The sequence below is a fragment of the Leucoraja erinacea genome, chromosome 5, assembly GCF_028641065.1.
Source record: "Leucoraja erinacea ecotype New England chromosome 5, Leri_hhj_1, whole genome shotgun sequence".
Classification (NCBI taxonomy): Eukaryota; Metazoa; Chordata; class Chondrichthyes; order Rajiformes; family Rajidae; genus Leucoraja; species Leucoraja erinaceus.
The window spans coordinates 8,237,150-8,772,149 of record NC_073381.1 but is presented as its reverse complement, the minus strand read 5'-3'; the positions used below and the strand labels follow the sequence as shown (position 1 = coordinate 8,772,149).

The following is a 535,000-nucleotide window of genomic DNA, read 5'->3' as shown; positions in this document are numbered from 1 at the left end:
GCCAGCACTTGGATTCCTCGCTTTGCTGTTCTGTTGATCGGGAGACGGCAGGTGTTTGGTCGCTGCAGCGGTGACATTACTTGCAGATTTCCCGCACCAAGAGATGTCTCCACAGAAGGCGGTGGGAACCGCCGAGCCACTCTCGCAACGAACCGAGAGCCAAGCTCGCAATAGTCGACTCAAGCTCATGTCAAAACACCGAATATCTTACACCATTTAATGATGTGTGTTTGTTCTGTGCGCTAGTGGAAGGTGTCCTTACCGGGCTGTCAGAGTTGTCAGTTGTGAGCCTTTAAAATGCCAATGACAGCAACTACTTAGCATTAGACCATAAGCTACATTTCCCAAGTCACATTGCACTCAGTCAATCGGAGGTAAATCGAAAGTTATTCAGCGGGATGTTACAATCAATTGTCGATAGAAGTGGCTGCGACACTGTGTATTATATTATATATTTAGGAAATATATATGCGCGTGTCTGTGTGCGTATATACACACATATATATACACACACACATAAATATAAATGTATATAGATTTATATACTATATATTATTGTATATATATGTGTGTATAATATATATATATTTATATATACAACATTTGTAAGTCTTATATATATATAGGTCACACATAGATATGATATTCACACATATCTTATGTATATATTAATACACACACACGCATATATTGTATATATATATGCAGGAGACACAAAATGCTGGAGTAACTCAGCGGGACAGGCAGCATTTCTGGATAGAAGGAATATATATATATATATATATATATATATATATATATATATATATAGATAGATAGATAGATAGATAAATGATACTCACACAAATACTCACACACATACACACACACACAAACATTTTTTTTAGCTCCCCTGGGAATCACACTTTTAACGCCAATTTCCCATCTGGTGCAGTCAAAAAAAATGTTTTTTAATTCAACGCACTTGCAGTTGTTGGGACCAGGGTGGGGAAGAGGGGGATAATACGTCCCGTTTAAATTTAGCTTGAAGAGATTTGAGTTTGATCAAACAAGCTTTGGGCGAAATGGCAACGTTTTCAATGTTGTGTTAGCTTCACACGATACACGTCCATCGGTTGCGCCTGTATCTACTTTGAAGCAGGAAGTTTATTTTATCATGGATATTTATGAAATATATTTTAGAATTCGGTGCATGCACAAAATACATTCAATATTTCTAAGCAGGTGCCGTGCATTTTCAGCTATTTGCTTCGAAACACATATTTCTCTCATACTTTGTATATTAAACGAATTCTCTGTATTTCGAATACCCAGCCTTTAGAATGGAAGTGTTTACAGGGGATCAGAGCTGTCGAGAGCATTAGGGCCGCAAACCAAAATGCACTGGACTAAAGGAATACTGCAAGGAACTGTCGACCAAACCTCAGGAAGTTCCTCAATAGCTGGGCACCGAATGTTTCTACAATTTGTCACGATGAAATGATATTTAGCGCTGGTATCTTCCCGCTTCGATAAACCTGGAGGCGGTTCGTCGAAAATCTCAACCCTTTCCTAAACTGTAACATTCGTGAGGGGCACTTGCAAACAACGTTTCAATCGCTCAGTTATGGCGTTTGAACATAGACGTACTTGCAAAAGTTGCTGTTTTGTTCAGACACTTTGGAGAGCTATTGAACTCTTTCAAAGTGAGAATTAGTACACTACATCCACCGGTTCTGCAACGATAAATCTCCCAGTGAGAAGAAAATATCCCCGCTCAGAACCTGGGCGGAACTATTTTACACAAATAATATAATGAATTATTTCCCTCTCCAGCCGCTTGGACAAAGATGATACAATCACTAGACTTTCAACGGCGGAGATTTGTGTTATTATCAGTATGACAATAGGTCTCTCTATTACATTTAAGATTGTTTGACGATTGACAATTCGTTTTCTGTGTCTGACTCGAGGGTCTCGCAAGTGGACACTTGTTATAGCGGGCAGAATTTAATTTTAAAGAGATTTTGGAAAGTCCAAGCAAGCAATGCTCGGCCTGCCCCCTTCTCGGCTGGAGCCGATGTGAATTGAAAGTGTCGACCGACAATTCCTGCATGAGACGATAAATATGTGTGGCGAGCACTAAAACAAAAAGCATTGGGGCTGGGGTGTGAATGTGCAGTGTGAGGCGCTGGACTTGTACAACCACTAAATAAATCCACGCTATTTCCTAACGGTTCAGTACAACGCTGTGTTAGCAGTTGTTGCTACATTGCACTTTGCTCCCGCGGTCCCTGGGGTCTACAAATGCTTTTTTTTTCAGAGCGAGTTTCTGACGGGTAGATCCGTTCTCTCTCCTCTCCCCCCCCCCCCCCCTCCCCCTCTCTCTCTCTACCCCCCCCTCTCTCTCTCTCTCTCTCTCTCTCTCTCTGAAACCCTATAGATTACTCGTCGCCTTTCCAAGTTGTAACATATGCTTCGTCTGATCAATCAACTCGTCAGATATGCAAAAGCGTAATTGACAATTCGCTTCTACAAGCACGCAGAGAAGGAGCCCAGCGAGGCTGCTAAATCACCTCAAGGAAGTGTGTTGGGGGAGGAAGCAGTATGTGTGTGTCTGTGTGTGTGTGTGTGGGTGTGTGTGTGTGTGTGTGTGTGTGTGTGTGTGGGGGTGTGGGGGGGTGTGTCATAAACATTTCGGCGTTGAAAGGGAAGATATTCAGAATGTGAATGTTGAATGATTAGCAATCTCTGGGACAATGTGTAAAAATGACACTCCTTTAATCTGATATGATCACCCCAATAATCTGAAGAAGGGATTTGACCCGAAAAGTCACCTACTCCCTTTCTCCAGCGATGCTGCCTGACCCGCTGAGTTACTCCGGCATGTTATGTTTATCTTCAGTATAAATCAGCATCTGCTGTTCCTTCCTACACACCCGGATATTCATGTTGCACTTAGCGTGGTATGGACGAATTGTACTTTAAAAAATATATAATTTTAGGACAGGTTCACACGATGTAAACTCCTCCCTATTTAACCAAGAAATAGTTCACTGCCCTCCCTACACGTTAGCAACTCACAATTATCGAAGACGTGTCTGAGCGCTTATGTATCGTGGAGGAAGGAACTACACATGTGCTGGTTTACACCGAAGATAGACACAAAATGCTGGATCAGCCATGAACATATTGAATGGCGGTGCAGGCTCGAAGGAGCGAATGGCCTACTCCTGCACCTATTTTCTATGTTTCTATGTAACAGCGGGACAGGCAATGGTCTGAAGCAGGGGTCCCGCCCAGTCACTCCAGCATTTTGTGTCTATCTTCACTTGCGTATAGTGATACTTGTACTGAACTGTGTACAAAAATTAATTTCACTGTGACAAATAAACACCATTGAACCAGCTCGGCCTAATTATGAATTGCACAGAAAAAAAGTTAATAGTAATGGCTTGAACACGCCATGTTGGGCCCACGTCTGAAATGCGATCGAATTATTCAAACCCCGAGAAATCCTACAATCAAATTGTCACTTTAAAATATATATTATTGTGTGTGTCACTCTAACTTCGCCTCGCCGGTGAAACAACATGCGCCTCGTTTGATGGGATATTACCACGTGCACCAGTCTTCTAGTCTTCAGTAGTTCCACACCACCCAGAAAGAGCATTATTTCAGATTGGAAGTATTTTTAACACACAGCGCTCCCACTTCCCTTTATAAGAATCAACCAGTAGATGATTTCAGCCGAGTAGTTCACGTTCGCGTCTTTTGCACTGAACGAATAAAATTGCTTCGTATGGTGCATGAAACTGCTATTTTTATTTCCCAACCAGTGTGATCTCGTTTTATAACCACCGCTGCACTCTATATCTAACCTGTTACATAAAACAAATGAGTCACTGTGAACGGGAATTAACGTGTGGGTTTCCAGAATTCGCTATTATATTCTATACCCTAAAGGCACATGAATAAATAAGAACAATTAATGTCTTTTTTTTTTTAAAAACCACCCCAAAATCCACTGGTCTGCTAACTAGCCTAGTGTTTACAAAAATGATAGTAAAAATAGCCTAGCTGTTACAATGGCCGCAGATTTACAGAATTATGATTTTAATGTCCTGTTTAATTTTCTTCTTATTTAAATTTGATTATAACAATACACGCTCACATTATTGATGAAATGCCGTTCAAATCTCCCAACATGAGTATCCATTTTTACCGACATTGAAAGCACACGGTCAAACAAGGCAATCGCACACCAAGCACACACCTCACCTGCTTTATCATCAAATGTCTTAACATGCACCTTTCATTTTTTTATGTTGTTATATAAATACATTTTGTTTTAAATCGCGTGCCCGGTCCAGCCGTCACCTTCAGCTCTCCACGTAAGCACAGTTTTAGTTTCCCGGCGGATACCAATGTTTTTAATAGTTACTACATACCTTGAGGGAAAACCACCCGCATCTTCAAGTAACTGGTTGTCAGCCTTATGATGGAAGCTTTGTCGAGCTGTGATGTTATTGCAGACGGCAGCGGCAGCAATTTGGCTAGTTCGTAAAATTCACTGTTTTCCTTCTCCCGTCTCGTTCGGGCAGCATTTTTGGATTTTTCCTTCATTTCGATTTATTGTCCTTTTTTCTTACAGCGCGGCCGCCACAGGTTCATTCCCACCCCCCCGAGTAAAGAAACCGGTTGTGGTTTTAACGCCAAGTGCGAAGCCAGCATATAAATGTCGAAATTAATTGCGTTTTTTTTTTAAAAGGGGGGGTGGTGAATACCTACCCTCCCCTTTTTCAATTAAACTAAATATGCCAACATTACACGGGGAAGCCTTGACGTTGAAACACTCAAGAACATCCAAACCTGGATGGAAGTCGCCGGAGCAAGTCAGTGTGTTTTATATGTGTGGAGTATGAGGTTTTGACAGCAATCCAATGTAGATCAAGACTCTTGCAGCGGGCTTGTCATGACTGTGCCGGGGACTCGATCGTGGCTTTGTACCTGGAGGGGGACTGTTTTCGCAGCGAAGGTGCCATAATCCAGCCAAAACCTCAAAGTCCCAAACTTGCCCCTCTCTTGCAGCTCTCTCCAGCTGCAATTGTCAAAGCGCTCCTCCACTTCTCATACCCGCGGGTGACAGGGGTCTGCAAGAAGACAAGAAACACACCGGGCAATTACAAGAGCAAAAAGGCAAGCAGAAGCAAGGCATGATCAGGTAGCTCACGATTTTCATTCTAATCACAACGGCAGCCTAATTCATAAACACACCAACAAGAAAGACGTTAAACCCAAACACAACATGTTGCAGACACGGGCTATGTTTATTGAAGCCACCAACTTTGCAATTCTACCTGTGTTCGTTTGTTTCCAATCCTAGATTATTTACTTGGCTTTTTGGCGCGGCGCTCACTGGTGCCTGCATTATTTGTGCCCGCATGTGTCTTGCTGCTCACCTTGCGTTACCCATTAAAAGTCAAGTTGCATTTTTCTGGGGGTGGGGGCGAACTTGGGCAATCTTCTGCAAACGGCTGGGAAAGTGGCCAAAGGGCAGCAGCGTCCTCGGGTTTGTTGTGCGTTAATTTGTTTCTCTCTCTCTGCTTCCCCCTCCCCTCCTCCCTTTCGGCTGTGCTGAGGGGTGGCGGGCGGGCGGGCGGCCGCTGCTGTGCGGACTGCTCGCTGCGCTGAACTTTGCTTGCCTGCCGAGCTGTGAGCGGTGGAACTTTCCGCCGCCAGTCTTTTCCCAGTCCGCCCCCGGGCGCCCGCCCGCCCGCCCGCCCAGCGCCGCTCCCATTGGCGCCGGGCGTGATGTTAGACGTAGGCTTTAACCTCCAACCCCAAGCAAGAAGCATTATTACTCCCTGCACCCAGAATCCATTCCTAAATTGCAACGGTAACTGATTACTCTTTATTAAACTAATGCGGGAAGAAACCCCTGTTTATTGCAGAGGGATAATTATACGCAGAACTGTAGTTCGTGTTGTATATACATTGCACTAAATAGTTTAAATATAATGCAATGCCTGGTTTCAAAAGCACTCGCTAGAATTGAGAAGATTGAGGGGGGATCTTATAGAAACTTACAAAATTCTTAAGGGGTTGGACAGGCTAGATGCAGGAATATTGTTCCCAATGTTGGGGAAGTCCAGAACAAGGAGTCACAGTTTAGGGATAAAGGGGAAATCTTTTAGGACCGAGATGAGGAAAACATTTTTCACACAGAGAGTGGCGAATCTCTGGAATTCTGCCACAGAAGGTAGTTGAGGCCAGTTCATTGGCTATATTTAAGAGTGAGTTAGATGTGGCCCTGGTGGCTAAAGGGATCAGGGGGTATGGAGAGAAGGCAGGTATAGGATACTGAGTTGGATGATCAGCCATGATCATATTGAATGGCGGTGCAGGCTCGAAGGGCCGAATGGCCTACTCCTGCACCTATTTTCTATGTTTCTGTGTTTCTATTAATCGGAGCATATCGAGAGGCTGAAGAAGGGTCTCGACCCGTAACGTCACCTATTCTTTTTCTCATGAGATGCTGCCTGACCCGCCGAGTTACTCCAGCATTTTGTGTCTATCTATTGATATATTTATAGAGTTTCCAAGCCTCTCAATATTAGCTATGCGAAATACATTTAGTACAATAACCGTGCATCTGTGTTTACCAGGTCCATAAAGTCCCCAAGCAAAAGAACACAAAAAGTGTTGGAAGAACTCAGCCATTCAGGCAGCATCTGGGGAGGGAAATGGACAGGCGATGTTTTAAGGTCGTAAGTGTTTGGAGCAAATCAGGCCATTCGGCCCATCAAGTTTACTCCGCCATTCAATCATAGCCGGTCTATCTTTCCTTCCCAACCCAATTCTCCTGCCTTCTCCCCATAACCGTTGACACCCGTACTAATCAAGCATCTACCTATCTCTGCCTTAAACATGTCCGCTGGCTCGGCCTCCACAGTCTTCTGTGGCAAAGAATGTTTTGGGTCGGGACCTTTCTTCCGGCTAATTGTCCCAAAATAAACATTTTTGTTTTCGAAGCGTAAAAGTTATTGAATTTGGAATATGTTATTGTAAACGAGCTGCTAAGACTAGGACCCGAACATCCTCTTTAAATCTGGCAATAATTCAAAATGGAAATTAAATATAAATGTTGAGTAGGGGGGAAATTAAGGTCTTCGAGATGTGTGATTAGGCACCTTTATACATGACAAACGCCTCTTTAAGCACACCAGTGCTAAAGATACAGCAACGAGTTAAACGAAACTTACTGATATTGTCTTCACATCGCCCTGCTATGAATTAAAACAAAACAACGAGTGCAAGATAACTTTAAGTTTCTTCAACATGTTAGGGACACCGCGACTGACATACAAATGATAATTACAATTTTCCACTTTGCAAGAGTGAAGTGCATTTAAAAATACCGTTGCAAAATACCAATTACACGACCAGAGTTTGTAAAACATGTACTCATTACGTAAGCAATGTGATAATCACAAAAATGATCGAAATATATTCCAAAGTACCAGTAACCAATGTGCGGTGATGAAAACGTACACGATTACCGATGCTTCTATAATCTAAAACACATTTTAAGAAGTATTCACCCTTCATCCATCAACGATTGCAGAGCGAATCCGCTTCAATTTTAAAATCGCTCAATGTTTCAAACGTGCTATGTTTGCGTTTGGGTGAATGGGAAGATAGGTTCTGCAGAATGTGGCGATTTCTATCCGGGTGTCTGCACAAGCTGTTAATTTATTTTCCATATGTCACAATTGTCTGCACCTTAATTCCCCCCCACACACAAACGCTGTTGTATTTATATTGCTAATAAGAGGCACATATTATTGCCACACTGCAGCGCAAAGGTGATACTAAAGATGTCTTTAATGAGGCCTCCGCTAATGAATATTAATCACACCACAGCGGTTTTTAAGGTTTCACGACGAAATAAAAGTCGAGACATGTTCTGAAGCGCATACAATTATTATTAAGATCAATGTATAAGTCATTCCTGGCCTTAAAATAAATCACACTAAAACACGGCCAGCTTCATCAATGGATACCTGGAATTTACTTGAAATAACCCCTGTTTTCTTTTCACGAATCCTTCGATCCTAATATGCGTGCAATTGAATGTAGTTTTAATCCTCCATAATCCCGTTCCCTCAAAGATTTTAAAGGGATATTCTGCATGTGTGTGATTAATTATTAATTAATGTATTAGAGTGAGTGGTTTTGCAAGGTTTATTTCCGTGCTGTGCGAAGCGCAAGATTCTGACGAGTGAGAAGGGACTAACTTCGAGTAGAACCAGCCTCTTGTGAAATTAGTCCCTGACCATTACCATTGCGAATCTTAATGTTACTGCGAAAGTGAACCCAAGGATATTCACTGCGGAAATGTTATGAAGAACAATGAATAATTTACCCAAAACACAAAAAAAAAACATTCTATTTGTACCCTATTTGTATCTCTGTGTCTCCCTCTCCCATGTCTCTCAGTCCGAAGACCCGAAACGTCACTCTCCAGATATGCTGCCTGTCCGGCTGAGTTACTCCAGCACTGTGCGTCTATCTTCGGGGTAAACCAGCGTCTGCAGCTCCTCCCTGCACACAGAAACATTATTCACAGAAACATTGAAACCAATTGTTGGTGCTGCAAGCAAATAGACGGTTGGATTAACAGAATTTCTCAAGAGTTCTGTGCTTTCTTGGACTCGTCCAGGAATTAAAAAAATCTTACACATTTTCAATACGATTCTACTTTCCCGTTTAATAAACGGAAATAAACTTTCGTTCGTGTAAATAAATAACATTGTACACACCCACTGTGGACTGTTGTCCCTAACATATCTTCAGAGCTGAAGTGAAAGAAAGTTAAGTTAGTAAAACACAAATAAATATGTAGGAGGACAATTACCAGGCCGATTATATTGTGAACACGATATTTAAATCCACCTGCCTCGGGGAAGTGAAGCCATATTTTTTTTTTTTGCGATTTATTGCAACGGTACTATTTCAGATATACATCACAACTTTTTTTCTGAGAGACAGTGGTGTGAAACTTTGGGGTGGGAAACTTACTTATCAATTTCCAGAGTATTTTCTAAACAAAAACAACGCGTTCTGTACATATATAGAACTGCAGATGCTGGTTTACACCAAAGGTCACAGCGTGCTGGAGTAACTCAGCGGGTCAGGCAATATCTCTGGAGAGCATGGATATGTTACCTTTTGGGTCGAGACCCTTCTTTACACATTATACCACGAAAAAAAAGGCAGATTGCATCCAAGACGTATGGGTTTTGGGGCATAAAGGTAATCGAGAGCTGGGGATTACTACACGATAGTGGCGGCAAGCAGAAGAGCATATTCTGACAGCAGCGTAAAAGACAAGATGGGCTGAACGGTCTCTTGCTGTTTCTATTTCTTTATATTTTCGAAATCAGTTGTTCGATCCACGGGTAATACCGTTAAAATAATGTTCAATAAAGGCATTAACTTGTTATATGTGGGATTTTTTTTTGTCCAAAAATAAATTTTATTAGGAATAAAAATATATACAAAACAAAAACTGTGTAAAAACTCTGCAGACATTATTAGCGTCTACTTAATTCAACAGTGACATAGAGTCTCGAGGCGAAACGTCACCCATTCCTTCTCTCCAGAGATGCTGCCCGTCCCGCTGAGTTACTCCAGCTATTCGGTGTAAACCAGCAGCTGCTGTTTCTTCCTCCACGCGTCGCTCGCAGTTATTCCCGCTTCCGCGACCATTGCATTGCATGCTCCGCCTCGCTAGCACCTTGCAATTCTCCTCCTGTGTGTCAAATCGACCCTCAAACTCTTTTTGTTTTTGTTTTGTTTTTTTTTAATTAGGTGCAGGAGTAGGCCATTCGGCCCTTCGAGCCTGCACCGCCACTCAATATGATCATGGCTGATCATCCAACTCAGTATCCCGTACCTGCCTTCTCTCCATACCCTCTGATCCCCTTAGCCACAAGGGCCACATCTAACTCCCTCTTAAATATAGCCAATGAACTGGCCTCGACTACCCTCTGTGGCAGAGAGTTCCAGAGATTCACCACTCTGTGTGTGAAAAAAGTTATTCTCATCTCGGTTTTAAAGGATTTCCCCCTTATCCTTAAGCTGTGACTCCTTGTCCTGGACTTCCCCCAACATCGGGAGCATCGGACTATTCTGTGTTGGAAGCAACTGCAGATGCTGGTTTAATCCGAAGATAGGCACAAAAAGCTGGACTAACTCAGCGGGACAGGCAGCATCTCTGGAGAGAAGGAATGGGCGGCGTTTCGGGTCGAGACCCTTCTGTAATATAAGACACTTAAGTTTAAAGCTGCTGCAATCGTTATTTTTTTTTAATTTCAAGTTTGAACGAAGTTCCCTTTTCACATCTAACATGCTGGAACAGATTTACACCAAGGTTGTGCTCTTGTCCGACTCCACCCCGCGATGTGTCTACAACCATGAGAACGTTGGAGGGGAATGAAGAACCAGAGGATTTAAGAAGAGTCTGAAGAAGGGGTTCGGCCCGAAACGTTGCCTATCTCCTTCGCTCCATAGATGCTGCCTCACCCGCTGAGTTTCTCCAGCATTTTTGCCTACCTTCGAAGAACCAAATGACATGGGTTTAAGGCAGGGGTGGGGGAGATTTAATAGGAACCTGAGATGTAATCTTTTCACACAAAGGGTGGTGGGTGTATGGAACGAGCTGCCGGAGGGGGTAGTTGAGGCAGGTAGGAACGCAACATTTGAAACATTACATGGATGGGACAGGTTTAGAGGGATATCGGCCAAACGCAGGCAGGTGGGACCAGTGTAGATGGGGCACGTTGGTCAGCATGGCCAAGTTGGGCCGAAGGGCCTGGGTTCTACGTTGTATGACCCTATGACTATAACATAGTACAGGATCAGGCCCTTCGGTCCACAATGTCTGACCCAGAGATTATACCAAATCTAACTCGTAGATTAGATTAAAAATCAGATTTAATACTCTTCAATATAACCCATATTATATTTTCAGAAAACAACAAACTCCACAGCCCTGCATTGCCTGTATATACATGTACCTATTCAAAAGTCACAATCGTATCGGTTTTATAACCATGAGGCCCAAGCTTAGACCGTCATAGAGTCTATAGTGTGGAAGCAGGCCCTTCGGCCCATCTTGCCCACACCGGCCAACACGTCGCAGCTACACTAGTCCCACCTGCCTGCGTTTGGCCCATACCCTCTAAACCTGTCCTATCCATGAACCTGTCTAACTGTTTCTTAAACGTTGCGATAGTCCCAGCCTCAACTACCTCCTCTGGCAGCTCGTTCCATACACCCACCACCCTTCGTGTGAAAAAGTTACCGCTCAGATTCCTATTAAATCTTTTCCCCTTCACCTTGAACCCATGTCCTCTGGTTCTCGATTCGCCTACTCTGGGCAAGAGACTTATCCGATGCTGCCTGGCCTGCCACGTTTTCCAGCACGTTCAGCTTTCTTTCAGATATCCCGCATCTGCAATTTTTGTTTGATTTTTCTTCGCAAGATTTTAACTTTCTTCCGCCAAGTGTGTTGTCGCCAGCTCTCGCCGTTAACGCGAGCACGTAAACGGGCGTGGATGTGAAACATACATACATACATGGGCTTTAAACCGGCACCTTTACTGCAGCGTCTCCTTGGTTAATCTGACATGTGGAGCCACTCACGTTACATATTTTAAAACAACAGCGCGAAAACACCAACTTCACAATGAATGATTTACTAACATTGCATAACTTTTAACGCCCTGAACTTCGAATGGAGCGCAGAAACAAAATCTAAATGACTGCATTTTAAACAGACATTTGTTCAAATAAAGCTCACTCCAGCTACAAACCACAGGGCAATATTAAACGGTCCGGGGCTCTTAAAAATAGCGGAGTCAGGGGGTATGGCCAGTTTAATTTCCATTTGGAATATTTTGGAGGACCAAGAAACCAAGAACCAAGGGTACTGATTGGGGATGATCACCCATGGTCACGTTGAATGGCGGTGCTGGCTCGAAGGGCCGAATGGCCTACTCCTGTACCTATTGTCTATTGTCTATCCCAAATATATATATATATATATATAGATATATATAGATAGAGAAAGAGAAAGAGAGAGAGAGAGAGAGAGAGAGAGAGAGAGAGAGAGAGAGAGAGAGAGAGAGAGAGAGAGAAAGAGAGAGATAGAGAAGAGAAAGAGAGAGAGAGAGAGAGAAAGAAAGATAGATAGATAGATAGATAGATAGATAGATAGATAGATAGATAGATAGATAGATAGATAGATAGAAAGATAGATAGATAGATAAAGAGAGCGAGAGAGAGGTTTTATTATATATATATATATACATATACATATATCAATCTCTCTCTCTCTACAGTATATATGTGTGTGTGTGTGTTTATATATATTTACATATATTATTTATATATATAACGTAAACATACGCGAACACATACAAATATATATATATAACATGTACATATATGTGCGTGTGCGTGTGTGTGTTATTAATAACTATATATAAATAAATAAATATACTATTTATATAGTTATTTATATATATTTATTTATATGTATGTAAAGCTATAAGCAGACAAATAAATGGACAATAAGTCATACGACCCGATCGGTAAGATCTAAATTAAAATGTAGAAACAAAGAACTGCAGATGCTGGTTTATACCAAAGATAGACACGAAGTGCTGGAGTAACTCAACGGGTCATGCAGCGTCTCCGGAGAAAAAGGAATAGGTGACATTTCGGGTCGAGACCTCCGATTTCTTTTGGAAGTTTGCATAAGTCACATCGTATTTAAAGGTGTCAGAATAGGTGGCCAAGAAATAAAGAGATTGTCCATGTGAAATATAATACCACATCTTCCTGCCGGACACTTTTGTGGATTTAAAAGGAAAAGTGACCAGTTTTTGATAGTCTTCCTTGTTGCTGTCATCTCACGGATCCTCGCAGCGCTGAATAACCGAAGATATTTGGCTAGTGGAGTTTCTTACACCACAACATTTCCTTAAACAATAATTGATCTCCCGCCTAAATACGTAATTCAGGAACCGAGAACATTATCTGTTTAGTTATTTTGATGAACAGATAATCTGTTTAGTTATTTTGATGACGGCAGGATAAATACTGCTTAATATACTGTTTAATTAAACACAATTGCAATAGGGTTGGTTTATTGTTTATTAATTCTCTGTCAAATCCTGGTAGAAACAGACAAACACCGAAAAAAAATGTATATGTTAAATGCAGTCACATTACTTTGGGCTCTTTCCAGTTAATGCGTGAACTCGTTGCTTTCAGTTTAGGATTGGTGAGCTATTCATTAGTCATTGAGTCATACAGCGTGGAAGCAGGCCCTTCGGCCCAACGTGCCTATACCGACCAGCATGTCTCATCTATACTTGTCCAGCCGGCGTTCGGCCCATATCCCTCTAAACCCCATCCTATCCATGCACCTGTTTAAATGTTTACTAAACGTTGCAACAGTACCAGCCTCAGCTACCTCCTCCAGCAGCTCATTCCATACACCCACCACCCTTGGTGTGAAAACGTTGCCCCTCATGTTCCTATTAAATCAGTCCCCCTCCCCTTAATCCCCTTAAATACTGGGCAAAAGACTGTGCATCTAGCCGATTTATTCATCTCATGATTTTATACCCCTCTATAAGATCACCCCTCACCCTCCTGCGCTCCAAGGATTAGAGTCTTACTGTGTGGGTAACTGTATGATAGGCTATGGAAAAATGGTCATAGAAACATAGAAACATAGAAACATAGAAATTAGGTGCAGGAGTAGGCCATTCGGCCCTTCGAGCCTGCACCGCCATTCAATATGATCATGGCTGATCATCCAACTCAGTATCCCGTACCTGCCTTTCTCTCCATCCCCTCTGATCCCCTTGGCCACAAGGGCCACATCTAACTCCCTCTTAAATATAGCCAATGAACTGGCCTCAACTACCCTCTGTGGCAGAGAGTTCCAGAGATTCACCACTCTCTGTGTGAAAAAAGTTCTCCTCATCTCGGTTTTAAAGGATTTCCCCCTTATCCTTAAGCTGTGACCCCTTGTCCTGGACTTCCCCAACATCGGGAACAATCTTCCTGCATCTAGCCTGTCCAACCCCTTAAGAATTTTGTAAGTTTCTATAAGATCCCCTCTCAATCTCCTAAATTCTAGAGAGTATAAACCAAGTCTATCCAGTCTTTCTTCTTCATAAGACAGTCCTGACATCCCAGGAATCAGTCTGGTGAACCTTCTCTGCACTCCCTCTATGGCAATAATGTCCTTCCTCAGATTTGGAGACCAAAACTGTACGCAATACTCCAGGTGTGGTCTCACCAAGACCCTGTACAACTGCAGTAGAACCTCCTTGCTCCTATACTCAAATCCTTTTGCTATGAAAGCCAACATACCATTCGCTTTCTTTACTGCCTGCTGCACCTGCATGCCTACCTTCAATGACTGGTGTACCATGACACCCAGGTCTCGCTGCATCTCCCCCTTTCCCAATCGGCCACCATTTAGATAATAAAGTAGGAGTAGGCCAATTGGCCCTTCGTGCCAGCACCGCCATTCAATATGATCACGACTGATCATCTAAAATCAGTACCCTGTTCTGGCTTTTTCCCCCATATCCCTTGATTTCCTTAGCCCTAAGAGCTAAATCTAAATCTCTCTTGAAAACAATTGGGTTACACACATAGAGTTAGGGCCCACCTGTGGCGAGGTAGCTAAATAACACTATAATTAAAACATATGTACAGAACATGCTGAAAATACTTATCAGTGTAGGCAGCAGTTGAGGAGAGAGAAATAGTCCCTGATGAGAGGTCACTGATCTGACACGTTCTTCCACAGGGGCTGCTTGATCTGGCGAACCTCATATTCCACTGTGTTAGACTCAAAGAGTCATAGATTCATAGTCATACAGTGTGGAAACCAGCCCTTCGAGCCAACTTGCCCACACCGGCCAACATGACCCAGCTACACTAGTCCCACCTGCCAGCATTTGGTCCATATCCCTCCAAACCTGTCCTATCCATGTGCCTGTCTAACTGCTTCTTAAATGTCATAATTTAATGTCGAAATGCTGCCTGCCTCAACTACCTATACCCCCCCTGGCAGCTTGTTCCATTCATCCACCACCCTTTGTGTGGAAAAAGGTAACCCTCAGATTCTTATTAAATCTTTTCCCCTTCACCTAACTTGCAACCCAATGGTACGAACATTCAATGACACAATGTGCTGGACCAACATAACGGGCCAGGCAGCATCTCTGTAACATTGGATGCTCCAATTTTAGATCCTCCTCTCTCTTTAATCCCTCTTCCTTTCCAGTGCTCCACTTCTGGTGCACACCAATTCATAGAAAATAGGTGCAGGAGGAGGAGGCCATTCGGCCCTTCGAGCCAGTACCGCCATTCATTGCGATCATGGCTGATCGTCCCCAATCAATAACCCGTGCCTGCCTTCTCCCCATATCCCTTGATTCCACTAGCCCCTAGAGCCCTATCTAACTCTTTCTTAAATCCATCCATTCCTCCCACTATCCCACCAACCCATTTTTCTGACTCGAACGGCATCGATCCAGGTTCTCCAGAGATGCTGCCTGACCCATCGAGTTACTCCATCACTCTGTGTCCTTTTCTCCCTCTCACCCTGCCTCATACTATAGGGTCCGGTGGCAGAGTAGAAGGTTCATTGTGACCTCCTGCTTGACCAAGGGCTCCATCCTATCATTCATTGGAATTCACAGCAGAGAACAGATAGCAGACCAGTGAAAAGGACATAGCTGATGATCCTTTTCAGGGTGATCCCGAGGCCCTTGCCACTGAAATACAAAAACAAGTTAGCAGGCAGCCCCAACCAGGTTGTTAAAGCAAATGACAAATTGGCCTTTATCTATATGTAGAAAGGAACTGGTTTATGCCAAAGTTAGACACAAAGAGTTGGACTAATTAAACGAAGGAGCTGATCATGGACTTTAGGAGGGCACATCATCCGAGGACGTACAGTCCATTGAGGATAAATGGGGATCCTGTGGATAGGGTGAACTGTTTTAAATATCTGAGAGTCCACATCTCTGAGGATATGACATGGGCATCACACGCCTCAGCACTCGTGAGTAAGGCAAGGCAGTGCCTTTACCACCTCAGGCAATTGAGGAAATTCAGAGTGTCTCCGAGGATCCTCCAGTGCTTCTACGCAGCAGCGGTGGAAAGCATCTTGTCCGGGAACATTACCATCTGGTTTGGGAATTGCTCTGCCAAGGACAAGAAGGCTCTGCAGAGAGTAGTGCGTTCGGCCGAACGCACTATGGGAACTTCACTCACCCCCCTGCAGGAACTATACAACAGGAGGTGCAACTCCAGAGCAAACAAAATCATGGGAGACCCCTTCCACCCCTGCAACGGACTGTTCCAGCCGCTACGGTCAGGCAAACGCCTCCGTTGCCATGCGGTGAGAACGGAGAGGTTGAGAAGGAGTTTCTTCCCAGAGGCAATTCGGACTGTAAACGCCTATCTCACCAGGGACTAACTCCACAGAACGTTTTTCCTTCCACTATTTATTATGTAAAAGAATATGTGTGTTATGATTGTGTTTATAATTTGTTTGGTTGTTTTGTTGTTTGTCTTTTGCACAAAAGTCCGCGAGCATTGCCACTTTCATTTCACTGCACATCTCGTATGTGTATGTGACAAATAAACTTGACTTGACTTGACTTGACTTGACTAATTCAGTGGGTCAGGCAGCATCTCTGGAAAAAAGGAATAGGTGATGTTTCGGGTCGAGACCCTGCTTCAGACTGAGAGTCGGGGAGAGGGAACCGAGACATATGAAAAGGTACATAGAACAAATTAATGAAAGATATGCAAAAAGACTGATCAAAGCCAGCAACGATGATTGAGGAAAGGTGGAGCCCACAACGGTCTATTTCTGGCTGTGGGGAATGTGATTACAAGTGACATAAACAGTGAAACTCAGCACGATGACAGTGAAACTAGTATGATGACCTGGATGGGACAGAGAGAGAGGGGATGCAAGTGTTACTGGAAGTCAAAGAAATCAATATTCATACCGCTGGGTATGGGTTAACCTGCAAACTCACACGTCACAGGAGTGTGGGAAGAATTGGGGGTAGGGTGCTGACATGGATAGAAAATTGGTTGGCAGACAGGAAACAAAGAGTAGGGATTAACGGGTCCCTTTCAGAATGGCAGGCAGTGACTAGTGAGGTACCGCAAGGCTCGGTGCTGGGACCGCAGCTATTTACAATATACATCAATGATTTGGATGAAGGGATTCAAAGTAACATTGGCAAATTTGCAGATGACACAAAGCTGTGTGGCAGTGTGTACTGTGAGGAGGATGGTATGAGAATGCAGGACGATTTGACAGGTTAGGTGAGTGGGCAGATGCATGGCAGATGCAGTCTAATGTGAATAAATGTGAGGTTATCCACTTTGGTAGCAAAAACAGGAAAGCAAATTATTATCTAAATGGTGTCAAGTTTGGAAAAGGGGAAGTACAACGGGATCTGGGGGTCCTCGTTCATCAGTCTATGAAAGTAAGCGTGCGGGTACAGCAGGCAGTGAAGAAAGCGAATGGCATGTTGGCCTTCATAACAAGAGGAATGGAGGCAGGTTCTCTGGATACTTTCAAGAGAGAGAGCTAGATCGGGCTCTTAAAGATAGCAGAGTCAGGGGATATGGGGAGAAGGCAGGGATGATCAGCCATGATCACTTTGAATGGCAGTGTTGGCTTGAAGGGCCGAATGGCCTACTCCTGCACCTATTGTCCATTGTCTATTCTGTCTTAACCAGAGTAATTCAGCGGGTCAGGCAGCATCTCTGGAGAAAAAGGATGGGTGACATTTCGGATGGGACCATATTAATATCTGTCAATATAACCTTCGCCACACATATTATGCATGATATACATTCCACCATGTAATCCACTTTGAGTAGGATTTGAGTAGGAATGCAGTTACTGATAACAGCCTGCTCGTCCCTAGCTCGGCAGTCTGTAAGAAGATGCAACAAGTGCAACAGTATGTATTGTTCTCACCGCATAGGTTTTAATAAATGCTTTGTGGTGCACTTAATACTGTAATGGTTTGATTACAGAACAGGACTTTTCTTCAGACTTTATTGATGATCTGCTTGATGGTGGGACTGTTGCACATGAGGGTATTTTATATCCATAGGACAAGCAATAAAGAAAAGTGCAGTTCAGAACCAGGCCCATCAACCCACCATCTCTGTGTCAAACATGATGACAAGATAAACAAATCTCATCTGCTTGCATGTGATCCATATCCCTCCGATCCCTGCATATCCACATGCCTCTCTAAAAGCCTCATAAACGCCACTGTCATATCTGCCTCCACCACCGCCCCGTCCGCACGTTCCAGGCATCTTCTGTGTGAATAAAACTTGCCCCACACATCGCCTTTCAGCTGTGTGTAGGATAGAACCAGTGTACAGGTTGATCACTGGTCGGCATGGACAAGTTGGGCCGAAGGGCCTGTTTCCACGCTGTATCTCCAAACTAAAACTCTCACATTAAACCCCAGGGCTTTATTCTTTGGAGCACAGAAGGTTAAGGGGGGACTTGATAGAGGTTTTTAAAATGATGAGAGGGATAGACAGAGATGACGTGGAAAAGCTTTTCCCACTGAGAGTAGGGAAGATTCAAACAAGGGGACATGACTTGAGAATTAAGGGACTGAAGTTTAGGGGTAACATGAGGGGGAACTTCTTTACTCAGATAGTGGTAGCTGTGTGGAATGAGCTTCCAGTGAAGATGGTGGAGGCAGGTTCGTTTTTATCATTTAAAAATAAATTGGATAGTTATATGGATGGGAAGGGAATGGAGGGTTATGGTCTGAGCGCAGGTATATGGGACTAGGGGAGGTTATGTGTTCGGCACGGACTAGAAGGGTCGAGATGGCCTGTTTCCGTGCTGTAATTGTTATATGGTTATATGGTTAAAGTCATGCACTTTAGTCTTTGATGTTACCGATCTGTGGACAAGGTCCTGTCTACCCTATCTATGCCTCTCACAATTTTTCATACTTCTACCCATATCAGGTTAGAGTAGCAGCAGACACCCAGACACAGGGCCCCAGGCAGTAAATTGGGCCGTGGGACAAATCCAGGAAAATCCAACCCATTGAGTTTGTTATTGTTGGCCTTTACAAAGGGAAAGGATGGCAAACCAAATCTCAGTACAGCTGTAAGCAGTAGAGTTATTAGATGGACTGAATATAATGGCGTGGGAAACAGACCCAGCCGCCCAACACCGAGATGTACAGAAACAATGACATTGCTCAAACTAAGTGACTAATTGCAAGGGGATTGAGGTTTAAGAGTAGGGAAGTATTGTTCCAAACCCTACAATGGCCCAGCGGCGGGACAGTGGCACAGCAGTAGAGTTGCTGCCTTCCAGTGCCAGAGACCGGGGTCCGATCCTGACTGTCTGTATGGAGTTTGCATGTTCTCCCTGTGACCCGGTGAGTTTTCTCCAGGTGCTCCGGTTTCCTTCCACATTCCAAAGACGTGCACGTTTGTAAGTTAATTGGCTTCAGTAAATTGTCCCTAGTGCGTAGGATGGAACTAATGTATGGGGGTCGGAATGGACTCCGTGGGCTGAAGGGCCCATTTCCACACCATATATCTAAAACTACATGTTGAATCAATCCTGAGTCACCACAAGCTGGTCAGCGCATCCTCAATGGGCCTCTAAACGTAGAGGCTACATCTGGGGTATGGCGCACAGTATTGGTACCATTAACTAAAGCTGGATATAATAACATTGCAGACTGTGGAAAAGAGATTCACTTAGTTCATGTTTAGATTGGAACAGCAGATGCCGGTTTACACCGGACACTGACACAAAATGCTGGTGTAACACAGCGACTCATGCGGCATCTCTGGAGAAAAGGAATTGGTGACGTTTTGGGTCGAATCTGAAGAAGATTGATTCCTTGGAGCTCAGGATGATGAGGGGTGATCTTATGGAGATAACCATATAACATATAACAATTACAGCACGGAAACAGGCCATCTCGGCCCTACAAGTCCGTGCCGAACAAATTTTTTTCCCTTAGTCCCACCTGCCTGCACTCATACCATAACCCTCCATTCCCTTCTCATCCATATGCCTATCCAATTTATTTTTAAATGATACCAACAAACCTGCCTCCACCACTTCCACTACCACTCTCTGAGTAAAGAAGTTCCCCCTCATGTTACCCCTAAACTTCTGTCCCTTAATTCTCAAGTCATGTCCTCTTGTTTGAATCTTCCCTATTCTCAAAGGGAAAAGCTTGTCCACATCAACTCAAATGTATAACAGATGTATAACATTATGAGAGGAATAGATTGGATAGGCACAAAAAGTCTCTTGCCCAGAGTAGGGGAATTGAAAATCAGAGGACACAGGTTAAAAGATTTTTTAATAGGAATCTGAGGGGTAACGAATTCACACAGAGGGTGCATGGAAAGAGCTGCCGAAGGAGGTAGTTTAAGAACCAATTAGACAGGTAAATGGATAGTCAATAATGCTTTCTTTGTCACATGTGCAACTTCACAGTGAGATTCTCTTTGCGTATATTACACATGCAGGCACCAACATTATTGGCACCATTAGTCCAAAATCCACTTGGCCCACGCGCTCAATGTACAGGAACAGTTTCTGTGAACTGATGTCCCCATCCTCTCCTCTCCTAGCCCATCCGGGATGCCTCCTGCAGCCGACATTGGAGGCGCTGAAGGCATTCCCTGATGCCCTGGGACTAGTGTAGATGGGACATGTTGGCCGGTGTGGGTAAGTTGGGCCTGTTTCCACACTGTATTCAATTCAATTCAATTCAATTTAATTGTCATTTGGACCCCTTGAGGTCCAAACGAAATGCCGTTTCTGCAGCCATACATTACAAACAAATAGACCCAAGACACAACATAATTTACATTTTACATAAACATCCATCACATCGCTGTGATGGAAGGCCAAAAAAACTGTGATCTCTCCACTGCACTCTCTCCCCCCCCCCCCCCCCCCCCCCCCCATGTCAGAGTCAAAGTCAAAGCCCCCGGCTGGCGATGGCGATTGTCCCGCGGCCATTAAAGCCACGCCGGGTGATGCAAGGTCGCACACCGGGTCTTGGTGTTAGAGCCCCCGGCGTGCGCTCGCAGAGTCCCGCGGCCATTCCAAGCCGCGCGGGGCGGTGCTGTCAGGCCCCGCTACAGGAGCTCTTCAACCCCGCAACTCGGGCGGGAGAAGTCGCCGTTGCAGGAGCCCTGAAAAGCGGGTCTCCCTCCAGGGACCCGCGGGCTCCCGGTGCCGCCGTCCGCCAGACCCGCAGTTGCAGCCTCCGAATCTCCGGAGGTCGGGCCGCAGCAGCAGCAGCAGCGCTCCACCACCGCTCCACCCGCTCTGGACTCGGCCCTATGACTATGGGTCTCGACCTGAAATGCCACCTATTCCTTTTTTCCAGAGATGCTACCTGACCAGTTGAATTACTCCAGCATTTTGTGTCTATCTTCACGGTTCATTCCTGGACCGAGGATGTTGTATAGCGGCACCTAGTGGTGGGGTGGGGAGGTCAGAACCCTCATCATTGGTCGGTTCAGTCATGTGACTGCGGGGGGTTTGTTCGCGGGCTTTTTCGGGTGTGTTAGTCAGTCAGTGCTCCTCCTCGTAACAGGAGCTAGTTCAGTCAGACACGCGTACTTCACGAGTTCTGTTTCGTTTTTATTGAAAAAAAAAAATCACTTTTGCTCAACCTGTCTGGCCTCGCTACATTGGTGACCCCGCCAATCCGAACGTTTTTCAGATTTCTTCTTGATATGTATGCTGCCGAGAACCTCGCCCACCCAGCAGAACGCGGTTGCACTGAAACTGCCCGTTTTCTGGGCGGTGCAGCCTCAAGTGTGGTTCGCGCAAATTGAGGCCCAGTTCGAGCTCCGCCAGATCGCCGCGGATGCTACCCGCTATTTCTACGTGGTGGGTGCGCTCAGCGGTTGTTGCCTTTCCTGCAGAATCCACCCGCTTTTGGAAAATACGAGGGTCGCAAGGCGTCGCAGCCACGCAGCAGAGGCTATCGCGGGTTGGCCAGAAACATCGCCTCTACGTCAGGGATCTCCATTCCGGGCTTCCTTTCCTCGTGGACATTGGGGCTGAGCTCAGCATCCTACCTTTGACCGGCCTTGATACCCGTGCTGGTGACCGCCGTAAATGGTAGCCCCAACTGCACCTACGGGACTAGGACTGCTTCCCTCCTCCTAGACCTTCGCTCTTATTCGTGGCCCTTCACGATCGCGGATGTCTCCCAGCCGTTGCGCGGTGCTGATATTTCACGGGCTTTTTCCCTCATGGTGGACGTTCGGGGCCAGCGCCTCGTTCCTCCGGCCCCCCCCCCCAGCCTGTGGCCTCGCAGCCCGTGGTTTCACCCAATCCGCTGCTCGGATCCGTGTCACACGTGGGTGGGGCTGGTGCTCCGATCCTGGCAGAGTTCCCAGAGATCCTGACTCCGCCCCTAAACATGGAGTGGTGCACCACATCCTCACCGCTGGTCCTCTGCTGCATGCACGGGCGCGCAGGCTCCCGCCCGACAAGTTGCATTTAGCGAGAGAGGAGTTCCAGAAGATGGAGGACGTGGACATCGTGCGGCGCTCCGACAGCCTTTGGGCTTCCCCCCTTCATTTGGTTCCCAAGTCGACCGGCGGGTGGTGGCCATGTGGGGATTATCGCCGCCTGAATACCGTCACAACCGCCGATCGCGACCTGGTCTCACACATCCAGGACTTCACGGCCAACTTGGATAGTGCTACCATATTCTCCAAGGTGGATCTGGTGCGCGCTACCATCAGATTCCCATCCACCCTGATGATGTGCCCAACGACAGCGATCATTACTCCATTCGGCCTGTTTGAGTGGCTGCGGATGCCTTTCGGATTTAAAAACGTAGCGCATGCTTTTCAGTGCCTGATGGACATGGTTGCTCGCAGTTTGGACTTTGTTTTCATCTACCTCGCTGACATCCGGGTTGCCAGCCGCTCTCACCAGGAACACTGTGAGATCCAGCAGCTCCAGGATCACGGCCTGGTCGTTAACTCCACCAAGTGCCAGTTCAGCCTCAGCTCCATTTCCATCCTTGGGCACCATGTTACCCAACAGGGCACCACCCCTCGTCCCGGCAAGGTGGAGGCGATTCGGCAGTTCCCGCGGCTGCTCACCATCAAGGTGCTGCAGGAGTTCGTGGGAACGGTGAACTTTTACCATCGTTTTGTACCGGCGGTGACTCGGATCATGTGGCCCTTGTTCCAGTGCCGGGCCGGTAAGCGGCAGGATCTCGTGTCTGACGCCGAGACTGAGTCCACTTTCAATGGTGCCAAGGAGGCACTGGCCAACGCCATGATCTTTCATTTCACTGCACATCTCGTATGTGTATGTGACAAATAAACTTGACTTGACTTGACTTGACTTGACTTGATGCTGTTTTCACCCGCGGGCCGCTGCTCCCACCACCCTCACCATTGACGTATCGGATACTGCTGTCGGAGGGGCCCTGGAACATTTTATCAATGGCCGCTGGCAACCGCTTGCCATTTTCAGCCGGTACCGGTGCATTTGACCGTGAGCAGCACCTGCCGTTCATTTCCGAATTTACCACCGATGTTCTGCACGTGGTGGGCAAACTGAATCAGGCAGCAGATGCTTTGTCTCGTCCTGCAATCCATGCTATACTGCCGTGTCCCAAGGTTTGGACTATTCTGGGCTGGCTGCTGCACAGCACAAGGGAGACGAGCTGCAAGGCTATCGGACTGCCGTGTCGGGATTAGTGTTGGCCGATGTTTCGTTCGGTCCTGCAGGTGTGACGGTCCCATGCGATGTCTCCACCGGGCAGCCGTGACCTATCAACCCTGCGGGTTGGCAGCGGCATGTTTGTGACTCTATCCACGGGCTGGCTCATCCTTCCATCCGAGCCACTTCTGTGTTGGTGGCGGCCAAGTTCGTGTGGCACGGCTTTCGCAAGCAGGTTGCGGCCTGGAACAGGGCTCGAGCCTGCATTCCCTGCCAGACGTCCGAGGTCCAGCGGCATGTACGTGCGCAGCTCCAGGATTTCGTGGTCCCACCTCGCCGGTTTGCCCACATTCACGTCGACCTGGTGGGTCCTCTGCCGCCGTCTCCTGGCGCCACTCAACTGCTCACGATTGTGGACCGATTCACGAGGTGGCCTGAAGCTGTTCCGCTGTCCGACACCTCCGCCCCGACTTGTGCCCGAGCCCTCGCGGCCCACTGGTGTACCTGCTGACATCTCCACCGACCGTGGTGCCCAGCTCACCTCTGCCTTGTGGTCGACCATGGCTCAGCTGTACGGTGTGCAGCTGCATCGTACCACCGCGTACCATCCTCAGGCCAACAGGTTGGCTGTGCGGTTCCGTCGGCGTTGAAGGCACGGCTCACGGGCCCGGATTGGGTGAACCAGTTGCCCTGGGTGTTGCTGGGGATCCGCACGGCCCCTGAGGCGGATTTGGACACATCTTCCGCAGAGCTGGTGTACGGTGCCCGCGGCTGGAGGGTCGCCGGAGCCCGCCTCGTCTGTGCTGGGGCATCTGCGGGGGAAAGTGGGTGGCCTGGCTCCCGTCCCCACCTGGCGCCATGGGGTTGTTCCTACATATGTTCCGCTGGTGCTTAAAGATGGCAATTTTGTGTTTGTTCGCAGGGACTCGCATCAAACTCCGCTCCAGCGGCTTTATGAGGGGCCTTTCCGGGTGTTGCAACTTTTGTGTTGGATGTCGGGGGTCATCAGGAGATCGTTTCCATGGCCTGCCTCATGCCCTCCCATCTGGATGTCGACCTCTACACCCAACCCGGCGTAGAGGTTGTCCGCTGGCCGTGCCACTTTCACCGGTTGCACCTGTTGTGCTTGTTTCGCCTATTGTCACTGTTCCGCCTGTTCGCCTTGTCCCACCTGTGGCCCCGGCTGTGCCAGCCCCTCCTGTCTCCACTCAGTCTGGCCGCCTCATTCGGACGCCCGCTTGTTTCCTTTCCTCCGGTTCTGGGGGGCGTCCTGTGGCGGCACCTAGTGGTGGGGTGGGGAGGTCAGAACCCTCATCATTGGTCGGTTTGTCATGTGACCGCGGGGGGGGGGGGGGCATCGTTTGCGGGCTTTTTAGGGTGTGTTAGTCAGTCAGCGCTCCTCCTGGTAACTGGAGCTATTATTGTTAGTTCAATCAGACACGTGTACTTCACGAGTTCTGTGTCGGTTTTATTGAACATAAAAAATCACTTTGCTCAACCTGGCTGGCCTCGCTACAGTTGCCATAATGCAAAGTTAGATTGCATTTTGTTGCAGTTTGAAAGCATGAATGGGGATGCTACTGAAATGTTTGACCTCAAGCGTGCAGTGCGAAGGTGGAATGTTTCATAACTGAAAGAGCCCGGAACAGGAAGAAGCTACAACATTCTTGATTAGTACAGATGTCAGGGGTTATGGGAGGAAGGCAGGAGAATGGGGTTAGGAGGGAGAGATAGATCAGCCATGGCGGACTAGGCTTGGCGGGCTGAATGGCCTCATTCTGCTCCTACGAACTCATGAAAATGAGAGGGTGTTCATTTAAGATTCAGGAATGTAATTACTGACAAAGGGCGGTGAATCTCTGGAATGTCCTACTCCAGTCTGTGGTGGAGGCTGCATCATTGGAGGTATTCAGAGGTAGCTGAAAGATCAGGTAGATGGGGAACACAGAACACAGCTGGAGACCGAGGTGAAATCAGTCTTGATCGGATGAATGAGGGAGAGGCTTGAGGGACCAGCTGGCCTGCTGTGTGTGTTCATTTGTACCGGCGGGAATGTGTTGAGCCCACACAAGGAGCAGCTCTCGTTCAAAGACCACCTATTGTTCTGCCGCACTTCAACTAACCTTTGGTTTCACTTTACCCGTGTCAATTCCCCACTCACACCCTTGAAGTTCACCTCCTGCAATTAAACGCTTGCACTTCGGATTATCCCCCCCTCCCCTCTCCGCATCTAACCTACATCTCACGGGGTGGGACAATTACAGAGGCATTTGGACAGATATCCATAATGGATGGGGAGGAGGGTTTAAAGAGATCTATGGGTCTCGTAATAAATGCAGACAAAACTGCTGGAGGAGGTAGTCGAGGCAGGTCCTATTGTAACATTTAAGAAACATTAGACAGGTACAGGTTTAGAGGGATATGGGCCAAATCCAGGCAGGTGGGTCTAGTGTAGATGGGACATGTTGGCAGGTGTGGGTCAGTTGGGCCGAAGGGCCTGTTAGCACCCTCTAAGACATTATATACTCTATTTCCACCTGAATCTCTCTCCAATCAGTCTACCAAATATTTTCAACTAGAAACCCAGTGTTGAAAGGAAGTATCTGGAAGCTTTTGCTGGGCTATGGGAAGTTGGTGAGGGAGTGGGTGAATTATTCTTCCTCTGGAGTCAGTATGGACTGAAACAGGCAAAATCACCACCATCTACTTTGTGAGCATTGTGTGAGTCTATGGATACAAGGGAGGTTTACCCTAAATAAATGGTCTCTTTTGATTAACCTCAACCCATAACTCAATCAACATATTCCTTTGTTCTAAAGAAAACAACACAGAACATAGAGCAAAATGTAGGAACAAAGAACAGCAAATGGCAGCTTATACCAAAGATATAAGGATAATTCATAGCAAAAGGATTTGAGTATAGGAGCAGGGAGGTTCTACTGCAGTTGTACAGGGTCTTGGTGAGACCACACCTGGAGTATTGCGTACAGTTTTGGTTTCCTACTCTGAGAAAAAGACATTCTTGCCATAGAGGGAGTGCAGAGAAGGTTCACCAGACTCCTGGGATGTCAGGACTTTTGTTTGAAGAAAGACTGGATAGACTCGGCTTGTACTCGCTAGAATTTAGAAGATTGAGGGGGGATCTTATAGAAACTTACAAAATTCTTAAGGGGTTGGACAGGCTAGATGCAGGAAGATTGTTCCCGATGTTGGGGAAGTCCAGAACAAGGGGGTCACAGTTTAAGGATAAGGGGGAAATCTTTTAGGACCGAGATGAGAAAAACATTTTTCACACAGAGAGTGGTGAATCTCTGGAATTCTCTGCCACAGAAGGTAGTTGAGGCCAGTTCATTGGCTATATTTAAGAGGGAGTTAGATGTGGCCCTTGTGGCTAAAGGGATCAGGGGGTATGGAGAGAAGGCAGGTACAGGATACTGAGTTGGATGATCAGCCATGATCATATTGAATGGCGGTGCAGGCTCGAAGGGCCGAATGGCCTACTCCTGCACTTAATTTCTATGTTTCTATGTTTCTATGTAAGATAGACACCATGTTCTGGAGCAACTCCTCTCCCCTCCCCTCTCCTCTCCTCCATATACCTCAGTCAGGTCTCTTTCCCCAATAACCAAGATTATCCGGCATCTGTCCCTCTGCTTGAACTTGCTGTCCTTTGAACAACAGTCTGATGTATATGTTTGTATTGTCCAAGCGGTCCAGTGCAGAGTGGAGACATTCATGTCTGTACAGATACATTTAACAGAGAAAAAGGTAGCCTAGTTTTTAACAGGAACACAGAGTTAGTTTCTGCTGGATGAACTTTCACTGCATGAACTGCCCAACCTGCTGAGTATTTCCTACACTTCCAGTTTCATTTCAGACCTCCAACAACAAGAATACTTTATTTTCATGCAAATTAGTAACTTTGATGAAAAGCATTTTTTAAACTTATCAATAAGCTCGAAGGCATCCAGAAAAATAAATCATGATTTTGTGACTGAGATTGGAAGGCTGGGGTTATAATGAGAAGCTGGATAGGCTAGGATTTAATTCCCCAGTAACGTATGAAGTTGAATGGCGATTTATAGAGTTAAAGAAGGTGGTTGATCATAGTTTTTTTCCCCAGTAGGGGAGTCTAAAGGACAAAGATTTCAAAGGGACTTGAGGGGCAACGTTTCACATGGAGGATCGTGGGTATATGGGACAAGCTATAGGATGACGCTATTTAGCCAGGTGCAATTACAATGTTTAAAAATCATTCGGGCTGGTCCATGGTTTTGAGGGACATGGGCCAAATGCAGGCAGACCTGACCAGTTCAGTTCGACATCCTGGTTGGCATGGATGCATTTCAATGATCAATGATACTTTAGATAGACACAAAAAGTTGGAGTAACTCAGCGGGTCTGACAGCATCTCTGGGGAAAAGAAATAGGTGACATTTCGGGGCTCGGCCTGTCTGAAGGAGGGTCTCGTCCCAAAAAATCACCTATTCCTTTTTCGCCAGTGATGCACGCCTGACCCTCTGAGCCCTTTGTGTCAATCTTCAGTTTAAACCAGCATCTCCAGTTCCTTCCTACACATCAATTATGTTTAATGTCACTGTACAGTGAAACACAGTGGTACAGTGAAATACTTTGTATTGCATATAATGTGATCAAATCATGCAGCACAAGTTCACAAGTTATAGCAGTAGAATTCGGCCATTTGGCCCATCTAGTCTACTCTGCCATTCAATCATGGCTAATCCCATTTTCTTGCCATCTCCCCATAACCCTTGACACCCGTTGTAATCAAGAATGTGTAGATCTCTGCCTTAAAAATATCCACTGCCTTGGCCTCCACAGCCCTCTGTGGCAATGAGATCCACAGTCTCCAGAAGTTCCTCCTCACCTCCTTTCTAAAAGAGCACCCTTTAAATTCTGAGGCTACGACCTCTGGTCCAAGACTCTCCCACCAGTGGAAACATCCTCTTCACATCCACTCTATCTATGCCTTTCGTTATTCTGTAATGAAACTACATGTCTCACCGAGACAGTACACAAAGAGTTGCCACGTTTCTGGCACCGACGAAGCATCAAAAGTTCTTAGTACAGCCTTATCTTCTTGCAACGGTGACCAAGGCCTGCCACTGCATATGGCCCAAGGCAGGCCCTTACCAGCCCCCCCCCCCCCCCACCTCCCCAGGTCCCTCTTCATTCTCGGTAGCTTCCCCCACCGGGTCCCTCTTTGTCCTCCTGCTGTGGCCCCCAGCTGGGTACCTGACATTGTGCTGAAGAGCCTGTTTGCACGCTGTGTTAACACATTGTGTTAAGCTTGAAATGTCCACACAGTAACCAATCCACTAGTGCACTGGTTTCTGATGCTACACATATTATTTTTTATTTCTTGCAGGCCTGCTTACTTAATGGAATAAAAATGTGCAGAACTGATTTGTTACTTTTTGTCATTATTTTTTTACCAACTTAAAACAAAATCATAATAAGACATTTTTTCTCAAAAATTACGATTAGTTAAAACAAAAGCCCCCTGTCTCACTTAGGAAACCTGAACGGAAACCTCTGGAGACTTTGCGCCCCACCCAAGGTTTCCGTGCGGTTCCCGGAGGTTGCAGGTGGTTGCCGGAGGTTGCAGGAAGTGGAAGCAGGTAGGGAGACTGACAAAAACCTCCGGGAACCGCACGGAAACCTTGGGTGGGGCGCAAAGTCTCCAGAGGTTTCCGTTCAGGTTTCCTAAGTGGGACAGGGCCGGTGTCAGGGGTTACGGGGAGAGGGCAGGAGAATGGGGTTGAGAGGGAAAGATAGATCAGCCGTGATTGAATGGCAGAGTTGACTCAATGGGCCCGTAAAAGCCTAAATCTGCTTGAATTTATGAACATGAAAATACAGGATGAAAACTTTGCTATTGAACCTAATTACATTAGTGAAATTTCTATCCACTCTAAGGCTTTAAGTGTAGTTCGCTGTAGCTCCCACAACAACCTTAACTTTGAAAAGTTTGACTTTTTACCTAGAACATCATGACATTTAGTTTTCGAGAAATGGTTTCAACTGCCAATTTTATTTTGGATCCAGCTGAAAAATATACACATATAAATAAAAATAATAGTGGACCCATTACAATGCTCTTTTTAAAAAAATGCATTGAACCTACCCACAAATCAGCCGGTGCACATTAGAATTGCCTCCAACACAATTCCCTAACGCAGGTGTGCTGCAATCTGGGGCTTGGTGCTTTTAACTAATATTCTGCGATATTTCATTGGTGTCATTGATTGAAAAGCTCTCCAAAGTTCACAGATTCTACTTTTTCATCACTGCCATTTTATGGAGCTGGCAGGTGGACTGCTGTTCACAGATGGCAATGTTACTCTGATAGTTTACAATTGTCACAAGTACAGATAAGGCTACTTTCCCCTCAATATAATACGTAGGACAGATAGGGTCGACTTTCACATGGGTCACTATGGCATTCACTTTGAATAGCTATAACCGCTGTCATTTATTAAAAAAATGCCTTTTTTTAACTTTAAAACATTGTTACATTTATTACTAGGAATGTTTCTCCTATTTATAATTTGATGGTTTTTTTTGTAAGGATAATTTTAATTAACTGCTGTTATTGTTATATTTCTTTGTTCCCTGGCGTTGCTAAGAAGGAAATCTATTTAAGGGCCTGTCCCACTTGGGCGTAATTTGCGCGTCATTCAGATGGTGCACGAAGATTTTGTACATCCCAAAATCCTGGGGCGCAACCCGCGACCGCACGTCACTGCCTACATCACCACACACCATGCGCGTGTAATGCGTGCCATGCACGCATCACGTGCGCATCACGATGCATGCGTCTTGCATCGTGACGCGTAAATTATGTCACGTAATTGACGCGCAAATGTCACCCAAGTGGGACAGGCCCTTTACTCCTCTTGATGTCCAGTGGTTTAATAACAAAACCCTGTAAACCCTCAATGCACTGGCCTTCAAACACAATAACAACGCACCAAACATGGCTGGACCTGATTTGCAATACTGCTTGGGAACTGCTAATAAAAAATCTTTTTTGTTTTTGGCTGGGATCATTTCATTAGTTGTGGGAGCACAATTTGGCCATTTGGCCCATCAAATCTACTCCGCCATTCAATCATGGCTGATTTATCTTTCCCTCTCAACCCCATTCTCCTGCCTTCTCTCCATAACCCCTGACACCCGTACCAATCAAGAGTCTAGCAATTTCCACCTTACAAGTAACCATTGACTTGGCCACCACTGCCTTCTGTGGCAATGAATTCCACTCATTCCCCAACCTCTGACTAAAGAAATTCCTCCTCATCCCCTTTCTAAAGGTACGTCCTTTGATTCTGAGGCTGTGGCCTCTGGTCCTAGACTCTCCCACCAGTGGAAACATTCTCTCCACATCCATTCTATCCAGGCCTTCCACTATTCAACTCTTTCCGTTAAATATATAGCAATAATGTAACATGGAAAAATTACAAATCAATCTGAACTCCCATTTACTTCCTGTTTTATCCCAACAATTGAAACAATGAGTGTTGTCCGGTGCATCAGCAGACAGTTTAACGTGGGTAACAAATGCATTTTGCTCAGCTTCTGCAAGAAACCTCTGGAAAGTTAATTGCATTCTGGCTGCTGCTGCTGCTGCTGCTGCCACCAAAGGCGGAAATTAATGGAAAGAAAAGATTCTGTGCATGTTTACAAGGCAAAGAAAAATGGCAGCTCCTGCAACCTGTCCAATGCTGAAAAATACAACGTGGAAACACATTATGCTGCTTAGCGACAATTTGTTTCAGTCTGTGTAAATGAATGTTTGAACTCTTTCTTTATTATTTTATATCTGTGGAGCACAATTTCTCTGCAATAGGTTGATAAAATGCTAAGATAAGATAAGATAAGATACATTTATTGTCATTTGGACCCCTTGAGGTCCAAACGAAATGCCGTTTCTGCAGCCATACATACAAACACATAGACCCGAGACACAACATAATTTACATAAACATCCATCACATCGCTGTGATGGAAGGCCAAATAAACTTATCTCTCCACTGCACTCTCTCCCCCCCGATGTCAGAGTCAAAGTCAAAGCCCCCGGCTGGCGATGGCGATTGTCCCGCGGCCATTAAAGCCACGCTGGGTGAGGCAAGGTCGCACACCGGGTCTTGGTGTTAGAGACCCCGGCGTGCGCTCGCAGTGATGTATGCCCCGCTCCAGGAGCTCTTCGACCCCGCAACTCGGGCGGGGGAAGTCGCCGCTGCGAGAGCCCTGAAAAGCGGTCTCCCTCCAGGGAGCCGCGGGCTCCCGGTGCCGCCGTCCACAGACCTGTCGTTGGAGCCTCCGACTCTCCGGTCGGGCCGCAGCAGCAGCAGCAGCAGCAGCAGCAGCAGCGCTCCTCCACCGCTCCAGCCGCTCCGGACTCGGCTAGCCCCGCGACGGCGACGGTGAGTTGTAGCACCAGAGTCCCCGGCTTCTTCCTGTTGGAGGCCGCTCCTCGTTGCGGCCCCAACGACAACGGAAACCCGACGAGAAACGGTCAGGTCTCCAGTGCAGGGAGAAATTTAAAAAGTTCCCCCCCCCCCCCCCCCCCCCCCCCCCCCCCCCCCCCACACCCCCCCCCACACCCAAACAAAAAAAATAATAACAAAAACTACATTAAAACACAGACAGAAAAATAATAAAACGCGGACAGACTGCAGAGGCCGCTGCTGGCCAGAGCCGCGCCGCCCACCGGATATGGGTGATAATAGGTTGATAAAATGCTCCACTTACCGTCATTTTGTATATTGAGCAACATTTTGTATATTGCAAAGCAAAATAATGTTCAGAAGCACTCACGGTAGGATGGAGAGGTATCTTGTTCTTTGGCGTTTGAGTTGGGGACATGGATTCAAATCCCTACGTGATCGCGAGGAGATTCAACTTCAAGTAATGAAATAAATCTAGGGGAAAAAAAGCTAATATTAGTAATTGCAACTTAGTTTAGTTTAGAGATACAGTGTGGAAACAGGCCCTTCAGCCCACCGAGTCCGTGCTGACCAGCATTCAACCTGTACACGAGCACTATCCTACACGCTAGGGACAATTTACAATTTTACCCAAGATAATGAGCCGAGAAACCTGTGCGTCTTTGGAGTGTGGGAGGAAACCGGAGCACCCGGAGAAAACCCACACAGTTCCATGCTGTACAAACCACTGTAATGCCCCTCGCTGTAATGCCCCTGTCCCACTTTGGAAACCTGAACGGAAACCTCTGTAGACTTTGCGCCCCACCCAAGGTTTCCGTGCGGTTCCCGGAGGTTGCAGGTGGTTGCCGGAGGTTGTAGGTAGTGGAAGCAGGTAGGGAGACTGACAAAAACCTCAGGGAACCGCACGGAAACCTTGGTTGGGGGCGCAAAGTCTTCAGAGGTTTCCGTTCAGGTTTCCTAAGTGGGACAGGGGCATAAATAAGGAAGCAACTCTACTGCTGCGCCACCATGCTGCAGTCTTACCCCAAAGCAAACTATTCCTCAAATAAATGAAATATGATATCCTAACTGGGTTTGGTACACACTAGACCCATCAAGGATAGAGTTCACCTGGTCCGCACTTTTCACCCCACCAGCCTCCGCATGCAACACATCCTTTTTAGACATTTCCAGTGCCTGGAAGGTCATGTTTGACTAATCTTCTTGAATTTAGAGGAATTGAAGAGGTTACTCGGGAAATTGATGAGGGTAAAGCAGTGGATGTTGTATATATGGACTTCAGTAAGGCCTTTGACAAGGTTCCTCATGGAAGGTTGGTTAAGAAGGTTCAATGGTTGGGTATTAATGGTGGAGAAGCAAGATGGATTCAACAGTGGCTGAATGGGAGATGCCAGAGAGTAATGGTGGATGGTTGTTTGTCAGGTTGGAGGCCAGTGACTAGTGGGGTGCCACAGGGATCTGTGTTGGGTCCACTGTTGTTTGTCATGTACATCAATGATCTGGATGATGGTGTGGTAAATTGGATTAGTAAGTATGCAGATGATATTAAGATAGGTGGGGTTGTGGATAATGAAGTAGATTTTCAAAGTCTACAGAGAGATTTATGCCAGTTGGAAGAGTGGGCTGAAAGATGGCAGATGGAGTTTAATAGTAAGATTAAACGAGTACTTACCAGTACGAAGTTTGATCTGTATTTTATGAGGAGTTACGATGAGGGATTACGTGAAGAACCCACCCAGCGCGCAGGCGCGGCATACTTCCAAGCAGCGGTGTGGAATCACAGATAGACACTAGTTGAAGTAAAGATAGTAAAGACCAACGAGACATTAGTCCGAATTTGATCTATATAATGAGGGTGGGAGCGGAGGGCACGTAATCCCTCATCGTAACTCCTCATAAAATACAGATCAAACTTCGTACTGGTAAGTACTCGTTTAATCTTACTATTTTACTTCGGAGTCACGTGAGTGACTACGTGAAGACTTCAAAGGTCTGTGATTTCAAACCGTGTAACAGTTATATCACTCACTGCCGAAAGATCATCGAGGGAGGAAGTGGTAGCTAAAGACCAACAAGTTTGTTTAGTTATAAAAGAAATGTTTATTAACTATAACAAAAAATAGCTCCCATTTAAATCATAACTTTGTGGTTTTTAAAATGGTATCCGCAAAGACGTCCTGTTCCATCAGCGGTTTCCTGTAAAATCGTTGGAATGTCGATTCCCTTGACCATCCCGCTGCTCTGAGGATGTGGTCTAGGGGAACCTGCATCCTATCCGCCGCTGAGGTGGACGCTGCCCTGGTTGAATGGGATTTAAAAACATTTGTGTTAATCCCTGCCATGCTGAGGACCTGTTTCAACCATCTGGATAATGTTTGGCTGGTTACCCGTCCAAAAGGCTTTCTGTGGCTAACCCATAAGGCTTTTCTCTCTCCCTCTAAGCGTTTGGGTTGTGTCTAGATAATGATGAAGGTGGGTCACCACACACAGCCTAGGTTCTGGAGGGTAAGCCCGGAAGATCAACGGGGAGTTTGATGTACCTGGTCTACTTTGTTTTACCAACCCCGGCATGGTGAAAGTAATGGTATCTGGGGTGGTCACCATGTAGTTCAGATTTAGCTGATGGAGCGACTGAACCCTTTGAGCTGAGACAAGCGCCATGAGCATGAGGGTTTTATAAGTGGCCTGTTCCAGGCTCAGGGATCCCACCGGAGGCCAACCTCGAAGGTGTGTCAGAACTACACTCACATCCCACATGTGAGTGTATCTAGGTGTAGGGGGTTTGGTATTAAAGATCCCCTTAAGGAGTCTGATGACCAGAGGGTGGGATCACACACTATGCTGTTCTATCGGCATGAGGTATGCGGACAGTGTGCTCCGAGCCGTATTGATGGCACTGTAGCTCATCTTGAGATCATGGTGCAGGTGGGCCAGGAACTCCAGCACATCCGAGATCGAAGCCGTCTTGTAGGATGTCCCTGCGTCCAGACAGTACTGTTCCCATTTCCTGATGAAGGTCAGGTACTGTTTCTTGGTGGAAACTCGCAGGGATGCCGACATGGTGGTGATTGTTCTGTCTGATAACCCCAATCCCCGGTAAGGCCTGTTCAAAATCTGGAAACCAGGAGTTTCAATTTTTGGTGGCATGGATGGCTAATGCCAGTTACCGGGTGAGTCAATAATTGGGGGTGGTGTTGAAGGACCATTGGTGTCTCTACCACCATGTCGTGGAACATTGGGAACCATGGTTGGGTAGGCCAGTCGGGCACGACCAGAATGCCAGAGGCTGAGTCTGCCTGAATTTTCTGGAGTACCCGACTGATGAGGCAGAAGGGAGGGAAAGCATAGAAAAAGAAATTTCCCCAATCCAGCGTGAAGGCATCTACCGCTGCTGCCTCTGGGTCTGGTTCCCAAGCCACATACATGGGTAGTTGGTGATTTAACCTAGACGCAAACAAATCTATATCTGGCGTACCATATTGCTTGACAATTTTAGCAAATAATTTTGGGTCCAACATCCATTCGATGTTGTCGTTGAATTTTCGTGACCTGGTGTCCGCCACTAAATTTAGCTTGCCTGGTAAATAGGCAGCTGATAGCCAAATATGTTTCTCGACACACCATTGCCAGATTATAGCAGTTAATTTGTCGCATGATACTGATTTAATGCCACCCATGTGCTGGATATAAGATACTGCCGTAGTGTTGTCGATCATAATTCTAACATGCACGTGCCGCATATCAGATGCATATGCTTTTAGCCCATAAAAGGCGGCGAGCATTTCCAAAAAGTTAATGCCCAGTGATTGTAGTAGCGATGCCTCTGAGTTAGTCCATCTGCCACCTGTGCTGTCTATGGAGTTAGTAGCTCCCCAGCCTAAAGCACTGGCATCCGTTGCAATGGTTATGTTAGGATTGGTTACGGCGATAGGACTGTGACTGTGCCAAATATTGTCAACCCACCACTGAAGTTCTGATTTGGCTTCAGCGGGTAAATCCATTTTGCGATCATAATGCCCCCTATGAAGGCGTAATGCATGAGTCCTTGCTCTTTGTAGATTTTGATAATGCAAGGGCCCATGTTGGGCAGCCGGAAATGCTGCTACTATAGAGCCAATAACTCTGGCTACATGCCGTATTCTAGGTTGCGGTGTAGCAATTAAATGGCTACAAGCTTCAATGAGTGAAACTGTTTTGTTTCTGGGCAGAGTGACAGTCATGTGAATCGTGTCAATAGTGAAGCCTAAGTAATCCATGTTAGTAGTAGGCTCCAATATTGATTTATCTGGGTGAAGGATAAAACCCAAAGTTTCAAGGAGTTGTTTAGTGGCTAACACTCCTGCGACAGCTTGTTCCTGTGTTCTTCCTAATATGAGAACATCGTCCAGATAGGCCACAACTAAATGTTTTAGTTCTCTCAATTTCTTCATGGCCACTTTAAGAATTTTCGTAAATAGTCTGGGAGCTGTCGTTAAACCATTGGGCAAAGCTCGGTACTGCCATAGCTGGCCCCTCCAGATAAATTTCAGATATTTAAAGTAATCTTTGTGAATGGGTACCAAATAGTAAGCATCTTTGATATCTATGCTTGCCATGTAGTATCCCTTGGAGATCAGTTGTCTGGCAGTGACAAATGTCTCCATTTTGAAATGTTGATACTCAACAGACTGATTGAGTGACGTCAGATCAATAATAATGCGACATCCACCATCTTTTTTGGTTTTGAGAAAAATATTTGATACAAATTCTTGCGGCTCGTGTGTGGTCATTTCTATGATGCCTTTAGCCACGAGCCGATCAAGTTCAGCTTGTCCTTCTACCTTCTCAACTGCCGAGGGAAGGAACACCCTTTGGGGCATGTGCTGAACTGGCGGTTCTACGCCTGGTTTGAACTCAATTTTGTATCCACTAATACTGTTGAGTATAAACTTATTGTTAGTAAGGGAGCACCAAACATGCTTGAAGAACCTCAAACGTCCCCCTGTTAATACTACACCCTTTGTCTGTGTATGTTGACAGGAACCAGACCCACCTACCTCCATGTTCACTTGTGGGGTCGTTTTCGGTGGGTCTGGCCCAAGGTTGTCCGTGTTGGTGCTGCGGTGGGGCGGTGCATCTTCCCACGGCTCCGCCCTGGGCCCCGCTCTAAAAAAGGGCTCTGGGGGTAGTGGGAGGCGGTCACCAGGCTTTCACCAGCTCGGTATCTGCTGGTGGCTGCCGAGGCGTGCGGCCAACTGGGTGTCTTCGCCCTGCTCGGTCCTGGCCCTGCCCTCATGAGGCCTACTGGTTTTGCCGCCTCTTCCAACTCCTTGAGCCTTTTGGCCAGATCTGCACCAAATAGCAGCGCCTGTCGTTCGGGCGCTGGAGCTTTACAGAGGCCGGCATATGTTGGGTTGAGGGCAGGCCTGATGTTGTCCCGCCGTAGGTTATTTAGCTCATACGTGGTGCTGCACATCAGTGCGAGGGCATCCTGCTGGGGTATGGTCAGGTCTTCATCCCCAACGGACCGAGCAAAGGCGGTGACGGCTGCTGAGTGGAGCTTCAGGACTCGCTGCATTTTGACTTCCTGAGCCCTGATCTGCTGCCCCAGGTGGTTCCAGATCTGCCCATTGACCGTCTTGACCCTCAGCGCCTCGCAATTTTCTGGCGCGATGTAGTTGTCAAGGGCCTGCTGGACAGCCTTGTCCTGCAGCGGGTTGTTGGACAGCCTGTTTATAGTGGCCGCCATTCTGGGTGGCAACACCATCCCAGTTGTTGGTGGTGCCGCATATCGGCCCACTACACCCAGTAGCTCTTCTTCCGGCACGCCCGGCATGCTGACGATATCCTCCGCCTGCCCTTGGGATAGGCCAGCCCAGTCCTGGCCTCCCTTACTGCCCTCGAACATAGAGGGTACAGAAGGGTGTGGAGAGGAGGAGGCCAAAGCCCGTCCTCCTGGGAGATGCCGCATCTCCTCGTTTATCATGCGCTCGAGGAGCTGCCTCATGCAGCTGATCCGAGCGTCTCCCCTTTTCGGTGGGGGAGAGTGTTCCCGTTCCTCCGATTCATCGGAGGACACCGGCCGGTCGGTTTTATGTGTCGCCTTCCTCCCTGTGCGGGGCGTTGAAATCTGCAGCACTGGGGGCGGCTCGGTGTCGGGTGAGCGGGAGCGTTGAAAAAGCTCCTCCGCTGCGAGAGGCTGCCGTCCCGCTATGGACCCGTCCTCGGGTGGAGTTGGGCAGGCAGTCCTCCTGGCTGGTCGCTTGCGAGAGGCCATTATTCTCTCTAGCGCGACTCTGTAACAAAAAAGGCACTTACCTGAGGTCTCGTCTTTATGCTGCAGCTGGAGAGCCTGGCTCCAGCTGCTGCCGCTGTTGCACTGCTGACGTAAAGCCGCGCCTGCGCGCTGGGTGGGTTCTTCACGTAGTCACTCACGTGACTCCGAAGTAAAATGCTGATAAGTGTCAGGTGCTACATCTTAGCAGGACAAATCAAAATAGGACGTACATGGTAAATGGTAGGGAATTGAAGAATGCAGGTGAACAGAGGGATCTGTGAATAACTGTGCACAGTTCCCTGAAAGTGGAATGTCATGTAGATAGGGTGGTAAAGAAAGCTTTTGGTGTGCTGGCCTTTATAAATCAGAGCATTGAGTATAGAAAGTGGGATGCAATGTTAAAATTGTACAAGGCATTGGTGAGGCCAATTCTGGAGTATGGTGTACAATTTTGGTCGCCCAATTATAGGAAGGATGTCAACAAAATAGAGAGAGTACAGAGGAGATTTACTAGAATGTTGCCTGGGTTTCTGCAACTAAGTTCCAGAGAAAGGTTGAACAAGTTAGGGTTTTATTCTTTGGAGCGCAGAAGGTTAAGGGGGGACTTGATAGAGGTCTTTAAAATAATGAGAGGGATAGACAGAGTTGACGTGGATAAGCTTTTCCCATTGAGAGTAGGGAAGATTCAAACAAGAGGACAAGACTTGAGAATTAAGGGACAGAAGTTTAGGGGTAACATGAGGGGGAAACTTCTTTACTCAGAGAGTGGTGGCTGTGTGGAATGAGGTGGTGGAGGCAGGTTCGTTTTTATCATTTAAAAATAAATTGGATAGTTATATGGACGGGAAAGGAATGTAGGGTTATGGTCTGAGTGCAGGTAGATGGGACTAGAGGAGAATACGTGTTCGGCACGGACTAGAAGGGTCGAGATGGCCTGCTTCCGTGCTGTAATTGTTATATGGTTATATGGTTATTTCCGTCACCAGCGTAATCCCACCACTTCCCCTCCCCACTCCTTTCCGCCTTCCACAGAGAACACTCTCTCCTCAACTCTTCAGTTCATTCAGCCCTTCCCCAGGTGCTTTCCCCTGCAAACTGCAACACCTGTCCTTATACCTTCTCCCACGTCTCCTTAAGTTTTAATAAAAAAAGAAACTGACAGGCGTTTAGTTATCAGAGGACACATTTACAGTGATTGACAACGCAGAAGTCAAATTTAAAACCTGATGTGAGATTAATCTGATTTAAAACCATCTGATCGGCCATGAAACACCAGGGAGAGGAAACATCATGCTGAAAATCCTGGAAACATTTGTCTAAACATGTCGCTTAGCTTAACTAATCTGTTACTTTGTGACTCCAGAATTAACTAAAGTTTTTTTAGCTAGACTCCCATTCCACATCTTTCAAAAACTTTAATTGGTTCAAAACACTGCCGTTCATCTCCATTTTCGTTTTCCCGTTTAACTAATACGTTTGACAGCACTGGGCTTGCACTCGATTTGTGAAGGATGAAAGGGTACCCCCTCATTGAAACTTACCGAATAGTGAAAGGCCTGGATAGAGTGGATGTGGGGAGGATGTTTGCACTAGCGGGAGAGTCAAGGACTAGAGGACACAGCGTCAGAATAAAAGGATGTACCGTTGGAAAGAAGTTGAGGAGGGGGAGTTTCTTCAGTCAATTTGTGGAATTAATTGCCACAGACAGCTGTGGAGGCCACGTCAATGGATATTTTTAAGGCAGAGATTGACAGACCATTGATCACAATATATTACTTGATAAATTGAAAGGGTGCGGTCGGTATCAGGGGGGCTGGTGTTGAATTGGTTGAGAAGCAGTAGAGTTGCTGCCTTACAGCGCCGGAGACCCAGGTTCAATCCCGACTACGGGTGCTGTCTGCATGGAGTTTGTACATTCTCCCTGTGACCTCGTGGGTTTTCTCCGAGATCTTCTGTTTCCTCCCACACTCCAACAATGCACAGGTTTATAGGTTAATTGGCTTGGTGTAAATGTAAATTGTCCCTAGTGTGTGTAGGATAGTGTTAATGTGCAGGGCCCGCTGGTCGACTCGGTGTGCTGAAAGGCCTGTTTCCGCGCTGTATCTAAACTAAACTAAAAATAACTAAACGTGAGTTCGATCGTGACCTTGTGTGCTGCCTGTGTGTAGTTTACACATTCTCCCTGTGACTCAGGGTCCTCCGGTTTCCTCCCACACTCCAAAGACATGCAGCTTTGTAGGTTATTTGGCTTCAGTAAAATTGTAAATTATCCCTATTGTGTAGGATAGTGCTAGTGTACGGGGTGATCGCTGGTCGGCGTGGAATCAGCGGGCCAAAGGGCCCGATTAGGAAAAGGAGAGATGCAACGAGACCTGGGTGTCATGGTACACCAATCATTGAAAGTAGGCATGCAGGTGCTGCAGGCAGTGAAGAAAGCGAATGGTATAACCATATAACCATATAACAATTACAGCACGGAAACAGGCCATCTCGGCCCTACAAGTCGTGCCGAACAAATTTTTTTTTTCCCCTTAGTCCCACCTGCCTGCACTCATACCATAACCCTCCATTCCCTTCTCATCCATATGCCTATCCAATTTATTTTTAAATGATACCAATGAACCTGCCTCCACCACTTCCACTGGAAGCTCATTCCACACCGCTACCACTCTCTGAGTAAAGAAGTTCCCCCTCATATTACCCCTAAACTTCTGTCCCTTAATTCTGAAGTCATGTCCTCTTGTTTGAATCTTCCCTATTCTCAAAGGGAAAAGCTTGTCCACATCAACTCTGTCTATCCCTCTCATCATTTTAAAGACCTCTATCAAGTCCCCCCTTAACCTTCTGCGCTCCAGAGAATAAAGACCTAACTTATTTAACCTATCTCTGTAACTTAGTTGTTGAAACCCAAGCAACATTCTAGTAAATCTCCTCTGTACTCTCTCTATTTTGTTGACATCCTTCCTATAATTGGGTGACCAAAATTATACACCATACTCCAGATTTGGTCTCACCAATGCCTTGTACAATTTTAACATTACATCCCAGCTTCTATACTCAATGCTCTGATTTATAAAGGCTAGCATACCAAAAGCGTATGTTAGCATTCATAGCAAAAGGTATTTGAGTATAGGAGCAGGGAGGTTCTACTGCAGTTGTACAGGGTCTTGGTGAGACCACACCTGGAGTATTGCGTACAGTTTTGGTCTCCTAATCTGAGAAAATACATTCTTGCCATAGAGGGAGTACAAAGAAGGTTCACCAGACTGATTCGTGGGATGGCAGGACTTTCATATGAAGAAAGACTGGATAGACTCGGTTTGTACTCGCTAGAATTTAGAAGGTTGAGGGGGGATCTTATAGAAACTTACAAAATTCTTAAGGGGTTGGACAGGCTAGATGCAGGAAGATTGTTCCCGATGTTGGGGAAGTCCAGAACAATGGGTCACAGCTTAAGGATAAGGGGGAAATCTTTTAGGACAGAGATGAGAAACACATTTTTCACACAGAGAGTGGTGAATCTCTGGAATTCTTTGCCACAGAAGGTAGTTGAGGCCAGTTCATTGGCTATATTTAAGAGGGAGTTAGATGCGGCCCTTGTGGCTAAAAGGATCAGGGAGTATGGAGGGAAGACAGGTACAGGATACTGAGTTGGATGATCAGCCATGATCATATTGAATGGCGGTGCAGGCTCGAAGGGCCGAATGGCCTACCCCTGCACCTAATTTCTATGTTTCTATGTTTCCATGCTGTATCTCTAGAGTCTAAATATGAATTAATCTGGAATCTTTATGTGGAAACTATATAGTTCATAGGTCATCGTCATGGTAGGCTTTGAGCGTGGGTGTTCCCAGGCAACCTTGTGCTGGGGCTTTGTCTGGAAGTATGAGTTGGCGATGCACAGGTTACGGTAAGTGCACAGCTCAAGCAATCGCTGCCCGTTTTCATTCATTTAGCCCACAACAAACTGCCCAAGGCAGGAAGATCACGATTTGTGATCTGCGCCCACTCTGGCGTTGAAGTCGCCCAGGAGAACAAGTTCTTCCTTGCTGGGGATGCTGCTGCTGATGATGATGGATGCGAGGTTCTCATAGAGCTCGTCCGTTGTGTCTGATGTGGAGGACAGTGTCGGGGCCTACACGCTGACAAGAGTGACTGGGCCTGCGGTGGTGTTGAGGCAGAGAGTCAGGAGTCGCTCTGAGCCATTAGCCTCTGTTCCACCATGTTCAACAGGCTGTTCCTTACTCCGATCCCTACCCTGTGCTCTCTGGGCTTGTCAGAGTCCTTCCCCTGCCAATAAAATGTGTACTCCTTCTCCTTGTTTCCAGCCTTGTTTCCTGGAGGGTGGCTTTGCCTACGTTGAGTCTCTTGAGCTTGTTGTTTATGACAGCTGTTTTCCTGCAATCGCTGATGTCCTGTAGGTTTTCAGAGAGGCTGGGCATTCCAAGTTCCCAGTTTTAGGGCTGGTCTCTTTTGAAGTGTTGGTAGGTGTGAATGTTGCGATCTGCTGTTCGGATGGTTCCTAATCCCCATGAGGATAGCAGACTGTGGCGGGACAGCACCTTATTGGCTGGGGGCTGCCCAGCTTGAGGCGGGCGGTAGCTGTCCAGTGAGATCCGAAAATCCGTCCCACCGTCGGGAGCAACCCCTTGTGCCTCACTCTACGCCAATCTACCCATGACATAACCGGTAACTGTTGCTCCCCGTGTTGTGTCGACACAGCAGGCAAAGCTGGAGTGTCCTCCATATGATATCGCCCAGGCTGTTGCCCATACAGCACGTCCCCCCTCTCGACGTCGCTGATCAATCCAAAGGAACAACAGGACCATTACAGTCTGGCACCAGAGCAAGGTTGTATACAACAATGAAGTTCATAGGTCATAGGAGCAGAATTAGGCCATTTGGCCCAATGAGTCGACTTTGCCATTCATTCATGGCTGATCTATCGATCTTTCTAATATAGTATTTTATTAGTATCTAATCTGCATTTTAACCTGCAGCTGTAAGTGATGTCACAGTGTGGAAACAGGCTCTTCAGCCCAACTTGCCCACATCGGCCAACAATGTCCCAGCTACACTAGTCCCACTGGCTTGCATTTGGCCCATATCCCTTCAAACCTGTCCTATATATGTACCTGTCTAACTGTTTCTTAAATCGACAGGATAGTTCCAGCCACAACTACCTCCTCTGGCAGCTTGTTCCCATACACCCACCACCCTTTGTGTGAAAAAGTTACCCCTCGGATTCTTATTAAATCTTTTCCCCTTTACCTTGTACCTATGTCCTCTGGTCCTCGATTCCCCCCACTCTGGGCAAAAGACTCTGTGCATCTACCCAATCTATTCCTCTCATGATTTTGTACACCTCTATAAGATCTCCCCATCCACCTGTGCTCCATGGAATAGAGACCCAGCCTACTCATCCTCTCCCTATAGATCACACATTTTAGTCCTGGCAACATCCTCGTGTAAATCTTTTCTGAACCCTTTCAAGCTTGACAATATCTTTCCTCTAACATGGCGCCCAGAACTGATCACAATATTCTAAATGCGGTCTCACCAACAACTGCAATGTGGCCTCCCAACTTCTATACTCACTACTCTGACTGATGAAGTGGTCAAAGTCTATAGTAGGTGGGAGATTACAATTTGTCACAATGTGCTTTAAAAACTCAGCTCGTGCATTAACTTTGACAAATTGCTTTCTTGCTGTGTGGAGTTGCGACTGTAACATATTTAATAATTATTATTAAACTCAATTTTGCACAAAAGAATCCTAGCACCTTAAAATAGTTTGCACCTTCTTGTCCATCATTTGCAATGCGCTGCATCGAGGCAAAGGAAATGGGATAAGAATAATACCATTATGATTCATAACTCTCACTGATGTGTAATTAGTGGTCCAAGGATGCACTTGCATGCATGAAAGCTTGAAACCTATAAATAAGCAGGCATTTCATTTAGTACAGTACGTGAAGGGCCTAAAATTGGATTTTACTATGATTTTCCCAGGGCCTGATCATATCACAACTCAGAGTTATTTAGAAATGGGTGACATTTATTTAACACTGGGGACAAGGAAACCTGGAACTGGGGTGGAGTTTGCCTTCAAACCTGGGAATGTAAGTATTGTTTATAGGGTCTTAGTATGATTTGGAGGAAGAAACTGAGAGAATTTGATTGATTGAAAGATACATCATGGAAACAGATCCATCAGCCCACCAAGTCCACACTGGCCATCAATCATCTGTTCACACCAGTTCCATGCTATCCTACTTTCTTATCTGCTCCTGACACACGTCCATGGGCCCAACCATTCACCGTGTATGCCTAGATTATCTTTGCAAAGCACATCATTTTGCACTTGACCAAAATCCCACCTGCCATTCCCTTGCACACTTTCCAAGTTGATCTAGACCCTGCTGCAATCTGATAAAAGCTATAAATGGGCAAACACTATTATTTTTCATAATGAGCAGAGGGATCTGATAGTGCAGGTGCATGGTTCCTTGAAGGTGTAGTCGCAGGTAGATAAGATGGTCAAAAAGGCCTTTGGCACAATGGCCTTCATCAGTCAGAGTATTGAGTATAGAAGCTGGGAGGTCATGTTGCAGTTGTATAAGATGTTGCTGAGACCGCATTTAGAGTATTGTGTTCGGTTCTGGGCACCGTGTTATAGGAAAGATATAGTCAAGCTGGAAAGGGTATAGAGAAGATTTACGAGGATGTTGCCAGGACTGGGGGGTCTGAACTACAGGGAGAGGTTGAGCAGGCTGGAACTATATGCTCTGGAGCACAGGAGGTGGAGGGGTGATTTTATAGTGTATAAAACCATGAGAGGAATAAATCGGTTAGATGCACAGAGTCTCTTGCCCAGAGTATGTCAATCAAGTACCAGAGGACATAGGTTTAAGGTGAAGGGGAATAGATTTAATAGGAATCTGAGGGGTAACTTTTTCACACAAAGGGTAGTTGGTGTATGGAACAAGCTGTCAGAGGAAGCAGTTGAGGCTGGGACTATCCCAACATTTAAGAAACAGTTACACAGGTACATGGATAGGACAGGGTTGGAGGGATATGAAACCAACGCAGTCAGGTGGGACTAGTGCAGCCACTCCATTCTCTCAGCATATGACTAGAGACAATTTACAATATACCAAGCCAATTAACAGACAAACCTGTACGTCATTGGAGTGTTGGATTAAATCGGAGATCCTGGAGAGAATCCACACAGGTCACGGGAAGATCGTACGAACTCCATATAGACAATAACCCAAAGTCAGGATCGAACCTGGGTCTCAAGCACTGTAAGGCAGTAACTCCACCGCTGAGCCACCCCAAACATTGCAATTAAAGCAAATAAATTAAAAAATATATATATTTCTTCCCAAAATAGCAATTTGTGGTTTCAGAAATCTACACCATGCAAAAAGTTGTCTCGACCAAGGTGTTATACTAATTGAATAAGAATTAACTGTGAACTTCTATACTTTTGAAAATCACCTCAATTAGTTTCAAAAAATAAATGTAATGTCTTTATCGCTTGCATTGTCGATGAATTGCAAAGGTAGATTCTATATGAATGAGGATCAAGGGTAGGCCACATGACCATTCAAGCCTGCTCTGCCATGTGATAAGGCCATTGCAAAGATTCCCAACCATCATTGAGAACCTTTGTCTTCCTTATTGTAGATGGTTTATGCATGCAACCTATAATGTAGCTACCTCATCACCATTAACACGCCCCATCATATCAGTATAACTATGATAACCTCCCCTTTCTTCCTCCCATTTTGTCCTGGTACGCCTGAAGGCTGGATGCAGCCAGTGCTGGGACGTGTGTGCCATGTGTGCCATGTGCTATAATAAAGGTTCTAGTAAAGGCTACAGTGCGTCAGACTAAGCTCCTTTACACTTATTATTTAAATCAAATATCTGCTTAAAAGTTTTCAAAGACTATTACCACTGCCCTCTTCTTCTTTTGTGTGGCGTGCACAGCCTAAAGTTGAAGAACAACTTGGTCTATTGGATAATCCGTTTGTGCACGTCAAGTCACGTCAAGTCAAGTTTATTTGTCACATACACATACGAGATGTGCAGTGAAATGAAAGTGGCAATGCTCGCGGATTTTTGTGCAAAAGACAAACAACAAAACAACCAAACAAATTATAAACACAATCATAACACACATATTCTTTTACATAATAAATAATAGAAGGAAAAACGTTCTGTAGAGTTAGTCCCTGGTGAGATAGGCGTTTACAGTCCGAATTGCCTCTGGGAAGAAACTCCTTCTCAACCTCTCCGTTCTCACCGCATGGCAACGGAGGCGTTTGCCTGACCGTAGCAGCTGGAACAGTCCGTTGCAGGGGTGGAAGGGGTCTCTCATGATTTTGTTTGCTCTGGAGTTGCACCTCCTGTTGTATAGTTCCTGCAGGGGGGTGAGTGAAGTTCCCATAGTGCGTTCGGCCGAACGCACTACTCTCTGCAGAGCCTTCTTGTCCTTGGCAGAGCAATTCCCAAACCAGATGGTAATGTTACCGGACAAGAAGCTTTCCACCGCCGCTGCATAGAAGCACTGGAGGATCCTCGGAGACACTGTGAATTTGCTCAATTGCCTGAGGTGGTAAAGGCGCTGCCTTGCCTTACTCACGAGTGCTGAGGCGTGTGATGCCCATGTCATATCCTCAGAGATGTGGACTCCCAGATATTTAAAACAGTTCACCCTATCCACAGGATCCCCATTTATCCTCAATGGAGTGTACGTCCTCGGATGATGTGCCCTCCTAAAGTCCATGATCAGCTCCTTCGTTTAATCATCGAGTTGATTGCGTTAGTCGAAACAGGGCGGACCACGTGAAGGTTGCGATCTTCCACCCCACCACTGCCCTTTGAGATAGGGAACTCCAAAGACGTAAATCGCATTTTAAAACTTGACCTTTGGTTCTAGATCTCCTCAGAAGAATAATCCACTCTCCATATCCATCCAGTCAAGATGCCCCAATATATTACGTTTTCAATCAACCTCCATCTTGATCTCCATCTCCATGCCAAATGCTTTTTTACTGTACCTCAGCACACATGAAAATAAACTAAACTATCTCACTCTTCTAAACTCCAACAGGTACATACCTAAGCTGTCAATAAGACCAACCCTTTTTGTGTAAAACTATTTGCATTTCCAGTACCATCTCCAAACTAATTTCAATGCAATGACACTGCATTCTTGAGATGTTTGGGTGACACAGCTGTTAGAGAGGCTGCCTCACAGGCCTTGTAGCCCTGCTTCAATCTTCGCCTCAGATGCTGTCTGTGCAGAGTTTGAACGATGAATTTCCTCTGTATGTTTCGCTTTCCTATCACATCCCAAAGATGTACAGGTGAGTGGGTTAAAATACTCACTGTAAATGGCAGATGGAGCATCAGTATCTGGGGAGAGTTGATGGGAATGAGAGAAGAATAAAACAGGATTAAAATGCGAATACAGTGGGTGCCTTATGGTCGCATGGGATGCAGGGCGTTTTTGTGCTCGATCTCACTATGACCAATATATCCCACAGTACCTCCAGTCTGAAGAACGGTTCCGACCTGAAACGTCACCTATTCCTTTCTCCAGAGATGCTGCCTGACCCGCTGAATTACTCCAGTCTATCATAGCACCCCAACATAATTTGGTTGGCAGATTATGCAAACATTTAAGATTCAAGAGAGTTTATTGTCATGCGTCCCAGATAGGACAATGAAATTCATGCTTTGCTTGAGCACAACAGAATATAGCAGGCATGAATACAGAACAGATCAGTGTGTCCATATACCATTATAAAAACATATACACACATGAATAAATAAACAGATGAAGTGCAAATAAACAGATATGGTCTATTAATGTTCAGAGTTTATTTGAGTTGAGTTTAATAGCCTGATGGCTGTGGGGAAGTAGCTATTCCTGAACCTGGACGTTGCATTCCTCAAGCTCCTGTACCTTCTACCTGAAGGTAGCAGGGAGATGAGTGTGTGGCCAGGATGGTGTGGGTCTGATGATGATACTGCCAACCTTATTGAGGCAGTGACTGCGATAACCCCCCGATGGTAGGGAGGTCAGAGCCTAAGATGGACTGGGCAGTGTTTATTACTTTTTATAGCCTTTTCCGCTCCTGGGCGCTCAAGTAGCCGACCCAAGCCACGATGCAACCGGTCAGCATGCTCTCTACTGTGCACCTGTAGAAGTTAGAGAGAGTCCTCCTTGACATACCGACTCTCCATAATCTTCTCAGGAAGTAGAGGCGCTGATGTGCTTTCTTTATAATTGCAGCAGTGTTTTCAGACCAGGAGAGATCTTCAGAGATATGCACGCCCAGGAACTTGAAGCTCTTGACCCTTTCCACCATCGACCCGTTGATATAAACGGGACTGTGGGTCCCCATCCTACCCCTTCCAAAGTCCACAATCAGTTTCTTGGTTTTGTTGGTGTTGAGGGCCAGGTTGATATGCTGGCACCATCTGGTCAGTCGGTCGATCTCACTTCTATACTCTATCAGTGATATGGCCCATAACAGTGGCATAGTCAGCGAACTTGATGATGGAGTTCGCACTATGACCGGCTACACAGTCATGAGTATAGAGTGAGTACAGCAGGGGGCTGAGCACGCAGCCTTGAGGTGCTCCCATGCTGATTGTTATCATGGCTGACACATTTCCGCCAATACGAACAGTCTGTGGTCTGTGGATGAGGAAGTCGAGGATACAATTGCAGAGGGATGCGCAGAGACCCAGATCTGAGAGCTTGGTAACCAGCTTGGAGGGGATGATTGTATTAAATGCCGAGCTGTAATCAATGGATAACAGCCTGAGATATGAGTTTTTGTTGTCCAAGTGGTCCAGTGAGGAGTGGTGGGCCAGCGAGATCGCATCCACCGTTGATCTGTTGTGGTGGTAGGCAAACTGCAATGGGTCCAGGTTTTTGTTGAGGCAGGAGTTGATTTGCACCATGATCAACCTCTCAAAGCACTTCATCACCACTGGCGTTAGTGCTACTGGTCGATATAATCACATCTGACAAGACAATACTTCCAATAGGTTCCCCAATTTGGCTTACAGATCTATCAGTCAACTTGGGGTAGGAGATTGCAACCTTCACATGGTCCACCCTGTTTCCACTAATGCAATCAACCAGATGTGCACAAACAAATAGATGTAGTGTTTTTCATGCCACTCGATCTGCAGCTTTAGGCAGTGCACGCCATACGCAAGAAGAAGATGAGTCAACATTTCATTACACCACTGAAGATCAGTCAAATAATTCCAACAGAGCATGTTGCAGGATTTGCTTTTAGGCAAAAGTTGGAGGAGAAAACAGCCACATGTTGCCTAAAAGGATTTATGAATAGCAATTATAAGCAGTTGACTAAACAACTAATTGGAATATTAAAATATAATAATGAATATATTTGGTTGCAAATAATACCCCCAATGTACCCTCACCAGTAATTATCTTGTTAAACCCATCTCATCCAAAGTCCACAGCAGTGGAAGAATCACACAGGTCTGTCTGTTCCTATGTCAGATATACTCGTGCGGGTGATAATAATGTTATAAGTGCACTTAGTGGCAGGAAAGCAAGGGGAGCAGAATTTTGTGACTTGGTTACCGTATCACTTAAAATAACCCTAAAGCTCTCCGGAACAATCGATTTCTAATTAAAAGTCAAAGTTTTTAGTTGGGTGACTCAGTACTACCTCAATTACATGGTTAGACAGAATAATGGATGAGACTGCTGCTTCTTTGCGTTTAAGAAGGTTTGAGATAGGCGGATGGATTTGCAGGAAATGGAGGGATATGGATCGCTTGCTGGCAGATGAGGTCAGGTCAGCCAGGCATCATGTTCGGCACAACTATTGTGGGCCCAACGTCCGTTCCTATGCTATACTGTTCTATTTTCCATGAATCCTCTACTACTTTGAAAATACAATCAAGGAGGAACAAGAGGCTGTGTTTCACCTACTTTTCTGCTTCAATCTTATTGGCGGTTAACATTATTTACCCACTCACTCATTTCAGAATTCATACCTCAAAAAACTGTTCTACAATTTAAGTCTTACAACAGTGAAGTTAGTCATTTTACCAATAACTATTTCAAAGTAATAATAGACAATAGGTGCAGGAGTAGGCCATTCGGCCCTTGGAGCCAGCACCGCCATTCAATATCATGATGGCTGATCATCCCCAATCAGTACCCCGTTCCTGCCTTCTCCCCATATCCCCTGACTCCGCTATCTTTAAGAGCCCTATCTAGCCCTCTCTTGAAAGTATCCAGAGACCCGGCCTCCAGCGCCCTCTGAGGCAGAGAATTCCACCGACTCACAACTCTGTGTGAAAAAGTGTTTCCTCATCTTCGTTCTAAAAGGGTTACCCCTTATTCTTAAACTGTGGCCCTTGGTTCTGGACTCTTCCAACATCGGAAACATGTTTCCTGCCTCTAGTGTGTCCAAACCCTTTATAATCTTATATGTTTCAATAAGATACCCGCTCATCCTTCTAAACTCCAGAGTATACAAGCCCAGCCGCTCCATTCTCTCCGCAGATAACAGTCCTGCCATCCCTGGAATTAACCTTGTAAACCTACGCTGCACTCCCTCAATAGCAATAATGTCCTTCTTCAAATTAGGGGACCAAAACTGTACACAATACTCCAGCTGTGATCTCACTAGGGCCCTGTACAACTGCAGAAGCACCTATTTGCTCCTATACTCGACTACTCTTGTTATGAAGGCCAACATGCCATTCGCTTTCTTCACTGCCTGCTGTATCTGCATGCTTACTTTCATTGACTGATGAACAAGGACCCCCAGATCCTGTTGCACTTCCCCTTTTCCCAACTTGACACCATTTAGATAATAATCTGCCTTCCTGTTTTTGGTACCAAAGTGGATAACCTCACATTTACCCACATTAAACGGCATCTGCCATGCATTTGCCCACTCACCCAACCTGTCCAAGTCACCCTGCATTCTCATAGCATCCTCCTCACAGTTCACACTGTCACCCAGCTTTGTGTCATCTGCAAATTTGCTAATGTTACTTTGAATCCCTTCATCTAAATCATTGATCTATATTGTAAATAGCTGCGGTCCCAGCACCGAGCCTTGCGGTTCCCCACTAGTCACTGTCTGCCATTCTGAAAGGGACCCGCTAATCCCTACTCTTTGTTTCCTGTCTACCAACCAATTTTTTTATCCATGTCAGCACTCTACCCCCAATACCATGCGCCCTAATTTTGTCCACTAATCTCCTATGTGGGACCTTATCAAATGCTTTCTGAAAGTCTAGGTACACTACATCCACTGGCTCTCCCTTGTCCAGAAGATTAATCAAGCATGATTTCCCCTCTGTAAATACCTGCTGACTTGGATCGATCCTGTTACTGATATCCAAATACACGGCTATTTCTTCTTAACGCGCTTCCCTCTTTCATCTACGCTTTCCTTATATTGTACGTCACATTAAAGGATTTCAGGTTACCTTACTTTATCAAAACTATGTTTACAAACAAATAACAGAGATATACTGATAAAACTGCTTCATTAAAGAAAGTGTTAAAATGTAGAAAGAATGCATAAAATAGTGAAAAACCATTTGCTTGAATTGGTAATATTATTCAATTATGGGATTATTGGTAAATGTTCAGAAAATCAATGTTGTTCTTGGCTACTTGGTAATGATTTAAAAAAGAGAAATGAAACATTAAATATTTTTAGGTTTAGTTTAGTTTAGAGATACAGAGTGGAAACAGTTCCTTCGGTCCACCGAGTCCACGCCGACCAGCGATCCCTGCACATTAACACTATCGTACACAAACTAGGGACAATTAATCTACAAACCTGTATATCTTTGGAGTGTGGGAGGCAACGGGAGATCTCGGAGAAAATCCATGCCGTTCAAGGGGAGAATGTACAAACTCCTTACAGACAGGACCCATAGTCAGGATCAAACCTAGGGCTCTGGTGTTGTAATGCCCCTGTCCCACTTAGGAAACCTGAACGGAAACCTCTGGAGACTTTGCGCCCCACCCAAGGTTTTTGTGCGGTTCCCGGAGGTTGCAGGTAGTGGAAGCAGGTAGGGAGACTGACAGAAACCTCCGGGAACCGCACGGAAACCTTGGGTGAGGTTTTCTAAGTGGGACAGCGTAATTAGGCAGCAACTCTACCGCTGCACCACGATGCCACTCAGGAAAAGTACAAAAAAAAGTATCTTCTTGGATCTTGTGTTGTTTTCTACAATAGATCCATCGATAGCTATTTTCAATACGACAAAAACTGGACAAAAAAGACATAGGTATTGCAATAAAGTTTAATGGTTTTGTACATTTGCAAGCAGCATTGTAAACTCATATTCAATGCCAGTTTCCCTTTTGACAGTAAATAGCATTTTTTTCCTTGTGCTAGTAAGTATTTTTGCCACAATTTAATTTTTACAGATACAACTAAATTGGTATTGACAAATGAAGTGTGACAGCTTTCACTGCAGAGAAAGGTTATTAGGTTTAACCTGACCCCATGGTTATAAATGTGTCGAGTTTAGCCTTTGTGTTACCATGGCAATGAATACCCTCTGCACTCTGTGGATATGGGAATTAATTTTCAATCACAACTTGCCTTTAAATTACCTTATTTTCTCTCTCGTCATAGAGATAGTTTTTTTTTTGTAAATATACCGTTAATTCATATAACAATTATGCGAATTGTACAGACTTCCGTTTTGCCTTGATAATATTACTAATCAGTTTGATGGCTAAATTCAAAATAACTTACACTATACAGAATAATCATTTAAATGCTCCAGTATCAGTCACAGGAAGTACAAGAAGTCCATACTTTATTAGTTATGAAGAAAGTAGGTTGGTTCCTTTTCCATCTTTGTAATCAGCTGTCAATGCAAATTTGCATTCACTGAAAGAATGCTAATTAATATTAAGTTATTCTTAAAAAGTGCCAATGACATCTCCACAACAAATACATAGCCTTAATAAGGTAATGGAGAAGGAAGTTGTGACTCTTGATGGGCAGCTCTCAGCTCTTTGCCTGGTGCGTTGGTGAACTATATAAACAGACTCAAATTTATCAGGTTAGAGCAGTAATCTAAAATGCAAATTTACATAAGGCCACCAAGCTGTGTAGATGAATCACACTGGAAGTCACATCAGCAGCCACCTGTAATTTCCTTTGAATCTGAGGTTAGAAGTTGCATCTACTAAGGCAAATATCAAGTAATTTTCACTGCTGCTCCAGCACCCCAGCACAATCTGTGCTGCGAGGTCGCTGCTCCTGGCTTGTTTGGCACTAAACCTGTGAATATTCAGGCCACGGCCAGGTCACTCATGGCATCTGAGACCTCGGTGTTGACTTGAGCAGCGATGCTCGCTGCTATCACATCCAAATAAATGTCATACTGCTGGTCCATCCCCAGGTAGCTATCATTCATCAGATACAATGTGTAGATGTACCTTCAAACAAAAGAAACACATATGCCACATTTATTTAAAGCCTTTCTACACTTCGATACAGAGTGAAAACTTAAATGCGTTGAAGTGTGAAAAAAAAACCCCATTCTGATTACGACCAGTAATGCTGAACAGAATGGATTTTATAAAGATCGCAATTAATTGCTGACCTTAAAAGCACCTTAAAATACATATTAAAAACTTGTTTTAATTCCATATCCTTTCCTTGAATTTATCAAATTACTTTATTTTAAGAGCAGACACGAGGAACTCAGCGGGTCAACGAGCATCTGTGGAGGGAATGGACTGACAATAGTTCGGGTTGGGACCTTTCTTTAGACAGATAGGCTGGAGGGGAAAAGCTGGATATAAGTAATGGGGTGATGTAGGTGGAATCAGGTGATAGTGGGTGTGTGTGGGGGAGGGGGGGTAGGTAATGGACAGGTGGATGGATAAAGTGACAAAGACTGGAGGTGAAAAGGAGATAGAAGGGTATCCGATAAGGAAAGAGGGAAGGAGTTAAATGTAAAGCTAGAGGGAGGCATATGGGAGGAAGGGGCAGGGAGAGGAGGAAATGGGGAGGATAAAGGGGGAAAAGGTGACGATAAAAAGGAAATAGTGAATGCAGATGGAAGATGAGTGAATAGAGAAAGGGAAAGAAACTGGGTGACTAGGGTGAAGATTGACTGAACGTTATTGCCTCCCATCACAGTGAAGAATGTCGATTCCACTGTGGTGGATGTTTACGTTAAATTCTATTGTGTATTGTGTTCTTTTTACTTGTGTGTCTGTATGATAACTCAAATATCACTGTCCCTTAATTGGTGCATGCAGTCACACGGAGAAGGTGCAAGTGCTAAACAGACAATACCCAAAGTTGGTATCGAACATGGGTCTCTGGTGCTGTGAGCCAGCAGCTCTACCAGCTGCACCACCACGCCACCTAATCGAGGAATTTGAGACGAGTTTGTTGGGGCAGGGACAAGCAGAAATAATGGATCAGCCTGGTCAGCCCTCCTTGTGGATTCTGGGAAGGAGATAGAAACAGGCAGTACAGATTGGGTCTGTATAAGGTTGGAGGTTGTGGAGGGGAGGTTGCCGGAGGCGATGGGATCTGTGATGGTTTGACGAACCTACTATGAAAAATATAAATTGTTGCTTTATCATGTATAATTTATCTTAATTCAATACCAATTTAACAATGATATGATATTACTATAAAACATGAACACTATTGACCTCTATCTTTGAGTTTAGAGTTAAAATTTGGAGAACCTTATGTTTTTAACGGTACTGCCAATAAAAGTGTTTAAGGTCATTTATTCCAGTTAAACAAATACCGTCAGTTGAAAACAAATCTTGCAGAATTTGGGGTTTTCCAATTAGCAGCAAGCAGTACAAGACTGACAAAAATATATATTTCCACACAGCTGAAGATGACTGTGTCAACCCTCTTAAAGGTAGTATATTAACCCCACAGAATGGGTTAATATTTGACTATCGTGGGTAATGCTGGGGATAATGGTCTACACTGAACAGGATATTAATAATGCAAAATGGGAAAATAATTGGAAAACAAAGTTTGCCACTGATAAACGCAAGGCAGCAGTGTTATGGTTCAAAGGATGGTACATGGATAGGACAAGTTTAGAGGGATAGAAACATAGAAAATAGTTGCAGGAGGAGGCTATTCGGCCCTTTGAGCCAGCACCACCATTCATTGTGATCATGGCTGATCGTCCTCTATCAATAACCTGTGCCTGCCTTCTCCCCATATCCCTTGACTCCACTAGCCCTCAGAGCTCTATCTAACTCTCTCTTAAATCCATCCAGTGACTTGGCCTCCACTGCCCTCTGTGGCAGGGAATTCCACAAATTCACAACTCTCTGGGTGAAAAAGTTTTTTCTCACCTCAATCTTAAATGACCTCCCCTTTATTCTAAGACTGTGGCCCCTGGTTCTGGACTCGCCCCACATGGGAACTTTTTTCCTGTATCTAGCTGGTCCAGTCCTTTTATAATTTTATGTTTCTATTAGATCCCCCCACATCCTTCTAAACTCCAGTGAATACAAGCCTAGTCTTTTCAATCTTTCTTCATATGACAGTCCCGCCATCCCAGGGATCAATCTCGTGAACCTATGCTGCACTGCCTCAATCACAAGGATGTCCTTCCTCAAATTAGGAGACCAAAACTGTACACAATACTCCAGATGTAGTCTCACCAGAGCCCTATACAACTGCAGAAGAACCTCTTTACTCCTATACTGAAATCCTCTTGTTATGAAGGTCAACATTCCATTAGCTTTCTTCACTGCCTGCTGTACCTGTAAGCCAACTTTCAGTGACCGGTGTACAAGGGTGCCCAGGTCTCGCTGCACCTCCCCCTTACCTAACCTAACCCTATTGAGATAATAATCTGCCCCCTTGTTTTTGCTGACAAAGTGGATAACCTCACATTTATCTATATTATACTGCATCTGCCACACATCTGCCCACTCACTCAACCTGTCCAGGTCACCCTGCAACCTCCTAACACCCTCTTCACAATTCACACTGCCACCCAGCTTTGTGTCATCCACAAACTTGGATATGGTCCAAACGCAGGTGGGTGGGACTCATGTAGATGGGACACGTTGGGGCAGTAGATGGGGCCGGTGTGGGCAAGTTGGGCCGAAGGGTCTATTTCCACAGTTGTAAGACTTTATGACTAATAGATTACTTGGAAATCTACTCTTATTATTTGGAAAGCCTGAGTGGAGCATTAAACACTAGTGCGGACTAGAGGCCAAATAGTCTGCTTCTGTGTTGCTATGTAATTCCCTGTAGTTATGAGGAGATTAAATTAGAGTTACAGAATCTATTGACACTGGAGGAGAACATTTTATAAAGTTAGGACAAGGTTTTCCAAGAGTTAAATAAGAAAATACTTTTTCCTTTGGTTAGGGAGAAGTTAAGAGTCACGAGTTTAAGTAGCTAGCGAGGCAGTGAGTGGAGAGATTCAGAGAAACCTTTCTAAATCATAAAGAAACAATGACATATGCAGATCATCAGACAGAAATCACAAGAATAATTAAGGAAAAATCCCTACATTGGAATATGGTTGTTGCTGAGAAGGCCAGGGTCCATTGGCCATTCTCCAGTATTCCTAGTAAAGCATTCATTCAGATTGCAAGGCTAATTCAGAGAGCAGTTCTCAGTATGCCACAATGATATTGTATCGAGCCACTTGCATGCCAGACCCATATCTGGATGGTAAGTTGCCTTCTCCAGAGACACTGGTAATGATACTGGTTTTTGGTTTATGATTTTTGTTTTAAACTCTGTTCAAATGATGACATTTTCATGTTGAGATGTGAACCTACACAATCCCAGTTCAGTAAATCAATACGAATATGATACTGTCTTTGTGAGTGAAATAAGGTGACGTAGAGGAGGATGGGGCTATGCAGGAATACAACAGGTAACAGGAATTGTATTTTGCTGTCAGGCATGGGGCTTGTACAAAGATTATGGACTGAATGGCCTTTATTTAGCTACAAATTTGTAAACTATTAAGAGCATCGGCAAAAGCTACAAGTTACTGCAGTGTTTTGTAATTTAACTTTAATCAATACCAAAAAGATAAATGACTCTGAAGAAGGGTTTCGGCCCAAAACGTTGCCTATTTCCTTCGCTCCATACATGCTGCTGCACCCGCTGAGTTTCTCCAGCATTTTTGTCTACCAATGACTCTCATCAATTGGTTTAAGGTCTTGTGCATAATAGTGTTGTACACTTGGAAGTACTTGTCTCACTGAAGAGCTAATATAAAACAGTAAGTTATCACTGGGCATGTCCAATCATTACATTGTCAAGTATTCTGGAGGGTCCTCATGCTATTTCTAAGAGCAGAAGTTAAACGCACATTGGAAGTTTAAATAAATAAAGACTACCACAACTTTCACACTGGGGCACAAAATTGAGCTTTATGGCCCTGCCCCACTGTACGGGTTCATTCAAGAGTTCTCCCGAGTTTGCCCCGATTCGAAATCGGAGATTTATGGTAATGGCCCCTCGTAGGTGCTCGGGGTTTTTAGTCTTCACGAGCTTACTGCGTCTCACGAGTACCTGCCGTTAGCATTACGATCCGCTGAGAGACGTCCCGAGCTCCGACGCACCCGCTTTTGTACATTCTACGTGCTTCCACGAGTTTGATTTTTTTTTTAAACTCGGGAGAGCTCTTGAATGAACTCGTAGAGTGGGGTAGGGTCATTGCTTTAGTTTTAGATTAGTTTAGTTGAGTTTAGAGATACAGTGGGGAAATAGGCCCTTCAGCTCACTGAGTCCACACCGACCAGCGATCTCCATACATTAACGCTATACTGTAACACGAGGGATAATTTACTATTTGGACCTAAGCCAAATAACCTACAAACCTGTACGTCTTTGGAGTGTGAGAGGAAACCAAAGCACTTTTGACTGTTTTTGATAAAATAAGATTACAGAAAATACATTTAAGAAGGAACTGCAGATGCTGGAAAATCGAATGTGGAGAAAAATGCTGGAGAAACTCAGCAGGTGAGGCAGCATCTATGGAGCGAAGATAGTTGTTGCCTCACTCGCTGAGTTTCTCTAGCATTTTTGTCTACCTTACAGAAAATATATATTTTTAAACTTAGTATTTTACTTTCTTTCTTCACTGCTTTCAGCAGATGCCAAAGGAACGGTTAAATTAATAGTTATACCAACCTTGGAAATGGTCATTAAGGCATGAGCACTTTCATGTCACTTTCACAAGAGTTTAATCCAGATTAAAGTAATTTGTCCTAATTGTTCCTCCAGGAATAGCTGACACAACGCTATTTTGCACTTTGATATAACGGGCAATCCGAATAACAATGAATAAATTATCTTATTGCTAAAAACGCATTTAAAACCTACCTTGGTAGATGGCTGGGATTGTTATAACTGATATGATCATCTAGTATACCCAACAATCTCCCTTCTCCACCTCTCGTTCCTTTTGCCGCTCACTCCTGACTTTTCTGGCTTACATAACCTCCAAGTTGCTCAGATTTAAAAGTCCCATTCTTGAATTTAAATTCCTCCATGGCTTTGGACCACCTCTGGTTTAACATTCAACATTTAACAATTCTGGATCTTCTGCCCTTCAAACACCAGCACATCTTATTTTTGTTTTTTTTTCTTCTCCTTTAAAACCCTCCTTAATATCTTACGTATTTAACCTGACTTTTTGATACGCACTCTAATCTCACCCTTTCTGACAATATCATTTTTGTCCCCTGCTATGTGAAGTATTTTAGGATATCTTTACCTTGTTAAAGATTACCAAAGTTACAGGGGTGGTAAGGAGCAAAGGGATCTTACCTTCCGGTGACTTCGGGTGAAAAGAAGGCTAGAGAAATGGTGCTTCGATTTCGAACATATCCAACTCGTTTCAAAGCCAACAATTCCTTTTTGTCTATTTCCCCAAGGATGACAACCCAGCCCTCATCCTTGGCCTTTGTGAAACGTGGTGTAGTAGCTTTGCTGTTATATTTGCCCTGACAACCAATATAAGACAACACATCAGGGACCATTTTATGTTCCTTAAGAATTAAAAAAATTCAGTGTAGGTAGTATAATTTTTAAGCAAAATATTGGTAAGATCAACCTGATTACAGTCATTCCTTTGCTTATTCCACTCCTGCTATATTTACATTATAATTCTGGTTTATCTCAAAGTTTTACCAGTTCTAATGAAACCAACCCACGTATTTCCCTTATTTTTTTTTTGTTTTTATTTCAGATTTCCAGTTGGTGCAGTTTGTAAATTTTTAAAGGAATAATCACACAAGTATCTTGAAAACACTTCAGAAAACGAAAAATCTTTTGGTTGCAGTAATCGTGTTTGCTTGGAAAGAGACAGTAGTCATTTCACATCAATGCTTCACTTGCGAATATCACTAACCAAAAGCAGCAATTTAATCTGTTCTTGCAGTGTTGACAAGAGTGAGTTGGAACATCCCATTTGACACTGAAGTAAAAACAGTAATGCACTGACATGTATGTCGTAATCATTAGCATGAAATCACAGCCTTCTGACCTCGAAACGAGAATACTATCAAGAAAAAGAATAGGTGATATTTCGGGTTGGAACCTTTCCTCCAACTCGAACTATTTTTTTTCTCCCGAGTGGCCAAGGTGCGACTAATCCTTGGTTATGCTGCTGGCCTTGCCGAGGTAGCGCGAGGTATAAATGGAGTTAATAAAAGGGAGGTACACAAAAAAGCTGGAGAAACTCAGCGGGTGCAGCAGCATCTATGGAGCGAAGGAAATAGGCAACGTTTCGGGCCGAAACCCTTCTTCAGACTTCAGAATAAAAGGGAGGTTGGTTTGTGTCATGGTCTGGGCTGCGTCCACAATTCTCTGCAATTTCTTGCAGTCTTGCATGGAGCTCTTCCCAAACCATGTACAGGAAGATCGAGAATCTAGTGCCATGGTGCAAGGATAATAACTTAGTCCTTAGTGTCTTGCAAGATGAAAAAGTTGGTTGTTGACCTAAGGAAGCGAGGGGATGAACACAACCCGGTCCTCATCAATGGAGCCACTGTAGAGATAGTCGACAACTTCAAGTTCCAAGGCATCCAGCAAACTAACCTGGTCTCTTCACAATGATAGACAATAGACAATAGGGGCAGAAGTAGGCCATTTGGCCCTCCGAGCCAGCACCACCATTCATTGTGAACATTGCTGATCATCCACAATCAATACCCTGTTCCTGCCCTTTCCCCATATCCCCTGACTCAGCTATCTTTAAGAGGTCTATCTAACTCTCTCTTGAAAGCATCCAGAGAATTGGCCTCCACTGCCTTCTGAGGCTGAGAATTCCACAGATTCACAACCCTCTGATGTAGTGATGCAGGAAGTGCATTGGAATATTTATTTTCTAAGACATCCAAGCAGATTTAGTGTGTCCAAGAGGATTCTCTTGAAATTCTACAGATGTGCTTGAGAAGGTATCCTGACAGGATGCATGTCAACTGCTCTGCTCATGAACACATTCATCTGCAGAGTGTTGAACACAGTCCAGTCTATCAAAGGATCATCACTTCCTTCCATCCAGTCCATCTTCATGGTGTGCTGCATCGGGGATGTAAGAAGTATCATCAAGGATGGCTGCCACCCTGATCTTTCCTTTCTCTCTCTTCCCTCCTCTGCGGGAGGATTCAGGGGCTTAAAAGCTCTGACGTCCAGACTTAAGAACAGCTTTCTCAGTCCCAACTCGAAGGAGGGTCCCGACTCGAATCGTTGTTTGCCCATTTCTGAAGAAGGGTCCTGACCAGATGTATCAAGTGTCCATTTCTCCCTAGAGATGTCTGACCCACTGACTTCCTCCAGCAGCTTTTTTTCCACAGACATGATGGATTACTGTTGTATTCAAGCGAGGTCTGTTGGAATCCCAAATTTGGTAGCTGAATTGTTGGCCTTGCAGACTAACACCTGATCTACAATCCAGAAAGGTTAAGTTGAACAGAACTAGTTTCGGAATGGGAACAACCTTGAAGTATGGGATAGGTTATCGGTTTCGCGTTTCTCAAGATTTAATCACCCATTGAAGGCACATACCTTGTTGCGGGCCAGCCCTATCCTCCGTAAATTGACTTGCAGTAGGTATTCCTGATCCGCATGTAATTGTGTCCAGTTTTTCTCATCTCGCAAGCCAGTGTTCACATTGGGCAACAATATTTCATTCTTCCCCTTTGGAGCATTTTCCCACCAGCCCTTGATGCTCAGGCTAACTTCGATGACTGGAAGATGGGACAAGAAATTCCAAGCCTAAAAAGTTGAAAGAAGTTTGAACAATTAGACAATCCCTCGTTAACTACAGTGGACACAATTTACAGAGCAGCTTTCAGCATGATTTCCAGCTACTCAGAATTAAAACACAGAAAATAAAAGGCTAAGATAGGTTAACATTATGTGCATTTGGATCTCAGAACAGAATTTGTGAATGAGATCACCTAAAAGGACAGTTTCTCTGCCCTGCTCCTGATGCTAAACTCATCCATGGTATCTAGCTCTTGCTCTCTTTAAGTTCAACAACCGCTAACTTTCCTTCCTGTTCCTCTCCCTCATTTCCCTCACCGTAACTTGATGCATTTTGATGATATAATTGGTTCTCTACTTTGGTACAGTTCTCCTGCCTTTCAAAACTGCCATTTACAGCAAAGATCCTATAGCGGGGCAAGATAGACCACTCCTTCTAAATGCAATGGGCTGACGTGTAGCACGCAACGGAATGTGGGCCTTTTTTTCATCCATTTCCGTATCCGGACCCGACCCGACTCGCAGTGTAATCAACGTTGCGGGGGAACAGTTTGTGTTAATAAATTAAAATTCTGAAAATGTGAAGATTTTTACCAAATAACTTTTATTTCTATGAGGATGTTTCCGTAACAGGCATGTGTCTCCGCACTATTATCCCGTGGGATCTTTGGTGCGGAGACGGAAGCCGGTTACGGAAATGGGGCCTTAAATTACCCATGAATCCGCCCATGACCTTACTACGTCTTTTTCGTTGAGTGGACCACCTTGCTCGCTATAGGATCTTTGATTTACAGTGCCTGCTACAAAAAGTCACCTTGCTTCATGTCACCGTGCTGCCAACTTTCCTTCCCATCTTTAAACACACTTCCACCTCTCAGCTCATTGTTCACTTTCTTTTCACAAATTCTGCTTCTGCCATGCAAGAATACTGGAATGACCTTCACTAAAGTAATGAGCAATACCTTGTGATCAGGATCTATTACCACTTATTTATTTATCCCACGCTCTACTATGGAGACAATGATTGGCTGCATTCTTTCCTGATTGGTTATAGCTAAAGCATCTCCTGCTAAATAGTTTTCAGTAATGAGCCATTTTTGGTTTCTCTCCAGCCTCATTGAACTACCTGATGCTCTGAGGAATAGACATCATGTATAGATACGCGGCAGTTTTTAGTTTAGTTTAGAGATACAGCGGGGAAACAGGCCCTTCGGCCCACCGAGCCCACACTGGCCATTGATCCCTTGACCACGCTAGTTCGATGTTATCCAACTTTCTCTTCCGCTCCCTACACATTAGGGGCAATTTTCAGAGGCCAATTAACCTACAAACCTGCACGTTTTTTGGGATGTGGGAGGAAACCAGAGCACCCGGAGAAAACTTGCGTGTTCACAAGGAGGTCATGCAACCTTCACACAGACAGTACCCGAGGTCAGGATCGTACTCGGGTCTCTGACGCTGTGAGACAGCGGCTCTGCGACTGTGCCACCCTTTAAATGTTGAGTCTGTCCCCACTCCAAATTCTAACCACCCCTTGTGTTTACAGATGTCATTTAGCCCTACCTATCTCATTCCCTTCTGTACCTGTGCTGTTAAAGCACTTTCTCACGGGGCGACTTGACGCAAGATGTAACCAGAGTGAAGTGGTCGTGGTCTAGCACGATATCACACGATATAACGGGGGGTAGATAAAGAGTTCCCACGGGTACTCGGCATTTCTGTTATTTGTGCGAGTGACTTGTCCGTCTCCCGAGCTTTCCCGTTAAATCTTGAATGAACATTGTGAACTGTGAAGTGTCACGTGGCACACATGATGTCACTTTTTTTTTCACACACTATAAATATCCTCCCTTGGTTGAATTGGCTCATTTGGAGACATGCCTGTACTAATGCCGTGACTTTACTGCAGGAAGATGCCACATTACTTGGACGATGTTAGTTGCGCCCAAGTTTAAATTTCCAACGTGCGTTTCAGAAGTACCACAGATCCCCACCTTTATAAATTTCTATCTGGCAGTGTTTTCTGTCTCAGGAATTTCAGCCCTTTGTCTATATTTGATGACAGTAACTACAGACAAAGGGCTGAAATTCCTGAGACAGAAAACACTGCCAGATAGAAATTTATAAAGGTACTTGTAAAGAGTCAGCGCAGAATCCTTGATAATCAAAAACTGTCTGAATCAGCAAGTTAGACACAAAATGCTGGAGTAACTCAGCGGGCCAAGCAGCAGCTCTGGAGAAAAGGAATAGATTCCATTTTTGGTCGGGACCCTTCTTCGGGATGATTGTAGGGGGGAACTGGAAGCAAGAAAAGACCGGGACAAATCAGGGCCAACAACAGATGACCTCAGCAGGGTATTTTGAAGAGGGGTCCCGACCCGAAATGTCACCTAATCCTTTCCTCCAGAGATGCTGCCTGACCCACTGAGTCACTCCAGCACTTTATGTCTATATTTGGTTCCCTGATAGGCCAATTGTTGGCTAGGGATAGTGTGATCCCAAGAGGGAACCAGCGTTGCAAACCTTGGCCTGGTTAACCGACATTTACTGCATGGGGGAGGGGGGAGAGAGAGAGAGTGTAAGTTACCTAAAATCATATAATTCAATGGTCATAGTGAACACAGACACAAAATGTTGGAGCAACTCAATGGGTCAGGCAACATATCTGGAGAAAATGAACAGGTGGCATTTGTGTCTATCTTCAGTAAAAACCAGCATCCGCAGTTCCTTCCTGCACAATGGATCTCAGTGTCAGTCGCTGACTCCCGTTGGCAGGCCATTCGGCCCACAGCCCGCCCAGCGATGACTAACCCATGTCACAGGGGGATGGTGTGAAGGCGGAGTTAGACAGAGCTTGATTAATGTTACGGTTGGGGAATGGGCCATAATATGGCCAGGGAAACGCTGTTATTCGTGACGCCCCCTCCGCCCTTTCCCAGCTGTTCTCAATCGCACCCCTGGCCACACAAAAAATTATATTTTAAGAAGGAATACACGAAACATTTAAACTCAGAACGCTTCTAACAGAGTGAGCCATGTGAGCACTTTGATCATTCTCCCTGTATTTGCATTTGATAAAATAGTCGGAAAAAAATGTTTAAAAGTGTTCATACCTTTTGCTATGCCTAATTGGCCCTTACCTCTGCGAAATTAGTCCGATATTCGTAGGTGAAATGTCACCAACATTAATTGATTCTATTATTAATTGACTAATAATTGACTATATTAGCGTAAAGATGCAATTCTGATCTAATATTATCAATGCCTCTGTCTTTGGAAGCAACACCAGCAATTTATTAAATCTGACTACATGCGGCACAGTGGTAGAGTTGCTGCCTCACAGCCCCAGAGACCGGGGTTCGATCCTGACCATGGGGGAGAGAGAGAGAGTGTAAGTTACCTAAGTTACCCAAGTCAGATCTGGGAAGAAAAACATAAAAAGCTGGAGTAAGTCAGCGGGTCAGGCAGCATCTCTGGAGAAAAAGAATAGGTGGCGATTCGAATCGGAACCCTTCTTCAGACATCCTAATCGGAATTGAGTCTGAAGATGTGTCTCGTCCCGAAACATCACCTATTTTTCTCCAGAGATGCTGCTTGACTCGCTGAGTTACTCCAGCTTTTTGTGTCTGTCTTCGGTTTAAACCAGCATGTGCAGTTCACTCCTTACACGGGTCTCTGGAGAACATTGATTGGTAGCGTTCCGGACCCTGCTTCGGAAAGGCATCGATCGCTAGTCGGCGAGGACTCCGAGCTGTATCTCTCAAAGAAGTACATGTGAAAAATTTCTCACGGACCATAAAAATGCGGGACCTTTCAGTAAAGTCCCTTTTAAAGATTATAGTTATTTTCTTAACATAACTCATGAATAAGTTGATGTCCATATGCGGATGCAAATCTTTATTTTTTAAATTCAATCCCACAGAAGACAATTTTTACTCGCCTTCTGTCCCCTCTGTCCAGCTTCTGGGTTCACCGTTCGCAGGAGTTCCCACGGTAAACGCAAGAGTTATTACGGATATCGCACTGGCCACTACGTCCATTTAATGTTGCAATGTTCAACCACAAGTGTACAAGCCACTCTTGGAGAAATTCAAGCTTGCTTGAATTTTCTCCCGAGTCACCAAGTTACACGATTACCTGCCGTTAGCGCCACGGTGGTCTACGGTGGTCCACGAATGCCGTACTGTTATCGCACGAGGTTCCCACGATGTTAAACTCTGGTTAACTCTTGCGTCAAGTCGCCCCTTAGACTACTTTGCTAATATGCAGAATCATGATTACCTATATTTACTTCAGTAAAATATTAGAGGCTCCAAATCGCCGGAATTCCTTGTTTAACTATCTCTACCTCTTTTCCATCATTTTAGACTCTTTTAAACCCTCCTTTTTTGAACAAGCTTTTGGTTCTCTCAATGCCTGTGTATGTAGCCAGTGACACGAAAGAGATCAGATCAGCACGATGTTCCTGAATAGTGCAGTAGGCTTGAGGGTCTGACCGACCTGCTGCCTCTGGTTCTTCCGTTCAGTGTTAGCTAACATGTATACAAAGCATACAATACAATACAATACCGTTTATTTGTTATTTGAACCTCACATGAAGTTCAAACGAAATTTGGTTTCTGCAGTCCTACAAGAAAAGAACCAAGACACACACCAACACAATTTACACAAACATCCATCACAGTGAATCTCCTCCTCACTGTGATGGAAGGCAAAGTCTTATCTCTCCCCTGCTCTCCATTCCTCTCCCAAAGTCAAAGTCAAAGGCCCCCGGCGGGCCCTAGCAAGTCCCACGGCCAATCAAATCCACGCCGGGCGATGTAAGGCCCTGCTCCCGGTCCCGATGTCGGAGCCACCGGCGGGCGCTAGCAAGTCCCACGGTCATTTAAAGCCGCGCCGGGCGATGTATGGCCCCACTCCAGGTCACTTTCAACCCCGCAATTCGAGCGGGAGAAGTCGCCGTTGCCGGTGCCCTGCAAAGCGGTCTCCCACCGGGGACCCGCGAGCTCCCGGTGTCACTATCCACCGGAGTCGGGTTGCAGCAGCGCGCCACCGCAGCTCTCCACGCTCCGAAGCCGGCCAGCTCTATGATGGTAGGTCCGCAGCTCCGCAGGCTCCGTGACTTGAGCTGGCGTTCCGGTTGGAGGCCGCTCCACCGTGCTAGGCCCCAACGGCAACAGAGACCCGACAGGGTCCCCGTACAGGGAAGAGATCTAAAAGTTTCCCCCGCCCCCTCCCCACACATACACAGTCAAAAACCCACCACAGACTATACACTTAACAGGACAATAAAATAAAAAAAGACAGACGGACTGCAGAGGCCGCTGCGACATCGGTCGCGCCGCCAACGTAAACTACCATGTGGGTAGTTTACCATATTGACATTGCTTTATAAATGCAAGTTGTTGTTACTTTTGCATCATTTATCCCAATTCAAAATTGCAGCAAATCCAACAGACAATTTTATTATTTTTTGAAATTTGGGTGCAAAAGTGAATAATGCAAAAACTATAGGTAATCACCACAGGCTTGGGACATACTCGTTTCATCATTAATACATCATTATTCTGAATACTTCTGCCTTTGTCTAATGATCATTGCAAATAGGATTCCCATTTCATTTCTTTTGCTTACAGTCAGAAATTGCCCTTGCCTCCTCTGTGCAGAATAGGATGCTGCCTTCCTCGCTCCTCAGACCACTTTCCCCTTGCCCAACCTTCTCGTGAGGAAGACAGTCACTCTTCATGGCTCTTCTCCTCAGAGAAGAGGTAACCCCCCCCCTTTCAACCTTCTCGGTGCAGAAGGTGACAGAGTTTATTGCCAAATGTTAAGAAACAAAAAATCCTCGACACAAATAGTAAGGCACCAAAATAATATTCTCACTTAAATAAGGACTTTAACACATAAAATATCACAACTGCAGACATATCATCACTGCCAAAGGCAAGTGAGGTGAACAGAGTGAAGGGGCTTATAGGTAAAATAAACCCTCATAACCACTTCAAAAACATTTGTCCATCTGGAATATACTGAAGCACAACTAGTGCTATTTATATGGAGAACAGTCAAGATAACAACACATTGTTTATCAGTGTGTTCAAGTGTTATTGTGCTAATGCAGCTACAGAAGATAATTTATTGCTTAAATATATCACAAAGCTCTTAGATGGTAGCTGCTTTTTGATTAAAAAATACAAACTAGGCTATTGCAGCCGAGGCTGATAAAACATTTCAATACGATCAAAACATATTTATCTAAGGATTAATCTTCATCATTTGAATCAGATGAGAACACCTCCCCGCATGCAATTATTTAATTAGCTGGCAAAGCTTCGGGTGGTCACCAGCCGTTCAGAGCATACTGATGGCAGAACAGATGCAAATCTCACAGTGATGACTGCCTTTTCTCATTACGACTGCAATTAGCACTTAAATTGGTGCTTTAAACCCAATAATTTCCAGAATATTTTTTTCATATATTTTAGCTGTGATTGTCGTGCCAAACTGGCAGAGGCAGATTGTAGAATAAATTACAAATCCAAATAATTTTCCCAATGAACAGGTTACAGTAGCCATTTCTTTTATTAAAAACATTAATTATTTTTTTCAAAATGCGTACAATCTTATTTTCAAATAAAATTTCCAAGATTCTGCTTGAACACGAGACATCGTTGAGCTTGTGCATTTTATTTGTGATATGAACATTATTAGATATTTATATTCTTTTTATTTTGTCATATTGTTGGAACATTTCTGGTCACTATAGGACTGTCTTCACTTTGCCTGCCATGCCCTAGACTCAGCAACCAAACAAAAAGAAGCTTGTGTGCTGCCTATTTGGGTACCGCTGTATGTGTGAACTCTGGTAATGAAAGCATTACTTGTAACCATTTTACCAACTAACAATTAATAAACAAATGCTCATTTTACAATCTTTCATAGAAACATAGAAAATAGGTGCAGGAGTAGGCCATTCGGCCCTTCGAGCCTGCACCGCCATTCAATCCAACTCGGTATCCTGTACCTGCCTTCTCTCCATACCCCCTGATCCCTTTGCCATAAGGGCCACACCTAACTCCCTCTTAAATATAGCCAATGAACTGGCCTCAACTGCCTTCTGTGGCAGAGAATTCCAGAGATTCACCACTCTCTGTGTGAAAAAAAAATTCTCATCACGATCCTAAAATACTTCCTTCCCCCTTATCCTTAAACTGAGACCCCTTGTTCTGGACTTCCCCAACATCGGGACCCGTCTTCCTGCATCCAGCCTGTCCAACCCCTTAAGAATTTTGTAAGTTTCTATAAGATCCCCCCTCAATCTTCTAAATTCTAGTGAGTACAAGCCAAATCTATCCAATCTTTCTTCATATGAAAGTCCTGACATCCCAAGAATCAGTCTGGTGAACCTTCTCTGTACTCCTTCTATGGCAAGAATGTCCTTCCTCAGATTAGGAAACCAAAACTGTACGCAATACTCCAGGTGTGGTCTCACCAAGACCCTGTACAACTGCAGTAGAACCTCCCTGCTCCTATTCTCAAATCCTTTTGCTATGAATGCTAACATACCATTCGCTTTCTACACTGCCTGTTGCACCTGCATGCCTACTTTCAATGACTGGTGTACCATGACACCCATATAGAACTGAAACATACAATGACATTCCAAAATTATAATATTTTAAATAAATCTTCTGTGGGCACAGTGGTTAAGTAACCAGACATGTGAATTAACAATACTTATAGTTTTTATTTGAATTTAGTTTAGGGATACAGTTGGAAACAGGCCCTTCAGCCCACTAAGTCCACACCGACCAGCAATCACCCATACACTAGTTCTATCCTGAACACTAGGGACACTTTACAGCAGCCAATCACCCGACAAACCTGCACGTCTTTGGAATGAAGTAAACCAGAGCACCTAGAAAAACCCACGCGGCCACAGGGAGAAGGTACAAATTCCATACAGACAGCATCTGTAGTCAGGATCGAACCTGGTCTCTGGTGCTGTAAGGCAGCAACTCTACCACTGTGCCGTCCCACCTGAGACATGAATTTTCTCATCACAAATTGGGCTTTGTTAACAAAACCAGAAATGACCAACAGCTTCTATTTTGTCCATAAGGAAAAAGGCCAAGCTATCTCCTTGAACTATCGAAATTCATGTAGTGAAGAAACATCCACACCGCTATTTGGTAGGAGGTTTCAGTATTTAGAACTAGATATGATATAGGAAATGGCAACATCTTTCCAATTCAAAGTAATGTGCAATTTGGAGAACAATTTCAGGTTGATGCCATTCCCATGTCCTTTAGCTGAGGTTGGAGGCACAGGAAACAGCATTGAAGCAGTCTTGATGAAAGCCTGCATTGCATTTTGCAGCGAGTACATGCTGTAGCTGTGTTTCAGTGTGGGCAGGGACTATATATATATGTTAAGCTCCATCTTGTAGAGAGCTGTGTAAAACTTTGGAAAGTCTTCCATCACTCTCTTGATGTAATTTATAGGCAATGTGTCATCTGCAGCAGAATATCCTGTTTCTAATCTGTTTTGCTGTTACAATATTTCATGATTTGTACACTCAGTTGCGGATGGCCTTGGGAGCCAATTTTCCTGACTGGAGAAAGATTATTTACCTGAAATGCTAACACTGTTTCTCTCTCCAATGTTCAGTGCAAGATGAAGTTCAGTAAAGTCCAATCAAATAGTCTGAGGGTCTCCAATGAGGTAGATAGTAGTGCAGTTGGAGGGCAACTGAACTACAGGACTGGTTGTTGGCAGGGTGATTCAATTGCCTGATAACAGCTGGGAAGAAACTGTCCCTGAATCTGGAGGTGTGCGTTTTCAGCCTTCTATACCTCTTGCCTGATGGGAGAGGGGAGAAGAGGGAGTGGCCAGGGTGCGGCACGTCCTTGATCATGCTGCTGGCCTTGCCGAGGCAGCGTGAGGTGTAAATAGAATCTATGGAAGGGAGGTTTTGGTTTGTGTGATGGTCTGGGCTGCGTCCACAGTTCCCTGCAATTTCTTACGGTCTTGGATGGAGCTGTTCCCAAGCCACACTGTGATTGGCATGGTGCAAGATTAAAGCTTTGGATAATAAGTTTGAATATGGTTCAAGCCACATAAATTGCAAGTCTTCTCTCATTTACCCTTTTAAATGCACTGAATTTCAGCAGCATGAAGTCAACTTCCTCAGGTATGGCCAAACATACACCGAGTAATCTCACTTAAGTGTATACCAATGAGAGCAGGCATTGGAACTGAAATTGGATAATGCTCCTAGCCATAATCATTAAAAATATATATATTTTCTTGGAATTCCTATTTGTTATTTGGAGAAAAACTCCATTAAAAAGCACTAATTATCCCCTGCTGCTTTTTTGTTTACATTAACAGTCCCTCTAAGATCAAAAACAGTTTTAAACACTGACTTGATTGGCAAAGATAGGAACAGAGCTGTTTATCTTAAGCTAATTCCAAAAAGGATGAGTCACACAGTCAATAAGGCCAATCTAATGTCAAATATATTTCGAGAGGTCAGAATAACTCAGAGATGAACAATTGTCAAAGGACATTTGAATAACAGCTTGCTTGAAGTTTGCTTAAAGTTTAAATAAAAAACACAAATGAATAGAACAACAAAAATAAATACAAAAATGAGATTGAAAAAGCAGGTTACCTGGGAAATCTGTGTAGGCTGCAGTTCTTCAGCAACAATGGAATGAAATATATCCTCCCTCCATTCACATGCCGCTATCAATTCAGGAAGACATTCAACTGGACCTCTGTAACCTTTTGAGCTGCTTTTCTTTCCACCCGCATTGCACTTCCTGGCAAAATAAATTGCCACACAAATTTCAGATTAAAACAAAAAGCACACACAATTTAGGCCTTCAGGTTCATGATACACTTCTACACGCTAGCAGAAAATGTAAAAAAAATAGTAAGAGCGATTGTTTGGAATATAGGAAATAAAATTAGATCATTTAGCGCCTCAAGTCTGTTCTGCTGTGCACTGACATCATGAATGATCTATAACCTAACATTATGGTACCACATCCCTAAATAAGTTGTGTATAAAAATCTATCAATTGCATCATTAACATCAACAATTTACCCACCAGTTAATTTCATTTGCAGAAGAGAGTTCAAATTTCTATTATCTTTTGTTCCCGATGTTAGGGAAGTCCAGGACAAGGGGTCACAACTTAAGGATAAAGGGGAAATCCTTTAAAACCGAGATGAGAAGAACTTTTTTCACACAGAGAGTGGTGAATCTCTGGAACTCTCTGCCACAGAGGGTAGTTGAGGCCAGTTCATTGGCTATATTTAAGAGGGAGTTAGATGTGGCCCTTGTGGCTAAGGGGATCAGGGGGTATGGAGAGAAGGCAGGTACGGGATACTGAGTTGGATGATCAGCCATGATCATATTGAATGGCGGTGCAGGCTCGAAGGGCCGAATGGCCTACTCCTGCACCTAATTTCTATGTTTCTATGTTTCTATGTTTTCTCAACAGCAGTTCTTTCGACTTTAACTCATGAAAGCCATAGATTTCATTTTCAGGCAATTTCCCTTGTTCTTAGGTTTCCAATTGACAGAGGTATCTCCTTTCTACCTACTCCAGCAATTCCCCTCCATGTTGTTACCCATTTCACAGATATGAAGACCTTTGCTGCCTAATTTATAGCACAAATATTTTTTGTCAATAATATTCAATGAATACATAATAGGAAGGAGAAAAAATGAGGAGGAAGAAGATTGGACTTTATTGGCGTCCATCACAATGAGGAATGTGGGGAATCTGTGGAACTCTCTGCCATAGAAGGTAGTTGAGGCCAGTTCATTGGCTATATTTAAGTTAGATGTGGCCCTTGTGGCTAAAGCGATCTGGGGGTATGGAGAGAAGGCAGGGTTAGGATACTGAGTTGGATGATCAGCCATGATTATTGAATGGCGGTGCAGGCTCGAAGGGCCGAATGGCCTACTCCTGCACCTATTTTCTATGTTTCTATGAATCCGCAGTGGTGGATGTTTATGTTAACTTATGTAGTTGTGTGTCTTGTTGCTTTTTGTTTTAGCATGGCTGTATGGTAATTTGAGTTTCACTGTACCTTAATTAGTACTTTGAAAATAGTGACCGATTCCTGTTTTTTTTTTAAAGAGACAGGGCGGAAATGGGCACTTTGTTCCCACCACGTCCGCGACTTCACACTAATTCAATCCTACACACAAGGGACAATTTACAGCAGCCAACAAACCTGTTCGACTTTGGAGTGTGGGAGGAAACCGGAGCACCTGGAGAAAACCCATGCGGTCCGTACAGCCAGCACCCTTAGTCAGGATCAAACCCAGATTTCTGGCGCTGTATGGCAGCAACTCCACTGCTGCATCATCATGTCAGAATAGTAGCAAAAATATTGTATTGCCTGGTGGATGTGGCAATTCAAGACAAGGACACAGGCTCGTAGAAACAAGGAAATGTAGATGCTGGTTTATAAAAAAAGACACAAAGTGCAAGTGTAACTCGGTGGTACCTCGCCATCAGTAACATGCTGAGTTACTCCAGCACTTTGTATCTTATTTTTAGGATACAGGCTTAGTACTAAGAAAACTGAAAATAATTGGTTTTTAATCTTGAGATGAGGCAAACAAGAGTGCACCCTGGAGACCAATATATCAAATACATCAAGCAATATATTTGTAAAAGAGAACAGGTTTACATCTGCACTTAATACTGTAGATCTGTTGCTAATGTCAGCCTGGCCATGAGAAGGTGGCGTGAAAGGGAGAAGGGAAGGGAATCAATAAATAATTCACTCTGGCATTGTGTTGAAAAGCTCCAACTTTGAATGCAGGAGCAGAAATGGTTTGGCCATCTGTCTGGTCTTGTTTTAACAAGAGGTGAAAACTAGAGAAAACAGTTTTTTAAAAAAAGTGGCAGTACAGTAGGAAGAAATCCAAGATTTTAAGTTTCCAATGGACTATTTACAATAGGATATCTGAAAACAAAAGTGCTGGTGTGGTCCACATGTAAATGACATTGGAGTGCATAGTGGAGCAGCAAGTGTAAGAAGGAACTGCAGATGCTGGTTTAAACCGAAGATAGACACAAAAAGCTGGAGTAACCCATAGGGACAGGCAGCATGCTGCCCTTCCAGCTGAGTTAAGGGGCTGTCCCACCAGCATGCGATTGCATGCATCTAGCGCGACCAAACGGAAGCGGGGTTCGCGCTAAGTTCGTGGTAAGTACGCGCTGAGTACATGGTAAATACATGCAAAGTTCGCACGTGACGTAATTTACGTCAAACTCACCAATCAGCTGGGCAGGAGGCGGGCCGACTGAATTTGGACGTCACACGGCGTCTGGCGATGACGTCATCATGCAACGGCATGCCGGGCGGTGACGTCATCGCGCAACGCCACGTGCTAGGCGTACGCCGTCAAGGCACTGCATACGGGCATCAATGCGGCTGAGGGCCGACAGGCCGTTGTTGCGCGGGATTTTCGGACAGTGCAAGATTTTTGGAGACCCGCTTGATGTCGGGACCAGCCCCGCACAACTCCATACACCTCCGCCGATCGAAGTGGGACCGGCCCCGCGAGTCCGTACGCCTCAAGCGACTACGTTTGGTCGCGCTAGGTGCATGCTATCGCATGCTGGTGGGACAGGCCCTTTACTCCAGCTTTTTGTGTCTATCAGCTAGTAGAGTTAATGATTCATAGCTTCAGCAATCAGTGGCGCAGTGGTAGAGATGCTGCCATATGTAGGCAAGTGGTGGTACCTGGGGAGAGTTGAGGGGAATGTGGGGAGAATAAAATAGGACCTCCTCACCATCGAAGGGATCTATAGAAGGCCCTGCCTCAAAAAGGCAATCAATATCATCAAAGTCCCACACCAACCTGGTCACGCTCTCATTTCGCTTCTGCCATTATTTTGTGTGTGTGGGCATTTTACCTGTTAATTAAACCTTGTCAATCTTCTGGATTTGGATTAAAAAGGCAAAACATTTATGTGCTGTTACATTTTTTGAATGCAAGTTGCTTTTTATATACAGGCTATGACGCATGTATGTACACTATATAGACACAACAGGCACTCAAATGCATATATATTTAAGAAAGAACTGCAGATGCTGGAGAAATTGAAGGTAGACAAAAATGCTGGAGAAACTCAGCGGGTGATGCAGCATCTATGGAGCAAAGGAATCGGTGACGTATCGGGTCGAGACCCGTCTTCAGCCTGAAGAAGGGTCTCGACCCGAAACGTCACTTATTCCTTCGCTCCATAGATGCTGCCTCACCCGCTGAGTTTCTCCAGCATTTTTGTCTAACCTCACACATATATATACACACACGCACACATTTATAAGACAATGTATTAACAAACATATTCAGTAAATATATTACATAACAAATAAAGATCGATTGTACTCTTTATGGGGGAAAGAAAAGACCGATCCTGGTATAGGTGTATTCATTTTAACAGCTCACAATAATTAACTGTAATGAATACCTGAACAGATAGAGGTGTTGTTGCTCAATGTTTGGCAAGGTGAGGAAAGAGGAGTCATGTACCCATCTGCCTTGAATCACCATCTGAATCAGGTTGATTATGTTCAGTGCTGTCACAAGCCAGCCATTATTTGCAGCCACATCCAGCATTGCCTAAATAAAGTCAACAGAGAGGACAAAAGATATTATGTTCAATTTGAGGATAAGAAACACATGACAGGCCAATGGATGATATTTTAATTACACAATTCCTGTTAAAACGGAGGTATTACATTGATCACTTAATAGTAAGTAATTACATATATCAGAACAATTGAGCCAGATCCTCGAGCCAAATCTGTGCAGATGCTGGAAATTTGAAATAAGAAGAAAAAATGCTGCTAACATTCAGCAGGTCAGGTAATGTTTATGGATCGAGAGCCCGTTAATGTTTCCTCTATTTAACTCATCTCACAAATGGGGTCTCCAATTTGTCTTTGTACAGATCATGCCTGAACTGCTGAGAAGGTCTGGCAATTATTTTTTACCACAGACCTTTTTATTGCTATAATGTGTTTATTTTTCAGCTCCTGTTTGAATTATTCCAATATATATATATATATATCTCTTTCAACTATATATATTTTATAAATTCCAATTATATATATTTTATATGAATTATTCCAATATATATATATATATATATATATCTCTTTCAACTATATATATTTTATAAATTCCAATTATATATATTTATATGAATTATTCCAATTTATATATATATTTCTACATGCCCGTTAACTGGAACCATTGTGACTGCAGCAGTTCCAATCCTTCTAAGCGGCATTCAAAACCCTGTGTCCTAGTTCCAACCCTCCACACCTATCTCTGAATGTCTGACATTATAGATCAGAGATAATCTTATCGCCACTTAGAGGAGTGATTGTGATCTGATTCTCGATTAATGCTCAACTTTTGTATGTACAAATGTTTCCACATTTAAAAGATATATTCCTCAGAAGCTTTATTATGTTAAGTAAACAGAGAATAAAACCCCACTTTCGCTGGTAAAGGCCTCCTTATCGCAGACTCTATTCTTTCTCCAATGATCCCTGCCCTTTCCACCTAAATCACGGCATTTCTGACAGCTGCCAATTTATTAATAATTTTCAATTTTCTTTTCCTAACTGGATTATTTTCACAATAGATGTCCAATCTCTGAAATATTCAATTCTATGTCAGGGTGGCGTAATTGCTCTCTGGTTTACACTCAGAAGGTGGATGGCATAACCGGGAGGGAGCTGGAGACGTCGGACGCGAGGAGCAAGGGCCGGTAGGAGGGTGAACCAGGGTAATGCATCCAGCGCCTTCAAAGTCGGTGACCCCAGGACACAAAGATGGCCGGGGAGGCGAGGAGAGGAGAAGGATGGTTCGTGGGAACTGCTCCAGTACATCGAGCGCGTGAGGCGGCCGGACTTCCGACTTTGAATAATGGCGTTCAAACATGGCGGCACTCACATGTGTAATATATGCCAAAATAATTTCACTGTGCAGTACCGTATATGACAAATAAAGCACCATCAAACTATTGGTTTTTCGAACATCTACATATTGTACTGCAGAAAATATCTTGTCTTGCTTACTTCCTTCTCATAACATAAAACTAGAGGTTGTACATAGGATGGATTACGGTATGACATAGTTGGCAACTAAAATTAGGTTCCACTGTACTGTTTCGTACTGTATTAACTTCTAATAAAATAAAAAAAAAATAAAAAAAAAAATCTTGACTGGTTGCATCATTGGCCTGGCATGGCAATTCCAAGATACAGGAATGCAAGAGGCTAGAGAGTGGTAGCCCCATCCCCACCGTTGGAGGCATCTACATGGGGCCTTGCCTCAAGAAGGGGACATCTACTGGGGGTAGAGTGCTGCCATGGATAGAAAATTGGTTGGCAGACAGGAAACAAAGAGTAGGGATTAACGGGTCCCTTTCAGAACGGCAGGCAGTGACTAGTGAGGTGACTGACGCAAGGCTCTGTGCTGGGACCGCAGCTATTTACAATATACATCAATGATTTAGATGAAGGAATTAAAAGTAACATTAGCAAATTTGCAGATGACACAAAGCTGGGTGGCAGTGCGAACTGTGAAGAGGTTGCTATGAGGATGCAGGGTGACATGGACAGGTTGGGTGAGTGGGCAGATGCATGGCTGATGCAGTTTAATGTGGATAAATGTGAGGTTATCCACTTTGGTGGCAAGAACGCGAAAGCAGATTATTATCTGAATGGTGTCTGGTTAGAAAAAGAGGAAGTTCAACGAGACTTTGGTGTCCTTGTACATCAGTCACTGAAAGTAAGCATGCGGATACAGCAGGCACTGAAGAAAGCTAATGGCATGTTGGCCTCCATAACCAGAGGAGTTGAGTATAGGAGCACAGAGATCCTTCTGCAGTTGTACAGGGCCCTGGTGAGACCTGGAGTATGGTGTGCAGTTTTGGTCTCCTAATTAGAGGAAGGACACTCTTGCTATTGAGAGAGTGCAGCGTAGGTTCACGAGGTTAATTCTCGGGGTCGCAGGTCGCATATGATGAAAGAATGGAGTGACTGGACTTGTATTCATTGGAATTTAGAAGGATGAGAGGCGTTCTTATAGAAACATATAAAATGATTAAGGGATTGGACGCAGGAAACATGTTCCCGATGTTGGGGGGTCTAGAACCAGGGGCCACATTTTAAGAAAGGGTAGGCCATTTAGAACTGAGATGAGTATGTAGCTGAGTGTCCCACCCCGATTAAAGAAAGCAAAGCGGTGAAGGGTGAAGCCATCATTGGTATGCATGGTACCATGCATTCCACAAAGGCCTGAACAGTCCCCTCTATCACCACCATCCTTCTTCTTGTCAAACTTGTGCTCAGATTGAACTCCCACATCACATATGAAATTATAATACTCATTTGACCTATGCTGGTGTCTTTGGAAGGATACGTGGAATACGTGTAGATGTACTTTGATGACTGTATTGGAGTTGCTTCTTGTTCTCGTACGGAAACTCCACTGCCATTTCCACCCCATTCCTGCTTCCATGTTCTTCATCTCTGACTCTTCCTTTCCCTTCCTTTTTTCAACCTCTATTTCCATTCCACTGTATAAAATAGCAACTAATAGTGGGTGTAAAGTATAGCAACCTTACACAACTGCTGACTCGCAGCGAGAAAGATTACATTTTTCACTTTCCCCCCTTTTCCTCACAGAGGTTTAGTTATACTGTACGGCTCGTTTCAACTTCTCAGCTGCACAGCTTTCAAGCAGTTATTGTCACAGGTAGCGAGAAAAGCTGGAGAAAGCCGAGTTACTCCAGCTTTTTATGTCGTTCTTCGGTGTAAACGAGCATCTGCAGTTCCTTCGTACACGTATGTAGACCAGTGCGAGGACTGCAATTCAGGGAATCGATTATTCTTGACCAGGAAGTTCACACTTCCGGATTCATGCCAGAATCGCAAACACACTGGTACTTGCGCACGATAATGCAAACAGATCCTGCCATCAGTTCCCTGCCCATTATACTGCTGCCACTAAAATCTGATTGATATTACATAACTGGAGTTTTGAATTGGACTTTAATTAGTTATTTACTGCATAACTATCATAGGTTAGATAAATCGCAAGTTTAATTGGTGTTTAGAATTATAGGGGGAAAAAAACAAAACAGGAAGCTTCACAGGCCTCCCTCTGCTTTGAAATAAACTTGAAAAGAGCATTCTGGTTTAAACACTGGATGAAAAAAAGATTCATAATTCTGAACAAGCGACATGGGTTTTAAATTGAGAGATTGTTCTTGTCAAAACCATCCCAGTATTTATGATCTGCTTTAGGACAGAGATCAGAATGGCTGGCTTAAGCCAAATGATTCTTGGATTTTTTGATTCAAAGTTGTACAGCTTATGACAATAAATACTGACTTGAGATAAAGTCAAGTGGATAGAAATTGAACTAGCCTTGCATGTTTAAATTCACAATATAAGAATGAGTATGCACAGTACTCAGCTTCTCAAGTTTGGTTTAAAATTAATTTGAATGGAATCCCCCCATTTCAGACGAACCTCATCTACTTCATCCGGTGTTCCTGTGTCCTCCTTTACATCTGTGAGACCAAGTGTAGACTAGGTGAATGATTTGCCGAACACTTGAGCTCAGCCCGTCAAGGCCTGCTGGGTCTACCAGTTGCTAAGCATTTGAATTCCCCTTCCCATTCCGACCTTTCTGTCCTGGGCCTTCTCCAGTACCAGAGTGAGGCCACACACAAACTGGAGGAAGGGTACCTCATATTCCGCTTACAACCTAACGGTATGAACAATGAATTCTCAAATTTCAGGTAACTAATTTAGAAACATCTACCCTCCCCCATATTTCCCCCTCCCCTTCTTCCCTGTGGCCCACCTAGATGCACCCATTTCTCCACTTCCATCTCCCCTTGTCCGCTTCCATCTATATTCCTTCCTCTGCATTCACAATTCACACCACTTCTATCTGCATCTCACACTATTTGTCTCTTTAACTCTGGCCTTTGTCCAGTCATCTTCCTTTCACAAATGTCCCTCTCCTGTACCCACAATATCATTTGCCAGGCTTTGCCTTGTCCCCATCTCTCTTCTAACTTTCTACCACCCCCCCTCCCCCTCCCTCACCACAAAGAGGGATCCCAACCCAAAGCGTTCTCCAGAGGTGCTACTTGGCCCGCTGAGTTACTCCCGCACTTTGTGTCTTCTTTTGTAACCCAACATTTGCAGTTCCTTCAGTCTCCATTCCACACAAGAACCTTGTTTATAAATCACTTTAATGCAATTCTACGCTATAAATCCGAGATTTTCACAAAGTATGCAGTAGAGGAATTAACATGGCTCCAAAATGGCAGCTGGCCACTAACATACATGGTGGATCTGCTGCAACTGCCATTCATATTATCATTGCAGTAGCCCAAGCTATTTAATCAGATCTCGCAGCTTTTGTTAAAGGACCTGTCTGCAAGAAGAGTGCCTATTTTAAATTTTAATGAAATGCTCAGCTGTCCCCAAAAGCCTTTTATTCCTCGCCGTCCTGTTTATTTGCAAGTCCTGGCTTTAGGTGTAAAGGGTCAGTGATTAGATGAAAGAAGCAATTTTTTCCCCCTCTGCTTACTGCGTCCAGAAAAAATTGATTATCTTTATACACAGCAGCTCATTCAGAAGTCATACAAGTGCCGGCTCAATGTACAGAAGTTTATATTAGACTGTTTATGTAATCACAACTTAAAGAAGAAGCAAGAGGGCTGCATTTACTGAATGCAAACAAGCCACTAAAATCCTTTTTAAACAGTGGTATTGTTTACACATGCAAGCAGCAATTCAATTAAAATTTGATGCATTCTTCTGGTATTACTCCCAGCCATTTCTGGTATTACACATGTCATTTCTTGTCTACTGTTCATACACGGTCAACTTATACATAATATATAAATTAATATACACCCGCTGCCGTGGGTGAGTGGTTGAGGCAGTTAAGAGACTTTTTATGTTCAACTGTTCTCGGAGCAGAATAAGGACATTTGGCCCATCAAGTCTACTCCGCCATTGAGTCATGGCTGATCTACTTTCCCACTCAACCACATTCTCCTGCCTTTTCCCCATAACCCCTAACACCCGTATTAATCAAGAATATATCAATCTCCACCATAAATTCATCCATTGACTTGGCCTCCATAGCCTTCTGTAGCAATTCCACAGATTCACTACCCTCTGACTAAAGAAATTCCACCTCATCTCCTTTCTAAAGGTATGTATTTTATTCTGAGGCTGTGCCCTCTGGTCCTAAATCCTACTAGTGGAAACATCCTCTCCACATCCATTCTATATTCAGGCCTTTTGGACAGGCATATGGATATACAGGGATTCCCTCAGAATCCTCTCCAGTAATTTTCCTAACTGATATGTTAGGCTTACTGGTCTATAGTTCCCTGGCTTTTCAATGCAGCCCTTCTTAAATAGAAGCCAACATTAGCCACCTTCCAGTCCTATGGTATCTCACTCATAGATAGAGTCAGAGTCTTCACAGCACATAAACAGGCCGCTCCCTCACCCCAACTTGCCCACACTGACCAGCACGTCTCATCTACACTAGTCCCACCTGCATGCGTTTTGCCCATACCCCTCTAAACCTGCCCTATCCATGCACCTGTCTGAATGTTTCTTAACCATTGCGATAATCCCTGCCTCAACTCCCTCCTCCAACAGCTCGTTCCCACCACCCTTTCTGTGAATAAGTTACCCATCAAGTTCCTATTAAATACTTCCCCCCTCACCTTAAACCTACATCTTCTGGTTCTTGATTCCCCAATTCTGGGCAAGAGACTCAGCATGTCTACCCAATCTATTCCTCTCATGATTTTGGACACCTCTATAAGGTCACCCCTCAACCTCCTGCGCTCCAAGGAATAGAAACCCAGCCTACTCAACCTCCTCCTATAGCTCAGACCTTTGAGTCCCGGTAATATCCTCGTAAATCTTCTCTGCACCCTTTCCAGCTTGACAACGTCTTTCCTATCACATGGCGCCCAACATTGAACACAATATTCTAAATGCAGCCTCACCAACATCTTATACAACTGCAACATGACCTCCCAACTTCCTTACTCAATACTCTGAATGATGAAGGCAATGCCACCCATGTCTAATGATGAATAACTTAGCCAGGGCTCCTGCAATTTTTCCTCCAGCTGCCCATAGTGTTTCAGGATGTACTTGATCAGGCCTGAGAAATTCACCTACTTTCATATATTTTTGGACATCCAGCACCTCCTCGGCCATAATACAGACTGTCCTCAAGACCATTAACTTTCCCAAGTTCCATAATCATGCCTTTCTTTGAGGTCAAAACAGAGGAGAAATATCTCTGGAGGACATCGACAGGTGACGTTTCAGTTCAGGACCCTTTTGCAGTCTGAAAAAGGGACGCAACCCAAAACGACACCTATAAGTCCTCTAGGGATACTGCCTAACCCGACGAGTTACTCCAGCATTTGGTGTTCTAAGCACCATCCCAGTATCTGCAGTTCCTTGTGTCTACAATATTTGAATAAATTATTAGACAAATGATTTGATACATTCGGACAAGAGTGGTGGTGCTGTGCAACAAGGCCTGCTGTCCTTGTGTACTAGTTGCTGAAAGCAAATATTCAGATGCAGTATGCAGTTAGGATGGCAAATGGTCATCCCTGCAACAGGATGTGTACAGGAGGAAGGATATCTTGCTGCAACTGTTGAAGGCTTGGTCAGACCACATCACATCAGTATGAAAATGAAAGACCCGCAGATGCTGGAAAAGGGTCCCAAACCTGAAACACTAACTGTTTCTTTCCCCATAGATGCTGCCTGTCAGCTATAATCATTCAGAATGTTCTTATTTTATTTCTGCCCTATATCTATTTTTATGTGCAAGTAAGGATGTTCTTACCAGAGAGGGAATGCAACAAAGTTTTACCAGACTGATTCCTGGAATGGCAGAACAATAGAGAAATAAATTGCCCTATACTTGAATTTACAAAAGATGAATGGATGGGAAGATTGGGAAAAAGGGAAGACTGCGCATATACTGGAATTTACACAAAATGGGATGGATGTCATTGAAGCTATGAAATTCTAACAGGCGTGCACCAGAGGATGTTCCCAATGGTTTGGGTGTCCACAACTGTGAATCTCAGCCTCAGGATATGGGGTATATATAACATTTAGAACAGACTAGGAGACATTTACTGCACTTGAACCAATGGAACTTTATACCATGGAAGGCAAAGAAGGCCAAAATATTAAATATATTCAAGAAATAGGTAGATGTATTTCTTACTGGTAAAGATATCAAGGTGGATGGGCATAAAGTGGAAATCAATTACTTAGGTGGATGATCAGCAGTGATCACGTTGAATAGCAGAACAGACCAGAAAGGCCAAATGGCCTACTGGTGCTTCTGTTTTATGCACTTTTTCTGCTTCCCACATGAAAATGTCGAAATTATTAGATTGGAGCACTGTTATAATTATCAGCTCAATTCATTAATATCACAGCATGAAATTTATGCAAATTGATCAAAATAGTCATTAAACTGGATAAAATAAATTGGATAAATAGCCATAACAACGGTTCTATGTTCAATTGTTTCAAAGAGACAAAAATATTCTCTCCTGTTGCTTGCACAGTGGTGTATCACTGTGAGTCAATGTGAATAAATGCCTTGCATCTGAACATATCCAATAGAAAGGGTGTTCGATGGCTGAACGACTTTTTCTAACACACATTTCCTCAAGTTAATGATGCTTCTTTGCAATTAAATGATTTTTTAAAAAGGGTCCTGTTGATGACATTTGCTCTTTTGCCACAAATGCAGCTGGCAGCATAGTTTAAGTTCTGCTATTGTCTGTTGTTACTTTGTGAACCTTCATCTAGATAGGTTACCAATCAGGAAGCTCAGCTGCTGTCTAACAACGTTAATTAATCAAAAAGTCATTTCCTTGCTGTAACTATGACTAAAAACCACTTCAAGTATGCCAGCAAACCTACAAGTTAATCAAAATGCTAATGCTGTACAAATTAAAGTTGTGATTAACATTTCACAGTAGCTGCTTGAACAAATTGATCACACAAATGGGTTACACATTACTCATTTCCTCCCAGACCGAAATGTAAAAAGGTTTGTTATGTGTTGAAGATGGATTGCTCATACACATCCTATCGTCATTAAACTGATAAAGATAGAGCATTTTAAAAACACTTATAGAAATTCAACATATAGAATATCAATGTATGGAATTCACTAGTTTTAGGATTTTACAATTATGTTCAACAAAATGGTGGTCATTATTAAACAGTTCGATAAAGACCTGAGCAAAACCTCCGACTAAAACCCAAAGACTAAGCTGAGCATTGCCAAGCTGAGTAATTAACACATTAAATTGTTGGAAAGAAAAAACAAATCACACTCTTGATTGGCACTGGTTCCTGAATCAAAGCCCATCGAAGGCTGTCCTCACTTAGGAGTCAGTGACCCATCAAAAGATAGCATCAGCACCCTGACAATGAGTCACTGGTCTTTCCTCTATCTTTGGAGCTGGCGAGGGACGTTTCAAGCATGAGGCAACAACACTTATTAAAGCCATATTTGTAGCTTTCGTACATGTCCTCAAAAGTAGTTTTCAAAAATGAGCATGACTTTATGGCAACCTTATCTTTACAAATCGCAAATGAGAGAACAGTGTGCCAAATATATTCATTATGTCTATTAATTTGGTAAACTGTCCAGTATTTACATTTGTGGAGGGCAGATTCTGTGCCAGTTACTGGTGCGATCCCGACTACGGGTGCCGTCTGCACACAATTTATGCCCTCTCCCCGTGACCACGTGGGTTTTCTCCGGGTGCTCTGGTTTCCTCCCACACTCCAAAGATGCACAAACTTGTTGGTTAATTGTCTCCTGTAAATTGTCTGTAGTGTGTAGAATAGTACTAGTGTATGGGGTGATCGTTGGTCGACATGGACTTGGTGGGCCGAAGGGCCTGTCTCCACACTGTATCTTTAAAGTTTAAAGTAAAGACTGTTATGTGGCAACATTCACACATGCTTAGTTTGGGTTTTACCAGGACCAGGGAAAATAAAAAGGTCCTTGGACTCACAATGTCTGGGCCAAATATGATGCCAAATTAACTAATTGTTTCTGCCTGCATACAGTCCATATCCTTCCACTCCCTGCATATTCATGCGCTTACCTTAAAGCCTCAAACGCCATTATCATATCTGCATCCACCATCACTCCTGAGAGCACCTTCCAAGCACCAACCACTCTGTGTAAAAACAAAACCTGCCCCACACAACCTCCTTTAAACTTCCCCCCTCTGACTTTAAAGCTATGCCCTCTAGTCTTTGATATGTAAACTCTGGGGAAAAGATTGCGACTATCTACCCTTTTCCTGCCTCTCATGATTTTATATACTTCTACCAGGTATCCCTAGCCTCCAATGCTGCAGAGAAAACAATGTCTAACCTCTCAAGGAAGACGCCTCTCTAACTTCTACAGGTGCACAGTAGAGAGCATGCTGACCAGTTGCATTGTGGCTTGGTTAGGCAATTTGAGCGCCCTGGAGAGGAAAAGACTACAAAAGTAGTAAACACTGCCCAGTCCATCATCGGCTCTGACCTTCCTTCCATCGAGGGGATTTATCGCAGTCGCTGCCTCAAAAAGGCTGGTAGTATCATCAAAGACCCACACCATCCTGGCCACACACTCATCTCCCTGCTACCTTCAGGTAGAAGGTACAGGAGCCTGAAGACTGCAACAACCAGGTTCAGGAATAACTACTTCCCCACAGCCATCAGGCTATTAAACCTGGCTCGGACAAAACTCTGACTATTAATAACCCATTTTCTGTTATTTACACTTCATCAGTTTATTTATTCATGTTTGTATATATTTATATTATGGTATATGGACACACTTATCAGTTTTATAGTAATATGCCTACTATGTTCTGTGTGCTGAAGCAAAGCAAGAATTTCATTGTCCTATACAGGGACACATGACAATAAACTCACTTGAACTTGAACTCATTATGGCTAATACTTTCAAATCCAGGCAGCATCCTGGTAAACCTCCACTCCATCCTCTCAAAAGCTTCCACACAATCTTCTATTTTCTATTTCTAATGTTGTGACACAAATTGGATGCAATACTCCAAATGTGGCCTCACAAATGTTTTATAAAGCTTCAATATGAAGTCTTAACTCATCAACTCAACGCCCCGAACGATAAAGGCAAGTGCACCATTCAGAATGAAGGGACAGAAGTTTAGGGGCAACATGAGGGGGAACTTCTTTACTCAGAGAGTGGTAGCTGTGTGGAATGAGCTGCCAGTGGAAGTGGTGGAGGCAGGTTCGATTTTATCATTTAAAAATAAATTGGATAGGTATATGGATGGGAATGGAATGGAGGGTTATGGTCTGAGTGCAGGTAGATGGGACCAGGGGAAAATAAGTGTTCGGCACGGACTTGTAGGGCCGAGATGGCCTGTTTCCGTGCTGTAATTGTTATATGGTTATATGGTTACACCTTCTTTACCACTCTAAACTTGTGTTGTTATGGACTTGGACTCCAAGATCCCTCAGTGCATCAATGCAGTTATGGGTCTTGTTGTTAACTGTGTAGAAACATTGAAACATAGAAAATAGGTGTAGGAGTAGGCCATTCGGCCCTTCGAGACTGCACCGCCATTCAATATGATCATGGCTGATCATCCAACTCGGTATCCTGTACCTGCTTTCTCTCCATACCCCCTGATCCCTTTAGCCACAAGGGCCATATCTAACTCCCTCTTAAATATAGCCAATGAACTGGCCTCAGCTACCTTCTGTGGCAGAGAGAATCCAGAGATTCACCACTCTCTCATCTCAGTCCTAAAATACTTCCCCTTTATCCTTAAACTGTGACCCCTTGTACTTCTCCCTTACATTCAATGTCTTAGAGTGCAATACCTCATACTTTATTGGACTAAATTCCACCTGCCGTTTCTCTGTCCATATCTAATAATAGATCTCTGTTACTATATCATTTGACAACCTTCTTCACTGCCCACAGTGCCACCAATTTTGGTGTCATCTAATAACAACTGTGGGAAGAGAAACATCGTCAATGTTTCAAGATGAAGACTCCTTGTCAGAATGACTTTAGCTATGGATCTTCCCAATTACTACCCTCATCACTGCCAAGTTTCTCCTTTCCACCTCAGGCTATAATAGATCTCTGTGTTCTACGCAGCGCGCGATAAAGCATTTGTCCAACATTACCATCTGGTCACTGCCCACAGTGCTCTGCAGAATTTTGGTGTCATCACTCACCCCCCTGCATAACAACTGTGAGAAACAAAATCATGAGAGACCTCTTCCACCCCTGCAACAGACTGTTCCAGTCCGTTGCATGCAGTGAGAACGGAGAGGTGTTTCAAGAGGCAATTCGGACTGTAAACGCCTATCTCACCAGGGACTAACTCTACAGAACGTTTTTCCTTCTATTATTTATTATGTAAAATAATATGTGTGTTATGATTGTGTTTATAATTTGTTAGCTATGTTAATTGCCACTTTCATTTCACTGACATCTCGGTACTGCAAATAACTTGACTTGACTGACTTGACTTGCTGTGCATGCTGCGCATTCCAGCATTTCCTGTTTTTTATTTTACCAGGTCTACTTGTCATCGGTGTCTTACTCTAAACATGTACAAAAGAAATGAACTCAAGGCAAGATGAGAATGATTGCTCTGGATATCAAGACAAGTAGGGGAAGCAAGGAAGATAACAGACACTGGTGTAGGAAACACATCTGCTGACTCCACTGTTAGGTTAATGCAAAATATGTGGCAGTGACCAGCGGTCCCTGAAAGGGTCATTAGTTGGGTCATATAATGATGTAAATTGACCTGGTGCCTCCTCCACTGTGTTTTTTTTGAAGATATCCTGAGAAAGTAATTAACAACTTTTCAGCTTTCCACATTATAAAAGGAACTAAATAAGTTCATTTAAAAATGCATCATTACCCCTCAAAACAATTCACGGAATATGTTCTTGAAATAAATCTGCTGGAATAATTAAGTCTTAACATAGCAAAGCAAAGCTTAGCAATAAAGCAAACTATCCAGGATAAACACATTTTCTCTTAGCTGTGAACACTGATGAAATAGCCTGGCCAAACCGGGATGCATAAGGTACAAGGTCACATTAGTCCTTACTTCTGTTTAGTAAAGTTAAATAATACTCTCAGCATTTAAGCTAAAGGCAGTATTAGAGGCAGGTAAGTAACTTGATACTTATTCAATACTTCATAATATAATTCTCATCATAAACCTAAAACATCCCCCCCTTGCCTCCTTCCGCTCAGCACTTACCCCCAACACAACCCCCTCCCTGGTGCAAACACATTTCTCCCACCACTAATTCACCGTGCCCCTTCTCCCTCCTCTGTATATTTATCTCCCACCCCAGATTGTCTTGCTGCCCTTTTAACCCCTCTCTTTCCCCTCCCGTCTGACTTTATATCTCACACCTCCACATTCTCTTTATTTAACGCCCTATTGTCTCAATTTCACCTCTCCTCTTTATCACTTACTTCGCCCATCTGCCAATCATGCCCCCCCCCCCCCCCCCCCCCCCCCCGTGTCCACCTATCATTCAAAGTTCCAGAGTAACACAGCAGATTAGGCAGCATCTCTGGAGAAAAAGGACGGGTGACGTTTCAGGGTCGGTAACCCTTCTTCAGACAAGACGGGTCCCAACCCAAAACATCACCCAATCTTTTTCTCCAGGGATGTTGCCTGACCTGCTGAGTTACTCCAGCACTTTGTGTCTATCTTCCAGATATACCAGCATCTGCAGTTCCTTTCTACACATTGCACCTCACTCACTAGACTTTGCGCCACTCCCATCTCAAAACGTTATTTATCTCAGGAGGGAAATTGATCTGGCGACAGTCATTAAAACACAAAATTCATGAAATATGAAATTAAAGTGATGAGTGGAAAGGATTGGGGCTGTGCAAGGATTGGGGGGGGTGGGGGGGGGAGGTAGTCTACCCCACGACGGAAGGGGGAGGAGTTGTAAAGTTTGATAGCCACAGGGAAGAAGGATCTCCTGTGGTGTCTGTGCTGCATCTTGGTGGAACCAGTCTGTTGCTGAAGGCGCTCCTCAGGTTGACCAGTGTGTCATGGAGGGGGTGAGCTGTATTGTCAAAGATGCTCTGCAGTTTGAGGAGCATCCTCCCCTCCAAGACCACCTCCCATGAGTCCAACTCCACCTCGAGGACTGAGCTGGCCTTCCTGATGAGTTTGTTAATCCTATTTTCGTCTGCCACAGATTGGTAGAATTTCTGCAGCATCTTACTGCAGACGTTCAAGGTGTGGAGCCTCCGCAGAATGTACAGCCGGTTCTGTCCCTTTCTGTACAGAGCCCCAGCATTCCTGGACCAGTCCAGTTTACTGTCTAGGCCCACTCCAAGGTATTCGTACTCCCTGGTAAACTGCACACCCACAACATTGATAGAAACATAGAAATTAGGTGCAGGAGTAGGCCATTCGGCCCTTCGAGCCTGCACCGCCATTCAATATGATCACGGCTGATCATCCAACTCAGTATCCCGTACCTGCCTTCTCTCCATACCCTCTGATCCCCTTAGCCACAAGGGCCACATCTAACTCCCTCTTAAATATAGCCAATGAACTGGCCTCGACTACCCTCTGTGGCAGAGAGTTCCAGAGATTCACCACTCTCTGTGTGAAAAAAGTTCTTCTCATCTCGGTTTTAAAAGATTTCCCCCTTATCCTTAAGCTGTGACCCCTTGTCCTGGACTTCCTAAACATCGGGAACAATCTTCCTGCATGTAGCCTGTCCAACCCCTTTTGGCGTTCCTGTTCCTCTCCCCCTAAAGTCCGCCACTAACTCCTTGCCGGTGTTGAGCTGCAGGCAATTCAGCCCACACCACTCAACAAAGTCGTTGGCTACACCTTCTGTATTCAGTTTCCCTCCCCTCACTGATACAGTCCACAATTGCACAGTCATCTAAAAACCTCTGCAGGAGTCCGAGTTATATCTGAAGTCCGTGGTGTGGATGGTGAACAGGATGTTTTCCAGCTTTCTACCCTCCCATTCCATCAGTCTGAAGGATCCCAATTGGAAATGTTGAGTGTCCATCTCCATGCACATATACTGCCTGACCCACTTAGTTCCACCAGCTCCTTTTTATAGAACCAGAAAATGTAACCATGTTTATTTCTACCCAGATGCTATTTAACCTCAGATTTTTCAGATCTTTTGTTTTTATTTAAGCTACTTAACTTTGATATCAATAATAATTATTTTCCCACATACTCTTGGAATAAAAGAGAATCATTATGACCCAACAATGCGCACTGCCAGTTAATCAGTAACTGTAATTAAAAAACAGTTTCGATGTGGATTTTTTTTGCACTGTGACTCAACAATATACCGTACTGCATGACCAGCCTATAAAATGCACCCCGTGTAATGGGTGACCTTAGCATTCAATAATAATTTTAATTTTCACTCAAATTCTGCGTCTGGCTGCATTAAGTTCTTCTGATAAATTCTGGATTAGTCATTTCAGGCACCTTTGAAACTGATTTGGTCGGAATGCAATGTTAGTGAGGCTGACTACACTCATATTCACTTACAGCATCAAATTGCTCAGACTCTAGAAATCGGAAATACAATGAAATGCGTATTATGCCCACTAAATGTTGGAAGTATAACTGTTTGGATAAATGAAGGCAAACAATGAGAAATGTCAAGGGGTAGCAGGGTTTTTTTTTTACAAATAGAGGATGCCGGGATGCGGCTTTAAAGCCACATGAATCAACAGCAGCCTGATTTTAAGACAGAACAATTTCCACAGACTGACAGAAAAGAGACATTTATACTCACAGGACATGCATGGACAATTAGTAGCAGATACGTAAGCTTGCACTTCAGTCTTTCTGTGGTGTGATAAACAAGGCGATTCCCTGGACAGCAGTTAAGAGAGCCCTGCACAGACATCTTTTATGAGGTAGTTGGTTACCATGTCACTGGAGCTGGCTGTAAATTATGCTAACTATACCACAGCTTTACCCTTTTTTCTGTTTCCTAAATAAGAATCTTCCTTAGCTTCAAATATGTCAGTTGCAACAGCAGCAGTACAATATTTAATGCTACATATAATACAGCAGATTTAAAAGGTATATTTTGTAATTGGGTGCCAGTTCCACTCATAAATTTAAAAAGAAACGATGTATAAAATGACAAGGATGTTTTATATATGCATTCATTTTGTTTATGTTCATGGATGCTGAAATCATTTATTTAGTTGAGTGATTTCACCCCAAATTAATTCCACTTCTGTGCGTAAACTGCATCTTAACAACACCTACTACCAGCACAGTTCTCTGTGCAGAACAGAGGCCAATAATTAAACTGAATCCCAATTAAATGTTGCCATTTGATGCTGAGATGTGGGTTACTAAATTGACTAGTTTGCAGTGAATTTTCAGCAGCAGCAACCATTAGTAATCCGGCCTTAACTAAGGTGGCACGCATCATACCCTGCCATTTTACATTAGCAAAATATCATACCCTGCCATTTTACACTAACACTTTTGCCAGTGTTCTATTTTTATTCTAGCTTACTTTACCAATACCAAGAGTTAAAACTATGCTTCGTATGGTTGGCCGGAAAAAGAGGGACGCAAAAGTTCACTGTTGAGAATTATGGGGCTGATATTGTTTATTATGCAAGGTGGTGGAGCTATAAACGGTGAGCAACCTTCAGGGGTCAGTTAACTCAAATGGTCACATTTATTAACAAGCATCGGAGTCCAGTAATAATGAACACCACCATTTAACATTAATGAATAGCTATTCTGACTAAATTAAATTACAGTAGACTAACTCAAGTCTACCCACAGTTCCAACAGCATGCACAAGACTAGAGTCATGGAGTGATACAGTGTGGAAACAGGCCCTTCGGCCTAACATGCCCAAGTTACACTTGTCCCACCTGCCTGCGTTTGGTCCATATCTATCGAAACCTGTCCTATCCATGTACCTGTCTAACGGTTTCTTACATTTTGGGATAGTCCCTGCCTCAACTACCTCCTCTGGCTGGCAGCTTGTTCCATACACCCACCACACTTTGTGTGAAAAAGTTACCCCTCAGATTTCTATTAAATCTTTTCCCCTTCACCTTAAACCTATGTCCTCTGGTCCTCAATTCACCAACTATGTCCAGGACAAGGGGTCACAGTTTAAGGATAAGGGGGAAATCCTTTAGGACCGAGATGAGAAAAACATTTTTCACACAGAGAGTGGTGAATCTCTGGAACTCTCTGCCACAGAAGGTAGTTCAGGCCAGTTCATTGGCTATATTTAAGAGGGTGTTAGATGTGGCCCTTGTGGCTAAAGGGATCAGGGGGTACGGAGAGAAGGCAGGTACAGGATACTGAGTTGGATGATCAGCCATGATCATATTGAATGGCGGTGCAGGCTCGAAGGGCCGAATGGCCTACTCCTGCACCTATTTTCTATGTTTCTATGTTTCTATGGGCAAGAGTCTCTGCATCTACCCGATCTATTCCTCTCATGATTTTATACACCGATCTAATCCAACCATGACTTTATACACACTACACGCTTTTCGATTGGGCATCTCAGTGTAAATAACATTCTGCTGTAAAACAGTAGTGCTGGGAGGAATCGGATTATTCAGCTCTCGGTCTAGTTTGTGTCGGAGCCCAGGTGGAGAACACAGCAAACATTCTGATAATCCAGTATCGTTGGGACAAGCAATTTTCTGGACCATTGGTTTTTACTCCAATGAGCATCCTAAAACACTCGACTGTTGTTTGAGTTGTTGCACAGTAATGTAATACATTTTCCATTGAACCCAGTGAGTTTAAAGGAGCGTGGGAAACAAGGGATCCACTTATCCTGAAGGAAACGTGGGCTTGTCGAAATTAAAAGTTACGTGTAAAATGGGGCCTCAGTCAGCTTGGAGCAAGCAGGCAAAACAGGTCTCCGATGAACTCAAAGGTAGCTAGTAAACGGGGAGAGCTGGAAATGGAGACCCCTGTGTTTTTGTACACTAATATTACAAACAAAATGATGGGATTATTATATTCATGTGTGTATTGCATTTATGGGCCAGATAAGATTTATGCTACACGTAAGAACTTCATCATTCCGTTGTCAATAGGCATGGCAATTAAACAGTCTTGACTCCCGAGTGGCAAACAGGGCACTCATAAGAACATATACAGAACGTAGTACAGTACAGCACAGTAAACGACCCTTCAGCCCACAATGTCCATACCGGAGGACACAAAGCTGGGTGGCAGTGGGAGCTGTGAGGAGGATGCTATGAGGCTGCAAGGTGACTTGACCTGGGTGTGCTTGTACATCAGTCACTGAAAGTAAGCATGCAGGTACAGCAGGCAGTGAAGAAAGCTAATGGCATGTTGGCCTTCATTGCAAGGGGATTTGAGTATAGGAGCAAGGAGGTCTTACTGCAGCTGTACAAGGCCCTGGTGAGACTGCACTTGGAGTATTGTGTGCAATTTTGGTCTCCTAATTTGAAGGATATTCTTGCTATTGAGGGAGCGCAGCATAGGGTCATCAGGTTAATTCCCGGGATGGCGGGACTGACATATGATGAAAGAATGGATCGACTGGGCCTGCATTCACTGGAATTTAGAAGGATGAAAGGTGATTTTATAGAAACATATAAGATTCCTAAAGGATTGGACAGGCTAGAGGCAGGACATTTTAATCCCGATGTTGGAAGAGTCTGGAACCAGGGGTCACAGTTTAAGAATAAGGGCTAAGCCATTTAGGACTGAGATAAGGAAAAGCTTCTTCATCCAGGGAGTTGTGAATCTGTGGAATTCTCTGCCTGTGGAGGCCAATTCACTGGATGTTTTCAAGAGAAAGTTAGATTTAGCTCTCAGGGCTAAAGGAATCAAGGGATATGGGGAGAAAGCAGGAACGAGGTACTGATTTTAGATGATCAGCCATGATCATATTGAATGGCGGTGCTGGCTCGAAGGGCCGAATAGCCTACTCCTGCACCTATTTTGCTATGTTTCTATAAACATGAAGCCAAGTTAAACTAATCTCCTCCGCCTGCACGTGATCTATAACCCTCCATTCCTTGCATATCCATGTGCTATCTATAAGTCTCTTAAATGCTTCTAACCAACTGACTCCAGCACCACCAATGCAACGTGTTCCAGGCATCCATCGCTCCGAGTAAAAAAACTTGCTCCACACATCTCCTTTAAAGTTTGCTCCTCTTATCATAAAGCTGTGCCCTCTAGTCTTTGATGTTTTGAAACATAGAAACATAGAAAATAGGTGCAGGAGTAGGCCATTCGGCCCTTCGAGCCTGCACTGCCATTCAATATGATCATGGCTGATCATCCAACTCAGTATCCCATACCTGCCTTCTCTCCATACCCCCTGATCCCCTTAGCCACAAGGGCCACATCTAACTCCCTCTTAAATATAGCCAATGAACTGGCCTCGACTACCCTCTGCGGCAGAGAGTTCCAGAGATTCACCACTCTGTGTGAAAAAAGTTCTTCTCATCTCAGTTTTAAAGGATTTCCCCCTTATCCTTAAGCTGTGACCCCTTGTCCTGGACTTCCCCAACATCGGGAACAATCTTCCTGCATCTAGCCTGTCCAACCCCTTAAGAATTTTGTAAGTTTCTATAAGATCTCCTCTCAATCTCCTAAATTCTAGAGAGTATAAACCAAGTCTATCCAGTCTTTCTTCATAAGACAGTCCTGACATCCCAGGAATCAGTCTGGTGAACCGTCTCTGCACTCCCTCTATGGCAATAATGTCCTTCCTCAGATTTGGAGTCCAAAACTGTACGCAATACTCCAGGTGTGGTCTCACCAAGACCCTGTACAACTGCAGTAGAACCTCCCTGCTCCTATACTCAAATCCTTTTGCAATGAAAGCTAACATACCATTCGCTTTCTTTACTGCCTGCTGCACCTGCATGGCTACCTTCAATGACTGGTGTACCATGACACCCAGGTCTCGCTTCATCTCCCCTTTTCCTAATCGGCCACCATTTAGATAATAGTCTGCTTTCCTGTTTTTGCCACCAAAATGGATAACCTCACATTTAGCCACATTATACTGCATCTGCCAAACATTTGCCCACTTGACTATCTACTCAACGTATGCTCTCATAATTGTTCATAATTCTATGTTCTCCCCACAACATCCAATTCCAGAGAACATCCAAGTTTGTCCAATCTTTTAGCTAATACGCCTTAATACAGGCAGCATTCTGGTGAACCTCTTCTGCACATTCTCTAAAGCTTCTACATCCTTCCTGTAGTGGGTTGGTCATTAAGATGAACAAAAATGGGAAATGTGGCCCTGGGGAGGTTAAACGGAGAGTTGGAAATGGAGCGCTAGTGAGTTTGATGAGAGCATGGGTATTAGGATTCTAGTAAATTTAAGCAGGTGCTAATAGGCTCATGGCAGGTTAAAGGAAAGGTCATAAGTGATAGGAGCAGAATTAGGCCATTTGGCTCAAGTCTACACCGCCATTCAATCATGGCTGATTTATCTCTCCCTCCAAACCCCAACCTCCTGCCTTCTCCCCATAACCGCTGACACCCGTACTAATCAAGAATCTATCTATCTATCTCTGCCTTAAACAATATCCAGTGACTTGGCCTTCACAGCTGTCTGTGGCAAAGAATTTCACATATTCACCACCATCTAACTAAAGAAATTCCTCCTCATCTCCTTCCTAAAGGAACGTCCTTTAATTCTGAGGCTATGACCTCTGGTCCACGAGTCTCCCACTAGTGCAAACATCCTCTCCACATCCACTCTATCCAAGCCTTCCACTGCATTTCAATGAGGTTCCCCCCCTCATTTTTCTAAACTCCAGCGAGTACACGCACAGTGCCATCAAAAGCTTGGGAAATGAGAGCCAGAAGCTGAGACACTGGGATATTTGAATCATCTGGCAGTAGATTGTCAGAGTTTTTTGGTACTCCTTAACCTTTTCTCGGGATGACCTACTTTCTTGCAGTTTCATCCTCTTGTATTACCTTATTTCAGAACTTAGCTTTACTTTGGTAAGATGCATAACAAATCTATTTCCTGAGGCTGAAAAGTTCACAAAAAGCACAAATTACACATCAAACGGGTGCATCGTACTGTAGAAAATGGATATTCACTCACAGTTTTCGACATGATATATTTTGGATAGTTTATTTAAGAAATTGTATTGTGACAGGCGATGTCTTTTGGAAATAGCTTAGTCTATTGTTATATTGAATGGGATTTACATTTTGTTTCTTTTACCGCACAACATATGCCAATATTTCATGCTGTGCGATGTGGTGAAATCACAGGCATGTAATTTCTATCTTTTGTATTCTACTGACTATTCCTCTTTTAAATTTATACTTTCTGCCTGAGCATTCAATGAAATATATCCTCTCTCTTGTGATCACGAAACACAGTTAAATCTGAACTGGGCATTAATAAACCATTAATGCCATGTGTCTGCATGCAAGTGTTAATATGTTCTCAATTCTACTACATCATCAGACGGCTCCATTTCTTGTCCCAACTTACTGTTGGTTGTTCGTTCCCTGCCCCCTCTTCTGACTTTAAATCCATTTATGGCTACCAAATGCTACGATTAGTTTCCCATCGAATTATAAACCACCTTATCTGCATTTTCCTCACACTGTCTTTCCTTTTTGAATTGTATTTTTTTCTCCTCGGATGTCAGAATTTCCCTCCTAAAAACCTCCTTTAGCATGTAACCCTCTCAGACTGAAATAACTGGTCACTAGAAAAGCCCATTGTCCGCTGAGGAGCATGTCATTCTTTCAATAACTCTATTTCCTCTTTCCTTCTTTGCCCCACATATTTTGTCCTCATCGCTGGTTATCCTTCCTCTCCTTTCCATTTGCCCGCATATTTGCTTTTCGGCTTCCCTCAACCATTTCCTTTATTACATTTGCTTCATTATTCCACCCTCAAACTTGGCCTGATGTCTGCGCGACATAATGAGGGAGAGGAAGAGAGGAAACGTTACAAAGGGATAGGGGAGAGCAATTAAAAGGTGTGGGGCACAGGGACAGGGGGAAGGGGGTGGGAGAGGGGGATGGGAGGGGGCAGGGGAGAGGGGGAAAAGGGCAGGAGGGGAAAAGTGGGTGGGAAAGTGAGGGAAGGGGGGGAGAGGGAGGGAAGGGGGTGGGAGAGGGAGGGAAAGGGGTGGGAGGGAGAGGGAAAGGGGCAGGAGGGGGAAAGGGGATGGGAGAGGGAGGGAAATGGGCAGGAGGGGGAAGGGGTGGGAGAGGGAGGGAAATGGGCGGGAGAGAGAGGGAAAGGGCAGGAAAGGGAGGGAAGTGGGCGGGAGAGGGAGGGAAGAGGGAGGGAAATGGATGGGAGAGGAAGGGACGGAAAATGTGGAAAGGGGTGGGAAATATGGGGAAAGGAGCGATATTCCATTCTTAGATCGACACATCTTCTCAACCTTTTCTATTTTAAATTTTAAAAGTTAACATTTCGAATAAACTCCATTTGTCAGGGAATAACCAACCGTGTTTTTGTCAGTGGAAGCGCTGTATTGCCACCATTGACAAAAGGGTGTAACTACATTTCTAAGGGCCTGTTTCAGTTACAATTGTACAGGCAGGGTATTTTCACTGCACTTACACATAGGAAAAATCAAGATCACTTATGTCCTGGACTGGTTTAACTTTTCTAAATGCATCACATTACATTTGTTTGAATTAAGTTCCACCTGGTTTTGCTTTGAAAACGTTTCCAGTTGGTCAAGATCCTATTTCAACGTAGCCAACCTTCACGGTCCACGATGCCTCCGATCTTGGCGTCATCTGCAAACGTACCTGAAAACCTAGTGGTGTGTTCCACTATTATTGCAATTTATACCTGTCCAGCACTAAGTGTAATACCATGATTTTGCTCTGTCGATTCGACCAGCAACATTTATATTTGATGAAATGTTGCCAATTACTGGTTATTGGTTGCAATACCACCTACATTCTCATCCAAATCATCAATATAGTCGTAGTACAGCCCAGCAGTGATCTCCCAGCAGAATACTGGTCACCTCCTCTCATCTGAAAAGTAACTCTCTGGTACACTCTCTGCCTCCAAATGGTGCTATCCACCAAGCCAAATTTGTATCGAACTGATAGACACAAAATGCTGGAGTAACTCAGCGGGACAGGCAGCATCTCTGGATAGAAGGTATGCATGCCATTTCGAGTAGAGACCCTTCTTCAGACCCCCTCTCCTGCCCATTTCTCTCCCCCTCCCCCTCCCACCCCTTTCCCCCTCCTGCCCCTTTCACTCCCACTTTCCCACTTCTGCCCCTTTCCCTCCCTCCCAAACCCTTCCCTCTCTCTCCCACCCCCTTCCCTCCATCTCTCACCCCCTTTTCCCCTGCCCCTTTCAGACTCTGATGAAGGGTCTCGACCCTATATGTCACCCATTCCTTCGATCCAGAGATGCTGCCTGAGTTACTCCAGCATTTTGTGTCTATCTTCGGTGTAAACCAGCATCTGCAGTTCCTTCCTATCCAATTACAGAGCTTATATACAAATCAAGGACTGCCTCCAGCAGGCAGGACTAGCCCCAAAATAATTGGAAACCTGTGCCAGTGACATGACTGGTTGGCATCCAACCACTAGGAAGGCGGCCAGTAGTTTGGAAGATAATCGCCAAAGCTGACTTGTTAGTGTCAGAGACAGGAGGAAGACTGCAAGGAAGACAGGAGGAAGACTCCCCACAGCGGCGTTCATGTGCCCCAACTGCCCCCGCGTGTGAGGCTGACGCATCGGACTCGTGAGCCACACTCGATCCCACAAGACACGAGAGATGCACAACCATGCTATCGTCGTCTACGACGGGTCACCCACTGAATGCCGTGTGTTCTCACATTCCAGGCCAAGTTATTTAGCAGGACCTTAACAAAGGCCTTGCTAAAGTTCATGAAGACATTGTCTATCACTCTTCCCTCGTAAATCCTTTTGGTCACTTCTTCAAACTTGCGAGACATTTCCCACGTGAAAAGCCATGCTGACTATCTAATCAGTCCCCGTCTTTCCAAGTGTGAATAAATCCCGTACAGCTGGCAGTGAAGCCAGCTAATGGCATGTTAGCCTTCATAGCGAGAGGACTTGAGTTTAGGAGCAAGGAGGTCCGACTGCAGTTGTACAGGGCACTGGTGAGATCACACCTCGAGTATTTCTATTGTGTGCAGTTTCGGTCCCCTAATTTGAGGAAGGACATTCTTGCTATTGAGGGAGTGCAGCGTAGGTTCACCAGGTTAATTCCCGGGATGGCGGGACTGACATACAATGAAAGACTGGGCTTATATTCACTGGAATTTAAAAGGGTGAGAGGGGATCTTATAGAAACATATACAATTCTTAAGGGATTGGACAGGCTAGCTGCAGGAAAACTGTTCCCCATGTTGGGGGAGTCCAGAACCATGGGTCATAGTTTAAGAATAAGGGGTCGGCCATTTAGGACTGAGATGAGGAAAAAACGTTTTCACCCAGAGAGTTGTGAATCTGTAGAGTTCTCTGCCACAGAAGGCAGTGGTCAATGGATGTATTCAAGGGAGAGTTGGATATAGCTCTTCGGGCTAACGGGATCAAGAGATATGGGGAGAAAGCAGGAATGGGGTACTGATTCTGGATGATCAGCCATGATCATATTGAATGGCGGTGCTGGCTCGAAGGGCCGAATGGCCTACTCCTGCACCTATTTTCCATGTTTAAATCAGTATTAACAAAATATGCCTATACAACAATACAATCTGTGTACACATTTCCAGGGGGAGGAATCTTAATTTACCCCCCAATAATTGCGCAATTCGGATCTGAGGCAAAGTTTACACTCTCGACAATTATAACAATTTCTGTTTTACCATTTAACAAAATATACATCTGTTCTGCAGTTAAGATGAATCCATTAAACATACTTGCATTTCGTAACAAATATATTCAAGTGTGCAAAACTACCTTCAAATGGAATAACAGTACAGCAATTAAATGAAACAATCCTTAAAATAAATTAAAAGCAGCATCTTAAATAATGTGTTGAAGAAATATGAACTAATTTGAATATTCTTTCCCTCATTAGAAATACCAGGCACTGCTCAAGTTTTCTTACCTGACAGATTCGAATGGATTGATCTAGTACGGACTTTGTATCTGTGGCATAATCAGGAGAGGGCAAGCTAGCTCGGCAAAAGTGTGCTTGGAGCAACAGGTGGGCTTTGGTGTGTGCGCTGTCAAAAGAATGTGGGCTCACTTCAAGAGGCAGCCGCTTTGCAAGCTCACTATTCAGCTGGTCTTCGTTGTGTCGGACTGGAAGATCTGCGTATTCTGTAGCTTCCTTCAGAACAGAGTGAATAAGACAATTTTACCATTTAACAAAATATACATGTTTTGCAGTTAAGATGAATCCATTAAAAATCCAATAAGACAATTTTGAGGTTAAATTTGCAAGAAACTAAACTAGACATAACAACAGACGAAATGTGCAGGAAGGAACTGCAGATGCTGGTTTAAACCAACGATAGACATAAAAAGCTGGAGTAACTCAGCAGGACAGGCAGCATCTCTGGAGAGAAGGAATGGGTGACGTTTCGGGTCGAGACCCTCTTCACTCAGATTTCAGATGCTGCCTGTCCCGCTGAGTTACTCCAGCTTTTTGTATAAATTATACAGCACAATATAAATTATACAGCATACAGCACAAACTGACAATAAAGCACAATGGATCAGATAATGCAATGACCTAGGATGTTTGATGAAAATCTGTTATGATTGCAACTTAATTTATTCCACATTTACCAATATGAAAAGTCTTGAATGCAACAATACCAATTATTTTAAAATAATTTTCACTGGGTGTGTATATATTAACCACAGTTTTATAATAATGCAGACTGAACGTATTTCTATTCGTTCATACACTTTGTTTCCACTGACTATTTGTAAACAGATTTAAATGCTCATTTTGTTTGATTAAACAGTATACTCCTAATAACTTAATGGATGATAATAATTTATCATCCACCAAATACTCCAGCATTTTGTGTCTATGTCACCTTTGTCACCCATTCCTTCTATCTAGAGATGCTGCCTGTCCCGTTGAGTTACTCCAGCATTTTTTGTCTATCTTCGGTTTAAACCAGCATCTTCAGTTCCATCCTACAAATAATAATGTCTCTAACTGATAGATGACCAATGCTTAAGAAAGAACTGCAGATGCTGGGAAAATCAAAAGATGACAATGCTAAGATTTTATGTGCCTTTTTTCCTTTTATACTATTTTTTAGATTGTTACAATACAATAAAATGAGCAATATATTAGACAAATATTGTGTATACATCCAGGAAGGATAAATACGCAATTTAAGTAGGTCCCTCTTGGTCATGACTGACCATGGGTGATGCATCCTGGTCGGATGCAAGCCTGGGCGATGTCATATGGAGGACAGGCTGTTGCCCAGGCAGCATGTCCCCCCTCTCCACGTCGCTGATCGATCCAAAGGAACAGCAGGGCCGTTACAGTTTGGCACCAGTGCCGTCGCAGGGACTGCCAGAGCGGGGTTGTAGACAACGACCAACTGCCTTAGGGGCTCCAACTCCAGATTTTCTTGAGGTTTACTCCTGGAGCCTTTTCCATGACTGGATAAGGGGGAAATCCTTTAAAACCGAGATGAGAAGAACTTTTTTCACACAGAGAGTGGTGAATCTCTGGAACTCTCTGCCACAGAGGGTAGTTGAGGCCAGTTCATTGGCTATATTTAAGAGGGAGTTTGTGGCCCTTGTGGCTAAGGGGATCAGGGGGTATGGAGAGAAGGCAGGTACGGGATACTGAGTTGGATGATCAGCCATGATCATATTGAATGGCGGTGCAGGCTCGAAGGGCCGAATGGCCTATCCTGCACCTAGTTTCTATGTTTCTATATGGCCACAAGGCAGTGGAGGTTTTAAATCAGAGTTTTCCCTCTCCTAGATGGACTGCCTTCCCAGGCTGAAAAGCCCCATCTGCCTGAGACTCGTGGCGGCGGGAGTGTCTACCTTCCCGTGCAGGTCTATAGCACCTGCCCATTGTCCAAAAATTACACAATAATTATTAGATTGTTGCATAATGCTCTCATAATTATAGTGTCTGGAATTTATGACATTTGACATTATGACATATATTTGTAACAAACTTCTATACCATTGATTGAAACTTTAAATTTCACCTGTGGCCAGTTCTAATAAATTCTTCGATTAAGTAATCATGCTCTCATGACTTTTTTGTGTTTTTCTTCTCAGTCGCAAAATTTTGGGCGCAAGACTTACTTCAGACAACAGACTATAATTGCCTGAGCAGAAACATACAGTGCCCTCAAAGTATTTGGGACACAGTAATGACATGTAAATTAAAGTAGCCATGATTAGTATTTTGTTCTATATCCTTTGCATGCAATGACTGCTTGAAGTCTACGATTCATGGACATCACCAGTTGCTGGGTGCATTCTCTGGTGATGCTCTGCCAGGCCTGTATTGTAGCCATCTTTAGCTTATGCTTGTTTTTAGGGCTAGTGCCCTTCAGTTTTCTCTTCAGCATATAAAAAGTTTGCACAATTGGGTTCAGATCGGGTGATTGACTTGGCCGCTCAAGAATTGACCATTTTCTAGCTTTGAGAAACTCCTTTGTTGGTTTAGCAGTAGGTTTGGGATCATTGTCTTGCTGTAGAATGAACCACCGGCCAATTAGTTATGAGGCATTTGTTTGAACTCCAGCAGATAGGATGTGTCTATGCACTTCAGAATTCATTATGCTACTACCATTAGCCATTGTATCATCAATGAAGATAAGTGAGCCAGTACCTTCAGCAGCCATACATGCCCAGGCCATAACACCCCCACCAATGTGTTTCACAGATGAGGTGGTAAGCTTGGGATCTTGGGCAGTTCCTTCTCTCCTCCATACTTTGCACTTGCCATCACTCTGATATAAGTTAATCTTCATCTCATCTGTCCACAAGATCTTTTTTCAGAACTGTGGTTGCTCTTTTAAGTACTTCTTGGCAAACTATAACCTGGCCATCCTATTTTTGCAGCTAACCAGTGGTTTGCATCTTGCAGTGTAGCCTCTGTATTTCTGTTCATGAAGTCTTCTGCGGACAGTGGTCATTGACAAATCCACACCTGACTCCTGAAGAATATTTCTGATCTATCAGACAGGTGTTTGTTTTTTATATATAGAATTCTTTATTATAGAGAGAATTCTTCTGTCATCAGCTGTGGAGGTCTTCCTTGGCCTGCCAGTCCCTTTGCGATTAGTAAGCTCACCAGTGCTCTCTTTCTTCTTGATGATGTTCCAAACAGTTGATTTTGGTCAGCCTAAGGTTTGGCTGATGTCTCTGACAGTTTTATTCTTGTTTCTCAGTTTCATAATGGCTTATTTGACTTTCATTGGCATAACTTTGGTCCTTATGTTGATAAACAGCAATAAAAGTTTCCAAAGGTGATGGAAAGACTGGAGGAAAGACTAGGTGCTGAGAGCTCTCTTATACCTGCATTAAGGAGGCAATTAAACACACCTGAGCAATTACTAACACCTGTGAAGCCAATAAATGATGGATCTTTGTCCCAAACATTATGGAAGGCACTGTATGCTGCTGAAGATGTCCCTTGTGTATTGGATGGAATTCTAAACTAAGAATCGGCTTGCTATCCTTAGTGCACAGGTCAATAATTATCTGAAAATCAGCATCTCTAGGGGAAAACAAAATGTGATTACAGTTGTTGTGTTTATTCTAACAGATTTCCTACATTACACCACAACCAGAGAACAGACCTGCGCTACTATCTGCCTCATTGGAGACCCTCGGGCTATCTCTGATCAGACTTTACTGGATTTAAAGTTATTCACGTTATTCCCTTTATCATGTATCTGTCCACTGGGGATGGCTCGATTGTAATCATGTATTGTCTGTCCTCTGACTGGATAGCACGCAACAAAAGCTTTTCACTGCACCTCCATACATGTGGCAATAAACTAAACTCTAATAGGCCTTTCTCACGGGGCGACTTGACGCAAGAGTTTAACATCGTGGGAACCTCGTGCGATAACAGTATGGCATTCGTGGACCACCGTGGCGCTAACGGCAGGTAATCGTGTAACTTGGTGACTCGGGAGAAAATTCAACCAAGAGTGACTTGTACACTTGTGGTTGAGCATTGCAACATTAAATGGGCGTAGTGGCCAGTGTGATATCCGTAATAACTCTTGTGTTTACCGTGGGAACTCCTGCGAACGGTGAACCCGGAAGCTGGACAGAGGGGACAGAAGGTGAGTAAAAATTGCCTTCTGTGGGATTGAATTTTAAAAAAATAAAGATTTGCATCCGCATATGGACATCAACTTATTCATGAGTTATGTTAAGAAAATAACTATAATCTTTAAAAGGGACTTTACTGAAAGGTCCCGCATTTTTATGGTCCATGAGAAATTTTTCACATGTACTTCTTTGAGAGATACAGCTCGGAGTCCTCGCCGACTAGCGATCGATGCCTTTCCGAAGCAGGGTCCGGAACGCTACCAATCAATGTTCTCCAGAGACTCGTGTAAGGAGTGAACTGCACATGCTGGTTTAAACCGAAGACAGACACAAAAAGCTGGAGTAACTCAGCGAGTCAAGCAGCATCTCTGGAGAAAAATAGGTGATGTTTCGGGACGAGACACATCTTCAGACTCAATTCCGATTAGGATGTCTGAAGAAGGGTTCCGATTCAAATCGCCACCTATTCTTTTTCTCCAGAGATGCTGCCTGACCCGCTGACTTACTCCAGCTTTATATGTTTTTCTTCCCAGATCTGACTTAGGTAACTCAGGTAACTTACACTCTCTCTCTCTCTCTCCCCACCATGGTCAGGATCGAACCCCGGTCTCTGGGGCTGTGAGGCAGCAACTCTACCACAGTGCCGCATGTAGTCAGATTTAATAAATTGCTGGTGTTGCTTCCAAAGACAGAGGCATTGATAATATTAGATCAGAATTGCATCTTGACGCTAATAGAGTCAATTATTAGTCAATTAATAATAGAATCAATTAATGTTGGTGACATTTCACCTACGAATATCAGACTATTTTCGCAGAGGTAAGGGCCAATTAGGCATAGCAAAAGGTATGAACACTTTTAAACATTTTTTTCCGACTATTTTGGGAGAATGATCAAAGTGCTCACATGACAAATACAGGAAGAATGATCAGTGCTCACATGGCTCACTCTGTTAGAAGCGTTCTGAGTTTAAATGTTCCGTGTATTCCTTCTTAAAGTATAAATGTTTGTGTGGCCAGGGGTGCGATTGAGAACAGCTGGGAAAGGGCGGAGGGGACGTCACGAATAACAGCGTTTCCCTGGCCATATTATGGCCCATTCCCCAACCGTAACATTAATCAAGCTCTGTCTAACTCCGCCTTCACACCATCCCCCCTGTGACATGGGTTAGTCATCGCTGGGCGGGCTGTGGGCCGAATGGCCTGCCAACGGGAGTCAGAGACTGACACTGAGATCCATTGTGCAGGAAGGAACTGCGGATGCTGGTTTTTACCGAAGATAGACACAAACGCCACCTGTTCATTTTCTCCAGAGATGTTGCCTGACCCATTGAGTTACTCCAACATTTTGTGTCTGTGTTCACTATGACCATTGAATTATTTGATTTTAGGTAACTTACACTCTCTCTCTCTCCCCGCTCCCCCATGCAGTAAATGTCGGTTAACCAGGCCAAGGTTTGCAACGATGGTCCCCTCTTGGGATCACACTATCCCTAGCCAACCATTGGCCTATCAGGGAACCAAATATAGACATAAAGTGCTGGAGTGACTCAGTGGGTCAGGCAGCATCTCTGGAGGAAAGGGTTAGGCGACATTTCGGGTCGGGACCCCTCTTCAAAATACCCTGCTGAGGTCATCTGTTGTTGGCCCTGATTTGTCCCGGTCTTTTCTTGCTTCCAGTTCCCCCCTACAATCATCCCGAAGAAGGGTCCCGACCAAAAATGGAATCTATTCCTTTTCTCCAGAAATGCTGCTTGGCCCGCTGAGTTACTCCAGCATTTTGTGTCTAACTTGCTGATTCAGACAGTTTTTGATTATCAAGGATTCTGCGCTGACTCTTTACAAGTACCTTTATAAATTTCTATCTGGCAGTGTTTTCTGTCTCAGGAATTTCAGCCCTTTGTCTGTAGTTACTGTCATCAAATATAGACAAAGGGCTGAAATTCCTGAGACAGAAAACACTGCCAGATAGAAATTTATAAAGGTGGGGATCTGTGGTACTTCTGAAACACACGTTGGAAATATAAACTTGGGCGCAACTAACATCGTCTAAGTAATGTGGCATCTTCCTGCAGTAAAGTCACGGCATTAGTACAGGCATGTCTCCAAATGAGCCAATTCAACCAAGGGAGGATATTTATAGTGTGTGAAAAAAAAGTGACATCATTTGTGCCACGTGACACTTCACAGTTCACAATGTTCATTCAAGATTTAACGGGAAAGCTCGGGAGACGGACAAGTCACTCGCACAAATACCAGAAATGCCGAGTACCGTGGGAACTCTTTATCTACCCCCCTTTATATCGTTTGATATCGTGCTAGACCACGACCACTTCACTCTGGTTACATCTTGTGTCAAGTCGCCCCGTGAGAAAGCGCTTTAACTCAAACAAGAGTGACTGTGTGTCGGAAGTACAGCCTTTTACGTGCTTCAGGCGATTCCGAAAAGGTCCAATAGAAATGTAAGTCCTGTTTCCCTTCCATGCCAGCTTTCTAAAATGTTACACACATTTCCTAAATTGATCCTGCAGAGGGAGAACAAACTCCTAATAATCTAATGAAAATTCATCAGGTACAGGCACCGAAAGAGAGTTGCTGCCTTACAGCGCCAGAGGTCCGGGTTCAATCCTGGCTACGGGTGCTTTAGAATCCCTGGATCTGGAGGTGTGCGTTTTCACACTTCTGTACCTTTTGGGCCTGATGGAACTCTATCAGAAAATGGAGGATAATGTCTCTTACAGGATTGGCATACCACGTAGAAAGAAATCCAACTGAGCAAATGAAGAGCAAATTTGCAGATTTCTGCAAGTCCTCTTGACTGTACTTGACTGAATGCCAGGACATTGACCGTGATGTTTAGATTTCATCAAGGCATATGAGATTCATTGAGTAACCAATAGTACAATTCAATCCTTGACAGTGAAAAAGACTGAGGTATTTATAAGAACAAAGGAAAAAAATAAAGATTTCAATTTCTACAAATATCTTAATTTTCCACTCCAGTTTGGGAATCAAGATCAATTTTCCTTCTTCCATAAACATAAGCTCACACTGATCCAGAATTTTCATAATAGTCTATTGTCAAATCTAGATACATCACGCAAAAATAAGGAGAAATATTGATGAATGCTAATATTAAAGTTATAAGGTAGAGTTCCGTCCGTTAGGATCAAGTGAGTAATGTAATTGTGCAATGAAGCAAAGAACAGATGGTTGCAGGTTGGATGAATGGTTGTGCTGAGGTATTTAATCTCGCTATGCCAACTGTTGAACATATCTCAACTTTAGAGATCGCGGGTTAAAGAGTAAAAGGTTAAAAACAAATCTGATGTCTTACCACTAATTTCTAACAGGTGATTCCTCCTGAACTATGTTTGGATATACATAAATCTATGTTGAGTGCAACTTTCATGTTGACGATGTAGAAACACCCCAAATTTTATAAACGGGCTGGGTAAGAAGAAACAAATAAAATCGACAGGAAAAAAAGGTACATTTTTAATTTAGTGAAAATAGAGCTGAATTACTGAAACGTCACATAATATCGAACGTGCGAGGTGGGTAGTGGGAAAACAGCCTGACATTGGAAGACCAAAGAGGATTTAAATCTAGATAGGTGATGGGTTGGAAATGGGAGTTAGAAAAAAACATAGATGACAAGGTCATAAAATAACTTGAAGATAAGAATTTTAAATTTATTGCAGTGGGATCATTCACATATCACGAGTTGATTGGATGATGGATTAGGAGGGCAAGTTAAGGAAAGGTGAAATTTATGAGGCATGGAGGATGTAGATTGGCAAAGATCATGCTGGATAAGGCAAAATAAAGTGTGAATAATGAATGTTCTGGTGGTCAGCCTGGATTTGGAGAGGGACACAATGTTCGATCATGACAGATTGGACTATGTCATCATGTAATTTCTCACATGCAGAATGTGCAGTTTGCTGAATTCCTGAGGTACTTAAGAAAATGTTTGTACTTTCAAGAAAAGAGAACTGAAAAGGGATTAAAAACGGAACAAAATGAATGGACATGCAGATGATTTTATGAAATCAGAAACTTCTGACTAAAATAACAGGAAACTGACTAAAACCCATTTTCATTAAGAACACAACTGCAAAGAGATTTTGATCTCTGTTGTCTTTTGCAGCTTTTGAAATGTTTCGGCATTCCAATCGAGGAATGCAGTGTCATATTTACTCTGAACTCTTTGGACGTATATATTTGCACTGTTTCCTTTCTTTGGGACGTTTTCCTTTTTAAGACTTCAGACTCTCTGCTTTCTATTTACTGACGTGCTATTGACTCATTTTCAAATCTCATCAGTCTTGAAGGAATGCCATATCTTGGTTATGTTGTCGTTAAGGGCATATTCTTTTTGCCTTTTTTTTGTTGCAAATGATAGACTTCATTTACTTCCTTAAGAATATTTCTCCACTTGAGTTCTAGATCACATTTGTAACTGGGACGCAAGTGAGGTTCATTTTCTTATCTGCATCATGCCACTAATTAAAGTAAATTGACAACAGGGACTAAAGCTTTTTGTGTAACAGAGAATGGAATTGAATGGAGTGCCAAAAGGTCGCCATATCCCATTATATTCCTATGTGAAGGGCTGGCTTCTATGTCCTGCCCTTGTTTGTTTTGTGCAGTCCAAGCAAATTGCTTACTACTCGTCTGCATCTCTGGTTTGCCCAGCTGTCTTTGAATAAAGACATCGACTCTCGCAAATGTTAACGGACAGTGATTGACAATCTCGTGATGAACACTGGTTCCAACTCAGCTACTGCTCTTCAAGTCTGCGGCAGAATGGAGTGAATATGGTGACTGTGCTTCACGCTGACATGAGCAAGCCTCCTGTTCCCGCAGCTCCTTCCATATTGCTCTGCGCCCCTTGAATGAAAACCTCAATCTGTGCAGCAAATGGCTTACAACAAGGCAACCTTGGAACTACTCGGCAGGTCATTTTTAGATTAGCCAGACACAGAACAAGACCTTTTCCATTTTTGAAATCTAATGAATCCGGGATTCTTGTATTAATTATGAATATAAACAAAACAACAGAATACATATGGTATATTATAATTTAGCATGTTATCTCGGAGAAATTAATTTCCCGTTCATGTGCATTTTAAATTAACCATGTCATATTTCTACCATTCATGCCTTTGTTATATAAACAATCAAAACTCCATTAAGATGTATTAACAAAACAAGGAGACATCATGTAAATCTGAATTGTTGTAGATGGCTAATTTCATATTTTGTTTGCACATTTATTGCTTCATAAGTATTCCAGTCAGGTTTTGAATTAACAAATCAGTGTCAGTATTTAGGGCCAATTTTAGTTTCAGCTGAAAAATTTACAAATTTCAAGAGTGCATACATGCTCTCACTGTGCAGAAGGGTTAAAGTGTTAACATAATTTGTGCTATTCCACATTGCAATAATGACTAGTTTGCTGAATGTTTCTACGTTAATATTTTCAAATGCTCCATAAAACATAAAGAAGATGAGAGTACTTTTTTGTGAAATTGTTACCCATAGTTATTTTGACGATTTCTTCACAAAACCCCCGACATATTCAGGATCTTAAAGTTGTAGACCAGGATTTTTTTTTTTAGCTAAATGGCAAATGGCTAATCAACAGCAGCATTTACGAATGAGCAGCCTTGTGCAGTTCAACAATATAGGTTTTGCACAAAATCAAGACATGAAGTGACTGTGGTCTAAGCGCAGATCTGCTGATTGACTGAATTAGTTTAAATAGCACACCGATGACCAAAACGGAAATTCGGGACTGCACTGCAATATCAAATGTAACACTAACATCTCAATAAACAAAGGTAAGATGCAAAAAAACTGGAGCAACTCAGCAGGTCTTACAGCATCTCTGGAGAAAAGGAATAGGTGACGTTTCGGGTCAAGAGTAAGGGAAAAGGGAAACAAGAGATGATATAGATGGTGATATAGAGAGATATAGAACAAATGAATTATCCAAAGGCAGGTTCATTCTCTTGTTAAATATGCCTTTTTTGTAGCTGTCCTTTCATGTTGCAATCATTAAAAATTATTTCCTACACCATTTTGCTTCATCATCCCCTCTCTTCCTTGCTAAAATACAGTTCCCCGACCACAATTTAAGACACATTTCAAAACATCATCTTGATATCATAGACCCACTACCTTGTGTGTAAAAAAGTTGCCCTCAGGTTCCTGTTAAATCTTCCCCCTCCCTCACTGTATTGTGGGTAAGTCTTCAGGGAACAAAGCAGCTTTTTTAAAACAAAAATAAGGGCATATCAAACAGAAAACCATAATTGATCCCCATTGGTGTAATTTTAAATTGAGTAATTTTGTTTGATTTTCAAAAGTTGTTCCAACACTTTGATACAAGTTCAAAATTAACTAAACCCCCCCCAGTTTTTTCCTAAAATTATATATTCTCATGACAGGGTAGAACATGTTGCCTGTAAAGCAATCCACCGGAACCGTTTCCCAGTAATTTAAAAGGTTAGGAAATAATGCAGCTACTCAGTCAGTGTTATGGAAAATGATCCTTTCACTCCAAACTTACTCAGTGTGTGACTACATAGAAAATGGGATTTAAAAAATTGCCTCCATGTTTCTTCTGTGAGAAGATACAAGAAGCACCTTTGGAGACCGTGCCTAACGCTGTCTTTAGAATACAAAACACGCACATTTTTATGTGTATCATCGAAATGTGTGTTGATAGATACCAACTCCACTGCTTCATTAATGCCTGCTTGGTACAAAAGAGCAAGCAAAAGTAAGCCAACCATTAGTCTTCCTTGCACTTTTCCCGTCACACCATCAAGTCCACCTGCCACTGTCCTCTACAGTATGGGAACGTCAAATGGTGGTGTAAGGAATTTTCTTGCAGAGCAACTGTCTTTCTATCCTATACAAGTGTACATTCTCCTTGTGACCGTGTGGGTTTCTCTGGGTTTCCTCCTACATTTCAAAGATGTTCAGGTTTGTAGGTCAATTTGGCTTTGGTAAAATTGTAAATGGTTCCTAGTGTGTAGGATAGTGCTGGAGGGGGCGCTGTTCTGGCGGCAGCCATGGCAGCAGCGCGTCAGCCTTTCAATTTTATTTTTTATTTTTAGTATGTTTTAAAGTGTGTATTTAGTGGGGTTTTTTGTGTTTTGTGTTTTGTGTGGGGGTGGTGTGGGTGGTGTAAGGGGGAAACCGCTTCGGTCGCCTCCTCCATGGAGAGGCGACTTTTTCCAGGTCGCCTCCCCCGTGGCCTACCATCAAGGATCGGCGAGGCCTTTCCCGGAGACGTGCTTCAGCGGCAGCGGCAGGCGCAGCGTGGACTCGGCGTGGAGCGGGTGAGCCCTCGCTGGGGCTCGCCGGAGGGGAGTGCTCCGTTTCACTGGCCCGGGGCAGCCGGCAGCCTGAAGTCACAGCCTGAAGCCGCGGTCTGCAGAGTTCCAGCTGCTGCGGCGTCTACAGCCCGGGATCCCTCGTGGGGGACCCGGGGGAAGAAGAAGCCGCCATTGCCGGCCCGCGGATAACTTCTACCGCGGGCCCGGCATGGACTTACCATCACCCCTGGAGGGGAGCTTCGACCGCCGGCCCTGCAGTCTACGGTGCTTCTGGCTGCGGCGGGGACTTTAAATCTCAACCGCCGGCCTGCGGCCTACACAATCTTGAAGCCGCAGTCTCCGGTGAGGAAAGACCGATCCTGGACTGGACTCTGGACTCTTGCCCACGGGGGGGGGGGGGGGGAATGGAGGAGGACGGCCAAACTTTTTTGTGCCTTCCACCACAGTGATGAATGCTGTGGTGGATGTTTATGTTACATGTTGTGTCCTGTTTATGCATTTTATTATTTTGTTAACCCATCTTTATGCTTTGTATGGAACTGATTTTTAAATTATGTAAAGCACTTTGGGGTCAATGAAAATTGACTATAAATGTGCTATATAAATAAACTTATTATTATTATTATTATAGTGTAAGGGGTGTCATTGCTTGGCACGGACTCAGTGGCAGAAGGGCCTGTTTCTGCACTGCATCTCTGAAGTCTAAAGCTCATTGGATCAGATCCTTAGTGTGCACCTTACATGCTTCAGCCAATAGAAACTTAGAAAAATAGGTGCAGGAGTAGGCCATTCAGCCCTTCGAGCCAGCACCGCCATTCAATATGATAATGGCTGATCATCTAATACCAGTACCACGTTCCTGCTTTTTCCCCAAATCCCTCGATTCCTTTAGCCCTAAGAGCTAAATCTAACTCTCTCTTGAAAACATCCAGTGAATTTAACTGGGATCCTTCCTGCATATGACTTCAAGTCAAGTCAAGTCAAGTTTATTTGTCACATACACATACGAGATGTGCAGTGAAATGAAAGTTGCAATGCTCGCGGACTTTTGTGCAAAAGACAAACAACCAAACAAACTATAAACACAATCATAACACACATATTCTTTTACATAATAAATAATGGAAGGAAAAACATTCAGTAGAGTTAGTCCCTGGTGAGATAGGCGTTTACAGTCCGAATGGCCTCTGGGAAGAAACTCCTTCTCAACCTCTCCGTTCTCACCGCATGGCAACTCCATATCTACAGAGATGCCGTTGATGTCAAATGAGATGCTATGTATGTTTTGACATTGTAAGTGTGAATTAATTTGCATGAATGAGGCCCATGAAAGGCACAGGCTACTCAGGCCTAAAAAAGATCAAGCTTAAAGGGGACCGATATTAGCACAACTTCTGTTGAACCTGAGGTGTGAACTTTTTGTGCAGGTGGATCATTCTTTAAGCACTTTTCACATCGTCCATGTCATTAGACATTCTACTCATGTCTGCAGTGAATAATCCTTTGGTCTCCGTATCGAGGATCCTATCAGCTTGTGTGTTCAAGCACCTCACCCCACGATGGTGAGCTCATCAACATCTTATATTCCACCTTGCTCTGGACAGATTGGATGCACAAGCCTCACATCCTCACCCCCATTCAACTACATATCTGGAACTCCCACCGCTGATGCCTTGTGCCCTGAATCTCCTAATGCTTAATTGCTTAATTGCACCAGGTTTTGCACAAAACAGAGTTTTGCTGCCTGTGATCGTGCAAAAAAAATGTACCACATGCTCCCTGAACAGCTTTGTCCACCATGGAAGAATTTCCATCCCACTATTTTACTTTGTGAGAGCGACTGGACACAAATGTGACCATGCACTCAGTTTGCCTGCAGCAATTTTTGATGTATAAAGTTAACCATTCAAGATACTGGAGGTCTACCTAAATGCCACAGGGGTGTAAGGTGAAGTTGCCTTACCACTTCATCATCTGGCTATTGAAAGTGAACAAGACCTAATCTTTAAACTGTTTGCCTGATGAGAGATGTGCAATAAGGTTGGAGTTAATGGACACCAGACTTTAGGGCAATGTTGATTAATCTGTAACACATGAAGGTGACAAAACAAGACTTCATTATTTCTACACATTCCAGTGTGTACACTGGAGCACAGCTCTTTTTGTAGCTGCATTATCAATGTTACCTTGAAGGTCTTAATTTATGCATCATCTGCAACAAATCATGAACTACAAAATAGTTTGATCTGGTCAAATCTCGACTACAGAGAGAAACGAGTTAAAGAAGGATCTTATGTAAGTTTTACACATCATTAGATAAGATAAATCCTCATTAATACTTCAATAGAAAAAAAAAACAAAGAAATTAACCCTGGAGGGTGTAAACATAAATTAGTGAAAAATTAATTTCAATAAGATACGAGGAGGAATTCCTTCTTGCAAAGGTGGAAACAAATATAGTGTTAAAAGTTATTATACACACTGCTGATTACAGGGAGCATTGTAAAACTGGGAAGTCAGGACTTGGTGGAACAAATAGCCATTCAATTACCAAACTTAAAAAAAAACCTTTTAATGGCAAGTTATTCTACCCAAAATAGAATTACACAGAATTGTAACACCCAGATGATTAATCTAAGAATAGCTAAGAGTTGATGTTTCAAATTAAATTTTATTGCTGTGTTTGTCTATATCTAGGATGTTGATTTTGCTGGCAACACCATCATTTAATCTCTGTTCCCAATTGTCCCTGAATGGAGTTAAAAGATGATCACAAAGATGAGTTAAAAATGACACTAACATTATTTCCATTCCTGAATTAAAAGAGAGAATCTAGTTTTCTTTGCAAGATAATCCAATAATGAAGATTTATTTAATGATTTAATATCTCTCTACCATGGTGGGATTCAAAGTCATGTCTCTGGATCGATGGTCCCGAGGACTGCTACAAGCCGAGTAACTCAGCCACTGGAAGTGGTAGAAGAGGAGGGTATTAGGTCATGTAAGGGAGGCAATGCAAAAAACGTTTCAGAATAAATACATTGGGAAAATGGGATGTAACGCCACACACTTTTCTGCAGAGTAATCTTATTCAACTATTATAATAGACTTGCTGCCTTACAGCGTCACCCGGGTTCTATCCTGACTATGGGTGCTGTTTGTAGGGAGTTTGTACGTTCTACATGTGACCGCATGGGTTTTCTCCGGGTGCTCTGGTTTCCTCCCATATGCCACAGAACTACAGGTTTGTAGGTTATTGGCTTTGGTAAAGATTGTAAATTGTCCCGAGTGTTCAGGATAGTACTGGTGTGCGGGGATCATTGGTCGGTGTGGTCTGGGTGGGCGAAGGGCCTGTTTCCGCACTGTATCTCTCAACTGAACTAATACTACAACAATTGTTTCCAGCAGGTATGAACATATTTATTTTTTAATCTGGGAAATCAACATTTTGGAGCATGTTGCCAAGTAACAAAAACAATTTTAAATTTTTGATTAATATAGTACAACAAATAATTTATTTTTTACGTCTGGAATATGATTGTATTTTTAAGCCTATAGTCAAATCCCTTGGAAGATATGGTTGAAAGTTAGGAGAGTAAAATCAAAGGCGCTGTGCCAAATGTGACTGAATGAAAAGAATAGCTCTCGGCAAGTTCATCACAGGAAATTGGGTCCTATTAGAAACAAAATTATTCTTTCTGAAAGATTCAGAAGTTCAAGTTAAGACATAAACATCTGTAATATGTTTTAAAGCGAGCGGGCAAGATCATCTCTGACCCCTCTCACCCTGGCCACAAACTCTTTGAATCACTTCCCTCTGGAAGGCGACTCCGGATTGTCGAAGCTGCCACAGCCAGACATAAAAATAGTTTTTATCCACGAGTAGTTGCTCTACTCAACAGCCAAAAATCTGTAGCCTCCCTTTGTTCTGGTATTTTATTGGTTCACATGCTTGATCAATGGTGTTTTATCATAAATGTTTTATTATTATTAATGTATAGCGTTTTCTGAGTCATTCGTAACTGTCACTGCGTGTCATGTTGTTACTTGTGGGCGGAGCACCAAGGCAAATTCCTTGTATGTGAATACTTAACCAATAAACTTACTTACTTACTTACTTAAATATTAGTTTGATAATTATGTTCTTTCCTTCCTCTTTTTCTTACGCTGGGAAATTTTCAATGCAACTAACCATTAAGCCAGCTTGATAACATCACCACTGCCAAATGCAGAGAGAGCATGAACTGCCCATGATCAGTAAATGCAAGACCATCAGCATAATCAAGGACAAGTTGCACCCTGGCCACTCCCTCTTCTCCCCTCTCCCACCAGGCAAAAAGTATAGAAGTGTGAAAACTCACACCTCCAGATTCAGGGACAGTTTCTTACCAGGCAACTAAATCATCTACGCCGCAGAGCAGTGCTGAATATTATCGACCTCTCTGGTGATCCGGACTATCCTTGACGAGACTTTGCTGGGCACACTATTCCCTATCATGAATGAATGTCGGAAACCAAGGCACACCGTACATTTAGACAAAGTTACAGTATATACTCTGCCAGGTCCCCAATTTTTTGTTCTCCCCATGTCACATTGGGCGCATGTGTTTTTTTTCCCCCGACAATCGCAGAGGGGTCCTACCAAGGAAGTCTATATCGATATTTCTCCGACCTCGACCTCTGCCTCTCTGGAGGCTCCGTGATGCAGGCGTGCCGCATGGCTCTGTCGACTTGCGGTGCACGGGCTACGATCTCGGCCACGGGCTCCGACCTCGACCTCTGCCAATCCAGGCTCCGTCAGGCGTGGTCTATGACCTGGGCCACAGTCTCTGCCTACTCCACGGGCCCTGACGCGCTGGGACTACAACCACACCGACTTCGTCAGCCGTGGGTTCCGACCCGTGGGCGCTCCGTCTTCGGCTACTCCGCGGCCTGATGGGAGGCGTCTACTGCAGCAGCCCGCCGGGAGGCGGCTATGTATCTGTACGTTGTAAATGGCTCCATTGTAATCGTATATTGTCTTGCTTGCATCAAAGGCTTTTCACTGTACCTTGGTACACATGAGAATAAACTAAGCTGTACTAAACTTTAAAGGGGCCATCACCATTAGAAATCACTGGATCCCGTTGTACAGGTTTGATTGAGCTCGTCATTTGCTAGTCACTGAAAATCCAGGCTTCATATCCCTTTCACCCTTGCTCGGCTCAGAAATTAATTTTTGGCCATTGCCATGTTCTCAGAATTCCTGAAACAATTAATGTTGAACCAATACTTTAAGGGAGACACAAGCAAACAGAGCTAGAAATTAAGCAAGAGAATGTCTAAGCCACAAAATAACTTGAAGTATATTTTCAATGACATGAACTGAGATGGAAACTCAAGATGGATTTAAATGGATCCAAGGAACTGCAGGTGCTGGAGGTTTACAAATCAAGACAAAGTGCTGGGGTAACTCAGTTGATCAGCCAGCATCTCTGGAGAACATGGGTGGGTGACGTTTCAGGTCAGGCCAATTCTGACCATTGTCAGTGGTTATGATACAATATACAATTTATTTGTTGTCATTCGAACCTCATTGAGGTTCAAACGAAATTTGGTTTCTGCAGTCATACACACAAGAAAAAGAACCAAGACACAACACAATTTACACAAACATCCATCACAGTGAATCTCCTCCTCACTGTGATGGAAGGCAAAGTCTTATCTCTCCCCTGCACTCCTCGTTCTCCTCCCGATGTCAGAGTCAAAGCCCCCGGAGGGGGCGAAGGCAGGAGAATGGGGTTAGGAGGGAGTGATAGATCAGCCATGATTGAATGACGGAGTAGACTTGATGGGCCGAATGGCCTAATTCTACTATCACATGATCTTAAGACTGATTGTGAGTGGGGGTGGGGGAGCAGGAAAGCTGGAAGAGAGGAGGGGCAGGACAAAGCCTGGCAGGTAATAAGTTGATACAGATGCTGGGGGGTTTTGATAGGCAGATGGTGGACAAAGGCCAAAGATGATGTTTCGTGTTCCATCCCGAACCATCACCTACCCATGTCCTCCAGAGATGCCGCCTGACCCGCTGAGTTACTCCAGCACTTTGTGTATAGGATTGTTTAGTTATTGCCTTAATGCTCTCTAATGCACAAGAAGAATGAGAATGCTACCAATGGCTTTGCTAATTTTTGCATGGCATCTAGGCATCTTACACATTGAAGCAGTCATGCAATTCAATAACTCATTACATGACAACATAACCAAGCATATAACAACATCATGCCGTAATATTTAAGGAGGGGACTGCAGCAGCTGGGAAACCACTAATGAAAGTAAATATGGAAGTGTGCCAAAATTAACAAAATTGAACTAATCTCCATGGAAAAAAGTTTAATAAAAAGGACGTGCTTTCTTCAGTTTGTGGTATGATTGCTATTAGGTGTAATTCTATTGTTCTTATTTAAGCGCATTTAACCTTCAGGACCTAGACACTATACATATACCATGTCATCTCCTGTTCATGTTTCTCTTTTATTTTTGTTATTCCACTTGGCGAAATTATAAAACCCACTTCCTTGTTTTTAATGACTTAGTTACAACAAGGTTAACATCCCTTGCCCGGTGTGTCGATTTAAAGAGATCCTGCTCTCAAGATGGAGCTATTGTGACCAACACTCTCGACAGATGTAATTGATCTTCACTGTATTAGTTGTGGCATTGGAGAAACTGGCTGCAGTATAATAATAATAATAATAATAAATTTTATTTATTGGGCACCTTTCAGACATCTCAAGGACACCTTACACAGATTAACAGGAATATAAACATATAATCAGAATAAAATAAATAATAAAGACATCACAGAAACACAAATTAAAAACAGAATTCAGTCCAAAAACAAAAAATCAAAAACACAATGTGAAGAGAGAGAGCAGCGGCAGCTAAAGCGCGCCAGCGTCCACTCTCCCTTCACGGCAGCCATCTTGGACAAAGACTAACAGGATGCATTTTCATTGCTTGAAACGTTTTTTGTAATCTTCATGAATTCGCTTTGTTTTAAAACCTAATACAAGCACCAAATTTGTGAAGGAAATTAAATGTTTAAATATCTCAAAATGTAAGACGGGTACTAATTATTTGTTGTTTGGAATTTTCAGATGCAAGTAAACAATTGCAGTGAACATACATGCTGGCAGGATTTTAAGATGCAAAAAATTGAAAAAGTGCAAACCAAGTTCATAATCCCATTAGCTTTAACTAATATCGACAGTCAAACAGACGAGAAAAAAGCCACAATTTGATAGTTTTATGATTAACCATATAATGATATAACAATTACAGCACGGAAAACAGGCCATCTCGGCTCTTTAAGTCCGTGCCGAACACTTATTTTCCCCTAGTCCCATCTACCTGCACTCAGACCATAACCCTCCATTCCTTTCCCGTCCATATACCTATCCAATTCATTTTTAAATAATAAAATCAAACCTGCCTCCACCACCTTCACTGGAAGCTCATTCCACACAGCCACCACTCTCTGAGTAAAGAAGTTCCCCCTCATGTTACCTCTAAACTTATGTCCCTTAATTCTCAAGTCATGTCCTCTTGTTTGAATCTTCCCTACTCTCAATGGGAAAAGCTTATCCACGTCAACTCTGTCTATCCCTCTCATCATTTTAAAAACCTCTATCAAGTCCCCCCTTAACCTTTTGCGCTCCAAAGAATAAAGACCTAACTTGTTTAACCTTTCTCTGTAACTTAGTTGCTGAAAACCAGGCAATTAGGTAACCTACTCTCTACATCAAGAGGATAAAGAGTTGGGGAAAGTCTTTAACTCATCGAAAGTATGAGAAGTAATCTTAAAATTATTAGTTACAACTAAGCTCCAAAATGATTGCTGAAACCGAGTTTGAAAAAATACAAACAGTTATTCTGCAAAACAATTTGAAAAACACACACCAAACAAGCCACATAAAATAATGTTAACTGGCTGAAATGTTCCTGAGACTAATCAGATTGTCACTTTATTGGCCTGAAAATCTTAAATTCTAACCATTTGGCATTTTCATTATTTCTCACCTTCAAACGGTTAAAAATTCCCTCGAACACAATAACACAGTTATGCAAGATATTAAGGTACATACAAAAATATTTTAAAGTGTTTTATATTTCTTACAATATTCTGCGTGTAATTTCTAAAAAATGTTAGAATAAAAAATGTTAATACACTAACAGTCATAACATGTATTAACTTAATTTATCAATTTGTCAGCTGAAGTTAGCTATGGTCAAAAGGTGCTGAAGTGCTTGAAATGAAAACATCCTATTCACTGCCAGAATCTCTCTGAGAGCTACTGGAAGTAGAAGCTCTCATCTTATCCAAGCTTTTGTTACTTTAAAAACCTTAAAGCCAAGATTTTGATGTGTTCAGCAGAACGCTACACAATAACAAAACTTTCCACAACAGAAAAAAATTGCATTGTTAGATTTCATGCGACAACTCAAATATCATGTTGCTATTTACAGATACAAAGAATCTTATGATATTGGAATCACTAAAATATTAACAGTTTTACCTCTAGAGTGGGTATACGGGTAATTCTTACACCTATATCAATATGGTAAGTTAATGAGAAATTTGGACCGGGGGTCAGAGTCAAACAGCTCAATATCCTCATTAAATCCTGAGGGGGTTTCAAGTTGCACATTCACCACCCATTTTGAAGTGGAAAATACCTTTTGCTGATGGTTTTATTGATGACTGGGGTCAGAAGTTTGACTGAGCAAGGCTACTGTGCAAAGAGCAGCAAGAGTTCAGCGGATGGAGAGGGTGAGAACAGGTCACATGAACAAACATTTGGCTAAAGTGACAAGGTGGATGCAAACCATTCCTATAAGCTTAAGGTCACAGTTGAAAATAATATAGTGTATCTCGCCAAAAGCATTAAAGACTGTTGTGGATTAGATTGGTTTTAAATTTAATGTAGACAAATGTAAAAACAAGAATATTTTGAGAAATTGAGCATAGTCAACTAACAAAACAGTATATTAACTTTAATTGCTATGTCGCTCAAAAGTGTAAGCATTGCTAAAGAAGTCTGAAGAGGGGACTTGACTCGAAACATCATCTATTCTTTTCCTCCAGCGATGCTGTCTGACTCGCTGAGTTACTCCAGCTTTTGTGTCTATCTTCGGTTTAAACCAGCATCTGCAGTTCCTTCCTAAGCATTTCTAAGTTTTGTTTTATTAGAATTCAACCAAGGGTTTTTACAAAGCTACATGCTTCAATGGATAGGATTCTGATACATGTCCTTCCCAGGTTTCGCTGCTGAGAACTGTTTGTAACCCGAACTGTTCGCAAGTCAGAAATGCAGCTGTGTACAAGAGTTGCAACACGGTAGAACATTGCTGCAGCTCTGCAGCAGCCGGCAAATCCATGCTGGCGGTCGGTCCCCCAAATGCTCGTTCATGTGGACTGGCACTATCTAACTCAGGCATTCATAAACTAGGGAGGACCTGCGTTTAGTATTCACAAACAAATTCTTTACACAGCTGCATTTTTGAAATTGTGTTCTGGGAATCAAGGTGCTAAATAAACACAAAACTGATAGCTGTAATATTACCGAGAAGGTGAACAGCAGGTGACCCACAAGTCAAAATTGTTCAGTTAATTCCACCACATTAGATTTTTTTTAATCTGAGTCAGATCAAACAGACAAGCATCAAGCAATAGCTGTACAATTTCTCACTGAGAGGTGCAGTAGAAATATTAATGGGAAAACCTCTCATGCAGATTCTAAATATCAAAGTAACAAGTTTTATAGGCTTCATAAATGGCTAATATTATTTTAGGATGGAACCACTTTGGTGCTGCAAATATTTGACCTGCAGCAACTCATTAAGACCATGTATCCTCCTTTGCAAGGACTTGTTAACTATCTTGTCGTACAATACTGACCACTGCTCAGGTGCATGGGTATGAAAGGTTTCGAGGGATAGGAGCCAAATAAGGGCAATATAATAACAAAAAGGAACTGTAGATGTTGGCTTATACCGAAGATAGACACAAAATGCTGGAGTAACTCAGTGAATCATGCTGCATCTCTGAGGAAAATGGGTAGGCGATGTTTTAGGTCGGGACCCTTCTACAGGCAAATGGAACTGGCTCAGCTATATAGACATGGATGAGTTGGGACTAAGGGCATGTTTTCTCATGCTGCATAGTTCTATGATTCAGTGACAGCAAATAACAGCTATCGGAGAGGTACTGACTAAAGCCACTCAAAACACAGTTCCTCTGCAATTCTGCTGTGATCTTTCAGAGATCTGGTCTCTACCGCACAGGAACAGCTAGAGATCTTTGTGCAGATGCAGACTGTACTCCGCACTGGACGGTTCATTCGCTCATGTGTCAGACGACGTTCTACCAGCGCTTTGCCACAGCCAGTGCCTCTGCAGAGATTGTCCGCAGTGCATGTCTCTCCGCTGCAGTCAGTAGGTGGGTGGGCCATTGTCTGTACCTCTCCACAGTTGCACTTGTCAGACGGTGAGATTGGTCAGTATGTGCACCAAGGTTGGCAGCAGACAGCTATGAAGTCTCCACATCTGCCCAGTGTGCACAATGAAGTGCTACTGGACTGCTGCTGGCAGCATTCTCTTCAGGCTTTTCACTGTGATACTGGTATTTACATGGGTCTCGTATCTGGTTCAAGTAACTGGTTCAAGTGGAAAAGAAGCACCTGGATGGCACTGAGAATACCGAGCCCATGCATTGGGAGCACACAGAAGCCCAGAGCAAACAGCAGGAGGAGAATATCATCTCACAAACTACCCACCTGATTCGGCCCTCTCGCTCCAGCTGTGGATGGGTCTGCAGTTATCACTTGGGCCTTATCACTCCCCTCAGAATCCACAAAAGCAGAGTGTAAACAAGTCACCGAGGTCCTCAGGACCCAAGCATTTACCATTAACCTGACCCCCTATTCCCTGTAACAGCTCCTCAGCCATGCATTCATCTGCTCTAAAATCCTATTTTCACTCTCACTGGCGGATGGCACCAGAATTAATCTAGAGGTCACCAATCCTGAGATTCTCAGAGTGTTCAACTTTTTCTCTTTTCATTTCTGGTTTTCAGTATCTGTGGGTTTAGATTACGGAGAGTCGGTATGTCAAGGAGGACTCTCTCTAACTTCTACAGGTGCACAGTAGAGAGAATGCTGACCGGTTGCATCGTGGCTTGTTTCGGCAACTTGAATGCCCAGGAGCGGAAAAGACTACAAAAGATAGTAAACACTGCCCAGTCCATCATCGGCTCTGACCTCCCTACCATCGAGGGGATCTATTGCAGTCGCTGCTTCAAAAAGGCTGCCAGCATCATCAAGGAACCATACCATCCTGGCCACACACTCATCTCCCCGCTGCCTTCGGGTAGAAGGTACAGGAGCCTGAAGACTGCAACGTCCAGGTTCAGGAATAGCTACTTCCCCACAGCCATCAGGCTATTAAACTCAACTGAAACAAAACTCTGAACATTAATAGCCCGTTATCTGATTGTTTGCACCATATTTGTTTATTTATTCATGTGTGTATATGTTTATATAATGGTATATGGACACACTGATCTGTTCTGTATTCATGCCTACTATATTCTGTTGTGCTGAAGCAAAGCAAGAATTTCATTGTACTATCTGGGACACATGACAATAAACTGTCTTGACTTGACTTTGGAAATATGATGATGTAACTATTAGTTAAAAAAAGTTAAATTACTTTCACCTTTGTAATATTGGCAGTAAAGAAGGCAAACACAATGCTAGCATTTATTTCAAGAGGGCTGGAATACAAACACAGGGATGTAATGCTGAAGCTCTATAAGGCGCTGGTCAGGCCACATTTGGAGTATTGTGGGCAATTTTGGACACCATATCTGAGGAAGGATGTGCTGGCTCCCAGAGGAGGTTTACGAGAATGATACCAGGAAAGAGTAGGTTAACCTATGATGAGTGTTTGTCGGCACTGTACTCGCTGAAGTTCAAAAGAATGAGGGGGGATCTCATTGAAACGTACCGAATAGTGAAAGGCTTGGATAGATTGGATGTGGAGAGGATGTTTCCATTAGTAGGAGAGATTAGGACTAGAGGTCATAGCCTCAGAATTAAAGGACATTCCTTTAGGAAGGAGATGAGAAGGAATTTCTTTAGTCAGAGGGTGGTGAATCTGTGGAATTCTTTGCCACAGAAGGCTGTGGAGACCAAGTTGATGGATATTTTTAAGACAGAGATAGATAGATTCTTGATTAGTGCGAGTGTCAGAGGTTATGGGGAGAAGGCAGGAGAATGGGGTTAGAAGGGAGAGATAGATTAGCCATGATTGAATGGTGGAGTAAACTTGATGGGCTAAATGGCCTAATTCTGCTCACATTCCTTATGACTCCCTCTTCTCTTCTCTCCTCTCCCATCAAGATGTACAGAAGTGTGAAAACGCCTAGGAACAGTTTCTTCCCAGCTGTTATCAGGCAACTGAACCACTCTGTCAACCACTAGGGAGTGGCCCTGAGCTATTATCTATATCATTGGAAACCTTCGGACTATCTTTAATCGGACTTTACTGGACTTTATCTTGCACAAAATGTTGTTCCCTTTGTCATATATCTGTGTACTGTGAATGGCTCGATTGTATTCATGTATTATTGTCTTTCTGCTGACTGGTTAGCAAGCAACAACATGTGACAATAAACTAATCTTCAAACTTCCCTTGGTCTCCGGGGACTGCTTAGAAAGAACACTCCTCCAGACAGTGCCAGATGCTGAAAATATTCCTCAGAATGAAGCCACCATGTATGCTTACTAGAAACATGGCACTCTACCTTCCTCACACCCATGTCTATGTGACTAAGCTCAGCTCCAAGGACCTGGTGAGACCACATCTGGAGTATTGTGTGCAGTTTTGGTCTCCTAATTTGAAGAAGGACATCTTTGCTATTGAGGCAGTGCAGCGTAGGTTCACGAGGTAAATCCCCGAGATGGGGACTGTCATATGAGGAAAGATTGGAAAGACAGGGATTGTATTCACTGGAATTTAGGACGAGAGGGGATCATATAGAAACATGTAAAATTAGAAAAGGACTGGACAAGCTAGATGCAGGAAAAATGTTCCCAATGTTGGGGGAGTCCAGAACCAGGGGCCACAGTCTAAGAATAATGGCCGGTTCTCACGGTGCGACCTGACGCAAGATGTCACCAGAGTGAAGTGGTCGTGGTCCAGCACGAGTTCCGCACGATATAACGGGGGGGGTAGATAAAGAGTTTCCACGGTACTCGGCAATTCTGTCATTTGTGCGAGTGACTTGTCCGTCTCCCGATCTTTCCCGTTAATCGTGAATGAACATCGTGGACTGTAGTGTAGTTAATCACGTGGCACAAATGATGTCACTTTTTTTCACACAGTATATAAATATCCTACTTCAAACAAAGAGGGTGTAAAAGCTGTCTGCCATTACTTTTACATTGCAGCTGCAGGGAACAGACAGACTTATAAGATAAATTAAAGGTAACTGCAAAAAAACTTTTACTTTTACAGGGAACTGACAGACTTGTATGTTTTTTCCTTTTATCATTGTATGGATAATGGATAAACATTAAATTGTTCTCCTGTACATAAACTAATATATTGTTATAGATACTCACATGAGCACCCGGGATACTCCACAGCCTTCGTCTCCAGCAGGTTGCGCTTTCTCTCCCTATTTCTATAATCCTCTCTGGATTTGTCATAGAGAATCTCATTGCATTGATACCACTCCACCAGTTCCCCCTCTTGTTCCCTGTTGAAGTTATATGGCCTTACCTTCTGCCATCGTCCCTTTATATTATCGTCTGCTGAGGCAACAGCTACTGGGGAGGCAATCTCAAATCCACCTTGATCACCCTCTCCCTGCTCCAAGGAGCCCACAGGCAGTGGTACCTCTGGCATCTCCTCTTGCCTCTCCACCTGTCTCTCTTGCTGAGTCTCCTCCTCATTTACCTGCATGGCTAAAAACTTTCTGACTTTCTTTGACCCCTTTGTTTGCGCTTTTCTGAGAGGCATCTCTGCAAGTCTTACTGTGAAAAAGATTCTCAAACAATGACAATTAGGTGGGACGTCCTCTATGGACACATGGTCCATTGGCGATATTGAAACCACCTTTTTTACTCACCTTATGTCCCCTCTGTCAAGCTTCCGGGTTTACCGTTCGCAGGAGTTCCCACGGTACCCGCAAGAGTCATTACGGATATCGCACTGGCATCTGCGTTCATACAATGTTGCAACGCTCACCAAAATGTGCTCCAGTCACTCTTGGAGAAATTCAAAAATGTTTGAATTTTCTCCCGACCTTACAAAGTTACATGACTACCTGCCGTTAGCGCCACGGAGGTCCTCGGTGGTCCACGAATGCCGTACTGTTATCGCAGGAGGTTCCCACGATGTTAAACTCTTGTTAAGTCTTGCGTCAGGTCGCACCGTGAGAAAGCCCTTTAAAGGGGAGGCCATTTAAAACTGAGATGAGAAAAAACATTTTCACACAGAGAGTTGTGAATTTGTGGAATTCTCTGCCACAGAAGGCAGTAGAGGCCAATTCATTGGATGAATCTAAAAAAGAGTTAGATAGAGCGGGTCTAACTCTTGTTTAAAGGTCACTGATTGTGGATGATCAGCCATGATCACACTGAATGGCGGTGCTGGCTCGAAGGGCCAAATGGCCTCGTCCAGCACCTATTTTCTATGCTTCTATTTACAAATAAAATCACCAATGACACTCACTGTTGGTCGCTGAATCATAGATGGTGATGAGTCAACATGCAGGAGTGAAATAGATCAGATGGTTGAGTGGGGACACAACCACAACCTCTCGCTCATTGTCACTGAGACCAAGAAACTAACCATTGACTTCAGAAAGGGGAAGTTAGGAGGGCATGCGACAGTTTTCGTCAGTGGGTCAGTGGCGAAGAGAGTTAGCAGCTTCAAGTTCTTGGACATCTGGGTGGTGGGTGTATGGAACAAAATCATGAGAAGAATAGATTGGGTAGATATGCTGAGTCTCTTGCCCAGAATTTGGGAATCAAGAACAAGAACCGTGGGCAGGTGGGACTGGTGTAGCTGGGACATGTTGGCCAGTGTGGGCAAGTTGGGCCGAAGGGCCTGTTTCCACAGCATCACGCTGTATCATTCTATGTCTCAATGACTCTATCAACAACTCGGATAACTTGTCCTGGGCAGCACATAGATGTTACCATGAAGTTGTTTAAAGAGGTTTAGTATGTTTCCAAATACACTAACAAACCTTTACAGATTTACTGTGGAAAGTATCCTGACTGGTTCCATCATGGACTGGTACAGCAATTCCAACACAGGAATACACGAGGCTGCAGAGAATGGTGGGTTCATCCTGGCCCATCATAAGCACAGACTCTCGCACCATCCAAAGCATCCGTGTGAGATGCTTCCTCAACAAGGTAGTACCCATCCTCAAGGATCACCATCACCCAATTCATACACTCTGCTCACCCCTACCATCGAGCAGAAGGCACAGAAGCCTGAAGTCCCACATCACTTGGTTCCGGAACAGTAACTTTTCTGCAATTATTAGGTTCTTGAAACAGAAGGCAGACAAAAATCTGAAGGGGTTTTGGCCCGAAATGTTGCCTATTTCCTTCGCTCCATTGATGCTGCCGCACCTGCTGAGTTTCTCCAGCACTTCGATTTTCCAGCATCTGCAGTTCCTTCTTAAACAGGTTCTTGAAACAACTCGCACATCCCTAACCCTATCTCGAAGTGTAACACTGCAGTTAACACGTGACAATAATAAACCTGAACCATTCACTTTTCCTTTTTTAAATATGTTTTTGCATTTGCTTTGTTTTTTCGTTGTCTTTCTTTCAGAAACTTTTTGTGAACTTATGTAGAATTTAACATGTGTTTGTCAATGTGCCTGTGATGCTGCTGCAAGCAATATTTTTCATGTTACCTCTACCTTACTGTATTCGACTTAACTAGACTTATCACCCACGTATTAAACAAGCATAAACCTCTCTTGCTCATAAACAGGTCCAGGTTAGTACGGGCAACCTTAATGGGCATGTGAGTGCAATTAATGATTGCATGCATGTGGGAAGCCAGCAACGACACCTGTTCTCACTAAAATCAAAATAGACAATATAATTTCTCGACAAATGCAATGCCTGGTAACCTCTGTGTTGTAGTAATGAGCAGCAAATTGTTTTGCAAAAGTGCATTGCTCCCTATAATGTGTGAGCCCAGACCAACATCTCCATTGGCAATGATTTCACCAGAAATTATCGCCACTGAATAAAGTCGAAATAGATGATGTAGCACAAAAGCACGATTGGTTTCTTGGCCGAGGGGCTTAAAAATGTTCAAAACTGCTTGTTCTTCATCTTGCACTTTTCAAACGTCAATTTTTTAAAGGACAATCTGGTCCTTTAACGTGTTATCAGACAATCACCAAACTATTAAGCAAAATATATGTGGTGTTTTGAACTTTACAAATTTAACAGATGTGGTCCTCGTTGTATTATGAATCAAACTTCAATCCAGCCACTTCTTTTGTCAGGAAGTCTGGGCAATCATATACAGAGAATGAAAATCTCATTTGGGGGAAATGAGCTGCAGTTATCTATTGAGACTTCTAACAACATCACTTGTTTTACTTAGCATCTGAAAATGAACTAATAGTGCTGCATATTTCTTGATCTGCCACTCATGCCTTAAGAATTAGTGGGACCACCTGAGTTTGTTTTTTAAGCATAACTAAAATTAATCTCTCCCGACAATTTTCCCACTGGGATACTTGAGAATAATGATTTCTCTTTTCGACTGCCCTCCCTGTCTACTGGAGAAACCACTCTTCTCCAACATAGCGGATAAGATGGAAGATAAAATTCTGGCTGAGGATTAACAGGGAGTCAGGGATCCATCTGCTCACTCTGACTGAAGCATGATTGCCCAATTACTGAAGCATAAGTATCTCGGCTAGTGCCTTCTCATTGAAAACCAGGTATATTAGCTGCTTATCTCTATCATCAGTGAAAGTTATAAACACAACCAAATTAAATCACAGAAAAATGTGTTTGGAGTGGCGACAAAGCAATAATTTAACATCAACCAGTAGATTGATGAAGAAAATGTTTAAGTTATTAACGGAAAGGAGATGGGGAGGAGAGCAAAAGATGAGAGGAAGTTTAGTTTAGGGATACAATATGGAAATAGCTCTTCGGCCCTCCACTATGATCATCTGTAGACTAACTCTATGGTATTGCATTTAAGAAGGAACTGCAGATGCTGGAAAATCAAAGGTACAGAAAAAAGCTGGAGAAACTCAGCGGGTGCAGCAGCATCTATGGAGCGAAGGAAATAGGCAACGTTTCGGGCCGAAACGTTGCCTATTTCCTTCGCTCCATAGATGCTGCTGCACCCGCTGAGTTTCTCCAGCTTTTTTCTGTACCTTCTATGCTATTGGACTTTTGCATCCTACACAATAAAGGCAATTTACAGAAGCCAATTGATCTACAAACCTGCAGGTCTTTAGAATATGGGGATGGGGGGGGGGGGAGCAGAATCAGCCAGAGAAAACCCACGCGGTCACAGCGAGAACATACAAATTCCGCACAGACAGCACCTGCAGTCAGGATCACACCCGGGTTTCTGGCGCTGTGATGCAACAGCTCGACCGCTGCGCTACTGTGCGCTGATGGAACAAAAGTGATTGGCACAGATATTTAGCTTACCGAGTCCGCACCGACCAGTGATCCCCGCACATTAACACTCTCCTACACGAGGGAACATTTGTACATTAATACAACGCCAATTAACCTACAAACGTGCACATCTTTGGAGGGTGGGAGCAAACTGAAGTTCTCGGAGAAACCCACGCAGGTCACAGGAAGAACATACAAACTCCGTACAGACAGGTGCCCGGAGCCAGGATCGAACCTGGGTCTCTGGCGCTGTAAGGCAGCAACTCTACCGCTTGCGCCTGCGTGCCGCACACATATTCTGTGGAGCTGTGACTGTGAGGCTAGAACAAGTCACCCATATCACAATGATTCAATTACATTGTATTCTCAAATGTACCTAGGTGCAGTGAAATACTTTATTTTGCATACAGTCCAGTGAAATCATATAGCAGATCTCACCTAGGCGGTACGGTAATGATAGCGGAGTCAGGGGATATGGGGAGAAGGCAGGAACGGGGTACTGATTGTGGATGATCAGCCATGATCACATTGAATGGCGGTGCTGGCTCGAAGGGCCGAATGGCCTACTCCTGCACCTATTGTCTATTGTCTATTGTACGCAAGTGTTGCCAGTTTCTGTGGCGCTGACAAAGCTGCAAAAGTTCACTGTTCAGAGCCATATCTCCGTGCCACCACATGTGGCAGGAGGCCTACCCCCACCCTTCCCTGCCGGGTCTTCCTTTGTTCTCAGCGGCACCCCTACACCGGGTCCCCCTTCGTTCTCGGCGCCCCCCCCCTGCTGGGTCCCCCATCACCGCATGACTACCACTGTTTCTGAAGCTGCATTTCTCTTTCGTGGTCTGCCTACAATTGTTTCATGCTCATAGTCTCTTTCTTCACCTGCTTTTCTGCAGCAGTCATTCAATACTAGAAAAAATGTGGACATTTAGTTTGCTCATGGACCAACCTGGGCATGGTTAAAACATTGGAGTTTGATTCGCACATTCAGTGTTTGCCGCACCTTGAAATGGTTTTTACCTTGAGGAGACATCCAGGTGCTGGTTCTTGCACAATCAGAAAGACCCTGTGCAATACAGGGACTACTAGCGGTTAAACCAACAATAATGCTTCAGCGTTTAAGAAGGAACTGCAGATGCTGGAAAATCGAAGGTACACAAAAATGCTGGAGAAACTCAGCGGGTGCAGCAGCATCTATGGAGCGAAGGAAATAGGCAACGTTTCGGGCCGAAACCCTTCCTCAGACTGCTAATGCTTCAGCAGCTGGCTATGACACACCCACCGATTAGATTGGTTGTGAAATAATTTAAATGCCTTGTAGCAACATCCACATTCGGTGAATGAATTAAATGTTCTACTTCCAACGCAATATTTTAAAATATTGTTAATAGTTATGTCCATCAACTTACAGGATATCTCGTCACTCCCTGTGAATGAGCCTCATGGTGTTCAAACAACATTGGCCAGGTCAATACTTTGATTTCAAAACCATGAACTGAAAGTTATGAGGAACTTCTTAAAAATCCACATAAATAACACTCATTGCTGTTCCCCTGTGCACTACTTTTAGATACCCCTTCAAAACATTCAAATCAAATTTGCCAGATGCAACACACCCATTACAAATCCGTGCAGGTGCTGCTTTAGGACCAGATTATTCCATGCACGTATTTCTGCAGGAATCAGTGACAGATGTCATATTAGCAAAGACATTATTGCACGCATGCAGCTAACATCGACCACAAGTATTCAGAGTGGGCAGAACACGTTGTTAATCAGCGGACAATACTGATTTGATGCAGTCAATGAACCTTACACAGCTGAACACACGCGGAGTGGTCAGGACAATATCATGTCAGCTCAATTATTTAGGTATTGGTCGAGTTCTCTTGGTCATAATCACAACCTGCACAAATGATAGGTGCGTACACCAGTGCAGGGAAGTTGCAAAATCTAACATGAAGTGAGAGCAGAACTGAACTGCTGCACATTTCCAACACACGGATTTTGAACCATTCACTGGAACATAAATGGGCATTCACTTGAAGTACAGAATGATTGAGCTCAGGCCTCGCTGGGTGGGACAAGTTGCTGGATAACAAGATGTCAACTTGGCAGAAATAAAAGGCATCAGAAAGTAAATATTTTAAATCACATCTATAAATTAAATGCTACATTAAAAAAAAACCATTCATATGAATTCTTCCTCCTTGCCTTCCACGTATATGATTTTGTCTGTCCAATGCTTTTATGAAATGCTAGTCCATGCTGCAGCCAATAAATGCAGTGCAGTGCAGTTTCAAATTTAATTTTGTCCTGGCAACATTTTCGTAATCTTTTCTGAACCCTTTCAAGCTTGACAACATCTTTCCTATAACATGGTGCCCAGACTGAACAAAATATTCTAAATGTGGTCTCACCAACGTCTTATATAACTACAACATGACCTCCTAACCTCTATACTCAATACTCTGACGGATGGCCACTTCCTCAAAAATAAACATAGAAACATAGCAAATAGGTGCAGGAGTAGGCCATTCAGCCCTTCGAGCCTGCACCGCCATTCAATATGATCATGGCTGATCATCCATCTCAGTATCCTGTACCTGCCTTCTCTCCATACCCCCCTGATCCCTTTAGCCACAAGGGCCACATCTAACTCCCTCTTAAATATAGCCAACGAACAGGCCTCAACCACCTTCTGTGGCAAAGAATTACAGAGATTCACCACTCTCTGCGTGAATTTTTTTTTTCTCATCTCGGTCCTAAAAGATTTCCCCCTTATCCTTAAACTGTGACACCTTGTTCTGGACTTCCCCAACATCGGGAACAATCTTCCTGTATCTAGCCTGTCCAACCCATTAAGAATTTTGTAAGTTTCTATAAGATCCCCCCTCAATCTTCTAAATTCTAGCGAGTACCGATTAAAAGGCAATTTGTATTTCACAGTCTATTCTTTTTGAACAATTCCTCGTGGATGAGGAAGAGCCTGTTTTCACATTCCAACAAATGGAATAAAATTGCAACAAGTTTGGGTTTCCACCATTTAGAACTCACCGTTAGAACTGACAGCAAGTCCTCCACATGGCAATCTGCATTCATTTTCTTCTTGAACATGCTCACAGTCGGGTGTTTCAGATAATAGTAAGAGGCTATTCGGCCTAAATCCAGTGACTTGATGCTACGGTTGTCCTGCAAGATAATTGTGAATTAATAGAAAAACAAATTAAAATGTAAAAATACTTCATATTTTTCTATAAGTTGTATAAGCAGAATTAGGCCATTCAGTCCACTGAGACTACTCCGCCATTCAATCACGGCTGATCTATCTTTCCCTCTCAACCCCATTCTCCTGCCTTCTCCCTGTAACCTTTGACGCATATTTTCTGAATTTTGCCGTTAAATTTTACAGTAAGTGCATTTGCCCGCATTAGGAGAGTATCCTTCTGTGCCTTGCCTATTTAAGAGTCCATCTGAATATCTGTTTAACATAGTAATGATATTGCATTCCACCGCCTATTCGTGTTCCAGATAACAGCCACTCTCTGTGTAAAAGAGAAAGTTAGCATGCAGGTATAGCAAGTAGAACGCTGACCTCTATTGAAAGGAAGATGGAGTACTAAATTAGGGAAGTCTTGTCACAACAAAGGGCGGCACAGTGACGCAACGGTATAGTTGCTGCCTTACAATGCTCCGGGTTTGATCACAACTACGGGTGCTGTCAGTGCGGAGTTTGCACGTCCTCCCTATGAACGGGTGGGTTTTCTCCAAGATCGGTTTCCTCCCACACTCCAAAGATGTACAGGTTTGTAGGTTCATTGGCTTGATATAAGTGTAAATTGTCCCCAGCGTGTGTAGGATAGTGTTAATGTGTGATAGTGTTAAACTGCACAGGGTGATGATGATGTGACCATACCCGCAGTTTCAATCTGTTATTTCGAAAGAGATATTCTTGCATTCAATGTAATTGTAAGCATATTCGTTATTGGTTCCTAATTTGCAAAAGATGCATTATGAGGAAGAATGGAGCAGTTGTAAATATGGAAAAATAAGGGGGGATCCTGTTGAAACATACAATTCTAGAGGGACTTAACAAGACATAAATGTTTCCCTTAAGGGGAGCTCATCTCATGGCACTGAAGCCGCAACCATCAACCTCCTTCCTCTACTGGGCCAGGCGTTGTTTATCCACCATGGCTGTGAACTGGTCACTTTTCACAGCGGATTCCGACTAATCAACGTGATTAGATGGCAATCTTTTATTACAGATACCCCAGACCTCGAGGGCAGAAGAGTGTCGCAGCTGCTGCCTCACAGAGCTAGTGATCCAGGTTTGATCCTGACCTTTAGTTTAGAAATACAGCTTGGTTACAAGCCTCATGGGCCGCCGAGTTCACACCAACCATCGATCACCCCTTCTATGTTATCCCACTTTATCATCCACTCCCGACACACTAAGGGCAATTTACAGAGGCCAACCGACCTACAAACCTGCACGTCTTTGGAATGTGGGAGCACCTGGAGGAAACCCACGTGTCTACAGGGAGTGTGTACAAACTCCACACAGACAGCACCTCAGGTAAAGATTGAACCTGGATCTCTCACGCTGTGAGACAGCAAGCAGCTCCACTCGCTACGCCACCGTGCCGCCCTTTTATAACCATATAACAATTACAGCACGGAAACAGGCCATCTCGGCCCTACAAGTCCGTGCCGAACAACTTGTTTTTCCCTTAGTCCCACCTGCCTGCACTCATACCATAACCCTCCATTCCCTTCTCATCCATATGCCTATCCAATTTATTTTTAAATGATACCAATGAACCTGCCTCCACCACTTCCACTGGAAGCTCATTCCACACCGCTACCACTCTCTGAGTAAAGAAGTTCCCCCTCATATTACCCCTAAACTCTGTCCCTTAATTCTGAAGTCATGTCCTCTTGTTTGAATCTTCCCTATTCTCAAAGGGAAAAGCTTGTCCACGTCAACTCTGTCTATCCCTCTCATCATTTTAAAGACCTCTATCAAGTCCCCCCTTAACCTTGTGCGCTCCAGAGAATAAAGACCTAACTTATTCAACCTATCTCTGTAACTTCGTAGTTGAAACCCAGGCAACATTCTAGTTTTATACATGGAAAATTCCTTGTCTGAACGCAGGAGCTTGTCATTTACAACTGTCCTAAATGGCCCACATTTCCAACCAAAGCCCTGCCTATTGACAATGAAATGAAGATTAAAACATAATCAAATTACGCCACAAGAAGAGCAATGGTGCAAAGTGAGTCGTACCTCCATCACTGATATGCAATAGGAAGATTCCAGATCTGCAAGAGACTTCTCCACGAGGTTGGACAGATATTTGTTCATGTTTTCATGGTTAATATCATCCAAGTTATAATAACTGTGAGAAAGCAGACAGTAGAAAAACATTAGAAATCAAAATGGACAGTTAAGCTCCACAAATCAGCATTTTCAAGGCATTTTCTTGGAAAATTGTATTCATCCTCTTCTCATGACATTCCATAGTACTTACGGAGCTGATATTAATTCTTACAAGTGCTAACAAAAAACAAACAAAACATTATTCCAAAAGCACCATTATCATTATCTCAAAGGATTCTCTGGCACCAATCCAAGAGCAGTTTCAAATGGCAAAATTATGACCTTTTACCTTGAGCTAACAATCTGTTCTGATTTTACCTTTGAGCTAGCTTTAGAGTTTGCCTTTGGAGTATTACAAGAGAAAAGATGCCCGAATGCTACAGGGAATTTATCTGGAAAGTCTGAGTTAAGAAATTTCTCTACTCCAGATTGAGTTTATTTTCAACCATACAGCCACTATTTTTTTTGGAAATCACACAAAGGAATTTCCAAAGCCCTATATCCAGACAGGACAGGAATAGATTTCCCAATAACAATCAGTAGAAAATCCACAGGAGAACAAATATTTTTTTTTCCCTTTTGACATCTATTGCAATTTAGAGGGTGGCACAGTGGCACAGTGGTAGCGTTGTTACCTTGCATATACAGAGACTCAGGATTGATCCTGAATATGGGTGGTGCTGGCTGTACAGAGTTTGTACAGTACGTTTTCCCTGTGGACTGTGTGAATTTTCTCCGGGATCTTTGGTTTCATTCCGCATTCCAAAGACATACAGGTTTGTAGGTTAATTGACTTTGGTAAAAATTGTAAATGATCCCTAGTGTGTGGGGTAGTGCTAATGTACGAGGATCACTGGTCGATGTGGACTTGGTAGGCTGACGTGCTTGTTTCTGCACTCTATCTTTAAACTAAACCAAAAAGTTGTTACAAAGTAAAAATGGGCTTTCTGTATACTCACTCTCATTTAACTTAGTTCCACAATTGCTTTTTTGGAAAAGCTCATAGCGAGAGGATTTGAGTATAGGAGCAAGGAGGCCCTACTGCAGTTGTACAGGACCCTGGTGAGGCCACACCTGGACTATTGTGTGCATTTTTGGTCTCCTAATTTGAGGAAGGATTTCTTGTTATTGAGGGAGTGCAGCGTCGGTTCACCAGGTTAATTCCTGGGATGGCGGGACTACCATATGATGAAAGAACGGGTTGACTGGGCTTGTATTCAATGGAATTTGGAAGGATGAGAGGATATCTTATAGAAACCTATAAAATTCTTAAGGGATTGGACAGGCTAGATGCAGGAGAAATATTCCCGACGTTGGGCGAGTCCAGAACCAGGGGTCACAGTGTATCAATAAGGGGGATGCCATTTAGGACTGAGATGAGGAAAAAACGTTTTCACCCAGAGAGTTGTGGATCTGTGGAATTCTCTGCCACAGAAGGCAGTGGAGGCCAATTCACAATGTTGTCAAGAGAGGGTTAGATATAGCTCTTAGGGCTATATCAAGGGATCTATATCAAGGGATATAGGGAGAAAGCAGGAACAGGGTACTAATTTTGGATGACAGCCATGATCATATTGAATGGCGGTGCTGGCTCGAAGGGCCGAATGGCCTACTCCTGCACCTATTTGCTATGTTTCTATGTTTATTTTTCCTATTGCTACTGACTATAAGTTGGTGATATGCAGAGTACTGCCCTGCCGACTGCAGAAGGACTACAGTTAACAATATTGATTTTGGCATTTTTCAGTTGAAGGCAGAATCGGGAAAAGCGGCATGATTGAGAAGTTAAGATAAGCATTAATATATAGATTTTATTTTGGAAGCTTCACACATATTTAGGGTTAATCAACCTCCCCCCATCCTATATTCAGTCTGAAGAAGGGTCCTGACCCAAAATGTCACTTATCCATGTTCTCCTGAGATGCTGCCTGACCTGCTGAGCTACTCCAGCACTGTGTCTTCATCATCAGGAGTATTAGAGGTGAGGCTGAAGGAGAATGCTTGTGTTTGTACAACTGGAGAGTTGGCAGGAATTCTCCACTCAGGGTTCAGTGTGTGCTGAATTCTCAGAGAAAGGATTGTTCAGTGTTTAAGAAAAGGGATTCAAGGCTTGGGTGGAGGGACCGATGGAAAATGAGACACCTTACAGGAGTTACGTGGGTCAATTACAGAGGCAGGCACTCATGGCATTTGCGGTTGTTGTATGGAGATAATGTTTAATTCCGGTAATCTATGACAGTTGCAGGAGGCTTCTGATTGAAGGAAGTATATTTAACCCCCCCCCCATTCCAAAATAAATGTAATGTCATTATAAAAAAATTCTGGAGTGTTGACTAGGAGATATAAGCTGGCTATTGTAGCAAATGTAAATATGAGCATTGGCCACGAGAAAGGAATTAAAAGATGGTTCACACAGGGAGAAAGATATTCAAGCAAGGAATGAAAATCAGCATGGGGAAAGCTATTTTTCCATAAAGTGGGTAATTAGTGAACAATAAAGAAAACATATTTTAGTTAAATATTTCACTTTGGTTGAATTTTGCACGCTTTGGAAAGTTTAATGCTAGGAACAATTGCACGGGGAATTATCAGCAGTGTCAGCCTGCAAAGGGTATTTACCTGTTGTTCTCCAGTTTAGCAGTAATCTATCCCGTCCCTTTGGACAGCTGTTTCATTGAACAACTGAGCAACAGTCTAATTGACTTGTCTTATCACTCCCTTTAAATAGACATTTTATTATACACCCTAGTAACAGAGTAATTGAGTTGTCAAAGGCTTCAATTTAAAAGACTAGCCTCACAGGGTTCCCTAGCATACGGCTCATAACCTGCATACAAGCAGGGTTGAATATTTACACTGCTGTTAACAGGTGCTGAGATGTTAAATGATTCTAATAGCTGGGGGCGTACTCAGAGAGCCAGCAGGATCAGAATTATAGCCTGTTTGAACACAATAATTACTTGTCCCATGAGAGGAGTCAAAATCAGAGGCAGTTTTATACTAATAGCTGCTAGCACATGGGATAGACTGGCTAACTTCCATTAGTAGCCTTCTGGGAAACACAGGAATAACTCCCTATGGGACCATGAACATGTATAATCAAAATTTCAAACATACCTATAAAACCATCAGCAGTATTATCTGCCGTGTAGAGATGTCATTATTCTTTTGGACATCAGATAGAGTTAACAAATTGTAGGATTGCAACTCACATTATTTGAAGAATAATTGCAATGGGAGGCATGACCTCAGCTCAACCAGGCAAATCATACTCACAAAATAAATTTAAATCAGGGTAGCTTTCACTGACACAAAGTACAAATATTCAAAGTAGTCCACACAGATGCGGCGGAATAATAATATTAATGGTAAGGTTTGGGAGGGAATTGAAGGAATAGATGTTGCATGTCAAAGCTGTAACACATGGGTTTGCTGGAAGTCACGATTCCTCAAAGAAACCTACAGATGTCAGTCAAGCATTCTGGGCATGGAGTCCAGACCACATCCTCGTACAAAATCATGCAACTTGAGACATGTTGTTTTACTTCTAGAATGACACAAGCTTCAAACCACAACCAATCAGACCGAGAACAAGGGACGAGGACAACAAAGATGGAACAGGGATGAAACGAGAGATTTTAAAAAATGCATATTTTGTGAATGTAAAATAAAAACTGAAGATGCCAGCGATACTCAAAAGTCAGATAACATCTATGAAGATATAAACAGAGATGACATTCCAGGTCATAACCATTGAAGGTAAACAGTTGTTTCTGCACAGATTCTGCCTGATCTGTTGAGTATGCCTGATGTGAAATGTGAGTTTTTCCTCTTTAAAAATAAAGTAAGGATCTGGAAAAGGTTGAAAATGTTTCTGTTTCTGTTTATTAGGATGTTATGACTTAACACGAGTCCATCGTAAATGAAGTAGTCAAAGGCAGGGAAATAAGTTAGTTTAGAGATACAGTGCTGAAACAGGCCCTTCGGCCCACGCCGACTAGCAATCCCCATACACTATATACTAGCATTATCGTATACACCAAGGACAATTTACAATATTTTACCAAAGCCAATTAACCTGTACGCCTTTGGGGTATGGGAGGAAACTAGAGCACCCGGGGCAAACCCACGCTGTCACAGGGAGAACGTAGAAACTACGTACAGGCAGCACCCCCAGTCAGGATTGAACCCGTGTCTCTGGCACTGTAAAGCAGCAACTCTACCGCTGTGCCACTGTGCCGCCCCCTAAATTGTATTATGATTTGATAATCACCAACATTCAAAAGCTTGTGGGAATCTGCAAAGTAAGCCTTTATGTGGAACAGCTTTGAACATGCATAAATTATTGGTTACACAGAAAAGCTGGAGAAACTCAGCGGGTGCAGCAGCATCTATGGAGCGAAGGAAATAGGCAACGTTTCGGGCCGAAAACCTTCTTCAGACTGATCGGGGGTGGGGGTGGGTCGGGACAAGAAAGGGAAAAGGAGGAGTAGCCAGAAGGCTGGAGGGTGGGAGGAGATAGTAGGGGAGCTGAGGAAGGGGAGGAGACAGCAAGGACTAACAGAATTGGGAGAATTCGATGTTCATGCCCCGGGGGTGTAGACTCCCCAAACGGAATATGAGGTGCTGTTCCTCCAATTTCCGGTGCTGCTCGCTGTGGCCATGGAGGAGACCCAGGACAGAGAGGTCGGAGGCGGAGTGGGAGGGGGAGTTGAAGTGCTGAGCCACCGGGAGGTCAGCTTGGTTATTGCGGACCGAGCAGAGGTGTTCGGCGAAACGATCGCCCAACCTCCGCTTGGTCTCACCGATATAGATCTGCTGGCATCTAGAGCAGCGGACGCAATAGATGAGGTTGGAAGAGATGCAGGTAAACCTCTGTCGCACCTGGAACGACTGCTTGGGTCCTTGAACGGAGTCGAGGGGGGAGGCAAAGGGACAAGTGTTGCATCTCCTGCGGCCGCAAGGGAAAGTGCCCGGGGAGGGGGTGGACCGAGAGGGAAGGGAAGAATTGACAAGGGAGTTATGGAATATTGTTGGGTGCAAAGGAAGTGCATGCATGTTAGCATGAGAAAGGAAGAACTGTCTGGTGAAAAAAAATAAGTTCTCATTTACTAAAATGAAGGGGAGGAGTCGGTTCAAATGGAAGGCTCCTTTTTGTTAGTGAACTGAGAAAATGTGAATTGAAAGCAAGAGACATGGAAGTTCAAGAAACAATTGTTAAAAACACCAACAACACTATTATTAACATTATATCGGCTTTGTGTTCAGCAAGTCTGTTGAGTGTTTCAAAATACAATGCAAACATATTGTTTTAATTACCTTGCCTCTGCTACTTTTACAAAGCAGTGATGAAATGAATAATTAGGCAATCTCATTAGAATGAATATATAATTGGTCATAAATCTGCAACACAGACTAACAGACAGGCCTAACATATCTGCACCAGGTGCATAATTGTAAGCATGGATTTTTAATAAAATATTAATAAATCGCTCACATGTTGTATACACATCCCTTTCTTCAACCCTTGATTAATTGTGTGAAATACTTAAGAGACATATTATAAATACAAATGCAATTATAATCAATGATGAAAAAGTAGACTAGGTGCTGTATAATACTGTTAAAACATGCTAGAGTCGAACATATTGCTACATAATAAATTAATCCGACATGAGTGATTTTCCTTAGAAGTGGCAATGTCTCCATTTTGGGTGCAATAGAACCCAGTAAATCCACCTGCCATTATGCAACACTGTGACACTTTTTAGAGTGAATATTTTGTAAACAGAAAATGAAAATTGGAGGTTGGAAATCTGAACCAGAAACAGTAAAACATTGCAAATGTTCAGTCAGCAGTCATCGTTTGCAGAAAGGTCTGACGTGATGCTGACTTTTTTTTTTGGTGGTGGTGCACGGAATCAATGGAATGTGGCTGATTGAGCAACTCAATACCGAAGCAGAAGCAGAAGATGGTTATGATATTAACGACAATCTGCTAGAATGCCCAGATCCTTGGCGAACCACCGTGTAGTTGCAGTGTGCACGACAGCATGTTCAGCGTCAAACAGCGCAGAAACAGACCCTTCGGCCCAACATCCCCATCTGCACTATTCCCATCTGCTAGCATTTGGCCAACATCCCTCTAAACCTGTCCTATCCATGTACCTGTCTAAATGCTTCGTAAACGTTTATGTTGCATGGCTAGGGAGTTGCAAACAGCATGCACGCCTTTCTAGAACATCCTGATTGATCCAGTATCTCCATGTTACTCTCCTGCACTTACATCAAATTCTCCAAATGCCTTAATATCTAAAACAATCTCTTTCTTATTTATACTCAGGGATCTAGCCTACATGGTGCTCGTGGATAGAGAATGTCAATGTTTCACAACCCTCTGATTGAATTTGTTTCTTCTCATCTCAGTCTTGAACGACTGACCTTTTCTTTTGAGATCTTAAGCTGGTTTGAAAGACTCAAGATAGACCTAATCAATAGGTCCTCAGCTTAACACACGAAAACCATGGATGTTGCATAACGCTTGAATGGGGTCATTGAATTTAATTTTCAGTTTATTCAACAAGAAAAAGGAAGCAGACTTAACGTTTTAAAAGATACTAGAGTAAGTGGGACCCATTGGGCAATCCGTTCCCCAACGCAATATTCCACCACTCACGCCTACCCCTCCCATCAAATCCACCCATCCCTGTCCCCCTCTCCCTCTACTCCTCCCTTGTCCATCACCCAGAACCCCTTCTCCCCCCTCCCTACCCCCTCTATCCACCACCCCACTCCCTCCCTCTCTTTCCCTCATCCCTCCCTCCCTCTCTCTCTCTCCCCCCTCCCTCCCTCATCCGTCTCTCCACTCTCCCTCCCCCCCTCAGCCAGAGCTGCCCGCAGAGCAGGAAGTGGAGGCTGCGCTGCAGGATGGCGGCGGCCGGGCGGCCCCTGAGGCACAGGTACACCTTGACCCCGGACCCAGGTTCGTCCTTGGTTCCAGCCCAGGCCCAGTTGCCAGGCTCGGCCCACGGCAACACCCTCCCCACCAGGTACTGTGCGGCGGCGCCACTCCTTCACCATGGCGACCTCCAGCCGATTGACAGCGGACATAGCCAAGCAGTGCGGCGATGGTGCCAGCAACGCCCCTTCCTGACTGACAGGAGAGGAGACCAATCTGCGTGGCGGCAACTGACGGCAATCTGCGCATGTGCAGTTTTTAAACCTTAATAACTTTCACAATATACCATCGATCTGTGAATGGTGAGTAAGCAGACGAAAAATTGTAACGCTATTGTAGGTATGTTGCAAAATCTACCTGAATCGTCGCTGAGAATCTGCCCCAGCCCGTGTGCGCGATTTTGGCGCTGTTTATAGGGAGCGGGTTTAAAACGCGATTTTTACTAGGCTGTTCCAATCGAAGATGTTCAGCCTAGTAAATCATTAACGAAAAATCGCTGAAAGACCCCGTCGCAAAAGGTATTATTAGTTTTATAGGCCTCGAATAATAGTTATAATAATTTTAAAATCACTCTCTCAACCCGCGACCTCTCGCAGCCCCAGGTTTTTATAAAACAAACAACTAAAGGTATGTACCTTATTTTTACATTAAAAGGGGCTTCTTAAGACCCCTTTATACAAAGTTTACTATAGCGAGTAGTTCATTTTGGGCTCTTTATATCCCGCAGTATTTTTCTGGGCACTTGAGGGCACAAATCCAGCGCAATGTGAACGTTCTAAACCAGCGCGTTCATAGGAACCCACTAGAAAGCTGATTTAAAATGGACTTTAATTTGCAGCAATTGAACACTAAATTCCTTCCATTTGGCCTATAAATTGATGTAAATGAGATTTAAAAATCATGTTTTATTGTGAATTATTTGTGAATATTATTTGGACACTTAGGCTATTTAAAAATGTTAATCATTTATTAAGAAATGGATAGATGTTTAGACCTAGTAATTGAAGTTTGAAATTAGCTACAATTGGGTAACTAACTAATTATATGCTTTAATTTCAGGTCATCCAAGTAAGATTATTTTATATTTGTTTCAGAATGGTTCAAACTATGATAACTGAAAATTTCATTCAGTTCGCTTAATTTTTAAGAAAGTTATGTGCTTTTGACTGTCCATGATCACAGCTTATTTGTTATGTCCATAGAAAATCAATAGGGAACAAGATGCTAATTTCCGAGTATGAAAATGGCCATAACTTTTTTATTACTTGAGATATGAAAGTCAATTAGGTGTCAAATTAAACTTCTTTTTATGCTTTATCTGATGGGATAAATTGCAGACTTGATTTTTTAAATCTCAAAATGTTGTAACATTGCTAGCTATTGCGTATTGTTTTTGCGCAAATAGAAAAACCAGAGGGGGGGGGGGAGGGAGAGAGAGAGAGAGAGAGAGAGGGAGAGGGAGGGGGAGGGAGAGAGAGAGAGGGGAAGGGGGAGGGGAGGGGTGAGATGGAGGGAGGGAGAGGGAGGGAGAGGGAGAGGGAGAGGGAGAGGGAGAGGGAGAGAGGAGAGGGAGAGAGATAAATTAAGCACAATGCACGATAGTCAAATCGTTTGCCAAAAACAAGCAAAACTTTGAAGTAGTTAGTTCAAATGTTGGCTTGTGTGCATATGACCGGCCTATTACAGAAGCCGGTAGCAAACACAGTCATCAATCACAGCAATGATATGCCCTGTACAAATGCTAAAGAAACAGCATGGGCCTCAAATGGAATGCAGGCCTTAACCCCAAGGAACTAGGAGATGTTGCAATTTGGAGCAACAAATGATTGTCAAAGTGTTATACAGCAGGGAAAAGAGGCCGTTTGGCCCAATTACCTGTACTGACCAAGATGCTCTTCTAAACTAGTCCCCTTTGCTCTCGTTTGACCCATATCCCTCTAAACAGAAAGCGTTTCAGGTCAAGATGCTTCTTCAGTCTGAAAAAGAGGCCTGACTTCAAATGTTATCTGTCCATTCTCGCCACGGATGCTGCTTAACCTGCTGAATTTGTGTTTTGTAACATTTGCGTCTCTTGTGTCTCTATGTTTTTTAAATATTGTTATTCTATTGGCATCAACCACTTCCTCTGGCAGCTCGTTTCATATACGTGTCACGCGCTTCGTGAAAAAAGTTGACCTACCAGTCTTATTAAATTTATTCCCATTCAGCTTAAACCTATTCCCTCTAGTTCTTGATTCCCCATCCCTGGGGAAAACACTGCATGCATTCACACGATCCAAACTCCTCATGATTTTACCACACCTTTGTACGATCACCTCTCCGTTTCCTACACTCCATGGAATAAAGTCGAGCTTACCCCACCACTCCCTACAACTCAGTCCCTCGAGTCCTGGCAACATCCTCCATTAATCAACGGCAACATGTCAATGCCAACCAAGATGCCCCATCTATGATTGTCCCATTTGCTTGCAATTTGTTCAGATCCTTCTAAACCTTTCCTATCCATATACCTGTCCAAGTGTATTTTAAATAGTTATTGTACCTGCCTCAACTGCCATCTTTAGTGACTCATTCCATTTACCCACCACCCTCTGTGTGAAAAAGATGCTTCTCAGGTTCCTATTAAATGTTTCCCCCCTCACTTTAAAATGATCTCCTCTGGTTCTTGATTCACCTACCATGGGTAAAAGACTCTGTGCATTCACCTTATCAATTCACTTAATGTTGTTATACACCTCTAAAGATCACCTTCTAGCCTTCTGCGCTCCAAGGAATAAAGTCGCAGTTTGCCCAATCTCTCCCTATAGCTCAGCCCTCGAGTCCTGGCAACATCCTTGTAAATCTTCTCTGCTATCTTTCGATCTTAATGGTATTATTCTTACAGATGGGTGACCAAAATTCAATACAATGCTCAAAATGTTGCCTCACCAACGTCTTGTACGACTGCAACATAACATCTCAACTTCTATTCTCAATGCTCTTGAGGTTTGACTACCGAGGTACAGTGAAAAGCTTTGTTTTGAATGCCATCCAAAATAGATCAAATAATTACATAAATATAAATAAGTCAAACTCACGTACAACATATAGAGCAAATAAGATACAGATTGCAGAATACAGCATTGACTATTGGCAATCCTCAACGAGGGTCTCGACCCGAAATGAACGTCAGGTGGCCCAATATGAACATCATTGATGGACGTCAGTGGCCCAGAAGCATTCTTCATTACCATGTCTACCTGTAAGGCCACTTTCAGGAAAATAAGTGCTGCAGAACTCAGCCGGCCAAGCAGCATATGTAGAGAGAAATGGCATTTCCTGTTGTGACCCTTTATCTGGACTAAAAGAAGGGAAATAGTCAGTGTGAAGAACTGAGGTGAGAGCTCTTTCTGCCAACTCTTGTCCCACACTCCCACACTCACCTCTTTATACTGGCTCCCCTCTAATTTTTCAATCCAGATGAAGGGTCCTTACACAAAATGGCGAGTGCCCACAAATGTTGCTGGACCTGCTTTGTTCATCCAAACTCTGTGCATCCCCTCCAACCTCATCTATTGCATCCGCTCCTCAATATGTCAGCTGATCTACATCGGTGAGACCAAGCATAGCCTTGGCGATCGCTTCGCCGAACACCTGCGCTCGGTCCCCATTAACCAACCTGATCTCCCGGTGGCTCAGCACTTCAACTCCCACTCCCATTCCGAATCCGACCTCTCTGTCCTGGGCCTCCTCCATGGCCAGAGTGAGCACCACCAGAAATTGGAGGAGCAGCACCTCATATTCCGCTTGGGCAGTCTGCACCCTAGCGGCATAAACATTGAATTCTCCAATTTCCGGTTGCCTTTGCTGTCTCCTCCCCTTCTCAGCTCTCCCTCAGCCCTCGGGCTCCTCCTCTTCCTTTTTGCTTTCTTCTCCCCACCCCGCCACCCTACATCAGTCTGAAGAAGGGTTTCGGCCCGAAACATTGCCTATTTCTTTTGCTCCATAGATGCTGCTGCACCCGCTGAGTTTCTCCAGTACTTTTGTCTACCTGCATGAAAATATGGTTGATGTTACCTCAAATGTGTCTTTTGAAATGAATTTGAATAAATAATTAAAGGGCTATCTAGAAGAGGACGGGTAATGGTTGGATTCATCTACAGTAAGACAAATGATTTCCTGTGCTGCAATTTTTCAATACTTCCATATTCAACTCTTAGTTACAACGAACCTCCATATGTACTATTCAGATTAATGCTTTTCCCTCAGAGTCCAAGACAAAGGGAATAATTTCTGAAAGTTCAGATAGTCTGACATTTTAAATAACACTGATTAAAATGTTTCAGAGTATGATGTGATTAACAACAATACACGTTTGTTCATTTACATGACATGATTGGTAAAAATAATAATCAATCAATTGTGATAGCCGACTTGTTTTTTTAATCTAGAAAATAAAGGTGCCTTTACTAACCTGGGATTCATGATAAGACGACGGAAGAAGTACGTCCACGTAATGTAGTCCATGGCATCTTGTTTGGAACTAACCGTTCCAGCAGAAATCTCAGCATTCATGTGGTCAGCGAGAACTTCCAATAAACTACAATGTGGGAAAGATGTAACAGTAATCAACAAACCGGAGGAGTATTAATACTGTTTCTTGGGATCAAATGATTTAGGGTAAAAATTTTGTCTGCTGGCATTCTTGATGCTCAAATTTGAAAATAGAGGGAATCTGCTCCTTAACAATATGCTTTTTAGAAGACATTTCCAGATCAATGAACCAATTTAGTATGTCATGCAGACAAATGCTACTTGTGACAGGTAATCTCTGTATTGCACTAATATTGCTATGACAATATTCGTGGATTACAAGACCGAATTGCTGAAACATTTGCAATGGAATACTTTATTGTCACATGTGACAAGGCACAGTGAAATTCTTTGTTTGCATACCCAAAGTGTGCAATTAGTCGCCACATATGGCGCTGACAAAGTTACAACGTACCCCTGCCGGCTCCTCTTTTTTTCTCCCCCACTCCCAGCCCTCGAATGTTCTCCCCCCTCCCTCCTCTCGGTGGTCCTCCCACACTAGGTCTTCCATTGTTCTAACCCCTCCCTCATGGCGGTCCCACCCCCACGCTGGATCCTCCATTGTTCATCCCCCCCCCCCCCCTCACAATGGTTCCCCCACCGACCGCCGGTCGCATTTGAATACTCCTTAACATTTCAATCAATATTTATACGATTACATTCCACATTTTTGTCTTAACATTAAAACTGAAACAAAAAACGGGTTTGACTATAATTATTTGAAAGGTGTAAATTAACTAACCAGTGTATGGATTAATTATCAATAATAAAGCTCAGTGCCTTAAACTGACAATTATGCAAAACATTTGTTAATGTATTTAAGATGCACTTTCTACTTAGAAACATAAGTAGAAAAATAGGTGCAGGACAAGGCCATTCAGCCCTTCGAGCCAGCATCATCATTCAATATGATCATTGCTGATCAGTACCCCGTTCCTGTTTTCTCCCTATATCCCTCGATTCCGTTAGCCCTAAGAGCTAAATCCAACTGTCTCTTGAATACATCCAGTGAACCCGCCTCCAATGCCTTCTGTGGCAGAGTATTCCACAGATTCACAACTCTCTGGGTGAAAATGTTTTCCTCATCTCAGTCCTAAATGGCCTATCCCTTATTCTTAAACTGTGACCCCTGGTTCTGAACTCTCCCAACATTGGGAATATTTTTCCTGCATCTAGCCTATCCAATCCCTTAATAACTTTATTTGTTTCTATAAGATCCCCTCTCATCCTTCAAAATTTCAGTAAATATAAGCCATTCTTTCATCATGTGTCAGTCCCGCCATCCCGGGAATTAACCTGATGAATTTACGCTGCACTCCCGCAATAGCAAAAATGTCCTTTCTCAAATTAGGAGACCAAAACTGCACACAATACCCTAGATGCAATCTCACCAGGGCCCTGTACAACTGCAGTTGGACCTCCTTGTTCCCATAGTCAAATCCTCTTGCCGTGAAATTAGTTAGATTCAAACTAAAACTTAGGTTGAGAACTGTGAGAGTTTTCAATTGGACTGGGTTTCTGTTTTTGTTTAATTCTTTCTTTGGTTATTTTCAAATGGAACAATTTATTACATATAAAATGCTGTCATGTAAGTACTCAGAAGCTGAAAATTAATCATAAATCCTGAGAAGTTGAAAATTGGTTTAATTCCAATATTTATAGAATTTTATCTTAAAACATGTTTAGTGCCACATAAAGTAAATGATGAAGAATGCATCAGTGATCTTTGGATCCCGATACCTCTTTCTGGTCCACTACGTTAATTGCATTTGGAAAGTGGATACGTAGCCTTTATTTGATTAGAATGCGAGGAGAAAGGTACTTATGACACCTTGTCTCTGGGATATGTGCTTTAACTAAAAATAAATGACAGGATAAATGAATGACTTGATGCACAGAGCCTCTTGCCCAGAGTATGTGAATCAAGGACCGAGGACATAGGTTTAAGGTGAAGGGGGAAAGATTTAATAGGAATCTGAGGGGTAACTTTTTCACACAAAGGTTTATGGAACAAGGTGCCAGAGGAGGTAGTTCAGGCAGGGACTATCCCAACGTTTAAGAAATAGTTAGACAGGTATGTGGATAGGACAGGTTTGGAGGGATATGGGCCAAACATAGGCAGGTGGGACTAGTGTTGCTGGGACATGTTGGCTGGTGTGGGCAAGTTGGGCTGAAGGGCCTGTTTCCATGCTGTATCACTCTGGGACTAGGATAGGAAGCTTCTCTTTGGTGGATGCAGCTTGTCTTGGTGAACTGTGTTTTGCTGATATCATCCCAGTTATTTGTGGCCCGAAGTATTCATGAGATGACTGTCTCTCTTAGAGAGGCTCTGGGAACTGTTCGGTGCTGGCAAGAAAAATGGAACTGTGCTCTTCTCAGTCAAGTTCAAGTATATTGTTTGGATAAATTAGAGAGAGTTTTAGTTTGACTTTTACTGAATCGTTTCAAAGACGGGAGTGCAAAATGGGGAAGAATTATGTCCCTCATAGAAACAAATAACCATATAACCATATAACAATTACAGCACGGAAACAGGCCATCTCGGCCCTACAAGTCCATGCCGAACAAAATGTTTTCCCCTTAGTCCCACCTGCCTGCTCTCGTACTATAACCCTCCATTCCCTTCTCATCCATATGCCTATCCAATTTATTTTTAAATGATACCAATGAACCTGCCTCCACCACTTCCACTGGGAGCTCATTCCACACCGCCACCACTCTCTGCGTAAAGAAGTTCCCCCTCATGTTACCCCTACACTTCTGTCCCTTAATTCTGACGCCACGTCCTCTTGTTTGAATCTTCCCTATTCTCAAAGGTGCTGGCATCAGTCTAAATTTTAAAGACCTCTATCAGGTCCCCCCTTAACTGCGCTCCAGAGAATAAAGACCTAACTTATTCAACCTATCTCTGTAACTTAGTCAACCCAGGCAACATTCTAGTAAATCTCCTCTGTACTTCTCTATTTTGGACATATAATTGGGCGACCAAAATTGTACACCATACTCCAGATTTGGTCTCACCAATGCCTTGTACAATTTTACTGACATCCCAGTTCAACTCAATGCTCTGACGGGCTAGTGCTTTCTTTAAACCCTATGAGGGAACTATGCATTATGATCCCTCTCAACTGTATTCTTCAATTCCCTACCATTTACCATGTACGTCCTATTTTGATTTGTCCTGAAGGTGTAGCACCTCACATTTATCAGCATTAAACTCCATCTGCCATCTTTCAGCCCATTTTTCCAAATGTCCTAAATCACTCTGTAGACTTTGGAAATCCTCTTCATTATCCACAAACCCCCTACCTTGGTATCATCTCATACCTAATGAATTTACCACACATCCAGATCATTGATTACATGACAAACAACAAAGAACACTTCCCTGAGGCACCCACTAGAAATCTTTTTAAGTTGAAGGAATTTTTATCATGGACCATAGGTGAAAATGTCATATCACACAGCTTTTCCCTGGTCATCAAACTGTGGGCGGCCTGCACGTCCCATCATCTGTAGAACATCTGAAGTTACACAAATAAGAAATTTTGTTTAGCTCATTTATAATTCCAGTCACTAGGTTGAAAGATAATTATGTGACAAAAAATATTCAGCCCACCTCAATCATTTCATTTGATAAAATTCCAACCTCTCCTATGGTAGCATTTAAGTGCTTTTCATAATGAAATTGTTCCGAAATATGTTATCTACATGGAAAGTAGTCAAGCCCTTGTTGAAAGAAGTTCCTCCTTGCTTACCTACATTAGGGTGGGCTGGTTGGGAAGAGGTTATGGCTCTGATATGACCTACTGCCCAGATACTGTACAGCCATTATCTACCAGACAGGGAAAGCTTTGGTAGGTTTGCTATTTTTAATCTGAGGGCGGTGAATCTGTGGAATTCATTGCCACAGGTGGCTGTCTGTGGATATTGTTATGGCAGAGAATGGCAGATTCTTGATTAGTAAGTGTATCAGAGGATTATGGGGAGAAGGCAGGAGAATGGATTGAGAGGGAAATATAGATCAGCCATGATTGAATGACTTGATGGGCTGAAAGGCCTAATTCTGCTACTATATCATGAATTATTTTCTCTTGCTTTTCAATATTTTCAAACAAAACAATCGGAAAACCCTGCGGAAAATATGTAACAAATATTGCAGGAGAAATAGAGAAGGCAACCACCACATTTGAGCTGCTCACCTGTAATTGCAAAGTCCACGTAACGTTTAGTTTTTCCATCATAATACTCAGTACCCTTTACGACGACGAGATGAGCAGGGAAGTTCACCCCCCAAGCCAACGTGCTGGTGGCAATAAGAACCTATAACATTAATAGTACATATAGATTCAAATTCATTCCAACTTTTTAAAAATGAAACGAACAGGATATTATGAAAATATGTAACTGCTCACTTGGATCTTGCAATTAACAAAGAGTTCTTCCACATGTTTCCGATCACGCTCATGCAATCCAGCATGATGTAGTCCAATACCAAAGGCTAATGTCAGTTTTAGATTTGAATCTTTCACCATCTCAATTATATCGCTCATCTATAAAGATAAACAGCAACAGAAAGTGTATCAGTTCAACAATCCATTCTCTGAAACTAGGTCCTTAAGGAGTAATAATTCTGACAGCAATATCCCAAATCTGCTATTCGCTGTTCCTTTTCAGATTGGTCAGGAATACATTCTTTGTAGCTATAATCCTTTCTGTAACAACATCTGCACTAATTGCAATACAAGGATTCAAGTTCCAATATAAACTAACTGAACTGAAACCTTAGTAATTTTCTCTCCACATATGCGTCTGACCCTGCATTTTCTCTTAATGCTTACAAGGTAATCTTACTGACCTATTACGGGAGGAAAAAAAAGGTATTTTTCCCATTGGGTCAATATTAGTTCCCTGAAGATCAATCTCATCAGTCCCATTTGCCTTCCCTTTTGCTCTGCAGCCTTGCAACTTATTTTCTCAGACATGCCTTTCAACTCCCCTTTAGTTCTTGTGCCACATCTCCACACCAAGGAGTATCTTACAGCAGTCAAATAACTTCCATGCACATTCTTGGGATCTGAGAGGAAACTGAAGCATTAGATGAAAATCCATGCAGTCAAGATTATCGATAAGACAACGAGATCTGGCTAGAGGGATCAGGGGGTATGGAGAGAAGGCAGGTACGGGATACTGAGTTGGATGATCAGCCATGATCATATTGAATGGCGGTGCAGGCTCTAAGGATCGAATAGCCTACTCCTGCACCTATTTTCTATGTTACTATGTTTCTATGTATGAAAGGTACACAAAAATGCTGGAGAACCTCAGCGGGTGCAGCAGCATCTATGGAGCGAAGGAAATAGGCAACGTTTCGGGCCGAAACCCTTCTCCAGACCGAAACGTTGCCTATTTCCTTTTCTCCATAGATGCTGCTGCATCCGCTGAGTTTCTCCAGCATTTTTGTGTACCTTCGATTTTCCAGCATCTGCAGTTCCTTCTTAAACATGAGATCTGTATGAAGCCTGGTCCCTGGAACTGTGAGGCAGCCAACTGTGACAGTAATCTAATTTGTGGTTGTTCAAGCCCATTAGACTATGGAAGCAGTTTGCTCTTCCCACGTCTATCCAGTGAGAATCTTAATGATGTCAATGGAAAGAACAAATTTGGTCCATGCTTTCTTCTACTTGTGTCCGAATGGTTTGAAGGAATTGGCTATGAAAATAGTAGATGTTCCCGTTATCATCTTTGAAAATGACACAAGTTGTGGAATGATTCCCCGATTCGAAGATGAACAGTACAACATCAAGAGAAATATCAGAAAGCATTATTATGAAAGTGGTAACAGGGCATGTAGATAACTGTAATTGGATTGGCAGTGTCAACATGGATTTATGAAAGAGAAATCACGTATGTTATTTGAGATTGCAACTAGCACAATAGACGGGGTCAAATCAGTCGTGGTACAAAGGCTTTCTCCAATTTGCATTAGTGATCCAGTGGTATTGCACACAGGCCACAATCAACATCTGCACATGGTTTAGTGCACTTGGACCATCAGAAGACAGTCTTAAAGAGCTACAAAAAAAAAATTATTAAATATAATTTAAGCACACAGGATTGCCAGTTAAAATCTCAAGTGGCCTGAGCATTCATGAATGGACCACGAATAGGAATAGGAACAAATATGTTGGAAGGTTGTGTCAGATGGGTTGTTGTGCCTCATGACTTTGAAAAGGTGGTCATGCTCTTTCTGATACATCACACAAAACAATATTCATAAATACAGCTCCCAGATTATTTTATACCACTTCAAAGAATAGCCAATAGATCAGGAATACAATCATAGATGTAGCAAGCAGATGATTCAATTTTCATTTGCATACATTGATTGTGGTCATTGTTTCCTGTGTATAATACCTAAGGATCTGCAATGCAAATTGCAGACGGTCCCTGGTTAGGAGGCTGCTCCTTGCTTAATGAATCTGCTGGGTTGTTAACAGCAGGAAACCTAGGCTGCTGCTAGGAGACAGGCATGTGTTTGCATAAATCATCGCTGCATGTGTTTCCAGACCTATCAAAACTTCACTAACCCATGCATAACTATAACAATGAGTAAATGATGTGTTGCCAAAGTACTTCTATAAATATAGCAATGTGGTTCTGATAAAAAAAAGTCATTGGAAGAGAAATATAATTATGCCGTTAAATATAAGAGGTGTGTGAACAATTACAATATTGTCAAGGTTAGTTTATACTGTAATGTTTCTTAATCATTAATTACTGCACAATTTAAGTGCAGTGCTATTGACTAATTAATCATTAGGATATTATCATGAATATTATTGGATATAAATTGCGAAAAACGCATCATGACCAGAGAATCACTACTGCTTTACTCACACAGTTCTCATTAGTATTCCCCAATAGTTTATCCTTAATATGCTCTCCTTGGCAACATCATCTGAGAACAAGATTTCAGATTTCTCAAGAAACCTCATGACATCCAGCTTTAGCAACAATGATGACCCCTTTCCATTCTTAGTCTGGAGACACCAGAGACAGCAGATGTTGGAATCTGGAGCAAAAATAAACTACTGGAGCAAATCATAGTGCTCGACTAACTAACAGGTTACGCAACATCTCTGGAAGACATGCAATAGTGAGGTTTCGGGTCCGGACCTTTCTTCAGACTGAAGATAGATCCCAACCCGAAGTACCACTTATGCATGTCCTCCAGAGATGCTGCCAGTCCTATTGAGTTACTCTAGCACTTTATGTTCTACCAGACCTAGGGGGACCCGTTGGGTCCCGTCCCTTCAACGCACGGTTGTGGAGATGGGAGGTGGCCTGTGGCATCACACACACATTGACCACCCCCCTGGATATTATATTAATATTATTAATTGGCTCATTTTATCCCATCCCTGCCCTATCCATGGACGCATAGACTCCAACTTGCAGGCGCGTCTAGAGAGGGAGGGGGATAGAGAGGGCAGAGATAGAGGAGGCAGAGACAGAGAGAGAGAGAGGGGAGAGGGGGGAGAGAGAGAGAGGGGAGAGAGAGAGAGGGGAGAGAGAGGAGAGGGAGAGAGAGAGGGAGAGGGAGAGAGAGAGAGAAAGAGAGGGTGGGAGAGGGGAGGGGGGAGACATGAGCTGAGGCACGAGCCGAGGCGCGAGTGGGCGAGCGAGTGTCGAGCAAAGGAGCGCAGGTTGGGTCGAAGCAGTATGGGCGTGCTTTGACCAAAGCTCTCGGCAGCTCTCGGTTGCTCTCGGGAAACCCGAGCCGAGGGGCAAGTGTGGCAAACAGTGCACAGCGGGCCGCGAGGAGCACAGCCATTGTGACGTCATCAGCTCGTTAACTTTAAAAAAAGATTTCAGATTTGTGAACAATTTTAATAACTGAAGAAGTAATTAATCAAATGTTCAGGTAAGGCTACTTTTGACATCACGGCGTAAATCTCTATCGGAATATGTAAGCATTTCACTGTTAACGCGTCGTGTTTTCGAGGAAATGTGAAACAGACGGACACACAAATAAATAAATCCACATCCAAGATCAGAGTTTTATAATTATAGGGATGCAAGATTCCAGTATCTACAGTTCCTTGTGTCTCCATTTTACTGGAGGAAATCAGTGAGTCCACCATTTGTGGAGGCAAAAGGACTGCCAATGTTTTGGGTTGAGGCCCTGCTTTAGGACTGATCTTTGTCTGAAATTGGTAGGGCCTTTTGTGTCTCTTGATAGTGGTGAGAGAGGAGATGCAGGGACAACTGTTGGACCTCCGACAGTTGCCGGGGAAAATGCTGGGTGACAGGGGTGGATAGTGGGTTGGGATGAGTTAACCAGGGTGTCCTGGATTGAGCTGGTCCCTGTAGAAAGCAGTAAGGGGTGCGGAGGGGAAGATGAAATCCGTTGCCATTTGCGGAAATAATAAAGGATTTCTGCATTTGTTTCAGATTCCAGCATCTGAAGTATTATTTATTCTCCACCAGTCAACCCTTGTCCATGCATTTTTTAACCAACAATCGCATGGATGGCCTCCTTTATTTTGCACTGAAAATTTTGCGCTGACCTAAACCTCCCCGAATATATTTGATCGACCACTGAAGTTGTGTTATTTATTCACTGCAATGGCTGTATGTCCTGTATCATCATCATCAGTGGAATTGTGAATGGCACAATTCATTATCACCAAGTTTATTTGAGTTTAGAGATGCACTGTGGAAACAGGCCCTTCGGCCCACTGAGTCCATGGCGACCTGCGATCCCCGCACACAAACACTATCCTGCATACAATCGGGACAACTTTTTAACAATTTTACGAAGCCAATTAACCTATAAACCTGAAAATAGACACAAAAAGTTGGAGTAACTCAGCGGGACAGGCAGCATCTCTGGAGAGAACGCATGGATGACGTTTCGGGTCGAGACCCTTCTTCAGACTGGTAGGCTTCAGAACCTATAAACCTGTATGTCTTTGAAGTATGGGAGGAGCGCAGCTTCTGGAGAACACGTCTGCAGGTCATGGGGAAAATGTGCAAGCTTCATACAGATAGCACCCGCAGTACGGATCATATGCTGGTCCCTTGTGCAGTAAGGCAGCAACTCTACTGATGCGCCACCGTGCCGCCTAGTTCTACATTTGTTTTTAAGATCAAGAGATTATCATGGAAGACCAGAAGATTAGGTCAAGGATGCTGCCCGACAAACTCTTGCAGTGTTGCTTTCAGTGCGATGCTGATCTGATCCCCATGACCCCCTCACGCCTTTCTAGATGTTATGTATCATTCCGTTTGCACGTTGTACTCCACTCACCAGTTAGATGAGGTCCCTCATATCATACTCGGTTCAATGGTGCCTTAATGTCAAGGATGGTCACCCTTACCACCGATCCACTAGGGGCGCTGCATTGTAGGCGCCTCTGCCTACAGCCTGTCCGTTTTTACCATCCTATTTTAAATTTTAGTTTGTCTAACTAGTTTTGTTCTGGAGTTTCTTTACAATACAATACAATACAATTTATTTGTTGTCATTTGAACCCAGAGGTTCAAATGAAATTTGGTTTCTGCAGTAATACAAACAAGAAGAACCAAGACACAACACAATTTACACGAACATCCACCACAGTGAATCTCCTCCTCACTGTGATCTAAGGCAAAGTCTTATCTGTCCCCTGCCCTCATCGTTCTCCTCCCGATGTCAGAGTCAAAGCCCCCGGCGGGCGATGGTAAATAGGTCCTGCGGCAATTATAAAGCCGCGCCGGGCGATGCAAGGCCGCGCTCCGGGTCTTGGTGTTGGAGCCCCCGGCATACGCTAACAAGTCCCGTGGCCATTTAAAGCCGCGCCGGGCGATGTAAGGCCCAGCTCCAGGTCATCCTCAACCCCGCAACTCGGGCGGGAGAAGTCGCCGTTGCGGAAGCCCCGAAAAGTGGTCTCCCAGCAGGGACCCACGGGCTCCCGGTGTCACTGTCCACCGGGCCGGCGGCTGGAGCCCCCGAATCCCCTGGGTCGGGCCGCAGCAGCGCGCCACCACCGCTCCTAACTCGGCCAGCTCCACGATGGTGGGTAAGTCCGCAGCTCCGCGACTGGAGCCCCAGGTCGTTCCGGTTGGAGGCCGTTCCACGGTGCTCGGCCCCAACAGCAACGGAGACCTGACAGAGAAAAGGTTGGGTTCTCCGTGCAGGGGAAAGATTTTAAAAAAGTTCCCCCGCCCCCCACACACATACCCAGTTTAAAAAAAATAAAAACTACGTACAAACGAGACAAAAAATAAATAAACGACAGACGGACTACAGAGGCCACTGTGATGTGAGTCGCGCCGCCTACCCACCCACCTTTGGTTTTTCTATGTGGGGGAGGGGGTAGGGTAAGGGGGAAGCCACTTCCCAGTCGCTTCATGGCGAGGATGCGACTATTTCTCCAAGGCGTCCTCGCCCCCCTCCTTGCTGTCTAACACTGGATCGGAGTGGTTTTTCCTACCGGGGACTGGGGACCGGACCAGAGCTTCGGCAGCGGCGGCACGGCGCTGGATTCACCACGGAGTGGGCGATACCTTCCTGGATCGCCGTTTGGAGCTCCGGAGCGTTGGGCCCGCAGCATCGACATCACGGAGCTGTGGTTTGTGGAGCTCCCAGCGCGGACGGCACTGACCGACATCGCGCAGTCCCTGGGGCCCTTTGCCGAGGGCCGCCAGCGGGAATCTGCGCCCGGCGCGGCCTGGGGCCGTCGGGAGCTGCGGACTCCGGTGGGAAGCGGCCGATTCGGAGGACCAAGCCGCTGAGGTTGGCCTCCCGTTCCGAAGTCGGAGTGCCAACATCCCGGAGAGCGGGCCTGAGCCGCGGGCTGCCCGTAGCGGTGACTGCGGAGAGCTCCGGAGGCCCCGTCCACGGTTGAACATCAGAGGAAGATGACTACCTTTGGTGCCTTCCCTCACAGTGGGAAACGTTTGCTTCTACTGTGTGGGGATGTTTTATGTTGGACTCTATCGTGTGTTGTGTTCTTTATTTTATTGTATGGGTGTATGGTGATCACATTTCACTGTGCCAACTGGCACATGTGACAAATAAATGTATCTTGTACCTTGTACCTCACCTCTCGATATAAACGTGTCCATGATGTCTGAAGCTAAATGGTACAGGTGTAACCTACAGGTGAGTAGATTATTGAAAGTACTGCTGGTGTACTTTGAAAGTACTACTTCAAACAAGAGGACATGACTTCAGAATTAAGGGACAGAAGTTTAGGGGTAATATGAGGGGGAACTTCTTTACGCAGAGAGTGGTGGCGGTGTGGAATGAGCTCCCAGTGGAAGTGGTGGAGGCAGGTTCATTGGTATCATTTAAAAATAAATTGGATAGGCATATGGATGAGAAGGGAATGGAGGGTTATGGTACGAGTGCAGGCAGGTGGGACTAAGGGGAACAAAATTTGTTCGGCATGGACTTGTAGGGCCGAGATGGCCTGTTTCCGTGCTGTAATTGTTATATGGTTATATGGTGAGTAGATTATTAGGGCAAATAATAAAGTTGATGACTTCTTCTATTATTTTGCCACTGATTAGTCTGAGAAATGGACGGATGGAATACACAACACCCACGCTTCACCTGCCACGTGGAAAGTAACATTTGCATTAGAGAACTGCAGGCACACTAGTCACTCTAAACAAAAGAGCGCCTAGCAACCGTTCTATGATTTTGTATCATTGAATCATCCACTATTAACTGCCCAGGGTTCACTGATAATAAGCTACTTTAAAAGATTGAAAATTAATCAGGTTCATGTACGTTTGGGAACAACTGGAGTAGTTGAGTGCCAGCCTAAAATCTCTTATCAAAATATTCATAATCCAGTAGGTTATGAAGAGAGAATAATTCATGCCAGGGGCATACAGCATGGAAACAGGCCCACGCCGACCAAAATGCCCCAATCTACACAAGTCCCACATGCATATGTTTGGCCCATATGCTTCTAAGCCTTTCCTGTCCATGTATGTACCTGTCCAAATGTCTTTGATATGTTGTGATAGTACCTGCCTCAATCTGGCAGCTTGTTCCATACACCCACCATCCTTTGTGTGAAAAAGTTGCCCCATAGGTTCCTATTAAATCTTTCTCCTCTTAACTTAAACCTATGTCCTTTAGAAGATTTAGAACCTATGTCCTTACCTATTTAGAAGATTGAGGGGGGATCTTATAGAAACTTACAAAATTCTTAAGGGGTTGGACAGGCTAGATGCAAGAAGATTGTTCCCGATGTTGGGGAAGTCCAGAACAAGGGGGTCACAGTTTAAGGATAAGGGGGAAGTCTTTTAGGACCGAGATGAGAAAAAAATAATTCACAGTGAGTGGTGAATCTGTGGAATTCTCTGCCTCAGAAAGTAGTTGAGGCCAGTTCATTGGCTATATTTAAGAGTTAGATGTGGCCCTTGTGGCTAAAGGGATCAGGGGATATGGAGAGAAGGCAGGTACAGGAAACAGGGTTGGATGATCAGCCATGATCATATTGAATGGCGGTGCAGGCTCGAAGGACAGCATGGCCTACTCCTGCACCTATTTTCTATGTTTCTATGTCCTCTGCTTCTCGATTCCCAAACTGTGCATTCGCCCTATCTATTCCTCTTGTGATGTTATACAGCTCTATAAGATCACCCTTCATCCTCCTGCACTCCAAGGAATAAACTCCTAGCCCTGCTCAACCTCTCCCTAAAGATCAGGCCCTTGAGTGTTGGTTACATCCTCACATATCTTCTCTCTGCCCTTTACAGCTTAACAACATCTTTACTGTAACAAGCTCCACATGGGGCATCACCAATGTCTTGTAACACAACATCCCAACTTCTATATTCGGAACATTTAGAAAATGGAACCCTTTACCTGAGAACCAGTCAGAGGTGAGGAACTCCATCCAGCATTAATTAATAATTTTCTAATTTCGCAAAGTATCCTCACCAATGACAAAACATAAAAGAACAATAATAGGCTCCTTATTTATTGGTGTAGCTGCAACAGCACAGTTTTTTTTTATCATCAGAAGCACTGACCCCCAACATCTATTCCCTCAATCACCAATGCACCTTGCTTGCAGTGTGTACCACCTAATTGATACACTGTGGTAACTCAGCCGTTTATATTCGAGAGCACTCCTAAACCAGCAGTTCTAGTAACTGGATGGATGGAGGATACATCATCATTTGATATCCTCTTACTTGTGGCACATTGGCATTTGCACACAATGTGCCATTGACCACCGTCATAAAAACATAGAAAATAGGTGCAGGAGTAGGCCATTCGGCCCTTTCGAGCCTGCACCGCCATTCAATATGATCATGGCTGATCATCCATCTCAGTATCCTTAACCTGCCTTCTCTCCATACCCCCTGATCCCTTTAGCCACAAGGGCCACATCCAACTCCCTCTTAAATATAGCCAATGAACTGGCCTCAACTACATTCTGTGGCAGAGAATTCCACAGATTCACCACTCTCTGTGTGAAAAATGTTTTTCTCATCTCGGTCCTAAAAGACTTCCCCCTTATCCTTAAACTGTGACCTCTTGTCCTGGACTTCCCCAACATTGGGAACAATCTTCCTGCATCTAGCCTGTCCAACCCCTTAAGAATGTTGTAAGTTTCTATAAGATCCCCCCTCAATCTTCTAAATTCTAGCGAGTACAAGCCGAGTCTATCCAGTCTTTCTTCATATGAAAGTCCTGACATCCCAGTAATCTGTCTGGTTCATGTCAAACTCTTGGAACCAACTTTCGAACAATAGGACAAGAGCAGCTCAAGAACGGCTGCAGATCACTCACATTATTAAGTACATCTCGTGTTGTGGTAAAAGCTGGCTTGTCCAGTGTCACCAGTCAAAAAATAATAATAAACTGATGCAAAATAAGTCAGTTTGATACAAAACTATACCAGCAGGTCTCAAAGATGCATGTACCTGATCAATTTTTGATGTTTAAAGCCATCACACTAACAGTTTCAGAATATGTGCTACGTCTATTCAAAAGCAGTTTCTCTAAAGCAAGCTTTATTCAATTTTATTTTATTAGCACCATCTTTAACAATTAACAAACACTAAGCTATCATTTTATCTAAGACTCGTCAGAAAACTGTGAGCTATTTTCCCCCAGAGGCATTATCTGGGGAAATATAATGACCCTTGTTGGACGGCAATGTTCATTTTAATATCTGGAAAATTACAACTCACACATGAATGCTCTATGTTCAAGGATATGTTTAGTTAATTAGTTACGTGGCTGCCGTTCTGTGGGCAGCATATGGGCACATCCTGTATGTGGCTTGACAGCATTACAATTGTGTTGTGTAATTTATGTCCCAATGCTAAGGGCACCTCCAAAAAGATGGCACGGTGGGACTAGGTGGCCAAATGTCTCCAGCTTTGTTTTAGCCATTTTCCTCCAGGATTATTTATTTTTCGAGGCCCTTGCCTAATGTTTCACTCCTCCTGTATTGTACTGTCCAGTTAAATGCCTGGTGTGCTGACACTTGCATCACGTTAATTAATTGCATTCTCATTTCAAAGCATTTGTGATGAAGAAACAGATGTCTGGAAATAATGCTAATTTGGCCCCGAACCAACTTGAAATAAAACGGATCCTGAAAATGGTTTACTGTTGCACAAAACTAAAAGTTGTGTACCTTCAACAGACACAACAGCTTTCATTCATCACAATATTATCTTCTCAGAATAACGAAAAACTGCTCTCCATTATCCACAGCCATTAAACGCCCAAGGGTGCTAATAATTTACATACATGATTTCTGGATATAAGAAACTACGAATAATGCACAGTAGCGAGATTGAGCGACACAGTGGCACAGCGGTAGAGTTTCTGTCTTACAGCATCAGAGACCCCGGCTCCATCTTGACCATGGGTAGTGTTTGTATGCAGTTTATGCGTTCTCCCTGTGACTGCGTGGGTTTTCTCTGGGTGCTCCGTTTCCTCCCACATTCCAAAGACGTGCAAGATTGTAGGTTAATTGACTTTTGCAAAGTATCCCCAGTTTGTAGAACAGAACCAGTATAAGGGTAATCGTTGTTCGGCGAGGACTCAGTGGGCTGAAGGGCCTGATTCCACGCTGTATCGAGAACCAGAGAAGATAGGTTTAAGGTGAAAGAGGAAATAATTTACTTTTTTACACAAAGAGTGGTGGGTGTATGGAACGAGCTCCGGAAGAGGTAGTTGAGGCAGGCAGTATCACAACGTTTAAAAAACATTTAGACAGGGTCATGGATTGATCAGGTTTGGAGGGATATGGGCCAAATGCAGGCAGGTTGGACTAGTGTAGATGGGGCATGTTGGTCGGTGTGGGCAAGTTGGGCTGAAGAGCCTGTTTCCACGCTTAACCTACAAACCTGTACGCCTTTGGAGTGTGGGAGGAAACCAAAGATCTCGGATAAAACCCACGCAGGTCATTGGGAGAACGTAAAAACTTCATACAGCAAAAGTAGTAGGGATCGAACCCTGGTCTCCGGCGGTGGATTTTGCTGTAAGGCAGCAACTTACTGCTGTGCCACTGTGATCGCCCTCAAGATTCTTAAACCTTAAATGTTATTAACTGTTTATTACAAGGAGTGAGGTATGAATTTAAAGTCTATGTTACAAAAGGACATGATGTGAATGACTCGGGCCCTAATTCGGACACAACTGGATCTGTTGCATAGTTTCAAGAATATTACTGGGGCTAATTCCCAACAAATTCAACTTATTATTGCACTTTTGTTTCTACCGGCAATGATTTTAGTTTCCTATAAAATTGTCTATTTATATTGTACCTATGGGAATTAAGATAATTAAATCATCGTTTCAAATCATCTTTTGGTTAATTGCTTTCCAAAGTCTTGTCAAGGGAAAATAAACTAGACTGAGGAACAGACCCCTAACCATTTTTTCCACAAAAAAATCTAATTTCACCCAGTGGATCGTAGCCCTTGTGGTTATCATGCTCTTCAAATTTTAATCAACGTGTTATTGATTTGAATAAAAGTAATTGAGAAATGGGATACCATTAGAATAATAATCACAACTATTAGATTGTGTTTAAAAATACTGTTAACATCCTTTTGTATAAGGAATATAATAACCCTATCTCAACATCATACCACTGCTATATCGCACCATAATTGATGCAATTATTTCCATGTTGTCAGTATCTCAGTCTTAAGCGTGGAAACAGGCCCTTTAGCCCAACTTAACCACAACGACCATCATGTCCCATCTGCACTTGTCCCACCTGCCTCCATTTGAACTCTAAACCTGTCCTATCCATGTACCTGTCGGAATGTTTCTTAAACCTTGTAAAAAAAGTAACTGCTTATGCCCCTGTCCCACTTAGGAAACCTGAACGGAAACCTCTGGAGACTTTGCGCCCCACCCAAGGTTTCCGTGTGGTTGCCGGAGGTTGCAGGTGGTTGCTGGAGGTTGCAGGTGGTGGAAGCAGGTAAGGAGACTGACAAAAACCTCCGGGAATCGCACGGAAACCTTGGGTGGGGCGCAAAGTCTCCATAGGTTTCCGTTCAGGTTTCCTAAATGGGACAGGGGCATAAAGCATTGCGATAGTACAGGTGCACAACCTTTTATCCGAAAGCCTTGGGACCAGACACTTGTCGGATTTCGGACATTTTCGGATTTCCGAATGGAAGATTTTTAGCGTAGATTAGGTAGGTAGCGCGGGCGGCTTGAAAAGTCTGGAGCAGCTGCCTCCTCCCCGGAGACCGGGAGAATCATTGCATAAATGTTAGTCAGTTAGTTTGGAGGGATTTTATGTGGTGGTGGTGGAGTAGGGGTGAAGGGGGAAACTTTAATTCTTAGTCCCCTACCTGGTCGGCGACTCCCAACCTCGCGGAGCTGGGGGCTTCGTCCGGCCGCGGGCGGCGCCGGTTGGAGCTCCGACCCCGGCAACTCCAAATCCAGCGACGCTCCGCGAACGTTGGGTCGGCGGCCACAGCGCTCCGGAGTTTGCCGCACGGCGACCCGGTAAGGCATTGCCCGTTCCCCGCTGGTATCCCAGCGCTGCGACGCCGCCGACTCCCGACATTCGCGGAGCTGGGGCGTCCGGATTTGGAGCGCCTCGCAGCCAGGGGTAGAGTTGCCGGGGTCGGAGCTACAACCGGCGCCGCCCTCTGCCCCACCGGCCACAGCGCTGCGGAGCTTACTGCACGGCGACCCTGTAAGGCATTGACCGCTCCCCGCCTCTCCGACCAGGTAGGGGACTAAGAATTAAAGTTTACCCCTTCACCCCCCCCTTCACATAAAAGCCCTCCAAACTAACTGACTAACATTTAAGCAATGATTTACAGATGTTTAAGCGTCTCCCGGTCTCCGGGGAGGAGGCAGCCGCTACAGTAGTACAGACCTGGGTTGACCGTGGGTCGTTTCGGGTCAAGTTTGGCGCCAAATGCGAGCTTTGGTGCGCAGACGGCATCTGGAAAAAATGGCCGGTTTTCGGAGTTTTTCGGTTTCCGGAACACTGGATAAAAGGTTGTGCACCTGTATCTGCAAACCTTAGAGATCTACAAAGAATTACAAGAAAAGTACTCTGGCCATATTATAGAATTGCCCATCCTGGTTCTATGGAAGCAATGAAAATGGCAAATTAATTAAGCAAATGCTCAGCTCTCAAGGCAATTGTGTCACATTCGAATACTGGTCCAAGTTGGCAATACAAAATATTTGCCATTTATTCTTTAAACGATTGTACATTTAAGATCTTAGGTGCAGAAGAACAATTATGCTGCATGCAATATTTGATTATTTTTTTCACTGTTTATTCTGAAATTGTTGAAACCAACTCTGAAAGAAAACTAAAAAAAATGCAGATGATGTAAATCACAATGAAAGGATTTTCAATAGTGTTGCCCAATTTGCTGAGTGCTTCCAATATTTTGTTTTAATTTCCTAGAAATATTCAATTACGACTGGTACCAATATTTCATTCAGCAAATGATCCGACTACAACTATCAGCATGGCCTAATACATCTGAATGAAATGTTCAACACTGCTAGGAATCGCCCATATTTAATGACAAAAGCCCAATGCCACCATTTCATGGCATGGAAGCAAACTGCTAGCTCTGCCATTCGTTATGCTCTGGCTATTGCCAAACACCGTGCAAAGCTTGTGGACAGTCATAGCTGGGTTGCAAAATGCATACTCATGGAATCCAAGCATTTTATAATATAATGCCCAAAGCAAGAAGATTTAGAAACGTAGAAAAAAGAAAAAGAAAAATAGGTGCACGAGTAGGCCATTCGGCCCCTCGAGCCAGCACCGCCATTCAATATGTTCATGGCTGATCATCCAAAATCAGTGCCCAGTTCCTGCTTTTTCTCCATGTCCCTTGATTCCTTTAGCTCGAAGAGCTAAATCTAACTCTCTCTTGAAAACATCCAGTGAACTGCCCTCCACTGCCTTCTGTGGCAGAAAAGGTTTTTTTCTCATCTCAGTCCTAAATGGCTTGCCCCTTATTCTTAAACTTTGACCCCTGGTTCAGGACTCCCCCAACATCAGGAACATTTTTCCTGCATCGAGCCTGTCCAATCCTTTACGAATTTTATATGTTTCCATAAAATCACCTCTCATCCTTCCAAATTAGAGTTAATACAAGCCCAGTCTACCCATTCTTTCATCATATATCAGTCCTGCCATCCCAGGAATTACTTGGCGAACCTACGCTGCACTCCCTCAAGAGCAATAATATCCTCAGATTAGGATACCAAAATTGCACACAATACTCCAGGTGTGGTCTCACCACGGCCCTGTACAACTGCAGTAGGATGCTCCTAAACTCAAATACTCTTGCAATGAAGGCCAATATGTCATTAGCTTTCTTCATTTCCCCCTTTCCTAATCTGACATCTTTCAGATAATAATCTGCCTTCCTGTTCTTGTCATCAAAATGGATAACCTCACATTTATCCACATTATACTGCATCTGCCATGCATCTGCCCACTCACCCAACCTATCCAAGTCACCCTGAAGCCTCATAGCATCCTCCTCGCAGCTCACACTGCCACCCAGCTTTGTGTCATCTGCATCTTTGTGTCATTGGAGATGTTACATTTAATTCCCTTGTCTAAATCGATAATATATATTGTAAATAGCTGGGGTCCCAGCAATGAGCCTTGTGGCACACCACTAGTTACTGCCAACCATTCTGAAAATGACCTGTTAATTCCTACTCTTTGCTTCCTGTCTGCCAACCAGTTCTTTATCCATGTCAATACCCAACCCCCAAAACCACGTGCTCTAATTTTGCCCACAAATCTCCTGTCAAAGGCTTTCTGAAAGTCCAGATACACATCCACTGGCTCTCCCTTATCCATTCTACTTGTTACATCCTCAAATAATTCCAGAAGATTGGTCAAGCATGACTGCCCCTCCATAAATCCATGCTGACTTTCACTGCTTGCCAAATGCGCTGTTATGACATCTTTAATAATTGACTCAAGCATCTTACCCACTACCGATGTAAGGCTAACTGGTCTATAATTCAGGTCTATGACACAGAATGCTGGACTAACTCAGCGGGTCAGGCAGCATCTCTGGAGCGAAGGAATGGGTGACGCTTTGGGTCGAGACCCATCCTCAGATTCTATAATTCCCCATTTTTTCTTTCCCTCCTTTTTGAAACAGTGGAGTTTCACTGGCTACTCTCAAGTCCAGTTTCGAGAGAACATTGGAAATGAACACCAATGCATCCACGATTTCTAGGGCTACCTCCTTGAGTACTTTGAGATGCAGACCATCAGGTGCTGGGGATTTATCTGTCTTCAGTCCCAACAATTTACCTAACACCATTTCCTGACTAATGTGGATTCCCTTCAGTTCCTCCCTCCCACTCGACCCTCAGTCCCCAAGTAAATCTGGGAGATTGTTTGTGTATTCCTTAGTGAAGATAGAACCAAAGTACTCGTTTAACTGTTCTGCCATTTCCTTGTTTCCCATTATTAATTCACATTCACAAAGGACCTACATTTGTCTTTCATTGGAGTGCTCTGTGGATGCAGATATTTTAGGGGGAAATGCATCAAGGAAGTGAGCGACGGACAATTTCCTTACAGCAGATAGACGTTGAGAGGATGACAAAATCTGCAGGGTGACACAAGGAGGTATGGTGTGATGGGAAACAGCTGATGCACTTTGGTGGGAAGAACAGAAAGCAGAATATTATTTGAATGAAGAACAACTACTGAATGCAGCTGTAGAGATGAATCAGGGTAAGCTTGCACATGAAATGCAGGAAATAGTACAAGCGGTTACGAAGACAAATGGAATGTTGGCCTCGTCGCAAGGTTAGTGGAGCAGAAATCTTTCTGCAATTGGGCAAAGATTGTACTTAATTGCTGGCACAGACTAGATATTATTATATAAAGAGAGTTATACTTATATTGGGGACAGTGCAGGAAAGGTTAATTTCCTTGATTTCTGAGATGTAAGGGTTGCCAACGTGGAAAGAATAGATGCCTGTACTGTCTAGATTTTAGTAGGATGAGAAATACTCCACACAAATGTTTACATATCATATACATATATAAAATATAGGATATTATATATATTGTGAATAAGAAACAGTAGCAGTTTGATGTCATGGTCAACAATCCATAGAACGATTTCAGTGAGGCAGTGTGAAGGTTTGCCATGCCACCAGAAATGGATTTCTCATTTCTCTGATAGATATTACATGGGGCAGAAAACCTATATGCACTGCGTCAACTGTGCTTTGGGTCAAATACTCTGCCAGAACTGGCAGATTTTACTGTCTGTTTGTCTGGCCTGACAGCCAGCAACTGCATTGACCTTAACCCGTAATGCAATACCATCAATCTTGACCCTGGCTTGCTTATGTAGTTGGCACAGTGGCTCCCCGGTAGTGAAGGAGTTTTCATAGCATTGGGATCATCCATGCTGACCATGATGGCCCACCAAATTAACTCTCATTTGTCTGCATTTGGGCCATATCCATCTAAATCTCATATCCATCTATGTATTTGTCCCAGTGTATTTTATGTTGTTATAGAAACCTGCCTCAGCTGCCGCCTTGGCAGTTCCAAATACCCAACATCATTTGAGTTGCCCACCAGGTTCCTTTTAAATCTTGCCCCCTCTCAATTTAAACCATTGCCCTGCCCTGTCCTGTCCTTCCATATCCGAATCACTTCCTCACATCCAGCAAGTGATACAATTTCTGGTAAACAAATTTGGTGACTGACAGTTGAAGAAATCCTGTGCAGTTATTGGAGTTTTTGGGGAGGATTAATTTGATGCGGTGCTCTGGATTTGCTTTTACAATCCCACTGAAAATGGATACTTCTTTAAGATATCCTTCAAGTCCTTGCAATCAAATTTTAATAGTTCATACTTCTACTGTTCTTTTATTTTTTTCAATTCTTAGGATTTGGGTGTCACTATCAGATCGCATTACTCTTTTATTAGAAGAGACATCAATGTGATCCCTCTGGAGAGATCCCTTCAGTGTCAGCGACTGAAGCATCTTAATGAGTGGATTGCACCGTTTAAGCACAATACTTCTCAGGTGCATACTTTATTTGGCTGTTCAGCTTAGTGCTCAGTTTAATTTGTTCTCAGATGCTTCATCTGATTCTGCACATCTAATGTTATGGTTCAGAAATTAGATCACCTGGGGGTGTTTATTTCAGAGACACACCTTTAAAAATGCATCTTGAAATGAAATAATAATCAGTTCTGAGCCATAAGCTGCTGGAGGAACTCAGCAGGTCAGGCAACATCTGAGGAGGGAATGGACAGACAAGGTTTCGGGTCAGGATCTTTATTCAGACCCTCCTTTATCCAAATAAGGGTTGCAACCCCAAACATCGACTGTCCATTCCCTCCTCAATGCTGCCAGACCTGCTGAATTCATCCAGCACTAGGTGTTTAGCTCAAGATTCTAGCATCTAAAATCTCTTGAGTCTCCAGTTCTGAGCAATGTCACTTTTATTCAATTTATGTGTCAGACCTTTATCAAATTGTTTTTTGCAAAAACATTGCTGCTTCCGGAAAATTGCAGGATGAATTAGATACAGAAGCGACCAATGTTGTACACTCCCAGAATGTACAAGAAAACACTTGTTTGCAAACGTATCAAGATGTTCCTTACATACGATTATTCATTGTGCTAGGTCTTAATTTCCGATCTTTCCTCTGCCCTTCAATACTCAGGTTCCTTTCCACCATATGATCACTGACCCTTTGATTTCATCCCAGCCGTGCAAGGAAATGGTGATTTTGCACATCTTTGTGAATGCTAATACTTTTATAGTTCTATCAATGCATGCAGAAAATTATGAGCTATAGATACGATAGATAGGCTGAATGGGCGGAAATATCAAATACTAAATGGCATAGCTTTAAGACAAGAGGGGTAAAGTTTAAAGGAGATGTGCGGGGGCAATTAAAAAAAAAAATTTAAACACATAGGCTGGGGAATGCCTGGAACGTGCTGCCAAAGATGGTGGTGGAGGCAGATATGATAGTGGTATTCAGAGACTTTTGAATGAGCACATACATAGATATATGGAGAGATATGGATTATGTGCAGGCATATAAGAAATGGTCTTGACATCCTGTTTGGCACAGACATTGGGGGCTGAAGGGAGACTTGTTCCCATGCTGTAATGTTCCATGTTAATAAATATCATTTTCTTAAAAAACATCAAATAGCAAGCACAGCAACTGAACCCAATTTCAGGCTGAGCATTGTACCTCTCTCTCATCCATGTGTAGCCACTGTTTAGGGTCTTCCTCTGCTGCCAGAAAGGCTATCAAATCCAAAGCTGTGAGACGAGTCTGACGTCGGGATGATACAAAGATCAACACGGGCTTGGACGGCGAATGGCTCCGAATAGCTGTTAAGAAAAATAACTATTTGTAAAAGCTCGACATCTAATGACTTGTTGGTGCCTAAGGAACAGCTGTGTTGAACGGTCCAGAATAGATTTATTGTTCATTAGTGTTTAGTACTTTGCTATTGTCAGGCTGTAATTAATCTGAGGTGACAAGACTGCCCTCTTCCTTGCAATCAATACAGGCATTTATGTCATACAGCTAATAAGCTTAGCCATATAACTGTAATTAGTCTGACCTAAAATAATGCGCAAGTGTTAGTACGATAACCCAACAGTTAAACATTTTGAGAATTTATTTCTTCAGCTATTACTCAATCAATAGGAAGTGTACTCTCAAAGGAATTAATAAACACTTGTTAGTGAAATTAGATGAGCATGTTTATATTTCATTTTTAAGACTTGACATTGCCTACAGTTCAATATTGTGCTTCTTTACAAAGTTTATAAGCATACAGTCCAGACAGAATTAGTTTATTTCAAATGCAGCAGCAATTGAAAATTGCAAATGTTTGTTTACCATTGGGAACTGTTGTTGTTTATTCTTGGTGATGAATGTGGTGAACTCCCAAAGGCCGAAGGCAAGCATCACAAGTAAATCACGGATATTTATTTAACAATCTTATTCAAGGAATATCTGTTATTACGAGTTGAACTTAAATCTTTTATTTGTAAAAGTAGCTGTAGCATAAAAGCTCATCACATTTCAAACATCAGAGAATCAGAGAATGGTTAGAGCACAATAGGACATTTAGCCCATTGTGTGTGTATCAGGCCTCTATCAGAGCAATTGAGTTTACTTTACTTCAGAAATTCAGTGTGGAAACAGGCCCTTTGGCCCACTGAGTGACCAGCGATCACTCGTACATTAATTCTATCTCACACACTAAAGACAATATTTTAGTAGGAGGAAACTGGAGCAACCCATGCAGTCACGGGGAGAACGTGCAAACTCTGTACAGTCAACAACCGTAGTCAGGATCGAACCTGGGTCTCTGGAGCTGTAAGGCAGCAACTAAACCGCTGTGCCGCCCTCTTTTACCACGCAGCCCTCTTCTCTGTAGCCTTGCAAATATGCCACAACATATATTTATTTTATTGCCTCTTAAAGGCCACACTGAAACCTGTATCTGTATCCAGTACCTTGGCACATTACGCATTCCTGATTCCAATTTGAATCACAAGTAGATTGCACGTTTCATTCAACATTAGGTGAAGGGTGACTTTCTCTATCAAGCAACTGTGCTACTTTCTTTCTCTTTCTCTTAATCAGAGACACATCAGATAGAAAACTTCAGACTTCTAAACAGTAATGACACAGTGCACGCTTTCAAAGCCATACAACTTAAATTAATTGGCTAAGTAATTGAATTACAATAATTACACAGCAGTTCAGGTGATATATATATTCAGATATTTAAGGTACTTTGAAAACTTTTAATAAATTTATGTGTATGCACAAATTTCTTTACTCTTTTTGCATTCAAAACTATTCTCATATATGATGCTACAAAATGTCATCTATTGTTAAAAGTAGAAATATCATAGAATCATGTTGATTTTAGTGTTGGCTTCTACTTCTAGTCTTGTTAGAAGCCATTGAATCCATCGTCAGTCAGGATCAAACCCGGATCTCTGGCGCTGTGGTAAATGAGGGCGGCACAGCAGTACAGTTTTTGCCTTACAGCTCCAGAGACCCAGCTTCGATCCTGACTGTCTGTACAGAGTTTGCACGTTCTCCCCGTGACTGCATGGGTTTTCTCCGGTTGCTCCAGTTTCCTCCCGCAATCCACAGTCAGTTAAAATTGCAAAACTTTACAATAGCCTTGTACCTACAGTAACCTCACTTACAAGAGCGGCACAGTGGCGCAGCGGTAGAGTCGCTGTCTTGCAGCGCCAGAGATCCGGGTTTGATCCTGACTAAAGGTGATCTCGGTTTGTAGTTTGTACGTTCTCCTCATCACCTGCGTGGTTTATTTCCTGGATCTCTGGTTTCCTCCCACACTCCAAAGAGTTTGTAGGTTAATTGGCTTGGTAAAATTGTAAATTGTCTCTAGTGTGTTTAGGATAGAGTTAAGGGCCTGTCCCACTAATTCAGGAGTTCTCCCGAGTTTCCCCTGATTCGAACTCAGAGAATTACGGTAATAGCTGTTCATAGGTACTCGGGGCTCTCGTGGACATTTTTCACAGTGCTGAAAAAACTTCACGAGTCACCAGGTTTCCCGAGTACCTGCCGTTAGCATTACGAGCTGCTACGAGACATCCATGAGCTCCCACGTAGCCCTACGTACATTCTACGTATTTACCACGAGTTTGATTTTTTTTTAAACTCAGGAGAGCTCTTGAATTACCTCGTACAGTGGGACAGGCCCTTTAGTGTGTGGGGATCGCTGATTGGCGCGGATTCGGTGGGCGATGGGCCTGTTTCTGGGCTGTATCTCTAACCAAAAAAAACCAAAACTAAATAGCACCCTGTAGTTCACATGCCATGCAGATTAGCTGAATAGAAACAGACAAGTGAAAAGAAAGTTTAGACGTGTAAAAAAAAAATTCTTGCTCATTAAATTTTAAATGTTACCTTGGAATGTTGGCTTGTTCATGGTAGCCATACGAGGGCAGTAATGCTGGCCTGGGAAGCCATGCATATGCACTTCAAGAGGAACGGGGCGCACTGATGGTCTGAAGTTAAACAATCCATTCTAAATAAAATATGAAACGATACATATTATTTAATTATACCCTAAAGCGCTATCATTTTGCTTCATCATTCTGCCGACATTAGAGTAAATGACATCTTGCTATTTCATCTAAAATAAAAAGGATGATGAAGCATAACATCTGAAATAAAAATAGACAAAGTGCTGGAGTAACTCAGCGGGACATTGGGCACCCCTGGATAACATGTACAGCTGACATTTCGGGGTCGGGACCTTCCCTCCAGAAAGAAGAATGTATTAAATGAGAAATATACAAGAAGGCTGTGGTTAGTATTTATAGGCAAGTGAGGGTTGCCTATAACTGGCCGCTGTAAATTTGGACGGTGGACCAAAGGGCCCGTTTTTATGCTGCATCTTTAAACAGGTGAAAATCGGTAATTCAGTGAAATCAAATTTAGAAGTGCTTAAAAATAGAGTAAACGTTTTGATAAAAGAGTAAAAGTTGAAATTTTGTGCATTGCCTATTTTCAGATCCCACTCATGCAGCAATCGAGGCATAGTGATGGGATTTTCATGTAAAAAAATTATAATAGAAGCTGTGCCAGTTGCAATTAACTGTAATCTCTGATGGGCTGGATGCTGCAAGGGCAACATGTCCTTAGTTTGTGATATTATGTTTTCTTAAGAAGAAAATTAAACGTTGCAGGAGCTTCAAAAATGACAGAAAGCAATGTAGTATTAAATGTGGAGTGAGCTGTGGAGCTTTGCTTAATAATACAAGTGGTTATTCAAAATGGTCATTGTTACTGCTCATTGAAATTCACCAACAGTGGTCCAGACAAAGGACACATGCTTTCATCACTGTCAGCTGCAGCTTACAAACTGCTGATTGGATTCTGCAACATACCATTAAATGACATGTGCTTCCAAAGTGCACTGGCACACATGATCCATTTGGCAACAGCCTGTCACGTGCAATTACTCGTCATGAGCTAATTTTTTCCCCCTTACCTGTTTGATGCCCAACCAGTCAGCCAGATCTTTGGCATTTGCGAGAGCGGTGGAGAGGCCCACTATTCTTACAGGACTTTCAGTGTGAGATGAGATAAAATTAGTTCTGGACACAATTACTTCGAGCACAGGACCCCTTTCATCCCCTGTAAACAAACACATGTTGAATTGTCAAATTATTTAAGAGATATTAATCTTGGTTTTTAAGAAACACAGATCATTTTAGATCAGAGACGGGAAGCTTTATACTTTACACGGGTATTGACAAATGTTGCAATGTGCACAATGTATATTATTTGTAAAACAAAATACAGTAGAAATTATTTTATGCACATAATTTGGACCATTCTCATTCTGGAGGGGTGGGGGGGGGGGGGGGGGAGACAAATTGGAAATACAAGGATGGAGTTAAAGGGAAAGGAAGTATAGGAAAAGTTAAAAAAAAACACACCAGAATTAACAGGACAGAAACATCACGAAGGGATAGGAGAGTATGGCCAAGTGAAATAGGAATCGATGTGAAAGATGAGGTGAGTAATGGATTGAAAGTATTATATACGAATGCGCGAAGTATAAGAAGTAAAGTAGATGAGCTTGAGGCTCAGTTAGATTGGTAGATATGACACTGTGGGGATTACAGAGACATGGCTGCAGGAGGATCAGGGCTGTGAACTCAGGGTGCAAGTTGCAGCAGGAGTTAAAATTGGCATGTAACAAAGGTAATGCCACTGTGGTTATGGGAGATTTCAATGTGCAGTTAGACTGGGAAATTCAGTTTGGTACTGGAACCCAAGAAAGAGTGTTTGTTGAGTGCTTCCGAAACGGATTCTTATAGCATTGTATTGGAGCCTACCAGAGAGAAAGCAATTCTGGATTTAGTCTAATGAACTAGATTTAATAAGGGAACTCAAGGTAAAAGAACCGCTCGGAGGTTGTGACCATAATATGGTAAGTTTTAATCTGCAATTTGAGAGGGAGAAGGTTGAATCAGAAGTGTTGCAGTTGAACAAAGGGGACTATGAAGGCATGAGAGTGGAGCTGGCCAAGGTCGACTGGAAAAGGATCCTAGCAGGAATGACGGTGGAACAGGAATGGGGGAATTTCTGGGCATAATCCAGGTGATGCAGGATCATTTCATTCCAAAGAGGAAGAAAGATTCTGAGGGGAGTAAGAGGCAACCATGCTGACAAGGGAAGTTAGGGATAGTATAAAACTAAAAGAAAAAGTTAAAAAAATAGCAAAGAATCGCGGGAAGCCAGAGGGGAAACTTTCAAAGGACATCAGAAGGTAACAAAAGGGCAATACGGGATGAAAAGGTGAAGTACGAAGGTAAGCTTGCCAAGAATATGAAGAAGGATAGTAAAAGCTTCTTTCGGGATGTTAAGAGAAAAAGATTAGTAATGACAAATGTAGGTTCCTTGAAGGCAGAAACAGGTGAAATTATTATGGGGAACAAGGAAATTTCATTGTCTCTGTACTGTACACTGACAATGACAATTAAAATTGAATCTGAATCTGAATCTGAAATAGCAGATGAGTTGAACGTACTTAGGTTCTGTCTTCACTAAGGAAGACACAAACAACCTCCCAGATGTACTAGAGGACAGAGGATCTAGGTTGACAGAGGAGATGAAAGAAATTTGCATTAGGCGAGAAATAGTATTGGGTAGACTGATGGGACTGAAGGCTGATAAATTCTCAGGGCCTGATGGTCTGCATCCCAGGACACTCAAGGAGGTGGCTCTAGAAATCGTGGACGCATTGGTGATAATTTTCCAATGTTCTATATATTCACGATCAGTTCCTGTGGATTGGAGGGTAGCTAATGTTATTCCACTTTTCAAGAAAGGAGCGAGAGAGAAAACAGGAGATTATAGACCAGTTAGCCTGACATCAGTGGTGGGAAAGTGCTGGAGGTAATAATGGGGCATTTGGATAGCAGTAAAAGGATTGGTCCAAGTCAGCATGGATTTATGAAGGGGAAATCCTGCTTGATTAATCTTCTGGAATTTTTTAAGGATGTGACAAGTAAAATGGATGAAGCAGAGCCAGTGGATGTAGTGTATCCGGCGTTTCAGAAAGCCTTCGATAAGGTCCCGCACAGGAGATTAATGGACAAAATTAGAGAACATGGTATTGGGGGTAGGGTATTGACATGGATAGAGAATTGGTTGGCTGACAGGAAACAAAGAGAAGGAATAAATAGGTCCCTGTCAGAATGGCAGGCAGTGGCGAATGGAGTGCTGCAAGGGTAGGTGCTGGGGTCGCAACTGTTTACAATATATATTAATGATTTAGATGATGGAATTAAAAGTAACACTAGCAAATTTGACACAAAGCTGGATGACAGTGTGAACTACAAAGAGGATGCTATGAGGTTGCAGGGTGACTTGGACAGGTTGAGTGAGTGAGCAGATGCATGATAGATGCCGTATAATGCAGATAAATGTGAGGTTATCCACTTTGGCGGCAAGAACAAGGAGGCAGATTATTATCTCAATGGTATCAGATTAGGAAAAAGGAAAGTGCAATGAGACCTGGATGTCTTTGTACACCAGTCACTGAAAGTAAACATGCAGGTACAGCAGGCAGTGAAGAAAGCTAATGGCATGTTGGCCTTCATAACGAGAAGATTTGAGTATAGGAGTAAAGAGTCCTGGTGGACCACATCTGGAGGATTGTGTGCAGTTTTGGTCTCCTAATTTGAGGAAGGACATCCTTGCTATTGACGGAGTGCAGCGTAGGTTCACGAGGTTAATCCTCGGGATGGCGGGACTGTCACACGAGGAAAGATTGGAAGGGCTGGGCTTGTATTCACTGGAATTTAGAAGGATGAAGGGCATCTTATGGAAACATGTAAAATTATTAAAGGACTGAACAAGCAAGATGCAGGAAAAATGTTGCCAATGTTGGGAGAGTCCGGAACCAGGGGCCATAGACTATGAATAAAGAGGAGGCAATTTAAAACTGAGATGAGAAAAATCTTTTTCACCCAGAGAGTTGTGAATTTGTGGAATTCTCTGCCACAGAAGGGAGTGGAGTGGAGTAAAAGAGCTCTTGGGACTAATGGAATCAAGGGGAAAGGGGAGAAGGCAGGCACGGGTTACTGAATGTGGATGATCAGCCATGATCACATTGAATGGCTCGAAGGGCCGAATGGCCTTTTCCTGCACCTTTTTTCTATATTTACCCATTCAGAATCCAGAAATAATTTTATACGGAAAGTTTGAGCAGGCTCGGACTTTATTCCTTGGAGAGCAGGAGGATTTTATAGAAGTGTACAAGATCATAAGAGTAATAGATAGATAAAAAGCGTAGAGTCTTTTACCCAGAGTCGGGGATTCGAGAACCAGAGGACAGAGTTGAAGGTAAGGAACCTGAGGGACAACTTTTTTTTACACTAAGGGTGGTAGGTATATGGAACAAGCTAACGGAGGAGGTAGTTGGGGCAGGTATTATCTCAACATTTCAAAACATTTAGACGGGGTACATGGTAGGATAGGTTTAGAGGGATATGGTCCAAACGCAGGAAGGTGGGATTAGTGTAGAAGGGGTATGTTGGTCGGCATACACGTTAGGCCAAAAAGTCTGTTTCCCCACTGTATCAATCAACCCTCTCATTTTTTATCCCATCAATCATCCAGTTATATGGGTGATTAAAAGGCTCAAAGGGCTGAATGGCCTACTCCTGCACCTATTTTCTATGTTTCTATAATGCCCTCATCTGGATGGCAGTATATTTAAGGAGCATAAACGTAGACATTTTACAAATTAATTCAGAAACCAGTTTGAGCAGCAGAATGCAATGGGCAAATTCTTTGTTCTTTTTCCTCCTCCAAAATTTCAAGTTATCTCAAGGAGGGGAATGAGACGGATGGTGCAGGATTCCTTCTATACCTGTATGGAGAGCGTGCAACAGCCCTGCCGCCAGAGGCTTGGCAAAGGATCATTTGGCTGCTTCCTCAACCAAGATGCATAACCAGTACATTACAAAATAAATAGGATGACACATGAAGAAAAGATTTGAGATACTTTAGTCAGAGATTGGTGAATCCGTGGAATTCATTGCCACAGACGGCTGTGGAGGCCGTCGATGTATATTTATGGCGGAGATTGAGATTCTTGATTAGTAAGGGTATCGGGGGTTAATCGGCTCCTAGAACTTATGAGGTAGTCCAGGGTGATCATGGAAGAAAAATTTAGCAAAACAACATTAAGTCTAGGCAAAAAAAAAAATAGTAGCATGAAAAATGGAGGACAAAAGGGAAAATAATACACAAAACTATACTTCTACAGTCTAATTTAATTCAATGTTGAATCATTACCTAGTAAATGGATCTCATCTATGATGAGGATCGCCACTTTCTGCACATAACTCCTATTCTGCCAACTTCTGCTGATGCCATCCCATTTCTCAGGGGTTGTGACAATCAGGTCCGCCTCTTTGATCGCCTTCATATCTGGAGTCACATCCCCAGTCAATTCCACCACACTGAAGAAAGAAATACATTATCTCATAGGTTACAGAGAATAGATTTTATTTTTGAACCATCAGAGATCATTAAATGTGTAGGAAGGAACTGCAGATGCCAGTTTAAACCGTAGACACAAAATGCTGGAGTAAATCAGTGGGGCAGGCAGCATCTCTGGAGAGAATGAATGGTGACGTTTCGGGTCGAGACCCTTCTTCAGACTAGTCAGAGGAAAGATAAATGAGAGATAGACGGTGATGTAGAGAGATATAAAACAAAGGAATGAAAGATATGCAAAAAAGTAACGATGATAAAGTAAACAGGCTATTGTTAGCTGTTTACTAGGTGAGATTGAGAAGTTGGTGCGACTTGGGTGTGGGAGGGATGGAGAGAGAGGGAATGCAGGGGTTACTTGAAGTTAGAGAAATCAAGATTCATACCCCTAGGTTGTAAGCTGCCCAAGCAAAACATGACATGCTTTTCCACCAATTTGCGTTTAGCCTCACGCTGACAATGGAGGAGGCCTAGGACAGAACGTTAGTGTGGGAATTGAAAGGGGAATTAAAGTGTTTGGCAACTGGGAGATCATGTAGGTCCAGGTGGACTGACCGAAAGTGTTCACCAAAACGATTGCCTAGTCTACGTTTGTCAATGCCCAGCCCAGGCCAAATGTAGACTGGCCAGTCATTTGCTGAACACCTTCACCCAGTCCGCCTGGACCTACCCGATCTCCAGTCAAGGGAAATGTCATAGATACACACAAAATGCTGGAGTAACTCAGCGGGTCAGGCAGCATCTCTGGAGGAAATGGATAGATAGATGACTGGAAGAATATTCTGTTTCTATGAGATTATGGGCTCAATCTATTTATAATGGACAACATTCACATCCCAATAAATAATCTTAACCTCTGCATTTCTCAATCACAAGAATATTCTTTCTTAGATTCTAGACCTATTCACAAAATTCCCATGCCTGGTTTCAACATTTACAGAACTATTTTGAACTACAATAGATTTATCTATACCACACACTATTATAGCTGGTTAAGAATTTCAAAAACACAAATAAAACTATATATATATATATATATATATAGGACAGAATACGTCAGAATCAACAATTTGAAATGAATAAGATGAAAATCAGAGGCATTGATAATAGATGCATGAACACATTAAAATTGCAGTACATGTGATGCTTACTTTTTACCCAGCTTTTCTGTAATTCTGATTTTCCAATCCTCAACTCGTTCACGCACGAGCGCTTTCAGAGGAGCAATATAAACAGCCTAGAAATTGTAAAAAGTTTTAAAGTCATAAAATGAAGCTTCACAATATAAGTGACACAAACATATTGAAGACTAGCAAGTGTATCAATATGGCAATAATATGAAATGATTCATATCACATGACTCTTTGGTTATTGATGATAACTGGGCACTATAGTGTGCATCAGTTGCACATCCTTCCTGAGATTTAGCCTGAATCCGATTCAGTCAACTTGGACTGTGTAAAATGGTGCCAAAATCTGGCGACTATTGCATAGAGACTCGGTGGGCTGTTTCTATGCATGGGGTACTTAATCAGGGATTGTCTCCATGTATGGCAATCATCGCACTGATCTATATGCAAAAATTGTATTTCACTACACTTTGGTACATGTGACAATAAAAGAACGATTGAAGCAATCCCTCCTCTCCTGTATGCCCATATTCCTAGTTAGCTTTAGTTTCCCCTCTCCTCCCACCTCGTTAACCTGGCCACCTCTCTACTCTTTATGTCTAAATGGAGGGTCTTGGCCTAAAACATAGACTATTAATTTCTCTCCAAAAATGGTGCCCAACCTGCTGAGTTCCTCCAGCTGCTCTAATTTTTGGCAACAGATTTCAGCATCTTGGATCTCTTATGGTTTCATAACTTGGGCGGCACAGTGGCGTGCGGTGTAGTTGCTGGCTTGCAGCGCCAGAGACCCGGGTTCGAACCTGACTACGGGTGATTGCCTGGTCGGAGCTTGCACGTTCTCCCCATGACCAGCATGGATTTTCTCGGAGATCTTTAGGTTCCTTCCAAGGACGTACAGGTTTGTATGCTAATTGGCTTAGTATAAATGTAAAATTTCCCCTAGTGTGTGTAGGATGGTGTTGGTAGGCAGGGATCGCTGGTCGTTGTGGACTCGGTGGGCCGAAGGGCCTGTTTCTGCGCTGTATCTCCAAACTAAACTCAACTTTTACCTCAGTAGTCCAAGATACATTAATGGAGATTAAAAACTATACAAATTTAAATATTATTCAACCAAAATGTTTACAAAAATAATGGAAATAAAATAAACAAAAAAAAACCTTTGATGTTGGGTATTTGTTGAAAATCCGAAATATTGCCAGCTCGGCTGCAACCGTCTTCCCAGAACCCGTTGGAGCTCCAAGTAGTACATTGTTGTCAGTGTGATAAACAGTATGAAAGATCTGAGTCTGGATTGGATTGAAGTGGGTAAACTTGTACAGGGCTTCGTACTCCCGATTTCCCAGCGCATTGATGGGCAAAGGCTGCAGATCAAGCAATTCTGCAAAACAGAAGTAACTCCATGCAAGAAACGTGCCAACAGAGATACAAACGAGTGCACAGAACACAAACTAGAAAGCTTCTGTGCAAAAGACGAGATTTAATTGCGACCATTATATACCTTGATGGTGGGGACTCACTAATAGTAATGACATTGAACATCGCGGAAGTTTCTCTTTGGAGAAGATCTTTTCCCAGCACTTTTGTTGCGTGAATGCTACATGTCACTTCTCAGCCCATACCCGAATGTTGTCGAGACCTTGCTGCGTCCAAGCATGGACTGCTTCATTTGCTGACACAATGCAAATGGAAATCATCAGTGAAATCATCAAATTCCAAATTTTGACCAGCTGCAAAGAAACTCGCCGACTTCGTCATAAAGTCATAGGGTGATACAGTGTGGAAACAGGCCCTTCAGCCAACCTTCCCACACCGGTCAACAATGGCCCAGCTACACTAGTCCTACCTGCCTGCGCTTGATCCATATCCCTCCAAACTGGCCCTATCCTTGTACCTGTCTAACTGTTTCTTAAACGTTGGGCTAGTCCCAGCCTCAACAACCTCCTCTGGCAGCTTGTTCCATACACCCACCACTCTTTCTGTGAAAAAGTTACTCCTCGGATTCCTATTAAATCTTTCCCCTTCACCTTGAACCAATGTCCTCTAGTCCTCGATTCCTCTACACTTGGCACGACTGTGCATCTACCCGATCTATTCCTGTCATGATTTTTGAAACTTGGTTAGTAAGAGTCCGAGACACCTCACCACTTGCCCGTACAAATTTGCTGTCAGTCATTTTATAATGGCAGCATGGACGTCATGACAAACTAAGTTAAAAAAATCCTCCAACATTTATGCCACCTCCAACGGGATTCCACTACTGGCCACATCTTCCCATCTCCACCCCTTTCTGTGTTCCCTAGAGATCGTTCCCTCCGAAACTTCCCGGTCAACTCGTCCCTTCCCACCCAAACCACCCCCACCCCAGGTACTTTCCCCTGCAACCGCAGGAGATGCAACACCTGTCCCTTTATCTCCCCCGTCGACTCCATCCAAGGACCCAAACAGTCTTTCCAGGTGAAGCAGAGGTTCACCTGCACCTCCTCCAACCTCATCTACTGTATCCGCTGCTCCAGGTATCAACTTCTCTACATCGGCGAGACCAAGGGCAGGCTCGGCGATCGTTTCACTGAACACATCCCCTCAGTCTGTCTTAACCTACCTGATCTCTCCGTGGCTCAGCACTTCAACTCCCCCTCCCAATCCTAATCTGACCTTTCTGTCCTGGGCCTACTCCATTGTCAGAGTGAGGCCCAGTGCAAATTGGAGGAGCAGCACCTCATATTTCTCTTGGGTAGTTTACACCCCAGCGGTATGAACATTGACCTCTCTAACTTCAGATAGCCCTGGCTTTCTCTCTCCATCCCCTTCCCAGTTCTCCCACTAGTCTTACTGTCTCCAACTGCATTCTATCTTTGTCCCGCCCCCTCCCCTGACATCAGTCTGAGGAAGGGTCTCGACCCGAAACCTTGCCCATTCCTTCTCTCCAGAGATGCTGCCTCACCCACTGAGTTCCAGCATTTTGTGTCTACCTTCAATTTAAATCAGCATCTGCAGTTCTTTCTTACACATGACAAACTGCCCCTTTGTTTCTCTCCAAACAGCTTCATGGAATATAATCTCTGAAATAGTTGGGGTTTCAGCTTAAAAAATGTAACTCCAATAACGCATCTCCCTTAAAACTCCATTGCAATGTCAGAACAGTTAATGTGCTCATGTTCTGGAGTGGGACTTGAACCATAACCTTCAGACTCAGAGGCAACATCAACATTGCTGTTTACTGAGTTATACATCGAAAATAGATGTTATTTGTGTGGAATCATAATTGAAAAGATCAGGCTGCTTATTCAACCAGTGTATTCAGGTTTAGGGTGCATTGCAAACCAGTTTGATCCAATGTTTATATATCTGCATTTCCAGTTAGGATCGCCAGGATCTTAAAATCAGGCTTTTTACACCAGATTACAGTATCTATAGTTTCTGGTGATTGGAGAGTTGCTGCAGCCAGTCAAAGGATCTCTGAAGTGCTGGAGTAACTCAGCAGGTCAGGCAGCATCTCTGAAGAAAAATAATGGGTGACGTTTCGGATCGGGTCTGACTCAAAACGTCACCTATCCATGTTCTCCAGTGATGCTGTCTGGCCTGCTGAGTTATTCCAGCATTTTGTGAATTTTTTGGAGAAGGATCTCTCTTATTACCCTAATAAAGATCAGATAACTGCTGCAATGGGACAAATCCACCGGGTGCTGCCAGCAAGTGGCTGCCTCGTCAACAGTCTGTCTGTCCATTATTTTGTTCTTGTTATTTTAAGTATTAAAGTGTTAAAGAGTATGTTTTAGTGTTCCTTGGTTTGGTTCCGTATCACATCTCCATCCGCAATGCGGCCTAACATCGTGGAGTGGCGCGGCCTATCCTGGAGACCGACCCGGCGCATCAACCGTGGGCGCGGCACGGACTTACCATCGTGGGATCGACTGTGGAGCGCTTCAACCACGGGCATGTGGACTTTAACATCGTGGAACATGCGGTCCCTGGTTAGAGTTTGATTCAGGAGCTCCAAGCCGCGGAGAGTTTCAACCGTCCCGCAAGGGAGTTTCGATCACCCCGACCCGAGAGCTTTGGATCGCCGGCTGCGGGAGCTTTGATGGCCCCGACTGCGGATAGTTCGACAGCCCCGACCGCGGGAGCATAAAGAGGGAGAAGATTGGACTTTATTACCTTCCAACACAGTGAGGAATGTGGGGAGCCACTGTGGTGGATGTTTATGTTAACTTTTATTTTATGTAGCTGTATGTGGCTTTTCACTTAGTATGGCTGTATGGTAACTCGAATTTCACTGCACCTTAATTTGTACATGTGACAATAAACTGACCTTGACCTTGAAATTCAGAACCTGGGTCGCACAGTTTAGCTTGGCGTTGAATGAACTACTGAGAACCACTTAAAGTGCGACTGCAATGTCTTAATACTATACAAATAAATGCTTCATAGTTCCATTACCAGTGTGAGGAGGATGCCTTTCCGGCAGAATCAGATTTTGGAAATTAATTATGCACACAGCTTCAGCTCCCAGCCACCGATCAGACACTGCCCGGATGTAGTACTGGGAGGGCAATGGCTCAAAAATAGGAATGGTAAATACCAACAGCTGCGCTTCTTTAGACACAACCTACAATCGACATAAAAAACAAAACATTAATGAAGTTTTTTAATTATTCACCCACCAAAAATACTTTTTGAAAAAAATTGCAACTGGATATTTCGTAAGGTTCTCATATAAACTAAAACAAATGCAATTCTAAATTGTTCACATGAATTGTTCACATGCACCGTTTCTTCAAGATTAAAATGATCCTTTTTATGCAACATCTGGTTTTATCTCACAAGAGACACTGTGAGCTCATTATTAGATTTTGCCTTCAAATCAGCTTCTGGCATTTTGTTACAAGCAGTGTTCTAGGAACTTTTTTTAATTATTTAGTTATGGACAGGAACGAGACAAGCTGATATCAATGCTGTGAAAATGAATTCAAATTCACACGATTCATTTGTCAATACTGCTTGATTCCAGGAAAGTTTAAAGGGTGAATTAACACTCAATCTATACTGCTTTACAGAGTAATGACAAAATGTGCATTGTGATAAACAAGAATCAGATATGCAACTGACCGCACATGCAATTTTAGCATTAGATTGTGGTCAACAGTTGAAAGACATATCTTCATACATTGTGTCGTGAAAGTGAAATGGCTCTTGTTTACTGTTGTGCAGTAAAGTTGCAGCGGTAGAGTTGCTGCCTTACAGCGCCAGACCCCCGGGTCCCATCCTGACTATGGGTCCTGTCTGCACAGAGTCTATACATTCACCCTGTGACTGCGTGGGATTTCTCTGGGTGCGATGTTTTCTCCCAAATTCCAAACACTTACAGATTTGTAGATTAATTTGGCTTCGGTAAAATTGTAAATTGTTCCTAGCATGTAGGATAGTGTTAGTGTACAAGGTGATTGCTGGTCGGCGCAGACTCAGTGGAACGAAGGGTCTGTTTCTGCGCTGTATATCAAAAGTCTACATTAAACAAATCTGGATTGCATGTTCAAGATATGTAATCCAGTGGTTGAAGTAATGCATCACCTCCAATTTACTGCTCCAGCAACCACAAACCACAAAATGAGCAGTTATGGGGGAAAGGTCATGACCGTGTTACCAATGTGGTTACGTCTCACCTGTTTCTTTTGCAGAAGAAAGTACTCTGAATGGTATATGTGGTCATTCACAGGATCTTCCACCCAAATCCACCAAGGCTCACCGACTGATCCATGAGTCTGTGGAGACAAGAACTATTCATTATTTTCTGCCTTCCAATACTACTGAACATAACTTTGAGAAAATGATGCCAGAGTGATATAATCAAAACAATAACACATCAATGAATTAGGTCAAACCAGCCATAGAATCTATACCACCTCATCCAAAGGGTAATAGGTTAGATGGGGCATCTTGGTCAGCAGAATAAGTTGGGCTGAAGGACGTGTTCCAAGCTGCATGACTCGGACCCTCGGGAATGGTCTGGTCAAAGTAAGGACATTGCTGAATGCTAGTATCTCAGCAGAGAACAAATGAATCTAGATCAAGTCTGATAGCATAGTGCCTTAAAGTTGAGCCTGAGCCACAATGTAGTGTCAGTTTAGTAAGAATGGACAATTATGGAGAAATAGGATACAGTGAGAAACAGTTAGACAGGTACATGGATCGGATAAGTTTGGAGGGATATGCACCAAACGCAGGCAGGTGGGACTAGTGTAGCTGGGACATGTTGACCAGTGTGGGCAAGTTTCCACACTAGCACTCTATGACTATGAGAGATGAATTATGTATCCTATCCACGTACCTGTCTAACTGTTTCTCACTGTATCCTCATTCTCCATAAATGTCCATCGTTACTAAACTGACACTACATTGTGGCTCAGGCTCAACTTTAAAGCACTATGCTATGAAACTTGATCTAGATTCATTTGTTCTCTGCTGATATACTAGCCTTCAGCAATATATTATCATAATTACGTGGGAAATTAAGAAATGGAAATCGCTTTAGTAAAGTTGGGAATGTATGGTTGGTAAATTATAAAGTAGCTGACCAATATGGTTAATTACACTAAGGGCAACATTGGACTAAAGTCTGAAGGTGACAACATTGCTTATGGGGATTTCCCTGACTGAGAAATTGAGAAAGGCTACTTTGCGGAAATAATGTTATTGAATAGGAAGCCAGTATTAAAGATGAGCGGAACTGGAAATGGTGGAAAGTCAGGGCTGAGTGATATCAGTGTGCATCTGAAAACATGGAAGAATGCCAATGTATACGTCGTTGAGGGAAGTAACATAAATATGGAAGAAGTGGACTAGGATAGTTTGATGGCGAATGTACAAATGACAACTTTTCACGTTGGGTAGGAAAACAACACTTGGTGGAAATATGAATGCTTTAGTTGAATCACAAAAAATTATGCCAGTGAACAATGTGATTTTCTACCTTTAAAAAACAGGGTGTGCAAGTCAATATGCACCTGCATACAGTATCTTGCTTCACTGTTACTATCATCCCTGGAATAAGTATATTTTATCTATTGTTTCCTGTAATTTATTACACTTTCTCATCTAGCTAATATATGCACCTCCTCCTGGTTCAGGTGATTACCATAATATCTAGGTGGATTTATTATTTTTACCAGCGATCAATTTGTCTTTTATTGTAATCTCTCAGTCTTTCTCTGTATTAAGTGTAATCTCATGTGATTATATTATGTAGAATTCTGTAGCTAATGTGTTCGACAAAATATCACAGTAAAATTTCTAAAAAGCAGAACATACTCATGGTTTTCATTCAATCAAATTCCTTCAGGTTTTGTACACACAACAAAATATTTTTTTAATTGATCTTGCACTAAGTATTGTCATTCTTGGACAGTTGAAGTATGTTTCATCTTCTTGTCCATTGTATGTATCAGCATGTGGCTCTGATCTGGTCTTTATTATCTAAATCTGCATCAATTCAAATCATTGATCTTCAGTTGATTGAAATCAAGCTTTAGGTCAATTTATCTACTTGTGTTGCCACTTTTAAGGGGCTATGGATTTGGACCCCAAGATCCTGGTTTAAACGGAAGGTAGGCACAAAATGCTGGAGTAACTCAGCGGGACAGGCTGCATCTCTGGAGAGAATGAATGGGTGATGTTTTGGGACGAGACCCTTCTTCAGACCCGGAACGTCACCCATTCCTTCTCTCCAGAGATGCTGCCTGTCCCGCTGACTCCAGCATTGTGTGTCCCTCTGTACATTAATGCTGTAAAGGCATTAAAGGTTACGTTAATGCAGGAAAAAAAGCCACTTGTCTATGTTGACGATACTATACAATCTAGTCTTTTTGAAATACACATTCCAGTTAGTTTCTGGAACAAAGAAAAAAAATGCCCTTCCATGATGCACATTAGTTCTCCCACAATAGAAGGAAAAGGTAATATAGAAACATAGAAACAAGAAATTAGGTGCAGGAGTAGGCCATTCGGCCCTTCGAGCCTGCACCGCCATTCAATATGATCATGGCTGATCATCCAACTCAGTATCCCGTACCTGCCTTCTCTCCATACCCCCTGATCCCCTTAGCCACAAGGGCCACATCTAACTCCCTCTTAAATATAGCCAATGAACTGGCCTCAACTACCCTCTGTGGCAGAGAGTTCCAGAGATTCACCACTCTCTGTGTGAAAATGATTTATCAAATGCAGTTTTAATTAAACCCTTCAACATCTTTTTAGCAGAAATATACAATATCCACAACTATGTACGACAAATTATAATACAACAGATATTTTTTCCATTAACTCGGCACTCCCTCTGCTGATTCTTTATTGTCATTGCAAAGTTGCTATTCTAGTTCAAGGTGGAAGCAAGAATGGGATGAAGCAAATGATTTTGAATACTTATAAAATAAATCCAGTGCCCCTTACACCGCTGGTCTCTTTGTACCCCAAAGGCAATCAGTGGAATATCAATGTGATGGAAGCTGATCGATCAAATGGACCAATTTGGAGGCCAAATCACTGGATGGATTTAAGAGAGAGTTAGATAGAGCTCCAGGGGCTAGTGGAGTCAAGGGATATGGGGAGATGGCAGGCATGGGTTATTGATTGGGGACTATCAGCCATGATCGCAATGAATGGCGGTGCTGGCTCGAAGGGCCGAATGGCCTCCTCCTGCACCTATTTTCTATGTTTCTATGTTTAATGTACGAGACAAATGATGGCAAACTAAGAACCTCTAACAATGTTGCCAGTGACATTTTGAAACTGTTCAAGAAATTATTAATATTAATCAGTGTTGCACTGTTAAATATCTATCATCATTTTTGATTCTTGTTTACACGCAGAAATGATTGATGTTCAGATTGGACGTTTTTATCAACCACATCCCTTTAAATAATAGTCTAATGATTTGTTTTAGCTGCAGTAATTGAAAAGCTAAGCTCATCATCATGGTTGCATCTGCTTCCCTCAACAGACACAGAATATGTAAATATTCACTTTGCTGTCAAGTTCAAAGTGTTACGATATATAATCTTAATTAAATAAATTAAAGATGATAATACAACTTATCCATCCTGCAATCATTTACATTGGAGGATGCCTAGACACAAATACTAAAATTACAGTCTCTCGTGGTCTATTATGAAGCATCATTGCCGTTATCTTTTTATGACAATTTTCTCTGATTTCAGCCTATGTGAATAAATATAAATAAGGAGCTTCTTTGTAAAAGAGGACGTGTTTTTGCATTGAATCATAAACAGCTGAAGAACCATATCTATCTGAAAGCACTCTTGCTTTCAGCCCAATTCTGCAGTTAGTTACATTACTGCAATATGCTTCTTCAGTCTGAAGAAGGGTCTCGAACCGAAACCTCACCCATTCCTTCTCTCCAGAGGTGCTGCCTGTCCCGTGGAGTTACTCCAGCATTTTGTGTCTATCTATGCTTCTTCATAGGTAGTTTAGAAGATTTCCAAGATTTACATTATGATCATTGATGTGAGCTCTCTGCATGTGTTCTTCTTTTCAGTCATCAAATGCTGGTATTAGTAACAGTTCTGGTTCCCCTGCCTTTAAAACACATGATCTTTCCACGAGATCAAATGGACTTCATCAACATCACTCTGCAGATTGATTAAAGGATGATTCCCTGGAAGATTGGTGGTACTGTTATTTTAGCACAGTATAAGGGGCTAATACTGTTATTTTTGGCACAGTATAAACCCGAAACCCATAATTTCTTCTCTAGATTTTTCATCTACACAAGGCTGTGGATTCTCAGTCAGAGTTTATTCAAGGTTGAGAACATTACATTTTGGAGCACTATAATAATCCAAGCAATAACAGTTCTGATAAGGGGTCTTTTGCCTTAAATATGTTTTTATTTTTACAGATAGTGCCCATGTTCTAAGATTATGAAATTAGGATTATTTCCATTCCCTGAAATGGGGGGGGGGGGGGGGGGGGGGGGAAACTATGTATAAACACAGCAGTAATTTCTACATGGCAAAACCAAAATGTATAAAAATGACCTTTATTAAAATCTAAAATGTGCACTTTAACCACATGTGATTTTTTTCTATTACAAATCTCAAATTGTAGAGTACAGAGGCAAATACATAATTGATGGGTTTTTGTCCCAAACATTATGGAGCGCACTATATTAGTAAGTATTTACCTCAACGCTGTTTTGTGAGCCAGACTGAACTTAAAGGTGAATAATGAGAGTACCCCCTGATGACATGGAACCTCACAAATAGCAATCATATGCTATTAGCATTAGAATGGTATTACCTCCACACCTCTGACTTAATCGCCTTTTGGAAAATCATCCATCTAACACAAATCTCAATTTACAATCAAAACTCTGCAGTCATAAAATACGGAAGGAGTAAACACTTGATACTTCGCAGCTCATTTCTGTGTGTGCATCCACCGCAGAACAGTTTTACTCGGGAAAATAAGTCACTGCACCTTTAAAATGAATTTATTATCTGAAGTGCATTTATAAATCTTGATGTACATACCTATTTTAAACAAGTATTTCAGGGCACTATCCTATCAGTTTTCCCCATTAAACAAATAGCATGGATCACGTTGCATTTACTGATAATGTTAGCTTGGACTTATTCATATCGTACTAATACTCAGTTCTCAGAAAGATTGCTGCAAATATTTGCAGTAGTCATGGAAAATTCCATAATGATGTTACAGTACTTTCACATTGAAACATAGAAAATAGGTGCAGGAGTAGGCCATTCGGCCCTTCGAGCCTGCACCGCCATTCAATATGATCATGGCTGATCATCCAACATTGCAATGCTTTGAGTGAACATACAATATATTTTTGTTCACAATGGTCTTACTTTTATACCATTAAAAATAATTTGGAGAATAAGGGCAACATGGAGCTTTGAAAAGCTTTGCAATTAAGGGCTAACGAAAATCAACCTCTTTAAGAAAAGATCATTGCTCTCAGTTTTTACAAATCATCATCACTAAAGCGCACCTCTAAATCACAAGGTATATTACAGTTAATAATTAGGGTTGCCCGAATTCAATGTACATTAGTTTAGATATGGAATTATTTAAAAAAACACACATTTTAATAATGTTTTCAAACTTAATTTTCCTTAGTTTTAATGCATAACCTATCAAAAGAATACACGCATTTGTTTTTAAACGTTGGTATTCTTATTTTATGGGAAAAAGATAAGAATCTAATTTTATGAACATCGACTTCTCTAACTTCAAATAGCCCTTGCTTTCCCTCTCTCTCTATCCCCTCCCCCTTCGCAGTTTTCCCACTAATCTTACTGTCTCCGACTACATTCCATCTCTGTCCCACCCACTCCCCTGACTTCAGTCTGAAGAAGGATCTCGAACCGAAACGTCACCCATTCCTTCTCTCCAGAGATGCTGCCTGCCCCGTTGAGATACTCCAGCATTTGGTGTTGATCCAATCTAATTGCTATTACTTAAATATCCACATGTTTTCTATGCATACCAAAGATGACAAATGCATTAGTTTATAGGGAATTTGGTTGGTTTATTTGGTTTGGGAATTTTTCTTCAATTCACAAACCAAAATCTTTTGTCAGAGGATGGTGAATCTGTGGAATTATTTGCCACAGAAGGTTGTGGAGGCGAAGTCAATGGATATTTTTAAGGCAGAGATAGATAGATTCTTGATTAGTACAGGCGTCAAGAGCTTTGGGGAGAAGGCGCGAGAATGGGATTAAGATGGAGAGATAGCTCAGCCACAATTGAAAGGCGGAGTAGACTTGATAGCTCCTATCACTCCTATCGCAGAAAGTGAGTTTGAAATGTACAAATCTTTTCAGTGCCATTAAATAAATATATATACACATTTACACATACACACACATACATATACACACACATACATATACACACATATATATACACACACACATATACATACACACACACACACACACACACACACACACACACACACACACACACACACACACACACACTTATTTCAATTCCAGCTCAAACGAATACGGCCAAAAATTTGTATTACTTTTACCAGAGTTCTACTACGTCTCCTGAACATGCTGTGTTTCTTTTCCTATTTTCCAAAGCTACCTTACCACACACTAACATGTCTTTCTGAACTCATTACAACTGAAGAAAATTGCTGTTCAGAATTGAGAAGACACATCGAGCAGAAAGCTGGGTGAATGGCAGAAGCAGCTGGAGGACCTTGGGTGGGAGGGGAGGTAAAGGAACATTGCTCATGGAGCCATTGATTGAAACATAACAGGGAATTTTTCCATCTATGTTTCTGTTCTGAAGTGAGGGAGATCTTGCAGTCGGACACACTATATCTATTCAATTTGTTTATTAACACAGGAATGATTGAGAGGTAACACATTTTTGTGGCTACTTTTTTATTTAGTGGCCGGTCTATTTTATCCATTTTGTGATTTGTTGTAATTGTATAATTCTTCCTTTGCATTTCACTTCTCATTATTTAGAAAGGGGTAGCCTACTTCCTCAAATTTCTCACAATGCTAAAATCATCTTTGTATGGCCTGAAATCAAATAGAAAGGATTAATTGTGGGAAAGGAATACTGCATTTGATGATACCTAGCTCTACGGTTAACTTTAGCGTGTATACATCACAATTGTGCCAAACTCAATTGTGATAAGCTGATTTTCCTTTTCCTTTTGTTATTTAATATTTAGTATGATGTTTGCATATTTCCTATCCTTGCTTTCAACATGTGGCCTATTTCACAATTTGCTTGCACAAATTTAATATGCAATGTTACAGACTTGTTTAACACTGATCTAAGCTTGAAACAACTCTAGTCCAAATTCACCAGTTTTCACCTCAAATATTGGGGTCCTGTATTGCGACCTTCTCCTCTCTCCTTTGACCATTACCAGATATAACAGCTTCATAAAGCTTGCCTTGCCTGCCCAAATGACGATGATTTCTTTCTCAACATTCAAGACAAACAAACAAAAATGTTTCAAAATTCATGCTTCTATTTTATGTTACAGACTTAAACCCCTGTCCCACGGTACGAGTTAATTCCAAGAGTTCTCCCGAGTTTGCCCTGATTCGAAATCAGAGATTTACGGTAATGGCCACTTGCCGGTACTCGGGGCTCTCATGGACATTTTTCATCATGTTGAAAAATCTTCACGAGTCTTCCCGTGTTTACCTGCCGTTAGCGAGTCTTCCCGAGTACCTCCCGTTAGCGCTAAGAGACATCCCCGAGCTCCGACGTACCCGCTACGTTCATTCTCCGAGTTTGATTTTTTAAATCTCGGGAGAGCTCTTGGAATGAACTTGCACCGTGGGACATGGCTATCAAGGGTAAGTTTTGTTGAGAGGTAAATTGAAAAAAAATCACATTATTTCAATTTTTTTGCAGCTCCTCTTTATCTTATAATATAAGACAGTACAGCAAGGGAACACACCCTTCAGCCTACAATGTCCATGCTGAACATAATGCAAAGATAAACTAATCTCCTCAGCCTGCACAAAATCCATATCTAACCATTCACTGCATATATATTTGCTTAGCTAAAAGCCTCTTAAATGCCATCTTTATTTTGAATTAACCATTAGTTACATCCATAATGTAATTGTGGATGATCAGCCATGTTCACATTGAATGGCGGTGCTGGCTTGAAGGGCCGAATGGCCTACTCCTGCACCTATTGTCTATCGTCAATTGTAGCTATTAAAAAAACGGCTGAAAAAATCAAATACTTCTGCAGTTTAATCTTTGCATAATGCCCCATCATTTTGGCAAAGTTCTTTTTTACCTGGTCATGCCATTTGAAGTCTGGATTAATGGTCAGGCGAACTCGAAGAACAGTTCGGGTAATGGGCTGGATGTTTGCTTCCATTGCAATAGAAGGGATCTCATGAACACATTGCTTCACCTTTAATCCAATGTTAACATGATGCAGCATGTGGCCTGAATAATAAAACAAAATTTGATTAAACAATTAACATTTTAAGAAGCAGTGGACACGCTTTTACTAGCAAATAACCAACGGAACAGGCTTTCCTTGAGGTTTATCAATGTTAATTAAGTTTTCCGATGACTTGGGTTCCTGCATTACTGAAGAAAGTCCTCTTCAAATGCTACCTTATTTCTGTCATTTTTTAAAACAAAATCCGTACGACCTCTCATTACAGCAAAAGATTTTGTTTTGTTCCAAGAAACCCTTGTTCTGAAATTTTCAAATGAGTTCTTGTACCATAAAATATTTGCTTAGCTGGAGCGTTATAGACAAATAAATTGAGCCTCAATGTACTCCCGTTAAAAAATAAACAAACTACTGCTTGTAAAATCTCTGCAAATAGACTCATGACACTACAAAAATAAACCGAGGCATTAGGTTAAAAGCATCTGGTATCTTCTAAAGCCTCACTGCTTTGTGGCTGTTATGTATTTCTCAAAAGGTACAAACATATGCTCATTTAAGCTCCAGGCTGCAAAACAGCTTCAGGTCCATCTCCATTTAAAATCTGCATCAGTTTTCTGCTCCAAAACAAACATTTTTGTGCATTTAATACTTTAATATTAGTAAACTATAAGAAAAACTATTATTCTCATTTCCATAATCTTACTCTTTATGTAATTTTTCAAATTTTATTCACAATTTCTTCTAAATTTAAAAATAACTTGATCTTCACATGCTTTTTTTCATTCTAAGGCTGCCATCACATGTTTTGCATTAGGAGCACCTGTTAAAAGTTTTTTTTTTAACTGGCTGTAAAGGATTTTTACATGTTAAGGTCAGTAGGAACATGTCGTACTTGTACTGGGTCAAGTCACAATTCACAAATGGCCAGAACAGAAAGGATTTGACCAAATGAGCACCTTTAGCCAAAAACACACAACTTGACCAGAGACTGGGATCATGAATCTGACATGCTGCCAATTGCCTGGCTAGACGAGGACAAGTCTACTCCTTGCCAAAGGACGTGACCTTATGACAATGTTAATGTCATAACATTTTTGAGTTTTTAATTTACAGTCAACTGCCGAAAGTCAGAAATACTGTCGGAATTAAAAATTCAATGTTAGAAATATATAATTACTGAAGAGTCAAAAGGGAGTTTGAAATGGTAATTATATAATTTTTTCAGTGCAAATGTGGCACAGAGGTAGAGCTGTTGTCTTACAGTGCGAAAGATCCGGGTTCGATCCTGATTACAGGTGCTGTCTGTACGTTCTCCCTGTGACTGCGTGGGTTTACTCCGGGTGCTCCGGCTTCCTCCCACATTCGGAAGATGTACAGAGTTGTTGGTTAATTGGCTTTGGTAAAGTGGTAAATTGTCCCTAGTGTGCAGGCTAGTGTATGAGGTGATCAGTGGTCGGCGCGGTCTGGGTGGCCGAAGAGCCTGTTTCCGCGCTGTGTCTCTAAAGTTCAAAGTTCAGCCTGTGACGTCTGTTCGTTTCCTCTTTACCGTGCAACATTGTTTAATCTGAGAGACTGAAAGGACTGGAGATGGTGCAAGTTTGAGCAACAAGCTGTGGGAGGAAGCTGGAAGGCCGAGCAGCATCTATGCAGGGAAATGCACACAATAGTTCTAGTTGGGTCCCTTCACCTGGACTGCATCTTCTTAAAAGGTCGAGAGAGGGTAAAAGTCCAGAAGGAGGTCTAGTGGAGTTATGTGAAAGGGCCATCAGTGGGGAATATAATTCCTTGCCAAAGAAATAGGCATGAGGAAGAGGCGATGGAAATAGAGCTCTGTATTGTGGCAGGTCTGGACCTCATTGATGTGAGTGAACAGGGCTACAAAGATAAGGCCTGTGCTGAGCTTCGGAGGTCAGAAGGGATGGTGCATGGAAGACAGCAAGTGTTGGGGTTGAGGTTAGGCACGGGACCAGGAGAAGGGGGCTCATTGGAGAGGGGGTAGGAGATCAGAGATGGGTGATGCTTAGTGGCATGACTGGTAGCAGGGGAAATGCAGAAAGACACGTTGGCAGTGTCGAGGGTCGAGTTGGCAGTGAGCGGCGGAACCCAGCAGCCGTGTCAGAGGACCCAGCGAGGAGGCAGGAGGGGGAGCCCATCCAGGTGAAGAGTCCAACCTGAAACGTCAACTGTCCATTTACCTCCACAGATGTTACTTGACCCGCTGAGTTTCTCCAGCAGACCTTTTGTAGCTATTTGTAACACCGAGCCCATTTATAAAGATTCTAAGCTTTTAAGAACCAGGTAACATTTTAACAATGAAGAGAGTTAGCTAAAACAAGATATTGTTTTGCTGGCCTTCGAAGATATTGCTTTGTCAGTTAAGGACAAAGCTTCTTTTGACTCTTTATCTCTATTGGTTCAATCAGTATCAATATGGGTGTTAACATAACTAGATATAGATCAAAATATTAAATCTGTCATGCCGTGGAAAATAATGCATCTGCAGCCACTATTATGTAAATGTTGTGCAACATAGTCATAGAACTGCACAGTATGGGCAGCACAGCCTAAAGCCCCTGTCCCACTTTCCCGAGTTACTCACGAATTCTCCCGAGTTTTCCCTCGGAGATGCCAGCCGTAGGTTCTCGGGGCTATTTTTTTTACTCGTGGACATTTTTCAACATTCTGAAAAAACGTCCCGACTTACCTCATGCCCCGAGTATCTACGGCTGGCATTACGAGCCGCTACAAAATATCTACGGACTCCTACGGACTCGCTACGGACATTCTCCGAGTTTGAATCAAGGGGAAAACTCGTGAGAATTCGTGAGTAACTCGGGAAAGTGGGACAGAGGCTTAACTTGTCCATGCCAACCAAGTTGCCTAATCAAACTAGTCCCACCTGCCTACAAGTGAGATACCTTTTAAATCTATTCGCCCTGTATCATTTTATATACCTCTATAAGGTCACCATCAGCCTCTTGGAACCAAGCGAAAAAGGTCCTAGCCTATCCGGCCCTTCCTTTTGACTCAAACCTTTCAGACCCAGTAACATCCTTCTAATTCTTTTTTGCACCCTTTCCAGTTTAATGACACGCTTTTTATAGCTGGGCAGCCAGACCTGTACACAGTATTCCTAATGTGGCCTCACCAATATCTTTCACACCTAAAATAATGAACTGTGCTGTTGTACTCAACTCCCGTACTCAATACATCGACCCAATAAAGACAAATGTGACAGACACCTTATTCACCACCCTAGTCACCTGTACCACCACTTTCATGGTACAATGTCATTGGACTTCGAGGTGTCGCTATTCCACAACACCCAGCAGGGCCCTACCATTCCATGTGCAAGTCCTGCCCTGACTTGTCTTACCAAAATACAACGCCTTGCATTTAAACTGCTTCTCCCATTCCTCTTCCCATTGCCACAGTTGGTCAAGACTCCAATCTAATCCCAGATTACCTTCTTCACTGTCCATTATACCACCATTTTAGTGCTATCTGCAAATTTATGAAACACGCCACCTACATTCTCATCCAAATTGTTAATACAAATAACAAACAACCTACTGATCCCCGTGGTACCCTTGTTACAGACTTCCAGTCTGGAAAATAACCCTCTATCACCACCCTCTGTCTCCTATCTTCAAGATAATACATTTACTTTTTATTTGGATATGAGAATATTATGAAAACAATAGACTTTCAAAATAGCCATTGCTGGTTCAATTCTACAAATTAATCTACTAATTTAGAATTCCCATCTTACTTGCCATCAACTACTACAATGTGGTCTTTCTTCATTATATAAATACATTGCATTCAACCTCTTAAAATAATTTAGCCCAAGGATGTCACCAAAGTTAACAAGTTAATCCTCTCACTATCAAAGTGGTGCCATAGGACGAGGGGATTGCACATATTGCATGCTTTAAAGAGAGATGAGAGGAATAAACTTAGCAACTCCAAGCCAATCATTCTAATGTCAGTGTGAGGAATAAATAGATATTAATTTTCACCTGAAGGTTAATAAGGAGCAGCTGGCAATTATTTGTTAAAGAGAAATAGAGTATGACTGAGTCATTTTGTGAAGTGGCAAGAAAAGTTGACAGAGGCAATGCAACAGTCATTGTATGCCGGCTTGTCAAAAAACAGCAGATATGGATCTGTTAAAATACCGATGCAGCAAGAAGTACTAAACATGAAAAATGCAATGAGTATTTAAACTGCTGAAGAATAGGAGAGAGAAGAGTGTCAGGACTTTCATATGAAGAAAGACTGGATAGACTAGGCTTGTACTCGCTAGGATTTAGAAGATTGAGGGGGGATCTTATAGCAACTTACAAAATTCTTAAGGGGTTGGACAGGCTAGATGCAGGAAGATTATTCCCGATGTTGGGGAAGTCCAGGAAAAGGGGTCACAGTTTAAGGATGAGGGGGAAGTATTTTAGGACCGAGATGAGAAAATAATTTTTTACACAGAGAGTGGTGAATCTGTGGAATTCTCTGCCACAGAAGATAGTTGAGGCCAGTTCATTGGCTATATTAAAGAGATGTGGCCCTTGTGGCTAAAGGGATCAGGGGGTATGGAGAGAAGCCAGGTACAGGATACTGAGTTGGATGATCATATTGAATGGCAGTGCAGGCTCGAAGGGCCGAATGGCCTACTCCTGCACCTATTTTCTATGTTTCTAAGAGTGATAAATAGTTATGGCCCTGCATGCAATGGGGCACAACAAAGGATTGACATTGTAATTTTTTTGTTACAAATTAATAATATATGCAGATTACAATGTTAAATTGTAATCTGTGGAATTCATTGCCATAGACTGTGGTGGAGGCCAAGTCATTGGGTATTTTTAAAGTGGAGACTGATCTATTTTTCCCTCTCAACCCAATTCACCTGCCTTGTCCTCAATACCTTTGACGTCAAACGTTACGGGAAGGCAGGAGAATGGGGTTGAGAAGGGAAAAATAGATCAGCCATGATTGAATGGAGAGTAGACTTGATTGGGCTGAATGGCTTAATACTATTCCTATATCTTGGTACTCTCAGAACATTTAAGAAGCATTTAGATGAATACTTGAAAATATGCGGCAGAGGTTCACCTGCACCTCCTCCAACCTCATCTATTGCATCCGCTGCTCTAGATGTCAACTGCTCAACATCGGTGAGACCAAGTGTAGGTTTGGCGATCGCTTCGCCGAACACCTCCGCTCGGTTTGCAATAACAAACCTGATCTCCCGGTGGCTCAGCAGTTCAAGTCCCCCTCCCATTCCGAATCCGACCTTTCTGTCCTGGGCCTCCTCCATGGCCAGAGTGACGACCACCATAAATTGGAGGAGCAGCACCTCATATTTCGCTTGGGCAGTTTACACCCCAGCGGTATGAACATTGACTTCTCTAATTTCAGGAAGTCCTTACTTTCTCCTCTCCTTCTCACCTCTCCCTCAGCCCTCTGGTTCCACCTCTTCCTTTCTTCCTCCTGACCCCTCACATCAGTTTGAAGAAGGGTTTCGACCCAAAACGTTGCCTATTTCCTTCGTTCCACAGATGCTGCCTCATTCACTGAGTTTCTCTAGCATTTTTGTCTACCATGGAAATAGTGGACAATGGGATTATATGGAAAGATACTTGGCGGCTTGTATAGACATGGGTCAATGGACCCATTTCTGTGCGACGTGATACTAATTGTTCCCATTTTGTGTAGTGACTCCACATTTTCCTCTTGTAGAGGAATCTAATCAGCCTCATTCACCCTTCTTTTTGCACAGCGCTGGAACTGTCATGGCTTAGCAGCTCATTGCAGCAGTGGCGTAGATTGTAATCAGTCTCGCTGCACCCCTAAAAAGCTACGACAAATAAAAGAGTCTGCGCGAGAGGGGCGGAAGATGACTCACAGGTGGATTCGCTGGCTACAGACCACAGAACGGAAAAGACTACAAATAGGATTAGCGCATCAATGGAGGACAGTGGCTCAGTGGTAGAGGCAAAGAAGCACCAGGTCTGTTTTTTTGCTTGGCAGAAAGTAACACCAGCAAAGGGCCTCAGAATACATCAGGGAAGAAAGATGTGCCTGTTAGAGTGCAGGGAAATCACATTGAGCAATACTTCTTGAGAAGTCAGTCGCGTGAAGTGCAGCGACGGGTAGAAAACCACAGTTTGCAGGATATTATTACCTCAGTTACTGATGATGAGGGAACAAGCATTGTAGGTGGTGGTGAGGCTAATCTGCCAGTCAGGGAGAAGAACGGTGGGCTTTAACCTAGAGTTAAATGGCCGAAGGAAAGTGAAAGGAAGGAATGAGAAACAATATAGATTTGGTAAAGGTGTTAAAGAGTCTGAAAGGGATAGTGGAAAACAAGTTAGATAAGATGGGAGCGTTTATTTATCAATATGGTGGGGACAGGTTTGGTGTTATTGAGAAAAATAAAGGTCCGGGCTCGACAGGTGGTCAGATCTTTTCACACAGAGAATGGTGAATCTCTGGAATTCTCTGCCACAGAACGTAGTTGAGGCCAGTTCATTGGCTATATTTAAGAGGGAGTTAGATGCGGCCCTTGTGGCTAAAGGGATCAGGGGGTATGGAGAGAAGGCAGGTACAGGATACTGAGTTGGATGATCAGCCATGATCATATATTGAATGGCGGTGCAGACTTGAAGGGCCGAATGGCCTACTCCTGCACCTATTTTCTATGTTTCTATCTAGACAAGAGAGGGAAATGAAGAGATTAGTGAAGGAGAGGAGACAGTTGCGAGGAAAGGTTACAGTTGATGAGAGAGAGGGAATTAATGTTTTGCAAGAAGAGTTAAGAAACCGGCTTGCAATATTAAGGAGGGCAGAGCACCTTAGGAGGAAGAGAATGAAGAAGGAGCGAGTCAGGTCAGCATTTTATAGGGATCCATTTAATTTTGTTAAAAGAATGTTTGTCAGGAAAAAAGTGGAAAGCTGAAAGCTTCAAAGAGGAATATTTTAAAAGGACATACTCAGGGCCAGAAAAGAAAAGGGGAATACAGATATACCACCCTTAGGATAGGTAGAGCATGTTCGATGTTTTGATACCTAAGTGGAAGGAAGTGGAAGCCGTATTAGGGCATGCAAAGACTTCTTCGGCCCCAGGGTCGAATGGAGTCTCTTACGGATATATAAAAGTGCACCTGATGTGCTTAGATCCTTGTCGAGGCTCTTAAATATAATTTGGGAGAAGCAGGTCATACCAACGGTTAGAGCAGGGGGAATTTTCATTCCCTAGGATAAAGTCTTCAGAGTTAATGTGTAGGATAGAACTGCAGATGCTGGTTTAAATCAAAGGTAGACACAAAATGCTGGAGTAACTCAGCGGGACAGGCACCATTCTTTCTCTCCAGAGATGCTTCCTGTCCTGTCTTCAGAGTTAAGGCAGTTTAGCTAAGCCAAAATGTCTCCTAAATGTAGAAGGCAAGATTTTCTTTAGCATAGTGGCACAGAGGCTGGTACGTTATTTAGAAAGGAACAGGTTAATAGATACCACCGTGCAGAAAGCCGGAATCCCAGGTTTTGCAGGTTGCTTAGAACACATTAGTGTAATATGGCACCAGAATCAGACAGCCATGCTCGAGAAGAGATTTGCATGTAATGTTTTTGGACCTGGCAAATGCGTTTGGATCTGTGCCACATAGTCTTATTTGTAGTGCTTTTGATTTCTTTACAGTTCCAGGACCAATTGTGAATTTAGTGAAAGCATATTTCCAAGATGTCAGAATGTGTTTTAGTACATCAGGCTTTACCAGAGACCAGATATGGGCATTATAGCAGGGTGTACTATTTCCCCGTTAGTGTTTACAATGGTGAAGGAGCTTGTGATTAGAGCATCACGGTGGGTCGTTGGCAGGGAGTGACGGCAGGACGGACTCGCCTCCCTCAAATCAGGACCTATATGGATGATATGACCTTGGTGACCACAACAGTAGCTTGTACAAGAAGGTTGTTAGAGAAGTTAAATGATAATCTCAAATGGGCTAGATTGAAGATTAAGCCTAGTAAGTCATGGAGTATTTATTTGGCAAGAGGAAAGGTAGTGGAGAAAAGATCCTGTGTAGGTGAAGAAGAAATCCCGTCTATAATTGAGAAACAAGTTAAAAGTGTGGGTAGGTGGTATAACAGGAAGTTCGATGACTCTGAACAGGTTCAGCAACTTAGAAAGGATGTTACTGACGGGTTAGAAAGGATAGAGGTCAGGGCTTCCAGGCAAGTTGAAATTGTGGTGTTTGCAGTTTGGGCTATTCCCTAGGTTGATGCGGCCATTGACGGTATATGAGACGCTAATTTCTAAGGTAGAAAGGTTAGAAAGTTTGGTTAGTTCATATATTAGGAAATGGTGAGAAGTTGCACGGTGTCTTAGTAATGTGGCTTTATATGAGAAAGGCATTCTCCATTTATCATTGTCTCGTCGAACAGAGGCGTTTAAGTGTGCTAAGGTGAGGTTAGGGTTGCAATTATCAGGGATACCTTAGTTCGTAATCTGGTGCCAAGTGTAACTAGAGGGAGGAAGTGGAACTCAAAGCAGGCAGAAGAAGAGGCACAAAGGCTCCGAGGATTACAGACATTGTTGGTGGGGTGCAGCAAGGGAAAGGAGGCTTAGGGTTCAGCACAGGGAAACCAGTGTGGAATAAGGCAGGTTCCACAGAGCGGAGGAAATTGGTTATAGAGATTCAAGATTCAAGATTCAATTTATTTGTCATTTGGACCACTTGAGGTCCAAACGAAATGACGTTTCTGCAGCCATACCTTACAAACAAATAGACCCAAGACACAACAACACAACATAATTTACATAAACATCCATCACATCGCTGTGATGGAAGGCCAAAAAAAACTTATCTCTCCACTGCACTCTCCCCCCCCGATGTCAGAGTCAAAGTCAAAGCCCCCGGCTGGCGATGGCGATTGTCCCACGGCCATTAAAGCCACGCTGGGTGGTGCAAGGTCGCACACCTTGCACCACCCGGTTCTTGGTGTTAGAGCCCCCAGCGTGCGCTCGCAGAGTCCCGCAGCCATTCCAAGCCGCGCGGGGCAGTGCTGTGAGGCCCCGCTCCAGGAGTTCTTCGAACCCGCAACTCGGGCGGGGGAAGTCGCGTTGCAGGAGCCCTGAAAAGCGGTCTTCCTCCAGTGACCCGTGGGCTCCCGGTGCCGCCGTCCGCCAGACCCGCAGTTCCAGCCTCCGAATCTCCGGAGGTCGGGCCGCAGCAGCAGCAGCGCTCCACCACCGCTCCACCCGCTCCGGACTCGGCCAGCTCCGCGACGGTGAGGTGAGTCGTTGGCACCAGAGCCCCCGGTCTTCTCCTGTTGGAGGCCGCTCCTCGTTGCAGCCCCAACGACAACGGAGACCCGACAAAGAAAAGGTCGGGTCTCTCGTGCAGGGAGAGATTAAAAGTTGCCCCCTCCCTCCCACCCCACCCCCCCACACACACACCCCAACAAAAAATAACAAAAAACTACATAGAAACATAGACAAAAAATAATAAAAATGCAGACGGGCTGCAGAGGCCGCTGCTGACGAGAGTCGCGCCACCTACCGATTGCACCGAGAAGGTACATCGTTAGGAGGAAGCAGTGAGATGTGTAAGGGCAGTAGCTCAGTTTACGCAGGGACAGTGGATGAGCTGGAAAAGTGGCGAAAAGAGGTTTAGCTGGAGGGAATTGTGGTGCATGGAGGCGGGTGACGTAAGTTTCCTTATAAGGGCTATTTATGATGCATTGCCATCACTGCAGAACATCAAACAATGGGTAGGTGGGGATCTGGCGTGTCCCTTGTGTTTGTGTTGATGCATATTTTATCAGGTTGTAGGACTAGTCTTTCTCAGGGTCGGTATACTTGGCAACATAACCAGGTATTGAAGTGTATAGCTGCAGCAATTGAGAGTAGGAGAGTACAGGTGAATTCAGTAGGCATCAGGACTGGGAGTGCAGCGATTCATTTTGTCCGTGAGGGAGGAAAAGGTAGAGGAGGGAAGTTTGCAGATAGGTATGAGTCAGGCCAGTTACGGGGAGCCAATGATTGGGAGATGCAGGTAGATTAAGGAGGAAAGCTTGAAGTTCCGCAGGAAATAATTGCTTGAGGCCTGATAGTGTGTTATGGTCAGTTAGGCAGCGGTTAGTGTATGTTATAGAACTGACGGTGCCTTGGGAGAACTTAATGGATGAGACTTATGAAAGGAAAAGACTGAGATATGTGGAGTTGGCAGCAGAAGTTGAGCAGCGAGGATGGAGAGGAGGAGTACTCCGGTAGAGGTGGGTTGTAGAGGGAAAGGAAACGCATGACATGCAGTATGTGTGTTTCTTTGTAATTGTAGTCTGTGGAAGTGTATCTCGGCCTTATGCATGGGTGATATATGCGATGTTAGGGTGCAGGTGTTTAGCATTTGTTAGAGTGAGCTAATTGACTGCAGCTTCCTTTATTCAGTAGATATGGGCTGCATTGGTGGTGGGAGCAGGTATTGAGGGTGGTGGTTCTGGGACACCAAACCAACTGTTGAGCCGATCCGAGGTGTCGTGGGCCTAACTCAACAAAACACCAATGAATGGAGGTGCCCACTTGATAACCCCAATGATATACTTGCATCTACAGGTTTAGTTATTTTTAAAGAGCTAATTAACATGTAGGAAGCTGGGGTTTTTTTTTTGCATATGGAGTCAATTATTAGAAGTTGGGTTATTTAGTTAGATAATAGTTTGGTTTTGGGCTTGGTTTTCTTAGTTGTGCGCTTATCCTGGAACTATAGCACAAGTACTTTGTGTTTTAATTGTAATTTCCTTTGCATCTATCCCATGCACATTTGAAAGCCACGATTGGCTGTGCTTCTACCTCACTTCAAGATAATAGATCATTATCATTCACCGTGGGAAAGAAATTGTTGATCACACTCCCCTTGAATCTTTTGTTGTTCACATTAAAGCTGTAAACCCGGGCACTTTCTTGCTTCTCTTTTCCCTTTACCATCTGTAAAATCCTTTCGATGATAAAGCTCCATTCAGACTCCTTTATCCCATTGAGGCCAACCCCAGCTTCTTCAATGTAACCTTGTGGCTGAGCTCTCTCATCCCATTCTGCATCCCACTCTTCTACACCATCTGCAAGACCTTCCTTCACACACATCCCAGAGTTTGCTGACCAGAATTGGAGGTAATACCTCAGATTCAGTAATGTAAAGGTTTTCTTAATGTTTTGATTTTTGAAGCCCAAGATCCCAATCCGTCCTGACGGCAGAGTTTTGATTATCCCGACGCGAGGGCTTCGGACATCGGACCGTCGGCAGCAGCGACTGCGGAGGGTTCAAAGGCCCCGACCACGGGTGAACAAGGAGGAAGATGATTGAACTTTATTACCTTCCATCACAGTGAGGAATGTGGATTCCGCTGTGGTGGATGTTTATGTTCAATTTTATTTTATGTGACTGTGTGTATTGTTGTTTTTCACTTAGTATGGCTGTATGGTGACTCATCACCCTACCTTAACTGATACATGTGAGAATACATTTGCACTTGAACCTGAACTTGCTTTCTGACCTTTGTAAGATTTATGCACATAACGGTCTCTTACTGGTCGCTTGATGTTCTGTAGAACTGATGTTGGCCTATGCTGCCTTAATCTTCATCTCTCACAAAACCTCTGTGAGAAATGTTTCTGTCCATTGTGCCAATCGATCTATGCCCTTTTGCAGTCTATTACTGACTTTACCACTATTTTCCATCTATTTATGTTTGGTGTCATCTGTAAAGAAAGTGCAGGAAGGAGTACAGGAATGAGATCGAGAACCTTGTCCATGTATCGAGACAACTACCTTTCTTCCAATGTTAGCAAGACAAAGGAGATTGTGATTGACCTCAGGATGCGAAGCAATACACGTGCCCCATTTTGCATTGACGGTGCCCAAGTAGAAATGGTTGAAAACTTCAAATTCCTAGGAGTCAATATCACCAACAACTTCTCCTGGACCACCCTTATCGAAGCAACGACCAAAAAAGCACACCAACGCCTCTACTTCCTTAGAAGGCTTAGGAAGTTCAGCATGTCCCCACAGACTCTCACCAACTTCTACAGATGCACAGTAGAAAGCATTTTATCAGGATGCATCACAGCTTGGTTTGGGAACAGCTCCATCTAAGACCACAAGAAATTGCAGCAAATTGTGGACACAGCTCAGACCATCACACAAACCAACCTCCCTTCCATTGATTCCATTTATACCTCACACTGCCTTGGCAAGGTCAGCAGCATAATCAAGGACGAGTCACACCCTGGCCACTCCCTCTTTTGGCTGACTGGATAGCACGCAACAAAGTCTTTTCACTGTATCTCGATACACGTTGACAATAAGGTGAACTGTAAATATTGAAAATATACTCTGCACTTCCATATCCAACATATCAACGCAGCGGTTCTAGCATTGACCCAGTGGGAACATAACTGCTGGTCATCCTACAGTCTGAAAACCAACCAGTTGCTGCAAGCAAATGGGACTAGCCAAGTATACCAATTTGGTTGGCATAGACAGAGTGGTCCGTAGGCCTGTTTAGATGCTGTATAGTTCTGAGACTCTTTACTTATTTTCCTTGAACCAATCTTCTTTTTACCTATGCTGTTGCAACCTCTTTGGCCCATGGGTCTCAATGCTGCCATTCCCAATGTTCTCCAATATGAATGGTTCATTTTAGATTACCTATTTCATCCTTGCGCATGTCCTTCATCTTATCTATGGTGAGTTTCTTTTCCTCAAGCTTTGAGAGCACGTGACCCGGCAGAACCGAGAACTGGCGTAGTGGATTGCACCATCCCCATAGTCTCCTGTCAATAATCTTGCATAGATTCAACAGCTTGTACGTCATTGCAGGCCATCGTTTTCGCAAACAAACTTCAAACAGTGCCCGGACAATGCGAGCTGCATTCTACAAACACAATGGAGAAAGAATGGTTGAAATTTCATTTAACAAAATACACTCTCAGATGTAAAATTAAATTACCTGCATTGATGTTAGTATCCACTGATTTATCATATCAATTCATCAAATCTCTAATTAAATAAATTCATTTTATTACTAATAAAATGCATGTCCAATGGTGTAAAAGCCCTGTCCCACGGTACGAGTTCATTCCAAGAGTTCTCCCAAGTTTGCCCTGATTCAAACTCGGAGATTTATGATAATGGCCAATCGTCTTTACTCGGGGCTCTCGTGGACATTTTTCATCATGTTGAAAAATCTTCATGAGTCTTCCCGTGCTTACCTGCCGTTAGCGAGTCTTCCCGAGTACCTTGCGGTTAGCGCTAAGAGACGTCCCTGGGCTCTGACGTACCCGCTACGTTCATTCTCCGTGCCTTCCCACGAGTTTGATTTTTTTTAAAACTCGGGAGAGCTCTTGGAATGAACTCGTACCGTGGGACAGGGCTTTAACGATTCTGTCAGCTTGTTTCAATGCAGGTGATCCCTTAAAATAACTCCCTCTTAATTATACCAGCAACATTCAAATATTATTGCATTTTTACATTTTCTGAAAATGACCAACTTAGTTACTCTACAGGAGGAATATTTTGATTGTATTTAAGAACCTAAATTTAAATTCCATGCACAAGTCTTGTTTATTGTTGAAAACTGTCGAGAGGTAGGTTAAATTACAACAAGTTTCAAGTTGCACAACCTATTGTTTTGGGTGAGATATTAACTCATTCATTCTACTTCTCTAGAAATAGCAAAAATAAAAGTTGGAATTTTTAAAGGAAAAAAAACCCATAGAGGAGACAAGACCTGCAATGTTAGGCGATCAATACCCATTATCAGCATTTGTCAGAATACCTGTAATACTATGTAATACTATGGGAAGGATGTAATAGGATTAGAAACAGAGGAAAGAAGATTAGCAAGGATATTACCATTACTGGTTAATTATAGTTGAGCTGAATCAACCACCAGGATGTGTTCTCTTTTAAATAAAGGAGATTTAGTAGAGGCATATAAAATTCTAAGAGGCCAAAGCAAGATGCTTATGCACATATGAATTAGAAGCAGGAGTAGATCATTTGACCCGTCAAGCCTCTGCTGCTATATAATTAGCTGACCATAAACAACCTTCTTTCCTTGCCAGGCAGATTAATAATTAGAGCTACTGATTCAATTTATTTGCTGGACGGGATACAGAGGAGTTAAAGGGAAATGTTTTGACCCTATGTAGTGGGAATCCGGAAAGTAAGGCAAAATTCTTACTTTGAATATTTCTGGACCAGACCTTGAAGTGTCACAACTCATCATACCAATTAAGATTTGGTAACTAGGACCAACCCTAAAAATAGCTCTATTTTCTGTTGGCATGGATGTTTAGGGCAAACATTTGATTTTCTATGGCATTGTTCTATAATTCTTATATCATCTTCCTAGATCTCAATAAAAACAGCTATCAAGAATTTAAAGAGGGAAGTGATAACAAATATAAAACATCGGTTGAGGTTGAGGTTTATTTGTTGAACAAAATTGGGAGAACTCTTCATTAGATAATAACTACTTGTATTAATACATTATAAAGAAGTAAAACCGGCTACTTGGCAGGAGATTGAAGGATTTGACACCAAATACAACACAATTAATCAAAAAGAGGTTCAACGCCACATTAGGAAGTTGTCAGAAAAAGAAAAATGGAGCCAGGATTTAGGGAGGAAATTATAGAATTTAGCTTAAGCCACTGAAAGCAGACATCAATAGTGGAGTAATTAAAATCGGCAATGTGCAAGAAGTATGAAGGGGTCAGATCACCAAGGGATTGAAAACAAGGACAAGAATTCTAAAATTAAAGCAATGCTTAATTAAGGCGGTCACGGTGGCGCAGGGATAGCGTTGCTGCCTCACAGCGCTTGCAGCGCCGGAGACCCGGGTTCGATCCCGAGTATGGGTGCTGTCTGTACGTAGTTTTTACGTTCTCCCTGTGACCCGAGTGGGTTTTCTCTGAGATCTTCGGTTTTCTCCCACACTCCAGACACACACAGGTTTGTAGGTTAGTTGGCTTGGTAAATGTAAAAAATTTTCCCTAGTGTGTGGGGGGGGGGGGGGGGGGTCATGTTAATGTGCGAGGATCGCTGGTCGGCGAGGACCCGGTGGGCCGAAGGGCCTGTTTTCGCGCTGTATCTCTAAACTAAACTAAACTAAAAAAAGGAGTAAATGTGGGTGATCGCACTTGAGCTGCAAAGGCGAGTTTGGATACGTAAAACAGAGTCTTCGGTACTTCAAACTTAAGAGCTGAAAATTTACGATGGCCACAGAATTGCAATGATTTCAAATATTAACTGCCACAGAATTCTGCCTGACCTGGGGTATTTTCAGCATCTCGTCATATAATTTCAAATCTATTATGTTTCAAAGAAATGAAATGACCGTGGATTCGAGTCATGAGATATGAATGAAAATTTTGAGGATTTCAGTGGCAATCATGGGATTGGGATTTCACTGGAAATATCAGCATTTATTTTTTCATACTTAATTGTTCCTGAATTTGGGAGGCAATTACAGTATTGACAGGTTGGAGTAGCATCTCGGCCAGACTTGCTTCCCCATGGAGTAAGGATTAGATGGATTTTTAACAATAATCTGGTAGTTCAACATTCTGGCGACGGTCACCTGAATCCGGGGCTCGGCCGCGGGCCAGTGGACGACATCGTCGGGAGCTCGCAGGTCACAGGCTGGTTCCTGTTTTCCGGAGCTCCCGCGGCAACAGCTGCATCCCCTGGACTGGAGGGCGGCAGCTTCGACCATCCCGGGCCGCGGAGCTTGAACCGGCCCGTTTGCGGAGCTCGGTTGAACCGCGGGACAGACTACCATCGCCCGGTGGGGTAACAACATATCGCCTCAGCGCAGAGGGAGAATGAGGAGGGAAGAGACAGTGACTTTAAGACTTTTGCCTCCATCACAGTGAGGAGATGCCTGGTGAACTCACTGTGGTGGATGTTAATTTGTGTTTATTGTGTGTTTTGTTGTTTATTATTATATGTATGGCTGCAGGCAACGACATTTCGTTCAGACCGAAAGGTCTGAATGACAAATAAAGGATCTAATCTAATCTAATCTAAATTAACTCTCTTTGTCTGCTGGCATTCAGTATGGGGACTCGGGCAAAAAACCTGTGACCAAATTGCTCGTGAATGCACCTTGCATTGCACAAGGTATGGTTTTGTTAAATTATTCACAATATTTATTGAACTAACTCTCAAACTAAAAGGATACTTCAGCATCACTCAAAGTTTAATATACCTGACTTTCTTTGGATATTCAAGACAGATCTTACACTGTGCAGATCAAGTTATACCCTTATTTCTGACCCTTCCAAGACATGAAATATATAACAGCTCAACTTCCTTTATGTACGTGAATAAAGTGTAATGTTCGCAAGAAAGAAAATAGCTGTCAGCATAAACCCAGAGGAAGTAATAAAGTAGCCATGTTTTGATGGCATGCCAGCACTGAAAAGAAAACAGAATTATATCATATTTAATTAGAATAAAAACAATGTCAAGTATCCAATGTGGTTCGATTGTGCCAGTTGTTAGCATTTGTGTTCCACTAACTACCATGGTAGCAATTTGCTCAGAAAACAGGCACACTAAGTTTGCAGATCCGAACTTGATATAGTGGTGTACATGGCCTACATGGACCATATACATTTTATTCTTCACTGGGTAGCTACCCAGATGTCAAGGGCTGGCTCCAATTACCTCTTACGTTTGTTTATTAGTTCCAACAAATTTCTAACTTACTTTTCCAATTTCAGGATAACCCGCACATTCTTTCAGCTTAATTAAAATCCACTTAAATCTACACCTCAAAAAAATGAAAATGCTTCCCCCTCCATCAAGCTTTATAGAATTATAGAATTTCGCAGCATTTGTGAACCATCGATTTTATACTCTTCATTACTTCTGAAATGATCAAAAGTTGACATGCATGGGTAACATTTATGAATTAGCAACACATAAACCAACTTGAGTTAGTATGAGGAACGTCACCTACTCCTTTTCTGCTTTCTCCTTTTATTACTCTATCTTCCTGCAGTGAAGCGTTCGATGAGAATCAATCAGTGGTATATGATAAAACATCAAACAGTGCCACACCAGAACAGGCCCTTCTACCCACAGTGTCTGTGCCGAACATGATATTTAAATTAATCTCTTCTGCCTGCACATGCTACCCATTCCTCCATCCCTGCAAGTTTGTGTCTCTATCTAAATGATACTATCGTATCCACTTCCACCAACAACCCTGGCAGCCGTTCGAGGCACACCGTATGAAAATCTTTCCTTGGATCTCTCCTTTAGAGTCTACCCCTCTCACTTCATAGCTATGCCCTCTGATATTTGACCTCTCCAACCTGGGAAAAAAATTCTGAATGCCTATCCTATCAATACCTCTCATGATATTATAAACTTCTAATAGATCTCCCTCAAGCACTGATGCCCCAGTGAAAATAATCCAAGTTTGTCTAACTTCTTCTTATAGTTATTGTAGGCACCAACCTCTCCTGCACCCATTTCAAATCCTTCCTGTAATGGGGCAAGCAGAACTGCACACAATACTCTGAAGAAGGGTTTCGGCCCGAAACGTTGCCTATTTCCTTCGCTCCATAGATGCTGCTGCACCCGCTGAGTTTCTCCAGCATTTTTGTGTACCTGCACACAATACTCCACATGCGGCCTAAGTTCTATAACGTTGTAACATGACTTCCTGTCCCTTACACTCATAACTCAGGCCATTAAAGGCAAGATATGCATGCTTTACCACATCATCCAAGTGCGTAACTACTTTCAGGGAGCTATGGACCCCAAGATCCGTCTGTACATTCATTCTGATTAGGGTCTGGCCATTAACTGTATACATTCCCCTTATACTTGGCCTCCCAAAGTGCAACATCTCACACTTGACCAGATTAAACTCCATCTGAAATGTCTCTGCCTATATCTCTAACTGATCTTTATCCTGCTGTCATTTTTTATCTTAGCTTTCTTCACTGTCCACAACTCCACCAATGTGTTGATGATAAAATTAAATTATATATTTCAAAATCATTTGTAAAAGTTGCCCATTTTCCTTCCATTTTTCTTTCATAAGCCTCGTAGAACTCTGAACAGTGTGGATTGAAGAAAGTTGTTATGATCTCCAACAAGATCATGAATTCAGCTGCGAGCAGGAGAAGAAATATGTCAAGGCACATTATTCACCGTTCTTCAAATTCTCCATATGTGGGAAATCTTTCTTAATGGGTTAAAATATGAAGCATAAAGATCTGAATCTTTATCAAGGATGGAATTGTGTGGCATTATAATATTCATTGAGGGAAATGGATCTGCTACAAAGATCTTACCTGAGCAACATATGCAGAGTCAGAAATGAGTGAGAAGCTTTCCAGCTCGCCGTGGCTTATGTACGTTTGGAGAAGAATGTTGACTTTGCCATAGGTATTCTCGACTCCACCTGCGACAGACAGCTCACAGTAATTGCACAACAGCTGATCGAGCTCCTCCAATTCCTCCTCTCTTACCTGCAAAAACACAAAGAAATTCAGTACATTTAATGCCAGGATATATGACTTGGCAAGTAGACACACAGACTGTAATCTTAATACCAAAGAAACATGCTAGCTAAACATTCCCAGAACCAATTTCATTGCAGTATTTTTGTAAAAATGTTCTTTTCCTATTACCACAAAAATAGTTGATGTCATATATTCAGGCTATTCAGGAGAGGGGAGACCTCATTGAAACATCGAATAATGAAAGGCCTGGATAGAGTGGATGTGGAGAGGATGTTTCCACTCGTGGGAGAGTCTGGGACTAGAGGGCCACAGCCTCAGAATAAAAGGACGTATCTTTTGAAAGTAGATGAGGAGGAATCTCTTTAGTCAGAGGGTGGTGAATCTGTGGAATTTATTGCCACAGATGGATATGGAGGCCAAGTCAATGGATATTTTTAAGGTGGAGATTGACAAATTCCTGATTAATACGGGTGTCAGGGGTTATGGGGAGAAGACAGGAGAAATGGGTTGAAAGGGAAGAATAGATCAGGCATAATTAAATGGCGGAGTAAACTTGATGGACCAAATGGTCTAATTCTGCTCCAAAAACATGAGCTTATTGGTAATGGTACTTAATCCATGAACAAGTCCAGACCTAGGTGAAAGTACAATCTTAAAATGTATATTGCTCAATACCAGTACACTGGTCAGCTAATACAATTGTTCTCTTTCAGAACTTGGGAGCCAAAAACAATTTCTCCTCCCCAGCGTTATTAAAAGTATTTACATGAAATGCTTAAGAAGGAACTGTGGATGCTGGAAAATCGAAGATAGACAAAAAGGGTGGAGAAACTCAGCGGGTGAGGCAGCATCTATGGAGCGAAGGAAATAGGCAAAGTTTCGGGTCGAAACCCTTCTTCAGACTGATGTGAGGGTGGGGGGGGGGGGGGGGGGGGGGGGGGGGAGGGGGGGGCAGAAAGAAGAAAGGAAGAGTGGAGCCAGTGGACTGATGGAGAGCTGAGAAGGGGAGGAAAAAGTAAGGACTACCTGAAATTAGAGAAGTCAATGTTCATACCGCTGGGGTGCAAACTGCCCATGGAAATATGAGGTGCTGCTCCTCCAGTTTAGGTGGTCCTCACTCTGGCCATTGAGGAGGCCCAGGACAGAAAGGTCAGATTCAGAATGGGAGGGGGAGTTGAAGTGCTGAGCCACCGGAGATCAGGCTGGTTTTTGCGAACCGAGCGGAGGTGTTCGGCGAAGCGATCGGCAAGCCTATGCTTGGTCTCACCGATGTAGAGCAGTTAACATGTAGAGCAGCTGATGCAATAGATGAGGTTGGAGGAGGTGCAGATGAACCTTTGCCGCACCTGGAAAGACTGCTTGGGTCCTTTAATGGGGGGGGGGGGGGGGTGTAAAGCGACAAGTGTAGCATTTCTAGCGGTTGCAAGTGAAAGTGCCCGGAGAGAGGGTGGTTTGGCTGGGAAGGGATGAATTGACCAGGGAGTTACGGAGGGAGCGGTCTCTGTGGAAAGCAGACATGGGGAGAGATGGGAAGATGTGGCAAGTGGTGGGGTCACGTTGGAGGTGGGGAAAATGATGGAGGACTATTTGTTGTATGTGACGGCTGGTGTGGTGGAAGGTGAGGACTAGGGGGACTCTGCCCTTGTTCCGAGTGGGGGGGGATGGGGAGTGGTAGTAGAGTCACAGGGGTATAGAAGAGACCCTGGTGAGAGCCTCATCTATGGTAGAAGAGGGGAACCCCCGTTCCCTGAAGAATTAAGGACATCTCCGATGCCCAGGTGTGGAACGTCTCATCCTGGGTGCAGATGCGGCGTAGACGGAGGAATTGGGAGTAGGGGATGGAGTCCTTACAGAAAGCAGGTTGGGAATAAGTGTAGTCCAGATAGCCATGGGAGTCAGTGGGTTTATAGTGGATGTCGGTCAGGAGTCTACCTCCTGCTATGGAGATAGTAAGGTCAAGAAATGGGAGGGAAATGATGGAAATGGTCCAGGTGTATTTGAGTGCCGGATGGAAGTTAGTGGTGAAGTGGATGAAGTCAGTGAGTTGTGTGTGGGTGCAGAAATGCTTGTAGCAAACAGCACAGCTAATTTAGGAGCATGATCTCACAATCCAAGTTATACCGGGGCAACAAATTGTTTCATGTTACGTGCCTAAATGTAGTGAACAAGAGCCTTTTATTTGGGCGGGAGACAGAGAAAGGGAGGCAGAGAGAGGGAGACAGAGAGAGGAGACAGAGAGAGGAGACAGAGAGAGGAGACAGAGAGAGATAGGGAGAGAGAGTCAGAGACAGACAGGGACAGAGAGAAAGGGGAGACAGCGAGACAGATATAGGGGCAGTGATAGAGAGGGAGAGAGAGAGAGAGGAGAGACAGAGAGAGAGGGAGAGAGAGAGAGAGGGAGAGAGAGAGAGAGAGAGAGAGAGGGACAGAGAGAGTTAGACAGAGAGAGAGAGAGAGGGAGAGAGACAGAGGGAGAGAGACAGAGAGACAGAGGCAGAGAGACAGAGGCAGAGAGACAGAGGCAGAGAGACAGAGGCAGAGAGACAGAGGCAGAGAGACAGAGGGAGAGAGACAGAGGGAGAGAGACAGAGGGAGAGAGACAGAGGGAGAGAGACAGAGGGAGAGAGACAGAGGGAGAGAGACAGAGGGAGAGAGACAGAGGGAGAGAGACTGAGACAGACGGAGAGACAGACAGAGGGAGAGACAGAGGGACAGAGGTTTCAAGTGATGTGAAAACCCCCCAAAGATTTCAATGCACTAGCATGACCAGCAATACTGAAAACAGACGAAAGGAGGAACAGGTTTTATGCCATTTGCTGTTGTTTTTTTTGTTGTTTTTATTGTCACGTGTACTAGGTTATAGTGAAAAGCTTTGTTTGTGTGCTGTCCACTCAAATCATACTACACATGAATTCAATCAAGCTATATATGGGTATTGGAAAATATAACAGATAATGCAGGAAGTAAAATATTAAAGCCAAGAAGTAAAAAAACAAACAAGATCTGCAATGAGAGAGGTTGGTAGATCCTAAACTGCACCTAAACTTGTGAGAATGTATTTCTTCTTTTGAATAATTTTGAAAAGATTCAGCTAGCAATAATGATAAAAAATATACATGACAAGCAGACATCATTGCAACGTTTCCAACACATCCATGGTACTCCAGTACTAAACAGATATCCAGTACCGTTTGTTAATAAATACAATTGAGACAGTGGTAAAATAAAATCCAAGAAATTACAACTAAACACTCCTTTCTCTGCTGGCAGTCAAAATTCAAAATTAAAGGAATCGTGCACTTAATCCCATTCTGATTACCACAGAAAATATACAATTTGTTTTCCAATTACTACTTGCAAAGTTACACGGTTGGTGTGATTAGTACAACTATCAAGTTTGGTGCAGCTGAAGGCATCTTTTTAAGGAACATGCAACAGCACTTCGTCTGAGAAACTCTTCGACATTTGAAGAGGAACATTAAATTGATAATAAGCAATAAAGCAGTAGTTTCTCAAGAGTTTGCCACCTCAAAATGCAATAGGGCATGAGGCCACGGCACTGTATATTGCAGGACAGGCCTAACACAATTAATGTCGTGAAAGTCTTTACTTCCATGTGAAGGTCTGGTTTATATTAGGTCTCAGGTCTGGTTCACATTAGGTTTCAGATCTGGTCATGGGAATGTGATCTGTGAAAGAATGAGGCCTGGCAAGGAGGGAGTTATTATTGAGGGATGGCTATTAATTGAGCTGGGAGGTGGGCAGGAGGTGGGGGGAGGAGAAAACGGTCTCCAGAGTTATGCTGGGGCATCAGGGCAAAGGAAAGCTGCATGTGCATGTGCAAGTGCAGGTGGAGTCAGGTCACAATTGATTTTTGGGCACTGATGGTCAAGTTCACATGGGTGGGGAAAGGGTCATGACTAATACCGGGAGTGTTTGAGGGAAAACCGCCATGAAGGCCTCATGCAAGGCCATTTTAAAGACAAAGCAGATATCACAGCTTGTATGTGATTGTTTCTTAATAGGTGGTCCATGCTGACCACATGGAGGAGAATCTAAGACATCAGTCTTAAGGAATTACTTGTGATACATAACACACACACGTTGAAATATGTGATATATCATTTATTGGTAGGAAGGAACCGTAGATGCTGGTTTAAATCGAAGATAGACACAAAATGCTGGAGTAACTCAGCGGGACAGGCACTATCTCGGGAGAGTAGGAATGTGTGACGTTTCGGGTCGAGGCCCTTCTTCAGACTGATGTCAGGAGAGAGGGAGATACGATCGCCGAGTAGCGATCGTTTCGCTGAGCACCTCCTCTCATTCCACTTAAACCTACCTGATCTCCCGGCTGCTAAACACTTTAACTCCCCCTCCCATTCCCGCACTGACCTTTCTGAACCTGGGCCCTCCATAATGTTTGGGACAAAGACCCATCATTTATTTATTTGCCTCTGTACACAATTTGAGATTTCTAACAGACAAAAAACACTTGTGGTTAAAGTGCACATTGTCAGATTTTATTAAAGGGAATTTTTATACATTTTGGTTGCATCATGTATAAATTACAGCTGTGTTTATACATAGTCCCCCCTATTTCAAGGCGCCATAATGTTTGTGACAAATGGCTTCACAGGTGTTTGTAATTGTGTTTAATTGCCTCCTTAATACAGGTATAAGGGAGCTCTCAGCACCTAGTTTTTCCTCCAGTCTTTCCATCACCTTCGGAAACTTTTATTGCTGTTTATCAACATGAGGATCAAAGGTGTGCCAATGAAAGTCAAAGAACCCATTATGAGACTGAGAAACGAAAATACAACTGTCAGCGACATCAGCCAAACCTTAGGCTTACCCAAATCAACTGTTTGGAACATCATTAAGAAGAAAGACAGCACTGGTGAGCTTACTAATCGCAAAGGGACTGGCAGGCCAAGGAAGACCTCCACAGCTGATGACAGAAGAATTCTCTCTATGATAAAGAAAAATCCCCAAACACCTGTCCGACAGATTAGAAACATTCTTCAGGAGTCAGGTGTGGATTTGTCAATGGCCACTGTCCGCAGAAGACTTCATAAACAGAAATACAGAAGCTACACTGCAAGATGCAAACCACTGGTTAGCTGCAAAAATAGGATGGCCAGGTTATAATTTGCCAAGACGTACTTAAAAGGTCAACCACAATTCTGGAAAAAGGTATTGTGGACAGATGAGACGAAGATTAACTTATGTCAGAGTGTTGGCAAAAGCAAAGTATGGAGGAGAGAAGGAACTGCCCAAGATCCAAAGCATACCACCCAATCTGTGAAACACGATGGTGGGGGTGTTATGGCCTGGGCATGTATGCCTGCTGAAGGTACTGGCTTACTTATCTTCTTTGATGATACAAATGCTGATGGTAGTAGCATAATGAATTTTGAAGTGTATAGACGCATCCTATCTGCTCAAACAAATGCTTCAAAACTAATTGTCCAACGATTCATTCTACAGCAAGACAATGATCCCAAACATACTGCTAAAGCAACAAAGGAGTTTTTCAAAGCAAAAAAATGGTAATTTCTTGTGGCCAAGTCAATCACCCGATCTGAACCCAATTGAGCATGTCTTTTATATGCTGAAGAGAAAACTGAAGGGGACTAGCCCCCAACTCAAGCATAAGCTAAAGATGGCTGTAATACAGGCCTGGCAAAGCATCACCAGAAACTGATGTCCATGAATCGCAGACTTCAAGCAGTCATTGCATGCAGAGAATATGCAACAAAATACTAAACCTGACTACTTTCATTTACATGACATTGCTGAGTCCCAAACATTATGGTGTCCTGAAATGGGGGACTATGTATAAACACTGCTGTAATTTCTACATGGTGAAACCAAAATGTTTATAAATGGCCTTTATTAAAATCTGACAAAGTACACTTTAACCACATGTGATTTTTTCTATTACAAATCTCAAATTGTGGAGTACTGAGGCCAATAAATAAATGACGGGTCTTTGTCCCAAACATTATGGAGGGCATTGTATATTTGATGATTTTCTGTTGTGCTGCTGGCAACATGTCGCCACAGACAGGCGCCAGCTTTATACATTCTAGTAGATACTTTCCAGAGGACCTATTCCTGAAATGTAATTTATTATAATAATAATAATACATTTTATTTATGGGCGCCTTTCAAGAGTCTCAAGAGACACCTTACAAAATTTAGCAAATAGAGTAAAAACATGTAAGCGGAATGAAATAAATAGTAAAGACATCACCAGTACACAAATTAAAGACAGAATTCAATCCAAAGACAAAAATCAAAAACACAATATGACGAGAGAGCAGCGGCAGCTGAAGCGCGCCAGCGTACACTCTCCCTTCCGGCAGCCATCTTGGACACAGAATAAAATAATCATTTACACACAAAAAAACATCCCCCCCACAATGGTTACTACTGTGGGGGAAGGCACAATGTCCAGTCCCCATCCCCAGTTCTTCCATAATCAGGCCTATTGAGGCCTCCACAGTTGCCTCTACGGAGGCCCGATGTTCCTGGCCGTTCTCGCCGGGTGGTGTTGCTCCGGCGTCGGGAGAGTCCTCACAGCGGCTGGGACGGCTGGAACGGCCGATTCCCTACCGGAGTCCGTGGCATTCCGAAGCCGACAGGGCCGGACTATACCAGACTATACAAAGCTTGAATAAACACTTTATAGTGAAGCATCAAGTACTTAATTTTTCAAGTTAATTTACCTTGATTTGTTCAAATTCTTCAGCTTTAGATACTAAAGCAAATATGTCTGCCTCAGTTTTGTGAGCACCGAGCAGTTCATTGAAAGTCTGCAAATGAAGCATAAATAGTTGTAGATAAAATATAATAGAACATGGAATAGTACAGGAACAGCCCTTTCGCCCTTCGATGTCAAATACCGGGTTTAGCTGGACCTACCATCGGAAATTAAAAATGGAACATAGAACAGCACTTTTGTCACATTGCTTAAACAATTAATGTGTCTAGAGAAGTGTGCTCAGACCCCCACCCCGCAAAATTGTTTCCTTGTAATTAATCATTAAATTTGCAATTTATTAACAAAAAGCAGGTCAGATTTTTTAGGGTACTTGCTTGTATGGGAATTGTTACACATACATACAGTGGGTTGTGAAGCAAGTATAATCACTGAATGTGATAAACATTTAAGTGGTGTGTTATGCTACAAAATAAAATCCAAAACGTTTTTGTTTTACCCCTGAAACAGTGAACATTTCTGAGGGCTATCTTGCCGGGTTATAATCCTGTTTTAATTAGTGAGAGAAAGGATTTTATTTTAATTATGTAACGACGAATGAATTTTCAAAAGACAGATCAATTGGCAGAAGCTTGAAAAGCGATTGATAGTCCTGTGCTGAAAGCTTATTGTGAAAATGGTGACTAAAAATGCTCACCAGCAAAAGAAAGTTGTAAGAATTATCAGCAGCCCTAACAATTGCAAAAACAAGAATATGACCTGATTCTTTTTGCACATTTCTTTTGCAGTCTGATAAGAACAACAATTATATTTTATAATTATAAGTTATATTTTTATAATTTAGTGAATAACGAATAGTGAAAGGCTAGGATAGAGTGGATGTGGAGAGGATGTTTCCACAAGTGGGAGAGTCTTGGACCAGAAGACATAGTCTCGGAATAAAAGGATGTGCCTTTAGAAAGGAGATGCGGAGGAACTTCTTCAGTCAGGGGGTGGTGAATCTGTGGAATTAATTGCCGCAGAAGGCTATGAAGGCCAGGTCAATGGATATTTTTAAGGTGGAGATTGATAGATTCTTGAATAGTACAGGTGTCAGGGGTTATGGGGAGAAGGCAGGAGGATGGGGTTGAGAGAGAAAGATAGATCAGGCATGATTGAATGGCGGAAAGGACTTGATGGGCTGAATGGCCTAATTCTGCTCCTATGACATAAACATATTTGGATACTTCCATGTGGGAGCAATCATATTTCTATTCTCAGGCTCACTAATAACTAATAAAATATCTACTTTTGCTAAATGCATTGTATCAGTACTGAAAAGACCAAATCTCATGATAGAAACATAGAAAATAGGTGCAGGAGTAGGCCATTCGGCCCTTCGAGCCTGCACCGCCATTTAATATGATCATGGCTGATCATCCAACTCAGTATCCTGTACCTGTCTTCTCTCCATACCCCCTGATCCCTTTAGCCACAAGGGCCACATCTAACTCTCTCTTAAATATAGCCAATGAACTGGCCTCAACTACCTTCTGTGGCAGAGAGTTCCAGAGATTCACCACTCTCTGTGTGAAAAATGTTTTTCTCATCTCGGTCCTAAAGGATTTCCTCTTTATCCTTAAACTGTGACCCCTTTGTCCTGGACTTCCCCAACATTGGGAACGATCTTCCTGCATCTAGCCTGTCCAACCCCTTAAACAACTTTCAAAATTATTACTTTGCACAAGCATGTGGTGCAGTAAGCATTTCAAATCCATACCTCGATAGTATTATAGTGAATGTAGTAATGACTGGCAGTTCTACCAAGATCTGTAATTGAAAAATAACCAGTTCTTTCTTCAAAACGGACCATCCTGGCTTGGTCCAACTTGTGGCCAGCCTCAATGACAAGCTCTTGTCTGTATTTTTCCAGTCCGGGGTCCATCTGTATGAGGGATATTCACGATCAACAGTGGAACAAGAAAAAAAAAATGCTTTTTAAGCAAACTGTAATAAAACTTTACTATTACATCTCCATGCTAAAATTTAAATCAACAAATTAGTTTGGGTTTTCTCTGCTTCTTTCCTATAACCAGATCGAGAATTAATCACTTCTTCCATTACAATGAAATTAAATGGGGATTCTCATCAACTGAAACATCATAACTGTTCCAATGGCACACTGTGCATTAAACTACTAAATGCAAAATCAATGTTTCCAATATCACAGATGTACAAGCATGTAAATGCACCAGATTCAGTCACACTATAATGACACCACACTGTACCGAACTGACTTCATGAAGTTGTTTTAAATAAACTTAAATGAGTAGCATGATCAGTGAAATGATTAAAACGAGATTATCTTATTTTTACCTGGTAAGCTTTGTAATTGATACCATAGGCTATTGGGTTTGCTCTGATCCGCACATAGAGGTAGGTATAGCTCAACCATTTCACTGCTTCTTCCACATTAGTTACTGTTCCCAAAGCTATCTGGAAAGATACAACATAAAAGCAAATTAATTTCAATTTCATGGCAAGGCCTCATAATACAGGTTGAAACTGATGATTTTCAAGATGTCAATTTGACAGCAACATTTATGGACCCAACAACGTTTTTTTATCATTCATGCTTTGGTCAAGGAAGTGCTGCAAGCCTGGAAAACTTGATACTGTAGTTAGGTATGTTACAAAACCTACCTGAATCGCCATTGGGAATCTGTCTTCAGCCATGTCGGCGATTTTGGCGCTGTTTGGAGGGGGCGGGTTTAAAACGCGATTTTTACTAGGCTGTACTAATCGCACATGTTCAGCCTAGTAAATCATTAACGAAAAATCGCTGCAAGACCCGGTCGCAAAAGGTATTATTAGTTTTATAGGCCTCGATAATATAGTTCTAATAGATTTAAAATTACTGTTTCATCTCGCAACCTCTCGCAGCCCCAGGGTTTTATAGAGCCAACAATTAAAGGTATGTACCTTATTTTTACATTAAATGGGGCATATATATAACCCTATATATCAAATTATCTATAACGAATAGCTCATTTTGGGCTTTTTATATCCCGCAGTATTTTTCTCGGTACTTGAGGGCACTAATCCAGCGCTATGTCAACGTTCTAAACCGGCGCGTTCCACATGAACCCACTAGAAAGCCGATTTAAATGGGCATTTATTTACAGCAATTGAACACTAAATTCCTTCCATTTGGCCTATAAATTAATGTAAATTAGATATAAAAATCATGTTATATTGTGAATTATTTGTGAATAATCTTTGGACACTTAGGCTATTTAAAAATGTTAATCTTTCCTTAAGAAATGGCCTGTTGACTATCCAAGATCACAGCTTTTTTGTAATGTCCATTGAAAATCAATAGGGAACAAGATGCTAATTTCCGAGTATGAAAATGGTCATAACTTTTTTAATACTTGAGATATGAAAGTGAATTTGGTGTCAAATTAAACTTATTGTTATGCTTTATCTGATGGGATAAATTGCAGACTTGATTTTTTAAATCTCAAAATTTTGTAACATTGCTACTGTAGTAACTTCAGCAAAAGATGTGGAAGTTTCCATCAGATTTTGACTTTCTTACTTCACTTCACCATACACACACAACTCCACGAGGTTTGAACATGCTAGTAACTTTTAATCATCTCTCATTTGAAGTTATTGAACTGGACAACCTTCTTTCTTTTAAATAAGCAATAGCCAGTTATATGCTCCTCATGAATCCAGGTGTTGATAGTCATTGGGGAGGAGATGTTGTCACCAATCCGCGAAGATTCGAGGTCTGCAATGAACATTCCAGTTGCAAAAGGAGGTACAGAGGGTCAGGTCTTTGAGCTTGGTGATGAGTTTGGAGGGGATGGTTGTGTTGAATGCTGAGCTGCCATCGATGAACAGTGTACGTGTACGTGTTCCTGTTACCCAGGTGGTCCAGAGCAGAGACAAGCGATAGAATCTTGGTTTCCCTAATGTAGAGCAGGCCACTTTGTGAGCTCTGAATGCCATACGCTAAATTGGAAGAGGTGCCCGAGCAAAGGAGATTTTTTTTTAAATATGAAAGGATTTTACAGAATGGATACAGATAGAAAATGTCCACTAATGGGGAAAACGTAATTAGATGCCAATAATCCATGCCATCAGGCAACTGAACAATCCAACCAACAACTAGGGAGCAGTCCTGAGCGATCCAATCTACCTCATTCATTGTAGACCCTCGGACTATCTCTGATCGGACTTTATTGAACTTTATCATGCACTAAATGTTAATCATATTATTCCCTTCATCATGTATTTGTACACTGTGGATAGCATGACTGGAATCATGTATTGGCTTTCCGCTAACTGGTTAGCATGCAGCAAAAGCTTTATTACTGTACCTAGGTACACGTGACAACAAACAAAACTAAACTCACTACAGGATATTTACAAAGAAATCAAATTGGGAAACATCTGATTACTTTTTTGGCAAGAATGTAATACCCTAGCACAGAGAGTGGCTGTAGCTGTGAGTATAGATGGATCTAAGAGGGAGAAAACAAGCACTTGGGAAATAATGGATAACACTGCTCAGGTGGAACATGAACAGGCTGGTTGAATGGCATTTGTCTGTGGGGTATGTCCTATACAATAATATGTATTCCAAAGATAAATCCGAATAGCTCTTTATAGAAAACTTTATCTTGAACTGACACGGTCTGTGTAAAACACATTCCTAAAATTCCAGTGAGTAATGAAATCCAGGATTTTGATTCAATTACAAAGAAATGAAGGTATTAAACGAGCAGCAGAAAAGTCCACCATGGAGTCTTCTGGCTCCAGAGATACTACTTTAATTATTTAAAACATGCTTTGCAGGTGATGATTGTTGCTTAGATTACCCCAAGGAAAGCAACTGCCATACCCTCGTAAGCCAAACCTTACCAGAGTTCACCTGGTCCTCACCTTTCACCCCACCAGCCTCCACATTGAATACATCACACTCCGACATTTCCATCACCTCCAACGTGATCCCACCATGAGTCTCATCTCCCTTTCCGCCTTCTGCAGAGACCGCTCCCTCCGCAATTTCTTGGTTCCCTCATCCTTTCCCACCAAAACCACTCCCTCCCCAGGTACTTTTGCCTGCAACCGCAGGAGACGTAACACCTGTACCTAAACCTCCTGCCTCGCCTCCATCCAGGGACCCGAGCAGTCCTTCCAGATGAGACAAGGTTCACTTGCATCTATTCTAACTTCATCCATTGCATCCGGTGTTTGCGATGTGGCCTCCTATACATCTGTGAGAACAAATGTCAGCTCGGTGACCGTTTTGCTTAAGTCTGGCGCTTGGTCCACCAAAGCCTACTGGGATCTCCCAGTTGCCAACCATTTCAACTCCCATTCCCATAGTGACATTTCAATCTTGAGCCTCCTCCCTTGCCAGAATGAGACCACACACGGACAGGAGGACCAACACCTCATACTCTGATACAACCCAACGGTGTGGACATTGAATTCCCCAATTTTAGGTAACCTTGCATAATATCCCCCCCTCCCACTTATTCCCACAACCCTCACCCTCTCTTCCCCCCCCCCCCCCCTCATCCCGTTACTAACCTATGCCCCCCCTGCCAAATTCCTCCCTCCGGCTTTACAATCTCCAATTCTTTAAACCTGTTTCACACCTTCCCTCCTTTCATATCTTTGGGCTTTGGTCCATCTGGATGCCTATTAAAACCGCCCTCCCTCACCTGTTGACAATACCTGTCAGGCAGGTTCTGCCTCGCCCCTTTTCCAGGTTTCTTCTCTCCCCGCTACCATCAGTCTAAAGAAGGGTCTTAACCCAAAACGTTGCAAATCCATGTTCTCCGTAGAAGCTGCCTGATCTGCTGAGTTACTCCAGCACTTTTTCACACAAGGGGTGGTGGCTGTATGGAACAAGCTGCCATAGGATGTAGTTGAGGCTATCATTGTTTAAGAAACAGTTAGACGGGTACACGGATAGGACAGGTTTGGAGCGATATGGACCAAGTGCAGGCAGGTGGGACTAGTGTAACAGGGACATTGTTGGCCGGTGTGGGCAAGTTGAGCCGAAGGGGCTATGACTCTACGACACATAGTGTCCTTTTTGTGTATTAATCAGCGTCTGCAGTTCTTTATTTCTAGACTTCTGCCTTACCTATTACTGCTCGATTTTTGTGAGGTTGCCTAAAAAAAGTTGCTAGCCTCGTCATTTATAAAATATAGAAATTGAAAACGTGTGGTTTAAGCAGTAGGTTGATAAAATAGATGCAGATGGTAATTTCTGCTTTCATTTTCTTAAAATATCCCAGTTTATAGTAAAAAAACCTTTGTATACCTGGTCACAGCATTGAAAAAAAATATGTGTTAATGGTTATATAAAAACATAAAAGTTAAATAAAGAAAAGCAAAATAAATATTTAGTGAACTGCTAAAAATCGTATTAAGTTGTTACTACAGAATATTATGGAGTTTACATTTTGGAATGCAACATGCAATATGTATTGTCGAGTGAAACCGGTTTTGTATATTAAGCTAAAATGTTAAACATTTCACACTTCATAGATTTTTTCAATTAGGTTTTACAGTTTTCCATTTACAATGTGTGCAATATTTTTTTATATCTATGGTGCTTAAAGGCTAGTTTGGTGCAAGGCTTCAATTCCAGGTAATAAAAGCTCTACACTGTAATTTTAAACCAAATTTACACCCCATTTTCCACCTCATAAAATGTTATTGTTATTTCATGAGAGGATGTGGGTGTTGCTAGCAAGGCTAACATTTATAGTCCATCCCTAATAGCTCTTGACAAGATAGCAGAGAGCCTACATACTGAACTACTGAGGTCTATGTTAAAAAAAATATTTTCCCAGCGCGCGGTTAAGAGGTGACTTAAGTAGCGAAGTCCAGGTTTTTTGAATTGACAACAAAGAAATCGATTATGGCACTGACTACAGGAGTTGTGTCGCATGTTATAATTATACAAAATGTTGGTGACCCTGCACTGGAAATATTAATTTAGATCAGAGGCACAGCATGGAAACAGGCCCTTCAGCCCAACAAGGCCATGCCAACCATTAATCAGCCGTTCACAAACTAGTTAAATGTTATTCCACTTTCAGATCCACGCCCTACACACTAGGTGCAATTTACAGAGGTCAATTAATCTACAAATCTACATGTCTTAGGGATATGGGAGGAAATCGGAGCATCCAGAGGAAACCCACGCCATCACAGGGAGAATGTGCAAAATCCACACAGTTCGCACACGAGGTCAGGATCGAACTCGAGTCTTTGGTGCTGTGAGGCACCAGCTCTACCAGCTGCACCACTATCTGCCCCCTAATATTGTGGGCAGTTCTGATCATCACAGTAATTTTTAACCAATTTTACACCCCATGGTTTTGATTAAGCTAGAGACAGTGCAGAAAATATTCACAAGGATGTGGCCGAGAATGGTCACTATTTTCTTCCTAAGGTCGGGCAATTCAAGATGGCCCCCAAACCAGGCAACTCTTTGTGTGTTCGTCATGGACGTAGATCTGCAATCACACATTACAATCGTTCCACTCGTTTCAACTTCTATCTGCACACAGTGGATGACTCAATTGGAATCATGTATGGTCTTTCCGCTTACTGGTCAGCATGCACCAAAAGCTTTTCAATGTACCTCAATACATGTGACAATAAACTAAACTAAACTAATCTAAAGCTGGAGGGCATAGGTTTATGGTGAGAGTGAAAATATTTAAAGGAGATCCGAGGGGTGGGTTCTTCCACAAAGTGGGCAGTGGGTACATGGAACGTGGTTGAGGTGGGTACAACATCTCCGTTTGAAAGACATTTGGAAAAGTATATGGATAAGAGCGGTTCAGAGGTGCAAAATGCAGGCAAAAGGGATTAATGTGGATCGACTTCTTGTCGGAGTGGACAAGTTAGGTCAAAGACCTGTTTTAGTGATGTATGAGGCTTAGGTTTATTACTATAACTGGTACCGAGGTGTAGTGAAAGGCTTTATTTTGCATGCTATGTATCAGATCAGATAATATTATACATTCCCGTCAAACCCAGGTACAATAGGTAGAGCAAAGGGGAAGATACAGAATGCATGTAGTTTTCAATGTTATAGTGCAAGACTTTAACCAGAGGGCATAGGTTCAAGGTGATGGGGGAAGGATATAATAGGAACACGATAGGTAACTTTTTTTATACACAAAGGGTGGTGGGTATAATGAACGAGCTGCCAGAGGAGGTAGTTGAGGCAGGTAATATCGCAACATTTAAGAAGTATTTATTCAGGTACATGGATTGGGCAGGTTTAGGGGGATATGGGTCAAGTGCATGCAGGTGGGATGTGTAGATGGGACATGCTGGTGAGTGTGGGTCAGTTGGGCCGATGGGCCTGTATCCATGTTATATGACCCTAGGACTTCCATAGACTCATTCAAGGTCTACATATGAAATAAAGATGATACATTTCCAAGTTTCCAATTCTGCATTCGGATGGAAAGTGACACGGTTAATTCAGAGACTAGGGTCTCTTACTTAAAGGAGACTTTGATGATATGGGATGGGAATTGACTCGGATAGACTGGCAAGTTATACTTAAAGGGTTGAAGGTCGAGATGCAATGGCAAAGATTTAAAGACCGCATGGATGAACTCCAAAAAAATTGTTCATCCCTGTTTGGCGAAAAAATAAAGCGGGGAAGGTGGCTTCGCCATGGCTAACGATGGAAATCAAGGATAGTGTTAAATCCAAGGAAAATTGGCCACAGGAAGCAGCAAACCGGAGGACTGGGAGAAATTTAGAACTTAACAGAGGAGGACAAAGGGGTTAATTAAGAGGGGGATAAAAGAGCATGAATGAAAGCTTGCGGGGAATATAAAAACTGACTCAAAAAGCTTCTTTAGATATGTAAAAAGGAAACGATTAGTGAAGCCAAATGTGGGTCCCTTACAACCAGAGATGGTGGAATTTATAATGGGAAACAAGGAAATGGTAAAACAGTTAAACGAGTACTTTGGTTCTGTCTTCACTAACGAAGACACAAACAATCTCCCAGAAATACTAGGGGACGAGGATCTTGTGGGAGGGAGGAACTGAAGAGAATCCACATTAGTCAGGAAATGGTGTTAGGTAAACTGTTGGGACTGAAGACAGATAAATCCCCAGGAACTGAAGGTCTACATCCAAGAATACTCAAGGAGGTGGCCCTAGACATCGTAGATGCATTGGTGATCATTTTCCAATGTTCTCTCGACTGGATCAGTTCCTGTGGACTGGAGGGTAGCTAATGTAACCCCGCTTTTTAAGACAGGAGGGAGAGACAAAACGGGGAATTATAGTCCAGTTAGCCTTCATCAGTAGTGGGGAAGATGCTTGAGTCGATTAATAAAGATGTCATAGCAGCGCATTTGGAAAGAGGGACAGGATCGGTCAAAGTCAGCATGGATTTATGAAGGGGGAACTCATGCTCGACTAATCTTCTGTAATTTTCTGAGGATGTAACAAGTACAATGGATAAGGGAGAACCAGTGGATGTGGTGTATCTGGACTTTCAAAAAGCCTTTGACAATGTCCCACACAAGAGATTAGTGTGCAAAATTAGAGCACATGGTATTGGGGGTAGGGTATTGATTAGATTAGGTTAGATTAGATTCCTTTATTGTCATTCAGACCTTTTGGTCTGAACGAAATTTCGATCCCTGCAGTCATACGTAATAATAATAAACACCAAAACATACAATAAACACAAATTAACATCCACCACAGTGAGTTCACCAGGCACCTCCTCACTGTGTGGAGGCAAAAGTCTTAAAGTCTCTGTCTCTTCCCTCTTTGTTCTCTCTCTGCGCTGAGGTGATCCAGGCCGAAGATGCCGGCCTCCAGTCCAGCGGACGCAGCTGTAGTTGCGGGAGCTCCGGAAACAGGTCACCAATCTGTGACCTGCGAGCTCCCGGTCGTCCACTGGGCCCGCGGCCGAACCTCTGAAGTCGTGTCGCCGCCGCCTCAGCCCCGAGTCGTGTCGTCGCTGCTTTAGCTCAGAGTACAGCGGCTGCCAAAAGCCGGAACGCCGCCTCAGCTCCGAGTCGTGTCGCCGCCGCCTCAGCCCCGAGTCGTGCCGCCGCCGTCTCAGCTCCGAGTCGGGCTGCCGTCGAACGCCGCCTCAGCTCCGAGCCGGGCCGCTGCCGCCTCAGCTCCGAGCCGGGCCGCCGCCGCCTCAGCTCCGAGTCGGGCCGCCGCCGCCTCAGCTCCGAGTCGGGACGCCACCGCCCCAGCTCCGAGTCGGGCCGCTGCCGCCTCAGCTCCGAGTCGGGCCGCCGCCCCCTCAGCCCCGAGTTAGGCCGCCGTCGCCTAAGTCCCGAGTCGTGCCGCCGCCACCACAGGCCCAAGTTGGACCGTCGCCGCCTCAGCTCCGATTCGGGCCGCCGACCGCCTCAGCCCCAAAGTCGGACCTCCGACCGCCTCAGCCCCGAAGTCGGCCAGCCTAGTCCTGGCTGGCTCTGCCTCTGGAGCCTCGAGGTCGCTCGCAGTTGGAGGCAGCCAGCTCCGCCATTAGGCCTCAGTGCAGACGGAGGCAGAGAAGGGTTATACGACAAGAAAAAGTCGCATTCCCCCCCGAAGGAAGAGACAAAAAACATGTTTCACCCCCCTCCCCCACACACATACACAACCTAACAAACTAAAATCTAACTAAAACAGGACAGAAGAAAACAACAATAAAAAGTAAAAACAGATGGACTGCAGGCGAGCCGCAGCTGTCAACAGCGCCGCCACTTCCGGATAGAAATAGACATAGATAGAAAACTGATTGGCAGACGGGAAGCAAGGAGTAGGAATTAACGGGTCCTTTTCAGAATGGCAGGCAGTGACTAGTGGGGTGCCACCAGGCTCGGTTCTGGAACCCTAGTTATTTTCAATAAATATTAACGATTTAGACGATAGAATTAAATGTGACATCTCCAAGTTTGCGGATGACACAAAGCTGGGTGGCAGTGTGAGCTGCGATGAGGATGCTATGAGGCTGCAGGATGATTTGGATAGGTTGGGTGAGCGGGGAGATGCATGGCAGATGCAGTATAATGTGGATAAATGTGAGGTTATCCACATTGGTGACAAGAACAGGAAGGCAGAATATTATCTAAATGTCAGATTAGAAAAAGGGGAAGTGCAACGAGACCTGGGTGTCCTTGTACATAAGTCACTGAATGTAAACATGCAGGTATAGCAGGCAGGGTAGAAAGCATGTTGGTTTTTATTGCGAGAGGATTTGAGTTTAGGAGCAAGGAGATCCTACTGCAGTTGTACAGGGCCCTGGTGAGACCGCACTTGGAGTATTGTGTGCAATCTTAATTTGAGCAAGGACATTATTGTTCTGAGGTAGTGCAGCGTAGGTTCACTAGGTCAATTCCTGGGACTGACAGATGATGAAAGAATGGGTCGACTGGGCATGTATTCACTCGAATTGAGAGGGATGAGAGGGGATCTCTAGAAACATATAACATTCTTAAAGGATTGGACAGGCTAGATGCAGGAAAAATATTCCCGATGTTGGGGGAGTCCAGAACCAGGGGTCACAGTTTAAGAATAAGGGGTAGGCCATTTTGGACTGAGATGAGGAAAAACCTCTTCACCCAGAGTGTTGTGAATAGACAATAGGTTCAGGAGTAGGCCATTCGTCCCTTCAAGTCAGCACCGCCATTCAATGTGATCATGGCTGAACATCCCCAATGAGTACCCCATTCCTGCCTTCTCCCCATATTCCCTGACTCCGCTATCTTTAAGAGCCCTATCTAGCTCTCTCTTGAAAGTATCCAGAGAACCGGCCTCCACCAGAGAATTCCGACTCACAACTCTGTGTGAAAAAGTGTTTCCTCATCTCCATTCTAAATGGCTTACCCCTTATTCTTAAGCTGTGGCCCCTGGTTCCTGAGCCTGGATGTTACAATTTTCAGGCTCCTATATCTTCTTCTCGAAGGCAGAACTGAAATGACCCTGTGACCAAGGTGGTGTAGGTTTCTGATGATGCTGGCTGCCTTTTTGAGGCACCAACTCCTGTAAATCCTTTCGATGGTAGGGAGGTCAGTTCCCGTGATGGACTGGACAGTGTTCACCACTTTTTGCAGTCTTCTTCGCTCCCGGGCGTTCAAGTTGCCGAACCAGGCCATGATGCATTCAGTCAATATGCTCTTTACTGTTAACCTGTAGAAGATCAAGAGAGTACTGTCTGATATACCCAATCTCTGCAATCTTCTCAGGAAGTAGAGGCGTTGATGGGCTTTCTTTATAATTGCATCAGTGTGCTGGGTCCAGGAAAGATCGTCAGAGATGTGCATGCCCAGGAATTTGAAGCTTTTGACTCTTTCCACCATTGATCCATCGATATAGACAGGTTTGTTGGTCTTCATCCTTATTCCAAAGTCAACTATCGGTTCCTTGGTCTTATTGACAATGAGTTCCAGGTTGTTGTGATGGCACCATTTGGTCAGTCGATCGATCTCCCCTCTAGACTCTGACTCATCGTCAGTAATTCGTCCAACAACAATGGTGTCGTGGGCGAACTTGAAGATGGAGTTCACACTATGTCCGGCTACACAATCGTGAGTATAGAGTGTGTAGAGCAAGGGGTTGAACACGCAGCCTTGAGCTGCTCCCGTACTGATGGTTATTGAGGAAGAAATGTTACTGCCAATTCTTACAAATTGTGGTCTGTTGATGAGGAAGTCAAGGATCCAGTTGCAGAGGGATGCGCAGAGACACAGATCCATGAGCTTGATGACCAGCTTGGAGGGGGTGATGGTATTGAATGCAGATCTGCAGTCTATAAGGAACAGCCTGATGTATGTGTTTTTATTGTCAAAGTGATCACTAAAACAGCATCAAGATGGCTGACCTTATGTCAAAGAGTTGTCTAGCACACAAACAGGCCCATTGTCCCACCATATCCATGTTGCCTAATGTTCCTATCTATACTCATGCCATTTACCCACATTAAGTTTTCATTGAAGTCACTGTTGTTGTGACCTCTGACAGTATACTGGGCTAACATGATTAGCTTTGATGATAATTTCATCCTTGGAATTCAGCTCCCGTCTATCTCCGGACCTAGGCTGTCATAACGTCAGGTCTTGAGTGATTCTAGCAAAGCTCAATGTGTGCAGAAATGAGCAAGTTACTGGTGTCTAAATGCTACTTCACAACAATGTTACATATTATTTTCACTTCATTGATGAAAGCGAACAGAAGGATTTTCTTTAGTGGTGAATCTGTGGAATTCTTTGCCACAGAAGGCTGTGGAGGCCAAGTCAATGGATATTTTTAAAGCATAGGTAGATTGATTTTTGATTAGTAAGGGTGTCCGGGGTAATGGAGGGATGGCGGAAAAATAGGGGTTAGGAGGGAGAGATAGATCAGCCAAGATTGTATGGTGGAGTGGACGATGGGCCGAATGGCCTAATTCTGATCCTATTACTTATGACCTAATGATAGAATAATTCGCCAAATTGAGATTCAGTTACTTTACTTGGTTCACAGCATGCACGGTCAACCTGAAATAACTTTTGTGGAGCGACATTAATTTTATAATGGTAGGCAAAGGATTCTGACTACTCCTCCACCATAGAGGAGGCTCGCACCAGGGTCTCTTCCATACCGCGCAACACTGCTCTCTCTCCCCATCCCCACACTCGCAACAAGGGCAGAGTCCCCCTAGTCCTCACCTTTCACCCCACCAGCCGTCATATACAACAAGTAATCCTCCGTCAGTTTCGCCACCTCCAACATGACCCCACCACTCGCCACATCTTCCCATCTCCCCCCATGTCTGCCTTCCGCAAATACCGCTCCCTTCGTAACTCCCTTGTCAATTCTTCCCTTCCCTCCTGTACCACCCCCTCCCCGGGCACTTTCCGTTGCAACCGCAAGAAATGCAACACCTGTCCCTTTACCTCCCCCCTCGACTCCATTCAAGGACCCAAGCAGTCGTTCCAGGTGCGACAAAGGTTCACCTGTATCTCCTCCAACCTCATCTATTGCATCCGCTGCTCTAGATGTCAGCTGATCCACATCGGTGAGACTAAGCGGAGGTTGGGCGATCGTTTCGCCGAATACCTCCGCTCGATCCACAAGAACCTACCTGACCTCCCGGTGGCACAGCACTTCAACTCCCCCTCCCATTCCCCGTCCGACCTCTCTGTGACTCGGACTCTTCCATGGCGAGAGTGAGCAACACCGGAAATTGGAGGAACAGCACCTCACATTCCGCATGGGGAGTCTGCATCCTGCGGGCATGAACATTGAATTCTCCCAATTTTGTTAGCCCTTGCTGTCTCCTCCCCTTCCTCAGCCCTCGGGCTGTCTCCTCCCATCCCGCAGCCCTCGGGCTCCTCCTCCTCCTTTTCCCTTTCTTCTCCCTGCTACCCCCCATCAGTCTGAAGGGTTTCGGCCCGAAACGTTGCCTATTTCCTTCGCTCCATAGATGCTGCTGCACCCGCTGAGTTTCTCCAGCATTTTTGTGTACCTTCGATTTTCCAGCATCTGCAGTTCCTTCTTAAACAAGAATCTGACTACTTGTTTGACAAACATTTGTAAAACTTTGGCTTTCAACAACAAACTTTTTCTTGCTAATAGGCACATTAAATCACTGACAATAATTGGGTTTTACATTGTGTCAATGAACCCACCACTTCTAGATGTTATTGCATACAAAGCCTTTTCCTCCACATGTTTAGCGTATAAAACTACATGTATGACATGAAAAGGGATGTACATGCAAGTGCACCCGTTTGTCTGACTTCACTGCATCAGATCTCCTCAGGTTTCCCTGAAACAGCCTTCCATTCATTGTGAACATGCCCAAATTTAGCAGGCACAGCTTCTAAAGGTATATTCCACCCCATTTGGCACAACCACACATGTCACACAACATATACACAGAAGACCTAGAAAAAATATCTGCCAACCAAGAATAGCAAGATTGATATTGGCAGTGCAGTAAATGTCTTTCTGGACTTTAACAAGGCCTCTACATTATACACCATGTCTGGGTAGTCTGGTATGTTAGATGTCATGGATCCAGGGCAAGCTAGGCAATTAGATACAAAATTGACTTGAAAGTAAGAGATATAGTAGGTATGTCGCAAAACCTACCTGAGCGTTGTTTGAGAATCTGCCCCAGGCCATGTGCGCGATTTTGGCGCTGTTTAGAGGGGGCGGGTTTAAAACGCGATTTTTACTAGGCTGTTGCAATCGAAAATGTTCAGCCTAGTAAATCATTAACGAAAAATCGCTGAAAGACCCCGTCGCAAAAGGTATTATTAGTTTTTATGGCCTTGTATAATAGTTATAGTAGTTTAAAAATCGCTCTCTAAACCCGCGACCTCTCGCAGCCCCAGGGTTTTATAAAGCAAACAATTAAAGGTATGTACCTTATTTTTACATTAAAAGGGGCTTCTTAAGAACCCTGTATATAAATTTTTCTATAGCGAATAGTTCATTTTGGGCTCTTTATATCCCACAGTATTTTTCTGGGCATTTGAGGGCACAAATCCAGCGCAATGTGAACGTTCTAAACCAGCGCGTTCACAGGAACCCACTAGAAAGCCGATTTAAAATAGACTTTAATTTACAGCAATTGAACACTAAATTCCTTCCATTTGGCCTATAAATTGATGTAAATGAGATTTAAAAATCATGTTTTATTGTGAATTATTTGTGAATATTATTTGGACTCTTAGGCTATTTAAAAATGTTAGTCATTTATTAAGAAATGGGTAGATGTTTAGATCTAGTAATTGAAGTTTGAAATTAGCTACAATTGGGTAACTAACTAATTATATGCTTTAATTTCAGGTCATCCAAGTAAGATTATTTTATATTTGTTTCAGAATGCTTCAATCTATGATAACTGAAAATTTCATTCAGTTCTCTTAATCTTTAAGAAGGTTATGGGCTTTTGACTGTCCATGAGCACAGCTTTTTTGTTATGTCCATAGAAAATCAATAGGGAACAAGATGCTAATTTCTGAGTATGAAAATGGCCATAACATTTTTATTACTTGAAATATGAAAGTGAATTAGGTGTCAAATTAAACTTATTTTTATGCTTTATCTGATGGGATAAATTGCAGACTTGATTTTTTAAATCTCAAAATTTTGTAACATTGCTAGATATAGAGTGCTGGCGAAGGGTTGTTTCTCAGATTGAACACCTGTAACATGCCCTATGCCAAAGGATTGTGAACTGAGTCCAGAGTGCTTCATTATTTATATTAACAAATTGGATGTAGGTATCAGTAAGTTTGCTGGTGACCCTAAAATGGGTTGAAAAAGATGATGTAAGATTACAACTGGATCTTGATCAACTGGGCCAATGGAGTGAGGACTTGGTAGGTGGAGTTTTGCTCAGATGAATGCAAGGATTTGCCTTTTGGTAGGACAAACCAAGGCAAGAATTTCACAGTAAGTTACAGGACCCTGTGAAGAATTATAGATCAAAGCTAATTAGGGATGCAGGTACATTGTGCCATGAAAGTGTTGGCACAGGTAGATAGGGTGGTGGAGAAGGCGTTTTGCATGCTTGCCTTCAGTAAGGGTACTCCGAAGAGGAGTTGAGACGTCTTGATACAGCTGGATAAGATGTTGCTAAGGCCACATTTAGAGTATTACTCACTGTGCTGGTTGCCCAGCTCGAAAAGGCCGGTCATTAAACTGGAAGATTGGAACTGGAAAACTGGAACTTTTAAAAAGACGTACAAGACTATTAGGTTTTGAGGTATAATGAATGGATGGATAGGTTTGGTCTTTTTTCCCTGGAGCATAAGAGACTGGGGTGACACCTTATAGCAATATATTTAATCATGACTGATGTGCATACGGTGGATAGCCACAGTTTTTTCCCCAGGATAGGAGAGTCTAAAACTAGAAGACATAGGTTTAATGTGTAGAAAGGAACTGCAGATGCTGGTTTAGACCCAAGATAAACACAAAATGTTCAAGTAACTTAGCAGGTCAGATAGCATCCGGGGAAAAGGAACAGGTGATGTTTCAGGTTGAGACCCTTCTTTAGACCACGTTTTCGGGTCGAGACCCTTCTTCAAACCATTCTTCTGATGGAGGGTCTCAACCTGAAACATCATCTATTCCTTTTCTCCAGAGATACTGTCTGACCCGCTGTGTTACTCCAGCTTTTTGTGTCTATCAATGCTTGAAAGAATTCTGCTCTTACTTCAATGGGCCTCTAGTGACATCTAGTGGTTTTCTATTCAGTATTAATATTCAAAGTTTTGTTTGTGTCTGCATCTCAGGACACACAAACAAAACAACATCTTTCATAGTATAAGACACCTTGGGCTAACAAAGAAATATGTTAAAGCTGTCACACAAGTAATATTATAAGAACTAAAAGCTGATTTTGTTTTACATTCTACACAATCCTTTTTACATCCCCTTTTCTCTCCGGAAGATGCCAGTCTTTACTGACGTATGATTCCTTGGTTCATTTTCTAATCCGTTCACTGAATGTCTCCCAAGACCAAAGTTCAGACATATTTCCAAAAGAAATGACCAAGTGACCTTAAGGAACAGGCATTTTGAACTGAATTCTCCACCTCCAGCAGAGTTGTTGAGGCTGCTTGCTGAATTAGGACTAGCAAATTTAGAATTAGACAATTGAACGGGATTTAAATAAATAAGCCATTGAACGGAGTCTATATTTAGAGAAGGTCATTGATATTCATTGGAACATTGAACATCAAACAAAATACTCTCTATTTCACTGTTTCTCAACAAGACTCTACTGGGAGGCAACATGAAAGTGTAAATTTAAGTTAAAAATGCTGTTTCTAGTCAGTAGAAAGCAATTGAGGACTTGGGAAGAGACAAGATTCAATCAGAAACTATAAATAACAAACAACAGGAATGCCACAACTAAATCAAAGCAATAAAATTCATTCAACATTTCAGATTATTTCATTATTTACATTATATATTGATATCTCCTTAATTCAGGTAATATTTAAAAAAATCACATGCAAGGAACTGCAGATGCTGGTGTACAAAAAAAGATAGTGTAACTCAGGTGGTTCGGCAGCATCTCCGCATATACATTTTTGGTCGGGACCCTTCCACAGAAAATATTTTATTGCCTGGTACTTAAGTACCAAAAACAATGTATAAATATTTAAGAACAATTATTGAATAAGCTGGCTGCTTCAAAAACTGATAATATTTTGGAAGCACGCTCTTGAGGTTGGCCTGATTGAAGTCACCGGCTGTTATGAACGAGGCTTTAGGGTTTATTGTTTCAATACTTTTGGTGACAGTGTGTAGTTCCTCAAGTGCGAGCTTGGCATCGGCCTCAGGTCCCGATTTCATTGAATGTACAGCTGCGTCACTTTAGAGACTTGCTTGAGTACGGAGGATGCCATCTCAACGGCACTTCACTCCGCCCTCTCCCACCTCGACAACAGAGACACTTACGTAAGAATGCTGTTCATCGATTACAGCTCAGCATTCAACACCATTATACCCTCTAAACTGATCACCAAACTCGGTAACCTGGGCATCGACCCCTCCACCTGCAACTGGATACTGGACTTTCTAACCAACAGACCCCAGTCTGTGAGGTTAGACAAGCACACCTCTTCAACCCTCACCCTGAACACCGGCGTTCCTCAGGGCTGTGTGCTGAGCCCCCTCCTCTCCTCCCTCTTCACCTACGACTGCACACCTGTACATGGTACTAACACCATCATCAAGTATGCAGATGATACAACGGTGATTGGCCTCATCAGCAACAACGATGAGTTGGCCTACAGGGAGGAGGTCCAGCACTTAGCAGCATGGTGCGCTGACAACAACCTAGCCCTTAACTCCAAGAAGAACAAGGAGCTCATTGTAGACTTCAGGAAGTCCAGAGGCGGCACGCACACCCCCATCCACATTAACGGGACGGAGGTGGAACGTGTTTCCAGCTTCAGGTTCCTGGGGGGTCAACATCTCCGATGACCTCTCTTGAACCCACAATACCTCAACTCTGGTCAAGAAGGCTCACCAGCATCTCTTCTTCCTGAGGAGACTGAAGAAGGTCCATCTGTCTCCTCAGATTCTGATGAACTTCTACTGCTGCACCATCAAGAGCATCCTTACCAACTGTATCACTGCAGAGGGTGGAAAAAATTGCCCAGCGCATCACCGGTTCCTCGCTCCCCTCCATTGAGTCTGTCCAAAGCAAGCGTTGTCTGCGAAGGGCGCTCAGCATCGCCAAGGACTGCTCTCACCCCAACCATGGACTGTTTACCATCTACCATCCGGGAGGCGCTACAGGTCTCTCCGTTGCCGGTCCAGCAGGTCCAGGAACAGCTTCTTCCCTGCAGCTGTTACACTACTCAACAATTTACCTCGGTGACTGCCAATCACCCCCCCCCCCACGGACACTCCTCCCACAGGAAAAACACTATGACTGTATGCATGCAAATAGATTTATTTATTGAAATCATATTCTATGTCGCTCTTCCAGGGAGATGCTAACTGCATTTCGTTGTCTCTGTACTGTACACTGACAATGACAATTAAAGTTGAATCTGAATCTTGAATCTGAATCTGATCCCAGCTGACTGTTGCTGTTATATGAAGCCTTCATTTTCCTGACCAGACCTTCAATGTCCCTTGTCAGTTCAGGTTTCTTGATCTTTTTGACATTGCCCTGCCCTCCAACAGGAATAGGCTGGCCCAGAACTCCTTCTACTTCACTTTTAATAGCCTCTCACTAGCCAGACACCCCGGTACCTGCAGCCAATACCTTCTCCCAATCAACTTATGATTCCAGTTAGCCTTCCTCCAAGTTAGGACTTTAATTTGAGGCCAAACCTTATCTTTTTCCATGACTATCTTAAAATGGTATTATGGTCACCGGTCCCAAAGAGTTCTCTCACACACACACACGCACACAAGAACCACTTGCCCAATCATTTTTCCTGAGAAGAGATGGCGTGTAGCCCCTTCTTCAGTGGGTCCATCTGCATTTTATTTCAGACAACTTTCCCACACACTTAACAAAATCTTCACCATTTACTCCCTTAATACCAATTCAATACATACTACGTCAGTGTTATTTTCAGCAACCTGCAGTAACCTTGTCGTCACTTCCTGAACTCATAACAGTCCTCAAAGGCCAAAAATACCTCAGCACATCTTATTTTGCTTAAATAATACTTAAATTGCTTGTTTTTTTTTTAAATATTTCATTGCTGCTGAATGTCAGGCCTTGGCATTGCGCAAGCCAGTCTCTCAACCAATACAGCCTAAGACTTGGCAAAGCCTCCTTGTTAAAAAAATGCTGTACTATGAACTTTTACTTCGCTATCGTTGATTTTGTTGATGCTATTATTAAAGCTAATGACTATCACTATATCACAAGCCATTAAAAACTTTGAGATTACAATGTGGTGAATTGTTGAAACAAACACCTTTTGAGTTTGCAGGACCACCTGGAGTTTGCAGCAAAGCCTGGAGCTTAACTTCATCCATTGGACCAGAAAAGGTTAGTCCAACTGTAGGAATAGCAGATACATGCAAGAAGTGTCAGATAAAGTGCAAATGGTGTTCAATTTGTGAATTAATGTATTAAGATGCCAGTTATTTAAGTCGATGTACATCTTGGATCTATAGCCGTACATCCCTGCTGAAAGTTAAACACACCTAGAACGGTGGAATAGAGGAATTCACAAAATATCAGCGTACTGACCTCTGCATTTAGATTGTCTGCTAAGCGATCTAGAAACTGGCTTTCGATCGGATTCTGTTGAGTCAATAGAGTTAAGTAGTGACTCAGTTTATCATGAGCAGTGATGATGGTACCCTCGCCAAACTTGTCAAATTGAGGCCGTCCAGCTCTGCCGAAAATCTGCATCACATCTAAAATTCCTAGGTCAACAAAAGAGCCCCTTTTGGCGTCATATATTTGAGTGCCCTGTAGACAAAATGTGGAAAAGTGTTAGAAATGGCAAGCAAAATAATCAAATTTGTTGTTTCAATATCTCCATGAAAATTGTCTTTTCCCATCAGTAAATTTAGTGAAAAAAGATTTAAACGTCATAACACTCAAACCACTATTTACTCTGCAGACACAGATTTGCTAATAATCCAATTATAAAATAAGTACTCGGTGTTTCAAGAATCTCTGTTTTTACTTCAGATTTACAACATTTGCAGCTTCTATTTTTCATGCAACTCTCAATTGCCAAGACCTTTACTTTTGTGTTTTCAGGAAGGCCTTTGAATTTTCAATCATTGTTAATAATTCCAATTAACAAAATGCTCATCAAGTTTTCTTCAAGGATCCAGCATATAACACATAAGTTACATCAGACTGCAGTTTTAAAATAATTATTATATCCAGGTATCAAACATAATGTTGGTGGAATCTAGGGCAACAAAAATTGAATTTTGGGCCTTTGTTATGGTTTACATAATTATTTTACATAGAATTGTTGGATAGATAAATAAATAGTGTTTACCTTGTGGTCACTCATTCTAAAATAATCTGTATTTTGCTCAAGTTTTTAATCACTCCAATTATGCACTGTACTCGAGTAACAATTAGATCACAATTCTTCAGTGGAACAATTCATAATTAGTACATGGTAATGAATTCTAATACCATCCTCTGTTCTACTGTTGTCTATATGGTTTTCTCTCATCAGCACATAAGACAACATCAGCCCAACATGTTAAAGGGTAGAAGAAGAAACCTATTGTTTTAAAATAACCAGACAGAAATTTATGGATTGTGTAAATTTACCTTTATGATGACAGCATGTGCTGGAAGATTAACACCCCAGGCCAATGTAGCTGTGCAGACCAACACTTTTATGTGCCCGCGAGAAAAGTAATTTTCAACCAAGTTCCTGTCCTGACGCAACATTCCTGCATGATGAATGCCAAATCCATCTGGAAACAACTCACGTAACTGCTTGTTTCGCGACTTCTGAATCTGCAGACATACCAAAAAAAAAACAGGTATCACAATCCATTGCCAGCTTTAGCATTAATGATTTGAAATGCCTTAACTGGCTTACTGCCATGGTAATCTTTTTTTAGTGGACAAATTAGAATATGTTATAGTAATAAATTAGCAGTGATATTTCCCCATTATTTAGGAACAGAGAGATGTGCTCAGGGGTCAGCCGCATGAGAGTAGACATACTTGGACCAGCAGATCAGAGAGTAAACAGAGGACACATTTAAATAGCACAGGCAGAATACAAGAATAAGCTGCACCCAGCACATTGGTTTGGAGGTTGAAACGACGGAACTACGTTCTGGACCACACAAGTCCTCCATGTTCATGACATTGTAGAGCATGACACAATCCTTCACACTCAGAACGACAGCATTTCTTCTCACATCAGGCTATACACTTATCTTTATTTAATGTCTAGATTGCCCAGACCACCGCTTCACCTGGCAGGAAGCTACAGTCTGAAACCAACCCATTGAGAATAGCTGAAATACGTGAAAATCCTCCAAATGAAAGGGGAAAGGCCAGCACAATCTGTCTGCTCCATAGTAGGAGTACAGCCTAGCAGGTAAAAGGTTGACCAGAAATACTACAAATTTGTTCAATATATGTTAAATGTCAATTTTAGTTATATACTAGACCAAGTGGAACCCGTTGGGTCCCAGCATCACACGGGAGGGCTAGTCCCCCAACGCAATATTCCACCTGTCCACCAATTCCAATATTGGTGGCCAGTGGGGTGGGGGGCTTTTCTGGAGCACTAGTATGGGTGTTGTGGGCAGAAGGGACTGGTTTCCAGAGTGCTATTGTGGACATTGTTGGCCGAATGGATTCTTGGGCTGGCGGCCCAGTCACTCAAGCCTGTTGTCACTCACGGCTGGGGGGCTGTCAGTTGACCCACGGCTATTTCTTGAAATTCCATTTCAAGCAGGGTGCAAGGCCACCAAATTAATAATAATAATAATAATAATAATATCTTTTATTGTCATTGCACATCAGTGCAACGAGTTTTAGTATGCAGCTTCCAACCGATGTAAAAATAAATAAATAAACGGCGCAACGTGACCATCTGAGGGAGACAGTCCAGGGGGTATGGGGGGCACTCAGCATGGCTCGTTCAGAGCCGCTATAGCTCTCCCATATTTAAGTGCAGTTTCATACCATTTCAACAAGGGTGCAAGGCCATTAAAGACAGCGAGTCGTGACCTCTCCCTCACCCATCCTGCAAAGAATAAGCCACGCCCACAATTCTGGGTTTTATTGCCCCCCCATCCAACAGAAGGGGCGTGGCCCTCATGGCATGATTGACATGAGAGAGAATCTCAACATTTTGTAAACACTAATAACTCTTTTATTTTTCATCGATGGAAAAAATCCTCGGCACCTGATGAGCGGAGGGGGATTCTGAGTAAGATGGCCAAAAATCACAGTTATACGTGGTAGTGTTTTTTCTAAAATCAATATAAAACACAACCAGGAAGTGGTTAAGATTAGACTTTTAATTATATGGTAGGCAAGGGGCAAGGCAACTTTAATTGGGCAAGGCAACTTTAATTGGGCAAGGCAACCTAAATTGGGCAAGGCAACTTTTATTGGGCAAGCCAACTTTAATTAGGCAATGCAACTTTAATTAGGCAATGCAACTTTAATTAGCCAAGGCAACTTCAATTAGGCAAGGCAACTTTAAATAGGCAAGGCAAGTTTAGCACTTTCAAACCAAAGGCAATGCAGCTAAAGCACTTTCAATCCAAAGGCAACGCAGCTTCAGCACTTTTAAACCAAAGACAAGGCAGCTTTAGCACTTTCAAACCAAAGGCAATGCAGCTTTAGCTCTTTCAAACCAAAGGCAACGCAGCTTTAGTACTTTCAAATCAAAGGCAACTCAGCTTTAGCACTTTCAAACCAAAGGCAACGCAGCTTCAGCACTTTTAAACATAAGGCAAGGCAGCTTTAGCACTTTCACACCAAAGACAAGGCAGCTTTAGCACTTTCAAACCAAAGACAAGGCAGCTTTAGCACTTTCAAACCAAAGGCAATGCAGCTTTAGCACTTTCAAACCAAAGACAAGGCAGCTTTAGCATTTTCCAACCAAAGGCAACACAGCTTTAGCACTTTCAAACCACATTTTCAAATCACATTAAGGGCACTGACAGGTCAGTAAAACCACTCACAATTTAATAGACATGTGTTCAGTGTTATTCACAGCTCAGACTGAGAATTGCGACCTCTCGCTCCCCCATCTTGCAGAGAACTGAGGCACCTCCACACTTCCAGGTTTTATAGTCCCTCCGGAAGAGACGTGGCGTTCAGGAGAGAGAATCTCAACATTTTTTAAACACTAATAAGTCTTTTATTTTTCATCGATGGGAAAAATCCTCTTGTCCTGAGCAGTGGAGCGGGACTCCACTGGCCAAAAATCACAGCTATAAGTGGCAGCATTTTTTCTAAAATCAATATACAGTGCAACAGGAAGTGGTCAAGATGAGACTTTTAGTAATATAGATAAATGATGCTTTGGAAAGCTTTGCCCATCCAATTTACAATAATCATTACTGCAATGGGTTTGTTTGAATATCGGATAGCACAGTAGAAAGTGCTAGTCTCCTTATAATTAACAGTTCAATGGTCAACATTCATGTTGAAAGTCACATTCCACTGAGGATATACCACAGCCTTTTTGCATGCTATGTAAGATTTCATGTCGCAAACCTTCTAGAAAATAAATTGATAATGTTGCTACTTCACAATTTTCTATCACTCTTTTTGCGTACTGCAGACTCCATGCCCCATGTGCCTTTATTTCTCTTTTTTTGAGACCACTGCACTATCAGTCTTGTTGTAGGACTTTGATCATTTCTTTTAATCTGGATTTTTAATTCATGTATTGTGTGTTTTTTTTTTTAAATATATAATTTATGATGCTTTTATATGTGATATACTAAGATTTTATATGTATATACTTCATGATATTTTTGAATGTGCAATGCATTTTTATGTAATGTTGCCCTTTGTCTGGACCTCGAGTCCGTAATAAAGTTCATTATTATTATTATTATCAGACTATTCCCAGTAAATATATGAAACCATTAAATGCACGTTGAGAAGAATTAAACAACAAATGCTCTTGTGAGAGTATAGAAAATGGCTAACCGCAAATCGGGCCAGAACATGGATACATTTTCTAAGGCCAACCCAAAAGAGTCACAGTTGCTCTTTATGTAAATCTGTGCAAAGGTTTCATGAATTCTAAATGCCATCCAAGTGCCTGAGGAATTTGGACATTTGCTAACAAGATTGTTTGCCAATTTATTCTCAATTGAGGGAAAAGCTATCACTTGGTCAGAACTGAACTCAATCTCTAGCAAAACCGATTAATTAAAATGACTGGGTTGCAGTATTTGATTTTTTATTTTGTAACATTTTTCAAATTGATTTTAAAGGCAGGACCACTATGCTGTGATGGCAAACTTCATTTCTCTCATCTTATTTATGTTTTAATACCTGAAATGAACTATTGCAGTGCCTAAGGAGCGGCAATCACTTTCAATCTTTTTGAAACTCATTCAACGAGGCAACAACCCTCACAAGGAATAAAACAAAACCAAATGAAACTTCATCCCAATCATATTCCCAGCACTGACACAATCAGACTGCACATCACTGGTGAGGCAGGTCTACATAGGAACACCTTACAGATCTGCTGAAACATCTCTGGATACTTTCAAGAGAGAGCTAGATAGGGCTCTTAAAGATAGCGGAGTCATCTTTAAGAGCCCTATCCCGGATATGGGGAGAAGGCAGGAACAGGGTGCTGATTGGGGATGATCAGCCATGATCACATTGAATGGCGGTGCTGGCTCGAAGGGCTGACTCCTGCACCTGTTGTCTATTGTCTATCCTATCACCAACTAGAGAGCGATCCTGAGCTACTATCTACCACATTGGAAACCCTCACACTATCTTTAATCAAAAATTTCCGGACCATATCTTGCACTAAACGTTATTCCTTTTATTTATCCTTTATGTGTACACTGTCGATGGTTTGATTTTAATCATGTATTGTCATTTTGCTGACCGGGTATCTGGCAACAACAAAGCTTTTCACTGTACCTTAATACATGTGACAATAAATGGAACTAATTTGGTAAATAACAGTGTCTTGAGAAACTCTTACAATTTTTTACAATGGAATTTTCTCATTTTCAGTTGAAACAAATGATAGACACAATTGATTCCTTGTTGCAAAACTGATAGTGCTGATTTCGCATTGTTTTCAAATACATTTTTTCATATTTCCAGTCTAATAATTTAATTAATTCAATAAAATTCAGCCAATTCATGTTGCAACTGTATAAATTGTTGTTGAAACCACATTTGTAGCGCTGTGTGCAATTCGACTCGCCCAGCTATAGGAACAAAGTCGTTAAGTTGGAAATGGTGCAGAAAAGATTCATGACAATGTTGCTGGGACTGAACAGCTTGATTTATAAGGTAGACAAAAATGCTGGAGAAGCTCAGCGGGTGAGGCAGCACCTACGGAGCGAAGGAATAGGCAACATTTTGGGTCGAGACTCTTCTTCAGACTAATGTGGGGGGGGGGGGGAAGAAAGGAAGAGGCAGAGACAGTAGAAGAGGCAGAGACAGTAGACAGTGGGACAGCTGGGAAGGGGAGGGGAAGGAAGGAGAAAGCAAGGACTACCTGAAATTGGAGAAGTCAATGTTCATGCCACTGGGGTGTAAACTACCCAAGCAAAATATGAGGTGCTGCTCCTCCAATTTTCGTTGGGTGGCACTCTGGCCATGGAGGAGGCCCAGGACAGAAAGGTCAGATTCGGAATGGGAGGGGGAGTTGAAATGCTGAGCCACCGGGAGATAAGGTTGGCTGTTTTGTGAACTGAAAGGACTCTATCCCCCTACTCCCAATTCCTCCGTCCACGCCGCATCTGTACCTAGGGCATCGGAGATTTCCTCATTCTTTAGGGAACGGGGGTTCCCCTCTTCGACTATAGATGAGGCTCTCACCAGGTTCTCCTCTATATCCCGTAGCTCCGCTCTCACTCCCCCCCCCCCCCCCCACTGGTAACAAGGACAGAGTTCCGCTTGTCCTCACCTCCCACCCTACCAGCCGTCACATACAACAGATAATCCTCCGACATTTTCGCCACCTCCAACGGGTACATGGCTCTTTGCTGTACTCTACTATGCTGCAAATTTTGAAAAGATCAATGAAATTGTCAACTGTTTTGAAGAAGAAGAATCTGCTCCAGTCAGGATCGACAGTGAAATCATGCAGAAAAAGTCACTCCACCGCAATCTTGTATTTATTGCTTCCAATTTTGCAAATTTCCCACAAGTTATCACTTCCCTTGCGAAACATGGTGAAACATTAGTGAATAACTTACAGGTTTTAAACAAAGTAACTGACGATATTTGTAAAGTTCCTGCTAATGTAGGTAAAGAAATACAAGGAAAATGTGAGAGAATGATTTTAGCTAACAATGACCTTGATGAAATACAAAACATAGCTAAAGTTCTCAAAGGTAGTTGTAATGCACAAGATATCAACATGAATTTAGAGTCTGTAGCTTGTTTTGAGTATGCACCAGTGACCTCAGCTGAGGTAGAAAGAAGCTTTGCACAACTGAAGCATATTCTGTCTGACAGCCGGTATAGTTTAACACCAGATAATATTAAAAATAAATGCTAGTAATTATGTGCAACCAGGCAACTTTGGTCACTGTGTGCCTCTGTGTATTTCTCTAAAAAACCTCTGAGAGATTTGTTTTCCAATTTCCACAGTGGAATTCCAGCATCAATGAATGCCTTGCACAGATCACTCGGAAACTCAGATTTGCGACTGGAGCCAGCAGTAAATGTAGTGAGGACAAGCTTGGGTATTTTGCTTGGGTAGTCTACACCCCAGCAGTATCAATATTGACTTCTCCCATTTTAGATAGTCCTTGTCTTCTACCTCCTCTCCCTCCGCCTTCCCAGCTCTCCTTCTAGTCCTACTGTCTCTGCCCCTTCCTTCCTTTTTCCCGCCCCCACCCGAAACGTCACCTATTCCTTCTCTCCATAGATGCTGCCTCCCCGCTGAGTTTCTCCAGCATTTTTTGTCTACCTTCGATTTTTCCAGCATCTGCAATTCTTTCTTAAATAGATCTTGGAGAAGACTGAACCAGCGGTCAGCGGAACGAACAAACGAACGACCGATGGTGACGCCCCCCAGTTTCGCCCCGGTGATGGAGATTTTATTGTAAGTTAAACTATGTTAACACGTTAATAATTACTTATTAATATTAATGTGTTAACATAGAAAATGTCATTGTGATCACGTTACAACTAGAGAAAATAGCACAACCTTTTCGTAAAATGGTTGATTTAGGCACTCGATCATGAAAAAGGCATTTTCTTGGTGAAATCATCAAAAAAGGCATGAAAAGGCACAATACATTTATGGCAAAATGTTGGCTCGACTTATGACACACAGGCTCAGAAGCATGTTTGACAGCATCCGTGGAAGAAGAAACAAGAATAATATTTCACATCAAAGAAATAATTCTATTCGCAGAGAATTAGTTTCAGGAGAACTGGTGAAGCTGGTAAATCACACAAATCCTTTATGGAATAAAATACCAAGATCCTTTATTTTGCATTCTTTCCACAACCTTAGCATACTTTGCAACACACTACTCACCTCAGACAACATCAGTGATACAGAATAAGGCTTTCAACATTCGCCACAATACATAATTAATTTTCGCTCAACTGTTCTTTGGGAATTCATATAGAAATGGTTTGATAATAAAAGGAATGTGAATAAGACAGCATTGGATCATCCTATTCAACGAGCAGAAGCAGACATTTTTACATATTTTACCTTCACAATTTTATATCAGCAGCATAACTCAATTATCTAAGGAACTGATTGCTTAATGCACCTTTGTGACGTTTCGACATGGATATGCAGATACAATTTAAATTTGAGTATTAAATAACCAGATCCTTATCTGTGATTTGAGAGTGAGCAACTGAATTGTACTGTTCTACTAATTATTGTACTTCATCTGCTCCAGATGTGTCAACAAAATCTTCCTGTAGGGCGGAGAGATCAATAAATTAATATCAATCCAACCACGTTCAAATCAGGTTGGTAAGTATAAGAACTAAACCTTGCATTGAGCTTCTTCAAATGAAGCAACGTTCTAAGATTGTGTATAATTTTCAAGTTTCCATCAAATTTCTCCACAATATGAAGGCACATTTTCAAATGCAGTTAACAGCCAGGGTAAAGGCCACTCTCCTTTTGAAATGTGGAAAAGGAAAAACTTCACAATGTTCCTCCTGGAACAGTGATTGTTGCCGCTTAAGCCAGTGTTACCTGGCAGCTTGTTTTCTTTTTCATCATCAGGTTGCATTATAGCTGAGACTATCACAACTCTTGCACCAACTATTTATCAGATTCAATATAACCATTGCTGGAAAACCAAACTTCCAGTGGCAAGCTACAACTGGATGCAGAATTTATACTATAACAGAAAATAGAGTTGTCAAATTCTATATACAACAAAGTTGTTATAAAAAAAAAGCAGCACTTTGGTTTGCATCATATGCAACATAGTTACAGTAATTGGGAAAGTCAGTCAAATTTTAAGCAAATTCAGCGATTCATTCCTGATTCCTCTATTCAGCTGTGTCAAGTGCAGAACCCTGAACAAGAAAACCAAATTAATTCATGTATGCTTAGTTATGACTGTCTTGTGTAGCTGCCTTCATAGAAATGTTATAGAAATGATACAAATTCCTCAGAGATCTAATGATAGGCTGGAAGCTCAAAAGCATCCAGGACAAAGCTGCCAATTGATTTGCTCCCTAAAGCTCTTCGGGCTTAAAGCTAAAGATATAGCTCTTACGGCTAACGGAAACAAGGTATAGGGGAGAAAGCAGGAACGGAGTACAGGTGCACAACCTTTTATCCGAAAGCCTTGAGACCAGACACTTGTCGGATTTCGGATTTTTTCGGATTTCCGAATGGAAGATTTTTAGCGTAGATTAGGTAGGTAGCGCGGGCGGCTTGAAAAGTCTGGAGCGGCTGCCTCCTCCCCGGAGACCGGGGAATCATTGTAAATCATTGCTTAAATGTTAGTCAGTTAGTTTGGAGGGATTTTATGTGGGGGGGGGGGAAGGGGGAAACTTTAATTCTTAGTCGCCTACCTGGTCGGAGAGGCGGGGAGCGGGCAATGCCTTACCATAGCTCCGGAGCGCTATGGCCGCCGACTCCCAACATTGTGGAGCTGGGGGCTGCGGGCGTCCGGCCGCGGGCGCCGCCGGTTGGAGCTCCGACCCCGGCAACTCTACCCCTGGCTGCGCGGCGCTCTAAATCCAGCACCGCTCGCGGCCGGTCGCCCGCAGCCCCAGCTCCGCGATGTTGGGAGTCGGCGGCGTCACAGCGCTGGGATACCAGCGGGGAGCGGGCAATGCCTTACCGGGTCGCCGTGCGGTAAGCTCCGGAGCGCTGTGGCCGCCGACACACAACATCGCGGAGCTGGGGCTGCGGGCGTCGGGCCGCGATGGATTTGGAGCGCTGCGCAGCCAGAGGTAGAGTTGCCGGGGTCGGAGCTACAACCGGCGCCGCCCGTTGCCGGACGCCCGCAGCCCCAGCTGGGAGTTGGCGGCCACAGCGCTGCGGAGCTTACTGCACGGCGACCCAGTAAGGCATTGACCGCTCCCCGCCTCTCCGACCAGGTAGGGGACTAAGAATTAAAGTTTCCCCCTTCACCCCCCACCCCCCCTTCACATAGAAGCCCTCCAAACTAACTGATTAACATTTAAGCAATGATTTACATATGTTTAAGTGTCTCCCCGGTCTCCGAGGAGGAGGCAGCCGCTACAGTAGTACAGACCTGGGTTGACTGTGGGTCGTTTCGGGTCAAGTTTGGCGCCAAACGCGAGCTTTGGTGTGCAGACGACATCCTGGAAAAAATGGCCGGTTTTCGGAGTTTTTCGGTTTCCGGAACTCCGGATAAAAGGTTGTGCACCTGTACTGATTTTGGACGATCGCCATGATCATATTGAATGGTGGTGCTGGCTCAAATGGCCGAATGGCCTAATCCTGCGTCTATTTTCTATGTTTCTAAATATCCATTCGGTCCACTACATGCCCATTGTGGGTGTAATTGTACAATTTTTTTTTAAATGCACTGCCAATACACGACAAATTTATCCCAACAGAATCCTTAAGTGAGAGATATCTACCACCAAGAACAAGAAGCAAGATACATAGAAATACAACCATCTACATATTTTCCCACAAATCACTCAATATCCTAGTCACAGAATCAGTTTGGAAACATGCATTTTGGTCAGTATATTGTGCTGTCCAAATTTTGTAGTACTCAGTCCATTGCCTTTTATGTTATGCCTGTTCAAATGTTCACTCGATACTTTGTGGCGCCACCTGGTGGTTAGGCCACTGACTATGTGGACCCTCGGCAGTCGGGTCACGTGACTGGGTAATGGCGGGACGAAGTTGTCACAAGGTTTAGGGGTGTGCCCTAGTATAAGTATTAAGCCACGGGTCAAACTTCCCCCATTCACGTGTGTGTTGTTCTCTTTGCTTCAACAACAAAGATTTATTTGATTCACCATGTGTGGCATGTTTATTTACCCACCATAACTGTCAAGAGAGTACATAGAGCAGCATAAATTGGGTGGATATCGAGAAACATTTCCCTCTCTATGACGAATGGAATACAACACAGGAAAGGTGGCATCATAGGGTGATAAAGAGGAATATGGTTTGCTTGCCTTCATTACTAGGGACTGAACATAAGAGTCATGAAGTAGCACTGTCGGACTTTAGTTTGGCAGCATTTGGAGGATTACGAGCCATCAGGAAAGATGTGAAAGCTTTCAAGAGGGTGCAGAGGAGGTTTACCAGAATGTTGCCTTGATTAGAGGGTTTCAGCTATAGGGAGATATTGGATAAACTTGGATTGTTTTCTCTGGAACATCAGAGGTTGAGGGGAGACTTGATAGAAGTATATAAAATTATTTAAAAAAAGAAAATGATGAAAAACACGCAGGTCTGACAGCATCTGTGGTAATGGAAGCAAAGCTGATATGTCATGTCAAAGACAATACAACACCATTTGCAGATAACTACTTTCCGAAGACTGGTGAAGCTGGTGTCCACAAATCCTTTATGGAACATATTAAGATTACTTCTTTTCACATTCTTTCCACATTTTCAATATACTTTACAAAACACTGTTCTCCTCCAGCCGACGATATCGGAGATACAGAAGATGGCTTTCAACATTCTCCACAATACATAATTCATCTTTGCTGAACTGTTATTTTGGAATTCAAATAGAAATGGTTCAAAAATAAAAGGAAGATGTATCAGGCAGCAGGGGAATCACGCAACTCAACACGCAAAAGTAGACATTTTAATATATTTTATTTTCAAATTTTCATATCAGCAACATAACTGAATTATCAAAGAACATAGAACAGTACAGCACAGGGACGGGCTCAACGAGCCACAGTGTTTGTACTGAACACGATGCCAAGTTAAATTGTGCTCATCTGCCTGTACACGATCCATATCCTTCTATTCCCTGCACGCCTGGAGTGCTACTCTTGAACACCACTATTGTATCTGCCTCTACCACCACACTTTACAATGCATTCCAGGCCTCCAACACTCTGCGTGAAAGATTTCTCAGCACATCATATCATATCATATCTATATCTATATTACTAAAAGTCTGATCTTGACCACTTCCTGTTGTTCTGTATATTGATTTTAGAAAAAATGCTGCTACTTACGGCTGTAATTTTTGGCCATCTTACTCAGAGTCCCCCTCCGCTGCGCAGGACAAGTGGATTTTTCCCATTGATGAAAAATAAAAGAGTTATTAGTGTTTAAAAAATGTTGAGATCTCTCTCCTCGAGGCCACGCCCCTTCCGGAGGGACTATAAACGCGGAAGTGTTGAGTGCCTCATTCAGTCTCTGAAAGATGGGGGAGCGAGACGATCACGTCTCGCAGTCTGAGCTGCGAATAACACTGAACACATGTCTATTAAACTGTGAGTGGTTTTACTGACCTGTCAGTGCCCTTAATGTGGTTTGAAAATATAGTTTGGAAATGCTAAAGCTGTGTTGACTTTGGTTTGGAAATGCTAAAGCTGTGTTGCCTTTGGTTTGGAAATGCTAAAGCTGTGCTGCCTATTTAAAGTTGCCTTGCCTAATTGGTTGCCTTGCCTTCTATATAATTAAAAGTCTAATCTTGACCACTTCCTGTTTGTGCTTTATTTATTTTGGAAGAAATGCTACCACGTACGGCTGTGATTTTTGGCCATCTTACTCAGAGTCCCCCTCTGCTCATCAGGTGCCGAGGATATTTCCCATCAATGAAAAATAAAAAGAGTTATTAATGTTTAAAAAATGATTCTCTCTCCTGTCAATCACGCAATGAAGGCCACGCACCTTCTGGTGGGAGGGACTATAAAACCCAGAAGTGTGGGCGTGGCTCAGTCTCTGCAAGATGGAGGAGGGAGAGGTCACAACTCACTGTCTTTAGTGGCCTTGCACCCTGCTTGAAATGGTATGGAACTGCACTTGAATTTGGTGGCCCTGCACCCTGCTTGAAATGGAATTTCAAGGAATAGCCGTGAGTCACCAACCAGCCCACCAGCTGTGAGTGAGTGATCTGCCAGCACAACAGGCTTCAGTAAATGAGCCGCCAGCCCAAGAATCCATTCCGCCCACAATGTCCATACTAGCCCTCTGGTCACCGCTGATCGAGCACTCCGTTGATAAAGTTGCCGATATATCAACTCAATGATTGCCCGCCTGCAAACTGTTAACATATGCAGTCCCTGATTGTGGCAATACTCGCACTCGACCGGCCGTCCACAGCGCCTCGCTCCACCTCCCTCCCCTCCCTCTCCCCCAATGCCCCCTCTCTCCCCCATCCTCTCTCTCCCCCTCCCCTCCTCCACCCTACCTCTCACCTCCCCCTCTCCCGTCCACATCCACCTCCCCCTTCCCCCATTCTAACCCCTCTCCCCCTCCTCTGCCCACCTCCAACCCTTCCCCACACCCCCTTCCCTCCCCCTCCCTTTGCCCCCCTTCTTCCCCACCATCCCTCTCCCTTCCCCCACTCCCCATCCACCTCACTCCCCTTCCCCCTCCTCTCCCCCCCTCTCCCCTCCCCTCCACCTCCCTTCAACCACTCTGCCCCCCTTCAACCCTCTCTTACCCCCCTCCCCTTCCTGTGTGTGTGGGGGGTGGTTAGTGGGTGTGTGACCCCGTATCCACCCCCCCACCCCCTCCCCCCGGAGGAGATGGGACCCAATGGGTCCCCCTTGGTCTAGTAAGTTATAAAACTCTGATCTTGAATGTTCGCTTGTGGGAATGTTTGCGTGTTTGAACTTTTTCTTTGGATTCACATCTCCTCGAACACCCGATGCGGTTACGGTGAAAATTTTACATATTCTGGTAGAGATTTACCTCATGATTTCAAAAATCTGTGTTGTATATTTGGGTACTTGGAACTGACTTAAAGTAGCACTCAGATACGGGAGTAAACTAAGAAGCTTATTTATTCCAGGACGCCACCTTGCGTCTCCCCCAGCGCTTACGTCCCCTCGCACAAGACATAACATATGCTAATTATATCACATACATCACACTGCTCCCCCTTTAACTTGGATGCAGGTAACACCATTTATATAATATACACCACACTGCTCCCCCTTTAACTTGGAGGCGGATAACACCATTTTGATTACATTAAATATAATTGATTAACACACTGTTGCCAAATTATATTATTAGTCATCTTACATTACATTCTCATAACTGTAATAATCATATCTCAACCTAGCACTTATAATTTTTTTTTATTCCACCCACCTTCCTTAAACCAAATACATTACCCCTTGCTTTATGTGTTATCATTTTCCATTCCTTTATGTGTAAATTGCGAACATTTTCTAATCGCTCTAGCTCTGCCTGTATCTCTGCTTCTTCCCTTTTAAATGTCCAAATCTAATTTGCAAATTTCTTCCTGTTCCTAATATTCTGCGTTTCATTTTCTGGTTCATGTATTTGCTTTGTTTTCTTCTTTGTAGGTGGGATCTGATCTGACCCATGGCTGCAAGTTTTCATTTTCTAGCAGCTTCCTCTGTTGTTCAATTTCCATTTGCTGCGTATTTATCTGCTCTTGTTGTTTAATGAGATTCCGCAATGCATAACCATTTGTCCATTGCTCAGAGAAGGAAGCTCCATGCTGGACTATAGTGAAGTGCCCTAATCGCAATCGGTCCTGCATACTTTTGTCTCGACCGACAAGCCTCTCTTTAGACTTTTCTATTAACAGGTTTTTGCTCATCATTACACATTTATTTAACATTTATATCGTTTAAGCCTTTTCTGTTGTTCATCTATTTGTCTTCTTAAATCACCTTTCTGGTTATTAATCAAGAAGTAGGATCTATATTGTCTTTGCAATACAACACTGGCTTTGATTTACACTCTGTATAGTTTTCTTATTACATAAGCACGGTAGTGAGACTGCACTACAACTGCTGTATATTTCAGTTTGAAGAAGTCTTTCCTATATAGTTTAAGCCTTTTGTATCATTTCAGCCTTTTCTATTGTGCATCTATTTGTCTTCTTAGGTCTTTCCTATACCAACTCATACGAAGTACTGACTGAACTTTTACAGTAGCCCTCTTTTTGCTTAATCCACTGCCGAACCACCATACCTTTGTAGACAGCCTGACTGGTAATGATTGCATACCTCATTGACTGATATTGCACAAACTGGGAATGCTCTATTTTGCATGCTTGTACCATCTCTGGATCGAAATGACTGCGTGTCGCATAGCTCTGTAGTGTATCCTTGATCGGTAACCACGGTATGCAGCTTGCAGAGTGACTACAGCTGCCTTTTGCATCAATAAATGTTTTCTTGTAATGCACATCATTTAGACTAACTTAATATGGCATGCTGCCTTGATTTTCTCAACCAATTCTCTGGCTTTAATCCCGCGGTAGAAGACCTGAATACACACCACTGCTTTTATACTATTATATGTCTCACTTGGACATCTCTTATCTGGCATGCTGTATTTGCTGGCTACAGTAACATACGTAACGTCTTCCTAAGCCTAATATGAACCATGCTCTCTTCTTCTCCTCTGCAGTGATATGATTGGAAATGAAACAAGCCTCCAAGACTTCGGTCCATTTCTCAAAATTACACCCAGAGTTACTCCAGCTTTTTGTGTCTCTCTAGGATTAATATAAATCATTTTCAGAATTTGAATCAGGTTTTTGAAAATACATTCAAATTATTTGGGTTCTAAAATGTACTTCATGTCATCCCAAACTTAATTAGTGTAGTATCAATTTAAATCCAAAGAACGTGAATTCAATTCAGGGAGTTGAGCACATGATCAACACTTTCGGAAGAGTGCTGCACAACTGGCCATACCAGATTTCAGATAACCGTTAAACCAAGGCCCTGCTACTCCTCACGGATGGATGTAAAAGATCCCAAGGTATTTTCTGAAGAGCAAGGAAGTTTCCATGGACTCCTGACAAATGTTCAGCATTCATCCCACATCCTTAAAAGTTATCCAAAATCAAAGTCCTGCAGATGGCAGTAAATCTGAGTTACAACAGAATAAAATGGAAATACACAGCAGGTCTGGCAACAAGAATTAATAACAAAAAAAGGAGCAATTTTCATCAGTGCTGTTCAACTGTTGACCACATCACCAATGCACGTGCTCTATGGAGGGAATCCACCTCTGATCGAGAAGATCAGGATGAGGAGGATGAGGCTTGTTGGTCACTGCCACGGCCACCCAGAAATGCCAGCAAACAAGGTTGTGCTGCGGGAACCCACCCATGGAAGATGTGACCCAGGACGGCCAATCAAAACGATGCTGAAGACGTTGGTGGAAGACGCATGTGTAGAGACAAAAGAGGAGCTTTCCAGCTGCTGGAGGACAGAGATGTGTGGTGTGTCTGTCACCGTGACCGTCGGAAACCAGCACCACTTTGTTGCTAATGTTTTCAACGATGATGAATGAATGCTGTTCAACTGCGTTTTTTATATCCTAAATACTGCGGGGAGGTACTATATGAATGAAAATTTCTTCCCCTTTCGTTTTTAGGACTGGTGACTCTTTAGACCACAAAATAACATGCAAATGCCAGAAGAGACATTGGTTCCCTTAAAGAATTACAGCAACACAAAATATTTGTTGGTTTGAAGATTCTAAGGGAAGTTTGACTTTATGAGCCAACAAGTTTTAGTTTAGTTTATTTCAGTTTTAGGATACAGCGCCGGAAACAGGACTTTCGGCCCACCAGGTCTGCACCGATAAGCAATCCCCGTACACTAGCGCTATCGTACACACTAATTTACAATCTTGAGCAATGCCAACTAACCCTATAAGCCTACACGTCTTTGGAGGAACCTGGAGCACCCAGGTGAATCCCACGCATTCATAGGGAGAGCAAAGAGTAGGAGTAAACGGGTCCTTTTCACAATGGCAGGCAGTGACTAGTGGGGTACCGCAAGGCTCAGTGCTGGGACCCCAGCTATTTACAATATATATTAATGATCTGGATGAGGGAATTGAAGGCAATATCTCCAAGTTTGCGGATGACACTAAGCTGGAGGGCAGTGTTAGCTGTGAGGAGGATGCTAGGAGACTGCAAGGTGACTTGGATAGGCTGGGTGAGTGGGCAAATGTTTGGCAGATGCAGTATAATGTGGATAAATGTGAGGTTATCCATTTTGGTGGCAAAAACGGGGAAAGCAGACTATTATCTAAATGGTGGCCGATTGGGAAAGGGGGAGATGCAGCGAGACCTGGGTGTCATGGTACACCAGTCATTGAAGGTAGGCATGCAGGTGCAGCAGGCAGTAAAGAAAGCAAATGGTATGTTAGCTTTCATTGCAAAAGGATTTGAGTATAGGAGCAGGGAGGTTCTACTGCAGTTGTACAGGGTCTTGGTGAGACCACACCTGGAGTATTGCGTACAGTTTTGGTCTCCAAATCTGAGGAAGGACATTATTGCCATAGAGGGAGTGCAGAGAAGGTTCACCAGACTGATTCCTGGGATGTCAGGACTGTCTTATGAAGAAAGACTGGATAGACTTGGTTTATACTCTCTAGAATTTAGGAGATTGAGAGAATTGAATGATAGAAACTTACAAAATTCTTAAGGGGTTGGACAGGCTAGATGCAGGAAGATTGTTCCCGATGTTGGGGAAGTCCAGGACAAGGGATCGCAGCTTAAGGATAAGGGGGGAATCGTTTAAAACCGAGATGAGAAGAACTTTTTTCACACAGAGAGTGGTGAATCTCTGGAACTCTCTGCCACAGAGGGTAGTTGAGGCCAGTTCATTGGCTATATTTAAAAGGGAGTTACATAGAAACATAGAAATTAGGTGCAGGAGTAGGCCATTCGGCCCTTCGAGCCTGCACCACCATTCAATATGATCATGGCTGATCATCCAACTCAGTATCCCGTACCTGCCTTCTCTCCATACCCCCTGATCCCCTTAGCCACAAGGGCCACATCTAACTCCCTCTTAAATATAGCCAATGAACTGGCCTCAACTACCCTCTGTGGCAGAGAGTTCCAGAGATTCACCACTCTCTGTGTGAAAAAAAAGTTCTTCTCATCTCGGTTTTAAAGGATTTCCCCTTTAAAGCTGTGACCCCTTGTCCTGGACTTCCCTAGATGTGGCCCTTGTGGCTAAGGGGATCAGGGGGTATGGAGAGAAGGCAGGTACGGGATACTGAGTTGGATGATCAGCCATGATCATATTGAATGGCGGTGCAGGCTCGAAGGGCCGAATGGCCTACTCCTGCACCTAATTTCTATGTTTCTATGTTTCTATAGGGAGAACCTATAAACACTGTACAGACAACACCCGTAGTCAGGATCGAACCCATGTCTGCCGGTAAGGCAGCAATTCTACTGCTGCCCCACCGTGCCACCCCGTACTGAGTTGAATGTGAAGTCAAAGTAAAGTACAATATTTCACAAGTGTAGTTAGAACAGAGACTTCTAGTGATCAAATGAGAAGGGAATTGGGAAATATATCTCAAGGAGTGATCATGAGTATGGTCAAATTTCATGATTACTATGATTTCAGCAAGGAAAAGTTGCGTACACAATTTTTTCCAAGCTAAGTTGTTTTTCAGTTTCTCCCCCCAAAAAGCACTATTTGGATCAACATAAGCAATAATGCGTAGGAAGGAACTGCAAATGCTGGTTTAAACTGATGCTAAACCACAAACAGCGGGGCAGGCAGCATTTCTGGAGAGAAGGAATGGCCGACTTTTCGGGTCGTGACCCTTCTTCAGACGTCTGAAGAAGAGGTCTCGACCCGAATCGTCGCCCATTCCTTCTCTTCAGAGATGCTGCCTGTCCCGCTGCTTTTAGTGTCTATCTATAATCAATACACTGGAGAAATAAATGTCTCTATTTATGCAGACTGTATTAATATTTTGTTATTTTATCATCTAAATGAAATGTAGGCAGCAAAGCACTTCAGAAGTCATCATATTGGCATCAGATATTGGATCTCATCAGACAGAATGGCTGAAAAAGGTATTACTCAGAGTGCTCTTGGTTAATTAATTAATGAGATGGAGCTTTTGTTTCAGAAGATAACTTGCTGCTTTCAGCTTTCTGCCAGTCAAATAATTTTGACTAAGAGCGACTCACTGTTTCCGACACGTATAAAGGACACTGAATTTCTAAATATCACTTTTGATGGAAAACAAGTACATCTGACTCAAGGATACAAATTGATTTGAAAGACTAGACAGTTAAAATTCAAAGCCAAGTGTATATGTGCTTGCTCAAGGGTGATATCTGGCAAACATATTGAATGGAGCCCTATCAATAACTGCATAGGGTATGCATTACGCCGATTCGTATAATATTCTTATAATAGAAATGCAATTTTACAAAATTCAGAAATCATTACCAAAAAATTTGAAAGGTGCAAAAAAAAAGAATTTGCGTGGAATGCAAATGAGCAAAAAATAATTAAATAAATACAAAAGTGCAAAAAGAACAAGTTTTGTCAATTTATGTAAAGGGTTCACTTTATGGAAAATCACAGTATGTTTTCTAGGAACACAAGCCTTCATAAGGCCAGGATATACGCAATTATAATAAAACCTGAGGATTCTAGACAAAAGCCATGGAATGAAATGGCAATTCACATTTGTATTTTTTCCTTGGTGCAAATCACTCTTTCCCATCAGAGGCTCTCCAACGGAGAATTCATCGTTTCAGTACATCAAATTTATTGATGGCACTTATAGTTGGTGGAAATTGACAAGGCTCCAACATGATTCCACCATCAGACACAGATTCTTCCCAGCCTCAATTTCCCTTCCAGCATATCGTTTTTTAGTTTAGAGAAACAGGCTCTTTGGCCCACCGAGTCTGCACCGAACAGCGATCCCTGCACACTAACCTGCACACACCAGGGACAATTTACATTTATACCAATCAAATTAACCTACAAACCTGAACACAGAAACAAAGAAAATAGCTGCAGTAGTAGGCCATCTGACCCTTCGAGCCAACACTGCCATTCAATATGATCATGGCTGATCATACAAAATCAGTACCCCGTTCCTGTTTTCTCCTCATATGCCTTGATTTCTTTAGACCCAAGAGCCAAATCTAACTCTCACTTGAATACATCTTTGGAGGATAATTCCCTTCACAACTCTCTGGTCTATAAGCGAGCGGTACGGGTGCACAACCTTTTATCCGAAGTTCCAAATAACGAAAACCTCCGAATAGCGACATTTTTTCGGTCCTTGAAAAAAGGTCCTTGAAGACGTTCACCGAGGGCGGCCCGCAGAGGTGACAGCGGAACCTCCGGTCGGTCCTCGAAGAAAGGGGAACTAAATCCCCATTCATAAAAGAGAAGGTGAGGGTATATTGCGCGGGAGGGTTAATAATTGACAATCTGCTGCTGCCTGCCCGCTGAGTTAAAAAAGTTCCCACGGTAGACTCACGATACACAGTCTTGCGTGGGAACGTTTTAACTCAGCGGGCAGGTAGCAGCAGATTGTCGCTCCCTTCAGTTTCACCCCACCTACACCCCTCTGCTTCCCAGCCATGTGTGTGACCCCTTCCCTCCCCTCTCCAGCTCCCCGCCCATTGCACCGGCGCGGGGGCTTTGCACTGTCTTCACGTCGGAGTTGCCAGCAGGTCAGTGCCAGTCACCGGAGACGTCAGGACCAACGGGACACCGGCCCCCAGGCCCACTGCAAGCACGGAGATCCCAGAGACCCACAGCCAGCAGCAGCCCAGCCCCGCTCCAACTACAGAGGAACACGCTCCCCGTAGGGACAGAAGCTGATGGTGTGCAAAGTACGTCTTGAGGTTGCGGATGAGGGGGCGCAGCTCGGGCTGTGACGTCTCCGGCCACCCCCTGTACAGGAGCTGAGACTGGGAACTGTGGGGTTGTTTGCAGTTGCAGAGGGAGGGAGCAAGGGCGGTACAGTTCCCAGTCTCAGCTCCATTCTAGGGGGTGACCGGAGACGTCAGGACCAACGGGATACCGACTGCAAGCACGGAGATCCCATAGACTCACAGCCAGCAGCAACTCTAGCCCAGCCCCGCTCCAACTCCAGAGGAACCCGGGTTGCGGATGAGGGGGCGCAGCTTGGGCTGTGGGCGAACTGCCACTTGTCGCTGTAGCGGCGCTTCGGGGAGCGGGTTCTTGTTGGTCCTGACGTCTCCGGCCGTCCCCCTGGACAGGAGCTGAGAGACGTCAGGACCACCAGAAGCCGCTCCCCGATGGGCCGCTACAGCGACAAGTGGCAGTTCGCCCACAGCCCGAGCTGCACCCCCTCATCGGGACACGGACCCCCAGGCCCACTGCAAGCACGGAGATCCCAGAGACTCACAGCCAGCAACAACTCTAGCCCAGCCCCGCTCCAACTCCAGAGGAACTCGGGTTGTGGATGAGGGGGCGCAGCTCGGGCTGTGGGCGAACTGCCACTTGCCGCCGTAGCGGCCCATCGGGGAGCGGATTCCTCTGGAGTTGGAGGGACAGGGAGACACAGCGGTTTTGAGAATGGTGGGCAATCACTTCCAAAGTTCTGCCCACACAGTCAGTACACCTCTCCTACACTTGTCTCCCGCACTAAGATCATCTCGCAGAGAATGATCCCAGCCTAACCCTCCATATTCTCTCATATTCTGCAAGAAAAAACTACATTGCAGACTGAAACTCGCGATCGAGTAACTGCCGGGATCGAGGCGCAAACTCGCGACCTTGCGGATATGAGCCGAGCACTCTACCACTGAGCCAGCCGTTAAAATCTACGCTAAAAATCTTCCATTCCGAAAGCCGAAAAATTCTGAATTACGAAAAGTGTCTGGTCCCAAGGCTTTCGGATAAAAGGTTGTGCACCTGTATTCTGAAAAACTCATGGAATCATGGGATTTGTCAAAGGTCACTCGCTATAAACACTATCTGCAACTGTTCCGCCACATGCACACAGACATGCGCCGCATCCGCAGCCAGGATCGAACCTGGGTCTCCGGGGGCCGCAAGTGCTGCTGAACCATCACTGGACTATCCTCGTCCCCTCCTGAGTGCCCCACCAGAGATGTCCAGGACGACCCCGGACCGACGGCCCAGGCCCATAACCAGCGAGAAGAAGAAACGCTAACTCCAGCTCAACTCTGCTTGTCCTGCTGAGTTAACCTACATCCGTGGCCCAGGCCTACAGCCAGCCGGAGCAGTTCAGTAAGCGCTACTTCTCCGTGTTGGCTGTAAGTCTGGGCCGCTGCTCCTGTCGGTCCAGGGATGTAGGTTAACCTGGCGGGACAGGCAGAATTGAGCTGGAGTTCGCGCTTCTTCTCCGCGCTGACTGGGGTCACCCAAGACGTCTCTGGTGGGGCACTCGGGAGGGGATGAGGATGGTACAGTGGTGGTTCAGCAGCGCTTGCGGCACCGGAGACCCGGGTTTGATCCTGGCTGTGGATGAGGCGCAGGTCTGTGTGCATGCGGCGGCACGGTTGCCGATAGTGTTTATAACGAGTGACCTATGACCTGGACATACACAGTCCGAATATCGAACTTGCTTCTTCTGACTCACCGATCACTCCCCATTTTATTGTACTTTCCCATGCAAATGCAGGAGAGGCAACATTTGAATTTTCACTTCCCTCCCACTAACCCAGCACAGAATCAGTCCTTCCAGGTAAAGCAATGATTCACTTGTGTTTCATCCAACCCAATACTATATTTGATGTTCATAATGTGGTCTCCTTTACACGGAAGAAACCAAATGTGCGTAGATTGGTCACTTTATAAAGCATCTGTGTACAGTTCACAGGTGTGACCATGAGTTCTGGTTGCTTACCCCTTTCATTTTCATCTCACTCTGCCTCTGTGCTGTAACAATGCAGCCTAATTGGAAGTTTAAGGAACAAAAAGCTCCTCTTCCACCTGGGCATTTTGTAGTTTTCCCGGAGCCCTTGCAAATAGTGCCGGCGTGTGACAACATTCTTCAAGCAGCAGAACATGTCAAAATTAAATATAGAAACAAAGAACTGCAGATTTAGGTTCATTCTAAAGATAGAAAGTGGACCCGACCCAAAACATCAGCCATACGTTTTCTCCAGAGCTGCAGCGTATCCTGCTGAGTTACTTCAGCACTTTGAGGTTATTCTAGATTAAATATACTCGTTTTAAACTTCTGAAGTTAACAGAAAAAGCACAAATCAGTGTTGCAACAGATCGATTGCTATTCCATTAAACTAGATTAGTGCTATTGCAATCTCCCAATAATGACAGCGATCTCCGTGGTTTACATAAACAGGGAACACATACCAGGCAACACCAGGGAGGCCTCCTTTATGCCCGGAAATGTGGTCTTTCTTTGCGTCAGCCTCCAAGTAAATTCAGGGAGGGGGTAATAGATTGGGTGAATGCAAAGAGTCTTCTCAGGGTAGGGGAATCAAGAACAAGAGAGCATAGATTTAAAGTGAAATGGGAAAGATTTACGAGGAACCTGAGGGGCAACCTTTTGCACACAGAAAGTGGTGAGTATATGAAATGAGTTCTATAAAAAAGTAGTTGAAGCAAGTACAACGACAACATTTAAAAGACAATTGGCTAGGTAAATGGATAGAAACAGTCCTGGGGGATTTGGGAAAATGGAACTTGTTTAGATTGGGCATCTTGGTCAGCATGGACAAGTTGGGCTGAAGGGCCTGTTTCGTGCTCTAAGATTCTACGAGTCTATTTATGCTCCAAAACTCTCATTTGATGTATAAACTTGGTATCCCAGCTGGTGGGATTAATGAATCAGTATTCTTTCATCGGAATTTCAAGATTGTACGAAAGTGAACGGTACTTTAGTGCAATTCTTTTAGTACCTCGGTGTTTTACGTTTGCATCTCATTAAACACAATTTATTAATTATAATTGTGAATGAATACTGGGCCAAATGCAAAGGATAAAATAATTAAGCAAGTACTGAATGCGCCAATTTCCAGTGAGAAATGAGACTCTTATAGTGACGTGAATCCATGCCCAGAAATGGCAGCCAACAGCTGGTATAAATATGTGCCTTGGGCTGAGGCTGGCAAGCACCTAATGCCAAACCACCAGGGACAAATATTCCTAGCCCAGCTCTCTTTTCTCCTGGCTTCATGGAAATGTATTTGAGAACAAAAAATGCTTTAAGGACTGCTGAAACCCAATACATCTGGTCAAGTGTGCAAAGCACATGTTCCACCTGCTCACAATTTTGCACTGGATGTTATTGCTTTTAGTTATGTATTCCGATCACCTAACTCCTTCCTCAGCCAAGTGTCCTAGATGCTGACAACTTGGCAGCTGGCATAGTTAAAAAATCAAGCATGAATGACAATATTAGAGACAGAGGTGAGCATAGGTGAGTGACACTGCTCCTCAAGCTATTTTGCCATTCAATAACTATGGCTGGTCAGATCTTCCCTCAGCTCTACTTTCCTGCATGTTCCTCACAACCCTTGACTTCCTTGTAGATCAAACCTTTTGTCAACCCAGACTTTAAATATATTCAACAATTTATTGATAGCTCTCTTGAGTCGAGAATTTGGAGAACAATCTCTTGCATCATCTACAGTGAAGCCCCATTAATCTGGCATACTCAGGAGTTTGATCGTGTTGGACATGTAATTTTCTGGACTATAGGATGTTATTCTATTAATACACCATCACATAATTAACTTACATTTTTTTTATGTTGCAACTTGTAAAGGGTTTTCTTTCACATTAATGTCACACATATTTAGGTATCATAGAAAATAGGTGTAGGAGGAGGCCATTCGGCTCCTCGAGCTAGCACTGCCATTCATTGTGATCATGGCTGATCATCCCCGATCAATAACCCGTGTCTGCCTCCTCCCCAGATCCCTTGACTCCACTAGCCCCTAGAGCTCTATCTAACTCTCTCTTAAATCCATCCAGTGATTTGACCTCCACTGCCCCCTGTGGCAGGGAATTCCATATATTCACAACTCTCTGGGTGAAAACGTTTTTTCTCACCTCAGTCTTAAATGACTTCCCCTTTATTCTAAGACTGTGTCCCCTGGATCTGGACAATCGCCCAACATTGGGAACATTTTTCCTGCATCTAGCTTGTCCAGTCCTTTTATAATTTTATATGTTTCTATAAGAACCCCCCCTCATCCTTCTGAACTCCAGTGAATACAAGCCCAGTCTTTTCAATCTTTCCTCATATGACAGTCCCGCCATCCCAGGGATCAATCTCGTGAACCTAAGTTGGACTGCCTCAATCTCAAGGATGTCCTTCCTCAAATTAGGAGACTAAAACTGTACACAATACTCCAGATGTGGTCTCACCAGAGCCATATACAACTGCAGAAGAACGTCTTTACTCGTGGAACCTCTTTACAAGGTATCGATCATACCTTGTAAACTAATTTTTTTATCTAGGCAACTCGTCCCATATCCTTAAGGAATTTTCTTCATTTGAATTTGAGATTTAAATTGTCAAAAATGCAGGTGAAATTCTATTACATTATGAACACACATCCCAAGAATTAGAAAAATGCTGCAAAATCGCCTGGATACTAACTTGTTTTTGACCCATTCCCATTCTGACAAAGGGTCTTTAATATGAAGCGTTAACTCTGTTCCCGATGTTGGGGGAGTCCAGAACCAAGGGCCACAGTTTAAGAATAAGGAGTAAGCCATTTAGAACAAAGACGAGGAGACACTTTTTTCTCACAGAGAGTGGTGAGTCTGTGGAATTCTCTGCCTCAGAGGGCGGTGGAGGCATATTCTCTGGATGCTTTCAAGAGAGAGCTAGATAGGGCTCTTAAAAATATTGGAGTTGGGCGATAGGGGGAGAAGGCAGGAACAGGGTACTGATTGGAAATGATCAGCCTTGATCACATTGAATGGCAGTGTTGGCTCGAAGGGCCAAATGGCCTACTCCTGCACCTATTGTCTATTGTCTATTGTTTCGCTTTCTTTCACAGCTGCTGCTTGACCGACTGAGTTTTTCCAGAGATTACAATTTTACTTTTTCCCCAGAAACAACTGAGACCAACTCCAACTTCTGGATTTATAGAGATTGAGTATATCGAGGCTCAGGAGATAATTCATGGTTCAACCTGCATTACTTTACAATAGTGGTGAATTATTTATAATATTCTAAGTGTATTCCATCTCGGAAAAAACTAACCTCATCACCGCAACAAAAGAGCGCATCCATATATCTCACAGGAAATACATATGCAAATATTTAAACCCAGATTCGAGATCAGACAGAAGTGCTGGTTGTAAATAAGTATAACAGGCACATGTTTCTAAAGTGCGTTTAGATTTTAGAGTCATAGAGACAGACAACATGGAAATAGGCCCTTCAGCCCAATTTGTCCATATTGACCAAGATACCCCATCTAAGCTAGTCATATTTGCCTCCATATCCCACTAAGCCTTTCCTATCCATCCACAGTGCCCTCCATAATGTTTGGGACAAAGACTCATCATTTATTTATTTTTTTCCCTCTGTCCTCCACAATTTGAGATTTGTAATAGAAAAAAATCACATGTGGTTAAAGTACATATTGACAGATTTTAATACAGGTCATTTTTATACAGTTTGGTTTCACCATGTAGAAATTACAGCAGTGTTTATACACAGTCCCCCCATTTCAAGGCAACATAATGTGTGGGACATAGCAATGTCATGTAAATGAAAGTAGTCATGTTTAGTATTCTGTCGCATATCCTTTGCATGCAATGACTGCTTGAAGTCTGCGATTCATGGACATCACCAGTTGCTGGGTGTTTTCTCTGATGATGCTCTGCCAGGCCTGTATTGCAGCCATCTTCAGCTAATGCTTGTTTTGGAGGCCAATCCCCTTCAGGTTTCTCTGCAGCATATAAAAGGCATGCTCAATTGGGTTCTGATTGGACGATTGACTTGGCCACTCAAGAAATCACAATTTTTTAGCTTTGACACACTCTTCTGTTGCTTTAACAGGTTGTTTGGGATCATTGTCTTGCTGTAGAATTAATCGTTGACCAATGAGTTTTGAGGCATTTGTTTGAGCTTGAGCAGATACGATGTGCCTATACACTTCAGAATTCATTCTGTTACTACCATCAGCAGTTGTATCATCAATGAAGATAAGTGAGAGGCTCCCTTCAGCAGCCATACATGCCCAGGCCATAACACCCGCACCACCGTGTTTCACAGATGAGGTGGTATGCTTTGGATCTTGGGCAGTTCCTTCTCCCCTCCATACTTTGCTCTTGCCATCACTCTGATACAAGTTTATCTTGATCCTTTTTTCATAACAGTGGTTGCTCTTTTAAGTACTTCTTGGCAAACTGTAACCTGGCCATCCTATTTTTACAGCTAACCAGTGGTTTGCATCTTGCAGTATAGCCTCTGTATTTCTGTTCATGAAGTCTTCTGCGGACAGTGGTCATTGCCAAATCCACATCCGATTCCTGAAGAGTGTTTCTGATCTATCGGATAGGTGTTTGGGGATTTCTCTTTATCTATATTACTAAAACTAAGATCTTGACCGCTTTCGACTTTCTGTTTCATGATTTCCGAAAGAACGCCGCCGCTTATGGCCGTCATTTTTGGCCACCTCGCTCAGAGTCCCCCTCCGCTGGATTGGACCAGAGGATTTTTCCCATCGATGAAAAATCAGAGAGTTATTAGTGTTTAAAAAAATGTCTCCATTCTCTCTGCTGCCCCCGCTGGTGGTTGTATCGGAGGGTTGCACGTAAGGTCTCCGGGTGAAAGGGCTTGACGAACGGAACCAATCAATCCATCTGGAGGACATCGCAGCTTCCAGTATATGTTGATAATACACGAAACACATACTTTCCTACCTGTTATAAACCTGCAAAATGGTGATTTATTTAGCGCTGTAATTAATTGTGGAAGTCTGGGTAACCGTGAGAGACATCTATCCTACTTCAGAATTCCAAAAGTGAAGAGAAATGAAGGCAAAGCGAGAGCTGAAGGGACAACGACAGCTAAAGTGCTTGGCGAACATTGACCATGCAGATATCGAGATTGAAAATATTGGGAATTATCGCCGTTGCTCACTGCATTTCATCAACAGTAAGGCATAATTTGTGTTTTTTCTTGATTCCTTTGGTATCTAAAAAGTTTCAGAAGTGATAAATCTGGCTGTAAAATTTTACAATCGCCCATGGTTCTGAAGTGGGTTTTTACATGTAATAAGGAAACGCCTCTGAAGCTAAATTTCTCACAAAAAAAATCTCCACTTACGAGTGGTGTGTGGAAAAGAAAGTTTTCTATCATTATGGTATTGAGATGTATATTTTGGCAAATAATAAAATGTCCTGACAGCTTAAACACCCACTCCTTTTCAATAGGATATTGTCAATTTGATGAGGTTAATTATGTCCAATTAACAGCTAATAATTATGCCATTCCTTGGCTTGCATCTGAGTAAAATGTAATACAAAACCTACCTATGATTTTTTTAAGGATACTGCCAGCCTATTAGCTGTGAGTGACTGAACTGCCAGTCCACCAGCCGTGAGTGACTGCACTGCCAGCCCACCAGCCGTGAGTGACTGCACTGCCAGCCCACCAGCTGTAAGTGACTGAAGTGCCAGGCCAATAATCCATTCAGTCCATATTCTCCCCCTTCTCTCTCACAAAGTCTATCACCTGTTTTGGGCAGAATTTCTGGCAGTTTCTCAGCTGCCAGCCTGCCAGGTCCGAGTGAGTTTACTGCCAGGCATCAGTGACTGAGTTGCCTGGCCTCAGTGACTGAGCTGCCAGCCCAAGAATCCATTCGGCCCACAATGTGCATACTAGCCCTCTGGAAACCAGTCCCTTCGGCCCCCAACACCCATACTAGCACAACTAGCCCCACCCCCCCTGGCCAGCAATATTGGAATTGGTGGAGAGGTGGAATATTGCATTGGGTGACCAGCCCTCCCGTGTGATGCCTTTAATAAAATCTGACAACGTGCACTTTAACCGCATGTGATTTTTTTTCTATTCAAATCTCAAATTGTGGAGTACAGAGGCAAATAAATAAATGATGGGGTCTTTACCCCAAACGTTATGAAGGGCACAGTACCTGTCCAAGTTCCTTTTTAAATGTTGTTACAGTACCTGCGTCAACTATCACCTCTGGCAGCTCATTCCATATATCCACCACCCTCTGAGTGAAAGATTTGCTCCTCAGGTTCCCATTAAATGTTTCCCCTCTCACCTTAAACCTACGTCCTCTGGTATTTGATTCTCCTACCCTCGGTAAAAGATTCAATGCATTCACCCTATCCTGCACATGATTTTACGCATCTGACTGAGATCACTCTTAGTCTTCTACACTCCAAGGAATAAAGTCCCTGGATATTTACGAGGATATTGCCAGAGCTCAAGGGCCTGCCCAACCCCGCTCTGTAGCTCAGGCCCTTGAGCTCTGGCAATATCCTCGTAAATCTTCTCTGCTCTCTTTCCAGATTCTCCAGCATCTGCAGTTCCTTCTTAAACCTCTATTATCAGTATCCTGACTGACAAATGTCAATGTACCAAATGGCTTCTTAACCACTCTATCCACCTATGTTGCCACTTTCAGGTGACTGTGTACCTGAACTCCTAGATCCCTCTGCTGTTTAACACTTTCCAGGGCCCTATCATCACTGCTTATAAAACCACCATAGAAGGTATCCAGGCATTTCTGAATTACTTTATTCATCCACTGGGTGGTGCAAGCGATTCATTATACAAACCTGCCTCCGAAGAAATGAACTGTTCAATGAGGATAGGAAAATATCATTTAACTTATAAAACTCTGATTGTGTGTGTGTGTGTGTGTGTGTGTGTGTGTGTGTGTGTGTGTGTGTGTGTGTGTGTGTGTGTGTGTGTGTGTGTGTGTACGCGCGCGCGCACTCTGGATTTAAGACGTTGAACACGTGATCAAGTCGTGCTGCGCGCTCTGCTGGGCTCCTTCAAGTTCTACAATGTGGCGGTCGTTAGCGTGGACAAGCGCAGTTGAAAAAGGGACGTGGAGGACTGGAGGTCAGAGGATCTAAGGGGGTAGAGGAACTGAAAGAAATGTTCATTAGGCGAGAAATAGTATTGGGTAGGTTAATGGGACTGAAGGATGATAAATCCCTTGGACCTGATGGTCTGCATCCCAGGGTCCTCAGGGAGGTGGCTCTAGAAATAGTGGACGCATTGGTGATCATTTTCCAATGTTCAATAGATTCAGGCTCAGTTCATGTAGATTAGAAGACAGCTAATGTTATCCTACTTTTTAAGAGAGGAGCAAGAGAGAAAACGGGGAATTACAGATCAGTTAGCCTGACCGGTGATGGGAAAGACGCTGGAGTCAATTATTAAAGAGGTGATAATGGGGCATTTGGATAGCAGTAAAAGGATTAGTCCAAGTCAACATGGATTTATGACAGGGAAATCATGCTTGACTAATCTTCTGGAATCTTTTGAGGATGTGACAAGTAAAATGGATGAAGGGGAGCCAGTGGATGTAGTGTATCTAGACTTTCCGATAGCCTTTGATAAGGTCCCGCACGGGAGACTGGTGACTAAAATTAGAGCACATGGTATTGGGGGTAGGGTGTTGACATGGATAGAAAATTGATTGGAAGACCGGAAGCAAAGAGTAGGAGTGAACGGGTCCTTTTCAGAATGGCAGGCAGTGGCGAGTGGAGTGCCGCAAGGCTCGGTGTTGGGGCCGCAACTGTTTATCATATATGTTAATGATTTGGAAGAGGGAATTAGGAGCAACACTAGCAAGTTTGCGGATGATTCAAAGCTGGGTGTCAATGTGAACCGTGAAGAGGATGGCTTTGTAAATATTTGATTAGTGTTCAAATGTAAAAAATCTGGCGTACATATAGTGGCTGGTGTACATATGGTGTACATATAGCTGCTAATTTGTATAAGATAATTACAAGCAGTTGAATAAGGGGTGGGAATTAATAAGCTTTGGCTTCTTCCTGCTCCTTTTCGGACACATATGATTTCATTTATTTATAGATATTGTTTATGACACTTTATAAATATTTTTGTTTTGTTTTTTTGTATGCTGTTTCACATTTGCTTTTTATTCTTTTATTCTGTTTGATATAAATAATAAATAAATAAATAAATAAATAAAAGATATTAGGGGGTTGCAGGGTGACCCGGACAGCTTGAGTGAGTGGGCAGATGCGTGGCAGATGCAGTATAATATAGATGAATGTGAGTTATCCACTTTGGCGGCAAAAACAAGGGGGCAGATTATTATCTCAATGGGGTTAGGTAAGGGGGAGGTGCAGTGAGACCTGGGCGTCCTTGTACACCGGTCACAGAAAGTTGGCTTACAGGTACAGCAGGCAGTGAAGAAAGCTAATGGAATGTTGGCCTTCATAACAAGAGGATTTTAGTTTAGGAGTAAAGAGGTTCTTCTGCAGTTGTATAGGGCTCTGGTGAGACCACATCTGGAGTATTGCGTACAGTTTTGGTCTCCTAATTTGAGGAAGGACATCCTTGAGATTGAGGCAGTGCAGCGTAGGTTCACGAGATTGATCCCTGGGATGGCGGGACTGTCATGTGAGGAAAGATTTAAAAGACTAGGCTTGTATTCACTGGAGTTCAGAAGGATGAGGGGGGTATCTTATAGAAACTTATAAAAGGACTAGATGCAGGAAAAATGTTCCCAATGTTGGGTGAGTCCAGAACCAGGGGCCACAGTCTTAGAATAAAGGGGAAGTCATTTAAGACTGAGGTGAGAAAAAAAAATGTCACCCAGAGAGTTGTGAATTTATGGAATTCCCTGCCACAGAGGGCAGTGTAGGCCAAGTCACTGGATGAAATTAAGAGAGAGTTAGATAGAGCTCTAGGGGCTAGTGGAATCAAGGGATATGGGGAGAAAGCAGGCACGGGTTATTGATAGGGAACGATCAGCCATGATCACAATGAATGGCAGTGCTGGCTCGAAGGGCCGAATGGCCTCCTCCTGCATCTATTTTCTATGTTTCTATGTCTATGTTTCTATTGTTTTGACTGCATGGTGCCTATACTAAGTTGAGTGTTCTCTTTAATTTTATTGTGCTGTGTTCGGTCTTATCCTCATCAGATATCTAGTCGTTTCCATCATATCCTCGAGCAACTCTGCATGATTTTTGGTTAAAAAAAAGTAATGTAAATACTGCAAAGTAAATAGAAATACTGATGGATAATTCGCTTCTTTCATAAAATTAAACAATCAAAACAGATCATCTAGTAAGATATTAAGCAATGTAGTAAAATACTTTCTTCACCCTGCACAGATGAGTCCTGAAAGAAAGGGTTTTTTTTCATGACAAGCAATCAAGCGTTCCCGTTGACAAGACAGTGGCAAATGCAGAGATTACAAAATTGGAAATAATACTGCTTTTACTGGTCGAGGAATAGAATACAAGAACTGACAGTCGGGCAAGCAATGGAGAAAACAGTTGATAATCCACAGATTGAGTAATATGTGGTTTTCTAGTGCAACAGAAAGGATGCAATTGCAAATAAAAGAGGGTTTCATGGATATTGTAATGGATGAATTTTTTTTTATTACGAGGCAAGATTGTCTCAGATGGGATTGTTACATTCAGAAAAAAATATGCCAAAAGGAGACATAATTGAGGTGCATAAAATTGTGAGCTGCAGGCAGAGCAAACAAAAAGGACCCATTCACCTTAGCAGAAATATGAGTAACTTGTAAATACCGATTTACAATAAGCACTCAGCAGAAAGACTGGAGGGAAATTGAGGAAAGGGAATTGCTTAATTTAACAAGTGAGAAGTGTTGAGCTCATTGCCTGAAAGGGAGACAAAAGGAGAAACTCTCAAAATGTTCACAAACTCTCAATATGTGCCTAGATGAGCACTTAGTGAGTCATAATTGCAGCGTTATCGACTAAGAGCGAGGAAGAGGAGTTAAGGGCATGTCCCACAAGCACGCGACCTGCATACGGCAAGCGCGACCAAACCGGAAGCGGGGGCCGCGCGGAGGTCGAGTGAGCGAAGTGAAGTTCGAGCGAAGTCCGCAGGAAGTTTGCGCGTGACGTATGGTGTCATGACGCTGCGCATGCCCGTCGAGGCGGTGCGCACGGGCGTCAAGGCGGCTGTGGGCCGGCAGGCCGTTGCCGCGCGGAATTTTTGAACACGGTCAGTTATTCGGAGCCCCGCGCGATGTTGGGACCAGCTTCGCACAACTCCATATGGCCCCGGCGATCGAAGTGGGACCGGCACCGCGAGGCCATACGGGTCAAGTGACCACGTTAGGTCGCGCTTGCCGCATGGAATCGCATGCTCGTGGGACAGCCCCTTTAGCCTCCAGTCAATTTTTAGCTGGCATGGCCAAATGTGCTGTGCGAAACAAATATGTAAGCAAATTACAGGAAGGCATGTACCACAGGATGACAGTATTGTGGGACATCAGCATTGCTGTTTTTGAATAAGATTGCCTTAGTGCAAGGTGCTTAGATGGGGTGGGAATAGTTCAGTGTTTTCAAGGCAGTTTTTTGATACAGTATGTAATGAGTCCTCAATAGATTGGGCAGCACTCAACCTTATCTTAGGAAATCGTACAGGTCAGGTGATGAAAGTGTTAATGCGAGAATACAGGAGGTTTAACAAAAGTGATATAATGTGGATTATGAACACAACTGTAAAATTCTGCAGAATGTCTTCAATCTTTAGTTTGAAACGAGCATGACCACCAGGAACATAGTAAAGACCAGTTATGCCAAGTGGCTCCCATCTCTTGGAGGTAACTCCTAGAGGATGTTGGCAAACCCATTTCACATTGTACAATTTAGTTTATATTGCCTATAGTCATTTCTATAATATATCACTTCACCGGTTTACCGTGAAGGTCGGAGAGAAGCAGCAGCCAGAAGCAGCGAGAGCGAGTATTGGCTGGAATTAGGTGAGTCAGAGGGAAAGAAGATTTAAAAAGAGCGCCAGACACAGGTTTGAGTAATTTACAAATTAGCCCTAAAGTAGTTGATTAGGTAACAGAAGTGCAGCTGTAGCGGAGCGGCCTTGTTGAGGTGAAGTGCCTTGGTGAGTAAAGTGTGAGTCTTTGGCTCAAGAGTCTTCGGCGAGGAGGCCGAGGCAAGGAGGCTATACCCGATTCAAAATTTGTGATTTTTTTTGTCCACTGAAGAAATGGCAGGCAAGTTGGAGCAGTGTATTTCCTGCAGGATGTGGGAAGTCAGGGATACTGTTGGTGCTTCTGGAAACTACACCTGCAGAAATTGTGTCTTGGTGCAGCTCGTGAATAAACATGTTGGGGAACTGGAGCAGCAGTTGGATGACCTCAGGGCCATATGGGAAAACGAGAGCGTCCTGGACAAGGCCTACAGTGATATTGTCACACCAATGATACAGGAAGAGCGAAGGTGGGTGACTGTGAGAAAGAGGAGTAAACGTGGTGTGCAGGAGACCCCGGTGGCTGTACGCCCTGAAAACAGGTACACCCTCTTGGGAGCGGATGACACAACAAGATTGAGTGGTAGCCAGGGCTGTGATTCCAATCCTGGTGCTGAGGTTCAATGAGGAAGTGTGACGTCAGGCAGAGCCATAGTGGTGGGAGACGCCATCGTCAGAGGTGCGGACAGGAGATTCTGCGGCAGCAGGCGAGACTCCAGGATGGTGTGTTGCCTCCCTAGTGCCAGGACATAACATGAGCGACTGCATCGCAACCTCAAGAGTGAGGGGGAGAAGCCAGAGGTTATTGTGCATGTTGGCACAAATGATTTAGGTTGGAAGTGGAAAGAGGTTCTGCAACAAGAAGTTACGGGATTGGGTAGATTGGGACTGAAAAGCAGGATAGTGATTCAGGATTGCTTCCAGTACCTCGTGCTGGTGAAGGTAAGAATAGGAAGATAGGGGAAATGAATGTGTGGCTGAGGAGTTGGTACAGGGGGCAGAGATTCATATTTCTGAATAATTGGGATCTCTTCAGGGGCAGGGGTGAGCTGTATAAAAGTGATGGGTCCACGTGTTAAAATGCTCAACCGGAGGTAAGACCAACTTTGAGGTCTCGTTCAAGTTGACTGGAGCAGGTTATTAGATGGAAAAGGAACATCGGCCAAGTGGGATGTTTTTAAAAGTGTACTGAAGAAAGCTCAGAATGGGTACATCCCATTAGAGTGAAGGGCAAAGCAGGCAAACGTAAGGAAGCTTGACTGACGAGGGAAATTGAGACGTTAGTCAAAAACAAGAAGGATGCATGAGACAGGTAAAGGCAGCTGGGATCAAGTGCATCCCCTGATACCCTCGGATTATCCTTAATCAGATTTTACTGGATTTTATCTTGCACTAAACGTTATTCCCTTTATCCTGTATCTATAACTGTAAATGGATCGAGTGTAATCATGTACAGTCTTTCCACTGACTGGTTAGCATGTAAGAAAAGCTTTTCACTGTACCTCGGTACACATGACAATAAACTAAATTAACTAACTAATACCTGTTGCCATCTTGATTACTGCAGACTATGTTTCCAAGCTTTGAATTATATTTTTACTTGAAAGTCTATGATGTTATTATGCATCAAAAAGAATAGTTATTCATAATATCAATCGTAGGGGCACATTTATTAACAATTCACAGGCTGAAAAAATAATAATTTGTGTTGAACTGCAGCAGAGTAGTGTTGGGCAGTTCTGCTGCAGTACCATGAGAAATTCCAGAGGAATTTTATCGTTTGAAAGTTCTCTAATCAGCATACCTGTTTCTCAGCAGAGCCAAGGTCCGCACTTTGGTTTGGTATGAAGTACATGATCTCACCCCTGTTTTTTGCCATCTCTTGAATAGCCATGGCTGTTCGAACAGTTGAGTTTCTTGCATGCACAAACACCATCACCTGGGAACAAACAACATCAGGAATATTAAATAAAGCAAAGTACGATATCGAAACAGGTTTGTATTCTGCTTCAATTGAGAACATTTTGAAAATACATCACAGGTCATGCAGCATCTGCAATAAGAAAAACAGTGGGACGACACGTTGGAGCAGCAGTGGAGTTGCTGCCTTCAGCAGCAGAGGCCCAGGTTAGATCTTGACTACGGGTGCCATCTGATAGTACGTTCTCTGACCGCATGGGTTTTCCCCGAATGCTCTGATATCTTCCCTAACTCCAAAGATGCGCAGGCTTGTAGGTTAATTGCTTTGGTAATAATTGTAAAAATTGTCCCTAATGTGTAGGATAGTGCTAATGCAACGGGGATTGCTGGTCGGCGTCGACTCTCAGTCCGAAGGGCTTGTTTCCGCACTGTATCTCTAATTTAAACTAAGAAACAGTTAATGTTTCATGTTGATAAGCCAAACTTTGCATTCTATTTTCTATGATTAAAAAAAATAAATCAGAAGATAGTTATGAATGCTATTTTTTTTAGTTCATTCCTTAACATTTATCTGGTTTTCTTGACAATGAGGAACACCCCATTATCTTGTTCCGTTCCCTGTGCTTATGACATTTCAACACTGCTATGGAGCATTAACTACATTGACATAAGTGATAGGATTACAATTAGGCCATTCGGCCCATCAATCTACTCTTGTCATTCAATCGTGGCTGATCTATCTCTCCCTCCCAACCCCATTCTCATGCCTTCTCCCCATAACCTCTGACACATGTACTAATCAAAAATCTATCTACCTCTGCCTTAAAAATATCCACTGATGGCCTCCACAGTCTTCTGTGGCAAAGAATTCCACAGATTCCGCACCCTCTGACTAAATAAATTTCTCCTCATCTCCTTCCTAAAAGACATCCTTTAATTTTAAGGCTATGACCTCTAGTCTTAGACTCTCCCACTAGTGGAAACATCCTCTCCACATCCACTCTCTCCAAGCCTTTCACTATTCTGTATGTTTCAATGAGGTCCCCCCTCATTCTTCTAAACTCCAGTAAGTACAGGCCCAGTGCCGACAAACGCTCATCATATGTTAAACTGCACATTCCTGGGATCATTCTTTCAAAAACCTCCAGAGCCTGCAATCTTTCCTCAGCTACGGTGCCCACAATTGCTCACAATATTCCAAATGCGACCTTACCAGCACTTTATAGAGCCTCAGCATTACAATCCTTTTTTTTTTAATGCAAGCTCTCTTGAAATAAATGCTAGTGTTGAGTTTGCTTTCTTTACTACTGATTTGACTTGCAAATTAACCTTTTGGGAATCCCGCACCAGCACCCCAAATCCATTTGCACCTCCGATTTCTGGATTCTCCCTCAATTTAGAAATGTGTTTTAACAATTGAAATAAAAGTTAAAAATAGGGGAAAAAAAAATCTTATTTCTCTCGCATGCTGGAATATTTAGCATCTAGAACATAAAAGTGCTTTCTCTCAGTAAGTTTAAGAAGGAACTGCAGATGATGGAAAATCAAAGGATGACAAAAATACTGGAGAAACTCAGCGGGTGAGGCAGCATATATGGAGCGAAGGAAATAGGTGACGTTTCGGGTCGAGTCCCTTCTTCTTCTGAAGGGTCTCGACCCGAAGCATCGCCTATTTCCATCGTGGAAACAGGACTTTAGGCTCACCAAGTCCGCACTGACCAGCGATCCCCGCACAATAACACTATCCTGCACACACACTAGGGATAATTTACACTTATGCCAATTAACCTATAAACCTGTACGTCTCTGAAGTGTGAGAGGAAACTGAAGATCTCAGAAAAAACCCACGTGGTCACGGGGAGAATGTACAAACTCTGTATCGACAGCACCCGTAGTCGGGATCGAACCCAGGTCTCTGGCGCTGCAAGGCAACAACTCTACCGCTGCACCATGGTTAACGTTTGAAAGGACAAAAGATAAAATCACTCATAAGTTACCATAAGATAAAGCTGGAAAATGTTGAATTGAAAGCAATTTATTGATTTAACTATGTGATTTAACTATGTGATACTTAATTACTCAGATGAGACCAATTGTTAGAATTCACATTGAGGGCATAGCTATTCATAGTATTCATATATAACTGAAATGATGGGATGGAAAACTATGTATCCATATTTACTAAAGACACAATGATGGTTGTTATTTTTATGCAGTACAAACAGACACATTTAATTGCAAAGAGATAATCAAATGATGAAAACTGTGACAAATAGTTTTCAACAGTGGCAAATTTACAATCCCCCACTTTGTGCCTTTAAAGATCAGATAGAAGTGCTTTCTCACAATAGCTTTCCACTGTACCTCAGTAATGGATGCGATAATAAACTAAACTATAATAAACGGCCAAAGGCTAGAAGCATTGAAGGTCCAGCGATTTTGAATTTAATATACAGATCAACAAAATAGTACAATCACATCAATCTCTCTATTAAGACCTTATTCCAGATTTTATTGCATTTTCATTTAGCATATCCCTCAGCAGCTTTTGGAATAAATTAGGGATCGATGACAATGTATGTTTATCGTCTTTCAATAACCCAAAATACTCCTTGACATCCATCTGAATCATGTGATAAATGACCATAATGAATTTATGGGGAATCAGCCAGATTGCCTTGGAGTGGACTCTACCATGTGCAATCTGCTGCAGATGTCTTGTATATACACCATGGAATATGCTAATCCATTCACTAGATTTGAAATATTCTGGATTTTCTTTAATCTTTCAGAGATCTTTGAAGGAATTGTGAAAGATAATAATGGAATTCCAATGCACACATTCTGTTGATTGGGTGGGTTGGAAACAAGGCATTTCCATGAACTATCAAAATACATGGTAATTATAACATATTTCAATGATTAATTAACAGCAGGTTGTAATAATCGGTTGAAAATAGTTTCATATGATATTGAATTTGTGCGTTGAAAGGGTTGAAACAAAAATAGGCTCTTCTGAAGATACTTGCAAATAACTTCACGACTTAAAGTACATCTATTATAAAAGACACCCCCAAGAAAAGATCAATAAGGTTTTGTCATTAAAGAAGACGAAATCTACATATTTTAATGAGTTCTGCTAATCTTTAATAGATACAATTTTAACTGGTTGATTGAGTAATCTTGAAGGACATACATAAACATTAAAAAATGTACAGCAGCAACACTCTGAACCATAATATGATACAAAACTATGAAGTAATACCAATTTGGCACAAGCCATGATTTCTGCAGTATGCATTACTGAATTCCTCTTCCTCCTGGGCACATTCCTCAGATAATTGTATTGCTCTGAAACATCCAGCTCATTAATTGATCAGAACTACTCCATTTTCAAACTGATTACTCTCAGCTCAAAGTAGTTATTTGGTTAGTGGCTTTGATAATAAGCTACATTTACCAGACCCCCCCCCCCCCACCCCACCCATTTCTGTTCGTAGACCAATTGGGAGCACCAAAATATTCATGTTCTCAAAAAGTGATTCTTTTAAGCTAAAAATGAAATGCTCCATTGAAGAGGTTTGAGGAATAAATGTAGCATAATTTAAAAACGTTTCCAACGTCTACATAAAAATATGTAGATTTCCGCCATCCCTATATTAACACCAGTTTTAAGAAATGAAGACATTTATTACAGTTTTAACCAGCACTGAAACCACTATTATTTCAGGTCAATTTGACAATTTGACCACAGTTGATTGGACTTTAGACTGAAATCATCCCAAGGCCTTTTTATTCGCTGCAGAACTGACCAGTTTTGAAACTCTCTATAACTATGTAAATACTGTGATATTATTGTATATGGTTAAATGTTTGGAAGTCCTCTAACAATAGACTAGATCATGCTGATTTGTGCAGACAGTTCTCATTGAAACTGTCAGCACTTAGTTATTGAAACTGAAATACTACATTTCACATTTTGCCACAAAAAAACATTTTCATTTCCAGATATACTGAAAGAACAGGAAACCCAGGTCTGATCTGAGACCCCTTTAATTTCAATTTCAATGGTGACTATAAGGCAAGAGCTTGGGAAACACACAGGCTGGTAAACATGAAGTTCTTGTTGCATTTGTTATCATTTATAAGGACTGTTATGTTTTATGACATAAACTTCAGATTTTTTCCAATTAGACAAAAATATAGGACATTTTGAATCAAAGGCTTCTCACAGTTCCGACCAATAGTTCTGGCATCATCACCAACCATTCTAAGAATTGAATCAGAATCACATGGTCTGGCAATCTCTGGAACTATTTTTTGATGTTTTAAAAATACACTCGGCTAAATGTGCCTTACAAAATAAATGCATGGAACAGCAGGGCAGGTTAACGTGCCAAATGTTAGGTGCAAGGCCCATACTTTTATGTTTCAGTAAAAGCACAATGGTGGTTTGGATCTCATTCCTCTAACCGTGTACAAGCGCAAGCATTCGCTGCACTCCACATCTAGAATATTGTGGTAGGGGTAATGTCTTGGTTCTAGAGTCTACACATATACCAGTAACTGGACCAAATGGTGAATTTTTCTATAGGGTGAGCTTTTAGCTAAAAACTAATTTTTGTATTTGGTCACTGGAATCTCTTTCCTCGACGCGTAGATCCGCATCCCACGTGACCAAATCGTGGAGTTCTCAAGTTTGGAGGACACGGACTTTAACGAGGGTTCGGTACATGTTTAACATGTGATGGGAAAAAATAGCATTTTCCCACCCATTAAAAAATTTATAGAAAACGGCGAGGTTGTGAGCTGCAATTTACTGTGCCAGTCGGGGTGACCATGAGGCACAGCTACCTAGATTTACAGCGAGGTACAGGAGTACACGACAATTTAGGGCCGGGTTCTCAAGGCCAAGGCAGGGAGCGTAAACGCCCCGATGTGGGAGCTACGAATCGCCCGGTTGCGGAAAAAAAGATAAGACTTTATTGCCTTCCATCACAGTGGGGAATGTGGAGGAGCCGCAGTGGTAGATGTTTATGTTAAATTTTTATGTAGTTGTGTGTCTTGTTGCTTTCTTGGTATGACTGTACGAAAAAAACAGAAATACGTAATTCAACACACTCACCGACCATAAACCACCCATTCAGACTAAGTCTAAACCAACATCTGTAATACTGGTACACAAAAAAAGCTGGAGAAACTCAGCGGGTGCAGCAGCATCTATGGAGCGATAGCAAGTAGAGGTAAATTCAAGAGGGAACTGAAGGTGCCAAACCGGTGGAAATGAACAGCCGACATTTGCCGTGGATATTTAAAGGTCCAAAATATCGGGAATTATCGCGTTTGCTCGCTGAATTTATCAAAAGTAAGTTAATAATGCTTACTCGGCTTATTTCAGTTGAAAGAATGGGCCTGACCTGAAATGCCTCCTATGTTCTCCAGAGTTGCTGCCTGTCCAGCTGAGTTACAGCTGCACTTTTGTGTCTGTTTTTGTAAACCAGCATCTGCAGTTCTTTGTATCTCCGACACAAATGGCCCATCAATTGCCCTCAGATTCTACTATATATCTATAGGCTAGGGACAATTTACAATGGCCAAAACCCCCCCAATAAATCCATGTGATGGGGGAAAACCAGTCTGAAGAAGGGTCTCGACCCAAAACTTCACCCATTCCTTCTCTCCAGAGATGCTGCCTGTCCCACTGAGTTATTCCACCATTTTGTGTCTATCTTCGATTTAAACCAGCAACTGCAGTTCTTTCCTACACATGTGGTATTATACTTTTGTTCACCACATATTACCGCACAATGAATTAACAGGAACATAGCTGGATTCATGTATTAATGCAAAACTCCATTTTTAGTGGGATAAATGGTCTAGTCAAGCAATTTGTCAGCATTGTCATATTGCACCAGCTAAATTCTTCACGAAACATTATGCAGATCGCAAAAGTAATTGAGAAAGCCAAGGTGGAATAAAGTTACAAGCTTAGTAATTAAATTTCTTCTCATCATTTCTAAGTTCAATTCAGCCTCTAGGTCAGTGAGACATAGATTGTTCCACTTCAAGCAATAACTTCAAGGCTTCAAGTAGCATTTTACAAGATGAATTTGATTTATTTTCACATAGAATAGATGGTTATAGACATAAAACAGTACAGTACAGCACAGGCCCTAGGGCCCACAATGTATGTGCTGAATATGATGTCAAGACCAACTCTTATCTGCCTGCACATCATTCATATCTCTCCATTCCCTGGTTATCCATCTCCCCATCCAAAAGTCTCTTAAATGTTCCAAGACTGCACAGTCGAATACAAATCCAATTAAATTGACAAAGTTGGAGATGACACCACCGTGATGGGCGGATATCCAATAATGACCAAATGGAGTACTGGAAGAGGATTGAGAACCTCATAACTTGGTGTCAAGACAACAACCTTTCCCTCAAAGTCAGCAAGACAAAGGAGATTGTGATCGATTCAGGAAGCAGTATATAGAGCAGAGGGATCTAGGAGTGCAGGTATATAGTCAGAGGTAGATTGGGTGGTCAAAAAGACTTTTGGCAAATTGGCTTTCATCAGACAGGGTGAATTGAGTATAGAGGTTGGGTGGTCATGTTGCATTTATATAAGGCATTGGCGAGGCTGCATTTAGGGTATTTTGTTCAGTTCTGGGCACCATGTTATGGGAAAGACGTTGTCAAGGTGGAAAGGGTACAGGGAGGATTTACGAGGATGTTGCCAGGACTCAATGGTCTGTGCTATAGGGAGAGGTTGAGCAGGCTGGGACACTATTCCTTGGAGCTCAGGAGGAAGAGTGTCGATCTTATAGCTGTGTACAAAATCATGAGAGGAACAGATCGGGTAGACGCACAGATTCTCTTGCCCAGTGTAGGTGAATCGAGGACCAGGTGACATAGGGTTATGGTGAAGGGGAAGAGATTTAATAGACATCTGATGGGTAACTTTTTCACACAAAGGGTGGTGGGTGTATGGAACGAGCTGCCAGAAGAGGTAGTTGCAGAAAGGAGTATTGCAATGTTTAAGAAACAATTAAACAGGTACATGGACAGGACAGGTTTAGACAGATATGAATCAAACGCAAGCAGACTAATATAGCTGGGACATGTTAGATGGTGTGGCGAAGTTGGGCCAAGTACCTGTTTCCATGCTGGATGACTATGACTAACTGAACCAGTGCACATAACCCATTATGCATTGACGGCGCCAGAGTAGAGACGGTTGAAATTTTCAAGTTCTTAGGAGTAAATATCATCAGCAAATTGTCTTAGACCACCCATATTGAAACAATGGTCAAGAAAGCACACAAAAGCCTCTATTTTCGTAGAAGGCTAAGGAAGTTCTGCATGTCTCAAACAACTTTCACCAACTTCTACAGATGCACCGCATAAAATATTTTATTGGGGTCCATCACAGCATGGTTTGGGAACAGCTCCATCCAATAAATTGTTGAGATTTGTGGATGCATCTCCGACGATCACGATCAACCAACCTCCCTTCCATTGACTCCATCTACACTTGACGCTGCCTCGGCAAGGCCACTAGCACAATCCAGGACAAGTCTTACCCTGTACTCTCCCTCCTCTCCCCTCTCCCAACAGGCAAGAGGTACAGAAGTGTGCAAACAGATACCTCCAGATTACGTCCCAACTGAAATCAGGCAACTGAACCCGTCACCAAGTAGAGAGTGGTCCTAACATACCATCGACCTCACTGGAGACTCTCAGAATATCTTTACCTCGGTAACAATAAACTACAATAAATAACAATTACAATAAACTAAACTATCCCATCTGCCTCAACCACACTCAATCTATTAAGGGGCGGCACAGTGGCTAAAGCTTTACAGCTCCAGAGACCTGTGTGCGATCCTGACTACAGGTACTCTCTGTAAGGAGTTTACACTTTCTCCATGAGACTGCGTCAGTTTTCTCCGGGTGCTCCTATTTTCTCCCACACTCCAAAAGGTCCAGGTTTGTAGGTTGATTGGCCTCGGTAAGTTGTAAAATTGTCCCTAGTGTGTGTAGGTTAATGTATCGGGTGATCACCGATCGCCACAGACTCTGTGGGCCGAAGGGCTTGTTTCCTCACAGTATCTCTGAAGTCTAAACACTTTTATTCCTTGACGCGCAGGAACATGAGGGGTGATCTTATAGAGGTATATCAGATCAAGGGAGGAACAGGTAGCGTAAACGCACAGTCTTTTACGCAGAGTAGGGGAATCATGAGCCAGAGGACATTGGTTTAAGGTAAGGGCAGGAAACGGTTTAATAGGAACTTGAGGGGCAACTTTTTTTTTTACACAAAGGGAGGTAGGTATATGGAACGAGCTGGCAGAGGAGGTAGTTGAGGCAGCTGCTACGTGTATAGGATAGGTTTAGTGGGATATGGACCAAATGCAGACAGGTGGCACTAACGTAGTTGGGGCATGTTGGTAGGTGTGGGCAAGTTGGGCTGTTCACCTGGTTCCATGCTTTTGACTGTGACTCCATGACTAATGGCAATTGGTGCAAAAATTCAAAGTGTTGTTTTAGGCACGTAAATGAGGACAGCCAAAGTCAAAGCCAGTTCTGCATCTAATAAATTGTTTTTCAGCCACAATAAGGCCATGCGTATCGTAAGTAAGTAGTCAATAACTCCGAATCAACCTTAACATATATTCTTATGCAAAATTAATGCATTATAGCTGCATTATATTTGTTTGATTGGTTACTATCAGGTTCCTTCTGCCAAGCTAGGTGTAGCTTGACAAAGGCACAAAGTGCAGGAGTAACGCAGCAGGACAAGCTGCACCTCTGCAGAACATGGATAGGTGATGTTTCCGGTCAGGACCCTTCTTCAGACTCCCAGAATCTGAAGAAAGGTCCTGACCTGAAACGTAACCTATCCATGTTCTCCATAGATGCTGCCTGACCTGCTGAGTTACTCCACCACTTTGTGTCTTTTCCTGTAAACCAGGGTCTGCAGTTCTTTGCTTCTAGATGTAGTTTGAAATATTTACTGATCACCATTCATGCTTTAACAAACACTTCACTCTGTATATGAAGAATACATCTGTCTCAAATGGAAAATCAGATTAATTTTCCCAGTAATTGCATATGGGATCAGAATGCGTGTATTATCTCAATGAATACCCATCAATGACTCTGGCATGGCTATTCATCTTGTACAGAAGTTCAAACATATACCTTTGAATCCCAAATTTCAACTATAAGATTTCCATCCGTAAATCACCAAAGAAGACATCCAGGTCAAAGTACTATTTACTGAAATACTGCAGAGAATATCATAAATAAAAACCCATGCATATCATCTGCTGGCCAATATAAACAAATGCATTTGAAGATATAAGAAACGTATCCTGCTTATCTGCCGAGAAGTAATGCTATCTAATCAAAGATACTACTTTTCCTCATTCTTTAACAGCCGGAGAGAGGATAATGTTTTGAATATTTCATGTATTTTTGAATATTTCATGGAATTTAAGGTAAATAAACCTCAGCTATCACCTTTTTGAAGGGGCACCCAATAATGACTCCTATCGTTGACTGTGATGCTGCTGCGTTGTTTTACTTTCTTCTCCCATTTCAAACAACAGAGGAAAATAGAAGTGTACTTAGGAAAGAAGATTTCCACTCAACATCTGCAGATTAGTGCTGTATTAATGAAATGTAAACAACTTATCAAACAATTAGAAATCCAAATGGCTGCTACAAATGCTTAAGAAAGAACTGCACATGCTGGTAAAATTAAAAGTAGACACAAACTCATGTACGTAACTCGCAGCGCGTGGAAAAAATGCCCAGCAGGCTGCGCGTTGATAACACTGCACAGCGGGTTGCGAAGAGCAGAGCCATTGTGACGTCATCAGCTTGTTAGCTTTAAAAAATATTTCATTTTTGTGAACAATTTTAATAAATAACTCCAGAAATAATTAATCACATTTTCAGATGAGGTGATTTTTGAGATCATGAGGTAAATCACTATCGGAATATGTAAAAATTTCACCCTTAGGGCGTCGTGTTTTGGAGGAGATGTGAACCACAGATAAACAAGACACACACACACACAAATAAATACATCCACATCCAAGATCAGAGTTTTATAATTATAGAGGTAGGTGCAGAATTGGGCCATTTGGCCCATCAAGACTACTCTGCCATTCGATCATGGCTGATCTCTCCCTCCCTCTCAATTCCATTCTCCTCCCCATATCCCCTGACACCATTTACAAATCAGCAGAAAATAAAATATATATTTTTTAAGTCATTAAAATCTCAACAACCACTGTATTTATTACTCCATTCATAATTGCAGATTTCCCAACAGTTTAATTTGAAGACATTTAATTCCATTTAACAGTAAATAATAGTTGCAGTATCTTTGTATATTCCAAATCTCATTCTCAAATAATATCAATCTAGCCCACGACAAGAACTGTTCACCATTATTTCAAATATCCATGATACTATAATTATAAAGCAGAAATCTACAGACTGGTCATGCCTGAGGCACTGGGTGACTTGGCTTCTAGGGTTGTCCATTGAGGTCAAATATAACTTACATCAGTCTGGTTTTGGAGGTTTAGAGATGGCTAATGAGACCAACATATTTGGGCCACATACGCAGGCAACATTTGGGGCAAGAGTGGGCACATAATTTTTGAGGCAATCAATTTGCTATGATGAGTCTCTCTGTGCTCCTGTTGCATAATTCTCAATACCATCTGTCAACTTCAAACTATCAGGCGCCAACATCACCAATGTGTCAGAAGTAATGTTGCGCTTTTTCCAAGGAAGTCACGAGCACATCCTTTTTTTCTTTCTGTCCATTTTGTAAACAAGCACAAAAGGGTATTGAATATTGTGTCTGTTTCAGGTCTCGACTGTTGAGCATGCAAATGAGGTGCCATCTCAATGTAGCCAATTGCGAGTAACGTGCCACAATGCTGGCGACAGTGGGCCGGGATGGGACTTCAAAGTTGATTCCTTTAGCGTTCGAGTGAACAATTGGGAGATTTTGCAGATAGTGCAATGGCATTTTCCCACTACCTTGAGATGCCCACTGTCGATGGTTCAGGTCTTTGTCGCCAAGTAGACAACATGTCTTACGCAAGAACTGACGTCTTGAGCTTCAATTATTTTTCATCAGTTGACTAGAGGCCATGCGGGCGCATTGAAGGAAGTGGTGAATTTCATCGTCGATGTATGTCTAACTGAGAGGTGATTACACGATCTCAGAAGTGGTCCACATTTTACCGTGTTTTTTTAACAACCTTGATTATTGGAGGGCAATGTGCTGCAGCAAGGGAAAGTTGGGTGAGCACCTTCCCTTTGTAGAAATTTGAGGTTTTGTTTACTGTCACGTGTACCGAGGTAGAGTGAAATGTTTTTTTTGCATACAAACCAGTCAGCAGAAGGATGATACGTGTTCAGCAAAAGGTCCATCCTCATGTATGCTCTGAGTCTGAGGAATGGGTTGAATCATAGATCTTGGCCATCAAGCATAAGCAATAAGAAACATCATGTCCACACCCTGCAATACAACCTGATGTTCTTAAAACAGCTTTCATCTCACAAGGAGATACAAAGAACTGCAGATGCAGGTTTACAAAAATCAAAGTGCTGGAGTTACTCAGCGTGTCAGGCAGCATCTCTGCAGGACATGAACGGGTAACGTTTCAGATAAGGACTTCTTCAGACAGAAATTTCAGTGGAGGTGAATTACATCATTGACTTGCAGAATTTTCCAAACACTCTTCCCTCAAACATATATTTCACTGTGTCATGTTTCCTCATTTCCAAATCCAATTGTGCTGCTTTAATTGTTATTACACAGCTCTCTAAGGCCTGTTGTCACCCTTCTCTGAACACCTTCAGCCCCATGGACCTATCACACATTATCCACTTTGGTGGCAAAAACATGAAAGTAGACTATTATCTGAATAGTGGCTGATTAGGAAAAGGGGAGATGCAACGAGACCTGGGTGTCATGGTACACCAGTCATTGAAAGTAGGCATGCAGGTGCAGCAGGCAGTGAAGAAAGCGAATGGTATATTAGCATTCATAGCAAAAAGATTTGAGTATAGGAGCAGGGAGGTTCCACTGCAGTTGTACAGGGTCTTGGTGAGACCACACCTGGAGTATTGCGTACAGTTTTGGTCTCCTAATCTGAGGAAAGACATTCTTGCCATAGAGGGAGCACAGAGAAGGTTCACCAGACTGATTCCTGGAATGTCGGGACTTTCATATGAAGAAAGACTGGATAGACCCGGCTTGCACTTGTTAGAATTTAGAAGATTGAGGGGGGGATCTTATAGAAACTTACAAAATTCTTAAGGGGTTGGACCGGCTAGATGCAGGAAGATTGTTCCCGATGTTGGGGAAGTCCAGAACAAGGGGTCACAGTTTAAGGATAAGGGGGAAATCTTTTTGGACCGAGATGAAAAAAACATTTTTCACACAGAGAGTGGTGAATCTCTGGAATTCTCTGCCACAGAAGGTGGTTGAGGCCAGTTCATTGGCTATATTTAAGAGGGAGTTAGATGTGACCCTTGTGGCTAAAGGGGTCAGGGGGTATGGAGAGAAGGCAGGTACAGGATACTGAGTTGGATGATCAGCCATGACCATATTGAATGGCGGTGCAGGCTCGAAGGGCCGAATGGCCTACTTCTGCACCTATTTTATTTGTTTCTATGTTAACCTCCTCTCCCTCTATCCCCACTCCTCACCTCCGCCCACTATCCCACCTCACCTCCCGCACTGCCCTCCTCACCCTTTATTCCCCCTCCTCCCCCACTTTTCCCCTCTACCTCAATCCTCCCACTCTCCCTCCTCACCCCCCCCCCAGGATCTTCCCCCCTCTCCTCCTCCCCCAATCCCTCCCTCACCTCTCCCTTACCACCAGTCACTCCCTCCCTCCATCCACAAGATCAGTGTTTTAGTTATGTATAGATAGTTGACTATAGCATACAACATGTAATAGCACTTAATACAGTGACTGATTAAAAGAATGGACAAACTATGCAGAAAAAAGAGAAAAACCAAAACATTAACAAGGATAAAATATAGTACAAGATGAAGCTGGCCAGAAATTTAAAACAGACCCTACATAAAGTCTATAAAGTCAGGGAATTAATTGAAAGCAGCGAACTAGCAGATGAATTATACTGGTATATTGCATCCATTTTTAATGTTCTAAAATTCCTTAGATTCAGGGAAGGTTCTACTAGATTTAAATTTAAAAAAGAGATACGATGCAGTAAATAACAGGTTTAACATTTGTCATTGACAGAATGCTACAAGCTATTATTAAATTTAATATAGCAGGACACTCAAAAATATTCAACGTAATGAGTCAAAGTCAACAAAGGTTTTACAGACAGGTTATTCCCATGGAATTCTATTAACAGCCTCATGTAAAATGAATAAAATACAAAGACAGCATGTTTGTGCATTTTGGATATGAATTCACATTGGTTTTATAGTCTAACATAGACAAATTAAAATGTCATTAGCCTCTCGAGAAAGTTTTGCAAGACTATAATTTATCCAACCCTTAAGTTATGAAAAAATATCCACCAGAGTTCAGTACGAGTTATACAGCTGATGAGTTGTTACAATAAGGGAGGTCATTAAACCAATCTATTGCTTGGGCTCAGTAGATAATCAAATCATCTAATCAGTCACAATCCCCTGTTTTTTCCCAATAGCCTTGTTAATCTTTATACATGCAATTCCATTTTCATGGCCACAACTCACTCGGCAACCATCTCTGGCATATGACTTTAAGCCCAGGGCATATCAGCCTGGATCGTTTTGAACAGCAGTACAGGTTCCAGGGGCCAGGTGGTCTACTTTTTCTCATGAACAAATGCTTTATTAACTATTGCCCGACCATCTTAAAAGGTTTCTCCACATATGCACACGTTCACTTTGAGGACAGAAGGATGTTCAGAGCGCGAGAAATGTGAGATAGTGAGAGCTTGGGGTATGCATGTCTGTGTTAAAGTGAAGGGCCTGGCAGTAGGAGTAAGGAAACTTGGATGATGAGAGAAATTGAAGCTCTGCTCTGCTCAAGAAAAAGGAGCTGGGATCAAGTATTTCTCTGGAAGAGTATAGGGGATTAAGAAGCATACTTAAGAAGGAGAGCAAAAAAGGGGCATGTCAGATGATCATGGATAATCCAAAGAGATATTAGAATATATTAAGGAAAAAAGATTAACTGTGGGGCGAATAGGGCCTCTCAGAAACCTAAGCTGTCATCTATATGTGTAGTCGCAGGAGATGGGCAAGCTCCTTAATGAATATTATCCCGTTTTTACCATGGAAAAAGACATGAAGAGAGGAACTTGGGGAAATAAATGGAGATAACTGGAGGACAGACTGTAGTACAGTCATGGAGGTGTTGAAATATCCTAAAACGTATGAAGGTAAATAAATACCCTAGGACTGATCAGACATATCCAATGACATTGTGGGACGCTGGAAGATAAATTGCTGGACCCTTGGCTCTTTGAATGATTGCAAGACACAGGTGAGGTGCCGGAAGAGTCGCACCCTGGCTACTCCCTCTTATCCCCTCACCCAGTAGGCAAAAGGTATAAACATGTGAAAACGCACACTCCAGACTCAGGGACAGTTTCTTCCCAAATGTTATCATCCGACCACAACGAGAGAGCAGTGCTGAACTACTATCTACCTCTTTGGTGATCCTCGGACTATACTTGATCAGGCTTCGCTGGCTTTACCGTGCACTAAACGTTATTATCATGTATCTATACGCTGCAAATGGATCGATTGTAATCATGTATTGTCTTTCTGCTGACTGGTTAGCACGCAACAAAAGCTTTTCACTGTACCTCGGTACACATGACAATAAACTAAACTGAAAACTGGTTAATCTTATGCGCCATTTTAAGAAGGGCAGAAAGGTAAAACCTGAGAACTATTGACCAGCCAACCGAACATCTGTCTTTTTCTGGGTTTTACTTCCAATTTATTCTATGCCATCTCTCATTCTTCCTGCCAAAGTGTGTAATTAAATGTAATTGGCCATGTGCTTGCATGTCCCATCAGTCAGCCCTCCTGTAGCCTTCAATTCCCCTGTTTTTTTGCTGTTTACCACAACCCAAGCTTAACGTCTTCTGAAAATGTTGGAAGTTTACGCTGCATACCTACATCTGTGACATTATTGCATTCCAAAAATAGTAGTCCCAACACCATCACATGGGGAATACTACTTATCTACTTTGTTTTAATGAACAAATCTCTGCTTTCTTTTGCAGACATTTTTTAAATAATATTTACAGTGTCATATATTATTTTATGCCAAAGCTTAATTCTGCCAAACAGTCTTTTCTGTGGGAATTCAACAAATGGCTTCCAAAAATCCATATTTAATCAACTTAAAATTCAATTAAGTTAGACAAACACAATTTGCATTTTGTATGTCCATGTTGACTCTCGTTTATTAGTTTTAACTTCTCCAAGTGTTTGATATATTATTTGCTTAAAGTTATTTCCACAACATTCCCAGACATCAAGATTAAATTTTCTGATATTGTTGCTGACTTCGCACCTCTTAAAATATGGTTTCAAATTTACGATTTTAGTTTTGACACCTCCAGTATGCATTGTCCATGCTGCTCTTGGGTGGCCTCAGTTGAATACTTTGGAAATATGAGTCTCTGCCAACTCATGGATATACATTGTGAACACAAAAACCTGGACTAACTCAGTAGGACAGGCAGCATCTCTGGAGAGAAGAAATATGTGACGTTCCGGGTCGAGAAACGTCACCCATTCCTTTTCTCTCGAGATGCTGCTGGGTAACCCCAGCTTTTTGTGTCTATCTTCGGTTTAAACCTGCATCTGCAGTCCCCACAGGGCGGCACGGTGGCACAGCAGTAGAGTTGCTGCCTTGCAGCGCTTGCAGCACCGGAGACCCGGGTTCGATCCTGTCTACGGGTGCTGTCTGTACGGAGTTTGTGCGCTCTCCCCGTGGGCTCCAAGATCTTCAGGTTTCCTCCGACACAGCAAAGATGCATAGGTGCGTAGGTTACTTGGCTTTGTAAATGTAAAATAATTGTCCCTAGATTGTGTAGGATTGTTTTAATATGCAGGGATCGCTGGTCGGCACGGACCTGGTGGGCCTAAAGGCCTGTTTCTGCGCTGTACCTCTAAAATTAAACTAAAACTGTACATTGTGAACAATTCTCCTCCATCTCTACTCTTTGAGTAATCGTCCTTTCTTATCAGTCTTACTTGCTTTTGGTGCAATTCACAGCTCCCGTTATCTTTTATTTGTGCACTGTGGAAGGCTTGATTGCAAATGTGCAAAGTCTTTTCTTTGACTGGTTAGCACGCAAATAAAAGCTTTTCACTGTACCTCGGTACACATGACAGTAATAAAGTAAACTAAATAAAATTGTATGGAGATTGGATTATTGTAGGAAGTGATTTTTTTAAAGTGTATTCCATCTTCCGACGAAAATGGACTTATGCGCAATTGTAAAAATAGAACCCATATTTGCCTGGAGAATGCAGGTACTACTAATCTCAGCGTGTCAAACTGAGAAAGGTACAGTGCATTCAGAAAGTATTCAGACCCCTTCACTTTTTCCACATTTTGTTACGTTACTGCCTTATTTTTAAATTGATTAAAAAATGTTTTTTATCATCAATCTAGGCACAATACCCCAGAATCAAGGAGTGAAAACAGGTGCTTAGAAATTATTGCAAAGTAATTAAAAAGAAATAACTGAAATATCACATTTACACAAGTATTCAGACAATTGTTATGACAAAATTGAGCTTAGGTTCATCCTGTTTCAATTGATTATCCTTGAGATGTTTCTACAACTTGATTGGCACCCACCAGTGGTAAATTAAATTGATTGGACATGATTTTGAAAGGCACACACCTGTTTATATAAGGACCCACAGTTGACAGTGCATGTCAGAGCTAAAATCAAAACCATGAAGACAAAGGAATTGTCCGTAGTCCTCCGAGACAGGATTGTGTTGAGACAGAGATCTGGGGAAGGGTATAAAACAATTTCTGCAGCATTGCAGGTCCCGAAGAGCACAGTGGTCTCCGTCATTCTTAAATTGAAGAATTTTGGAACCACCAGGACTCTTCATGGAGCCAAACTGAGCAATCGGGGGAGAAGGGCCTTGGTCAGAGAGGTGACCAATAACCCAATGGTCACTCTGACAGAGCTCCAGAGTTCCTCTGAGGAGAACAAGGACAACTATATCTGCAGCACTTCACCAATCAGGCCTTTATGGTAGAGTGGCCAGACGGAAGCCACTCCTCAGTAAAAGGCACATGACAGCCCACTTGGAGTTTGCCAAAAGGGTTGTTTCCTCTGGTACACTAGTCTGATGAAACCAAGATTGAACTCTGTGGCCTGAATCTTGGCAACAGTCACATCTGGAGGAAACCAGGCACCGCTCATCAACTGGCCAATACCATACCTATGGTGAAGCATGGTGGTGGCAGCATCATGCTGTGGGGATGTTTTTCAGCGGCAGGAACTGGGAGACTTGTCAGGATCGAGGGAAAGATGAACGGAGTAAAGTGCAGAGAGATCCTTGATGAAAACCTGCTCCAGAGCATGCAGGACCTCAGACTGGGGCGGAGGTTCACCTTCCAACAGGACAATGACCCTCAGCACACAGCCAAGACAACGCAGGAGTGGCTTTGTGACAAGTCTGTGAGTGTCCTTGAGTGGTCCAGCCAGAGCCCGGACTTGAACCCGATCGAATATCTCTGAAGAATGGGAGAAATCACCCAAATACAAGTGTGCCCAAGCTTGTAGCATCATACTCAAGAAGACTTGAGGCTGTAATTGTTGCCAAAGGTTCCTCAACAAAGTACTGAGTAAAGGGTCTGAATACTTATGTAAATATGATATTTCAGTTATTTATTTTTAATTACTTTGCAAAAGTTTGAAACACCCGTTTTCACTTTTTTATTATGGGGTATTGTGTGTAGATGATTAAAAATAATGAATTTAATCAATTTTCAAATAAGGCTGTAATGTAACAAAATGGGGAAAAAGTGAAGGGGTCTGAATGCTTTCTGTATGCACTGTACATGGATTCACCAATCAAAGATTTAATATCAATGTATAGCCTCTATATTACCCGCCAGGAGGATTGAAAATCCCCGTCCATTAAGACATACGCAGGTGGAATAAAGAATCATAGAGGCATACAGTGTGGAAACAGGCACTTCAGCCCAACTTGCCCACATGTCCCATCTACATTAGTCCCACCTGCCTGCATTTGACCCATTCCCTCTAAACCTGTCCTATCCATGTACCTGTCTAAATGTTTCTTAAACGTTGCGATAGTACCTGCCTCAACTACCTCCTCTGACAGCTCATTCCATTCACTTCCCTACCCTTTGCATGAGAAAGTTTCTCCTCAGGATCTTATTAAATCTTTCCCCCCCCTCGCCTTAAATTTATGTCCTCTGGTTCTCGATTCCCCTACTCTGAGCAAGAGGCTCTGTTCGCCTACCTGATCTATTCCTCTCATGGTTTTGTAAACTGTTGGGAGTTTGATCAGCTAATACGGCTACTATTTAACAATACTATACCAAACTATTGTTTGTTTACAATAACATCTCAAGCAAGTTTTTTTGTTTTAATTTACTGCCCATAAATTAATATATTTCAATTGCTCAATATATCCAATTGATGAGATATAAAATGCATTTTAACTAACCATGTGTGGTAGATATGCAACTTATTATAATGGATGACTAAGCAGTGAAGTATAGCAAGTCTAAAGATCAAAACTGCAATATTGGAAAGGTTAGTGAAATGGATTAATCATGACATTCAGTTAGTCTGTGAATGTAATTAGATCATCTCCTTTAATAAATTTACAATAAGAACTAATTTACACCATTCCTGTTACACAATGACAGTGAGTCAGAGGGAAGTGAGTACAATGCTTACCAATGAGGCACCTGAAGCAGTCGGTGGATTTTAATTAACTAAATAAGTTCTCATGAAATAGCACTGTGCAGGTGCACTTTGTGACAAGAAGTGACCAAGTATTATGTACAGAACCATGAGGTGACGCGGTTGCATAGCGGTAGAGTTGCTGCCTTACAGCGTCAGAGATCCTGGTTAAATCCTGACTACGGGTGCTGTCTGTACGGAGTTTGTACGTTCTCCCCGGGTGCTCCGGTTTCCTCCCACGCTCCAAAGATGTACAGGTTTGTAGCTTAATTGGCTTTGGTAAAGAGTGCAAATTGTCCCCAGTGTGCGGGATTGTGCAAGTGTATGGGGATTGCTAGTCGGTGCGGATTCGGTGGGCCAAAAGGCCTGTTTCCATGGAGCATCTGAAAACTAAACCAAAAACTAAGTAAAGTATCTAATCATTGGAACTGGAATTACACTGAAATTCAGTGGGGAAGATTCAGCAGGAGGATGCTCTATTTACTCACAAAGTACTGGAATATCTCAGCAGGTCAGGCAGCGTCTCCAGAGGACATGGATAGGGGGCGTTTCGGGTCCAGCATGCTGTGTTTATTTTATGTAAATCAGATTCTGCAGTTTCTTGTGTCACTATTTACACACGAGATTGTTTAAATCGTATAAAGTTGCTGGAAGTGTAAACTGATCAAAATTTGTTGAAAATTTGAAATAAAAACAGAAATACTTAAAACACCCAGCAGGTCAGGTAGCAGCTGTGGAAAGAGAACCAGTTAATGTTTCTAATTCAGAAAAATCGATTTTAAAACATTAGCTTTGAGTCACAGAGAAGGGATAGGACAAAATAAACATGTATAATTGTAGTTGTAGGCTGGATATGGCCACAAGGCAGTGGAGGTTCTAAATCGGAGTTTTCCCTCTCCTTGATGGACTGCCTTCCCAGGCTGCCGAGCCCCATCTACACGAGACTCGTGGGGGCGGGAGCGTCTACCTTCCCGTGCAGGTCTACAGCACCTGCCCACTGCCCACAACATCTTGATGAGGTAAAATAGATTAATGGGGGCATTTGGAAGGTGATAACCCTTGTCAATGTTATGTGTCTCTAAATAGAAGGGTTTGGGATGTGCCCAGCCCGTTAGGTTATAATCAAGGAGGTAGTTTGTAATGCAATCCATCCATGGCTAATTAAGATTTTTTTTTTTTTTTTTAAGAAAATTAATGATGATTTTAAATGAAAAGGCTTATCATGCGATTAAGATTAATGGCAACCCAGATAATTGTACGGTTTTACAGAAGCCAGCAAAGAATGATAGAAAAATATTTGAAGATGAGAAAGTTTTAAAATGATTTGCTAGTTTACTCTCATACTTGGCTTCTGCTATATATATATATATCAGAATTGCTGTAATTTCTTTATTTTCCATGATTAATTTCTTTATTCCCCAAAGATAATGTTTGCTTTAGCCTGTTTTAATATATATATATATATATATTAAAACAGGCTAAAGCAAACATTATCTTTGGGGAATTAATATAATATATTAAAAAAGGCTAAATCAAACATTATCTTTGGGTAATTAATCATGGAAAATAAAGAAATTACAGCAATTCTGATTAATTAGTACAGATTAGTCTTCAATGGTGGATAGCACTAAAGATATCCCAAAAATAATAGGTAAAATAAGAGACAAAAGGGAGGAACGTGAAGTAATTTCTATAGCTAGTGGAAACAAAAAGTTAAGGGAAGTAATAGAGCTCCAGGCTGACAAATTTCTTGGATCTGATGACTACATCAGAGGATATTCAAAGGACAGATATGCAGAGATAGTGTGTACGTCAGTAATAGTCTACCAAAATATCTGCCGAGATTCAAGGAAATCGGCAATTATAATACTGCTATTTGGAGAAGAAAATCGAAAGCAGTAAACTATAGGCCTGTTAAACTAACATCCATCATTGCGAAAATTGCTGGTATCCATTATTAAGGAGATAATAGGAAAATACTTGGAAAAATATAATGCAATCAACAATAGCCCACATGGTTTTAGAAAAGATAAATGGTGTTCAATGTGTTGTTAGATTTCTTTGAGGATGTAACAACCTGGTTGGAAGATATAGTGAATGTGGATTGCAAAAGCATTCGATAAGGTGGCATATAAAAGATTATTGCCAAAGACCACAATGGGTTGAGAGTAATAGCATTGACAAGGGGATTGACTAACTAACATAAAAGATATTCAGGATAAATGAGTTAATACTGCTGTTATGACACAAGAATCCATGGTGGGGCTTCAACTATTTATAACCGACATCAATAACTTGGATGAAGGAAGAGAGTGTCCTGTGGCCATCTTTTCTGATGGTATTGGTATTAATTTATTATTGTCACATGCACCCATTTTGTTTTGCTGCTCTGCAGGAAAATCATTATACAAGTACAAGAGGTTGTGCAAAAGAGAAAAAATACACAAGGTGCAGAATACGGTGTTATAGTCATAGAGTCATACAGCATGAAAACAAGCCCTTGGACAAATTTGCCCACAATGACTGATATGGTGTTAGAAACATAGAAAATAGATGCAGCAGGAGATCATTTGGGCCCTTCAAGCCAGCACTGCCATTCATTGTGATCATGGTTGATCATCCACAATCAGTAACCCGTGCCTGCCTACTCCTCATACCCCTTGATTCCACTATTCCCAAGAGCTCTATTTAACTCTCTTTTAAATTCATCCAGTGAATTGGCCTCCACTGACTTCTGTGGCAGAAAATTCCACAAACTCACAACTCTCTTGGTGAAAAAGTTTTTTCTCATCTCAGTTTCAAATGGCCTCCCCTTTATTCTTAGGCTGTAGCCCCTGGTTCCGGACTCCCCCAACATTGGGAACATTTTTTCCTGTACAGTCCAGCTTGTCCAGTCCTTTTATAATTGTATATGTTTCCATAAGATTCCCTCTCATCCTTCTACATTCCAGTGAATACAAGCCCAGTCTTTCCAATCTTTCCTCATATGAGTCCCGCCAGCCCGAGGATCAACTTCGTGAACCTACGTTGCACTCCCTCAATAGCAAAGATGCCCTTCCTCAAATTAGGAAACCAAAACTGCACACAACACCCCAGATATGGTCTCACCAGGGCCCTGTGCAACTGCAGAAGGATCTCTTTGCTGCTATACTCAAATCTTCTCGTTATTAAGATGTATAATGTGTTGTAGCCAAAGAGAAAATATTTTTTTTTAAAGTGCAAAGACTGCAACGAGGTAGACTGGACGATTAGGAGTTCATGCTTAATATACGATACCCACATAGATGAATTAGCAACTTCAGAGTAGCTCAAAGATTCTGCAAAGGAATATAGATAGGTTGTGATAGGGCAAGAGGTTGGCAGAAGGAAATATGATATGATATGGAAAATCTTGCTGGATAATTGGTAGGCAACTGGTGCTAATTTAAAAATTAATTAGAAATGCTCACATTTGCATAGCCTTTAGGTGAAAAAAATGAAGTTAATTATCATTGCTGAACAGGCCTGCATTGGTCTAGGTTTTAATTTGAATCTTATAAACAAAACATCTAAGGATTTTTACTAAAAAAGTAAACAGTTGGTATTTTGTATGCATTTACAAATGGCTCAGATAGCTATGATATTACTTTTTAACTAACTTTAAGCAATTGTCATTCATTATAATTTTTGAATATTTTGCTATAAAGTGTTACTGCAAAGAAAATCTAGTGAAAGACCATCAGGGCTTTAAAACCAGATGTGGATTATTGAACAAGCAAATCTTGTGTGGTTAAAAGTTTTAAATCCCACTTTCAAAATTATGTTCATATCAGTTTAGCAGCCCGTTGCAACAGAAATACTAAATAGATAAACCTCGTTATTACGGACCACAGAAGTTGCTATCCATAATGGTGTCCATTATTGCCGATTGTCCACTGCAGCACAGAACCTCACAGGAGATCCTTTTTTTGCTGTGACTATCCTTCAGTCCTTCTGTACATCTTTCTGCTCGGTGTAGACTGACTCCCCTTCCCACTCCCTCCCCAATCTTTGTACATCCCCAATCTTGGACTTTCCACTCGTCACTTTCATTTCATTTTTCATGTATCTTGTTGTGTTTTATGACTGTTGGCAAACCGATTTCCCTCCTGGGATAAATACATTTTTATAGTATCGTACTGTAACCCAGTAAGGGATTTGCTCCAACCACCTTGACGTCACTCCATGCAAATATGTTGTTTTCAAATACAATGTTCTTTTTAGCAGCTAACAATGTATTTTTGCAAGCTAAAAATACTAAAGCCTGTTTGTTACATTGTTTAATAGAATATCATTGTAGATCAAAGCAATTGCTTAGTAGTTTCAAAGGCCTCCTCCAGTGTAACTAGCAGCTTGAGTTCTTATTGATGGTGGGGTCTGATTGCTGTGGGGACGAACCGTCTGCTATAACTGAAATCCGTTATAAAGAAGTCCATAATAAGGAGGCTAAACAGTATCTGGAATGCAAACTTGTCAGCATCATTTGTATTTTATAATGGAGCTATTCTCAGCATTTCTGTTTTATAATTTCACCAATTGTTTGAACCTGAGCGCCACAAGAGAACTTGAAAATAAAGACATTGTAGGTCATCGCCATATATTATTGTCCTGCGTACCTGCATCGACATTCAGCAAGCAGCTCAGGAGGATCTGGGCAACACACAGATGATAAACTTGCACATGCAACTGTTAATTCAAACTGAAGGCTGAAACAAGCTGTCTCATTAGTTACAGCAGATGGATCAGAATTAATGACTGAATAGCCAAGTTTTAATTTCCCAAAAGCCAAACAGAGCTGAAAATTTTTCACAGTACGACTTGAAAAATCAACAGCAAAGGAGACAATCTCCATCTGTCATCCCAAATGCCTACACTCTTCCAACTACTCACAACTCAATGTTCCCAGTTAGTACTATTTTAGTGCAAAGGAAAATAAAAATCTGATCTGTGTCAACAATGATCCCACCAGAAAATTAAAAAAACCACTAGGCTCCATAGTATAACAATATAAGTAAAATAACTTCAGAAAGATCTGCACTAAAATTATATTTATGTCAACTACAATACCATTCAGAAAGACAAACTAAAGAAAGGTGCGACACGGTGGCACAGCGGTAGAGTTGTTGCCTTAAAGCACCAGAAACCCAGGTTCGATCCTGACCACAGGTGCTGTCTACACAGAGTTTGTAAGTTCTTCCCATGATCTGCGTGGGTTTTCCCTGGGTGCTCTGGTTTCCTCCCACACTCCAATGACGTACAGGTTTGTAGGTTCATTGGCTTCGGTAAAATTGTAAATCGTCCCTAGTGTGTGTAGGATAACGTTAGTGCGCGGGGATCGCTGGTTAGTGCTGATTTGGTTGGCTGAAGGGCTCGTTTCTGTGCTGTATCTCTAAACTAAAATCATATTATAGCTGAACCCACTTAAAATATGATTAAGTGTATAATAAAATATGAGATTGGGACAGTACAAACATAATTTCAATTAAAGCATTGTATTTCAATACTCAGTAGCAGTATTCAGAGAATACATCAAACTATATAAACTGCTAAGTTAAACAGAAATGTGTTAAGACTAATACCAAGCACAACTATATGTCAATGCTCATTGAAGATTTATAAACAGGTTATGCTTTCAAAGATTCATGTTCTTTGGCTACAAAATAAACAAATATATTTGTCCAGAGACATATTCCTCTATTGGTCTGGATACAGTGAATGTTGAGAGGATGTTTCCATTAGTGGGAGAGTCTAGGACCAGAGGCCAGAGTCTCAGAATTAAAAAACGCACCTTTAGAAAGGAGGTGAGAAGGAATTTCTGTAGTCAGAGGATGATGAATCTGTGGAATTCAATGTCACAGACGGCTGTGGAGGCCAATCCATGGATATTTTTTCGGCAGAGATTGACATATTCTTGATTAGTAAGGGTGTCATGGATTATGGGGAGAAGGCAGAGGAATGGGGTTGAGAGGGAAAGATAGATTAGCCGTGATTTAATGATGGAGTAGACTTGATGAGTTGAATGGATTAATTCTGTGCCTAGAACTTTTGAACTTATGGCTGATGACGAAATGTGAAAAATATACACTTTTAATGTCAAAAATGATAACAACCACTTTGATGGGGCAAAACAATGCTAAAAATCTTCACAAGAGAGTTATTAAACAAAAAATAAAGATCAGACAATTGTGACATTGGGGCAGTTGTCCAAAATCCTAAGAATATAAGAAATAGGAACCTGAGAGGTCCACACCTTCTTCAAGCCCATTCAGCCATTCACTGAGATCATGATAGATCTGATTCTGGCTTTTGTCTTTGCTGCCTGTTCCCCATAATGCTCAACTCCTTCACGTATCAAAAATCTCTTAGCATCAATAAATATATACAGAACTCGTCTCCACAGCTCAAAATTCAGAACCCTGTGGGAAAAGATATTCATTTTTATCTCTGTCTAAAATATGCAACTTCTCATTTGTAATTTATATTATTGGCTCCAGATATTCTTTTACGTGGAAACATTTTCTCAGCACCAGCTTTGTCAAGACTCCATGGTATGCATGCTTCAATAAGATCATGTCATTGTCCAAAGTACTATTAAGAATGAGCACAACCAACATCCAAGACATTAATATAGATTGCAAATAGTTCCATCCAGTTTTTGGATATAAGCATTTTTCCAATTGTGTCTATGTGAGACCATTGACTATAAGTAGCAATGTTACAAAATTTTGAGATTTAAAAAATCACGTCTGCAATTTATCCCATCAGATAAAGCATAACAATAAGTTTAATTTGACACCTAATTCACTTTCATATCTCAAGTAATAAAAAAGTTATGGCCATTTTCATACTCAGAAATTAGCATCTTGTTCCCTATTGATTTTCTATGGACATAACAAAAAAGCTGTGATCGAGGATAGTCAAAAGCCCATAACCTTCTTAAAAATTAAGTGAACTGAATGAAATTTTCAGTTATCATAGATTGAACCATTCTGAAACAAATATAAAATAATCTTACTTGGATTACCTGAAATTAAAGCATATAATTAGTTAGTTACCCAATTGTAGCTAATTTCAAACTTCAATTACTAGATCTAAATTTAATAGGGAGTTATATTTAAGAGGGAGTTAGATGGCTATATTTAAGAGGGAGTAATTGAAGTTTGAAATTAGCTACAATTGGTTAACTAACTAAATAAAGCATATAATTAGTTAGTTACCCAATTGTAGCTAATTTCAAACTTCAATTACTATGTTTCTATGTAAACATCTATCCATTTCTTAATAAATGATTAACATTTTTAAATAGCCTAAGTGTCCAAATAATATTCACAAATAATTCACAATAAAACATGATTTTTAAATCTCATTTACATTAATTTATAGGCCAAATGGAAGGAATTTAGTGTTCAATTGCTGTAAATTAAAGTCAATTTAAATCGGCTTTCTAGTGGGTTCCTGTGAACGCGCTGGTTTAGAACGTTCACATTGCAGTGGATTTGTGCCCCCAAATGCCCAGAAAAATACTGCGGGATATAAAGAGCCCAAAATGAACTATTCGCTATAGAAAACTTTATATACAGGGTTCTTAAGAAGCCCCTTTTAATGTAAAAATAAGGTACATACCTTTAATTGTTTGCTTTATAAAACCCTGGGGCTGCGAGAGGTTGCGGGTTGAGAGAGTTAAACTACTATAACTATTATACAAGGCCATAAAAACTAATAATACCTTTTGCGACGGAGTCTTTCAGCGATTTTCCGTTAATGATTTACTAGGCTGAACATTTTCGATTGGAACAGCCTAGTAAAAATCGCGTTTTAAACCCGCCCCCTCTAAACAGCGCCAAAATCGCGTACAAGGGGTGGGGCAGATTCTCAGACACGCTTCAGGTAGGTTTTGTAACATACCTACTATAAGTAACTACAAATGCTGGTTTACAAAAAAGGACACAAAGTGCTGATTTAACTCAGTGGATTAGGCAGTATCTCTGGAGAACATGGACCGGGAACATTTCGGGTCGGGTCTGAAGAAAGGTCCTGACCTTAAACGCTGCCTATGCATGTTTTCCACAGATGTTCCATGACCCAGCATTTGAATTTGTTAAGCTGGAAAGAGTGCAGAAAAGGTTCTTGAGGGCGCACCAAGCCTCAAGGACCTGAGCTGAAGTAAGAGGTTGGGCAGGGTAGGGCTTTACTCATAGGAGCAAATGGGAATCGGGGGTGATATTAGTATTGTGTAAAATCACAAGGAGGATAGATAGAATCAACGGGGAATCAAGAACCGGAGGATATCAATTTGAGGTGAGTGGAGGAAGATTTACCAGGAACCCGACGCTGAACATTTTCACAAGGTTGGTGGGTATATGGAACGAGCTGCCAGAGGAGGTCGTTTGGCAGCTACTATAACAACTTTGAAAAGATGTTTTGAACAGGTACATGGATAGGAAAGGTTTGGAAGGATGTGGGCCTAATGCAGGCACGGTGGATTTGTGTAGATGAGGCATCTTGGTCAGCATGGACAAGTTCGACCGGAGTGCCTTTTTCTGTGCTGTATGACTCTATGACTAACCCCCTGAGTTACTTCTGCACTTTGTGTCTTTTTATGTAGTCAATAGGCTACGTGGTCTGTAAATCCTGGTAAAGCAACAGTTTCATTTTAAAATTCTGGTCCAATCTTCCTAATTTCTTGAATAGAACATAAGCAATTTTACAAAATCCATTGGGACATTTTATAGAGAACTGAATGGCAATTATCAAGCAATGATCAAGCAACAATCTACAGACATTTCATGCAAGACCCCAGGACGTAAGCTATCAAGTCCAGGAAAGTCGTCAATCTTTGGATTTATTAGTTTATGAAACTAATAAATTCAAAGATTGACGACTTCCCTGGACTTATGAGTTGGAGTTGCTGACATTAACTTGAAGGAACGCTTCAAAGGAACAAAAACAGAAGGAGAATTGGGCAGGTTTAGAACACTTTCAACTTGAAAGATTGCACTCATTCCCTGCATGCAATGCTAATGAACTTCATGCTTCATGTAGAATTATCACCTTTAAACATACGGAAACTTTTCTAAAAGTCAGGAATAAAAAGATACAACATGATATTAAAGAGGAGAGTATGAATTGGATCCTCTTGTCCAAATCATGTACCAGGCATAAAATAATTATCTGGAGCAAAACTGTAAAGTTCACTCAATTTTCTTTAAGTTCCTTTCTCAAATTTGTATGAACTTCCTATCCGTCACACAATTCCATTTGGGATAAAAGAGTAGGTTTTCAGAGTGGGTTTTTAAGAAACTGCAGACGAACACTGCATTGAGTCATTGAGGTATAAGCACAGCAAAGGGGATTTCAGCCCAACTCTTCGATAATGAAATGAAATATCTTTATTTGTCGTTGTAAGCACTGCAAACAACAAAATTGTTGTTGCCACTCCATTGGTGCATAAAATACAAACATAAAAACACAGGACACAATTTCAAAAACAATGTTAAAAACTAGGTATTAAAATAAGTAAGTAATCAGTATTGTACAGGGTGATAGTAAAAGTTCAAGGTGGGTGGCAGCAATGAAGAGTGCAACATGAATAATACTCAGTGTTTTTTCATGTTGAGTGTGAAGATTGCTTTGGGGTAGAAACTGTCTCTGAGTCTGGAGGAACAAACAATCCTCCTGAGTTGGTACAGTTTGCTTGCATTTAGTCCATATTTCCCCCTAAACAATTCTTCACCATGTACCTATCCAGATGTATTTTAAACACTAATTATACAAGCCTCAACCACTTCCACTGGCAGTTCATTCTTCATACCCACCATCCTCTGTGTGAAAAAATTGCCCCTCCAGTCTGCTTACATATTTCCAACCTCACCCTAAATCTATGTCCTCCAGTTTTAGACTCCCCTACCCTGGCAATAAGACTGTGACCACTCACCTTATGATTATGACTACCTATATTAATGGGTTCTAAAATACAAAAAACAATTCAAAAGTGGAATCTGTTACCAAGATCCTTCATCAGTCAGAGTATTGAATATAGAGGTTGGGAGGTCATGTTGCAGTTATATAAGACGTTGGTGAGGCTGCATTAAGATTATTGTGTTCAGTTCCCGGCACCATGTTATAGGAAAGGGTACAGAGATAATTTGCGTGGTTGTTGCCAGAACTCGATGGTCTGAGCTATAGGGAGAGGTTGAGTAGGCTGGGATTCTATTCCTTGAAGCGCACGAGGATGAGGGGTGATAGAGATGCATAAAATCATGAGAGGAATAGATTGGGTGGATGGAGAGAGTCTCGCCCAGAGTAGGTGAATCGAGGACCAGAGGACATACTGTAGGTTTAAGGTGAAGGAGAAAAGATTTAATAGGAATCTGAGGGGTAACCTTTTCACACAAAGGGTGGTGGTTGTATGGAACAAGCTGCCACTGGAGGTAGTTGAGGAAGGGACTACTGCAACGTTTAAGAAACAATTAGGCAGGCACATTAATAGGACAGGTTTGGAGGGATATGGGCCAAATGCAGGCAGGTAGGACAAATGTAGCTGGGACATGTTGGCCGGCGTGGGCAAGTTGAGATGAAGGGCCTGTTTCCACAGTGTACTATTCTATGATGATGAATGCCAAAGAGGAGGAACAATCCAAGATGATAATTTGTTATTCATTTATAACATGGTGAATCAGCACATTATTTCTTGACATTATATGGGACTTTTAACACTGTAATGCATTTGAAGTGCTTACAAAAGTAAACTTTTGTCATGCACAGGGGAATCTATGGTAATATTTGTTTCTACATTATTCTTTTCATTAATTTCTGGTTTGTAATGCGAGTTCCCACTAAAAGTGTCTCAGAGCATAACACAGGTATCCACAGCATGTGGGAATGTTCTACTTATTCAGCAAAAATTAAAACACTTGAAGCAGATGATAATTCCGAACAACCTTAATGTAAATTCTGTTCTTTATCCATATTATATCCAAATTATATACAGATCAATTGGGGGAATTTAAGTTTTAACCTCGCTTGATGGGAATATATGATTTATCTTTTAACTTTATGCATCTATAATTCATTAGAAATTATATTAACCATGTTCTAAATGGTAATGAAATGTTAGATGTAAAAAGAATACTGCAGTCCATTTTATATTCATAAAAAATAATTCTGTTCTCTGATTGAACAAGATATAAAAAATGTTATAATATCAAAACATAATTTAATATACATCTAAATGTTCACATTTTTGTCATCATAAATATGCAAACTCCAAAAGTGGTAAGAAAAATCCTTACCTGGTGTCCTTCCTTCAGTTTTGCTAGAACCTTTTCATAACAAACTTCTTCCATGTCGTGTAGTTGTTGCATCTATAAATCAAGAAAATATATTATGTAATTTTAAAAAGTGTTTTCAGTTTCCTCTCTTTCCAAAGTGAGGAAAACACTGACAAATGAATAATCTCACAGTCACCAGGATGGCATCCACCAGCCACAGATAGCACATTATAGATTTGGTAAAGAGGAGAGAGTGTAACAGTCAAGCATTTTTGCAAACCAAGAGCATACAGGTGCACAACCTTTTATCCGAAAGCCTTGGGACCAGCCACTTGTCGGATTTCGGACATTTTCGGATTTCAGAATGGAAGATTTTTAGCGTAGATTAGGTAGGTAGCGCGGGCGGCTTGAATAGTCTGGAGCAGCTGCCTCCTCCCCGGAGACCGGGAGAATCATTGCATAAATGTTAGTCAGTTAGTTTGGAGGGATTTTATGTGGTGGTGGAGTAGGGGTGAAGGGGGAAACTTTAATTCTTAGTCCCCTACCTGGTCGGCGACTCCCAACCTCGCGGAGCTGGGGGCTCCGTCCGGCCGCGGGCGGCGCCGGTTGTAGCTCCGACCCCGGCAACTCTACCCCTAGCTGCGAGGCGCTCCAAATCCAGCGCGGCCCGCGGCCGGACGCCCCAGCTCCGCGAATGTCGGGAGTCGGCGGCGTCGCAGCGCTGGGATACCAGCGGGGAGCGGGCAATGCCTTACCGGGTCGCCGTGCGGCAAGCTCCGGAGCACTGTGGCCGCCGACTCCCAACATTCGCGGAGCGTCGCTGGATTTGGAGCCGCGCAGCTGGGGGCTCAGTCCGGCCGCGGGCGGCGCCGGTTGGAGCTCCGACCCCGGCAACTCTACTGGCAAATATACTGTCTTGTGCAAACATTTGTTTCATTTACACTCTGTGCTATGGAACAAGGGTATAGTTTAAGGCAATTAAAAACTCCACTTCCTATATTAAATTAATGGCTATACTCAAAAATAGTTTATTGCCTCTAAATTACTTTGGGATGTTTCGAAAACAAGAAAGGAACTTAAAAATGTAAGTATTTTTTACAATTCAATAGACAATAGGTGCAGGAGTAGGTCATTTGGCCCTTCAAGCCAGCACTGCCATTCAATATGATCATGGCTGATTATCCACAATCAGTACCCCGTTCCTGCCTTCTCCCCATATCCCCTGGCTCCGCTATCTTCAAGAGCCCTATCTAGCTCTCTCTTGAAAGTATCCAGAGAACTGGCCTCCACCGCCCTCTGAGGCAGAGGGTGGTGGAGGCCGGTTCTCACAACTCTCTGTGTGACAAAGTGTTTCCTCATCTCCGTTCTAAATGGCTTACCCCTTATTCTTAAACTGTGGCCCCTGGTTCTGGACTCCCCCAACATCTGGAACATGTTTCCTGCCTCTAGTGTGTCCAAATCTTATATGCTTCAATGAGATCTCCTCTCATCCTTCTAAACTCCAAAGTATACAAGCCCAGCCACTCCATTCTCTCAGCATATGATAGTCCCGCCATCCTGGGAATAAAACTTGTAAACCTATGCTGCACTCCCTCAAAATCAAGAATGTCCTTCCTCAAATTAGGGGACCAAAACGGCACACAATACTCCAGGTGTGGTCTCACCAGGGACCTGAACAACTGCAGAAGAACCTCTTTGCTCCTATACTCAACAACATTTGTTATAAAGGCCAACTGTTATAAAGCCAAACATTTGCTTTCTTCACTGCCCGCTGTCCCTACATGCTTACTTTCAGTGACTGAACAAGGACCCCCAGATCCCATTGTGCTTCCCCTTTTCCCAACTTGACACCATTTAGATAATAATCTTCCTTCCTGTTTTTGCTACCAAAGTGGATAACCTCACATTTATCCACATCATCTGTCATGCATCTGCCCACTCACCCAACCTGCCCAAGTCACCCTGCATTCTCATAGCATCCTCCTCACAGTTCACATTACCACTCATCTGCAAATTTCCTAATGTTACTTGTAATCCCTTCATCTAAATCATTAATATATATTGTAAATAGCTGTGGTCCCAGCACCGAGCCTTGCGGCACCCCACTAGTCACTGCCTGCCATTCTGAAAGGGGCCCGTTTATCCCTGCTCTTTGTTTCCTGTCTGCCAACCACCACCTTTCTTAAAAAGTGGGATAACATTAGCTACCCTCAGGAACTGATCCTGAATCTATTTGTCAGATGCAGTAACTTGTTTTTAGGTTGAAAGAAAAAGTGATACTCAATGATATTAGCTATGTAGAAAGGAATATACAACTGGAGGGCTATCCTCAGTTATTCTCACCTCTAATGTGCTTATGGGCATCCTTACCACTGAGACAGAGATTTATGTTATGTTTTTGCCCTACTGATTAAGCCAAACTACTTTCTAGGTGGAGGAACTCAGTGAGTCAGGCAGGATCTCTGGAGAAAAATAATAGGTGACGTTTCGGGCCGGAACCCTTCTGAGACCCTCTCCAGGTATCTTCTCTCTTAACATGTCCAACTCACTTCCCCAAATGTATCTTCCTTTCACCTCAGTATTGCTAACCATGACTTCAAAGGTCAGTGCCTATATTCCAGAATTTCTCTGCTACATTTCAATTTAATTTCACTGTCAAAAGATCGTCCTTAAAAACAACAGCTTTAATAAACACTGCTTCTCCAAATACTGCACTCCTTGCCTCTCAGCACCATTATTGAAATATAGATATAATGATCATAGTACGATATAGAAAGTAATGGAGACATAGACATAGAAAATAGTTGCAGGAGGACGGCAATCAGCCCTTCGAGCCAGCATTGCCATTCATTGTGATCATGGCTGATCATCCACAATCAATAAACCGTGCCTGCCTTCTCCCCATACCCCTTGATTCTGCTAGCCCCAGGAGCTCTATCTAACTCCCTTTTAAATTAATCCAGTGATTTGGCCTCCACTGCCTTCTGTGGCAGAGAATTCCACAAATTCACAACTCTCTGGGTGAAAATGTTTTTTCTCATCTCAGTTTGAAATGGCCTCCCCTTTATTCTTAAACTGTGGCCCCTGGTTCTGGACTCCCCCAATATTGGGAACATTTTTCCTGTCCAGTCCAGCTTGTCCGGTCCTTTTGTAAGTTAATATGTGTCCATAAGATTCCCTCTCATCCTTCTAAATTCCAGTGAATACAAGCCCAGTCTTTCCAATCTTTCCTCATATGATAGTCCCACCATCCCGGGGATGAACCTCGTGAATACTATGCACTCCATCAATAGCAAGGATGTACTTCCTCAAATTAGGAGACCAAAACTGCACACAATACTCCAGATACACTACATCCACTGGCTCTCCTTCATCCATTTGATTTGTCACATTCTCAAAAAAATCCAGAAGATTAGTCAAGCCCTTCATAAATATGTATTCCCCTTCATAAATATGTATTCCCCTTCATGCTGACTTGGGCCAATCCTTTTACTGCTATCTAAATGCGCCGTTGTTATTTCTTTAATAATTGACTCCATCAGGCCTTGGGGATTTATCAGCCTTCAGTCCCATCAGTCTACCCAACACTATTTCTCACCTAATGCAAATTCCCCGTTCCTCTGTCTCCCTGGATCCTCTTCCTCTGGTAAAGATTGGTGTCTTCCTTAGCCAGAACCAATGCACCTGTCCCCATTGCCATTTTCTTGGAACCAAAATAATTTAACCTGTTTCCTGACCCCACATTTGTAGAACTTTTTTTCCAACATGCCTAAAAAAGCACCCTTTTTATATTCTTGGTCAGCTTCTTGTGCTTCACCTTCACCCCGTATGAGTACCCTGGATGCAGACCATCAGGCCTTGGGGCTACTTTTGTCAGCCTTCAGTTTTATACCATCAACGTCTAAGGCCCTCTTACACTATTTCTTCACCTTGGAATGCAAATCCTGCTTTCCCCAGTTCCTCTGTCTCCCTGGATCATTCTCTAGTCCTCTTCCAGTCATCTGGGCCATTGTTTCATGCCTCTTCCTTAGTTAAGAATACAGACACTTCAATGTACCTGTTGCAAAAACCATTGCCTTCCTCCTATGGTTCCTTGTCCCCTGGTTCAAACAACACTAAATTGCCTTCTCTGTGGTAGGCCCAATACATGTTTCTGTCTTCAAGAAGGACCCACTAAAAATTTGTCTTTACTAGATATTTTTCCCACAACCATCAGCTCTAAAAAAGCTTTCCTACTCTCCAAACTACAATTTTTAGTTTTTAATATTTGCATTGGTCAGCTAAAATACCTTTGTGCTTATGCAACCCCAAGGTTTTAGGCAAACCAGCCGATATAGTGCAAGCCATTTAGGTTAACAATTCTGGTGTTGACACTCATTTAACGTTGCAACCATTTGCAGTCTACTGGCTTGATCCACCGACTCTTTGCTGTTGCATACCTTTTCTTTTAGTTTTATACCATTCCTAACGTCACGTGAAGGCCATAGTTGCCTCTTACTCCCCTTAGAATATCTCGAATCTTTCTTCCACTTTGGAATGAAATGATCCTGCATCTTCTGGATTTTGCCCAGAAATTCCTGCCATTGCTGTTCCACCATCATTCCTGCTAGGATCCTTTTCCAGTCGACCTTGGGGTAATCCAGCAGGACAGACAGAGATCCTCTCTCATGCCTTCACAGTTCCCTTTGTTCAACTGCAATACAGACACTTCTGATTTAATGTTATCCCTCTCAAATTGCAGATTCTAAAAGGTATTGAGAGGGGATCTTATAGATTACAAAATTCTTAAGGGGTTGGACCTAGTGCAGGAAGATTCCTTTACCAGGAGTTCCAGCTTATTAAAAATCCTGGAGATGAGACAACACTAAATCCAGAAAGGTGCCAAAGCTGTGCCCATCAGGCTCCACCAGAATACATGGTCTCATCCGTCTGCCTAAAATCAGCCACAATACCTGTCCAAAGAAGTCTCCCATCACCAGTAGCTAAAAACTCGTTATCGAGAGATTGGTCAAGACATCAAGGACTTCTTCCCCAGACTTCGAACCATCAGTCTCTTGCCACCCACCCTGCACCGTAGCACTAACTGCAATCCTACCTCAGCACCAAACTGCAATTTTAGTTCAGCCTTTAATACAATCATCCCGGACATCCTCATTGGAATTTTAGTGTTTAAATGTGATTTCTTTGTGGATTTTAGGTCAGCCTTTAACTACAATCACCCGGACATCCTCTGGTAAAATGGTCACTCTCGGCCTCATTGGATTCGAAAGCAATAAACTGTAGTAATTTCATTGCTGACGACACCTGTGGTCAGGCACAGAATATGCAGCCTACAACCCTGAAGGTATTAGGTGCAAACCTGGCTCCACCAGGAAAACAAAAGAGTGCAGGAGCACAGCACCGAATGTAGTGCCCCTACATTATACAATGTGTGGAAGGGTCAACACTCCGGTTTCTTGACACTCATTTAGCTATGCAACCATTTGCAGTCAGAAGTACTGAGTAGATGATCCACCGATTCTTCCTTCGGAGGTCTCTACCATCACATACACTGCATTACAGCATAGCCCGATTCAAGACAGGGAGAGGCTTCACGGTAACCAAACAGCGCAGGATGGTTGCCCTCTCCCCTCCCTGAAAAGGCCACTGCCCTTAGCAGGGCAAAGAAGATCAAAAGACATCCCACCTGCGTTTGGATCCTAGCTCTATGACAGAAAAGTCAAGTCCCACAACAAGCTGCACACCTAGTCAAGATATTTCAATGCAGCTAAGACACTAGTATATCTCCAGTTGCATTGAATATTCCGCTGTTCACAAACAAAACAAAACCAATCCATTTCAACAAATTATGCAACTTTCAAACAGCAGCAAAATAATGAAAACTGTGTTGCAAATCTTAAGACAACCCCACAACTTTCAGTTGGGTTGGTCAAAATCTGGATTTTCTGACCTAATGTGTTGGAAGGAACTGCTCTCTGCCACAGAGGGTAGCCGGCCAGTTCATTGGCTATATTTAAGACCAAATGTGGCCCTTGTGGCCAAGGGGATCAGAGGGTAAAGAAAAGGCAGGTACGGGATACTGAGTTGGATGATCAGCCATGATCATATTAAATGGCGGTGCAGGCTCGAAGGGCCGAATGGCCTACTCCTGCACCTAATTTCTATGTTTCTATGACCTAACATGTTCTGAAACATAATGGACCAATATCTTAGTACTACCATGAAGATCAATCACCATCAGTTTCACATGGCCAAAGAGATGGGAAATAAAGGAAGACTTGCCAGCAATGCTCACAAAGAAATTTAAATTGAACATGTATCAATGATTTGTTTATTTATGGAACGGTTGCAAAAGGCTAAACAGTGGAAAGTTACTCATCTGAGATTTAAACCCATCTCAATACTTTACTTTTCAAATATTTGCATAATTTACAGTGTTTCCCAAGCACACTAATTTTTCCAGTGGCTGGGCTTTACAGTTGAAGGAAAGCTGCAGTATTATCAACTCAAAAGGGACACATTATATAAACATAAATTGCGATAGCTATCTACTTTTTATTGTATTTCCCTTCATGAAGGGGTGAAGGGGAATGAGACAAAGACAATGTAATGGGCTCAATCCAATTTTTGTGTTTGGTACCAACATATGTTCAATAAAACAGGACACAGTTGCGCATAACTGAAGCAGGAAAAATTAAGCCCAAGGGCTTTCAATGTCACAAATGGATGAGAACAAAGTGACTGAGATATATAATCAGGTTAAAGCTTAGTAATTTGGATAGCATCATTTTAACTTAACATAAGCTTCAGGCATTAGCTCATTCATTTTACATCTGGATATATTGCAAGGGAACTGACATTGTTCTGTCTCTGTGGTTAACTGAGGGTTGATCAACTGCAACTAGAATAGACATTGCATTTCACTTGTCAAGTGAGACACCTGTGTTAATTTTAATGGAGCAATTTTTGCCAAATTACCCTGTATCCAGAGGCAGCAGTCCAACTGAGGCTGTCTGAATTACATAATAAAGACTGATAAAGTATTTGTCCATTCTTTTACATTTCATTGTTACAGAATTGGTGCCAACATTTCAAGAGATATATTTTAGAAGAAAGACTAAAAAGTTTAGTTTAGTTTAGTTTATTGTCACATGTACAGAGGTACAGTGAAAAGGTTTTATCCCGTGTGACCCAGTAACAAGTAATATAAATTAATTAATAACATTTTAAAGAGTATATAGGGAGAGTAAAGCCTAAGGTTGTACAGACACACAATACAAGGCAGCAGAAAATGGTGAGAAATCAGCCAAAAAAGCACACTTCTAAGTCAAATGGTTCCAGACGTTAAGTCTACTCTAAACTCTTAGCGCAGAGCATAGAGTAACAACAAGGTTCTGTTTAACATGAAAACAAATTATAAGATATAATTTGTCAAAAAATGTACAGTTTTTGATCAAATAAATAAGGAACAGATGCTTTTATTGAGGAAACCGGATATCTAGAGGGTAACTGTTATCTATATCTTCCAAACATTTCTGAGGTCTGGTCAAACTACAGTTTGCATTGCTGGGCAGTGGAAAAGGATTTTAAAAAAACAAACTCTGCAAAATTCTCCAAATTCACTGGACGGAATGTGAACCAACTTTAGTGGTTCCTGGGAATCTCTGGCACATGACTGCTCAACATAAAGAATGGTATTGAGATCCTTGAGGTACCTGGGGAATATAGAGGCCCTGTGTGAGCAATGGAAGGAGAAGATCAACGTTTACACTACCTATCCACTACCCGCCAACTTTTTCTGAAAAAGCCGTTTGTTCCAACACAAACCTCCTGCACCACCTCTGAATCCACAAAACTAGAGACAGTGCAAGTCATCCTTGATTGCAAGGGATTGTCCAAGAATAAGGTGGCTCTCACCAGTGACAGTGCCTCTGCGTGCTTCTGGGACTTATGGCTCATTGTTGGTCAGTCATTCAACAAATATCACCAACACTTTTTATTTTTGTCTCTGGGCTTTAGCGCTTACAAATGAATTACTACCATTGTGAAGCGTTCCTTCTCATTACACATTTTTCTATTTAATTCCACAAACTCTGTGCCACAATAGTCCTTCCAGAAGTTGAAGTGGGATCACCACCAGTCACATCTTCCCATCCGCACCCCTTTTGAACCTTCCGCAGAGGCCACTCACTCCACAACGTCTTGATTCATTCATCCAGACTGATTCCTGGGATGTCAGGACTTTCAAATGAAGAAACACTGGATAGACTTGGCTTGTACTTGTTAGAATTTAGAAGATTGAGGGGGGATCTTATAAAAACTTACAAAATTCTTAAGGGGTTGGACAGGCTAAAGGTTGGACAGAACCGAGATGAGAAAAACATTTTTCACACAGAGAGTGGTGAATCTCTGGAATTCTCTGCCACAGAAGGTAGTTGAGGCCAGTTCATTGGCTATATTTAAGAGGGAGTTAGATGTGGCCTTTGTGGCTAAAGGTATCAGGGGGTATGGAGAGAAGGCAGATACAGGATAAAAATGACCAGCCATGATCATAATGAATGGTGGTGCAGGCTCGAAGGGCCGAATGGCCTTCTCCTGCACCTATTTTATATGTTTCTATATTTCTATTCCTTTCCAACCCTAACCACTCCCTCCCCTATATACGTTAATATTTATTTTCTACACAAAAGCAGCACAAATATATGGTTACACAAAAAAGCTGGAGAAACTCAGCGGATGCAGCAGCATCTATGGAGTGAAGGAAATAGGCGACGTTTCGGGCCGAAACCCTTCTTCAGACTGATTCAGCACAAATATATACCTGTTCTAACACTATCCCCCCCCTAACCCTTTCATTCTGGATAGTCTTATAAAATTGCTTCCAAATTCTGAAAATAAATTGTCAGAAACAACCTTTAACCTCATTTTATGTTTACAGGAAACGTTGCCTTTACCTTATTTGATGCTTTTATTCCAATGAACGTCTGGCTTAGAGGTACTGGTCGAAACCGCCCATCAAAGAAGAAAAGTCCAATGAATGGATTCACATGGAGAAAATTGGCCACATCAATATAATTGGGAAGAGTAGCTGACAAACCAAGAATTCTGATCATACTCTGTGTTGATTCAACCTTGAAATAGGAAAACAGAAAAAGATATATATATTAACAATTCCAGCTGATGTCTATTTCTGAGGTAACAGGTGTGTTCAGAATAACTTTTGGTGCACTTCAAATTTAACTGTATCTCCCAAAATTAGCAACAAGTGCATTAATCCTCACATAAATAGCTGCATGCTCTCTAGAAAATTAATATAGGTCACAATCACTTTAATACATTATGTAAAAAAGATGCATGGTGAAGATGGGTTTTAATATTATTGCAACATATATTATGGGTCTGCAATCAAAACAAAATCTGCAGGTTAGTAGGAACCATCTTTAAATGAAATAAAACAACTTTAAGAAACACATTGGTTGAGACTCCTAATAGACAAACAAGACCAATTCTTAACGAGTTGGTCTCCATTTATTGATTTCTTGGATTCATGTGGTGCAACAGTATCGTAAAAATTAAAAGTTTCAGGTATGGGAGAAGGATGACCAAGAATATAAAAAAGCATCTCCGTGTGGCGATGGGATAATCTCCCTCCTGCTTCACTTTCTTACTTATTTATTTTCTTTACTATCTCCTTTTCCCTCTTTTTTTTCACATACACTAGACTTTCCTCTATTGTTTACTATCTCTTTCTTTCTTATCTCTCTCTCTTAAACATTTTTTTTTTAAGTTGTACAGAGAATGTATTATGTTAACATAATTTTGGGAACCTGTAAAAAGGTACCACTGTATTGTACTTACTTCTAATGAATAAAATTAAAAATTAAAAAAAAGAAACACATTGGTAAACGGAGACATGAATTGCTCAGAACTATCTAGTGCCCCACAGTGAGTAACCCGTACCACTCTGGTCAGGTTAAGAATTCCTATTATTTTGTTGCCTGGTTATTTTAAAATCTTGATTTCATTTCATCCAAAAAGCCTATTTTGCATTACATGTATATTTAATCAATGCGTTATATTTATAAATCAGGCTTACAGTCATTGTCTGCCGCTTATTTTACAAGATAATCTATTTCACATCAGTTATTGTCTGAAAGTAGGACACAGAAAATATCTTAATATTTAATTATGTGCAAAAAATTACTTAAAAGTTCCTGTGTGTAAAATATGCACCCAGGTGCACAGAATTCCAGAGATTCGCTTCCTTCTAAGAGCCTTCTATGCATCGCTCCTTCTTCTAAACTCCAAGGAACACAGACCAAATTTAAAGGAATGAGAAGTACGGTAGCATGAATTGAAAACCGGCTAATACATAGGAAACAGTGGGAATAAAAGGAACCTTTTCAGGCTGGAAAGATGTTATGAGTACCCCAGAGATTGATTCAAAGGGAATAGCCGATGTAAGTCTAAAAAGTTCTAAACTTGGGGAACTGGATCTGTGCTCTTCCTTATGCAATTGGATCCTCGACTTTCTCAATAGCAGACTTCAATTAGTTTGAATTGGCCACAACACTTCCTCCTTGATGACCGTGAGGACAGGAGCAGTTCAAAGATGTGTGCTCATTCCCCTGTACTACTCTCCGGACATCCATCATTATGTAGCCAGACACAGTTCCGACCCCATCTTTAAATATGTCGATAATACCACTGTTGTTGAATGAATACCAGGTAATGAAGAGTTAAAGTATAGGAGAGAGAGTGGCAATCACATTAAATGGTGCCAGACACACAAACTTGCTGTCAATGTTAGCAATACCAAGAATCTGATTGTTGACTGCAACAAGGAATCCAACCATTCTACGTAAACAGGACAACGATGGAGCAGTCAACAGCTTCAGCGTGCATATGTATCACTGAAGATCTGTCCTGAGCCCAGCACATGAATGCAATTACAAAGAAAGCTCATCAATTCCTCCACTTCCTTAGAAGATTGAGGAGATTTTATATCTCACTGAAGACTCTATTGAATGTCTACACATGCATGGCACAGAGCATACTGACTGGTTACATCATGGCGTGGAGTGGTGACTCAAACTATCGGGAACAAAGGCAGCTTCAGAAAGCGTAGATATTGCCTGGTCCATTGTGGATACTAATCTCCCACTACTGAAAGGATGTACAGGAAGCTCTGCCTCAAAATATCAGATATCATCATCAAAGGCCCACGTCACCCTGGCTAATCACGCATCTTGTGCGGGCATCAGGAAGAAGGTACAGAAGTCTGAGAACTATTTCACGCAGGTTTAAGAACAGCTTCTTCTCAGCAGCCATCAGGCTCTTGATTCAGTACACAACTCGAACCACAACCCTCCCTCCACCAAGATCTACTATGGACTTTGTTTTTGGTTGCACTACGTACTAGGGTTGTGCACTATTATGGTCTGGCTACCTAGCATTGTTAAATATTAATTTATTGTATTATTACTTACTGTATATGTATGTGCTTATTGTGCTATTGCATTAATGGGCCTGTAAACCTGCAGCAAGTAAAGATTTCATTGTTCTGTTCCGATATATAGATCAAACACTTGACTTTAAAAAAAAAATAATTCAACATTAGCCCTTCTACATTAGTATAAAAATCCTTCCAAAAAAAAATCATCACATTTTTCCCTAATAATCCCTGACAGTTGAAAAGATAAAAAGAAACTGCAGGTGGAATATTTCACCTTGCTGAGAGTCTTTAATATTTTATTTCATTGTTCATGCTTATTCTCTTATTTACTTTATTAATATCTGGCCTATTTTACTGAGTTTGTGCGGAAACTGTTCAAGGAATCTCAACGTTAGAGTCCAATTAGAGATGGGCAGTAAATAGCGAGCCAAGCAGAACCTCCATGCCTGCTCAAGAAACAACGTGCAAATGGATGCAGAAATTTCCACTACAGTGGCTGGGAAGAGTACTCGGGATTTAATTTGACACTTCATTTCACACATCACAGTTAAGTAAAATACTGTAAGTTTACACTTATTTTCTCCTAAAATACGCACTAAAATTAGTTGTAAAACGTTTATATTTCGGAAAGATTTATAACTCAGTAATGGTCATTGAAATTTTAACTGTTTTAAGATTTTTAGTCCATACATATAAAGCACAAACATCATGAATGTAATCAAGTTTAAAAAAACATAAACATCTAGTACATCTAGTTTAAAAAACATTTGAACATAGATTGGATAGGTTTAGAGAGATACGGGCCAAACACAGGCAGGTGGGACTAGTGTAGATGGGGTATGCTGGTCGGCTTGGGCAGGTTGGGCCGAAGGGCCTGTTTCTACCTTGAATGACTATGACTGTACATACAATAAAGCAATCTAAAATCTTAGTTCATTCTTCCAGAACCTCAAGTTAATATGGCCAATATTATTCACATTTTATCTAAAAACTGGAACTGGTGCTGAATAATTTCACCGGGCCCTTTTCAACCACGATTACCATAATTTCCACACCAGTTTAAAAAAATCTAATTATTTTCATTTTGAAGGTTTTTTCCCTATTGAAGAGTAAAAGACTGGCAATAGTTCAAATATCCATCGAATGAATATGTAATTTTAAAATAAATTTCCAGCAATTAACCACCTAACTATTTGTTACTCACTATAATTACTCACCTTGCTGAGAAACTTTAATATTTTCTTTCATTGTTCATGCTTATTCTCGTATTTACTTTGATAATACCTGGCCTCATTTACTGAGTTTGTGTGGAAACTGTTCAAGGAATCACAACCTCAGAGACCAATTAGAGATGGGCAGTAAATAGCTAGCCAAGCAGAACCTCCATGCCTGCTCAATAAACGACATGCGAATGTATAAGTAATGGATAATTCAGATCTCTGATAAAAATGTGCACACTAGACTGGGCTTTGTGACCTGGTACATGGACAGGCAAATATGTAACCACAGCAATAATGAAAATGATAGTGAAGGACAAGATGTTTTTTTTGTGACAATAAATGGCCAAAATAAATTTGCAAATCCTACATTTAAGTCCACATTTTGCTGGGCATACATGGGAGAACTACTACAGGTATATTCCAGCAACTTTTTATTACTTAACCCAAACTGCACATCTCAATATTCCTTCCAGTTCTTATTCACTGCAGCAATCATAATCTGAATTCTTAGTCCTCCATGCAATGGCAGGAGGTTGAAAATGGTTGCAACACAAATGGGGGATGGGCGTGCAGAATGGAAATGGTGGGGAAGGGAAATCAAAGAGCAGTATCCTTGCAAAAGAACACAGCATGGAACGGAAGACAGACATCAGAATGAATTAACAAGGGTGGGTTAAAGAACTCCGGCATCAAACTGAATGGCACAGGAGGGAAAGGTTGCTTTCTTGAATTCGGGCACATGGAGGGAAAAAAGGTGGATCCAAGGGGCATAAGGTCATAAGGGATAGGAGTAGAATGAGGCCATTCAGCCCATCAAGTCTTCTCCCCCATTCTATCATGACTGATGTCTCTCCCTCCTCACCCCATTCTCCTGTCTTCTCCCCATAACCTCTGACACCTGTCCTAATAAAAAATCTAGCTATCTCTGCCTTAAAAATATCCACTGACTTGGCCTCTACAGCCTTCTGTGGCAAAGAATTCCACAGATTCACCATGCTCCGAATTTCTTCTCATCGCCTGCATAAAAGAACGTCCTTTAATTCTGAGGCTATGACCTCTAGTCCTAGACTCTCCCATTAGTGGAAACATCCTCTCCACATCCACTCTACCCAAGCCTTACATTATTCTGTATGTTTCAATGAGAATTCCCCCCTCATTCTTCTAAACTGCAGCGAGTACAGGCCCAGTGCCGACAAAAGCTCATCATAGGTTAACCTACTCATTCCTGGGACCATTCTTATAAACCTCCTCTGGACCCTCTCCACAGCCAGCACATCCTCAGATATGGTGCCCAAATCTGCTCACAATCAGGGGGATGATGCTGAACGCTAAAAGGCTGTTTCGACCATAATCTGACCACAGACATGGATCTGAGGAAGGACATTATTGCCATAGAGGGAGTGCAGAGACGGTTCACCAGACTGATTCCTGGGATGTCAGGACTGTCTTATGAAGAAAGACTGGATAGACTTGGTTTATACTCTCTAGAATTTAGAAGATGAGAGGGGATCTTATAGAAACTTACAAAAGAAGGCCTTAAGGGGTTGGACAGGCTAGATGCAGGAAGATTGTTCCCACCAGATTAGGGAAGTCCAGGAGAAGGGGTCACAGCTTAAGGATAAAGGGGAAATCCTTTAAAACCAAGATGAGAAGAACTTTTTTCACACAGAGAGTGGTGAATCTCTGGAACTCTCTGCCACAGAGGGAAGTTGAGGCCAGTTCATTGGCTATATTTAAGAGGGAGTTAGATGTGGCCCTTGTGGCTAAGGGGATCAGAGGGTATGGAGAGAAGGCAGGTACGGGATACTGAGTTGGAGGATCAGACATGATCATATTGAATGGCGGTGCAGGCTCGAAGGGCCGAATGGCCTACTCCTGCACCTAATTTCTATGTTTCTATGTTTCTATAAGGAGGAGATATAGAAATAATTAAAACCATTTGATTATATTTATTAATTTAAATGCAAAACTGCATGGTATACAACAGAATGATGAAAATGCTGGATTCCACTGTCAAATAATCTCTTTGAAATAGATAATTATGGTCAAATTTCAACTCAGAACTTTAATGTAAGGTTTAATGTATAGGAGTTAAAATTGTACAAGGCATTGGTGAGACCAATTCTGGAGTATGGTGTACAATTTTGGTCGCCTAATTATAGGAAGGATGTCAACAAAATAGAGAGAGTACAGAGGAGATTTACTAGAATGTTGCCTGGGTTTCAGCAACTAAGTTACAGAAAAAGGTTGAACAAGTTAGGGCTTTATTCTTTGGAGCACAGAAGGTTAAGGGGGGACTTGTTAGAGGTCTTTAAAATGATGAGTGGGATAGACAGAGTTGACGTGGATAAGCATTTCCCACTGAGAGTAGGGAAGATTCAAACAAGGGGACACAACTTGAGAATTAAGGGACAGAAGTTTAGGGGTAACATGAGGGGGAACTTCTTTACTCAGAGAGTGGTGGCTGTGTGGAATGAGCTTCCAGTGAAGGTGGTGGAGGCAGGCTCGTTTTTATCATTTAAAAATAAATTGGATAGTTATATGGACGAGAAAGGAATGGAGAGTTATGGTCTGAGCGCAGGTATCTGGGACTAGGGGAGAATACGTGTTCGGCACGGACTAGAAGGGTCGAGATGGCCTGTTTCCGTGCTGTAATTGTTATATGGTTATATATGGTATAAAGAAATAAATTATCTGCAGTATTCAGTTAGGTGAGATTTAACACACCGTTAATAAAATACTAATCAGAAGTAATTTGTTTTTAAGTAGTTCATGGAAATGCTAAATGCATTTTTCAATCACAATGTAGAAATGCCATCACAATTTGGAAGAGAGTAAAACATATTATTTCAATATCAATGATAGGTAGATACTCATGGATCAAAAATGTTGGTATTCAGCTACAGTAAAAAGGCTGTAAAATACAATCAGTAAGTTTAGAAATAGGTCACATCAGTTAATCGCCACTAATCTGAATTTTTTCGAGCTCAGCAAATGAATGGATAAAGGTCATATCATGAGCCTAAATATTTTTTAAAGCATTGGGAATATTTCAAGTGGTTTTTAAACCTTAGACCTAGAATAAATGGCAAGTAAAGGGCCTGTCCCACCAGCATGCGATAACATGTGTCTAGCGCGACCAAACGTGGACGCTTGAGGCGTACGGCCTCACGGGGCCGGTCCCACTTCGATCGGCGGAGGCATATGGAGTTGTCGGGGGCTGGTCCTGACATCGTGCGGGGCTCCAAAAATCTTGCACTGTCCGAAAATCCCACGCGACAACGGCCTGTCGGCCCGCAGCCGCATTGAGGCCGTACGCAACGCCTTGTCGGGCGTACGCAGTCTCAACGTCGTACGCATCATGTTGACGCCGTACGCAACACATCATCTTGACGGCGTACGCCAAGCACGTGGCGTTGCGCGATGACGGCACCGCCCGTCGTGCCGTTGCGTGATGACGTCACCACCCGACGCCGTGCGACATCCAAATTCAGTCGGCCCATCTCCTGCCCAGCTGATTGGTGAGTATAATGTTGGGACCAGCCCCGCACAACTCCATACGACTCCGCGGTTCAAATTGGGACCGGCCCTGCGAGGCTGTTCGCCTCAATCCACCACGTTTGGTCGCGCTAGACGCATGCAATCGCATGCTGGTGGGACTGGCCCTTAAGTTAGCCATATTGACAACTGCCTAAGGGCTATTCTGCACTCCTATTCTAGAATCTCTGCTGTTTTGTGTCAATTTAGTATTCTAGATCACTGGTTTATAACATCTGATCTGTGGGCCACAGATAGAGCCTCATTCAGAGTGCTCCCATCTGTTTCCCAAGGCACTGTGAGGTGATGCTGCTGCATCATACCTCCTGTAACCTAGGTAGGGTGAGGAGTCTGCACACTCTCTGTGACCACAATATTCTGCAAAGAACATTTACCAACTTGAAGGACAGACAAAGTAATGCCTTCTGCATTAATTGAAGACCAAACTATTCACTGAAATGACAATGCAATCGTGCACGAATGGATAACATGTCTTGTGATCAAACATAGAAACATAGAAACATAGAAATTAGGTGCAGGAGTAGGCCATTCGGCCCTTCGAGCCTGCACCGCCATTCAATATGATCATGGCTGATCATCCAACTCAGTTTCCCGTATCTGCCTTCTCTCCATACCCTCTGATCCCCTTTAGCCACAAGGGCCACATCTAACTCCCTCTTAATTATAGCCAATGAACTGGCCTCAACTACCCTCTGTGGCAGAGAGTTCCAGAGATTCACCACTCTCTGTGTGAAAAAAGTTCTTCTCATCTCGGTTTTAAAAGATTTCCCCCTTATCCTTAAGCTGTGACCCCTTGTCCTGGACTTCCCCAACATCGGGAACAATCTTCCTGCATCTAGCCTGTCCAACCCCTTAATACGAATTTTGTAAGTTTCTATAAGATCCCCTCTCAATCTCCTAAATTCTAGAGAGTATAAACCAAGTCTATCCAGTCTTTCTTCATAAGACAGTCCTGACATCCCTGGAAACAGTCTGGTGAACCGTCTCTGCACTCCCTCTATGGCAATAATGTCCTTCCTCAGATTTGGAGACCAAAACTGTACGCAATACTCCAGGTGTGGTCTCACCAAGACCCTGTACAACTGCAGTAGAACCTCCCTGCTCCTATACTCAAATCCTTTTGCAATGAAAGCTAACATACCATTCGCTTTACCTACTGCCTGCTGCACCTGCATGCCTACCTTCAATGACTGGTGTACCATGACACCCAGGTCTCGCTGCATCTCCCCCTTTCCCAACGACCACCATTTAGATAATAGTCTGCTTTCCCGTTTTTGCCACCAAAATGGATAACCTCACATTTATCCACATTATACTGCAAGAATATACTGCAAATACCAGAAGTGCAAGCAATGTCCTTCTAGTCCACACACAAGATTAGAAGTTGTTCAGCCAGAGATGAACACACTTCTCAGCATCTGTATACAATGGTGTCGGTCCTGCGCTTTTTGTGCGTGGTGGTGGAAAGATTGGTGAAAACAGGGCCGCGACGTGAACGCTCTTTTCTTGACCCCAATGACCAATGAGGTAGCACATCTACAGATGTGGATAAAGACCAACTGGGCTGTGGGCCGAGGAGCTTTATTCCAGTTTCGTGACCCAAGTCACAGAACTACATGAAATTTTCACATATTGCGTAAAAAAAACCATATAAATCACCCCTGAAACTCGTCATGAACAAGACGTACATTTTTATTATATTAGAGAAAAACCGGAAAAACTTTGGGTATTTTTAGTCCAATCAATGCACGTTTAACACGTCTGCCAGTTGGCCAATCACACGCTTTGTTTCAGGCTAGCATACATCATAGCTGAGAGGGCTTCACTGATGCCTGTTTTACTGGAGATTCCGATGAAGGTTCTTTGTCGTGGAAACTTGCAGCAGGGTAATTGAATTTAGTGAGAAAAGCATTAAGAAGTCTGAAAAATGTGCAGCTAAGTGGATAGAAGTGGAAGAAAGTATTGAAAGCAAAATCCCTGCTGAGCACAAAGTTGTGAAACTGAAACTTTGTGAATCAACTCCAACTGAAAGGTAAGATCTAAAGTCTGAATTTATGAAAATTAATCTGTATGGACTTTAATTAATTTAATTGCACCCTTTATAATGTGAAAACATGAGATTTGGAGATTGTACATTCATTCACTCACACACTCACTCATTCATCACTCACTCATTCACTCACTCTCACTCATTCACTCACTCATTCATTCATTCATTCATGAAGTTGAGGGCCTAAACTATATTTATCAATAACAAGGCAAATTAAAAATTTTCCCTAATGCCAGCTTGTTGTAGAGCAATAAGTCTTAATCATCTAATCTTGGAGCTGCCTGCGATAACTTACCGGTAAAAGGTGCTCCAATCTTTCGGCAATGACAAGTTATGACTTCCTTCTCAATTATATTTCATCTAAATCTGTGGAAAATTTAATGTAGTTTGGTGACTTGGGTCACGAAAACTGATTTCTAGACATATTTTTGATGCCCGGCTCACAGCCTAAACGTGTATTACAATCAATGTTGCATCAACACCTTTGAACTCATTCTCTCTATAACATAATCATCAGCTCACCTTTATAATTTTTTTTAAATTACTGATCCAATCATTTGATTGGTGAATATACATTCAGCCCAGAACATATGGGTCATTCATATGAAGCAACTGATGGCTGTGTTCTTGATGCTGGAATTGACAGCAGCTGAACTAATTTCAAAACAGATCTTAAAAGTAATTATTTGTAAAAGTAGCACTTTGTAAAAGTTTAGTTCAGTTTAGTTTAGAACTACAGCCCACTGAGTCTGCACCGACCAACAATCACACCGCACACTAGTTCTATCTGAGACTCTAGGGACAATTTACAGAAGCCAATTATCCCCAAAAAAACCCACATGTCTGTGGGATATGGGAGGAAACCGGAGCACCCGGAGAAAACCAAAGCGGTCACAGGGACAACTAGCAACCTCCACACAGGCAGCACCCAAAGTCAGAATTGAATCTGGGTCTCTGGTGCAGTAAGGCAGCAACTGTACTGCTGCACCACTGTGCTGCCCAAAAGTGGGATGAGTATTGTTAGCATTTGCGGAAGACATAATACAACTTCACTGTAGCTATAAAATTACAAGGCCTAGTTACCTCTTGTCATAAATCACAAACTTATACTTAAGAGAAATATATATTTTTAAAACTAAGGTCTCACACAGGACTAGAGATAGATGGTGCGGGGCATTGAGGAGTGAAGATTCTACAAGAAACTGTGAGACCTAGCATCCGGTAGGCGGCGCGGCTCTGGCCAGCAGCGGCCTCTGCAGTCTGTCTGCGTTTTTATTATTTTCTGTCTGTGTTTTAATGTAGTTTTTGTTATTTTTTTGTTCCCCGTGGTGTGTGGGGGGGGGCCGCCGGGTCCCGACAGGGGGGGGGGAACTTTTTAAATCTCTCCCTGCACTGGAGACCGACCTTTTCTCGTTGCGGGTTTCCCGTTGTCGTTGAGGCCGCAACGAGGAGCGGCCTCCAACAGGAAGAAGCCGGGGACTCTGGTGCTACTCACCGTTGCCGTCGCGGAGCTGGCCGAGTCCGGAGCGGCTGGAGCGGTGGAGGAGCGCTGATGCTGCTGCTGCTGCTGCTGCTACCGGAGAGTCGGGGGCTCCAACGGCAGGTCTGCGGACAGCGGTGCCGGGAGCCCGCGGGCTCCCTGGGTTGGGACCGCCGCTTTTCGGGGTAAAAGTTTAGTGCAACGGCGAATTCTCCCGCCAACAATCAGTTGCGGGGTCTGAAGGGCTCCTGGAGACAATTTACAGAATCACTGCCCCGCGCGGCTCGACATGTCTGTGGGCGGGACTTTGCGGAGCACGCCGGGGGCTCCAACACCAAGACCAACGGTGTGCGACCACAGCACCACCCGGCGAATGGCTTTAATGGCCGCGGGCAGCAACAATCGCCACTCGCCAGCCGGGGGCTTTGACTTTGCACTCTGACATCGGGGGGGGGGGGGGGGGACTGTAGCATAAAAATTAGAGATAAGTTTTTTTTGTCATCCATCATAGCTATGTGATGGATGTTAATGTAAAATGTAATTATGTTGTGTCTGGGGTCTATTTGTGTGTAATGTATGGCTGCAGAAACGGCATTTCGTTTGGACCTCTAGGGGTCCAAATGACAATTAAATTGACTCTTGATTTGTGTCTTAAAACATGACTAAATATCAGTACACAGTTAAATAAATAAATAAAGTAAAACTGTTTGTGACCCTCAGAAATGGTTTGGATTGCAGATTTAGCAAAAAAGTTCTGCTTTGATGTTCTCCATGCTGTTATTGATTCCAAAATGTACAAATGAAAACCATGAAGAACAGAATGTTCCGTTTGCACATTTTGACAGTGGAAAACTTCTCTAAAAAATTCCCTAGTCAATTTTTGAAATTCAGTTAGGATTGGTCACAGCCATGATTTCTAGACACTTTGCACAAGTTCCCTTCGCACACAGCAAGTATAAATGGTGTACAAATAGATCTAAACCAGGTAAGAAAATGGTCACAACAAATTTGCGTGATTTATAGAAAAAACAATTCATTTTGGAAGAAGAAATAGCAAACACAAAAGCTATGCAAGAGTATGATCATTATTGAAGGTCTTGAATGTGTAGCATTGTCAACAAACTTAATAACCTACAAAAGTATGGAGGGGGATCAGAGAACAAAGTATATTAGCCCTGTAAAGATTAGAACCAGGGCTGCATGGCAGAAAAAGTTTGGGTGTATGATTCAATAATTTTACAATGATCCATCTCTGTTACGATTGATTTACTTGAGGAAATACTAACATAAATGTGGTTTATACCAAAACACTTAAGTATAGCTCAATTTAATACTGATAAATGTCATTTAGCTGGCACAATTCTCACCCTGTGGCAGTAGATCACAATTTAAACACTGCTGTAAACTCAAACTCTAGTTCTGAGTCTTCTAGTTGTGAGAAATGCTCTTTTGGATTAGGTGCCAAATTAAGGCTGCAATTACTTGTTCATGTGGACATATGAAATCCCATGCCATTATTTGAAGTGGTGCAGGACTCCAGTCAACATATCTCCCTTAAACAACAGTACTAAAATAATTCAATGTGATATATTTTCTTTGTGAAACCTACATAAATGATTTTACTTAAAGAATTATAAATCAGGCTTCAAAAAAATTATTTTGGGAAAGTCTGACTTCAAGGCAAAATAAATAAATGGCTTTTCTCTCTATTTTATTCTCCCTAGTATCCTATTAACATATAGGTTGTCAGCTTATACATCAACCTCTTTCTCCTTTCTGTGCTACCCTCAGCATTTCTCTGCGAGGGCAATTTCTTATTGTATCCTTACCACCAGTGGTGCAGCCTTGTCCACCTGGGGCACACATTCAAGACAGTAGCTTCTAACTGAGCTGCAAGTTTAATTCTTATTATTCAGTATCAACCATTTGCATTTATCAGCAATTGGCAGTTATGGGAAATGCTTACTGCATACATCTAGGAAGATTTATGATATGAGATAACTATTTGATTCTGCACAGTTGCAAGTTACATTTAAAGCATAGCACACCACTACATGAGATGCAACATTAATTGAAATGTCATTTATCAGTATATTAACGATGGAGATCAGCTTGTCAAAAAGCAGGTCTTCAAAGGACCCAAAACAATTGTTGAAGCCTCCAAGTAGCCAAAGTAGTAGCTAGACCAGAAAAAAAATGTAATTAGTGGAAGAATGAATTCTTTAGAGAAGGAAAATAAACTACCACAAATAAACTACTAAACGAGGAAGGGGAGTTGCATTATTGATAAAGGCAAACATCAAGCTGGAGTCGGAGATGACATCACTGAGGGATCAGTCGTGGACCAACCACATTGATGTGACAGCCATGGAGGCACACCAACACCTCAACATCCCGAGGAGACTGAGGAAATTCCGTACATCTCCAGTGACTCCTCAATAGGTGCACGGTAGAAAGCATACGGTCGGGTTGCTTCACAGCTTGGTTTGGGAATAACTCTGCCCAAGACCACAAGAAATTGTAGAGAGTTGTTTATGTAGTCAAATACATCTTACAGGCCAGACTCCCCACCATTGACACCATCTACACTTCATGCTACTTTGGAAATCCAGCCAACATAATCAAAGACTAGCATCACCCTTCTCCTCCTTGCTCCTGCCTGATAGTTGGTTATCAGAAGCTTGAAAGATGGAGATCACCAACTTGGGAGGTCTTCAAAGGACCCGTTAACAAGGCTTCTGAATGGTCCTTCTGTAAGTTAGCCATACTGTTCAGCTCATCTCTACCAGAAAAAAAATGTAATTAGGGAAGAATGAATTCTTTAGAGAAGGAAAAATAAACTACCACAAATAAACTACTAAACGAGGAAGGGGAGTTGCATTATTGATAAAGGCAAACATCAAGCTGGAGTCAGAGATGACATTACTGAGGGATCAGTCGTGGACCAACCACATTGATGTGACAGCCATGGAGGCACACCAACACCTCAACATCCCGAGGAGACTGAGGAAATTCCGTACGTCTCCAGTGACTCCTCAATAGGTGCACGGTAGAAAGCATACGGTCGGGTTGCTTCACAGCTTGGTTTGGGAATAACTCTGCCCAAGACCACAAGAAATTGTAGAGAGTTATGTAGTCAAATACATCTTACAGGCCAGACTCCCCACCATTGACACCATCTACACTTCATGCTACTTTGGAAATCTAGCCAACATAATCAAAGACCAGCCTCACCCTGGTCATTCCTTCTTCTCCTCCTTGCTCCTGCCTGATAGTTGGTACAGAAGCTTGAAAGCGCATATCACCAGACTAGGGAGCAGCTTCCTCCCTTCCGTTATTAGGCTTCTCAATGGTCCTTCTGTAAGTTAGCATACTGTTCAATTCATCTCTATCCCATTGAGGATATTGGGCATTGTCTAAGGAACTGATTTGCTACATGCTGAGAACTCTATTCTTTCTATGTGTACTTGAAGTGATTGTATCCATGTATGTTATGTCTGGGCTATTTGGACAGAATGCAAAACAAAGCTTTTCACTGTACTGTTCCTCAGTACATATCACAATAATAACCCTAAAAAAAATCCAGTGAGCCTTTATGGATGACGCTGTAAAATAAAAAGAGGATGATCATCTGGTTGCGATTTTACTATTGGCTCCTCTGACAGCTCATTCCATATACCCACCACCCATTTTTTTGTGTGGAAAAAGTTGTCCCTCAAATTTTTCCCTTCTTGCCTAAAATCTATGTCCTGTGGTTCTTGAATCCCCTACCCTAGTTAAAAGGCTCTGCGCATTTACCCAATCTATTCCCCTCATGATCTTATACACCTCTCTACAATCCCTCCCCATCCTCCTGCACTACAAGGAATAAAGTCCTAGCCTGATCAACCTCTCCCTGTAGCTCAGGCCCTCGAGTCCTGGCAACATCCTTGTAAATCTTCTCTGCACCCTTTACAACTTCACGACATTTTTCCTATAACACGTTGACCAAATCAGAACACGATTTCTCACTTTCTCTCCCAGAAAGTTGCAATGGCATAGCAGGACCATAAATCTCATAGAAGGAGTACTTTTCTTCCTATGTCAGCAAGTTTAAATAAAGATCCATACATAAATGCTCCACCACTTAAAACTTAACAGGCAAGTTGAGGGTAACATACAGTTTCCCCGCATCACCTCCCCCTGCCAGATCAATAGTAGAGAATTGTAAATAACAATGCAAAAAGTAACATTCAGGTTGCCTTTTAAAAAAAAAAGAGCTAATCCTGTTAAACAACGTAATATTCCTTGGAATACCCCTTCACCCACACGTAGTTACACACATTTTCCCCAGCCAACAATGGCATATTATGGGCACCACACTTCCTGTTAATCTGTGGCCGACAGTGTTTTGTTCTGGCTTTCTCTATCTTTCAGTCTGAAGAAGGGTTCTGACCCGAAACATCACCTATTCTTTTTCTCCAGAGATGCTGCCTGACCGGCTGAATGACTCCAACATTTTGTGTCTATCTTTTGCACAAATTCAAGTTGAGAAACAGACATGAGCAGAAATTAAATTTGTAAAGGAGCATAGGTTAAATAAATTGTAAGACTTGGCTAGTTGTTTTGTAACTGCAGTTTCACAGTAGTACCGACAAGGATTTAACAAGTAAAGCTTTGATCAACTGAGATTAAACATGCACAATGGAAATGTCACCTGCCACAGGAGAGAGCACATTACAACTGACCTTCACCAAGACTGATTAGAAAATGTGCTAATTACTGTCAATCAGAAGAAAAATCTAGAGATATGGGGAAGTGCCCTTTATCAAAAATGAGTTAATTTCAATGAGCAGAGTTAATACAATGGGAGGGGTTGCGTTTTTTCGCTAGGATTACTCGCACCTTACTCACCGTTCTCCTCTACTCCAAGCGGACCAAGGTTTGTTCCAGTGGAAGATTACAAAAGTTATGAAGGTTTAAAAAAAATCGTGAGATAAGCAGACTGGTCTTCTCGCCTGTCAGTCACCAGGAAGGTAGCGCCCATTCCGGCACCCACCATTAATCTTTGCTGAGAATAACGCCCCGGAGGCGGGGTAGCGTCCACAAGCCGTGCGGAGAAGAACAACCAGCGCCCGCTGTGAGTCCCCATCACGCCCCCAACCCTTTCCCCTCTGGTCCTCCTCGCTGATTCCTGCCCCCCTCCCCCGTAAGACCGCACTCCCCACAAGGTACTTCCCCCATCTTTTCTTCCCCTCCATTGTTTTAATTCCCCCCCACACACCCCCCCTCCCCCCCACACACACACCCCTTCCTTCCACACACCCCTCAAAACCCTCCCCTTGCCCACACACACCCCAGCCTCTCTCACCCCCCTGCGTCTTTACTGCAGCTGCGGGAGACTCTGGATGAACCGGCACGACCCAGCCCAGCCAGCGCCGAGTCGGAGATGGCGCCGATGTCGCCAAACGGAAAGCGGAGATTCCCGGCAGAGGAGAACGACCAGCGAAGCGACGAGAAGCCGTTGTGAGTCCCCATCGCACCTCCAACAGCTTTCTCTCTGGTCCCCCTGGCTGGCTCCTGCCCCCTTCCCCCTTGATACCGCATCTCTCCCATGGCTCTTCCCCGTCTTTTCTCTGAGCTCCCTTCCCACCACAACCCCCCCTCTCTTTCCCCAACACAACCCCCCCCCTCCCCCACACCCCCCCCCCCCCCCCCCCCCCCGGAACCAAGAGTGCTGGAAAATTGGTGGTAGACCTGTAGTTTTTGAATATGTATGAAAAATCCAGTATTGTGTTTCTTAAGGTCCTGACCACAGTAGGATTTGTCATCAAGGATCAGGTCACTTTGTTAGCACAAGTTGACAACTGTAAAAACTAACTGTTCCTTCACTCTACCACTGGCAGAAAATTCTGGGACATTGCATCAAAGTAAATGGGTCTGAAAATTTGTTATTAATATTTCATGTTGATAATAGATTGTAACATCCAAACCTTCAGACAATCTGCACAAGAGACAACATTGGTTCCAAAATTAACTGCAGCACAATAACGTCAGTTCTGTCGACATAAATTGATCTTGTATTTGTGTTATTCTGGGAGTAGTACAATATCGCAAGCATTTATTGTGGTCTTGTTTCCACACCAACATGTCCCATTTTACACACACTAAATATTGTACAGTAATATTGTACAGATGCGTGCTGAGAAATTGCCAAATCAGTTTTGTTTACCTGTCGTAGTGTCCGTGCCACCAAGCTTTCGAGAACTGGTCCTCGATCTTCATGTAGCAAGTGAACCTCGTCCAAAATCAACAGTCTGACGATCTGGGACAAGGCAACATCTCCAACACTTTTACGCGTTACCACATCCCACTTTTCAGGTGTTGTAACAAGCATCTGATAAGAGAGAAAAATATTTTCAATGCTACACCGAAGTGCAAGTAACATTAAAAAACTGAAAATTCTCTGTTTACGCAGAAGGTTTGAAAACATTGACAGGGAAAGAAATTGAGTTTATGTTTCCAGCTGGGCAGCCTCTCTTCAGAACTGTATTAAATAAATTAGTTAATTAGTTATTGGCACAGTTCTTCTGTGATGTTATATGTGCAGTATTCGGGTTATACAGAATGCCAAGGCAAGAGTTTTCAGGGCCATCATTTTGCCCACTTCAGTTCAGTTTATTGTCACCCGTACCGAGATACAGTGAAATGTTTTTTGTTGCGTGTTTACCAGTCAGCAGAAAGACAATACATGATTACAATCAATACATTTACAGTGATAAGGAAATAATGTTTAGTGCAAGATAAAGCCAGCAAAGATCATCCGAGGGATATCAAAGAGGTAGATAATCTGGTTGTGGTTGCTCTGGTTGAGGTAGGATGATTCAGTTGCCGGATAACAGCTGGGAAGAAACGGTCCCTGAATCTGGTGGCGTGCATTTTCACATTTCTGTACCTTTATGGGATAAAGTAATTTGCACGTTACTGTCACAAACATAGAAAATAGGTGCAGGAGTCGGCCATTTGGCCCTTCGAGCCAGCACCGCCATTCAATATGATCATCCAGAATCAGTGCCCCGTTCCTGCTTTTCCCCCCATATGCTTTGATTCCGATGACCCTAAAGGGCCTGTCCAATTAACGTGACTTTTCAGCGACTGCCTTCGACCTTCAAGCTCCAGGGCACTCGGCCAGGGAAAGAGGGGGAGCGCTGTCTGAAATTCACACCACGATGAAAAGGAAGGTAAAAGACGGCTGGCACAGTTACGGTGTCCTTTAGAGAGCGCGGAGGGGGGGGGGGGGGGGAAGGGGGGGAGAGGGGCGGGGGGGGAGGGGAGGAGGGGTGGGGAGGGGGGGAAGGGGGGAGGGGGGGGGGGAGAAGGGGGGGGAGAAGGCGGGGGGGGAGAAGGGGAAGGAGAAGTGGTGGAGAAGGGGGGGGGAGAAGGGGCGGGGAAAGGGAGTGGAGACACTTTTAAGAAGCCAGACAACTTTTAATAAAGTTTAGCGGGCATTTATCATTACCGGTCGGTTTACTTACCTTTTTTTTCTCAATGAGCTTTACCTTCGACTACCCTCGATTACCTGTGAATACCTACGAATAATATGCTGACCTACCTCGACTAAACTTTTTTGCATGGCGAGCTATTTTTTTTTACTCGCGGGCATTTTTCAGCATGTTGAAAAATACTCCGCGACCTAGCTGAGGCCTCGAGTACGCGGGGACCACTCTCGAGCATGAAAGAGAGTTACAAAGACCTCCTAGGACCTCGTGTCGACCATGCTGCGGGTATGAATCGAGGGGAAACTCTTCTAAACTCGCCAATTAGGTCGCCGCAGTGGGACAGGCCCTTAAGAGCGATATCTAATTCCCTCTTTAAAACATCCACTGCCTTCTGTGGCAGAGAATTCCACAGATTCTTTGGGTGAAAATGTTTTTCCTCATCACGGTCCTAAATGGCCTACCTCTTATTCTTAAACTGTGACCCCTGGTTATGGACTCCCCCAACATCGGGAACATTATTCCTGCACAAGCCTGTCCAATCCCTTAAGAATTTTACAAAGTCACTGGATCAACTGGAGAGGCCTGGTCCCCCAATACAATGACACCACTCACCCATAGCCCCCACATGAGGCAAGGAGAGATATAGACCAAGTGGGACCCGTTGGGCCCCGTCTCCCAACGCGGGTGAGGTGTGGTGTTGGCGCTCACCCCGGAGTCCATCCCCCCGGAGTCCATCAACCCCCACAAGGAATTTTATGGAATTAATTGTCCCCAGGCAATCAGTTGTCCCCAAGAGTCAAGAGTGGTTTATTGTCATATGTCCCAGATAGGACAAATAAATTCTTGCTTGCTTGGCAACAGGTAAGAAGCTGGTCCTGAACTTTGACGTTACAGTTTTCAGGTTCCTGTACCTTCTTCCTGATGGCAATGGTGAAATGAGTGTGTGGCCAGGATGGTGTGGGTCTTTGATGATGTTGGCTGCCTTTCTGAGGGGGGTGTGGGGGGGGGGGGGGGGAAGGGAGGGGGGGGTGAATAATAATCCGGGGGGGGGGGGGGGAGGGGGGGGTGTGAATGACCTCTTATTTTCTATGGTTCTATATTTTGTACTCTAAAATATTATCAACTCCTCAGAATTTCCTTCTCCTGAACTTCAACCGCCCACTACATCACTTGCAAACAGGTCAATATAATAGCCAAAGTAAAATACATTATCAAACGTGAAATAATGAAAACGTGATTGACAAAACTGTGTCCATTCTCAATGCACAATTCATTTAATCTAATTGATTTACTGGGCATAAAAAAAAAACCTCACTTAATAGCCTGCAAATATAAGTCTTCTGAGGATGAATGTTTACCAGCACAAGAGAGCAATGGTCGCACAATACTTGGCAATTTAAACACTTGACATTTAACTTACAACAACATTCACACGACAATGTTTCTCTTTTACGCTACGATACGCTAAACTTTATTCATCCCCGGAGGGAAATTGTTCTGCCGACAGTCACAACACACGAGGTACACAAAAAGTTGAAATTAAAAGTGAAAACAAAACGAAAACGACAAGTGACTGTTGCCTGGCTGCCGTGTGCACAGCGCCTTCACCGGAACAAATGAACAAACAAGCACCGACTTATCCCCTGGACAGAGGATTCCAAACTAGAGCCCCCCCCCCCCCCCCCCCCCACAACACTGGGTCCCACTTTGTTCACCCACCGTCCCCCATGCCAGGTTCCCATTGTTCTTGGCTTTATGGCAGTCCCCCCACGCCGGTTCCCCATTGTCTTCCCCTCCCCCTTCATGCTCATCAACCACGAGGCCCCACTGCCACCGAGGCTCCTGTTGCTGCCGAGGCCCACATTGCCGCTGAGTCTCCCGCTGCCGCCACCAAGGCTCCCATCGCCCCCGCCAGTAAGGCTCTTTCAGCCGAGACAGGCCTTGTCGCCCAGTTTCACCCCAGTCCCCTTAGTTGTGGTTTACAGCACAAATTTCCCTTATTCTCTCCAATAAGCAGGAATTTATTATTCCCACATCAGCTATCTCACGCCAAAAGGACTTTGGGAACCTCCACACTTACGAGCTGTTTGAAACATTAATTATTGGAAAACAACAAATGAAACAAAGTAATAAAGCTCCGAATTTTACAGCTATCAATTTTAAGAATTTCATTCAGTTTCTTAACAAACTAAAAATATCAGTAAAAATCTACGTATTTTTACATATTTAGGAAGTTGGCTTTCCAGAACTGGAGGAACTCACAAACAGACATAAAACATCAGCACTTGCTGAAACGACTGAAGCTGTTCAATGTCATGAAACTGCAATGGTTTATGTAGAAACAATGTTTTAGAATCAGCAAGGAACAGGTCTAAATGAATTAAATGATGCATAACAATTCTAAATTAGGCAATTTTAAATGAAGGGTGCATCTTGCATGCAGTGATCATAATAGAACTCATTGAAGAGCATTACCCTGAACTATTAACTTGGTTTCTCTCGAAATAAATAATGTCTGAGTCGAGTATTCTCAGCATTTCTATTTTTGTTGGTGATATTTCAATTTTCTAGCATCTGCTGTACTTCAGTTTGGTGTTACACATTAATGTGAATTTGCGATTTAGAGTAACAAAGCAAAAAATATGATTGTGGTAAGCATTAAAAGAATGTTAATCAAATGATCATAGCAATGATAACTTCAATTTCAAATTATATGGTAATTGTAATCCAGCAAGAATAGCCCAAAGCACTTCCAAGAAGCATTGAAAAAGAAAAAAAAACTGTTGCCAATCTACATAAAGCGACATTAAGCAACTAAAACTTTAGTGAAAGAGATAGATTTTTATGCCCATGTCCCACTTAGGAAACCTGAACGGAAACCTCTGGAGACTTGGCGCCCCACTCAAGGTTTCCGTGCAGTTCCCGGAGGTTGCGGGTGGTTGCCGGAGGTTGCAGGTAGTGGAAGCAGGTCGGGAGACTGACAAAAACCTCTGGGAACCGCACGGAAACCTTGGGTGGGGCGCAAAGTCTCCAGAGGTTTCCGTTCAGATTTCCTAAGTGTGACAGGAGCTTAAGGTTCACATTAGAGGTGGTGGAAGAGATGGAGAGGCAGACAAGTTCAGAGAGGGAAGTTTAAAGGGCCTGTCCCACTTGGGCGTCACTTGCGCAACATCATTTACGACGCATGGTGCGCATTCTTTTATCTACTCTACCAATTCCCATCATAATTTTCAACATTAGAAAATTTGGGTATCTTTAACTTGACTACCCCGACTTTCAGTCTGTTGAAGGTTCTCGACCCGAAACGTTACCTATTCCTTTTCTCTAGAGATGCTGCCTGACCCACTGGGCTACTCCAGCTTTTTGTGTCTAACTAGAATATAAATTGTTTGGATAGGTTGAAAACGTGTTAGATCGCTAATTAAGTATTATTAATGAAAAGATATATGATAATAGGTTCATCTGTAACTGTATTGTACATAAATAGCCGATGTTATTCTGTCCTTCATTTATAAAAGGTGGAGCAGTACAGTAGCTGTAGAATGGGCGGTAAAAAGAAGTGATAATGCATTTTAGGCTACAAATTCATTAAGGACAGAGTTGTGCCAATGACTGCTCTCAAGGTTAAAGCAACTGTGTCGAGATGTTCTTAAAAATTAGTCATGCTGTGCTGAGCTCTGTGCCTGTGAGACTCGAATTCCTCACCTCAAAACACCAAGGCACTACAAGTTAATTTTGTCATGCAAATATATACTTTGAAACGGATACACACAGTGTAAGCACGCGCATGCACAGTCTTCAAGACGCTTAAATATCAGTCACTTTTGTTTCAACTTTTGGTTTAACTTGCTAAGCTAAGATACTGAACCCAGAAAACAAAAAAAAAAGATCTGATCTCAGCTCTCACAGGGAATCTTATATATGGATACAACGTTGCACTTAGACTATTCTCATTAATCACTGAGCATGTTGGTTGGCTCACTACATCATGGGAATATGTTTCACATATGCAAAAACTGAGTGGAATTGTAAATGGGTCACCAAGAGACTGCCGTATTTTGGACAGAATCAGCTGATACAAAAAAATATATTCAGGGTTCAAGAGAAAACATTGCAATGCCGGAAATCTGAGAAAGAGAAAACAAAGAAACACAGAGAGGTCAAGCAACTGTGAAGGGAAAGACACACCCCCACCCCCCTCTCCAGGTACTCTCCCTTGCAAATGCACGAGATGCAGCATCTGTCCCTACACCTCCTCCCTCACATCCATCCAGGGATCCCAGCAACCTTGCCAGATGAGTCAGAGGTTCGCATGAACCTCCTCTGATCTCGTCCAATGCATCTGGTGCTCCCGATGTGGCTACCTTCACATCGGTGAGACCAAGCGCAGGCGAGGTGATCGTTTTGCCTGAACACATGTGCTTGGTCCCCCTGAGTCTTTCTCTCTTCACAAATATTTTAGGGACTTTCTTACTACGTCAACAAGGTTTCAGAAATTAAGAGTCCCATTTACTAACAATCATGTAGTTGTCAATGTGAAGTTTAACTAATAACATAAAGCAGGTTCCAGTACTGCCCAAAAATTGTGATTGAAAATTAAAATTGCCCTTAGTAACAAAAAGTTGAAGATGTTCGTAAAAGCTCTAGCCAATTGGTCTGCACAGGTTTTAAAAGGTCAACCAGATACACCATCAGTACAGGACGCTTTCCGAGAGTTCATCCTTGTGAAGGCTCTTCTGACATTAATGCTGTAACCTCAATCACTGAAGCCAGCGAGGGCTATGGGGGCTGGAGAGAGTACATCGATGTAATTTGAGGAAGGACATCCTTGCTATTGAGGCAGTGCAGCGTTGGATCACGAGGTTAATCCCCGAGATGGCGGAACTGTCATATGAGGAAAGATTGGAAAGACTGGGCTTGATTTCACTGGAATTTAGAAGAATGAGAGGCTATCTTATAGAAACATATAAAATTATAAAAGGACTGGACAAGCTAGATGCAGGAAAAATGTTCCCAATGTTGGGGAGTCCAGAACCAGGGGCCACAGTCTTAAAATAAAGGGGAGGCCATTTAAGACTGAGGTGAGAAAAAACTTTTTCACCCAGAGAGTTGTGAATTTGTGGAATTCTCTGCCACAGAGGGCAGTGGAGGCAAAATCACTGAATGGATTTAAACGATAGAGCAAGCGGAATCAAGGGATATGGGGAGAAGGCAGGCACGGGTTACTGATTGTGGATGATCAGACACGATCACAATGAATAGCGTTGCTGGCTCGAAAGACCGAATAGCCTCCTCCTGCACCTATTTTCTATGTTTCTATGATGTTCTTCTTTTTGAAGCGAGCATAAAAAGCATTGAGATCATCACACTTGATGACGTGCTGTCACTTAAGTTCCACCTTGATTTCACTTTGGCAACCCGGTGATGTAGCTGTAGAGATGAGGCCTTACTATGCCAGAGACCCGGGTTCAATCCTTACTACAGGTGCTGTCTGTATGGAATTTATATGTTCTTCCCATGACCTGCGAGTGTTTTCACCGAGATCTTTGGTTTCCTCCTATACTCCAAAAATCTACAGGTTTGTAGGTTAATTGGTTTGGTATAGGTATAAATTGTACCCAGTGTGTGTAGGATAGTGTTGATATGCGGGGATTGCTCGTCGGTGCGGACCTGCTGGGCCTAAGGGCCTATTTTTGCGTTGTATCTCTAAACTAAACCAAACCCCTATCACAACGTGATGTCGAATGTCCGTCTCATCCTCCTGTTAAGACTGAAAGTAGCCTTTCGCTTTTCTGATGGCCTTACCGAGGTCATACCTGAACTTCAGATATGACCCTGTATTGTCAGACTTGAATGCCCAAGATCTAATGGTCAGTACATTGTGGGCTTCCTGGTTCATCCAAGGCTTCGGGTTAGGAAACTTCACCATTTCCGACACTTCCTCAAAGCTCATAATTTTTCATTTTCCACAGTTCCTTTAAACTTAGGGGGTTCATTGGAAAATGTATTTGACTCCAGTGTAACTTTTTTTTTTTTAATTGAATATTTCACTTCTGTGAATTTGTACTAGTGTGATAAAGTATTAACTTCCAAGAGTCCAAAAACATCTGCGTGTCTGGTACCAAAGTCCAAAGTGTGCTTGACTAACAGTCTTACTATATTCCAATGAAGGCCTAACCAAGTAGCGGGAGGGTTCAGCATGATATTCTTGTTTTAAAACACAGAACATTGTACAGTGCAGCACAAAAACAGGCCCTTTGGCCCACAATATCTGTGCTCAACATGATGCCAAGACCATTTTTTATCTACCGGCAGATAATCCCATATGTCTCCACTCCATGTAAATCCTTAAATGCCACTATTGTATCTGCATCAACCACCACCCCCTCACAGAGTGTGGCAGGCACTCATCACCCTCTGTAAAAAAATTGCCCTGCATATCTCCTTTAAACTTTGCTCCTCTCACCTCAAAGATATGCCCTCTAGTATTTATTTTTTCTATTCTGTGAAAAAAGTGTCTACCCTATCTATTCCCAGACTCCAAGCACAAATTCCCTTCTTGAACATATCTAGATCTATCATCAGGACGTGGCACCAGGAGTAATCTAGAGATCACTACCCTTGGGATCCTACTTTTGAATATTTTGCCTAATTCCCTCTAATTTTTTCAGTTTCTCATCACTTTTTCTAACTATGTCATTTGTGCCGATGTGCACAATAACTTATGGCAGCTCACCCTCTAGAGAGTCTTCTGCAATCGCTCTGAGACATCCAGGACCCTGGCACCAGGAAGGCAATACACCTTCCTGGAGTTTTGTTTTCTACCACAGAATCTCCTGTCCATCCTCCACATTAACGAGTCATGATGGCTCTGATATATTTCATAGAAACATAGAAACATAGAAAATAGGTGCAGGAGTGGGCCATTCGGCCCTTCGAGCCTGCACTGCCATTCAATATGATCATGGCTGATCAACCATTTCAGTATCCTGTGCCTGCCTTCTCTCCATACCCCCTGATCCCTTTAGCCACAAGGGCCACATCTAACCCCCTCTTAAATATAGCCAATGAACTGGCCTCAACTACTTTCTGTGACAGAGAATTCCACAGATTCACCACTCTCTGTGTGAATTTTTTTTTCTCATCTGGGTCCTAAAAGACTACCCCCTTATCCTTAAACTGTGACCCCTTGTTCTGGACTTCCCCAACATCGGGAACAATCTTCCTGCATCCAGCCTGTCCAACCCCTTAAGAATTTTGTAAATTTCTATAAGATCCGCCCTCAATCTTCTAAATTCTAGCGAGTACAAGCCGAGTCTATCCAGTATTTCTTCATATGAAAGTCCTGCCATCCCAGCAATCAGTCTGGTGAGCCATCTCTGTACTCCCTCTATGGCAAGAATTTCCCTTCCCAACTGTGCCTCAGAGCCAGGCCCAACACCTCACCTGCTGCTGTTCGCCTCTGATGAATCCTCCCCTACAACAGTGTCCAAAGGAGCATACCTGTTGTCATGGTAAAGGACCCCAGGGATTCCTGCACTCTCTTTACTGGTGATCACCCATCTACTTCACGCCTGTACCTTAGGTGTGGTATTGTAACTCCTACCTATGACACAAAGTCATGTTTCCATATACTTCCATAATTCTATAATGCTTTGCCTCCTTCAAAGATTTGTGAATACGCACCCTCAAGCATTTTTTACTACCCAACCCACGGAAAAAAGGCCACAAATCTGCATCCATGGATACCCAATGAGTAATGAACAAAATACTTTCCTTAGGTTTGACTGCCAAGATGACATTTTATTAAATTTCAATTAAGATAAAGTCAGATTGCATTACAATTCTTCTATTTTAGTCAAATGTATTAACTAGACAACTATTTTGATTCTTTCCCCCCCAAGTGTATAATTATGCCCAATTTATTTTCAGTGTTCATGCAGTCTGCACGTATCATATTTTAATGTGGTCAAGGCTTTTATATAAAATGTGATAATTCTTTCAGGATGTGGCCAGCATTTAAGGTCACCTTAATTGCACAAACAGAGTGGTTTGCTCAGAGAACGTTTAGAGTTAACTGTGTTGTCAGCCTAGAGCCACATACAGGCCGACCAGGTAAGAATTAGCCAACCTTTGTTTTACCCTGGAGGACATTGGGGAAGGAGATTCTTCACAACAGTTTCATCATCAAAGTAGAACATAGAAAATTACAGCAAAAGAACATGCCTTTTGGCCCTCCAGGTCTCTTGATGTGATGTTGATAAACTCATCGACCGGGATACAATTAATATCACTCCATTCCCTGCATATTCATGTGCCCATCTAAAAACCTCTCAACTGTCACAGTATCTACCTGCACCACCACCCTTGGCAGCACGTTCCAGGCACCTACGACCCTCTGTGTAAAAAAACATGTCCCGCTAAACTTTGCCTCTCTCACCTTAAAAATATGCTCTCTAGTCTTTAACATTTCCACCCTGGAACGAGACTAGTTTTATTTTTTAAATATCCATATTATGAACTGAATTTAAACTCCACAGCTGCAAAAATAAGTTTTTGTAGTGCTAGTAGCAATCACTGTCACCACTGTACCATATCGCTGTTCTATTACTGTTTGCAACTTCTTCATTAATCGGCTTTGAAATTTTAAGATTTTGCATACCATTACCATTAATGCAAAAATTAGGAAACATTTAAGCTAATTAACTGCATTAATTAGCGCTGACAATACAGCACTCAGTTATAAATAATGCTCACAGTCCCCTTTTGATACCATGAGCGTTATGGTATCATGGTACCATAACGCCAATGCTACAGACATATCCATCACTAACTGCTTTTCATAATTGAAATCCCCCAGCCAACAATTGTTCTGAGCCTCAAGAGGTTCCATTAATTCAGTTGTACGGGTTTTCCCAATTCATATAATCATACAGATATGCACGTCAACACATGGAATGTTAATTTTTGTGCTGGGAATTCCATGATGAATCGCCAGGTGGCAATATCTATATTACTAAATCTCTGATCTTTACCGCTTTTGGCCGACTGTGCTGCGATTTCCGAGAGAACACCGCCACCTACGGCCGTCATTTTTGGCCACCTCGCTCAGAGCCCCCCTCCGCCGTATGAGTACGGAGAATTTTTCCCGACGATGAAAAATCAGAGAGATATTAATGTTTTAACAAAATTCCCCATTCTCACTGCTGCCCCCGCTGGCGGCAGGAGGAGGGACTATAAAACCAGGAAGTGTCGTGCCTCACTTAGTCTCTGCCAGACCAGGAAGCGAGACGGTCACGGCTCTCTGAGCTGCGAATCACACTGAACGCACATGTACTTCACGGTGAGTCCCCTCGATGCGGCTGTAAAGTGGCTGCAGCCCTTTTTAACAAGTTTGTGTTCACAGTCCGGTAGGCGGCGCGGCTCTGGCCAGCAGCGGCCTCTGCAGTCTGTCCGCGTTTTTATTATTTTCTGTCTGTGTTTTAATGTAGTTTTTGTTATTTTTTTGTTGGGGTGTGTGTGTGGGGGGGGGGGGGGTGGGGTGGGAGGGGGGGGGGAAACTTTTTAAATCTCTCCCTGCACTGGAGACCCGACCTTTTTCTCGTCGGGTTTCCATTGTCGTTGAGGCCGCAACGAGGAGCGGCCTCCAACAGGAAGAAGCCGGGGACTCTGGTACTACTCACCGTCGCTGTCGCGGGGCTGGCCGAGTCCGGAGCGGTTGGAGCGGTGGAGGAGCGTTGCCGCTGCCGCTGCTGCTGAGTCGGAGGCTGCTGCTGCGGGTCTGCGGACAGCGGCGCCAGGAGCCCGCGGATCCCTGGAGAGAGACCGCTTTTCGGGGCTCCTGCAACGGCGAATTCTCCCGCCCGTGCTGCGGGGTTGAAGAGCTCCTGGAGCGGGGCCTGACACCACTGCCCCGTGCGGCTGGAATGGTCGCGGGACTTTGCGAGCGCACACCGGGGGCTCCAACACCAAGACCCGGTGTGCGACCTCGCACCACCCGGCGTGGCTTCAATGGCCGCGGGACAATCGCCATCGCCAGCCGGGGGCTTTGACTTTGACTCTGACATCGGGGGGGGGAGAGTGCAGTGGAGAGATAAGTTTTTTTTGGCCTTCCATCACAGCTATGTGATGGATGTTTATGTAAAATGTAATTATGTTGTGTCTGGGTCTATTTGTGTGTAATGTATGGCTGCAGAAACGGCATTTCGTTTGGACCTCTAGGGGTCCAAATGACAATTAAATTGACTCTTGACTCTTGACTCTTGAAAATGAATTTTGGTTGTCGGGTGTCTGCAGCCCAATTGTTTGCCTCGCCTTTTTTTAACAAGTTTGTGTTCACAAAATGAATTTTGGTTGTTGGGCGTCTGCGGCCCAATTGTTTGCCTTGGCTTGGCTTTTAAAATTGTTGCAACAGTTGGATGCCAGCCGAAGTATCCATATGGCCCACAATGTCTATATTAGCCCTTTGGAAACCAGTACCTTCAGCCCGCAACACCCATACTAGCGCAACAGACAGCCCCCCCCCCCCCCCCCCCCCACTGGCGAGCAGTATTGGGATTGGTGGAGAGGTGGAATATTGCGTTGGTGACCAGCCCTCCAGTGTGATGCTGGGACCCAACGGGTCCCACTTAGTCTAGTAAACCATAGTTCTTTCCCTGCGCATTGCAATTGCTAACCGCAATACAAAGAAAGCGAACAAAATTATCAGTTGAATCTAACAATCAGTAACATTTGTTTTTGTTCATTAATTTCAAAAGTGGTGAACAATGACCCCCCGACCTCGCCATCCATTTGGCCAAGCCAAGTAAAGTGTCTGAGGGTTCACAACAGGGGTATTTAGAATTTAGTAGGATGAGAGGGCATCTTATAGAAACATATACAATTCTTAAAGGATTGGACAGGCTAGATGCAGGAAAAATGTTCCCGATGTTGGGGGAGTCCAGAACTAGGGGGGGTCACAGTTTAAGAATAAGGGGTAGGCCATTTAGAACTGAGATGAGGAAAACCATTTTCACGCAGAGAGTTGTGAATCTGTGGAATTCTCTGCCACAAAAGGCAGTGGAGGCCAATTCACTGGATGTTTTCAAGTTAGATTTAGCACAGGGCTAAACGAATCAAGGGATATGGGGAAAAGCAGGAAAGGGGTACTGATTTTGGATGATCAGCCATGAAAATTGCCCAACGCATCACCGGTTCCTCGCTCCCCTCCATTGAGTCTGTCCAAAGCAAGCGCTGTCTGCGGAGGGCGCTCAGCATCGCCAAGGACTGCTCTCACCCCAACCATGGACTGTTTACCCTCCTACCATCCGGGAGGCGCTACAGGTCTCTCCGTTGCCGAACAAGCAGGTCGAGGAACAGCTTCTTTCCGGCGGCTGTCACTCTACTCAACAACGTACCTCGGTGACTGCCAATCACCACCCCCCCCGGACACTTATTATTATTTATTCAAATCGTTTGCTATGTCGTTCTTCCAGGGAGATGCTAAATGCATTTCGTTGTCTCAGTACTGTACACTGACAATGACAATTAAAATTGAATCTGAATCTGAATCCGAATCTGATCATATTGAATGGCGGTGCTTGCTCGAAGGTCTGAATGGCCTACTCCTGCACCTATTTACTATGCTTCTATGTATAACTCTTGGGTGGCACAGCAGTAGTGTTGCTGCCATACAGCACCAGAGATACGGGTTTGATCCTGTCCATAAGTGCTGTCTGTACAGAGTTGTACGTTCTCCCCACGACCTGCGTGGGTTTTCTTCAGGAGCTCTGGTATCCTCACTTTTGAGGGAATCAAACATACTCACTGATCTGGTACAACAGTATTTATTGAGAAACTCATATAACACGACAGCATTTTGCTGCTACTGTATAGCAGCACTGACTGACCTATATGTCAGGTTGCAATAATATGAATAGTGTGCTAGTAGGCGGACCTTATAATAATAAAGCATTACATTGGTTAGTAAGTAAAGTAACCAATCTACACTCACACACTCCAAAGACATACAGGTCTGTTGGTTCATTGGCTTGGCCCTCCCTCCACCACCTCCAGTTTAAATTCCATTTGGAATATTTTGGAGGACCAAGAAACCAAGAACCAAGTATAATTGTAAATTGTCCGTAGTGTGTAGGATCGTGTTAAGAGTGTGGGAATCACTGGTCGGTGCGGACTCTGTGGGCCGAAGTGCCTGTTTCTGTGCTGTATCTCCAATCCAAACTAAACTCAACTCAACCCATCCCCATCAGCAAGTAAGAGCAGTAATAACTCCACCTGGTGTTCAGTACTGAGGCCACCTGAGGCAAGAAATAAACTTTCAGGAAGACCTTGGTACCCAGGACTCCAGGAGTCAAGTGAAGACACCCACGACTAGTCATAACATATTTGATGGTGTTTGGGATTCAGAGTACATCTCTGGACGACAAAGAGAGGCGACGTTTCGGGTCGGACCTTTCTTCAGACTCATTCTCGTGGAGGGAGAAAACTGTAAAAGAGTTGGGGGTGGGACAAAGTTGGCGAATGAAGGATGGATACAGGAGAGAGGGGTTTTGATTGGCAGATGTTTTTGACAGGCTAGAGGTAAAATAAAAAGAGACAAACGAGTGCAAAATAGTGAATGTGAAAAGAGGAAGGCATACGAGTGGAAAGGGACAGAGGAAAAGGGAGGAGGGGAATGTGAGAGAAATGCATGCATGCCCAGGTCGGCACAGACAAACAAGTGTGTAAATAAGAGGGCGGGTTTACCTAAAACTAGAGAATTCAATGTTCATACTGTTGGGTCGTAAACTACACAGGCGGAATACGAAGTGCTGTTCCTCCAGTTTATGTGTGGCCTCACACTGGAGGAGGCCCAGGACAGAAAGCTTCATGGTGAGGAAAGTTAAAACAGTTAGCAACTGGGAGATCCAGCAAGTCTAGGTGGATGTAGCACAAGTGTTCAACAAAATGGTCGCCTGGTCTATTTTAACTCTCACCATTCACTCAGGCTGTCAAAGGGAAACAGCGAGATTTACATTGTTACAGATATGAGTGAAAAATGACTGATGACAGTTTAATCCAAGCAAGTGTACTTTGCGAGGGGGGGGGGGCATTAAAAATAAGGGGAAAGTATAAAGTTAATGCCATGAACGCTGACAACGGGGATGGATTTCGGGTACGGGACAGCTAAAGGAAAGCCGTTTATTTTACATATAAACGTGCTTCTTAGGATTACCTTAATCCACATTTTACATCGAAAAGGTGATTTAGGTCACATACGAACCGGCAGTATTTTTCCTGCCAATATGGTGTTTAAATTCACCGCAACCGCATCATTCCAAACGATCGCGTTCCACAAAATCCCACTCGCAAGATGATTTAAATGGACATTAATTTACAGGAATTAACCACTAAATTCCTACCATTTGGTCCATAAATTCATGACAATGAGATTTAAAAATCATGTTATATTGTGAATTCTTGTGTGAATGATATTTGGATAATTAGGCTATTTAAAAATGTGAATCTTTTCTTAAGAAATGGATAGATGTTTAGATCTAGTAATTAAATTTTGTAATTAGCTACAATTGGGTAACTAACTAATGATATTCTTTAATTTCAGGTCATCCAAGTAAGGTTGTTTCATATTTGTTTCAGAATACTTCAATCTATAATAACTGAAAAATTATTTCAGTTCTCTTAGTTTTTAAGAAAGTTATGGGCTTTTGACTGTCCTCGATCACAGCTTTTGAGTTCAGTCAATGGAAAAGCAATAGGGAACAAGATGCTGATTTCCGAGTATGAAAATGGCCATACCTTTTTTAATACTGAAGATATGAAAGTGAATTAGGTGTCAAATTAAACTTATTTTTATGCTTTATCTGATGGGATAAATTGCAGACTTGATTTTTTAAATCTCAAAATGTTGTAACATTGCTAGAATGATGTGCTTGCCTTCATCAGTCAAGTCAATAAGAGTCAGGAAGTCATGTGGCAGCTTTATAAAAACTTTGAATGGGGCACATCAGAAATATTGTGTTAAGTTCTAGTTAACCCATTATAGGAAAGATATGGAGGCTTTGGAGAGGGCGTAGAAGGGAGTTCCAAGAATGCTGCCTGGATAAGAGAGTATTAGCTACAAGGAGATGTGAATAAGCATGCATTGTTGGAAGTTGAGTAAAGCATTGAAATAAGTATATAAAATTTTGACAGGCATAGATAGGGTAGACAGTCATAACTATTTTTTCGCAAGGGGGATTTATCAAAGACTGAAGGACATAGTTTCAATGTCAGAAGGCACAGTTTAAAGGAGATGGGCAGGATAAGTTTTACCTTTAAACACTGAGTGATGGATGCCTTGAATTTGACACAAGGGATGATTTTTGAAACAGATAGACAGTGGTGTTTAAGATAGGCACATGGATATGCTGGAAATAAAAGGATATGGAACACATTTAGGCAGTGGAGATTAGCTTGGCATCATGTTTGACCAAGACATTGATGGCTGAAGGGCCTATTCCTTTGCTGTACTGCGCTAGGAATTTCAATTTAGTTCATTATAAACGACACAAACAGTTGCTTTTTGCTTGTTCTTAATGCTTGAAAACCAAATAATCGAATTTTGCTAAACATACCAAAAAGTAAATCCTAAACGAACCAAAAACAATAAAAAGTCATCCTCTACACTGCAAACCATTGTGCTTCTACTTTGTTTCCAGACAAAGATAGTAATTGAGTGAAATATTTTCCACTAGTATATAGCATATGTGCACATATATTAAGGTACAATGAAGACACATCTGCATTGTCATCTACACATGAGACTCACAGCCCAACAATGTTCAGAAAGCCCATATTTTTTTCTAAAAATAATTGAAAGGGCACAGACAGCAAAGCTCGTATTTGCTGTTAATGCCTCATCTTTGAGAAGCTGAAGGTGGACAGCCTTCATAAATCGAGAAAATCAATGTGGCAAATGTTCTTTCATAACATTATCCAAGATTTCAGCCCAATAAAGATGACTGAGAGGCGATGAATGTCTAAGATATATTGGAGGAAAACATTAAGATGATAGCTTGCCCATACAACAACCGCCGTAAGATTCGGTAAGTTTCTGTAATGCATCCAGGGGATAATATAAACACTGCAAATGGCCACATGTTCTTGAAGCTGATGAATGAAGAGCTAATCGTGGATTTGCTTATCCTGGATAAGTTGAGTTCCAAGGAGTTATGGCTACACATATCCAGGCAAGTTGAATGCCTCTTATCACAATCCTTACTAGTGCTTTGAGGCTGGACGAAGTAACTCTTGCTTCTTGGTTTCCTGGTCCTTCAAAAATATTCCAAATGGAATTTAAACTGGAGGTGGTGGAGGGTGGACTTAAGCAAAAAAGGGTTCTTGGGGAAAAAGGAGTTATCTTAATTTTAGTTGCATCTGGTTGGGTAACTATGGTAGGGTGAAGACTATTCCATGCTTTAATTGTGCGGGGAACTCCATGGAGCAGCCAGCATCTCTGAATAGAAGAAATTGGGTGACGTTTCGGGTAGAGACCCTTCTTTAGACTCCCTCTGGTTTTAGTGTTTTTAGTTTAATTTAAAGATACAGAGTGGCAACAGGCCCTTCGGCCCACCGAGTCCATGCCGACCACTGATCACCCGTACACTAGTTCTATTCCACACATTAGCGACCATTTTGGGTTGGATCTGAAAAAGGTTCCTGCACACCTTTGGAATGTGGAAGGAAACAAGAGCACCCGGAGAAAACCCATGCGATCAAAGGGAAAAGGAGCAAACTCCATACAGGCAGCACCCATATTAAGGATCAATTCCGGGTCACTGGCACTTTTAGGCAGCTCATGTCTCAGGTGGGACGGCACAATGGTGCAATGGTAGACTTGCTGCCTCACATGCCAGAGATCTGTGTTCGATCCTGTCCTCGAGCACTGTCTGTGTTGAATTTGCACATTCTCCCTGCAAGCGTGTGGGTTTCCTCCCACATCCCAAAGACACTTTGGCTTTGTAGGTTAACTTGTCTTTGTAAAATTGCTCCTGATGTGTAGGGAGTGGGTGAGGAAAGTGGGATAACAGAATCAGCAGGTGAGGCAGCATCTATGGAGTGAAGGAATAGGCGATGTTTCAGATCAAGACCATTCTTCAGACTGATGTCGGGTGGGTGGGGCAGGAAAAACAAAGGAAGAGGTGGAGACAGTAGGCTTTGGGACAGCTGGGAAGGGGAGGGGAAAGAGGGAGAAAGCAAGGACTACCTGAAATTGGAGAAGCCAATGTTTATACCGTTGGGGTGTAAACTACCCAAGCGAAATATGAGGTGCTGTTCCTCCAATTTGTGGTGGGCCTCACTCTGGCCATGGAGGAGGCCCAGGATAGAAAGGTCGGATTCGGACTGGGAGGGGAAGTGCTGAGCCACTGGGAAATCAGGTTGGTTATTGCGACCTGAGTGGAGGTGTTGGGCGAAACGATCGCCAAGCCTGCACTTGGTCTCACCGAGGTTGATCATAAGCTGAATAATCCAACCACATTTTTGTTTGGAAGTGGAAAGAAATAGAAATTGCATTCATTGCAATGTGCACAAAGAGTTGAGATACAGTATTATAATTTTGCTGCATGTCATTGTGGTATATGTCACGTCTTGATTTGTGAATATGTTTAGTTTGTGACTTTATTTGAAGCAGAAATAATATGTGAATTGAGCATAATTCCGACTGGTAACTACGCACTTCGTCCAAGCACATTATCGCACGCGTCATGCAAGCCATCTTAAATGACCACCTAAACTGTCATTTGGCAACTTAAAAAGCTGCCTAGGTTACCCAGCTGACAACAGAGAAAGAAAGTTAAGTGAGACCCCTGTAATACATTTCAATTGTGTAGGAAGGAACTGAAGATGCTGGTTTATACTGAAGGTAGACACAAAATGCTGGAGTAACTCAGCAGGTCAGGCAGCATCTCTGGAGAGAAGGAATGGGTGACGTTTCGGGTTTTCAGACTGAGTCAGGAGAGAGGGAAACTAGCGATATGGGAGGGTACAAAGAGCATGTAAGGTATGAAAAGAGCATATCAAGGCAGACGATGTTCAAGGAAATGTATAATGGTTCAATTATAACCATATAACAATTACAGCATGGAAACAGGCCATCTCGACCCTTCTAGTCCGTGCCGAACACGTATTCTCCCCTAGTCCCATATACCTGCACTCAGACCATAACCCTCCATTCCTTTTCCGTCCATATAACTATCCAATTTATTTTTAAATGATAAAAACGAACCTGCCTCCACCACCTTCACTGGAAGCTTATTTGGTGTCATTAAAATAAAGTGAGTACTTTTCTTTAATTTACACATTTAAGGCATTTTCCTTGATGTTGATCCTTTACTTTTAAAATTCAAATTCAAATGTAATCTTGATTGTGGTTGGCTGGGTGATTTATTTTGCTAAACGTATGCTAGGGAAATGTGATGTTCCCATTTTAAGCCAGTCTCATCACTATCTGCCAGTCAATACGTGATTGGGGTGGTGGTGGGGTTAAAAAAAAAAGTGAGGTTGGAGCTGAAACAAGATGAGCTTTACCCCTTTGGTCCTTAATCCAGCTGGAAAAATTTGAGATTGACAATTAAGTCCTACTTTCTAACATCCATCACCTTGATGAGTACAAATTTACAATTTTCTTCAGTTTAAGATGGCAGTACACATTATAATAACGAGACCCTCAAAAAGAAAAGATGAATCATTAGTAATTTATATTTCCTCATTGTAACTGTACATTATCACATTGTTATTAATTTGGTAAAGCTCCTCAATTAATGTTAATTTCTGAACTAACATCCTAGTTGCTAATTAACAAAGTAAATCACTGTTCATTATTTTTGCTATTATTTTCAGAATGGGTCACATTTCATTTTTGTCAATTAAACAGATCCAAAATGGAAGTTTAATGTGGATAAATGTGAGGCTATCCAATTTGGTGGCAAAAACAGGAAGGCAGATTATTATCTGAATGGTGTCAAATTGGGAAAAGGAAAAGTGCAACGAGATCTGGGTGTCCTTGTTCATCAGTTACTGAAAGTAAGCATGCAGATACAGCAGGCAGTGAAGAAAGCGAATGGCATGTTGGCCTTCATCACAAGAGGAGTTGAGTATAGGAGCAAAGAGGTCCTTCTGCAGTTGCACAGGGCCCTAGTGAGACCACACCTGGAATTATGTGTGCAGTTTTCGTCTCCAAATTTGAGGAAGGACATTCTTGTTATTGAGGGAGTGCAGCGTAGGTTCACAAGGTTAATTCCTGGAATGGCAGGACTGCATATGTTAATAGAACGGAGCGGCTGGGCTTGCATAATCTGGAATTTAGAAGGATGAGAGGATCTTATTGACACAGATAAGATTGTTAAGGGTTTGGACACACTAGAGGCAGGAAACATGTTCCCGATGTTGGCGGAGTCCAGAACCAGGGGCCACAGTTTAAGAATAAAGATTAAGCCATTTAGAACGGAGATGAGGAAATACTTTTTTCACATAGAGGGTTGTGAATCTGGAATTCTCTGCCTCAGAAGGCAGTGGAGGCCAATTCTTGGGATGCTTTCAAGAGAGGGATAGAGCTTTTAAAGATAGCGGAGTCAAGGGATATGGGGAGAAGGCACAAACAAGATCAGCCATGATCACAGCTGGCTCGATGAGCCGAATGGCCTACTCCTGCACCTATTGTCTGTTGTCAGTCTGTAAATCTGTCATCATTAGGCCATCAATGCTGCACAAAGCAATTTCATTTATTTCGTAAACTCCCTGCATTATTTCCCTCAACAGAGCATTAGTTTGAAAATAAAATGTCATATTTGTTTAATGAGTGGAACTCATGGAAGACATTTCAATCTGCACATATGATGAGGGCATGGCTGAGAAGAAGCGGGTTAACTGTAAATATATTAAATGTCATTTTTAAATAGACCAAAATCATGTAAATGGCATACTTCGGCGATGGCACTCGAATTATAACAAGCATTGTTCCAGCTTAAAAATCTGCGTGTGGATTGGAATATATCAGTGGCAATAAATAACCAACTTTAGCTCGTAAAGTATGGTTACCCAACATATAAAGCCAAAAACATTAAAATTGAAAATTAGCTTATGGAAAAAGGAAAGAGAAACAAAGAAGATCAGCCTTCTGCTGTCGGCAGAAAGATTATTGGCTTGAAAGGTTAATTTTATTTCTCCCTCCACTGATGTTGTTTAGCTGGCTGAATATTGTCTTTGCTGGCTAAAGGGTCTCGACCTGAAATGTCATCCATTCCTTCTCTCCAGAGATGCTGCCTGTCCCGTTGAATTACTCCAGCATTTTCTGTCTATCTTCTGAGTATTTCCAGTGTTTTTTTTTCATTATAGGATGAGGAATGGGGACATCACAATTACTATAAACAAAATAATAGTAATCAAAACACTCACATTTGATGATAGCCCAGATCAAATACTTACAATCCCAAGATTTTAGAAGAATTAGGTGAAAACAACAGTTCTCTTAACTGTAAATGGTACAATGTTTTCACAAAATGGAATTCCTTTCCTTTCAAGCTTAGAGGAGAAAATTACATGTCACTCTGTTGCTGAAGGAAGGTAAGAAAGACAAATTGAAAGCAGAGAATTATAGACTGGTAAGCCGTATAACCGTCATCAGAAAATTACTGGAGTTTATAACCCAAGGATACGGTCGTTGAACGTTGAAAGTTTTCAACTGATAAGGACTAGAAGCTGACTGCAGATGAAATATGAATATTGTTGCAGAGCCGACGAGTCAAAATAGTTGCTAGGAGTCGCAAAAAATGTTATTTTGTCAAATTTCAGAAGACATATCCACCTGAATAGGAAAGTGGCAGGGTGGCAAGAGACAGTAAATAAGATGATGAGTAGACTTTCAATCTGGCAAGATTCCAATGTTCCAGGGATTATGTGTTGCGGCCTCAGCTATTCATTGTTTTTGCATGTGCCTAAAATGATGGAACACAAGTCTATATACACGAGATTCTAATACAAGAAAATGTGAAGTTTTTTACTTTGAATATAAATAAGATAGAAGAGAGCACTTTCTAAATGATGAAAAGTGAAAATCAGCGGTGATCCAAATAGAATTAAAGGTCCAGACGATTACTATATACAAAAACTAATCAAGAAGTGTAATTGATAGCGCAACTAGAATACAAATGGTTGGAAAAGAGGTACGAGATGTACAAAGCCTTTGTTAGTTCACTTTGGACATTTCTAAGTATTGACCTTGGAAGGCAACAGCAATGATTTTCCTGAATGATACCTGGACTTTAATCTGGAAGATAGAAGACAATCGTAACTATATAGTACTGGATCACAATTCAGTCGTGTTCTCCTTAAAAGTACTTCACAATATCAAGAGAAATACCCATCCATAGCTCCAAACACACCTCTTACCAAGACCATTCTCTGACCTCTCCCCAAATGGCTTGCTTCGCCAATGTCTAAACATCCACAAGACACTCCATCAACAAAGTGCCCAGTCACTCGACCCATCCCTGTGCACCAATATATCAAATCAGGCTCCAGATGCCCATCATTAGAACTGCGTAGTGTAGCACAAGAATATGCACCGGCTCACAATGTCTGTGCTGAACATGATGCCAGGAGCAACTATCTGCCTGCACATAATCTATATCCCTCCATTCACTGTATACCCATATGCCTATCCAAAAGTATCTTAAATGCCATTAGGGTATTTGCCTCAAACACCAATCCTGGCAGTGTGTTCCAGGCACTCGCCATCCTCTGTGTAAAAAGTTTCTGCTGCACATCTTCTTTAAGCTTTGTCCTCGCAATGCAGTGGATCCACTGCTGAATGCATTAGCAGCAGCTTCATAACAAAAAGGTCATCATGGAACAAGTCTACAGCCACACTTTAGAGCACATAACAGTTTATGAGCCAGAACCTTTCCTGATATTGCTACTCAAATATTTCTGCAATATTCCCTTCAGACTTAATCAGAATTTTTAATAAAGCATGTGTTACTTGGGTTTAGAAAAGCAGGAATAGAATAAAGTGGTTATGCTAGAACTTAATCAATCACCTTATCTATTTGAGGAATTATCCCTAAAGGCCTTAAAGCTGGAAGCTAATAATAATATCGATAAGTTGTCATTATTTTAAATAGCAATTGCAATTGAAGCTCTGCGTTTTTGAATGTAAATCATGAAACCAGAATCTGTACAAAATAATATACATAAGGTATATTAGTTGAGTTTAGCTTCGTGATACAGGGCAGAAACAGGCCCTTCGGCCCACCGGGTCTGTGCCGACCAGCCATTCCCGCATATTAACACTATCCTACACATACTAGGGACAATTTTTACATTTACCAAGCCAATTAACCTACATACCTGTACCCCTTTGGAGTGTGGGAGAAAACTCACGCAGGTCACAGGGAGAACGTACAAACTCCGTACAGACAGCACCCATAGTCAGGATCAAACCCAGGTCTCTGGCATTGTATTCACTTTAAGGCAGCAACTCTACCGCTGCGCTACCGTGCCCTAGTGTATCTACTTGAAACATCATGGGTTTCAAGATTCAAGATTCAATTTATTTGTCATTTGGACCCCTTGAGGTCCAAACGAAATGCCGTTTCTGCAGCCATACATTACAAACAATAGACCCAAGACACAACATAATTTACATAAACATCCATCACATCGCTGTGATGGAAGGCCAAAAAAACTTATCTCTCCACTGCACTCTCCCCCCCCCCCCCCCCGATGTCAGAGTCAAAGTCAAAGCCCCCGGCTGGCGATGGCGATTGTCCCGCGGCCATTAAAGCCACGCCGGGTGGTGCAAGGTCGCACACCGGGTTCTTGATGTTAGAGCCCCCGGCGTGCGGTCGCAGAGTCCCGCAGCCATTCCAAGCCGCGCGGGGCGGTGATGTAAGGCCCCGCTCCAGGAGCTCTTCGACCCCGCAACTCGGGCGGGAGAAGTCGCCGTTGCGGTAGCCCTACTGAAAAGCGGTCTCCCTCCAGGGACCCGTGGGCTCCCGGTGCCGCCGTCCGCCAGACCCGCAGCTGCAGCTTCCGAATCTCCGGAAGTCGGGCCGCAGCAGCAGCAGCGCTCCACCACCGCTCCGGACTCAGCCAGCTCCGCGATGGTGAGGTGAGTGGAGGCCGCTCCTCGTTGCAGCCCCAACGACAACGGAGACCCGACAGGAAAAGGTCGGGTCTCCCGTGCAGGGAGAGATTTAAAAGTTACCCCCTCCCTCCCACCCCACCCCCCCCCCCCCACACACACACACCCCAACAAAAAATAACAAAAACTACATAGAAACATATACAAAAAATAATAAAAACGCAGACGGGCTGCAGAGGCCGCTGCTGACGAGAGTCGCGCCGCCTACCGGGTTTGAAAATATAGCAGCCTCTACAGATAAATACGTGCAAAGGTATTGGCTACTGATTATACTTTCCACCCAATGCTAAATAAAATTGACTTCAACAAAATGGAAGGTCACAAGGGCAGCTGATAAAATAATTACCACAAAGCAGAATGGATTTACACCTTATGCATGACCATTAGGTTCCATAGTATATGCATCTAGCCTACCAAGCACAAGACTTGCAGCATTACCTATAAACATTAAATGCCACTTGACACCACCTTAAAGAAGCTTACAAAGATTATTTTGGTTTCCGCCATATGTGGGGAAACTAGAAGTGAGATTTCAATTGTGCAATGATAGAAAACTCCTAGAAACAATTCATGCAAACTGTTTATTTAACCAAAGTTCAACAGGATATTTGAACTATAAAACTGTAGATGCTGGAAATTAGAAAGATTTTCGTTCAGTCAGGTGGACTGATGTTCTATGTAATGGGTGCCTACATCGTACATTCATAATACTACAATTACAAATGTAATTAAAAAATATATTCAGCAACATTCGAGGCAGCACGGTGGCGCAGTGCTAGAGTTGCTGTCTTATAGCACGGGAGATCTTGAGCCTGACTACGGGTTCTGTCTGCATGGAGTTTGTACATTCTCCCTGTGACCATGTGAGCTTTCTCAGTAATCCTCCCACATTCCAAAGACATGCAGCTTTGTAGGTTAATTGGCTTCTCTAAATCGTCACCAGTGTGTCGGATAAAGCTAGTGTACTGGTCAGTGCAGATCCAGTGGGGAAAAGGACCAGTTTCCACGTTATATCTCTAAACTAAACATGTACACATCAACTGACAAATGATATGATTTACTAGAATGTTACCTGGGTTTCAACAATTAAGTTACAGAGAAAGGTTGAATAAGTTAGGTCTTTATTCTCTGGAGCGCAGAAGGTTAAGGGGGGACTTGATAGAGGTCTTTAAAATGATGAGAGGGATAGACAGAGTTGATGTTCTCCAGCATCTGCAGTTCCCTCTTAGACAATAGACAGAGTTGTTGTGGACAAGCTTTTCCCTTTGAGAATAGGGAAGATTCAAACAAGAGGACATGACTTCAGAATTAAGAGACAGAGGTTTAGGGGTAACATGAGGGGGAACTTCTTTACTCAGAGAGTGGTAGCTGTGGAATGAGCTTCCAGTGGAAGTGGTGGAGGCAGGTTCGTTGGTATCATTTAAAAATAAATTGGAATAGGCATATGGATGAGAAGGGAATGGAGGGTTATGGTATGAGTGCAGGCAGGTGGGACTAAGAGAAATTAATTGTTCGGCACGGACTTGTAGGGCCGAGATGGCCTGTTTCCGTGCTGTAATTGTTATATGTTTATATGGTTATATGATATAGGTCTCAAGTGACATCTGTGGGCATATTAAATGATAGCAGAATTTTAGATAATTTAATACAATTTATGCCATGCATCAAGAAACACTATTATCATTTTTTATTTCTATATTTTCTACATTCATTAATTCCCATGTTGTCATCTTCTATTATATTTCTAAATGGTTTCCCTCAAAGTTAATTTCACCAGTGAACGGACATAGCTATTTCAGTACGAGCTAAGAATCATATTTCTAGCACTTACTTAACATGCACAAGTACGGTCTCAAAATTGTGCTCGTGGAACTTTCTGTTATCTCCTTTAAAAAAAACTGTGTGGTCTTTATTTTTCCAGGTTTTCAATTGCAGATAGTTCGTCGTGAAATAAATCTGCTGGTGCTGATCACACAACTGGATCTCAACTTTTTTGTTGATGCAGCATTGTCAGTTTCAATCAATACCCACGGTATTGTTAATCAGTGCTGACAATCAGCAATCATTCACTGTCCTTGGGGCAGTGCAAGCACTGGTTGGCTTGCAAGTTCCCTTGTGACATATTAATTCACCCCACATTTAAATTCACACACCTCATTGCACATCATCTGGTTTTTAATAAGCCTAATACTCAAGCCACAAATGAGCTTTTATTGTTCATGATTTGGCAATTTAATGCATGATTCAGCAAATTACAGTTAGGTTAGGGATGAAGGCTTTCAATTACCGTAGGACTGGGGGAGAAACAAAGTCTTACCCAGTAATATTCTCATCATTTTTTTTTTAAAAAAGGTAGATGAATCTTATGTGTTATTTCGAGGACCAATTTAAAATTCATCAATAAATAAATGCATGTAAAGAACAGATTTGTTAAAATAGAAATGTAAAAGTTGGCAGAATCTCCAAATTGTTGCCACAACTAGCCATTAAACAATGGTGACATACATTCACAGAAATTAAAAAGATAAAAGCACAAGTGACCATTAAATCAAGAAAAAGGTTAGCATGGATTGTAGAATCCATGTGGCAGTGCAAGATTGTAGCATTATTTGTAGAACAAATGGTGGAACATTGTGGAAAATAGTTTTTAAAAAACTCTTCAATTTTATTTAATAATATTACCAATTTATTTTGCTCAGTTTATAACCACCGTTATCCAATTTAAAAAAAATTCAGAACAGCTTCCTGAAAAGTTTATTTACACCGGTGAGTGTTTTTTATCATCATCAAAAGATTACAAATCTGAAAGGAAAAAAGGTTAAAAATATTGACAACAATAGATAATTTTGTCCCACGTTCCATAATCACAGTCAGAATATTTTTCCTAGGATGGGAAAATCAAATACAAAAGGACATACCATTAAGGTGAGAGGGGCCAAGTTAAAAGATGATGTGCGGGGCAAGTATTTTTACACGGAGGCTGGTCCAGGTCCTCCAGAGATGCTGCCTGACCCACTGAGCTACTCTAGAACTCTGTTCTATGCAGGATTCCAGTATCTGCAGTTCGTTGTGTCTCCAATTAATCACTATTGTTAAGTCAGAATCAAAATACCACACATTCTACATTTGAAGACCGATCGTATCCTTTTGCTCTGGAAGTTTGCATCCATTATGTTCACACTGATAGATATTTCCTTGTGTTACACAAATTAGTTTTCATGCAAAAAAAGTGATCGAAAGACCAAATGGAAGAGCACAGCACTGGCAAAGAGGAATACGCAGTACTGGCAGAGGAGTGGTTAGAATAGAATAGAATAGAATAGAATAGAATAGAATACCTTTATTGTCATTCAGACCTTACAGTCTGAACGAAATTTCGTGCCTGCAGTCATATATACAATCATACAATGATAAACAACACTAAACACAAATTAACATCCACCACAGTGAGTCCTCCAAGCACCTCCTCACTGTGGTGGAGGCAAAAATCTTAGGGCTGCAGTCTCTTCCCTCCTCTTCTCCCTCTGCGCTGAGGCGATACTCCACCGGGCGATGGTACAAACAGTCCCGCGGCTCACAGAACCCCGCAAACGGGCCGGCTCAAACACCGCGGCCCGGGGTGGTTGAAGCTGCCGCCCTCCAGTCCAACGGACGCAGCCGCTGGCCCGCGGCTGAACCCTGGACTCAGGTCACCGCTGCCAGAACGCCGTCCCAGCCACCGGAGCACCGTTCCAGCCCCGAGCCAGATCGCCCTCACGTGAGTGCCGTTCATCCCTCGAGCTGGGCCGCTCCGACGGGAGCACCATTCCACCTCGAGCTGGGCCGCTCTCACGGGAGCGAGCTGGGCAGCTCCAACGGGAGCGCCATTCCACCTCGAGCTGGGCCGCTCTCACGGGAGAGTCTCAGCCCCGAGCCGGACCGCCCTCACGGGAGCGAGCCCAGGGCAAGTCCTGACTTGCTCTGCCTCCGGAGTCTCGAGGCCGCCAGCTCCGCCATTAGGCCTCAGCGCAGACGGAGGCAGAGAAGGGGGATACGACAAAAAATTCCCCCGAAGGGAGAGACAGCAAGCCCCGTTTCAACCCCCCCACCCCCCCCCCCCCCCCCCAGAGAGACACAACCTAAAAACAAAAACTAACTAGACAAAACGAAAAAAAAACAACATAAAAAAGTAAAGACAAACGGACTGCAGGCGAGCCGCAGCCGTTTACCAGCGCCGCCACTTCCGGAATATAAAACCACTATGAATTGAATATTTGAATGAATATGCCACAGTTGTCTCCTGCGACAACTAGCGCACAACAGGTCAACAGCATATAATATTTCACTGACTCTCCACTCTGCTCAGGACCATCTGGTTTGTTTACAGGAACACCTACATCTGACTACTGTTCATCGACTACAGGTCGACATCCTACATTATTATCCTCTATAATCTCATCACCAAGCTCCGGGATTTGGGCCTATGTACCCATCTTTGCAACTGGATCCTTGAGCTCCACATCAGCAGACTTCAATTAGTTCTCATCAGTAACATCTCCTTCTCCTCCCTGACCATCAACCCAGGTGCACCTCAAGGCTGTGTGCTTAGCTTCTCGCTCTACTGTCTGGCACTCATTACTTCATGGACCCATATATATCTATTCAATGTCTTGTTAACACGCCAACATGCCAATATGTTACGTCCTAGGCTAAGTTTTTACTTTCCACAATAATCTTTGATGGTGTACTAAAATAATGCTTTAAGGATTCTTGGTCCATCTCTTCACATCAAAGGTTTGAAGATGAGACTTAAGGTGCATTTACTTGCAAATAAAGTCTGATAGCGTTCAGACCCTAAACAGTTATGGCCTAGTAAAAGACAAATGTTATTACGTTATCTCCATTTTAAAATAAGGTGTCACCTATTTCAGGCAGTTTATAAAGAAAACAACTTCCCAATATCCACCTTGTCAAGGCCCATTTTCTGCATTTCGTGTGGCCCTTCTCAATCTTCTATACGGCACCAGATACAATCTCTTTCGGAGATTTGCGGAGTAGGCTTGATGGGCCCAATGGCCCAATTCTGCTCCTATCACATGACCTTATGATCTTTCAGCAATCAAAGCAAGTTTCTAAAGTGGTCTAAAATTTTCTGCACATACACAATCTAAAGAATCAACCTGAAATTACATCAACTCATCAAATAATTTGCCATCTTATGAGATTCATTCAAATGTATTTAATTATTTTCAAAGTACTGGTTACATTTTCAACTTCAACACCTGATCAAATGTAAATTGAGCATAAATTAGCCCACTCTGGATTTAGTGTAACTGGAACAAAAACATTGAGACTTCAAAGGATTTACTTGAAACTATTAAGATGAATCAATTTTCCTCAGAATGTTCCAAGACATTAAATTACACAGCACACATCAAAATGTTAACTAAATTGTTGTACAGAGCCCTAGTGAGACCACACCTGGAGTATTGTGTGCAGTTTTGGTCCACAAAATTGAGGAAGGACATTCATGCTATTGAGGGAGTGCAGCATAGGTTGACAAGGTTAATTCCCGGGATGGCAGGACTGTCATATGCTAAGAGAATGGAGCAGCTGGGCTTGTACACTCTGGAGTTTAGAAGGATGAGAGGATATCTCATTAAAACATATAAGATTGTGAAGGGCTCGGACACGCTAGAGTGCAGGAAACATGTTCCCGATGTTGGGGGAGACCAGAACCAGGGGCCACAGTTTAAGAATATGGAATAAGCCATTTAGAACGGAGACGAGAAAACACTTTTTCTCACAGATAGTGGTGAGTCTGAGGAATTCTCTGCCTCAGGGGGTAGTGGAGGCAAGTTAACTGGATGCTTTCAAGAGAGAGCTAGATAGGGCTCTTAAAAAATAGCGGAGTCAGGGGATATGGGGAGAAGGCAGGAACGGGGTACGGATTGGGGCTGATCAGCCATGATCATATTGAATGGCGGTGCTGGCTCGAAGGGCCGAATGGCCTACACCTGCATCTATTGTCTATTATCTAAATTATAAACCATAATCATATCTGGCAAATAAAAGATAAATGAAGCTATCAGTTGCTACAGATTGAAGGCCCTGACTGGAAAGGTTATCTGACCTACTGAGTGCCTCGGTTTCCTTTTTTACATTTGTTTTGTTTCCTTTTTTGCATTTCTCACAAAGTCTTGTATTAGATAAATATAATGAAATCCATACTTATTTACTTTAGGATTAAAAGCAATTTAATCCAAATTGAGATCATAATCGCCTCAGTAAAAATAATCTAAGCAAGATTTTACAACGTCAAACTGCTCGAGGAACTCTGCGGGTCAAGCAGCATCTGTGGATGGAAAGGAATGAATGATGTTTTGTGTTGAAACCCTACATCAGGGTTACATCTACATTCCTTCACCCGCTGAGCTGTTCCAACACATTGTTTACCACTCCATTTTCCATCATCTACAGTCTCTTATGTCTCCAAGATTTTACACCAATTGAACTGTGAATGCAATGAACTCTTGAACATACCTGTGTCCGTAAAATTTCTCCTTTGGTCAACTGCATGTCCCCAGTCAGCTCCTTCACCAGAATACCCAGTGGCTCGAGGCGCTTGCTGAAGTAATTTGTCATCTCAGCAGCTAAGGCCTTCATTGGAGCTACATATACAATCTAGGATAAAAGTTGATAAATGTATTAAAAAATACGAAATTATCGGCTCATAAAACCTACGCAAACTGCACTTGATTTTTCAGGCAAGCTAAAAGAAATGAAGATTAATGTGTGGACCTTGGCCCATAATACAATTATATAACCAGTCATACATTTATTATAATATTAATTTGGAAATTGACTTAAATTCTGAATCAAGTACTTTGCCATTTCAAAACCTATTGATATGATGCTATGACTTTATTCATAAACACAAATGCCAGAGCTGGAACACACCTAATTAGATTTGAGACAGTATCCCAGATTTTTCCGAGAAATGCTACTAACTGCCCAAAATTGTTGAATCTCCTGATATAACTATTAGGAAATTCTGGACTGCTGACAAACAATGAACTTCCAGAACAAAAAACAAGGTGCTGGAGGAAGTCAGGAGGTCTTCTTTTTCTTGCGTATGGCGTGCACAGCCTAAAGTTGAAGGACAACTTGTTCTATTTGATCTTATTTGATTGTGCACACCAGGTTGATTGCATTGGAAAAGGGCGGACCACGTGAAGGTTGCACTCTCCCAACTGAGTAGGTCAGGCAGCATAATGGAGGAAAAGAACAGGCGAGACTGGTTGGGAATCTTTCCGAATGATGGCCGGGGGGGGGGGGGGGGGGGGGGGGGGGGGGGGGGGGGGGGGGGGTAACGGGGTGTGGAGACGCGGGAAAAGTGAAGTTGGGGTGTATGGCAAAGTCTGGCAAGTGATACATGTGTGGTGGTAGTGACAAAAGCTAGAGGTGAAATGGAAACAAAAGGGTATCAGATGTGTAAAGGAGAAGGGGGGGGTGAAAAGTAAAGACAGAAGGAGAGATATGGGTGGAAGGGGATGGGGAAGAGGGGAAAGAAAGGGGGATAAAAGGGAAATGGGGGGCTTGGAATAGAGATGAAGGGAGATGACCAGAAGGAGGAGAGAAAAAGGAACAAGGTAATGGGGTTGGTGGGAGAAATGTGTGCGCATGAGGTTAGGGTTCAGAAAGAGTGAATGGTGTCTCTTTCCACCTGTATCCTTTCCTTTGTCGTTACCTTTCCGGACTCATCTTATTTCCTGATCTGACAATCTTTTGTCCCATTTTACCTCCAGCCTCTATCTCCACCTATCTGCCAATCACTCCCATCGCCTATATCGACTTTTCATTTACCCCTCCCCCACTCTTCTTTTCCAGCTTTCTCACGCCTACTTCATCGGTGTGAAGGTCCCAGAACGAAAACATCACCCACCCTTCTCCTCCAGAAATGTTGCTTGACCCGTTGAGTTACTCCAACACTTTATAGAGGGAGTTGCCATTGAGGGAGTACAGAGAAGGTTCACCAGACTGATTCCTGGGATGCCAGGACTTTCATATGAAGAAAGACTGGATAGACTCGGTTTGTACTCGCTAGAATTTAGAAGATTGAGGGGGGATGTTATAAAATTTATAAAAAACTTATAAAATTCTTAAGGGGTTGGACAGTCTAGATGCAGGAAGATTATTCCCGATGTTAGGGAAGTCCAGAACAAGGGGTCACAGTTTAAGGATAAGAGGGAAGTCTTTCAGGACTGGGATGAGAAAATCATTTTTTACACAGAGAGTGGTGAATCTGTGGAATTCTCTGCCACGAAGGTAGTTGAGGCCAGTTCATTGGCTATATTTAAGAGGGATTTAGATGTGCCCTTGTGGCTAAAGGGATCAAGGGGTATGGAGAGAAGGCAGGTACAGGATACGGAGTTGGATGATCAGCCAAGATCATATTGAATGGCGGTGCAGGCTTGAAGGGCCGAATGGCCTACTCCTGCACCTATTTTCTATGTTTCTATGTTACTTTATGTCTATCTTTGGTCTGAAAGTTTCTGACCAAAAACACCCTCCTCTGCCCATTTCCCTTCACAGATGCTGCCTGGCCTGCCGAGTTCCTCCAGCAGTTTGTTTTTTAGCACATGATTCCAACATCAGTGGTCTCTTATTCCTCCAATGAACCTGCCAAGAGATTCAAACTGCTTTGTGCCAAATAATCTTCAGATTTGTCATGGTGGTGGTGGTGGTGTCAACATCTTGCAATTTCCTAATTTGTTTTATTGTGAAATCAGCATGTTATACCTTTTATTTTTGTAGTCAGGAGAAAGTATAGCAGGTTTCAGGTAATTTACCGCATTTTGGAACTAAGAGAGTTAATTTGAATATTTTTAATTGCTTACAAATACTTCTAATATTTTGTATTTTTAAGTGCTTTTTATACAATTTATTGTTTTTTTTAAACCTTTCATGAACATTAGTGGATGTTAATAAATATTCCAGTGAGTGCTTTAATAGTTGATTCAGCCTGGAAGATGACCTCACCAGCTACCAAGGTATTCCTAAGATATTTTCAACTGGACAGTCACTGATCAGACTGAAAATTGCCTCAGGACTCAATGTGCCTATGGAAAGGCCACTTCCAGTCATGGAGGATGGACATGTGGGGCGTGGGGGGGGGGAGCAGAACTCTAAAGGAATTCTGGACAATTAATTATATTTTTTATGCTTTTTATCCCCAGATTAAACTTCATTAAATTTGTACCTTGAACTCATCCTTTCTGATTACTCCTTGTCGAATGTTCTGGCGAATTTCGTGCAGAACACAAAGCATAGCGATGTTTGTTTTCCCAGCTCCAGTCGGGGCGCAGATCAGCATGTTCTCATTGGTGTTGTAAGCTGTCTCAAATACTATTGACTGGATACGGTTCAGTTGCTTCATCCCTTTGAAAGCCATCTGACCAATCTGAAAGGTAATGCATGAAAATTACTTAAAAAAAAAAAAAACTGCAATTTCACAGACCAAGAAATCTCAGAATGCTGTGCAAGAAGAATGTGGTGCCTTCGAATGTAAGACACAAAACGTAAAGCATGTAATTGTGAAGCCAAACAAAACGTGACACTTTATTAAGAGATGGAGTATAATAATATGGAAGTCTTGTTCCAAGTGTATAGGGCACATTAAGAATGATCCTTAATTGCAAAGCATAAAAGATGAACATTCTAACCCATTATTGATTCCCCATTATGTGTTGAGAATTTATTATTTGAATTGTAGATTATTGTGAAATGCATCTGTTCACATTAGTTTTAGAGTTTACAGGAAAATTAACAGTAGAGGCATATTGTTCTCACAAGGTGGATACACAATTACATTCATGCAAATAAACATTAATTACTCGATAGCACAAAGGAAGCAAATTAAATAAAACAGCACAGGATGTTTTGTGCTTAAAAAGTTGTATTAACAGTTCAAAGTAAACAATGCTAAATGAAAGGAAATTAAGGGTATGTAACCCACCCGTTTATAACACGAGTAGAAAACTGGCAAACACAAAAAATGTGTCGAGGGCTTCCAACAAAGTCAAAGTCAATTTTATTTGGCACATGCACCCGAAGATGCAGTGAAATGAATTTGCCGGCAGCGATACACTTAAAAAGAACACACAATACACAATAAAATTTAACACTAACATCCAACAGGCAACAAAGTTCAGCCAGTCCTCCTCCTTTGTTCACCCTTGGTCGGGGCCATAAACCCTCCGTAGTCGCCGCTACGGACGGCCCGATGTACAGGCCCTCTCGTTGGGATGATCATAACTCCAACATCGGGACGGTCAAACACACTCTGCGGTTTGGAGGTCCCGAATCGACACTTTCCTACCAGAGACGGCGGCTTCAGGCCCGGTGCAGGCGGTCAGAGCCCTTCTCCGGCGATCCCCGGCAAGGGGTCTCAGGCTCCGGATGGTAAGTCCACGCCACGCCCGCGGCTAGAAGCTCCGCAGACCACAGCCCCACAGTGCCAAAGTCACCAGGCCAGCTATCGGAGCACTGCTCTCTGGCGACCTCTGGCAAGGGTTTGCCCGCTCCACGATGGAAAAGTCCATGCTGCGCCTGCTGCCGATACTCCAGGCCCAACTCCGGGAAAGGCCAGTCCAATCCATGATGTTAGGCCGCGAGGGAACGACATGGAAAAAGTTGCCTCTCAGTCGAGGAGGCGACCGAAAACGATTTCCCCCTTTCCCCTCCCCACCACCCCCCACCCAAGACACACCAAGAGATACCTGAACTAACATTAGACACACCAAAAAAATCAAAATAACAAACACGCTGCTGGCAGGGCAGCAGACTCGCAATGCCCCCACCGACATTACATGGTAATAATAATATACCCAAAGATTTTGCTCTGAGACCGAGACTCTGCATTTCATATTCTATAATTTTAAGCAAACTGTTGTTATATTTTAAATAAACATAGATTGAGTTTACATAATTAAGGTGTAAAAAACCAGCTATAGGTAAGAATAAAATGATAAAAATAAATAAGACAGCTTATGAAAGCAAGCAAGAAACATATTGCAAGTGAACCGATCTAAAAGTAGCAATAGTATGAATAGTACGTCATCGAGGCTGAAGCACTCTTCCCACAAAATTTCAAGCTTAATTCATGCCAGTGACTCACAGACAGACATAAAGCCAATCAGCATGGAAACTGTTCTTCGGACCAACTCGTCCATGCTGAACAAGATGCTGCATCTAAGCTGGAACTACTTTCCCGCATCTAGTCCATATTTGTACTGTTAGCGTGCAGGTACAGCAGGCAGTGAGGAAAGTTGGCCTTCATAACAAGAGGAGTTGAGTATAGGAGCAAAGAGGTCCTTCTGCAGTTGTGCAGTGCCCTAGTGAGACCACACCTGGACTATTGTGTCCAGTTTTGGTCTCCACATTTGAGGAAGGACATTCTTGCTATTGAGAGATTGCAGCGTAGGTTCACGAGGTTAATTCCCGGGACGGTGGGACTGTCATATGTTGACAGAATGGAGCGGCTGGGCATCTATACTCTGGAATTTAGAAGGATGAGAGGATATCTCAGTGAAACATATAAGATTGTTAAGGGTTTGGACACGCGAGAGGCAGGAAACATGTTCCCGATGTCGGGAGTCCTGACACAGGAGCCACAGTTTAAGAATAAGAGGCAAGCCATTTGGAACGGAGATGAGGAAAAACTTTTTTACACAGAGAGTTGTGAATCTGTGGAATTCTCTGCCTCAGAAGGCAGTGGAGGCCAATTCTCTGGAGGCTTTCAAGAGAAAGTTAGATAGATCTCTTAAAGATAGAGGATTGAAGGGATACGGGGGGAAGGAAGGAAAGGGGTACTGATTGTGGATGATCAGGCATGATCACCGTGAATGGCAGTGCTGGCTCAAAGGGCCGAATGGCCTTCTCCTGCACCTATTGTCTATTGTCTTCCCGTACTGTCCTGTCTTTGAGATCCTGCCCACTACTGTGGTGTCATCTGCAAATGTGTAGCTGGAGTTAGACCAGACTTGTGCCACAGAGTCGTGAGTGTATAGGGAGCATAGTAAGGGATGTGAATGTGTCCTTGTATGGCACTGGTGTTGAGAATTATTATGCAGAATGTTGTGTCACCTATCTTCACCAATTGGTCCATGGGTCAAGAATCCAGCAGCAGTGTGCAGATTCCGAGTTTCAGCAATTTGGAGAGTATGAATGGGATTATGGCGTTGAAGGCAAAGCTAAGATCAAAAAATAGGAGTTGGACATAGGTGTTCTTGTAATATAGATGTTCCAAAGATATAGATAGCACATAATACTTTCCATTTCAGCCATATTTTATATATTTGAAGATGAATATATTCATTACTTTTATTCTTAATTGATCTTTAAACATTCAGATAATAACCATCGTTATGTAATGCTAATTAAGCTAGTGGTTCAGCCAGAACATGATTATTCAATATCCTGTATAGAAACATTTCTGAAGCAAAAATTGAACTCAGCCAAATTTTGCAGCTATTGAAACTCGTCAACCCATATATATCAGGAGTACAAAGTGACAGCAATTTTACATTACAATGTGCACTTCAGAAGCATTCAATTGCCCAAAGCTAAAACTACCAAGTAGAAGCAACAACCTACTACTGTGTAAAGAGCTATATGCATCACACTGGAGTGTATTGATTTTCTATCATCTAGAGCACCATACCAGTTACAATTCATTCCCTTTGTATCAATTCCATTCTATACTAGGTGCCTGTGCCCTCCCATTCACTCTTGGTGCAAATGGTCCACCAGGAATGACCCGATTAAATAAAATTACTTTCTGAAAGTTCTGATGCAACAGTGAATGAAAAGTAAGAACCTTTCTTGGCTCTTAGTAGATCGACATACATTTTTCAGACTGAATAATTCTGCTCTCCCTGTCTAATCAGGATTACATCAAGATGCAATAAATCACAAATATGTGTAAGAAGTTAAGGGTAGATACATCTTCTAGGAGGGGGCACCTCAGTCCTGTTACGAGCCAAAAATATTGCGTATCCGATGGAAGTATTTCTGGAAATAAGAAAATTTATCAGGTTTGTAATATGGTCAACCAAACTATTGTTATTTAAAAAGGATGATGGGAAATTAAACTACGCGAAGTCTAGTGATACTGCACAAAAACAGGCCCTTCGGCCTACCTTGCGTCACCGACCATCGATACCTAATCACACTAGTTTTATGTTATCCCACTCACTAGAGGCACTTTCTAGGGGCCAATTAACCTACAAACCTGCACATCTTTGGAATGTGGGTGGAAACCACAGCACCTGGAAAAAACCTGCACAGTCGGTCACGGGGAGAAAGTGCAAACTCCACACATACAACAACTGAGATCAGGACCAAACACAGGTCACTGGTGCTGAGGGGGAGTACGAAACCAGCTGTGCAGGTCACTGTAAAGGTAAGTTAAAGGTTGCATTAGAAAGAAAAGTTGATTGCAAATCAGAGTTAATAAGAACAAAGATAGCTATGTATGGGATTTAGAATCTAGGACTATTCGTACGATAAGCAAGAGATGATGTTGCAGGAAAGCAGACCCACAAAGGAGGGGTGGTTGTCTGCAAGAAGTATTAGCCCTGTCCCACGGTACGAGTTCATTCCAAGAGCTCTCCCGAGTTTGCCCTGATTCGAAATCGGAGATTTACGGTAACGGCCGCTCGTCGGTACTCAGGGCTCTCGTGGACATTTTTCAACATGTTGAAAAATCTTCACGAGTCTTTCCGTGCTTACCCGCCATTAGCGAGTCTTCCCGAGTACCTGCCGTTAGCGTTACGAACCACTAAGAGACGTCTCCGAGCTTCGACGTACCCGCTACGTTCATTCTCCGTGCTTACCACGAGTTTGATTATTTTTAAACTCGGGAGAGCGCTTGGAATGAACTTGTACTGTGGGACAGGGCTTTAAGGTGCAATTGCTGTCAGGCTAGTCCAGAATAAATCAATAACTAACGGTCATAATCCCTAATTAAGAACAGGGTCTTGATTATTTTCTTGTGCAACTGTAGAATCTGAAATAACTATTGTAACCTGAATAGTCAAGAATCAAGAGCGTTATATTGGCATAGGTCCCAGATAGAACAATGAAATTCTTACTTGCAGCAGCACAACATGTACATAGTACACTGTAAAACAATATAACAAGAGAAAAAAGTTCAGTGTGTACATACACATACTCAAAAACACACATACAATGCCCTCCATAATGTTTGGGACAAAGACCCATCATTTATTTATTTGCCTCGGTACTCCACAATTTGAGATTTGTAATAGAAAAATATCACATGTAGTTAAAGTGCACATTGTCAGATTTTAATAAAGGTCATTTTTATACATTTTGGTTCCGCCATGTGGAAATTACAGCAGTGTTTATACACGACCCACAAACAATAATAGTGAAATAATAACAATTATAATAGTCTATGTAGTTCAGAGCTTAATTGAGGTTGTAGTGTTTAATAGCCGAATGGCTTTAGGGAAGAAACTGTTCCTGAACCTGGACATTACAGTTTTCAGGCTCATGTACCTTCTTCCCAAATAATTTATTATCCTGTAAGACTTTGGGGATAGGAGAGCATTCCAGAGTTCTCTTATAATTACTCTCCATTATATCCTAAAATTGACCCAATTTTGAGATATTCTACATGACTACATGATATTTTTGATGTGTAATGTCCCTAAATGGCACTGATACTGCTGACCCATGCAATAGGGTGGCACAGTGGCGCAACGGTAGAGCTGCTGCCTTACTCCCGCCAGAGACCCGGGTTTGATCTCGACTACGGGTGCAGTCTGTACGAATTTGAAATGTTCTCACTGTGGCTGCGTAGGTTTTCTCCGGGTGCTCAGGATTCCTCTCACACTACGAAGACGTACAGGTTTGTAAGTCAATTGGTTTTGGTAAGTTGCAAAAATTGGCCCTAGTGTAAAGGATAGCATTAGAATGCAGGGTGATTGTTGGTTACTGTGGACTCAATGGGCCAAAGGGCCTGCTTCTGTGCTGTATCTCTGAAGGCTAAAGTCAGTGTATTAGGAACTGTTTTAACTAGTTTAGAAGAATGGATCAGTAATTAAAATCACAAAACAATATTTAGGTTTCAGTAATACCCAACAGCATTTTCTGAAACTTAAATGGTCTCCTTTTGGAATGTGTATTTTGTTTTTACTTGTAATTTTGAATGTAAAAAATGTGAGTACTCCAATCCCATGCATGTAATCAAGATATAATTCCACCAGTAATGTGGATGAAGTGGATGTAGCCTAAGTAAAGTATAATGAACATTACTTGACAGGTGAAACGGTGGCAGAACAATGGGTGACTATTGATAAATAGAGGTTTCAAGTGCAGGCTGGGCAGGGTTCACAAGGGAAAAGATGGAGAAAAGCAAAGCAGAGATCCCCAGACAAGAAAGGAGATGCAGAAAATGATGAAGTGGATGGAAATGGTGAAAATTAATGAGAACAAACAGGCTGGCTCTGCATAAAATAAGTAAGGCATCTAAGCTCAATGGAATGCATCTTGGGGGGAGATGGAAAATAGCTTGCAAAAATCTGTCTTTCCTGCCCAGGTACAGGGGAAGTGCCACAGTATCATGAACTTTTTAAAATTGAAAGTTTCTTATGATGATCTGGAACTCAATGATCTAACAGCAGTTGCCAATGGTAAACTAATCACATTTTTTAATGCTAAAATGACTCTGATTAGAACAACGTTCAAAGAAAAAAAGCTCTTTCACCAGAAAATAGTGTCTTAGAAATCAGAGAGAAGGTAAAATAAAATGAATAAGGAAGAAGTGGATAGTTAGGAGCAACATGTACTCCTTGACAATTGATAGTAGTCATTACTGATAGATGTGATACTGAATATAAAAAGGGAATGGTAGATGTTGAATAATGACTTTGCACCATTTTGCAGCAGGGTGGCACAGTGGTAGAGTTGCTACCTTACAGCGCTGAAGACAGTTCGATCCTGACTACTTGTGCGTCTGTACAGAATTTATACATTCTCCCTGTGACCACGTGGGTTTTCGTCCAGTTTCCTCCCACATTCCAAAGATGTACAGGTTTGGTAGGTTAATTGGCTTTGGTTAAAAAAAAAAAAAAAAAAATTGTAAATTGTACCTAGTGTGTAGGATAATGCTAATGTACGGGGATCGCTGGTCGGCAGTCTTGGTGGGCCGAGGAGCCTGTTTCTGCGCTATATCTCTAAACTAAATTAAATTTATAGCAAACAAAAATGAGTCATAGAATCAACAGGCCCTTTGACCCAATTCATCAATGCCAATACCTCTACCACTTCCTCTGGCAGCCTGTTCAATATACATAATGTCTTCTGTGTGGAAAACATTGTTCCTCAGGTTCCTTTTAATTCTTTCCACATAACCATACGCCTATGCTCACTACTCTGGGGAAAAGGCTGTGGCTATTCACGTTATCTATGCCTTCATTTTATAAAACTATGCAACATCAGCCTCTAAATTTCCAGGGAAAATAAAACAGCCAGCCTATCCAGCCTCTTCTTATTACACAAATCTCCCAAATTAGGTAACATCCTTGTAAATCTTCTTGCATCATTTTTAGTTCAATGAAATTCTTCTGTAGCAGGGTAACCAGAACTGTACACGGTATTCAAAATGTGGTCTTGTACAATTGTAACATGCCATACCAATTTCTGATGAAGGCAAGCATATCGAACATCATCCGCTCCATCGTCCAGCTGTGTCATCACTTTCAAGCATCTAAGTACTTGCAACGGGCCTTATTGTGCAAGTCCTGCTCTGGATTGGCTTGCCAAAATTCAACACGTCATGTTTACCCAAATCAAACTAGGTTTGGCATTCCACACCAATTGATCAATATCCCATTATAATAATGAATAAGCTTTTTCACTGTCCACTCTATTTGGATTTTAGTGTCATTCACAAACTTACCAAACATGCCATTAACATTCACATCCACATCGTTCTGTTAAATCTCCATGTTTGTGGATGACACAATGCTGGGTGGCAGTGTGAGTTGCGAAGAGGATGCTATGAGGCTGCAGGGGGACTTGGATAGGTTGGATGAGTGTGCAGATGCAGTATAATGTGGATAAATGTGGTTATCCTGTTTGGTGGCAAGAACGAGGCGGCAGATTATTATCTGAATGGTGTAAGAAGGAATTGCGGATGCTGGTTTAAACCGAAGATAGACACAAAAAGCTGGAGCAACTCAATGGGCCAGGCAGCATCTCTGGAGAGAAGGAATGGGTGACGTTTCGGGTCGAGACCCTACTTCAGAATGGTGTCAGATTAGGAAAAGGAGAGGTGCAATGAGACCTGTGTGTCCTTGTACATCAGTCACTGAAAGTGATGAAAGAATGGATCGACTGGGCTTATATTAACTGGAATTTAGAAGGATGAGAGAGAATCTTATAGAAACATATAAAATTATTAAGGAATTGGACAGGCTAGAAGCAGGAAAAATGTTCCAATGTTAGGGGAGTCCAGTACCAGGGGTCACAGTTTAATAAAAGGGGTAGGCAGTGGAGGCTAATTCATTGGATGTATTCAAGAGAGAGTTGGATGTGGCTCTTGGGGCTAACGGAATCATGGGATATGGTGAGAAAGCAGGGTACTGATTCTGAATGATCAGCCATGATCATATTCGGCTCAAATGGCCGAATGGACTACTCCTGCACCTACTTTCTATGTTTCTATGTTCAAATAAGTAATGAACAACAACAGACCGAGCATCAATCCCTATGGCACTTCACTTGTTACAGGCCTTCAGTCCGAAAAACAACCTACACCCAACATTCTGTCGCCACCCTTCAAGCCAACTCGTCATCAACTGGTCACCCTGGATCCCCTGTGATAGCATGCTGAATACCCCAAAGTAATTAACACAGGAGAGTATTGCGCATGCCCTAACCATAATCTCTCGGCGCTATTGGTACACACCATTCCAGTTTAAGAAAAGTGAAAGAATGAATCCAGGGACCCATGTCAATAGATCACCAGACCTTTAAGAGTAAAGTAAACGAACATCATGTTTTTTTTCCTGTTGATAAACCTTAGCCAAAATGGATTTATGAATAAAAGATGATGAACCCAATTTTTTTTGGAGCAAAACCATGGAATAATTTTGCATTTATGTGGACTTCAGAGTAATAAAAGTCATATTTAATGCAAATTACTAACCCAATTGGAAAATTGAATGAGCAGCAAGACATTTTTTATGTCCTTTCACACAATGTGGGAGCTGCTAGCAAGACTAATTAAGGGCCTGTCCCACTATGGCCACCTAATTTGCGAGTTTAGAAGAGTTTGCGCTCGCCACAAACTCGCAGCATGGTCGAAACGTGGTCCTAGGAGGTCACTGTAACTCACCTTCTTGCTCGAGAGGTTCCAGCATACTTGCGGCCTCAGTTTGGTCGAGGAGAATTTTTTATAATGCTGAAAAATTGTCCGCGAGTAAAAATTGGTCAGCATGGAAAAAATCGATATTTTTTTACATGTAGGTTTAGTCGAAGTCATAGTAGGTCGGCATGTTATTAGAGGTAATCGAAGGCAATCGAGGGTAATCGATGGCTACAGCATTTGAGCTGTAGCCACTCGTAGCTTGTTGTAGTTTGTTTTCGGTGTAGTCGTCTCAAGTCGGAGGTGGTCGTCTTTACTTTCCACAATTTTCCTGAGAGCATCGGCGAGTAAATCGTAGATAGTCGAAGCTGGTCTTCAACATAGTCGAAGGAGGTCGAAGGAGGTCTTCTACATGGTCGTAGGAGGTCTTCTACATATTCGTAGGAGGTTCGCTACATAGTCAAAGGAGATCATTGGAGGTGTTCTACTTTGGCGATACAATAAGACCATGACACTCTCCTAAACTCGCAAATTAGGTCCTCATAGGCACTTAAGGGTTTATTGTTGAGAAAGTTGTTATCCTAATTACTGAAGCACTGTAGTCCACTCATGTAGATTCCTAGCGCTATTAAACACAGCACACTAAAAATTTGACCCAGCCATAATGAAGAAACAAAAATATATATTCAACAGTGTTATTTATTTCTCTAGCTTCTGATATACAGCATTTCATTTATCTCCTCCTATCTACAATTCCTCCAGCCATTTTACCACTAGTTTACATCCAGTACCACCATACATTGCATCGTTCAGAGCTAGATAGGGCTCTTAAAGATAGCAGTCAAGGGATATGGGGAGAAGGCAGCAACGGGGTACTGATTGTGGATGATCAGCCATGAGCACATTGAATGGCGGTGCTGGCTCAAAGGGCCTACTCCTGCACCCATTGTCTATTGTCTATTCAATCTCCTGTGGTCTCAATTCATACATTCTTTTCTGTCCTCCATTCCACCCAATGTTTTTCCTACAAGTTTGTAAGATCTTAAGTGATAGGAGCAGAATTAGGCAATTCGACCCATCAAGTCTACTCCGCCATTCAATCATGGCTGATCTCTCTCTCCTAACCTATTCTCCTGCCTTCTCCCCATAACCCCCGAAACCTGTACTAATCAAGAATCTATCTATCCCTGCCTTAAATATATCCATTCACTTGGCCTCCACAGCCTTCTGTGGCAAAGAATTCCACTGATTCATCACCCTCTCACTAAAGAAATTCCTCCTAATTTCCTTCCTAAAAGAACGCCTCTTAATTCTGAGGCTATGACATCTTGACCTAGATTCTCCCACTAGTGGAAACATCCTCTCCACATCCACTCCATTCACTATCCGGTACATTTCAATGTGGTCCCCCCTTCTAAACTCCCGCAAGTACAGGCCCAGTGCCATCAAACGCTCATCATATGTTGTTCAAGAAGGAACTGCAGATGCTGGAAAATCGAAGGTACACAAAATTGCTGGAGGAACTCAGCGGGTGCAGCAGCATCTATGGAGCGAAGGAAATAGGCAACATTTCGGGCCGAAACCCTTAAGACCTTAACCCTTTGTCTCCTCCATTGCCAAAGTGAGCAACAGCGGAAATTGGAGGAACAGCACCTCATATTCCGCCTGGGGACCTTGCGTCCGGATGGCATTAACATTGAATTCTCCCAATTTTGCTAGCCCTTGCTGTCTCCTCCCCTTCCTTAACCCTCTAGCTGTCTCCTCCCACCCTCCTATCCGCCCGCCTTTGGGCTCCTTCTCCTCCCCTTTTCCTTCCTTCTTCCCCCCCCCCCCCCCCCCCCCCCCCACCCCCCATCAGTCTGAAGAAGGGTTTCGGCCCGAAACGTTGCCTATTTCCTTCGCTCCATAGATGCTGCTGCACCTGCTGAGTTTCTCCAGCAATTTTGTGTACGCTCATCATATGTTAACCTACTCAATCCTGGGATCATTCTTGTAAACCTCCTCTGGACTCTCTCCAGAGCCAGCACATCCTTCCTCAGATATGGTGCCCAACTTGTGCCGATTTGTTTATTTCTAATTGAACCATCCCCCACTGAAGCAACCAGAATTGCTGAATTTCTTCAGCAAAATCTTATTTCTTGATCAATCTAATGGCTAGAATAAAATTGAATTAATACCAATGGAAGGAGTTAAAGATCTCCCCATGTACTATATGGCTAAGAAAAGCACTAGTGCCAGTCTGCGTAGAACATACCAAAATGTCAATTTGAAGCAAAAGTGGTACTGTTATTTCAACAATGTTAAAGCATATTCATTTTGTAAAATATCACAGTATATGGTTTGAAATATAGATCAATGTAATTATCACCTCATCTAAACTCCTGATTTCAATCAGTTTCTCCTCAATACCAAGTGCCATGGGTTGTGTAGCAGGAATAGCCACTTGTTCGTAGATTTTGTTATTTTCACGCTCAATGCCTTCTGGAAGAAACAACTGTACAACATTAAATCACATTAGCATATGAACAACTCAAAATGGATTCATGGAAGTATCAGATACACAGAATACCTAAATACTGCAGAAAAAAACATACAATACAAACATCTGATATACTTCATTTTCACGGACCACAAATACAAAAATTAAAACAATAATAAATGATCAGTGCAATATGAATTCACTCATACTTTTCATAGCATAAAACTGCATGGACAGTTGAAGTGAAAATAAGACAGGGTAGACAGTCGAATATTTCAGGAGGTGGGTATTTCACTGGGTTCGTGGATACTCCTGATAAAGGCACTCAGGGTTCTCAATATCATCTCTACAGGAGGCGATATAATACTTATTCCTCGAGATCTGAGAATAACCTTGCAGGGATTCTTCTGACAACTTGATAGTTTTGATATGACAGAGCTCATGGCACTGTTTGATTCATGAGTTGGTGTCAAGCATATGAACAACATCGACTGCCCAGGGGGCACAGCTGAGTGCATTTGCTGAGGTTGATCTGAGGATAGTGACTTTGGTTCTCTTGTGTTGCCAATATCTTAAGAAGATTCGACAGAGACAAAATGATGAACTGAAGAAGGGTCCCAACCCGAAACACCGCCTGCCCATTCCCTCCACAGACGTTGTCTGAGCAGCCGAGTTCCTCCAGCATTTTGTGTTTTGCTCAAGATTCCAACATCTGCAGTTTCTTGCGCTCCAGTGATACCTGACCAAGGTTCCACCTGTAGGAAGCCCTCAAAAGCCGAGAGGAATAGTTTCCCTGAGCATTGTGCTGAGTTTAAGTTGTTGATCTTAAAACACATTTTTTCCTCAGTAGGACAAAGGTTATACCATCCCATTAAAGCAACAGTGAATACCTTCATCATGCTGGCTCCTAACACAAGAAAATTAAGATGTGTGTTCCAGGATATTATCCTTTGCCTTTAATTGTGAGGCCAGTGTTGTGCAGCAAGAGATATGATTGGTATAGGATCTTCGTTCAGCAGAAATTCAAGATTTATTGTCCTGTACACTTTTGTGAATGAGTGAACAACAGCTAGGAACATGAACTTGTAACATGTGCAAACGTCACCAGCGTACTGTGGTTCGATGAACCAGATCAGAGTGCCCCAGGCTCTGCAACACGGGTGATGTGGGTCTAGCAGTTTTCCCATTCGGCCTGAAGATTAGCCCCACTCCATCCAGAACATAGAAATTAGGTGCAGGAGTAGGCCATTCGGCCCTTCGAGCCTGCACCGCCATTCAATATGATCATCGCTGATCATCCAACTCAGTATCCCATTCCTGCCTTCTCTCCATACCCCCTGATCCCTTTAGCCACAAGGGCCACATCTAACTCCCTCGTAAATATAGCCAATGAACTGACCTCAACTACCTTCTGCGGCAGAGAATTCCAGAGATTCACCACTATCTGTGTGAAAAAGGTTTTCCTCATCTCGGTCCTAAAAGATTTCCCCCTTATCCTTAAACTGTGACCCCTTGTTCTGGACTTCCCCAACATCGGGAACAATCTTCCTGCATCAAGCCTGTCCAACCCCTTAAGAATTTTGTAAGTTTCTATAAGATCCCCCCTCAATCTTCTAAATTCTAGCGAGTACAAACCGAGTCTATCCAGTCTTTCTTCATATGAAAGTCCTGACATCCCAGGAATCAGTCTGGTGAACCTTCTCTGTACTCCCTCTATGGCATGAATGTCTTTCCTCAGATTAGGAGACCAAAACTGTACGCAATACTCCAGGTGTGGTCTCACCAAGACTTTGTACAACTGCAGTAGAACCTCCCTGCTCCTATACTCAAATCCTTTTACTATGAATGCTAACATACCATTCGCCTTCTTCACTGCCTGCTGCACCTGCATGCCTACTTTTAATGACTGGTGTACCATGACACCCAGGTCTCGTTGCATCTCCCCCTTTCCTAATTGGCCACCTTATTGCAAGTGAGGTGCAGCATTATGTCGAGGAGTAATGAGAAACATGTTGAGGGGATAACACAGCCTTGTTTGACCGCAGTCAGCACCAAGATTGGATCTAATGTGGATCAAAGTCATAAGTTGCATATTGACAAGATAACGAGAAGCAGATATAAGAATTTTGGGTGGCAGGCAAATTGGAGGAATTTGAGAATTTAGGAACGGCCCTATAGAGTGTTTGATGCTGTTCCGTGCATTTTGCATACATTGCTGAGCCCATATTTGGAGTGCTAAATTCAATTATATTCTCCTTTTTAAGAAGGATTATATTTGCTGTGGAGATAGATCAAAGAAGATACAATAGATCAATTCCTATGATGAAAAGGTTGTCTCACGAGCAAATCTGTGCACACATTGCAGCTTCTTTTGGGAGTGGTCTTATTGGAACATAAGGTTCTGAGAGCATTTGACAAGGTAAAGACCGAGCGAATAATTTCACTAAATGCTGGAAACCTATAACAATGGGTCAGGGCGGCACAGAGGTGCAAAGGTACAGTTGCTGCCTTACAGTGCCAGAAACTCGGGTTAGATCCTGACAGTCTATATAGAATTTGTACATTCTCCCTGTGACCGTGTGGGTTTTCTCCGAGTTGTAGGTTAATTGGTTTCTGTAAAATATATATTGCCCCTAGTGTAGCGAGCGGATAAAGTGATCGCTGGTCGGCACGTACTCGATGGGCTGAAGGGCCCGTTTCCACACTGTATCTCGAAAGTAAAGTAATTTCAGAGTAAGCAGCAGCCCATTTAACAAGATGGGGAACATTTTTTTAATCTCAGAGGATCATGAATTTTAGGTACTATTCACCATAGAAAGTTGTAGGTCTAAGTTATTGAATGTATTCAAGACGGAGGTTGAAAGGGATTTGGGCAACGGGGAAATCAAGACAGAAAAATTTGGTTGAGACTAAAAGATTAGATCAACCATGATCCTATAGAACAGCAGAACAAACTCCAGGGGGGCTGTTTAACCTATCCCAATTATTTCTGTTCCTGGTGTTTGGACAGTAGACAAAAGTAAGGAAGGAAATGTAATTATTGTTAGTAGGCTATTCACATAATGAAACATAATATTAACAATATTCAGCATCAAAGTATTTAGATGGCAACAACCAAAGATAAAGTAAATGGAGCTTAAGCGCCTAAAACATCAAAATCATACCTTTGCTCCAGCAATAAAAGCTGAGGACTGTGTTGCTTCACTGTATGAATCATAAACATGTGGGTAATGAATTCGTTCATAATTATATTGCCTTGTAAGAATTGGTGCTATCCGTGCATTCTGTAGAGCATTCTCCCTTTAAAAGACACAAAAAAATTACAACCATAAATTTCTCTTTAACCCCAAGAATAATTTCTGCGATTCTCAATTTTAAAGCCAATCAAAAAGTGATCTGAGGCTTATTTTATAAAATGTGAGTTAATGACTGGACACTAAGCATCTTGCACAATTGAGCATTCAGATTCAAGCTCTGATTCATATAATAAATGAAACAATTCCGTCCGCTTCATGAAAGAGAACTGTTTGCAAACAATATGGCAGAAAATTATGGGTATGTACAAATTCCATTTATTGGTAACATACTAAACTAAGTTAATAAGTCATAGGAGCAGAATTAGGCAATTTAGTCCGACCCCATTCTCCTGCCTTCTTCCTGTAACCATTACTTTGACACCATTACTAATCAAGAATCTGTCATTCTTCGCTTTAAAAATTCCTGATGACTGGCCTCCACAGCTGCCTGTGGCAATGAATTCCAGATTCACCACCTTCTCTGGCTGAAAAAATTCCTCCTCATCTCCTTTTATTCTGAGGCTGTGTCCTCGGGTCCTAGACTCTAGAAACATCTACTTCACTTCCACTCTAACCAAGCCTTTCACTGTTGGGTAAGTTTCAATGAGATCCCCCCCCCCCCATCATCTAAACTTCAGCAAGTACAGGCAAGTAACCCAATCACCACCAGGATCATTCTCATAAACCTGATATGGGCCCTTCTCCAACACCAGCACATCGGTCTTCAGATATGGAGCCCAAAGCTGCTCACTGTGCTCCAAATATTGTCTGACCAGCGTCTTATTTCCGGTTGGCGGCGCGACTCACGTTGCAGCGGCCCCTCCAGCCTGTCTGTCTTTTTTTATTTTTTGTCTAGTTAAATGTAGTAGTCGTGTTTTTTTCATACTATTTTTAGCTGTGTATATGTGGGGGGCGGGGGAACTTTTAAAATCTCTTCCCCGCACGGGAGACCCGACATTTTCCCTGTCGGGTCTCCGTTGTCGTTGGGGCCTAGCACCGTGGAGCGGCCTCGAACCGGAACGACCTGGGGGGGAGCCTGCAGAGCTGCAGACTACTTACCATTGTGGGGCTGGCCAGCCTCAGAGCGTGGGGAGCGGTGGTGGCTCGCTGCTGTGGCCCGACTCCGGAGCTCGGAGGCTCCAGCTCCAGGCCTGTGGACTGTGATATCGGGAGCTCGCGGGTCTGGGTGGGAGACCACTTTTCGACTTTTTGGAATGACCCGGAGCGGGGCTGTACATCGCCCGGCGCGGCTTTAATGGCTGCGGGACATTCCAACACCCGCCGGGGGCTTCAACATCGGGGAAAATGGTGTACAGGGGAGAGAAAATACTTTGCCTTCCATCACAGTGAGGAGAAGATTCACTGTGATGGATGTTTGTGTGAATTGAATTGTTTGTGTGTCTTGTAGGAATTTTTTTGTTTGTATGGCTGTGGAAACAGAGTTTTGTTTGAGCCTCACTGAGGTTCAAATGACAATGAATAAATATTGTATTGTATTGTATATTGTATTATAAAGCTTCAACATTACGTCCCCGTTACAAAATATATCTATATTTAAACACGAGCAGGGTTAAAAAATGCATTTTAATTACCCATCAAAAAAACACTGGCCTCACCGCCTTTCAGACTACCAGGATATTGCCGACCCTCCTATCGTCAATCAATTCTTCCCCACAGCCATCAGGCTATGAAGCACAACAGTAAATAAGCTCTGAACTATAACAGACTATTATTATTTTTAATGCACTGTATTTGTTTATTTAATGAGTCTGTGTGAATGTGTATATTTACACACTGAACTTTTTTTTCTCCCGTTATGTACTATGTTAAACGTAGTACATAACGTAGTTAAATATATTCTGTTGTGCTGCAGCAAGTAAGAATTTCATTGTCCTATCTGGGACATATATCAATAAAACACTCTTGACTTGACTCATCTGTTCCCTGGGATTGGGGCATCGGTCAAGGCAATTAATTTTTTAATCCATTAATTAACAGGCATTTTGGGTCAATTAAGGGAAAATCGCTTTGTTAACTTTTTTTTAGGTAACCAAATTCAACTAAATACAAGATACATTTATTTGTCACATGTACCAATTGGTACAGTGAAATGTGTGGTTGCCATACAGCCAAACGAATAATAAAGAGCACATAACATGATAGTCTTAACACAGACATCCCCACACATCGGGATCAAAGTTTCCCACTGTGAGGGAAGGGTGCAAAAAAGTTGTTGTAAATAAATAAGTTTGAAATATGTCATCTTACCGTTGTAATCGCAATTCCTTTGGATCAAAGCATTGAAGTGCATCTCCTGAAAATTCCCCTTCATCTTTTTTCTCTCGTTTAGCTAACCGTTTTTCTTCCTTACGACATAGTTTCAATAATTGCTTTTCTTGTTCTGAATGGACAGTGATTTGACAGCCATATATGGGCTGTGAATTTCCTCCCAAACCTTTCTTTGAAGCATCTGTAACATTAAATGAATTTAATTTAATGACTACTTGGTATTTATTGAGCACTTCTGATCTAGTAAAACATCTGAAGCTGTGTCACGCAGTTGTGTCTCGTAAAACATCTCAGGCTATGTCACTTTAAAAACACAAAAGGAAGGAGACAGTAGGATGGTTGGAAAAGACATGTTCATGGAAGGTAAAGGTAGGGTTTAAAAGATATCTTGGATACCATTGCACAGAATGGGTCAGCAATAGCATGCATGTGTAAATGGGAGCTCTGCATGGTCTGCTCTACTGATTCTGGCATTTAAGAACATAGCCAATCTTTGAGGCGTGGTGTACATAGAAATGAAATTCAGCTAATTAAGTATATCTTGGCATGCTTTCTAGAAAGGCAAGCTGCCTAATGTCTGATATGCTGAAAATAGCCAGTATGAACTTAAAAATAATAATCTATAAACACGATTTGCTTAGCAAGAATTTGAAACCTACAGCATCTATCAAATGTTAGATCATTTTACCTGTCCATGGAAACAGATATCAGGATTGAGATACAGGATGTTTCTCAAGTCTGCTACACTCACTTGAATCCCTTGTTAATTTTTTCTTAACAATATGGTTAAAATGAAGGAATCGGACTGGCTCCAATCCTTTCTCTAATTATTACGGAACGCAAGAATTTGGCCGACTCAGGGAGTATGTCTCTAAATATCAAATGTATATTAAAAACACAGCAAGTAGGGAGAACCTCAAACAGATGCTTTTGTGTCACCTGCTGCTTCCACAGCTGGACTGTTCAAAATATAATTAAGTTAGAAGGTAAGAGAACATCCACCATAAATTGTACAGTTAATACTTCCAAGCACTGGTTCTTTGGAATGAAATCCATCTCCTAGTGGAGTACCATCAAATTCCACTTAAGGGAATAGGTATAGAGGCAATGTCCCCATACTCAATTGCACAGAATTTCAATTGTGATACTCAATTTAATCCATCCAGGCATTGATATGGACAATGCAATTACTGTATATCAACATTGGATGGTTAACATAGGTAATGTCTTCAACGATCATGATCTATTCTAAGGTGCTCTCTGTGAAAAGTATTAGGAGACGCCAATTGACAGCAACTCACTCAAAGCGTTCTCAATTACAACCTGTTGCCCTTTTCCCCAATGTTTCAATCAATACCTGATGCATTGGCTGTCCTTTCAACATCTAAATTAACCTTTAAAGGGATTCCTGCATTGCAGAAGAAAAATGAACAGCATTGGGTAACTCATCTTCCTCTGGAATCCTCACAAGACGAATCTCAGACCACATTCACCACTTTTGTACGTTCTAATTATCCTGGATTGATCCTTGGGATGGGTCGGTTTGGTTTTTAAGAAGGCATGCAGCAAAAATGGGAGGTGATCCCACGGAAACATTCAAAATTCTGCCAGGGCTCAACAGAACGCTTGCAGAGTTGATTTTTCCATGGGTGTCCAGAATGCTAGGGAGCAAACTTTCAAAGAAGTGATTTGAAATTCAGAACATGGAAAGCAATTATTTCACCCCAAGGTAGTGAATCTTTGTAATTCCCCAACCAAGAGGGCTGTGGAGGCTCAGTAAAAATGAAGACAGAGATTGATCATTTTATATGTTAAGGAAATTCAGGGATACACAGTACTGGAGTTATTTTTAAAAATCGGACATCATTTTCTTGGATGGCTGAGTAGGTGCCAACTGGCTATCTCCTGCTTTTATTTCTTATATCCTTAACCTTCCATCTCTATAAATAACAAAGATTTTTAAACAATTGATATCAAGTGTAACTAAGTTACTAAGAGTAAACCTAGCAATTATAGACCTGTTAGTTTGACTTCAGTGGTGGGCAAATTAATGGAAAAGATACTTAGAGATAATATATATAAGCATCTAGATAAACAGGGTCTGATAAGGAACAGTCAACATGGATTTGTGCCTGGAAGGTCATGTTTGACTAATCTTCTTGAATTTTTTGAAGGGGTAACTAGGGAAATTGACGAGGGTAAAGCAGTGGATGTTGTCTATATGGACTTTAGTAAGGCCTTTGACAAGGTTCCTCATGGAAGGTTGGTTAAGAAGGTTCAACTGTTGGGTATAAATGCAGGAATAGCAAGATGGATTCAACAGTGGCTGAATGGGAGAAGCCAGAGGGTAATGGTGGATGGCTGTTTATCGGGTTGGAGGCAGGTGACTAGTGGGGTGCCTCAGGGATCTGTGTTGGGTCCTTTGTTGTTTGTCATGTACATCAATGATCTGGATGAAGGTGTGGTAAATTGGATTAGTAAGTATGCAGATGATACCAAGATAGGGGGTGTTGTGGATAATGAAGAGGATTTCCAAAGTCTACAGAGTGATTTAGGCCATTTGGAAAAATGGGCTGAAAGATGGCAGATGGAGTTTAATGCTGATAAATGTGAGGTGCTACACCTTGGCAGGACAAATCAAAATAGGACGTACATGGTAAATGGTAGGGAATTGAAGAATACAGTTGAACAGAGGGATCTGGGTATAACCGTGCATAGTTCCTTGAAGGTGGAATCTCATATAGATAGGGTGGTAAAGAAAGCTTTTTGTATGCTAGCCTTTATAAATCAGAGCATTGAGTATAGAAGCTGGGATGTAATGTTAAAATTGTACAAGGCATTGGTGAGACCAAATCTGGAGTATGGTGTACAATTTTGGTCGCCCAATTATAGGAAGGATGTCAACAAAATAGAGAGAGTACAGAGGAGATTTACTAGAATGTTGCCTGGGTTTCAACAACTAAGTTACAGAGATAGGTTGAATAAGTTAGGTCTTTATTCTCTGGAGTGCAGAAGGTTAAGGGGGGACCTGATAGAGGTCTTTAAAATGATGAGAGGGATAGACAGAGTTGATGTGGACAAGCTTTTCCCTTTGAGAATAGGGAAGATTCAAACAAGAGGACATGACTTCAGAATTAAGGGACAGAAGTTTAGGGGTAATATGAGGGGGAACTTCTTTACGCAGAGAGTGGTAGCGGTGTGGAATGAGCTCCCAGTGGAAGTGGTGGAGGCAGGTTCATTGGTATCATTTAAAAATAAATTGGATAGGCATATGGATGAGAAGGGAATGGAGGGTTATGGTATGAGTGCAGGCAGGTGGGACTAAGGGGAAAAAAAAATTGTTCGGCATGGACTTGTAGGGCCGAGATGGCCTGTTTCTGTGCTGTAATTGTTATATGGTTATATGGTTAAGTAATCTCACTATAAAGGATGATGTCAAAAACGCACTGCTGTAATTGAATCCAACATTAAAAATTTTATAAATTTAATTATAATATCTTAAACTGATGGTCCAACTCAAGGTTGACATTTTATTTATTTAGAGGGAGCTGCATGCCAGACAAAACCAGGACTTACTGCCGATCCAAAATTGACTTTGAACAGAGTGGCTTTCAGAGTCATTTCACATAACAATTACCCATGCCGCCAGGAATCAACCATAAACAAGTTCAGGCAATGATGATGGATTAACCTTAACAGATTATTTGGCCCAAGGGGACAAGGGCAGTGTTTATAATCAAAGACCCTTCTTCATTTAACACCATTGGAATAAAAACATTTTTCCTTTCTCCCCATGTGCTTACTAGATTCCCATTGAACTCTTCTTTGCTATTTTCCATATTTCCATCAATTCACCAATATAGTTGAAAAGAATGAAAAACTAAAATAGTCATAGAGCAACTTTTCATCAACAACTAATCTTGGAGAATCTCTATCATTTTCTCTCTTGCAGAAGTCGAACCAGCCTTTTTCACTGTTCCTGATAGATGTAATCTCTTATTCTGGTACCATAACATTGATCTTTGTTTTTGTATCAGCTCTAATAGTTCTAAATCCTCTTGTATAATATGGAGACGTCCGATCTAACCCAGATTCTCCAAAGATTAGCAATGATTGTTTTATCACTAGAAATGAACCTTAAATGTTTCCTTTATTTAAACAAATTGTTTATAAGCATCTATTAAAGCCACATGTAACACCCACAATGCTTATTTTTCCACCCAATTCAAACACACATTTAAGGTCCCATTTTTCTATCACAATTAAAACATATCAATTCACTTCACCTCTATGAATACAATTGAAAGCAGTTAACACAAGCAGTTCCTCAATAGTTCTCATTAAAAATTAAATCTTAACTTGTTTCTTTCATTAGGAATGTTCTTACCCTGAAGGTAGCTGAGCTTGGGATCCATAGGGTGGGTGAGAGCATTTTGAATGATCGTATGCCTGTGCTGCAGAAGCCTCTCTATCAGTTCCAATCCTTCAGGTCCAAGAAGTTCAAACAACTAAAACAAAATGTATCTTGAAAAAAATCTGGAACTTTTAATGAATGCCGGGGAGGGGGGGGGGGGGGGGGGGGGGGGAAGGCAGAAGCAGGGAGGAGAAGGAGTGGGACAGGGGCCAGAGAGAAAGGGCCGCGTTTCTCTACTTCATTACTCTATTTCGCATCCTACAATTTTTTATAATTGATAACCATTTTGTTTTTTTGAAAACTTAACACGTTACTTAATTCTTAACATTGATGGAATCATTAATATGGAGAGCTTGGAACTATAAACCTACTGTCTGACATACCTCATTTTGAAGCTCATCGTCACTTTTAGGAGATGCCAGCATCTCAAATAATGTTCCACACAAGTCGTCTGCAGTTGGCCGATCTTCTGACTCTTGCAAGGTTCCAACAATGTAGCTATTAACCTCTTGCCTTAAAAATGAACCATCCACTTTGTTTGAAGAATTTAGATCTGAATTATCAATTAATCCATTTTTTAAATCTTCCTGATGATTGTTTAAATATTTATCATAGTCTAGACTGAAATCCTTGTAGCTGTTTTCCTCACAGTTCAAAGGCATTTCCTCTATATATTCCAAAGTAAATGATTCAAATGAAAAATTAATGTTTTTACCAAACTGTACTTGAGAATTTTGGCTTGCAGATTTATTTGCAGAAATTAACGTTTGCAGTTCTTCTTCACTGAAATATGCAGCAATTTTATACACAGCATTACAGGCAGCAGTGGCAGCAGAGGAAGGGAATGGCCCAAACATTTGTTTTAATGCTTTTGTTTCTTCTTGTCCAACATGGTCCTTGTTATGAAAAGTTTTGAAGAGAAAAAGAGCAGCACTTTCCACGGTATCTTCTTCCTGTTCGGTACCAACTGCAGAGAAAAAATATATTTTCAACATCTTAGCTGCTGCACATGCATAGGCAGACCATTCAAGACATGTTTTCCATTACTTCAGAAAAAATGACCTAATCAATGTCAGGATTCAAAACATTTTATGACCAATTATCTCAATATTTCATTATTAGTTGCGACACATTGTCATTGTACTTTTACAGATATTGATGGAAAATATGTTTTTTATCAAATCCTTTTACATTATCCAAAACTTTAAATGTTTTTGTTTATTACCAAAGCACAAAGCATGAGGTAAATTCAGCCCAGAATTTACCATTTTGGACAAATCAAATATTTTTGTCAAACGTCATTTCGTTTGGACCTCAAGGGGTCCAAATGACAAATAAATTGAATCTTGAATTGAATCTTGAATCTTGAATTTTTGTACTACTGCATAATCACATTTATTTCAGCGTTAATGTTGCCATTTTGACATTTATTTCTGATAATCACTATCTTCGATTACTAAGCAATGTCTTGACATTTATAAAGCATGGAGCAAAAAAAAATGATGATTTTATAAAGAAAATATGAGCATGAAAAGGCTGTATTTCTTGTAAACGTGGCTAGCCCACATTAACTGCAAATTAGTTACGCATCCAGGTTTTTTTCTATTTCATATTCATCAGCCATCTCTACTCATATTTTGGCTCAATCATTATGAAACAGAATACATTACCAACAAAACAATGTCCCATTATCCCATCACAAATTAACACTCATAAACCAAAGGGCAGTAGTTTCATCCTCAAAATGACTATAAAAGAGCACTGTGGAGTTAATTACTGTAATGAAAGATTATCTTCATTTCCCAAGATGAAGAGCTCTTGAATATATAAGAGACGTAGAATGTGAAGCAAAATGAAAAATAAAGATAATCGTTACTTCCGCCTAAATGAAGTGCTTGGCATAGATAGCATCAATGCAGTCTTTTTTGCAGGGTAGTTAAATTAAGATTTAGAGGATGTAAATATATGGTGAATGTCTTAAGGGTGGTTGGTGGGTGCCTACAACACGCAGCTGGGGCTGTGGTTGAAGCAGATATAATCGTGGCATTATGGACATTGATGAGGCCGCATTTAGAGCATTATGTTCCGTTCTGGGTGTTACAGGAAGGATGTTGTCGAGTTGGAGAGGGTACAGAGAAGATTTATGAGGATGTTAGCAGGTCCCAAGGGTCTGAGCTATAAGGAGAGTTTGAGCAGGCTGGGACTCTATTCCTTGGAGCGCAGGAGGATGAGGGGTGATCTTACAGGTGTATAAAATCATGATAGGAATAGATCTGGTAGATTCACAGAGTCTCTTGCCCAGAGTAGGAGAATCGAGAACCAGAGGCCATAGGTTTAAGATGAACGGGGAAAGGTTTTATAGGAATCTGAGGGGTAACTGTTTTACACAAAGGACGGTGGGTGTATGGAACAATTTGCCAGTGGGGGTAGTTGAGGCAGGGACTATTACAACATTTAAGAAACAATTAGGAGACAGGTACATGGCTAGGACAGATTTGGAGGGATATGGGCCAAACGCAGGCAGGTGTGACTGGTGTTGATGGGACATGTTGGTTGCTGTGGGCAAGTTGGGCCGAAGGGCCAGTTTCCATGCTGACTCTATGACTCAACATTTAAAAGACAAGTGGACAGGAAATATTTGGAGGGATATGTGCCAAACACATGCAAAAGGGCCAAACTAAGATGGGGTGTCTTGGTCAGTATGGATGGCTTTGGCAGGAAGGGTCTTTTCAGTGCTGCCTGGCTCTATGAGAGGTTGGTTATTGCTTGAATCAACTCCCTCGTCAGATATGACCTGGACTTCAATTCATCAAGACAGGTCAACAGAAGTTGATATTTCACTGGCTGTAAAGTGTGCTCGGGAGCATCTGGATAACAGGCACATATGTATCAGTCTGCTGTTCATGAGCTTGCATCTTGTGCATTGGAATTGTCATACCAGGCCAAAACAAGCTTCCTCTCAAACACCTGGGGCTCTGTAAATCCCTTTACATTTGGATCCTCGACTTCCTCATCAGCCACCCGCAATCAGTATAAAACGGTAACAACTTCTCCTCCTCACTGAACATCAACACAGGTGCACGTCAAGTTTGCCTGCATATCCCCCTGCTCTACTCTCTTTACACCTGTGACTGTGTGGCTCAAACAGATCCAATTTCTAAAAGTGTGCCGATGACACCTTTGTGGTTGGCCGAATCAAGGGGTGGTGAACAGTCAGTGCACAGGAGAGATAGAATACCTGGTTGAGTGGTGCCTCAAAGACATCCTCTTGCTGAATTACAACAAAACTAAGGAACTAATCGTTGACTAAAGGGGACGTCAGGAGACACACCTGCCAGTTTTCAGTAGTGGATTGCGCAGGAGAGAGTTAGCAGCTTCAAATTCCTGGCCTTAACATTTCAGATAATCTATCCTGGATCAGCACATGGATGTAATTATGAAGAAGATCCCAAACTCCTCTACTTTCTTAGATTATTTAAAGAGATTCAGCATGTCACCAAATACTCCAACAAATGTCTACAGATGCACTGTAGAAAGTACCCTAACTTGTTGCATCGTGGCCTGGTGTGATAATTCCAATGCACAATGTGCAATAGACTGCAGAGACTCATATGGAGAAAGACTGGATAGACTCGGCTTGTATTCGCTAGAATTTAGGAGATTGAGGGGGGATCTTGTAGAAACCTACAAAATTCTTAAGGGGTTGGACAGGCTAGATGCAGGAAGATTGTTCACAATGTTGGGGAAGTCCAGGACAAGGGGTCACAGCTTAAGGATAGAGGGGGAAATCCTTTAGGACCGAGATGAGAAAAACATTTTTCACACAGAGATTGGTGAATCTCTGGAACTCTCTGCCCCAGAAGGTAGTTGAGGCCAATTAATTGGCTATATTTAAGAAGGAGTTAGATGTGGCCCTTGTGGCTAGAGGGATCAGGGGATATGGAGAGAAGGCAGATATGGGATACTGAGTTGGATGGTCGGCCATGATCATATTGAATGGCGGTGCAGGCTCGAAGGGCCGAATGGCTCACTCCTGCACCTATTTTCTATGTTTCTATGACTAGTGAACTCAACTCAGACCATCACAGGCTCAGCCTTCCTCATCGTCAAAAGCAACGACATGAAGTGCTGCTTCAAGAGAGTGGTATCTATCATGGATCCCCACCAAACGAGCCATGATCTATTCTCACTGCCACCATCGTGCAGGAAGTAGCAAAGCCTGAAGTCCCACACCAGCATGTTCAGGAACAGTTACGTTCCTGGAATATCAGGTTATTGATCTGACCTGCACAATCGTAATCCTATCAGCAACAAATCATGACAGACTACCTCTTATACTGCCGAGGACTTATTTTTTAAATTGCGTTTTGCACTAATGTCTTGGAGTTTCTTTTGCACCCAGCCTTTATGTTTTTACTGTCCTGTATAATTTAAATTTAATGTAGGACTAGACTTTACCTCCAGGCTGCATACAATCTAACCTGGAGCTTGGACACCAAAGCTAGATTAAAATTTCTGGAAATCCCAAGAACACTCCCACAAAACTACAACAGTTCAAAAAGATGTTCCACTGCCATCCTTGCAAGATCAGAGATAAGATAGGACATACATTTACGACTCTCTCTTTTAAAAAAAAACTTAAAGTGTGTAATTTTGTAAATAAACGGTAATAGGATCAGATATATTATAAGCTGAATTTCCACAAAAAAAAAAACATTAACTTACCAAATTGTCTAGCAGCCTTCAAAACCTTTTTGAGATCATCATTAATAATCTCATGTTCCTTCTTTGGTATATTCTCAACTATATGAATTATATTCTTCCAACTCAACCCTGTTTTGCAGAAGTGTTCTTTCCTCTTTGATCTTTTTGTCTATGATAGTACATTGAAAAAAGTTAACATTAAGATAACAAATAATATTGTCAGGCAAGTAAAACACAAAAAGACAATTAATACCTTATTGAGTGAGAAAAAGAAATAACTTAGCCATAATTGCTGGCCATTTAAACCTAGTGTTACGGTTTCAAGTTCATGAAAATACAGAACAAAGGATCTTCATCCTAGAGATGTTAAATATAAGGCCCAACCTCTTGTAAGCCTCGGTGAACAAGTCAACGATGTACTTAATTTGTGCCATGTAAAAGTTCCAATCGAATTTAGTATAGCTCCCTGTTTTTCATTTCAGTGAACTCTAGTATTTTATCTGCTGGAATGTGACATTGTGATGAATGAATGAATAAGTTTATTGACCAAGTATTCACATACAAGGAATTGCCTTGGTCCTCCACCTGCAAGTGACATGACATACAGTGATAGTTAGGAATGACACATAAAACATTAAACATTAATAATAAAACATTATTGATTAAACATGTGAATTAAATAAAATACCAGAGCAAAAGGTGGCTACAGATTTTTGGTTATTGAGTAGAGCTACTACTCGTGGAAAAAAACTGTTTTTATGTCTGGCTGTGGCAGCTTTGACAGTCGCCTTCCAGGGGGAAGTAATTCAAAGAGTTTGTGGCCATGGTGAGAGGGGTCAAAGATGATCTTACCTGCTTGCTTCTGGCCATTGCAGTTTACTGCTCGTCAATGGAAGGAAGGTTGCCGCCAACAACCTTCTCAGCTGATTGGACATAGAAACATAGATAGAAACATAGAAAGTAGGTGCGAGAGCAGACCACCAGGTCCATCGAGCCCGCACCGCCATTCGCTCATGGCTGAACACTAAACAGACACACTTACCCACAAACAGTAGACACAAGACACAGAACACAAGACACTACCCTCCCCTTTATACCGCTATCACCCCTCTCCACCCCAAGAACCTCGTGATCTCCTGGGGGAGGCAAAAAACCGGATAAAAACCCAGGTCCAATTCGGGAAAAAAATCCGGGAAATTCCTCTCCGACCCCAATCTAGGCGATCGACACTTGTCCAGGAGATCACTCAGGTCTTACTATACTAACCATACCTAGGTCCATATCCCTGCCCTCTCCCCGTAGCCCCTTATCCCCTTGGCAGCTAAAAAACCATCTATTTTAGTCTTAAATATATTTAAAGTTTCTGCTTCCACTGCTCCCTGGGGCAGTGAATTCCATAAATTAACCACCCTCTGGGTGAAGAAGTTCTTCCTCATCTCAGTTTTAAAAGAGCCCCCCCTTATTCTGCAACTATGTCCCCTAGTTCTCGTTTCCCCGATCATTGGGAACATCCTCGGTGCATCCACCCGATCAAGGCCCCTCACGATCTTATATGTTTCAATGAGATCGCCTCTCATTCTTCTAAACTCCAAAGAGTAGAGTTCCAGCCTACTTAACCTTTCCTCATATGTCAATCCCCTCATTGCAGGAATTAATCTTGTAAACCTTCGCTGCACTGCCTCCAGGGCTAGTACATCCTTTCTTAAGTATGGACCCCAGAACTGTACACAGTATTCCAAATGTGGTCTCACTAATACTGTGTACAGCTGCAGCAAGACCTCCGTGTTTTTATACTCAATCCCCCTAGCAATAAAGGCCAAAACTCCATTGGCCTTCCTGATTGCTTGCTGCACCTGCATACTAACTTTCAGTGATTCATGTACTAATACCCCTAGATCCCTTTGCGTTGCATTACAACGCAGCTCCTCCTCATTTAGAAAATAACTTGCCCTATCATTTTTTTTCCCCAAAGTGAATGACTTCACATTTATTAGTATTAAATTTCATCTGCCAAGTTGTTGCCCACTCACCTAGCTTATCTATATCCTTTTGCAGACTCTTCCTATCCTCCTCATCCCCTACTTTTCCTCCCATTTTTGTATCGTCCGCAAATTTTGATATATTACACTTGGTTCCCTCCTCCAAATCATTTATATAAATTGTGAACAACTGGGGTCCCAGCACCGACCCTTGCGGAACCCCGCTAGTTACCGGTTGCCATCCCGAGTATGAACCATTTATCCCCACTCTCTGCTTCCTATTTGTTAGCCAATCCTCTACCCATGCTAATATATTACCCCCAATCCCATAATTTTTTATTTTTAGCAATAGTCTCTTATGTGGCACCTTGTCAAAAGCCTTTTGGAAGTCCAAGTATACCACATCCACCGGTTCCCCTTTATCCACCCGGGTTGTTACTTCCTCAAAGAATTCGAGCAGATTCGTTAAACAGGACTTCCCCTTCACAAAACCATGTTGGTTCTGTCCGATGAAGTCATGTTTATCCAAGTGCCCCGGTAGTGTTTCTTTAATAATTGTCTCTAACATTTTACCCACCACCGATGTTAGACTAACCGGTCTATAGTTACCCCCCTTCTGTTTACTTCCTTTTTTAAATATAGGTGTTACATTGGCCATTTTCCAATCCACTGGGACCGTTCCTGCCTCCAGGGAGTTTTGGAAAATTATCACCAATGCATCCACAATCCCCACCGCTATCTCCCTCAAGACCCTTGGATGTAATCCATCAGGCCCAGGGGATTTATCCTCCTTCAGTCTCATTAATTTCCCTAATACCACCTCCTTGGTGATCTTAATAGTATTTAGCTCCTCCATTCCTACCGCCCCCTGTTTATCCAGCGTTGGAATATTTTGTGTGTCTTCTATGGTGAAGACTGATACAAAATACTCGTTTAATGCCTTTGCCATTTCCATGTTCCCCCACCAACAACTCTCCAGTCTCACCCTCCAATGGACCAACGTTCACCTTAGCCACCCTTTTTCTTTTTATATAGCTATAAAAACTCTTACTATTAGTTTTTATGTTGTTCGCTAAATTCCTTTCATAGTCTATTTTCCCCGTCTTAATTAATCTCTTAGTTATTTTTTGCTGACCTTTAAATGCTTCCCAATCCTCTACCCTCCCACTATCTCTGGCTACCTTATATGCCCTTGCCTTCAGCCGAATACTATCCTTTATAGTTTTACTGAGCCATGGCTGACTGTTCTTACCCTTACCCCTTTTTTTCTTCATAGGAATAAATTTTTCTTGAAGGTTATACAGTATACCCTTGTACCGTCTTATTCTTGAGTGTGCTATCCCAGTCAACTTTGATCAGCTCAGTCCTCATACCTTCATAATCGCCCTTATTTAGACTAAGCACCCTAGCCTGAGTTTCAACCTGCTCCCCTTCTATTTGAATATGGAATTCGACCATATTGTGGTCACTTGTTCCCAACGAGTCCCTAACTATGACATTTTTAATTAATCCTGCTTCATTACACAGGACCAGATCCAAGATTGCCTCCCCCCTTGTCGGTTCTGTGACATACTGTTCTAGGAACCCGTCTCTAATACTTTCTATAAACTCTTCCTCTAGTCTACCCTGCCCAGTTTGGTTTGCCCAATTAATATGAAAATTGAAGTCCCCCATGATTACAGCAGTTCCCTTTTTACATGCGTCAACTATTTGCAGATTTATGTTCTGACTAACAGCGTCACAGCTATTTGGAGGTCTATAAATTACACCCACTAGTGTTTTTTCCCCCTTATTATTCTCTATCTGTACCCAAGCTGTTTCACTATCCTGATCCTTCAACGCAATATCCTTCCTCTCTATTGCCGTTATTCCCTCCCTTATTAAAAGGGCCACCCCTCCTCCCTTTCTTTCCTGTCTATCTTTCCTAATTGTCGAGTACCCCTCTATATTTAACTCCCAGTCCTGATCCCCTTGCAGCCATGTCTCCGTAATGGCCACGATATCATAACTATATATACTTAATTGCACCGTTAATTCATTTATCTTATTACGAATACTCCGTGCATTTAGATAAAGCACTTTCAGATGATTTTTACTACCCTTCCTTTCCGTTTTTGCCCCTTTTACATCTAAAGCTTTATCTTCACACATTCTGTCTCCTGTCACATTTTGACTTTCCGCTTCCCCACTGATACCCTGCTCTATTTCCTCTACCCCTGCCGTTATTACCCCCCTTGATACCTCCCCCCCGCTACTTAGTTTAAAGACCTCTCTACTGCCCTAGTATATGATTTGCCAGGACCCCAGTCCCAGCACCGTTCAGGTGAAGTCCGTCCTTACAGAACAGATCCCCCCTGTCCCAGTACTGGTGCCAGTGGCCCAAGAAACCAAACCCATTATTCCCACACCAGTCTTTGAGCCACGCATTTAGCTTCTTAATTTTACGTATAATTATGGACGATTCGCTGTAGCCTCCGGACGTCGTGCTTGGTGGCTGAGCCAAACCAGACCATGATGGAGAAGGTGAGGACAGACTCTAGATAGATAGATCCTTTATTGTCATTCAGACCTTACGGTCTGAACGAAACTATGTTGCCTGCAGTCATACACAGAATCAATAATAACAAAACATACAATAAACACCAATTAAACATCCACCACAGTGAGTTCACCAAGCACATCCTCACTGTGATGGAGGCAAAGTCTTAGTTTCCATCTCTTCCCTCCTTGTTCTCCCTCTGCGCTGAGGCGGTCGATCCAGGCCGGAGATGCCGCTCTCCAGTCCAGCGGACCTCCGTGGTGATGTCGCCGCTGCCGATAGCCGGAACGCCATCCCCGCTCCGAGACGGCCCGCCACAGTATCAGCTCCGGGCCGCCGCCCCAGCTCCAGGTCGATGCCCCAGCTCCAGGTCGCCGCCCCAGCTCCAGATCCTGCAGTCTCCGCACCGGGCCGCTGCCCCAGCTCCAGGCCGATGCCCCAGCTCCAGGTCGCTGCCCCAGCTCCAGGCCGCCGCGCCAGCTTCTGGTCCCGCAGTCGCTGCTCCAGGTCCCGCCGTCTCCGCTCCGGGCCGCTGCCCCAGCTCCAGATCCTGCAGTCTCCGCTCTGGGCCGCTGCCCCAGCTCCAGGCCGCTGCCCCAGCTCCGGGCCCCGCTGCATCAGCCCCAGGCCGCCGCCGAAAGCCAGAACGCCGCACCAGCAAGTCGGGCCACCGCTGCTCAGCCCCGAAGACGGCCAGCCTCTCGTTGGTAAGCCCTGGCTGGCTCTGCCTCCGGAGCCTCGGGGTCGGTCGCAGGCTGGAGGCCGCCAGCTCCGCCATTAGGCCTCAGCGCAGACGGAGGCAGAGAAGGGGGATACGACATGAAAAAGTCGCATTCCCCCGAAGGAAGAGACAGAGAACATGTTCCACCCCCTCTAACACAACCCAACAAACTAAAACTTAACCAAAACAAGACAAAAAAAACAACAGAAAAAAGTAAAGACAGACGGACTGCAGGCGAGCCGCAGCTGTTAACAGCGCCGCCACTTCCGGAATGGCTACAATGGCTGTATAGAATTGGACCATCATTGCCTGTGGCAGAATGTGCTTCCTCAGCTGCCGCAGGATGTATATCCTCTGTTGTGCCTTTTTGACCGTGGAGTCGATGGTGGCCCCCCACCCACGGTCCTTGGAGATTATGATTCACAGGAACTTAAAAGACTCCGCAGATGTGACTGTGCTGTTGTTGATGGTGAGTGGGGTGAGGGGAGGGGGAGCTCTCCTAAAGTCTACAATCAATTGCACTGTCTTAAGAGCATTGAGCTCCAGGTTGTTGAGATGGCAATGTAGAGAGAGCAGAGGAGAGTAGAGGAGATGAATAAAACTTCTAGATCAAAATAGGATTTCCTAGTCTTGTAAGATACGCTTCAGTTTATGTAAGTAAGCTGGGTGGAAAATTAAATCAGTGTCAAGGGTTTAATTAAATGTCAGGGACTGAAAATGATGGCTTTACTGTCAAATCAATGTAAATTAAGACAAGGCAATAACATTGGAATTTCAACGAGGAGTAGGTTATATAGCCATTCAAGTCTGTTCCACCGTTCAATAACATCTTGACTAATTATTTGCTTATCTTATTCTTTGTTCCACAAGTGCCCAAATATCAATTGATTTCCGTCGTGAATACATTTTACATGAGGATTATATGCAACTCCCTATTGGAAATCAATTTGGGGCCTATTTCTGCTATTTGTATTGAGGCAATGCAAGGAAAATATTTTTTAAATAATCACTTGCCCAAATTTGGAAAGCTTAAAAATGATGTTAAAAAAGTGAAATGAACAAGAATAAATGATGAAAACAGAACAAAAATGTGAAGGTATTTTTCAAAGAAATTGTAGTTGTTCCAAGCCAAAAGGGCCATTGAAATCATGGAGGGTATATAGATCAGATTCATTGAGATGACATCTAGGATGTAAAATATTTTTCAAAAGTAAAACTTGAGATCGTGGGATAATATTGAGCAGAGATTCAATAGAGATTTTTTTTTAACATAAATTATTCTGATTGCTTTCTAAATAGAAAGTCAGTGACAAGCGTTCAACTATTTAAAATTATCAATAATGTAGAGCATTGCAGGGTGAAAAGTTATTTATTGTGACGTTCCCTGGAAAGCATTGATGCAGGAAGTCTCTGATAGAGCAGGACTATTTCAACTGTTTAGAGAAAATGGGAAATACTCAGTTATCAGAAAAGTAGAGAAAGTGAGCAATTGGTTTCAATGAGTTAAGTGTATTATCACCATGTAATGTCGTCATTATGCCAAGAAGTGCAAAGTCAGCAAATTGCAAGTGCATGATTTGCTCAATTTTGCACTGCACAATAGTCTCAATAGGTTGCTGCCAATGTCTATTCTGACAGAAGAAAGGACTTTCTGACAAATAACAACATCTGAACATTCATAGTGAATAAGAAGTCATACACTTCAGCTAACAAAAAAGGCAATCTGTTTTTTCCCCACATTATTTGTCAAAGTATTACATAAAGATGAACAAAAAATCTCAATGCTGCAATTTCACTTCAATAGGGACAATACTTGCAATCTATTCAAGCTTGCTGTGACACTTGTGTGATTCCCTGACACAGGTCAACGCTGCAATTACATTCTGCATGAAAATGGTGACAGACCAGCAAACCATTTGAGATACTATTTTACCAAGTAATAAAAATAAAATAAGGAAGTCAAATCATAAAATCGTCTACAAATTTCAACCAAAAACTCATTAATATAATGCTTCTATGGTCCACAATTAATAATCCTCTCTAGGTGGCAAAATTAATTGCCCTAAAACAATTTTGTATTGACCTCACATACTATCATTGAAATAATAACAATGCACTTCTGTGGATTTTTACGTGGAAATGCATCAGCAGTCCACACATCAATATATGCCAAAATCATTTTGCAATAGACATATGATTACTGATGCATTTACTTTTACTCTATTTCCAACTGCATCAGATTAAATTAAAAATATAATTGTAAAAACCTACCATCATCTCTGAAGAATCTTCAATATATTCATCTTGTCTGGTGACATTTGAAAAGGAGCGTAAAGCTCCAGTTAAACGAGGTAGTTCCATTTATTCGTGACTTATTGATCCATAGGAAAGGTAATCAAATTGCTCCTGGGATTTGCAAACTCTGCAGACAAAAGAACATGAAATGATTTAACTGATGCATAAGTTCCTCAAAAGAAAACTAGACTTATAGAATTATGGCACTGGAGATAGATAAATAAAATTTCAAATATATCAATAAAATAGGAAAAGGGCAAACTAATGTCAAATGTATTTCAATGGGCATAAATATGAGATTATCCTCTTTAGCCACAACTGATCGAATCGAAACATGAAAAAAAGCCGACAGATGCTGAATCTGAAAATAAAATCTGCATTACTAGAAACACTCAGCAGGTGTGACAATTCCTGTCAAAAAAGTCAACATTTCAGATCCAGGGCACTTCAAGATAGCCTGAATAATACCTAGAATAAAATGTCACACAGGTGAACCTCATACAAAATTGCATCACAGATGCATTTTCCTGGAAAATCATCTATATCATTATTTTCTGTAATGCAAGTTCTTATTTCCCACTGAATTCCATGTTATAAGTGGAGATACAGGGATGTACAGGGTTCCTGTACATCCCTGTACATTCCTGGAGATACAGGGATGTATAGAATTCCATGTTATAAGTGGAGATACAGGGACCCCTCAAGGGGTCCAAATGACAATTAAATTGACTCTTGACTCTCTCTCTTGACTCTTGTTTGTCTCTGAAAAGGACTGATGTGTACGACATCTACTGGATCACAGTGGGTGGGGTTTGGGGATGACTTAAAAGATTGTGCTTGTCAGTTTCCAAAGTAAATCCCTTAATGGCCAGCACCAAACACAAGTAACTACATGTGCTTATCACCAGTTACCCTTAAATGGAGACATACACGTTTTGAATGCATATTAAATAGAAGAATAGTTTAATGATATAACTTACTGAAATATGACCACCAGGGGCACCGGGCAGATTGCAGCCTTGCTGGCAGTCTGTTCGTTTTTTCATCTTTTTGTTATTTTTAGCTTTTGTTAAAAGTTTGATTTAATATACTTTGGTTTGTTTTATGTGGGGTGAAGGGGGAAGGGATCGGGGGAAACTTTTTTTAAAGTTCCTACCTTTCCGGAGATGTGATCAATTTTTCGGATCACATTCTCCGGGCTCTGCGGCCTACCATCGCTGGGGCTGGGAGGCCTCCTCGGACTGTCGTGAGCCCCACCGCGGGGCGCGGACTTAACATCGGAGCGGATCCCTTGCCTGGGATCACTCCCACCTGCGGACTTACCATCAAGGGCTCTCAGTCTCTTGAGAGGCTAGTCGGGAATGCAGGGTGATGCTATGAGAATGCAGGGCGACTTGCACAGGTTGGGGGAGTGGGCAGATACATGACAGATTAAGTTTAATGCAGATAAATGTGAGGTTATCCACATTGGTAGCAAAAACAGTAATGCAGATTACTATCTAAATGGCTAAATGGCGTAAAGTTGGGAAAAGGGGAAGTACAACGGGATCTGGGGGTCCTTGTACATCAATCTATGAAAGAAAGCATGCAGGTACAGCAGGCAGTGAAGAAAGCGAATGGCATATTGACCTTTATAACAATCGAATATAGGAGCAAAGAGGTCCTTCTGCAGTTGTACAGAGCACTAGTGAAACCACACCTGGAGTATTGTGTGCAGTTTTGAACCCCTAATTTGAGGAAGGACATTCTTGCTATTGAGGGAGTGCAGTGTAGATTTACAAGGTTAATTCCCGGGATGGAGGGACTGTCATATGCTGAGAGAATGGAGCAGCTGGGCTTGTACACTCTGGAGTTTAGAAGGATGAGAGGGATCTCATTGAAACATATAAGATTGTTAAGGGTTTGGACACGCTAGAGGCAGGAAATATGTTCCCGATGTTGGGGGAGTCCAGAACCAGGGGCCACAGTTTAAGAATAAGGAGTAAGACATTTACAACAGAGACGAGGAAACATCTTTTCTTACAGACAGTGGTGAGTCTGTGGAATTCGCTGCCTCAGAGGGCAGTGGAGGCAGGTTCTCTGGATGCTTTCAAGAGAGAGCTAGATAGGGCTCTTAAAAATAAAGGAGTCCAGGGATATGGGAGAAGGCAGGATTGGGGTACTGATTGGGGATGATCAGCCATGATCACATTGAATGGCAGTGCTGGCTCGAAGGGCCAAATGGCCTACTCCTGCACCTATTGTCTATTGACCAGCCCCGACGCGAGGTTCGATCACCCAGCGCAGGGGAGCTGATAACCCCCCGATGCAGGAGCTGAACGCCTCGACGCGGAGGGCCCGAAAGCCGCTGGCTACGGGAGTCAAGACCGCCCCGTCAACGGAAGGCTCGAGGCCCCCGACCGAGGAAGAACAAAAGGAAGGACTTGAACTTTATTTTGCCTTCCATCACAGTGAGGAATGTCATCAATGTCATCCCCAAACGTCACCCACCGTGATCCAGTCACTGTGGTGGATGTTCATGTTAAAATGTGTTTTTGAATCTGTTGCTTTTAATTGTGTGACTGACCTAGCCAGTGAAATTCCTCATATGTTGCAAAACATACTCAGCGAATAAAATCTGATTCTGATTATTACAACAAATAACAATAGCCATTTCCTGTTTACAACTTGTAAGTAAACATGCTGGCCCAGCTTCATATCCTCGAGGGTAAATAATATGGAAGTGTCAAAGAGTCATGGGGCATAGTAACAGCCCCTTTGCCCCACCATGATGCCTCATCTACACTGATCCCATTTGGCTACATTTAGCCCTTATCTCCCTAAACTTTCCATGTCCATGTCCATGTCCCTGTCCAAATGTCTTATAAAAGTTGTTATAGTAACTGCCTCACCAGCCACCTCTAGCAGCTTGTTCCATATACTCACCACCCTCTGAGTGAAAAAGTTGCCTCAGGTCCCTATTAAATCTTATCTCTCCCACCTTAAACCTTTGTCCTCATGTCATAAGGGATAGAATCCGGCCACTCAGACCATCAAGTCAACTCTGACATTCAATCATGGCTGATCCTTATCTCCCTCTTAACCCCATTCTTCTGCCTTCTCACCATGACCTCTGACACCTGTACTAATCAAGAATCTATCTCTGCCTAAAAATATCCACTGACTGGCCTCCAGCGACTACAGGCCCTGTGCCGACAAACCTCCTCTTAGGTTAATCTATTCATTCCTGGGATCATTCTTGTTAACCTCCTCTGGACCCTCTCTAGAGCCAGCACATCCTTCCTCAGATATGGTGCCCAAAATTGCTCACAATATTCCAAATGTGGCCTTACCAGCGCCTGATAGAGCCCCAACATTACATCCCTATTTTTGTATACAAGCACTCTTGAAATAAATACTAGCATTGAGTTTGCTTACTTTACTACTGATTCTTGATTCCCCTACTCTGGGTGCATTCCTCTCATGATTCTATACACCACTGTAAGATCACCCCTTAATACGCTGTACATCAATGAATAACGTCCTGATATAACCATATAACCATATAACAATTACAGCATGGAAACAGGCCATCTCGGCCCTACAAGTCCGTGCTGAACAACTTTTTTTCCCTTAGTCCCACCTGCCTGCACTCATACCATAACCCTCCATTCCCTTCTCATCCATATGCCTATCCAATTTATTTTTAAATTATACCAATGAACCTGCCTCCACCACTTCCACTGGAAGCTCATTCCACACCGCTACCACTCTCTGAGTAAAGAAGTTCCCCCTCATATTACCCCTAAACTTCTGCCCCTTAATTCTGAAGTCATGTCCTCTCGTTTGAATCTTCCCTATTCTCAAAGGGAAAAGCTTGTCCACATCAAATCTGTCTATCCCTCTCATCATTTTAAAGACCTCTATCAAGTCCCCCCTTAACCTTCTGCGCTCCAGAGAATAAAGACCTAACTTATTCAACCTATCTCTGTAACTTACTTGTTGAAACCCAGGCAACATTCTAGTAAATCTCCTCTGTACTCTCTCTATTTTGTTGACATCCTTCCTATAATTGGGCGACCAAAATATTGTACACCATACTCCAGATTTGGTCTCACCAATGCCTTGTACAATTTTAACATTACATCCCAGCTTCTATACTCAATGCTCTGATTTATAAAGGCTAGCATACCAAAAGCTTTCTTTACCACCCTATCTATATGAGATTCCACCTTCAAGGAACTATGCACGGTTATACCCAGATCCCTCTGTTCAACTGTATTCTTCAATTCCCTACCATTTACCATGTACGTCCTATTTTGATTTGTCCTGCCAAGGTGTAGCACCTCACATTTATCAGCATTAAACTCCATCTGCCATCTTTCAGCCCATTTTTCCAAATGGCCTAAATCACTCTGTAGACTTTGGAAATCCTCTTCATTATCCACAACACCCCCTATCTTGGTATCATCTGCATACTTACTAATCCAATTTACCACACCTTCATCCAGGTCATTGATGTACATGACAAACAACAAAGGACCCAACACAGATCCCTGAGGCACCCCACTAGTCACCTGCCTCCAACCCGATAAACAGCCATCCACCATTACCCTCTGGCTTCTCCCATTCAGCCACTGTTGAATCCATCTTGCTATTCCTGCATTTATACCCAACAGTTGAACCTTCTTAACCAACCTTCCATGAGGAACCTTGTCAAAGGCCTTACTAAAGTCCATATAGACAACATCCACTGCTTTACCCTCATCAATTTCCCTAGTAACCTCTTCAAAAAATTCAAGAAGATTAGTCAAACATGACCTTCCAGGCACAAATCCATGTTGACTGTTCCTAATCAGACCCTGTTTATCCAGATGCTTATATATATTATCTCTAAGTATCTTTTCCATTAATTTGCCCACCACTGAAGTCAAACTAACAGGTCTATAATTGCTAGGTTTACTCTTAGAACCCTTTTTAAACAATGGAACAACATGCGCAGTACGCCAATCCTCGGGGACTATTCCCGTTTCTAATGACATTTGAAATATTTCTGTCATAGCCCCGGCTATTTCTACACTAACTTCCCTCAATGTCCTAGGGAATATCCTGTCAGGACCTGGAGACTTATCCACTTTTATATTTTTCAAAAGTGTCAGTACTTCTTTTACTTTGAACCTCATAGTATCCATAGCTACTCTACTAGTTTCCCTTACCTCACATAGTTCAATATCCTTCTCCTTGGTGAATACCAAAGAAAAAAAATTGTTCAATATCTCCCCCATCTCTTTTGGCTCTGCAGATAGCTGTCCACTCTGTCTCTCCAATGGACCAATTGTATCCCTCGTTATCATTTTGCTATTACTATAGCTGTAGAAACCCTTTGGATTTACTTTCACCTTACTTGCCAAAGCAACCTCATATCTTCTTTTAGCTTTTCTAATTTATTTCTTAAGATTCTTTTTACATTCCTTATACTCCTCAAGCACCTCATTTACTTCATGCTGCCTATAATTATTGTAGATCTCCCTCTTTTTCCAAACAAGATGCCCAATTTCCCTTGAAAACCAGGGCTCTTTCCAATTTTTACTGTTTCCTTTCAACCGAACAGGAACATAAAGATTCTGTACTCTTAAAATTTCCCCTTTAAATATCCTCCATTTCTCTTCTACATCTTTCCCATAAAACACAATGTCCAGTTCACTCCTTTTAAATCATCTCGCATCTCATCAAAGTTAGCCTTTCTCCAATCAAAAATCTCAACCCTAGGTCCAGTTCTGACCCTCTCCATAAATATGCACAGCTTCATCCAATAACTTGGGCCCTCAAGTCCTGGCAACATCTTTGTAAATCTTCTGTGCATTTTTTCCAGCTGAACAACATCCTTCCTATTACAGTGTGACTAAAACGGAACACAATGCTCCAAATGCAGCCTCACCAATGTCTTGAACAACCATAACATAACTTCTATTTTCAATACCCTGACCAATGCACCAAAAGCCTTCACGGCCCACCCTATCTTCTTGTGACACCACTTTCAGGGAACTATGTACCTGTTTTCCTAGATCCCATCGCTCCACAACACTCCTCAGGGCCCTACCATCCACTATGAAGTCCCTGCCATGCTTTGACTTCCGAAACACCTTGAATTTATCTGCAGTAAACTCCATTAGCCATATGTCAGTCCACTTGCCCAGCTGATCAAGATACTGCTGCAATTTTTGAAACCAAATACCAATAGACCATAATACCAAACAGCTTAACAACTTCTACCCTATTGTTCAGACTCTTGGACAGTTCACTTATATGCTCAGGAAGTATTTCTTATCTTCAAAAAATATTAATTGCCGCCTTTGCACTCGTTTTTATCTGCACTTTCTCTATTGATGTAATGCTATATTCTACACTGTTTCCTTTCTCGTTTACATTACCCATGTAATCATGTATGGTATCATCTGCCTGGCTAGTATGGAAAACAAAGTTTTTCACTAAATCAGGTTCAATAGCCAATAGACAATATGTGCAGGAGTAGACCAATCGGCCCGTCGAGCCAGCAAAGCCATTTAATGTGATCATGGCTGATCATCCACAATCAGTACCCCATTCCTGCCTTCTCCTCATATCCCCTGACTCTGCTGGCTTTAAGAGCGCCATCTAGCACTCCTGAACCTCCTGAACCTTCTGAATTTTGTAGTCGGCAGGGCAGTACTCTGCATATCACCAACTTGGACAATTTTACATTTTTATCAAACTAAATTAACCTACAAACCTGTACACCTTTGGAGTGTGGGAAGAAACCGAAGATCTCGGAGAAAACCCACGCAGATCACGGGGAGAATGTACAAACTCCATACAGACAGCACCCGTAGTCAGGATCGAGCCCGGGTCTCTGGCGCTGCATTGTGCTGTAAGGCCACAACTCTACCGCTGCGCCACCGTGAGTCTCTCTTGAAAGTATCCAGAGAAACGGCCTACACCCCCCTGAGGCCAGACCAAAGCTCGACAAACTTGACCCGAAACGACCCACGGTCAACCCAGGTCTGTACTACTGTAGCGGCTGCCTCCTCCCCGGAGACCGGGAGACACTTAAACATCTGTAAATCATTGCTCACATTCCCACAGACACTATCTGTGTGAAAAAACTGTTTCTCCATCTCTGTTCTAAATGGCTTACACCTTATTCTTAAACTGTGGCCCCTGGTTCTGGACTCCCCCAACAGGAACACGTTTCATGCCTCTAGCGTGTCCAAACCCTTAATAATCCTATATGTTTCAATAAGATACCCTCTCATCCTTCTAAATTCATGTGACAATAATAAACCATCCCAATGCTGGGACCAAATACCAGTAGGTCATAATACCAAATACTATATGCCACCATGTCATTGCATTGAAAATGTTAAGTTAAACACAATGAGGAACATACTAACTGGGACAATGACTAATTTGCTTTCTTTTAAAGCAGGGTGTGAACGCCAGTATTGTTTGTGCATGATAGCAAAAGGATTTGAGTATAGAAGCAGGGAGGTTCTACTGCAGTTGTATAGGGTATTGGTGAGATCACACCTGGTGTATTGTGTACAGTTTTGGTCTCCAAATCTGAGGAAAGACATTCTTGCCTTAGAGGGAGTACAGAGAAGGTTCACCAGACTGATTCCTGGGATGTCAGGACTTTCAAATGAAGAAAGACTGGATAGACTTGGCTTGTACTCGCTAAAATTTAGATGATTGAGGGGGGATCTTATAGAAACTTACAAAATTCTTAAGGGGTTGGACAGGCTAGATGCAGGAAGATTGTTCCCGATGTTGGGGAAGTCCAGGACAAGGGGTCACAGTTTGAGGATAAAGGGGAAATCCTTTAGGACCTAGATGAGAAAAACATTTTTCACACAGAGAATGGTAAATCTCTGGAACTCTATGCCACAGAAGGTAGTTGAGGCCAGTTCATTGGCTATATTTAAGGGGGAGTTAGATGTGGCCCTTGTGGCTAAAGGGATCAGGGGGTATGGAGAGAAGGCAGGTACAGGATACCGAGTTGGATGATCAGCCGTGATCATATTGAATGGTAGTGCAGACTCGAAGGGCCGAATGGCCTACACGTGCATCTATTTTCTATGTTTCTATGAATATTATAAACAAAATAGTTGTGCTAGTATGTGACCAATTATTTTCTGCATTTGACATGGCAGAAGATTAATCTCTTTCGGGAAAAAAATACAATAAAAGTGAAGACTGGAAAATTTATATCAAATTGTGGAGATAAAGACACTGACAAAATCCTTGCATGTCGGCCTTCAGTGATATGTGCACTCAGTCATAGATCAATAGATTTATGGGTATTAAACCATTTCTGGGAATCAAGGCATATCGAGATGGTGCTGATAAATGGCATTGATGAGATCAGCCATGATTTTGATGAATGATGGAAGAAACTCAAAGGGCAATAATGAGACTAGAGAAGGCAGATGCTGAAAGTGTAGGAAGGAACCAGGTTTAAACCAGATAAGACACAAAATGCTGGTGGAACTCAGTGGATCAGACAGCATCTGTAACAGCAATGGGTAGTCGATGTTTCAGGTTAGGAAACAAAATGCATCTGTCCATTCACATACACTGCCTGTTATCCTTGACTTGGTATTTGATCAGTATCTGAACAGTTTATGTTGTGCCTATCTGTAGGACAGTACTTAACAATCACTTCTAAATGGCTTTGTGCACTGCATTTTGAATGGCATTAACATTAATAGACACTTTGATGAAGGCACCCCAAATATTGATTCAAAATACAAACTGCTTGAGGTACTACTTCCAGATGCTGCTTAGCCTGCTGAGAACCTCCAGCAATTGCATGAGAAAAACAAATGTGTCATGGGGGAAAGGGTGTCTAGGGGCTAGAGAATTCCATCTACAAAACAGCTTATTTCTTTCAAAAATTAAGATGTTTTTAATAGCTTTAAGTTAATTTTTGTTGAATAAAATACTAAAGGCTGTTGGTTACATTATTTCGATTAGGTACCACTGCACAAGTGTCAATAGAAATGATTGCATGTCAATTTCACCCTTGGTGAAACTGACAAGACTGTGGTCACTGCTTGAAATGGTGATCAAAGACAAAATCTGTACTACAGGTGCACAACCTTTTATCCGAAAGCCTTGGGACCAGAAACTTGTCGGATTTCGGACATTTTCGGATTTCAGAATGGAAGATTTTTAGCGTAGATTAGGTAGGTTGCGCGGGCGGCTTGAAAAGTCTGGAGCAGCTGCCTCCTCCCGGAGACCGGGAGAATCATTGCATAAATGTTAGTCGTTAGTTTGGAGGGATTTTATGTGGTGGTGTGTTGTAGTATAGATGCACACTCACTGTGCATTAACATACAAATTATGGACCAAAACCTAGATTAAAGTGACAGACGGGGTATCTGTACTCACTACCTGAAATGATGATCAAATACAAAATATTTATTACAATTACAGATGAGTACTCAAAGTCTACTAACCTACAAATTATGGACCAAAATCAAGTAATTTGGTGGATAGTTGTTAAATGACCAGCACAAACACAATGCCCTACTCATTGGTGTGCCGTATGTGTTATGATGCAGAACACAACAATCTCAAATCTCAGGGGGAAACAAACTGAAGAGCTCAAAGTCAGGATTGAAATTTGTAATGTCACTTGCAACCCCATGAAAACACCAAGACCTTTATTCCTTTGAAACACGTTCAAACCAGTTTAGAAAAACACAAAATGCTGGATTAACTCAGTGGGACAGGCAGCATCCCTGGAGAGAAGGAATGGGTGACTTTTTGGATTGAGACTCTTCTTCGGTTTATAAAAGTTTACACACGTACACATATGCGATGTGCACGGTCACCCCCAGAAACTGCTGTCAAGTACGAACACAGGATTTCCTGCGAAGGCGCCGATTGTTTTGCACCGAGCAAAATGCTCTGACTCGTCTTGTGTGCAATAAAGAACAAAGTTTTAGGCAGTATTCGAGGGGGGGGGGGGGAGGGGAGAGATCTGCACTATTATTGTTTTTTTTACGTGTATGTATGTGCGAGTTTATACATGTATATGTGTATATGTATATACACACACAAAAAGGCAGCCACCACCCTGGCCACATTCATTTCACCTGCTATCTGGAAGAAGATGTAGGAGCCTGAATACTGTAATGTCCAGGTTCAGGAACAGCTTCTTCCTCACAGCCATCAGGTTATTAAACATGTGTAGGAAAACAATACAACCTCCAAATATTCTCTGAAATACTTAGATTTGGGGGCATAGGTTTTGTTTTTTTGCACTATTTGGAAAGTGGTGAAATCATTGGACAAAGTCAGCATGGATTTACGAAAGGTAAATCACGTCTGACGAATCTTATAGAATCTTTCGAGGATGTAACTAGTAGAGTGGATAAGGGAGAACTAGTGGATGTGTTATATCTGGACTTTCAGAAGGCTTTCGACAAGGTCCCACATAAGAGATTAGTATACAAACTTAAAGCACACGGTATTGGGGGTTCAGTATTGATGTGGATAGAGAACTGGCTGGCAAACAGGAAGCAAAGAGTAGGAGTAAACGGGTCCTTTTCAGAATGGCAGGCAGTGACCAGTGGGGTACCGCAAGGTTCAGTGCTGGGACCCCAGCTATTTACAATATATATTAATGATTTGGACGAGGGAAATGAATGCAACATCTCCAAGTTTGCAGACGACACGAAGCTGGCGGCAGTGTTAGATGTGAGGAGGATGCTAGGAGGCTGCAAGGTGACTTGGATAGGCTGGGTGAGTGGGTAAATACATGGCAGATGCAGTATAATGTGGATAAATGTGAGGTTATCCACTTTGTTGGCAAAAACAGGAAAGTAGACTATTATCTAAATGGTGGCCGATTAGGAAAAGGGGAGATGCAATGAGACCTGGGTGTCATGGTACACCAATCATTGAAAGTAGGCATGCAGGTGCAGCAGGCAGTGAAGAAAGCGAATGGTATGTTAGCATTCATAGCAAAAGGATTTGAGTATAGGAGCAGGGAGGTTCTACTGCAGTTGTACAGGGTATTGGTGAGACCACATCTGGTGTATTGCGTACAGTTTTGTCTCCAAATCAGAGGAAAGACATTCTTGCCATAGAGGGAGTACAGAGAATGTTCACCAGACAGATTCCTGGGATGTCAGGCCTTTCATATGATGAAAGACTGGATAGACTCAGCTTGTACTCGCTAGAATTTAGAAGATTGAAGGGGGATCTTATAGAAACTTACAAAATTCTTAAGGGGTTGGAGAGGCTAGATGCAGGAAGATTGTTCTCGATGTTGGTGAAGTCCAGGACAAGGGGTCACCGTTTAAGGATAAAGGGGAAATCCTTTAGGACCGAGATGAGAAAAAAAAATTCACACAGAGAGTAGTAAATCTCTGGAACTCTCTGCCACAGAAGGTAGTTGAGCCAGTTCATTGGCTATATTTAAGAGGGAGTTAGATGTGGCGCTTGTGGTTAAAGGGATCAGGGGGTATGGAGAGAAGGCAGGTACGGGATACTGAGTTGGATGATCAGCCATGACCATATTGAATGGCGGTGCAGGCCCCTACTCCTGCACCTATTTTCTATGTTTCTATTGCATATTATTTATAGAAACATAGAAAATACGTGCAGGAGAAGGCCATTTGGCCTTCGAGCCAGCACCACCATTCATTGTGATCATGGCTGATCGTCCCCAATCAATAACCCATGCCTGCCTTCTCCCCATATCCCTCGATTCCACTAGCCCCTAGAGCTCTATATAACTCTCTTTTAAATCCATCCACTGCCCTCTGTGGCAGGGAATTCTACAAATTCACAACTCTCTGGGTGAAAAAGTTTTTTCTCACCTCAGTCTTAAATGGCCTCCCCTTTATTCTAAGACTGTGGCCCCTGGTTCTTGACTCGCCCATCATTGGGAACATTTTTCCTGCATCTAGCTTGTCCAGTGCTTTTATAATGTTATATGTTTCTATAAAAAACCCCCTCATCCTTCTAAATTCCAGTGAATACAAGCCTAGTTTTTTCAATCTTTCCTCATATGACAGTCCCGCCATCCCAGGGATCAATCTCGTGCTGCACTGCCTCAGATGTTCTTCCTCAAATTAGGAGACCAAAACTATACACAATACTACAGATGTGGTCTTACTCGAGCCCTATACAGCTCCCGAAGTCCACAGGCCACGCTGGGCGGAGATTCATGCTGACGGCCCTCGGCAAAGGGATCCCAGGACTCTGCGGTGTTCAAGTCAGCACCGCCCGCGCTGGGAGCTCTACGAACCAAAGCTCCGCGATGTTGAAACAGCAGGCCCAACACTCCAGAGTTTCAAACGGCGATCCAGGTAAGGTATCGCCCCACTCTGCGGTGAATCCAGTGCTGGTCCGGTCCCAGGTCTCTGGCAGGAGAGGCCGCTCCAATCCAGTTGGTAGGCCACGAGGGGGGGGGGGGGGGGGGGGGGGGGGGGGGGGACATACGAAGACGCGACTCGGAGAATAGTCACATCTTTGCCAGGAAATTATTGGGAAACTGTTTCCCCCTTACCCTACCCCCCCTCCCCCACATACAAAAACTAAAGAAACCTCCACAACATACTGTTAAGACTAAAATAAAAAGATAGAAAAAACAGACTGTTGGCAGAGGCAGTCATCAATGCGGCACCCCTAGTGGTTGTCACATCCTCAAAAAATTCCAGAAATTTAGTCAAGCATGTCATTTCCCTTTCATAGATCCATGTTGACTTGGACTAATCCGTTTACTGCTATCCAAATGCCCCATTATTACCTCTTTAATAGTTGACTCCAACATCTTTCCCACCACCGAAGTCAGGCTAACTGGTCTGTAATTTGATTGTGTGTGTATGTGAGTATATTTATATATTTGCGCATATGTATGTATAGGACATATACATTATGTGTGGGAAGGAATTGCAGATGCATGTTTAAACCAAACATAGACACAAAATGCTGGGGAAACTCAGCGGGATGGACAGCATCTCTAGGGAGAAGGAATGGGTGATGTTTCGGGTCAAGACCCTTCTTCAGACACATATATATATTATATATATATGTATACATATGTATAGGTATGCATATGTGTGTATATGAATATACAAACTTTTTTCTCATTTACATAGAAAAATATGTGCAGGAGTAGGCCATTCTGCCCTTCAAGCCAGCACAGCCATTCAATCGGATCCTGGCGGTTCATCTATCAGTACCAATTCTGCTTTTTCCTCATATCCCTTGATTCATTTAGCCCTAAGAGCTAAATCGAACACTCTCTTGAAAACTTCCAGCAAATTGGCCTCGTTATATTGTTTACAGTTCACTACGTTTACATGTTCTGTTATGCTGCAGCAGCAAGTCAGAATTTCATTGTTCTGTCTGGGACACATGACAATATAACACACACTCATGACTCTTGAATGGCCACGTTCATGCAACCAGTGATCCAGGGATTGTGGCCACGGGACATGCGCACTGGGCGCCACGGCGCAATGGCTGCCGGGACTTGTAGTCCGACACCCGGCACATTAAACTCAGCGGCGTCTGAAGAAGGGTCTCGATCCCTGAAATGTCACCCATTCCCTTCTCTCCAGAGATGCTGCCTGTCCCGCTGAGTTACTCCAGCATTTTAAATACATCTTCGGTTTGAACCAGTATCTGCAGTGCCTTCCTGCACACTCAGTTTCCATTTAGGCCACATACACACTGAACACTGTAACTCCTCCAGTCCTTGACAGAGCTTGGTCTCTCTCTCCCCCCCTCCCCCCCGCCCGACACCGGGGCAAGCAGCCAAACCAGCGACTCCAAACCAGTCCGGGGGGGGGGTGTGTGCTTAGACCGGCAAACCTTCCGTTTCCCGTCACCCACCCACTTACTTAATCACCTACCTGCCGCTCTGTGTGACTCCAGCGAACACAACACACACACACACCGGCCGCCGGCTCGGCTCGGCTCGTCGCTGCCGTCAACTGCGTGGCGCGGCCCGTTGCTCGGCGTGCGCGAGCTCGCGCGGTGGGCGTGAACGGACCGAGGGGAGGGCGGGGCTACAGTAGTGGGGGGGGAGGGGGCGGAGCTCCAGCGAATTGGGAATAGGATGGGGGCGTGGCCTGAGGGGGCAGCTCTGCTCTATGATCCTTGGTGGGAACCGGGCCGATGTAGGGGGGCGGGGCTACAGCGAGATGGGGGTGGGGGTGGGTGTGGTGTGGTGGGGCTGGGTTGTGAGCGAGGGGCAGCGAGGGGGGGGCGGGGCTCCAGCGAGATGGGGGTGGGGCTCAAGGAGGGGGTGGGGCTGGGAGTGAGCGAGGGGCTTCATCCAGGGGCTCCAGCGAGGGGGCGGGGCTCCAGCGAGATGGGGGTGGGCTTCCATGAGAGTGAGGGGGGGGGCTTCGGTGGGGGGGGGCTTCATCCAGGGGGCGGGGCTCCAGCGAGGAGGTGGGGCGGGAGTGAGGGGGAGGGGCTTCCAGCGAGATGGGGGTGGGGATCCAGTAGGGTGTGGTGGGGCTGGGTTGTGAGCGAGGGGCAGGGGGAGGGGCGGGCCTCCAGCGAGGGGGCGGAGCTCCAGCGAGGAGGTGGGTGGGGCTGGATGTGTGAGCGGGGAGAGGGGTGGGGCTCCAGCGAGGAGGTGGGGCTGGGGTGAGGGGGCTTCAGAGGGGCGGGGCTCCAGTGAGATGAGGGCGGGGCACCAGAGAGATGGGGGTGGTGCTCCAACGAGGTGGTGGGGTGGGGCTGATGGATGGGGAGGGGGCGGGGCTCCAGCGAGTGGGTGGGGGCGGGGCTGGGTGTGAGGGGAGGGGCGTGGTCTGAGGCGAGGGGGCGGGATCTGAGGAGGAGGTGTCGCGCACGGCTGACGCGGGGTGATGTGAGGGCGCGACACACGGGTCAATCTCCACCTGCAAGGTGTGTGTTGGCCGTTGGAGTCACGCGCGCCCGGCGTCTGTAGGGCGCGTGCCCGAGCGGGAGCGCGCACCGTTGGAGCGTCTGGTCGGGCGCGCGCGTAGCGGAATCGAAATCGAAACCGAAAGCGTGCACACACGTTCGCTTTTTATTTTAAAAAGACAAAGTGCGTGAGTAACGTAGTTGTACACCGCGCGTCACCCTCCTCCTCAGAAGGTGCTGCCTGTCCTGCTGCTGCTGTGTGTGTGTTAATCTCGCGTCCATTTACGGGCTGTGGGCTTATTTTGGTTTAAGTGGGAAGGAACTGCAGATGCCGGTTTTACACCGAAGATAAGACACGAAATACTGGAGTAACTCGGCGGGACGGACGGGAGGCATCTTCTTGAGAGAAGGGGGTCGAGACCCTTCTCCAGACTGAGAGTCAGGGGAGAGGGAGACACAGAGATATGGAAGGGTAAGGTGTGAAAACCACAGGTCAAAAGCAGACGAGGGTCAACGAAATGTAGACTGTAGAAATGTTACAAAATTTTGAGATTTTAAAAGTCAAGTCTGCAATTTATCCCATCAGATAAAGCATAAAAAGAAGTTTAATTTGACACCTAATTCACTTTCTTATCTCAAGTATTTAAAAGGTTATGGCCATTTTCATACTCGGAAATTAGCATCTTGTTCCCTATTGATTTTCTATGGACATAACAAAAAGGCTGTGATCGTGGACAGTCAAAAGCCCATAACTTTCTTAAAAATTAAGAGAACTGAATTAAATTTTCAGTTATCATAGATTGAAGCATTCTGAAACAAATATAAAATAATCTTACTTGGATGACCTGAAATTAAAGCATATAATTAGTTAGTTACCCAATTGTAGCTAATTTCCAACTTCAATTACTAGATCTAAACACCTATCCATTTCTTAATAAATGATTAACATTTTTAAATAGCCTAAGTGTCCAAATTATATTCACAAATAATTCACAATAAAACATGATTTTTAAATCTCATTTACATTAATTTATAGGCCAAATGGAAGGAATTTAGTGTTCAATTGCTGTAAATTAAAGTCCATTTAAATCAGCTTTCTAGTGGGATCCTGTGAACGCGCTGGTTTATCACATTGCGGTAGATTAGTGCCCTCAAATGCCCAGAAAAATACTGCGGGATATAATGGGCCCCAAATTAGCTACTCGCAACTCTGTATAAAAGGATCTTAAGAAGCTCTTTTTAATGTAAAAATAAACACTCTACCTTCTGTTGTCCCCTGTATGAGATCTGGCCCGTTGTCGGCGGTCGCGGGTTTAGAGGTTAATTTTTAAACTACTATAACAATTAGATAAAGCCCTTAAAACTAATAATAGCTAAAGCGACGGAATCTTCCAGCGATTTTTCGTTAATAATTAACTAGGCTGAACATCCTCGATTTGAACAGCCTAGGGAAAATCGCGTTTTAAACCCGCCCCCCCTCTAAATGGTGCCAAAATCGCACACACGGGCTGGGACAGATTTTCAGCAACGCTTCAGGTAGGCTTTGCAACATACCTATAGAATGGGTCATTGTTGGTAATTGTCAAGGCTTGGATGGAGAGGATGTTTCCACTAGTGGGAGAGTCCAGGACCAGAGGCCACGGGCCTCAGAATAAAAGGACGTTCTTTTAGGAAGGAGATGAGGAATTTCTTTAGTCAGAATAAGTAAGTTAGTTTAAGTAAGTAAGTTTATAGAAACATAGAAAATAGGTGCAGGAGTAGGCCATTCGGCCCTTCGAGCGGGCGGGAGCCAAGTATTCACATACAAGGAATTTGCCTTGGTGCTCTGCCCACAAGTAACAACATGACATACAGTGACAGTTACGAATGACTCAGAAAACACTAAACATAAAAGAAGGTGGTGAATCTGTGGAATTCTTTGCCACAGACTGCTGTGGAGGCCGAGTCATTGGATATAATTAAGGCAGAGATAGATAGATTTTTGATTAGTACGGGTGTCAAAGGTTATGGGGAGAGGGCAGGAGAACGAGGTTAAGAGGGAGAGATAGATCAGCCATGATTGAATGGCGGGGTAGACTTGATGGGCCGAATGGCCGAATTCTGCTTGTATAACGTATGACAATGAGGCATACAATCAGTAAAATTAATCAGGATGACAGTTCACTAGTTGGACAACCAGGATGGGGGAGGGAGAGGGAGAGAGAGGGAAAGCAAGGGTTACTTGAAGTTAGAGAAATCAATATTCATGCCGCTGGGTTGGAAGCTCCCCAAGCGTTTGAGTTTAGCTTATATTCACGTGTACCATGGTGCAATACTGACGCTGCGCAGAAGCTGAGACCAGAGCCTCACGAATCGGTGCCCGGGTCAGACGGAGTCCTCGGTGGGCCATTGAGGTCGACTGGGCTGGGGCGTGGGTTGGCGCCACGGAGGTGTCAAGAGAGGATTCGGCGGCGATAGTGAAGAGATCAGTGTGGCGGTCGATGAGGGCACTGACCGCCGGACGAGGACAGACCATGTGGAAGTGAGGACACCGCTGCACAGTGAAGGAATAAAGGAGGACCCGGCCTGGAGGGCTACTGTGAGGGAAGGGGGAGACAAAGGGGGACCTGGCACGGGTAGGTGTACTTTGTAAACAATCTCTATGTGGCGACTATTTGCATACCCAAGGTATGCAAGCAATGAAGTTCACTGTGACAATAAAGTATTTGTTCAAACTTTTGTTGTGCGCTAACCAGTCAGTGGAAAGACAATACATGATTTCAATCGAGCTATCCACAGAGTACAGATAACTGTGATCACGTGTACTAAAGTACAGTGAAAAGCTTTTTTTTTATAAACTGTCCATTCATAATGGATGGATTATGAATCTGCGTAGCAAAGAATTCCACAAATTCACCATCCTCTGACTAAAGAAATTCCTTTGCATCACTTTTCTAATGGTACATCCTTTAATTCTGAGGCTGCCCCCACCGGTCGGGATCCTTCAAAGGTTTCAAAGGACTTTTATTGTCATATGTACTATTAAGGTACAGTGATATGCAAATTACCATATAACCATACGGGGGAAAAAAGCAACAAGGCACACAACTACATAAAAGTTAACATAAACATCCACCACAACGGATTCTCCACGTTCCTCACTGTGATGAAAGCAATAAAATCCAATCTACTTCCTCTTTCTTCTCCCACGGTCGGGGCAGTCGAAGCTCCTGCGTCGGGGTTGTTGAAGCTCCCACGGCTTGGATTCCCCAAAGGCTCCGTGATGTTAAAGTCCACAAGCACCCAAGGTTGGAGGTCTGAGTCGATCCCTGGAAAAGTGATCGCGGGCTCCGCGATGGTAAGTCCGCGGTGGAGCTTCTCGAAGACAGTCTTCAGCAAAGGCCGCCAACTCCTCGATGTTAGGCCCCAGTGCGGACGGAGACACGGTATGGAAAAAAATCGCAAGCTCCGTCGAGGTAAGAGATTAGATAAAGTTTCCCCCAACCCACACCCCCCCCCCCACACCAAACAAGCTAAAGAACGCTAAAAACATAAATTTAAGACAACTATTAAACACGAATGAAAGAAAGGACAGTCAGTTCACATTTTTAATGTTATATCTGTAACTACCTCTACCACTTCCTCTTGCAGATACCTATAAAGTGGAAGCATGTCCAGTCAATGGTTCGATGGTACTTCATCATCACAAGTACATTAAATGCAGTGAAGTTTTTTTTGCATACAGTTCAATGACAATCCCGCTATATATTAGGCACAATCATACCAAGTGTAACTGTGTAGGATAGTTAAGACCCCATGTAGGGCAGAAGATGTCTGATTGTAGGTGATGTAAACATCACATGAAACATATATTTGAAGAGAAAGAAGTTAAACCTCTAAAATTCTAGCAACTTAAGTAGGCTCTGCAAATCACCCAGGAGATATTGTAACTAATAGTTGTCAATAGGTGAATGAACTTGCTTCTAAAAACATGCATATACAAATGGTGAGTTTCTCTGGCCTCAAAGTGTCGGAGAGGCATACAGACTAGAAAAGTCTCTTAGGGCCACTGCTTCCAAGCCAATTATCAAACACCCATCTCAGGCAAGAAACAGAGAAGTCCACTGAAATAACACATTCATCCATTTCTTAGCTGGCATCTTAGAGACAGAATTATGTTGATTATGTAAAAAGTTGGGTCCATACACGTAATAACTGCCATCAACTCGAAGCCATGAGTCTAATAGATCTGGGTTGCAAAACAAATGTTTCCTCACTTCCATCCTGTCAGGCGTGGCCCCTTTTAAATGAACAGGTTATTTGGTATGATTATTCAGTATTTAGATCATTATTCAGTATTCCCAGATAAGCCTTCAGTCTGAAAAGAGTTAATTCTATGTATATATCTAAATGAATGACCACCCTTATACTTTCATATAGCACAGGGAAGGGGGTGGGGAGGCAGCACGCAGCTCAATATTACTAGACTAATATTACTGGTGAAAACATCACTAGAGGGTGCCACAGTCTAAACAGATTAACCTCAATGTTAAATCCTGCCTTCATCGACTCCATCATGAATTCATTAAATCAAGTAATAAAAATAATTTTCTTTCTCAAAAAAGAGAATTCAGTCTTGCATAAAAAAAGCAAGTATTTTGTTCTTCCTGCATCTGGGGATATTAGTTTCCTTGAACATAGTGAATACAGGAAAATGGAATTGGGATCAATGAATATACTGCCAATATGCCACTTAAATTAATACGCAGGTTCTTAAGGAAAATATATCTCTCCCAGCCCCGTTATCCAGTCATCTATATATCCAAGTGATTATTTATCTCCAGAGGCATTAACAGGCAAAACTACTGTGTAAATGTTTTAGGCTCAGGTTACAATGGGGGTTTTTTTAAGATTACATTCATATTTCCTCCTCTCTCCAGATGCTGTAGAATTTGGTAATTTCCAATGTTTTGTGATTGTTTATCAAAATATTTAAGAAATGCAGTTGAAACACGTGCACAGTGACAATTAGTTTATTTCAAGTAACAGCAATTCCACTGGAATATAAACAAATGAATTGCAATCTCATAAGAACATCTATATAACTAAAAGTCTCATCTTGACCACTTCCTGTCTGCGCTGTATATTGATTTTAGAAAAAAAACGTTACCATATATTGTTATGATTGGTGGCCATCTTCCTCACAGTCCTCCTCCGCTGAGGCAGCCCCGAGGATTTTTCCGATCAATGAAAAATAAAAAAATTATCAGTGTTTGGTGGCCTGCACTCTTTTATGAGAGAATGGTGGCATGCACGCTGATTGAAATGCTGTGAAATTGAGTTTGGTTGCCTGCACTCAGCTTGAACGGCTGTGATATTGAATTTGGTGGCCTGCACTCGGTTTAAAATGCAGTGAAATTGAGCTTGGTGGCCTGCACTCTGCTTGAAGTGCGGTGAAATTGTGAGTTTGGTGGCCTGCACCCTGCTTGAAATGCTGTAAAATTGAATTTAGTTGCCTGCACTCTGCTTGAAATGCTGTGAAATTGAGTTTTTTGGCCTGCACTCTGCTTGAAATTGAATTTCAAGAAATAGCCGTGAGTGAACTGCCAGGCCACCAGCCCTGAGTGACTGATCTGCCAGCCCACCAGCCATGAGTGACTGATCTGCCAGCCCACCATCCCCGAGTATCTGAGCTGCCAGCCCACCAGCCCTGAGTGGCTGAGCTGCCAGACCTGAGTGACTGAGCTGCCAGCCCACCAGCCCCGAGTGACTGATCTGCCAGCCCACCATCCCTGAGTGTCTGAGCTGCCAGCCCACCAGCCCTGAGTGACTGAGCTGCCAGACCTGAGTGACTGAGCTGCCAGCCCACCAGCCCCGAGTGACTGAGCTGCCAGCCCACCAGGCCTGAGTGACTGGGCTGCCACCTCATCAGCCCTGAGTTCCTGAGTTGCCAGCCCACCAGCCCTGAGTGACTGAGCTGCCAGCCCACCAAGAATCCGTTCAACCCACAATGTCCATACTAGTCCTCTGGAAACCAGTCCCCGTGGCCCACAACACATATACTAGCGCACCAGAAGGAAGGAAAAAGGGAGGAGGAGCCCGAGGGCGGGGGGATGGGAGGAGACAGCTCGAGGGTTAAGGAAGGGGAGGAGACAGCAAGGGCTAACAAAATTGAAAGTAGGCATGCAGGTGCAGCAGGCAGTGAAGAAAGCCAATGGTATGTTAGCATTCATAGCAAAAGGATTTGAGTATAGGAGCAGGAAGGTTCTACTGCAGTTGTACAGGGTCTTGGTGAGGCCACACCTGGAGTATTGCGTACAGTTTTGGTCTCCAAATCTGAGGAAAGACATTCTTGCCATAGAGGGAGTACAGAGACGGTTCACCAGACTGAGTCCTGGGATGTCAGGACTGTCATATGAAGAAAGACTGGATAGACTCGGCTTGTACACGCTAGAATTTAGGAGATTGAGGGGGGATCTTATTGAAACTTACAAAATTCTTAAGGGGTTGGACAGGCTAGATGCAGTAATATTGTTCCCGATGTTGGGGAAGTCCAGGACAAGGGGTAACGGTTTGAGGATAGAGGGGAAATCCTTTAGGACCTAGATGAGAAAAGCATTTTTCACACAGAGAGTGGTGAATCTCTGGAACTCACTGCCACAGAAGGTAGTTGAGGCCAGTTCATTTACTATATTTAAGAGGGAATTAGATGTGGCCCTTGTGGCTAAATGGGTCAGGGGGTATGCAGAGAAGGCAGGTACGGGATACTGAGTTGGATGATCAGCCATGATCATATTGAATGGCGGTGCAGGCTCGAAGGGCCGAATGGCCTACTCCTGCACCTATTTTCTATGTCTCTCTAACCTGGAGGTCAATGCTCTTAAGACAGTGGAATTGATTGTAGACTTTAGGAGAGCTCCCCTCACCCCACTCACCATCAACAACACCACTGTCACATCTGTGGAGTCTTTTAAGTTCCTGGAAACCATCATCTCCAAGGACCTTAAATGTGTCATTGGGTAATGTTTAAAGAGCAACAGAAGATAACTAAAAAGGCGTTACGGGGAGAAAAGATTTTGTACGAAGGTAAGCTAGCCAAGAATATAAAAGTGTTAATCCTGACTAAATTGGAGCAGCCATGGCATTAAAATTGAGTAAGAGTAAGGGCTTATGTACTGCTCGGCCATTTTGGTCAAGTGCCTCTGCAGAACTGAGAAACACGGCTGAATGGTGGTCCAGATAAGTGCTGCAGACAAAGAATGGGACATCTGCAGAAGTCTTACAATGAAGTGTGAAATGCATAGAGCTAATTGGATCAATGAAAACCAGGTATACATATTGTGAATAATGTTGTGAAGCCTTACTTTGGTAGCTGTTGATTGGTTGAAATGTTAAGCTTTGTCTGGGTTGTCTGAATCCCATGGCACATGTTGCATTATTTATTTATGTTAGCTTCCTTCTCAAAGCCTTACCAGATACAATGTATTAGTTACTATGTTATTGGGTTGGGGAACTGTCCGTCATGTACTGTTGTAATTGATATGTGTTATTGGACTATACAGAGACCAACCCCATGTGGTTCGGCCCCTCAAGGTTCAGGGACCTATAAAAGGCAGCCCCCACGAGGTTCCTTGTCAATCTTCTGGAAGAGCGCTTGGGACGGCGTGACTTTTTGGAGTGTCTCTGCTTGCACAAGGCTAGAAGGGCTTGGCCAAGCAGATACAAGGATCGAACCCGCAGTGGTTAGGTATTGTATAGGGGAATTTGTGTTGTGTTATCCAAAGTAAAGTTATTTGCTCAAGGGCTTGATTCAGTATTTTATTGACTGAAACTAGACTGGGGGGAGCTTAGAACGAGCTATTTACAAAGGAGGATAGTAAAAGCTTCTTTAGGTATGTGAAGAGGTAAAAAAATGACCAAAGTTAGACACTTGAAGACTGAAACGGGTGAATTTATTATGGGGAACAACGAAATGGCAGATGAGTTGAACAGGTACTTTGGATCCGTCTTCACTAAGGAGGACACTAAGTCTTCACTAAGGAGGACAAACAATCTTCCTGATGTACTAGTGGCCAGAGGATCTGGGGTGACGGAGGAACTGAAGGAAATCCACATTAGGCAGAAAATGGAGTTGGGTAGACTGATGCGACTGAAGGCTGATAAATCCCCAGGGCCTGATGGTCTGCATCCCAGGGTACTTAAGGAAGTGACTAGAAATTGTGGACGCATTGGTGATCATTCTCCAATGTTCTATAGATTCAGGATCAGTTCCTGTGGATTCGAGGGTAGCTAATGTTATCCCACTTTTTAAGAAAGGCGGGAGAGAGAAAACAACGGAATTATAGACCAGTTAGCCTGACATCCGTGTTGGGGAAGATGCTGGAGTCAATCATAAAAGATGAAATAGCTGCACATTTGGATAGCAGTAACAGGATCGGTCTGAGTCAGCATGGATTAACGAAGGGGAAATCATGCTGAACTAATCTTCTGGAATTTTTTGAGGATGTAACTAGGAAAATGGACAAGGGAGAGCCAATGGATGTAGTGTACCTGGACTTTCAGAAACCATTTGATAAGGTCCCATATCGGAGATTAGTGGGCAAAATTAAGATACTTGGTATTGGGGGTAAAGTGCTGACATGGATAGAAAATTGGTTGGCAGACAGGAAACAAAGAGTAGGGATTAACGGGTCCCTTTCAGAATGGCAGTGACTAGTGGGGTACTGCAAGGCTCGGTGCTGGGACCACAGCTATTTACAATATACATCAATGATTTAGATGAAAGGATTCAAAATAACATTAGCAAATTTGCAGATGATACAAAGCCGGGTGGCAGTGTGAACTTTGAGGAGGATGCTGTGAGAATGCAGGGTGACTTGGACAGGTTGGGTGAGTGGGCAGATGCATGGCAGATGCAGTTTAATGTGGATAAATGTGAGGTTATCCACTTTAGTAGCAAAAACAGGAAGGCAAATTATTATTTAAGTGGTATCAAATTGAGAAAAGGGGAAGTACAATGGGATCTGGGGCTCCTTGTTCATCAGTCAATGAAAGTAAGCATGCAGGTACAGCAGGCAGTGAAGAAAGCGAATGGCATATTGGCCTTCATAACAAGAGGAGATGAGTATAGGAGCAAAGAGGTCCTTCTGCAGTCGTACAGGGCCCTAGTGAGACCACACCTGGAGTATTGTGTGCAGTTTTGGTCCCCTAATTCGAGGAAGGACATTCTTGCTATTGAGGGAGTGCAGCGTCTGTTTACAAGGTTAATTTCCGGGATGGTGGGACTGTCATATGCTGAGAGAATGGAGCGGCTGGGCTTGTATACTCTGGAGTTTAGAAGGATGAGAGGGGATCTTATTGAAACATTTTAGGTTATTAAAGGTTTGGATAATTTCCTGCTAGAGGCAAGAAACATGTTCCTGATGTTGGGGGAGTCCAGAACCAGGGGCCACAGTTTATGAAAAAGGGGTAAGCCATTTAGAACGATGAGGAAACACTTTTTCACACAAAGAGTTGTGAGTCTGTGGAATTCTCTGCCTCAGGGTGCGGTGGAGGCCGGTTCTCTGGAAACTTTCAAGAGAGAGCTAGATAGGGCTCTTAAAGATAGCAGAGTCCGAGGATATGGGGAGAAGGCAGGAACGGGATACTGATTGGGGATGATCGGCCATGATCACATTGTATGGCGGTGCTGGCTTGAAGGACTGAATGGCATACTCCTTTCACCTATTGTCTAAATAGGGGGGCCACCATCGACTCCACAGTGAAAAAGGCACAACAGAGGATGTACTTCCTGCGGCAGCTGAGGAAGCACAAACTGCCACAGGCAATGATGGTCAAATTCAATACGGCCATCATAGAGTCTGTCCTCACCTTCTCCATCATGGTCTGGTTTTGCTCAGCCACCAAGCACGACATCAGGAGGCTGCAGCGTATCGTCCGATCAGCTGAGAAGGTTATTGGCTGCAACCTTCCCTCCATTGACGAACTACACTGCAAGGGCCAGGAAGTGGGTGTGTAAGATCATCTCTGGCCCCTCTCACCCTGACCACAAACTCTTTGAATCACTTCCCTCTGGAAGGCGACTCCGGACTGTCGAAGCTGCCACAGCCAGACATAAAAAATAGCTTTTTTCCACGCAGCGCCACTCAATAACCAAAAATCTGTAGCCTCCTTTTGCTCTGGTATTTTATTTAATTCACATGTTTAATCAATAATGTTTTATTATTAATGTTTTATGTGTCATTCCTAACTGTCACTGTATAGCATGTTGTCACTTGCGGGCAGAGCACCAAGGCAAATTCCTTGCATGCGAATACTTGGCCAATAAACTTATTCATTCATTCATCCATTCATTCATCATTCAAACATTCATTCATTCATTCATTCATTCAGAACAAGCTTGATGAGCCATGTATTGCAATGCTTCACCAGTTTTTAAAGTGGCTTGAAAGCAGTTGAAGGATCATCAGTAAATAAATTGCCTACCTAAAGTGTAGGAAGTGGTAAAAATCATTTAGGATCCTTGGCTGATAAGGGGATCTTCAGGCTCAAAGATTAATTTGATTTTATTTACACAGATGCTACTTGATTTGCTCAGTGTTTATAGCATTTTCTGTTCTTATTTCAAACATCTGCCAATTATTTTTCCTTTGTATCCCTCCTATAAGTCTCCTTAACATTTGTGACATTTTACAGTAATTTTCCATTGATTCGGTGCTGGCTGGGGGCCACTCAATCCGTTGCTGTGGAACTACTCAGCAGGGGTTGGGAGACTCTAGTGCGTGGAGGGACTATTCGCTTAAGCAACTGTTAATATAGGAGGAAAAGGTTGTTTGATGAAGAAATGGGAAACTAAATATAGATCAAGTTATAAAATCAGTATCTGGAAGAGGGACCTTCAACTTGGATAATGCATTCCAAATACTTTGTGTAAATTGCTCTGAAATAATCTACATTGTGATTGTGAAGGGGTGTTTTTTTTTAATATATTTGTCTGATTTTTTGGAAAACAAAATCATAATGGTGTTAAATTTATAGCATGAGCTATTTTTCATTGATGTGACATTCAATAAGCGAGATCATTTTTCCGAAAAAGGCAAGCAATCATGAGATTTATCAAAGGTCATTCGCCATAAAGAAAAAGCGAACAAAGCGCTGGCTGAATAAATTGTGTATAACTTCTTATGAGACACCCAACAAAGTTACCGAAAGTCCTAATGAAAAATACCCCCAGGAGATCCCGAGAGGGGGGAGAATGAGATCTCCAATAGGACGACCAAAGGTTATTGACCCATGCAAAAGTCCTGACTACGAGTATAAGATGCATTTGCGGAAAGCTGTGTAAGAACCACCATGGCCTAAAAATCCATCAGACAAGATTGAAATGCTCGGAGAAGGAGAAAGAGGTGCAGCGCACAGGCATGAACCTGGTGAGACGCAGGAGGAGCCCGGCCAGGACTCACCCCACAGAACCCAGCCCCTCCACACACTAGAGTCTCCCAACCCCTGCAGAGTAGTTCCACAGCAACGGATTGAGTGCCCCCCAGCCAGCAACCGGAATGAATGGCTGCAGTTTGACAAAGACGTGACCAACATCATTCAAGCCACAGCCAAAGGAGATGTACATGGCCGACTCCAAACAATGACTGCCATCATAGTCATTAAAGAGATGGCGGACTGCGGGGGTGATGCGCCGTTGTGTATGGCTGCTCCTCCTGCAGTCCGTCCTTTCTCCCTTTTTTATTTTTATTTTTAGTCCTGTCCGTGAAAATTGTTCATTGGAAGTCTTCTTTTATGTGGTGGGTGGGGGGGGGGGGGGGAAGGGGGAAACTGTTTTAATCCCAGTCCTACCTGGTCGGAGATGCGGTTTTCTTCCGAACCGCTTCTTCGTCCTCTCTGTGCGGCCTACCATCGAGCTGGAGCAGCGCTGGAGCGACGATTTCCTGCCGGGACTACAGCTTCGCCGGCGGTGCAGATGCTGGGACACCAACACCAACACGGAGCGGGCGATGCCTTACCGGGTCGCCTTCGGGTAAGCTCCGGGGCACTGGGAACGCCGACTGCAACATCGCTGAGCTGCGGCTGCAGAGAGTCCAGCCGTGGGCGGGCGGCACTGGATTTCAACACCGCGGGGCCTGGTGTCCGAGTTGGCCAGTTTCAGAGGTCCGGCCAGCGCGGCCTGAGAACTTTGGACATTGCAGTCTTCAGGGAGGAAGCGGCCGCTTCAGTCCGGGCCGCTGAAGAATGTTCACCCGACGCCGATGATCCAGCTTCGCGGCAGAGGGCCTGAGAACATCGAGCTGGCTGAGGAGGCCACATATAGACCCCGACCTCGGGTGGACTATGAGGGGGAGAACTGGATATTTTTTGTGCCTTCCCTCACAGTGAATTCTGCTGTGGGGGTACGTTTCTTGTTGATTTCTATAGTGTACTGTTCTGTGTCTTTTTTTCTTTTTCTCTTTTTTGTTTTGTATGGATTTATTGACATTTGATCTGTTCAATTAATTTAATCAATCTCTGTAAAGCACTTTGGTTCAAATACTGGTTTTGTTGAAAAGTGCTATATAAATAAATATTATTATTATTATTATTATTATTATAGTCAGTTATGCCTCTGAAAGATTTTGCCATCGTGAGAAAGGTAACATCAAGCCCACCACCTACACCACGAACTACAGGGCCACCAAAATACCAAAAGGCCATCGAAGCTGGAGCTTCAAACCCTGAAAAAACCAGTACAAGCCATCTACCGAAGAGCTTTGACCGACCTACGAAACATCCTAAGGAAAAGGCTTATGACCCTCTGCAGAGCAGAGTGGCACAGGAGAAGAGGAAGAGAGAGCTAGGAAGCGCCTCAACAGCACCGGAGATCCCGGCTAGATTCCGACCACGGACTCACGGACTCCGACCTCGCTCATTCACCGAAGCACAAAGCAGTAAAAACGACAAAATAATCTTAGCTTTTAACAAAGGAACAATAAATACAACAAATTCATAGTTTGAAAGCAGTATTTTCTTACCTAGAAGAATCAATGCTGGAAAAAATAAATTAAATGTGTACACAGCTCCACTGCTTCCAGCAATGTTTATGCCGAGTGACCTTTGACCTGGGCATGCGCTGTCGGAATACCGAACTCGATTATTCTTGTGGAAAAAATACCCAGTCAAGATTATGCTATGGGGCCGTAGAAATCTACTGGCAAAACCCTAAAAGTGAAATGACCCCAACTGTAGATTACTACAGTGCGAAGAATGTAACAATCTATAATATTTACATTAAGCCTATTTTGGTTTTAACATTTGCATAAACACTCTTCAAAATGCAATAATTGTGTTCTTGCCTAATCTGATCTCACTGAAAAATATTTTTGCAGAGTTGGAGCTCCACCACCAGTTGTAATAATGGTTAATAATTTATGTCTGAAGTAACCTCCACTCAACCTGACTAACATTATCAGGATTTATTACAATTGATTATATTAATTGATGATATTAATTGAACCTCATAGTGCATATGAAGATTGGGAAGAAATTGATTAATGACTGAGCTTTAGACTCATGATTTATGATGCCATTTGAACCACTCAAAGCATTACTTCCTTGTAACAAACTCCATTCAGCTTGTATATTGTACTATGTTTAATTATCTGTTTGAAGTGTTATAAATTTCATTTTCCTCTATAAATTTTAAGGGAATTACCTTGGCTCATTTACGGTACACTCACATATTTACAAGTTCAAGCCTATCCTCAAGGACATAATCTAGGTTGGCACAGATTCATGGTCAGATGGATGTAAAGAAAAAAATCCCGTTTTATAGGTCTAATATTTGGTAGGGGAGCGAGCCAATGTCACAGAGATACATATTCTTCTGAGGTACTATTGAAATGTCCAAAGTGCCATCCGTTGAGTGAGATTAAAGATACCTCATGCCATCTTTTCCCCTTTCATATCACAGTAAATCGAGAAATCACAAATGTTGAAATTAACCCAGCAGAGCACACCATTGCAATTTGAGTTGCCCAAGAGAGTAAAAAAGTTGATAAATGCATGGATTTTACAGTCAATCCATAAAATAAAGGAATAGGGAGATTTCCCACAAGTTAAGGAAAATGCTAATTTGTCCACAACTAGAGTAGTGTGTACATTTCCATTCAGTGGCGCTAACGCCTGTGGTGATGAAGTGCTTTGAGAGGTTGATCATGGCGCAAATCAACTCCTACCTCGACAAAAACCTGGACCCACTGCAGTTTGCTTACCGCCACAACAGATCAACAGTGGATGCGATCTCGCTGGCACTCCACTCCGCTCTGGACCACTTGGACAACAAAAACTAATAACCCTTTCTGGCTTAATCCCTCCCTTCACCACCTCCAGTTTAAATTCCATTTGGAATATTTTGGAGGACCAAGAAACCAAGAACAAGAAGAACTAAAATGTCAGGCTGTTATTGATTGATTACAGCTCGGCATTTAACACAATCATCCCCTCCAAGCTGGTTACCAGCTTCATCCCCTCCAAGCTGGTCTCTGCGCATTCCTCTGCAATTGGATCCTCGACTTCCTCATTCACAGACCACAGTCTGTTCGTATTGGTGGAAATGTGTCAGCCTCGATAACAATCAGCACGGGAGCACCTCAAGCCTGTGTTCTCAGCCCCCTGCTGTACTCGCTCTATACTCATGACTGCCTAGCCAGTCATGGTGCGAACTCCATCATCAAGTTCACTGACGACACCACTGTTGTGGGATGTATCACTGATGGGGATGAGTCAGAGTATAGAAGAGAGATCGAGCGACTGTCCATATGGTGCCAGCACAATAACCTGGCCCTCAACACCAGCAAAACCAAGGAACTGAGTGTGGACTTTGGAAGGAGTAGGATGGGGACCCATAGTCCCATTTATATAAATGGGTCGATGGTTGAAAGGGTCATGAGCTTCAAATTCCTGGGCGTGCACATCTCTGAAGATCTTTCCTGGTCCAAGAATACTGATGCAAGTATTAAGAAAGCACATCAGCGCCTCTACTTCCTGAGAAGATTACGGAGAGTTAGATTGTCAAGGAGGACTCCCACTAACTTCTACAGGTGCGCTGTAGAGAGCATGCTGACCGGTTGCATTGTGGCTTGGTTCGGCAACTTAAGCGCCCTGGAGAGGAAAAGACTACAAAAAGTAGTAAACACTGCCCAGTCCATCATCGGCTCTGACTTCAGATTCCAATTTTAATTGTCATTGTCAGTGTACAGTACAGAGACAACGAAATGCATTGACTTCCCTTCCATCGAGGGGATTTATCGCAGCCGCTGCCTCAAAAAGGCTGCCAGCATCATCAAGGACCCACACCATCTTGGCCATACACTCATCTCCCCGCTACCCTCAGGTAGAAGGTACAGGAGCCTGAAGACTGCAACGACCAGGTTCAGGAATAGCTACTTCCCCACAGCCATCAGGTTATTAAACTTGGCTCGGACAAAACTCTGAACATTAATAGCCCATTATCTGTTATTTGCACATTATCAGTTTATTTATTCATGTGTATATATATTTATATAATGGTATATGGACACACTGATCTGTTCTGTAGTCATGCCTACTATGTTCTGTTGTGCTGAGGCAAAGCAAGAATTTAATTGTCCTATCAGGGACACATGGCAATAAACTCTCTTGAATCTTGAATCTTGAACCACCAGAGATGCTACTGGAGAGATTTAAAGGATATTACAAGGATTATAGGTGCTTAGTTTTGAGAAAACATTGCCAAGGTTGGGTTGATCTCTTTGGAATAAAAAAAGGTTGCTGGGAAAATTAAGTATTGTGTTCTTTGTTTTGCTCAAATCTTGAAATTAACATATCAGTCCATATCCATCAACCCTGGAATATGCTAAATGACATCAATGAAATTAATGGTAGACAAAAATGCTGGAGAAACTCAGCGGGTGAGACAGCATCTATGGAGCGAAGAAAATAGGCAACGTTTCGGGCCGAACCCCTTCTTCAGAAATTAAATACTGTTATCTCATGATACACAAAATGTTCTTTGTCACTTGCTGTGAAATAAAAATATTATATACTTTAGCTAGTTGAAGGCTCACCAATAACCTGCTCACTGATGTCCACTCTAGATTTCGTCAGGACGTCATTACTAACTCCAGACCTCCTTCCATGGTTTGCAGCCTTAATCCAAACTTCAGCTAAAGAGCCAAATTCCTAAAGTGAGATGAGTGACAAAAATAATTCTGTTAAAACTGGCCAAGGGAGTATCTCTGAAGAAGTGAGACCATATTGGCCAGGTGATGTCAATGATTATGGAACTGTATGGTCAACAGATTAATAGGGAATTTAAGGGCCTGTCCCACTTGGGTGTCATTTATGTGACATCATTTATGCGGCACGACGTGCACGTCATGATGCGCACATTATGCGCACATGGTGCACATTACGCCGGCATAGTGCGTGGTGACGTAGGCAGTGACACGCGGTCGCGCGCAGTGCCACAGGGATGTTCTTCTTTTGGGATGTTCAAAATCTTCGCACGCCATCTGTGTGACGCATAAATGACGCCCAATTGGGACAGGCCCTTTAGGGGAAAAGAAAATAAGTAAGTACCAGCAGATTAGAACTTTGTGAAACCTAGAATGAAATGGAGAATGATGCAAAGAGAAAGTGCATCAGGCAGTGTCTGACATAATGTTACAGATGGAAAACCGTGCAAGTTCTAATACAAATGGAAAAAAGTAAATTATCTGAAATTGTTCAAACACTCCAATAACTCACACAAATGTTAATTTTAGTCAACCCTTCAGATCAATAGTGAGGGTTACATCAAATTATCTTATGTTGTTTCATCAATGACCATCATTCTATCACATGCTCAGAAATTGAGATGTTCACCAATGTTTGCACAATTTTCAATCCAATGTCTGTAAATGAAGCACTGTGTCTTGTGACTCTGTTATTCAGACATGGGATGATAGATGGCAAATAACATTCAGGCATTACCATTTCCAAATCCCTCATCTTTCACATTCCAGGGCTTACCTTGGCCAGAAACTCAGCTACATTAGTCAAATACATACTGTGGCTACGAGAGCAGGTCAAAGCCCAAGCCAAACCTACAAGGCACAATTCAGGAGTGTAATGGAATATTCTCCAAAATGGAATATTTTCCATTGTCAGAGCAAGCACAACTCCAACCTCTCTCAAGAGCCATTCCATATCAAGCCTCCCATGGCCATTTGTTCCCTTCAGTGCAATGGCTGCAATATACACAATCTATAAAATTCCTGACAGTTACGTGTGTAGACCATTTTGATAACTCCCAAATCTATAAATTCTACCAGCGAGGGCAAAAACTTCACACATGTGGGACCACCACCATTTGCATGTTCTCCTCAAAGGCACACACCATCCTAACCAGGCTTTAATTCCTGAGATATACTGCTCAAAAGCATTGCAAGAGGATTTACACTATAAAGACTACAGCAATACGATAAATTGGCTCACCACCAACTTCTCAAGGATAATTACCATGGGCAACAAATGCTGTCCTTGCCAGCAATGGACAGATCTTGAGTAATTAACTATGCATTATAAATGAGGATCACTGTCCTTATTTATATTAATGGTTTGATTTTGGGACTTTAGTGCATGATGTTTGGAGCTGGATAGGAACAAAGTTCAGGGGGATGGAGAATAAATAAATAAATAGGCAAATCCCAGGTGAAATTCTATACCAGAAGTTGAAGCAAGGACACAAAGTCCTGGAGTAACTCAGCAGGTCAGACAGAATCTTTGGCGAACATCAACAGGTGACGTTTCGGGTTGAGACCCTACTTCAGGGGGAGAAGAAAGCTGGGAGAGGCAGGACAAAGCATGACCGGTAATATGTAAACACAGGCAAGGGGCGGTTTTGATAGGTAGATGTTTGAAACATGGAGGAAAGTATCAGGAGGGGAGAAATAGATGGAGGTCCAGGTCAGGAGGAGGAAAGGGGTTAATTTGAGGTTACCTGGACTGGAAAATTTAATGTTAATACCCTTGGGTTGTTAACTACCCAAGCGGAACATGAGTTGCTGTTCCTCCAGTTTGTGGCCACACTCTGGCAATAAAGGAGGCTCAGGATAGAAAGATTAGAATGAGAAGGAGAGTTAAAATGGTTAGCAACCAGGAGATCCAGTAAGCCTTGGCGGATCGAGCATAAGTGTTCAGTGAAATGGTCATCGAGTCTACACTTGGTCTCATTGATGTATTGTAGGCTACATCCGGAACACCAGATGCAGTAGATGAGGTTAGAAGAGGTGCACGTGAACTTCTATTTCACCTGGAAGGACTGCTGATGTCCCTGGATGAAGGCAAGGTTGGAAATATAGGGATATATGTTACCTCTCCTGTTGTTGCAAGGGAAATAATTGGGGAAGGGATGGTTTGGGTGTTAAGGGATGAGTGAACCAAGGTGTTGCAGAGGGAGCTGTGTCTGCGGAAGGTCGAAAAAGGGTGGAGATGGGTAGATGTGACTGGGGGTGGGATAACGTTGGTGGTGTTGGAAATTTCGGCAGATGATGTGTTGGATGCGAAGACTGGTCAAATGAAAGGTGAGGACCAGGGGAACTCCATCGTTCCGTAGTCTGAAGGACATTCAGTCTGAAGAACGGTTTTGACGCAAAATGGCACCTATCCATGTTCTCCAGAGATGCTGCCTAACCTGTGAGTTACTCCAGCACATCCTTGTGTGTTTTAACCTGCATCTGCAATCCCTTGTTTCTACAGGTTCAAGAGATATGCTTGACAGGAAGAGAAAATGCTTGAAGTAGGGATGTTCGACAAGATACTTAAAATGACTCTTGATAATCACAATTCCCTTCTTATTTTTCTTAGATATTTACCTATTTGTACTTTGTCCTATTAAGAAGCAATACTTTGGGTACTGACTGCTTAAGACTACTTCCATGTCTTCTTTTCCCTCCTATTCATTATTTCCATCTAAACTGATTTAACATCACTGTCCATTGCATCTATTCTGATACGGCTGAATTAAGTTAAAAATATAAGATGTTAAATTGGTTCCTGGGCTAGCTTACAGCTTATATTAAGTCTCAAATTAGGCTGTTCTCCAGTAGATTAATACAGAAAGGCAAGTCTAGGCTTGCCTCAGGTTGCTGTGTATTGAGATAATGAATACTATAACATTTGTCTCCCAAGTAACGAGAGAGGAAGCAGAGAAGAAGCTAGATTGATCTCTTTGATATGTAAAATGCCTTGCACCAAATGTCCGATGTTTATGAGGGAGGAGGTGACGAGAGAGGAGACTAGATTGATCTAAGGGATTTTGACAAATGGCTGATGTATTTGAGAGGTAAAATGCCTTGCACCAAATGTCCGATGTTTATGAGGGAGGAAGTGACGAGAGAGGAAACTAGATTCATCTAAGGGGTATTAACAAATGGCCAAAGTCTTTAATGTGAAAAAATCTTGTACCATATGACAAAATGTCGTTGATGTGATGCATTCTGTAGAAACCTTTATTTTCCTGTACCTCTGACCATGACTAATGTTTGTGGAATGTGCTAAGGTGACAAAAAAACACTATATAATACAATGTAATTTTGTTGTTCGAGGAAGTGGACTGAGGACAGTGAAGTGTCTGTATTGCTCACTTGACTAGAGTTCTCCCTCCCTTCCATCGGCCGATAATAAGTAAAGTTTTGAACTGGTCTACCAAGCGTTTGTGAGTTGTCTGTTTATTAAGAAGCGAACCTGTTTAGTAGTTATATAAGTAACCTTTTCAATGCCACTACTCAGCGCAGTATTGATTTATTTCTTGATTAACACCGTACTGATTCATTTCTAGATTAACAAAATCACACCACCCCTCTTTTGCTTATTCTTTTTTTAAATCAAGAATAATCTGAAACATTTAGTTCCCTGTCCTGATCATCCTGTAACCACATCCCTATTATAGCTATTAGATCATAATTGTATTGGTGCTGTCAACTCATCTATCTTGTTCCAAATGCTCTGTACTGTCTAAGACAGAGACTTGCGCTTCAACTTTTGCTCTTTTTGCCTACTCTATTTACTCTCTGCCGTAAATTGTTCCTAATTAAATAAATAACATCTTGGATATAATTTGTTTGCGGTGAGCACCTGGTAATATAATCCACCAACTCCATTAAAGACCACTCTACTGTTTAATCACGAACTCATATAATGAAATGAGATTTCTCCTGACCTTTTACGTGGTTATGAATATTAAGGCATTCATTCTGCAATTAGACTGTCATAACATTTTGAAATGAACAAATATTTGACAAATAGGCCAAAATATCACTGAATTAAAGCATATTAAGATAAAGACATCATGGACTGTATTGATGTTAGGTTAATGTTTGTTGAAAAAAAAGTAGGCATCACTTCTTGAAAAATTCTACTTTTAAATATCTATCTAAGATTTTTTTCACGTCCTTAGGCAATCAGTCACAGCAAATTATTCAATCGAAACGTGCAAAATAAGAATTATGTGACTATAACTGGCTCTGGTATAAAGCACGGAGTAAATAACATCTTTTGATCTGGTAAAATTAACAAGAATTTGCAAACAATAGTTATATATGTAGAAAACTGGGAACTGCAGATGCTGGTTTACAAAAGAAGATACAGAGTGCTGGAATAGCTCAGCAGGTCAGGCAGCATCTCAGGAGTATTTGGATTGGCGACCTTTCGGGCCGGGTCCCTTCTTCAGACATGCAATTTCTGCATGTGGTAGCAAGGATGTAGTAGCAATCATTCTGAAGAAGGAATTACAGATCAGTTAGCCTGACTTTGGTGGTGGGAAAGATGCTGGAGTCAATTATTAAAGAGGTAATAATGGGGCATTTGGATAACAGCAAAAGGATTAGTCCAAGTCAACATGGATTTATGAAAGGGAAACCATGCAAGTCAAGTCAAGTGAGTTTATTGTCATGTGTCCCTGATAGGACAATTAAATTCTTGCATTGCTTCAGCACAAAGAACATAATAGGCATTAGTAAGCTTGACTAATCTTCTGGGATTTTTGGAGGATGTGACAAGTAAAATGGATGAAGGGGTGCCAGTGGATGTAGTGTATCTAGACTTTCAGAAAGCATTTGATAAGGTCCCGCACGGGAGACTGGTGACTAAAATTAGAGCACGTGGTATTGGGGGTAGGGATAGAAAATTGGTTGGTAGACCGGAAGCAAAGAGTAGGAGTGAACGGGTCCTTTTCAGAATTGCAGGCAGTGGCGAGTGGAGTGCCACAAGGATCGGTGTTGGGGCCACAACTGTTTACCATATATATTAATGATTTGGAAGAGGGAATTAGGAGCAACATTGACAAGTTTGCGGATGACACAAAGCTGGGTGGCAGTGTGAACTGTGAAAAGGATGTTAGGAGATTGCAGGGTGACCTGGACAGGTTGAGTGAGTGGGCAGATGCGTGGCAGATGCAGTATAATATAGATAAATGTGAGGTTATCCACTTTGGCGGCAAAAACAAGGGGGCAGATTATTATCTCAATTAAGTTAGGTAAGGTAAGGGGGAGGTGCAGTGAGACCTGGGCGTCCTTGTACACCAGTCACTGAAATATGGCTTACAGGTACAGCAGGCAGTGAAGAAAGCTAATGGAATGTTGACCTTCATAACAAGAGGATTTCAGTATAGGTTCTTCTGCAGTTGTATTAGGCTCTGGTGACACAACATCTGGAGTATTGTGTACAGTTTTGGTCTAATTTGAGGAAGGACATCCTTGTGATTGGGGCAGTGCAGCATAGGTTCACGAGATTGATCCCTGGGATGGCGGGACTGTCATATGAAGAAAGATTGAAAGAACTAGGCTCATATTCACTGGAGTTTAGAAGGATGAGGGGGTATCTTATAGAAACATATAAAATTATAAAAGGATGCAGGAAAAATGTTCCCAATGTTGGGAGAGTCCAGAACCAGGGGCCACAGTCTTAGAATAAGGGAGGGAGAGAGAAAACGGGGAATTACAGACCAGTTAGTCTAACATGGTAGTGGGGAAACTGCTAGAGTCAGTTATTAAAGATGGGAGCAGCACATTTGGAAAGTGGTAAAATCATTGGACAAAGTCAGCATGGATTTACGAAAGGTAAATCATGTCTGACGAATCTTATAGAATTTTTCGAGGATGTAACTAGTAGAGTGGATAGGGGAGAACCAGTGGATGTATTGTATCTGGACATTCAGAAGGCTTTCCACAAGGTCCCACATAAGAGATTAGTATACAAACTTAAAGCACACGGTATTGGGGGTTCAGTATTGATGTGGATAGAGAACTGGCTGGCAGACAGGAAGCAAAGAGTAGGAGTAAACGGGTCCTTTTCACAATGGCAGGCAGTGACTAGTGGGGTACCGCAAGGCTCAGTGCTGGGACCCCAGCTATTTACAATATATATTAATGATCTGGATGAGGGAATTGAAGGCAACTTCTCCAAGTTTGCGAATGACACTAAGCTGGGGGGGCGTGTTAGCTGGGAGGAGGATGCTAGGAGACTGCAAGGTGACTTCGATAGGCTGGGTGAGTGGACAAATGTTTGGCAGATGCAGTATAATGTGGATACATGCGAGGTTATCCACTTTGGTGGCAAAAACAGGAAAGCAGACTATTATCTAAATGGTGGCCGATTAGGAAAAGGGGAGATGCAACGAGACCTGGGTGTCATGGTACACCAGTCATTGAAAGTAGGCATGCAGGTGCAGCAGGCAGTGAAGAAAGCAAATGGTATGTTAGCTTTTATAGCAAAAGGATTTGAGTATAGGAGCAGGAAGGTTCTACTGCAGTTGTACAGGGTCTTGGTGAGACCACACATGGAGTATTGAGTACAGTTTTGGTCTCCAAATCTGAGGAAGGACATTATTGCCATAGAGGGAATGCAGTGAAGGTTCACCAGACTGATTCCTGAGATGTCAGGACTTTCATATGAAGAAAGACTGGATAGACTCATCTTATACGCGCTAGAATTTAGGAGATTGAGGGGGGATCTTATAGTAACTTACAAAATTCTTAAGGGGTTGGACAGGCTAGATGCAGGAAGATTGTTCCCGGTGTTGGGGAAGTCCAGGACAAGGGGTCACAGCTTAAGGATAAGGGGGAAATCCTTTAAGACCGAGATGAGAAAAACATTTTTCACACAGAGAGTGGTGAATCTCTGGAACTCTCTGCCACAGAAAGTAGTTCAGGCCAGTTCATTGGCTATATTTAAGTTAGATGTGGCCCTTGTGGCTAAAAGGATCAGGGGGTATGGATAGAAGGCAGGTACGAGATACTGAGTTGGATGATCAGCCATGATCATATTGAATGGCAGTGCAGGCTCGAAGGGCCGAATGGCCTACTCCTGCACGTATTTTCTATGTATCTATGTAATAAAGGGGAGGTCATTTAAGAATGAGGTGAGAAAAAACTTTTTCGCCCAGAGAGTTGTGAATTTACTGAATCCCCTGCCACAGAGGGCAGTGGAGGCCAAGTCACTGGATGGATTTAAGAGAGAGTTAGATAGAGGTCTAGGGGCTAGTGGAGTCAAGGGATATGGGGAGAAGGCAGACACAGGCTATTGATAGGGGACTGGTGACTAAAATGAATGGCGGTGCTGGCTCGAAGGACCGAATAGCCTCCTCCTGCACCTATTTCCTATGTTTCTATGTAAGCCGACCCAAAAAATCACCTATCCATTTTATCCTGAGATGCTGTTTGACCCACTGAGCTATTTCAGCACTCTGTGTCTTCAATAGCTATATATGATTATTTAAGAAATTTTAAGAAGGCAGTGTCCAAATTAAGTTGAAACAGTGGTGAGAGCAGGCCGAGTATAATAGTGGATGGATAGTTTTTTGACTGAAAATCTGTAGCAATAGTGTACTGCAGGAATCAGTGCATGGATCTTCATTGTTAATAATATAAAAAGTTTTTGTGTGAATGTAGGCGATGTTACTAGTAAGTGTACAGATATCGCAAAAATTGGTGGAGTTGTCGACAACCAAAAAAGGTTGTCCAAGAATAGAGAGATTAATAGATCAGCTGGCAAGTTGGGCGGTGTGGTGGAAATTGGAATTTAATCCAGTCAAATATGAGGTTATGCAATTGGACTGGCCAAATTCTGGTCGGACATGTAAAATAACTTGCAGGGACTTGAGTAGTGCTACTGTACCGAGATAAATCCATGCTTCCTGAAAGTGGCAACGTAAGTGGATAGAGTAGTAAAACAGGCGTTTGATATACGATACGATAAAACTTTATTCATCCCAGGAGGGAAATTGGTCTGCCGATAGTCACTACACACAAGATACACAAAAACTTGAAATTAAAAGTGAAAACAAAAAGGAAAAGACAAACGACTGTGGTCTGACTACCGTGTGAACAGCGCCTTCACCAGAACAAATGAACAAACGACCAAACACAGACTTATCCCTGGACAGAGGATTCTAAATTAGTGCCCCTCCCCCCACACTGGGTCCCCCTTTGTTCTCCCACCGACCCCCACGCCGGGCCCCCATTGTCTTCCGCTCCCCCCTCATGCTCAGCGACCGTGAGGCCCCACGGCCACCGAGGCTCCTGTTGCCGCCGAGGCCCATGTTGCCGAGGCTCCAACAGCCGCCACCGAGTCTCCCGCTGCTGAGGCTCCCATCACCGCTAACGCTGTGGCTCCTTCGACCCTGTCAGCGTCATCACCCGGCTTCACAGCAGTCCCCTGTGAGGCCTGTGGGGCGTCGCGCCTACCGGGGAGCGTTCCAGTCTTTGGTCGTCGTTCTGGTCATCGACGGCGCGGTTGTTCGGTGGGTGGATCGGGCCCGCACCGGTCTTAATGTAGAAACAAGGAACAGCAGATGCTGGTGTACGATAAAAGGCACAAGTGCTGGAGTAACACAGCAGGTCAATAGACAATAGGTGCAGGAGTAGTCCATTCGACCCTTCGAGCTAGCACCGCCATAAGCATGGCTGATCATACACCATCAGTACCCCGTTCCTGCCTTCTCTCCATATCCCTTAACTCCGCTATCCCTAAGAGCTCTAACTCTTTCTTGAAAGCATCCAGAGAATTCGCCTCCACAGCCTTCTGAGGCAGAGAATTCCACAGATTCACAACTCTCTGGGTAAAAAGGTTTTTCCTCATATCCGTTCTAAATGGCTTACCAATTATTCCTAAACTGTGGCCCCTGGTTCTGGACTCGCCCAACATTGGGGACATGTTTCCTGCCTCTAGCATGTCCAAACCCTTAATAATCATACATGTTTCAATAAGATTCCCTCTCATCCTTCTAAATTCCAGAGTATATAAGCCCAGCCTCTCCATTCTATCAACATAAGACAGTCCCGCCATCCCGGGAATTAACCTTGTGAACCGGTGCTACACACCCTTAATAGCAAGAATGTACGTCCTCAAATTTGGAGATCAAAACTGCACACAATACTCCAGCGTATCACTAGGGCCCTGTACTACTGCAGAAATACCTCTTTGCTCCTATACTCAACTACTCTAGTTATGAAGGCCAATATGCCATTTGCTTTCTTCACTGCCTGCTGTACCTGCATGCTTACTTTCAGTGAGTGATGCATTTCCGTTTTTTTCCAACATGACACCATTCAGATAATAATCTGCCTTCCTGTTTTTGCCACCAAAGTGGATAACCTCACATGTATCCACATTAAACTGCATCTACCATGCATCTGCCCACTCCCCCAACCTGTCTAAGTCACCCTGTATCCTCACAGCATCCTCCTCACAGTTCACATTGCCACCCAGCTTTGTGTCATCTTCACATTTGCTGATGTTACTTTGAATCCCTTCATCTAAATTATTGATGTATATTGTAAATAGCTGCGGTTCCAGCACTGAGCCTAGTGGTACCCCATTAGTCACTGCCTGCCATTCTGACCCGTTAGCAGCATCCCTGAAGATAAATCTTGATAAATTCTACTTTAAAATATTCATCCAAGATTTTCTCACAAGTAAATGCATTTCAGACATGCAATTTCTGAATGTGGTAACAAGGATGTAGAAGTAATCTGTCTGAAGAAGGATCCTGACCCAAAACCTCACTTATCCATGTTCCCCAGGGATGCTGCCTGACCTGCTGAGTTACTCCCGCACATGTGTCTTCATTTTGATACGCTTACCCTTACTGGCCAATGAATTGAGTCTAAAAGTCCGAATGGATATTTTACTTAGAAAAGGCATGGAGAGATACAAGACTAATGCAAGCAAACAAGGGGTTACCATAAAAAAAAGCATCATTATCGACATGGACAAGGTGCCAGAAAGAGCCTGTTTCTATTTCCACGATTCTATGATAAATGACTGAAGAACATAGAAATGTAGAGTACAGGAACCCATTGGTCCACAATATCTGTGCTGAACATGATGCCAAGAGCAACTCCAAACCAGAAAGAAAGAGACATGTCAGATGTCCTAGAATGCAAAGTCTCATCTTGTGAAGCAAATGAGGCAGAGATGGAGGAATTGAGAGTAGAGAATGGCATCTTTGCAAGATGCAGGGCAACATTGAATTTTCCATCTTGGAAAAAGCGACTGTCTACCCTATATATCCCTCTCATAATTTTATATACACTTCTATCACGTCTCCTCTCATCCTCTGGCATTCCAGAGAAAACAAATCCAAGTCTCTCCAACCTCTCCCTGTTGCTAAAACCCCCTAATCCAAGCATAACTCTGGAAAACCTTCTCTGCACCCTTTCCAAAGTCTCTACATCCTTCCTGGAATGGGGCGACCAGAACTGCATGCAATACTCCAAATGCGGCCTTACCATAGTCCTATAAAGCTACATCATGACTTTCTGACATACTCAATAACATGACCGATAAAGGTAAGCATATCATATGCCTGTTTTGCCACTCATTTGTGTTGCCAATTTCAGGGAATATTGAATTTAGACCCCTAGATCCCTCTGTGCATCAATAATGTTAATGTTTGCATTAATTGTACATTTTCAAGTTCAAGTGAGTTTATTGTCATGTGTCCCTGATAGGACAATGAAATTCTTGCTTTGCTTCAGCACAACAGAACATAGTAGGCATTGACTACAAAACAGATCAGTGTATCCATATACCATTATATAGATATATACACACATGAATAAATAAACTGATAGTGCAAATAACAGATAATGGGCTATTAATGTTCAGAGTTTTGTCCGAGCCAGGTTTAATAGCCTGATGGCTGTGGGGAAGTAGCTATTCCTGAACCTGGTTGTTGCAGTCTTCAGGCTCCTGTACCTTCTACCCGAAGGTAGCAGGGAGATGAGTGTGTGGCCAGGATGGTGTGGGTCCTTGATGATACTACCAGCCTTTTTGAGGCAGCAACGGATAGATCCCCACGATGGAAGGGAGGTGAGAGCCGATGATGGACTGGGCAGTGTTTACTACTTTTTGTCGGCTTTTCCTCCCCAGGGCGCTCAGGTTGCCGAACCAAGCCACGATGCAACCGGTCAGCATGCTCTCTACTGTGCACCTGTAGAAGTTAGTGAGAGTCCTCCTTGACAAACCTTAACATTTTCCACTTACATCCACCTCCCCTTAATGGGCGGGAAGTATTCCTTCTTAATGATTATCAAATCAGCCTGTTCTGAGTAGTTACATTGTATTACTGATAATAAGTAACTGATAATCTTTTAAATTGTGCCTTTTGTAATGCCAGTAAATGTGATATTCTAGATAAACAGAACATTACAGCAGAGGAAGAGGCCCTTCGGCCCACAATGTCCGTGCCAAACATGATGCCAAATTAAACTAACCTTCCCTGCTTGCACGTGGTCTACTCCATTCTCTGCATATTCATATCTACCTAAAAGCCTGTAAAATGCCTCTATCTGACATGTACGAAAAGATCTTTCAACATCAAATCTTGTCATACCAAGATAAAAGAAGATCTTACAGTCTACCTGCGGAAATCCCTGAGGCCACATTATTATTCCTGTTACCTTTTGTATTTTAATAACTGGATGATGTAATTTATCCTTCCTTCAGGTGATAATTGGAGAGAGAGAAGGGTAGATTGGAGGTGTCAGTGTTACAGTTGAATAAAGGGGACTATGGGGCCATGAGGGAGGAGCTGAGCAAAGTTGACTGGAAAGATACCCGAGCAGGGATGACAGTGGAACAACAATGGCAGGTGTTTCTAGGAATAATACAGAAGGTGCAGGATCAGTTCATTTCTAGGAGGAAGACAGTTTCCAAGGAGAATTAGGGGCGACCGTGGCTGACTAGGGACTTCATGGACAGTATAACAATAATAGAGAAGAATTACAATGTAGCAAAGATGAGCGGGAAGCAAGAGTATTCGGTAATGTTTAAAGAGCAACAGAAGATAACTAAAAAGACAATACGGGGAGAAAAGATGAGGTACGAAGGTAAGCTAGCCAAGGACATAATATAATACAATACAATACAATACAACGGTTTATTTGCCACATTGCACAAAAAGTGCAAGTGAAATGAGGATAGTAAAAGCTTCTTTAGGTATGCGAAGAGGAAAAAATTAGTTAAGACCAAAGTTGGACCTTTGAAGACAGAAATAGGTGAATTTATTATGGGAAACAAGGTAATGGCAGAGTTGAACAGGTACTTTGGATCCGTCTTCACTGAGGAGGGCACAAACAATCTTCATGATCTACTAGTGGCCAGAGCATCTGGGATGACGGAGGAACTGAAGGAAATCCACATTAGGCAGGAAATGGTGTAGGGTAGTTTGATGGGACTGAAGGCTGATAAATCCCCAGGGCCTGATGGTCTGCATCCCAGGGTACTTAAGGAAGTGGCCCTAAACAATGGAACAACATGCGCAGTACGCCAATCCTCCGGCACTATTCCCGTTTCTAATGACATTTGAAATATTTCTGTCATAGCCCCTGCTATTTCTACACTAACTTCCCTCAATGTCCTAGGGAATATCCTGTCCGGACCTGGAGACTTATCCACTTTTATATTTCTCAAAAGTGTCAGTACTTCCTCTTCTTTGAATCTCATAGTTTCCATAGCTACTCTACTTGTTTCCCTTACCTCACATAATTCAATATCCTTCTCCTTGGTGAATACCGAAGAAAAGAAATTGTTCAATATCTCCCCCATCTCTTTTGGCTCTGCAGATAGCTGTCCACTCTGACTCTCTAATGGACCAATTTTATCCCTCGTTATCCTTTTGCTATTAATATAGCTGTAGAAACCCTTTGGATTTACTTTCACCTTACTTGCCAAAGCAACCTCATATCTTCTTTTAGCTTTTCTAATTTCTTTCTTAAGATTCTTTTACATTCTTAATTCCCGGGAAGCACCTCATTTGACTCCATGCTGCCTATAATTATTGTGGATCTCCCTCTTTTTCCGAACCAAGTGTCCAATTTCCCTTGAACACCATGGCGCTTTCCAATTTTTACTATTTCCTTTCAACCGAACAGGGACATAAAGATCCTGTACTCTTAAAATGTCACCTTTCAAGAGAGAGCTAGATAGGGCTGTTAAAGAAAGCAGAGTCAGGTGATATGGGGAGAAGGCAGGAATGGGGTACTGAATGGGGATGATCAGCCATGATCACATTGGAAGGCAATATAGTCTACCCTTCTTTCCTCTTTATTCTCCCACGGTCGAGGCAGTCGAACCATTCGCAGTTGGGGCGATTAAAGTTTCCACAGCCAGGTTGATCGAAGCTCCTGCATCGGGGCGATTGAAGCTACCGCGATCAGGGTGGTCGAAGCTCCTGTGGCTTGGAGCTCCCGAAGTTGGTCTCCAGCAGAGGCCGCCAGCTCCACGATGTTAGCCCGCAGTGCGGACGGAGATAAGATACAGAAATACATTGTATCTCCGTCGAGGTAAGAGATTTAAAAGTTTCCCCAACCCCTCTTCCACACATAAAACAAGCTAAAGAACACTAAAACATACATTTAACACATTGTTACTAAAAAAGAACAAAGAAGGAAAAGGATGAGACAGCCATTGCGGGTGTCACCCAATAAATTAACTTGTGCCCGTTTTCATTGGGAGAGAAAATGTTGCGAAGTGTACCTGAAATATACCAAATGGCAGGATCTATTCATCGAAGAGGCTTGGGATTGATGAGCAGCTGGAGCTTGAGTGAGCAAAAGATAGAAACATAAAAAACTTAGAAAATAGGTGCAGGAGTAGGCCATTCGGCCCTTCGAGCCTGCACCGCCATTCAATATGATCATGGCTGATCATCCAACTCAGTATCCTGTACCTGCCTTACCTCTCTGAGCTGCTCCACCCATACGCTCCTGCCCAGTGCCTCAGGTCAGCTGGTCAGCTGCTCCTGGAGGTACCGAAGTCTAATCGGAAGCTCAGAGGGGATAGAGCCTTCTCTGTTGCTGCTCCAGCACTCTGGAACACCCTGCCATTGCACATCAGACAGGCCCCCTCACTGTCCATCTTCAAATCCAGTGTTAAAACACATTTGTACTCCCTGGCCTTTGACCATGCCTGAGACTTTGCTTCTGTTTTTATTGTTTTTAATGTTTCTTTATTTTACATATCTTTCCTACTATTTATTTTGATTGTTATTTATTATTGGTGTGTATTAATTTGTTTGTCAATGATTAGTGATGTGCAGCACTTTGTTGCAACTGTGATTGTTTTTAAAGTGCTCTATAAATAATATTATTATTATTATTATTATTATTATTATTATTATTATTATTATTATTATTATTATTATTATTATTATTCTCTCCATACCCCCTGATCCCTTTAGCCACAAGGGCCACATCTAACTCCCTCTTAAATATAGCCAATGAATTGGCCTCAATTACCTTCTGTGGCAGAGAATTACAGAGATTCACATTCTCTGTGTGAAAAATGTTTTTCTCATCTCGGTCCTAAAAGATTTCCCCCTTATCCTTAAACTGTGACCCCCTTGTTCTGGACTTCCCCGACATCGGGAACAATCTTCCTGCATCTAGCCTATCCAACCCCTTAAGAATTTTGTAAGTTTCTAAAAGATCCCCCCTCAATCTTCTAAATTCTAGCGAGTACAAGCCTAGTCTATCCAGTCTTGATAGTTGTAATGTTTGAGACCACGTAAGGCCCTGTTGTGACTAGCACAAGCAAAAGCAGAACACGTCCGACATCTTGTAAGTATGATTTATTCTGCCCCACCCAGGGACACTGCTCCAAGGTCACCTGCTCTCGATCACGAGGCAAAGCCCTTTATATTAAAGGGGCACAGGCATTTACATATACATCACATCTCCCCCTTTACTTTGGACAATATGGCCCACACTGGCCTTGTGAGTTAATTAATTAAAGCCTTGCTGCCCATGGTGAAGGTGGAATTTGAAGTTGATATCACCATGACATCCATGACTCAGGGTAATCTTGTAATGCAGAAGCTGAGGGATGCGAGTCAAGAGCTGAGAACAATCATGAGGGATTCCTTGGTTTGTGCACAGGTCTGTGGACTTTGCCAGTAGCTGTTCCATTTACATCACACCTGATGTGCACCGAGTTGTTTGTCCATTCCCAGAGAGGCTGAGCAGGAACAAATTGAACTGTCTTCCTGCAGTTGTATTTCTCCTTACAGTACTGGTTTTCACATGTCTTTATATGTATCCTCTAGATTACATTCTCAAACATGTATGTAGTCCTGGTATTTCTAAAGCAATCTGAAACTGGAGCTTGCAAGGGAATGGCATTTCAGGTGTTTCCAAGGTGGCCTTCTGATGATTACACAGAAATTGATTAGCCTACCAAGAACCATGGCTGCAGTAAGAGTGAGAGCACCCTGTTTAAGATTTAATAGAATGAATGTTAGGCTCTGAGTGAGAAATGAGGAGTCCATATTTTCTTTCCTGTAAACCTCTGTTAAATTTCTGCAAAGTAAATAATACATTTGGTTGAATTGGAAAAATTGCTATCTTAGCTCTTGAAAAGTAAACAAGAACTTCACTATGTCTATGCTCATAGAATCTTGGATAGATGAGAATACAGAAAGGCAGACTGTTTATTTTGTCACTTAGTCATAGAGTCATACAGCATTGAAACAGGCCCTTTAGCCCAACTTGCCCACGTCAACCAACATGCCCCATCTACACTAGTCCCACCTGCTTGCATTTGGCCCATTTCCCTCTCAACCTGTCCTATCCATGTACCTGCCCAAATGTTACTTGGTCACAGATTAACTTTCAACTGAATATTAGCATCAAAAGGATTACACATGCAACACACTGAGCAGAATCACATGTATTTACTTTTAATTGTTGATAATTGAGGAAAACCATCAGGAATGCTGCTAAATCTCACGACCACATTCTTTCTTAATTTCTGGCATGCTGCTTTAACTATTTTTACCAGTACCATATTGTACTGCCTGACAAAGCCATAATAAAACTCTTGATGTTATTAGACTGACATTTCACAGTAAGACTTCATCCCTAGCTGTCGGCAGCACATAGAATTTGACAATGTCTTAAATGCTCATTATTACAGCAATTTCCCATCACTCGTGATTATATGAATGAGCAGGTAGTATTAAAAGATAAACATCTAATCAATGCATTCCAAATAAAGGCAGCTGATTATGCACACCTTGAGATCTAATGACATTACCAATGTTAGAGCTTAGTTTATTTCGACTTCATACAAGGCACTTCTTAAATCTCAGAAAGTAAATAAGTACTTATGAAAAACCCTAATTATAAGAGCTATGAACATTACAGTGGTGATGGTAGCACTTATAGCTTGCAGTGAAGTGTAAGCATATTTCAAGAAAGATGCTAGTATGTGCCTGAGAGGAAAGGATCGAAGATTTTGTTGGCGCGGTGTACGGAGCCTGGAATCCCTCGTTGGGGACCCCGGAGGAGAAGAGCTCCCACCGCCGGCCCACAGCTTACTTCTAAGCCCGCGGACTTACCATCTCTCACTGGGGATCACTGGAGAGGAGCTCCAACTGCCGGCCTTGCGGTCTGCGGTGCTTCTGGCTGCGGCGCGGCGGGGACTTTAGATCTTCGACCGTCGGCCTGCGGCCTACACCATCTTGAAGCCGCGGTCTCTGGTAGGGAGGCACCGATTCAGGACTTACCTGAACTTACCTTGTCTGCACATCTGGACGCCCTCAGTGGCGACTGCGGAGGGTTGAGGTCCCGACCACGGGTGAAAATGGAGGACGACTGCCCGAACTTTGTGCCTTCCACTAGTTGAATGCTGTGGTGGATGATTTTGTTACATTTTTATTGTGTATTATGTGTTCTTTTTTTTATCGTACCACTTTATGTGCAATGTGATGAATAAAACTGACTTGACTTGACTTGACTTGACATAGATGTTAGCTTTGAGACAGAATGTTCAATTATGCTATCTGTGGTTGTGCTGCAGGAATCGAAATGTTGACATTTGATAGTTTGCATGATTAATTTGCGTGGAACAAAATTTGATGTCAAGATCTCTAGTTTGAGTTCAGTCAAGTTGAAGAATTGTGATGGTGGAAATGGTCATGGATTCAAACAAACTTGATTTCCCATATAGACACAAAATGCTGCAGTAACTCAGTGGGACAGGCAGAATTTCTGGAGAGAAGGAACGGGTGACGTTTCAGGTCGCGACCGTTCGATTTCCCATATATGTCATCATACTGTGTTTACAATCTTGTTATGCTGCTGCAAGTAAGAATTCCACTGTTCTGTTTTTGGTATAGAAAGCAGTTTTAACACTCTTGACTCTCTTGCCTTCTTGCGTGTGGCGTGCACAGTCTAAAGTTGCAGGTCAAATTGTTCTATTTGATCTTGTTTGTGCACGTCGGGTTGATTGCATTAGTCGAAACCGGGTGGACCACGTGAAGGTTGCAATCTCCCACCCCACTCTCCTGTTAATGATAGACAAGAGGGAATGCGCAGAGTTTCTAGAAAACTGTTCAATGATAGCTTGACAAACATAAATACTTCCACTCCAAATTTGACGCTTTTGATGGTGGTGTTCTTTTAGAACTCTGCTTTAATTGTTATGTGTGGCTGAGAAAATAGGTGGTCCTCTGTTGCCTTGTACCTTAATGGGTTGCTTTCAGTTTCACAGTTTCACCCTCCATCATACTCTTGGCATCAGTTGGGTTGCTGTCTGCTGGCAGCCATCTCCGACTCAGGCTCGTCCCACTCTTCTGAGGTGTCCCCCTCCTCCTCTTGCATTTATTTTATCAAGGGCTCTACATTATTGGTAACTAAATTAAATTGCAGGAAACAGATTACAGTAATAATAGGAGAGTCATTCAGGTAGGTCTCACAAAGCAGCCCGTGTGAAAACTGAATATCATCTTCAGCATATCTATGGAATTCTCTACTAGAATACCTGCTATAGAGTTGTACAACATGGAAGCAGGCTCTGCGGCCCGACTCGTCATGCCGACCAAGTTGCCCCATCTAAGCTAGACCCATTTGCCTGCGTTTGGCCCATATTCCCCATAACCTTTCCAATCCATGTTGCGGCATGGCTGATTATATATTTTCTACGCTAGAGATTTTGAAACCTGTATTGGTGTGAGGATTTGTGCCAGAGGCAGAAAACCATTGCCTCTGAATTTCCTCCCATGTCGATAATTCTCAAACTACATTTACAACACAAAGGGAAGCTATTCTGTTATACCCAACGGAAAAGAGCTACTCAGACAAATCCTCCTCCGCCACTCAGTCTATAGCTCTGCAAATCACAGCTCTTCAAGAATATATCCAAGTACTTTTTAACCAAAATGATGTTTTCTTGATCCCACATCCTTTAAAAGCATGAGTTGCAGACATGGCTTGGGGCTGTGCAATCTGTTGAAAAACTAAAGATCAGTGGCCTCTGGCCATAGGGTTATGAAACGATGCAATAAAGTTATTTCCATCTGCCACTGACTGCATTTAATATCTATTTAAACATTATTTTAGCGATTCAAATAGACTTATTTTGCATATTCAACTGTCGATTTGCAAAGGTTCTATTCAATATGTCTGGAGCATTGAAAGTAAGATTGTATGCATCACATCCATCATGGTCTCTACCTGTCTGGTGAATGTGCTGTGCAAATATTCAGCACTTTCTCTCAGAATGCCGTTCATGGAAAACTGAATTAAGCATAAACATGCTCTTGTCAATACAGCAGCTTAGAATATGTGTCTGTGGTGACTTGCTTGCCTCAAGTCTATTCAAATCCTATTCACTACCTTATAGTTACTGTTCAAGAATCTAATAGAACACTTTCCATATCTGGATAGGTAAAGCTGTAACATCACTCAAGAAGCTGACAACGTGCGAAATAAGAAACACAAAAAATCGCCTCCAGCATTTTGTGTTTTGAACATGCAAAACAAATCAGGCTGCAGGTTTGGAAGCCCATTCACAAATTTACACATTCACCACAGTGGCGCAGTGTGTAATGATCAGTGAATACACTACAGGAACTCACAATGGTTTCTTTGCTTTTCACCCCTACTTATGACCTCCCGTACTTTACACTATGTAAAATGGGGGTGCCTGGAATGTGCTTCCGGAGGTGATGGTGGAGACAAATACGATCTTGGCATTCAAGAGCACATTTGGAAAGTGGTGAAATCATTGGACAAAGTCAGCATGGATTTATGAAAGGTAAATCATGTCTGACGAATCTTATAGAATTTTTCGAGGATGTAACTAGTAGATTGGATCAGGGAGAACCAGTGGATGTGTTATATCTGGACTTTCAGAAGGCTTTTGACAAGGTCCCACACAAGAGATTAGTATACAAACTTAAAGCACACGGTATTGGGGGTTCAGTATTGACGTGGATAGAGAACTGGCTGGTAAACAGGAAGCAAACAGTAGGAGTAAACGGGTCCTTTTCAGAATGGCAGGCAGTGACTAGTGGGGTACCGCAAGGCTCAGTACTGGGACCCCAGCTATTTACAATATATATTAATGATTTGGACGAGGGAAATGAATGCTACATCTCCAAGTTTGTGGATGACACTAAGCTGGGGGGCAGTGTTAGCTGTGAGGAGGATGCTAGGAGACTGCAAGGTGACTTGGATAGGCTGGGTGAGTGGGCAAATGTATGGCAGAAGCAGTATAATGTGGATAAATGTGAAGTTATCCACTTTGGTGGCAAAAACAGGAAAGTAGACTATTATCTAAATGGTGGCCGATTAGGAAAAGGAGATGCAATGAGACCTGGGTGTCATGGTACGCCAGTCATTGAAAGTAGGCATGCAGGTGCAGCAGGCAGTGAAGAAAGCGAATGGTATGTTAGCATTCATAGCAAAAGGATATGAGTATAGGAGCAGGGAGGTTCTACTGCAGTTGTACAGGGTCTTGGTGAGACCACACCTGGAGTATTGCGTACAGTTTTGGTCTCCAAATCTGAGGAAAGACATTCTTGCCATAGCGGGAATACAGAGAAGGTTCACCAGACTGATTCCTGGGATGTCAGGGCTTTCATATGAAGAAAGATTGGATAGACTTGGCTTGTACTCGCTAGAATTTAGAAGATTGAGGGGGGATCTTATAGAAACTTACAAAATTCTTAAGGGGTTGGACAGGCTGGATGCAGGAAGATTGTTCCCGATGTTGGAGAAGTCCAGAACAAGGGGTCACAGTTTAAAGATAAAGGGGAAATCCTTTAGGACCGAGATGAGAAAAACATTTTTCACACAGAGAGTGGTGAATCTCTGGAACTCTCTGCCACAGAAGGTAGTTGAGGCCAGTTCATTGGCTATATTTAAGAGGGAGTTAGATGTGGCCCTTGTGGCTAAAGGGATCAGAGGGTATGGAGAGAAGGCAGGTACAGGATACTGAGTTGGATGATCTGACAAGATCATGTTGAATGGCGGTGCAGGCTTGAAGGGCCGAATGGCCTACTCCCACCCCTATTTTCTATGTTTCTATGTAAGAGGCTTTTTGTACAGGGATATGGATATGCAGGGAATGCAGGGACATGGATCATGTGCAGACGGAGGAAATTAGTTTAATTTGGTATGATATTCAGCATGGCCTGTATTCTGGCCTGTATTGTTCTATGTTTTATGATCAATGAAAACGCTGCAGCAACTCAGAGGCAATTTTTAACACTTGACAACTCGCAACAGTTTCTTTGTGTCTTCCTCTATTTATGACCTCAATCACTCAGAAGAATAAGAGACCACTGCCATTTTCCACAACTATCCTGCATGGCTCAATGTATCTGCACTTGCCTGATATGGTTAGACCATGTAAGGATGTGTAAAGCCAGGGAAAGCAAGGATAGAGAATCAGCACTGGCAGTTCAAAGCAACAACCTGAAAGTAGCAACACAAGCAAGGACCAAGTAAGCACACCAATGTCTACACTTCCTTAGAAGGCTTAGGAAGTTTGGCATGTGCCCTACAACTCTCACCAACTTCTACACATGCACCAGAGAAAGCACATTATCAGGATGCATCATTGAGAAGAGCTCCATCTAAGACCGCAAGAAATTACAGTGAATTGTGAACGCAGCCCAAACCAACTTCCTTTCTATTGGCTCCTTTTATACCTCATGCTGCCTCAGCAAGGCCAGCAGCATAATCAAGGACAACTCACACCCTGTCCACTCCCTCATCTCCCCTCTCCCATCAGGCAAAAGTTAGAGAAGTGTGAAAACGCACACCTCCAGATTCAGGGATAGTTTTTTTCAGGCAACTGAATCATCCTACCACAACCAGAGAGCGGTCCTGAACTACTATCTACATCATTGGTGACCCTCGGGCTATCCTTGATTGGGCTTTGCTGGCTTTACCTTGCACTAAACGTATCCCCTTATCATGTATCTACACACTGTAAATGGCTTGATTGTAATCATGTTTTATCTTTCTTCCGACAGGTTAGCTCGCTGCAAAGGCTTTTCACTGTCCCTCGGTACACGTGAAAATAAACTAAACTGAACTGAAAAGATAAGGTGGTAAAGAAGGTGTATGGTAAACTAGAATGGTTTTACATAAGAAATCAAAAACATTGTGGAGGGAGTGGGTAAGAGGTTGAGACAATGTTGGTTCAGCCATGATGATATTGAATGGTGGAGAGGGAATCTGTTTCTTATGTCCTTGTATTCAGCTAAATACTAGAAAAAGCACTTTGAATTGTGGAATGTGTTTGTACAGCCTACAAATGTTTATGAAGGTGTCAAACTATGTCTTCCAATGACTGTATAATTCACAAAAAGTACACAATTAATCCCATACTATCATGAGACAGTTGCAAGACAGCCCTTATTGGAAGTTTTCCATTCCATGTTATTTTGGATCGTATAAAAACTGGCCTTACGTGAATAGTGACATCTGACAGCAGGCATGCTAGCATGAATTGCCCAGTTCAGTTCCCTGCCCATTATGATTTCACCTGTAAAATATACTCATAAATCATAATTAAACTTCATACCTCCTAGAAAGTGACATTGTTCATTCCAGTTTATGGACAATGCTGTCATTTCAAATTCCACGCCTGGTCAATTCTGCAGTGATCACAGATGAGCTATTTTGGGGGGGCGGGGGGGTGGATATTTGTGTTGTTCTCCCTATGTTAAGCGGTTCTCCAGTAGGAGTCCTGATGTTTTATACAGGAACTCACATGTGGCCAAATGCGTGTCACAGCAAAGTAAGCAAAAACAGAGAGTGAACATTGGTTTGGGAACAACTCCATCCAACACTGCAAGACATTGTAGAGAGTTGTGGTCATAGCCCAGACCATGATACAATCCAATTTCCCTTACAATCTCCCCTTCCTTCCACCAGTATAATCGAGGACCAGTCTCAGCTCAGTCACTTCTTCTCCTCTGTCCCATCAGACAAGAGGTAAAGACATTTGAAAAGGCATACCTCCAGATTCAGGGACAGTTTCTTCCCAGCCTTTTTCTGGCCACTGAACAGTCCTCTCATCAGCTTGTATGTGGTTCTGACCTCCCATTTACCTCATTGGAGACCTTTGAACTATCTTTAATCAGACGTCATCTGACTTTATTATGCGCTAAACGTAATATCCTTTATCCTATAGCTATGCATTTAGAATGGCTTGATTGCAATCAAGTCCTGGACCAGAGCCAGGGGTCACAGTTTAAGAGTAAGGGGTCGGCCATTTAGGACTGAGATACGGAAAAACCTTTTCACCTAGAGAGTTGTGAATCTGTGGAATTCTCTGCCACAGAAGGCAATGGAGGCCAATTCACTGTGTGTTTTCAAGAGAGAATTAGATTTAGCTCTTCGGGCTAAAGGAATCAAGGTATATGGAAAAAAAGCAGGAACGGGTTACTGATTTTAGATGATCAGCCATGATCATATTGAATGGCTGTGCTGGCTCAAAGAGCTGAATGGCCTATTTTTCTATGTTTAATCATGTACAACCTTTACTTTGACTGGATAGCTTGCAAGCAAAAGCTTTTCACGGTACCTGGGTAAATGTGGCAATAACAAGTTGAATTTAACAATAAATTAACTTAAAAAATAAAACATTGCGTGACTTTTATATACCTTTGTACTGTTCTCCGTGTTCAAGCAGACCTTTGTTACCAGTCTTGCCTTCGTCACTGGGGGCCAGTGGTTTGGCTGGTGATGAATACACAAATTCACACAAGGGGAAAAATTATTAAACGTTAAGCAAGTCACAAGATTAATCACCTAGTGTAAGCCAGTATGTTTAGCATTCATGAAGGTGTCACAACTACCAAAAAGGTTAGTTTTAATAAAAGGGGGGGGATTTAATTGTGTAGCAGAAGACGAAATCCCACTAGTCAAAATGATCTTTATCATCCGTTTAGACTTTAATATCAGTGTGATTATGAATTCTTCATGCCATTTTATTTCATAATACCCCCTAATTTGAGGAGACGATTGAAATTACTTCACATTTGTCGAGAGATAGACACCAGGCCAATTAGATTTTGATGGCTTTGTGTTAAGTACCACAGTTTTGCAGATTTTTCTGAACATGAACTTTCTGCATTGTCATTTTCAAAAGAAGTGGAGCTATTGATTCACAGCGTGCATTTGCCAGGCGAAAAAAATTGCATGAAGTGTCAAGCAGGTAACTTTATTCTGCGTTGACATTGCTAATGCGTGCTGACATTCTCATACTGTTAATGGAAGGGCAACTGAGATTTTTCACAATCTAAAATAAGCACATTCACAGCTAATGATTCAAACCGACTGATTGAGTTATTACTTGGGAATTTCTGGAATATCAACAACTTTTATATTTCTTAATTCATTGAATGTGGTCAGCCCCAGCTGGGCCTGCATTTATTGCCATTCCCAATTGCTCTTGTACAGAATTATTTGCTAGGTCGTTCAAGAAGGTAGTTAAGGATCAACCATATTGTTGTTGGTTTGCAGTCACCTATCAGGTTTAGGTTTATAATTGTCACGTGTACCGAGCAACAGTGAAAAACAGGGCATCAGGGCTTATAGGGAGAAGGCAGGAGAATGGGGTCAGGAGGGAGAGATAGATTAACGATGATTGAATGGCGGAGTAGACCTGATGGGCCGAATGGCCTAATGCTGCTCCTATCACTTATGATCAGATAATGCTATACAGAAATACAATCAAGCCAAACTCCAATACAATCAGTAACCACAAGAAATGGTGATAGATATATAGAGTCTTACAGCATACAAACAGGCTCTTTGGTCTAACCTGCCCACGCCGACCAACATGTTCCATCTACACTCGTCCCACCTGCCTGCTTATGCCCCATATCTCTATCCGATCCTTGCAAACCTATCCATAGAGGTTTCTGCAAACCTATCCGAGGTTGGAGGGAATTGGAGAGATAGAGGGAGGGAGAGATAGATCAGTGACGATTGAGTGGCGGAGTAGACTTGATGGGCCGAAAGGCCTAATTCTACTCCTATCACATGATCATATGACAGTGGAGAATGGTGTGTTGACAGTGGCAAATTACAGTAGAAAATAGTGTACATAACGAGAACAGTTGTCCTGATCTGCCTAGAAACTCTTTACAGCTCTGTAAGTCACAATTCTCATGTTCTGATATTCTCCAGTGAAGAAACTGTACAAAATATGGTGATCGCCCAAGACCATCAGCATTCAAACTGTCCGTCCGACCCTGCAGTTTCTGCTGCCTGCCACTCTATTTCTTCACTCCACTCCTACTCTGACCTATCTCTGTGGCTTGTTGTATTCTAATAATGAAGCTCAATGCAAGCTCGCAGAACAACTCTTCATCTTCCATCTGGGCATGTTGCAGCCTTACAGATTCAATACCAAATTCAATAGCTTCAAGTAATTTTAGTTAAACTCAAGATGTTGCTGGGGAGTGGTGACTCTATGCATGCTGGTTCCAGAAGAAGATCGACTATTGACAACTGCAATCGTTTCACGCTTTCAAATTTATATTTTAGTTGTATATCTTAAAGGGCCTGTCCCACTTGGACGACATGGGAGTGACTGAGGAGCATCAGTGACTGATGCCCGTAAAAGCCGTCGTTGTACGACATACACGCTGACATATGCTGTCATGCGGGTGACATCCGGTTAGGGTTGAGGCTGTATAATAGACCTAACCCAGACTCTAGAGGTTTGGAGAGACCATTGGAAGAGAGATCTGCCTCTGGGACAACTTGTGGCCAATAGTTTAGTTCCCATGAGGAGCAGGCAGAACACTGGGGGTTCGAGTCCAACTTTTGGGGCCCCTGTGTCACATTTAGTTCAGAGATACAGTGCCCTTCGGCCCACCGAATCCGCACCGATCAGCGATTCCCCCACAAAATATCCCACACACGCTAGGGACAATTTATACTTATACCGAGCCTATCAACCTAGAGTTAGGGTTACAGTTACGTTTAGGGTTAGGGCTAGGGTTAGGGTTAGGATTTGGGTTTCCTCCCGCACTCCAAAGGCGCATAGGTTTAATGTATAAAATGTCCCTAGCATGTGTGGGATAGTGTGCAGGGGGGGATCGCAGGTCACAGGCTGGGTCCACAAATGGGGGGGGGGGTGTCGGTGAAAGTTGGGTGGGGGGGGTGTAGGGGGCTGGAGAACGGGAGAAGGAAGGGAGAGGGGGATTAAATTGGAGGTGGACTCTTGTAGTGGAAAAGAGGTAGAAGAATGGAGCGGGGAGAAGGAAGGAAGAGGGGAGAAGGGGGGAGCGAGGGGAGGGGAGTTCAGACAACACTAACTGAATCCATCCCTGTGAAAAGTTATAGGGACGGTGATCGGATCTGGAAGCGGACCAATACGTCTATAAATAAAACTCAACGACTCAGACATCTTTTCATTTGCACAATTGATTTTGTTGTATTAATTTTAATATATAAATGTTTAAAATCCATGCATTGAAGGAAGAATATTTTATAGCCCATCTGTGGATCCTAACCCTAACCCTAACCCTAACTGGGCATCACCCACAGGATAGCATACGTCAGCATGTGACAGGGTGCAAGACATGATGAGACACCCAAATGTCGCCCCAGGATTTTGAACATTCCAAAATCCTGGGGCGACGGAAAGCACCGCGTGATACCCCGCGTCACTGCATGCGTCACCGCGCCTCACCACGCATCACGCCCATGTCACCACACGACAACCTCTTTTTAGGCTCTCGCCTAAATGTCGCCCAAATGTCACCTAAGTGGGACAGGCCCTTAACACTACACTGCACTCTGGTGTTTTCTCTTCCCACTGCCAATTGTATTTGTGTGTGATTTGTTTGTACTTATGCATAGTAAGGTCTGTGGGGGCCAGCACAGTGGCGCAGCATTAGAATTGCTGCCTTACAACGCCAACAACCGGGTTCGATCCCGACTACGGGTGTTGTCAGTGCGGAGTCTGTACGTTTTCCCTCTGACCGTGTGGGCTTCCTCCAGGTGTTCTGATTTCCTCCCACACTCTAACAGCACGCAGGTTTGTAGGTTAATTAGTTTCAGTAAAAAATTGTAAATAGTCTCTAATATAGTCTCCAGTGTGTAGGATAGTGCTAGTGTACAGGGTGATTGCTGGTTGGCATGGACTCAGTGGGTCGAAGGGCCTGTTTCTCTCACGATTTGACTGGATAGCACGCAAGATTTTTCACTGCATCTCGATACACGTAACAATAATATACCAATACCTATTTTTGAACATTGACTTTAATTTCAAGTAACCTTTGCTTTCCCTCTCTCTCCATCCCCTCCCCTTCCCAGTTCTCTGTCCAGTCTGACTGTCTCCGTTTATCTGTTTGCTTTGATGTTACCTTCTCCCAACTATATACGGACTTATAAACGGACTTAGGCCCCTGCCAAAGTATCGCACCAACCATCAACCTGGACACACTGCAGCAGCTGTCGATCGGAACGCCTGTTGATGTTTAGTAGAGAGTAGAGTGTTTAAATTTAAATTTGTTCATGATATATGTATTTTTTATTTCTATTTATTTGTTGTTATTTGTACTGCACACTGAATGGACACTGGTTGAGCAACGTTTTTTTGTTTCCTCTGGGTATGTGAGTACTCAGGAAATGACAATAAAGATATACTGATACTGACTAACAATGGTCTGTTCTAAATTTTCCTGGATCTACATTCCCTTTGTCCTGTTTTCACATCTTACACTTCCTTATCTATATATTTCCTTATCTAAGTACGGCCCACTACCCTGACATCAGTCTGAAGAAGGGTCTCGACCCGAAACGTCACCCGTTCCTTCTCTCCAGAGATGCTACCTGTCCCGCTGAGTTCAGCATTTTGTGTCACCTCCAATAATTCTATTATTATGTTTGTATAAACTGACTGATTTTGCTGTTGGTCATCCATCTGTAATATTGGCTCAGATTTTCCCTCACCCCCAGCATGGCCTGACCTGTGTAGCAGTCCCCACATCTCTGCAATTCACAGCTCTCATGTTCCGTTGTACATCCAGAGATGCTTTTGCAATTTGTTTTTTTAACTTTAGACTTCTGACTTTTAGATTTTAAGTTTATTCCTTAATGTAACACAAGAAAACAAATCGATAAAATGATTCACAATACTGCTTTTACACAACTCTTAACTTGTACATTTCTTCTTGAGTGTTTAGCTAGAAGAATATGTGACTACATTTATGTTATTTTAAGTGACATATTTTACAGAAATGCATAAAGTTACCCATTGCAGGGATAAATCACAAACTCTGTCAACCATTGTTAGTGATGATAATGGTTCTTCAACACTTTATCCCTATGGCAATGCTGTCCTTACCTATTTCCTTTGTTGTACTCATCCCTACCCGACTTTCACTGCAATATAAAACAATATATTTGTGTAATCTTTCCCTTTGTAATGAAAGGCATATGACCTGAAAGTTTGAATTCCTTTTCTTCTTCCACAGATATTGCCTGTCTTGCTGAATGCTTTCAGCATTTGATGTTTTGCTTTCAGGTCCTCTAAATGTATGAATGGCAAATGAAGACTTGTCCATTGCAATATAAATCATAATTGCTGAATTATTCTGTTCAGTTATAATATTATCCTAGGTATATTAACATATTGAGCTGCCACCAGCCTAAAGAAAAGTTTTCCACTGTCTTTTGGAAGTCATGCATTACTGCTAAGCTAATGATATAATTAAAGCTCCATTTTGAATCTGCTGGGCTGTTAAATCAACATAGCATTATGGTTATGCTGCAGGGTGGCATTAGAATGCACAATGAACACAGCAAATTTGTCCCATTCTGCTGGAAGATCCATCATTAATCCTTGGATGGTTTTTCACAGCCAGTCAGGAGAAAGTATAAGTTCCACATCAACTTCCATTAACCCGGGCAGATTTCAATTTCAATTATAAAACAAAATAATCAGCTCGAAGATAAACACAAAGAGCTGTAGTAACTCATCGGGTCAGGCAGCATCTCAGTTTCAGTTTAGTTTATTCAGATTCAGATTCAGATTCAAGTTTAATTGTCATTGTCAGTGTACAGTACAGAGACAACGAAATGCATTTAGCATCTCCCTGGAAGAGCGACATAGCAAACGATTTGAATAAATAATAATAAGTGTCCGGGCGGGGGGTGGTGATTGGCAGTCACCGAGGTACGTTGTTTAGTAGAGTGACAGCCACCGGAAAGAAGCTGTTCCTCGACCTGCTGGTTCGGCAACGGAGAGACCTGTAGCGCCTCCCGGTTGGTAGGAGGGTAAACAGTCCATGGTTGGGGTGAGAGCAGTCCTTCGCGATGCTGAGCGCCCTCCGCAGACAGCGCTTGCTTTGGACAGACTCAATGGAGGGGAGCGAGGAACTGGTGATGCGTTGGGCAATTTTCACCACCCTCTGCAATGCCTTCCGGTCGGAGACAGAGCAGTTGCCATACCATACTGTGATGCAGTTGGTAAGGATGCTCTCGATGGTGCAGCGGTAGAAGTTCACCAGGATCTGAGGAGACAGATGGACCTTCTTCAGTCTCCTCAGGAAGAAGAGACGCTGATGAGCCTTCTTGATCAGAGTAGAGGTATTGTGGGTCCAAGAGAGGTCATCGGAGATGTTGACTCCCAGGAACCTGAAGCTAGAAACACGTTCCACCTCCATCTCGTTAATGTGGATGGGGGTGTGCGTGCCGCCTCTGGACTTCCTGAAGTCTACAATGAGCTCCTTGGTCTTCTTGGAGTTAAGGGCCAGGTTGTTGTCAGCACACCATGCTGCTAAGTGCTGGACCTCCTCCCTGTAGGCCAGCTCATCGTTGTTGCTGATGAGGCCAATCACCGAAATTATTGCCACGTGTACCGAGGTACAGTGCTAAATCTTTAACAGCAAAACATAAAAAGCATTTCTGGAGAAACAGGATGGGTAAAGTTTCGGGCCTAAAGAAGGTTCCCGACCCGAAGAGTCTAAAGAAGGGACCCCCGACCCGAAACGTCACCCATCCTTTTTCTCCAGAGATGCTGCCTGACCTGCTGAGTTACTCCAGCACATTGTGCCAAAATTCGATATAAACCAGCGTCTGCAGTTCCTTTCCACACAAAATAATCAGCTCCACGCTTTAAACAACTCCTCGATAGAACCAAAAATTCAGGAGTGGTATCAAACAAGTTACACATTTTATATGGGTCAGAAGTGAATATCTATTCACACTTGCTTGTTTTACAACAAATAATATGTCGATACTTTTTAATGGAGGTAAGACAGTTAGCAGGTAACTGCAGTTTTTCAGATTGAAGGGCCTACTTATCGGCCTACAGGATTGTGTCATTAGAGGAAGGGTTAAATCTAGAAAAGTACATGCAGCCATGTAGAACTACAGGGTTACCCAAATTCAGGCTAGAAATGTTGGATGGCCAACAGAAGGGGGCTTATATATGAAGCGCAAGACAAAAGCAAAAGGGAAAGTACAGCCAATGCAACTTGGATTTTGCGAATAATTTTAGTTTAGTGATACAGCACGGAAACAGGCCCTTCGGCCCACCGGGTCCGCACCGACCAGCGATTAACACTCCACCCGCTAGGGACAATTTTTACATTTACCAAGCCACACCCCTGTACGTCTTTGGAGTGTGGGAGGAAACCGAAGATCTCGGACACAATCCACGCAGGTCACGGGGATAACGTACGAAATCCGTACAGACAGCACCCGTAGTCAGGATCGAACCCGGGTATCCGGCGCTGCATTCGCTGTGAGGCAACAACTCTTCTGACACCTAGAGCAGCTGATGCAATAGATGAGGTTGGAGGAGGTGCAGGTGAACCCCTGCCTCACCTGGAAAGACTGCTTGGGTCCTTGGATGGAGTCAAGGGGGGGGTGGTAAAGCGACAAGTGTAGCATTTCCTGCGGTTGGAAGGGAAAGTACCAGGGGAGGGGGTGGTGTGGGTGGGAAGGGATGAATTGACCAGGGAGTTATGGAGGGAGCGGTCTCTGCGGAAAGCCGAAAGGCGAGGAGATGGGAAGATGTGGCCAGTGGTGGGATTCTGGTGGAGGTGGCGAATGTCAGAGGATTATTTGTTGTATGTAACGGCTGGTGGGGTGGAAGGTGAGGACAAGGGGGGACTCTGCCCTTGTTACGAGTGGGGGGGGGGGGGGGGGGGGGGGGGGGGTGGGGTGGGGGGGGGTGGGGGGGGATGGGGAGTGAGAGCAAAGTTAAGGGGTAAAGAAGAGACCCTGGTGAGAGCCTCATCTATAACGTTTTCTGTCCTGGGCCTCCTCCATGGCCAGAATGAGGCCCACCATAAATTGGAGGAGCAGCACCTCATATTTCGCTTGGGCAGTTTGTACCCCAGCGGTATGAACATTGACTTCTCTAATTTCAGGTAGTCCCGGCTTTCTCCTCCCCTTCCTCCAGCTCTCCCTCAGCCCACTGTCTCCGCCTCTTCCTTTCTTCTTCCCGCCCCCCCCCCCCCCCCCCCCCCCCTCACATCAGTCTGAAGAAGGGTTTCAGCCCAAAACATTGCCTATTTCCTTCGCTCCATAGATGCTGCCTCACCTGCTGAGTTTCTCCAACATTTTTGTCTACCTTCGATTTTCCTGCATCTGCAGTTCTCTCTTAAACCTTTTAATGATGTAATAAGTTTTGGTTACTACTAAAGAACTGCTGCCAGTGAAAATAAGCATTTACAGGCAGAGTCTCATTTGTTCAGTTTCTAATTGGTAAGAGGCTTTTTCAATAACTATTAAAGTGCATTTATTTTTGTAAAATTTTGCATTATATCCACCCTCTATCTAAATATCAAGGATGTTAGACAAAGCTGCAAGAATAGTAGGGCTAAAATAGAGGATCATAAGGTCATAAGTGATAGGAGCAGAATTTGACCATTCAGCCCATCAAATCTACTACGCCATTCAATCATGGCTGATCTATCTCTCCCTCCTAACCCAATTCTCCCCATAACCCTTGACACACATACTAATCAAGAATCTATCTATCTACAAAAAATATCCATTGACAGCCTCCACAACCTTCTGTGGCAAAGTATTTCACAGATTCACCACCTTCTGACGAAAGAAATTCCTCCTCATCACATTCAATAGGCAATAGACAATAGCAATAGGTGCAGGAGTAGGCCATTCAGCCCTTCGAGCCATGGCTGACCATCCACAATCAGTACCCCGTTCCTGCCTTCTCCCCGGATCCCTTGACTCCGTTATCTTTAAGAGCTCTATCTAATTCTCTCTTGAAAGCCTCCAGAAAATTGGCCTCCACTGCCTTCTGAGGCAGAGAATTCCACAAATTTACAACATTCTAGGTGAAAAAATGTTCCTCATCTCCGTTATAAATGGCCTACCCCTTATTCTTAAACCGTGTCCCCGGTTCTGGACTCCCCCATGATCGGGAACATGTTTCCTGCCTCTCACGTGTCTAATCCTTTAATAATCTTATATGTTTCAATAATATTTCTAGAGTCACCTCCTTAAGTGCTCTGGGATGTAGACCATCAGGCTCTGGGGATTTATTACCTTTCAGTCCCATCAGTCTACCCAACATCGTTTCCTGCCTAATGTGAATTTCCTTCAATTCCTCCATCTCCCTAGGCCCTCTGGCCACTAGTGCATCTGGGAGATTGTTTGTGCCTTCCTTAGCGAAGACGGATCCAAAGTACCTGTTCAACTTGTCTGCCATTTCTTTGTTCCCCATAATAAATTCACCTGTTTCTGTCATCAAGGGTCCAACTTTGGTCTCAACTAATTTTTTCCTCTTCACATATCTAAAGAAGCTTTTACTATCCTCCTTTATATTCTTGACTAGCTTACCTTCGTACCTCATCTTTTCTCCCCGATTTGCCTTTTTAGTTATCTTCTGTTGCTCTTTAAAGGTTTCCCAATCCTCTGGCTTCACTCTCATCTTTGCTATGTTTTACTTCTTTTTTATTTTTATACAGTTCTTGACTTCCCTTTTCAGCAACGGTTGCCTCGTACTCCCCTTAGAATCTTTCTTCCGCTTTGGAATGAACTGATCCTGCACCTTCTGTATTATTCTCAGAAATACCTGTCATTGTTGTTCCACTGTCATCCCTGCTAGGGTCTCTTTCCAGTCAACTTTGGCCAGCTCCTCCCTCATTCCTCCATAGTCCCCTTTGCTAAAAGAACGTCCTTTAATTCTTAGGCTGTGAGGCTGTGACCTCTGGTGCTAAATTACTTGACTGGATAGACTCGGCTTGTACTCGCTGGAATTCAGAAGATTGAGGGGGGATCTTATAGAAACTTACAAGATTTTTGAGAGGTTGGACAGGCTAGATGCAGGAAGATTATTCCCGATGTTGGGGAAGTCCAGAACTAGAGGTCACAGTTTAAGGATAAGAGGGAAGTCTTTTAAGACCGAGATGAGAAAATCATTTTTTACACAGAGAGTGGTGAATCTGTGGAATTCTCTGCCACAGAAGCTAGTTGAGGCCAGTTCATTGGCTATATTTAAGAGGGAGTTAGATGTGGCCCTTGCGGCTAAAGGGATCAGGGGGTATGGAGAGAAGGCAGGGATGGGATACTGAGTTGGATGATCAGCCATGATCATGTCGAATGGCGGTGCAGGCTCGAAGGACCGAATGGCCTACTCCTGCACCTGTTTTCCATGTTTCTATTCTCCCACTAGTGGAAATATCCTCTGCACATCCACTCCATCCAGGCCTTTCACTATTCGGTAAGTTTCAATGAGGTCTCCCCTCATCCTTTTAAACTCCTATAAGTACTGGCCCAGTGTCTGCAAATGATGCTCATCAGATGTTAGCCCACTCATTCCTGGTATCATGTGTAGGAAGGAACTGCAAATGCTGGTTTAAACCGAAGATAGACACAAAATTCAGGAATAACTCAGCGGGATAGGCAGCATTTCTAGAGGGGAGGAATAGGTGACGTTTCAGATTGAGACCCTTTTTCAGACTGATGTCAGGGGAGAGAGAGATAAATAGATAAGGAAGTGTAAGGTGTGAAAACAGGACAAGGGGAATGGAGGTCAAGGAAAATGTAGAATAGATCATTGTTAGCAATGAGAAGGTAATAACAAGGCAGATATAATATGAATTTGGAGATGGTAATACTGGTTGGAGAACTGGGAAGGGGAGGAGATGGAGAGAGAGGGAAAACAGGGGTTACTTGAAGTTAGAGAAGTCAATGTTCATACGGTTGGGGTGTAAACTGTCCAAGTAAAACGGTTGGGGTCACAGCTTAAGGATAAGGGGGAAATCCTTTAAAACCGAGATGAGAAGAACTTTTTTCACAGAGAGTGGTGCATCTCTGGAACTCTCTGCCACAGAGGGTAGTCGAGGCCAGTTCATTGGCTATATTTAAGAGGGAGTTAGATGTGGCCCTTGTGGCTAAGGGGATCAGAGGGTATGGAGAGAAGGCAGGTACGGGATACTGAGTTGGATGATCAGCCATGATCATATTGAATGGCGGTGCAGGCTCGAAGGGCCGAATGGCCTACTCCTGCACCTAATTTCTATGTTTCTATGTTTCCATGTTTCTAAAATATGAGCTGCTGTTCCTCCAAGTGTAGCTGCTTGCAGTGTAGCTGCTGCTTGCTGCTGCTGGCACCGACGATGGCTGCCACCGTGTACTGCTCCTTGCTGTTTTGTATGTGCTTGTTCGTTTGTGCCCTCTGTGAAAACCCTATTATTAATGTTTAATGTTTTATGTATCATTCTTAACTGGTACTATATGTCATGTTGTCACTTGTATATGAATACTTGGCCATTCAATCATTCATTCATTCATACATTCAATCATTCATTCATTCATTCATTCATTCAATTTGCGCTGGGCCTCACTCTGACAATGGAGGAGGCCCATACAGAAAGGTCAGTTTGGAAATGGGAGGGGGAGTTAAAGTGTTTAGCAACCCGACAATCAGGTAGGTTTAGGCAGACTGAGCAGAGGTGTTCAGCAAAACGATCGCCGAGCCTGCGCTTGGCCTGAAGCTTGCCCCAGCATATCCTTCCTCAGATATGGTGCCCAAAATTGCTCACAATAATTTAACTTTTTTTACTTTTCCAATATTGACTGAGGCTGCCATTGTGTAAAGAGCTTAGATGGGGTGTAAAATGTTAAGTGTGTTCTGGAAAGTTTTCTCAATCCATATGTAGACAGCCCTACCAGAGAAAGGGCAAAGCTCGGCCTCCTCTTGGGAGATAAGGCAGGGCCGGTGACTGAAGTGTTAGTGGGTGAGATCTCTGGGACTAGTGACCATAATTCTATCAGTTTTAAAATACGTAAAAGGATAGGACGAGTCCACAAGGCGATAATGGGGTATCGGACTCCAAATCCATATGCAAGTGTGATCTGTGCACTGAATCATCAAATGAACAATGGCAGGAATAAGCGGAAGTTTCAATTACTCATACATAAAGTATAACGTAAAGTATAAAGTATCCTTTATTGTTATTCAAACCTTTAGATTGAACAAAATTCAGTGCAGTGATGACAGAGAATAAAATAACAGAACACACAATGAACACAGTTTAACATTCACCACAGTGAGTCTACCAGGCACCTCCTCACTGTGATGGAAGGCAAAAGTCTTAAAGTCCTTGTCTCTTCCTTCCTTGTTCTCCCTCTGCGTTGAGGCGATCCAGGCTTTCGATGTTGGGCCCCCCGCCGGGTGATGGTAAGTCCCGCAGCTGAATCCAGGCTCCACGAACGGGCCGTTCAAACTCCGCGGCCCGGGGCGGACGAAGCTGCCACCCTCCAGTCCAGCGGACGAAGCTGTTGTTGCGGGAGCTCCGGAGAATCGGTCACCAACCTGGGACCTGCGAGCTCCCGATGTTGTCGTCCACGATGAAGTCGGGCCGCCGCCGCCGCAGCGCCACCACCACAGCCCCGAAGTTGGTCATCTTCGCGATGGTCAGTCCTGGCTTTGCCTCTGGAGCTTCGAGGTTGGCCCCAGTTGGAGGCCGCCAGCTCCGCGATTAGGCCTCAGCGCAGACGGAGACGGAGATACAACAAAAAAAAAGGTTGCATCCCCCCCAAAAGAAGAGACTAAAACAAGTTTCCCCCACCCCCCCACACATACACAGCTAAAAATAAACTAAAACATACGTCCAATAAGACAAAAGAAAACAAAAAAAAGAAGTAAAAGACAGACGGACTGCAGGCGAGCCGCTGCTGCTTGGTCAGCGCCGCCACTTCTGGAGAGGTGCAATTCTTTTTTTAACCAATCACCTGGGTGGGTAATTTATACCATTCCTAATCCAATTTACTGAGAACGCAGTTAATTAAAGAGTATGTGCATACAATATACCCAGCACTGAATTCTAAATCCAACAGGGGACCTGATAGAGGTCTTTAAAATGATGAGAGGGATAGACAGAGTTGATGTGGACAAGCTTTTCCCTTTGAGAATAGGGAAGATTCAAACAAGAGGACATGACTTCAGAATTAAGGGACAGAAGTTTAGGGCTAATATGAGGGGGAACTTCTTTACTCAGAGAGTGGTGGCGGTGTGGAATAAGCTTCCAGTGGAAGTGGTGGAGGCAGGTTCATTGGTGTCATTTAAAAATAAATTGGATAGGCATATGGATGAGAAGGGAATGGAGGGTTATGGTATGAGTGCAGGCAGGTGGGACTAAGGGGAAAAAAAAAAATTTGTTCGGCATGGACTTGTAGGGCCGAGATGGCCTGTTTCCGTGCTGTAATTGTTATATGGTTATATGGTTAACATGAAAGGAAGTAATGTTAAATCTGCTTTTAAGAGCTGAAGTGGAGCAAGTAAGTGAAATCAAGAGAGGAATATCTTCAAAATAGTGACATAATTAGCTTAAAAATGAAAAATTAACTGGACACAGATACTTGACTGGAAATATGCAAGTTTCAAGGAGCTATAAAAAAAAGTCATTAGCCCAGATAAAATGGAAAGAAAATTTGACAGTTAAGATGGGGAAAAAACAAAAGTAACCTTTCAGCAGGGATGAGAGAGTGGGATGTGCTCCCAGGAGATTGAAATGTAGCACAGGAAGAGGTGAAATTACTTCGAGGTAAAATGCCATTAAAATTAAAATGATATGAATACAAAGAACAAACACAGAGCTTATGTAAACAATATCAATGAATAATGATTAGGATAACAGATATAAGGGAATATTGAAGACATGTATAAAGAGAAATGAGAAATACATTTTCAGAAATAAAATTAAATTCAGAAGTTAAAGATAATAAGGTAGCGCCTTCCTTCAAATTTGTACGCAATAAATAGTTAAAATAAGATGGTGGCACAGTGGCACAGTGGCACAGTGGTACAGATGCTGCCTGACAGCACCAGGGACCTGGGTTTGATCCTGACTGCGGGTGCTGTCTGTATGGAGTTTGTACATTCTCCCCGTGACCTGCGTGGGTTTTCTCCGGGATCTCCGGTTTCCGCCCACACTGCAAAGATGTACGGGTTTGAAGGCTAATTGGCTTGGTATCAATGTAAATTGTCCCCAGTGTGTGTATGGTATTGTAAGTGTGCGGGGGTCGCTGGTTGGTGTGGACTCGGTGGGCCGAAGGGCCTGTTTCTGAGCTGTATCTCTAAACTAAACTAAACTTAACTAAAAAGATGCTGGATGTATCAGATTTGTGTAAGTGGGTGAGTAATAGCCCGAGTGGTCTCTGTGGGCCCAAGGGCCTGCTTCCATGCTGTATCTCTCTATGTCTATGTAAGGGAACCAAGAATCTTATGAAAGTGAGGAATGAAAGAAAAATTGTGCTCGCAAATAAATAGTGCTGCAAAAATTAATGACACTAATAGCCGATAAATCCCAACAGGGCTTGATAATTTGCACCCCATAGAGATAGTGCATGCAGAGACGGTTCACCAGACTGACTGGAGTGCAGAGACGGTTCACCAGACTGACTGGATTCCTGGGGTTCACCAGACTGTTCAGGACAGGACTGTCTTATGAAGAAAGACTGGATAGACTTGGTTTATACTCTCTAGAATTTAGAAGATTGAGAGGGGATCTTATAGAAACTTACAAAATTCTTAAGGGGTTGGACAGGCTAGATGCAGGAAGATTGTTCCCGATGTTGGGGAAGTCCAGGACAAGGGTCACAGCTTAAGGATAAGGGGGAAATCATTTAAAAACCGAGATGAGAAGAACTTTTTTCACACAGAGAGTGGTGAATCTCTGGAACTCTCTGCCACAGAGGGTAGTTGAGGCCAGTTCATTGGCTATATTTAAGAGGGAGTTAGATGTGGCCCTTGTGGCTAAGGGGATCAGGGGGTATGGAGAGAAGGCAGGTACGGGATACTGAGTTGGATGATCAGCCATGATCATATTGAATGGCGGTGCAGGCTCGAAGGGCCGAATGGCCTACTCCTGCACCTAATTTCTATGTTTTCTATGTTTCTATAGTTAGTATCTTCCAGAAATCCGCAGATTTGGGAATACTTTCCACAACTGGGAGGGTGTTTTACATGACTTTTAAAAAAATGTATAAAAAGAACAAAAGAGAATCTACAGACACATTATCCTAACATCAAGAGTATGTAAAATGCTGGAGGCTGGTGCAAAGAAGGAGATAAAAAGACACTTAGAAAATATCAGCCAAGGTCAACGGATTTCTGGAAGGAAAATCGTGTTGAACAATAGTCATACAGAGTGGAAACAGGCCCTTTGGCCCAACTTGCTCACACCAGCCAACATGTCCCAGATACACTCGGCCCACCTGCCCGCTTTTGAGATAGATAGATAGATAGATAGATAGATAGATAGATAGATAGATAGATAGATAGATAGATAGATAGATAGATAGATAGATAGATAGATAGATAGATAGATAGATAGATAGATAGATAGATAGATAGATAGATAGATAGATAGATAAATAGATAGATAGACTTTTATTGTCATTCAGACCGAAGTCTGAACGAAATTGCAGCAGTCATACATATAATACAATACAATAAAACAACAATAAACACATATTAACATCCACCACAGTGAGTCCACCCAGCATCTCCTCACTGTGATGGAGGCAAAAGTCTTAGATCTGCAGTCTCTTCCCTCCTCTTCTCCCTCTGCGCTGTGGCGATACTCCCCCGGACTCTGCGCTGTGGCGATACCCCCCACCCCCCCGTCCCCGCGGCTCAAACACCGCGGCCCGGGGTGGTTGAAGCTGCCGCCCACCACGCAGCCGCTGGCCCGCGGCCGAACCCCGGACTCAGGCCACCACCGCCAGAACACCACTCCATCCAAACCTGTCCTATCCATGTATCCTAACTGTTTAAGAAGGAACTACAGATGCTGGAAAATAGAAGGTACACAAAAATGCTGGAGAAACTCAGCAGGTGCAGCAGCATCTATAGAGCGAAGGAAATAGGCAACGTTTCGGGCCGAAACTCTTCTTCAGACTGCGGCCTGTTTCTGAAGAAGGGTTTCAGCCCAAAATGTTGCCTATTTCCTTCGCTCCTTGTTGCTGCTGTACCCGCTGAGTTTCTCCAGCATTTCTGTGTACCATGTATCCTAACTGTTTGTTAAATGTTGGGATAGTCCCTGCCTCAACTACGTCCTCTGGCAGCTTGTTCCATCCCCCTTTGTGTGAAGAGGTTACCTCTCAAATTCCTATTAAATCTTTTCCATTTCACTTCAAACCTATGAGTCCTACATTTCCCCACCACCTTAAACCTACCGTCAAAATGTTTTTTTTTGTCATACGTGCCGATACGGAACAATGAAATTCTTACTTGCAGCAGCACATCTCTGGAGCAAAGGAATAGGCCCTTTTTTCTGGTCGAGACCCTTCTCCAGACTGAAGAAGGGTCTCGAACTAAAACGTCACCTATTCCTTTTCTGCAGAGATGCTGCCTGACCCGCTGAGTTACTCCAGAATATTGTGTCTGTCTTCAGTTCAAACCAGCATTTGCACTTCCTCCCTACACATAAATGGTTCATAGTTTGGATCTTAGTTGGAGTTTGTAGTGTACAATAGCCTGATAGTAGTTGGGAAGAAGATGACATAACAGTTTCCTAGACATAACAGTTTCCACACCTATACCTTCTTCCTGATGCCCGGAGTGAAATGAGAGCGTGGCCAGGGTGGTGTGGTCCATTGATAATGCAGGCTGCCTATTTGAGGCAGTGCCTTCTATTCATTCCTTTGTTGGTGGAGAAGCCAGTAATCAAAAAACAGCTCTATTAAATTTTCTTTCAACAATAACACTAGTAAAACTTTAACCCATCGGATTTCATGGGCACGTGAAGATTCCTCATGTGTTGTGCCACTTTCTAACACTGACTTACTGTGAAATCTCAGATTTAATTTTGCCAGAGGAAGGAGCCGCACAGGTTAGGCTGGTCTAGATTGTGGTTTATTTAGTTGCTTTCTGTTGAATGTAGCTATTTGCAAACTGGCCATTTTATTTGCATGCATTTAAGCAAACATAAATTGTGTGAAGTGCTTGAAGGCATTTCTTGTGAATGCAATAAAACACCATGCCCTTGAATGTCCATATGCTTTTGTAATCTATCGCCAGCAAAAGACTTACTTTGTGTTTGATGTATTGAAAAGTTCATTTTGAGATTAAAGAAAACATGGTAAGCTCATCAATTGTATTAATGTGTTGTCTTCATGATAAAATAGGGTGAGATCATTTAGCAATGGCAACAACATGATTAACATTATCCAATTTGAAAACTTCTTAGTCATTGAGTTATACAGTGTGGAAACAGGCCCCACAGCCCAACTTGTCCACACCGGCTAACTTGTCCCAGCTACACTAGTCCCACCTGCCCCTTTTGGCCCATATCCCTCCAAACCTGCCCTATCCATGTAAATCCATCTTCTCTTACATGATGTGAAGATAGCAAAAAGTTAAATGGTTGGTATGTGTAAGACATTCAGTCTTTCATGCTTGGTCTGCTATTGAACCTTATTGAACCTGTATTTTAACTCCATCTGACTCATTTGGTTCTATTATGTCAAATACCTCAATTATCCAACATTTATCTGTCTCCATTTGGACCTAGTTTACCGAACTGCATCATTTTTTTAAGTATGTTTTTCAATCGGTCTGTTATCCTTTACTTTCTGTTCTTCTCTGAATGGACTAACTCGAATGTTAAAGGTGTTCCATCTTGTTCGGGTTCCTCCATCTGCTCTATCAAATACTTTAATCATCATAATAGAATAGAATAGAATGCCTTTTATTGCCATTCAAACAGCTTGGTTTGAACAAAATCACATTTTCTACTGTCTTATTATTACACAAAAAAACAAACAATTCCCACACTTAACACAGTTTACACAAACATCCATCACGGTGAATCCCCAACACCTCCTCACTATGATGGAAGGCAAAAGTCTTATCTCTTCCCTTTGTTCATCTGCCGCGGACCAGCAGTCAAACTGCAACGTCGAGGCGACTGGGGCTCCCGATGTTAAAACTTGTGGTGGGCGATGGTAAGTCCCACAGCCGTTAAGCTGCGCCGGGCGATGTTAGGCCCCGCTCCAAGTCATTTAACCCCGCGATTCCGGCAGAAGAAGTTGCCGTTGCGGGAGCTCTGAAAAGCGGTCTCCCACCAGGGACCTGAGAGCTCCCGATGTTCATGTCCACCGGGCCTGTGTCCAGAGCCTCCAAAGCTCCAAAGTCGGGTCACAGCCGCACGCCACCACAGCTCTTCCCACTCCGAAGTCGGCCAGCTCCGCGATGGCAGGTCCGCAGGCTCCGCGACTGGAGCCCTCAGGTTGGTTCCGGCCAGAGACCGCCGCCGGCTCCACGATGTTAGGCCCAACAGCACGGAGACCCGACAGGAAAAAAGTCGGGTCCCCGTACAGAGAAGAGATTAACGGTTTCCTCACCCCCCACATATACACAGCTAGAATCAAAACATACTTTTAACGAGACAAAAAAAAAGACAGACGGACCGCAGTTGAGCCGATGCCGCTAGGCGCCACCACTCCACCAGTCAAATTGATAATTACCAAATTCATAATTTCAAGTTATTCCTTTTCATGCTCTGTGTCATTCTGGTGCATTAATGCTGTACCCCTTCCAAGCCAATTGTACCTCTCCTGAATTACAGCTGAATGCAGTATTTGAGATGAGATCTCACCAGGGTTACAGCCATAACTCCAATCAAAATTCCTGTATTTTTCATTTATGTAAAGTCATAAATTGATTCTAGCATTATCCACCTTTGAGCTAACTCAACCCTGTCTCTTCCCACTAAATAACAGCAAAACTTGACTTTTTCTTTGTTTAGTTCACTATTTCACATTTATCCACATTTTGAATGATTCATTTCAACCTTCTACCTGCCACCTGTCATTTTTTCCATCCCACTCTCACACTGAACCATGGCCTCCTGCATTGTTAAAATAAGGCCAATATAAGCCTGAAGGGCTTGTCTTCCAATTTGCAGCGTTCTTCTCTCATATTGAATTCAATAGAGAAACAAGGAACTGCAAGTGCCGAGTTAGAAAAAAAGGACACCGTGCTGGAGTAATTTAGCGGGTCAGGCAGCATAAAGGACTGGTGACATTTCAGGTCAGGACTCTTCTTCAGACTGACTATAGAATTCAATAGTTTCAGCCAACTCGTTCTTTATGTTGGTATTAGAACTGGACAGTTCTGCTGTGAGGTATCCATCTGTAATATTGGCTCAGAGGTCCCAACATTTCTCCATTTAACCATATAATAACCATATAACAATTACAGCACGGAAACAGGCCATCTCGACCCTTCTAGTCCGTGCCGAACACATAATCTCCCCTAGTCCCATATATGCGCTCAGACCATAACCCCTCCATTCCCTTCCCATCCATATAACTATCCAATTTATTTTTAAATGATAAAAACGAACCTGCCTCCACCACCTTCACTGGAAGCTCATTCCACACAGCTACCACTCTCTGAGTAAAGAAGTTCCCCCTCATGTTACCCCTAAACTTCAGTCCCTTAATTCTCAAGTCATGTCCCCTTGTTTGAATCTTCCCTACTCTCAGTGGGAAAAGCTTTTCCACGTCAACTCTGTCTATCCCTCTCATCATTTTAAAAACCTCTATCAAGTCCCCCTTAACCTTCTGCGCTCCAAAGAATAAAGCCCTAACTTGTTCAACCTTTCTCTGTAACTTAGTTGCTGAAACCCAGGCAACATTCTAGTAAATCTCCTCTGTACTCTCTCTATTTTGTTGACATCCTTCCTATAATTAGGCGACCAAAATTATACACCATACTCCAGAATAGGCCTCACCAATGCCTTGTACAATTTTAACATTACATCCCAACTTCTATACTCAATGCTCTGATTTATAAAGGCCAGCACACCAAAAGCTTTCTTTACCACCCTATCTACATGAGTTTCCACTTTCAGGGAACTGTGCACAGTTATTCCCAGATCCCTCTGTTCACCTACATTCTTCAATTCCCTACCATTTACCATGTACGTCCTATTTTGATTTGTCCTGCCAAGATGTAGCACCTCACACTTATCAGCATTAAACTCCATCTGCCATCTTTCAGCCCACTCTTCCAACTGGCATAAATCTCTCTGTAGACTTTGAAACTCTACATTTCTCAGATGTTACCTTCCTGTTTATACTTTCTCTCTCTAACTGCCTTCATCTCATGGATTTAAAATGTCTTTGTTTTACCACTCTCCAATGACCTGCATTAATCCATCAACGGATTATTTAAATAGCTGATTCTCCCAGCCACGCATAGCCCTGCCCTATCAAGGATATTCCCTTTGTCCTTTCCATCCCTCCATCACCCTTCCTGCAACTTGAAACTAACTAGTTTCTTTCTCTTTCCCTGTTCTGACAAATGTTTTTTGTCCTAAAACTTGAATTTCCTTTCTCATTCCACAGATACTGCCTGACCGTTGTCTGGTTTAATTTCAGATTTCTGGCATCTGCGTTTTTTAAATTTTTAACTATGGTTTTAGTATGATTATATTTTTCAATGCAGCATGTGTAACTCAAGTGTTCATAATTGTCCGAGTTTTTAATTCGTGAAAGGAGCACTTTAAAGCAATAATTTAAAGATTACACACAAACGGATGCCTCAGTAAATAATGGATGCAGTTATCAATCTAATGAATGGAAATTTGCATTGAGATACAAGAGACTGCTGATGCTGTGATCATGTGCAGGAAAGCTCAATGGGTCAGGCACTACCTGAGAAGAGAATGGTCAAAGAGTGCTTCGGTTCGGGACAGTCTGAAGAAGGGTATTGACTCGAAAGGTCATCTGTCCATTTCCTTCACAGATGCCTCCTGACCCTCTGAGTTCCTCCAGCATTTTTGTTTTGCTTGGAATTCTGAATGCTCTCTCTGTGAGTGAAACGCTATAGTGATCATTGGTTAATTAGCTGGCAAATGAGTCTGAACTCAATTCTAATATCAAAATTGACTTAGTGTTGTTCGATTAACTTTACGTTCCAATGTACTGATTTAGGAAGTTGTCAAAAGTTATCTTAAGCTTAACTTAGTTTAGTTTTTAGTTTAGAGATACAGCGTGGAAACAGGCCTCTTTGGCCCACCGAGTCCGCACCGACCAGCGATCCCTGCACATTAAAACTATCCTACTAGGACCATACTATTACACTAGCGGCAACTCTTACATTCATTAAGCCAATTAACCTACATACCTGTACGTCTTTGGAGTGTGCCAGGACATCAAAGTTCTTGGAGAAAACCCATGCAGTCATGGGGAGAACTTAAAAACTGTACTGGCAGCACCCGTAGTCGGGATTGAACCCGGGTTTCCGGAGCTGCAAGCGCCGTAACACAGCAACACTACCGTTGCGCCACCGTACAGGCCCTGAATGCAAAATTGAGAAAATTAATACAATTGTACAACATATACACACACGTTACAGTATTCATATTTTAATTTGATTGTTTCATCTACTGTATTAAGGATAAGGGGAAAATCTTTTAGGACCGAGATGAGAAAAACATTTTTCGCACAGAGAGTGGTGAATCTCTGGAACTCTCTGCCACAGAAGGCAGTTCATTGGCTATATTTAAGAGGGAGTTAGATATGGCCATTGTGGCTAAAGGTATCAGGGGGTATGGAGAGAAGGCAAGTACAGGATACTGAGTTGGATGATCAGCCATGATCATATTGAATGGCGGTGCAGGCTCGAAGGGCTGAATGGCCTACTCCTGCACCTATTTTATATGTTTCTATGTATATTGACTACGTTATTTGTCAGTAAGTAAGTAAGTAAGTTTACTGGCCAAGTAATCACATACAAGGAATTTGCCTTGGTGCTCCGCCCACAAGTAACAACATGACATACAGTGACAGTTATGAATGACTCAGAAAACACTAAACATTAATAAAAATAAGACATTAATGATAAAACACCATTGATTAAGCATGTGAACCAACAAAATACTGTGAATACACATTATATCCAAATATACAGCAGAGAGAATATGCTAAAACTGTGGTTGGACTACACCTAGACTGCAGTGCACAATTCTAATAATAATACAGGAAGAAAATGGAATCACCACAGGGGATAATTTGAGGATATCACTAGAATTAAAAAATGCATTCTCTGAGAAAAGACATCTTGGATGCAATGTTTACTTGGGAGCTTAGGGTGTTGAGGAGAAACTTAATGAGGATATGTAAAATTATGAAGGGCATAGGTGGAGTGATTACAAATAACCTACTTCCATTAGCAGAGATAGCTATAACAAGGGGATATAGATTTAAAGTAACTGGTGAATGGATGAGGGGGAAAGGTGAGGTGAATATTTATTTCAGCACAAGGTGATGTCAACATGGAATTAATTTGGTGAAAGGATGACAAAGATAGAGGTCTTCATTGCATTTAGGAAGTATATATTTGGAGGTTTTATTGCATTCAAAGTGAAATATTGGATTCTGCTGTGTGAATGTTTTTGACTTCAAAGGACTTAGAGAGTCAAATTAGAATTAAACTCAGACAATGGCAAGATGTTGCATTTAGGTAAATTAAAGCAGGGCAGGACTGACATATAAATGGAAGGGCCCTGGAGAGTGATGACGAACAGAGAGACCTCGGGGTACAACGTTCCCTGAAAATGGTGACGCAGGTGGGCCACGTGGTGAAGAAGGACTTTGGCACACTTGTCTTCAATCAGGGTATTGAATACAGAAGATGGGACATTACGTTGCAACTGTGCAAGTCATTGGTGAGACTACATGTGGACCATGCAATTCTGCTCACCCAGCTATAGGAAGGATGCCATTAAGCTGAAAAGATTCATGATGAAATTACTGGAACTGGAGAGCTAGAGTTGGAGGCGAGGCTGGATAGGCTATAACTATTTTTTCTCTGGAGTATTGAAGTTGAGGCATTAGAATAGTGGCATAGAAATTAATTTCAAGCAAGTACCACACAAGAGTGGGGAATTGAAGAATGTAGGTGAACAGAGGGATCTGGGAATAACTGTGCACAGTTCCCTGAAAGTGGAATCTCATGTAGATAGGGTGGTAAAGAAAGCTTTTGGTATGCTAGCCTGTATAAATCAGAGCATTGAGTATAGAAGCTGGGATGTAATGTTAAAATTGTACAAGGCATTGGTGAGACCAAATCTGGAGTATGGTGTACAATTTTGGTCGCCCAATTATAGGAAGGATGTCAACAAAATAGAGAGAGTACAGAGGAGATTTACTAGAATGTTGTCTGGGTTTCAGCAACTAAGTTACAGAGAAAGGTTGAACAAGTTAGGGCTTTATTCTTTGGAGCGCAGAAGGTTAAGGGGGGACTTGATAGAGGTCTTTAAAATGATGAGAGGGATAGACAGAGTTGACGTGGAAAAGCTTTTCCCACTGAGAGTAGGGAGGATTCAAACAAGGGGACATGACTTGAGAATTAAGGGACTGAAGTTTAGGGGTAATATGAGGGGGAACTTCTTTACTCAGAGAGAGGTAGCTGTGTGGAATGAGCTTCCAGTGAAGGTGGTGGAGGCAGGTTCATTTTTTTATCATTTAAAAATAAATTGGATAGTTATATGGATGGGAAGGGAATGGAGGGTTATGGTCTGAGCGCAGGTATATGGGACTAGGGGAGAGTAAGTGTTCGGCATGGACTAGAAGGGTCGAGATGGCCTGTTTCCGTGCTGTAATTGTTATACGTTATATGGTTAAGAGTACCTTTGTATAATACCGTCTCCGCACCTACTCCATATTCCTCTGAATTTTCTGTTTCAAAAGAATAAGACGTTAGTATCCATCAAAAAAATGCAAATATCATAGTATAAGTAATAAGATTTAGTCAAATTTGAAATGCACGGAAGCTTCACAGTCTGTCCAAGAATACATTTTTCATTAGCTGACTAAATATATTCAGTAAAGAAAGTAAAATAGGAAGTGACCTGAATAGTTCTGTCAGTACTCAGTGATCCAGTTTATGCTCCAAGAGGGGGATTTTAAAAGGTTTTCTCTGCATCCGTTGTGTCTGCCTTCTGTGCTTCTTTTACAGTGTGGCCACCTCCTGAATTCAGGTGACATATGCCAGACAATTATCTTGGGGTGGGTGAGATAAACCTTCCTGCTTTTAATTTATCATTGGTGAATATGCGTCTTGTTGTTTGGGAATTTTTTTCCCTGTAAATCACAAGAAGAACATTACAAATAGAAACTGGGAACTTAAGATGCTGTTTTACCAACAAAAAGCACAAAATGCTGGAGTAACTCAATGGGTCAGGTAGCACGAAGGAGGACCCGGCATGGGGGAACTGCCGAGAACTTCAAGGGATCACAAATGACAATAGACAATAGAAAATAGGTGCAGGAGTAGGCCATTCAGCCCATCTAGCCAGCACCGCCATTCAATGTGATCATGGTTGATCATCCACAATCAGTACCCCGTTCCAACCTTCTTGACATATCCACTGAATCCGCTATCTTTAAGAGCTCTATCTGACTATCTCTTGAAACACCGAGAGAATTGGCCTCCACTGTCTTCTGGGGCAGAGAATTCCAGATTCACAACCCTCTGCGTGAAAACATTTTTCCTCATCTCTGTTCTAAATGGCTTACTACTTATTCGTAAACTGCGCCCCCTGGTTCTGGACTCCCCCAACATTGGGAACATGTTTCCTGCCTCTAAGGGGCAAGAATGGATGTTGGACCGCTGGAGAATGATGCAGGAGAAGTGATAATGGGGAATAAAGAAATGGTAGAGGAGTTGAATAACTTTTTTGCATTGGTCTTGACAAGGGAAGACATCAGCAATGTGCCCGAAATTCAAGAGAGTCAGGGGGTGGAAGTTAGTGGAGTGGATATTACCAGGGAGATGGCGCTTGGGAAGCTGAGAGGGCTGAAGGTGGATAAGCCACCTGGGCCAGATGGACCATATCCTAGGGTTCTGAAAGAGGTGGCTTTAGAGATTGTGGACGCATTGACAGTGATATTTCAAGAATCACTAGAGACAGGAGTGGATCCAGATGATTGGAAATTGCCAATATTACCCCTCTGCACAAGAAGGGAGCAAAGCAGAGTATTGGGAACTATAGGCCGGTTAGTCTGACTTCGGTGGTTGGTAAGATTTTAGAGTCCATTATAAAGGATGAGGTTACAGAGTATTTAGAAGTTCACGATGACAAATTTCCTGAAGAAGTAAATAGTAGGACAGACAAAGGAGAGTAAATAGATGTTGTTTACCTAGATTTTCAGAAAGCCTTTGATAAGGTGCCACATGGAAGGCCGCTAAGGAAGATGAGAGTCCACGGTATCAAAGGGCAGATACTGGCATGTAGATCAGGTTGGCTGGATGGCAGAAGACAAAGAGTGGCAATAAAGGGGGCTTTTTTTGGTTGGCTGCCAGTGACTAGCGGAGTTCCGCAGGGCTCGATGCTGGGGCCGTTGCTCTTCACGTAGTATATTAATAATTTGGACGAGGTGACTGAAGGCTTTGTGGCCAACTTTGCGGATGATACGAAAATAGGTGGAGAGGAAGATAGTGTAGAGAAAGCAGCGACGCTGCAGAAGGACTTGGATAGGTTGGGAGAGGGGGCAGAGAAGTGGCAGATGGAATATAGCGGAGCAAAGTGTGGAGTCAAGCAATTTGGTAGCAGGAATAAAGGCGTAGGTTATTTTCAAAATGTGGAGAGAATCCAGAAATCGGAGGTGCAAAGGGATTTGGGAACGCTGGTGCAGGATTCCCAAAAAGTAAATCTGCAAGTCGAATTGGTAGTAAGGAAAGCAAATGCAAATCTAGCATTTATTTTGAGAGGGCTTGTATACAAAAACAGAGATGTAATGCTGAGGCTCTATAAGAAGCTGGTAAGGAACATTGGGAACCATATCTGAGGAAGGATGTGCTGGCTCTGGAGGATCCAGAGGAGGTTTACAAGAATGATCTCAGGAATGAGTAGGTTAACATATGATGAGCATTTGACGGCACTGGGCCTGTACTCGCTGGAGTTTGGAATAATGAGGGGGAACCTCATTGGAAAGTACAGAATAGTGAAAGGCTTGGATAGAGTGGATGAGGAGAGGATGTTTCCACTAGTGGGAGAGTCTAGGACTAGCGGTCATAGCTTCTGAATTAAAGGATGTTCTTTTAGGAAGGAGATGAGGTGGAATTTCTTTAGTCAGAGGGTAGCGAATCTGTGGAATTCATTGCCACAGAAGGCTGTGGAGGTCGTCAGTGGATATATATATATGTAAGGCAGAAGTGGATAGATTCTTGATTAACATGGGTGTGTGAGGTTATAGGGAGAAGGCAAGGGAGCGGGGTTATGAGGGAAAGATAGATCAGCCATGATTGAATGGCGGAGTAGACTTCTGCCCCGATCACATAATCTTATGATTGGCCCCAGTATATATATATAGGATGGTGGTAATGTACGTGAATCACTGGTCAGCACGGACTCGGTGGGCCGAAGGGCCTGTTTCCGTGCTGTATCTCTAAATTAAACTAAACTAAACTAAGCTACGGAACTGAGTATAGACGTTGGGAGGTTATTTTACAGTTGGGAAATTGATATTGGCAATCACAATTGTTATTTCAAATCACTTGTGTATAAAATATCTTTGCCAGTATTCCTGTTAGTTTTCTGTCAGAAAGAATTCACCAATTTCTTTGGTGCAATCTAACCTTTGCCAAATGCGAAATCCACCTGCCCCAAGAAACATACGTGTCTTTTTCCCATCTGAAATATAATTTGCTGTTAATCACAATTCAAAATGTCCCAAGTGAGAATCACATTTTTTTGTTGATCTCTCAAATGCTGGCATCTGCCTTAGTTGATCTTTTATTTCTCTCTGTTCTGCTTAGTTTAGTTTAGTTTAGAGATACAGCGCGGAAACAGGCCCTTCGACCCACCGGGTCCGTGCCGACCAGCGATCCCCGCATATTAACACTATCCTAAACACACTGGGACAAATTTTACATTTACCAAGCCAATTAACCTACAAACCTGTACGTCTTTGGAGTGTGGGGGGAAACCGAAGATCTTGGAGAAAACCCATGCAGGTCACGGGGGGAATGTACAAACTCTGTATAGACGGCGCCCGTAATCGGGATCGAACCCAGGTCTCCGGCGCTACATTCGCTGTAAGGCAGCACCTCTATCACTGTGTCAACAGCATGGCTTCTGTATCCCATAGTTCCAGCAATGTACTCCTCTCTCCTCATTCTCAGTTATTCCTTTTATTTACATCTCCTCTACAGACTTCAGTTGTTATTAACAAGTCTTCATCGCCCTCACTCAGCTGACGCAAAGCAGGGCTATCTATTGTGTCTGCAGAAAGGTCCTAACTGTAATTGTAATTGTAATTGTAATTCAAATTTATTGTCATTGTCTCAATTTGAGACAACGAAATGAATTTCCCTTACAGGCAGTATCATTAAAAAAAGCACAAAGAAATAATAAAAATAAATAATAAATAAATAATAAAACATATTAAAAATAAATTTGAAATTGAATTAAAATTAAAAAAAAGCACAAACACAGAAAGTCCACGACACAACATAACATAAATGGCACCAAGGTGAGGAAGGCACCATAGTCCAGCCAGCCTCCCCTCCGTGTTCATCCGTGGTTTGGGGCCTTCCCAAGTACCCGCAGTCGCCCCCCACACTGCAGCCCGATGTTCAGGCCCTCTGCCGGGCTGGTGGCCTGCTGACGCTGAACCCTGACGGTGAGCATCTTCCTCCTCAGCGGCCCGGACCTTGTATTTTTTTTAATTCCCGCAGCCGGAGTCTGCAGCTCCTGCACACGCAGGCCGACACTGGTTGAGCAACAGTTTTTTTTGATTAGTCAGCGCCGCCCGCGTTGGGAGCTCTGCAAACCGCAGCTCCTTGATGTTGGTGCAGCAGGTCCAGCAGTCCGGGCTCCAGACGGCGACCCCCGGTAAGGCATCGCCACCAAGCCAATTAACCTACAAACCTGTACGTCCCGGAGTGTGCTGCTGGAGCTCCGAATATCCCGGAGAAAAGGCCGCGCCAATCACAGGGGGAATAGGCCGCTGTGTATAGAGGGGGGGTAGTCGGGACGCGACTCGAATAATAGTCGCGTCCTCACCAGGAAGCGGCTGAAGGACGGTATCCCCTGCACCGTGCCCTCTTCCCCCACATAAAAAACACCAAAAAAACACAAAAAAAGACACTTTTACATAACTAAATAAACAAAAAAACAAAAAGATACCGGGCTGTAGGTGGCGGCTGCTGGCACCAGCGCCACCGGAAGTACAACTAACCTGAAACATCATCAATCCATTGCCTCCACATATGCAGCCTGACCTGCTGAGTTACCTTTGAGTTTGAGTTTTGTTTATTGTCACATGTGCCAAGGTACAGTGAAAAGCTTTTGTTGTGTGCTGACTATCATCGGAAAGACAATAAGTGATTACAATCGATCCTTCCACACAGTCAAACACATGATAAAGGGAATAACGAATAACATGTAGTGCAAGATAAAGTTCGATCAAACTTTGTCCGAGGGTCTCCAATGAGGTAGATAATAGCTCAGGACAGTTCTTTAGTTGTTGGTAGGATGGTTCAATTGCCTATTAACAGCTGGGAAGAAACTGTCCCTGAATCCGAAAGTGTGCGTTTTCACACTTCTATATCTCTTGCTTGATGGGAGAGGGGTGAATAGGGAGTGACTGGAGCGCAACTTGTCCTTAATTATGCTGCTGGCCTTGCAGAGGCAGCGTGAAGTGTAAGATTCAAACACCTGCAGCTTCTTGTGTCTTGCTGCCATCCATATTGCCTCCATAATATCTAAAACACTCCCTTTGTTCTTTCCAACTCGCCCTTCTCTGTAACTTATATTTTATTCCTGTTTATCATGAAGGGTTACCAACCTGAAATGCTTTTTCTGTTTCCACAGATGCTTTTCAGATATCTGCGGTTTTTGTGATTTGCAGATACTGTTTTTATTTCAGATTTCCAGCATCTGCATTTCGTGCTTTTCAATATAAATGCCAATGACCTTGGGCGCAGATAGGTTCTTACATTTCCCACATTACTATGGTGACCAAATTTCAAAAAATAATTTAGTTTGCTGGAAATCACCTTTGGATGTCCTGAGGTTTCGAAATGCCCGATTTTAAAATTCAGTCTGTTTTTGACCTGATTACGAATGAATCTTATCAGATGCGACAAAGTGCTGAAGCCAAAGTGAAAACTGAAAGACAAATAAAAATGAAATGTTGCTAGGCACTAGCGGCATATCTGATTCTGCGCGCTGCTCTGTTATTCTGAAGCCTTCGTTTAACCGAATAATACAGCAATTAACTAGCTGCTGGAGTTAAATACAAAGAAACATGTCCTCGGTTTCATTTGCTAAACATTCAATTGTATGAAGTCTCCGCATTGAAAATTCATTTCAATTGTTGTCAATAGAAACACATTTCAAAAGTGCTATTATAACCACATGGTTTGGAAAAGCGACCGAGAATCAAACTCTTTTCCATTGTTTTTCTCGTTTGCGTTGACAGATTTGAAAGCCGGGTCAATCAGTGGGCTGCAGGGTGATGCGCTCTCACCCCACTCCATAAGATCTCAATTTATCATGTATTGTTGGCCAACTTGGTTCAGTAGGAGCACTCAAATCGTGCTCTTTGTACAACCTTGTGTACGAATTAATTGTCACGTTATTCCCATTATTACGGTGTCAACACTTCAAAAATAACTTGTTCTCTGGGAAATGCTTTTGGATGGCCTAAGGTCCTGTAAGGTTGCATTTAAATTCATTCTATTGTTAATCAAGCTCTATGTAAAAGCTTTTGCTCACTTGCCCTTAGATATTGCTTCTTGGCTTGATGCCAAACTTTGCATGATAATGATTCAGTGAAATGCCTTGGGACATTTTTCTACCTTAATAAATGGGAAGTTGATGATATTTCATTTCTATAATTTGAACAAGCACCGATTATATTCATGAATTAGCAGAGGCATTTTGTGAATTCACACTTGCATATAAAGGTCAGGAAGTCATGAAGCAGCTCTATACTTTGGTTAGGCTGCATTTGGAGAATTGCGTGCAGATCTATAGAAACATGGAAACATAGAAAATAGGTGCAGGAGTAGGCCATTCGGCCCTTATAACCTGCACTGCCATTTAATATGATCATGGCTGATCATCCAACTCGGTATCCTGTATCTGCCTTCTCTCCATACCCCCTGATCCCTTTAGCCACAAGGGCCACATCTAACTCCCTCTTAAATATAGCCAATGAACTGGCCTCAACTACCTTCTGTGGCAGAGAATTCCAGAGATTCACCACTCTCTGTGTAAAAAATGTTTTTCTCATCTCGGTACTAAAGGATTTCCCCTTCATCCTTAAACTGTGATCTCTTGTCCTGGCCTTCCCCAACATCGGGAACGATCTTCCTGCATCTAGCCTGTCCAACCCCTTAAGAATTTTGTAAGTTTCTATAAGATCCCCCCTCAATCTTCTAAATTCTAGCGAGTACAAGCCTAGTCTATCCAGTCTTTCTTCATATGAAAGTCCTGACATCCCAGGAATCAGTCTGATGAAACTTCTCTGTACTCCATCTATGGCAAGAATGGCTTTCCTCAGATTTGGAGACCAAAACTGTACACAATACTCCAGGTGTGGTCTCACCAATACCCTGTACAACTGCAGTAGAACCTCCCTGCTCCTATACTCAAACCCTTTTGCTATGAATGCTAACATACCATTCGCTTTCTTCACTACCTGCTGCACCTGCATGCCTACTTTCAATGACTGGTGTACCATGACACCCAGGTCTCGTTGCATCTCCCCTTTTCCTAATCGGCCACCATTTAGATAATTGTCTACTCTCCTGTTTTTGCCACCAAAGTGGATAACCTCACATTTATCCACGTTATACTGCATCTGCCATGCATTTGCCCACTCACCCAGCCTATCGAAGTCACCTTGCAGCCTCCTATCTATCTATCAGTCTATCAGTCACTCCATTACAGGAAGGATTTACTGGCTTTGGAGAGGATGTAGAAGAGGTTTACCAGAATGTAGTAGTTGGCATTAGCTGCAAGGTGAGGTTGGACAAACTTGGATTGTTTTTTTCTGGATTGCTGGGGGTTGAAGAGATACCTGACAGTCAGAACCTTTTACCCAGAGTGGAAATGTCAGACAGTAGCGGGCATAGCTTTAAGATAAGAGGGAAGTTGATCAGGAAAAGGTTTTTACATCCTGGATGGTGGGTACCTACCTAGAAGGGACGGTGATGGAGGCAGATATGATAGTGTCACAATGGCTTTTGGATAGGCACAAACATGTACAGGGAATGGAGATGTATTGATCATGTGCAGACAGATGAGATTAGTTGATCTTGGCATCATGTTCGGCACAGACATTGTGGGCCAAATGGCCTGTTCCTGTGCTGTTCTTTTCTATGTTTTATTTTCTAAATGGAACTGAGTTACCAAAATGGGTCCTGTTGGTGATTTAGATGGAGATGAATAAGAGAGAGAGAACAAAAACACTGCTGGATCTATAAAGTGCCGAACACAAGTGGTTCAGAGTCCTGAAATAAATGAGAATTGTGGAAATATACAGCAGATCAGGTACCATCTGTGGAGAGGGAGACATCCTTAGGATGACAATCTTGGCCAACAAGATAGTTTAGTTTTGTTTAGAGTTACAGTGCAGAAACAGGCCCCTCAGCCCACCGAGTCCACACCAACCAGCAAACCCCGCATACTAACACTATCTACACACACTAGGGACAATTAAAATTCTCTGGAATTCTCTGCCACAAAAGGTAGTTGAGGCCAGTTCATTGGCTATATTTAAGAGAGAGTTAGATGTCGCCCTTGTGGCTAAAGGGATCAGGGGGTATGGAGAGAAGGCAGGTACGGGATACTGAGTTGGATGATCAGCCATGATCATATTGAATGGCGGTGCAGGCGCGAAGGGCCGAATGGCCTACTCCTGCACCTATTTTCTATGTTTCTATTATACCAAGCCTGTTAACCTATAAACCTGTACGTCTGTGGAGTGGGGAGGAAGCTGAAGATCTCGGAGAAAAACAGGTCACGGGGAGAACGTACACACTCCGTACAGACAAGCACCCAAAGTCAACCCGGGTCTCTGACGTTGTGAGGCAGTAGCTCTGCCGCTATGCCACTGTGCCGCCTAGATCAAGGTGTGGAGTCAATTTGGGTGAGTGTTAAAAATAGCAAGGCAAAATTCATTACTGGTGTGAGTAGTCTCGTCCCTGAGAGTTATTCTGTAATTCTAAGATATTTAGCAAATATGGTATGTATGAATGATATTGCAAAAATTGTGGGTGACTTTAATCTGATTGACAAAGATAGTATTGAGGTGGAATCTATTGAATGTAATTAGTTTCTTAAAACCATAGGTTGTGGAACCAACAAGGGAACAATTAATCCATCCTACCTCATTTCAATTAATGCTGTGCAGATCTAAATGAATGATCTTGGAGCAACGGATTATTGACTGGTAGCATGATGAAATTTCACAGTCAGTTTTTCAGTGACAAAGTTACATCTAAACGTTTTGAAATCAGATGTGACATGAATGGGTTAAAGGGTAAGGTATTGGAGGAAATTTAAGAAGATCCATTCATAAAAAACGATGAACTTAACTAAATACGTAAATTGAGGATTTTTCTCCAACTTAGTGTACTCCATTCAGAGCTCATCTCCACTGAAGAAACCAAAATCAGGACAGCTAGCCACTGCGCCGATCACCTCCATTCAGGCCACAACAGGCCCGTACGAAGCTTTTCAAAAAGGGGGGTGGCATGACAGGATAACAAAAATTTTAATGTGAAATAATGTGCGTGCTGCGCACATCACGAGCGCGAAGCGTGAAGTCCCTCAATGCCGGGATCCAGGGCCCGCTTAAGGGCCCTGGAAGCTCAGGGGTTTTAGATGCTCTCTGATGCATTCTGAGCCTTGTTTTGGAGCATTTTTGCACCAAATTTATGACCAATATTTCAGAAATTAACAGGAACCTGAGAGGTAGCTTTTTCACACAAAGGGTGCTGGGTGTATGTAACGAGCTGCCAGAGGAGGTAGTTAAGGCTGGGACTATCCTAATGTTTAAGAGACATTTGGACACATACATGGATAGGACAGATTTAGATGGATATGGGCCAAACGCGTGTGAGTGGGACTAGTTTAGATGGGACATGTTGGTCGGTGTGGGCAAGTTGGGCTGAAGGGCCTGTTTCCACACTGCATCATTCTATGATTAAAAAGTGAAGAAGAAAAATGCATGTAGATAAGTAGAGCAGATTTGAAAGAGGAGTGAAATGTAAAGGCAGAGAGAGGTTTATGGGTGGAAAGGAACATAGGAAAGGAGGGGGAGAGTGGGCTTGGGCAGATGGGTGAAGGGAAAATAGTCACAAAGTGCTGGAGTAACTCAGTGGATCAGGCAGCATCTGCGGAGAATATGAATAGGCGACGTTTCACAGAGTGCTGGAGTAACTCAGCGGGTCAGGCAGCATCTCTGGAGAACATGGATAGATGACATGTCACAGAGTGCTGGAGTAACTCAGCGAGTCAGGCAGCATCTGTGGAGAACATGGATAGGTGACATGTCACAGAGTGCTGGAGTAACTCAGTGAGTCAGGCAGCATCTGTGGAGAACATGGATAGGTGACATGTCACAGAGTGCTGGAGTAACTCAGTGGGTTAGGCAGCATCTCTGGAGAAAATGTATAGATTATATTTCAGGTCAAGACCGTTCTTCAGATATATTCATGATGTGCCATGCATAGACATTCCTGAATGTTACCCAAACCATCGTGAGCTACTTTGTTACGGTGCTTGCCCTCTCCTATAACGTCTCTGCTGCCTTGGGTGATGCAGGACAGGACACAAGCTTTGGGACATGGTGTGAAGCTGTTGCCGTCTGTCCCAGCCTGGTAAAAACCTGGATGGAGTGGATTTGGAGAGGATGTTTCCACTAGTGGGAGAGTCTAGGACCAGTGGCCACAGCCTCAGAATTAAAAGACATTCCTTTAGGAAGGAGATGAGCAGGAATTTCTTAAGTCAGAGGGTGGTGAACTGTGGAATTCATTGCCACAGACAGCTGTGGAGGTCAAGTCAATGGACATTTCTCAGGAGGAGATTGATAGATTCTTGATTGATACGGGTGTCAGAGGTAATGGGGAGAAGGCAGGAGAATGGGTTTGAGAGGGAAAGATAGTCATAGAGTGATTCAGTGTGGAAACAGGCCCTTCAGCCCAGCATGTCCCATCTGCACTAGTCCCACCTGCCCACGTTTAATCCATATCCCTCCGAACCTGTCCTATCCATGTACCTGTCTAACTGTTTCTTAATTGTTGCGATAGTCCCTGCCTCAACTACCTCCTCTGGCAGCTTGTTCCATACACCTACCACCCTTTTGAAAGATGTCAAACTGAAAAGAGTACAGAGATCCCCATCCTGGATCAGTCCAATCAGGGTTGTGTCATCCGCAAACTTGAGAAGCTAGACAGAGGTGTTTCTGGAGGTGCAGTCATTGGAGTGGCGAGAGTAGAGGAGAGGGGAGATTACGCATCTTGCGGTGCTCCTATGCTGAGCGTTTGCGGGTCCGAGATGTGCTTTCCTGCCTCACATGCTGCTTCCTGTCTGTCAGAAAGCTGGTGATCCACCGACAGAGGGGTTCAGGCACAGTCAACTCAGAAAGTTTGGAGCGTAGTAGCTCTGGCACAATGCTGTTGAATGCAGAGCTAAAATCAATAAAACAAAATCCTCGCATAGGTCCCCTGGCGGTCTAGGTGCTGGAGGATGAAGTGCAGGCCCAGATTGACTGCGTCATCCACAGATCTATTGGCCCAATATGCAAAATGCAGAGTGGTCCAGCAGAGGGATTGTGATATTTTTCAGCTTGGCCAGCACAAGCCTTTCAACGGTCTTCATGACTACAGAGGTCAGTGCGACAAGCCTGTAGTCATTAAGACCAGTAATCCTTACCTTTTTGGGTACAGGGACAATAGTGGAGACTTTGAAGCAAGCAGGGACAGTACATCTTTGCAGGGACTGGTTAAAAATGAGTAATTGGGTGTGAAGTGGTGATTGGAGTGGGGTGGGTGTAGAAGGGCCCAGTCTTTGCAGACTGAGGTCAGGCTGTGACTGGGTGTCAAGTGTTGGTTGGGGTGGGAAAGGGACATAGAAACATAGAAACATAGAAAATAGCTGCAGGAGTAGGCCATTCGGCCCTTCGAGCCTGCACCGCCATTCAATATGATCATGGCTGATCATCCAACTCAGTATCCTGTACCTGCCAGTCCACTCTTTTCATTCTGGAGTCTTGCCTTAAGTAGGTGTGAAGTGGTGAATGGGAAGGAGAGGGTGCAGGGTCCATTCTTTGCAGACTGGGGTCTGGCTGTGTTTGTTGGGGAAGGGGTACCAGGGTTACGTTTCTGACTATCAAACCTGCAGTAATACCCATTCAGGTTGTTTGTCAGCTGACGATTGTCCAAAGAGTGGGGGGCTTTCCTCTTATAGCTGGTGATTTCTTGCATGCCGTTCCAAACTGAAGAAGAGTTGCTGATTTCTTAGCTGAGAACTTGCTCCTCAACTTCTCAGAGCACCTTTCCTTGGCAGCTCTGATTCCTCTTCTCAGCTCTTTATCGATTAGGCTATCTTTTAACTTTTTAACGATTAGGCTATCGGCTTGACGCATATTTGCCCCCAAACCCCCCCCCCCCGATCTCAAAATGGAAATGTTAGATCTGTATATAATGATCCCATTAAAATGTGTATTTATGTCACAAACTATGGAATTCATATTTTTCAGTATTATTATCAAGGAAAAGAAAGCAGTTCCAATTGTTTGATATTATTTGATATTGTTTAATATTATTCATATGGAGGAGAAAATATAATAGCTCTAAAACCTACCTTAATTTTGCAATGTCACTCAAGATAATTCCCCTTTCCCTCTCCCCTCCCCATCTCTCTCTCCTCTCCCTTCCTCTCTCTCTCTCCCCTTCCCCCCTCTCACATCCCCCCCTCTTTCTTGCGGGAGGGGGGTGAAGATGAAGGTGCCATGGGCCCAGCGGAGGGGGGGGATGAAGGTGGCATGAGCCCAGCGGGGGTGGCGTGGACTCAGCGGGGGTCATCGGGGGTGGCGTGGTGGGAAGATGGCTTGGGCCCCGGCGGCGGGGAGAGGCGAGGGGAATGTGCTCCGCCGCAGCTGTTGGGGTTACAGCCGTTGGGTTCAGATTCAGCCACTCTTGCCCGGCGACGGGAGAACAGACAACTGATTTTTTTTCCCGATTTTTCTTTATTTTTATTTTAGAGATTTTTTTCTTAGGGGGAAAAAAAGGGGGGTGCGGTCGCACCCAACGCACCCCCCTTCGGACGGCCATGCACAAGGCTGTGATGTTGTAGGAAGAATCTGCAGATGCTGGTTTAAACCGAGGATAGACACAAACTGCTGGAGTAACTCAGGTTGAGACCCTTCTTCAGACTGAAATCGTAAGGCAATTCAGATATTTCAGTCTGAAGAAGGATCTCGACCCAAAACGTCACACATTCCTTCTCTCCAGAGATGCTGCCTGGCCCGCTGAGTTTACTCCAGCATTTTGTGTCTATCTTAAGCCTGTGATGTGCTGCCTGTCACTTTGGATACACACACCCATTCTTGTAGCGATGTACTTTCTGAGTATTTTCTATGACTTTACTACATTCAAAGCTTTATGTTGTTCAATTGAAGGAGTCCATCTCACTCCCACATTAATCACTTCACCATTGATCTCATCTACAAAAGCCCACAGTGGGCTCAGAGAACAGCCACTTATCCTCTGGTAAATTTGATTTTGAATCCTGAAGGCTTTAACAAACATAATGTCCCAACCTTATACATCGTCCACCCATGTCATAGAGTCATAGTCATTGAGCGATACAGTGTGAAAACAGGCCCCTTTGGCCCAACTTGCCCGCACCGACCAACTTGCCCCAGCTACACTAGTCCCACCTGCCCACATTTGAACCATACCCCTCCAAACCTGTCCTATCCATATACCTGTCTAACTATTTCTTTAATGTTGGGATAGTCCCTGCCTCAACTACCTCCCTGGCAGCTTGTTCCATCCACCCTACAGAATCCCATTAAATCTTTTCCCCTTCACCTTAAACCTATGTCCTCTGGTCCTCGATTCACCTACTCTGGGCAAGAGACTCTGTGTATCTAGGCAACAGTTGTGCATCATTGGTGATCAACATCCGAGAGCCTCCTCTTCTCATTAGCTATCTGATTGTTCACTATCAGCACAGTGATGCAGTGGTAGAGTTGCTGCCTCACAGAACCAGAGACCTTGGGTTCGATCCTGGCTCTGTTTGGTGTGTGTGCGGAGTTTGTGCGTTCTCCCCGTGACCATGTGGATTTTCTCATGGGTGCACCGGTTTCCTCCCACACTCCAAAGGTGTACTGGTTTATTGGTTATTTGGTTTCTGTAAATTGTCCCTGGTGAGTAGGATAGAACTAGTGTACAGGCGATTGTTGGTCGGCACAGCCTCTGTGGGCCTAAGGGCCCATTTCCACGTTGTAAAGGGCCTGTCCCATGAGCATGCGACCTGCATGCGGCAAGCGCGACCTAAAGGGCCAGTCCCACCAGCATGCGCCTGCATGCAGCAAGCGCGACCAAACCAGAAGCGGGGGTTCGCGCGCGAGGTCGGCGTCGAGAGGCTGCGGGCCTGCGTTTTGAGCAAAGTCCGCAAGCCCCCACGGGCGGTGTACGGCCCACGAGGCCGCTGCGGGCCGCGCAGGCGATGTTAGCCCCGCGGAATTTTTCCCGCGATTCACAGGAGAAAGTTTTTGCGGGAGCCCCGCGGTCTCTGTCCAGGGACCTGCGAGCTCCCGATGTTCCCGTCCACAGGGCCTGCGGCCGGAGCCTCCGAAGCTCCGAAGTGCGACGCGGCCCCCGCGCGGCCGTACTGCGCTTCCCGTTCCGAAGCGACTCCACGATTAGGTCGCGCTCCGCCACATGGAGGCCTCAGGTTGGATCCGGGACCGGCCCGGCTCCAGGTCGTGCTTGCCGCATGGAGTCGCATGCTCGTGTCCCTGGACAGGCCCTTTAAACGGTTTTTCCCCAACTAAACCCCCTCCCCAATTTACAGCTAAAAATAATGGCAGTACCTTTAACAAGATCTAAAATTAAAAAAAGACATCACTTAGCTCTGCAGTTGAGCTGCTGCTTTAGGTGCCGCCACACAAAAGTAGCTCCATTTCCTGCATCTTGGTGACAAAGACTGGGTTTATTCCCCATGCTGGTGGCTGCGTTACCTGCCACACACCTTTCTGCTTCACTTTTAGACTTTACATTTGTCTGAGGCCACCAACCCTTCTTAATTCCCCTGCTCTGAATCATTTCTATGACTTTCTAACTCCAATGCTTTTGATAACAATGCCATCAGTATGAGGCCCTGAGAATGTAATGGTGAACAAAGGAAGATGCTTGCCCACTGATGGTCCACAATGCCCCTTTTTGGATTTGCTGAGGCCTGCCTGTCACATCCATCTTTACCTACAAACGCACAGATGGCACAATGGGGAAAGGGTGCTTTCAGTGTGACCACAAGGTACTTTTCGAATCCCGCCTGGAGTGCAGTGTGGTTGTGTCCTTGGGGCAAGACACTTCTACCATTACTATTATGGTGTAATGTAAAGAATTATGTGAAGCTTTTTGGGGTCATTGCAAGTTGACTGAAAATGGCTATATAAACAAAATTATTATTTTCTACAGGTCTAGTGAAAATCGTTTGTTTTGCATACAATCCGGAAACTTCCAGTCAATTTTGGCCAGCTCCTCCCTCATGGCTCCATAGTCCCCTATATTCAACTGTAATACTAACTCTTCCGATTTACCCTTCTCCCTCTCAAACTGTAGATTAAAACTTACCATATTATGGTTACTACCTCCTAAAGGCTCCTTAACTTCAAGTTCCCTTATCAAATCCGGTTCATTACACATCACTAAATCCAGAATTGCCTTCTCCCTGGTAAGCTCCAGTACAAGCTGCTCTAAGAATCCATCACGGAGGCACTCCACAAAGTCCCTTTCCTGGGGTCCAGTACCAACCTGATTTACCCAGTCTACCTGCGTGTTGAAATCTCCCGTAACAAATGTAGCATTACCTTTGAGACATGCCAATTTTAACTCCTGATTCAACTTGCACCCTATGTCCAGGCTACTGTTTGGGGGCCTGTAGATAAGTCCCATTAGGGTATTTTTACCCTCACAATTCCTTAGTTCTATCCATACTCACTACACATCTCCTGTTTCAATGTCACCCCTTGCAAGGGACTAAATTTCATTCCTCACCAACAGAGCTGCCCCACCCCCTCTGCCCACCTGTCTGCCTTTTCGATAGGATGTATACCCTTGAATATTCAGTTCCCAGCCCTGGTCCTCTTGCAGCCATGTCTCTGTAATTCCCACAACATCATACTTGTCAATTTCTAACTGAGCCTCAAGCTCGTCCACTTTATTTCTTATACTTTGCGCATTCATATACAACACTTTATATGTGTCTTCTTATATTCCTATACATAACTTTATATATGACTTTGGTATTCACCTCCCCTCTAACTGCGGCTCCTATTCACCCTGACCTTACTATCTTATCCCTTAAACTTTCCTTCCCATTAATTCAAATGAAATTTGAATTTGAAACATTTTACATTTGTATTCACAGTCCGTGACTCAAAAGACGTTGGAAAAGTGAGAAGCAAAGAGGAAGGGAGAAACCTGAAGCAATCATTGCTTTGAAGAAGAAAAATACCAGTCAAACAAATTAGAATAAAGGCTGATTACTTCCCAGGATCTGATAGCTTCCAACTGATGGTCATAAAGGGCTGCGGACATAGTGGATGGATTAGAAACATAGAAACATAGAAATTAGGTGCAGGAGTAGGCCATTCGGCCCTTCGAGCCTGCACCGCCATTTAATATGATCATGGCTGATCATCCAACTCAGTATCCCGTACCTGCCTTCTCTCCATACCCTCTGATCCCCTTTGCCACAAGGGCCACATCTAACTCCCTCTTAAATATAGCCAATGAACTGGCCTCAACTACCCTCTGTGGCAGAGAGTTCCAGAGATTCACCACTCTCTGTGTGAAAAAAGTTCTCCCTCATCTCGGGAAAGGATTTCCCCCTTATCCTTAAGCTGTGATTTTCCCCAAATCGGGAACAATCTTCCTGCATCTAGCCTGTCCAACCCCTTAAGAAAGTTTCTATAAGATTGGTTGTGATTTTTCACAACAGGTCCCAATGGATTGGAAACTAGAAAACATAACACCTTATTTTAAAAAAAATAGTCTGTCCATTTCCCTCTACAGATGCTACCTGACCTGGTGAGTTCCTCCAGTAGTTTGTTTTGTACCTCAGGACATCTATGCCTGTTAGCCTATGGACAGTGATTGAAAACATGCCAGAAACTTTTAGAGAGGAAGTAAAAATAATACATTTACTGTACGTTCAACAAGGGAGCAGTCCTGAGCTACTACCTACCTCATTGAAGTCCCTCGGACTATCTTTAACCTGTTCAATACCACCCCTGAGTATACTCAGGTCATAGCCAATACTGTAGTGGGAAAAAAGACTTAGAAACATAGACAATAGGTGCAGGAGCAGGCCATTCGGCCCTTCGAGCCTGCACCGCCATTCAATATGATCATGGCTGATCATCCAACTCAGTATCCTGTACCTGCCTTCGCTCCATACCCCCTGATCCCTTTAGCCACAAGGGCCACATCTTACTCCCTCTTAAATATAGCCCATGAACTGGCCTCGACCACCTTCTGTGGCAGAGAGTTCCAGAGATTCACCACTCTCTGTGTGAAAAATGTTTTTTTTCATCTGGGTCCTAAAGGATTTCCCCTCTATCCTTAAGCTGTGACCCCCTTGTCCTGGACTTCCCCAACATCGGGAACAATCTTCCTGCATCTAGCCTGTCCAACCCCTTAAGAATGTTGTAAGTTTCTATAAGATCCCCCTTCAATCTCCTAAATTCTAGCGAGTACAAGCCGAGTCCATCCAGTCTTGGCAGTGAACAGGTTAATCAGACATGACTCGACTTGACCTTGCACTAGAATATTATTCACGTTATTCCCTTTATTATGTATCTGTACACTGTGGACGGCTCGATTAAAATCATGACTTGTCTTTCCACTGACTGGAAACTAAATCAAACTTTAGAAAATCACTATACAACAAGCAGTCAATGTGTTTTTTTTAATTAAAGATGAAATCCTGTTTGACAAACTAAGTCACATTCTTTGAGAATATAATGAGTGCTGTTCAAAAGGGCAACAGCATTGGAGATATTAGTTTGATTGCTGAGATGACAGAGCAGTTAAATGATGGAAAATTGAACATATTTGACCAATACTCATTAGAGTTTCGTAAAATATGAGCTGACGAGGTGAATACTGAAATGTTGTTCCCCCTGATGTTGGAATCTGGTGATAGTAGCAGCCAGATTTTCAAAATAAAAAGGTACCCATTTAACTTAGAGATGCGGTGAGAATTGTACAAGAGTAGTGCATTTTATACACATTCCTGCGTACCTTATGCCCCTGTCCCACTTAGGAAACCTGAACGGAAACCTGTGGAGACTTTGCGCCCCACCCAAGGTTTCCATGAGGTTCCCGGAGGTTTTTGTCAGTCTCCCTACCTGCTTCCACTACCTGCAACCTCCGGCAACCACCTGCAACCTCCGTGAACCGCACGGAAACCTTGGGTGGGGCGCAAAGTCTCCCGAGGTTTCCTAAGTGGGACAGGGGCATTAGAGACAGGAAATTGGCCGACCATTTTCCAGCAGGTTATTTCCTCCACCACATTTTTCCCCAAATAAAATCAACATGTGCAATGCCTAAAATTCATATTTGGTGAGTTTTTTCATCGTTATTTGTTTGAGAAATAAGGTCTCGTTTGCTCAGAGATTTTTACTAACTTATTTTCCCTGAAATTGAGCCAACACTCAAGTTATATTGTAGACACAAGAGACTAAAGATGCTGGAATTTTGCATAGAACACAAAGTGCTGGTATAACTCAACGGTCTGGACACAAATTATATTCTTTGTCTTCACAGAGAGACCTAGTCATACATTATGGATAGGGACCTCTTGGCCTACCACATCTGCACGGAACATCAATTCCCATGCTAATCCACTTTTCCTTGCACCTCTATGCCCTTCTGAGATTTCAAATGCATCCTCACTATGTGGCTGGAGTACTCTGCAGTTGCCGATCAGAATCACAGTCTGTATTTTGAAACCTTCAGCCTTCTGCTAATAATCCCTTTTACCCCAATAGCCAATATTCAACTGAGTTTTATTTGGTCACATATGCAACTGCATGGTGTTTTTTTTTTCCATTACACATGCAGGCGTTGCCATAATTGGTGCCATTATTCAAAGTCCAACGTCTGGTTGGCCCACGCTCTCGATGTATAGTTTACTTTGGTTTAGAGACACAGTGCGGAAACATGGGAAAACCCACGCAGGTCGCGGGGAGAACGTACAAACTCCATACAGACAGCACCTGCAGTGAGGATCGAACCAGGGTCTCTGGCGCTGTAAGGCAGCAACTCTACCGCTGCACCACCGTGCTGCCCTGATGTACTGGAGCAATTCCAGCTGCTGCACAGTTTTATATTCAACAAGACTTCATCTACATTTCCCTCAGCCACAAGGGCAGGTTGAGTGAGCTCGGACATATTGTTGTTGCATTACTGGTTTCCCAAGGTGCTTGTATTTAGAATCTGTATTCCTGGCTTGGCAGAGATTTCCATGGCAACGTCCTGAAGGGAGTTGCAGCCCTGGAGGGTTTCAATAATCAGGGAAAATTGCTGGAGTAATTCAACGCGTCAGGCAGCAAACTTGGAAAACATTGATAGGTGAACTTTTTTGTCGGGACCCTTCTTCAGACTAGTTTTCCACAACTCCAGTGCACAAGCTTGCCTCTGATGGGCACTGTACTCAAGAGTCAAGCATGTTTTAATAGAAACATAGAAACATAGAAATTAGGTGCAGGAGTAGGCCATTCGGTTTAGAGCCTGCACCGCCATTCAATATGATCATGGGATCATCCAACCAGTATCCCGTACCTGCCTTCTCTCCATACCCCCTGATCCCCTTAGCCACAAGCGCCACATCTAACTCCCTCTTAAATATAGCAATGAACTGGCCTCAACTACCCTCTGTGGCAGAGAGTTCCAGAGATTCACCACTCTCTGCGTGAAAAAAGTTCTTCTCATCTCGGTTTTAAAGGATTTCCCCTTTATCCTTAAGCTGTGACCCCTTGTCCTGGACTTCCCTAACATCAGAAACAACCTTCCTGCATCTAGCCTGTCCAACCTCTTAAGAATTTTGTAAGTTTCTATAAGATCCCCTCTCAATCTTCTAAATTCTAGAGAGTATAAACCAAGTCTATCCAGTCTTTCTTCATAAGACAGTCCTGACATCCCAGGAATCAGTCTGGTGAACAGTCTCTGCACTCACTCTATGGCAATAATGTCCTTCCTCAGATTTGGAGACCAAAACTGTATACTCCAGGTGTGGTCTCACCCAGACCCTGTACAACTGCAGTAGAACCTCCCTGCTCCTATACGCTAATCCTCTTGCTATGAAAGCCAACATACCAGTCGCTTTCTTTACTGCCTGCTGCACCTGCATGCCTACCTTCAATGACTGGTGTACCATGACACCCAGGTCTCGCTGCATCTCCCCCCTTTCCCAATCGGCCACCATTTAGATAATAGTCAGCTTTCCTGTTTTTTGCCACCAAAATGGATAACCTCACATTTATCCACATTATACTGCATCTGCCAAACATTTGCCCACTCACCCAGCCTATCCAAGTCACCTTGCAGTCATATGTCCCCAAACAGAATAATGAAATTCTTACTTGTAGCATATATTTGTATGTATATACGTGCATATATACTTGGGTATACATGCATACATACATATGTGTAGGGAGGAACTGCAGATACTGGCTTAAACCGAAGACAGACACAAAAAGCTGGTGTAACTCAGCAGGTCAGGCAGCATCTCTGGAGAAAAGGAATAGATGATGTTTCAGGTCGAGACTCTTCTTCCGACAGATGTACACATAAAACAACCAAACAATCAATAGTAGTGCAAAAAGACATAACCAATGCCCCCAAGACTCTGTAGTTCAAAGTTTATTTGGTGGTTGTAGTGTTTAATAGCCTGATGGCTGTAGGGATAACGCTGTTCCTGACCCAGGACGTTACAGTTCTCAGGCTCCAACCTGTCCAGTTCTCTTTGCATTTCATGGGTGTTAGCGTTGTTACCGCACACACCATCACTGCAACATCCAATTCCTTCAGTAGCAACACACTGTGGGAACAGAAAGATGGGTCCTGTATCTTCCTTCAAGAAGAAGGAATACACATATCTGCTGAATATACAGTGGAGCAACCTTAGAGTTGCTGCCACACAACACTTGCAGCGCCGGAGACCCGGGTTCAATCCCGGACCATCGGTGCTGTCTGTACAGAATTTGTACGTTCTCCCCGTGACTGCATGGATTTTCTCCGAGATCTTCGGTTTCCTCCCACGATGTACTGAATCCTTATGCCCCTGTCCCATTTAGGAAACTTGAACGGAAACCTCTGGAGACTTTGCGCCCCACCCAAGGTTTCCGTGCGGTTCCCGGAGGTTGCGGGTGGTTGCCGGAGGTTGCAGGTAGTGGAAGCAGGTAGGGAGACTGACAAAAACCTCCGGGAACCGCACGGAAACCTTGGGTGGGGCGCAAAGTCTTCAGAGGTTTCCGTTCAGGTTTCCTAAGTGGGACAGGGGCATTAGGTAGATAAAAATGCTGGAGAAACTCGACGGGTGAGGCAGCATCTATGGAGCGAAGGAATAGGTGACGTTTCGGCTCAAGAACCTTCTCTTTAAGTGACTATCACAGACACTGTTAGGGTGGCCCATAAAGCTGTGTTAAAGCTGAAGGGCTGTGTGGAGAAATTTCTCGACTTGATTATTTTCTTCTAGGCCTTGCTGGTTTATGAGTCAGAAATATGTTTGCAACATTTATTTCCTGAGAGAATTATGTAAAAAACGATTTGATGCAAGATCAAAATGGCACACTCAAAATGATCACAATCAAAATTTGTTTTCAGTGCACATCCCACATAGAAAAATCCCAAGTTCACAAACATAGAAACATAGAAATTAGGTGCAGGAGTAGGCCATTCGGCCCTTCAAGCCTGCACCGCCATTTAATATGATCATGGCTGATCATCCAACTCAGTATCCCGTACCTGCCTTCTCTCCATACCCTCTGATCCCCTTGGCCACAAGGGCCACATCTAACTCCCTCTTAAATATAGCCAATGAACTGGCCTCAACTACCCTCTGTGGCAGAGAGTTCCAGAGATTCATCACTCTCTGTGTGAAAAAAGTTATCCTCATCTCGGTTTTAAAGGATTTCCCCCTTATCCTTAAGCTGTGACCCCTTGTCCCGACTTCCCCAACATCGGGAACAATCTTCCTGCATCTAGCCTGTCCAACCCCTTAAGAATTTTGTAAGTTTCTATAAGATCCCCTCTCAATCTCCTAAATTCTAGAGAGTATAAACCAAGTCTATCCAGTCTTTCTTCATAAGACAGTCCTGACATCCCAGGAATCAGTCTGGTGAACCTTCTCTGCACTCCCTCTATGGCAATAATGTCCTTCCTCAGATTTGGAGACCAAAACTGCACGCAATACTCCAGGTGGAACCACAGACAGCAGTAGATCATTCCAAATGGATCAACTTAGGATCCAAGGTTTAGAGATGCAGCGTGGAAACAAGCTCTTTGGCCCACAGAGTCCATGCTGATTATTCATCACCTATTCCCACTAGTTCTATATTATCCCACTTGTTCATCCATTTCCTGCACACTAGGAGCAATTTACAGTGGCCAATTGACCTACAAATCCGCACGTCTTTGGGATGCGGGAAGAAACTGGAGCACCCGGGAGGAACCCACGCGGTCAAAGGGAGAACGTGCAATCTCCACGCAGACAGCAGCTGAGGTCAGGATTGAACCTTGGTTGCTGGCGCTGTGAGGCAGCAGCTCTGCCACTGGGCAAAGGGGTGTCACACTGGAGAATCTATTTGCAATTGGTCATCCAGAACGCTGATGCAAAGGCTAGTAGGTTGGGAGCGCAGGAGGCAGCCTGATTGTAGATTTGAATAGAGCAAGGAGTTGGGGAACTAAATGCTGGGGAATGTGGGCAGCTAAACAGTGCAGACAGAGAGACAGCAGTCTCGGAGTCTAAAGACAACGAGAGTGAGGAAGTGAGAGTACAAACATGGTGGGGAGGTCAGTACTTGTGATGGACCGAGGAAACCCATCCTTCTCTCCAGAGATGCTGCCTGTCCAGCTGAGTTCCTCCAGCATTTTGTGTCTATCTTTGGTTTAAACCAGCATCTGCAGTTCCTTCCTACACACGGACCGAGCAATGTCTCCTTCATTCCAGGGCGTTTGAGTTACCATATCAGGCTGTGATGCTATCAGTTAGTTTGCTCACTACTGTACACCTATAGAGGCCTGGTGGATTATGCAGTGACATTCCGAATCTCCTCAATCTTCCAAGGAATTAAAGATGTTGACGGGCTTTCTTAGTGATTGCATCAATGTGCTGTGCCCGGCATAGATCGTCAAAGATATTCATGCCGAGGAACCTGAAGCTGTGACTCTCACCACTGGTTTCCTGCCAATGAAGACAGGTTCACACAACCTGTGTAGGAAGGAACTGCAGATGCTGGTTTAAACCGAAGATGGACACAAAAACTCAGCAGGTCTATCAACATCTCTGGAGAAAAGGAATAGGTGGCGTTTCGGATCTGAAGAAGGGTCTCGCCCCAAAATGTCACCTGTTCCTTTTCTCCAGAGATGCTGCCTGACCCGTTGAGTTACTCCAGCTTTTTGAGTATATTCACGGATCCCTGTCTTTCCCTCGCTGAAGTCAACAATCAGCTCCTTGGCCTTGCTAGCAATGAGTTTACCCAAGACTCTGTTTCTAGCATTTCCAAGCCCACGATACACACAGTTTCCCAAACATTCTCAAACATCTTCCAGGGCGTTTGAGTTTCCGAATCAGGAAGTGATGCAACCAGTCCGTTTTCTCTCTACTGCACACGTGTAGAGGTCTGGTAGATTATTCAGCGATATACCAAATCTCCATCATCTTACAAGGAGTTGATTCCTCATGATTGCATCATTGTGCTGTACCCAGCATAGATCTTCAGGGATATTCAGAGACCAGTGTGAAGAAGGTTCTCGACCAGAAACGTCACCTATTCCTTTCCTCCAGAGATTGTGTTTGACCCGCTGCGTTACTCCAGCTTTTTCGTGTCTATATCTTCCCAAACATTAGTGTCAGTTTGTCAGAAAAGCATGCATGTCGTTCTTAAGTTTCTGATCTGTGCTTTAAGCAGCTGACTGATTTTAACCAACGTCACAGCTCAAAAATAAATGGAATAACTTAATAGTGCGGTAATGTAGATACTCTTTTCTAAAAAATAACGAGTTCTGTAACCCTCACTGTACGTAATGTTGATAAATTATTGCACTGTACTGTTAATGGCAAGATCCTCAACAACATTGATATGCAGAGGGATCTTGGTGTCCAGGTTCATAGTCACTAAAGGTGGCAACAGAAGTAGATAGGGTGGTGAAGAAGGCATATGGTACGCTTGCCATCATTGTTAAGGGCATTGAGCATAAGAGTTAGGAAGTCATGATGCATCTCCATGGACTTTGGTTGGTCGGAATTTTTTGCTTGCAGTTCTAGTTGCACCAGTCGCGGAGCCTGCGGATTTACCCACCATCGCGGAGCTGGCCGAGTTCGGAGCGGGAGGAGCTGTGGTGGCGCGCTGCTGCGGCCCGACCCCGGAGCTTCGGAGGCTCCAGCAGCCGGCCTGGTGGACGGTGACACGGGGAGCCCGCGGGTCCCTGGTGGGAGCGTTTTGCGGAGCTTCCGCAACGGCGACTTCTCCCGCCCGAGTTGCGGGGTTGAGGGTGACCTGGAGCTGGGCCTGACATTGCCCGGCGCAGCTTCAAATTGCCTCGGGACTTGCTAGCGCCCGCCGGGGGCACCAACATCAAGACCCGGAGCACAGCCTTGCATCGCCCGGCGCGGCTTTAATGGCCGCGGGACTTATTTACCATCACCCGCCGGGGGCTTTGACTTTGACATCGGGAGGAGAATGGGGAGAGCAGGGGAGAGACAAGACTTTGCCTTCCATCACAGTGAGGAGGAGATTCACTATGATGGATGTTTGTGTAAATTGTGTTGGTTGTGTCTTGGTTCTTCTTCTTGTTTGTATGACTGCAGAAACCAAATTTCGTTTGAACTTCTGGGTTCAAATGACAACAAATATAATCTGATCTAATGTAATCTATCTAGTTGCCCCATTACAGGAAGAGGAGCAGAGGAGGATTACCAGGATGCTGCCTGGATTAGAGGGTTTCAGCAACAGGGCGAGGTTGGATAGATATGGATTGTTTTCTCTGGAATGTTGGAGGTTGAGGGGAGACCGGACAGATGTACATAAAATTGTGAGAGGCGTCGATAGAGTGGACAGGACCTTCTTCCCAAGGTGGAAATGTCTGACATTGGAGGGCAAATCTACAAGGTGAGAGGGGGAAAGTTTAATGGAGATGTGTGGGACAAGTTACTTATACACAGGGTGGTGGGGGCCTGGAAAGCATTGACTGGTCGAGGAAGATATAATAGTGGTGTTTTGGAGGCTTTTGAACAGGGGCATGGGAATAGAGGGATATGGATTATGTGCATGCAGAGTTCAACTAGGCATCATATTCAGCATAGACATTGTGGGTTGAGGTGCCTGTTCGTGTGGTCCATGTTCTATGAAGAATTTTTTAATGAAATGGGCCTCTTATAACTACCATTGTAGTAAGGCTAGGATGAAGAAGGTGACTAAGGTTTTGCTACATGTTATTGGTAAGCAACACTATGTTCGGTTTTATGAAGCAAAAAACATATTTCTGCTCCTAAATAACAGCATTGACAGGCTACGAAGAAATGCACACAATGAATTAAAAATACAGAAAATGCTACCAGGGTTAACAGGAGCAAAGTACAAAGGAATGTGTTTTCAAATGTTTTCCTTATTCCTCTAGTCACCCACCCTTATTCATGTTCATGTTCTAGGAGCAGAATTAGGCCATTCAGCCCATCAAGTCTACTCTGCCATTCAATCATGGCTGATCTGTCTCTCCCTCTCTACCCCATTCTCCTCCCCATAACCCCTGACACCCGTACTAATCAAGAATCTGTCAATTTCCACCTTAAAAATATCCATTGACTTGGCCTCCACAGTCATTTGTGGCAATGAATTCCACAGATTTACCACCCTCTGACTAAAGAAATTCCTTTCTCATCTCCTTTCTAAAGGTATGTCCTTAATTCTGAGGTTGTGGCCTCTGGTCCTAGACTCTCCCACTAGTGAAAACATCTTCTCCACATCCACTCTATTCAGGCCTTTCCCTATTCTGTAGGTTTCTGTGAGGTCCTCACTAATCCTTCTAAACTCCAGCAAGTTTAGGCCCAGTGCCTTCAAACGCTCATCTTATGTTAACCCAATCATTCCTGCAGTCCCTTCCAGCACAAGAAGGCTCCAAGAAATCTGCATTCTTCACATATTCACCTCTTGACAGTCCACACATTTACTCACTCTACAAATGGAAAACCTTTTTTTAATATTGTGTAGGAAGGAACTTCAGATGCTGGTTTAAACCGAAGATGGACACAAAATGCTGGAGTAACTCAGTGGGTCAGACAACATCTCTGGAGAGAAGGAGTGGGTGACATATCAGTTCAAGACCCTCCTTCAGACTGAAGTCAGGGTAGAGGGAGATATGGAGATAAGGAAGTTCAAGGTGTGAAAACTAGACAAATTGCAGGTTGCATTTTATTTGCAGATTGCCTACAATCTTTCAAAGATCTTCTTCAGTGCAAGAGAGCGGTGGGAAACATACTGGAGCCAGGATTGTTCCTCCAAATCTCCAAAGTATTTGTAGTGGTGTCTGACACTGAAACTGACACTTGATTTTTTTCCCTTGCTTACCCAAAGTTGGCCAACCTTGATCTCTGGCAGGCACTGGGAATACCTGAAATCTACGGAGCTCAGCAACCATAAATCAGCATCTGGTGCACGCCATGATAAATGACTCAGTTTGAATCAGTTGCTATCCACTGTGTTCCAGCTGCATTAGTAATTGATTCCCGAGACGGGAGAGTCAAAACCAAATTGCTTAGATGCCTGCTCCAAAGGCTGGCAGAACCAGTCCGTTAGACACAAGTCATTTCTACTGATTGCAGTGGACTCAGTTAAAACAGTTTGGTCTCGACCCCATTCGTTTTCGCCAGAGTCGCTGCCTGTCCCGCTGAGTTACTCCAGCTTTATGTGACTGTCTTCGGCGTAAACCAGCATCTGCAGTTCACTCCTACGCATTCAAAATCTTCTGCTGCTTGTCTGAGTGGCTTGGTTGCAGATATATTCATCACTTTCCATCCTCAAATGTCTTCAATGCGGTAACAAAATTGTTGAACGACAAATATGGAAACCTCTGCTTTCCTCAAAGATAATTGTTGGTGGCATCCACAGTTGGTGGTCAGCAAATCAGGTAGGATCATCTTCATCCCAGAAGAAGGAAACTCGCTTGTGTACAGTTCTTTAAGAGCTTTATTTAACTGCACCTGTCTCTGCACAAAATGTGCTTTTGCTCTTTGGTGGGAAAAAGGATTTGATATAATAATGTTTGTTTCAATTAATAAAATAAAGTATTAACCATATTTTGCAAGGATTTTTCAATCATAAAGATTCAAGGGCGGCCCGGTGGCGCAGCGGTAGAGTTGCTGCCTTAAGGGCCTGTCCCACTTGTACGAGCTAATTGCCGACCTCTGCCGAGTTTGCCCTTGATTCATACACGCAGCATGGTCACCACAAGGTCATGGGAGGTCTTTGTTAACTCTTCCTCATGCTCATGAGTGATCTGCGAGTACTCGTGGCCTCAAGTAGGTCGCGGCGTTTTTTTTAACCTGCTAAAAAATGTCCACGAGTAAAAAAAGATCGGAATAGGTCGGCCAAGTGGGACAGGGGTTTTACAGCATCAGAGACCCGGTGTCTAACCTGACCACGGGTGCTGGCAGTACAGAGTTTGTATGTTCTCCCTGTGACCTGTGTGGTTTTCTCTGGGATCTCCGGTTTTAACGAAGCTAGTCCCATTTGCCCACATTTGGCCCGTACAGTATCACTTTAAACCTTTTCTATCCACGTGGGGTTCCTCCGGGTGCTCCCGTTTCCTCCCACACTCCAACGATCCACAGGTTTGTAGGTTAATTGGGTTTGGTTAAATTGTGAATTGTCCTTAGTGTGTGGATAGTGCAAGTGTACGGGGATCACTAGTTGTCACAGACTCGACGGGCCGAAGGGCCTGCTTCCGCGCTGTATCTCTAAAGTCAACATGTTAACCATTTGGCCCTTCGAGCCAGCACCGCCATTCATTGTGATGATGGCTGATCATCCCCAATCAATAACCCGTGCCTGCCTTCTCCCCATATCCCTTGATTCCACCAGCCCCTAGAGCTCTATCTAACTCTCTCTGATGCCTCACCCATTCTTTTGCTGAAGTTGTACCCCACAACAGAAGAACTTGTGTAACGTACAAAGCTCTTCTGAATTTGCCCTGGTCTGCTACAATCTCAGTCATTATGAATTGAAGAGCAGAATACAACTAAACAATGTACGCAGCAACATCCAGTGTCCTCTTTATTCTTTTCGTCTGAAACAAAAGTGATTGAATGGTGAGGTACATCCCCACCATAAGCCGTGACAAGCCAGTCTCCCGTCGAGAGTGTGTTTGCTCAGAGCAGTGATTGTGAAAATGCAAGGTAGCTCTCTCTCAGTAACGTTCCTGAAATGTTTGCAAAAATCTTCTGGGACTGCAGAGGGACTGGCGGTATTATACAAGTAGCGATGCACAGAAATGTATCCCAGAATAAGACCTGTGGGAAACAATTGTGGGAGTGTACTGGAGGGAGGGCAGGATCTTCTGAGGCCCTTCCTTAAGTTCCTAAGTTCTAGGAGCAGATTTAGTCCATCAAGTCTGCTCCACCATTCATTGATGGCTGATCTATCTCTCCCTCTCAACCCCATTCTCCTGCCTTTTCTACATAACCCCTAACACCCGTACAAATCAAGAATCTATCAATCCTCACCTTAAAAATATCCATTGACTTGGCCTCCACGGCCTTCTGTGGGTAAATTATTCCACAGATTCACCGCCCTCTGACTAAAGAGAATGTATATGTCATCTTTATTTTGCTGTATTTTGTGCTACCTCCTCATCTTATTTTGTCTGGTTCGTTTAATATCCAGTTCACACGTTCCAGATAATCATTTTATATTCTGTCTCATTAATGTTGAATTCTAAGCTATCCTCAAACATTCTTTAGCATCAGGGAAATATCTTAGTTGTTTACTCTCTAGAGGTAATGCTCTCCATTTGAACCACTGTAGATCAATGTCACTCATGTTATGTCATACTATGTAGCTACGCCCACTAGTTTAACAGGAAGCTTCTCTGCCCTTTCTCTCTCACTTTTAGAGTAACGTGCTAGCTAAGATGAAATTACCTACGCTGTAACGTTAATAAAGCCTTTGGATCTTAATCACTGTGTGTGACTTCACTTATTCCTACAGCAGAGGCTCAACAACTAATCTTTCCAATTTTTTTTTTTTTTTTTTTATAAATGTTCGGCACAGTAGCACAGCGGTAAAGTTTCTGCCTTACAGCGCCAGAGACCCGGGTTGGATCCTGACCACGGGAGCTGTCTGTACGGAGTTTGTACATTTACCCCGTGACCACGTGCGTTTTCTCCGGGTGCTCCGGTTTCCTCCCTCGCTCCAAAGATGTGCAGGTTTGTAGTTTAATGGGCTTCGATAAAATTGTAAATTCTCTGATGCGTAGGATAGAGCTCGTGTATGGGGATCGCTGGTCGGTGTGAACTCGTTGGGCCGAAGGGTCTGTTTCCTTGCTGCATCTCTAAAGTCTATGTAGCATATGCAGCATAGGAACTAGCAGATACTGCTTTAGATGCTGCTGAAACAAACATTGCAGTATTATGCTTGTTCTGATACATTCTTAACTTTGCCTTTCCTTCAACTTAGACATCTTCAACGGAAGATTCAAAGTAAAAATGAATATTGACCTCAGATACAGTCTGTACTAAGAAATGAATATTGACCTCAGATACAGTCTGTACTAAGAAATGAATATTGACCTCAGATACAGTCTGTACTAAGAAATGAATATTGACCTCAGATAGTCTCCACTTGTACTAAGGGCTCAAGTCTTCCCTCTACTGGTCTCATAGATCACTGCATGACCGTAATGTTTCATTCTCTGGTGGCAACGTAAGCATTAAACACGCTGTGTGGTAGCAACACACTCTGCTTGTAAGTTAGTGTGTATTATTTACAGAATCACATAAAGACAACCAGTTGGAAGGCCATTCAGTTTAGCATAGTTTAGAGATACAGCATGAAAACAGGCCTCTCAGTCACAGAGTCCATGCTGTCCACACTAGTTCTATCTTATCCCATGTTTAGGAAACATTTGGACAGGTACATGGATAGGGCAGGTTTGGTGGGATATGGGCCAAATGCAGGGAGGTGGGACTAGTGTAGATGGGACACGTTGGCTGGTGTGAGCAAGTTGGGCCGAAAGGGCCTGTTTCCACACTGTATCACCCTAAGATGCTTTCTTATTCACTCAATACAATATTTTGCCAAGGACAATTAACCTGCAAACGTGCACACCTTAGGGATGTGGGAGGAAACCGGAGCACCGAGAAGAAATCCATACATGTTGCAAGGAAAACATGCAAACTCCACACAGACAGCACTAGAGGCCAGGATCGAATCCAAGTCTCTGGCACTTTGAGGCAGCACTGTGCTGCCCCAATTATCCTATAGAGTCTGCGCTGACTCCATGCAAGAGCAATCTAGCTAGTCCCGTTTCTGATCTGCAGTGGTGTGAGATTATCAATTCAAATTGATAGGAGTAGAATTTGGCCTTTTGGCCCGTCAAGTCTACTTCCCCATTCAATCATGGCGGATCTATCTATCCCTCTCAACCATATTCACCTGCCTTCTCCCTATAACCCCCAACACCAGTACTAATCAAGAATCTATCTCTACCTTAAAAATAACAATTGACTTGGCCTCCTGCGGCAATGAATTCCACAGATTCGTCACCCGCTGACAAAATAAATTCCTTCTCATCTCATTCCTAAATGTACGTCTTTTTATTCTGAGGCTCTAGCCTCTGGTCCTAGACATTCCCAATAATGGAAACATCATCTCAACATTCAATCCATCGCAATATTCAATCTATCTATCTCAACATTCACTCGGGTGGGAGATTGCAACCTTCTCGTGGTCAGCCCTGTTTCGACGAATGCAATCAACCAGGCGTGCTCAATCATGTAAGATCAAATAGAACAAGTTGTCCTACAACTTTAGGCTGTGCACGCCATACGCAAGAAGAAGAAGAACATTCACTCTATCTGCATTTCACTTTTCGGTAATTTTCAATGCGGCCATGGGGTTGGAAGAACCTGTCAAATGGGCCTAGAGGTAGCAGTGATCCTTGGTATTGTAAAAGCCCATTCTTTAAGCTAGAGGTGAATAATAATCTCTTAAATTAAATTAAACCAATATAACCATATAACCATATAACAATTACAGCACGGAACCAGGCCATCTCGGCCCTTCCGTGCCGAACAACCTTTTTCCCCTTAGTCCCACCTGCCTGCACTCACACCTGCCTGCACTCCAAAGAGGAACATATGCTTTTTTTTCTGAAGGGTTTATTGCGGGGCGGTTAGGGAGGGGAGGGTGGAGGGTGGAGGGTGGAGGGGGAGGGGGTGGGGGGGGGGGGAAGCAAACCTATCACATAGTGTGGAAAAACCCATTTAAAGGAAATGATAGCAGCATAATATAAATGCACTGAAGCTTTCAACAATGCAACACATGGGAGGCCACAGTGAATGTAGAATGTTGTTATTCGAACATATAGACTCCTCCATATCACTGCAGCTCACACATTTGATGCATGCATGTCTGGTGAAATGGATTTCAAACATATTAAAACCTAAACAATGTATTTATTACTCTCGAAAGTCGGACATTTTTTCAAATAAATGGAGGTTTTGATGTATTATTTAGTTGAGTTTACTTTACTTTCGGGATAGAGCAGGGAAACAGGCCCTTCGGCCCACCCAGTCCGTGCCGACCAGTGATCCCCATACACCAACGCCATCCTACACACTAGGGGTAATTCACAAATTACAGAAGCCAAATTACCCAATGAACGGGTATGCCATTGGAGTGTGGAAGGAAACCGGAGCACCCGGGGAAAACTCTCGTGGTCACGGGGAGAACATGCAAACTCCTTCTAGACAGCACCCATAGTCAGGATCGAAGCCGGGACTCTAGCACTGTAAGGCAACAACTCTCCGGCTGCGCCACCGTGCCGTCCTGGTTTTCGGTCATTAAAACAATTCAGCGTCTTCTGATGTGGAAGACCACAAGAACTGGGAAGGAACTGCAGATGCTGGTTTAAACAGAAGATAGACACAAAACGCTGGAGTAACTCAGCGGGTCAGGCAGCATCTCTGGAGAAAAGGAATAGGTGACGTTTCAAGTCGAGACCCTTCTTCAGAACTTTGCAAAAGGTTTACAACAGTGATATGCATTCATAACGTTGTTAAACGCCACTAGTGTGGTAATGGTTAATGTAGTAAAACAGGTTTGTTACAGCAGTTTGCAACAGTGATCTGTCATGTGACAGAACCATCATGTGACAGGTCACATTGTTGGATCATATGTATAAAAGGAAATTTTCCACAGTTTGAAACAACTTTATATTTAGATTAGGATGATTTTAGTTTTAGTTTTAGAGATACAGCGCGGAAACAAGCCCTTTGGCCCACAGAGTCCGCACCGACCAGCGATCCCCACACATTAACACTACCCCACACATACTCGGGACAATTTTGCATTTATACAATTTTTCCACGTTTAAACCTACCTCTAGGATTTGAAACTTACCGCTGGAGGAGCAGCGTGCCTGCCAGCCAGTCGTTGCGCCATGCGTCGATGTAATGACGTGCATGCGTGCTGACGGCCTTCTTCACGTAGTCACTCACTTGACTCCAAAGTAAAATCTACAATCCTGTACGTCTTTGGAGTGTGTGAGAAAACCAAAGATCTCGGAGAAAACCCACGCAGGTCACGGGGAGAACATACAAACTCCATACAGACAGAACCCGTAGTCAGGATCGAACCCGGGTCTCTGGCGCTGTAAGGCAGTTGCTCTACAGCTACGCCACTGTGCCGCCCCGATGATGTTGTCAATTGTCTTAAAATAGAGAAGATACAAGGATGAGCCGCAAGGGGACCCTGAGTGTTGAGAGGCTGGGAGTGCAAGGTTTTGCCTGAAAACTATTTATTTCCGAGATTAATTGTGTAGACTTCCCCTTTCAACTGGGGTTCCCAGTGGGGTCGAGAGCTCTGGAAGACCCTTGCTGTGACTGGAGGTCTCCACTAGCAGAAAGCCGTTGAGAGTTGTGTTTGGTTTAATAGGGCAAACCTTTCCTCCTTGTTACTAATTGTTTAATAAAGCAATCTTCTTGAGCATATTGATTGGATCAGAATCATATTATGATAAATCAGTGTAACACGCACTTTCATTCCAGGCCAAATTTCGCTGAGTTATGGAGCCGAATGTGCGGTCCCAAAGAAACCAGCTGTCCTGGGTTCATTCAGTCCTTGACTCTGTACAGCAGGATCACTTGTGTCACCATACTCGTTGGATGAGTTGGATCTCCAGAGCATTGGGAGACAATCAGATGAAATATAAAAACAATGTAAAGGTTATTGTGTAAAATATTTGGATGGAAGCACAATGGTGATCCTTGATTCATTAAATCTTTCAATTGCCTGTAACATCCCCTTTAATTGGTTTAGATTACTTTAATTACATGTAAAACGGAACAGCGTAAACTGAAGTGGAGTTGAAGATGTTATTGTTTCGGAGAATCAAAACTTAAAATCTGCCCATGTTCATACCTTGCTGTGATTTTAACATCAACATACTCTTTAATCCTTCAGGGAACATATAACCAAGGTATGTAGACTATTCTTTTCAGTTGGTGTTTTCCCAAACTAATATTCTTCGGAGGATAGATGGCTGTAACACAGGCCATTGAAACTCAGGAATGTTTAAAAAACTAAAAACTTAGAGACACAATGAACTGCAGATGTTGGAATCTTGTGTGAAACATTCGGTGCTGGAGTAACTCAGTGGGTCAGGCAGCATCTCTGGAGGACATGGATATGCAACGTTTCGATTGGAACTCTTCAACCCGAAGAAGGAAGAGGCAAGCAGGTGGACACAGGTGAGGGAGGTTTAATTGGCAGATGGGTGGACCAAGGACAGAGATGTCAAGAACACATCACAACTCTGCACATAACAACTGCGACTTGAACATGATACATGAAAAGGAAAAGATTAGAAAAAGTAGTAAACACTGCCCAGTCCATCATCGGCTCTGACCTTCCTTCCATCGAGGGGATTTATCGCAGTCGCTGCCTCAAAAAGGCTGGCAGCATCATCAAAGACCCACACCATCCTGGCCACACACTCATCTCCCTGCTACCTTCAGGTTCAGGAATAGCTACTTCCCCACAGCCAACAGGCAATTAAACCTGGCTCGGACAAAACTCTGATTATTAACAACCCATTATCTGTTACTTACACTTGATCAGTTTTATTTATTCATGTGTGCATATATTTATATTATGGTATATGGACACACTGATCTGTTTTGTGGTAAATGCCTACTATGTTCTGTGTGCTGAAGCATCAGGGACACATGACAATAAACTCACTTGAACTTGAACTAGGAATGTACTATTCCTATACACTTGCACTTAATCCAAGGTGTGCTATATGTATAGTAACACTTGCATAGTAATACTGAACTGAATGCAAGAATTAATTTCAGTGTGCGTCAGTGCACGTGACAATAAACCACCACTGAGATGAAAAGGGTGTCAAATAAGGAAAGACGAGGAGTGAAAAGCAAATCCAGAGGAAGGGATGTAGGTGGAAGGGAATGATGGAGGGCTTGGGGAGGGGAGGGGGGGAGAGATTGGAAATGGGGTGTGATAGTGACAGAAATCGGTTTGCACTGGGGTGGGGGTCAGTCACATGAAAAAGAGGGTGAAGAAAAGTGGAATGGGTGTTCCATAAATTTGGAAAATTCCATGTTCGTATCTTTGGGTTGTAAGTTATCCAAGAGGAATATGGCCAGCATTTGACTTTATATATTTGTAGTTAGTTGTCTGTAGGATTATTTTGCAACTGGGCAGTTACACCAAGATGGAGACATTGGAACATGATTCAGAGAAGATTTATTTTTGTTTGAAATGAAACATAAGTTTTGATACTTTGGTACCTGTTGTCATAGCGTTACTATGGTTCTAAAACCCAAGATTATTCAAGTGTTCATTGTAAAGTGAGCCTGCAGAGCTCCTTCAGTTAAATGGAAGATAAGGAAGATGGACACAAAATGCTGGAGTAACTCAGTCCGGTCAGGCGGCATCTCTGGAGAAAAGAAACAGGGAACATCTAGGGTGAAGACCCTTCGTTAGACCCCTCTTCAGTTAAATACTGCAGGTTTTGTTCCATAAAGATGGAAGTCAAAACAGTCAAACTACTCATTTGATGCAGCTATGAAGAACATTCACTGCACTGTTTAGACACTAACTGCTGGAGTAACTCAGCGGGACAGGCAGCATCTCTGGCTAGAAGGAATGGGTGACGTTTCGGGTCGAAACCCTCCTTCAGACTCTACAACACTTCACTATCTAGTTGCCTTGCCCAACAAATTGATTGATTCGCAGTAAAGAAAGCGAATGGTATGTTAGCTTTCATTGCAAAAGGATTTGAGTATAGGAGCAGGGAGGTTCTACTGCAGTTGTACAGGGTCTTGTGAGACCACACCTGGAGTATTGCGTACAGTTTTGGTCTCCAAATCTGAGGAAGGACATTATTGCCATAGAGGGAGTGCAGAGACGGTTCACTAGACTGATAAGAAGAAGAATAACCTTTAATAATCCTTTACAGGAAATTACAGTGCCACAACAGCTTCAACACAGACATAACACCACACATTTCAACAGATATCTTCAATACATAATAAGTTAAAATTTTTGTGCATTATAAAACCTTATAGCAGCTGGTATACAAGATTCCTGGGATGTCAGGACTGTCTTATGAAGAAAGACTGGATAGACTTGGTTTATACTCTCTAGAATTTAGGAGATTGAGAGGGGATCTTATAGAAACTTATAAAATTCTTAAGGGGTTGGACAGGCTAGATGCAGGAAGATTGTTCCCAATGTTGGGGAAGTCCAGGACAAGGGGTCACAGCTTAAGGATAAGGGGGAAAGCCTTTAAAACCGAGATGAGAAGAACATTTTTCACACAGAGAGTGGTGAATCTCTGGAACTCTCTGCCTCAACAGAGGGTAGTTGAGGCCAGTTCATTGGCTATATTTAAGAGGGAGTTAGATGTGGCCCTTGTGGCTAAGGGGATCAGGGGGTATGGAGAGAAGGCAGGTACGGGATACTGAGTTGGATGATCAGCCATGATCATATAGAATGGCGGTGCAGGCTCGAAGGGCCGAATGGCCTACTCCTGCACCTAATTTCTATGTTTCTATGTTTCTATTCTTTAGATAGGATAATCTAACCACAACAGTGTCTATAATCACAAATCTATAAAGTGGAAAATGCAGTGCTGCTCTGTAGGTTTTAAGATTGCTTTTAATAGGGAGAAGGCTGGCCATTGCTGGAAGGTTTAGTTTAGTTTAGTTTTGAGATGCAGCATTCAAACAGGCCCTTTGGCACACGCAGCCCATCGATCACCCATTCACAGTAGTTCTATGTTATCCCACTTCCGCGTTCACTCTCTGCACATTCAGGGTAATTTACAGAGGTCAATTAAGCTTCAAATCCACGCGCCAAACCTACAAGTTGAGCCTGCTCCACCATTCGATCATGGCTGATCTATTTCCCCGCTCAACTTAATTCCCTTGCCTTCTCGCTGTAACCTTTGACACCTTTACTAATCAAGAATCTATCAATCTCCATGTTAAAAAAAAACAACGATTTGGCCTCCACCGCCACCTGTGGGGAATAATACCTCCGATTCACCATCCTCTGGATAAAGAAATTCCTGCTCATCTCCTTTCTAAAGTTACATCCTTTTATTCATGGACTGTACACTCTGGTCCTAAACTCTCCCATTACTGGAAACATCTCCTCCACATCCACTCTCTCTAGTCCTTTCATTATTTGGTAGGTTTAAATGAGATCCCGCCTCATCCTCCTAAACTCCAGCGAGTACAGGCCCAGAGCCATCAAACTCCCGTCAAATGATAACACATTTATCCCCGGGATCATTCTCGTAAACCTTCTTTGGACCCTCTCCAATCCCAGCACATCCTGACTCAGATATGGGGCCCAAATGCACCCAGAGGAAACGTCCAAACTCCACATGGACAGCATCCAAGGTCAGGATTGAACCTGGCCCTCTTGCAGTACGAGGCAGCAGCTCAAGCAGTTGCAGCAATGAACCGCAATTAGGCACTAAATTAGAGCAAGGCAAACTGCAATGCTATTAGGCAGGAGCTCCAGAGGGTACACTGGAAGCAGGTGAGACCACATCTGGAGTATTGTGTACAGTTTTGGTCTCCTAATTTGGGGAAGGACATCCTTGTGATTGAGGCAGTGCAGCGTAGGTTCACGAGATTGATCCCTGGGATGGCGGGACTGTCATATGAGGAAAGATTGAAAAGACTAGGCTTGTATTCACTGGAGTTTAGAAGGATGAGGGGGGGCATTATAGAAACATATAAAATTATAAAAGGACTGGACAAGCTAGATGCAGGAAAAATGTTCCAAATGTTGGGCGTCCAGAACCAGGGGCCACAGTCTTAGAATAAAGGGGAGGCCATTTAAGACTGAGGTGAGAAAAAACATTTTCACCCAGAGAGTTGTGAATTTATGGAATTCCCTGCCACAGAGGGCAGTGGAGGCCAAATAACTGGATGGATTTAAGAGAGAGTTAGATAGAGCTCTAGAGGCTAGTGGGACAAGTCAAGGGATATGGGGAGAAGGCAGGCACGGGTTACTGATAGGGGACGATCAGCCATGATCACAATGAATGGCGGTGCTGGCTTGAAGGGCCGAATGGCCTCCTCCTGCGCCTATTTTCTATGTTTCTATGTTTCTATGTTTCTATCTATTGGGTACGTCTGACATGGATGTTTAAAGGCCAGTTGATTGAAGTTCAGAGCTGGCAAGTTCTAGTAAGGAGGAGAGATAAGGATGGCAAAGTAAAGGAACCTTGGATGTCCAAAGAGAGGTCAATTTGGTCAAAAAGAAAAAGGAGGGTCATGTGAGGTTTAACGAGGATGGAATCAGACACAGTCTTCGATGAATAAAAAGAAAGAAGGAAAGAACTCAAGTGAGTGACTGAAAGGCCCCAAATGGACCACAAACTGGCTTTGATGAGCCTGATCAAAAAAAATCCCAAACTTCCTATATCTCCATTAAAAACAAGAGGGTATCCAAGGAGAAAGTGGGACCGTTCAGGTTAAAGTAAGGAATTCATGCTTGGAGCCTGCGGATGTAGGCCAGGCGATAAATGAACATTGCGTCTGATTTCACCATGGAGGCAGTGAGATCAGTGTGTAGAATACTAATGTGCAAGGATAGCTTGAGATTAAGAAGGAGGAGATGTTGGGGCTCTTGAAGAGCATTAGGATGGTTAAATCCGCAGGACCTGATGGGATCTATCCCTGGTTATGGAGAGAGGCTATAGAGACGCTAATGAGAGCCTCAACAACGTTTTTTGCTTCTTCTCTAGCGACAAATGAGGTCCCGAAGGACTGGAGTGTAGATAATGTTGTTCCTTTATTGAAGAAAAAAGCTGGAAGGTTGCTTTTTGGGCTGGAGGCCTGTGACTACTGGTGTGCCTCAAGAGTTTAGTGCTGGAACCATTGATACTTGTCATCTATGTCAATGATTTGGATGAGAACGTACATGGCATGCTTGGCAAGTTTGCAGACCGACACAAAAACAGTGGGTTTGGAGAAAGTGAAGATGGTTGTCAAAAATTGCAGCAGGGTCTTCATAGGTTGGGAAGGTGGGCTGAGGAATGGTTGATGGCATTTAATACAGAGAAATGTGAGGTGTGGCATTTGGGGAGCACCAACATGGGTAGAATCTATACAATGAACGGCAAGGCTCTGGGGCAAAGGGATATCGGAGTGCAGGTACATAGTTAATTGAAAATAGCATCACGTGTGGATGGGACATGTTGGCTGGTGCGGGCAAGTTGGGTCGAAGGGCCTGTTTCAATGTTGTGAGACTCCATGACTCCAAGGGAAGTAGAGAGATTTGGAAAACTATTGGAGTGGATTATAGAAAATAGAAAATAGCATCACAGATAGATAGGATGGTCAAAAAGGCTTTGGGCACATTGGCTTAAATCAGTCAGAGCATTGAAGATAGAAGTTGGAAGGTAATGTAGCAGTTGTACAAGACATAGGTGAGGCCGCATTTGGAGTATTTTGTTCAGTTTTGGGCACCATGTTGTAGGAAAGATGTTGTCAAGCTGGAAAGGGTGCAGAGAAGATTCACGAGGATGTTGCCAGGACTTGAGAGGCTGAACTATGGGAAGAGGTTGAGCAAGCTAGGAATCTCTTCTTCGGAGCGCAGGAGGATGAGGAGTGATCTTATATAGGTCTATCAAATCATCAGAACAATAGATCGGGTAGACGCACAGAGTCTTCTGCCCAAAGTCGGGTAATCGAGAACCAGAGATCATAGGTTTAAGGTGAGGGGGGAAAGATTTAAAAATCATCTGCGGGGTAACTTTTTCATGCCAAAGAGTTGCAGGTGTATGGAACAAGATGCCGGAGGAGGTAGTTGAGGCAGGGACTATCACAACATTTAAGGAACATTTAGACAGGTACATGGATAGGACAGGTTTAGAGGGATGTGGGCCAAATGCAGGTAGGTGGGCCTCGTGTGGATGGGACATGTTGGCTGGTGCGGGCAAGTTGGGTCGAAGGGCCTGTTTCAATGTTGTGAGACTCCATGACTCTAAGGGAAGTAGAGAGATTTGGAAAACTATTGAAGTGGATTATTTGAGATAGGATTTACACCCATTTGGAAGAGGTTATGTTAATTAGGGACAATCAACATGTACACTGGTCTGAAGAAGGGTCTTGACCCGAAACGCCACACATTCCTTCTCTCCAGAGATGCTACCTGTCTCGCTGAGTTACTCAAACATTTTGTGTCTACATTCGATTTAAGCCAGCAGCTGCAGTTCTTTCCTACACGGTATGTATAACCATCTTCCGTCGAAATTATCCACCAATAAATGAATTAATTCGCCATCTTGCCAAATAATTTACTACAACGACTTATATTGCATTTTCGACATTCGATGAATTTCAGACAGGATTTAAAATAAGTGGAATGTTAAAATATGATTGAAATTTTGGGACAATCGCAATGGTACAAGAAAAAAAAAATCATTTTTCAATTCTTTTCATTTCCCAACACATGCTCCATTAATTTGACACTCTAATTTAATCAAAATTTATTGATCAAATTCTTAAGCTCCAGTCAACCCAACTACCACAACCTTATGCCGAATAGAGTTCTATATTTCCACAACCATTCACAGATTCAAACTTGACTAAGAGAGCTCTAATTTTAATAAAGGTCCCACTTCTTCTGAAATATTTGTCCAGCTGCAATAATTACTGCAATAATAATAATTTATTGAGTTATTTTATCATTTTGAGGAAGAATTGGGTGAGATGCTATTTTGGAACACCCTGTCACGTTCTAAAATCAGAGGAAAATCAAGTTTACCCAGCATGTCCTCAATGCGATTTTGTAAGCATTGGTGAATCAGTACAGTATGTTTGACCACCTCCCCAAACTAAAGTCAATATATCACCCAGGAAACACCTTATCCAATCTGAAACCAGTACACCAGAGAGCAAAGTAAAATATGAACATTATTTAACCTGAATGTAGAACATAGAACAGTACAGCACTAGAACAGGCCCTGCAAAGAGTAGGAGTAAACGGGTCCTTTTCACAATGGCAGGCAGTGACTAGTGGGGTACCGCAAGGCTCAGTGCTGGGACCCCAGCTATTTACAATATATATTAATGATCTGGATGAGGGAATTGAAGGCAATATCTCCAAGTTTGTGGATGACACTAAGCTGGGGGGCAGTGTTAGCTGTGAGGTGGATGCTAGGAGGCTGCAAGGTGACTTGGATAGGCTGGGTGAGTGGGCAAATCTTTGGCAGATGCAGTGTAATGTGGATAAATGTGAGGTTATCCATTTTGGTGGCAAAAACGGGAAAGCAGACTATTATCTAAATGGTGGCCGATTGGGAAAGGGGGAGATGCAGCGAGACCTGGGTGTCATGGTACCCCAGTCATTGAAGGTAGGCATGCAGGTGCAGCAGATCAGATTCAGGTCATTGTCAGTGTACAGCAGAGACAACGAAATGCAGCAGGCAGTAAAGAAAGCGAATGGTATGTTAGCTTTCATTGCAAAAGGATTTGAGTATAGGAGCAGGGAGGTTCTACTGCAGTTGTACAGGGTCTTGGTGAGACCACACCTGGAGTATTGCGTACAGTTTTGGTCTCCAAATCTGAGGAAGGACATTATTGCCATAGAGGGAGTGCAGAGAAGGTTCACCAGACTGATTCCTGGATGATGTCTTATGAAGACTACTTGTTTTATACTCTCTAGAATTTAGGAGATTGAGAGGGGATCTTATAGAAACTTACAAAATTCTTAAGGGGTTGGACAGGCTAGATGCAGGAAGATTGTTCCCGATGTTGGGGAAGTCCAGGACAAGGGGTCACAGCTTAAGGATAAGGGGGAAATCCTTTAAAACCGAGATGAGAAGAACTTTTTTCACACAGACATTGGTGAATCTCTGGAACTCTCTGCCACAGAGGGTAGTTGAGGTCAGTTCATTGGTTATATTTAAGAGGGAGTTAGATGTGGCCCTTCTGGCTAAGGGGATCAGGGTGTATGGAGAGAAGGCAGGTACGGGATACTGAGTTGGATGATCAGCCATCATCATATTGAATGGCGGTGCAGGCTCGAAGGGCCGAATGGCCTACTCCTGCACCTAATTTCTATGTTTCTATGTTTCAGCCCCACAATGTCTGCACTGAATATGATGCCATGGTCATCACTTATCTACCTGCACATTCATGTATGTCCAAAACATTAAAAAAAATACTATTCACATACCTGCTTCACCCACCACCCCTGGCAGCACACTATACGCTCTCACCACCATTTGTGCAAAAAACCTACCCTACACAACTCCTTTAAACTTTGCCCCTCTCACCTTAAAACTATGCCCTCTAGTATTTGATATTTCCATTCTGGAAAAAGATTCTGACTGTCTATCCTCTCTATGCCTCTTATACTTTTATACACTTGTATCGGGAAGTACAAACATTTTAACCATCGGTGGTGCATGAAACAAAACTGTTGATGATGGTACCTAATTTCTATCCTTCAATTTAAAATAAATCCATCCATCTGTAAAACAATTTTAACCCATCTGAGAGGAAGTGTATAGTTGTTTAATTCAGAACTTAAATGAGTGATCATTGCCTTGAATGTTTTTTTTGCACATTGTACGCATGTTATCTGAGCAATTCAATGGTTCAATGTGTAGGAAGGAACTGCAGATGCTGGTTTACATACATACATAGATACAGAAACAATAGGTGCGGGAGTAGGCCATTTGGCCCTTTGATCCAGCACCGCCATTCAATGTGATTATGGCTGATCACCCATAATCAGCACCCTGTTCCTGCCTTCTCCCCATAACCCCGGATAAGAGCTCTATCTAACTTTTTCTTGAATGCATCCAATGAATCAGCCTCCACTGCCTTCTGAGGCAGAGAATTCCACAAATTCACAACTCACTGTGTGAAAAAGTTTTTCCTCATCTCATTTCTAAATGGCCTACCCCTTATTCTTAAACTGTGGCCCCTGGTTCTGGACTCCCCCAACATCAGGAACATGTTTCTTTCATCTAGCGTGTCCGAATCCCTTAAATAATTTATAATGTTTCTAAATTCCAGTGAATACTTCCCCTCTCATCCTAAATTCTAGTGAAGCCCAGTCGCTCCATTCTTTCATCAAATGACAGTCCCGCCATCACGGTAATTAACCTCGTGAACTTACGCTGCACTCCCCCAATGGCAAGAATATCTTTCCTCAATCCAAAACTGCACACAATACCGCAGGTGTGGTCTCACAAGGGCCCTGTACAACTGCACTAATGTGAATTTCCTTCAGTTCCTCCATCACCCTCGGTCCTCTGTCCCCTGGTACATCTGGGAGATTGTTTGTGTTCTCCTTAAAGACAGAACAGAAGTAGACTGTTCAACCTGTCTGCCATTTCCTTGTTCCCGATAATTAATTCACCTGTTTCTGTCTTCAAGGGACCCACATTTGTCTTAACTATATTTTTCCTCTTCATATACCTATAGAAAATTCTACTATTCTCCTTTATACTCTTGGCTATCTCACCATCATACGTCATCTTTTCTTCCCATATTGACTTTTTAGTTACCTTCTGTCATTCTTTAAAAGTTGCCCAATCCTCTGGCTTCCCGCTCATCTTTGCTGTGTTATACTTCTTCTCTTTTATTTTATACTGTCCTTGACTTCCCTTGTCAGCCACAGTTACCTCTTACTCCCATTAGAATCTTTCTTGCTCTTTGGAATGAAATGACCCTGCATCTTCTGGATTATTCCCAGAAACACCAGCCATTGCTGTTCCATCGTTATCCCTGCTCAGGTCCTTTTCCAGTCAACTTTGTCCAGCTCCTACCTCATGCCAACATAATCCCCTTTATAGAAACATGGATAAAAACATAGAAAACAGGTGCAGGAGCAGGCCATTCGGCCCTTCGAGCCTGCACCGCCATTCAATATGATCATGGCTGATTATTCAACTGCAATACTGACACTTCCGATTTTACCTTCTCCCTCTCAAATTGCAGATCTTATTATGGTCACTACCTCCTAATGGTTCCTTTACCTCAAGTTCCCTTATCAAATCCGGTTGATTACACAACACTAAATCCAGAATTGCCTTCTCCCTGGTAGCCTCCAGTACAAGCTGCTCTAAGAATCCATATCAGGGGCACTCTAGAAATTCCCTTTCTTGGGGTGCAGTACCAATCTGGTTTTCCCAGTCTACCTGAAAGTTGAAATCTCCCATAACCACCATAGCATTACCTTTGTTACATGTAATTTTAACTCCTGATGCAACTTGCACCCTATCTCCAGGCCACTGTTTGGAGCAATGTTGCAAAATTTTGAGACTTTAAAAATCAAGTCTTTAATTTATCCCATCAGATAAAACATAAAAAGAAGTTTAATTTGACACCTAATTCACTTTCATATCTTCAGTATTAAAAAAGGTTATGGCCATTTTCATACTCGGAAATTGGCATCTTGTTCCCTATTGCTTTTTCATTGACTTAACACAAAAGCTGTGATCGAGAACATTTAAAAGCCCATAACTTTCTTACAATTTAAGAGAACTGAAATAAATGTTCAGTTATTATAGATTGAAGCATTCTGAAACAAATATGAAACAATCTTCCTTAGATGACTTGAAATTAAAGCATATAATTAGTTAGTTACCTAATTGTAGCTAATTACAAAATTCAATTACTAGATCTAAATATCTATCCATTTCTTAAGAATAGATTAACATTTTTAAATAGCCCAAGTGTCCAAATACCATTCACACAATAATTCAGAATATAACATGATTTTTAAATCTCATTGTCATGGGTTTATAGGCCAAATGGAAGGAATTTAATGTTTAATACCTGTAAATTAATAGCCATTTAAATCAGCTTATGAGTGGGTTTTACTGGAATGGGACCATTTAGAACGTTGAGGATGCGGTGAATGTATACCCCCATATCCACTGCCGGTTCGTTCGGGGACTAAATCACCGTTTCGCAACTTAAAATGTGAATTAAATACATCTTAAGAAATACTTTTATACATAAAAATAAACTACTTTCTTTTACCTGGTCCTCCATAAAATCCGTCCCAGTTGTCGGCATTGACGGCTTCAGAAGCTGATTTTAAAATCACTCCAGCGATTAACTTGTCGGGTGAATTTTTTTTAAAAACAAACAGAACTGCCGTAGGAACAATTCTTTAGCAACATTTTGCACTCCCAACAAATATAATTCAGGACCAGGTCGGGAAAAACCCCATTTTAACCCCGCCCCCCCTCTCCCCTCAAACGCGCCAAAATCACGCACATGGCCAGAGGCAGAATTGCAGCGCCGCTGAAGGTAAGTTTTGTAACATACCTACTGTTTGGGAGCCTGTAGATAACTTACCAACAGAGCCACCTCACCCCCTCTGCCCACCTGTCTGTCTTTTTGATAGGACGTATACCCCTGAATATCCACTTCCCAGCTCTGATCCTCTTGCAGCCTTGTCTCTGTAATTCCCACATCATACTGACCGATTTCTAACAAAGCCTCAAGCTCATCCACTTTATTTCCTATACTTCGCACATTCATACAGTATATAACACTTTAACCATATAACCATATAACCATATAACAATTACAGCACGGAAACAGGCCATCTCGGCCCTACAAGTCCATGCCGAACAAATTTTTTTTCCCCTTAGTCCCACCTGCCTGCACTCGTACCATAACCCTCCATTCCCTTCTCATCCATATGCCTATCCAATTTATATTTAAATGATACCAATGAACCTGCCTCCACCACTTCCACTGGGAGCTCATTCCACACTGCCACCACTCTCTGCGTAATGAAGTTCCCCCTCATATTACCCCTAAACTTCTGTCCCTTAATTCTTTATACAGTATATAACACCTCCCCTCTCACACCGGTTCCTATCTCACCTGACCTTACCCTCTTATCCCTTCTTGAACTTTCCATTCCATTAATTCAGGAATCCTTCGTAACTTTTCCTGTACTATCTTTCCCTTCAACTCCATCCTTATATCCCCAATTTGTCAACCCCTCCTGCCTGCTATTTAGTTTAAACCCACACGTGTTGCAATAGCAAACCTGTACACCAGAACATTGGTCCCGCTCCAGTTAAGGTGTAACCTGTCCCTTGTGTACAGGTCGCCCCCACCCCAGAAGAGATCCCAGTGGTCTATAAATCTAAATCCTTGCTCCCTGCACCAGCCCCTCAGCCACAAATTCAGATCCCCTTATTTCCCTGTTCCTGTGCTCATCAGCACGAGGTACTGGAAGCAATTCAGAGATAACCACCCTAGAAGTCCTGCTTTTTAGCCTTCTTCCTATTGCCCCTGTCCCACTTAGGAAACATGAAGGGAAACCTCGGGAGACTTAGCGCCCCACCCAAGGTTTCCGTGCGGTTCCCGGAGGTTTTTGTCAGTCTCCCTAATGGTCGAAAGTGGTTTCCGCTTCTTCTATGTTCCGGCGATTATTTCAAAAAATTAAAAACCGGCCGCGACTAAAAATAGGTTGCCGTTTTAAAAATCGGTAATTTGTTAGTCGAAGCCGGTTGCGATGCTAGTTGAAGGTGGTTGCCGGAGGTTGCAGGTGGTTGTCGGAGGTTGCAGGTGGTTGTCGGAGGTTGCAGGTGGTTGTCGGAGGTTGCAGGTGGTTGTCGGAGGTTGCAGGTAGTGGAACGTAAGACCTTCCACCACCTTCAACTAGCATCAAAGCCGATTGCGATGGGAACCGCACGGAATCCTTGGGTGTGGCGCAAAGTCTCGAGAGGTTTCTGTTCAGGTTTTCCTAAGTGGGACAGGGGCATCACTCTCTAAACTAAAGTTGCAGAACCCTCTTCCTCGTCTTCCCGACGTCATTTGTGCCCACATGCAAACCACTTCCGGCTGCTCATCCTCCCTCTTGAGGATGTTCTGAGGTCAGTCCAAGACATCTTGAACCCTGGCACTAGTGAGGCAACAGACCATCCCCGAGTCTCGCCTGCCGCCACAGAATTCTCTGACCGCACCTCGGACAATGGAGTCGCCTACCACTGTGGCTCTGCCCGATGTCGGTCTCGCCGGTCGAGTCTCATCGCTATCATTGCAGCTACCGACGTGTCCGCCGCTCGGGCTGGAAGCGTCGTTTGCCCCGATAGCTCCCAAGAGGGAGTACCTGTTTTCATTAGGTACAGCCACCGGGGTCTCCTACACTCCACGATTACTCCTCTTTCTCATAGTCACCCACCTTTGCGCTTCCAGACTGATTCCTGGGATGTCAGGACTTTCATATGATGAAAGACTGGATAGACTTGGCTTGTACTCACTAGAATTTAGGAGATTGAGGGAGGATCTTATAGAGACTTACAAAATTCTTAAGGGGTTGGACAGGCTAGATGCAGGAAGATTATTCCCGATGTTGGGGAAGTCCAGGACATGGGGTCACAGTTTAAGGATAGAAGGGAAAATCATTTTTCACACAGAGAGTGGTGAATCTCTGGAACCCTCTGCCACAGAAGGTAGTCGTGTCCAGTTCATTGGCTATATTTAAGAGGGAGTTAGATGTGGCCCTTGTGGCTAAAGGGATCAGGGGCTATGGAGAGAAGGCAGGTACAGGATACTGAGTTGGATGATCAGCCGTGATAATATTGAATGGCGGTGCAGGCTCGAAGGGCCGAATGGCCTACTCCTGCACCTATTGTCTATGTTTCTATGTTTCTATGTTTCCGGTATCCTTGGTGTGACAACATCACTATAGGTCCTGTCCAGGAAACTCTCGTTTTCCCAGATGTCCCTGAGGTCATCCAGCTGCTGCTCCAGTTCCCCAACACGTTCATTCAGGAGCTGGACCTGGACACATGTTTACACCGATGATGGACACAAAATGCTGGAGTAACTCAGCGGGTCAGGCAGCATCCCTGGAGAGAAGGAACGGGTAAAGTTTTGGGTCGAGATCCTTCTTACCCATTCCTTCTCTCCAGAGATGCTGCGTGTCCTGCTGAGTCATTCCAGCGTTTTGTGTCTATCAATGGATCTTTACTGTCAAGTATGTACTGCACGGTGAAATTCTTGCACCCGTCGCCATATTTTGGTGCCATTTACATGAGAAAAAGGTAAAAGTTCAAAGTTCAAAGTATGGCGTACATGCTGGAAGTACTGGAGCACCCCTGAACCAGGTAAGGCTAGGTAATCCCGACGCTGCTGCAGGGCCTCCTCCATCACCCTCGATCGGCTCGGCTTGCGATCCAACATCCCTCCCCTCGCCCCCACCGCCACTGTGACCCGGGGGAAACGCCTCCCGCAGCCCACCTTGGAGGCGCTGGAGCCAGAGGCAATACCCCAGTCCCTTCTCCTGCCTGCCTCGTCTGTTGTCCGTCCTCCTCCTCGGCTCTCGGGTCTTTGGGGCCGAGCTCGGCGGCTTCCGAGCTTCAGGCAGCGGCCCGCCGGGTCCATCGTCATGGCGGTAAACCAAGCCTGCCACTGCACGTGGTCATGGACGGCACGCCGCCTCCATCTTTGTCCTCGTCGGCCCGCCAGGTCCATTCTTGTTTGGCTCCGCAGCACGGAAAAGTAAAGACTCTTCATTAGAACTGACCTGCTGTTCACAGCCCTTTCAGTTTCTATCTCGACCAAAGACGCTGGGACAGTGGATCCACCACACAAGAAGCAAGCAAACTCCTAATGGCCCTGTCCCACCGTACGAGTTCCTTCAAGAGTTCTCCCGAGTTTGCCCTGATTCGAACTCGGAGATTTACGGTAAAGGCCGCTCGTAGGTACTGGGCATTTTTCAACATGTTGAAAAGTCTTCACGAGACTTCCCGTGCTTACCTGCCGTTAGCGAGTCTTCCCGAGTACCTGCCGCTAGCGTTATGAGCCGCTAAGAGATGTCCCGAGCACCGACGTACCAGCTACGTGCATTCTACGTGCTTTCATGAGTTTGATTTTTTTTTAAACTGGGGAGAGCTCTTGAATGAACTCATACAGTGGGACAGCCCCATAACACTTGTTATTTATGGGCTGTAGCTTCACCTCCTGTGAAAGATGTCACTATGTGCCGGTCATTAGTATCAGAATGGAAAAAGCTGCTTGTTTGAGTATTACATTGAGAAATACTTATGATAACAGCTTGAGCTGACTTGCCTTCTGTAACTTCCTTCCCTTCCACCTCCAGAGAATAATGCATATTAATTTCTGATTGGACTTGAATGAGGCTTAACAGTTTTAATGGGTATATTTTTTTTTAATTCAATTTCGAATGAACCGGAGAAACTGTACTAAGGAGAAAAAAAGTTCATCTGGTCTTGCTCCTATGTTTGTGCATGACTAATATTTTTTTGTTAAAATTAACACACATTCCTTTTCATGTTTTCAATTAACCTCATTCTGCAGAAGACTGTTATCTGTTTAACTATTACAGTTGAGACTCTTAATATGATTTTGTTACGTTCTTCTGGGCTGCAGAACATATTTAATTGGATTTAGTCTTCAGACTCATAGAAAGTAATACGATGAATGCAATCTGACCTGAAGTAATTTCTCTTTCAGTTATTGGTAAGCCCCCTTTTTTTCAGGTTAACTCAGAAAAACGTTCACAACAAAAAAAATCAATTAAGATTAATCTTGATAAATGCACGACCAGTTTGCCAAGAACTGTACTGCTCAGATCGTGATTATGCCTCGATGGGGTCTTCTGGTTGAGTGTTTATGAAAAGAACTGCCCAATTTTTAATATTTGCACATGACCCATTTAATCAAGCACAAAGCAAATTAACCCTGCAGGAATGAATTGTTCAAGAAGTTGCAGCTGTGTGAAGGAAGTCTGATTGCTTGCCTAAGTAATGTATTGATATCTCTGCAGAAGGAATAATAACAATTGGATTGGATTGGCGTTTTGTGACATATGTACCCAATAGATGGAACTAATAAATAGTATCATCTGCAGTTAAATCTTATCCGGCATGTCTTGTTATTATTAAATGTAGTTAAAGAAAACCTGTACTTGATTAGAAAGCTGTATTTAGCTAATGTTTGTGGGATTTGCAGGCAATCTTTCATCAGTCATATCAATCAATCAATCAATCAATCAGTTTTATTCGTCACATTGCACATAAAGTGCAAGTGAAATGAATTTGTCAGCAGCGGTACAATAAGAACACACAAAAACACAATAAAATTTTAACACAAACATCCACCACAGCATTCATCACTGTGGTGGAACGCACAACATTTGGCCAGTCCTCCTCCACTTTCCCCCGTGGTCGGGACCTCAACCCTCCGCAGTCGCCGCTGCGGGCGTCCAGATGATAAAAGTCAAGGTAAGTCTTGAATCGGTGCCTCCCCCACGGGAGGCCGCGGCTTCAGATTGGTGTAGGCCGCAGGCCAGCGGTCGGTGATTTAGAGTTCGTGCCGCAGCCAGAAGCACCGCAGACCGCAGGGCCGGCAGTCGAAGTCGACGCTCCCCTCCAGGGATCCCCAGCGAGGAACCCCGCTCCCGATGGTAAGTCCATGCCGCGCCCGCGGTAAAAGTAGGCCACGGGCCGGCAGTCGGAGTGGAAGCTTCTTCCTCTCCCGGGTCCCCAACGTGAGATCCCGGGCTGTAGACGCCACGCCAGCTGGAGCTGTGCAGACCGCGGCTTCAGGCTGCCGGCTGCCCCGGGCCAGCGAAACAGAGCGCTCCCCTCCGGCGAGCCCCAGTGAGGGCTTGCCCGCTCCACGCCGAGAGTCCGCGCTGCGCCCCCGCCGCTGAAGCCCCGGGCGCGTCTCCGGGAAAGGCCGCGCCGATCCTTGCTGTTAGGCCATGGGGGAGGCGGCCTGGAAAAAGTCGCCTCTGCGTGGAGGAGGCAACCGAAGTGGTTTCCCCCTCACCCCTCCCCACACAAAACACACAAAGAAACATTAAAAACATACATTTAAACACACTAAAAAAATTTAAAAAGGTGAAAAAAACTGACACGCTGCTGGCAGGGCGTCGGCTTGCAGCGCCCCCACCGACCCAGTATGTATATCATATATCATGGAGGCAGGCCCTTCGGTCCACCAAATTCGTGCCAGACATTCGGCACCCATTTACACTAATCCGGCATTATTCTAATGCGTCATGGTGGCGCAGCGATAGAGTTGCTGCCTTACAGCGCCGGAGACCGGGGTTCGATCCTGATGGTGCTGTCTGTACGGAGTTTGTACGTTCTCTCCGTGATCTGCGTGGGTATTTTCCGGGTGCCCACATTCAATTAAAGATGTACAGGTTTGTAGGCTAATTGGCTTGGTTTCAATGTAAAAAAGTCCCTAGTGTATGTGGGATAGTGCTGGTGTATAGGGTAATCACTTGTTGGCGTGGACTCAGTGGGCCTGTTCCCACACTGTATCTCTAAACTAAACTAACACAAAACTAATTTTATTCTTCTCCCGTGTCTTTCACATTCCCCCTGATTCTACACCTTTATCCGAATACGGAGGGTATTAACAGTAGCCAAAGATGCTGCTGGTTTATACTGAAGATAGAAACAAAATGCTTGACTAGCTCAGCGGGTCAGGCAGCATCTCTGTAGACAAGGAATAGGTGACATTTTGGGTCGAGACCCTTCTTCGGATCAACCCGCAACTCTTGGAATGTGGGAAGAAACTGAAGCACCAAAAGGATACCCACACAGGAGACTATGCAAACTCCACACAGACAGCACCGATGATTATGAATGATCTGTGAGGTAGCAATTCCACCTGATACACCACGGATCTCCCTCCAACTTTGTGCTCTCCGTTAACCTTATGCAGACTGGCTTTGTTGTCCAGTTAGCTTCTGGTGTCCCATGATTATGGATGGAGAATTTGGTCAGGTAACTACTTGAAATCTGATTCCCACCATCCAGAGCCCCTGTCCCACTTAGGAAACCTGAACGGAAACCTCTGGAGACTTTGTGCCCCACCCAAGGTTTCTGTGCAGTTCCCGGAGGTTGCAGGTGGTTGCCGGAGGTTGCAGGTAGTGGAAGCAGGTAGGGAGACTGACAAAAACCTCCGGGAACCACACGGAAACCTTGGGTAGGGCACAAAGTCTCCAGAGGTTTCCGTTCAGGTTTCCTAAGTGGGACAGGAGCTAAAGGGATCTGTAGAAGTCATTGGCTCAAAAGGGCAGCCAGCATCATCAGAGACCCACACCACCCCGGCCATACTTGCATTCCACCCCTGCTATCGGGAAGAAGGTACAGGAGACTGAAAACTGTAACGTCCAGGTTCAGGAACAGCTTCTTCCCAACAACCTCCAGCTTATTAAACAATATGTATATATATATATTTATATATATTTATGTGTGTGTGTGTGTGTATATATATATATGTGTGTGTGTATATATGTTGTGTGTATATATATATGAGTGTGTGTGTGTGTATATATATAATTTATATATTATATTATATATATATTATGTTTATATATGTGTGTGTGTGTATATATATATTATATATACATATAAAATAACAAAAAAGTTCCATGTATATATATGTATTCTTGTATTCTTGTATTCAAATTTTATTGTCGTTGCCTCACTTTGAGACAACGAAATGAATTTCCCGTACAGCAGTATCGTTAAAAAAAATCACAAGAAAAATAATAAAAATAAATAATAAATAAATAATAAAACATATTAAAAAAAATAAAATTGAAATTGAATTAAAAATTTAACAAAAGCACAAACACAAAAAGTCCACAACACAACATAACATAAATGGCACCCAGGTGAGGACGGCACCATAGTCCAGCCAGCCTCCCCTCCGTGTCCATCCGTAGTCGGGGCCTTCCGAGCACTTGCAGTCGCCGCCCCTGGTGGCCCGATGTTCAGGCCCTCACGCCGGGCTGGTGGAACGCCGACGCCGATCCCCGACGTTGAGCAGCCTCCTCCTCAGCGGCCCGGACCTTCTGATCAGCCGCCTCCCGCTGCCGGAGTCTGCAGCTCCTGAGTCCGCTGGCCGAGCCGGGCAGAGTCGCAGGACCCCGCGTTGTAATCAGCGCCGCCCGCGTTGGGAGCTCTGCAAACCGCAGCTCCAGGATGTTGGTGCAGCAGGTCCAGCACTCCGGGCTCCAGACGGCGACCCCCGGTAAGGCATCGCCAGCCCCGCGATGTTTCAGCTCTGTCCCGCCGCTGCTGGAGCTCCAGTCGATCCAGGCAGGAAAGGCCGCGCCAATCCAGGTAGGTAGGCCGCTGTGGGGGGGGGGGGGGAGGACGCGACTCGAATAATAGTCGCGTCCTCACCAGGAAGCGGCTGAAGGACGGTAACCCCCGCACCGTGCCCTCTTCCCCCACATAAAAACACAAAAAAATACACTTTTAACATAACAAAATAAACAAAAAAACAAAAAGATACAAAAAGATATATAAAATATATAACTAAAAATCTCTGTATGTATATGAATATGTACTGTATATATAATTACTCTATATATATATATATACTGCATTTATATTTACCAAACTTTTTAGTTATTAGAACTAAAATGAACGGTGTTGTCTATCATGGTGTTTAGAGAGTACTATGTTTACATATCTGTTATGCTGTTGCAAGTAAAAATTTCATTGTTCTGTTTCGGGATATACAACAATAGAACTCTCTTGACTCTTGAAAGCACGAAAGAAGTTATCTTCAGGCCCTCAAGGAACACTACCACTTCCATTCAACCCCAATGCAGAGCAGCAGTGCAGGGAAGAGAAGAACACACAATTTAACAAGGCATCCAGCACACGAAACACAAATGTAATCATGGAGGAAGAAAACCAAAAATAAAAGTGCAAACTGCTGGAAATACTCAACAGGTAAGGCAGCATCCGTGAAAAGAGAAGTGGAGATAATGTTCCAGGCCGGTGACCTCCATCTGGAAATAATGGTCAATGGGGAAAACAAAATAGCCAAGAATTTATTGTGGCACAGGGAAGATTCCTTGACAGAATCTTCCGATGCAGAGTCATTGATCTAAAATATTAATTTTATTTTAGATTTTCAGCTTGCATACTTTTTTGCTTTTGTATGCTGATGTTGGTGAACGAGCTCTGATGATAATAGGACGGAATAAATCATATCGTACAATGATTTATGTATGATAAGCTGCATAATTTCTGACACAACCAAGTGGTTGGTAATTATGCCACCCCACAAAGGTTAGTTATTTCGCTTATTTTGGAATGGAATACTTTATTGTCACATGTGACAAGGCACAGTTGAGTTCTTTGCTTGCATACCAAAGGTATGCAAATAGTTGCCACATGAAGGGCGCTGACATAGTTGCAAGGTACCCCAGCCGGCTCCTTCTTTGTTCTCCACCCTCCGCTCCACCCTCCTCTCCCCCTCCCTTATTCCAGTCCCACTATTGTTCTCCCCCTCCCCATCCCACACAGTGGTTCCCCCCCATGCCGGATCCTCCATTATTCTTACCCCTCTCCCCTTCATGGTAGTTCCCCTGTGCCCTCATCGACCGCCTACTGTGGGTCGACCCGCGATGCTTCAATACCATACAATACGGTTTTATTTGTCACATTGCACATAAAGTGCAAGTGAAATGAATTTGTCAGCAGCGTTACAATGATAAAGAACACGCAAATACAAAATAAAAATTTAACATAAACATCCACCACATCATTCATCACTATGGTGGAAGGAACAAAATCTGGCCAGTCCTCCTCCACTTTCCCCCGTGGTCGGGACCCCAACCCTCCGCAGCCGTCGTTGCGGGCAGCCAGATGTGCAGATGTGCCTCCCCACCGGAGACCGCGGCTTCAAGTTGGTGTAGGTCGCAGGCCGGCGGTCGGAGATTTAAAGTTCGCGCTGCAGCCAGAAGCACCGCAGACCACAGGGTCGGCTGTCAGAGCGCCTCTCCAGGGGTCCCCACCGCGCCCGCGGTAGAAGTTGGCCGCGGGCCAACAGTTGGAGCTCTTCATCACCGCTGCCGAATAATATTTTGGCAATATTATTCTTACACATTTCCCCTCATTTTGAGCAGTCATGCACCCAGGTTTCCAATAATTACGTGATATATTACCTGGTTTCAAGAAGGCTTTGGGGAACATTCTTGACTAGTTTCATCTGTCCACTTGCTGATCTGTACCTGTCACTGAGCTTGGTTTGAAGTATGTGTTTTGAGAGAGATCCACATCATAAGATTACAAATTGTTCAGCCAGAGCTGAACACACTTCTCGGCAACTGCGTACAAATATGTCTTGTGCTTCTTGTGCGTAGTGGTGGAAACACTTGGTGGAAACAGAGCCGCGATGTGAATGCTCTTTCCTTGACCCCAGGTGAATGATGTGGCCAGTTGAGTCTAATTATTATTTTTTGAGTTGAGTTTAGTTTATTGTGTAATACTTACATTTTGAAACACACATCAGTCCCTACTGTTGAGATGTGGATTACAAACATGTCCGAGACACTACATTTGGAAAATATTAGGCTTGTCTTGGCAGAAAAAACAGATCAATTTTTCACGACCTGGACACCCTTCACCGAATATTTACAAGGGTAGTATGGCGCAACACAAGTTTGGATTTAAATCCAACTATGGGTTGGGTGAGGTGGGTGGGGTGGACGAGAGGCAGGTATATCACCACTTTTTTTCTTCTTTTTTTTTCCTTTTTTTTTTCTTTTCCTTCTCCTTTCTTACATCTTTATTCATTCTTTGGCCACACTACGTTGGTAGTCTAGGGGTCCTATCTTTTCACCTTTCACTTTTTCTCTTTTGTTCTTTCTCTTTTAAGTTAAAAGGTTAAAATTGAAGCTGTACAATAATTGGATAATTTTATATGATGATTGCGTTATTCTCGTACAATTTTTTGCTTCTAATAAAAATAATTAAAACATTTTTTTTTTTTTTTTTTAGAGTTTAGTTTATTGTCACATGTGACACAGGTACAGTGAAACACTTTTGTTGCATGCCAACCAGTCATGGGAAAGACAATGCATTACCATCGAGCCGTCCACGTTGTACAGATACACGATGGAGGGAATAATGTAAGTAATGTTTAGTTCGTGATAAAGACCAATTGAAGATAGTCGGAGGGTTTCCAATGAAGTAGGTAATAGCTCGGGGCTGTTCTCTAGTTGTTGGTAGGATGGTTCTGTTGCCTGATAGCAGCTGAAAAGAAATTGACCCTGTATCTGGAAGTGTGCATTTTCACACTTCTTGGTGGGCTTTCTTGGCTATTGCTTCAATATGGGTGGATCAGGACAAGTTGTTTGTGATATTTAATCCTAGGAATTTGAATCTTTCAAACATCACTACTTCGGCAATAAATATTTAGCCATGTGAAATTTGAGCTTGGTTTAAACCTATGTTTCTAATGCTAAGTTATTACATGCTTTCATTATCCACCAAGACTGCTCTCGTTGACACTTATGATGCATCTCCTTTGCGATTTTAACCCAATAATCTGAAATGAAAAGTGTTATGAATATATAGTTACGCCTCCCGGGCAGGCAATACATTAATTTTTCAGACAATAGCCAGAAAAGTTCTGGACAACTGTACCCAGGTTGATTAAATTGAAAACAAATTCAAGCGTTCATAGAATCATCGAGTCATACAGCGTGGAAACAGGCCCTTCGGCCCACCTCGCCCATGCTGACAAAGATGCTCCATCCACACTAGTTCCACCTGCCTGCATTTGGCCCATATCCCTCTAAACCTTTCCTGTCCATGTATCTGTGCAAATATCTTTTAATTGCTGTGATAGTGCCTGCCTCGACTACTCCCTCTGGGAGTTCATTCCTTAAACCCACCATCTTCTGAGTGAAAATGTTGCCCCTCAGGCTCATCTTTCCTCTCACTCTCCTCTGCCCACTGGTTCTTGATGTCCATACTCTGGGTAATATATTCTACGCATTTGGCCTAGCTATTCCCCTCGTGATCTTATACGCCTCTATAAGATCATCGGCGCTCCATGGAGTAAAGTCCCAGCTTACCAAAACCTCTCTCTGTAGCTCAGGCCCTCGGGTCCTGGCAACATCCCTGTTCATCTACTCTGCCCAATTTCCAGCTATCCCTCAAGTATTTCATCTTTCTATGAGATTTCGATGTTTCTCCTGGCATTCTACGGCAATGACGATTAAAATAAAATCTTGCCCTAAGTGAGTTTCCTGGAGTTGGAGCGGTATTAATATCAAGTAACCCTTGCATCCCCTCTCTCTTTTTCTCCATCCCTTCCACACCCTGGTCCTCCTCCCAGTTTCACTGTCATCTTGTTGAGCTCCACTGTCTGTATAACACATTATTACCTACCCCACAGCCAACAATGGACCATTGTGGGCTCCACCTTTCCTTGGTCATTGTTGCTTTTTGCACGTCTTTCATTAATTTGTTCCTATGTCTTATCTATATTACTCTTTCCCTTTGCCTTGACACTCAGTCTGAAGAAGGATCTCGACCCGAAAACGTCGCCAATTCCTTTTCTCCAGATATGCTGCCCGACCCGCTGAGTTACTCCAGCATTTTATAGACAATGGACAATAGGCAATAGGTGCAGGAGTAGGCCATTCGGCCCTTCGAGCCAGCACCGCCATTCAATCTGATCATGGCTGATCATCCCCAATCAGTACTCCGTTCCTGCCTTCTCCCCATATCCCCTGTCTCTGCTATTTTTAAGAGCCCTATCTAGCTCTCTCTTGAAAGCATCCAGAGAACCTGCCTCCACCTGCAGAGAATTCCACAGACTCATCACTCTCTGTGAGAAAAAGTGTTTCCTCGTCTCCGTTCTAAATGGTTTACTGCTTATTCTTGAACTGTGGCCCCTGGTTCTGGATTCCCCAACATTGGGAACATGTTTCCTGCCTCTAGCGTGTCCAAACCCTTAACAATCTTATATGTTTCAATGAGATGCCCTCTTTTCCTTCTGAACTCCAGAGCCCAGCCGCTCCATTCTCTCAGCATATGACAGTCCCGCCATCCCGGGAATTAACCTTGTAAACCTACGTTGCACTCCCTCAATAGCAAGAATGTCCTCCCTCAAATTAGGGGACCAAAACTGCACACAATACTCCAGGTGTGGTCTCACTGCAACTGCAGAAGGACCTCTTTGCTCCTATATTCGATTCATCTTGTTATAAAGGCCAACATGCCATTCGCTTTCTTCACTGCCTGCTGTACTTGCATTCTTACCTGCCTGCAGACTTTGGGTCTGTCATTGATGTAAACCAGCATCTGCACTTCCTTCCCATACACCCCATGCACTAGCACTATCCTACACACTGGGACAAATTACATTTTTTTTTTAACCAAAGCCCAATTAAGCTACAAACCTGCACCTTTTTGGACGCGGTCAGGAGCGGCTTTGCTCGCTAGGCGGCGCGACTGTCCCACAGCAGAGACCGGAGCAGCGGCAGCAGCAGCAACGCGGCTGGGTGCAGCGTGGGCGCGGAGAGCTTCTCAGCTGCACATCCAGGCTGGGATCTGTGCTAAGGTAAGCATCACATTTATTCATCAGGGTTCAGAACACATCGGGGTTTTTTTTTGGTCAAATATTTATTTATCGTTTGTTTTTTGGGGGGGTTAAATATATAAACGCAACAAGCACAGAAACACGGTTCAACCGAATTAGCAAACTATCTATACATCTGACTGCAGACCCGTTGCTGAAATGTAAATGATCTGCTGAATGTTCCGTGTGTGCGGACACGCGTGCAATTTAAGGTGCAAACTCTACTGGGAAAAGTAAGCCCCTTCATTTGGAAGGTGGTGGGTGAAATGAATGTAAAAGTCTGGCAGTGGTACTTGGCGTTGGATTACGGGAGTGTTTCGGTGCCTTGATTTTGTTGGGGACAATAATATCGGTGAAGATCACACATTGTCATAAATTATCAAAGATACCGCCTTTGTAGAACCGCCATTGGTATGGTACTTTTTCCAGATAGATTGCTGCATTTTTTCCCCACTTGGCATTGCATATTTGTTCCATAATTTAAAAAAAAACAAGATACATTTACAGCGGCATTGGGTTTTAAAACAGCCTTAACGATTATTGACTTGCTGCAGTCAGTCCAGCAGTGGCTGAGAAGGTTGGTTAGCCGGGACGGGCAATGGGATCAGTACAAACTTCAATCTGTAGTACAACCAGATCTATATCGGTGAGACCAAGCGTTGGGCGATCGTTTCGCCGAACACCTCCGTTCGGTCCGCAATAACCAAGCTGACCTCCCGGTGGCTCAGCACTTCAACTCCCCCTCCCACTCGGCCTCCGACCTCTCTGTCCTGGGTCTCCTCCATGGCCACAGCGAGCAGCACCGGAAATTGGAGGAACAGCACCTCATATTCCGTTTGGGGAGTTTGCACCCCCGGGGCATGAACATCGAATTCTCCCAATTTTGTTAGTCCTTGCTGTCTCCTCCCCTTCCTCAGCTCCCCTGCTGTCTCCTCCCACCCTCCAGCCTTCTGGCTACTCCTCCTTTTCCCTTTCTTGTCCCCACCTACCCCCACCCCCGATCAGTCTGAAGAAGGGTTTCGGCCCGAAACGTTGCCTATTTCCTTCGCTCCATAGATGCTGCTGCACCCGCTGAGTTTCTCCAGCTTTTCTGTGTAACTTCAATTGGTGTCAGGTGCTCGTCAGTGGAACTTGTTCAGCTTTGCTTGTTCCCAAGGTAGCGGTTCAGTAACGCGATTCTAAACCGGTTGAGAGATACAGCGCGGAAACAGGGTCAGCGCCGACCAGCGATCCCTGCACATTAACACTATCCTACACACAATTTACAATCTTTACCAAAGCCAATGTGCCAACACACCTGTGGGTCTTTGGAGTGTGGGAGGAAACTGGAGCATCTGGAGAAAATCCACGTCGGTCGCGGGGGGAAGGTACAAACTCCGTACAGACAGCAGCCGAGGTCAGGATCGAACCCGGTCCTCTGGCGCTGTAAGGCAGCAACTCTACCGCTGCACCACAGGTCTTGTTACTGGATCCGACGCATCTCAACTTAGTTCCCAGGTTAGAATCATACAGTGAAACAGCACGGAAACAGGCCCATTCGGCCCAACTTGCCCATACCGGACAAGATGCCTCATCTACACTAGTCCCACCAGCCAGCTATCTACATCATCTCAACTATTCCCCTTACCTATCTGAATGTCTTTCAGATATTGGCATAGTTCCTTGTCTCAACTACCTCCTCTGGCAACTCGTTCCATACACCCACTAACATCCGAGTGAAAAAGTTGCCCCTCAGATTCCTATTAAATCTTTCCCTCCCCCACCTTAAACCTGTGTCCTTTCTGATTCCCCTACTCTGGGCAAGAGACTCTGTGGGTCTACCGGATCTATTCCTCTCATGGTTGTATACACCTTTAGAAGACCACCACTCATCCTCTGTGCTCCAGGGAATAGAGTCCCAGCCTACTCAACCTCTCCCAATAGCTCAGACCCTCGAGTCCTGGCAACATCCTCGTGAAGCTTGACTGCACCCTATCCAGCTTGACAATATCTTTCCTATAGCATGGTGCCCAGAACTGAACACAATATTCTAAATGTGGCGTTTCCAACATTAGGCCTTGGTTCCCTCGTTCTGTCCTTTGTGAATCTTGACCCTGGTCCACTGTTGCGGATAATCGACTGTGGTCCACAGAATCATGC

The 535,000-nt window shown here is 43.1% G+C and overlaps 2 protein-coding genes across 3 annotated transcripts in view; both read right to left on the bottom strand.

Annotated features, from left to right (window-relative positions):
- The window catches only part of sim1a (SIM bHLH transcription factor 1a), a 92,441-nt gene extending 86,734 nt beyond the window's left edge, over positions 1-5,707 (bottom strand). The window contains exons 1-2 of one of the 2 annotated variants that reach the window (XM_055635018.1): positions 5,340-5,707; positions 4,431-5,132 (exon numbers count right to left, since the gene is read on the bottom strand). In XM_055635018.1, the coding sequence (XP_055490993.1) occupies positions 4,431-4,605 (175 nt within the window). In that variant the 5' untranslated portion in view covers positions 4,606-5,132; positions 5,340-5,707. The remainder of the gene's footprint in view (positions 1-4,430; positions 5,133-5,339) is intronic. The other variant, XM_055635017.1, reaches the window with a different exon arrangement.
- Positions 5,708-52,896: 47,189 nt separating this feature from the next.
- On the bottom strand, positions 52,897-411,089 carry ascc3 (activating signal cointegrator 1 complex subunit 3). The gene is made up of 42 exons (XM_055634935.1): positions 410,955-411,089; positions 397,039-397,189; positions 389,550-389,697; positions 385,208-385,791; positions 384,798-384,918; positions 380,390-380,591; positions 377,990-378,125; positions 374,715-374,840; positions 363,209-363,409; positions 360,490-360,630; positions 330,521-330,685; positions 313,501-313,677; positions 304,568-304,639; positions 274,141-274,275; positions 239,585-239,776; positions 238,529-238,753; positions 220,144-220,263; positions 219,548-219,712; positions 217,796-217,882; positions 210,891-211,067; positions 205,219-205,444; positions 192,404-192,558; positions 184,233-184,331; positions 183,010-183,178; positions 179,730-179,950; positions 178,594-178,679; positions 177,242-177,408; positions 172,917-173,062; positions 171,827-171,947; positions 169,109-169,251; positions 150,772-150,909; positions 150,559-150,679; positions 149,822-149,880; positions 146,238-146,401; positions 134,734-134,845; positions 132,501-132,635; positions 100,177-100,401; positions 75,384-75,535; positions 71,549-71,699; positions 61,672-61,881; positions 59,431-59,606; positions 52,897-54,065 (listed from the first exon to the last, which is right to left on the bottom strand). Exons 2-42 carry the CDS (start codon positions 397,126-397,128, stop codon positions 53,918-53,920), a joined length of 6,588 nt encoding a protein of 2,195 aa, XP_055490910.1. The 5' UTR covers positions 397,129-397,189; positions 410,955-411,089; the 3' UTR covers positions 52,897-53,917.
- Positions 411,090-535,000: the final 123,911 nt, after the last annotated feature.

Excerpts from the sequence above, each read along its gene's own strand:
- ascc3 (XM_055634935.1), bottom strand. The coding sequence starts at position 397,128 with ATGGAACTACCTCGTTTAACTGGAGCTTTACGCTCCTTTTCAAATGTC. Across the intron at positions 146,402-149,821 it reads TTGATGACCAGGGAAAAGCT|GGTTTGTTGATTACTGTTAC; the intron begins GTGTGATATGAC and ends TAATACTCCTCC. Across the intron at positions 71,700-75,383 it reads CAACACCTCTATCTGTTCAG|GAAGTGCAATGCGGGTGGAA; the intron begins GTATTCATTACA and ends TTATTTTGCCAG.